The sequence below is a fragment of the Brachyistius frenatus genome, unplaced genomic scaffold (genome assembly GCF_029030835.1).
Source record: "Brachyistius frenatus isolate BFR_SWC_R1_liver_20210118 unplaced genomic scaffold, ASM2903083v1 Contig_84, whole genome shotgun sequence".
Classification (NCBI taxonomy): Eukaryota; Metazoa; Chordata; class Actinopteri; family Embiotocidae; genus Brachyistius; species Brachyistius frenatus.
Window position 1 is genome coordinate 1,295,082 of NW_027210683.1, and position 559,263 is coordinate 1,854,344.

General features: G+C 42.4%; 10 protein-coding genes and 2 long non-coding RNA genes across 24 annotated transcripts; 9 read left to right on the forward strand and 3 right to left on the reverse strand.

Moving 5' to 3' along the window:
• The first annotated feature begins 65,551 nt into the window (after positions 1-65,551).
• On the forward strand, positions 65,552-398,289 carry cadm1a (cell adhesion molecule 1a). Of its 4 annotated transcripts, XM_069709756.1 has the most exons (12): positions 65,552-65,704; positions 288,012-288,029; positions 314,372-314,518; positions 330,945-331,097; positions 331,978-332,115; positions 338,354-338,512; positions 345,781-345,877; positions 352,147-352,319; positions 363,030-363,119; positions 375,470-375,502; positions 394,613-394,741; positions 398,137-398,289. In XM_069709756.1, the coding sequence occupies exons 1-12, from the start codon at positions 65,632-65,634 to the stop codon at positions 398,253-398,255; spliced, it is 1,329 nt and encodes a 442-aa protein (XP_069565857.1). In that variant the 5' UTR covers positions 65,552-65,631; the 3' UTR covers positions 398,256-398,289. The 4 variants fall into 4 exon arrangements, with proteins under 4 accessions (XP_069565857.1, XP_069565858.1, XP_069565859.1 ...); XM_069709757.1 differs by lacking the exon at positions 375,470-375,502 and having other exon boundaries at positions 65,553-65,704; XM_069709758.1 differs by lacking the exon at positions 363,030-363,119 and having other exon boundaries at positions 65,554-65,704.
• A 24,954-nt stretch (positions 398,290-423,243) lies between these two features.
• sc5d (sterol-C5-desaturase) lies at positions 423,244-432,676 on the forward strand. Of its 2 annotated transcripts, none has more exons than XM_069709704.1 (5): positions 423,244-423,409; positions 429,623-429,840; positions 430,223-430,355; positions 430,439-430,539; positions 431,274-432,676. In XM_069709704.1, exons 2-5 carry the CDS (start codon positions 429,631-429,633, stop codon positions 431,736-431,738), a joined length of 909 nt encoding a protein of 302 aa, XP_069565805.1. In that variant the 5' UTR covers positions 423,244-423,409; positions 429,623-429,630; the 3' UTR covers positions 431,739-432,676. The 2 variants fall into 2 exon arrangements, with proteins under 2 accessions (XP_069565805.1, XP_069565804.1); XM_069709703.1 differs by lacking the exon at positions 423,244-423,409 and adding an exon at positions 428,430-428,850.
• Positions 432,677-433,460: 784 nt separating this feature from the next.
• plekhb1 (pleckstrin homology domain containing B1) lies at positions 433,461-437,622 on the reverse strand. Of its 2 annotated transcripts, none has more exons than XM_069709692.1 (6): positions 437,586-437,622; positions 436,219-436,371; positions 435,833-435,935; positions 435,708-435,747; positions 435,370-435,454; positions 433,461-433,594 (listed from the first exon to the last, which is right to left on the reverse strand). In XM_069709692.1, exons 1-6 carry the CDS (start codon positions 437,620-437,622, stop codon positions 433,461-433,463), a joined length of 552 nt encoding a protein of 183 aa, XP_069565793.1. The 2 variants fall into 2 exon arrangements, with proteins under 2 accessions (XP_069565793.1, XP_069565792.1); XM_069709691.1 differs by having other exon boundaries at positions 435,364-435,454.
• Positions 437,623-439,142: 1,520 nt separating this feature from the next.
• LOC138627397 (tubulin-specific chaperone cofactor E-like protein) lies at positions 439,143-450,843 on the forward strand. Of its 4 annotated transcripts, XM_069709688.1 has the most exons (10): positions 439,161-439,228; positions 439,895-439,974; positions 440,400-440,466; positions 442,001-442,149; positions 442,265-442,407; positions 442,927-443,108; positions 443,423-443,679; positions 443,776-443,902; positions 443,984-444,100; positions 447,376-450,843. In XM_069709688.1, exons 4-10 carry the CDS (start codon positions 442,011-442,013, stop codon positions 447,719-447,721), a joined length of 1,311 nt encoding a protein of 436 aa, XP_069565789.1. In that variant the 5' UTR covers positions 439,161-439,228; positions 439,895-439,974; positions 440,400-440,466; positions 442,001-442,010; the 3' UTR covers positions 447,722-450,843. The 4 variants fall into 4 exon arrangements, with proteins under 4 accessions (XP_069565786.1, XP_069565790.1, XP_069565789.1 ...); XM_069709685.1 differs by lacking the exon at positions 439,895-439,974 and having other exon boundaries at positions 439,143-439,228; XM_069709689.1 differs by lacking the exon at positions 439,895-439,974 and having other exon boundaries at positions 439,143-439,228; positions 442,268-442,407.
• A 4,085-nt stretch (positions 450,844-454,928) lies between these two features.
• On the forward strand, positions 454,929-476,930 carry tecta (tectorin alpha). 2 transcript variants are annotated; one of them, XM_069709683.1, is made up of 24 exons: positions 454,929-455,728; positions 457,858-457,922; positions 458,032-458,171; positions 458,287-458,574; positions 458,717-458,854; positions 458,962-459,127; positions 459,275-459,687; positions 459,830-460,400; positions 460,489-461,099; positions 461,182-461,752; positions 462,683-463,311; positions 463,939-464,599; positions 465,178-465,377; positions 465,821-466,201; positions 468,317-468,603; positions 469,267-469,547; positions 470,355-470,465; positions 471,286-471,488; positions 471,993-472,156; positions 472,241-472,489; positions 473,938-474,100; positions 474,195-474,279; positions 474,456-474,575; positions 475,026-476,930. In XM_069709683.1, the coding sequence occupies exons 2-24, from the start codon at positions 457,859-457,861 to the stop codon at positions 475,124-475,126; spliced, it is 6,597 nt and encodes a 2,198-aa protein (XP_069565784.1). In that variant the 5' UTR covers positions 454,929-455,728; position 457,858; the 3' UTR covers positions 475,127-476,930. The 2 variants fall into 2 exon arrangements, with proteins under 2 accessions (XP_069565784.1, XP_069565785.1); XM_069709684.1 differs by lacking the exons at positions 471,286-471,488; positions 471,993-472,156; positions 472,241-472,489; ... (2 more) ...; positions 474,456-474,575; positions 475,026-476,930 and having other exon boundaries at positions 470,358-470,404.
• LOC138627400 (uncharacterized) lies at positions 474,485-482,955 on the reverse strand. 2 transcript variants are annotated; one of them, XR_011311384.1, is made up of 3 exons: positions 482,869-482,955; positions 475,011-475,140; positions 474,485-474,567 (listed from the first exon to the last, which is right to left on the reverse strand). It is a non-coding gene; the product is annotated as an uncharacterized lncRNA (long non-coding RNA). The 2 variants fall into 2 exon arrangements; XR_011311385.1 differs by having other exon boundaries at positions 474,504-474,567; positions 474,992-475,140.
• A 19-nt stretch (positions 482,956-482,974) lies between these two features.
• LOC138627398 (ubiquitin carboxyl-terminal hydrolase 2-like) lies at positions 482,975-492,329 on the forward strand. Its single transcript, XM_069709690.1, has 12 exons — positions 482,975-483,175; positions 488,017-488,064; positions 488,155-488,278; positions 488,999-489,110; positions 489,211-489,321; positions 489,613-489,677; positions 489,809-489,912; positions 490,172-490,252; positions 490,456-490,534; positions 490,930-491,037; positions 491,180-491,300; positions 491,509-492,329. Exons 1-12 carry the CDS (start codon positions 482,975-482,977, stop codon positions 491,612-491,614), a joined length of 1,260 nt encoding a protein of 419 aa, XP_069565791.1. The 3' UTR covers positions 491,615-492,329.
• A 3,218-nt stretch (positions 492,330-495,547) lies between these two features.
• Positions 495,548-499,230, reverse strand: LOC138627391 (uncharacterized). The gene is made up of 4 exons (XR_011311383.1): positions 499,199-499,230; positions 497,878-497,998; positions 496,433-496,786; positions 495,548-496,102 (listed from the first exon to the last, which is right to left on the reverse strand). It is a non-coding gene; the product is annotated as an uncharacterized lncRNA (long non-coding RNA).
• A 4,911-nt stretch (positions 499,231-504,141) lies between these two features.
• On the forward strand, positions 504,142-523,509 carry LOC138627433 (ceramide synthase-like). Its single transcript, XM_069709761.1, has 5 exons — positions 504,142-504,465; positions 511,409-511,495; positions 514,025-514,244; positions 520,936-521,031; positions 523,113-523,509. The coding sequence occupies exons 1-5, from the start codon at positions 504,344-504,346 to the stop codon at positions 523,416-523,418; spliced, it is 831 nt and encodes a 276-aa protein (XP_069565862.1). The 5' UTR covers positions 504,142-504,343; the 3' UTR covers positions 523,419-523,509.
• A 7,718-nt stretch (positions 523,510-531,227) lies between these two features.
• Positions 531,228-539,312, forward strand: LOC138627430 (smoothelin-like protein 2). 2 transcript variants are annotated; one of them, XM_069709754.1, is made up of 14 exons: positions 531,228-531,342; positions 531,482-532,297; positions 535,136-535,199; positions 535,295-535,414; positions 536,385-536,531; positions 536,705-536,851; positions 536,990-537,061; positions 537,166-537,318; positions 537,440-537,502; positions 537,600-537,657; positions 537,778-537,903; positions 538,001-538,115; positions 538,523-538,674; positions 538,867-539,312. In XM_069709754.1, exons 2-14 carry the CDS (start codon positions 531,803-531,805, stop codon positions 538,991-538,993), a joined length of 1,839 nt encoding a protein of 612 aa, XP_069565855.1. In that variant the 5' UTR covers positions 531,228-531,342; positions 531,482-531,802; the 3' UTR covers positions 538,994-539,312. The 2 variants fall into 2 exon arrangements, with proteins under 2 accessions (XP_069565855.1, XP_069565856.1); XM_069709755.1 differs by having other exon boundaries at positions 536,993-537,061.
• An 812-nt stretch (positions 539,313-540,124) lies between these two features.
• LOC138627434 (adapter molecule crk-like) lies at positions 540,125-548,607 on the forward strand. Its single transcript, XM_069709762.1, has 3 exons — positions 540,125-540,821; positions 542,090-542,691; positions 544,889-548,607. Exons 1-3 carry the CDS (start codon positions 540,602-540,604, stop codon positions 545,021-545,023), a joined length of 957 nt encoding a protein of 318 aa, XP_069565863.1. The 5' UTR covers positions 540,125-540,601; the 3' UTR covers positions 545,024-548,607.
• Positions 548,608-549,195: 588 nt separating this feature from the next.
• On the forward strand, positions 549,196-558,216 carry LOC138627435 (14-3-3 protein epsilon). Of its 2 annotated transcripts, XM_069709764.1 has the most exons (7): positions 549,196-549,387; positions 553,707-553,906; positions 554,414-554,520; positions 555,003-555,209; positions 555,592-555,728; positions 556,000-556,041; positions 557,036-558,216. In XM_069709764.1, the coding sequence occupies exons 1-6, from the start codon at positions 549,324-549,326 to the stop codon at positions 556,005-556,007; spliced, it is 723 nt and encodes a 240-aa protein (XP_069565865.1). In that variant the 5' UTR covers positions 549,196-549,323; the 3' UTR covers positions 556,008-556,041; positions 557,036-558,216. The 2 variants fall into 2 exon arrangements, with proteins under 2 accessions (XP_069565865.1, XP_069565864.1); XM_069709763.1 differs by lacking the exon at positions 556,000-556,041 and having other exon boundaries at positions 549,198-549,387.
• Positions 558,217-559,263: the final 1,047 nt, after the last annotated feature.

Below are 559,263 nucleotides of genomic sequence, written 5' to 3' on the forward strand. Positions count from 1 at the left end.
CCACGGGAGGGGAGAGGAAAGCTTCTCTTCAAGCAGCCGTGTTGGGTTTGAGGTAATTAATACATGCAGAAAATAAGATGGATTAAGAGGGCTGTCAGGAAAAAGAAACAGGCGAGCCCGGGAGAGAGGCAGGAACAAGTCAAAGCCTTTAAAATGCGACACGGTAGCAGCGGTACACAGCAGCGGGCCAAGAGGACGTAGTGGAGGTAGTATACGTGAATGAACCCGCCGTCGAACAAAGCAGGAAACACAGAGAGACGTCTGACAGGTGATTCCTGTCGGTCCATGTAGAGCAGATAAAACTGGAATGGGAGGACAGTCTGAGATGAAGGAGGAGGATTTTACTCATCTACACTACTAATATTAACACAAATGACTTTTATATGTTACTAAAAGGTCCTGAAATGATTTTGTCGCACGTCTGCGTTTCAATTTGAGCAACAAAAAAAACAAACACTCGATGAACATTTTCTGTATTAAACTCCACTAAGATTTTTTTCCTTAATCTCAACCAAGTGCTTAAACATCAGAATAAAAAAACTGTTAATAATACTGTCGTCACAGAGGGGATTGCACTATGTAGCTCAGATATTTGGGCTGAAAACAAGCACTCAGAATAAATGTCAACTGTCTGGAAAACTGAGGGTTGTTTACTCTGAAGGGGCTCCTTTCCCAGGAACTGTGTGTGTGTGTGTGTGTGTGTGTGTGTGTGTGTGTGTGTGTGTGTGTGTGTGTGTGTGTGTGTGTGTGTGTGTGTGTGTGTGTGTACTATTGCATCTATTTTCATAAGGTACTTTCCCAGAACAAAATATTTACATATTTCCATTACATCGTTTATTTATTGAGATAACTGTTTCGTTTTCGTTTTTTTTTTTTTTTTTTATAATAAATTAGCATCCTTTGCGCCTCATTTGTGATAATTGTATCTCCTGACATAATTATTACTTAATCTCCCTAATTGCAATTATTTGAACTGACTGAAATCTTTCTGCATCATCGTTAGAGTTGTTTCCATCGATCTGTATAAAATCAGCTGGATGACGCCAACAGACATGTCAAGTTACCATTAATATTCATACGTAACTTTCACCCGTTTGAAGTTCAACTGGTGGTCTCCTAATTTAAACAAGATGCAACATCTCCCACTCTGTCTGCTACAATATGTGGAGAACTAGCGCCACCAACTGTTCACCTCGGGGCGCTTAACTTCTAATATTTGACCGACTGCATTTGGATGACCATCTACTGACAAACGTCTTGATTGAGCTGCAAAAAATGTCCTCTTCATTTGATGTTTGTGTCTTCTTGGACTATGATTAGGCCCCTGATATAATAGTAAAATGAACAGAAAAAGACAATTAAATCACTCATTGAAATTCCTTGTATGACAATTATACATCAACTAAAAAACCCTGTGATGGTGTCGGCCCTAGTTGCTCCTTCTTTAGGTCGTTTGCATCATCTGCTTCCATTTCAGGAATATTGATCAGGTAAGATCCAAATAATAAAGTGTGCTTACGTTTCCTCCTGTCCTTCATGTCTTGCTGTGTTTTAAGGAGACTTCTTTACTGGAATAATAAGACACTCAGATGGTGTTCATCCGAGCACATCAAACAAAAGAGGCGGGTTTTTTCCTTTTGTTGGAGAGGTTGTCATTCTGACTCCTCGTTCAGATGTGTGCGACTCATCCGTGTTGACAGACACCCAGTGTAGCATGTACGTGTCCGCCGTCCATGTCCGTCATACATCACATCACACCGCTGTCTTCACAGACAGCAGCTCGTCTCCCTGTCTGCCGGTGAGTGTGAATGTGTTTCTGACTCAGCCATGCTTCACCTGTCCACCAGGGGTCCTCAGCGGGTTCACCTGATCTGCGCACACACACACACACACACACACACACACACACACAAAGAGGAGATGTGATTCACAGGTCGAGATAAAAAAAAAAAAACAGAAAATCTTTCATGGCAGAGCTGCTTTTTCAATGGTGCATATAACTGTACATATTTACAGACCTCATATATATACACACATACACACTCGGCAATTTGTTAACGACAACGTAAACGGTCACATTACATGCAGATCAAAAACAAGCACTGCCCCGTCCAGCGTGAGATGCAGAAAACTGAAGAAGCATCAAACGAGCCGCGCATCACAGCACTAAAGGAGATTATGAAATTCAAAGTGTGGTTTATTGCAGTGGGGGGGGGGGTTCCCCAGGGCAGCAGGGGGAAATCTTGGCCTGTAGCTGCTCGCTGTCAACAGGCTGTCAGGGAGGCTGAATGCGAGTCGGTAACTCATTCTGCCCACACTTCAAAATAACCCATCTCCTTCGCTCCATCTCTGCCTCCTTCATTCTGTTCCAGTCCGCCGAGTGGCTGGCAGTTGCCCCCCAACGACCCCCCTCCCCCCTCTCCCCACGCCTGACGTGCCCCGCATTATGTAGTCATGGCGCCAAGACGCAGACGCCATTGCGAGACATCCCCTCAAGTTCCCGATCTGAGTCGGGCTGACAAGGGCGTCCGGGTTATTTACAAGAGAAGATATTGCTGTTCAGTCTCCTGGTGTCGGTCTCCGTGGGGCGCCGATAGGTTCTTGTCGACCGGGTTTACTTTCTCCTCGGGAGAGCTGATGGCAGCCCGGAGAGGAGCTTTTAAGTATGTGTCTCCGTCTGCATGGCACCGTGTTGTAAGCGGTTAACTTCTGTCCTTGGTTACGGGTTCGATTTCAACAGATTTGCAAACCGAAACGACTCGACGGTCAGTACGTCGAGTTTCAAACATCCTCCACGGGACCGACACGTCCTCACACCTTTAAGCTCATTTTCCCCGTTGATTATGATACACCGCTGTTTGCTCCATAGACAAAAATCGTAAAGGTCGTTCCCCAAATCAGTGCCGTAATGACATCGCTCCAGCGGGGACGTCTCCGCGGTGCCCCGCGGACAACGGTGGTCAAAGTCATCATTAAAGCTTTTAATGACAGTCCTCAGGAAGCCATTATCATTTAGGAAGTCATTCATTAAAACCCGATCTCCTCCTTCAACCCTTTATCATCACCAGCAAAGTTCATTCTAGCTCTCATACGAAACCTTCAGTGGAAGAAAAAGAGGGCGGACGAGATGCCACATGAAATGAGTCTCAACAATCGCTGCAGAGGAGCTCAGGTGGACTCAAAGATCACATGTTTAATGAAAGCTACTGATCTTTACTCATTCTGATGCTCAGGAGCAGAACAACGGGCGACCTGAAGGTAAACCGGCCAAAGATACAACGATAAAAGTCCATTTTAAAAAGGAAATATAAAATAGAACCAAGATAATAAAGAAGATTATTCCTTAAAAGTTCTTCCAACAATAACAAACTTACAAAAGCCAGTCAGATTCATTTGTTAGCCTCAGATCATAACAGATTAAAGTCAAGATAAAAATGGTTTTCTAACTACACCTCTTTGGACATCGTGGGTTTTGGTCGGTTTATGAAATAAATTTAAAACGTCCAAACTTTCAAATAGTCCACACACCATTTTCTGTTAATGTCCAAACCAATCACGAGGCTGCACAATTAATCTTTAATTAATGTGATCTCCATTCATGCCTCTACGCAATCTCATTTTTTAAATGACAACAATTCTGCCACATTGTCCCTCATGACATCAGTTCCATCAAAACAAGCGCTCCCAATCTCCCTCAACCAATAGCAACGCAGCGTTACACCGCGTTAGATACGTCGATGAAGAGACAACACTCACTGGTTCGAAGAGAGACTGATTGATTTTACTGTATGTGCAGTGAATCATGAAGCTTAAATCAGAGCGTTCCCTTCATGTTGTCCAGAGTTGATGTGCAGGTATCATCACAGGCGAGTTAGAGATAGATTTCATCTCCACGGGAAGTCGATTTATTTGGGCCGTAAACTCGGGCCCAACAAATACCATCCAACTTCTAAAATTGTTTGTAGGATTCATCTTTGGATGTTATTTGTGCTGTACGGCAAACATTAAACTCACTTCATCTGGCCTTTGATTATAAATAAATGGATGGGCCAGTGCTTCACTCTGATGGCTGGGCGCAGCTGTGGCAGCCTGATGATCTGCGAGCTTCACCTGCAGAGTTTGAACTGCACCTCATCTTCATTTATGTTTCGAAGGAGTTCCACTCAAAACGTTTTGACGGCTGTAATCGTCTTTACACGTTTCTGCTGTTCACACCGTGAACATCTAATCTCACAGAGAAACACAGTTTTACAAACATTTACAAATTACAACCAGGCGACGGTAAAAACAAGGGGAGTGAGGACAATAGCTGCATTTACTAATACATTTTTTATATTATATTGACTATTTGAATATTCTAAAATCATAACCCATCCCATGTGAATACGGTTCTACATCGATCCAACTCTAAATTGAATTGCAGTTTAACGGGAGAGTCTGTGGATGAAGATATTCTCCAACTTGTGGTTATGTGAGTGCCTGTTATCATTCCAACTGTTGATGCGTTCTGCATAAATAACTAAATCCATTTCCTGTCCTCCCACTCGAAGCGTTTCCTCCCACTCCTCAGCTGGAGCTCTCTGACAGACAGCGATACGCAACAGAAAGAGATAACAATCAATATTTCCTGACGGACAGGTCGGTTCCATCCTTTCTCTGAACTCTCTTGGACACTGAAGCCTCGCGACGCCGCGGGTCAGAGCTTAATCAGATTCTGTGAGGCAAAGAAAGAATTTATGATGATAGCAGCTGAATGCATCTTCTTATAATGAAATGAGCTGGCGATGAATAGTTTAGCAGTCTCGGGAGATTAATTTAAGCATCATCTTTTTTCTCCATCGTGTTTATATGCACAGAAAATTTACATAAATGACTCCTCTGTTTCTGGATATTAAACTATGCAATCTAATCTCCTATGTTCATAATATTCATAATTAAATACAGAAAATAAATATCTACTTTTGAAATATCACCATCATTTTCTAACAGACTTGTAATTTGCAAATAGATCAACTGCACGACATAAAAATGATTTCTACTTTTAAAAGTTTTTAGAATTGCATTTATTTATGTATTGTTCATTCGATTTGACTTTAAAAACTGGAGCAGGAGCTGTTTAATGTCAAATAAATGCCAGACTTCCCACTTCAGATGATTCCTAATCTGCTGATAAAATTTCATTTTGTCCACCATGAAGATGAAATATCAAGAGGCAATAAAAGCATCAAGTGAAAATTGATACTCAGACAGGATGGATAGTTTCTTTTACCCGTCTGAAAATGGTAGAAAAAAGGAAATATAATGTGGAAATTAAATATAAAAGGACAGATGATGGAGGAGAAGGAGAAACAGAAAGCTATAAAGTTAAATAATACTTCCAGGTATCTCCTTTAAAGGATTTTCTTGTATAAAATGTTATTTATGACATAGTTCTAGTTAAAACTATTGATTGTGCCCCATCTTTTTAAACACGTTTCTTTTTGTGTCTGAATGTAGTCTGCTTCCATTTCTATGTTCTTTCATCATTACATATATAAAATATTGTTTTATTTTGTTTACCCCAGTGACCCCATAAATGAGGTTTATTCTAAGTGACTGGTTGCTGTTTTGCAAGTTATCCTCTAGGTGGCGGTGCAGGATAAGAAGCTGCTCATCCTCTGCATTTCTGTCTGTGTGGAGTAAAAAAATAATGTGATGAAGCAGTCAGCATGGCTTTTTAAAGACTTCTTGGTTGCATTAATACATAGAGGGAAAATGCCCATTTCTAGAACCAAATCTAAGAAAAATAATGTGAATATGGAGGAAAACAAGGCCGAGTTACATTTCTCTGCACAACTTGAAACATTTTCAAAATAAAGTCTGAGTGTTCATCTGTCTGTTGTAAATGGCGACACGGAAAATCACTGACTCTTCGGAAAAAGGCCGATCTGTTGTCACACAATTGTGACCTTTTCAACTAAAAGTGTAGTGGCTTGTTGAACATGTCATCCCTCCAAAGCTGTGGGCATTTAACTGCTGTCAGAAAAGCCAGCCTGCACTCTGCTGGGAGGTCAGACACCCGTCTGCTGACAGTTTCTCCCTTTCAGTTACAAGAGCTCTAGAGAATTGAGCCACTGATGCAGGGGTAGGGTAGGGTAGGGTGGTGGTGGTGATGGTGGTGGGGGTGGCTTTCAGACCATTATTGTTCAAGCCTTTTTAAAGTGTAAAGGGGGTCAGGTTCTCCCACAGTAAACCTTTTTTACTTCCATCATCCACCTTTAAACACTGATAATTGATAAACGACTGCCCATATTTGGCCATTTTAACACAAAGTTCCCCGAGAATAAATACAACATCCATAATTACGGAGAATGAAAATATGCTTTGTCACGACTAATCTGACTCCAGCAGGATCATTTTCTGCAGTAGCTTCGATGTGACAGCAGGGGGAGCTGCAGTACAACGATGATGTTGTTCCCTGCACTCGCTGCTAATTTAAACAGGCGTGTTATAAACTGGAGGAATTATGTTCTCCGTAAATAAATGCCTCGGTGACGTGTATTCCCTCTGCAACACTGCAGCTATGGATCTCCTTTCACCGACTCACTCGCACTATGAGAGGTGAGATGCTTTTGAATCATTATCTGGCTGCCCCCGTCCTCCCCCCTGAACTGCTCACTACAATACAAAACACAGCAAGTTCTCAGTTTATCCTTCTGAAGAGTCTCACCGAGAAAGAAAATCCTGGTGTTTTGAAAGTCTGACTGAGACTCACACAGGATTCGCCTTCGGGGACGGGAAATGAGATGTGACAGATGGGTGTTTAGAAGCGAACAACCCTACAGATGTTTTGGGAGAGCAGTGAGGGGGAATCTTTCCTTAACATTGAAGCGCCTTTTTACCCTGCCAGTACCGACGAGGCCCGAGTATACACAACTCTCTTATTTTTAGTTTTCCATTGGGGAAAAGTTGTGCCAACTACATGAAACTATTTTTGTTATTACCGCCGTCGAGGTTTCATGCAAACTGAGCCGAAACAAAACAAAAAAAAACATGGCAGACTGGAAATTGTCTCCAATCACGTCATTAAATTATTCTGCAGACCACGGCTTTAATTCCTCGCTATTCGCTAGCATTGCTTCAACTGTTCGCATCGCTCTGTGTAGCCCCGACACGGCCGCCATTGTTGGAACTGGATTTCCAAACAAACACTAGACTTCAACGCCAAGCGGCAACCACGTCTTCATGAATCTTCTTTTCTCATGAATGAGGGATTATTTTCAGATGGACCTCCAGAAAACTAAGAAGAAGGAGTGACTTTAGCTAACAACACCGAGATAACTGATGGACACATTTTATTCACTTTGGATTTGATGAGAGAAGTTGAATGGGAGTCTATGGAGCCGGAGGCTTTTTGGAGCCGACCTCTAGTGGCACTCGCTGGTATTGCAGCTGAAGACACTTCTGCATCGGAACCGTTTTACAGACCTGAAGCTACAAACTCTTTTATATCCAGTCATCGCATTTCGCCGAAGGTAACAACAGAGCACACAAAGACATAATTGTGAGTGCGATGAATACTTAAAAGTCTGCAGAAAGACTTAAATATAAAGTAATTTATAAACTTGAGGGGGCAGCATGACTTTGTTGTCTGTCTTCACCCTTTCAGGAGTTTGCTTTTGGTGCATGAAAACAAACTACGTCGACAGAAGAGCCTTTGTTGGATGTCAGCGCCTCGTCTTCCCGTTCGACTCACAGAAGATCAGAGTGCAACGCCGGGTTTCTTATTGCCGCGACAACTTTGAACTGAACAGAACCAAATGATCTGAACCAACAAAAGGCTCAAAGGCTCCTGCTTTTAAAACAGTGTTTTCTGTACTTGTGTTTACTTAACGTGAAATATTAATCTGTAACTTCAGCTGTCAAATAAATGCCATAAAAAGTTCCTCTGAAATGTTGTGAAGTAGAAATTACACACACACACACACACACACACACACACACACACACACACACACACACACACACACACACACACACACACACACACACACGTTGTTGTCTGATTTCTGGTTGTTCCTGTTGTTTTTTTGTTGTTTTTTTGTTACCTGCCAAACCGCCTGTGAGATTGATTTTTTTGATCTGCCACCCAAACTGTTCCCGCCTGCTCATCTCTGCTCTTCAGACCTCCTTCCTGCGCTCGCTGTACGAATCATGACACATCCATGATGTCGTGGGCGACACTGACTCGCACAGATCACAGACGTATCGGTGTCGATGTAGATATTGGACGATATGTAAACTAATAATAATGCAGAAATATATGCTTGCAGTGATTCTGTCTATTTTTTTTATTTGTATTATTAATAGTTATTTCAGTAATATTACACAAGACTGTGTGCTTTAACGTCATGAACTGACGCTTAACATTGAGGTGTTGTTGACGCTCCTGTTTTGTTATTGTCATAACATACGTGTAGTTTGTGTCAATCGAAAAAAAAACATGTTCACACGTAACGCTAACCATCCCACATGCTACGATCGGTCAGTTAACACTAAACATTTATAGCTCAGCATAAACAAAAGCACTGGACAAATCAAAGTTAGGACAAGATGATGAAGCTGGAGAGACAACGAGAGCATCAGGGATCATAAATGCCAGAACTAAACTTATAGCAACACTTCAGTTGTTGACATGTTTTCTCTTAAAAAGCACAAATAACGACTTCAGACGGGCACTAAACCGTTTTCAGGGAAATGTCTGCGCCAGATTTTGAGGGCGATCAATAGAGTTCTAGTAAATGTTACCCCTCTATGAAAATCATGGACGTTTGCAAGTCTTCAGTCTTCTTGAACTCGTTTTTTTTTTTTTTTTTTTTTGCCATAATCTCCAGCAGGAATGCAAAGTGTGGGACAGCTCATTTTTAAACCCGACAGGCCAATCAGAAGCAGTGAGCTGAGGAAAATCAGATCAAACAACAGAAGCACATTTTATATTATGCGCCTGCGAAAGTTCACGAAGGCACGGCTGTCGATGCGACGCTCTGGCAAAACAGAGCTGCTGTATGCAAAATGCACAACACGTCGGTGTGTTCATATATTACAGCAAAAGGTCGCGACCCCGAACGAGGAGGAGGGAAATCATTTCAGATCAGGAACGTTCCATTTATCGGTAATCGTATGAAGGAAATGTTACTACGGAGTCGAATAAAATACTGATGACTCTTAAAATGTTCAAACACTTTTGAGCTACAGATCATTTATCATCACTGGTGAGCCTGACAAAGAAGATGGCATCAGGGTTATTGTTGTTGTTTTAAGTAGACCTTCTACTTTCATTGGTAGTTTGCCCTTTTAGCTGTGCATGAAATTATTCAGCACACAAAACTCCACATAACACAATAAATGAGTATAAAATTTCACAGCTGTGGCTTCGACACAGTTTGCACACAAGCAACAGCCACTTTGAGCAAGATTAAGAGCTCAATAGTTCATACTGCAGTTACCCCGGCACAAAAAATAAAAGAAATAAAATAAAATAAACAAAAACAGCATTTATTTATGCAGCCTATGAAGCTACTTTGATCTGTCTCTGTCCATTTCAGTTTAATAGAACGGCCCCTCTAGCCGCTTGACTTTTATTTTGAAAGGTTTTGTTTACTTCCGTGTTACCCGTAACTTTTTTCATTCTCCAATTCAACAAGAAAAAAAAAATGAATAATGTAATTGGCGTCAGATTAAAATCGGACGTTTTTTTTTCTTATTTGGTTTGTTATTTTTTTGTTTCTGACAGCAGAAAAGAACCAGCTGTTTTTTGGGAGGTTTTCCTTTTTGGTTTTAAACGGAATAAACAAACCACCTCAATATCTGCGGATTTTTGTGTTTCCCACTTTTGTACCAATTAAATTATAATATTTATTGACACAGAGAAAGAAAAAAGAAAAAACTACACCCGTTTCATCGTTTTTTTCTTTTGAGGTTTTTGAGAGGAAAACTAATTATACTTTAACACACAGGCTAATTACCGCCTCAACCACCAACTTGCATTACATTTCTAATGGGGAACAAAACGGAAACAAATAATCATGCGCTCACCACGAGACGTGTTCACAACTAAAAGCGCGTGCAGCTGCGGTTTGGGAGGATTTTGCACCTCGCGGTGAGGCAGGCTGGCTGGTCCCCGACTTCACCTCCGTCTTCCGGGTCTTCCTGGTCCCGGTCAGCGGCTTGTGGCCTTCTGTGTCCACCTTCATGTTTGCAGGTGTTGACTGGGTCTCCAACATGCAGACGAAATAACCATCCGTCATGATACTTCCTCTTCGCCAACGTTATCAAAGCTCGCGCTCTGGCGAACAGGAAGTAGAAGTATTGGTCAAACTTTTGAGTTTTTTTTTTAATGTAGTTATGTATTCATTTTTTAATCCCCCAAAAATCATAGAATTCACAAATTAAAAATTATAAATAAATCACAGAAATGTATTTTTGGTGCTCGTGGCTGCGTACATGCATGTAATATAATATAAATATAATATAAATTCCCAGGATGGTTCACTTTGCCATCATTGATGCAGTTCATAAATGTGGTGCTCCGCTGAGTTGGTCATTCAAAACAATAACATTACCTGTGAATGTAATCTAGCCAGCGATTACACTGCAACCAATGAACCTGGGGAAACTAATTTAGGAGGCAGGGTTGGTTGAGCTGATATTATTTTACACTGCACCCGGCTTTTCAAAATAAAAGGACCAAGCAGAACTCTTTCAGCCCCGAAATTAAGACGAAGAGAAAAATCCATCCCGCGGTATTGATTTTGTTTTGTTTCAGATAGTCACAGTAAAAAGATGAAACAAAATTTCATTTAGGTGAAGAAACTTTAAATATTCTCCATCCATGAACTTCCAGACGTCACGTGTTGCGTCACTTTCATCAGCTTTTCATTTTACATCGTGTTGCTGTTCTTCAATATTCGCACAGTACAAATGAAAATGTCTCACACGATGATGGTGTTTTACTCCAGAGGAATGAAACACCAACAAATGGGAGGTCTCCACTGCCTTCCTCGCCCTACAGGCTGCCTTGGCCTGAGATCAGGGGCCGAGGCTCCTGCCTCCCGTCCTGCTCCCTCGGGGTTAATTATGTTCACTTTACCAGCCGTGACTCACTTTCTATCTGCCTGAAGAGCTCACAGACTACTACAAGCCCTGGCATGGCTGCTGTTATCGCTAACAACTAGCCCCTCCGGGCAGTCTCTGTTCACACGTGATATATCGCTGCCATGTCAAGGATGGCTAATTAAAATGACTGACTGTGCACAACCCCGAGATGTGAAGCAGGTAGTGGGCCTTCTCTTGGTATCCAGTTAGTGTGTCTGAAAGGGCCCACTTTCCACCCGTCTCTTCCCCTCGGTCTATTAAGAAGTGCAGAACTGAGAGCTTCCATATGTTCCTTTCATTCCCTTTCACCTCGTTCCTGTCAGTGTTCCCTCCAAATTAAATAGACTGTACGTGCATGGGAAATTTAGCTCCACCGAAGCCGCCGCATTTCTGCTTTATTCCCTCTTACTTGATTCTTACCTCACTGTTGTTTGACGTCAGACCAGTTGATTGTGTTCACAACTCAGTAATTCCTTAATTGCAGAGCTTGACACGCTTTTGTCTATGACAGATCTAAACGAGAACACTCTTCATCAAAATAAAAAGTAATGACAACACATCCTTTCAGCACTCAGACTGCACTGAAACATGACATGAATTTTAAATCACTCTTAAACCATACACAGCTGATTTTAGAGAAAGGTCTCCTTTATCTTCTTAACACACTGCAAACCCCCCCCCCCAAAAAAAAACAACAACACATGAGCACGCAAAGCCTGCGTTACGGCAAAGCGTGAATTAGACACGCCTCGTCCACGTTGTCAAAACGTGAGCTAGCCACGCTTTGGGCTTTCTAGGCGTGAAAGCTACACATTTTGAAATGTCATTTGATTCGGGATCATTTCATTTTTTTTCTACAGGAAAACATGTAACTTTCACGCCTAGACAGTTCAAAGTGTGGCTATCTCACGTTTTAACGAGGTGGACGGGGCGTGTCTATTTCACGCCTTGCCGCGATCACGCCTGCACAGCCAAATATGGAAACGTGCAGCAAAAACTGAGATAACCGAGACGACTGTCAGTAGAGAGTCCACTCTAACGACGGCATTCACAAGTCAACTCCTGGCTACTTAGACCCTGACATACATACTACAGGAAGTGGAGATTCGTCTCAAAATGGGGCATGAAAAGTGCCTGCAGGTGCAAAGACTGAAAAACATCCAGCTTCAGGGGTTTGCCCATATCTGTATTAGTGTTTCCCCTTCAAACCCTCCTTTTAAATTGGGATAACAATGCTGCTAAATCTCCATGGATTAAAAATTCTTAATTTAAAGAGTAAAAACCAACCTTGTTTGGCATTGCAGGCGTCTCAAAGACTGGAGGCTACGTTCCCGAGTCTCTGCCAAGGACTTGTACTTATTTAAATATACTGTAGGTCTGAGAATTTTGTTTTTGCGTCAAACTTTATCTAAGTGTCCTTGTGGCTCTGTATTACCGAGGCACACGCCGCCGCATATCCGATTTAACATCAGTGCAGCTCATACCATACCCACCTCCACTCATCTTTTCTCATTTCATCCCACTGTGCACTAAAGTAGAGATTCTGATTGATCTTCATACCAGAGAAAATAAAAAAAAAAATACAAAATACAAAAACACAAACAGAGAGAAATTTGTGAAAATCAGTCAGGTATTTTTTCTGTCGGTCCCGGAGACCCGGTCAGTTGATTGGCCGGGAGTTTTAGGCCAGTGTCAATACATAAGAGTAAATCAAAGTAAAAGCAACACGGGGGGAGCAGCAGTCACTCAAACCTGCAGACTGTCAGTCTGCATTTAACCAATCCTAATCTCTGCATGTCTGTTTTCAAACTACTGACATGGACAGCGCTCAAAAACAACCTGAGTTTTAGCCAAAGATCACAGATTCATACTCAGAAATGGAAATATAAGCGACAGCTGCAGCATTTCTCTTTTGGGTTTGACTGCATATTCAAACTCCTTCTTCCAGAAAATACAATATACAATTTAAATATTTACTCAGCAGTATATGTTTAAAATGCCGTGAGTGTTTATTTCAATAATTCTGATTTATGTTATGAATTTTATTATGTGAAATAAATTCCATTACATACAACACGTTTTTTGTCCTAATGGTGGCGCTAAGAGGTCAAAATCATCAGACTTCTTCCCCAAGGAATCAAAAACATCCAAAACAACTAAAAATATGTTTGAATTTATAAAGTAACTCCATCATTATGTTAATAGATAGATAGATAGATAGATAGATAGATAGATAGATAGATAGATAGATAGATAGATAGATAGATAGATAGATAGATAGATAGATAGATAGATAGATAGATAGATAGATAGATAGATAGATAGATAGATAGAGTACTGTAATAATAATAATTATTAATATTATTTGATGTGAGATTATTACTATTATTATTATTATTGTCATTATCTTGTCTTTGATGATTTTGATTCAAAAAGTTGTTGCTGAAGCCCAAAACATCTGCGATCGGCTCAGTTGTACCTTTTAATGAGCACATTTTTCTCCCATGATGCACTGCGGGTGGACAGGTAGAGTGAGGGCGGAAATTAAATTTAACGTTACCGTCTACCGTCTTCTATGTTGCGAATATCCTAATTCTGGGCTGTAAAGTTTGATCTCCAGCTGCTGATGCCAACATCTGGCTGCTGTTGGTGTCTGTTGTAAATCCCACTAGGAATCATCTTCTGGGGACCGTGAATATTGCACAGATATGTTGTGATGTGTCACTCCGAACCAAAGTGTTGCGGGGACGTTGGACGTCGCGCATGATGCTCATCACCATGACAACCCATCCTGTGGTCATTGGGTGATTTCTGAAAATGATTAGATGCAGTCACAAGCAAATAAATGAACAACTGTTTAACGCTGACTCATCGTCACTGAATGCATCAGCAGATTTTCACTTTCAAATATATATATCTATTATTTTTTTTACCAGCGTTATCAGTTCGAATCTTATTGAAAGACGGTAAAAGCTTCACAAATAATAATGATGTGAACGATTTGTAGCAGATAAGATTGTGAGTTTCTGAGCTGTCCATCTTGGAAACCGGCTTCGTAGATGCTCAGATTTCCTCTGAATAAGTGAACTGATGAGATAAGATGAGACTTTAAGAAAGATAAGTACACAGAAAGAAGAAAATATCCACACATAAAAAAGAAAAAAAAAAGAAGAAAAGAAGAAAAGAAATGTTTTTTGGTTGTTTTATTTGACCACGTAAAGCAGAAGAACATCCACAGTAGTGACAGCCGACTCCTCCGGGATCATTTTTTTTTTAAACGGGCCCGAATCCATCGCCTGAAAGACGAGAACCGGCGAGGACACGGGGGGTGTTAAACCTGTCCAAACCCCCTTGTTGGAGGAGATATATGGTCTGGAGCGGGTAATTCTAAATGATGCCCATGATGCCCGTGATTGTCAGATCATAATATAACTTTATGTCTTCAGCCGTGAAGACTAACTCTGGCGGGACTATAAATTACCGGGCCTGTGTCTATTCCTGTTTTTTTGTGCTATTCCCCTGCATCCAATAACAGCTTTCCCCGGAGCCCACTCACTAATAAATCTTTTTGACTTGTTAAGCGTTGCACGGGGAGCCGGTCTGAAACACGGAGGTCTTATCTGCTTTGCTAAGTGCGTTGTGCTCGAGCAGGAACTACCTCCGACAGGCTTTGTACGAGCAGTTGCCTTTTTTTTTCTGAAAACATCCGATAAGTGGGCGGCCGGTCGGCGCGTCACCGGCTGCTCTGAAAATCCTAAACTCACCGCAGGAGTTTGCAGGAGATGGTTTTCAGACTCGAGGCCTTTTCTAGTCACGACTCTTAAATGCTCTCAGAAGTACTTTTAAAATCTTTCTCTCTTGCTGATGCTGTTTTTAAAATCAGCGTCACTCCAGCTTTCCGCCTGCAGATCTGTTTTCCCCTCCGGACCCTGAACACATCCCAGCGACCGTCTCCTTTCAATAAGACCGATTCTTACATTTCCTACGAGCTGCCGTTCGCTTCCTCCGCGCTGGACTTCATCCAACCGACCCGACTGACCTCTCAACGAGTATCGATGAATTCTCCTTCCTTGCGTCCAAGAAATCTCTTCTTAACCTGGTGTGTGTGTTGTTTTTGGAGTCTGATGAAGCGAGCGGAGGCGACGTCAAGTGCAGGTCTGGAGGTGAGCAGAGGTGCAGGCATGCCTGGATTATTAGCAGCGAGATCTGGATTCAAACACGCCCCTTTAACTAGCTGTTCAAAATGTTCCAAATTATATATATATATATTTATATATATATATTTATATATATCACATTATATTTAATCTATCTGCCTGTTTGTAGTTGTGTAACTGGTTATATTTCGATGTTTGTCTCGAGGCTGATTCGACTTTTTGGGAGTGAAGCTGATGTGAATGTGGACGTGAGGGCGTCGGACGATCCCGAGGAGAATCCATAAAATGTTCCTCCACACGAAATATTCAGGTGTAAGCGAAGGAAAATAGTAAATCATTTGTGTTTTGTTTTTGTTTTTGTCTGGTTTATTAATTACCCATTCTGCCCAGATGAAGTGAGATAATAAATATATTTGTATCGTTATAAATCGGTTTGCTGGGAGCTCTGTGATGCAGTGATTTCTTGGGACTCTGCAGCGCCCGAAAAAAACAAATAAATCCATTTAATTCAAGGATTATTTCTGCCGTCTCGTCTCGCCTCGTGGCCGTCGGTGTGGTATTTGGGTTCCCACCAGAGGTCAGGACAGCCGGCATAAAAATAACTGTGCATAGATGTTGTTTGCCTCCATAAATAAATCCAGTGATTATTAGAAACACTGCAAATCCCTGAAGGTCAGTGGCGGAGGATTTAAGAGGATCTACTAGTAGACGGGGAACATATTGGTCGTAACGATCCTCATGTTTTTTTTTTACTTTAGGATGACATCTTTGTTTCCACAAATCGAACAGAGGCCACGTTGCAGCAGCACGTTTCTACAGGAGCCCAGAAGGGTCAAACCAAACCAGAAATCAACGTGTTTTTGTTTAACACACTCAATAAAAACACGGTGAAAAAAACAAAAAACAAAACACTTTTGTTTGTTGTTTAGGAACAGCTGCAGCTTCTTCAGCCGCACTTATTTTGAAAATTCTTTGGTCCCGCCCCCTTCCTCTACGTAGGCAAGATGGTGACCGTTCAGGGTGGAAAAGCTCCAGCGTTTCACACTTTTTATTATTATTTTTTTTAACCTGTTTGAGTGCATCATCCTGCTCGTTTCTGTACTCCACAGTGTGAACGCACCGATGCACTCAGAGTAGTGCGCCATTTGAAGTGTTTAGTCGACTGCAATCTGCAACCTGACCACTAGATGCCACTAAATTCCTGCCCACCGCTTCCTAAAAGACAGATCGTCAGTTCAGATTCTGGTTTTACCTCCAAATAAACTGTTTTATTGTGGTTTAGTTAAACCGCTGGCTCGTTTCCAACCTTTCAAACTTAACAAATTAACTCCAAATGTGAGAGTTGTACTGAAGTTGCTGCCGGTATTTGAATCCTGGCTTTTTTTGTTTGTTTCCATCCCTCTTTGTTTCCTCGGCTGTGTCTGCAGCCAACACACACACACACACACACACACACACACACACACACACACACACACACACACACACACACACACACACACACACACACACACACACACACACACACACACCATCTACTATTGTTGTCAGCTCGTTTCACGCTTTGAGAGGCTCCTTCATCTCCGCTGAGCGTTTCATTGTGAAACAGTAGCATCGATCAGCGCCACATTCAAATCAATGATTTTTTTTTATCGCGACCATTGTCTGTTTTAAGTGTCGTGTTGTGGCGGAAACTCGCTGCACGTTGTATGCGGCGTGTAAACCCTTCACACCTGCGGCTCCTCCATTCATCATGGCTCCCTGCCGCCTCTCTCACCAGGTGCACCTTATTACCCCGATTTGCGCGTCTGTATATTTGGTCCTCCGGATTTATTCACGACCGACTGTCATGCTAATCGAAATATTTTGAAAACCGAGCGCAGACACAGGCGGAGCAGGTCCAGAGAATATGAAGAAGCTCACTTGTACTTTTGTTTGTTTAGAAGAGGGCTTTATAAATATATGATGGTGCTGTCATACTCTTTGGATTTGTTCTGACATATTGCAACGATGAATTATTATTAGAGTAGGCCTGTCAATGTAAAAACATAGCTTTGTTTCAAATCACGTACTTCTTCTTTTTTACTTTCAGTACGTACTGCAGATTCCCTCACAAAGTACGTACTGCAGCATGTAGCATGTGTACAACTGGGACATGCTACATCAGAAAAAATGCATCTTGAACTTTGACCCTCTTGGTCAAATCTGTCTCGATCTGAAGCGACGACATTTGAAGTAAAAAGAAAAAAGGGAAAGCTGATTGGAACGAGTACACTTCCTTCGTCTTCTTCTTCTTCTTCTTCTTCTTCTTCTTCTTCTTCTTCTTCTTCTTCTTCTTCTTCTTCTTCCTGTTGTGGGCGGAGCTTCAGCACCACCGACTCTCTCTGCGGCTCAGTCGATGCGACGTATCTCCCGCTGCAGAGGATTGTGGGTCAGAAACATCCAGAGTAGCACGCTGACCTGCAGACTGCAGAATAAAACCAGATGTAGTAGAACATCCTGGTTCTTTTGGCGTACTACATGTAACACACTATTCACTGGGACACACAACATCTTTTTTTTGCATGCTAAATATTATAGTAGCTGGAACACACAACGAATGTTCGACTGACAGCGTCTCCATGAGCATCTGTTGACATTAACAGCATCGATTTAGTTGCAAAGGCTGTAAACATCTCCTCTTTTTCATTGAGCCTTTTATTAAACTATGATCAGGATTAAACGTCAGCATCGGCATAAAACGAACAGAGAAATGAAATCGCAATTACAACTGAAATGTTGTGACAGCCTTGATGTTACAGATGCTTTTTTTGACAAGGATATCTGCATGTTTGCACATTGAATCCCATTTCTCTATAACCGTCGTATCGTTGACATGTTTCCACTTTGTTGGGGTTTTTTTTGCCCCTTTTGAGGTTCACTGACTGAGTTTCTCTTCTGAGTTTGTACATGATTATATTTGTGGGTCTTTCACTTACATAGTCTCAAAGTAAAAATCTCTTTATCTTCAAACTAAAGTTGTGAAATACAATAAATAGGGGAGTAGAAAGTACAATATTTCTCCCTGAAATGAAGTAGACTTGAAGTATAACGTATCATCAAATGGTAATACTCACGTAAAGTACAAGTACCTTAAAACTGTACCTAAGTGCAGTACTTGGGTAAATGCACTCAGTTCCTTTCCACCACTGCTTCAGTGACGTACCGAAAACGTAGATTTTCAAACCAAAACGGTGTCACCCACGTGTTTATTGTCGTTACCATGACAACGAAAGCCCAATCAGCCTCGTCATATCCTTCCTGAAATCGCCGAGCACGTTTTTTTAATAGGCGGCGCCAGCCCGGATATTCACGGACAGCCGTGTGACGACGAACACGTCAACGGGGCCGTCGGGAAACGACAGAATGTGAAAACGACCTGCAGAGCAGAAGCTGCTTTTAGAGCGTCTTTATTTCCTTTATTAAGATGTATTACAGTATATTGTGGAAGGTCATAACAAAGTGAAAGCGTCGTTCTCGTCTGTAAACCACGAAGGCGGAGATGAAGTGCCGCTTGAACATCGCATGCTTCGTCTCATCTCTTCGAATCTACACAAATAACTTCAGGAAGATGTAGACAGGTGAAATATGATTTAAGGCGCCACGACTCGTCACAGTTGCCCTTTTCAGGAAGTCTGTTTCTGTTCTATTGGATCCATAATCTTGTCAGCTGTTGTAAGTCTTGATCATCACACACGCGTACGGAAACACACACCCTCAAATCTCGCTCTTTAGTTTGGATTTCGCGTCCCGAGAACAACAACAACAAAAAAGAAGCTGCTAAATCGTATTCATGAAGAAGTGAAAAATAGCTTCTTATGAAGTAATTTTGGAAACCTTTTGTGCGTATCAAATATAGAATAGTTTTCTATCGGCGGAGGAGCCTTTCCAGGGATGAGAGAGGAGAGGGTATGAGCCGTGAGAGAGGAGGGATTCGTGATGGGAGCCTGCCAGGCGGTTAAGACATGAAATCCCAGACAATGTTTTTCACAAAAATCCGGTAAAAAAAATAAAATAAATAAAAAAATAAAACCTGCACAGATTTGCGTTGCCCCGTCTTTACTGTAAGCGGCGTGGCGGGAGCTCCTCCGGCAACCGACACGGTGGGAGTCAGGGACGCGAACACGAGGACATGCGGTATGTACAGAATGCAAATTACCGCTGCATTATTCATACATCAGAGACTCGGTCGCTGACAACTTGACATGCAAAGTAATTAAACTAAAAATAGGATATTAGGATGTCTAGCAGGGGACTGACAGTTAAATATGTTTGCATAGCTTCTTGTACAGCACATCATGGAGCAGGTTGATTGTACGTGCAGACCCCCCACCCACCTCCACCCCCGGGCCTCCGCATCAGGGGAGGATCCTCCACCCTTTTAAATAATCTGCAGGAATACATTTTCTTTTGTCGAAAACAATCCGTCCCCCCAAAAAATAAAAAAGTTTGAAAATGTCAAAGAGGTCAAAGAGGAAATGATGGGAGCCGATTTTTCATGAGCGGGTATAAAAAAAAAAAAAAGGACGTTGAAGTGGGAGCAACGATTACGAACCCCTCGTCTCGATCGGGGGTGGAGGGTATTAATGGAGAGCAAGGTGGGACCGTCCATTTAGGAAACACGGCTCGCTAACAGCCTCCGCCAAGCTTTAACTTCAACATCCACTCATTAGCCGGCGTGAAAGCCCAACAGGACGCGTCCTGTGGCGGGAACAGCTGAGTGGGGGGCGGCTGAGGAGGAGGAGGAGGAGGAAGAGGAGGAGGAGGAGGAGGAGGAGGAGGAGAGGAGGAAGGGGAGGAGGAGGAGAGGAGGAAGGGGAAGAAGAGGAGGAGGAGGAGGAGGAGGAGGAAGAGGAGGAGGAGGAGGAGGAGGAAGGGGAGGAAGAAAGGAGGAGGAGGAGGAGGAGGAGGCACACCAAGCCTTTTAGTCGGCCTCCGGTAATGTGTGTGAGAGCAGAGCTCTTTAGCCGTGTGCACATGGAACATGTGTAGTGTGTGTGTAGTGTGTGTGTGTGTGTGTGTGTGTGTGTGTGTGTGTGTGTGTGTGTGTGTGTGTGTGTGTGTGTGTGTGTGTGTGTGTGTGTGAGATCCCGCTGCTGTGGATTGAGTTTGTGTAAATATAAAAAAATAAAAATAAAAAATAAAAAACGTGTTCTTCCCAGAAAGGGAAGTTGAATTTATGTCAGCAGAATGAAGGAGATCCTGCGTGACTCTCCGGTGGTGCCTGACCTCCAGGGGGCGCTCCAAGCGTGGCAGAAGTTAGTGCATCGTTTCCCCTAAAAAAAGAAAGAAAAAAAAAAAAGGTGAGCAGTTTCAGAATTTTCTTGATCTCCAAATAAAGAAATCTGAACCGTCCTCATGTCGATTTTGTGTTTCAGACTTCCCCTCACACCAGGTAGCGTGTTACAGGAAGCACGCATCCACACTGTGTAACACCACCTCTCTGCCGCACTTTAAATAATTGATGGTGATTCTGTGTACGTGAGAGAGTGAAAGTTAAGAAGCGCCTGAGAGGAGCTGCAGCTGCTCTCCTGCAGGTCGCAGGCGGATGATGAAGGAAACTGGGTTGAAAACACTTCCTGAGAAATAATGAACTCTGGATGTGGGCGAGAGACATTTTGGACTCGGGACTACTCATCGTTTCTTGAGCATGGCCATGCTGAACATCTTTAATCAACCCCCTCCCACACACACACACCTCTACACACACACACACACACACACACACACACACACACACACACACACACACACACACACACACACACACACACACACACACACACACACACACACACACCGTACAGTAAATCTGTTAGCATGCACATGAACATTTCATCCTTCTTGTTTGTTGTTGTTGTTTTTTTTTTTTTTTTTTTTTTGGGGGGGGGGCAGGGGGGTACTACTTTAAAGCATCAGTGAAGAGGGATGGATATAAACAGCTTGGACTAATCCCAATACCCAGGACAACAAAAAATAATTAATTGTGCCTAATTTGCTGCTGTCTAAACAGAGATTGGATTTCGTTTAATGCTAAACAGGCCGGTCCAGGAAATAAACACATTCCTAATTTAAAATACTCCCCGAAGTGTTTCTCACTTCTTTTTCTCTCTCTCTCTCTCTCTCTCCGCTCTCAACCAGAAATATATGCAAATGACAGCATTTAGGTTTCATTCCCTGCACTGAGAGCGAATGGTGGAAGATCCCCGAGAGGGTTTGAAGTCTTAAGCGAGGCCCGCTTCATTCTTTCTTCAAAGAAGAAACTGGCTTCAAGGGGCAGAGACGTTCCAGCGACTTACGAACTGTGTCCCAGATCAGGCTGGACGCCGGCCCGAAGCCCCCGTACGCTGCTGCTGCTGCTTCTTCTTCTTCTTTATCATATCGCCCACAATCGAGTGAGAAATTTGCGGAGGAGGAGGATGCTCAGAGAGTCAACAGCTGCTGCCTGTCTGACAAAGAAAAAATAAATAAAAATCAAACGCTTTATCTGGAAACCTTGTGATCGGTGAGAAGTAAAGACAGACGGATGAGTGACAGAAGTAGAACGTGGTCTCGGTCTGTTTGCATCATCTCTCGCAGTCTCACAAAGGTACACGTGATGTAATTTGATTGGCACTTGAAATGGACTTCTCCATGACTCATTATGATGAAATATCTCGCCAACAATGGTGCGAACACGTGTCACTATCCCGATTTTACTGGGTGACTGTGTGTGTGTGTGTGTGTGTGTGTGTGTGTGTGTGTGTGTGTGTGTGTGTGTGTGTGTGTGTGTGTGTGTGTGTGTGTGTGTGTGTGTGTGTGTGTGTGTGTGTGTGTGTGTGTGTGTGTGTGTGTGTGTGTGTGTGTGTGTGTGTGTGTGTGTGTGTGTGTGTGTGTGTGTGTGTGTGTGTGTGTGTGTGTGTGTGTGTGTGTGTGTCCATGTGTGTGTGTGTGTGTGTGTGTGTGTGTGTGTGTGTGTGTGTGTGTGTGTGTGTGTGTGTGTGTGTGTGCGCGCACATTTAAAGATTCGTGTACTCACTCAGCTTGTGGAAACATTTGTGTTACGCCTAATTTATTCCAGATTGAAAAAAACTGAACAAAGTTTGCATGAAAGGCAAAACATTTTTTTATTTATTTATTTATTTATTTTTTATTAACATTTCCACTTTGAACAAAAGAAGCATTGAAGAACTGCCCGCATACAAAATGCCTGAAACATCAGATCCTCATGATGACGCTAAGATGTTTTTCCGATGAAGCTTTAGGAAGTCGTGTGCGCTGCTTGCCGTTCAAGTGGTTAAATTGTAAAAAAAAAAAAAAAAATGTTGCTAGGCAACGGCAACATGGACGGCGTCTAGAAGCCACAGAGGCTAACAATTTAGGGGGTGGCAGCATGATGCCAACATATAATGCATTATGAAAAGAGGCCACTCTTCTATGATTTGCAAATCTGCAACCACAATACATGTCTGGATGTATTTAAAAAAATCGTTGCCATGGTTACGGTTATACCGCTTTCAGTTCTTCCGTATTGAACCGCTGTCCCCGAGGGCGCCATAATGACTTCTCGCTGTATTAAGTGTCAGTAAGTCCTTGTGTATCCTGAAGGATTGCTGGATGTGTAGTTCCAGAAGTGCCCATGTTTGGTCTCCATTGACCTTCACTGCCATCTACTGGACTTTACCATGTATTGCATTTAGTAAGCTGAACGCTCCATCCATCCATGAAAGTGGCAAATAATTTGTGGATTGGCTCCCGTGATTCAGATGAATATGTTCTTCTTTGGCCCACCAAGTTTAATGGCAATCGGGACAGTCGTTTTTCGGTTATCCTGCTGACAAACAAACAAACAAACAAACAAACAAACCAAAAACATGACCTCATTGGCCGAGGTAATACAAAAGATTTTAGAAAGCCAGAATAGCCAAACATGATGCAAATAGTAGTTCAAATTCTACTGCTGGACAGAAGCTTTTCTTCAGGGGATTGATGAGGTTGATGTCAGATCCTGGAGTTTTGTATTATTGCAGGTGATTTGTAACAGGTTTTGAAAAACATGAACCAATGATGTCTTTCTGATGTGTATGTGAGGCCAGAAACTTCGGTGTAATTCAGCAAAGCAGCTAAAAAGTGCATACTTGGTTGTTTAATTTGAAGGACTTGTTGATTTGAACTCATCTACATGAGCATGTGTTGTCAGAAAGCTTAAAAAATCTGGAAAGATGGATTTGAGTTCGTTGACCTGAACTTTGACCCTTCATTGGGTTCTTTGGAGTTTTATTCTTGTTTTAGTCACTTTTCGTGAATATTTTTCTCTCCTCTTCGGAGCTCTGTGAAGATTAGTTTGCTCCCAAAGACATTTTAGCCTTTCGCTCGCAGAATAAATAGGAAGATGTGGAAACTCCACCGTTCGCATGATCCCCGTCAAGCTCTGAAGCTAGCAGCGGCAGTTTACTGGGATCGAGGTGCTTCTTTACTTGAAAACAAAGAATATGGCAATAATCTTGTTGTGGGATGAGAAAGGTGTGTGTGGGGGGGTGGGGGTTCTACGAGGGTAAAGGATTTGAAAGAGGGGAAGGGATTTCAGGAAACTTTTTAATGATTAGGAGAGATGAAACAGCGAGAGCGTTCGGAGAGGGGTGGGGGGGGGAGTCAAGGGTGGCTAACAAAACAGTGTTGAGAGAAAATGAAGTTATGTTCCTTGGGGATTAAGCTGACAGATAGCAAAGGTAAAGACTGCCTTCTTTTCCAATCTGTCTGCGATATCAGGGTTTGATCGGGAATAAGGCGGCAGAAGCCAAGTGCAGAAAACAGGGCAGAGTCAAATACCGACGTGCCACTCAAGATCCCAGAGATTTCTCGTCTGGAGTCCGCCGCACATTTTAGAGAAAAAGGAAACAAACCTATCTTTTTAATTTAAAGGAAACTTTCCACGTGTGACATGTTATTTTTGTTTGCATATAAATGCTGCAGTCGTATTGAAGACGCCTGCAGGCGAGGGAGAGAAAAATGATAATAGTAGGCTGGATGTATTATTTTTTTATTTTTTTTATTTTATTCAGCCGAGAACTGGGGAACCTGGGAAAATAACAGCGGCAGTAATTAGGGGAGTTAGTCATGCAAAGGCTGTTCATACTGGATATGGAATAAAAGGAGACACAAAGATCAGGGAAGTGGATAAAGGTAGACCCACGAGACGGTTTTAATACCGAGCCTTGTATCACTTTGGCTTTTTAATTTTCCGTGATATGAAGGTAGGAAATTGTGGTTGTGTTTAGGTTCAAAAAGGAGTGTCCGAGCAGAGATATGGAGGCTCTGAGCTTTTTCCTTTTTCATAACAGACAATTGATTCAGCGGAGGCATAGGGCGTGTAGATAAACCCGTCTGTTTGGTTTGACTTTTATCAGGCGGTTTAAGACACTGAGCTGGATTTTGAAACATTGACCGAACATTTTACGCGGCGTCCAAACGGTGGCAGTAATGTCACAGCAATCTCACAAGCAATTTACAGTTTAAGGAGTGAGCCTGGTGCCATCTGTGCATTAAATGTTCACAGCGAGTACAGTAAGTGACATCAGCGTATTTACATTTATTCCATATGGCTGCTGAAGTGCCGTTATTTGGACGGATTATTTTATTTTATTTTTTACTGGGTTTTCTGCCTGATATCAAAAGATAAACACAAGTAGGGGACATGAGGTGTTTTGTTTTTTCCCCCATAAATACACATAAGTGAGCCGCAGAGCCGCTTTTAAAACCCAGTCATTACTTAAGAGCAAATGAAGCTTCTTGTTTTTTTACCCTCTACACATGACAGGATTACCTGGACGACCTCCAGCATGCCAGTTAACACTTTTATTTGTTTGAGTTGCGATCAATCTAATTGACCACCATGATAAGAAACTGAATATCTTTTGTAGAGCTGGACCGACGTATTGGCTCATCACAGATATATTGGTATCAGACTATATTCAATTCAACTCAGTTTAATTTGATTTATATACTGTAGTGCCAAATCACAACACAGGTTGTTTCACGTTTGCACTTAACAAAGTAAAGTTATATATAATTATAGAGAGGAACCCAACAATTCAACAGCAAGTTAGGAGGGAAAAAACTCAGTTTTAGTGCAAAACATTTTGTTTATATATATTCCATATACAGCAGAAGAACGTTGGTCAATATATTAATTAATACTGGAATTGTTTTACTATCATAGGTTTCGACCTTATGAAAGACAGGTGGTTTATGTCCTGAATTATTTTCTGTGTCATCACACGTCAGGAGGATTCTCAAATAAAGGGATATTTACACATAAGTAATTATACGTGGAGAAATAAATAGAGAAGCCAGAGGGTTGTTTTATATTTTGGGACTAAAGATGTAAAGATGCTGCTGAAAACTTGACTTAACAGAGATGATGAAAAGGAGGACAAATTGAATTTGTAGTAAAAGACGTATCTTCGGTTTGGATGTTCGTAAAAATGGTATTTTAACATGAAAGCTATTTAAAATGCTGCATTATTAATACACTAACTTAAGCTCAAATTTAGTTTCATTGATAGAAGCCTGATACAACATGCAGATAAAAATAGGATTTCTGGAAACTTCCAACCTCCGTGTATTATGAAGCTCCTCATGAGCAGTGATGCGTTCAAAGACTCACCGCACAGAGCTGAATGAAACTAACGTGTCTAAGTACAACTGTCAGCCCTTCACATTATGAACAAACAACTTATTTTTTTACCCAGAACATTTGTTCAAGGTAACCGTAAATCATTAAACACAGAAACTAAAATGATAAACGACACATTTTTCAATCAGAATTTTTTTCTTTTGTGCATCACTAACGTCACAAAATCAATGAATTTGGGGGAGTCAAAGAAGTCAAATTTGCTCACATCTATCATGCCTCACAGACAAAGTTATAATATCGTCCCTAAGTCTCAACCTCTGCACGATTTCCTGTTTCCTCATGTTGTTTAAGCTTCCGGAAAGATTGGTTGAATTTGCATGACATGTGGTCGCAAAATGATTGTTTCCAAAGGGATCCAATGTTTACATCGAGTAGTCATTTAAAAAAAAAAAAAAAAAAAAAAAAAAAAGCCCTTTTTTTACTTCCTTGCACTTTTTCATTATAAGAGTAAAAAAAACAAATGCAGTTATTGTTGCATCCATAAATCACATTTCATTTGATTCGCAGTGACTTTAATTGCCAGATTCGATCCCTCACGTCTTGTTTGTTGCATCGATTCCAAATCGTTTGGATCTGAAATGAAATGCTGCAGATCTGTGTTTGAGCAACGAGGTCAGTCAGACACTGTTGTTTGTAGAAGCTGGATGATGGAGGGATTCCCTGATAGGCCGCTGCAGTTCAATAGCAGATCGAGCGAAGCCACTCTTCAGACATGCGCTGCCTGACTGGATGTGTTAAAATCACTGCGCCGCCGTTGTTATGTGGTCTGACAGATTGCTTTCTTTTTCTACCAGTGCAATTGATTTTCCTAAGTCTCTATCTGGTCTTCAGTCGTGCTCCTGTTGAACTGAAAGTTGAACTCGACAGTGTTCACTCAGTTCTACAAGTTTACAAACTGTCATTTGAGCGCTGCAGCTCCGAACGTTATCAAACTAAAACCGTGTGGATGCTGGTAGTTCAGTAAAGATGCAGAAGGTGATATTAGAGGTATTCATTTTATCCTCAGGGCACAAACAGCTTACAGAACACAATCTTTTTCTTCACTACTGACACACACACACACACACACACACACACACACACACACACACACACACACACACACACACACACACACACACTAGAGTAAGTGCGACCTCAGTGTATTTATGGTGCTCATCACCCACAGAGTCTCTGCCGAGTTTCCAGGTTAAAATACAGATCACGTGATCAGGATTTAGCAATTTGAAGTTGAGAGTGAAATAAACTGATGAATAATAAAAAGTTGGATAATAGCTAAACAATCTTTAATATGTTTTACAAAGGTCCACTTACTTGGTTACAGAACTTTCAACTGTCCTCACTTTGATTATTGTAGCTGTTAATGATTAACTAATATTAAGTACCTGTACTACAAATATGTCCGGATGGATTTGAGAAGGTCAGGAGGTTCACAGTTTCCTTTCACTGCCTCTACGCTGGCAAGAGGATGAGGATGCTGCCCCTCGGCATGCTTCCTGGAAGTTGGCCAATCAGAGGAAAGTAGGGCTTTTAGGGAGGGGCTTAAAAGAGACGAGAGCCCGACCGATATAAAAAATTTTAAGCCAATACCAGGACTGATGTTATTGAGAAAAAAAATTATGATATTGATATTCTTTATATGTATACTGTAAATGAAGTACATATGTACATACTGTTTTTGCAATAATGTCAGTTTAATGTCCACTCTGACATCAGTAAACTGAACTATAAAAAGCTCACTATAACTATATAAAAACTATATTTAAAAAACACAAATAATTTCTGCATTAAACTCTGTAAAACAAAGTTTTTCTTACGTACCAATATATCTGTGATAGTTCGTTATCGGCCAATATATAGGTCAGGCTTTAAAAAGAGGGAGGAGCTAAAGTGGATTGTTTCATACAGACAGAGCTGACCTGATGACCTTTATTTGAACTCTTACATTATCATACTTGTATTTTGTGACGATATCAATTTATGTAAACTGGACCAGGAAATCCAATAAAAAGCTTTCATCTCACATTAAATGTTTTTTTTTAATTTGGACTCTATTTCAGTAGAACAGTGAGGATTATTCTGAGCTATCAGACAAACTGACACGCAAATATTGTCTCTTCAAACACAAATGAAATCCCACAAATTAAATCCTGTTCTCCTAAACTGTTTTAGTTTGGCAAACGGATATCAACCGCTTTAAAGTGTAGATTATAAAGAGTGATTAGATGGCAAAAAACCTATTAAATAAAAAAATCTTTTCATCGCTTTTACTTAAAAGTAAAATAAGATTTGGAGCATCATTTTATTCTCAGATGTAGCTGGCATTATTTTTTTTAAGTCTGGTCAAACATTAGGAAGAAAAAGGCTGAACAGAAATACTAGAAGTTATTATGTTAATAATCACCTGAGGTGGAATATAAAACCTAATTCTATAGGACTCTTTATTTCCTTTGCCGTTGACTGACTCGGCTCCAGCGTCCCAACACGTTGGATGGCTCCTCAGGAGCACTCGGCTATTTGCAGGCAGAAGATAAACCAAGAGCCATAAATCAAGCAGAGGTTTGTGTAAATGGATATGAAAAAGCTTTTTTTTTTGCAGTGAATGACAATCGTTTCACAGTCAGAGAAAGTAAAATAAATAAATAAAGGGAATTAAATTCGACTGGGATCCAACACCCTCTTCGCTTTAAAAAATTAAAAAATAAATCCAGCAGCTTTTCCTGCATGTTTTTTGCCTCTGGGTTTTTTTTTTTTCATGAATTAGCATTTGCCAGTTTAGTGGTAACGGCACCAAGTGAGCTGGAACATAAAAGGCATTAATTAAACATTAAAGCCTCGACTTGAACAATAACAAGGATTTCCGTTCCTCTGCTTGTCGTAGCGGCTTCGTGTGTAACCGCAAAGACTACACACCTTTTCTAATCATTAACCTAATTGGTCAAATCATTATCATCACACTTAACGTAATGATGGGTGTTGCAGCACTGACACATGACTCTAAATTATTGTCTGTTTCCATTACTTTACATATTGACTTGGTTAATAAAGCCTTGTTCGTAATTGGCAAATCAATGCCATCTAAGACAAATGGATAATGAAAGGTGGCTTTTACTCATCTGCAGTGAATTACATGGATGTGTGTGCAAATCAATCTGTGAAAACCAAAACCTAACTTCTACTTTTACACCACATTTACTGGTCTTTGTGAAGACACTGAAATAAGCGTTGCACAAATCAAAATTGTCACAACACGGACTATTTGAAATGTGTCTTTTGAAGTTCCTAAAGTTAAACATCGGACATAAAACCTTTATTTTAATAACGTTAATAATCTAATAAATGTGTCTTTTTAAGTTCCTGAAGTCAAACATGTAACATCAAACCTTTAATTTCAGACAAAGAAACTACAGGCAGAAATAAACAAAACAAAACAACTTCGGCGGGTATTTACACCGCTATCAAAGTGAAGTCCAACGGTACCATAGGTGCCGGTAAAAGAGAACCAAATGGAGACGGTAGGGATTGTAACTTTAAAAGAAACTTCTGGTTTTAAGACAGAAAAACAAACATTAAGTCCAGCGTTGAGTCGACCCGTCCATCCACCCCAACCTCCTCCCTGCACAGACTCCACGGCCTACACTTGCACACCCGTTCGTATATGTTGTCGATCATCTCAAATTAAACTCGACCGACAGAATATTTATATTGCAAGTATTAGAATATCTTAACATTGATCAGGAAATATTGACAAAAACAATGCATATCGTGTGCTCACAAACACGAGTAGGCCGAGTGATAAATACGAACAGTCGACAGGTCTTTTTACTCGGGATGATATACAGCAACCTCCCGTCTGCAGGCTGAATCTGCAAGACGGATTGCCGACGCTCAGATCTGATTGTCTGTAACGTTCAGTTTGACTTTCACACTTTCAAAACACATCCTCCATCTCTCTGCACGAATTGCTTTTCCCCTCCATTTCTCCCTCATGCATGTTTCCCTCGGGGAGGAGAAAGCATGGGATTGTTTTCTTGTTTTTTTTCAAGCTGTGCCTTTGTTTACCTGTTCTTTGATGGAGTCTGTCACATTAACTCTGGAAGTGACTCCGTGGGCTTCGTAATGAGGAAGCGGCGCGTCGACCCTGATTCTCTACACTCGGGGCATCGTGGCATGTTCGAGCACGCTGTTGCACAAGTGAGGACTTACTTGGTATTTGACAGACTTGTTTTCATTCCAACTAATATGATAACGATCTGTATTTATTTATTTTTTTGTAAAGGAGTATAATCTGCTAACTGGATCTGCAGCTTGCTTTCCAAGACAAATGAAATCCTCATTTTATTGGCTGCTGAGATTCATTTTTTTCTTACAATATCAATTAAATGTGAGGAAGCGAGAGGATTTCATCTCGCCCATGTCCTGATGTTAAAAAGTTGAACTATCAGAGTGCTCTCCACATGCTTGGAAGGAGGAATCAAAACCATTCCCTTGCAGAAATATTGACTTCCGCCCCGTGGTGCTTTCACAGTGTTCTCATCTCGCAGCAAAAGTTCACATACGGACTCCTGTGATGTTACACGGTTCAATTCAAAACCTGTTAACATCACCAGATCTCTCAAAGAGCCGGCCGGGCAGAACGGTGATTTGAAATATTTAATAAGATCGATGCATTAAAAAGCTGGAAGACGTTCTTTGTGTTTCTTTTGAGCTTTTTGCATCCAAATTAGCTTTAAAGCAGCTATAAATAAACGAATGCATCTACCTCCCTGTGAAATCTCTCTTCGTTGCTGCTTTGTCTGAATCAGTTTGGACGAAGCTTTTACCTGCGTACCCGCAACACTGCCTTCCAATTTTTTGCTCCTTTGAATCCGACTTCACATTTCTATTGCGCTCGTGCCAGATGTTCATAAACACTTTGAGGCAGCGATCATCTAACATCTCTTCTGTAATTATCTGGTGTGAGGACAGGTACCGTGTTCGACGAGACGAGACCTTCCTCCCTCGGGCGGGAGACGTGCATGCGCCTCGTGTTTCGTGCACGACTCTGACAATATGAGATAATTAAAAATGCATCCTCTTTTCCTTTTTATCAGGATGATTCACCTGTCTGCTTTGCAAAGCCAGAAACATGTTCAATCAGTAGCAATATGTCGTTACATGATGCCGGTGCTAAAGGTCATTTCTGTCAGCAAATAGCTACTTAAAGTTGAACCACTTCTGGATTTCTCTGAAGGCCTTTAAAGATCTCTTTGTTCTTTCTGGTTAAGGCCTTTTTCAGAAGTGACTACATATGAATAAATGTTTCTGTTTTCCGGAAATATAACCTGAACACGTAATTGTTTTTTGATGTCACAGGAAGGAAATTACAAGAGGCAGACAAAACATGCTTCAAAAAGTCTGCGGCGATGAAGCGACGAGCCGGGCGAGGTGTTCTGACTGACGTTCACCGTTTCAAGAGGGGGCGGAGCTTCACTGTCCGAGACCGGAGAAGGCGCCTCAGGTCAGGAGACACCAGGTGTTGTTTTTTTTTCTTTGTGTCACCGTGAATTTGTCCCCCAGAGTCAGACTGTCAACACCGAGTTCCACTGGGACCTTCTGAGGCGTCTGAGGGGAAAACGTTCGCTGCAAAACCACCTGAACTGTGGCGCCATGGCAACGGGCTTCTCCAACATGACAACATGGCTTCCTCCCGCTGCGTGCACGTCACAGTGCCGCACCGCGTCCAACAGGAGCAGTCTCTAAACTTTCTGATTTCCCCCTAATATTAAGCTCATAGGTGCAAATAATTAAAAAAAATAAAGATGCAAATAGTCAAATAGTACTTTTAAACAAAAAATGATTGTTGTAAACATCAGAGGTATTATATGATAAGTGACATTGTCCACATGCAGTTTCAAAACAAAGTGATGGTTAATCCAGCAAAATCACCACAACACTTCAGAGACATCTTGAGACCTGCAGTGTTTCCGTCGCGCTCTCCTTTTTTTTTTCTTCTGTGCGACACCTCGTCAGCGGTGCGACAATAAACCTATAAATTCCCTGTAATTAACGTTACGTCGACTCTAATAATAACTGAGGTAATTGATGGTTGACTTTGCTGTTAGAAATCTGAAACTTTGAGATAAAGCAGTAAAAAAAAGGGGGGGCAGTGGTGGGGGCGAGGGGGGGTTGGCTCGAGATGCAGTCTGATCAATTTTTGACCAATGAAGCAGCAAAAACTCACAAAACTCAACCTGATTTCAGGTCGGAAATTCTGCAGAGTTGCTCGTTTAATTCTGCTGAGCTCACAGGACAGGTTTTTTTTTTTTTTTTTCCATCCCACAATGCCCTTTGTTGGCTGAAATGCGCCTGAGGGCTTTTATCAGGCAGCGGTGTAGAATCACGACAGAAGAGAACAGTCTTGCTTGTGGGAGGATTTTCCGGAGTTGTACAATCCTCTCTAGAAGTGGGCTATAAACTACTTCAGGCTGGACCCTGTAGTAATGGACCAGTACCAGCGCAAACCCCCACGCTGTGTTTCTGGAGGGTTATTGTTGCTATGAAGCTGCTCGAATATATAAAGATATTGTAGTTATAATATCTGTACTGTTTCTTCTGAGAGATTTTGGGACTCTTCTAACAGATTTATCTATTAAAACATGTTGCTTCACTTGTTTCCCTGTGATACTATGAACCCAGCATATTGTGTCTGCTCTCGGTGTCTGCTTTGATTAATCTAATTAATGACAAAAAAAACACGGACTTTAATGGCTGAAATTTCCTCTGTTTCATCTCAGATTCGTCACACTGTGCACTTGACAGCCGACGCCGTGCTCGTGTTTCCTGTCAGAAACCCAGCTGTTTAAGTTTAACGATTGCATCCTGTCAACACCCAATTAGCCCTGGATGCCGTTAAAACACCTCAAATGTGTCCAATTAGCATATTCTTCAATTTGTTGAAGACGATGTGCAGTTTCTTCCCGGGGACCAAATATCCTTAAAAACCTCTCCAGCCACTGGGGAGGGAAGTTGCTGCAGATGCCAAACCGCTCCTCCGGTTTCCTGCCAGCTTATCTCTGGCTCTCCTTCTTATGTCATTCAATCGTTTTCCTCCACTGGGCCGCTGCTGCTTGATTGGGGAGCCGGAGCTACAATGAACCAAATTTAGCTCCTATCATCTGACCTTGGTGGCTCATTTGCGGGACCGTAGATTTGCTCTCTGCAGTTTGAAGCATTAGTTTCCTCTCGTCCTTCTCATGCTTTCAGGTTGTTGCGAACATCTTGCAGAACTTTCCGCAGTTCTTCTGTGGATTGAGTCCGTTTCCTTCGTTCTGGCCTGCGAGATGATTCTTCATATGGTTGAGAGGTTTTTACATTTTGCAGATTTCCTGCTTGGTTGTGGCGAGTGCATCTGAACTGCACAGAAACTACCAGAGATTTAACCAGCGGCTATAAAACAGCCGACCTGCCGCTTGTTTCACCGCAGCCTCGGTTTTTCGCTCATCTTTTGATTTTTTTTTTTGCTGAGATATTGGATCATTTGAACATTTATTAAAATGAAACCATGTGAGAAGTTTAGAGGGAGGCGGGGGGAAAAAAATCCCTGTTTGGGGACGAGACAAAGATCAGAGCTCATGCTTTACCGGCCATCATGAAATTACAACTACAAATGTGTGCTTCCCTTCACTGTGTGAGGCCTTTTGGGGGATATATTCCTTCGGGTGACTGAAGTATGACGGAGAACTCTGCCCTTCTCTAGGGGAAAGAAAACAAAAATCACACTTAGTGCTTCACCTTTAGAGATGTGGCAGTCAAACGCCCAAAGATACACCACCTGTTTAGGAAGCAGCGCAGCTGTCTGCAGGAGCAGAGAAGAATTCCTTACATTTTACATGCATCCATTATCTTCCTTGTGGGAAAACAGCAGGAGTCCTTTCAGGGGGGAAATTGTTCCCTCAGTTGTAATCCTTGCGGAGGCATCAGCAGAAGACTGATGTAGTTCTTTCTGAAGTAGCAAATGGAGCTGTGCTGTCGTCTCTCGACACGTTACGGCACGGAGAATTTAAAGAGACTGAAGAGAGGCGCAAAAGCTGCTCTGAGAAATCACCGCGACAGATGGTTAACACAGTACAGCAAAACATGTCCGTGCACTGTTAACAGTAATTGCTCATCTACACACAACTTACAATGTGCTGTCTGTGTTTATTTTTAGCTGGTAACGAGAGTGACGATAGACTAAAAACACCATCCTGCACATTGTTCTCACACTCGACCAGGTGCTCCAGATCATCAGTGAGGAGCGCTTCTGGTCCAAATCATCTCTGAAAAAATTGGCAACTGAAGAGATCTCTTTTCAACGGTTGCTTTGTTCATCGCAGTTTATTTCTGCCCCTGAAAGGTCGCGTGTTTTTAAGGACTACTTTTGCGTTACCGTAATGTGCCGTACGTTCCTTCTGGTCCCAATGAATCGTCGGTGCGTCGGTCCGGTCCAGTTATAAGACGCTACCAGAGATAATGGGACACTTTGCATGACGTATTTAGTCTTTAATCATTTTAAATGGCCGATCTGCAACAGTATCGCGCTGCTGGTTTTGATGGATGAATTTGTGGATGGATATTTGGTCACTTTTACTCCACAACATTTTTTTAAATTAAATATATGTACTTTTACTTCAATATATTTCCCTTGTGCATCCGAGTTACTTTGTTAAAATCAGAAGAAATTTGATAACCTGGTGATACAGACTGCTAATTAGAATTAGCGGTCCAAGCTTGAAATCATTATTACAAGTGCTCTCAAAGCCCTGTTTTACTTTCTATTTCCACTCAAACCTAGCAGACATCGGGGTAATTGAACAACATCAATCCTTTTATTTTCACTTGTAGCCACAAAGGCTCCAGATAAAGAATAAACTTCATAATTCCTAAAATTCAGATTTTCTTTTTAATCACAGCATTTCCTTTTACTTTCAATATTTGAGTACATTTAATATAAAAATTGTACTTTGGATATTTAAATACAGTAAATATTAGATACTTTAAGACTTTTTACTCAAGTAATTTTTTAAATAAGGGACTTTAAGTTTTGACAAAGTAATTTTCTGATAAGAGATCTTTCACTGGAGTGTTGGAGGAAAACACTGACTGATAATCTGATTTACTGATGAGTGTTTTTCAGGCCTAGAAAACCTTTAAAAATACAGACTCTTTTTTTGTGAACATTATTCAGATGTGGCAAATAAAATCTGTCCCTGACGTGATTCACCTTGCCATTTATAAAAAAAAAAATAAGAAAGCTCTTGCCACATTATGTACTGTAAGCTTGATGTTCCTGTACATGCAGGTTAATTGCATGTTATGTGTTATGTTTGCATGTAAGGACAAAGGAAGCTATGATTATTTTTGTCATCTCTTTCCCATTTTGAACTCCTGGCTGCTCATTAAATGCTCTAATAATGACTCATCTCGCCCGAGCTGTTGAAGCAACACGGAACAACTATTTTCACTTGTCCTCCTCGTCACCAGTTTCATGCAACTTGAAAAAGCAGAGAATGATAGAGGCGCTCCATAAAATCCAACCTTCACAGAAGTATTTCTCAGGAGGATTTTTACTGCCTCTGCGAGTGGTTTGTTAAGAGACACGCGGATATCTGCTGTGAAGATATTTTTAATTTCAGCTGTTGAACTGAGTGCCCATAAAACGAAATGAACAAGTCAGCCACTCTTTGTTATGGGCACAGCGGACTATAACGTTGGTTTGATATGCATTAGTTTGATAAAATAAGCATTTATATTTATGAATGCCTCTCGTTCGGCGGCCTCATATATAAGGAAATGACTTCAAAGTGCCTCCCGATGCACGGGGCCACGTCCACCCGCCGCCGTGTCTTCGAGCAGCCACTCATGTGGCGATGAAACATTTTCATTTTCGACGACGCTATTTTCAGTCACTGTGTTCATATTTTCAGCCGTCTCTAATAAATCACGAGGTCATCACGCCACGGAGAGCACAGAGCTCGGGGCAACAATAAAGAAGTCCGCAGTGGACACGAGACTCCTCTGATGAGATCCAACATGGATGTTACATGTTGACCTGATCCACACTCAGCAGTATGAGTTATACAAAGGTTAATTGTAAATGCCAGCTGTTGTCTGTTATTAAAGATTAATTATTACAGTAGTAATTTTTTTTTCCCCCTTTTGGCCTCTCAACAGCAGCAGCACAAGCTGAAAACAAAACAGCTGACATGTTATCACTTATTAAAGTTTTTAATTGTGGACGGCCTCCTATATTCACACATCCGCTTGCGTGGATTAATGTGCTCGGGGGCCCTGGGAGCGAATAAGCTCCTAGACCCCATACTGGGCTCGCTTTAATTCCCTGTTCCTCCCACACTGTGTGCATTGTGTACAGTATTCCTAAGTGTGAAATGGTATACAGCCCCAGATACACTGTGCAGCTTAATTAAACACAAATTAATTAAGGAATAGGCCCTGTTTGCTGACGTGATAGAGCAGCGTTGTTCAGGAGACACAGAGGAACATTTCAGTCCTTTTGAATTGTGTTTACAGCGGAAACTATATATATATGTAAACATGGACGTCGTCTCTGGGTCTGAAGAGTAAAGCCAATGTGGAAGTGTCTTGAAGTGCGTTACCACCGAGGGCCACTAGGGGCTGGCTCCGGAAAACCTCTTTCTCCAATAAACTCCCATCCAATACAAAGTCAGTAAATGTTTTCCACGAGTCATTATGGGGTCATTAGCTAAATTCTCAGTTGGTTCGAGTCTGAACCCCCTCTAGCTCCGCCCCTGCGCGTCCAAATATGGTCACTTATTGCTCCAACGGGGCAGCGGACAAAATGCGCGACTCGAGGCTTCGAAAGGGCATTTCACGAACCGATGGGTGATGTCATGGTGGTTTATAGCCATCGGATGAATATACTGTATATCCCATATTTACTCTCCTTGTAGCTCTGGTTTGGTCTCCACCATCTCCTGAGGAAAAGCCTGGCTGCGCCGACTGTCGCTCACAGCTTCGGTTTCCTTCGCTGCGAATCGAGTCCGGCAGCTGGACTCGATTCCCGCCAGGCGAATCTTCACCAGCAAGTTGCCAACTTTGTCTTTCTGCCGTTTGGTGCCGGGCAGGAAGTGCACAGCGGGTTGATCAGAACATTTTTGCTGACGGTTTCCTGCCGCGGCGTGAAAAATCGCTGACGGCACCGAGAACCAGCAGAACCGAAACGCAGCGTGGCGATCGTCTCCGGGTCCGTGGCCACGGGGCTACTCATGTCAACGCTACGCAGATTCTCCGCTAACGTAAAAGGTTGGATGTCGTCTACTCTGTTCTAAGAGCTGGGATGGAAATTGCTTGTGAAAAAGTGGGGAAGTAGCTCTCATGAAGGAATCCCATCTTTTCATTTGATAGCTCTCACTTTCTAGTCCGCCTTTGATGTATTTTTTCTTCGGAAATGTCATCTGTCAATAACAACTAGCGCTAGAGGCCTCGTACCTTTGATGAGCAGTCGGTGCCTGCAGGCTACAAAACACATTTTGCCAGGTACTCCGAGCAAAAGTTTGCAATTTGGTGTTTGCACCGAGTTTCATGTTCACATTTATGGACAGTCTCCTGATGGACTTAACTGCTTTAAGTTAAACAAGATGTCTGCTCTGCAAAAAAAGAAAAAGAAAAGAACCTCGGATGAACTTGTCTTTTAAAAGTTTGACATGTTGTGTTTTTTTCAACTTTATTTTGAGGCTGTCTCGTCTGAGGAGATTTGTGATCTGGAATTGCGGCGAAGATGAAATTCTTTTGTTGTGGAAAATAATTGTACTGTCCCTCTGAGGCTCTTGTTTCTGGTGGTGATTGGTTCATTGTTTACAATAATTACCACGCCATCAAAATGAATTTAACAATATCACACTGATGTGAAAATACCGCGTTCGACACAATTGTTTTTGCTGAGAAATTCGTTTTAGTGACATGAAAAAGCTAATAAAATAAACATTATTGTTGCAGGCGCAGACAGGCGGGCCGTTCTGCTTCCCTTTTCATTTCGGGCACTCTGGCTAATTTCTATTTCCTGGCAAAACCTTTGTCTTCGACTTAAACTCACAGAGCCAATGAAGCACTACGAATTGCTTATCTTAATTAATTTGACAATACATATACCCTTGTTAGAGTTTTAAATATTCTTAAAACTCGACTATTCTCACATTTGTCTACGTAAACATTTACTTAGTCTGCAAAGGGGGTGTACTTATTTTACTGTATTTTTTTACTATAATCAGTGTGCACAGGAGAAAAGTTTCCTCCAGGTGCTGCAGAACTTCCGCTTCGGGAAATGTTTCACACTCTCCTTTCTTTCGTTAGTGAGAATTTCTCTGTACCGTCACTAAAAGTCTCATTTTCTCGTCTGAGTTCCGGCACATCAGCGAAAAAAAATCCCACCTCTGAACTGCAGCGAGCGAAGCGCTGCTTCCCACCAGGAACGTGCTGCTTGAAGCCGGTCCCAGGTGCCGACTGTGTGATGAGCTGCTGCCTAAATTCAGACGCTAATTACACACAGATTGTGAGCGCAAATTCAATAAGAAGCACAGTGAAAATCTCCCCCTCCCCTCAACGAGCTCTTTCATATATGCAAATCTGGCCTGGTGTGTTGAGGAGGAAGCTCCGCATCTCTCCCTCTTCAGTCAACATAACTGCAGTACTGAGAAAAAAACATCAAACTGGCAAACGGAAGAAAGAAACATGCTCATATGGGCTGAGTCTCCTCACCAGGTTGCACTTTTGGACACATCCCAAGTCGTGATGTCACAGTTGTTTGATGATTGACAGCAGGGAAAGCACCTCCTTTGAAGTATCCTGCAGCAATAAGTAGCACAGCGGGGGGGCGACGTTTTAAACTTGTGTTTTTGGGATTTAAAATTAGGTTTATTAGTTTTCTGGAGGTCCATCTGAATATAATCTGCCATTAATTAGAAAATAAGCTTCAAAGAGACCTGTTTTTTTATTTATTTTATTTTTTTTTGGGGGGGGGGTCTGTTTGATTGACAGGCCTGTGGTGCAGTCAGGTTACAGCTATCGATGGGCGGGACGTAGTATCATCCGCTTTCCAATCAGATCAGTTAGATCCACCGCTGGCTCCTCCCCCCGTCCCGTCCAAATATGTTCACTTCCTGCTCCAAACTGCTCCGAACCGGCAAAGAAGGCAACGGGACAAAATCGGAAATTCAAAAGCCTCACAAGGGCCGTTCAACAAACCAGTTAGTGACGTCGCTGTTGGTTGCCGCTTTGTCATATTGCACATAATAAGATCAATGGAAAACAAGTGGTTAACTCCACACAAAAAGGTCTTTCTTAGCCTTGAATGAGGTTTAGAGCCAAGACGGAGCTTGCTGTGAGGTGACATTGTAAACCCCTGATCCACCGTGCTACAAACTGCAGCAGTAATTCCCTGTGTGATCCAGAGCTGATTCACACTTGCGTATTTGCATCACTGCATGGCCACTTACTATTTTTCCACGCTGACCTGAAGACTGCAGATTTAAAACTTATTATTGCTCTCCGAGGGGTCAGAAAACCTTGTACACCACCTAAACCAACCAGTGCTAGTTATCATTAATATTTATACATCTCAATTGATATTCAGAGACTGTAATCTCAACCTGTGAAGACTAGTCGAAATGAGAGACCCTGCGGCACCTCCATTACACACACACACACACACACACACACACACACACACACACACACACACACACACACACACACACACACACACACACACACACACACACTAATAGCTGTAGTTTTTACGACTGCCTATAACACTAATGAGCAATTTTCTTTGTCGAATGTCCTTTAGACCACAATGGTACTGAAAGTAGTCATTAGTTTAGTTATATGAAATAATTTGTACATGAATTATAGCAGTCGAATGTGCCCACTGTAAAACGATCAGATATGCAAAGTGAGAGTAAATTGAGAGATTGTGTGTAATTCAGGCAGTCCAGCAGCTCAATGAATCTAATATCAAACCTCTATTATTCTAATTTAATACCCCTATTTGAATGGGACCTCAGGACATCCCATGATTTTTAATAACTGTAGAGATTTTAAAGTGGCTCTTGTGCTATTTTTGATTTTTTTTTTTCCATAACTGTGCAGCACTAAATCAAAATTAAAGGGACTCTTCACAAATGTTAAATCCTGTTGTTCTAAGCGTGGAAAGGACATTAGAGAAGATTTCTTAATGTATAACACCTTTCTCACCCAGCTGGACGGTTTTCAGACGGCTGAAATTCATTTTATAGCAAAGTGCAGTCTGTATTTCCTGATTTTTGAGCTGCTTTCCTCCCGTTGCTTCACGATGACACAGATAATGCTAATATGAGTGTAATTACTGCGTCCCGCTGAGCCGAGCAAAAGCAGAAAGAAGTCAGGCTTAAAAGAGTATTTACCTCCTAATTTCAAAAAGCAACCTGGAGCAAACAATGGCATCTCGAAATATGAGTACTTATGTTCAAAATCTTAAAAGCATTATCAGCTAGAAAACATGATTTATTTATTTTTTGTTGCTTTTCCTACTCACACAGTTGGTGCAATCCCACCCTTCTACAGTTATGTGTGGTATTTGAGGTCACTGCACGTTCCCGTGGGAACGGGACATTCAGTAAGTCTGTCCCTGGACTGAACAATTGAAAGACCATTATTCATCTGGAGACGTTTCTTCCACTTTTTTCTTTTTTGTGTGCGCTAGACGACATTATTCCTCAAATCAAAGCTGCTGCAGAAAAAAAACACAACAATAACTTTCTCATCCAAAATGCTGTTACTGGAAAGTAACAAGTTTGTGAAGAATTAAAATGAGAATCTTCTACATTTCTTCATAACTATCTTCTGAATTTTTAAGCCGTGCTCATGCGGCAATAATATTCCACTGTAAATACTGAGAAGATCTCCTGAAAGGTTAAGAGGTGAAATGATGAAGAGAAAAAGATTCAAATATGGCATAAATTTGGAGAAGTAACGATATGCTGGCAGGTTTTGGAGGCGCGAAGCAAACCTTGTTCAGAATCTCCCTCTTCCCCAGTTTCTGTGCCACGTTGGATGAACAGTTGAAGTATTATAATCAGTTTTGTTCCTGGTCCCTTCTGGCCTGAAAGAGAAATTGGCCTGGCAGTAGATGAAAACTTCAGCTTTGTAGTGAGTGTCTGTCTCCTGGAGCTCAGAACCGCCACCTCTCTCTCTTCAAGTCTCTTTTCCAGTGTTTTTTTGTGTGTGTCATTTTTAGTCTTTCCCAGTAAAATCCTATCTCTTTCTCCACAAGGTTGGAAATTACGACGTGTCTCATTGGAGAGTATATGTCTCCACAAAACTATTCACAAAACTGGAATTTACCCAAACAAGAATCATCAATCGCATTAGTCAAAAACATCATGATTGTGAAATGGTTTGGGCATTTTATTTTAATGTAAATAAAACTATAACCATGTTTTCTGTGGTTAGACACCTATTTAAAACCAAATATCCAAAGAAACAAAAGGAAATCGCAAAGTTTCTATACCTCGGTCTTCTCCTGGACGGTATGGGTCTGACTGTTCATCAGACCAATTACATAGTTTGTAGGTTAGTGAGGAAAAATGGAGAGAAATCAAGGTTTTTGCTGCTTTAAGCATTTTCATGTACATACAGTGGGTACGGAAAGTATTCAGACCCCTTTACATTTTTCACTCTTTGTTTCATTGCAGCCATTTGCTAAAATCAAAAAAGGTCATTTTATTTCTCATTAATGTACACTCAGCACCCCATCTTGACAGAAAAAAACTGAAATGTAGAAATTTGTGCAAATTTATTAAAAAAGAAAAACTGAAATATCACATGGTCATAAGTATTCAGACCCTTTGCTGAGTATTGAGTAGAAGCACCCTTTTGAGCTCGTACAGCCATGAGTCTTCTTGGGAATGATGCAACAAGCTTTTCACACCTGGATTTGGGGATCCTCTGCCATTCTTCCTTGCAGATCCTCTCCAGTTCCGTCAGGTTGGATGGTGAACGTTGGTGGACAGCCATTTTCAGGTCTCTCCAGAGATGCTCAATTGGGTTTAGGTCAGGGCTCTGGCTGGGCCAGTCAAGAATGGTCACAGAGTTGTTCCGAAGCCACTCCTTTGTTATTTTAGCTGTGTGCTTCGGGTCATTGTCTTGTTGGAAGGTGAACCTTCGGCCCAGTCTGAGGTCCAGAGCACTCTGGAAGAGGTTTTCTTCCAGGATATCTCTGTACTTGGCCGCATTCATCTTTCCTTCAATTGCAACCAGTCGTCCTGTCCCTGCAGCTGAAAAACACCCCCATAGCATGATGCTGCCACCACCATGTTTCACTGTTGGGATTGTATTAGGCAGGTGATGAGCAGTGTCTGGTTTTCTCCACACATACCGCTTAGAATTAACGCCAAAAAGTTCAATCTTGGTCTCATCAGACCAGAGAATCTTATTTCTCATAGTCTGGGAGTCCTTCATGTGTTTTTTGTCAAACTCTATGCGGGCTTTCATATGTCTTGCACTGAGGAGAGGCTTCCGTCGGGCCACTCTGCCATAAAGCCCCGACTTGTGGAGGGCTGCAGTGATAGTTGACTTTGTGGAACTTTCTCCCATCTCCCTACTGCATCTCTGGAGCTCAGCCACAGTGATCTTTGGGTTCTTCTTTACCTCTCTCACCAAGGCTCTTCTCCCACGATTGCTCAGTTTGGCTGGACGGCCAGGTCTAGGAAGAGTTCTGGTCGTCCCAAACTTCTTCCATTTAAGGATTATGGAGGCCACTGTGCTCTTAGGAACCTTGAGTGCTGCAGACATTATTTTGTAACCTTGGCCAGATCTGTGCCTTGCCACAATTCTGTCTCTGAGCTCCTTGGACAGTTCCTTCGACCTCATGATTCTCATTTGCTCTGACATGCACTGTGAGCTGTAAGGTCTTATATAGACAGGTGTGTGCCTTTCCTAATCAAGTCCAATCAGTTTAATTAAACACAGCTGGACTCCAATGAAGGAGTAGAACCATCTCAAGGAGGATCAGAAGAAATGGACAGCATGTGAGTTAAATATGAGTGTCACAGCAAAGGGTCTGAATACTTATGACCATGTGATATTTCAGTTTTTCTTTTTGAATAAATTTGCACAAATTTCTACATTTCTGTTTTTTTCTGTCAAGATGGGGTGCTGAGTGTACATTAATGAGAAATAAAATGAACTTTTTTGATTTTAGCAAATGGCTGCAATGAAACAAAGAGTGAACAATTTAAAGGGGTCTGAATACTTTCCGTACCCACTGTATGTTGTATGTGGTTATTCTACTGTTTGTAGGCATTGTATAATTGATAGAAAAAATGTCTCCCTCAAACTAATCTACCTATAAAACATTTAAATGATTACATGTAGAATTTTTTCATTTAAATAATGAGATAAATCTGGGTGCAAAATTCTGCAATAACCGGCCAATATTCCTCCAGTCGGATTTAGCAGCATGCCTGTTTCATTTTGGTGCTATCAACGGAGGCTTCCACATTCAGTCCTGTTCAGATTTAATAAATTCCCTCTAATTCAGTGTTTTCACATCACGTTTGAGTTTAACACGTCAGATGTTTGGTGATGTCATTGGGAACGAGATCCCAGGAGGTGTATGAGGCTGCTGTTGTATGACATTGGGAAGTCGTGAGGCAGCATTTTAAATCAGCCACTTGTCGTGCCCGACTCTCATTTCTGTCCCCGAAGTCGTCTTTTTTTTTTTTCCGCGCCAATATCGTCCTCTTTAATCAGCGAGCACGCCCGCCTCTTTTGCTCCAATTAGCTTCGCCTGCAGCGCCGAGCCTCGACCTGCATCTCTGACACTGACGCCAACATCCAGCCGCCACCTCTCCTCACCACGACCGGCCCTCAAAGCTTCTTCTGCTAATGACAGTCGAGAGGATTCGTAATTCACACAACTCCAATTTTTGCATTTATTTTCCTTGTGATGTGATTTTGAAATGACTGTCGTACTCTACCGCCGTCCAACTCCCGAGTAAGTTGCTAACAACGGAAAAGTCGGTTCCAGAAGTTTATGGGTTTCTTTTCTTTTTTTTTTTTTAATGGAAAGTGAGTCCTCCCGAAGGTGCAGTTGTGGCCTTAAAATAAAAAAAAGTCCCCGTCGCAGATGTACAGTATAATGACCTCAGATAGGTTAGAGCCAGTGCAGCAAGCATGATGAAACCGGAGCAATGCCCCGCTTCTAGCATATGATCAATGACAAGAAAAGCCAGCGAAGGACTGCACAGCATGTCGAAAGAGGCCGCGTGCTCCCGGAGGACCTGCAGAGGCCTGCAGAGATCCAGCCGAGGTTAACGTGCTGCGCTTCGCATAAGGAGACAACTCGTGGTGCCATTTGTCAAATCCGTTCGGCCCCCTCCATGAATCTCACGATCTGGATCTGAGACGCTTCGGAGTCGACGCACAAACCGCGAGTCGCACGTGTTTAAGCGTCAAATAAAAGCTTTTCATTGTTTATTTCATTGTGACAGTTCAATTAAGAGGATTAAATTCCACCTTTTAAAACTGCAGTGATGCGTCGCTCTCGCGGCTTTATAGCTGCAGATCATTTTCCAACTGTGGTTCAATGTTGGGCTTTTAAATTGATCACACAATCTCAAATTAGGTGAAACGAACTGGAAAACCTCCTCGAGATAAAAAAACAACAACCCAAAACTAAGCAGTAGTTTACGACTACTATCACGCTGCCTGTCAACGTGTCACTGGGATGCAAAATTAGCATTCGTTTACATCATAATCAATGGAATCTAAAATAAACACGGTTGCTTTTTCTTTTTTTGTCTTTATTTATGTAAAAACAAAAGCTGTGAAATCATAACTCTATATGCAGAGTTGCAGTTGTCATTTAGTTTTATGAATTAATATCTCGGGATATTTTGGCGTCTTTCGCAGAACGGAATTATTTATAATCCTTATTTTCTGAAGAACGTTGACACTTGAAAAATAAATTGCATTGAGTGTGTGGCTTTTATGTAGTTTACCTTGATGATGCCTCGCTGGAGAAGGTTTCCTCAGTTACATAAAGAGAATAAAATATACAAATCTTTAATTTCATCATTCAGTTTTTAAAATTCAACCTAAAATATGTTCAATCACTTATAAGCAAACACCATCTGGAAGTTCAGTGCTGTTACCGGGGTTACACTAGCCTCCTTAAAACTAATTGGGAAAAAGGTCAAACCAAATAGGAAAGCAACTAACCCCTTTGCCGAAGAGGAAATCTCAAAATGATTCTCGGGTAAACAAATGAACTAATGAGCTGTAATTCCAAGGACCGCGCTCCTTAATAGCGTCACCGGGAGAGGGCCAGAGCGGGCCCGGCTAATTAGCATCGGCGTTCAAAGTTGCACAATAAAGGAAGAGGCACGGTAACATATGCAGCAGTTAATAGGGTTTAGCATGTGGAATAACGGCAGTGGGTGAGCTCATGAGGACGGCAATTATGACAAAGCTGTGAACATCCTCGATAACCGTTCGCCTGACTCAATCTGGCTGAGCCCCCCCGGGGAGGCGGCTCGGAGGCCTCCACAAACTAACAAGAGGAGGAGGAGGAGGAGGAGGAGGAGGTGGAGGGAGGGGGGAGGATACACGTAAACAAGCGTCTAACTAGTGCCGCACACACACACACACACACACACACACACACACATGAACGCTGAGCGTGCGTAATGTAAAGCCATGTGGATTACAGAGGAAATGTATATTACAGGAAGGCAGTCAGAGAAACGCATTCAGGGATCCCACGTGGAGATAACGCTCATGCTAAAAGGAGGATTAATAAATCAATAGCAACCAAGATAATCGGAGATAACGTGATGGTGACACCGAAATAAGTGAGACAAAAAGTATTGTTCCATCGATGACAGCTGGTTTTTTTTTAGGTTTTTATTCGGTTGCGATGTAAACATGAATATTTCCTGCGATCGATTGCTCTTATTTTTTTCAACTACTCCAAGGTTTTGTTTTTTGTTCCCCCAGAGTTAGACATCACAGGTTGAGACGTAAACCAGTGAACTGACCTTGATGTGTAAAATCAATGAAGAACTACCATCCTACTTTTTAAACAAGTTTTTCTCATTTTCGGGAATTTCTGCTCACTATCAAAATCAACTCACTTAAAACTACACGTTCACAGATTTTTCTTAAAGATAGTTGATTTAAAGGGGAAGTCTGCGACGCAATCCAATAGACTTTTAGTCAAACGCAGCGGCTGTCTCGTCCCTTTGCATTGAATGGTTTGTCGGCGGCGTATTTCGTCCGTTAATTCAGCCGTAACGTTTTCTGTCTGAAAGGAAAAAAATGAATTAACATTTTCATTTCACTGTCACTCAACTATAACTACGATTATGTCTTCATGACTGGCACTTATTGTCCTCCCAGAGAATTTTTTTTTTTTTTTTCCCCTAGTTTCTGCATTTAATGTGTTTTTCAAGCTTTGAGTTTTGATTTGTTAGTTGGACTAAATCAGTTAAATACTCTCCTTCCTTCCCCGTCTGGTTTTACTTCTTCTGTCGTTTTTAATGACTGATGATGCCACAATGTTGGCGTGAAAGTCCGGATGAAATGAACCGAACCATGGTTCAGTTTTAATCTGGATTGAGACCACCTCTTTTGGTCGAACCAGATTTTCATGCTTTGGTCCGCATTGTGATCCGAGGCTCCTTTCATACCTGACATTTTGATTTGGACTAAACAAGAAAAGGCTGAAAGTCACTGCAACTCCACCATCGTTGGATCTTCTGTTTCGTTTTAAAGGATTTAAAACCGGGGTGAAATTTTCATAAATCCGCTTTCATATCTATCGAGGTCAGATGTCGTTCGAGGATATCTGTTTCTTACCGAAGTAGATGCTCGAAACCCACAAGCAGACACAGCAGACCTTCAGTTTCTCCAGTCTTATATAAAGTATTTGAGTTGTTATTTACCATAGAAAAATATTAATGCAGTGAAATTTTCCAGACATGTAGTTGTTCCTTTCTTTTACTCCTGAAAGTGCAGCAGTGATTCACCAGCCAGTTCACAGCAACATTCAAATTAAAGCCTTTAACAATAATTACCGTATTTTGTGTTTGCAATACGTCTGCAGACTTCCAGACAAAACAGTCAGGAGGACAGACGAGGACGACATTTCAAATTCGTGTTTGTGATCGATGAGGAAGAAGAAGACTCGTGTTGGTACCTTAAGTGCAACAAAATGATGTGACTGAAGCGTGTGAAGTTAAAAGCAGACTCTTAAATGGAAATGAGCCAAAAGTAAAAAAAAAAAAAGAAAAGTAAATCAAGCTTCCACGAATCCAAGATGACAAACATGAGCTCATAATGTGGAAGCCAGAAAAGAAAAATAAACAAGTGTCAGGATGCCTCTAAATTTAGTGGCAGCTGTGCCCCGCGAATCTCTGAATGTAACATCATCACCAGATAAAAGCATATCAGGGGTGTCACAGGAAAATAGGCGCAATTAGATGCTTCTGCTTTTGCCAAAAACAGGTTCCTGGTGGTCGATGGTGTCGACTGCACTGATACACAATCCCTGTCGAGGCGAACGTTTCTCCCCAGGGACCACATGAAAAAAGGAGCATAAAGTATAAATCATATTCATATTAATCTGGGCATTTTGGGCTCATTATAGTCATTATTATATGTATAGTTTTGGGGATGTGGTTACAGGTCCTAAACCTTCAGTTTTAGGTCCGAAACAAGTCAATAACAAAACATATACAGTATATATAAGCAGAACAATCAATTGTGCCTCGGTTTAATAACATTTTATTCCCTCTAAGTCCAGTTTGGGATCCCTCATTGAACCCATTTAGTTTCAGCTTTGTAACAGACGTTTCAGACTAACAATAATGAAATGATTCCTAGCCGAACTGTGGCAGCGGTGTCTGCTGCAATCCAACAAGGAGCTCACGACGACCTCGTTGCCAGAGTTGATAAACACTTTTCATTTCTCTTGGTAGTGTTCATCACGTGAGCTCGCTCCTGAACTCCAGTTGTAAGCCGTCAGGTACACTAACGCCTCTCATCCATTATTGTTATTCCACGTAATTAGGCTTTTGGCCTTAGTCCTTTCAAATTTTGGCACTGATACCTGAGAGTAAACCCGCCACTGTGTGCGATCATCATCCATCCCAGATAAGCAACAGAAGCACTTGTACAAATTAGGATGAATTTTTTCTTTTTTTTTCTCTTTTGCACCTCCGATCATATAAATCTAAAAAAAACAAAAAACAGGAAGGAGTTTAAACATGCAGCTCAACTGGAAGAACCACTGCCCTTATTTAAAGCTGACAGCGTGACAAATTTGAGGGCTTAATTCAGTAACCCTGCAGGCTATGTGGCACCTTTATCTCTCCAACATGTACAGAGACAAATATAGACTGCTGACCACGGCTGCACTAACTCTAGAGAAGGTCAAAATGATGCTGTGGTCTCCAAATATGCAAATGTTTAAATACTGTCACAGGTAAAAATGCATGACCCGCCTGAAGACTTTTGTCCTTTCAACTGATACTGTGTTTAAATGGTGCCCAATAAAAATTCATGTTTAATTAATCTAATTACCAAAAACTACAAGAATCAGGGCTCTGTGCAGCGTGGGACCTCCAGACCAGTTGCACCGTCGGTTTGTTGAACGGCCGCTACGGAGGCTCGAGTTCGGCTTTTCACCAGAGCCATTTTTGCTAGTTCGGAGCGGTTTGGAGCAGGAAATGACCATATTTGGACGAGCTGGGGGAGGAGCCAGAGGTGGATCTGACTGATCTGATTGGAAACCTGACGATACTACGTCCCGCCCACCGATAGCTGTAACCTGACTGCACCACAGACCTGTCAATCAAACAGACACGCCCCCAAAAACAGGTCTTCTTGAATCTTCTTTTCTAATGAATGAGGGATTATTTTCAGATGGACCTCCAGAAAACTAAGAAGAAGGAGTGACTTTAGCTAACAACACCGAGATAACTGATGGACACATTTTATTCACTTTGGATTTGATGAGAGAAGTTGAATGGGAGTCTATGGAGCCGGAGGCTTTTTGGAGCCGACCTCTAGTGGCACTCGCTGGTATTGCAGCTTCAGGCCTCATTTTTCGGTCTAATTTTTCAGACTCAGAAGCTACGTCTACTTTCAATATATAGGCCCACCTGGCCTGGTCACCTCTGTTGTAGCAAATATATTGACATGCAAATTTGCCTTTGGATGTATTTTAGAAATTCTTGGTGCCTCTTTGCGCAGCCAAAATCTATTTCTGCTGCAAGACGCCGACGGCATGCTGATGGGAACAGCGGCCTCCCAGCTCCGCATCTCCGTCTCCATCGTTTTCTGTGCTGACTCCAAAGTGCTGAAAGTAATACATTCACCCCTGCGTCACCCCCCCACCCTCCATCCCACCCCTCCAGCACACCTCATTTAATATAATTTCGCTCACAAACTCAGCTCCGGCGATACTCGTGGAACCTGGAACCTGCTCCACAAGGCGACATCCACCTTTCTTGAAAGAGCACAGCTGCCAGCTTGACAGGCTGCCATGTCTGCGTTATTTCCAACAACCATTAGATGTTGCTGAAAAGACAGGATGTGTGTGTGTGTGTGTGTGTGTGTGTGTGTGTGTGTGTGTGTGTGTGTGTGTGTGTGTGTGTGTGTGTGTGTGTGCGCGCGCGCTGTCGCCGAAGAGGCTCAAACCAAAAATGTGTGGCTGATAAATTTCACCTTTGAGGGATGTTTCCTAACAGGATTTAATACACTAAACTCCAGGCCGACCGCGGGAGCGCTGGCGTCTCCGGTGGCCGTTTCCTTTGTGACTCATTCAAGATATTGAAGGAGGAACTCAGCGGTGTCGCCTTCGGTGTGTTTCTATGACAGGCAGCAGAACATACAAGCACATGTGTGATGAACAGTCGGTCTCTCTTTAACTTTCCTTCATCTGAAAACGTGACACCTGCCGACGGGGACAGCCAGCTGTTGCTCAATCACGTCTTCTGAACTGAATTAGCATATTTCCCCAAAATGTTGAACTGCTCTTTTAAAGCACCAATTAAGTATTTTAAAACCAACTTTATGTTATTAAAAGGGGTATACAGTATCATACATCTTTGCAGGTGTATATTTTACATTCTGGGGCTGTACTGGCATACGTTTGCATAATTTACACTTCAATAAAGCGACTACTGCCCTCTGTGCAGCCTCGGTCTGAAACTGACTTTAATTTTAGCTTCATTTTTTTTATTAGTTCCCTTTTAGCTTTCAACTTGTGCAACTTTGGTTGTTTGTTGCGGAGACGTCTGACGTCATAACAGTATATAAATGACTGGAAATCATAACAAGCATGACGCTCTATGTTCCCCTTAAATATCGATAATGCTACAAACTTTACAAATGTTTAATCATCAAACACAAAAGATCTCAACAGATCATTTTATCTGTTAATTAAGTATCATCTAAAAAAGCAGAAATGGATTCATCACAATTTTGTCAGGAGTCCTGTTTTCCTCTGTTTTGCCCCCGATCACCTCTCCTCCTGTGTCCCCTCAGTCCCCTGTCTGCTTATTCTGTGTCCTCCTCTCCTCTCCTCCTGTGTCCCCTCAGCCCCCTGTCTACTTATTCTGTGTCCTCCTCTCCTCTCCTCCTGTGTCCCCTCCTGTGTCCCCTCCCCTGTCTACTTATTCTGTGTCCTCCTCTCCTCTCCTCCTGTGTCCCCTCAGTCCCCTGTCTGCTTATTCTGTGTCCTCCTCTCCTCTCTTCCTGTGTCCCCTCAGTCCCCTGTCTGCTTATTCTGTGTCCTCCTCTCCTCTCCTCCTGTGTCCCCTCAGTCCCCTGTCTGCTTGTTGTGTGTCCTCCTCTCCTCTCCTCCTGTGTCCCCTCAGTCCCCTGTCTACTTGTTCTGTGTCCTCCTCTCCTCTCCTCCTGTGTCCCCTCAGTCCCCTGACTGCTTGTTGTGTGTCCTCCTCTCCTCTCCTCCTGTGTCCCCTCAGTCCCCTGTCTGCTTGTTCTGTGTCCTCCTCCCCTCACCTCCCGTGGCCACGCCCCTCACCGGTCCCAGCAGCTGCAGCTACTCACCCCGGATCACCACCTGCAGGTGTGCTGCATCTCCCTGATCACCTCCCCGGACTATATGTACCCTGCCCCTGCACTCCTCTGGTTGTCGGTTCATTCGTTAGTCACCCGTCTGTCCTCCGTCTGTCCTCCGTCCTGTTCCCGTTCCTCCGGTTCCTCCGGCTCCTGTTCCACCTGCAGAGCTACCTGTCGGAGTCACCAGTCGGTTGAGTTGCCCCCCGACTCGGAGGATTTTAGACTCTGTTTTTTCCAGCAGTCCTGTCCTCTGGTCTGCCAGCCGTGTCTCCCTGGATCAGTCAGTTGAGTTGCCCTCCCGACTTGGAAGCAAATGGACACTGTAGGTGCCACCTTTTGGTTTGTTTGTTTGTTTTTGGTTATTGGAATAAAGACTGTATTTTGGAACTAAAGCCCGAGTCTGTGAGCCTGCATTTGGGTCCTGGTAAAACACCACCACGTAACAAATTTATGTTCTTCGGTGGTGTGTTTTTAATCAAGCTGAATCATGAAATACGGTTTCTCTGACTGAATCCTTTTGTCAAAAATACAAAAGCAGATTTTTTTTTTCTCTCACAGAAACATCACTTTCAGTCTAATTTAGGCAAACATGTTTCTCCAGCATCTGTCGGTGCACTCAGACACTGAACGTCAAAGTCAAACTGAAGTTCTTGGAAAGGCAGAAAAGATTTCACTTAAAACAAAACAAAAAAAAACCAGCGCTGTACTTTGTGATCAGAGCTTTTAACTTTATTCCTCAAATGTTCTGTAATTCATTCTCAAACAGAAGCAAAATCTTGAAATAGTGTTCAGTTTATCTGCAACATTAAAATTATTACAAATCTCAAAACACTTACGCAGACGGGGGAAAATGGAAAATCCACTTCAGAGCATTAGCAGCCCATGTTGTCCTGGAGTGCTGCCGCTCGGCGGACGACGGCTCGGCCTTATTACCGATAAATCAGGTTACAGAAAACTTTATTTGAAGTCGTCCTATTAATATTAATAAAATATAAAAATATTAGTAAAAACATTGAACCTGCAAAATAAAAATCCAAAAAATGCCAATAAAACACTGAAGAATAATAGAATATCAGTTGTTGTGTCGTGCTTCTAATCAAACAACTCCTGTTTTGCACACGGACTCTGAAGTACCGGAGGTGAATCAATAAGAAAGCTGCGAGATTTCATTAAGTGAAGAGCCCTCGTGACGACTTTCCCGGAGAGCGCCGCTGATCCGACACCCTGTCAGGGCCGTGTAGTCGATTACAGCGGGGATTTCACCACATTATTTCGGGTTCAGGGGTCAAATTGTTCACCGCTGATCCCGCCTGTTGGGACCCGCTTTAATCGGGAAAGCAGTTTTGAGCTGATTGCATTCCTCCTCATTTATTTTGCTCGCCGCATGAGACTCGAAGGATCACGATCCTCGCGGAGCTCCGAGAGGTGTCTCTTCACCACCCAGAGCTGTTTGTCAAACACTTTTATCAGGCTTAAATGACTATTGTTCAACTCGAGTCGTGGGGCAAAGATTCAATTGGTCCTCCTCGGCCGGCACGTGCAAGTCTGTCTTTCCTACAAATACAGAAATAAAACGATTTTTATAGATTTCTATTCCTCGTTTTTTTTTACGTCAGTAATTTGGATTAATGTTCATGCATTTTTCAACACTTAATTACTGCATATGCTTCTGACTTTACTCCACCTTAAAGCATATATTAGTGAGCGCTACCAACTCTCTGTTCGTCTCAGTCGGTGACGTATCTCCCGCTGCAGAGGATTGTGGGTCAGAACAGCAGCACGCTGACCTACATACATAATACTGTGTATTGGGACATACTAAATCTTTTTCTGGCTCACTAAGTAGTCTGGTAGTTGCATACTGGAATGACATCATAATGATATGTGGAAAACATTTACTGACCTTGCAATTCAGGAGAGGAGTTGATGCTTTTTGAATGGGAATCTATTGGAGCCGGCCCCTAGTGGTCCTCAGTGGTACTACACTTTAAGGCCCTTCCGCATTGGCTTCATTTTTCAGACCCCGGAGATGATGTATATTTAAAAAATATAACGTGAAAGTGAAATTTTAAACACCTAAAGGTTCTCCAACCTCATTTAGTTTCACGATTAAAGAATCCTTCCAATGTTTTTGCATGAATACCACATGATATATAATCAACATCGTTTCCAATTATTTCACAAAGCACGCTTCGATAAACCTGCTGTAAAAACAACACTGTTTTTCATGCTGTGATGAAATACGCTTTGGAAAACAGTCAGCGTTATTCAAACGTGTCCATTTGATTTATATTGGACCAAATGGGTTAAAACACACAGAAAACACTGATACGGATAAATAGTAATTGTGTAATGGCATAAATCCCAGTTCTGCATCAACATGAGAATTATATGAGCTGCCAGTCAAACCAAACGTTGCTGCCAGAGCTCGTGGACCGCCACACTCAGACAAAAGCAAACAAACCTGCCGTGCTCGAGAGACAGCAAACATTCACCATCCGGACCTGCTTATCGCATTTAATATCAGATATGAAAGTATGTGATCATTTTCGCTGTTTTGGTGAATTTAAACACCGTAGATGTGTTTTTATTTGTCATTATAAAGAACTTTCTCTGTCTATAAGTGAAATTTTTACTGAGGGTAAGTGACAGTGTGTCAAGATATTTCCAGTTCAGCGATGGTAAACATCAAAGGCAGAGGTCAGGCTGGAGTGTCAGACCTCCTCACTATCAAAGAGCTCCAACTTCTTTATAGATTTAACTTTTTTTTTTGCACCAACATTATCTGAGGGTGGATTTTTTTTTTTCTTCCTTTTAAGTCCTTCTGGCTCGTCTGGCAGCAGGTGTGTCGTCTCCGCTTACAGAGTTCGAAGGGAAGTTGCACATCCAGAAAACATCAAAAAGACAAAAAAAAAAAAAAAAAGAGGGCAGAAAATAATTTTTCGGCACTTATTCACTTATACTTTGGCCCTCGTGAGGTTTGGCTGACGTATTTTAATACCACATGTCATCGTCTCTTCAAGCAGAGAAACAGGTGTTATTATACAACACAGATATTTATATAGTTTATCTTATCAGTGTTATTTAATATAACACCTTTCAGGTGTTTCACAACAATAACAACAAAAGAAACGTATCAATATTAAAAACGAGGCAAAAATCCCAACAAACAACAACAGACCATTGAAATACGAGCACTGGAGACAACATGAGGTGAGACAAAGGCCAATCCAGGTCGGAAAAATGAAGCCGATGCAGAAGTGTCTTAAGCTGCAATACCAGCGAGTGCCACCAGAGGTCGGCTCCAAAAAGCCTCCGGCTCCATAGACTCCCATTCAACTTCTCTCATCAAATCCAAAGTGAATAAAATGTGTCCATCAGTTATCTCGGTGTTGTTAGCTAAAGTCACTCCTTCTTATTAGTTTTCTGGAGGTCCATCTGAAAATAATCCCTCATTCATTAGAAAAGAAGATTCAAAAAGACCTGTTTTTGGGGGCGTGTCTGTTTGATTGACATGTGATTGAATGATCATTTCTAGTTCTGGTTTTGATTCAGCAGATTTGAGTTTGGCAATGTGTCTTAGATGAAAGACAGTTAAAACAACATTCTATAAATAAGATGTTAGACAGCTAACATTGATTTAAAACTATCTAAAACACCATCATTTGATTTCATCCCATGTGTTGCGCCAACATGTCTGGGCCGCTGGCTGAGAGGCTTGAAGGGACTGACAGATGTTTGTTTTAAAGCTTTCCTCGTAGTTTTTACGGTCTCAGCTGATGAAAGAGAGACGGAGAGAGATACAATAAATCCTCAAAAGACATCTGTATGATACACGTTTATTATTTCTTTGGACCAGTGTGGCTACACTTTGTTTGAAAAGTGCCCAGCACTGTTGTGCACCTTCATGTTCTCCCATGTCTTTTGAAAAGAAAGCAAAAAATATTGATCAGCAAAGTCCTTCTGTTGATAAAAAAGACCGCACGATGTTATTGTACGTCTCCATGTTTAGCACGGCCGTGTCGGGACCTTTTATGAAGCTGGGATAGAAATAGTTGAAGGCTTACGCGATCGATTCGTTTTTTTCCCATCTGGAGGGAACATGAACAATAATAAAAAAAAGAAGTCTGGAAACGTAAAATGGCTGATCGCTCTCCTCCTGACAGACAGTTTGAAGCGACATCAGTGGCGGCAGCCTCCGCCTAATGATAAGCAGCTTATCACATCTGTTGCAAACTGTAGTTTGGACTAATTAAGAAGCTTCAGATTAACCAGTGAACCCTCTTTTATCATGTCGGAGAGGTCTTCTTCTTTTCTTTTTTTTTTTTAAAATAAAATCCAACAAATCGATATCTCAATTTTTAACACAAACCACCCTTAAAAAAATATTTCAACACAGACCAGGGCAACAGGTACAAAGAGTCTATCAGGAGAATCCTCCAGCAGCCTGGCAACAGGAGGGACACTGATAAATCAGCAGGGACCACCAGAGGGACATTAAAGGAAACCTCTCACAAACAGTATTTGGTCATCATTAAGCTCAACTGATGAAATTACACAACAGAAAGATATTAAGAACCTTCTTAAGAGGAACTACCGCCCCTGGAGAGTTTCCCCCGGACGCTCCGACGCTTTTTCTTCTCCAAGTGATGAAATAAAGTTGTTTTTTTTTTTATCCGGGTTGAAATTCACGAACATATTTCAGGTGTTAAAAACCTGTTTTTAATTCAAGAGAGCCAATAAAAACAAATGGAAAATTTGGTCAAATTTGACAGGATTACATTTAGCATGTTATAATTTATTCATAAAAGAATCACCTTGTTACGATCTGCTACCATTTACGCTGTCGGTGCATTATGGGTAAATACAAATTTAACACTCGCTGTAATATTTCAAACTAAAAGCCCTACAGCGTTTTATTAGAAAGAGAAAACCCTCATAAAAAGGCTTTATTGTAAAACGTTTGCAGGAATGCGTTGTGACTGAAGTAAAAACTTGATATGAATAATCCAGAACAGAAAAGGAGAACTCCCTTCCACTGTTCTTACAACTGAGAACCTATTTTATATATATATATTAGTACAGCCTGAGCTGACATGGCCCTCTTGAATAAATGTTATCAGATTGAATGAGCTGCACAAAACTGGACGAGCTAAAATAAATCAAATTTGTTAGTCATGATTTAATTATCTCCTTAGTGAGAAAACCGTCTTTTTATTTGATTTTATATTTTTAGGCTGAACAGGTTATCATCATGTTCTCTTATTATCACCATAAAAATACGAGCACATAAGATCAATCTGGACGTGAAGGGGTTAAACAGACACACGGTGTATATATTTATTTCTAACTCTTTTTTTTTTCAGTCCCAGCAGAAAGGCTGAGTACACAATGAGCCGCAGCCTGAAACTTGATTGCGTGGAGAAAAAGTCTCCAAAATGACTGAGCAGACATTTGGGGACGACAACAGGCACCAACTGTGCCCGCGACAGCTTGAACAGACTCGTCTCAAAATTTACCAATTTGGCTTATTTTCCTCCAGAACTCCTTATTTTATTTATTTTTTTCCCCCGCTGCTGTAGTTCACACTGGAGGTGTTTTTCTCACTCCGACATTCAAGGCTTCCCGCTGCTAAAAAAAAACAAAAACACGCAGACGGGAAAAGGTCGGGGGCCAACGATGTTTTATTCAAATCAATAAAGCAATAAAATAACTAAACCCACCTGTCTAACTATTAAAAAGGAAATGAACTGAAATGGTTTAGAAATAGAACTGAAATAGATTTGTTTTTGCCTTTTTTTAACTTGTTTTGTCACAAATGCTGAATGCATTTATTCATCCATGAATCCATGCGGTGATTGGACGTGAAGAAGTGGGAGATATCATTAACTTTCATTAGTTTCAATCCATCATCTCATTTAAAACAAACGTATTCCATGAAAGAGAAATCTCTTTCTTCCTCATACTTTCAACCCCACCGAGATACAAATTTTTAATTTCTTATCGTGTCCTCCGATCCTGTTCTCGCATCAAAAGCTCAGTTAAGCCAACCCATCACGGGGTTTAAAAATTAAAAAAAAAAAAAAAACACAAGAAAAACGAGGCTTTCTTTTAAAAAGTATACACAAATTATTTAAAAGCAATTTTTTAAAAATGAACGATGTGCCGCTAAAAACTCTCTCTGGCAATTTGGGGGCCGAGCAGTGCCCTTTTTACCTTTTTCCTCCCGACGGGCAGGCGCACGCAATTACTTGTAATATTGTGAAATCTCGATGAAAAAGCAGCCAACACCGAAGATGAAACAAAGCCAAAGGATGATATTGGGTGAAATTAAAAAATAGTAAAATAACAAGGAAGGGATTCAGCTCACATTTGGTTGACTGACATGAATATTTATCATCTGGGGGAGAAAAAGAAAATACTAGGATATGATATCTCGAGTTCAAGCTAATTTTACCATAACATTATAAAACAAGCAAATAAAAACAGAAGTGACCTACAGTTGGGACTCCTGACGAATGCAGGAAGATTTAAAGAATACAGTCCTGGTTTCATTACAACTGAATATATGTGTTCGTTCCTATAAGTAGGCGCGCTGGCATCGTCCCACATAACGATGAAGGAGGAGAGCGTTGCTTTGAACACGGCGAACCTCACACTACCCCTGGCTCTTTTCGAGGGGAGGTGACTATTGCTTGGCTTGTCAGCCTCCGATCCTGCCAAGCGCTCGACAGACCAAAGGTATGGACGGTTCACAAACAGAATTTTTAAATCTGGCTCGCATCAAAGGGCTGAATAGGAAATCACAATCAACTGGAGAGAATGTCAATGAACCGCATAATCCGCCGCTATCGGAGAAGACAACAGCGGAAGGACGAAGTTTATGTTTACTGAAAAAGAGAAAAAAAACATTTATTTCTCATTGAAGGTACTTTTAATTAATTCAGCTAGATTTACATACCGGCACCCTTTTTTCTTTTTTAAACTGCTTGTCTCCCAGATACTTAAACGGCGTTCCCGACCGAGCCGAGAAGTCAGTAAATGGTTGCGGGTCGACTCCATTCGATGCCGTAGGACAGATATATTCAGAGTCCTCGGAGAAGCGCAGAAGGCAGGTGGACACGAGCGTGCCAGGTCAAGCTGTGGAAGGTGTGGTCCGGCACCAGATGGACTGTCGTGATCACATCAATGGATTGAGGGTGATGTGCACAAGAAAGGACCACATGCTGCCCTGAAGTCCAGAAGAAGGACGAAGTATCGGCCCTCCAGAAACTTTTGGAACCCTGCTGTTGTTAGAGCAATTCTTCAAAAGAGAATAGTCGGTCTTTTATAGGAAGTGGAACTGACTTTAGTCCGTTTAATGGTAGACTGCAGCCTTTTTCCTACTGAAGGAAAAGTGCCAGTTTTACAGGGATATAAATTCGTACTGAGGCTGTAACTGTCGTTTTCTCCCCTTTTGTTGGATCAGTTACTTATTTTGTCCTGACAGTATTTTTACCCTTGACAAGATGAAGTGGAGTCGTCATCAGTGAACTCGATTAACTCCTTGAATCATAGTTTATTTAAAGAAACACACAGAATCTCAAAACAACTGGATTGATCAGTTGTGCATGTAAATAAAAACCGAATGCACCGATTTGCAAATCATGTGAACATATTTAATTACAAATAGACCAAAGCCAACATATCAAATGCTGAAACTAAGAAATGTTATGTTTTTATGAAAAATATATGCTCATTTTGACCTTTCAAAAAATAGGGACAGGGTCATGGTCACCACTGTGCTACATCACCGTTTCTTTTAACAACACTCCAGCTGCTGGAGTTTTCAAAGTGAAATGTGGTCCCATGATGGAGGCAGGTCTAATTTGAGTTAAATATGTGTTTACATGACTTGCAAACCATCACATTCTGTTTTTATTTACATTTTTATTTACAAAGTCTGTTTTTCTGTTTTTTGGGGGGGGAAACTGGGTTGTACACAACTCTACACAATTAACTGGTTCGTGTCAGATGAAACACAGACTGTTGATTTTCTGTCTTTTAATCACATCTCTAAACGAGGTGTGGCCGAGAGCCCGCCGTGCAAGTTACCTCAAAAGCAACCGTGCAACCAACTGTGCCAACTCACGACAAACTTGACATAAACAAATTTGTGTTTTAGACTCTTACATAGAAGATGATGTTGTTGGCTGTGAAAATAGACCAGTAAAAATAGATTTCTTCTGCACGCCGAGTAGCAGCGCTGCAGCACAACACTTGTGAGGCGGCTTTTGTTGATCACAATGGCAACACAGCCCCACGCGTTAACTGCTCCACTCCAGTGTTGACAGCTGAAGGCGGTGCTGTGTGCACCTTTGCGCGCACGCACGCACTTCAAATGTGAAACCGCTTATTTTCTGGGCATGAAAATATCTTTCACCTGTGCAGAGTTAGACGTGCAACAACCCATGTTGAGGGAAGGCGGCTTAAAATCCTGCGGTGGCACAAACCCTCGGGAACTGTACGGCCAGGCATCACGAACACGCACCTGCAGTTGTTTCAGCACTTTAGTAGAGCATAAATCCAAAACCAGATTCAATTAGTCTTAGTACAAATGTTAACTATTAAAGTTTAAAGATAGAAAAAGGCATCTATAAGAGTTAATTACAGTTAATGGGTTTCTGGTAGACAGCGGCACTGATTATCTTTAGTATTTACTGGCTGTTACCTTCTGTTATTTCTGTACTGCAGTGCACTCTGGTGCATGTGTCTATCTTCACATTTAAACAGCTGGCATCCAGTTTGTTAATTTATAGGAAACTATACGCTCTCTAGGTTAAATCCACGATGAAGACTTCTCGCCTTAATTCATTCTCCTGTTATCTTTGAAATGTCTTTTCCACCTGTTCCTCTCACTTCTGAGTCTCTACAGAATCCTCTGCATCGCTCCCCACTCACACCTCTGTTCATCCTCTCCTGCTTGATCCCCATTTTATTTATTTTTTCCAGTCCCGGACCTTTCCTCTCGCTCGGACCGTCATTCGCCACTTCCGACTTTAATTGTCCCGACCTTAATTTGAGCGAGGCTAATAACATAGATGATATTAAACATGTTGGATTTCGTTTGAATGGCATGAGAAACGCACCCCAAACTGGGGAGGTTGTGTCAACACTTTGTCCGTCTGAAAACCTGAGTTTGATGTGTGCTTCCTGCTCAAGTTTCCATTTCATGGTGAAATCGCAAATGTATTTAATTCAGATTTTGATCAAGCTACGTAATTTGTAATACTCACGAGGGTTATAGCTTTCCCCGACTGCATGCTTGTGCAACAGGAACCGTCTTTGAACCATTTGATTGTTATATTCTTAGAAGTCATGTGAAATGTTTGGTTCTGAGTATTATTGCAACTGAGAAAATTCCCTTTTATGGATTCAAGCCTCAATTTAAAATGGACTCAACTTGGAATATTTATTTACCCGCTCCCATCGTTCATCACTTCGTGTCCTCAGATCTTTGGGACAGTGGCTATCTTACCGTCCAGGGCATCCAAAGAAAATCTGCTGGCAGCAGAGTGTTTCCCTCCCACCTCCAACACCCCCCCCCCCCCGCGCTCATGCGATAAAGGAAAGCACTGACTGTGGAAACCCTCAAATTGAAACTCATAGCCTATCTATTCTCATTGTCATGTGACTGACATCAGCACCGTCCACCTACCCCCCCCCCAACCCCTTCAACCCCCCTCCACCCCCCACCCCCCAGCAGCGCTCTCTGGTCCGACCGCCAGCCCGGACCGCCGTGATGCAGACACAGGCCAGTGGGAACCCGACGCTTCTTTCCTCCACTCTCGGTTGCTGCACCACCTCTCCTCAGCTGCCCCGCTATCAGTCTGAGTGTGCATTTGGCTCACTGTGTCTGACTCTGAGCTGTGTGTTTGTGTGTGTGTGTGTGTGTGTGTGTGTGTGTGTGTGTGTGTGTGTGTGTGTGTGTGTGTGTGTGTGTGTGTGTGTGTGTGTGTGTGTGTGTGTGTGTGTGTGTGAGGTTGTTTATCTTTCCTCTCAATCAGACACTGGCCTAACGTAGTCCCTCTACCTGGGAGTGGATTGAGGTTATGCACTCACTTCTGGGGACACCGACGCCGGCCAACTATCCGCCCCTCTATTTATCTGAAACATATGCCTTAATTTCACTGCCACTGTCCATTTTACTGTCTCACAACTCCTTCTCTGCCTCGACTTGATCTGTGAGCAGCAGGGCCAATAGATGGCAATGTTGGTCAGTTGGTTCCTCTGGCAGCCCGTCCAGTACTTTTCCTTCACTGCAACATAACTAAACAACTACTTTTCCAGTTGGTATCATCAATATATATATTTTTTAAGCACATTAATCTTGTAATTCCTTCACTTGTGGAAGTTAACGGATGAAAGTTAGATTCTCAGAAAAATGCTTGTCACGGTATTTCTCAGTTTGTGCTGCTATCTTCATAAGAACAGAAGACAGACACTACAGAGCGGCAGCATTAAATATTACTGACGCAGATCCTTAGAATAACCGGCTGACATCAGTAAATATGAGGACGCGCTCTTGGAGAGCGAGAGACGAGGATGCAGAGGGGCAGCTCTTGTAAATCCGGGTTTTCAACTAACAAAAAAAAACGTGACACTTGAATGCATCACCTGAAAACATATCTGCAGAATGAACGTGTTTTCGTGCACCATCCGCAAACTTGCATTTCACTGCATGTTTCCGTACTCGACTCAAAATAGTAAGTGTTAGTGCGTAAGTATGGCTTTGGGAACACAAAAACAGACTGAGCCTGTATCTCCCTTGCTCTGGCTCAGTGGCGCCCCCTATAGTCTGGAGTATGACACCAGTCACGCAAACAACTCAATCCGAAATGTCTTCACCGCTGCAAACTTCTGTAGACAGGACGTCTTGGCCTCACAAGACGGCTGTTACATTGGAGTACATTGCAGTACATTGGAGTACATTGCCATACATTGCAGTACATTGCAGTACATTGGAGTACATTGCTCTCAACCTTCATAGAATATACAGCCTATAAATATTTTTTCAATAGAAACGATTGCCTCCCTTTTTTTAATCGAGAAACGTCTGTCTGGTTGGGAACAGAAGTTTTGCATCTTTTCAGGATCTTCCTGGGTAATTAACTGCTGACACTGATTGACATTTCTCCTATCTCTTTATTTGGAAGAATAAATATAGCTTGTAATTTGCGAATAGCTAATCTTGACTAGTTAAGATTTATTCAAGTGTTCATCCAACCGTTTAAAAAAAAAATTCTGAATCTGGAGTGAAGCGACTGACTGAACATCTGACTCTGTAATTCCTCGAGCTGCACTATTAAAACATGGCTAAAAATAAGGCAAGACTTACATCACCCTGAAAAAAATTCCCTTGGCAACAACAATAGCATCACAGGCCAAAGGAAATAAGTGAACATAAACATGGAAAAATAAAAGCATGTAGGATTACATAAACATACTGGAGGCATTTCAGTGAGGAGGCACAGTACATTATTTGCATATGTGGTAATATTAATGTGATATGAAATTCTTTGTGTAATGTAGCCAAGCTAAGTACACATATTAAGCTCACTGATAAAGAATCATTAAGCCTCGTTCAAAATTGATGAGATTTGTTTGATTTGGGCCCGTCAGTACAGTATGTCAGCGTGTTGTGATCTTTAAGGACCTTTTTTCTGTTAGGACCAGTCAACTGGGGCTGAACTGTGGGATGCAGCAAAACCATGAATCATAAACCCTGAATAAAAAGGGGATTTGTCTCATCAACATGGCTGACATAAGACTGTGTCACACATTGTAATATAAAAAATGGATGTAGATGTAAGCTAATGCGGAAGTGCCTTAAAGTGCAATACCAGTGAGGGCCACTAGGGGCTGGCTAAAAAAAAAAAAAAGCTCTGTCTCCAACAGACTCCTATTCAACATCACAAATTCCCTCCTTCTGATCAGTGATCTGGTGAAAATAATTAAATCATGAATTAGATATTAGGCATCAAAAAGGGACATGTTTGGGGGCGTGTCCGGCTTGATTGACAGGCCAGGGGTTGAGTGAGATTTCTAGTATAGGTGGGCGGGGCATGGTGTCCTCGGGATTTCAGCCAGCTCCACCCCTCGCTCCTCCCAGCCCATACTGCCAGTCAATTATTTAGAAATAGCAATCAAACTGTTTGAACATAACAAAACAGCAGGTGAATTTTTCGGAGTCGTTTCTTTCAGCCGTCGAAAAACTTCCAAGTTGTATCTTAAGCAGAAAATGGAGATTTCACCGTCTCTTTCCAACCGCATAAAAGATGGCGATCATTTAATAACCGTCCAACCTCCTCGAGGTTTTCCTTTATGTCGGCAGGGAGCAGGGGGGTGAATTAACAAGCAGACCTCGGGAAGCTGGAGCCGCCACCTTTAGCGCGGCGGTGGGTTTTGAACCTCGGAGCTGAATTGTTGGTGGTAAATTAGTCAAAGGCGAGAGGTCAGAACGAGAGTGATCAGAGGAGCCTCGGAGGAGCTCACCGGCAAAGTGCCTTCTGGTGGAGGCCGACACCCTGCTTGACGGGATGACACGGGGTCACCCCCTCGTGGACCCACCACCTGCGAGGCTGGTAAGAGTTGGGTGCTCCCGTTATATAGTAGACCCGGTGGGAGTTGTGAAAACTGGTTTGAAGGGCATCGAACATCACCTTTCTCTTGAAGGATTGCGGGCTGTGTCTGAATTTCAACAGGAAGTGGACTCGTCTATTTCTCTTGGAGTTTCCACTTAGCGATAGGACACGGTTTCTGAATATTCAAATAGTCGTTAGAATCTATTTGTATATGCGGCTTTCGTTCTTCTTTTTTTTTTTTGAACCTTCCTGGTTGTAATACGTTAGTCCCGTCAGTAGGTGGCGGTAATGCGACTAAAAGCTGCCGTTAAACAACCCAAGGAGAAGAAGAAAACGTCGCTACAAGACCAGATGTCACGTTACGAATATTCGATTATTAACCCGATCAGTTCTCGACATGTAAACAAACATATGACAATATATATCATTTATAACATATCATTTATATGTGAAATAACTTTGATTTGAATTCAAGCAAGCTCGAATGCTCAAATTCAGTGGAAGATAGAACAGTAAAAATAGTCAAAATGACGACGGAGCTTTTATTAATTGCATATATGTTCATTTTTGAGTGAAAACAAATGTTTTGTTTTTTTACATTTTAAAAATATTGAATTAAAGGGAAAAGAAATAAAAAAAAGATTCGCCTCGTGTTTTAATTATGTGTAACACCAGAGGATAACAATCACGCTCTGAACCGATTATCTGGACAAATGATCCTTCAGTTTGGGGGATTTACAGTCGTAATCTCAGACTGGATTTGGAATCTTCCCAGATTTCGAACCATAAATATCAAACACGTTGGATAGTTACGACTTTATGAATCCCGTACTGTAAAAGGAACAGCGAGGGGAATATTGAGCAGAAAACCCGCGGCAGCCAATTTGAGCGGGCCGACCAGCAGGCGTCACCAACTTTGAGCCGGGAGCGCAGTAACACTAATGTGGAAAAACAGCATTTTCAGTGGTACTGGATGTCCAGAGAATTTATAAAAAGGGAGTACATTTCTAATAACGACAGGTTTTACTCTCCCCTCCGACTGCGTTTCTGTAGCAGTAGTTTGTGGTCGTGCTGTTGGGGACCTGCGGAGCTGAAGTTTGGTATTCACATGATGATAAAAAGAAAAAAAAAAAGGCTACACAGAGACATATTTAATGCTTTTTTTTAGTGGGCAGGTGCAGCTGCAGGGCAGAAAAAGATCCACTAATTCTGATTTTTCTTTCAGCCAGTGAACAAAACTGGCACCGAACCAGCTCCCAGCCATGTGAAGGTGGTGCACCGCTCCCCTTTTGTCTAGTCAAACCAGCCAACTGCTTGATTCTCCCCACATTTAGTGCAGCTAAAGACTCATCGAGGAGGGTGGGGGTTCAAAAATATTATGGTTGACCCTGCTCCTCTTGAGATACCTCCTACTTACAGGTGGGTGAATAATCCATGCAGTTTTTAAAAAGGACCAAAATACACACACACACACACACACACACACACACACACACACACACACACACACACACACACACACACACACACACACACACACACACAAAAGGTCATTTCACGTTTTCAAATCATGAATACCATCCAGTAAAAATCACACAAACCTCCCTACTCACCACCCCTGCAGCACAACAACGTTAATTTTTTTAAATTTTTTTTTAATCAGTTTTTATTTTTATTTTTTTTATTTCCCCCTCGGCACATTGAAAGCGTGTGAAATATAAAAACACGTCCCTAACAAGCAAAAGGATTGATCCAAACGGCGTCTTGGATGAATATGGTAAACTGCGCCCTCCCTTCCTCGCATCTCATTACTCGAGTCCCGTCGTAGCTATAGGTGAAGCTGCCTCGCGCTGCCATACTGAAGCAGGTGTCCAACATGGCGAACACTGGCAGCGGCTCTCTCGCGACTATTCTCTTTTTAATCATGTTTCCAGCGGCTCTTCACAAAGGTAGGACTTTTCCCCTTCTTCATGTCTAAACGGGAATGCGCACTTTCTTTTCACATTTGCGTGGCTGTGGATGTGGAGGAGTGTAAATGTTCCTTTTTTAAATTTATTTTTATTTTTTATAAACAACCGTACCGGGCACATTTTTTGGGGGTTGTTTTGTGTGAACGAGCGTTTTGGATGCGATGTTTTGGTTGAAGCAAGTTCTTTGGTAAAAACAAACAAACAAAAACAAAGCCGCTGCGTAAAAGTTGAAGCACTGAATGGAAAACGCAGATTTATGCGTGTGTGTGTGCGCGTGTGTCTCCAAAACAGGCGCTACGGACCCGCTGCCACGGGAATCCACCACTTTCGGTCCCGCTACAGGCTCAGTCGCTCCGGCCGCCGCCACACAGCTGGGAACTCCGAGATGTTCGAGGGTTTCCGTTGTTGTGGTCCTCTTTTGTGGCTCGCGGAGATAAATTGGTCAAACCTTCAAAAAAAAAACCCAACCTGGTGTTTGCCTCCTGTGTCCGCGGACTCGGTCACTTTTGGAGCTTGTTGTTGAGAACCGAGCCCGGACTGCTGGAAATCACCGAAAACAGCGGTGCGTTAAAGTGGACTATGCAGCAGCTCCGGCAGCGTGCGGGTTGAGGAGACGCTGCAGCGAACTCTATTCGAAAGTCTGCGAATTTAGCTGCACGACACTGTGCTGACGTTTCGTACAAACTGGAACTAAATTCAATGCCTGTCAGTAATGTGGTGACTCGGAGATGAATTCGGCGCAAAGATAGCTCACAAATCCGCAGTTATTTTCCATTTAATGTCAGTTTTGGGGGGGATTCATTCACCATCGGCCATCCCGCTGCATGTCGTCAGGAGATCAGTAATGTGACGGGCGAATCCGTTATAAAAGTTGACATTTCAATAAACCAAACGCTCTTCGCTGTTTTGGATGTATGCCGAAATGAATAACACATTAGAGAGGTCCTCACTATATCTTCAAATACCGTCTTAACCGTTTTAACTCCGGCTGGTAAACAAGAGATTAATTTTGCCGAGTTTCCCGTCGCGCTCCGGGCTGTGTTTAAAAAAAAAAAAAAAAAAAAAAATGTTTTTGTTGTTGTTGTTGTTGTTGTAATATTACCGGGACTGGATTTGCAGCGGCACCATGCATGAAAACATCAAAGCCTCTCTCGGCTGTAATAATGTGAGTCAGATGCTTTCAGGAAGCGAATAGGTCGCAGATAAGAGCTGCCGGGGATGAGAACTGCGACACGGATTTTTGACGGTTTTGGCTATTTTTTTTGATTATTATTATTTGTTTAAACTGCTGCTGATGTTGCGAGAGATGCTCGTTGAGTTGGCGGATCAGCACACACGTCTCTCTGCGCTCTCACAGATGGAGATAAAGTGCAGTGTGTTACATATTGGCAGTATGAAGTCTGTGTGCTCCCCGTTGACTCGTCAACTACTGAGAAAGAAGTCCACGCTCGGGCTGCAGCTTCTTCAGTCTTTGCGCATTGACACGCTGGAGATGGAGATTGGAGCCTCCGTTTACATGGAGCCCATCCTGTAATGAATGATTACAAACTTGCAGTTACTCATTGCAAAGCTGTTCATAAAGGCTAAACCCTGTTTCCGCTGAGTTGGAGCCTCCGATGGGGAGAGCAGGGGAGGCACATGTCGACATTTGTCACATTGTGGATTATCCACTTGGCTTAATCCAGTTCTGTCCGTTGAAATGGACGCACAGTCGTGGTATTTTTATTTTTTCATGGCACTCGGTCCGTCAAACACCAAAGCAGCAGTAAACAGGACTCTGCTGTTCTTTGGGCAGCGCTGCTGTACCTTCATGGAAATGGCTCCGCTGATTTCAAACAAAGCTCAGGGCGCACTTGCACAAAGCATATCAATTATTTACATCCAGCTGCATACTGTAAGCTCATATTGTGCCAAGCATTATGGGCCGTTTCCCCCTCCCCCCAACCACCACCCCCTCTGTCGTAAGTAGAATACATAAAGAATTTCAAGGGCCACTCGAACAGGATGTAGAAATTCAACCAGGTGGAAATCGTGCTTCTCATATTTAACACGGATAGATATTTGATTCGATATTCAGATATGGAGCAATTAATTTTAGTACTGGTACTCTTTCTGAGAAGACTTTTATTTGGATGGAAAGTGCAAAATCAAAAATCTCATTTTCTTGTGAGAATTAGAGACGATAAACTGTAAAAATGATCAATAACGCACCAGTACAAGCTCTCAGGTGTGTAACATGTCTTATTAAAGTCTAACCGCAGTCATGTATAACAGGCAAATTGGCTTCTACAAATAATATCGGGACGGTGACATTTGACTTAATTTCACTTTTTTTGTGAGTTCTTGATTTTCTTGTAATGTCTGCATGCTAATATATCATTAAAATGAAGGTGATTTCCAGATGTTGCTGAAGAGTGCTGCCGCAGCACGCTCTGACCACGAGCTGACTGAGACTTGAAAACCTGGTTGGGCAATCTTATCAAATCAGAAAAAAAAAAAAAAGAAGAAGCATCATCTGTGCTTTCGTTTTTGTGCAGTTGTGTAACGGTGAGGAGCTGCAGGTCGCAGCGCGGGCTTTGACGTAACTTCACTCCGACCTGAACATCACCTCCGTTTGAACACGCCGGGTTTGACCTTTGACCCCGACTGCGATCGGAGGAGCGGGTTAATAAAACGCTGCCGTTTGTGGAGAGAATCCGACGGATCATCCTGGAATTATGAAGAATTATATTCTTCCAGTGTTTCCCCTACTATTATCTTGTATTATCAACAACAACAAAAAGAAACAAAACGTACTTGTAGAACTGCAGTTACGTCTCGTAACTACTATCCATTACTTCCTGTGCAGCGGTTTCATTTCAGCTCGGTGCATTTTTCCGTCACTGAGAAGTCGTGCTATTCTTTTTGTTTCTTGACCTGCTGTGCGAACGGAGGGGGCGGAGCCTCACGGACACAGGTGAACATTCATGTTAGCTACACTGTTAAAAAAAAAAAAAAAGTGCAATACAAGCTTAAAGTGAAGCTACGAATGGACCTCAAACTGCTGAAAACGAGACCAGAATATCAGCATTTAAAAAGAAAAATGCTAATTAGCGAGCTAGCGTTGGAACAGGGAGCGAGAACGCAGGCTCGACGCGGTGGTTTTATTTCTGGAGTTAAACTTCAGGTTGCAGTTTGCAGAGTAGATCTGAGGTTCCTTCTGCGTGACAGCTCATTTAAGACCTCCGTGCTGCTTCTCCCTCACCGCCTCCAACCTGTTGAGCTGCTCTCAGGAGATTTATTGCTTGTCTTTAGAAAACAGGAGCCGCTTTCTGGAAAGTCTTCACTTCATGGGGGAACTTAAAGGAAAGAAATGAAGATGGTGCAGCTTGATATTTAACCTGAGAAACAGAACTCTTTTTCATCTGTTGTTGAGCTCTGATATGAGCAGCGGTGGAGGCTCAGGTCTGATCCTAAAGACCTCCTTCAAGTGAAGATAGTCTTTAACCTGGTCAACATGTCCAGGTTGGCTTTATTTTTATTTTTATGGAGACTTATCACGAGGGAAATAAGCATCGCTGAGCATTTATTTTTTCTTGGAAACTACTTGCGTGTAATTTTGATGAACAGAGTTGAGGTTTTAAAGTTCACACGCAGTGATTCGGTTCAAAAACATAAAGATAGATCAACAAAATCTGACGATGTTGCTGCTGTTGTTTAACTCGTAAACGTGTCGGTCATCTTTTCAGTTTGAAATGACTGTAATCCGGGTTAAAATAAAGAATTAATTTAATCTACAAAATGTTTATCTGTAGAATATTTATTAAAATGGTCTTTCCTCCAGTTCATGCGAATTGCTTCTCGTACCAGCTGCTCTACCTGCAAGAGTCGCCTTTTACTTGAGGTTACATCCTGTTTTATTTCCCCGGCTGCTATTCCCGGCACCGGGTATCAGAAGTATTGTTTTGTTATTGGCTGCCGGAGCTCGATTCTTGGCCCCATGAGTGAGACCCTCCGTAATCTGCATGTAGCTCATCTCCTCCCTGCCAGTAAAGAGCTTTGCATCGTCGTGTCAGAGGAGCTCTGCAGGGTTTCACTGAAGCTCCAGACGACCACACTGCTGGTTCACAGTTTGCTGCCCTGACAGGAAATAATTAACTGAATAGTTTCTTCTTTTTTTTTAAACTCTAGATGAGAAAATTGCCTTTTTTTTTTTTTTTTTTTGCGTTATCACTGTGAACTGCCACAACACATTGAGTCCGGGCTGCTGGAGCCGCACCGGGCCGGGATGGAAAACAGGTGTGGAAATGGACTTGTTCTCCGTCTGCACCCTCCAGCAGCCTCTCCAGCTGTAATGAAGAACAATGGCTTCATTCCTGAAGGGAGGGGACCCCAAGTGACCCCCCTCTTCCTTCCCTCCCCCCTCGTCCCCCTCCTGCCCCCGCCGGTCGACAGCAGCCCTGCTGGCGAGCTAACAGATGACTGGGCCGGGTCTCATCTGGCCTCGGTGCACTTAGTGTAATCAAAGGGAGGAAAAAATAAGTGGAGGGGAGGGGTTTGAGGGGAGGAGGGGCGGGGTTTGATGGGGGGTAGGGGTGGGGGGGTCGTGGGCGGCAATCTGCCATCCGGCGAGCCGCCTGCTGGCACTCGGATTGAATCAGACTTGAGCCGCACGGTTTCGAAGCGAGTCGAGCTGAAGTAATTTTTTTTTTTTTTTTTTTAAATATTTATTTTCACGTTTACATAAAAAGGACACGAACACTTTTCAAACATCACTTGTTGCAGTTTTGTGCGAAACAACCGCAAGACGTGGCGTCACAGGGTCGTTTATTACAGGATTTAATGAACTTTATGCCTTCATGTCATGACCAGCTTTACTTTGTGCACGGAAAGCACTTTGCTTTTAATTTTTGTAATTTTTTTTTATTGTGTGTAATATATATATATATAGCTTTGCCGGAAAGCTCCGCCGTCTCGTCAGCTGTACGTTCATGTGGGGAACGAGGACATTTAGTCATCGCCAGACACTCGGAATATTCTCTATTATTTCTCAGCTGTCTCGTCAAGTTGCCGTCTTCTTTTCCTCCTTTTTTAAACACACTTCCAGCTGCAGATCAGAACACAGTCAATGACGCCAAATCTGGTGTCATGAAGTACAGCAGGGAGATATTTGCAGACTTCCCTGTTTGTGCATGCAGGAAAAAAGGAAATGCTTATTTCAGCTGTAAAATAAGACGGTTTTAAGCAGGTCGGTGACATTCGAGCTTCCTCTGCAGCAGAGTGACGACTGCATGGCGACTCTAGCAGGATTTGTTGATGGCAGGATGACAGTTGGCTCAACAATCATTGTTCTTTCACTGAATTTAAAAGGTTTTTGTAAATTTCAGAGAAATATGAAGCTGGATTCATATTAAAAACGGTTGACATTACTTATATTATCAAAATTTGTTTGTTTGGTGGATTATTTTAGGAGTCTTGTGTCGGTCTGATATTATTTAGAAACAGCAGCAGCTCCAGTTGAGTTCCTCCCTGTGTGACAGAAGCACACTGACGCCTGGGCTAACTTTAAAAACTTTAATACAAACTCATTAAGTGAGTGGGCGGCACGGTGGTGCAGTGGTTAGCACTGTCGCTTCACAGCAAAAAGGTTCTGGGTTCGAATCCGGTCCTGGGCCTTTCTGTGCGGAGTTTGCATGTTCTCCCTGTGCTTGCGTGGGTTCTCTCCGGGTTCTCCGGCTTCCTCCCATCATCCAAAAACATGCACCTCAGGTCAGGTTACCTGGCGCCGCGGTCGTGGCAGCCTGCTGCAGCATCTCCCCCCTGAGAGCCCCCCTGCTGTAGTGAAGAAATTTCCCCTAAATCAAATCAAATATTAGGGGGAAGGGTGGTGGTGGGAGCGGGGGGCGGAGGGGGGGTAATGATACGATTGGCAAACCGCGGCTCCGTTCAATCAGCCAGTCAACTGTTCAGCCAATTTCATCAGCAAGCTGTCAACTGGAAACGGACAGTCTGCCATCGGAGATCCACCTTTTTTAAAAACAAAACGTCTTCTCACTCAACAAGTTTTTTTTTAAAATTTGTTTTTATTGTCTCCACTGAAGAAACAGTAAAAAACAGGAGGAAAAAAAAGAAAGAAGGGTTGTTTGACTGAAGCACAGGGAGGAGTCTGGGTAACATCAGAGGAGCCTCGGGCAGGTGGTTTAGTCCTGCACACCTGACAACATGGAAGCAACCGTTATCAGGCACTGACAGCTCAGGTAACACAAGGTAGAAGATGAGTGGACAGATAATAAGTCATTGAGAGAAAAAAACCCACTAAATTTTACTTAAATAAAACATTTTTTTTAATTTGAAATTAAAATAATTAAAGAGAACATCCTTGCATAATTGTAAATATGATTATTGTGGCATTCATGCTTGAATTAATAAAAGAAAAGGTGGAAACAAATCCAGTCTGTGAATAAAAAAATCTATAGTGTGTCTTAATACCTCATGGTATGCAAAAGCTGCAACTTTTAGGATTTGGATTTTAGATTTTATGCACTTTATTAATCCCGGAGGGGAAATGTCTTCACTACAGCAGGGGGGCTCTCAGGGGGGAGCTGCTGCAGCAGGCTGCCACTAGCGTAACCTGACCTGAGGTGCATGTTTTTGGATGATGGGAGGAAGCCGGAGAACCCGGAGAGAACCCACGCAAACACAGGGAGAACATGCAAACTCCGCACAGAAAGGCCCAGGACCGGATTCGAACCCGGGACCTTTTTTGCTGTGAGGTGACAGTGCTAACCACTGCACCACCGTGACGCCCATACTTGCTGAACTTGTTCAAATCAAACCAGGAAGTACTTTAAACACTCACGGAGAAATCATTAAAATCAATTAGCAAACATGTAATTTCTCTTTCCTTGCCACTCATTGATGAATTAACGAGTCATCTGAGCCGTGATGTTGGAGGGCGGTATGAAGGACGCCGCAGCAGCTCGCCGCTTGACTAATGAAATCTGAAGCCCCCAGTGAACTATTGTAAGTCACAGCGAGAGATGTTTTCCATTCCTGGTTTCTTTTTTTCTTTTTTTGGGGGGGGCGGGGGGGAATTCACAAAAGACAATAAGTGGTCTTTGATTGCTCGTTCCGCCCAGTTTGTGGCCTTTCACCATCTTGCCGAGTCACAAGGACTGGAGGACTGTAATTGGGGCCCTTTTCTTATTTTTTTTTCTTTTTTTTGGGGGCTTCATTCATAGCTACAATGCCGGCAGTTCAGGAATGAATAAAGGAATCAATGCAGATCATTTGTGCTTTCAAGCAAATAAACACTACAGCTGGTTGTAATCATCGGGGGGGAAATGAACGGCCTTCGGAAAACAATGCAGGTACACTCGGTGGTGATCCGGGTTCTCCTATCTTTCATTTCTACACGACGCTCTGGCTTGTATTACATCTTGGTGAATTAGCTCCTGATGACCCCCCCCCACCCGCCCCCAACGACAGACGCCATGACGCACCATCTCGTTTTTTTCTTCGTGTCCTCGTCGGATGATGCAGAGGAGTTTCTCGCCTGCACAGGAACAATGGGGCTCAGCGGAAATGGTCGATGGTGAGGCTGTGAAGCACCGCTTAATTTCATTTAGTGTCACCGTCTGCTTCTCCTTTTGTATGAAAAAGGTTCAGTGCTTTTCTTTTCCACTTGTCCTTATTCAGGACAAATAACATGGTAGGTAGTTCGTTTTTTCCCATCAGGGATGACACTGACACCGTTCGACACCACAGTGTTGACTGTAGTGAACATACCAGTGGAATACTATTGGAAGTGACATTGGATATTTCTACTGTTTACCTTGTGTCAAACAGCTCCGTGCTCAGTGTCTGCAAACAGTACAGTATCAGATTTATTCCTCTCGTCGGGTGTTTTTGTTTTTAAAAGAACCACACTGACTGAAAATAGCAAGTAAGTCCATTGATGAATATTACAAGGCCTGTAACTAACGATTGTTTTCATTATCGCTTAATCAGCAGGGGTGTCAATCACCCATAGATTGTATAATAGAAGTGGAGGCAGAAGTGCGTTAAGCTGCAATACCAGCGAGTGCCACTAGAGGTCGGCTCCAAAAAGCCTCCGGCTCCATAGACTCCCATTCAACTTGTCTCATCAAATATAAAGTCAATCAAATGTGTCCATCAGTTATCTCGGTGTTGTTAGCTAAAGTCACTCCTTCTTCTTAGTTTTCTGGAGGTCCATCTGAAAATAATCCCTCATTCATTAGAAAAGAAGATTCAAGAAGACCTGTTTTTGGGGGCGTGTCTGTTTGATTGACAGGTCTGTGGTGCAGTCAGGTTACAGCTGTTGGTGGGCGGGACGTCGTCAGGTTTCCAATTAGATCGGTCAGATCCACCGCTGGCTCCTCCCCCAGCTGATCCAAATATGGTCACTTCCTGCTTCAAACTGCTCCAAACTAGCAAAGATGGCGCTGGACAAAATCTGAACTGGAGGCTTTACTAAAACAGAGTGTCGCCCAATCATTTTCTCTGTATTTATTAGTGGTTTTATCCACCAATCGTTGCAGCTGTACATATTTGGTGTTTATATTGAAGGAAAATATCATTACTATCAATGGGAACATTGGTGCAACACTCGGGGCAGTGAAAAGGTTTCCTCTACAAAGTGAAGAATAACGGCAGCAATTTAAAGACAGAATCTTTCACTGGTCCTGTTGTTTAACACTCCTCGGAGCCGGTGCGTCGGCAGCTTCTGTTGCCCACTAATATTTAAAGAAAACAAGAGTTTAAGGGGAAAAAAACAAAAAACAAAAAAAAGGCAAGTTGGCATCGGAAGTAGCTTCTTCTGCCCAGCGAGTCTGTTCATCGTTTAGGACTGTAAGAGCTGGCAGCAAACTTCTCATTGATGAGGCCTAGAAAGAGGATGTCCTGTGTGAACTCCCCGCTTTTTTGTTTTTTTTGTTCTGACTCGCAACTTTGTTGCAATGCATGCTGGGAAAGATCTGCAGGATGGTGTCTGAAAATAGATATTTTTCTGGAGAGATTTTGTCTGCGAATGCATTGCAGTCGTATTTATGAAGAGTCATTTTTGTAAATCTGAACCTGGACCGCGTCTTTTCTAACGGATCGTTGACGGAAAAGATCGACACTTCGCAGAAAATAACACTGATCAAAACACAAACAAAACGCATCCCGCTTACCAAAGGTTATATTTAATGGATGTTTAATTATATTTCAGCTAGTTTTTTTTTTTCTCACAATAATAACTGGATATAGGTGCACATTTTTGACTGGATTTCCTGGAACACAATTAATCAGTCCTGCAGTATTTCAGCAAGTAGGACAACCCGCCCCCTGCTCTCCCATCAGCTCTGATCCCAGACACTCTGAATTCAGTTCGCTGCGTACGTCCTCTCACGCTGTTGTTTGAAGAAGGCGTGCGGTAACATAGAAAGAGGATGAATATTTTAAATAAGTCGCTATAGACAACAGTTGGATGCTGCAGTTTTATTTGCGTAGTCGGACAGATGTCCAAAGAAAACCTCCGATAGAAGTAATGTAGCTGCAGCGGCGTTTGATGGCAGAAGACACTCCAGCTGTCTCGTATCTTGTTTTCATTTTGTAACAATCCTCTCCAAAAAAAATACAAAATAATAATAAAAAAGAAAAAAAAAAAAGCAGTTTTTTGTGCAGACCCACCCTCCAGCGCTCGCATGCAGCAGGCACTCAGGGAGAAATGGCTTCCTGCGGGAGGCACAGATACCAATTTGTCAAGCGAAAGGAGAGAAAGCAAAGTGCCTTCACATCACTCTCCCCCACCAAAAAAAAGCTTTAATGGACAAGACAACAACACCTGGAAATCAGGTCATGGCTGTCTTGAGGTTTGACCTTTTTGGACGTCCGTCTGTCCGCCCCGTCTGTCCGTCCGTCTCGAGGTCTTAGAGAGCTTAGTGATGGGAAAAAGGTCACGTTAATGCTTCGAATTATTCACATTGGTTTTGCGAGAGAGGTGGAAAAGTTCCTGTGAAATGTAGGACATCGGTAACTGAACGAGACAAAAGGCTCTGCAGTTGTGATCGCAGCTGAGAAATCATTAAATGATAATGAAGGCAACTTGACGGATTGATGACACCTGCTTCCTAGAATGAGGGCAGCGGTGTGTTTGTGTGTTGTTGCAGCGCCGACGTTAATCAGTGGATTTTGACTTTAAAGTCATCTTAAATGTTCATTTGGTTCGCGATTTAAGCGACTATATATTTTGGAGTTTACTGAAAGTTGTAAAACCACCATGGGTTTGGGTACGTGTCTCCGACTGAAAATAGAAATGAAAGGAAGTGTTTGAACCCGGACGTTTTTCCAGAGCGCTTCCTGCTGCTTTGAAGTGTGTAGTATTTGTTGGGCTTCACTTGGCTGTCAGATTAATACCTTCTCCACTGAAAATGAAAATGGGTGAAGGAGCAGTTAATCCGCATAAGAATATTTTTATTTATTTTTTTTTTGTTGAGGATGAGAAGCTGCGAGTCGAGCAATCTGTCTGCGTATTGATTGGTTGTCTGGCGCTGCAGAGTTAACCTGACATGCCAGGATCATTTAATTCCCTCTACATTGCTGATTGCAGAAAAAAAAAAAAGAAGAAAATCTTGTCTTATCTGAACGTTTCCAGTCAGGAGGATTCAACACCTACAACACAGCAGCACCTGTAAAGCAGGAAAAAGTTGCATTCTGGGACTTTGATATTTTTAAGGCGTTAACTGGAGGTTATAACAGTATTTATTAGAAAAACAAACAAACAGTGGAAGTCTCCTATAGTGAATTAAAGTGGAAAATAAATGAATACCCTCATTAGTGCCTGAAAATATTCTGTAACAACTGATTGTTTTGCTCACTATGAGTTCACTATTAAGCAATATTACACCCTCTCTTGTAATATTGTGGTTTATACAACAAATTACCAACTAAATAAAACATGTAATCAAAATGTATTCTTATTGTGGGGCGATTCGCTCTCAAAATATAAAACTTTCTTGTTAGTGCGATCTCCGTTTCCATGGCAACACGTGTGGGATATGATGAAAAAAAACAACCCGAAAACGATCAAGTCGCGTCAGCAGACTCTTATGTAACGTACGCAATGTTTTTACTACTCTAGGAAGTAGGCCGACCCTTAGCAACCACCTAGCAACAGAGAGGATTTCTAGTCCGTTTCATGCTCGAACTGAATAAATAAAGAACATAGAAACACTGAACTGCTCAGCTAGCTCAGTCTGGTTGGAACCAAGATATCTGATGGAAAAAAAGATATCGATGGACTCGTATTTTTAAGATTTTAGCACCGTGTATTGCGTTCAAGCTAGCCGGCGCTACGGTACGGGTGCTCGGAGCGACCAAAAAGGACCAAAAAAGACCCGATTTCACCAAACGAGTCACATTTGATATAACGAGTAAAAACAAGATTATTTTGATGATTTATATGAAATTCAATTGTAATTCTATGTTCCCATTGGGGAGGTGAAGTGATATTTCTAGTGATGAGCAGGGTGTGATGTCACGCCGGTCTGAGGACTCTCCAAATGTACATTTTGACCAATCAGATCTCTGGGTCAGAGCTGCCTGTTGTATAATGACTATTTCCGCATTCAGTAGTAGCAGCAGTACAATTACAACATATATGCACACTCTTAAAGGTTTATTTTTTTTCATTTTTTTTCATTCTGTAAACAGTGATTGACCACCAGCATCGAGGAAGCTCCTCAGGTTACATACAATAACTCCAGCAGTTCGTGATCCAGGCCTCTGCTCTGAGACGATATGTTTGCTTAGCACCACCTACGTAGCCACTTAGCATGTCTGTCTGTGTACATCCTCCGTGCGCCCTCTGACCTGTTGAACAATGCGAGCGCCGTGCTTTGCTCCACATACATTATTCTACCTCCCACACCGCAGTGATCGGCTATTAACTGGACCTTCACAAGGCTCAGTCTGTGCTCTAAGCCATAAAACACCGTGATGTATCGCACAGATTTCTTTTTTTTCTTTCTTATATTAGACTTTTGTGCAACAAGAAGTTACTTTCTTTATTGTGGAATTGAATAGCACAATTAATGCAATCTAGGCCAAAGGCATTTAAAACCACTTCAGCAAAGGTGTGTGTGTGTGTGTGTGTGTGTGTGTGTGTGTGTGTGTGTGTGTGTGTGTGTGTGTGTGTGTGTGTGTGTGTGTGTGTGTGTGTGTGTGTGTGTGTGTGTGTGTGTGTGAATAATTCGTATTGCTGTTGTTTCACTGTACGATAACTCTGCTGTTTTGTTTTTATTTCCCCCCCACAGTTATTGTAAAATTGATCTTTTAAATGGCAGTTTCACGCCCACCTTCTCCCTAACATCCCCCCTGCTGTGTGTTAAATCGAGTACGCTTACATGTTAGTGCACTTACTTGTCTATTTTGTGAATTTCGACAGGTGTAGTGTTGTCTCGGATTGCACCTGTGAAAAATATCTGTCAGCTATATTTGGTTGTTTCACCTAAATATGATCTTTTAATAATATCTTTTTATGCTTAAATATACTGATAGTTTCTATCTACCAATGGTACAGTGCTGCCTGGTATCACGGTGAAAGGTGTAACACACCCGCCCGTCCACTAGGGGGAAGCCTGTCTTTGACGCACCTAGCAACGTCTAGACGTGAGAAGAAAAAAAAAAGGTGTCTTTGCGAGTTGTTTTTTTCCCCTAACAATGTTAGCCATGTGATTTTTCCCGAACCCAACCAAAAGTTTTTAGTTTTTTTTCCCTAATCCTAACCACGTTGGTTTCCACATGGTTTTGTTTCCCTAAAGCACGTGACATGAGGCTAAGACGTTACTTTGATACGCTTCCCTCTAGTGGACGGGAGGCTGTATTACAGGCTTTGCTGTAGTAGCAGGTTATTTAGTGGTGCCACGTGAAAAATAAGCACTTTTATATGGATGTGTACAAGTTGTATTTGCGTAGTGCAGCTTTTTGGGTCGGAGGTCGCTACATAACATGACGGCGACCTTTGAGAGTGAAAAATGTCCAGAGTTTCATACTCAAGTTATGGATGGAAAATTAAACTTCAATATGAGTACCAAGATAATGTACATGTTGGTACTTTTATTGAAGTTTAATTTTGAAATGGTTGTCTCAGTGAGGTTTTATATATGAGAAGCTGCAACCAGTTTTAATATGTTTAGCCCTGAGGTCTTATATATTTATTTTATTACATAACCAAGAGTCAGGATGTTTTATTTCTTTCGATATCTTTTATTTCTATATGCTTATTTGAATAGAAGCACACGTGAATACGCAGAACGACATGTTATGTGATTGCCGAAGTCCAGTGGGTCAGAGATGCAATCCGCTCAAGGTTAATTCATCTGCTGCTTCAAAAAAAAAACAGACATTATGTTTTATGCTTGTATGAATATGTTTTGACTAGATTTAAAATTTGTTTCTAATTATACCCCAAAAATAAAATTTAACACAAAGGCCGCCGCTTTTTAATATGTTAAAATATGCTGTCAGTAATGTCCTAAAAAAGAAAGTCGCAGTGGGGAAAGAGCACATCAGACGGTAAAAATCAATTCATTGCATCCGTCCTCTGTCATCCACAGATGGTGCCACTTCAATCTCCTTTCTATTTTGTCAGACTAATGTGCTGAGAGATGACAAGGGAGGGTCATTTCAGAGCAGAAATATCAAAGGCTGGGTGTAACGGCCATGTCAGTCTGCCTTCTATGTTGTCACATTAACGTTTGGGGAAAAAAAAAAAATGGCAACTGCGGGTCATTTCGGAGGAATAATGGCAAAAGGTAGTAGACTGTGACAGCAGGTCCGGCGCCGCCGCACGTTCTCCATTTGATCTGCTGCCAATTCACTCCAACACAAAAGCCAGAAACCTCGTGCGGTCGGTTCTCGAACACGTGATCACGTGAAGCCGCGTCGATAATTTACAGGTAGAAGTACTCGTCTCCCGTCTGAAATATCATCCACGCAACGAGAGGCGGATGAAGATTTAGCGAAGGGACGATGTCAGGATCGAAGACCGCGTTTGTTTTTGTGCTCGTCGTGTCCTACCGAGTTTTTTCATATTTCAAAGAGTTTTTTTTAAAAATTTTTTTTTTTTAATGACACCGATTTGAAAGGCAGTGACTCATTAGTAAGCGGTAGTGGACTGGGATGAGCTGTTTTAATTAAATGTCAAGACGACCACGGTTAATCAGCAGACAACAAGTTTTACTGAGGTCCTGGACTACTTTACCCGTCACTTATTAAAGATGGCTGCAATAAAACATTAATTGAACTGAAGATGGAACAACAGAGGCTGATAAACCCGTGTTGGTGCCCAGTGAATGCTGGGATAGATCCTACCTGACACTCACCTGTGATGGTCTGTTGTCTATTTCCACTGCAGAGAGTTGAACCGTCAGAGTTTCTGAGTCGTACTGACAGATACGTGTCTGTAAGTCCAAACGTCAAGAACTAAAAGCTGCCGGTTAAAGCTCAGATTCGTTTTCTGGTCTTTCATATTTGATAGTTTGTACGTTTTATTCATTTTTCTTTCAATTGCAGCTTGTGTTTGAGATTTGTTCTGTATTTTTTGTTTAATTTTTAAAGAGTATTGTAGAAAAACACATCTGCTTCTTAAAGCAAAGTCTGTGATCTAGTAGATTCACCATTTTAATGAGACGACCTTTTACACCGTGAATATAACCGTCACAAAGACTGTTGGCGTACTTGTGTACTGACACTCACTGTTTTAGGTGCATTAACTATGTCCACGCTGTCAAGTACAGAAACCTGCAGGACGATGCACTCAAAACAACCCCCCCCCCAAAAAAAAAAGTGTGAAAAGCTGGAAACTATCCACCCTCATACGGTCTGCATCTTGGCTACGTAGAGGAAGGGGGCGGGGCCAAAGAATTTCCAAATTAAGGCGTCTGAGAAAGCTGCAGCTGACTATGAGCCACCAGGCTGCTGGTGGGTATGTTTGACGTGTGCGTTACACCCATTGAGTTCAGGGTAGAATAATTAAAGCTGCAGGTATGCTGGCGGGTGGGCACTATGTTTTGAGTGCGCTAAGGGAACGTAGCATCCGAGTGTCGCCGTACTTTGCCTTCCACGCGCTGTTCTGTTTCTACGTCTCGCTCGACTCGACGCATACCTCCTCCTCATCGAGGCCGCTCTAATGAAGTTCCTCCCCGGGACAGAATTCCTCGGGTCGGTCCTGACCTCGCTCTGCACGCCGTAATATAGAGTATTTGCCGAATAACACATTGATGAATGCTGCTGACTAATTTATGAAGTCAACTCCCACAGAATGAGCGTTTTCAAACACATTCATTCATTCAAAATGCAGAAGAGTTCAGAGGCCCCTTGGTGAGTCTGCCCTTTTAATTAAGACCCGGTATCATGACTAAGACTTTCTGAATCTAGAAACGGACTGCTGCTCGGCAACAGAATGAGTCGGGGATGTATTTCTTTTGATTGCTTCATAAAGCTGAATATCCCTCTCTGATCCCTGCTACACCGCACAGACTGAAGCCGCCGGGCGAATGCTGACACAGCTACTTCCTATATGATTTGGAGTTGGTGCCAGCCACTAATTTGCTGTGGCTTACAGACGGACAATGCGTTTCCCACTGAAATTAACGAGCGGTTGGAACAATTGGACTTTTGTTTAATGGCAGCTGAAGCGGGCTTTTCATTGCTATTTATTCAGGCAGTAAATGTTGACCTTCAGGCTTGGGATTGATCTTTAAAAGACATTTCTTGAAGTAGATCAGGAGGTTCCTGCTAACTGCTTACTTAACCGTCCCTCTATCTTAATCCATTTTAGCACTGGAGTATTTATGTGTGTTTGTGTTTGTGTGTGCTGCTTGACCTTGCCGTCGTTTAGATCATGTTGGGAGTCGTAGCGTATCGGGCTTTAAAGGGTTTTGTTTCTTCTATTCTGTCAGTAAGCAGCTTTACAGACACTTTATTTAACCAAACCTGCTTCCAAACCCTCTTTGAGTTTGAGTCATCAACAGTGTCGCTGCCATCAAGGACACCGAGGTTGCATTCCCCATACTGATTGCTTTATTTCATTTATCCGCTTAATTAATTTGATTTGTTTAATTATTTTTTTGAAAATTTAGGGCTCTCAGTCGAGCTAATATTGTTCAGATGACCTTCTCCAGTATTTCAGGGCTGGATTTACCAGCTTGCAAAAACGCTCACATTTTACACTTAGACTGTTTTAAGCTGATCTCAGTTTTTAGAATCAGCCCAGTTAAATTTAAAGATATTAATTTGCACTCGTGCATTTTTTATGTGGAGAGAAACGGCTTTAAAACACTATCAGACTGTCACATCGGGATATAACTTTAAATTAAGTGTTTAACAGAGTAGATGTTTTCTGATGGAGGTTTGTGTGTTGTGAAGACATCAACAACTGAAATCCTCCATCAGACAAGAATGGGAAAACTTTCAAAACTCCAGCAACTGGTTTGCAGAGTGTTGTAAAAAGAAGAGGTGATGCAACACGGCGGTAAACATGCCCCCCCCCCCAACGTTTTTTTTTTTAGGCATGTTGCTGCCATCAAATTTAAACTTTAATTTATGTTTTTACGTGGATTTGCATGATTTGTAAATCACCACATTCTGTTTTTATTTCCACTTTCTACGGCGTCCCAACTTTTTAGGCAACAGGGTTGTAAAGTCCCGGCTCCTTTATGACCGTCGGCGTGATTAAACGTTGTAACTTCATACTGTAGATCAGGTGTGGAAACTCCAGCCTGCTGTTTCTAGTGGCGGGATTTAATGCGGGGGGGAAGTTTAATGTGAGATGGAGTGATTATTCTCACAGCAGTCAAACCTGGCTCCCATTTTCAAATTAGCAGCTCAGACACACCTGTGCGCTCTCAATGATATATACGTTGGTACTTCGGAGGGAAGGTAACTAATTAACGGAAACTGCCCAGTGCTCTAAATAATTAGACAAACGCAAATAAAAGGGAAGGCAAACAAACTTTCACAGTAAATTAATAGAAATTCAGACAATCAAATAATTAAATTTAAGCAAAGTATAAGTCTGTACTTGTTTTTTTGTGTGTTTTTTTCTTCCTGTAATATTTTCTAACTGCTTGTGTTACTGGGCTGAGTTGATGCGTTCTTGATTCATAAATGCAGATTCTTGTGATTAAATATAAATTAATAATTTCTGTGTATTCAAACTTCAAAAGAGGATAGACCACTGATAGATCATATATGCTGAGTTTCCGCCCAACCCGGTGCATTCCCACGCCGCAGGCCTCCTCTGAAGTTTTGTTTTATTAAAGTTTCCTACAATCAGAGCCCTCCCCCTCCCCAGAAACAGGGGGGATTATGGTGCACCGTGGCTGGTCTTATTCAGGATAATCAGTCTGTGGAGAGGACGCCTGGTAATTTTCCATCCTCTGCATCGCCGTCAATGCAGCAGCAGGATGTTCTGGGATGGAGGAAACGGTGCAGCTAGCCTCAGCTCTCCGTAGTGTTTCCACCACCTGCCTGTGTGCGCATGCATATGCATAGCCTGCAGCCATCAGCCACAGCACGATAATAATGGAGACTAACATCCTTACAGATATGCAGAAAAAGCACTGCAGCACTTGTTAAAACATAGAAAATCCTTACAAAGAGTTCATTTTATGAAGTAACGCAGTCAAAAAAACAATGTTTACATTTTTAAAGTTGAGACATTTTCTACTTTAAATACAAAAATTGTTCTCATTTCAGTCAGTTGACGGCTTTTTAAAAGCACCTTACTTATTAAAAATGTGACTTTTGCTCAACTTTCCTGAAGTTTTGCAAGTAGAAAGTTTGAAAAATGCAATAATAACTGCAGGTTATCTGTATTTCAAGTCAGATACCTTCGACATAAAACTCCCGACCTTGTTTTCGACGAGTGCGTTTGATGTAAACATCGGATCGGATGATGTAAAATGGCCGTTCGCACTTCAAATCCCACTGAGAATCAACAAACCTTTGCAGCTTTTAGCAGCTTTCAGCTCCTTGTTTTGGTTCTCGGATAAATTCAGGGCAGAGTAGTGTCAACCTTTTCAATATTCATAGTTATATTATACAACGCTGCTCACGCTGTCTGCTCAAATTCATGCTCAAAGCTAAAGTGTGTACTTCAGCCAGTAACTGCTTTTAGATGTCCGTTGTTTTTTTTGTTTTTTTTAGTGCTTCATAGACATACTGGGCTGCCCTTTAGCCTGTACATAAAAAGAAAAAGACACAGTAAGAATGATCTGACCTCTTTGAATCTCCACACACAGCTGCAAGAAAACCAACATGTCTAGACTGCTTGAATTAATGCACCGAGTCTATGCGGTATTATGGAGATGCAGCCAGACGCTCGATATTTCACTGATTCCACTCTTCTACAACCCCCACCTGGTTGAAATAAATCTATTGCTAATAGGCTCTGCACTGTTGCCAACTCACTGTATTAAGGTCTGTTGGACTGTGTCCCTGCAACAACACGTCGCATCACTTAAAATGTGAGATTGTTCGTTAAGTATCTGTTCATATCTTAATATTTCGGAGGCAAAAAAAAAAAAAAAAGGTTGCTTGGATTTTGCAGATTATTCAACACGATAACATCTGTTGTTTTTTATTAGTATTTGAAATCTCCACATCTGGTTTTGTCGTGGTGACGAAACTTACCCAACTAACCCGAAACTTTATTTGTTGACCTTTAATGTAGTTAGGTCCTTTAATTTCAATCCTTCTTTTTTACTGCTCTAATCTCGCCGTTACGATTCCTCATTATTGCCGTCCTTGAAGATCCGCACTTTTCAAATTGCGAGCAAATAAACCGAAGCGCACCCTGCAGGTTTTAAATACGTCGTTGGAAGGTGATGTTATGAATGCACCATAAACAAAAGAGGGAAAGACCTCGGCGGTGACCTCCACTGACGCCAAACAAAGGTGACCTTTCCTCCCAGTCACATAACATTTGCTCACGCCTCCACAAACCGCAAACTAAACCTTTATGGCTCCTTCCCTGCACTTAGCCATCATCAAATATTAATCATCTCCAAGACTTTGTGGCGGCGTTCACACCACGGTACGCTTATCTCAGCTGATAGAAATATGGCCCGAGCCGTGATGCTTTTCGCTTCGCTTTTTTTTTCTTTTCCTCTCAACCAAAATGGAGCGCTATGTACACATTCATTAGCATGATGCTGCTTGCTCTCTCTCGTCTGGTGTCAGCTTTCAGAAAGCTACTTACGGGCCTATTAGAAGACATTAATTCAATCTTGTCGTTTAATGGAAGTGAGGTCTCTGAGATGAGAAAACGGGTGAGGATGTGCGACCCGGGTTCGTCTGGAAAAGGTGGGAGGGGAGGAAAGTGGCGACGACGATCCTCGTTCGGTCCTCGGTGGCTTTAAATTAGTGCAAATGTGTAAAATACAAAGTTTGGAAAGGAGAAAAACACCTTGACATTTGGCCTCAGTTGGTTATTCACAATCCTTTCTGATGAAATCTCCATGTTTCTGGATGAAGGTGTTTCTCTCCTGAGGTGCTTCCCGCTGGAAGGCGTGCGTTTGATATCGAACACGTTCGGCGCTGCAGACTATCCAAGCAACAGCGGGTAGATTTCTCGGACACGGCTGTAATGTTTTATTTTTATTTTGTGTGCCGTGCGCTCGGCCTCGGCTCAGGCAGAATACGACGTCCCCGAAGAGCAGGCGGACCAGCGCTGCGTTTCAAGAGATTAGAGGTTGGTCAGGCCGGGGGAACCGAATCGATACGTCCTCTCAGGGAAAGGATTGACCGGGTATTGATCCACACCTAACAGGAGCTGGACACGCACCCGGCCACTAAGAAGCAGAGGTCGGCCGACCCACCTCGCAGCCCGAGACGGCGTTTATGTGCTCATCAAAACGGCCGTTTGGGTTGAAAATTACTGACTTGGAAAGTGTCAGAAGAGAAATTGTTGTTCCCGATGTGTCCGTTAACACCCAGAAGAACGCTTTGGGAAAGAAGTGGAAATAGAAACGGGCGTTGTCGTAAAGCATTTAGAGCAGGTGTTTTAAACTGTCCAACGAGTCTCCATCACTTCCTGCAGACGTTTAAAAAGCCGAGACTTTCGTGGTGAGGTTGCGTCAACGGCGAGGAAACAGAAAACCGATAAAGGAAGCGGATCAGAATATTCTTCTGTACGACTCTTTAAATGTTAAATAAAAACGTCTAATCCCGTCTCTTCCTTTCAGAACCTGATTGCCGTTTTCTTTTATTTCTTTTTTTTTCTTTCTGTTGTGTGATGAATTTTCATCCTCAGGAGCTCGCGGCTGCTGGAAGGAGCTACAAACACTCCTGAAAGCAAAATGTCAAGCAGCATTTTGTAAATAGTCAAACACTGTACTTTGTTAGGTCTCCGGCTTTTGTTAGAAGTAACGAGCAGAGTCATGAAGTATGAAGTTTGTGGGAAGCGGATGTGAAATGAGTAAGAACATCTCTGAATCTCAGAGGAAACAAAAAAAACAAAAACCTAAAATCAACATCAACAGAGGAAGTCGGTGCTTGATGTGGTTTCAGTTATGAGGCGAGCGGGATGCAGACATCTGACAAACCGTCACCAGAATATTAAATAAATAAACCTCAACGTGAAACGAGTACTTTGCAGTGTTTGTCAGCTTTTGTTAGAGTTTTGTCCAAAGTGTTCCTCCGTGTCTTTTCACAAACTGAAGAGATTCACTGTGACACAAGTTTATTTCTGGATTTTAAAGTGTTTTTTTTTGTGTGGCTTTTAGGGTTGTTAAGCTTTGGCCTTCAGTAGATGGAAGAATTAGAAACTGGGAATCGAACTGGTGACCGAATGCGTTTGAGCCCGAGTGCTACGCACCAACAAACACTCTGTTATCGAGTCACCGCAAAATACTAATCCATTTCCCATCATGCATTTCTTGCCTGGTTGTCTTTCATTGAGCTTCAAAGTTCGACTAAATGCTCCGATGTCATCAATTGCTGACTTTTTTTCATTTTATAAATCTTTGGCGCTAAGCCGCCTGCTTGTTGTTGTTGTTGTTGTTGTTGTTGTTGTTGTTGCTGCTGCTGCTGCTGCTGCTGCAAGGGCACACAATCATTTTGTAGCCAAGAATTTGGTACCAAAGTACAGGTGATGCAAAAGGTGGGAAGAGAAAGAGTTGTATGTGAAGACGTTTGGTATTTAAGTTGGAGAATCGGGGTCAAGTTAAAGAACGGACGGCGGAGAAACCTCAAACTTTCCTACGCAGGTAACGCTAACGTTAGCCTGTTTACGCTAACGCAGCGTTGGCTCATAACTGGAGTTTGGCGCTTGCCCATAAGTCTGTCAAAATACAACAAACAGTCTAATGTGTTTTAGTGTAGTGTGCAAAAAAAAAGAAGTTGCTTTTGAAATGCATTCATTTGAACATACAGATATGCTTTACATAGTTTAGCAGCAGTTCAGATTTGCACACGGCGTATCTGTTAGGTTGGATAACGCTGGTGTCACTTTACGGCTCAAATGTTTTCTTTCCTCCGAAACCAACTATTGCAGCTCGTGCCACATTTCTTGTTTCCCAGCACATTGTCTTTCCTCTCACTTCTCGCAGGCAATAAACCTGCTCTTATTGGCTGCCTTCCCCAGGAGTGTAATCTCACCGAGGTTGAGCAGCATTTAATTGCTATTTGTATGCTCCCGTTATCTTCCATATAGGAAGGAAGAATTGAAATGGCCGACAGACAAAATTAGGGCTCTTGTTATGTGGGATTTTATCCTGTAGTAGAGCTGCTGCCCTCGTAATTAGCCCTGCCAATGACAACTGCAAGCTTATTGCAAAACAAACCCAAAGGGCTGGATGCTGATGTGTGATGGGGATTGGATTGTTTTGGGCTGACACTCCCCTCTTCTCTCTCTGCAACCTGCATTATCGCCAAGACTTGAATGCTGACCTTGCCCACCGGTTGAAGCGCCGAGGACAGTGGCTCATTGAATTCAGCTCAATAGTTCCTCTATTGCCTGTCTCTGTCCGTTTAACAGAACCAATTAAACCGTTAATTCCTGCTGCGGTTGTGATCCAGCGATAATGTCCTGAGGAGAATGGAAAAGCATGTGTCTTTTTTTTTTTTTTTTTTAGGAGAATCAAAGGGTACAAGTCGAGGGTCTGGCTTTCTCCAGCTTTGAGGGGCTTTCTCATTCAGGAAGGCAAATCAGCCCTTGGAAGCTTTGACGGGACGCTTTCTCATCCCTCCCGACCCCCCCGGCTTTGTCGAGACTAGTTCATTTCGGTCTATTCAGGTGGACCGCATTGTGCGCCGCCTCTCTGCTCATGCATTTCATTTGCCGGGCCTTTTGTTTTGAATCCTGCCGGAGATGAACCGGAGGCACCGAGTCGGAGCTAAGGCACGGATTAGGACAGCTCTCTTCACGCTTTCTCGGAGGTGGGCTACCTTTGGAAGAAATGTCAAGGAGGGTGAGGTGATTACGACTCTATTTGAATATACACCCTGTTGACCCGTCGCGGCGACGGGACGAGGAGCCGGAGCCACGTGCTCCGACTCCATCCGTTTAAACAGGAGCGGTGTTGTTGTTGATGCTTTATTCAGAGTTCCTGCAGCTCTTCAGGAACACAAACGCCCGTAAATTTCCCCCCATAACTTGATTGTTCAACATCCTAATCCCAAAGCTACGGACATTTAATCTGCTTCCGTAGCAAGCCCCGCTCTTCTGGGAATTTTGGACCCTGACTGCAGGGATTTGGTCGCGTTCGGGGCAGAAGAGCATTCGTGACGTCTGCTGCTGATGTTGGGCGACGAGGCCGAGCTCGCAGTCGAGCTCATCCTGAAGGGCTTTGGGTCATATAGCAGCAAATAAAAGGAATTGTAACACAAATTTAAGCAAATATCCTATTTTTGATTTCATAAAGCTTCACCTGTTACATGCACAGAGCTGAAATATTAAGAACGTGAAAGAAATACCAGATTTTCTTTTTAAATCCGACATAATTTGTTCCAAAAATTGGCCTTTTTGCACAAGAAAGAATAAATGTAGAACTTAACTCTGAAGTATGCAGACACGGCCTCCCAAAACGGCTCATCTGTTGTACTTCTGAGTAAATATTCCATTCAATTTCACATTCATCCAGCTTGTTGCATCTGCGTCACCTCTTGCTTCCTTATTATCCCGTTCTTCCCTCCAGGAAATGAAAAAAAACAAAAGAAATCCAAACAGCAAATCAAAATAGAAAAGCTGAAAACTCTCATTTGCTAATCAAACTTGGGACAAGAGGTAATTAATTCTTTGGAATCAGTCAATTAATTTGCATAATAAGAGGTACCGTAATTATGACTTCTGCTACTCAAGCCCGAAAATTGTAATTAGAGATTTAGTCTGCATTACAGCAGAAAAGCCCGTTTTTTGGTCGGCGGTTCAGAGAGATGGAGCATCCGTCGCTGTGGGATGGAAACACTGGCATCAGAATAAAAAGCTTTCTCCTTGTGCTTTGGCCCTGGGGGGCGGGGGAGGTGGAGGGGGAGGGGGAGCGCTGCCTGGCCTGATCTTCTAATCTGTAAAGAACCAAGAACTCAGTTTTCAGGGGCTTCCTTCTCTCTCGCTCTCTCCAGCCAGCCGGGGAGCCTGTTGCACCCCGTCCCCTCGTCGTTTCTCCACCAGCTTATTTCCTCCGTTCCCATTTGCAAAGAAATCCATAATTCTTACAGTCTGTTGAAAAAAAACCAAGGGTGGAGCTGGAAGATGAAGGGTCGTATTAGTGGGGTGATATTAGCCTCCTGCTGCATGCTCGCTCAGCTGTGTGGCCCTGACAGGAATAATATTTTATATATAAAAAAAAAAAAAAAAAAAGGCAGTGGAAAACATGAAATAAAATATGGACGGAAATGTCGCTCGGTGTCGTCAGAGGACTCCAATCGATGGCGCTTTACTTTGTAACGTAAAGGAAAGGGAGCAGTGGTTCGGAGGACGTACGGAGGTAACGGGGATGAAGTGTAGCATCAGCGGGCGCTCAGTATGACACTCTGTCGTATTGATCCTTTGCACACGTGCAAGAAAATCTGCTGCGTGCAGTGAACCGTACAAACACAGCTATTAATCACATAAGTAGTAATATGATGCAATATCATAAAAGCTTTATGAAGTGCAGTTTACGAGGGCGTCGCTGCGACAGCGGGTCGAGTCAACACGTATTTTACAGTCTTGGATTAGTTAGCTGATCATTATGCACATTTAAGCTGCATTAGACGGTCTCCGTGTTTCTTCTTCTCTTTCACTTTCTTTTTTGTGGTTGACTGTTAAAACGCTGTGATGCGTCCTAATTGGATCAGTTAGTGCACCGGCAGCAGAGGTGATCTCCAAGCTTGTTTTTGCTTTGCGAGTCGTGAGTACAAAAAGTCTCAGGAGTTGATATTCAGGTCCCACAACGAGACGAGGCAATTCCCATCTGGCTTCAGAGTCAGTCATGCAATTTAAAAATAAAACAAAAACACCGCTGGTTTCCCGGGTTTCTACGCAAGACGGATGCAAAAAATGCAATCTTGCTGCAGGTGCCCGGCCCGATCTGGATTCTGATTGGCTCCTGGTGTCCGAGTCTCCTTGTACACGATCGGTGCTGCGTTACTTCACTTTACCTGAGTTGCGTGTGCTCGTTGGGTGTATTTCATCAGGTTTGTTGTGTTCAAAGATTCATTTTCAAGCTGTTTTATCTTTGTGAAAATGTGCATACAGTATTTATGGCTGTGTGCATTAAAAAAAAACACAAAAAAACCCACAACCGCACATGTGCTTGCAGGGTCTTCTTGCATGCTGCATTTATTCCCGTTTTCTCCAAGTGTGACGTTAACCGAAATACGGCCGTGTCATAAATAGGCCAAACGCCTCGCCGCCGCGGGAATATTCATGAAGACGGCGTGGCAGTAAATTGAACGGAGGCATTTGTAAAAAAAAACCTAAAATGTGGAGACTAGCTGCAGGGCCGACGCTGTCGCTGGTTCAGACTCCCGACTTTCAGAGCATTAAGTTGAACGCTGGAAACAGCTGGAGTTACATAACTGTTCCTGTGCATTTAGTGCCCCCCTCCTCCCCCTTCATCCCCCATCTGTATCTTGTGATCTTTAACGCTTTCATTTTTAAATACAAAAAAAAAAAAAAAAAGTGTTAACTACAGATGAGCAGAGTTTGTTTCTTTTTTTCCCCAACTACCTTTTCCTTTACCCGAAGGTCGAACCCGGCAGCAGATGCTGCAGGTAATGAACCATGCGAAGACCGAGAGGCTATAAAATTAGTTTAAATCGACAAAGACAATTAAGCATCTTTTGGCGTCGACCTGAACACCTTCGGAGACGCGAAGCGCCGACCGCCGAACCGAAGTGGAACTTTAATCCACTGTTCAGTTTTCCAGCATCATTTTTTTCAGCTCGTCTTGACGGACGGGACGTTTTCAACCTTTTTTAAGCTGCTTCTGCCGCTTTTGTCTGCCGAGATGAATCGACGTCCTGCAGGTGTCGCCGCTGCGGCCTCGCGCTAAAGGGTCAGAGGAGGAGGAGGAGGAGGAGGAAGAGGAAGAGGAAAAAGAGGAGGAAAAGGAGGAGGAGGAGCATTCGGAAGAGGAACAAGGTCGGCACGGGTCAGAGGGCAGAATCCGCCTGACCGTCTTTGAGTGCACTGCGACTCGTTGCCCGTAGCAACAGTGCATTTTTTTTATTTTACATTCCCATCCTCGACTTGAAAGCAACTGAGAGCAATATTGTGCAAGACCCCCTCCTGTTGCAGTTTGGCGTAGAGCAGCTATCAAATGAGATTCACCCAAAGCCAGCCGGGCTGAATCTGGTGAGGAGGGACGGTAATTAGGGGAAAATATTTGTTTCTACAGCAGCGATCTGGATCAGTCACATCCCATCATGAAAGAAAACATAAACCCAGCTGTAATAAACCATCACGGTGTAAAACGTGAAGCAGGTTCTAGCTGAGGAACAACAGGCGCAACGTGGCTGACTGACAAACCGCTCGAGCAAACACGAGCAGAGACCTTCTCCGAAGGAAAATAAAACAGGCGGAGGAACAGCGTGGCAACCGTCGGGATGGTTATTAAACCGGAGAGCAACAGCATGCATCTGGATTATTGTCTCTGATGTCGGCCTCAAAAACAGGAACAGATTAATTTGTCCAGTTGGAGTCTTACGCAACTCGTTCCAGTCTCGGCCCAGTGAAGAGGAATGAGAGAAAAAGCCCCGGAGGGAGCGCCGGGCTTTTTGAGGACTTTATATGGAAGCGGACATCTGAGATGTTGTATGTACGGAGCAGCCGGAAGCTCTGCCAACTCGTGTCTTTATAGCACGGTGTTTGTTTGTTTTTATATTGACATTTTGTGGATAATCTTAGTTACGGTAAAGATAAAATGATTTACAGCGACTCTTGTGCTCGATGGTCATCCGCTGCAGGAATGTGTGCAGCAGAGAGGGAAGCAGGAGGCTGAATACTAAATGAACATACTGTGGTTATGGCATAATAATCACATCAGATATGTGAAGAAGACTCCCACATGTAGAAAAATAGTTCCTAACCTGATAACTCTGTAGATATGGATCTCCAGGAAGTCCTGAACGAAGACGCTTCGTTATCTCGTGTGCAAATTGTTATCTTGGATAGATATGGATCTTTTTAGCACACCGGGTATCTTTCTTCAACCCCTGCTGTGTTACCGTGTACACGGATGCGGTCACGTGTTCGGGAAGAAAAATCACCTTTACCGAGTGAAATTCATCTCGCGTGTCACATTCTCCGTTATGAACTCGGCGAGCATCGAACGACGTGGTCGAGATGTTGCACGTCATGTTTTGTTAATAATAATATCTGGTCAGGCTTTAAACTGACGCACCACTATGAAGGCCATTTGTTTTTGTAGCCTCCCTCTGGACCCCGATTCAGCAGGACTTCAGTTTTGAAAGCCCATAAATTAGTGGAAAAGATAGCTGCTTGTGATATAATTTAGTGTCCCAGAAAGTAGGTTTTTTTGGTCTTTTTTAAATACAGTACAAAATTTAGCTTGTTTGTGTGCATGTAAATAATTAGATGCTAGTGAGAAAAGCTGACAGGAAGCCGGCTTTTCTTCAGACCTTATATGGAAGTTTGTGCCCCTCCAGAGTAAAAGATCGTCCAAGTTCATATGAGGAGTCATCAATCTGTGAGAACAGCTGTGAAAACTCTTTTTCTCTCAGCAGCAGCCTTAAAATGAGGTCTTTTTAAAAAAAAAAATTTTTTGTGTGGAAATGCCGTGTTATTAACTCCCATTAAAAAAAAAAAATCCACTACTCCGGTCTGTAACCGCTGACCCACTAATGGATGTCTGCTATTCTTGCTCATGCTGAATGTTGGTGTAAAAGAAAGGCAATAAGAGGGTTGTCACGTCTCTGGTAGGACGGTGCTGGAGGGGGAAACCCTCCACGAGGTAGTCTCCCGTTTCTAACCTCAACGCCTACCAAAAAACAACAACCCCAGTGTGATTGTTTAAACATCATTAAAATGCGCTTTTAAACTGATTCACCACATACCGCCCTCCAAACGGGATCTTTTCTCGCTCGGGATGCTGGAAAACTGTCAATTTGTTATTGCTAATTGTTTGGAGCAAGTCTAACGGCACTACAAATCAAATAAGTAGATAAAAATAACCACAATAACGATAATGTATTTTCTGAGAAGAAAAAACGCTGACTTCCACGTCGTCTGATACTGGCCTCTGATTGGTCCATCCTTCAGAGGGTCCAGACTCACTAAAGCTCTGGAAGAGCCAGACTAAAGGGAAAAACAAAAACATGATCTTTCCCTGAACAACTTGATTGTGAACCTAACTCTGACGGAGAGGAGCACTTACTCCATTAGGCTGCTGTAAGTGGACGGAGCGTGTATTGATCCTCTGTGCATCATCATCATCATCATCATAATCATCAGCATCAGCATTAGCACACTCAGCAAATTTCTGGGTCGGACTTTGTTTTCACGGAGTCTGATGTTCCTCATCTGCAAATGGAAAGGTTTTTTTTTGTTTTGTTTTCCTGAACGTGACACTGAAGGGAAAAAAAAAGGTGAAGCGTGAGATCGTGGAAAAATATTCTAAATATAAAAAACTATTAATGCAATTCTGAAATGTTTGAAAAAAAGGCTCTGAGAAAAGTGCAGAAAGAAATAAGCACCTCTCATTGACCTGATGACATTTCAAACTGTCCATCAGCTGTCAAATCACTTCAGTTCTTGTCCAAACTTCCCTTTTAAATCCTCTTTATTCATTCTCCCTATCAACACGCTGTTGTGACATTCACACAGCTCGTGATTCACTGGAATGACAGCAGTGACAAAGCCTTCCTTCTACTTCTCTCTGTCGGCCCAAACTTTTTTCTTTTTTTTTAGGGGTCAGATCTCCTGAGAATCGCTGTTCCTTAAATTATCCTGCTGCTACTTTTGGTTGCAGCCTGATTTCCCTCGCTGGCTCACTTTGTCTGTCGATGATAAACTGATCTGTGGTTTTATTTTTTATTTTTTTTTAGCTCTGGGCCGTCGGCCAGGCGACATCTTAGCGGTTAGCGGCTCGGCTGAACTTTGCTCGGGCCAGAAAACCCGAGTGCCCGCTTTAATATTCAGCTGCTTTTTTAATGGACGGCCTTGTTCGGGCCCGTTTTCTTCCCGCCGCGGCGCCCGTTATTTCCTGTAGATTAAGGAGGTTGTGTGATTACAAACCCTCAAGCACTGAACCAACACGCTGAACAAACACAGATGCTTTAATGGTGTAATAAAACTGTTGGTTTGGTAATATAACTTCACTTTTAGAGTCTGATATGATGTGATTTACCTCTGAAGTAGCTCATGACACTTAATGGTAGAAAAATATACTGAACTCTAAGTTAGCCGGTTCTTGGAATTAGTTTAGTTCTTCTACAATCCTGCTGAGTATTTTCCATCTCGTTGGTGAGGTCCAAATACATTCTTGCTAATGAGCTAACGCAGCCAACACCAGCGGTTCTCCAACAAAAGCAATCAAAGAGACCGACGAGTCTTATTGCATCAAGTTCACTTCACGGGCAGTAAATCAGAGCCCGTCCTGTGTGATCATCATGAAGAATTATAGAAATCATTTAAATCGGGGACAAGTTTCTCCCCCCCACCTCCCCTCCTCCTCCCCCTCCAAGTGACTTAACTATTATGTTGAAACTATAATAATTTCCCCGTTCCTCTTTGTGCGATTAAACAGCTTCACATGACGGGATTACAATCTTTTTTTCAAAGGTTCGGCTGGAAAAAAACGCAATTAAAGTGTTTTTGACAGGAAACTGGATTAAATGCATTTGTGATTGAAAGTCATAAATCGCCTCGTAATATAACTCAAGTAAATGGTTGGTAATTGGTGTTTTTTTTAACTTTTTATTTTTTGTTTTTTTGTTGTTTTATTGCCCTCAGTCGTACGCTGCCAAAAAGTGCAGGAGCAGATTACATTTTGAGGGCATGATTTGGAAACAATAAACTGTAATTAGGAGAATGCCATTAGGCATTAGCATACGTTCAGAGAGCCAATAAAAGCCTGGATATATCATTTTCTATCAGGGATGCATTTTTAAAGCATAAACTTGGTACTTAAGGAGGATTTGAGCTGTAATAAGATCATTTACCATCTTCTCGTACAATAAATGCAGCGTTATGCCGTTTTATGAGGAGGGCTGTGCACGTTACTGTAAATACAATATATTGTGACTTGATTATATCACTTTTAATGATAATGAATAATAATGAATGGTTGTCAGCAGCGAGACACGACGTGGATGCCACACATCGCCAGCTGTGGTTTACGCAGTTGTTTTTCATATAAACAGGAGTAAGTGCTTCAAAGAACAGCGGGGACGATGCACCAAGTATTAGTATCTTAAAGCGGCGGCTCCTTCATGCTCCGGGAGAAATCCCAGCACACGGGGAACAGAAAACCCAAAAACCCAACAAGGCGGGAAAGAGAAGGAAGCACCGGGGGGGAGGGAATGGAAAGGTCGGGCAGGTCAGGGCCCGTGCTTTGTTTCTTAGCATGCTCCAGTTGCAGCCGTCACCCCGGCTCTTTGTTAGGAGCCCGAAGCTGAGAGCTCGTCTGGGGCTCCTGTGGGCTCTGCTGCCAGAGGCTGGAAAACTCAAGGGTCAGCGGATTTTCCAAACCATTGCTTAATAAGGAGGAGGAGGTGGAAATGGCCCCACTGTACTCGTTCAACAGGCGTCGGGCACCGCTGACGGCCAACACATTCAGAAAGTCAGCTAAATTAGAATTTAAAAATAACTGCGTTTTTTTTTTTTGACAACTTGGGTCTTGTATTTTGGGATCGGGTTAATTGCTGGGACCAGTAAACCAGTTAATAGATTATCTCGCAAGAAGTGAGAAATTCTCGACCAGCAGCTACCGTGGCTTCCTTTTTCTCATCAGACACGACGGCAGGAACAACAAATCACCGCTTCAGATAAATACACCGAGTAACACGTCGCCCGGTTTCACCCGAGTTAGTTTGAGGTTCTTGGTTGAAGAGAACAAAAGCTTCGGCTCACCGACGACCGAGAAAAGAGTGAATCGGCAAAAAAATTATAAAAAAAACCGGGTTCAGCAGCAGCTCATTTGTCTGAGACTCCCTCGGGGTGATTAGTTCCAACTATCTGACTTGAGCACTCGTCACGTGGAGCCACAATCACGGTGACAAAAAAAAACCTTTTAGAAATCCATTACTGTCACTCTTGGAGCTGTTTTGGCTTCTTTCTTTTTCTTTTTTTTTTTGCGGCATTTGAAAAGACTTTTCTCCGAGCGGTGATTTTGAGCGTCGGTTCGACGAGGAATGTTTGTGGTGTGTCTGAAATTACAGGACTGGAGTTGGTAACCGGGGGATGAGTTTTAACGTCTGGAGTAAATTCCTCGCATTTTATTTTGAAAGGTAAAACTTGTAGCAGTTATTTGAAATCGAGACGCTGAGAAAACAGCGGCGACATCACACCGCCGATTTAGTTTGACGTTCGTGGGCTTTTTGCGGATTCACACGGCCGACATCGTTACGTTTTTTTTTTTTCCACTTCTCCCACATGACCGAAATACTGGTGTTGGCAGCTTTTTAAAAATTTTTTTTAAAGGACTTCCCCCGAGACGACGCTGAACAGATGCAGCGACGTGCAGAAAATGTGCACTTTACACACACACAAAAACATTTGGACATTTTTGTGGAATAAACACAAATTGCTGCAGAATGTTCTCACAAATAAACAGTGAATGTGCTGCTTCGGTACTGAGAGGATGCTGCATCGCCGTGGTGACGTGATGATGTCATGTGTCCATATTTCTCCCATTAGAGCCCTTTTTTTTTTTTTTTTTTTTTTTTGCTTTTGTCTGTACATTTATTGAAAAAAACTGCGCTAGGAGGGACTTTTAGGGTCTGCAAGTGATTCCTAATGCGGTTAGCTCAATGTTTTTCCTTTATCGATCCGCCTGGCAAACAGCATTACAGTCCAGAAGAGAAGATGCTACGTTGGCTCTCGACCAGGAAGAGAAAAAAGAAGAAGATATTGAACTGCCTCTCTCGTATATTGGCCAGCTGTCTGATTTCTTCAGTACGTCCTGGACAGGAAGTTTTTTTTATTTTTTATTTTTTATTTTACTTTGTTTTTATGGATCTGTCCGAGGTTGCGGCGGGGCCGGTCCCATCGGCTCTCGTCATCCCCGACTCTTCATCGACTCCCGGGTTCACGGCCCGGTCCGACCCGCGGCGCTGTTCAGTCTGATATTAACATTCAGATTGCCGTCTTGTTTCGTTTGCTTGGCCGAGCGCTTTTTTTTTTTTTAAAAAGACCCGGCTTTTGGCCCTGACCTTTCCATTTGCAGAAACACAGCAATCATTCATAAATCACAGTACTGAGTGTAAAATATCCAAACTGTTTGATATCGCCGGCCCTAATGAAACCACTCGCACTCCTTTGCTGCAATTATAGGAAAAGGTCAGTGCCATAACTGATGTTGAGCTCCGGCATGATTGTCCTACTTTACATTATCCAGTGCTCGTGCCATAAAATATCCGTATAGGCTGTATTCCCTGACATTTTGTCAGTGTGTGTGTGTGTGTGTGTGTGTGTGTGTGTGTGTGTGTGTGTGTGTGTGTGTGTGTGTGTGTGTGTGTGTGTGTGTGTGTGTGTTTCATTTGTGTGGTGGATGCTCAGCTCGGAGTTTCCTTTTTGAAATGAGTATTTTATGGTACATTTGGTTCCGTTATGATTCAGACATTTCTGAATTGGCGGGATATTAGCGGGACTCAGACCGTGACTGAGAACAATTACCCTTACTTGTAATTATGTGTTTCTTTGCAAATATAGACCACAAAAAAACAAATCAAGGAAGAGAGGAAGCGAAAAATAAATTGCATTTTGCAGTTGCAAAAAACAACATTTGCAACACGATGTTTTAGTGTTTGTTTCTAATGCCATCTTTTTTCCTTAATAGGCTTTTAATCACATTCACTAATGATTATACTAATAAATCAAAATACCTCCTGCAGTTGCTCCAAGTGACCAACAATGGATGCTTTCAGTCTTTGTTTACCGTGATGTTGCTCTCTGCCTGCTGAACGTGTTCACACCAACTTCATGTACGAAGAAGTTGAGTATTTTTGGCCACGTTTCAACCTCAAACCGACTTCCTGCCACATTGATATCGACAACTTTTAAGTGTGTTGTGTTTGTGTCACGGCTTTCCTCGCTGACAGCAGCCACCTGTTGGTTTGGTCCCCCCCCGCCTCCCCCACTGGTGGGGGAGGTGGAGGAGGTGGAGGTGACGTTAATGCAGAACCTCAGCAGTGACTGTGGTTGTCAGTCAAGCTGCGTGGATCCTAATTTTAAACTCAAGTAGGCTGTGAGTGAAATGAAAAACAATATTTTGCCCTGAAAACATTTTTATTTATTTATGCGCATGTCAAATAACGATGCGAGATGTTGGTTGCGTCTCCTTTGGAGTTGTTGGAGGACACCTTTGAGCTGCGATGAGCAACTGCAGGAGTCAAAGAGTTATGCAAGTTGTTTGTGCCTCCAGAACTAAAGGAAAAAATTAATTAAATGAGCACAGGAGATTACACTGCACAGAAATATACAGAAAAATAACAAAGAGGACAATAATTGGAGGAATATAGGCCACTATAAATCCAGAAATATATAACTTTAAATAGCATTTAATGTTGTTGGGAAGTTCTTGCAAAAGTTAATAAAACAGTTTATAGCAGTTTTCAGAAATCAAAAGTCTCCAACTGAGTGAATAAAGAAGGCAAAATATCTGTATAGTCATCTTTAGCTTGACTTAATAATAATAATCAACTTTATTTGAATGGCACTTTTCAAACAAGAAAAGCTGCTCAAAGTGCTTTACAACAAGAAAATGAAATGCAGTGTTTCACATAAGAACAGAAAACAATATTGTAAAATAAAATAAATAAAATGCATAAGAACAGATATAAATTAAACACAAGACGTGACATTAATCAAATTTGTCCCAGACTAACCTGGCTGGGTCAGTATAGTTATGGGACTACATTTCTTTCGTGAATAAAGCCTCAGTTTGTTTAATTTTCCATATAAATTGCTCAGCATTCACATAAATCAGCTGTTAGAATAGTCTCTAGTCGCACATCATGGCCTAGTAGCTGTGAAATGGGCAATTAAGGCTTACAAACAGTAATATCTCTCAAAGGATGCTATTATTTTGAAAATCTACAATAGTTAGTGTACCACAGCATTTTAAACCCTCAACAGCTACAGATGTGGGCCAGATGTTTCCACTGTTGGAGCTCCTGTCACCTTTCACTTCTCATCCTGACTGCCGTCATGAAACCAAGCTCACAAATCATTCTCTTCTCTTCATTAACGACCTACTAAACTCTTTTTAATGCTGTTAATTCATGTGTGCATTAGTGTCGGGCATAATGTATGTTGTTGTTTTTGTTTTGTTAATGGGGTGGTGAAATCACCGGTGGCCCAAACAGCTTGCGGACTCTCGCGGGCGTCAGTATTCGTCGGAGGCGTCCGCGTTGCGTGGCGGCTCATTGTGTTTAGCCACGCCCACTTTTAATACACGACATATTAATACATAAGAGAAGATGCAGGTCATAACTGTGGAGTCCGTGATGTTTTCATCCTAAAGAGACACGTTGAGTTTCAGTATGTATTACTCGCTGTCAGCAGCTTCCTAAAGGGACTTCTTCTTCTTCTTCTTCTTCTTCTGTAGAAAAGTGGGAAACTCCCTCTTAAACGATTACTGTTGAATTTGTCAGATGCTGAAGTGACTCATGAATCCAAACTTAGACAAACTAAAAACTCTTTTCTGTCGCTGTGAATGTCTTGAATCCTCTGAGCAGCCTCGTGTTTTCGGGTTGTCCGTTCTCGTGATGTCAGAACCTCAAGGGAATTTGGTCAAATTTGGCAAAACCATTAACTTGCTACTGATGAAGATCTGATGAGATTTTGGGTGTGTAAAAGGTCAAAGGTCACCTCACATTGACCCCATGCCCGTCAACGCAATTTTCCAGGAACTCCTTGGAGGGAATTTCTTCACATTTGTCCCCGAATGTTCACTTTGGACCGTTTTAGATTTGGGAGGTCAAAGGTCACTATGAGGTCAATATCTTTGCACAGAACGACATCTAAACTACAACTTGAGTAGCTAGCGGATCACCTCTAGGGAGTAATTCTAGTTTTACTAATGGAGAGATACAAGAAATAAAATAAAAAATGAAAAAAGAAAGTCCTTTTTGAGTGGCGCTGTAACTGCACCTGACCGGGAGTTCGCTTCTTCTGGCTCGGTGACAGAATATATTTGCATAAAAGCCAGAGCACTGTGTGTGTGTGTGTGTGTGGGGGGGGGGGGGGCTCTCAGCTCGGCCAATCTCGCCGTCACACGGGGTGTCGCGGCGTCTCGCGTGGATCTGGAAAGGTTTGTCGGTGGTGCGAGGGGATAATTACGACCAAGTGATTGACGCGTTACCTGCGCAGAGCGCCGGCTGACGGCGAGCGGCGTCCCTGTTTAAGTGTCAGCGAGATGAAGGAACGCTGCGAGATGACGTTAATGGATGCTGCGGAGGCGGCGGCGGACTGACAGATGTTGATGTTCCATGAAGTAGTTTTGCCTTATCCATCTACCACCTGTAGACTCTGAGGAGACGCCAAGGACTGAGGGGGGAGGAGGAGGAAGGGGGGGGGACTCAGCTATACGTGAGTATTATTCCCTCTTATAATAAAACCTGAAAGTGGGATGTTCAGAACATGAATATGATTGATGTGATAGCACCATTGAGTCTGCTCCCCAGGCCTGGGAATGAGTCCGCTTTCTTTGGAGTTGTTTTTTTTTTTTTTTTAAGCATTTCAATGGAGATTAGAATTGCAATTACAGATTCCTCTCGTGACTGATTAATCCTTATTGATTAATTATTTTAGCACGACGTGACTCATCAAATTGCTCGTATTTTTCTGACCAGCAGGTTGAAACCGAAGAGATTCATTTTCCGGAAATATTAAATGGAAAAATATCAAAATCTGTAACAGCTACGACTCTGAAAACATCAGATGTTTGTCTCTTCTGCTTTCAGGAGCAGCGAAGGTCTGGTACCTTCCTTTGAGTGAACCCTGGTATCAGCTGTAGTCCTTCACGTTGCATCACTTTAAGTTCCTCATTTGTTTTTGGTTAACCGTCCACATTTCATTTCACTGTTCTACGATTAATTCTCTACTGGCGCAATTCTCCAAGCTAAAATGATCCTCCCGCCATTAATGGTTCATTGGAGTTAATTATGAATAAGTTGCACTTTGGACATTTTTATTTAATATATTTTAAACCTGGGAGTAAACGGGTGCATTTCAGAAGCAGCCTCAAAGAATTATAACCAATAAGACATTTAAAAAAAAAAAAAATTCTTTGTAAATAAATGAAATGAACGATTAATGGATTATATTTCTTGTTTGTTATGTTTTCCTGCTGCACCAATAACGTAGTGTGACTCGTGTGCAGCCCTGATGGACGTCTGCTGTCTGGATGTAAAAATTAAACCGGCCTGCGTTCTTACTGATGGAATTAATATTTCATTTTGAAGCCATCAGCGATGTGTTGGGAATAGTTCTCTAAAATGATTGCGAGGCAGCGTGTTTCTATTTAAAGCTCTATAAACATAACCCCGTTATAGAGGCGGAGGCTACTTGGAGGAAGAAGTTCCCAGGCAGTGGGAGCTGTATTTGGGCAAGAGTTCCCCGTCCTGTGGGGGATTACATTCCACAGATGGATTACAAATTCCCAAGGAGTGAATGTATTTATTGACGGTTTCCTTATGCTGGTGTGTTATTCCAGGATCGGAGAGAAGAAACCTGCTGCGATTTCAACCGGAGAAGCAGCCGTCATAAGAAGCATCACATTCAACACTCTGAAAGGCAAACGCCGCGGTTTTGATTTATTTATTATTTTGCACATAAAATGCCGAAGGAATCACGTGTCGGCCCGCCGAGCCGGAGAAATCAGGACGAGGTCTTCTTTTTCAAATCGGACAAAAACAACTCAACAACTTGATGATGTCATCAGGTTTATCTCAAACTAGGCGTCCAGACGAGTCGACGTGCGGTTTTAAATGACAGGAGTGCATTTCTACGCTCACTCCTGGCACCGATTTAAAAGCATTTTATTTACATTAACTGCAGATACTTTGTGCAATTTCACGTTTGTTGATATTCATTATCTCTTCGGTTGTTTCCCCGTCGAGATAATGAGCGGGATTCGTGCCCTTGAACACAAGGAATACCGACATCTAATCAGCAGATTGCCGTGAAATTTGCTGATCGTGTTCGTGCTCCCCGGAGTCCCGAACCGTCGGCATTTTCCGGTCCCGCCGGTCCTCACGTCAGCGCCAGCCACGGGACCGACTACCGGCCGGGCTCCCAGAATAGCTGACTCATCAGTGTGTTCGTTTTTCAGGGGTATAATCACCTCTGCAGGGGCGGCTAGCGCAGCGTTACACTTTCGGTGGTTGATTTGCAAAGAAGTTGGGGCTCTTTTTTGGGGTCTGATATCAGGCGGTGGGTGTGATGCATTATGCAGTTTCATATTAGGCTCCCCGACATAGAAGCACACAAGAAAAGGAATGAATATAAATGGCCTCTGAAATTGATTTCGCTTTGTGTGCGATTTTTAAAATGCAGGTGCAGAGCGTTTTGTGTTGATGTTCTGTTGGAGGGGAGAAATTTAACAAAAAGAAAACAGGACAGTTTACATAATTAACAAACGTTTTAGTGAAAGCTCATAATTCATGGATGATTTTGTACTTCACGTGGTCACAGGACGAGTAAAATGAGGTGTTTGAGTGTGGACGGAGAACGCAACGTGTTACCCCCCCCCCCCCCCACCACCCCACCCCAAACAAAAAAGGAAAAAAAAGAAGCTCCTCTTTTTAAATTGTTGTGGCATTTTTGACAGCAATTATTTCCAAGCAGTGCAGCATAAAATTACCATTAAAATGGCTTCAAACAACATGACACAATTTTTCTGTTGGTTTGATTCTTTAAAAAAAAATAAATAAATAAATATATAAAATCTTGGATTTGCCGGTGCTTGTACTTCACTTTGAATAAATAAATAAAGAAGACAGCAAATGAACCCCGACGGGAAGTGACAAGCGTGTCCAGGACAGGACGAACATCTGCCGCCCGACGGCCGCTGTCTGTTTCTCCATTCGGAGAACGACCTGCTTTGAATTATTTACCGTTTTATTTTACTGCTTACTTCTTATTTTATCTCATCAACACTCGTTTTTGTACCGATGAGGAAAAAAAAAAAAGCGGCTGAAATACAGCTGCTCTGTTTTGCCGTACAAACTCTGAGTTTTCTCAAAGGCACATTTTTATTCGGAGTGATACGTGTGGATTAGTGGAAATTTAGCAGACTGCATGAGAATATTCTGCCACGGGGAAAGACATTTCATCGCATTGAGGGATTAGTGTGCCGCGTGCCTCAATCACTCACTCTTTGTCGGGATAAATATTATCCGTGTCTGGAGGACGGGCGAAAGCGGGCTGGAGTCGGTGCTTCACTTCAGTCATTAACCGTAACGCTGCGGGGGGAACAGTTATGCGCGGGGACGACTTCCTGAGAGCGCTCGCCGCTTCCCGTCGGACAAAGCCGCCAGTGTGAGGGTTACTCCAGGTCGTCGGCTCGGCCTGTTTAGCATGGCAATCGTCACTTGAGCTTACTTTAACCGACTTAATTGCCCTGACACCCTCCAGTCCCCCTGAATTTATCATCTTCATCCAAGTCCAGGGAGTGCAACTCCAGCAATAACACCACAGCGGCCAATCCGATCGCGTATTGATTGGCACCCTGTATCGTGGGAGGCATGTCTGTGCTGTAACCGCCGAGGTACCTTTTTCTTCTCCTCTTGTTTTTTTTTTAATTCTTTAAAAAAAATCTTCCCAGCTTAAGTTAATGAGAGGCAAAAGGTTCCCCGCCGCGCATTCTTAATCGCCCTCGTGTTGGCATGTGAAACGTCCGAGAGCAGCAATTTATCGGGCAAATCAACATAAGAAGGGAAGCGGTCAAGGACTGCCACGCCACCGAGGCCCTCCGACCGCGAGCCTCATCATTAGTCTGCGACTTCTGATGACCCGCAATCCAGACGATTACAATGGCACCGCGAGGAGGGAGGTTGTGGGTCGACCCGCAGCAGAGGCCCCGTGCAGTCATTAACTGCTGGGGTTGCAGTTTCTTTACGGCCCATCGCGTACGGAAGTGTTCACTTGTAAATATATATCAGGGGTTTCTCATATTCAGTTTTTACTAACTTTCAACAGCTTGACTGTCACAAAGCAAACAAACCAGAAGATGCTGCATCCTCTTGGTGCACGCTGTCACTTTACCTCCTTCAACAATGCAGAATTGAGATAATCCCGCAGGGCAACACCAATAATGCAAGTCCGCTCTTTTTTTATTTATTTATTTGTTTAGCACATCTGTAGTAATAAAACCGCTACGAGCACTCCTCCAACATGAATTTTTTATCATTCTATAGGCTGTAAATGCCAGCAAACTGCACCTCAAAGTTAAGTGTTCATTTTATACAGCTGGCAGTTGAGGGAAGAAGAATGTGTTTGTCGTGTCGGGGAAATGGTGCAAACAATAAAGAGCAGCTTGTTGAGTCGTGTTTTTGAGGTGGATCACACTTAGCTGAGCTGCTGCGTCGGTTTAAACCTCCGCTGTGGTGTCAGGTCGGTTTACTACAAATAGTGAGGTCGGGGAAGTGTTTCCTCCGTCCCACATCCAACTAACAAATTATTTTCACAATCAGTAAATGTGCTGATTGTTATTTAATGAATAAAACATTGGAAAATGGCAAAAAACAAAAACAACAACAAAAAAAAAAAATCATGATTTTATGTCACAATATCTTCAGTCACTATTATGGCAATATTACGTAAATCTTTCTGAACTTCCACTATATACAAATATATCTGAATTCGTAGTTTTCTGAAAGTGTAAACGGCTTCACAGACTGAAAAGGAAACTTAAAATACACGATATCAGTTGCAGTTTTACAGCTGCATGTAAAACAGAACTGCAACATGCATATGGGACTTTCTGTAGAAAATGATATCTTGGTGAGATGCGTGCACCACTGCCAAATAGGGAGCAGCTGCTCCCCATTCAAAGGCCTCATCCTCATCATCCTCATGTGGAGATTTTGTGAGCCGTTTTGTTAAACAGACTTTTTAACTGTTTTTGTTGACGTACTGTAGACGCGGCCTCGATCTCAAACAGGTGCTCCTGATGCTGATAAAGAAAACGGGTGTTTCGTGACCACGTCCTGCTCTACGTTAGGTAGTTCTACGTCAACCAGACCAGAGACGCATCTCTTTGTCTGACACCACGTGTGGAGTTGCATCAACTCGAAGTAAAAACCACTGATTCTAAAGTAGACGTTTCTTTAGCTCCTATCAATGAATCTGTCTTTTACTTTTCTAATAAACTGTAAAATGTCTGCAGAAGTCTCAAATAGAAGTTGATTTTTTTTCCAGTTCCTGCGTTTGGCCGAGACTCAACCGCATCACAAAGGCAGATGTGAAAGTTGCCCAGAGTGTGTCAACATGAGCTGCAGGAAGAAAGAGACTAGCTTCTTTACCAGCGACTTGGCAAGCACTGATGTCATCTAGGGAGGGATAGGTTTATAAGGTTTTGTTCATTCTGAAGATTCTTAAAAGCATAAAAAAGACAAAAAAAAAAAAATCAATGTGTGTGTGTGTGTGTGTGTGTGTGTGTGTGTGTGTGTGTGTGTGTGTGTGTGTGTGTGTGTGTGTGTGTGTGTGTGTTCTCGTCGTAATGGAGATTTGGACCAGCTTCTGCATTTTACAAGAAGGTAGGAGGGCTTGATAGAAAGAGCTAGTGTTCTGTGACAGGCAAGGACAATGAGGAGTATCCTTGTATCACCAGTCTGCATGTGAATGGCAAGAGCTGTTCTCCTTAAATTGAGAAGACCAAATATGCATAATGCCGTGTATTGTCAGCGAGGCATATTCATTTAGCGACACAGCACGGCGACAATAGATGAACAACTCGAATTCAGACATTAGCACATCGGCAAACAATGGACTTGTTGAGAAAAGGTAATGGAGCCGGCAAAATTGCACAAAGGACGGAGATAAAGGGGCATTGCAGTCAAAATGCAAACGCATCAGAGCCAGCAGCGACGGAGGAGACGTCCTGGAAAGCATTCGGAAGAAGAACCGTGGAGATAACGGCTAATCTGATGTATCTTTTCAGGTGTAGCGACTGAACGAATGGATTTTGTTCATTAGAGCAAAAAAACTAAACTTTAATCCTAAAGCTACATAAATCTGTTTTATTTTTGGCCACTTGGGGGCAGCAGAGCACTAAAAGCATCGTTATAACAACCAAAAAATTTGCAATGTAAAAATTGCAGTTATGGGTGTGTCTCCTTTTAGCGCTGTTTTGGCCTCCACCAACTTCTGAGAATAAGAAAAACAAAAAAACACGGCTTCTCCGCGGCTAAATCCTCGTCCGTGTTTGTGACTTTGTTTGTCGGGGATTTTTCGTGTTCCTCTTCTTTGCTTACAACTGCTTCCTGCTGTTGCTCAAAACCAGTTTGATGGATGTGGCGTCTTCGGCCTCGAAAACCAGAACAAAGATCGACGTGTTCTTTGAAACTGAGAGGCTGTTTTTCTTTCTTTGTGGGGTCATCGCTTGTGATCTGTTCACCGTTAAACATACTCATTTAGTCCATTAGTACCTTTTCAAGACATCGGCGAAACTATTCTCTACGGCACAAAGGCTAATGGAGGTCTGTCAAAAATGAAGGTGAGCACATTATCTTAGGTCTGAAATGAACTCACAATGAATTGCTATTCTTCAGTTTTACATTGTGACTTGCTGCAGTCTATCTGCAGCCTGCTAAACACCTGGCGCCTTTATAACCCGTCTTTATGTCATAAATTAGTCAAAAAATTATTTTCTAACACTTGGAAAAAAGACATTGTTCATCTGCTGAGCGGTTCACCAAACGGCTCCTAACTTGACCTTGACGTGTGAACTAGTCCGAGGTGAGTTTTTTGTGTTCGTTTCGTCGACTTGAGATGTAAAATTGTAAAACTTGGAACTGATCATAAGTTAAAACCCTTTTGGACTTTGAAGTCGTGTCTTTCTAGATCGATTTTTTTTTTTTGCCTCCGACCGTACGGTGCAGAAACACAACACCAATGAATGCTAAATAGAATTGTTGCAGATTATGCAGACTACACTTCATTCAGTACCAGCATAAGTATTCCTTTATGGTATTATATTCCATGGGATGTGTGCAGTCAGCCCCGGCCGGCCCATCCGCTCTGCTCCCCTTCCTGCCATTTTGTGCAGGAGTTCTGCTGAAGCGGTAACTCGTGCATGTCTGCCCTAACACATCATTGCAGATCAAAGCATGGCTGGGTTATGTAAAGCTGAAGGGGCTAATAGAGTGACCACATCCAATACAAAATGTATTACCGTGCATTTGCTTCTGACAGGGATGGATGGGGTGCATTACCCCGATGAAATTGGGGGGGTTTCTGCAACACAAGCGTCCCGGTGCTTAGTCCGGTAGAGCCCCTGTGCTGCGCTGCTGCAGCACCGAGGGATGCTTACAGCTGAGCGCTCGGCGAGCTTTAAATGGAATCGGCCTCCTCGGTTTTCTGTGTGCAGAATTCAAGCCAGTTTTTGGGAAGGCTCGATACCAGCGGGGAAATCTTAAGCCCGCAAGTCCCGAGTCCAATAAAGTAAATCTAGTGTAATGACACATGTCATTTTATGCTGTTTGGAGAACGTTTTTATTTCTGTAAGTGGGTTAAAAACAACCTGTGCGACCGTGTTGGCTGTCGACCGCGCTGGTCACCATTTCTTTCTCCGGATGTTGTTGTGCAGCTCGTAGGGATGAGGCACACGTTTCCAATATTCCAACAGTCATTATAATCTACAAAATGGATTAGACTAAGTGACTTTCCTTATTTCCCCCGTTTTTACCGGCGCCTGGTTGTAATGCGGTACTCCCGCCAGAAGGAGGCGGTGATGCGAGCTGTCTGCCAAATATTCGATTAAAAATCAAATGATTTTGGGTGAATTTCGATGGCCGTCCCTAGCGGCTGACAAACTGTGTTTCATACCGAGCTCTGATCTGATTTGTGGATTGTTTCTCCACAACGGGCAAACGGCCGTCAGTGAACGCACCACCTGACCTTTTTTCTCCCTGAAAATGTCCGTTCAAGGTCGGCGTGCCGCTGCGCGTTGAGTCGCTGCTCCAACCGTCGAAGCGTCTCTTCAGTCGGTGACGGACAAACCGCCGACTGTCCCCCGAGCCGCCCTCGGACTCAAACCGACGCCTTCAACGCGCCACGACGCGTCTAAAGCCGAACCGATCGGAGGAAACCATCTCGACTGGAAGCTTCATTATTTCCGACGCCGCCTCACAGCGAGGCCGTTTATGAGCCCACGTCAAATTAAAAAGTCTCCACTTTTCTACTGGAGTTTGTCACGCTGACTAAACTACCATCTCAACGAAAGAGGAAGCGAGGCAGGCAGGCGAGCACTAAATCAAGCTGACAATTTGCTAATGAATATTCCAGGTGCCGGAAAAAAAAAAGGAAAAAAAACCGTCCGATTTCTGGAGCTCTGCTGCCTCCGTAATGTGCAACGAGACCCCAGGTAGAAGATTTACAGCGGCGGTGTGTTTCCTCTCTTTATTCCAGCAGCACAACTACTTTGAGTCGGTGGAAAAAAAGCGCCAACTTTTTTTTCCTCCCTTGAAAAATAAGCGACGCTTCTGGTGGTTCGCAGACAAAAGGCGTCGTCACGGCATCTGGATTTCACCGTTTCACAGCAGCGAGTCTCTCTTTTTTCTTTTTGTTTTTTGGGAAGAAGGAAGACAGCCGCAGTATAAATACAAAGAAGTTTTGGCTGCAACGCAAAAGAATCTTGCTGATGCCTTTCTTTTCCCCCCCGATTGCTCAGCAGCTTCCTCGGTTTGCGGCGTGGGACCGCGGCGAGTAACGAGGTAGAGTGGACTCCCTCGTGATCAATTACTTTGCTCGTCAAACTCCGCAACACCGCCGACTTCTCGCCGGTGACCTTTCACCCCCGGGAACATCACTTTCTCAACCTCTTTTGTTTTTTTGTTGTTGCGTTGGTCCTTCGGATCAACAAATTCTAATTTATCTTGAATGAAATGAAACGATGCTTTTACCCAGTTCAACGTTGCACTCAGTCTCGGACCTTTTTGATTGCCCCTAGTATTTTTTTAGATTGCTGACTGTCTGGTAGTTATTTGGGTTTGCCGGAGGCTCCTCTCTCCTGGGAAACCTTTTGGTACACAAAACTCCACAATTAGCTTCAATTCTCCAATATGTTTATTGCCGGTGAGATAAAGCAATAACTGTGTATTTACATCGGCTCACGGCGCTCCCAGTTTCTGAAGATGGCGAGAATCGTTGCACGTTTTGAAGCTACAAGGAAAGTAGCAATGAGTTATTGATGAGAGATAAACATCCAGGCAGGGAACAAACATAACGTGTCGATACGGCGACTGAGTGTTGGACATTTATCGGTTGGTTTTTAAATTAAAAGTTGCGTGTAGTAAACTATCGAGAAGTATCGGCTGTAATTTCCACATCTAAAAAGGTCGACAAAGAGTTCATGGAGAAAACTGAGTTTATATCATTTTCTTTTTTTCAGACACCATTGTAATCCTTTGTATGTGAAATCTCTGCAGGTGATTAGATTGTAATACAACCTATGGAAATAACGTCTCCATGTAGAAAAATAAAACCCATGTTGGATAAAAGAAAAGACTTGTACTTCAAGTAAAGTGCCTCTCGTTCCTCACAGAGCTTCCAAATATTTAATCAGATCTGTCGGATTGAAAGAGTAATTTATCTTCTCTCTTGTTTGCGTTCAGGTTTTTCTCCAGGCTCTGCTCAAGGCCTGATATTATTGGCTCGACCTATTTAAAAAGTATTTATTGTCCTCGTCTGAAAGTACGCTGTAATCACAGCGATGCCTTTAACCGCCGTCAGTCAGACCGTCGCAGAAACCTCCGGTTCTTCAGGTTATTAATGCGCGCTGCCGTCCTTCAGGACAAACTGGACGTGGCGGGACTCAACAAAGATGGACGAGTTCATTTATCGGGCCTCATGTTTAGCTAACACCGTGTGGCCGAGTGCCCACCAGCTCACACAGAATCTCCGGGTCAGTTTAACCTTGAGCACCGGGGGTGGTGGTGGTGTTGGGGAGGGTGTTGGGAGGGGGGGGGGGTAGCTGTGCTTTAAGCAGCAACCGTGCCAAGAGGTGGGCTGCACTGCAACAAGGAGGCTTTATCCAATTGTTTTTAAATGAAGATGTCCTCAGCTAGAAGACTACAGTGACGGTCTTTTGTTTGTTTTTTACCAACAGGTAAATAATACTCACTAAAACTCTTTTTACTAATGTTGTTCTGTTCAACAGTCCCTCCAGGATTTAGCAGTTTATTTCTGATTGTTGCATTGGAAAAAAAAAAAGTACATTTTCAGGATGGATTTTCTCCAAAATTGTGATGTCATTTGCAGAGTTTTATCCCAACTTGCAATTTTTTTGTAAGCGCTACTTGAAAAAGGAATAAATATGTCACTGTAATGTGACTGAAAATATAGAATACAACAACTACATCAGCCTTTCAAAATAAGAGCTTTAAATGCTGTTCAGTTCATGTTAATTTACTTTATGCCGTTAATACTTTCAGCACAGTTTCTGCTCACGGCATTTTTTGCCCCCCCCCCCCAAAAAAAAAATCACTTGAATTTGTGTTCATTATTGCGGTTGATTTCCTGGACTCGTGTTCTTAACTCTGGCGGGCAGTTTGCAGTGAAATTTGATGGGAGTATTTATAATTCCCAGAGCATGTTGACCTCCGACCTTTTACAGGGTAAATCCAGACAAAATATCATAATCAGGGAGTGAAAAAATGCTGAGCGCCTCCATAATCCCAAAATGATGTGTCCCATGTCACTGCAGAGGCTCCACATCCTGAGTGCCGGATGCCATCGGGCCGTTATGTAATACCTGCAGCAGGCCTGTGAATGACGGCGCGTAGAACCGGACTTCCTGGTCACTTCGACTGTTTTTGCTTTTTGTTATTTTCTTCTAAACTGTCGCCAGGCTTGGAAAGCTCGAGTGCATTGATTTTAATACCAGGAGTGACTAACAGTTATTCTTGTGTTCTCCTAAACTACCAATGAAAATAACTACATCCATCCTGAACCATTATGCAGCCGCAGTCGGCCCCTTTTTTTGTGTGATTTTTTTTTTGCTTGTTGCAGAAACAGAAAATACACCTTTTGACGAGGCATTATTCACGGGAGTTAGCAGAAGTACGGCATGAGAAATAAATCAAGAGCTGGTTTGGTCGCTGCCCCCAAGTTTGGCACCAAAACAAGACCTACTCATCACACGGCGCCGCGACTTCCAGCCCGCAGGCATGGTCGTGACATTTCTCAGTTTTAAGATACAGAGGGAGAAATGCTAATGAAGTGGCTGGATGGAAAATGTCAATTTCTTTTCTTTCTTTTTTTTTGTGGGCTGTGAGCTTGTGAGTCTTTATGTCATGTTGGAGAGGCAAGAAAGTGACTACAAGCTGATTTTTTTGACTTTTTTCTTCAGGGAGGGGGGGCACGGCAGAGTCACAACAATGACTGACTCTTTTTTTTATTTTTTTTGCCTGGAAAGTGGGGTTGGTGGGTTGGTGGGTTGGGGGTGGGACGTTGTGCTGGAGGGGTCTATCTTAGTCATGGTAATTGGTTTGCTGGTGTGGAAGTAGGATCATTGGAGAAAACCTCATTCAGTCTGACTCCCTCCCATTTATCTGTCTGGAAGGCTGCAGGGAGAAAGGGGGAAGATGGAGGGGGGGGGGGGGAGTGCTGCTGCAGAGGCATTTTCATACAAAGGCTCCAGAAAGTGAGTATGTCTGAAGGCTCAATCTGATTCCAGCCTGAAATGAAGGATACTCTTTTTTATTTATTTTTTATTTTTTTGCATCCTGGCAAATAGTGCTGACTTTAATTTTGTTTTGTATCCCTCGGTGTCCCGCCGTGATGCTCGATATGTCTGTTTGCAACCACGTGCAGGAGAGAAAAGGTTTGACTTTAATCGGGCAGAGCAGCCGGTGCCGTCATCGAATCGTTTCTCAATTTCAGATCAGATTAATGAAAGCGGAAATTGAGACGCTCCTTTCGGCCGGTATTGTCTTAAAAGCCGAGCGGCGGCTTCCCGAAGTGGCGCGATGAATATTCTCCACTTATCGGTGTCGGGTTTTTTATTTTATTTTTTTATTATTAAAACGGAGATTAGACCGATGGAGACACCTGAGTGAGCACCTCGGGGACCCGTGTGGTGTTTAATATTCCTGTCTTTAATGGTTTTTTGTTTTCATTTAAGTTTGATTCTTCTTCTTCTGTTGTGCGAAAATACCTACTAAAAAGTTATTAATAATAATAATACACTTTATTGGTATGGCGCTTTTCTAACGGGGTTAAAAAGTGCTTCACATAAAATAAGCCATAAAAACAAAACAAAACAACCCGTGAATTCAAACGAGCCTTTAACAACACGACGAACGTAGAACTCGACTATAAAAACCAAACGGGGTATAAAAGAAATAAGAGTGGATCCGTAAAATCCACTCAAATCAGCAAACGCTCTCCGATAAAAGTACGTTTGAAGAAGAGATTAAAAAAAGTTAATGAACTCAGAAGTTGTCTGCTTTTTAGTTTTTTCGTCCATATTGTAGTTTCTTCTGAAGAGGATGGAGATTTTCCAAGGACGCGTCGTTATCTTTTCACAATGGCTAAAGAATGAATCACACCGTGACTGTCGGATCTCCACTTGTGCTCGTGGTGAGTTCAGCCTCAGATTTCCCTCCAATAACCAGGAAGTGGTATTTATTGAGATTCTGGGAGACGTCTCATCGTCTGCGGCCCAATTTCACAGGTGATCAGATATGTTCCTCCGGCCCTCTCTCCTAACTCTGTTCAATTTGTTGATGTCGCTATCTTTCAACTTTGGCCCACCTTGCAATTTGTTCCTCTTTGCTTCAATCTCTCTTTCTCTTTTATTTAAATTTTTTTTTTTTTTTTGTGCCTCTTGGATTTATTTATTTCTGTATTTATTCATGTCGTTGTGAGATTTTCTCACAGAGCGGGGAGTTTCCTCGCAGCGCTGCTTGCGAGTCTTGGGAGGGTCACTGCACCCAGATGAGTGATATTAGAGAGGACGGGGGAAGTCACCGCTGGGCTTTCGTTCTAAGCTTGTTGCCTGTATGGTGCCTGTTGCCGGGGCAACAGCTAGACTCCCACAGCGATACATCATCACGCCTAAAAGGGGAGAGTGATGGAGAGTGGAGATAATATGGCAACAGATTTTTTTTTTCATTTTTCATCTGAAGTTATTGTCGCTGCTTGTTGGGAGAAATAAACACTGCACTTGTCCTGCAGATTATTAGCGTTAGGAACATAAAAATAACAATATATCAATAATGCACCAAAAAACACATCTGGGTTGTCTTCGTATGTAATTTCTGTCTTTACAGGCAGACGATATTTTTTAAGGCGCAGCTGAAACGCTTTTAATGTGGGCTTTTAATTTGAAACGAGGGCTTTTAATTTGTAATGGATACAGGAAGTCGTGCCATACAATTAAACCAATTGTAACATCATTTGCTCGACCAATCAATGGACTTCATCAGTGAGTCTTGCGGCATCGGTTTGACCTCTGACACCATCACCTAGCAACAGAAGTCGAGTTGATAAATTAGCATACGGCAGGTAAACATTTATCGCAGCACCGATTGAGGTACTTGGAATTAAACTGAGGTGTTTGTCAAACATCAGCTGACTTAATCAAACTATCATCTGGGTTTCTGTGACAAATGAACTTGGTTGTAAGAGTTTTTTTGGGGTATTTTTCTTATTTCATTCAGTTCGTCTGGAAATTGTATTTGTAGAAAAACAACCTTGATCCAAATCTCCTCATTAAAGAACGGACGGGGTGATTTTTAAAGAGCCCAAATCTCCGCGCTGAATAAGCTGCCATGAAGCCGTGATCCCGCGGCACGTCGGCACCTCGCAAACCATTGAATTATGCATCGCATTGTGGAGTATGCATGGCTGCGCAGGGCCTCTACTCGCACAGATTTTGATGCATCAGCAACACCAGGCTTCTGCTCTACCTCTTGTCCATCAGCCAGCCCGGCTATTCATAGAGACCATTAATGATTTATTGAATAACAAATTGTGAGAAATGGGACCGTGATCCGTTATCCCACCGCCGTTATCCGCGTCTTCAACGATGCTTTTCTTTATTTATCATTTTCACGATTTCAACCGAGAATTGAAATTCAAATCACAAATTGTGAATTAATTAGAATTGACTTGTGGAGGATGGGAGTTGGTTTTGAAGCCGCGGTGACGAGCTGACCTCTGAACTTAGCCTTGGCTCTGCACAATGACGAACACAAACCCCTTCTCTCCGCTGGGATGGTATTAAGTGCAGCCGTACGACTCTCACCTGAATGGACGGCCTTCGGCTCGGTGCTGTTCACGAGCTTTGTAGAGATGACGCGGCGTTTCAGAGAGCTGCGACAGAATGACGGCTTCTGCTTTCAATAATGGCAGGAAAATTAAACCACTTGCATTTCTTGCATTCTCAGTTCAATCCATAAAAGCAGATGTCCTATGAAGAGGCATTGTGTGTGTGATGGGGAAAAGCAATATCATTCATATTATTTTTAATTGGTTCCCCAAGGGCACTTGATGATGTGAAAAAGACAAGGTCTAAAGTATTTCTGAGCCTCAGAAATGTTTTGAGCTAATTTGAAATCATTATTATTTTTTTTTTTTTTATGAAAACGTGTTCAGTCTCCAGTATTTTCTGAACATGGATGAAATTGCCACTCCAGTGTGTTAGTGAGTGTGAGACAGGAAGTATTTCTACATTTTGAGATGAGGCAGCTCGCTTTCTACTGCAGATGCAAATCGGCTCTTCTGAGCAGATGTTCGTCTCTCCGGGGGTCATGATGAGGAACTGTGTGATGGTCCACTTTAGGGGGGGAAGTTAAATATTTTTGGTGGATTTAATGTGCAAAAACTGATCAAAAATTGGGGCTAAGCTTTGCTTTGAATGAGTAGAGAAACTATATCAGTGTTTTTAGTTGTTTTTTTTTTTACAAAATATCAGATGGTGCTGGAGACAGGACCAGCAGACAGGGAACACTTTTACCCTCTGGACCCCACGACCCACCGGCCGGTTGGAAAGGCGTGTTTTCCTTTTCAAAAATCACCACAATGACACCGTTTATCAGCCAATAACTTTAAAAACTGGAAATTATTGTCTCTTTTTCAAAATTTCCAACGGTCCTTGAACTCATCCTGAGCTTCTAATACTTTAGTCAGGAAAAATAACCAAATCTGACCTTAAGATAGTGATATTTCATGAAAAAAACCACTTTATTCTTCATGTCTCATTCCAAATACCACAGAAAATATAGTCCCTAAAATTTGCCTCAACTGGAACGACTCGACAAAAAAAATTGGTGAATTTTGGACTAAACTGCAGCTCTAGTTCAGAGTAGATCGGACGGAGAGCACAGATGTTTGTAGAGGTTATGAAAAATGTAAATGCAACCTTTCGTTAAATCTAATATCGGTGTCACTTGCAAAGATGTTATATATATATATAGACTCAAGTTTTTCAGTTTGTGTAAAATAAATCATCCAAGAAGTTCAACTTTTTCCTCTTTGGTGTTTCCTTCCATGAGAGCTGTGTGTCTGAGTTGCGCCTCCTTGCAGAGGCATGAACATGAAAACCATCAGACCACCTCTGGTCTCACTCGCACGACCTTTGACCCACATCTTGCTCTCTCTCTCTCTCTCTCTCTCTCTTCTCTCTCTCTCTCTCTCTCTCTCTCTCTCTCTCTCTCTCTCTGGCTTTATGTTCCTGACTGCTGCTCTGAATCCAGTGGTGGAAGCGGGGAGCGCTTGTTTTGATGCAGCTGATGTCCCGAATGGAAGATGTGGCAAAACAGTTGTCTTTAGGAAGAAGAGATGTTTGTTTTTGCAGGCAGTGACTGGTTTCCATTACTTCCTGTGCAATTAAAAAAAAAAAAATCATTTCATTTACTTGTGCAACTTTCTTGAGTTATGAATTAAATTACAGCAAATGTATTCATGCAGTAGTCGGGTGCACAGCCACGGTTTCTAGAAATATTAAGGTCATGAGTCCACGTTGACACAAACATTTTTATGCTACCTCAGGGAGTTTTTTACTAAATTACATAAAGTGCTCAAGGGATTAATTTGATTATTTAGCAGCATGAACACGAGAAACAAAAACGCACCTTACTGGTGATCAACAGGACGTGTTGTGATGGACCTGCATCTTTCTGTGAAGTGATTATGATCACTTCAGCATAGCAGACCGAGGCTTTGCCCCTAAAGAGTAATCTTAGGAAGTGTTTGTCTGTTAGATAGTACAGATACCTGCGGTACAACAGTATATTAGAGAGAGAGCAGATGGCTTTTATCAGCCACGCTTACCAGCTTAAATATGGGATATTTTCTCAAAGCAAACATTAATTTGCATGCTTCCAACTGCCGCCACAGCTGCAGATATTTCGGTGCCTGTCGTCGGACGCACACCTCGTCTTCGCTGACGACCTGATGAAACGAACGGAAGTGCGACCGCCGCACAGCAGGTGGGCGAGCGCAGGAAAAATAAGTTGTGGGTGTGATGCACCACGCCAGGCGAGAAAACTCTTAAATGCAGATTTACTCTTGTGTCTTCAGCCCCGGAGTCACCGAGTCCGACCGCCTCCAGCTTTTAAGGGGGGCAGAAATGCTTATGAGACTCGTGCTTGCTGAAAAATCCCCAGGTTATGGAACATAATCATGTGATTAATTAAAAAGCTCCATCGGGCTGAAGGTATGCTGCGGTTTCAGAGCCAAGAAAAACGGCCCTGACTTCCCCCCCCCAACCCCACCTGCTCACAGCAGGCTGGAAAAAATGGTGCAGAGGAGCCGAAAACCCACAAATAAACCATCAAAACCGCGTGTCACCCCGAATGAATAAGGAGCCCTTATTAAGATGTCGTGCGTCTGAATAAATGATTCGAATGTGAGCAGGAGAAGTCTAACTCTGACGATGTGCTTTGCATAAACCCGTCCTCGGCCTGCAGGAGCCGGCGCTAACCGTGTTGGCTCTCGGGTAAATAGGACAGCAGCCAAATTCCCCCTCAGCTTTGTGAGACACGTACAAAAGATCTCTGCAGCTCGACCTTTAAAAAAAAATTAAAAAAAGGTGCGCTGAAGTGTGATGAACTCTGAAACAACGTTGATTATGCCACTAAACATTTCAGTCTGAACACAGCGGGAAGATTTCAGACTACAAAAAACACAACCGAGGATCATAAACGTTTCCATTCAGGCCTTCAGAATAATTAAAACTCCTCTCGTACGATAATAATACAAATATTAATAATAAGTCAACTCCGTGCTCAAGATCCCATGAAATGATATTTTATGAAGCTGTGACAGGTCGTGTTTTTACTGGTCACCAAAACCGGCCTTCTGTAAAATGCAATTGAGACACAAACGAGCGTAATTATGATGCCGGTGATGGTGTTAGACGGGTGGAGGGAGGGAGGAGGTTGTTGTTTTTTACAGGTCAATTAACAGGCCCGACGGTTCATTGGACCTTTTAGAGAGGACGTGTCTCAATGCACAAACTGATTGGTTTATTCCCTGGTTGTTCAAGCAGCTTTAAATCCTTCAAATAATATCTATACTCTGAAGAGTTCCCATCATATATGCGCTGTGGCTGTTTCGTCCGTTGCTCGTGTGTTTGCACGGTTTACGTCGAGGAAAGAGCGTCTATCTCTTGATAACCCTGAAATTCCTGGAGCCAGGCGCGATCGCCGATCCTTCGAAGTGCTTCGGTCCGTTTTCCGTATTTCCTTCCGTTTCTGTTGGCTTCTGTATGCTTTCATTACACGAGGTCGCACAAAGTGTCTTCGGTTTAAACCTTTTCCCCGGGAGGCGGGGTGAGGATCTGCCCTCCTGGCTGCCTTCCACCGCCTCCCTGATCTCCTTCCAGAAACACTGCCTACGTGTCTCCATGTGCAAATGCACGAGTGGAGACGGCAGCGTCCTCCCTCAGTCCGAAGACAGGAAGTTAATTGTCAACGTCGCGGACACGTCACTATGGCGACGACAGATTGGACGGATGGGTGTGGAAGTTTTTGATTTCCTTCGAGGTGTTGACCGTGTCCCAGATTGGGATTCGAGGTGCCGCTTTCGTATCTTGAAGTTCTGTTTCTGAAGTTTTAGCGCTGTCAAAGGTCCGTCTTGTTGCCGCGGAGACGGCATCGACGCGATCACTGACCACGACGAGCTTAGGTCGGTGCTGCTTTGAAACAGAACAAATAAAAAAAAAAACATTTGTGATTGGAGTTTTCTGAAAATACGCCACCCGACAAACTCTTCTCTGCTTCAGGATCTTCAAAGACAGCTCACCAAACCGCAGGAGAGCAGCAACAGATTCCACAACCTACCGGACCATTCAATCTTTCTCGGTAACTCGTGAGCGAGCCTCGTGGACTTTGACATTTTGTTGAAGTTGTTGTTGTTTGTTTTTTATGTCTCCATGGTGGCTGAGTAATGGTGAGAAAACGGAGAGCTACTGTAAACGGTCGGTCGTACCGTCGGCCACCGCACCGCCTCGGACGCTGACTGAACAATAACCTGCAAAACAGGCCACAGAAAGGAAAACTATTCTTTTTAATTCTGTTTTATGAGCCACGGCAGATTCTCCTAACAACAATTGCACTCGGCAGATAATGATGGCTTAAATATATACTCAACTGGGGCCTGGTAATTAAATGATTTGAGGGGTTATGCAGCGAGCTGTGATTGTGTGCCAGTAACTGTTTTGTTTCTGATTATGCTAATACCGGGCATATGGAGCATACAATAATTGTTTTATTATTTTCCAATCCCCCCCTCCCCACCCCACCCCACCGACACTTTGGCTGGTGTTTGTGAGGTAAAACGTGACGTGGTACCCGGTTGACGGCGGTTGAATGGAAGCGGGTCTTCGCTCTACTAGGGCTGCAGAAAAGCATGGCATTTGAATTGTTTTGGTTACTTGAACTTTAAGAGGGATTTTGCATGCACGCTTATTCAATGAATAAAAATGATGTGAAGCGAGCGAGCCGGGGGAGAAGCGCCCTGTGATGCTGCGTTGACTTCACAATTTCACAATTGCCATTTTTGTGATCTTTGGCATTGTTGCACGGTGAAATGTGTTCAGATTACACGGTGTCATTAAAAGCATGGGATGCTGTACGTGTTGGTCGCATGTGATATTTCTTTTAACAGTCCCACGAGGGTTTCAAATGTGATTTATGGCGGCCTTTTATTTCAGCTGATATCTGGTGCAGTCCGAGTGCCTCGCCAGAAATTCTACAAACTTGCTTACAGCCGAGCTTGTGAGTTGGCCCATAAATCAATTTTAATTTGAGGCTTTGCGGTAAGGTCAGAGATGGTTTGGTTTGGAAGCAGATTAGAAACGATTCACAGCGTTTTTAACGTGTGAAGTTTAATTGAGTGCTCGAACAAACCAAAGGCGCCAAACTTCACGGCACCGCCGCTTCGTCGGGCGTCGCTTGAGGTTCCGAAAATGTCAAAAAAAATTCTGCCTCGCTCAAGATCCACTCTTCTCCTGGTGACCTTTCAATGTGCAACCGCCGTGATGACGGGTGTGTGTGAAACTTGAGACTGAAAAGGCTGGTGTTGGTTTCATGCAACCCGTCCGAGCGGCAACCAACATTGACGTCACCCGTCGGTTTGTTGAACGTTTATGAATCCTCCAGTTCAGATTCTGTCCGTCACCGTCTTGTTAGTTCGGAGCGGTTTGGAGCAGGAAGTGACCATATTTGGACGAGCTGGGGGAGGAGCCAGCGGTGGATCTGACTGATCTGATTGGAAACCCGACGATACGACGTCCCGCCCACCGATAGCTGTAACCTGACTGCACCACAGGCCTGTCAATCAAACAGACACGCCCCCAAAAACAAGTCTTCTTGAATCTTCTTTTCTAATGAATGAGGGATTATTTTCAGATGGACCTCCAGAAAACTAAGAAGAAGGAGTGACTTTAGCTAACAACACCGAGATAACTGATGGACACATTTTATTCACTTTGGATTTGATGAGAGAAGTTGAATGGGAGTCTATGGAGCCGGAGGCTTTTTGGAGCCGACCTCTAGTGGCACTCGCTGGTATTGCAGCTTAATGCACTTCTGGATCGGAACCATTTTTCAGACCTGGAAGTTACAAACCCTTTTATATCCAGTCTACGAGCCAATCCCAGGTCTTGATTGCCAGGTTCATACATGTCCTGATCTGTGAAACATGATGCTTTCTTTGTATACAGTGAGGAACTGGACGGCCTTGCTTCTGACAAACCTCAGCCACACTGGCACTTTTAAAATGGGCAAAAAAACAAAGGCCGCCCACTTCTGAGTGAAATCAAATCACAGTGAGGCTGGTGTACATAGATCATCCCTCAGACCTGCAGAAACACGGAGGCTTTTACTCTGAGCGAGCCCAGTGAATACACAGAGGACCCTAAAAGCCATGTAGCCTGTCAGGGTGTATTTATAGAGTGTCCCCCAGGCAGCCATGTCCTGATTCTAGGAAAAACACAATATAATATTTATATAGTGTGAGCAGAACAATGTAGGGATTGGGGTGTTATGTGAGGAGGAGGGGGGGGTCAGATGTCGACAGCTTGTCTATAAATCAAGAGGGGGCTCGTGAACTCTTAAATAATAATTTGTGGCCACAAGAATGAACAAATACAATACGTTTTCACTCAGGTGTCCATTTAATTAGCTCGGGTCTTCAGCTTCATTTACTTGCCTTCAGTTTGATCCCGGAGCGTTGAATTACAGCCTCGTCTCACAGGAAGACAACAACCCCGAGCACTATTATCACTTTTTTAGCGGCGTTCATCAGAAATGGAAGCGGCTGCAGTGACTAAATAGTGGAAATAATAGATGTCAGGACTGAAACCAGTAATATCCGCTCCTTTATTACACCGAGACGCAGGATGTAATTGAAAGTGCTACGCCAGGCGTCACAAAAGTATGAAATATTGATATATCGCTAATTTTATTTTTTTGGGACACTTCTCAGAAATGTGTTTTGTGTTTACTTCGCCAGCTGCTGTTGCCAAACAGCCCCAAAGGCCCCGTGGGCTTTTTCTTTCCATGTGCCTCGTGTTTAGCATAATAGGCACAGTGGTGCGCTGCCCCGGCGTTTTGCCTCTGTCAGCCCTATTAATCGGAAGTCAAATCACTTCCATTAGATTTCTGGGGTAAAGCGTTTGGCTGGTGGGATTTGCTGAAGCAGGACAGAGGAGAGGAAGAGAGAAAGAGGAGTACGAGGGGGAGGATGAGGATGAGGAGGAGGAGGAGGAGAGAGAGAGAATGGCTGCTGCTGATAAGCTGCAGGCAAGAAATACGCAAACCACCGCAGTATATGAGAATGATGAATCAGGGGTAATAGTCCCCCCGCAGTCAGGGTTGTCATCGCGGGACATTTTCTTCACAGACAACATTTACCCGTCACAGCATCCGTGTTCAGAGGAGCAATAATGGGCTTTGTTCCCAGGCTTTAAGGGAGGAGGAGGGGGAGGAGGGGGGTGATTGGGTTTTATAGGAAGGGCAGCCTTTAGGGGTGGGGGTTGGGGGTTGGGGGGGGGGGTTAATTCACTTCAACTGATTTGTGCAGATTGTGTTAAATGGACCAGGTAATAATTGCTGGCAAACGTAGAGAGGTCACTCTCCTTCGGATTCACCGAAGTTTTGTTTCCACCTGCTGTTTCACATGTTGATGGACCAACTTGTAGTGATTTTATTTTAATTTGGTTCTTTTCTGTTAAATTCAGTTTGAGTTCAGCTCGATATTTTCTTCACATAACTGCAGGTAATATGAAAACCATTAGTCAAAGCAGACTCCGGTAACACCTGTATTAAACCATAAAACATCTGAGATTTGCCTCACATTCAATACTCATTCTTTTACAAGTGATTTAACTTTATATATTGAATATATCATTATGTGAATAAGTGGCGAGAAAATCGATGAAGTCAAAATAAAACTGATTTGAACTCTTTTTAAAGCGCCTCCGTCACATTACAGTCCCTCCAGGAGTTTTCTTTGATTGTTGTGATCAAAATTGTTTGATTTTTGCGGCAGATGTAATTTGTGGAGTTTTAAGTGAGGTTTTTTTTTGTTGCACATTACATGAACATGGTTTTTCTCACTGTTTTTATTTATTTATTGAACTTGGAGAAACACTGGGCTCAAACTGATAAAAGCTGTGTATCTTTCCAGAACAGGCCGTCTGTGACTCTAATATATAATACGACTACATCAGCCTTTCAAAATAAGAGCTTTAGATGCTGTTTAATTCATGTTAATTCAACACACAGATCTGCTGGATGAAACAAACAGAGACGTCTCTGACAACTGGACGTGTGGATATAATTATTTTAGCATACAGTAATATGTCATCTTCTTTTGATAATAAGCATTTAATTAGATAGTTTTAATGTGAAGACCACATTTCCACACAAACCCCGTCACTTCCTGTTTTTGCACATTTTTATTTTGAGTTATTTTTGCTAATAAAGCCAGTTTTGTTTGAAAAGACTTGAACTGATGACGACATTATTTGGGGGAGGGAGGGGGGATCGCAGGAATAAAAATAATAAAATAATTACAAGCTCCTGCAACATATTGCGGCGTTTTCTTGAATTTGTGTTAATTATTTCCTGCAGCGACTGACATCCCGTCCTGACCAGAGTCTGTGACTGTTTGGTCTCATTAGCTCTGCTGTCACTGCGTCTGTGAAGTTCGGCGCCCCATATGACTAATGGGGACATCAGACAGGAGCCAGCGGTCCTGGTTGAGAGATTATTTTTGCCATACTGAAACCCCGGACCCCCCCGCTGGCCGCCCGGATTCTCCCCCTCCCCCCTCCCCACCACCACCAAGTCTGTAAGCCCCGTGTTGTCGGGGGCAACGTGACTGACACCGGAGCGATCGGTCACGGCGGCCCATCTGGGTGAGCGGGGGAGCCCGTCTGACCTCATACCGAGAGACTCCAGAGCTCCAAGCTGGCATCCGAAGAGAAGGCAGCTTAAGTCTTATTAGAGAGGGTATTACATCCAAACACGGACACGCCACTTATTAAGACAACACTATCTGGGGGGGGGGAGGAACCAGAAAAACCAGGAGATTAAAGAGCCATCCCATTATACTGCGGGTCACGGAGGGCTTCTTGGCACACTTGTAATCGGGAAACAATCACCCCCGGTTGACTAGCCAACAGGGAACCTGACAACATTTGGTTCTTTGTTGTGTTGTATTTCTTTCCTGCTGCGCCTCCTCCGCCGGTGGAGGTTATCCAGCAGTCAGTCGCAGCTCCCGCCGGAGACCTTTCAGTCCGGGTTCACTCGGTGCAGAAATACGCTTTTCACGTCGTTACCGAAGAGCGAGGCTTCCACGTTCCCTCGGCGACGCGACCTGGTATTGAGTACAGCGGCCCGGCGCGTCGCTTCGCCGTTTTGATTTTTTGCCTCCGTGCCTCCCGACACAGCTGACGGCCCCGTCTTCCAGCGTGGGGTAATAACAGTCGAATGCATTAACCTTGTTTTCATTTACTCCCCGTGGATTTACGGCACGCCCCTGAAATCTTTTTTTTTTTTTTTTTTTTTTTGCGGCGGTCTACTTTATCATCGCAGGCACTTCTTTCTTTCTTTCTTTTTTTTTTTTTGAAATCCCGGGACCTCTTTGTGACCTCCCGTCTCTGGTCCTCGGAGAGTTCTCCAGGAGGTGACTCTTGAAGTTCCTCAACCCTCCGTCCACGCCTCAGGCTGCAGTGTCCAGCGCTTCAAACTCCAGAAAATCCAGATGGGTTTTGACACCGAATGCTTCGATGTGTCAATTCTTAGACGTGAGCAAGAGTTTATTTTTTTTTATTTTTTATTTTTTACTTTTCTAAAAGTTTTAAGGGAATCAACAAAGTGTCAGAAAACAAGACAACAACATTTCCCTCACAAACCAAATTACAACTTCACAGTCGTCTATCAAGACAATTCAATCTGGAGTCTATCTGCAGAGGTTATACCGGTGTCATTACAAGAAGTCAGCCTTTTTCAGGTAATTGACTTCATCAAATTTAATGGAGGGTATTACTGTTCATGCCTAAATAATTCCCCGAGTAAAACCCCCACTGGGCTCCTTTTTACAGCTCCTCAGGCTCCGTATCGTTCCTTCTACTTATATATTTGCATTTTTATGATTTGGAAACTCATATTTGAGTGCTCTATAGATAACATGGCGTTCAGTCCGTGCCGTTTCATTAATGGTGCGCTCCGTCCCGTCCTGTCCCCGTCCCCGTCCCGCACGCCGCTGCCTTCCCCGCTCAGTTGGCTCTCTCAAACCCGATCGTGCCTTTAATATGCACAAGCTATTAATCAGCAGTTTTATTCTGGGCCACGGCGTTTATGGGAGACCGTGTTAGTAGGCCTGCGGGGCTGCCTTGCATCTTTTTATTTTCTTTATTTGGCCCCCTTCGCGTTGGAACAGCTGTTTTCTTGCCGTTGGGGGCGACTTTGAGGGGAGATTCGACCGATAAAACTTCTCGGACTCTGACACGCAGGAAGTAAACAACACTTCACTACTTTGCATAGGAAGTAGCTCGAATGCGATTAGCTCGCCGCCTCGGAGAGTGTGAGCGCTCAGCGGGGAGGAAGTTCGTGAACAATTACATTTTAAAGGGATTAAAATGTTATAATTAAAAATAAAGTTGCCAGTAAAGATGAAGAAAGATAAATGGAATCGAGTGTTAAGACTTGGTGCCAATTAAGACTTGTGCAGTGAGCGTATGATGCTTCCTAGCAGGGCTGCAGCTTAAAAAATGAGATTCCAGTATTTCAGTCAGGGTGGAGTGGGTTTAAAAAAAGATGCATTGAACTCTGATAAATCAGATCTTTGAAATATACAATAGTTCAGCAGCAAACATCTCCTAAATAGTGCAAACTTGTCTTGTGCCGTGTTATAAAAGACATCTTAGACGTGTTCCCATCAACTAAGATAAGGTGCCGTGTCAGAGCTGTCTCTGCATCCTGAGCAGGAAGCAGTGGCAGAAAATGTGGCTTAAAATGTGCTTGTGTAAAATACCAAAAAAAACAATTCTTCTGTGCTTTTATTTATTCTGAGTCTGCGCTCGGCGGGACGTCTTCGCTGTGTTTCAGCACTAAATGCATTTTAAATCAAGTCAAGTGTCACTATTTTAAGTGGCTGACTGAAAAAGGCAAATAACCGGAGTGCTTAGCATTCTTTTTTTTACATTTTTTTTATTTTGCATTACCCTTAATAATGTAACAGCTGTGTAACATTTGCAAATGTCTTTGACTTTACTAGGAGGCCAATGAAATATACAAATGAATAGCAGCGCAACACAGTTTGTAATCGCTTGAAAGAGTAATTTCAGATGTCAAGTTGCTCTGCAGGCGATCGTGGATGAATTGGCTGAAATTGGAAATGGCGGTCGTTTGTTTTTCCAACATAAGGAAAGTAAACAAATCCCATCACAATTCAAAATATGACACGCTTATCTTTTGAGAAACTGTATATCAAAAGACGGGGGAGAGATCACCAACATCTCATCTGCATAGAAACAAAGGAAAACCTTCCTTTAACTGGAACACCAAAACAAAGTCTGACATCTAAATGGTGTTATCTCTAAAAGTTGTGTGCAGTAATGCAAAATATTTAATATCCCTAATAAATCATAAAATCCTGGTATGTTCCTTTTTAATTATTCTGCACAGTAATCGCTCTGCCAGTATCTGACATGGATCCTCCTCATCATTAGACGGTAAAATACGACCTCGTAGAGAGAATCATCTGCAGCCTCATCCGTCATCGTGTTGCGCATTTGTTGGACAATTCGCAAGAAGACGGCAACGCAACCTCGGAGAGCAACCGGTTCGCAGCAGGCGAGCGTCGTCGTGCAGAATCGTCTTCAGCGGCCAACGAGGCCGCCGGCGGCGACTCGTCCCGGCGCGGTAACCCGACACGACCCCGGGAGAGGACCTCGGCAGACGGGCCCCCGCTCGGGGAGCTCCGCGAGGTCACGGGGGCGTCGCTTGAAAATTCTGGCAAAGCCATCCTTCCATCTGTTCGGAAATAAGCGCTGTCCGGTGATTGGCCCGACCGAGGGCAGCGCCGGCCGCGGCGAGGTGAAGACGGACGGCGAGCCGCCTGCCAGCAGCTGCGGCGCCGCATGGAGGACGTTCGGGGTTTCCGTCCCTTCGTCCTTTCCCTCGCCCCGATCTGCTTTATTTAAGCCGTGCTCCCGGCGCGGCAGATTGTATTTATTACTTATTTGCATATATATGAGGGGGGCCTCGATTTTGACAGCTTCTGGAGCGGCGCTCCGTATCGGGAGGACATGGAACGGAAGACAAAGTGAGAGATGTCATTCCATCTTGAATTTGGAGGATGATCGTGGGCGACGCCGCCGTTATCGCCGGTACATCAGCGACGGGAAAGAAAAAGGTGCTGCCGTGAATTTACAAAAGAAACGGAAAGCCCCCAAAATATGAAATCATCAGTATTAAATGTGTCGTCTGGAGAAACCGGTGACGGAGTTCAATTCCATCGATGACAGATTTGCTTTAAGATCAAAGCAAATTCAAAAGTGTTGGATAACATTTGTATTAATAAGAGTGCGAAGAAGGTAACGCGTGTTTAGCTTTCGGTGTCGCCGACAACCGACGGCGGGAGAGACTGAATGTCGTCCATCCGTCCCGTCAGGACGCGTCCCCAAAAAAATCCTGGAAAAAGGCGGGAAGGTGAAACGAAGGATCCACAGGTGGATTTCTGAAGCTGCTGCTGGTGTGTGTGTGTGTGTGTGTGTGTGTGTGTGTGTGTGTGTGTGTGTGTGTGTGTGTGTGTGTGTGTGTGTGTGTGTGTGTGTGTGTGTGTGTGTGTGTGTGTGTGTGTGTGTGTGTGTGTGTGTGTGTGTGTGTGTGTGTGTGTGTGTGTGTGTGTGTATGTGTGTGTGTGTGTGTGTGTGTGTGTGTGTGTGTGTGTGTGTGTGTGGTCTGTGAAAATGAATGTGCAACAACAGATGTTAAAGTTTTTTAGAACAGGAGCCATTTAAAAAAATTCACTTGTGGGAACCATTTATTTATTTATTTTTGGTCATGTCAGAAAATACAAAATAAATAGATTTTCATGGAGTTTGTGGATATTTTCTATCGGTAAATAAAACCGTGGAGCAACAGAAACCATCAAACTTTCTCAGGCATTATGCTGAAATCAGCTTTTAATTATAAAGTACAGTTAAACATTTGATCCTCTGAGACGTGCTGACAGATACATGTGATGATATTCTTGAAACAACACGAGGAAAATAAGATTTTTCAATCATTTTAATGAACAAAAATATAAATAGAATTGAAATTGTTTGGAAAAAGTCAGTCCACCTTTTCATCACAAGCAAGTATCATCGCCTGAAGCACAAACACCTTCTTTTTGTATAATTGCTCACCGTTCTTTATGCAAAAAAAATTCCTATGCAAAATTCTTTTAGCTACAAAACATTTAGACTTTCTTGCGTCTACTTCTTGTTTTAAATTCCTGGTCAACATCTCGTGTTTGTGTGTTTGGGATCGTTGTCTCGTTGAAAGATTCAACTGTAGTTCAACTTTCACTCGGAGACAGCTGGCCTCTTTGATATGATGCAGAATTTATAGTTCAGTTTGTGTTTCTCTTTTCCTGGCACGCCTCTCGTGCAGCTCACTTGTTACCTGCAGATCTGGTGGAGACATTTTGGGGGATTCTTTTTTGGAGATTCCTTTTTGCATCAAACGGCAGCTCTTGAAATTCTGTATTTGAATTAATTGAGAGATCTTTTGAAATCCTTCGCCAGAGTCTGAAGGTCTCGGAGCTCTTTAGATCCAAACTTCAGACCCAAAGATGTCAGAGGTTTAAATAAGTTGTAATTACTGGACGTGACCGTTTCCTCCCTCCTTGCGGTTTCATTGTTTACAGAAAACAACAGAAGTTTTTATGTGACTACTGCTGTGGAAAGAGCTTGTTGTTGTTGTTGTTGTTGTTTTTTAGCTTTTTAATAACTTCGCTTCAACTTTTCACCTTTCATTGATACCCTACGTTGTAAAATCCATATTCAGTTTGAACTAAAGTCTCTTTAGTTGTATGTCTTGACATTTAAAAACAATGAACACAACGTCACATCTACTTGTATCTTTTAGTGAAGCATAAAAAAACCTCGACATCGATTCATATCACGTAAAAATATCATATTTCCTCTGTTGTTGACTCGTACAGCCTCGGTACGGTCCGCGCTGTTCTCTACCTCGTCCCCCCGGTTATTGATTTTCCAGGCCAGCGTGAAGACGACATGATCGCAGCTCCAGTGCAGACTTGTGGTGAAGTAGATAATAGGATGTGTGCGGCTTCTGTTTGATGAAGTGCAGCTTTTCATCCGAGTTGAGGGTTAATGGCTCCGACTCCAGGTTGCTTTAGTTTGTGTTGAGATAACGCCGGCAGCAAAAGGTCCGGCCGATCTTCACGTCCTCCCCGGTGGTGATACGTCCCCAAAACGACTTGTCCTACTTCTGTTATTACCGCTAACGATCCCCTTGTTAAGCAGCGAGACGCTGGATTATCTCTTTTGATTTCACAGACTGATTTTTAAAGTGAATTATCTTTCTCACCTGCTGTTTTTTTTTAAATACTTTGGATTTATAATGAAAGGATTATGAAGTAAAATTGTTCCAACGCTTGTTTACTAGCTTGTTTCGTCGCCATCGTTCGGCTTCGCTTGAAGCTTTCTGGTTTGAGATGTGAAAAGTCCTTTTAATCCAGATATTACTGATTCGTGTCTGTTTGTTTTAAGCTATGACATCATACTGCCCATCCTCTACATCTCCTTATAAGTCACTTCATTTATGCATTTTTTTTCTCTCTCTCTCTCTTTCTAGGTAAGTGAGCTTTGGTCGTCGTCTTCCTCCATCCTGAAACAAACACCACCCCCCCCCCCATCTCCCCACCCCTCACACCCCCTCACCCACCCCTGCTCCGGTTCCCGCCGACCATCAAAGGAAATGAAGCCGGCTCCACCGCTCGCCCCTAAACAGGACCGGAAAGGGTCTCCGGGAGCTCGTGTCACTTTCAATGTCTCCCGACTGCTTCCAGGCACGAAGCACACGTATGTTCGCGTTAGTGTGAAACGTGACGGAGAGTGATGTGGAGGCAGCGATGAGAGGTGTGTGTGTGTGTGTGTGTGTGTGTGTGTGTGTGTGTGTGTGTGTGTGTGTGTGTGTGTGTGTGTGTGTGTGTGTGGTAAAAGGCCCAGTGGCGGTCTGCGTGGGGGGGAGGGGGGAGAACATGACGTGTTGTCTTTGGACTAAAAAGCCATCTCTCTCTCCCGGTTGGGCTTCTGCTGAGGGCTGATTAGTAGCTTGTTGGTTCGTCCTTGCCATGCATTGATGCACAGACCCAATTAATCATTGTTCTTTATCTGGACCTTTATTCATTCGGGTCGCTGACAAAGTATGTTGTTGACCTTGTGCTTTCTGGCTTGTTTTTTTTATTTTTTTTTGTGTCCGATGCACCTCTCTCTCCCGTTCAGACGCTCATTAAGCCGGGAGGACAGGGAGCAGGCGGAGGATGCGATCGTTCTGTTTGAGGGTCCAAAAAGTTTCCACAACTTCCAGGAAAGAATCGTGACCTTGACAGCGGACGACAAATAATTATCATTACAATGTCTCTGATACAGTTTTGCTCCGTATGATTACCCCCCCACCCCCCTCTCTTGTCCTTCCTGCTGATATAGGGCTGAAGAACATTTTATCTTCACCTTCCAGGCGGACCAGATTAATCCAGTGAAATGTGTTTTAGCTAAGTCAGTGCAGTAAATGGGGAGAAGAGGGAACCCGCTCGGTTTCTTGCGTCTCTTGAATTCCGATGAGTTCGGCTCCCCTTTTTTCAAACCCGGTGTTTATGCGGCGAAGATCAATCACTTCATAGAGCATTGTTTGGGTTTTAACTTTTGAGGACCTTGTTGGCTTTTGGGGATGACGAATTTTTCAGCAACGCTCCCGCGGACCCAACATCCGACTGATGCAACGGGGCTGCAATTGTTTTTTTTTTCTGTGCTTTTGAACGGCGGTTTCTCAGATCGCCGGAGTTGCCTGACTCCGTCTTTCTGCGGCGGCGCTTATTCTTCTCGGCTCCAGACTGCAGCGGTTGTATCGGGGAGGCCGTGTGCCGGGCGCGGCGCTGCAAATTAACCGAGGCCTGCGAAGGTCAGACGCTGCCGCCGCCCTCCTGTCTCGTCAATAACGGATGTCCACATCACAGCCCCGATCACTGTCCCTTTGTGAAACGGTGTCCGTTGTAACGGCGTCACATTACGCACAACGTTCATTTCTTTGGCTGCAAAACAACAAGCATTCATTTTCTACTCCATTCATCCTCATATTTCTTTGCACGTTCACGGCGGCGGAGAATGGAGCTTCTGTTCCGTCCATACAGATGACCTCTGTGTTTTGTCCTTCCATTTGTCGTGAGTACACTGGCTCAATGGGCTGCTGTGTTCACTCTGATACAGTGACAGCAGCCCTCCCACCCCCACCCCCAACCCCCAACCCCACCCCCTCCAAAGGCTCAAGGACTTCCCAGATGATGGAGTGGATGAGACATCTGCCGTGGAAGTACAGCTGGTAGCCTTGGGTCCCGCCGTACCCCGTTGAAGCTGAAAAATATGATTTCAAACCTTAAAGTAAGCTGTATTGACCGAGAAGTCTCCTGCAGCAGTCCTCGGCTTGTTGGTGCAGGTGGTGGATTGATTACTGCACACAGTTCTTACAAGAGAGGTGACCTATAACTCTCCGATAAAGCAGCAGCGTGTTGTCGACGTGGACGCGCAGCTTCCTGCGAATGTCGGCGCCCAGGCGGCGATTAGAGAAGTGTTGCTTCGAGCGGGCGACGTTAAAGTGTTAAATACAGTCACGGTGCGTTTAAGTGTTCGTCGTCAATTAGGAATCCGTATGCATGTTACCGTGCAGGATTTTCATTGTGTGACTTCGCTCATTCAGTTTGACATCTTGTCCCCGTCCATTGTCTGGGAGAGGTTTTCTGCAGAGGTTGGTGACGTAGCTGAAGCAGCTGTTTTGACGTGCACTTTAATGTGTTTCACAATGGATGAAAATTGAGCTTAAGAGCTGCAATTTCTGAGTCACCAGAACCTGTGTTGATTTGATCCTCGCTCATCGTCAATTTTGTTTTTTTTTCATGGATGCTGTGAGGACGTAAGATATAAAGGAGGAAGATGTCGCAGCTCGATATTTAGCTTTATGATTCCCGTCAATTAGATTTTGAAACTCTCCTGCAACACGGTTTTAATTTACTCGACACTTCCCTTTTTTTTTCCCCTCTGGCATTCATTAATGATCATACAGTAAATATTTCCATTGATGAAGAGTGAAGAGCAGAAGATTGGCTCTGCTTTTGTTTCCTTTTATATTTCTGTTCACCTCATATTCAGTCTGACCTTCAGAAAACCATCATTACGTTGTATATTTTAAGCTGCAATGAGCATTACAGCCTCTGAGGACCGGTAGCAGGACTTTAGGTATCAAAATGACTAAAACATCAGTCTAATTTTCTCCCAGGTTATAATAATTCATTTCACTTTCTGAAGTGTTCCCAAAATAATCACACATTCCTTACTCGTGTAAAATCCCCCCGCGGACGCACACTCGTCATTTTCCCCGAGAACAATTGCTTTGAAAAAAAAAGAAGCCTCCTTGAGCTCGCCAGGTCGTCCTCTGTTCTCCGTGAGGAAGGTGAGCGTGTGCCAGGCCTTCAAACGCCGCTCGTCCATCCTTCCTTTTGTACCACGTCTGGCCGATGTCCTCCCACCACTGCTGCTTCGTGTTTGCGAGGGCCAGCGGGGCCAGCATGGAGAGGGGAAGGAGGGCCGTCTGTGCCCAGCCTGGCCACCTGGCTGCCCAGAGGGGAAGGGGGCGTGGAGGGCGGTGGAGGAGAGGAAGGGGGTCAGCAAAAAAAAAAAAAAAGAGATGTTTCTCCTCCTCCGTCTGTTCTTTCATCCTTTCTTCCTCTTTCCTTGTGCTTTCGTCCCCCTCTCACCTCCGTCATCCTTGTTTTTTATTCTCCGCTTCTACGATCTTCAGGAGCTCAGTCAAGTTGATTAAAAACTGATTTTGAAGAATAAAAAAAATCCTGCAGGAAAAAAACTTCACGCGGAGTTAAAGAAAGCTCGAACACAGAACTTTCCTATTCTTAAGTATTATCAAATCCACAGGATATAAACGCAATATGATTTCACCTGTAAAACTAATTAGCTGCGAAGAGGAGATTGCAACTCTGCAGGATCTGTTCCCGTCCGTGCTGTTTGTGGACGAACTGTTCCTTCCCGTGCCGAGCTGGAAAAAAACACAGCAGGACGTTGTTACCTGTGCTCGACCAAGATGAACACCTACCACCAACAGAGGAGTGTATTTCAGAAGCTGTCGAGTGTAAAAAAAACAAAAACACGCCAAAATATTTAGAAATCGGACGTTAATAATATATGCAAGAAGTATCGCTGGTGATCGGCGTGAGCGTCCATGGAAGGAGACGGAGTGTTTTCAGAGCGTGTTGCTCCTTCATCAAACTTTTAACCAAAAGTCAGGTTAAATATTTCAAAGACCGTCAGAGCAACAGAAAAAACAAAAAAACACTATCGGGTTTGTGATTCTGGTGAAGAAGTAGCAGAGAAAAAGGAGAGTTATGAATCGACGGCGCTGACGATCCGGAGGTTGAAGCGATACAACAAAGGCGAGCGGCGGAAAGACGTCGCCGTGGGAAACGGGAGGCCTCGCAGGTGAACCGCTCGCTGTTATCAGCTCCGATACTGTCCGTAATGAGAGGAGAGATTGGGACTGCTTTCAGCTCTCTTCAGCTGCAGCGTGATGCTTTGATGGTACGACTTGAATCCCTCCAGTCGGTGGTGCTGGGAGACGCGGGAGAGGCTAACCGGCACCGACCGTCACACCGCTACAGAGAAGGAAAAATAAAGGAGCTCACGGACGACGTCAAGAGGATGTAAAGTTAAATCTACACGTTTTGGACACGGAAGAAATATTAAGAAGGGGGATGAAAAGCAGCTAAACTCAGCGCCCCGCGTCCACCCGTGCAAATATCTGGGATCTGAGTTATTTTAGCCCAAACGTCCCAAGCAACGATTTCCAGCTCTTCCTGGAGACGTCGCGGTGTTCCCAGATGAAACCAGGGTTTTACACAACGTTTGAACATGTTTACGAAGCGGTCCACGTTATCCCGGTGCAGTTCAACACGTGTACTACGCTCAGCAACCACTTAGCATGCGTGTCATCACTTGAAACTACTTCCCGTTTCCCGATACTTTTTGCTCCTTAATTATTTTCAAGCTCTTCTGGAGGAGTTGACACATGGTCCAGAGGTCAAACTGTGAGGCCAGGTGAAACTAAACTCACCATATTGCGGTCTCCTTCTGCCTCCTCCTTCCACTGCCTCTCCCCTCGGGCTGGTAATAGAGATTCGGGGCTCCCCTGCTGCTCGAGCCACCTGTGATATTATCTCTGAGCTTTACCCGGCAAGGTGGGACTCTTAGCCCTCGCTACGGGACCGAGGAATTAGAATTAACTTTATGGCTAAGTGGATCGGTTGTCTGGATCTGAAGGATGAGCAGAAGGCTACTAAATTGAAATTCTTTTGTGGGAGAGCAGAAACATATGTGCGTGCAGTGACGGGTGGTTCTTTACGCAACCCAGATGACATTATGAGTCGATGACAGACGTCGCGTCGCTTTATATTCCGCGCGAACGGCTGAGCAGGAGAATTGCTCTTGTTTATAATTCGGTACTCATTACACGTTACATTTTAATTTTATTAAGTGCTCGAAGTTGAAAAGCTGCCTCGCGAGTCCAAATTACAGTTTACAAATTCAAAATAAATTGCGGAGGATGGAGAGTCATTGTTTGCGGTGCGTTTGAGGTCAGATCGCGACGGGAAGACGCTTTCCTCGTCCCGTCATTCACATCTATGTGACTGCTTCGATTGTTTGGTGATCTCGGCTCGAAGCGATGACTCGGATGATTCCCAGAAGACGTGGGCTGTGCTGGAGCTTCTTAAATGATTCTAACATCCTCCAACAGACATTCATTTGTGGTGAGTGAACCTGCCGGGTCTCGCGTGGGATTCAGTTTCATTACGGCTCAGAAACTTTGTCTGAATATGTCATCAACATTATCACCAAAATAATGTCCATAGTTTTTTTGACATGGAATCGTAGCCGGTGTTGTTATTCTTCCGCGCCGACGTTAGCCATGGTCAATATCTCAAGAACGCCTCGAGATAATGTGGTCAAACTTGGCAAAACCATTCACTTGATACCAAGGATGAACTGAACGGATTTTGGGGGAAGAAGGTCAAAGGTTAAGGTCACTGTGACCTCAAGTTTCCTTCATCTGTCCGTCCCGTCCCGCAATTCATCAAGAAGGCCTTCAAGGGAATTTGTTTAAATTTGGCAAAACCATTCACTTGGCACCAACGATGACCTGATAAGATCTGCCCAAAGGTCAAAGGTCAAGGTGTCGGCTCACATTGACCCATGCCTGTGAAAGAACGCCTTGAGGGAATTTCTTCAAATTTTCTCGCAGAGGTTCACTTCGGACTCATCAATGAAGTGTTTCGATTTGGGAGGTCAAAGGTCGGGATCACTGAGAGTTCAATATCTATATGGACAGACGTACACGTGGACTACAGCTTGATTGGTTGGCGGAGGCGGACGACCGTTCGGCAGTAATTCTGTTAAGATTTTAAGGTCCTTGGTTTGGCTTTCCTTACTTCACAAAAAACTCCGATTGACAGCGCAGCTTGGTGTTAAACACGAACAGTCTGAACTACATAGACGAGAGGAGCATTTTCCCCTGAAATTACTGCACTGCGCTTCATTGTATTGTACGTAGCTATTGAAATTCAAGTGCAAGTTCTTTTGAGGATAATTTCTACGTGACTTTTTTCTGATTTTATTTCTCGATAACCAAAATACCAACTGGAATCTTAATGGATTTTAAAACAGCGGAAGCTTTTATTCATGAGTGACTAGCAAAATAAAAAAATAAAAAAAAAGCCATTAAATAGCCTTTTATATTATTCAATCACTGTTCCACAATTACCGTCGCTTTAAGGATTCGACATATAGGCTAAGTACACATGCATTATGGGTAATTTTACAGAAACCTCCCAGGGTGCACCTGTTAAATGGGCTTTATCATGCGTACGTTAATTCTCCAGGTTGAGAGGTTAAACACTCCGAACGCTCCGTTATGACCCGGTGGATGTAAATCAGGTGGTGGCGTTAAAAATGATGTTTGTGAGGTGCGTTTTGATCAAATAATTAGAGACGCGGAGGATTTCGGCTGTTTTCACACAGCGTTGACGTTCGACTGCACGGGGGGGCGGGGCTTCGGAGAAGCATTTTGCTTCAATTACACACCGCCGTCAAATATGGCACGAGAGGCCGGGGGACTATTTAACTAATGAGGTGAATTCACGATTGCATCATCCATCACTTCACGCTCAGCCACATCCCCTCCAGCCCCCTACCCCACCCCCCCACCCCACCCGCCACCGTCGCGCTCATTCTGCAAGTGCCGATTCCTCTTTCGCTCCGTTGACATCCAGTTTAAAGTTGAGACAGCCCACTTGATGAAGCGCTGCTGTTCGTACGACCAGATTTCCTCTTTTCAGCCATTTTTACAACGTGATGTTTTGCTCCAAAGAAAATGGGATTCAATGCTTCATATCTCATTTTACCGCTCGGCTCTCAGTCATTGTGATATCTTTTACTTCGACGTGGCATTGGTTGAGTTAAATTATTATGTATGTATTATGGATATTGGAAGAACGTCAGAGATATTTGGGTTATTTTGGCCATCTTTTCAGTCTGTTATTGTCAGATTTCGTTCTGTTGTTGATAATTGTCCTTATAAAGGGAATAATTGGTAACCATCTTGGCCCAATTATTTGGAGGTGAAAATGAAAGTGAGCACAACTGAACATAAAAATGGAAGTTGTCTCTGGGTCTGGACAGTGGAGCTGATGCAGAAGTGTGCAATACCATTAAAGTCCACTAGGGGCTACCTCCCAAAAACCTCTGGCTCCTATAGACGCCCATTTAAACGTCAACGAAGTCGATAACATTTATTCCACATATTATTATGGTGTTATTAGCTAAATTTCCTCCTTCTGATCAGTGTTCTGGTGGTTCTTCCCATGATTGATGACAAATTAGTTTGGGTAACACATGCCACCATTCACCCCGTTTTCTCTTCCGAATAAGTCTGACAAATATCGGCGTTTGTTAAAATCCTTTCCAAAGGTATGACTGATTTATTAATTGAAGACTTTTTCCCCAAATATTTGCGTACAATACTCTCATGCATGTACTCTGACAGAGTAATGTCTTGCTGTACTCATTCGTCAGTTTACACTTTCCCTACTCCGTTGAGTCTAACGTAAGAGATGTGGGATGAACTCCACCGTCCTCGTCTGTGCAAAATATCATGTTCGGCTGAAGTTAATGAGACGCAGCGTCTGAGTCAGCTAAATCAAGCGGATGTGATCCAAACATAATGTTTTTTTACATGAAATGACGATCACTCAACTGGAGCTCTGTTTTGTAAAAAAAAAAAAAAAACCTCCCGATAGGAGATGGATGAGCCTAAATGAAGTCAGTGTTCAGCTGTGTGACTTAAACCGAGGTCGGAAACGCGTCAGAAGTTTGTAACAACTGGTGCATTTCCAATCTACTATGTTCTCGGAGGCCTGACTGCACAGATTAATAATCTCAGCGGTTGTCTGTTGATAGGATCTCTTTGATCAGACTCTGTCTCTTTGTGTTTCCCTTTGTCACCTCTTCAAATGCTGAGTAATAAGTTGCTGCCTCGAAGCATCTGGCTATCACTGTGGAACAATGTGCTGCGTCGTCCCCGCGGCATCAATCTCACTCACATTTTCTTTTCTTTCTTTTTGTGTTCCTTTTAAAAGCACACATCATGAGCCGAGCTTGAAGTGTGGCGTTTATTCCATTTATGAAGGTCTTTATTCTTCAGTCACTCAGCTCTCACTTTCTCTTATTTTCTCGTGGAGCCATTTACAATCCTGCTAGTTGATTACAGATGTTTTCAATAACCATCAATATGTTACAGCTGCAGGAAAACATCACATCCCCCAATGGCTGTTGAGATTCACTCCATTTATTAAGTAGTCACATGATGCCTTTAACCTTTGACCTCTTACCCTGAGCTGCAACTAACAATTATTGATTAAAGTGTAGATTATTTTCCCCATATATTGAGTAGTTGTCTGGTCTTTTAAAAGGTCAGAAAATGTCTCCCAAACAAAAAGTATTTAGTTTATTAAGAAAATATTCCAGAAGCTGGAATAAGAGAATTTTGCATGTTTTTACATTAAAAAATAAAACAACCAAAAAAACCTCATTTAAACCAGTAAGAAATGATCAAACTATGAATTTCTTTGTAGATCAATTAATGCTGTAATTGTTGCAGCACTTGAACATGTCATAGTACACGTCTACGTGCGGGGCAGCGACCCGGCCCGGCTTTATTTCAAGCCCGCCAGCCACAAAGATATTTATCCATAGTGGTTTGTTTTTTTCTGAGGATCACTTTTCAAGTGGTCGAGCTTATTCTCAAACGGTGTTTAGACAGACTTTCGAGCTGATAAACACACATAATTGCTCGGCAATTTTTGATTTGGCCGCTCTGACCTGGTTTCTACCTTCCACACTGTTTCATCAAAAGCCCACTGAGTGCTCCGTGGGCGTTCTCCTCCCACACCGGCAGATAGCTCCGACATTTCACTGCTTCCAAATTGGCCGTTTGTCTTGCTGTACTCTCGTTTTTATAGCACGCAGGTTGCCAATGCAGCAACCCCCCCACCCCCCACCCCATCCCCTCGGCCGCGGTATTCACGCACGCCGAAATGAGGCGCGTGGGATAAACGTGCTAACGGCTGAATCGGCCACCAGATCACGATTGACCTTGCAATAAGTCGCTCTCACATCCTTTTGTAACGACCTGCCGGGGATCCTGAGTGGCTCGCGTACCACAAAGCTTCACCGAGGCATCGATTTTATTTCCTCGTGAAGATCCCGCTTCACTCTGTTGCTCGCCGGGTTATTTTTAATCTCCGCGATCGGACTTATCGTTGTAGATTAAACACTTCTCGGTCTGCATTGACACGCGGGCGTGCTGAGGGAGGAGGGATACCTGGAGAGCCGAGACGTCCGCGGTTATTAAATATCATTCCATCTCGCCTCCCGGTTGTTTATCTTTCATTATGCTGGATCCTTTATTAAAAATGCTTATGGAAATCTCGGCGAGGTCTGGCCCCTCTCTGGCCTCTCCTCCGGGACTTTCCATGAGGAGGAGCATTTCATTTGCCGTGTACTCAGAAGCGAGGATCGTGGCGCTGGCCGGCGCTTGTTACTAGCAATCCTAATGACTTCTAAATTTCATACGAGACCTCTTGCCAACGCTTCCTGGTCAGTGGCTCTGCGCCGGCCTCCTGGGGGACTTACCGCTGCCTCCTTGCTCCTTTGATTAAACTTTCATATGGCGGTGAACTGCAGCATCCACCGGGGACTGAGTCACCGGCTCCATCTCCCCGCCATTGTTTACCCAAGTGAAAGAGGAGAGGATATCTGATGTGCACCAAATGAGACTGCTGCAGGGAAAAAGAGGATTTCTTAGTGGAGTCTCCGCAACAATGGTTTGGCCTGGGTAAGCAGCACACTGTTTGTTCAGTCTTTATAAAGTGAAGCTACAGCTGTTCCATGGTGACAGGCTATCTCTCCTCTGCTCAATAATTCCTGCGGGCCTTTGCTGTTTGACTTTTTAATGGAAGTTTCTCTCTCCTACCGATTCATCCTCGTGCCGGTTTGTCGGTTACCGGAGCTTCTCCAAAATGATCTCCGTGCTTAAGTTCACGTTCTGTCACTCGGGGGCCTAATTTCACATTTCCCGCTGCAGTTTAAGAACACGCGCTGCATCTATAGATCGCTCCAGGAAAAAAAAAAAAAAAAAAGAAAGGAAGAACATATGCAGCAGCACGGCCAGACTTGGATGAAACCACGTATTGTTTTGCTGCAGCCTTCGCCGTCACCGTTAGCACATGTCTGCAGGTATTGATGGCCTGTCGAGCCACGAGCAGTGCAAAGTGTGTGCGAGGTACTAAATGGCTGAGGTGAAGTCCAGACTGTGATGGTGACTAAGCTCCCGCTTACGGCCCTTTTCCCTGCTGCCAAAGTTGAGAAGCGGAGCTCATTTATTTGGACCAAAGGCCTCCCAACAGGTGAGAGTGATTAGCGGCGAGTTCACCTCCCAGTTGGAGTTTTAAGTGATTTGAAGAAGCTGACAAGGTAGATGATGAAGTTCCTTTAACGCGTTGGGATGCGAGCTTGTTATAATCTACGATGCCGGTGTCGGTGGAGGTCTCCGAGTGTCTCGGGTAGATGTAGGCACGAGGTCAGGCGTCACGGCTATTTAAAAATGCTGCAGGTTTTGGTTTTGCACCCAGATGCGAAGACGTCTGTCAGATTTGAATTTGAATGAATGACTTTACTATTTCTTTTTAATAATAAAGACATTTTCAACAGCTTGGAAGAAAGAAATCACGTCGTTCATCACGGCTCTTATAGAAACTGTGGACAGACTGTGCTGTGTGCATTATCCATTCATCTCCATTGTACTGGAGAAGGAACATCTCCAACTGTTTGAATGCTTTTTCACCGCCGCCAGCGGCACAAATTCAATTCCACGCGTTCCCCGGTGTTACGATGGAGGCCGAAACCCAGTGGATAAATATCTCCAAACCCTAACTGATGAAACCACAACTATCCGCATGGAGATAGTTTCCTCACAGGTTGCTGTTCAAGTTAAGTAATTATTCTACATCATACAGTTCACTGTAGACAACATGTTCTTATATGTAAATGTTTTCCCTTAGATCAGGGTTGCTGCTGAATATCTGCTAAAACATTCACACTTTGGTAAGTTTAGTCTCTGAAGCAGGTATTAAATTACATGCTAGGTGTTAAAAAATGTCTTAAAAAGCTTAAATTTAACCTCTTAATCTGGTTAAAACAGTGTTTTAACCAGCCTTTGAGGAAGGCGATTAGATAAATATGTTTTTAAAATGGGGAAAAAAAAAAAAAAAAATATATATATATATATATATATTACAGCTAAATGTGGGGGGCTGCTGCTCAACGTTTGCCCTTCCTGGACTCCACTTAGAGTAAATGCAAATGATCCTGCGCATTACTTTAAAACTGAACCAGGTGAAACAGGATCAGAGGAAACGACACCCGCGACTCACTGCTTCCCTTTTGTTAAAATAACGCTGCATCTCCCCGTCGTTCTGCACACACACACACACACACACACACACACACACACACACACACACACACACACACACACACACACACACACACACACACAAAGGCGTACATCTCTGCAAGTTCATCCGTCAGTCGGTCTATTAAGGTCTCTCGGAGCCCCATAATGACTCATTGTTCAGGGATTGAGGGTCACTGATGGTAAGGCCCGATAGTGTCTGGACCTTGTCTCGTCCGGTGAACTCAAAATTTCTTTTTTTTTTTTTTTTGATTTACATCGGGCTCATCCTCGCCTCCACCTATGTCTCGACACCGGTGACAAAAGAGCGACGTGCGCGCTGATTCTTCGCCTGGAAGACTGATTGATCTCGTTTGACCCAGAAACCGGCAAGAAGAGAGACGTTATTACCTTTGTTCAGGTGCACAGTGGCAGATTTCAAAGAGGCGCTGCGGAGGGCGAACGAAGTCACCGGGAGAGAGAGTGTATGTGTGTGTGTGTGTGCGTGCGCGCGTGTGCACGTTTGTGTGCACGTGTGTGTGTGCGTGCCTTTGACTAAGCTTTTTGATGACTGCTCCTTCACAGTGGCAGTTTAGAAAGAATAGGTGATCCATGTAGACATAAAACCTGCACAAATCTGATTCAAATTTAAAGGGGGAATAAGCTGCTATGACATATTAATGTTAATCCTGGCAGACACACTTCTGTTCTATTTTTATTTGAGCGTCTCCATATGATTTCCTTCCTCCTCCTTTGTGATTCGAAGTGCTCCACAGAAAGAGACAGCCCAAATTCCTTTTTTTTTTTTTTTTGGTTAAAGTGCTCATCGAAAGTACGCAAATTTCCATTCTCACCAAACACCGCGGCAGCTGATTTCCCTGATTAAAGCTGTCTCCGTGATTGAAAGCGTCTTAATCAATGAAGTCAGGTGCTGTAATTTTTTTTTTTGCTGCCAGCGTTTCAGTCCTCGTAATGGATGGCGGTGGTTCCCTTCCAGAAAGCAGAAGGAACTGAAGATCTTCCAGCTCTTAGAGCGGAAATGTACAAAAACAGAGACGGGCCAGAGGTGAACTCGAAACATCCAAAAGCTCTCATCCAAAAGCAGAGTGAGTGGGATGTGTTCACTAACAAGGGCCACTTCATTATTGATAGGATTATGGCTCAGTTATGGCCTCCCCCACACCCCCAGGAGACAACTGCCGTTTTATTTAGGAAACATGAAAATGCAGCTTGAGACTGAGTTGATGGGCTTTGAAACGTGACCATCACATAACCGTTCCCGACTCGCACCTTCCTCTCGATATTCTTTGGGTGTCGTAACCAGAAAGAAAGATGACTGTCCTCCGTCGGTCTTTAAAAGCAGCTCCTCATGACTCACAGTTACGTTTTAAAGTTAAGCGACCTCTAGTGGTCGCATGAAGAACGACGATCAGTCCAGCTGGCGTCTCGTGTGAGGTTTCCCTTGAAACGTGAAGGTGGGTTACGGCGGACGGTTCCATAAAACGGAGTTCGCTTTCCGTTTCCGACTATCGAGTCGGGACGGTTTTTAAAAACTGCCTTTACTGTTGCCGTGACGACAAAGGTTGCATAGCGCTCGGTGCGGGGAACCGCCGTTTGCTTCCCTTTTCTACTTTTACGAGTTGGGACAATTACAAAAAAAAATATATATATTTGTCAAGACGAGTCATACGTTTTTGGGGGCGTGTCTGTTTGATTGACAGGTCTGTGGTGCAGTCAGGTTGCAGCTATCGGTGGGCGGGACGTAGTATCGTCAGGTTTTTCGTGACTTCGATGGTCGTGCGTGTGTTGGGCGACTCGTCGGTGAAATATTGCGACTGGAGTCGAGTTTATTACGCATACGTGTCACGTTGTGGACAATAATAAGATTAGACAAAGCCGAAACCTTTTCTGTGACTGCGCCACGCCTAATATGATCTGATGTCGGAGGAAAACCGACCACGATGGGTGCCAGCCAGAATTTGTGTGTCTTCATGATGTCAGCCCGAATGTGCTGGAATCACTGCTTGGTTGCACATTCATTTTGTGAAGTCCACGGGAAAACATTAGATTTCATTGGAAGTGAATTGCGCGATTTGCAAACAATTTGCCTGCAGTTCTCTGTGATGAGATGAGGAAACGAGAGGACAGGAAGCCACAGCGAGCAAACGAGATCCACCCCGAGGGAATCGCGTCGGCCGCGCTCCGCAGCGGGGATCCCGACGAGTCGAAGTCGGGGTGTTACTTTTTTTAATGTTCACTCGTGTGACGTTCGACTCCATTATTCAAGAACAACAGCATCTGCAAATGTTGAATTGGCACTTTTCATTTGATAACACTCCAAGGAGAGATTACTGTGCCATTTTCAGGCACACTAGAAATCAAATGGGGCGGCCGGCGTGTGGAGTGTTTGTAGAGGAATTTGAGTGGAGGATGTTTACTGTTGGTAAGAAGATAATGAATGAATAATTGAATACGCTGACATGAATTCACGCCGACGTTGACTGAGAGATGAGGTGCAGGTAAAATCAATTTCAAGAAAATGTTCAGAAAAAAATATCTTAAATATTTTCAGCAGGAAACCTTTTTTATTTTTATTTTTTGTCCTTCTTGGACTTAACTGCTATAAGGAACATTTATTTTTTTTTGCCTAGAAAAGAGAAGAACAGATGGCAGGCTGCCTCTTTTATTTGTGAGTAAAGTCTTGCTAGGGTTGTGGGAGGGTGGGGGAGGGGGTGGAGAAGTTTGGCAGTGGTGCCATATCGTGTTGAAGTGAAGCCTACGTCTATGGTAATTTGAATAAGTCACTTTTTTTTTTTTTTTTTTTTGGAGAGCTCTGCTGCTGAACATAAAGCGGCAGCAACGCATATCCTGCATTCACAAATGGATCACTTTTGTTTTAGGATGTAAATAAAAAAAAAAAAAAAAAAAATCACTGCACGCAAGTAAAGTGAAAACTTCTTCATCCTCAAGCTGTTTTAGATTACAGGCTTTATGGCTTCATGTAGTATTTAAAAACCATTAAGCCCATAAGGATATACAAGCAAGGACATGATCTAAAAATGCTCATCTCACTCTTCCTCAGTGTACATTTATAACAAAGTTTTTTGACAGTTAATTTGGTTTTATGGCATTTAAACTGTTCCCACAATGCATCCTGCTACCTTTGTTCTTTATTATAAACACAAGCTAACAAGACACAAGAGTCTGTTTGATTGACAGGCCCGTGGTGCAGTCAGGTTACAGCTATCGGTGGGCGGGACGTAGTATCGTCAGGTTTCCAATCAGATCGGTCAGATCCACCGCTGGCTCCTCCCCCAGCTCGTCCAAATATGGTCACTTCCTGCTCCGAACCGCTCCGAACTAACAAAGATGGTGACGGACAGAACCTGAACTGGAGGATTCATAACGTTCAGAAACCAACGATGACATCACTGATGGTTGATGACGTCACTGATGGTTGATGACATCACTGATGGTTGCCGCTTGGTATTAATACATAATATTAATCTACGTTACCACGTCAACAATCTTTGCTTAGCGAGTTAGCATGCTGACATTTTCTGACCGACTGTGCTTGCAGGCCCTCTGACTTTCCTCATTTATATTACTCTGAGCTTGTTTGATGTTATTTTACTATTCATTGTAAAATTTTGATCTGTTTTCTGCTCCGCGCGCTTTGATTATAAAACGGTAGCAAGCAGAGATTTGGAGTCGGACTGAATGAGTGATGACTGGGCGGATGTGTGGGAGAGATCTGAGACTGCCGTTGGATTTGCGGACCACATGGCGCCGTGGTAACAGCGGGCTTTTTGGCTTCACTATAAAAAAAAAATAAAAATAAAAAAAAAATACCACTTGAAGACTTTGAAATACGCTCCGGACTGAGTTTTTTTGCACCGTGATAACTCAAAACGCTTCAGTTCTTGTTGTCCCACCTACACAACTCGTAAAAAGCTCAACCTCCCTCCGGAAATCAAACAGAACTCTTTCTGACTTTCTGTTCACACGGGAAAGCTGAGCGCTCACAAAGAGTCCTCTTTAGTTTCTGTTTGCGGCACATTATGTGTCTTTCTCCCACTTCTTCCTCTTGGTCCTCCAAAAAACAAAAAAAAACCTGGCATGAAATTTTGATGCGTCTACAGCATGTCGAGCAGAAAAGGGAAATCTGTGTCTGAATGGGTGAAACGGCGCATCAACCTCGGCCGGCTTCTTCTTTCTCTTGTTAAAGCATAATACATTTGACTGTCATCTCTAAAAGCTGCGGCGTGCTTATCTCGCTCGCTGAGAGAGGGTTTAAAAGGAGAGCTTTGTTGGACATATGGAGCTTTCCATGTTTCACAAAGAAATATTGCCAGATTTTTTTAAGTGCCGCCTCGAGCCATGTTTCACCACAGCGCTCTTCTCTTTTGCTATGAAAGTTGGCTGTCAGAGATCTCATTTGAGGCGACTGCGCGTGTTCCTCCGTCTCCTCCAGACGGGAAGACGATCCTTTGAGTTCACTGTATTTTTCCTGCCGTATTACCTGTCTAGACAACTCCTCGTCTTTGACTTGTTTCCGCGAGCAAATGCGTAACGCAGCCGGCTGTGTTCGACAGCCAAACAGAACAAGACGTGTCAGCTGTGCTTCATGTCAATGCACACACCATTTGTCTTTTTTGGTTGTTTTTTTGCCCCCCCCCCCCCCCACCACCACCACCACATGTAAATCCACGACTCATATTATCCCCTGCAATCGATACTGTGCTCAGCCTGTGGACACCTTTAGTCACAGCTCAGCAGGGACCGTGTGGAAGCGTCTCGGGGGTGGGGGTTTTTTTGCCCATTATTTTAGCAAGCGATAAATCTCATGTGCAGCCATCTTCCTCGTCTAATAAGTCTTCCTCACGGAGCATAAAGATGACGGATGGGTCAGGCACTCGGGACGCACGCGTTGGTCGGATAAGGAGTAGAAAGCTGGGAAATAGACAGCAACAATAACAGCTGTGTGCCCGACTGTAGCAGAACTTGTGCTATTTTTTTTATTTTATTTTTATTTTTTTCGTCTTAATCACTGTCTTCGAGTTGTTTCACCACAGGAGCAGGCGGTTGAGCCAGCGCTCAGCTGCTGGGGGGGATTCAGCTGCTTGTGAAGAATGATATCTGCTCAAGACATCTAAAAGGATCTGCTGACTCAGCTGACCTTTAGATGATGCTTTCATGTAGGAACGGGGATGGACTCACGCAGCATCATATCGCCATCATAAGAGCAAATCAGTCGATATCTGGGGCACGTATGTAAATCAGCCTTTATACAGCTTTGTTGTAATGGTAATAAACGAACGGTTTAATTTAGGTTTAGGCACCGAAAGTACAGACAAGTAGGTTTAGTAGGTCCAGGTTGCAACCCAGCGTGAAGACACTCGGTAGGTTGTGAACTTGCTTTTTTGGAGCCGGAAGTGACCATATTTGGACGAGCTTGGAAGAGCAACCTGACCGAGAACCTGAGGACGCTGAGCCCCGCCTCCAGATGTGCCTTTCTTCCAGGACTAACATTTAATTAAAGCTGAAACTCTTTTCAGAGGCATCACAAGAAAACTGATCAGAAGGAGCAAACTAGTTACGACACCATAATGACTTGTGGGGAAAAAATATATAATAACCTGATATTTTATATTATACTTTTTGACACTTGCAAATTGGCCTCACTTTCCAGACAATGCCCATTTTTTTTTTTTTTTTTTTTCATTCACAGCCTTTAAGCCCTTTTGGGACAAATGTGCTCTGATAACCTATTCAACAGTCAGATCAGGTGTCATTGTCGTCTGTATATTTCATGCGCACCACAATGCAATTTAATTCAGACCATAACTTATTGTGTGATGTGTTTTCAGTGTTGCTTGTGACACGTGTCGGAGATTTCACGGACCGGTCTGAGTGTGTGTGTGTGTGTGTGTGTGTGTGTGTGTGTGTGTGTGTGTGTGTGTGTGTGTGTGTGTGTGTGTGTGTGTGTGTGTGTGTCCTTTTGTCAGTATTCGTTTGTGCCTTCACCTCCAGAAGAAGCGGGATGTCATTACCATGACAACAAGTCGTCAATGAGGTGTGAAGGGTATTGCTAATGTAGCGGCAATATGTGAAAGTTTGCGAAGAAAAGAAAAAGCAGAAAAGGAGAACGCTGACACGGAGACTCGCTGCAGCTGTTTGAGCGACGCCGTCCAGAAATTACACCTTTTTTTTGTGTGTGTGTGTGTCTGCATGGTTGCAGGTGGTTACGGGCAAACTACGTCATTTCTTTCACCGCGATGGGTCACTGAATGTATTAAATTATTGTTCCATTATGCACAACTTGCTGGAGTCGTTTCAGGCCTCTGCCCTGATGTGAAATTCATACGCGGACCTTTTAATAAAACAAAAAAAAAGAAGAGATCCTGTGGTTTCACTGATTGAACAGGTCGAACCGGTAGCCGAGGTAATTGGTGAGAAAGAGCTCTTTGCAGTGAGTTTGAGTTTCACCGGGGATGTGTGATGATGCAGTGTTTGATCAGTGGGCTGTACTGGAGGTGGGTCCGGTATGTCGCATTTCCTTGTTTGCTGCTCTTCAAAGCGATTGGCTATAAATTATAACTTTTTAACTTTCGTAGTTACAGTTAGCAACATTTTAATAGGTCATAATTACGCAGCATTTTAAGTAATTACTTAAATCTAAATCGGAAAACTTTGATCTTCAGCACAAACCATTCTGTTTAACTCACTTAATGCTGCATAATTTGTTTTCCTCCATTCAGAGCTCATACTCGAAGGCTCACATGTACGCAGTTGTGATTTAATTTTCAACATGTCTTTCAAAGTATTAACGCGCTGACAGATGTTTAAATCTGCTGAAGTGAGGCTCGACTTGACATAGACACTAATTTGCTGCAGGTCTCCATGGAAACTTATTGAACTCCCCCCTCTTCTGTTATAATTTTTCCATTTCGGATTTTGTTTGCTGTCATGTCATTCCAGAACGAGCTAATTACAGCAAAGGATGGAGGTCCTGCTGTGAGCGATGGCGGGGAGTCTTAGATGATGTCTGATGGATTAGCGGGCCTGTTTACTTTAGATTCAGAAGTGTTCATTTATTAATTCTTGGTGTTTTTTCCGCTGCTCACTGCAAGTCTGATATATACAAAAGCAGCAAAAACCACACGAATACTTTTCTCTTCCGTCTTTCAGCAAACGCTCAATCAATTAGTCCGGTGAGTTCAGCAGATGGCTCTCACTCCATTTCCAGCTCCGGCTTCAAGCAGCATAAGTTTCTACCGCCGCCCACAAAGCTGCAGGACTTTTGACTCATCAACCTTAATGCTCTTAATGTACTTTTGCTCACGGAAACTAAAGTAAACATCAAAATCAATAGCGACTGCCACGCAGAGAAATGTTCTCCGACCTCAATTATTGCAAGCATACGTAGGACTGTAAGTGTTGAAGTTTTCCGCTGATTTAATGTGGCATTTTCTTTTATAGCTCCACATTTGATTTGAGGCGAGTAAAGTTAAGAGGTAAACCGACGTCGTCACCGAGCTCATAAGACCTTTGTAAAGAAGAACAAAACAAAAAACATGAATATTTCCCACTTTAGTTTTGAAGGTTTCAGGACTGTCAGACAGAGTTTCCCTCCGTTCGGTTCGTCCGACGTGTCACCTCGAATCTTCCAGTTTTGTGGGACAAAGTTTCGGGGGCGTCACGCTAACTTCTGTTGGGAGAATTGAAATTTGGGGGCGAAGTGATGAAAGTCAAAGCTGAGACGAACAAACGTGCCGTCAGTCTCAGCGAACACGCCCTAAAACCGACAATCACCACTTTGTATTTCAGGCGTGCGTCTGGGTGTGTTGGAGTCGAGCTGTCTCTTATGGCTCTTCCACAATCCACTTCCTGTTTGTCCCCTGAGGCTTTTCCAAACTTCTCTGCATGTAAATGATGTCATTAATGTTCCATTAATGAAACCCCGATATTAGCTTAGCATGCAAAGTTATTTTCATTGTTTTTCCAAATTGCTTGCTCGAAATAGAAGAAAAAAAAAATAGGCCGGTTGGATGGGATGTCCTTAATCTGTTAATCCAGAGCCAGCGAGGGGCGTCTTCGGGAGCCTTTGTGGTTCTCTTCATGGCCCTTGTTGTGTTTGTTGCTGTTGGACGGTGATGGACTTTATGGACGGGTGTTTATTCTGGGTTATGGCCCTCCGAACGTAATCGTACCGGTATCAACCTTCGCTCTTCTGCAGCAGCTCTTGTTTTTGTTTTTTTTATGGGGCGGTGGTTATAAAAAGAAATAGATACTGAGTATATAAAACACTCTAATCACTATTTCTCCCATTTTTTTTTTTTTTCCAATATGGTTTCCAAAGCTGTTTCAGTACCTCACTGAACAGTATTAACTGTGTACCGCAGTGCTTTCCCTCGTCCAGATCTTTCACATCCCATTTACACGATGAGTGAGACGAGGTGCTCAGGAAGTCACCGACGGTTAATAAAATGCGACCCGAGAGAGTCGACGCCGCCTGCAGTTCCCCCAGCGGGGATGCTTCAGAGCTGGAGAGAGGGTATTACTCTTTAATGCCTGTGTTGAATAACGGGGGGGGGGGAGAGCTAATTTATAGAGGCTTCTTAAAGGTCAGGCAACAGGGCAGGAATACATAGTGGTGGAGGTTATTGCCAATACTGCTAAATTGCAAATGGTCTTTCTCTCTCCTCGCAAACACGAGCGTAAATCCAAGGATTTCTGTCAATATACATCAAAACCCAATCAAATCATCGTACAGTAATGTCTGTATTTTATCCACATATTGACTGTTTTATTGAGGATCATTAGCCTTCGCATTTGCGTGGGTGGTCAGACATTTCGTCAACAGCAGATTTTCTGCTCACATTTCCTCCATTTACAGCGTTTCATTTGAAGCTTCTTCTGGTCTCGTTGAGAGTTTTTAAAGGGACTAATAGGAGCTCTGCGTTGAAGAGAATGTGCCAAGAGTGAGTTCGGCCCAACATCTTTTGACTAAGACCGGGTTTTGTTCAGTTACCCTTGTTTCCCTTCACAGCATTAATTTGTTTCAGCTAATTTCACAGTCTGCGTTGGTGCAACCGGGAGCAGAAAAGCTCCGGCTTTGCTCCAAATCCCAGCCACAAGAGGATTTGTTTACCTCAAATTCTTAGTAACAGCTGAGTTGACTCTTCTGGGTTTCTTCTTTTGGCCTCGGCACTCGTTTGTCAAAGTGAGCTTAAGCACACGGGGACGTGGAGAGTCACAAGTCAAGCTCTGCTTTTAAGATAGCCATCCGGAGACGCTCAGTGTCATCTTAGATATTTGTTTGCTTTCTTTTTGTCCTCAACGGGAAGCTCCCGATTAAATCTACAAGTAACACTGAGGCCGTGTGACGTCCTCGCTGAGTTTATTTTGAATGCTTACCAATTTTCCCATTTGCTTCCAGCGCTCGCTCGTCTTCCTGTTGATTTCCAACGATGCATTTAGGGTTAGAAAGAAGAAAGTGAGGCTGGTATTTTCACTCTGAGGAGAAACATCCTTTTCCTTCTTTCTGGTGTTCTGGTTCTGCTGGTCCGCTGAGATCACTGTTGACGGAAATGTTACGACTGTATCCTCATATGGATTCTCCCCCCTGCATGATTTATACATGTTGGTGTCATGAAGGCAGCGGAAAACCTTCTGAAAATCAATGTCAGGAAGTCATATGGTTTTACAGGCCGCTGAGATTTCTGAAGTTTAATATAACTATACAGTTTGAATAGTAGTTGCTGTTTAATGTATTTCCACTGTGATTTAAATGTGTTATCATAAAGCATGTAAGTAGTTTAGCTCTACATTTTGCTCTATGACCTCTTTGATTTATCAGATTTCTCTTCCTTTTCATTTAATCTTAGAAATCAAATCATATCAAAAGATATATAAAGAACCAGTGATGTAACAGGCTGTCTTTACTTACAGCATCCAGTCTGCCCAGCTCTGTGTTTCTCTTAAATGCAATTAAGCCTTTGCACATATTCCCCAGATGACACAACAATGAGGAGCTGTGTTCGTGGAATAATTCGGACGGCTGGAAACGTTCCACCGACTTCCAGATTTTCTTTTTCCTCTTCCACTCACACATTTTAATTTGATCAGAGGGTTTCCGGATTAGCAGCGTGGGTTGTTTCAGGGACGTGTCCAGCCCAATCAGATGGGCTGGCTGGCCTACCTGCAGCCAATCTGCTCCTTTAGAAACGCCCTGCCAACGCTCCTGGGCAGCTTCAACATCTCAACTGGCTGCTTCCCCACAGTTAGGAATTCTCAGTGTTTATATACTCTAAACTCCAGGACATAATAATGCCTTAAAAAGCACTTTGTGACGCAGTGCAACGGTTCAGACTTGGACTGCATAAAAGAGATGGAGGGTCACTCCGAGTCCAACCATAACTGGGATTGTAATGGTTTTAGCAGGGTTTGTATCACTCCTCTAATAACGGTAGTAAAGTCCAGACTAAACACTCAGTTTATGGGTGATTATTATGGAAGCTCCCTGTGTTCTTATTACTGATTGTAAAACATCAAGCTGCCTCCTCTTACGAGCTCAAGCTGGGTGGAAGGAAAAGGACGAGTTTGAGTGGATAAAACAGTTTGTCAGCTTGACAGCAATACGGTTTCTCTTAAAACCCTAATATCTCATACTTTACCTAAAAGCATTCTGGGGAACCTTTCAACCTCTTTTGCTTTTACAGTTATTTCAGAGTCTAATGTGCTGTGAACATCATGTTAATTTTAACTGTTAGTTATTGTTTCTTGTATGATTTGGATTCAAAATCTGCTGTGAAGTGCTGCGTTATTGTGCTGTTAGGATGATCTTACATCGATAAGCTGTGTTAGAAGGCGTTCAAGCAGTCTCAGAAAACTGGTGGTTTTATAATAGTGACCTTTTTTATTATTACATTTGACATTTGTTTAGTCAGTTTTCCTTAAAATTAGGAAATAAAAATGACTTAAAGTGTATTTTTGTAGTGTTGCTGTGCAGACCAGAGATTTCGGAATTCCACATCTTTTAAAAAGTTTTTTAAATAACACACACGAAATGTGTTATGATGTGTGAAACCACCTGTATAATTGGTCTGTCTAGTATTATTGTGCAGACGTGAAAGTAAACTCTGAGGGACTGAAAAATACATTTAGTGGAAATATGTGCATATGAAATTGTCTGTTTACGTTGTGCTGCACTAATACTGCTTCAGATGCATTAATTAAGCCACCTGTACTACTATTATACTCCTGAGCTGCATTCAGAGTCATAAAAAACCCTCAGTGTGCGACTCTGGAGAAGTAGGAGGAATGTGTCCAGTCTCCGGTTTGAGGAAAGTGAAACTGTCCCAAATTTCCCCGAGGCCAAATTCTCCCTTTTAAAGGTTTTTCATGGGGGATGTTTCATTCGCTGAAATGAGGTGCCATTACCACGCTCTCTGGTTGGATTCATTAGCACACTGATCATAATGAAAAAGATAACAAGCGAGAGATGAAAGGACTGGATTTTTTTTACTCCCTGCCTTCATTCACACAAATTAGGCATCCGGAAGGAACAAAACATCCATCTGTGTTGTGCATAATATAGATAACGACAAAGGAAGAAGTCTGTGTTTCTGATTTATGCTGAAGGAAGGGAACAACAAAAAGGAGAACTGAAATTGGGGAATCTGACCTTTGGTTGAAGCGCTTGCTTCCTCCTCACATGGATGCGCCATTCGTATCTGGCGGAGCTCGGTTCCCTTCTGTTGTCCTGCTGAGAATAAATGAAGCTTCTTCAGGACCCTCGCTGCGTCTCTGGAACCGACGGGAACTCTAAAGCACTGAAATTGGCATAAATCCCTCCGTACTAAGCACAGCGCACACATTAGGCGGGCCCATACTTCAGCCGGCCAAGTCCATTTGGTTAATGGCAGATTTTCACCCCCCCTAAATGTTCTAGCAGTAGTGTTCAGTGTCATGGGAGAGGGGTGGGGGGGGGGGATTTATTTCTCATATCTCAGGTGACAGTGTTAACTGCCACCAAATTGAAAAAAAAAAAGAAGACATTTTCCTCAGTGTTTATTAAATGTATTTGAATTTAGAATTGAAAAGATTTGAACCTTTGATATTTCATACAATGTTTATTAGATAGCTGTTTATTTTATTTTAGCATTAAATTTTCATTTAGATCCAAGCGGCAACTCGGCGATGATGTCACCCGTTGGTTTGTTGAACGTTATTAAGCCTCGTGTTCGGATTTTGTCCGGCGCCATCTTTGCTAGTTCGGAGTGGTTTGGAGCAGGAAGTGACCCGACTGCACGACAGGCATGTCAATCAAAAACCCGTCTTTTTGAAGCTTATTTTCTAATGAATGAGGGATTATTTTCAGATGGTGCTCCAGAAAACTAATAAGAAGGAGTGACTTTAGCTAACAACAAAGAAATAACTTTCTTAACTGTATTTAATGAGAAGTTGAATGGGAGTCTATGGAGCCGGAGTCTTTTTGGAGGCGCCACCTCTAGTGGCACTCGCTGGTATTGCAGCTTAAAGCACTTCTGCATTGGCCTCATTTTTCAGAGCCGGAAGCTACGAACACTTTTGTATCCAGTCTGTTGTTTAGATGACGGCAGTTGCAACAATTTTAATCAATTAATTGATTACATCATTTTGTTCATGAACTGCTCCTCCTTCCAGTCTTATTTCCTCTCACATTTCATTTTCCTGCTGCTTTACTGTCCCTCCTCTTCTCGACTCTAAACCTACTAACGTCCTGTTCGCGCTGCAGGTTGGTTGTTGAGGCGAACTCGCTCCCTGCCTTTGAATTGTGCTGCTCGCTGTTCCACTGGCATCGTGTGCTTCAGCTCAGATTATTCCAGTTACAAGTTGACTTTGGCGACCTGCGGCAGCTCAGTGGCTGCTTTTTAAAAAAGGCTAAAGTTGCTTGGCTTGCGATTCCAGCCTTCTGGACGGCTGACCGGACTAACATGTCAGCCAATTTGTGTGGGGTTTTTTTTGTGTGTGTGTTTTTGGCCGTAGAGCCAGAGGACTGTGGGTATCCTTCTGCTCATCACCGGCGACACCGCCTGTCAACACGTGTCCATCAAGTGCAGTCCCGTTGTCACATTCTGCAGCTTTTATTTTGGAGTGCGCTGATTCACTGGCGCTCTGACAGCTGCTGCTCTCTCTGTGTCCACTTTTTCAAATGACTCTTGGCCTATTTGCTGCCCCCCCAACCCCACCCCTCCACACACACACACACACACACACACACACACACACACACACACACACACACACACACACACACACACACACACACACACACACACACACACACACACACACACACACACCACCCTCCCCCTTTATAAGGCCTGAAATAGCTGAATATTTGATCCGTTGATACATATCCAAGCGGTCTTGTTTGGCTGCTCTGAAATATTGCTTTTCCTGGAGCCAAATAGTGCTGGAAAAACAAACCAGTATCACATTAGCTTCTCACTGCAGAGCTTCTTAACTACGTCTTTAAATTGGTCTTTAAATTGTCATTATTGCTAAACAAATCAGGATTTTAATTAAGATACCTAACAAGTCTGCCGCCGCCATCTTAAACGAGGTGTACAGTATTACTGCCTGCAGACCGGCGCCTGCTTCCTGGACTGTTAACAGGTCAAATGTGCACTGATTGATTTTTGCTCAGCGCTGACCAAACATCAGAAGGTCTCTTACAAACCGACGTGATTGACTCGTCCGTAGAGCGAAGCTGACTAACGCAGCCCTTCAACACAGAATACAGTGAACTGAATTTAGGAAGATATCATTTCAATACAGTGAGAGTCACATGAAAAGAGGCTAAAAGCTGTCACCTACCGTCGCCACTAGGGAATTTAAGTGTGCTAAGAGATGCAAGCATTTCAAAATGTCTCAAAGTGTTGATTATGTGCGTGTAAAATGTTGTAGGAGAGTTGATGTTGAAAGTCTGACTTGCAAGAGTGTGTTTGTAAGAATTTCCTACAAACCAACTTTATGGGAAGACAGTTCAATCCAACCCTCAATAAGACAGAGACAATATGTTTGTTGCAGCTCAGCCATGTACTCATAATGGAGTTAATTTTACAGGCAGAATTTCTTCATCTCGTTTGGAGTAAACTGCTTCGTTTTTCCCACTGAGAGAAACGCAAGTAATTCCCAACCGCAAAACAACTCTTAGACACAATTGAGCATCTCTCGAGGCTGCGCTTTATTCCCCTCTTAAATCTCGGGTTCCTCCCTCTACGAGCGATAGCGCGACACGGCAGCTCCGGATGTCTGAATCGGAGAGCACAACTCATTTTAGACGGCTTCTAAATATTCAGACTCCAATGTGGCCTCACTGGAGATCCTGATGTGATGACTCACATCGGATATGCGTGTTAAATCAGAATGAATATACAGGAAACAACAACAAGGCTTCTGAAGTCTGAAATGCATGTGGAAATGGCTGAATTTATGATTATTTCCTTATATCTTCTGCTTTTTAATGCAGTGAGAGATTTTAAAGCACTTCCTCCTTCCTCATTATCCTCCATTGGCCTTGGTTGATAGGTAACGATCCCATCTAAAGTTTAGTAAATATGCAACTAGCCTATTTTTCAAATAAAATAACTCTTATACATCTTCTTTGCTCAGTTTTTGGGAAAGTTTTTCAAAATGATGGAAAATGTAGGTTATTCGAAATGTTTCGAAATGTGTACAGAGACAGAAATGTTCAAATTTAAAAGAAGGGAGGCGCACAAAGCAGTGAAACACTGTCGGGAAGAAAGTTTTTCTTCATTTAAGTTACAACCGAAGAGATGGTGGACAGTCTTAGACGTAAATCCTCCACACGGTCTCTAAAAATCTGGCTGCTGTGAAATCAAATTGCCTGATTATAACACGTATATTATTTAATTACATCGCTATCCTCTCGTACGCGGGTTCGGAAATGGAGTGCGAGGTTTGATTTTCTCCGGGTGTGAGAGGTCTGCACAGCTAATTCATATGCAGTGGTTTCATCTGTGATGTGTGCCAGTCTGGTAAATGTCTGTTCACACGTGTAGCTTGTAAATTCAACGACAGGGAAATACTCTGTACGTTAGATTACTAACAGAGGTCACAGAGCTTGTAGAAGTTTTCCTAAAAGTGTCTTAATATTTGGTTTAATTAGATTGAAGTGTGAATCTAGGCCAGATGGAGTTTAAATCACCAAGAAACTTAAGGATACTTCAGGAATGTGAATATCTACAGGAAATTTAGAGCACATCAGCTATTTCTCATGTGTCCTACAGAGTTTATTACTTGGACTTTAGGAAATGAGGACTTAGGAATTTACTTGTGAGACTTGAATCTCCAACTCCTCAAAAACTTGACTTTGGACTTAAATAACTTAAAAAGCCTGAAGTTTTCCTTCGGCCTTCATCTCGGTTACATAACAACACAGATTTGGGTATAAATTGGCAGAAAGCTGTCACGATCGTAGGCAGACTGAGGCCCAATAATAATGGTGGCTTTGAACCTCGTCGAAGGTGGCACCAAAAAAAGATACCATACTCAACTTTTGCTCAATGGAAAACCCCCCCCCAAAAAAATCTCAGTAGCGTGGACTCGATCCGAGCAGTTGAAAAGAGGCTTTTGACTCGCTGACTGACTTGAGACTCGAAACGGACTCGGACTCGCTCCAGCTCTGGCGTTGACGGACTCACTGCCGTCCCGAAGGCCCCTCAGCTATAGCGGGACCAACATACATCAAACCGAACTCTCCGGCGCTTCTCCTTGAGAATACATCAGCGGGACTTGGTGATACGTATAGTTTCTGTTTACGCTGTCAGTTTACCAGCTCCAACCTACATCTCCACTTCTATCATTTTCTTTTAAGTGTCGAAAACACAGCTGTTTGTCCTTTTACCTGCTTTATCTGTTGATTCTCTCCCTTTTTTTTTTTTGAATCTCAAACACTCACTCTGCTCCTCTCTTATCATTGTTTTGTGTCCCTTGAGTGTCTGTTTTTGCCCATTTTCTCCTTCCTACCTGCTGTTTACAGTATTTACCATTTGCAAGTCAACTGAATGGCACTTTACAGGAGGATATTTTAGGATGTTTAATTTTTTTCCCCATTCGTTATTGTGATCTTTTAATCAGATTGTTGTCTGTGTATTGGAAGTCTTGTATGTCAGGATGTGTTTGTGTTGTGCTGCTCTGCGATGGTCATGCGTCAGAGAAATCGGCTTACCTACGAGGCGCCACTGTTTCTTAGTGACGGGTCAAATGCACCTTCTCCTCCGGGAGTGTGCAGCTCCACAGCGAAGCCTCCATCGCTCTCCATTCTTCTCAATTAGCGGCCAGTAGAGGCCCTGAATCTCCAATAAACAACAGTTTCCTTCAGTAGCTGAAGTGGCGTGCGGCTCAAAGCCTCACTCGTCTCTTTCCGCTGACTGTGAACTACAATTAGAAATATGGAGGTAGTTTAAGCCGCTGAGGAACACAGGAAAACATAAAATCACAGAGAGTAAACGCACTGATGAGAAGTGAGTCTTTCTAAGCTGGATTTCGTGCCTTGTTTTTTATTGCAATTTGATTTCATCACAATGGTGATGAAATCTCATCCAAATTGCCCTCCAGTGATGTTTCAGAGATCCAACACCTGACCAGAAGTGCCTGAGAAGGCTGAGAGGAAAATAAAAAAGTTTTTATCATCCTGCCTGCATCATTGTAACGCTGCTAAACGGCCCAGAAAGCAGCAGAGGATTGCAACCTCGGGTACACGAAAGCAGGTGGATGTGAATCTACTCGTTGGAGGGCTACTTGTATGTTTCCATTAAGAGTCAATGAGGATTTGTCAATCCATTAACTATGGGTTAATTTGTGTGTAAAGCTCTGAGCTAAACCTGGCGACTGATTGACTGAGGCGACAAAACATGTTTCTTAAATAGTTTTGAGAATGAAAAAGTGATGCAAAGAGCTGAACCCCAACTTCCAGTAGAACAGGGGTCTCCAACTTTTTTCCGTGAGAGCTACTCAAGTTTAGTAACATTTATTCACATAGCTGAGCTCCATCCAGACCAGCTGAATCCGCTTCTTTTATGTGAACAATAACAAACTGATATTTAACACTAGGGATGGAAATTTCAAGCAAAAATACTATTCAAAATTCGCGCTGAACTATTTGATGTTTAGTTGAATAGTCATTATGTTTCTGTCCTCTGATCTCTGTGTGTCCCACTGTGGGCGGAGCTCCACCTCTGCTGCACTGACAGGTGGAGGGAGCGAGGGGAGATCGTCTACTCGTTACTCGTTACTCGCTACTTCGTTCTCTCGGACGGGTTTAAAAATAAATAGATCAAAATTGCTGAAATGAGTCGCCAAGAATTCTTGGACGGCCCGCCCAAGTAAAGCGCTGCATATTGTTTGAATCTTCCATGAGCTACACAGAAACGTTTGGCAAGCAAGGAGTCTGGAACCCCTATATTAAAAAACATGTAAACTTCTTTTTTTCCGCCCGGTTATGTCAAACTGTCTTTGGCATGACATCATCTAATGAAATGGGATCAAATTTAGCATCTAGCCCGAGTTTTAACGTGATGGTTCGCCCTTGGTGTCCGTCAGTTCTGCCATAGGAAGCGATTATTCTGGCTTATTGTGGAGAACACTATTTTCCAAAATGTTACAGTTTCGCTCAACCTCGAGCTTTAGAAGAAAATTGGATTTTGAAGTGGAAATGATGCCCCCGATGAAGACCTCGAAGACAGCGTCGAGGCCGCTGCCATCGCCCACATCCCCAGCAGCAGATTCTCCCTCTGGAGCACGCTTTACGTTCCTTGACCTCCTTCGAGAGCGAAGAGCTCCAAGGTGAATTAAAAAGATGTGCTTCAGCCTTGAATTGTTTCAAGACCTTTTTTTTCTTTTTTTTTCTGAAGTGGTCACACTGAGCAAAATCAAAGTGAAGCTGACTATTCCCCGATGTGACAATGAGGTCATTGCTGTCATTTGGATTAGATGCAATAACCATTTTTCTCCACGTGTTCCCGGCTCCCCCCATCGTTTATCCTTAAACCATTACCATCAAGTATAGCGCTGCACTCGAGGAAATTCTACCATTTGTCTTCCTTTATCTCCTCGCCTATCTATTGTCAAATACCGCAGTGAGCTGATGGAGGTCCAGTTCCCGAGCTGACCGGGGAGATTAGCACACCCACACTTCCTGCCACTCTTGACCTCCTGCCATCAAGGCTGCATCACACGTTGGAGCGTGGCGGAGGAGAGGACGCACGGAGACAGACTCGGGGGAGATAGAGACAAAACAAGCCAAAGGCAAATCTCCCGTGGCAACGAGGATTCACTGCTTTGTGAGTCTGTCTGCAGGCTGTGTGCAGGGAGGCCCCTGTGACAGGAAGCCGACCGCCAATCAATGAGGTTTGATGAAAACCAATTCGAGCAAGGAATGAAGTGGCGAGAGTTTGTGAAATGGCTAATGGCAAGCTGCCCACATTCACTCATACCTTCACAGCGCCCGGATAAATGTATCTTTGTTGTTTCAAGATACGAGGTCTCCGTGCAGCTGCCGAGTATCAAAGATTAAAGAAACAATTACCACCAAGGAAGAGACATGAGCATTAACTGATTCTGCTGTATTTCTAAACGTACCTTCACAGAAACTGCCAGACCTCCAGTGTGAGAATAAGTTCAGACAGATTATAAATATCACCATGATGAAGTTGGTTTTTAGGCAACCCTCTCGGTATCATCGAGCACATGGCCGGAGTGGAAGTAATAACTCTGAAGTGGAGCTTTCCTGGAGAGATAAAGTGTGAGGTTGCGGTGCTGCATTATAATTTTTTTTCCTCCTGATGACCGTCAAACTAATTCTAATGTAAATGTCAGTCCACTGGACCGGCGCCAGCCTCCGGGACCACTTCTGATGTTATTTACCAGAGGCTCTGTCACCCCGCGGTCGGTTATCTCCTCAGTGCCTCTGTGTTGTCAGTGCCATTAAATCTCAACATTTAAAGAGAGATTGTTTGGCCAGCGCTACGATAAAATCAGCATCCTGCTCGGCAGCTGACGTTATATTTATACATATTTCTTGAAGCAACTCAAAAGCTCTGTCTGAACAAAAAAAAAACGTAACAAGAAAGAGAAATGGGTTTGTTAGGTCGTCTTCCATGGGGGGTTAGATAAAGTAAAGAGAAATACAATCGCCTGCTGGAAAAAAACTAATTGGATTTTGTTTGAGTAAAAAAAAATACAACATATATAATTTTCGGGGAGGTCAGTGTGTTCAATTTCTGCTGTGCAGCTGGTATAATTTGCCTTATTGCCAATGACATTATGCACCAATTAATTTAATGTGGCGACACCTTTGGGAGAGCATGCATAATTACCTAATGGGCTGTGTGGAGATGTATGCAGCATATTCCCAGAGTCTAATGTACAATAAGAGCCTGTGTGCATATCATTTTTTAAGTGCACTATTTTCATTATTTTTTACTAAAATCTCAAAAGAAAGAAGTGCAACTTTGAAAAGTCTTATAAATACCAGTGTTTACGTGGTAAAATCGTAAGAACGCTGCTGCGAGGGAACATGGATGGCGTCTAGAAGCAACAGATGCTAACGGTTTAGCGAGGTAGCAGGCGTGTGATGTAATGCAGGAAACATAAAGGCATAATGACAGTAGGGAGAAAAACTGTTTACAACTTAAAATACGATACTTTCACTTGCCGTCCAGCAACGAATGAACTTCAGTCCGAGGTCGTGAACACCACAAGGGGGCGCTGTTCACGACGACTGAACTGTTTAAGGCAGCAACACCCGGGTGAAATCATCGGTACGAAGTAGAAAAAGGGAAGCTGGGGAGGAGAGTGAATCACAGAGAGCAGTGGACGCTTTGAGCTTTATCACACAACCATATTTCTGCTCTTTATTCTCAGATTTCTCACAAATTCTGACAGTGATATTCACAGTTGGCAGCTAATGTGAAACTCACACCGACGGTAGCGTTTGCTTTTGCGTGCCGAGCCGAGCCGAGCCGAGCATTGTGCTCAGCAGCTGAATCCTCACCGTGATTCTTGCAGTTGTGACTGAAACAAAGAATCGGCCTCACTTCCCTGTTATAAGCTTCTGCAGTGTTTCGGCTTTAAACATCAAATAGGTTGTAAACTGGCGGGGGATTTATGCAACAAAGTAAACGTCTCGTGGTACGCAAACTCTGGAGATTTCTGCATTCGTAAACGCAGCAGTGAAGTGTTCTTCCCGTTGTGTCCAGACCCTCTAAAGGTTCATACTAGTTTGATGTTTATATTTATACTTCTTGTAAATCCTGGAATTTGTTGGAGCATGCAGAGAGCGTTGGTCCAGACAGAACATGAAGATTTGAGAAAGATAAGATGAAAATCTTTGGTGCGTTACGTTTTGCTGCAAAGTTAACGTTTGCTGCAATTTTAATAGGATCAGTCAGTGCCAACACAACCCAGTTAACTGGTTTCCGTGTATTATAGGTGATACAACATGGAGTTATCCATTAAAACGTGACAAAATATTATTTAAAAAATGTAGACGCTAACTTAAATTTTGGATCGACAGCAGCTTTTATTGCTTCTCCACAGTAAAATCACCACATTAATGATGGCTTATTTACTTTAGCCTTTTCTGGACTTCCATGCCCTGGTGATGGATTGATGGTTAGTCTCGTGCATCATCTCTTTGGTTCTTGGCAGTATTTATTTACTGCCAATGTTAGCATGAAATTTAGCATGAAAATTAATTTTCCTCAGATGGATGGCTCCAGCTGTTTCTTGTGAACCTTCCTTCAGGTGCCACCACTGTGCCAAATGGAGTTACTGGTGCACAAAAAAAAATCCCCAAATCAAAAGGGCAGATTTATACAGTATTATTGTTTTTTTTTACATCCAGTAAATGTATAATGTGTATAACTATTTTTTTTTATGCTTCCTGGCATGCTACAAAATATTGACTCTGCAGGAAGAGGATGATTATCATACACTTGATGATAATAATACATTGTTACCTGCCTTATTTTCTCTGAGTAGTTTCTCTATTTGCTGTTGAGTAATTAAAGACAAACTTTACGGGAATATTTTCCATATGTTTGTGATTAAATTCACAGAGTTTTTGCAGATGTGTGTGCTTCATTGAGAGGACTAAAATAAGTCAAACTGACTTGGTTAATAGCCGTTTATTTATGTTTGAAAGGGAAATTCTCCTGCACGAGTTCAGTTTTACAGGTACAAAACAAGAATTAAACTCTTTCGCTGTGCAGGTCCAGTAGCAGATTAATATTTCCTCCTCTTTTAAGTTGTCTTCATCCCAATAAGTGGACTCTACAGTTTCAGGCATACTGTATTATTTGCAATGACTTCGCTCCATCCTTCGGGAGAAATCCTCCCATGTTTGTGTCCAGTGTGAATAATTTTTTCTTGAGCCAATTTATGTTTTCCTTTGAAGGGGAAGTTTTGAGTCTGGGTGGTTGGTGCAAAGCTTTCAAGACCTTTTGCTTTGAACATCAAACCGCTTGTCTTAAGATTTGCTCTCGGAGTGAGAAGTGAAGAGCACAGAGTGAAGGGGAAGGCAAGGGAGAGAGAGGGAGATACTGACATGAGCGCCAGGCAAGGTGTCAGGTGAGTGATTTTAAAGTTCTCCTGAGGGGCTGCACTGCAGACGCAGATAAGGGCCGACCCAAAATGTCATGACAGCTTCCAAAAGAAATTAAATTTGACTCAGAAAGGACATTTCTGACGTGCCAAATGAACGATTTATATTCATGCTTTAATGAGCCTTTTCGGTTAACAAGTTGTCCCTCAGGAATAATGTTTCTGGTACCGTCACCTGGTCATGTGACCTCCGCTGCATCCGTTGAATGGGTCGAAGGATATGATTACTCATGTACCCAAATTACGGCTGAATCACGGCATCGTTTTTTTCTTCTTACATGGAGTAAGGTAATGCTTACATTCAAGGCGTTGACTGTGTACAAGGGTTCGTAGCTTCCGGGTCAGAAAAATAAGGCTGACACAGAAGCGTCTTAAGCTGCAATACCAGCGAGTGCCACTAGAGGTCGGCTCCAAAAAGCCTCCGGCTCCATAGACTCCCATTCAACTTCTCTCATCAAATCCAAAGTGAATTGAATGTGTCCATCAGTTATCTCGGTGTTGTTAGCTAAAGTCACTCCTTCTTATTAGTTTTCTGTGTACCATCTCTTCCAGGTTAAACCTTGAACCGCTTGCAGTTCCCTCACTGTCCTCAAGGGTTGTGAATCTATTTTTAATTCAACTGTTTAATTTAGAAGTTGCACCCTCTTTCCCAAACTGTAAATTACAGGAATCACACTGCTTTAATCAGTCGAATTTACTCTTTCCAGACTTGCACTTCAAACAGAAGTCTTTCCACCTCAATACCTTCCTCGTAACCATCAAATTTTGTCTCGTGTGTTGAAGTATTCTTGTTGACTGTGTAGACATTTCTAGAGGCCTGTGATAGCCGGACTGCATTTGTGTGTTCACTTTAGCCAGCTTTGAAGAGCATTTTGTCGCCACACACTTCTGCTCTGCTTAATAATAAATTTGGACAAAATACGGAGTTAAAATTAGAATGTAATTATTAAACAACAGTTTTTCTTGGCCAATCTTTACTGTCATGTTGCTCAGTCATGTTCATCTCTTTTGGCACGATTCTTGAGCTATTTTCACGACACAGCTCCGTTACTGAAGCTTATAGCAAGAGTGTATAAGAGATTTACAGAAGACCCTGCCCTTACGCATCTCAAACGTGTCATATTGTCGTGCCTCAAGATTAAAATTTAATTTGAGTCTTGGCTTCCAGTGACAGGATAGCAAATGTTTACAATGGGCATCATTTCCAAGACCTGTCACTCCTCCTTCGCCATCCAGAGCTAAATTTCGCTCCTGTGATGACGGCCATCTGGTCCGGCTCGATCTCGGGAACGCGTTCAACACAGCAAAATCCATGTAGAAATGCAACCGCAGACTTTGTAGATGCGCCGTCGTCCACACTTTGTACTCTGAGCTGTTTTGTTGTCAGTCTTCCTGCGACCAGAGAAATGCAGGAGTCATATGGTGGTTGCCTTTTGGCAGCGAGGTTAATCAAAGGGGGGCTTTGTAGTGGCAGCAGTCCTTTTTGGTACTGAGGAGGAGCCAAAAGCTGCTTCTGTGGCAGCAGTTGCTGGATCCTCCAAAGTGGGTCAGACTGAGCGGCACACAGAAATTTATATTTAATGTTCCCTGTGGGACTGACGCTTTAGACCATGAATAATTCTTCATAGGCAGTGGCAGGCCTCGGTTATATGCTCCTGTATACACTGTAATGTGGGACCCGTCATGCTCGGTGATTACATACTCAGACATTACGTACATAATTGAGTCCTTTTTGTTGTTGTTGTCTCTTTTTATCTGTATTGTGAAGTTCTCTGCATGTCAGCATGTATGCACTTGTCTTTTTCAGCTCATATAAAGGCATCGAGGCCGTTATCAGATATGTGAGCGTGCCTGTATGTTTTTCTGGTCACTTCACGCCAACGTCGATTGTGTGCTAAGCGTTGCTGCACAGTTGGTGTGGATTCGCTGGCCTGCGTCGGTGTGTGAAAGTGGCACCACTTTGTGAGGCTGGTGCATGAAAGTGGCATTGCCTCACCAGTCAATAGCGTGAATTATGTGAGGCAGGAGAAGGTGAAAGCCATGTTCTGCATCATCTGCAGGCTGTTCTGCAAATTAACATTTGGACAGCCATTTTCTGGCTTTTGGAGGGGGTTGGAGCCTCGTTTAATGGCCTGCTTACAGTTTGGCAATAAATCTCCCAGTCATTTCTTCTTAACAGGTTTCTTCTCTTGAAAATCATTTGTGACTGAAGCGTTCCCACTTTGCAGGAGCAGACTATAAGGCGTGGGCAGTGAAAAGGGCAGATGGAAGTGATGTTTAATTGGCTGGCTTCCTGTCAGGTCTAATCAGGACTGGTGTTCTGTCATCCAAATCCTTCCAAGATTGTTACTTTGAAAGACAAGCATTCATCCTGACATGTTCATTTTTCACCTGAAGCCAATATCATTCAGGGTTTTCCCTGCAGTCTGATTTGCATAGGAGTTGTACTGCCGGGGCTCCACCTGCGATATGCTTCACTTTGCACAGGTTGTTTGCATTATTAATCCTGTGGAAATCTGGCACGCTACTACTCTGTTAAATAAAGAATCCATGATCCCATTTCACCAAACACAGATGTGGAACTATGCTAATCAGCATCTTAAACTGAGTAAAGAAACGAATCATGGGGTGAAAGTAGAAAGGAAAGAGAAGGCAATATCTGTTAATGATGCTCGACTGTTTTACTCCGGGGAGGGGAGGGGGGTGGGGGGGGTTCTCCAACGTTTTTTGTCCTCTGAAAGCTACTTTGATGAAAATATTGTATTTTTGAATCATTGTAATGACCTAATTTATGAGCAGCCGTTTGTTTCCGGCTCGGTGTGAGAGTCCCTGCTGTGTTTCTGTCCTCTGATCTCTGTGTGTTGCATGAAGGACGGAGCTTAACCACTGGTAACATTGATAGCAACTGGTGATAGATACTGGTAATTTGTGAGCTACGGGTTGGAGACCCCTGATCTAACTGCACTCATTACTATATACACTCAGTATTTCCATTTCTACTAAACAATAAAGGAGTACGTTTAGGGTAATTAGGCTTTAACAAAGATTTAAAGTTCATCTGAATCAACATCTTTTACTTTCTGATTTCCCTTTATAACTGTCATCTCACGATCCAGACGTCCTGTCACACTTCTATTTCCACATCTACCCTCTCTTCATATTGCATCTCGGTATCATGGCAAAGCGCGTACACCACCAGGCCACTAGAGGGCAGCGTGTCAAAACCACGTGCTTTAGGACAACAAAACACACGGAAAAAGCACGTGGTGACTTCCTTCGCCTCGCACCGAGGCGAAGGAAGGCGTCACAGACACACTACCCTCTAGTGGACTGGTGGTTGTATTACGCAATTTACCGTGATGCCCGGCGCGTAGCTTTCTTTCATGGGGCTCATCTGTCTTATCCCCGCTCCTTGGTCTGATATACATTGTTCAGAATTTTGGAAAATTGTTAAAAGTACCTTTGTGTGGTTCATTTACTGTAAATTCATGTCCTGTAAATTGGCGCTTTCACTCAGATTGCCCTTCAAGTTTTTCATCGATTTTTAAAAGCTAGCCAGAGGCAACATGCTGAAGCTTTTTCTTGAAAGAAAAAAAAAACTACATTTGGGATAGTTGCAGAGAAGCAGGTTTGCTTCCCAACCTCCATGTATTCCTCCCAGTAGGCTTCAGACTGGGCATGCTCAGAAAGGCTTCCTCTTAAATCTGAGTGCTGCATACCTTCCATCAATCTTGATTCGAGAGAAAAGGTCTGGAGCCTTTGGAATAAATGAAGCTGAGTAATAAAGGCTCTGCATCTACTGACTGACTAAAACATGTTCAGCCTATTCCCATCACTTTCTGTATTACTGGTCCTCTTGGGCAATTTGAGCTGCCTCTCTTTATTACTCCCATGTCAGTTGGAGGAATTTAATATTCCCATGGCACACTTTTAGCATATATTTTTTTCTTATGGTTTCATATGGATTAGTGAGGTGTAAATGTACCACAGCTTTTTTCTTTGTTGGTTAACAATGACTTAAATTGTTGAAGAGCAATTCTTTAAATATTTAAGACTCAAAAGCAACAAAACAGTTGTCAGGAAATTATTTCTTACAGGTTGCGATTAGTCATATTTTTTTTTACCACACCTGGTGAAAGAGACTCTCCACTAGATGCTCATGTATGCTCATCGACTTTTTTTTTCCCTTTTTAAACCATATACCAGAATGATATGTGGGTGCAGCTGGACTATTTTTCAGCACTTGCACACTGAGCTGGAGATCATCATGAGGTCAACGTCACTACTGGAATCAGCAGCACCTTTTTGACCACAACAGCATGAGACAACAAATTCAGTTGTTGACTCAAACGCAACTCAAATTTCAGCCTAAAGTTTAAAGTCGATGTGTTTTTTTCTTTTCAGACAGCAGGGAGCACAAATGTGAGAAACAGCTCACAGAAATACAGTTCAATGCAATACAACAGCATCACACCTGACTGCCTCTGAGCCTGTACCAGAGTGGAGTCAACAGCTCTGTGTCAGAGTAGTCAGCAGTATTTTCACTGTTTCATTACAGGTCGTCTGTATTGAGTAGCAGTGCAGCTTAAAATGAGATGCTTTCATGAAATAAAACGTAGGACGTGACTCATCTTAATAGGTCCAGTCAGTCGAGTTTGTTACCAACACAGGTGTCAGTATACGTGACTCAAAGGTTCAAGAGGGAGAGAGCATTATTCTGAGTTTTAGTTATGTAATTAAACAATAAGTCACTGCAATAGATATTGTGTTTAAGTAAAATAACCTTAACCACATGTGAACGGCTCCTTAACTTCTGCTGCCAGTAATTTTGGTATCTATTTTGCCATTTGCTAACTTTTGGAGGAGTTTTCAGTCTACAGTCTACAGCGCTTGCGGAGCACTTTTCTTGGAGGCCATAGCTCTTTACTCGAGCTTTGAAGTAATGTTTTGGCTTTGAACACCTGAGCCTCGCGGGAAATCACAGCTTTTTTTTTTTTACAAATATCACCTCAGGTTCAGCTGCGGTCTGTGAGTCATGAACTTGTACTGTGCTGATGTCAGTCGTAGTTAATCGTTGTCGTGAACGTGTTACATCTAAATGTGCCCTGAAGGAAATCAATAATCAAACAAGCAAAAAAAAAAAAAGGTGTCAAGTCAATCTTTGGATGTATTTCTGTGTACATTCAAACTATTGTGGAGTTAAATAATCCATGAAACTTTGGTATTTTAAGGTTTTTCTTGGCATTTTTTTAATCATTTAAATTGACTACACATGTATTTGTGTGACTTTTCTGTCTTTTTAATATTTTTCCTATAATACCTGATTTACTCAGGTCTCCCTTAGCAGCTTTTTTTTCCCCCCTCCAACTTCATGTAATCCCTAATAATGGATTACATGAGAATGCTGCGAGCCTGTCTCAGAAGTGCTTAAAATTTAGATTTTTATCAGGCTTAATAGAAACAGACGAGAACGTGAAACATTTATGGGTTATAGATTTATTTTATTCTTGTTTTAAAAGATGCTGCAGAGAGTAAAGAAAGAAGATTTATGTTGAGATTCTAGTTTTTATTGCGGAAAGATGTAGAGAAGTGACTTTTTCTTTTATTTGCAAATGTTTTTGTCCTTTTTGGATTTTTTTTTTGTGGGATATTTGATCTCTATGAACACTTTTGTTACAGACTGCGCCGTGTCTTTAAATGCCCCGATGTGATTACTTGATACTAGTTGAAAAGACACTTGGGATTCACACAATGAAACATAAAGCTATTTAGCAGCCAAGGAAGTCATTAGCATATTCTTGAAATGCACCGTTTTGCCAACTCTTAACTTGAACTCTCAAATTACTCGCTGCTTAATGAAGCTTTTTATAATATCAATATCATAATATCATATAATGTGTAATTCTTTTACGTCTCATTCCCAGTGTTTTGGCACTCCTGAAGTTATGATATGTCATACAATATGTACATGATGAAAAATACAAATAAAATCGTGAAGCTGCTGTTTGACTAACCCGTGTCCCTCTCTCTCTCTCTCTCTCTCTCTCTCTGTTTTTTCCCTTAGGTAAGCACTTTCTTTGCTCTGTGTTGGTATTGGTGATGGAGGAGGGGAGTGGCCAGGCGTGCATCCTGTCGCTGTCTGCCCTGATGAAGGTTTCATGCTGCTGAAATGTGAGGCAAGAGTGATTAAGGTGATGCATTGAGCCGGCGTGTCCATAACAGAGATGCTTCTCGAGGCCTGCTTCTCGCCAAGTCAGCAGAAAAAACACAAAGGAGTGAATCTTTCCCCTCCCCCACCCATCACACACTCAACCACTCCACCCAGGAAGCCATCAGTAGACAAGGAGAGAAGGTCTAAATCTGCGGGTGTTGTTGTGTTGGATCACCGGAGCAGAGCGGAGTGTTTGAAGGCCGCGGTGGCTGGATTTTTCTGTTTTTCAGACTGTGGAGGTTTTAGAGGCACTTAAAATTCTTTCATGGAGCTCCATCATCCACTCCACCAAATTATATCCACAGAAATGTGTGTTCACTTTGTACATGTAGGCTGGCTGGAAGGGAAACGCTTCACGTGTTGCAGAATCAATTCTGGATGTGAGATTGTGCAGAGAATCCGTTCATTTGAAGCTGCTTTCAGGGGTCACACCTGCTTTTGAGAAAAACTTGCTTTTTACTGAAACTTTCTTCTGCATGTTGCATTTTCTGTTTGAGTTACGACTGAGGTTATGACTCGTCTTGTAACTGAAGGTCCTGTTATGAATACTGAGCCATCTCCATAACAAATGAGCAAATGCTCACGAAGCGAGGTGTTGTTGATAATGTCCAGATGAAGCTACTGAGAGGAGTTTGAGTTCAGATTATTTGGTTTAAATCGTGTTACATGTTCTGTTAGTGACCAGACTGCTATTGATTTTCATTTGTTTTTGTACAGAATGAAAATACATGAGCAGACATTTGAAACTGGCTTTGAGTTGAGTGACACATCTCAGCGAACAGCTTGTAAACATACATTTTCATTTCGTATCATTATGTGCTAACACAGTGCAGACTTTTTAAACCGGTGTGCACTCAAACTGCACTGAAATTATGGCTTCACGATTCTGGATAGAAACAGAATCTCTATTTATTTATTTATTTTTTGCTGAGAATTGAGATCACGATTCTCTCACGACTTTCTGTTCAATATAAACGTTTTTTTGCTTTCATTTACCTGATAGAGAAAACAACTAAAGCAATACGACGTTGCCTAATTTAGGATATAAAATATAACTTTGATACAAACATTGACATAAATCAAGGAAAACTTGTCATTTTCCCATCAATCGTATGAATGAAATACTATTACGGAGTCTGATAAAACACTGGTGACTCCAAATGTTGAAAAACTACAGACTTCAGATGATTTAGCATCATTGGTGAACCTGACAGAGACGATTACATCGTATTTAAACAGCAGACAAATCATTACAACGTCTGCAGTTTCCCTGGCGGTGCTGCGAGGTGCATGATATTCTCAGCGGGCGGGCAGAAAGCCAGCGCTCCCTTTTAAACTCATTGAATCACTGAACGGAAAAACAGCTTCGGCCTCTTGTCGTCTGTTGTTTAACTTTTGAACCAGTATTTTGTCTGCGTCTCACAATCGCGATCACTCGGATTATTTTGCTGCTTCGCATCAGGTGGTGTAACGCTGCGTTGTTATTGGTTTAGTGACAGTGGCGTCCGGAGTAAAGGCAGCCCGAACTAAAATAGATGCATAGTAAACAGGATTTGAGAGATGTCATCCCTGCACTTTTCAAATATTATTCTGGTGCAGGTTGGTGGCATTGAAGTAAACCTGGGTCATTTCTTTTTTTTCATATTTTTTTTTTCATGAACTGTATTTTTCTGTCTTCAGTCAAACCCTCAGCATGTCACCAAAATACCAAACAAGCGCAAGCGAGGCTAAGAATACAAAACACTTGAGTGACACAAAGCCTGTGCGATTGGCCACGCTCCATGACAAAAATAAGAGTCTAAGCTTGTTTGAAGCAGTTTATTCGTACCTTTAGCTCCCTTATTGACTTTGTTTATGTTGTTTCGACAGTCAACAGAAAAATTTGAATCTCGGTGCACCAAATAAACAAAGACTACCCCTTCAAAACTGAAATGCCTCTAAATGTCCACATCCAGCAGCTCCCTCGTACATAAACCGAAAATAAACAGCAGACTGATGGTTCGTGTTGTTGTTTTTTTTCTCGTGTTCTAAATTGGCACCGAACGCTAAAGGAGGCAAATTACGGCAAACAGCGCTGACACATTCATTATGCTTAACTCAGGTTACAGAGTGGAGAATTTGATGTGTTTTGACATCCTGCGCCGCCAAAATCTCTAATCTGCCGTCCTGACAGGCGACCGGGATGCAAATAAATGAGCCACTTCGAGAGTGACTTGTTCGCAATCCCTGATTTGACTGTAATTGGACCAGTGTGTGTAACTACTGACTCTGTAATGTGGTCAAGTGTACAGATAAGACATAGTGTTGTTCTGCAGCATGTATATTAGTCTGACTTCACTACAATAATCCTGAATGTTGTGTCACACGTGTGAGCATCATGTTTGAAAAGTAAATCTGAAGAACGGCAAGCTGGGGGGAGAGGTGGGGAAGAGGAAAGAGGGGGGGGGGATTGTTTTCCACCATTTTCATGCAAACAGAATAAAATAGTGTGTCAGATTGCCATAGTGGAGCTTGTCAGCCGGTCCAGCGGTGCGGCTCGCTGATGGATTTTTAGTCGTTTCTTGGAGCTCTTTTGTTGTCGGGGAATAAGTGACATTAGACTTTCGGGTACACACTCGCGTGTGAGATCAAATCATTGTTGATTCCAGTCTTTTCGTGGGGTTTGTTGACAAGTAGAAAAGTACACAGTTTCAAAAAAGCTTCAATAACATATATATACATATATATAAAAGACAAAGACAAGGGCCGAGTGTACGTCTGCTGGCCTCGTGCATGCTCACGTTGCGTGTGATTCCTGCACAGAAATCCGGTATGCGCGGTCACGTTTGATGCGTAGACGTTCGGTGCAACATCATTATCTTAAGTGCACCGTATCATCGTGCTGCAGAAAGAACATTTTCAAGCCTCCCACTTTGCATTCGCTGCCGGTCTTTCCTAACGACCGGCAGCGTCGTGTCATTTTCAGAGCGGCGTGGACGTTTTAAGAGAGCAGGCTGGACGTGGGAAGACGGGCGTTTATACCGCGTCCCGACCCATTCGTTACCCGGGTGTGTTTATGGAGATATTTCTGTAATTAATACCAATCAAAGGTGTTTTGAAAGATGATAAATGAGGTAAAAGCAGCATCAGAGATATGAGAGGATGTAGATGCGTTGCGTGGTCTGTTAGCATCGTGGCTAACATTGTGAAGTGGAATTGAATCACGCTGAATCTTCTTCAGGAGGTTTTAACAAACCCACAGAGAAGCTGCTGAATATGTAAACAACCAACAGGCTTTTAATACATCTTGCAGATCTTTTTGCGTCGCGTCTCCCCCCCGGACGTCACTTGCCTCTTCGATGCTTCCTCGTTTAGATTCTAACAACTTGTAAAGGTATGGAGGAACGTTTACGGTCGGAGGGCCGGCCCGTGTCTGCGCCAAGGAGCCGTAAAGCTGTATAACCCCCATGAAATGCTATTTCATTATCATTTTTATTTAGCACTTAGCGCTGAACGCGGGTCGGCTGGAAGTCTCCGAGGACAGCGTCGGTCAACGTGGCTGTCCTGCTCTATGTCTTATTGGCGGTTGTAAATACTTTTAATGCCGCCGTTGAAAGTGGACGAGCCGTCTGTTTATCAGCACGAGAGTCGACGTAATCACGTTTACAATTTCATAAATAAAGGCAGAATTGTACATTACTGGTTAAATTAACAGACCTATCAGATTCATTCTTTTTTTAATGGTTTCACTTTCTATTAGTTGTTTTTCAATATTCTTATTATCTGACAATAATTTGGATCCAAACTTCCTTCCGTCAGCCAATGAAACACAAAAACAATTCTAATTTGTTTTGTTTGTCTGAGTATTTTTAATTTGCTCTCTTTACAAAACAAGTTTTGCAAAACACTTGTATTAAAAATCTGCTGCATGAAGCTTCATTTTCTGAAATCATTCTTACAGTATTATCCTTTTGGTTGGTTTCTTGGAGCTGGGTGAATTTGTTTTCATCTCGTCGTCGGTCTGAGCGGCTCATGTCCGCTGATCGGATCGCCAAACTTTGACTCCTGATGGTGCCGACAGATTAGATGGTCTGAGCTCCGAAGGCCGTTTTGCATCTGCAAATCTCTCCGCTGTAGCTCCACTTCTGAATCCGTAAGCTCCGTCTTATCTGCAGACTCAAAACTCTCCCGACGTTTAACTTTTACTCCCCGATCCTCGTTGGGGAGGGCGGGACGCGCCGGGCATACATAGAGTGAGATGTAAATGTGAGCCGATCCCAGAACAGATGGTACCGGAGCTGGTGGTTCAGAGAGGTAAATGATCTGCTGCTGACTTCACAGCCTGAGAATGTAGATTACTGATTCACTGGAGTTTAGAGTTTGTAGGAACGCGTGCTGTCTTTTGAAAATAAATAAACAAACAAACAAACTTCTGTCACCAAACTCACTAAAACAACAGCAGATTCAATTGTGAGAGACTTTTCCAGAGTTATTCGTGTTGCATTTTCAGGAAGTTTAATTTGGAAATCGTTGCATTTTCAGGCCATCATAGGAATTGTTGTTTTCTCATGATTTGAAGGTCTCATTTTATTATTTAAGTGACGTCATTAATTCAGTCCTTCAATTTGACGGCTCTTTGCTTTTTTCCGTGAGGATATTAAAGCTCACGTGAAGACTTGTGTATTATAACAACATCGCGTTTTGGCTGCTACGTCGAGATCTTTGTTCCAGTCGTGATTCATGAAATTCTATTTCCAGTTCGTATGAATAGTGTGTAACCGTGTTCAGGAACGTTCCTGCTCGGCGTCGTATCGCCACCAGTTCACCGCCGGCGAGTACATCAGCGAGCGGATCACGTTTTCTCACTCCGAGCTCTGAGCGTATTATCGAGTGGCAACGAGCTGCGGTTGCTTCTGCTGCCCTCTCTGGAGATCGATTGGTGCGCACGTGTGCGTTGAAGATATTAGAAAAGAGAAAACGAGCGACTGAAGCAACACTTCTAATCAGATCCCGAGCCGGGGAAATGGGTTTCGGGGATACCAATTAGCTTCCGGGCTTCGAGCGCATCTCTCCGCAGCCCTGAGGTTAGCAGAGTAGCCCGCGGAGGTGGATTCATTTGTAAGTCTGAGCAGCCTGATTCTGAATCACTCTCTCAGGCGTCATATTTATTTATTTTTGTTGTTTTTTAACCGTGTAGAAAAAAAACAACATTTCCATGAAAAGTCACAATCGAGGAGCGCGCAGGCGATGTGTCGGCGTTACAAGTTGTCGTGACGCTCGGTGCCGCCGGCGGGATCTTCCGAGAGACGAGCTGCCGTCGGAGATCCAGTACGTAGGAGTCTTAATTAAGTCAGCCCCTTTCTGACTGGGAGCTTTTCAAGCATCGCCTATCTCAAAGCCTGCCTGCTTAATTGGACGTGTTTGTCTTAGCGTGTGCCTTCGTCGTACGTGGGCGAGCCTCTTTTGGAAATGTGCGTGTCCGTGTCGCAGTCATTATGCGTGTAAACAGGAGCTCAGTGGGGAAGACGCCGCACGGCGCCGAGCGCTGGCATGTTTACTCAGCTCGGCCTCCTTCCCTTCATTCTTCCCGTCAGCACCTCGTCTGCTGCGCAACTTCACTGACTTTAGATGGCTTGTGTGTGTAGGTGGCGGCTCACTTCACAGACTTCAACACACACCACACACTTCCCTTTAATCCCCCCCCGCCCACCCTCCTCTACCAACCCCTTGTTAGGCAGATCAGCCACGATGCGCTGCTCTTTTCAATCAATGAGTGCCAAAGGCGGTAAATCACGGATTGAGGTGCGGCGTGGCGCTCCCGGTCGGTTCATCTCATCAAGGTGCAAACAGAAAGAGCCGAGCACCTGCGCGGCGATGATGGGCCCCCTAAACTTTAATCATCGCCGGTGACCTCGCTCATCACCGCCAGATTAAAAAACAATTGTGCCTCCGCCTCGATCCCTGCTAGGGCCCCCCGCTAGTCTTATTTATTGGCTCTCATCTCTCCGCTCAAATTATTTTTGTCAATCAAACGAGCCTATCAAGAAAAGTGACTGCCGTTTAGATAAAAGCCCCCCTGCCCCTCCCCCTCCCCCCACCCGCTGCTCATAGGTGATACTTAACCAATTAGGATGCTCGTAAAGACAGATGAAGTACAGTGACACTCTCTCCAGTGAGCCGTCTGATATTGGTTTGACTGAAATAGGATTTCAGAATCACTTTGTCTCAAATTAAATTCAATACATTTCCGTGTGTGTGTGTGTGTGTGTGTGTGTGTGTGTGTGTGTGTGTGTGTGTGTGTGTGTGTGTGTGTGTGTGTGTGTGTGTGTGTGTGTGTGTGTGGTAGCAGTGACGTATAGAGGCAGCCTGCTGTATGCAGTGTGTTGTTGTGTTGTGTTTCTGGGCCTTCGCTGGCTTCCTGAGTTTCTCTTGCTCAGCTGATATCAGACCACTGGACAGGCGACAGACACACATTTGTTGTGCAGCTGGAATTTTCTTGAAGAAAAGCTGCAGCTGCAGGATGTGCAGCAGCTGAAAGTCAATCGTAAATGTCAGGTTTTGTTGTTTCTGTGTATCGAAAATTATTCCATTTAAGTGACGCAAAGGACAAAAGCATCTCTGCAACAGATTTGAGTCCTAATGGAGCAGAATTAAGGTTTTTATTCCTGACAGATTTGAGTACAAACTGCTACTGTAGTTAATATTTTCATAAACGCTGCTGCGTGAAGCTGTTGGGACGAGATGAGTTTTATTTCCCCGGTGTCATGTCTCCTCTCCATGTCCCTGTTGTGAGGTGGAAACTGATTTGGTTCCGACATTATGAAGAAAGTCACAATGTTCCCGATTCTTCTGAGGGACACCGGAGCATCTGACGTCGGAGGTCTTTCAGCGGAGCGACATTTAAAGTGTTTAAACCTGCTCTGAATGTCTTTTCAAACAGAGGCTTCGTCCTCGTGCATCTCGACATGATGAAGAGAGACGCCAACTATTTTCACAACTTCTGCCCTCCAAGCGTTCTTGTTACTGCACTTGACCAAAGATGGAAACAGCTTTGTGATCATCATCATCATCATCATCATCATCATCATCATCTGCTCTGGCAGACTCGTAAAGGTCATTTCATTTATTGTGGGCTTTTTATTTCTTTTGTATCACAAACTAACTGGCCTTCAACTTCACAGCGAGGCTGAACTTCAGTGTGCAGAGAGGCTGCATACAGTTTATCCAGAGTGTCTCTTCATCACTGCTTCTGTGTTAGTCTAGGTTGCTCTTGTCTCTAAAATATGGACATTACTTTTTCATTTTTTTGTACTATTAATTTCATTTACTCATATTTAAGCTAATGAGTTAATGCAAGTTGTGAATTGTGTGTTAAATGGCACCAACATTTTTAAAATCATGGTAAAGCTAAACGCTTATTTATATCTACTAATATCTTCCTCACCATAAAAATAAATCTGTGAATGTTTAATAGACTATTTCATTAGGATGATTTCTCTTTTAAGGGACAAAATATAAAAATTTTGGCGGAAAAAGACAAAGATGGAGAGAGATGGGGTCCAGAAATGATGGAAAAATCTCCTAAGAATCTGTTTCTTGAAGAGCAGGATGCTCAGGAACTAATCATATAAAACCCCTGTGACATTCCTGGTTACAGGCATCACCTGAGACGATGCTGGAGTAGTAGTGACATACATTTATTTTGCACTGAGACAGGAGACAGTTAAATTAAAGACAAAAAGAGACGTTGCCTCCAGGAGAATCTGCTCCAGCCCTGAAGACACGGTCGCTTCTTGTTTTATCATCCTCTCGGTTAAAATCAGGTTGTAGTAATGGACCTGTCACAATGAAGCATTTGCACTTAAATACCTGCTAATCTGGTAACGGTGGAAACTTCCCCCGGATGTACAGAAGAGATGACAAAACCTCGGCTGCAAAGCGAGGTCGCAATGCGCCGAACACGCCGCACACTTCCAGCGGTGTAAACACCACAGGGAGGATTCATTTTTTTCCCCTTTAAGGACCTTGTGAGGTAACATGAAGCGTTACCCCGCTGCAGCGAGCAATGTTTGAACGTAACCTCCGGAGACAATATTTGGACCAAAGTGCCTTTAGTTTCTTGCTACAGGCTCCGAGTCAGAATTGGAGTTGAAGTAGCTGCAGGCGAGCGGGCTTTTTTTTATTTGTTATTTTTTTGTGCAATTCTTTCACTGCTGCGCAGCTTGAGGAGGTCATAGGAGATTATTTATTTTTTATTTTTTATTTTTTTTAAAGCCAATAGGATTTATTGTGTTCTGTGTCTTATATCAGACTGGATTTAGACAATCCCGAGACATATCTTTTTCCTCTCTGTACCCACAGCTGTCATGCAGAATATCTTATCACATCGGCTGAACGTGGGTGGATCGGTCTGTCGCCTCTCTGTGTACATGCCTGCCTTCGTGTGTGTGTGTGTGTGTGTGTGTGTGTGTGTGTGTGTGTGTGTGTGTGTGTGTGTGTGTGTGTGTGTGTGTGTGTGTGTGTGTGTGTGTGTGTGTTAGTTAACATGAGAAATGTGGCTTGTGGTTGAAAAAAGGGCAGCAGAATAATCACTCGGGCTCCTGTGCGTTGTTAAATGTACCGCCATACACACAAAGTCAAATCCAAGACAACCTAATGGCTCCCCAACGCTCCTCTTTATAAACGATGGCGCTAACTACAACTCTCTCAACACTTAAGCACTTTGTGGATCAAATATATTACGTATTCCTGCGGTGTGTGCCTCCCATTAAAAGGTGTCCAGTTTGACTCCGCGGTGCTTTTAAGTGTAAAAGTCCCTGTTGACTTTTCAGCTTTATTTGTTTGAAAAATAGTTTTTTGCTTCCATTTTCCGTTGCCTGGAGACAACACTCCTTTTTATTAATGTGTTTGTATTTTTTATTTGTTTAATAAATTGTCAAGGTGGAATGTGTGAATCCACAGCATCCAGAAGAGACTGTAGGTCGTGTTGTGTCAGTTTCTGCTACGCTGGCTCAGTAGTTGTATTTTAATTGAATTGTAAGACTTGGTTTTTTGGTCTTTGCTGTTATTATTAATTTACCATTTCTCTGCTCTTAAAGAAACACAAATACTCAGATTTAAAGAAATTAAACCATTGAACGCGTGACATCTCCCGTCGGTTTGTGAACTGACTTCACGAAACTTCCAGTCTGACATTAATGCTGTCGCCATCTTGATTTTTTTTTTAACCAAAAGCGACCATATTTGAACGAGCTGAGAACCCGATGACGCTATGCCCCGCCCATCTATACCAGAAACCTGACTGCACCGGAGCCCTTTGAATCAAACAAGACACGCCCCAAAACATCGCCCTCTTTCAGGCAGAGTTATTTTAAGAAGGACCACCAGAACACTAAGAAATCGATGATGATGTTTTTTGGAGCCAGCCCCTGGTGGTTCTCAGTGGTATTGCACTTTTAGGCACTTTTAAGCATTGGCTTTACATTGTCAGACCCGGAGAGCGTCATTTTATATTTAAAGTTTATGGTATCCTGTCAAAACATGTCTAAAGAGCTAAATTGCCTGCACAATATTCATGTCACATCGTCTCTAAAAAAAAACACTGCACGTCTACACATCTCTATTTTTAATGTATGAAGACGAAACAAGGAAACATGTATTTCTTTTGTATTTATTTTTTTGGTGAGAATATATATGAGCACCTGGAGAGGAGGACTGTGGTACAGTTGGTGCCGCTCCACACAATCCAAAACGAACGAGCACAGTCATCATTGTGATTTCAATGGATGTTAGAGAGAAAACGATCGAAGAGACGGATTCCATAGCACAACGTAATTGATTTATGATGCATCGCCGAGGAAATCTGCGAGTACTAGAACGGGGTAGGTTGTGTTCAAGGGCGTTCGGAGGTGAACAGAAGTGCAGTTGGTGGTCGGAGGCGTCGGTCAGTTTCTCTTTCCCACGATGGATAGAGAAGGAAAAGGCTGTAAAGGTATATTCCTTGTAGAGTGAGTAACAAGTCCCACAGCTGCTGATTGGTATAGAAATATGTTGTATGCTCCAGACTGGGGGAAAAAAATGTATAAATAAAAACCTTGGCATTAACTCACAGGAAAATCAAGCCTCTATGTGGTCAGAGAGCATTTTTTATTTTAGGCTTTTTTTTTGTTTGTAACGATTGGCTTTTTAAAGCAGTATCACTAAACACAGATATGAGGCTCTTTAAAATGTGCAATGTCACATAATGGTCATGTTTGGATGACTTTCAGGGTGAAACAGGAAGGACTTGTAAGCGCCGCAGCACGACTTTCAATCATCTCGCTTTCTGGAGAGAGTGCAGCCGAAGCTGACGTTCACTCCTTCGCTTTCATGTTTGCAAAATAACTACTTCCTTCAACGCTAGAGTGAATTGCAGACTTGTAAAATGGTCAAACATGGATGCTGTATCGAGTATAATTCCTTCAGATTTGTGATTTGTGGTCTATAACATGCAGCCTGCGAGCGTTTCCCTCAATTTAACATTCACAAACGTCATTTTCGATATTTACCAACAGCTGAGTTTGTACTGGCTTCTAGAAACAATCTCGGATCAGCTCTCCGGATTCCTCTGAAGACTCGCACGGTGACAGCGGAAGAGATGGGTGGCTGATGTCTGCGCGGTTTTTTTTAATGGCGAAGCCCAGAGTTGTAAAAAAAAAAGGAATCTCATTTATTGGGATTCAGCCCACTTCCTGACATGCTGTGAAGGAATAGATAAGAGCAGTGGAAACGTGGTCTCAGTTAAATAAATAAACAGATCATGCACCAAATAATTAACCTCTCTGGGTCTTTGACATGCTCTGAAAATGCTGGAGGGGAAGAGAGGGGGAGGGAGGGGGGAGGGGGGTGGAAACTGAGGAAGAAGTCTCGTACTGAGCTGGCCCTTCTCCAAGGTTAACACGGCCTTTCAGATGCTCCTTTATAATACTCTAAATATATCTTTTAGGGCTGCTATTAATTAATTAATTATCTTCACAGATTTTTATTCTTAATCACTTTTTTTTCTAATTTAATGTGTAAAATGTAAATATTTGAAACGTTCTTCTTGATTTCTGACTAACAATCAGTAGTTATTCAACTTTTAAGAGTATAAAACAGAAAATAATCTTTGGCTTGGCAGTTTTTTCCTGATGAATAACTTTGACTTGAATATTTATCCAGTTCTCAGCATTTTTGTCTTGTTGGTTTTGTTTGTTTGTTTGTTTTCCTTCTCATTGCAATTCCTGTAATCGCATTATAAATGTTCTAAAATGCTCCCCGTGGAGTTTTTTTTTTTTTTTTTTAAATAGCCAGTGGAGAAATGATGACATGCACGCGATGCAAAAAGTGCTGACGATAGTAAAGATAATACGAGTGCGAGCGCTTTAATTCAGGGTCAGTACTTGGTCATCGTTTTCTATAGATTTCCGCCGACCCGTTTCCCATTCAGGGAAGAGAAAGAGTCTCCAGATCCCAACTGTTAATCTGGAACAGCGTTTTTTAAAATAAGTCCAATTAGCCGAGGGAGAGAGAGTTTTAGTGGCGAGCTGTTTTCTCATGGAGAGCTAACACAATAATGAAAATCAGCAGAGTTCTAAGCTTCTTATATCGCCCTTCATTCTCAGTCCTCATTCAGCTTTTAAATTGCCATCATTTGACAAAGCAATCAACATTGTTTTAATTAAGTTGTCCAACTTAGCTCGCATGCATTTTTCTTTCCCACCTCACGCTGCTGCACACGACTTCCTCTCTCCTCCGTTTACCTTTTCTCACTGTCCGAGGCAGCAACTTACAAAAGAAAGGTTTTTATTTTAATAGAAACTTCGCACAGTTTCCCTTCATACCAATGCAGATGTTAGAGTTGTGTTACTGAAGGGATTTTACAGACAGTGTCAATATTTTATCTTTAAAAGAACTTAAAATAACTACGTTTTTCTGTAATTAAAACATTTGAGACAGTCGTGTAAGATACCAAGTGGCCTACAGTAAAACTAGACATTACAGCTGTTTCACTTTATATTATTTCAAATACATCTAATGCAGAAATATAGAAAGTAAAAGTTTTTGTTAAAGTTGCTCTTCTGGCGTTGAATAAACCCCAGAAAACTCTTCTCGGGTTCACCTGAATTACAGACACTTGGAAGTTTTTTTCCAAGTGTCTGAGATGTAACTCTACACCTTTGCCTTCATTCAATGCGTATGATTTATTTATACAGAAGACGTGTGATGAAACTCCCGCTGTCTGAAGCCGTCGCTGGTAGAAATGTTAAAACCTTGATTTTCATGGGAGAAGGTCTTAAAAAAAGTGAATTCAAAGCAACTCTTGTTTGTTTTGGCCGCGCCGCCGACGCTGTCCATGGTCCTGTATTCAGCTACGACTGCAAATAAGCTTTCATTGCAGCTGTCATGGCCTTTAATTCATAGCCTACAAGTTCCAATGAAAATATATACAATCTCCAAACTATCATTATCATTGTTTGTTTCAGTAAGGTTGCTTCACAGAGGATGTTTGAGGAGGTTTTTTTAGTGTCACACATCATGTTCCATGTACACTTCAACTCGAGTATCACGATAAAATTATATTTATCACAGAGAAGATACTCTATTGTATTTTTTGAATGGCTGCCTGCGTTCATTTCTATTTGATTAAAGGAAACGGCTGTCTCTTGTTCTGTGCCTAAACCACATCGGGTTGGATTTCCCTGCAGGTGCGAAGCCACCAGCGGGGGAAATGCAGTTTTTCTGTGCTTTTCTTCGGGCTCCGGTCTATTTTTGTGCCGGCGCCGGTTCGGTAATGTCCTGGAGGAGAGGCGCACCTGAGCCTGTGTTTCTGCTAATTAGGTGACAATTTCGGTGTTCATTTTGGAAAATTAGGTTTGCATTGAAACCTGCTCAGATCTCCTCATATCAGGGGAACGGGACCATTTTTGTATCTTCCCTTTTCATTTTTGTTATGTGTTGCCTTTTTCTGATTGCTGCCGATTTCTTTTCCTCTGTAGCGGCATTATTAGTGTATCAAAACCCATCATCATCATCAAAATGTGAGAGTACATAATGGTCTGTATTTTTCTGAACATCACACACACAAAAAAATTGATTTCCCACGGAAATTCCCTACTCGACATTAAAATGAGCTGAAGTGGTGCAGCCAGCCTCAGGAGGAGTCCTGGCCTCCATCAGTGCTTTTATTCACAACATAATATTAGTCAAAATATAATGCTGTCATGTCAAAAGATTATTATGGTGAGTTTTCAGTTTTGCCACCTCAAATCATGTGTGCATGGAAGAGTTGGTGCGTTGCTGGCTGTTCTTCTCAATCAAACAGACACGCCCCCAAAAACAGGTCTTCTTGAATCTTCTTTTCTAATGAATGAGGAATTATTTTCAGATGGACCTCCAGAAAACTAAGAAGAAGGAGTGACTTTAGCTAACAACACCGAGATAACTGATGGACACATTTTATTCACTTTGGATTTGATGAGAGAAGTTGAATGGGAGTCTATGGAGCCGGAGGCTTTTTGGAGCCGACCTCTAGTGGCACTCGCTGGTATTGCAGCTTAATGCACTTCTGCATCGGAACCATTTTACAGACCCAGAAGCTACGAACAATTTTATTTAGATTCTGTGGTTGTAACCCCGTTTTGTTTTAACATGTATAACCATCTTGTTTTTAGAATTTCTACATTTCAGCAGCCATCTGAATGAAGGTGTTTTAGTTTTTGCCAGAAGAGTTTCTTGGACTTTTTTTTGTCCTTGTATCTGTTGTTGGACTCGCTTGCTGTCGTTAGCATTAAGAGGCGGAGTTAGGTGACTTTTTAACTTACTGGTTGGATTTTTTTTTAATCAGAATTTGCATTTACATCTCGATGAGATCCAATCACAACAATCCCATTCAGATTACAGATTTTCCTCTTCCAGATAAATTATCCAGGTACAACTTGCATGTTATTACCAGGTCTCAATGTCCTCTACACAGTTTAAGTCTGATGTCCTATTTATCTTCGAGGTGAAAATTAAAAACATTCAGCGTTGTAATGACCGAGTACTCATCAAAGAACCGAGTGAAGCAGTGTTTGTGGCACACCAGAGACTTGTTGGAATACAAAGTTTTCCCTCACATCCCCATAGGAGCGGCGTACATATTAAAGTATTGAGCATTTTCCTCCCACATATTCAGTGTTATTTTCCTTTTTCCTTTTGATCAGTTGTATATAAATGTGCCTTTTTTCCTCCGACTGTGAGGAAGGAAGAGAAACACGCTCCCTCATACTGCACGGAGAATTAAAGGCTGGCCTGTTATCTGATGCACGGTTGGTAATTGCTCACAGAAAGGTTCACAGTGCCGACTGATTTGTTCGTTTTTTTTTTCTCCAGACACTTTATTTTCAGTAATACTGACAAAAGAGACAGAAAAGCATCATGGGTAAAATGCATCATATCATGTAGTGCAGTTTACAGGAACTTCTGTGCCTCGCTCATCCTCTGCGTGGTCAACAGGAAAGTTTCTGACAAACAAATTAACTAACAAACTTCATATTTGCAGTGTTGTAACTCCAAGTTCCGCATGAAAAACATTTTAATTATGTTGCTTTCCAAAGTGTGAATAGACCTCCCACACATTTGGTGGCACACACATAAGTTTTTTTTTTTTTGTAGTTTATCTCCCCCCCCCCCCAAAAAAAAAACAACCTCATGAAGCAGAGAGGAGGAAAATCACAACTATGAAAGCTGAGATGTGTCTCAGGAAGACGTTGACTTCAAAAGCTGAAGGTAAGAACAAATCAATTTTACAAGGCAGAAGAAAAGATAAACGGCCTGACTTTTCCGTCTCTTGCTTCTGATATCTATGTTAAGATGTCACTCCTTCGCCCACACATCCAACCTCAGCACATACAGATGTGAGTTTCATTCAGAGAAAGAGGAGTCGAGTCCCTGACCCAGATTCACCGCCCCGCTCCCATCACTCCTCCATCGACGGAGCGCTCTGCGCATGTCTGCAGTCTCTATTATTTATAAGTTCAATCGGTTAAACACGAGCCAGCGTATTAAAATGCCACCTTGGCACAAAGCACCGGCTTGCATAAGGCAAACACTTCAATGAGAGCTATTCTGCAGGAAGAATATTGAGCTGCGCTCAGTAACAGCTGCATTTATTTCCCGTATTTTTTATCCTTTGTCTTCCGTGGCGTTAACGGTGCTTTCGGTTAATTGTAGTACTGACGAGTGTTTTCTCTGCGGGAGAACATCCTGTACGCTACGTTAAATAATGAAAGTCTGGTCTGACGTTCGGTTTCAGAACAATGCAAAGTAAATTGCAGAAATGATTGATGAATTAAAAAAATAAATCCGTATGTTTCAATTCTAATTCTGGTCGATAAAATCAAGTTTCTGTGTCGCTGCAGCGGCGTTCTCCATCAACAGGTTATTCACTGAGGTAAACACAAACGCATCGTCGCTGTAAAAACAGTCAAACTAGCTCTTAATTCTTCGGTATTTGTCCTGCGAGTTCCTCCACGGTTGGCTGGCAAAGTGCAGCCCACGGGAGCAGCGCTGGCGGCTCCGTTTTCACCCCCCGCTCCTCCTTGAACGCTCTGATTAGTAAAGACAACGGTTGTTCTCTCGCGGGGCCGCGAACCTCCGCAACGAGGGCGTGTTCGTTCTTGTGTACGTTTTCTTTTGGATCATTGACGGGTCAAAGTGCAGCGTATCTGCTTCTTTACCTCGTTAAAGGGGGGAATCAGAAAATTAATAAAACAAAAGAAGAAGGAAAAAAAAAAGTCACCGAAGGGTATTTAATAATCTATAACCTCTAGAGGCAACCGGCAGAAAGTGCAGCATCAGCAGACCTTATCTTCTCCAACAAGGTGCCGCAGCAGATCCCTATCAACAGCTTATCTGCCGCATGCAGATGCTTTACGCTGGTGTGTGCCGCGGGGTGGTAAAGACCTTCCTCCGTTCCCCCTTCCAGCGTGAAGCTCTGCCGGAGCCGCCGTGGTGAGAGATGTGCTCTGTTGGTCAAAATGACTGGAGATCAAACAGAAGCACAAAAACAAAAAGCAGCCCCGAAGCTTTTTACGCGTCAGTTTCCTGTTTCACTGTTACATTTAAACTCCAATTGAAGACGGCGTTAACGTGCATGTGTTGTACCTGGGCGTCTCACCTGCACAGAAGCGCATCTCATCGGGGTTGATTAAAACTTATCTGGAGGTGGTCTGACGGCAACAAAGAGCAGTCTGGGAATATTCTTAAGAAATAAATCCACCCGGCGTGTTGAAGGGTCACCTGACCTCACCTCTTCCTGCTTCATCTCAAGCTGCCCATTAAAAAAAAAGAACAAAATAAAGCAGATGATTGCACAGCAGCGCGCCTTCAAAAGGCTGTGGGACCTTGAGGTGCTGCAGGATGCTGGGTCACATGACACAACGGGGAAGAGCACGACTGGTCGCGGGCTTCACCAGCAGTAATGATCACAGCAATAAAAGGCATGTTAGCAAACCACCTGAAAAGCAGCCGCCAGACATCTTAGACGATATAATAATAATAATAATAATAATAATAATAATAATGATAACTTTATTTGTAGAGCACCTTTCATTCAAGAAATGCAGCTCGATGTGCTTCACGGCAAGAAAATGACATGCAGTGTTTCACATATAAAGGAACATTTAAAGTAAATAAAATGCATCAAATTAACACAAATAGAGTTAAAATACCAGGTTCAAGTGCAGGCAGGTGCAAGACGGCTTCAGGAGAAGCTCCTTAAAATCTAAAGTAAAGACACGTTTTGAACTTTCTTTTTAAAAGTGGCTACTGAGCAGCTTCCCTGATATCTAACAGGTAGTTTGTTCCACAGCTTCGGAGCGTCGTTGACAAAAGCTGAATCCCCGACTTTCTTCTGGCTGTTTGCTGAGAATCTCCAAATAAACCAGCAGCAGATGATCTCAGCGTTCCTGAAGGCTCATAGTTCACCAGAGAGTTAGAGATGTAACTCGGCCCGAATACGTAAGGAGGAGGAGGAGGAGGAGGGGGAGGGGGAGGAGCTTAAAGCCAATCCTGTGTGTTACAGGGCGCCGGTGCAGAGCAGCTAGAACCGGACTGAAGTGCTCTCTGTTCTTGGTTCTGCATCCTCACAGGATGTTCTACTGCTTCACTGGACTTTAAATGAGGCTCCACCTGGTGGTGCACGAGATCTTCGCCGAAAGGCCGAACCAGCCGGTCCGACGTCGGCTCGACTCGCTCGGACTCTTCGGTCGTTGATTTCTGCAGGCGGATTAAGTGTAATTTGGGATTCAATATAAGCTCCGAGGTCCAGAGCTTGTTGTCGTGCAGCAGAGTGAATTTAAAATAAGATCGTTTGATGGATAAACATCTGAGGAGCCTCGAACTTCAGCGCGGCGGTCTGCAGCTTTGAAACGGTTCATGTCAGAGAGAGCGAGCGCTTCCATTCACGGCTCTACTGCTGATCTGTCAAAATTGCTTCCCCTGAACCGTGGACCTCCACACGGCTCCCCACTGTCAGGCCCAATCCTGCACCTTCACCTCTGCAAAGTGCAAATGGGAATGTACCGCAAGAGCTCGAGGCTGAACAGCTTTGTTACCAAGGAAACTTCAGTTAAAAGTGTGCTCCCGGCCGTCCGCGGGGACGCGCAGCCTCACTTGCACAATCCTGCCACTGACGGAGTTATAGTGGAATAGATGAGGACGACCAACAATGTCCCCCGAACGCTCGTGTCCAATTGAAACTGCCTTTCATGTCGTGCGCAGCAACGAACGGGACCGAGGGGCAATAAAAAGCTTTGCCTCGCTGGTTCTCTCTATTTCCCAGCTCTGTGTAATTTAACCGTACGGCAATAAAGCAGCTGAGTTTCAGCAGCGGCGCTCACGGCTCACCTCGGACCCCCGCGAGAAAGAAACAACAACAAAAAAAAGCTTCTTTTCAAACGATGTCACCAAATTCAAGGTCCGCAGTTTAACGCCGAAGCGTTCGTGCAGTATGTTAGGCAGTTATTAAAAGCAACGTTATCTCAACATTACGACGTACATTTCTTCTTATTTGGAGATATCAGGTCGCTATCTTGTAATCGCCAAATAATCTCATCAAGGTCCTCGCTTGTAGCTTTTAGAGCTCGTTATCCAGAGATAAGGCTTTAATTATTGTGTTATCTGGAAGTATCAAGCATTGATTTGTTATGACGATGGCATTAATGTTGTATTTTCTCGGGACTACGGGCATTTATAGTTTGTGAAGAAGATGAAGGGACCTACACACAATGTATTGTACTTTTCAGTGTTTATCAATTATGTATTTTGCATGTTGGTTTTATATTTAATTGGGAGATGTTGTGAAATATGCATGGTGTTGGTCTGTTAGATTGTGTTTGCTCTATCTGTGAAGGTTGTCAGTCGTCCAGGTCATTCTGGGTTTTACCCAAAGGAAACTGGACGTTTCGACATCCAAACGGCTTCATTTCCTGCTTCTTTGCTAAATTCCTGCCTCATATTTACATATTATGGTAGTTTTGCAGAAGTTGTTCCTCCTTCAGGGTTTCGTTAATCACGGGTTTAGTTTTCTAATCGGTCATCAGTTTCGGGACATTCACACGGTGGTAAAACCTCCCCTGTTTGTGTTACTGCAGTCCCAACCAGGTCCAGTTGTCAATCAGTCCCCCCCCCCCCTCTTTATCCTTCAGTCTAGAAAGGTTCCTGTGAGACGGGACAAACAGGAGATCTGATTATAGCTGCTTACGGTCATTACCAACCACCACGACGGAGCCTATCTTCAAACACCCCGCTCTCCTCCGCACCATGTTTTTATTTTTCAAAGCAGCAGAGCACCTCTGTACCCGGAGGAGCTTTTTAAACAACGTTATACAATGTCTGGGAATCTGATTAATTTTCCTCCTTTACATGACAGATAGGTTGGAAGAGGAGGCCGGTGTGATTGGAGACAGTCGAGCCGTGGTGGTGTTTCTTTTTTTCTCATTGCCCAGGCCTTCACCTCTTACCGGCTGATTGACAGCGTCTTGCACCCTTAATTCTGACAAGAGTTCAAGCATCACCACATGTGATGGAGCCGGCGGGCTGTCAGGCGATCACCCCCACCCGTCCACCCCTCCACCCACCCCCCTCTCCCTCTCCACCTCCACCTCCCTCCCGCTTGTCTACACTCATTAAGGCTCCCAGAAGAAAAAGCAGATTAAGGTTGCGTTAACCTGAGCATGTCGTACCCCCACCCCCTTCCCCCACACACACACACACGCACACGCGCGCACACACACACACACACACACACACACACACACACACACACACACACACACGCACACACACACACACACACACACGCGCACACACACACACACACACACACACACACACACGCACACATTACGCCAAGCGGTAACCTTTTCAGCCGAAACAAACAAATTGTTGAGTGCAAGTGCAAACGGGATATTTGTCTGCTGGTGATTGTGTTTGCGTGTGTTGTTTGTTAGGAACAAGAGCTAAAAAAAGAAGAAAAAAAAAGAAAAGAGGTTGTGATGGTTGTTGGGAGAAGGACAACAGAAAGGGGAGTTGACATGACTGAGGACCAGCACTTCTGGCTAACTTTGTTATCTCCGGTGAGGAGTATATCACGCTGTCTCCTCTCGGCGAGACAGAGATGGAGTGAAGTGGGAAAAAGAAACGGCGTGAGGAAGTAGTGATGCTTTCTGCTGCAGGTGAAAAAAGGTAAAAGGTACATCTGAGTTTATGGGGCTTCTTCCTGTTTCAGCTGCGGAGGAAGCTCATCAGCTTGTTTCGAAGTAGCCGCGGAAGAAAATGATGACAAGAGCTGCGTTTGTTTGCAGATGCAGGGTGGAAGAGAGCAAAACTTCTCTGCCTCCAATTTGGTTCGTCTGGAGAGGCAACCATCAAACGGAGCCCACTTCTAGGTTTCTCATTCTCTGAAGGGGAAAAACAAAACAAAAGACAAACTTTGTGACGACTGTGAACTGTTCCTCAGAAGTTTGCAGAAAGGATGCTGCGTGGAGTTGCAAAGTAAACATGCCAGATGTCAGTTTAAGGTCAGTATATATGCGAGCAGAAGAGAAACGGACCGGCATCACAGTGCAGTGAAGTCCTGGTGGTAGCCCGACTACAAATGCTAAAATATGCCACACAAACTCTGTTTCTGGAACTGAATACATTTTTGGACTGTTGGGGGCATTAGAGAAGATGCCAAGATATCTTGGATTGGACTCGGGAGGAATGGACAACTGGACAATGTTTAAATAAGCAAGTGAATATTGTCAGGTGGACCTATGACTTCAAAAAACTCACACAGAAGAGCTGTCGTCTGAGTGAATACTTCGGTTCGGTCATCGAATTATGTCCATCTGAGATTGTGTGCGTCCTATTTTCTAGCAGACTTCCTTAAAACTTTGATACGTAGATTGTAAGTAAAAAATTGCAGAATTCTCCAGGTCTGAAAAGTGAAGTCAATGTAAACGTGCAATACCACTTCGGGTCAATAGGGACTGGCCCCCAAAAAACTCTGGCTTCAGTAGGCTCCTATTAAAAAGAAAAAAAACATTAACTTCTCTCCTGAAATACAAAGTCAATGAAGTCATTAGCTAAATTCCCTATTAATTAAATATTAGGCCGCATTAAGGGAAATGTATGGGGGCGGGCCTGGTTTGATTGACATGGCCTGGGGTGAAGTCAGGTTTCCTGTATAGGTGGGTGGGGCATGATCTCCTGGGCCTCCCAGTCGTATCCACCTGTCGTTCCTTTCCAGCTTGTCCAAATATGGTCACTGTTTGCTCCAAAAAAACAACAACAACATGGTCTCGGGTTTCCACTTGCAATGACAACTATCTTTTCCAAGCTTTAACCAGATAATTTTTATAACAAAACCTTAACCAGAACTTAAATAAAGCAGCGGCCAATCAGAAACGTATTATTTACATATTTGTGTAATGGTCCAATGGATTTTGGAAAGCTCTGATAAAAGGAAAGATTTTGATGACATGTAAATATCACAAGAAGGTGGATCGTTTTGGAAGGAAAGTCTTTGAAGTTGTTGGGACTTGTTGGGCATCTCTTTGGGATAACTTTATAAAAGTCTGTTCCAGTCTTCTCTAGGAAACGTGGATACTTTTTTTTAGGGATATTGAAAAAAAAGTCCACTCCCTCAGTTTTATTTTGAAGCCCCCCCCCCCACCCTCCACCACCACCACTCTCCTGGGAGTGCCCCGCAGCTTCACATCTTCTTGTTGTGAACTTAATGAAGTTAGCCTTAGTTGGAAGCCACACTTTACGCTTTAATGTTTCTTGTCTTCAGAGTTACTCATTCATTGATCTGAAGCTCTGTTTGTGTATTCCCTTTAATGGCTGGGCTTCTCTTCTTCTTCTGGTCTTCACATTCCTGCTGCTCACCTTCAGCAGCCATCCACAGTTTTACCGATTCAGACTGCACATCATAGGTTGGCCCCCACCCAATCATGGTTTCTATTTACAGTATAATTACAGTAATATTTTCCCACCATAATGCAATAAACTTGGAGATAAGCCTTTGGATATCAAGCAGTAGAGGGGCTCACTGGTTCACCATTTGAAAAACCTAATTGTGTTGTGAGCAGTGGAGGCTTTTTAAACAGCATTTAAAAGCTAATCAAATAAAGGATTTGCCCAAAAAGGCATCTGGCGAGACAGCTTTTTATAGCGGCCTTTGCACAGCTTGTCTCTAATCTGAAAATGAAATTTTACTTTCAGCAGTCTGTTATCTTCTCCCACTGTTGTGCATCAATGGTCTTGTCTTTGCTCCAAATGAAATTGTTTTCTCATGCCCGTAATATCAGTAATCTTGTGCATTAAATTGCGAGTGAAAACAAAGAGCAGACAAAGAGGGCGACTTATCTTTAAGAAGATGCAGACAGACGCTGCAGCGAGGACACAGATACCGTCTGACTGTTAGTCTGCTGCACGGTTAGTAAAGGAAGTAATCAGCTGCTCCACCATAACATTTAACACACGTGATCTTTTAGTCATTTTCTGTCTGGTTTACTGTCTGGTCTGGAACATCAAACACGTTATTAATTGATTCATTCATCACTTTTTATTTGATTTAACATTTTGTTAGTTAATTCTGCTGTTAAATCTGCCAGATTTCTGGATCTCGTGTGAATCTTCAGGCTTTTTTTCCGACAGGTTGTCTTTAGAAGAGAGACGTTCTCACTCAGAAACTCTTAATTCTTATAATAAATCGGTTCAGGTTTAAAATGCTGAATGTTTCAGGGTTTCTCCTTTCAACATACCTGCCAACATTTAGGTTTTTCTTGTCAGACAACGGGACGAGTTTGAAACGGTGACTGAACTATGACTCATTAACATGACATGTTTACCAACTGTCGGCTCCAAGCTGCTCTGCACTGCTAAAATTCAGATTTTACAACTGCGACAAAATCACTGAAAGACTACGGCTGAGCTGTGATTTTGGTTATATGAACATGAATCCTCATCTATCTGTCTGTGCTTAACAGCCATCTCTTGGTATTCCCATAAATACTAGACTCCACTGCACTGTAACTTCAGTCCGGAGGAGGTTTTCAGCTTTTTGTCGTCGTGTTCTCGTCCTTTATCTACAAAGTTGTGGCTTTGAGTTGATATTTGCAACTTTGAACTGTCCAGCGGAGCGAGCAGGCTAACGGGGGAAATTAGGGATCGCTCCTCTTCGTTAACATATGTGTTAGCATATGTGCATGTTTACTCATCTTTATTTATGGAGAGATGGTACCTCTGCATCACCGATTAGGCCCCTGATCAACTCATTAATCTGAGTGAAACGCCCATAATCATAATTGCCAAAGAGATGAGGTGGTTCCAGCTCCATTTTCTGTAAATCTGCTCAAAGCCTGAACGAGTCTTTTATTAAAGGTTTTTGGAGGGATGAAATCCAACTCCGGAAATTTAAACCAGCACAAAGGAACATGTCTTTTACCTCGTCTGTAGTGAGATTCACAGTGAACACAATGGATTATCAGATTTCAGTTTTTGCACTTTAAAAAACGCACAAGAATCTGAGGAAGTAACCCTCCACTGCAGTGAAGATATACAATCCTCTCCAATCTGTACGACTCTCGACAGTCTGCAAATCCTTCAGCGAAATGCTTCCACCTCGCTTTTTGTGTTTTAACTGATCTGCTGCTTCGTGTTTGTTCACTTCCAGCTTTAACACAACTTCTCCAGCTCTGGAGAAGACATGTCATTTCGAATATGACTTTTTTCCAGCCGTCTAATGTCAGTAACTTGATGAACGACCGTTGTGTTGCAGTGATGAAGTTACCGCAGGATCTCTGGAGAGCTGCTAAAAAATCAGGCTACAAATTATGGCCAATATAAAGAATCATACGGAGTAACATCCTCTGCAGAGAGGCTAATGTGTCTGAGTTAGACTGAAGCGCACGGATGAGTCAGGATGGAAAAGTAGCTGTTTCTGGGAGTTGTGTCGTCAGATAATGTGGATACAGGAAACATAAATAACTAGAAATCATCCTTATTGTTATGATGTATATTTAAAGTTTAGATTTTCCAAATCTTCAAAAGAAGATCTGAGATTTTTATTTTAGATTTTGGGGCGTCTGAGTGTGATTTCCCTGCAGCGGCGACGCTGATATGAGGTGGACGGGATAAACAAGATTACCGCCAGCAGATGTGACATTTAGTGGCGTGACAAAAAACGTTCCTTTTGGTTGAGCATCTCCTCGCAGCACCGACACTGTTCTGGACCGTAATATTGTCTCCAGCTTCTTAATCCTGCATCTGTTGCATGTCATGACAATCAAAGTTACTTTCTCAGTTTGCAACTTTTGCATGTTTCCATTTTGTTTCTGCTTTCTTGGAGGTGCAGAAAAGGTCATTACAAAGCAGCGATGCCACATCACAGAGGACGGAAATGGAAAATGTTCAACTGAATTTGTCAAATCTAAGACTCTGCAGACCTGCTTTGCATTAAATTAATCTTTGTCCCTAAAGACTTGAAGAATCACATTTAAACTAGTGAACAGCATTATTTATTTCCCTGTTTACGGGAATAACTCAACAGACTTCATTAAATGTTTTATGGAGTGAAAAGAAAAGTGAGTAAAGAAAGAGAAGGAGAGGAGGGGGAGTTTCTAATGCACAGGATGTACAGATGTTTCAGCAATGAGTCAAGGCTGTAGATTTTCCCTCATTTACAGCGCCGTCCGTCCCGAGTGGACGTTTTGTTCAAGGCTGCGTTTTCCGATCTGTAATTTCAAGGTTGGACAGTCTGCAGAGACGCGTCCCATAAAAGTCAATTAAACACCACAACAGAGCGACGTGAGGAGTTCTAGTTTACATTATACAACAAGCAGGTCCGACCCAGAGATCTGCTTGGTCAACTATATGTTTGGAAGGTGCTCAAATCATCATGACATCATCACATCCTGCTCATCACTAGAAATATCACTCCGCCTTCTGAATGGGAAATAGAATTATAATTGAATTTCATATGTAATATAATGTAGTTTCTACTTGTTACCGTAACACCACGGATAGTCGCGCATTTAAAATCCTAGCGGCAGCTAGCTTGAACACATGACACGGTGCTAAAATCTTAAAAATACACGAGTCCATCGATATCTTTTTTTCATCAGATATCTTTGTTCCAACCAGACCGAGCTAGCTGAGCAGTTTAGTGTTTCTACGTGCTGTATTTATTCAGTTTGAGGAACCATCTCTAGAAAAGCAATAAAACGCACCAGAAATCCTCTGTTGCGAGGGTCGTTGCTAAGGGTCGGCCTACTTCCCGGAGTGGTAAACATTGCGTACATTACATAAGAGCGGCTGATTGTTTGCCACGGAAACGGAGGTCACACAAACAAAAATATATTTATATTTTGAGAGCCAAGTGTCTTACAATATGAATACAAGCTTGAATCGACGACAGAGCGATTGTTTTCCATGCTGTTTGTTAGAGAACGCTGTGATTGGTCGACTGTGATGCACCTCTGCCGGCGCCGTGGTTGATGTCGCGGCTTCCCTGGATGTCAGGGACCAGCTGGCCTCTTCCTGCTTTTCGAGTTTGTATGCCGAAAGCAAACACTCGTCTGGTGTTGCCTTCGTGTACAACAGAAACAGAGCAACATCCCGTCAGAGTCGTCTTTGTGTCGAGCTGGAGAGTTACAGTCCAATACTTACTGCTTGTTCAGCTCCGGTTTGGGTCCAGCAGCTCGTATGTGTCTCTTTGGCCGGCTCTGTGTTCCGGTCTCTTCACATTCCCTTTTTTCGCTTTCTGCCATTTGGCACTCGGTATGAAGTGGAGTCTGGAAATAGCACTGATGGCAGAGGAAGTAAAGAGCTAAGCCTCTAATGCACAGCATTCTTCAGCTGAGGCTTATTGCTACTCAGGCCGGCCTCCGAGTATCAGTGGCACAGATGACCTTTTGGTTTAATGCATACATCTCCAGGCAGGAGGGCACGCTGAGGCTTTTTCCATCCGAAATAATGTTGTCATTTTTTTCCAGAAGCTTTTGTGTGTGTGTGTGTGTGTGTGTGTGTGTGTGTGTGTGTGTGTGTGTGTGTGTGTGTGTGTGTGTGTGTGTGTGTGTGTGTGTGTGTGTGTGTGTGTGTGTGTAATCAGTCTGAAGGCCTCCTTTCTGCTCTTTCTAGGGAAATTGCTTGCATGCATTTTTTAAGATTCACCAATATTTACTTTTTTATAAAACAGTCTGCCAGTGTGGAGATAATCTTAATTGTTCCCTGAATAACGACAGTTAAGCTTTATTTTACTAAAATCTCAAATCATTTGATTTTGAACAAATGGAGGATTTACGCCAATAAGATAAGGATACGAGCAAATAACTTCCAGACACATCTAAATGCTCCTAGGAGCTCCTCAGGAGCTCTAAAGGCTCCTAAATGGTGGAATGAGCTCCCCACCGACATCAGGACAGTGGAAACTCTGTACATCTTCCGCTGCAAACTAAAAACACACCTCTTCAGACTTCACCTTGAATAGGAGAACTTTAGTAGCGCTTAAAATGGCACTTACTGATAGATCTTTGTATTTTGGCTTTCTTGAAGAAATTGTATTTTCTTGATTCTTGTTTGTTCTGGGTTTTGTACCCTCATGGTTGAAATGCACTTATTGTAAGTCGCTTTGGATAAAAGCATCAGATAAATGTAATGTAATCTAAATGGGACTGGAGTATTATGTAACTAAGTTCTTCTTCTTGGACTCTTGAGTAAATGAGAAAAAACTCCGGCGGGTGGAATCGGTGAGTGGGTCAAAGCGCTGCAGAGTTGTCTGCCCATCTTTGTAATGAAGTAAGCAAGGTGGCCCTGATTGAAATAAGCGACCAGGAAATGACAAGCTTCAGCGAATCACACGGCATCCACAATTTTCCCCAGAGGAAAATTGACAGTTGCCAAAGTGCCCATTATTCTCAAGCAATCAGGCTTTGTAAAAGTGCTGACACCGAGGTAAAATTACCTCTCATCCAGAGCAGCGGGCGCCTGTGGAGCTGTACGGGACAACCGGCATTGTCACACAGGTAGCACCTCATCCATCTCAATAGCACGATTAAAACACAGATGTGGACATAAGTTAATGTAGCATTTTATCAAATTTAATGGTGGCGTGGACTCACGATTCATCAAAGAAACGGGGAATGATTCACGTTGTTTTTCCTTTTCTTGTGGATTATTAGATGAACCGTCCCTCTTGGCAGGAAAAACTTTGCATTGATTGACAAGGTGCAGCTCCAACCCCGAGGCTATCCCTGTTTTATTTTTTGTATTTCTTTCTTGGGTGTGCATCCTCAAACTGTCAAGCTGTCATGTTAAAGAGGATGAATGCCATGAGCTTTTCAAATGATCCTCTGATATAAAATATAATCGTTATTTCAGTTGGTTTGGGAAATGGGAAAAAAATAAACCATACAAAACTATTCTTCTATATTTGACTTCAGAGCGCCGGATACGGTCATAAATTGGTGTAGTTACTGACAGCGTATTAATATTTCATTAGCTAACAGAGATTATTGTCTGCCACCATAAACTAATGGTATTCACTGATTATTGTAATTCTATTGTTGACTGTGTCAGCATGGATGCAACAAGACGCCAAAGATTAGGTGTGTAGCATTGCTGATGTAGAGATGAGGGAAAGCAGCAGGCTGAAGAGATGCTATTTGAACTTTCTGTTTGATGTGTAGATATCAGTCTATTCAGCTCAATGTCCCTGAAGTCAAGCTATTGTGTTTGGGGACTATCAGCGAGCATTGCAGTGCTGCTTTTGTTAAAACCACCGGGGAATACCAAAGTCAGAAATGTTCTCAATAAAACGATTTAGTTACAGAATATTTTTTCCGTAAATCTTTTCACTTTTTTCACAGCGGATACTTGTCGCGTAACAGCTGCTTTGTTCTTGGCTCTTCAAGAAAAAACACAAACACCATCGTCGCAAAGGAAATACATTCATGTTTAAGTTTCCTCAATGAAGTCTCAAAGAATCTGACTTCAAGCACAGAGACTTCAGAGCTTCGTTCCCATTGGTCAGATGTAAACGGCACTGCATCCTTTTTCCGAACCTGATGAAACAGAAGTAATGCATTTACGACCTTTGACCTTTCACCCAGGTTCAAATATCACGCCGAGCTGGTTTCGAGCTTTAAAATACACACCGAAGGAGACGGTTTGACTCCAAGCAGAGCGAACCATCACTTCAGATGGAAAAGGAGTGGTTATGAATCTGTAGTTGATATCGGAATAGTGATCATTTTATGACAAAGTTTATTACTAATTTGACATTTTTTTTGTATTTGGTCTCTTTTTTTGGGGGGGGAAAGGCATTTTTTATGCGTCTGTCAAACTCTAAAAGCCTGAACACACTGACGACTCATTTAAAAAAAAAAAAAAAAAAATCCTTCATACAGTTTTCATATGTTCCTCTGAATATTTAGCAGATATGATACATCAGTAAACATGAGTATCGTTTGTAATTATCACACCGACTGAAATAACTGCTGTTGGTATTTACGCTCTTTGTGCATCGTGTGAGCGAGTCGTTAACTCGCTGAGGTCAGCAGCATCTTAAAAGGAGTATTTTGCAGAGGAAAGATTTAACAGCGTGATAAATAGTCACCAAACTGATCATATTTCTCCGTCAGCCTCGTCCTCTCGTCTTTTATTTGCTCTGGTGTGACAGGTTTTGATTCGGAGGAGGAGGCAGGACTATAAATTGATAGCAGGGAAACAAAATGAGCTTTGAGGCAGGAGCGCTTCTCCCTTTGGGGATTACGCAAGACAAAGTTGGCCCAGATATTGGATTTTTTTTCTTGTTGTTGGTTTGTTTGTGTGTTTTTGGAACTGTGACTACCAAACATAGAATGGTGAGATTACAAATGATGATATAACATCACATGGTCTCCTTTCAAAATCACTGCCAATCAGCTCGCTTATGGTTTCAGTGACAGTTGTCTTTTTTTCAATCTGTGAAGTTCATGTGATGGAAATGAAACATCCGATATTTCTCTTCCGAAGTCTGCGATCCAGGAACTTGAGTTTGTTTTTGTTTTTATTTTTTTAATCTTTTATCTTTTATCTTATTGACTACAAATCTTCTATGTGTGACATTACCGACCATTTAACAAAGACTTAAGACTTCTCTGTATGTTTTTCGCATCTTCTGGTTGCTATAGGTTACCGTTACTCCCATTGAGATATCAAAAACATTGAAAAATCTTTCCTGCTTTTGTTGTGAGAGTTATCTTCCTGTTACTTCACAAGTCAACTGTGGAGCAAAGGCTGCTTGGTAGAAATGGTAAAAAAAAATAATTCTCTGTTATGTCGTAAGTACAGCAGAGAGTCAGGGTCAGTCTGGGTTAACAGCTCATACATAAACTTGTAATATTTTAAGAAAGGAGTAATAGAATAAGAATTAGAGAATTAATTTTCACAAGGAAAGTCGTACCACAGTGTGTAATAAGTAATACTGTTCCAAGGTTTTTAAGGGCATAAATATTTAGGGAAGTGATTTTATCACCTGTTTAGCACATTTTTAGCAAAAAGCAAATAAAGGATAAAACTCTTCAAAATCACTAGCATGGCTCTGTATGCACCTGTGAGTCACTTCAAACCATCAAATACTGACTTCAGCTCTAAATACATCCACAATCTCAAGTCAGTTGGTTTATACGGCCACATTTTCAACCATTCAAAATGGTCTTGTGAATTGCTGGAGGAGCGGTCACCCGCCTGCCCTCGCCCTCCACCCCGTGTCAGCTGGATGTCAACACTGCCTCCACTGTGAGTCTTGTTTCGCTGGCGTCGCCGGGTAATTTTGGCCAGTCTTTGACTGAAAGACGGGAGGCCATCGCACCGCTGAGCGTAGGCGGTGTCGGGATGACAGCGCTCCGGGGGGGGGGGGGGGGGCGGGATGGACGGACGGTGGGACCGCGTGGCCCGACGGCTCGGCTAGCCAATTAGCCCGCGGTGATTGACCTACGGAACCTGCTCGCAGAGGAAGAAGAAAACTCAAGTCGTCTGCGGGGAAGTCGGCGGCAACGCGCAGGAGCCGTCTGTCAATTAGCGCTAAAAGCCTGGATGTTGGTGTTTGTCCTGTTTCTGGACGGTCTTCTCGAGGACTGCGTCCCTCTGGGAGTTGCCGCGTCATTTATCTCCCGATTATTCTTCCTCTTCACCCTCATCTCTTTGCCCCTCGGTGCCCCTTGCCCTTCATCCGTCGCCATCTTCCCCCCGTATTTATTTAGCTCTGACACCTCCCCTCCCACTTATAGATCTGATGTCTCTCCCGCGCTCGCTCTTCGTCAGGCCGACCGGCTCTCCTCCCTCCTCCCTCCTCCCTCCTCCCTCCTCCCTCCTCCCGCTCTCATCTCAGTGTGAAGGGGCCAGCCTTCACCATGTGGGGCTTCATTAGGTCTGCCTGGACAGCTCTCACTTCGGTAATGAGATTCCATCATTGGAGGAAAGTGAGAGATCCCAGCAGCGAGCATCTCTTCCCGCTCCCTATTCCGTGTTATCGACGCCCGGCTTCTCCCTCCCCGTCCTCGCGGCCGGTCCATATGCTGCGACTCAGCATGCGACGCGCTGCAACAGCTGGGTTTGCAACTGCATGACAAACACGAGTCCTTTAATCAAATGCCTAAAGAGAGCACGAGGTTTCTCCGGCTGCTGTTGGTACCGCGCTCGTTTTCTTTCTAACCTGTGCATGTGTGAAGCTCACTCTCACTTCTTTCATCACAAGCCTGCCAGACTCCGAGCTGCTTTTTGTTTTTTCTCCCATTTCCACCGCACATAAATGTGCAAGAGCAGGCACTTCAGCTCGAGGCGTTTCAGCATTGGCGGGTGCATTTGCTCAGTCTTGTCTTTTTGTTTGTGATGCTTAATGACGGTTAATCAATTATAAACCGTATCACTCTCTGGATTTTTCATGCCCAAAGCACTCGGGACTGCAGGAGGCGGGTTTTTAAAGTTTTATTTTTCTTCTCGCCTCAGAAGGCGAGGTGCTCAGAGGGTGGGACCTTACATCAGGAATCCACATTCAGCCGTCAGGTTTCAGGCTGCGCTGCCTGTTGTTGTTTTCGGGTATTGAGCGCACTGATTTGAGTTCTCCTTCCTGAAAGATGAAATAGGTTGTCTTGTGTTGGACTGATAAAACAATTCACGTTATTCTTTGTTTTTCTTATTGGCCTTCTCTCAGCTTAGAATGTGGTGAAGTTAAGGGACATGTTCTTGGTTTTGTCTCTTAAAGTTGAAGTATTTTACACAATAAGAAATCTGTGTTCATGTCTGGACCAAGTAGGTCCATTTACGTATTTGAACCACCAGTGATGCTGCTTTAATTGCCCCTCCCCCTCCCCTCGCCCTATCCCTTCCCCTCCTCCCTTCCCCCCTACTGGCTGCTCATGCTTTTGACTTTGGAGTCAGAGAGCTCTCCTGATTAATCACTTAAGAAAACTCCCTTCTTGCTGATAAACTAATTACATTGTGCATACTGACCGGCCGTCGTGATCCCGGCTCAAGGCATAAGTCAAATCGATGCTCCCGCTGTTAATTTATCTCTCTCCTGACAAGCCAATAGGCTCCTCAGAGTGAGCCGGCTAATGAGGACTTCCTAAAGGTTAAGTAAACACAGAGATGCTGGGAGGGAGGGGGCAGACCAGTTGCTGAGTGCTCCACCCTCCAACAGATCCAAGATGGCCGAGTGACAGGAAGTTGTAATTTAAGGTGTTTTTTTGTAGTTTCGGCTTTCATGTCTAAGAGAAATAATGAGATTGAGTTCAAAAACAAACAACCAGAAAGGTTTAAAAATAACAAATCTGCATCTTACTTGGGTCATTTTTTTTTTTAAACATTTGGGTTTTTACTTTGAAATATATGGCCATTTTAACTGTGCGTGGAAAAAAAAGAAAAATAGAAGTACAACTTTTATTTTGAAGTCTACGGGACTTCCGCTGCGGTGGTTTTACTTTGAAGGAGGTTTCCCGTGACGCAGCACATGTGCAGTAACATTTAGCTGCTAGCGTAACGACCAAAACTAGCGTCGTCACATCAGTTAACTCTCATTCCACCATTTTTTTAAATTTAGTTATGAAATATATTCTTTTGGTTAAATTTTTTGGGGTCTCTGGACCAGTTTAGCACCACTGATTTAGATAATGTGGCTAAACTATTAACTTGTTGACGACATGTCTTTGGTATTTTTTTCTAAGAGTTATTCATCAAAAAGTAAAACTGATTTCTGTGCACTTATTATTAATTTTTTTTAAAGGCTGACCATCCTCACTCTGACAGAGTGCACTAATCTCTTGGTATCCTTGGTGGAGGAATTTTAAATGGCTGTCATTCAGGTTTGATACAGACTTTGTTGCAAAGGGAAGATCGTCTTTAAAGGCAGCACATTTCTGAGCAAAATGGCTGCTCAGAGTTCGATCAAAGGAGACAAATAAAAGGGAAAAAGCTTAACCGCTGCAGTCATTTAGCCTGATTACAGTATTTACATACCACCAGCAGGAAAAGAATCCGGTCAGTCTGTGCCTTTTAAAACCGAGCCGTGTGGGATGAATTCCCTCCTCGCTTGACCTTGTTGTGTTGTTGTCGTCGCGCAATCAAAAGAATCTTCTCTCTTTTCTCAAACTTAAAAGTTTGAATGAAATCGTGTTTCGAGAACACGAGGCGAGAAGTTTCCAGTTGAAATTATATTATGCTCGAATTTGAATAGCATGAGTGAGTGAGTGATATAAACGGTATTAAGCCGGGCACCCCGCTTGCTTTCTCATGAATAAATAACAAATGAGCGTGAATCGGTGGATGGAGACATCAACTCCATTACCATTCTGTTGGCCTCGTCCAATATGTGGGGAGCAGAAATGAGAAGCGAATTGCTGCATTATGCACCCAATTTTCTATAAGGCTCCTGGCCGTCTTTCTAGATATTTGGTGGATGGATTCTTTAGAAATTATCATTTTTCTCTTGTCACAAAGTAGAAAACACACTCACAATTTTTACTCGTAGTTATAAAAAAAAAAAAAAAAAAACATTTGAAGTTTCTCGAGTATAGTAGCGGTCATTTAAAATCACAGTCAGTCTCCGTATCGTTAAAGGTTTTGAAGCTTCCTTTCAGCTGTGTCTGCTGTCACCTTTTATAACCTCAGCGAACCGGTGCAGAGTTCAGAAAACAATGTCTCGGCCATGCTGTCTTTGCTTCTGCTCTTTCTGTTGCTTTCATTGTTTATTTAGTCATTTTGCAGACAGTTTTCCAGCTAATCCCCTCCATCCCTGGCAGGGAATTCAGAGGGGCAGCCGGGCTTTCACCACACTCCAAACCCAACAAAGAACTGGACCCTACAGGGTCACATTTGGAGCCCTTGGTCCTTCATGTTTGCGTGCACGCTCCTCAGCCAGGGTCCAAATCCATTCTTCTCACATTCAGAAGAACTAAAGAAGAAACTTGCCTGACATTTTTCTACCAGAAGAAGAAAGCAGATAAATATGATTTTGTCGTTGTTTTCCTCCGTATACATGTATTTATTTAAACATGCTAAAGGATGAGTTTTTAATTCACAAAATTAATGTTGATACCTTATAAAACACCTAATAACATTCAGATCAGCATTACTTCTGGCCAATTAAAACTATATCATTAAGAAGGCAAAGAAAAAAAAATGATTACTGAATTAGTGTCACCTCCCTCCTCACCGTGTGGATTTATGTGCCTCGCTGTTTGAACTTGAAGTGACATTGAAAATGATGTTTCAGTGCACAATCAATGAATTCTCAGCCATCCGTGAAAGAAGTGACGTGTGATGGAGTGTTTTGTCATCTGCCACGAGTGGTTAAGGTTTGATCAGGTTTTAGTTTCTACCTGGTGGAGTGAAACCTTTTTTTTTTTTTTTTGAAACAGGTAATGTTTGTATACTGCTTACATACTAAATCCTGCATGAGGCATTCAAGGGATGTCTGTAAAACGTTGTAACAGAAAATAACCTGCGTTACACTCTCCCCCTTTTTAAAAAGCATGAGTCTCTGCAGGCAAATCACAAGTAAATGCTCAAACTGTAGAAAAACACTGAAGCAAAACAACTTGTTTAAAGTTAGGAAAAGACTGTTGTCATGTTTTAACAGAAGCACCGCTGAACGCAGGAGATGTCTGTAAATCAGACGCGTCGCAGAGCCAGCCGCTCACCCTGAACTCCCCTCCGTGCTGCTCTGCGAGCCCGTAACAACCTGACAGTGTTGTTGCCTTTGTTCCTCAAAGATAATAGTCATTGTGCGCACTCTCACGACAGATGGCTCGTCAAGAAAACATTGATCATTTTAAGTTTTTTTAAACAAACAGCCATTGCTGTTGTTTTCTAACAAACACATAATTTTCATAACTAAACGTCTCCGCATTATGCAACATTTCACTATGAAAGTGAAAAACGTAGCACGGCTGTTTAATTATGAATTAGCGATGAAGAGTTGCGCGTCTCCTCCAGCACACAGTCTGGTTTCCACACTCAGCGTTCTCTCCGTCTCCGTCGTGCTCAGCTGTGAATTTAGTTTGACCTGAAAGCACAACCGTTTTCTTGTTGCCTCAATAAGTCCACCATGAAACAAGTGAGGTTGTGTGTGTGTGTGTGTGTGTGTGTGTGTGTGTGTGTGTGTGTGTGTGTGTGTGTGTGTGTGTGTGTGTGTGTGTGTGTGTGTGTGTGTGTGTGTGTCATGCACACATGCCCTGATGGATGAAGGTATGCTTCATTCTGCACTCCCTGACACCGTCCCATCTGCTCCCTCTTTCTTCCATCCATACCTTGTTTTTAGCCTCTGCCCCCCCGCTCGGCTCGACAAATAGTTGTTGTCACTTCCCCCAACTGTAACAAATGCACGATAGCCAAACATAGACATTAATTAGGAGGCATGGTTTCCCTGCAAGGGAGATCAGGGTGCTGCATTCCTAATCCTTGTCCTTGCATGCAGCATGCAGAAAGCAGGCTAACGCTGTGGACAGCCAGTCACAGACATGGACCAACTAGAGGCTTCAATTCTCATGAAAAGCAGTGAAAATAGCACCACTATTGGTTTGTTTTTTATAAACCGCGCAGGCAAGCTTTGTCACATTGGAAAGAAAAGCAAAAAAAAAAACCTGAATTATCACGGTGACCTCTGCCGATGCTGCTGCACATGAACACTTTAGCATAAATGTGTTTTTTTAGCAACCGTCAGTCATTATCTCAAGAGTGGAAATTAAAACATGCTCAAAGGCAAAACAGTAGATAATTTGACAGAAAAATAGTCTTAACTAGATAACTAGGATGGAGAACTGTTTGGGCCTAAACGTTGCATGTGATTTAAAGGATTTAGGAGCTAAACTCCAGTGTGGGAGTGTTTGGAAAATCCTTTTCCTCAAGAAAAAAAATCTCTCATCTCCTTGTTTATCATAAAAAAAATTGTAGTAATCATAATCTAGTGGATAATTGCACAGGCATATTGTGAGATATTGGCCCATAAGTACAGAAGCTGTAAAGGATCCCACCCATGCTACAAAGCTATTCCAGTATGAAACTCCCTTCAAGTGCTTTACTCCTGTAAATGTAGCCCAATTGCTTTCGAAAGTATGCACGTGTTTGGATCTGAAAGGTTTCATGGTATCAGTACCGAGTGATGTAGCCATCCTGCAAGTGGTTATTCGAAGCAGTTAACATGATGTTTTTCACACGGATAAAGAGACGCTCTAGCCCAACTGAAGATACAGTAAGTCGATTTACGGCAGCGTTCACAGCTGGGTTTATTGCATCACATTTGTCGTAATTTTTGTTGCCTTTTTTCTGCTTCTGGCACAGAAAGATCCCAATCCCATTCATAATCCCTCTTAAGGAGCTATGATTGACCGAGGCTGTATCACATCCAGGAAACAGTCATGAATGAGCACAACGACAGACATATTTAAGTTGCTGAGAAAAACAGAGATCGGCATTAAATTATAATGTAAAATTGCACAAAAATTTTAATAGTTTATGCAACCGTTGTTTTATTTTCCCTCATTTTTATTGGGATGTGCGTTACTACCACCAGAAGGGGGCGGTAATGCACCTTAATGCTGTTTGCCAACTGCCATTAAGCAATGAAAGTAGAAGACATTTTTAGTTCAAGGCTTCTACGCTGTGAAATAAGATGCTACAATCAGGAGAAACATGCAAAGACGACTGTTACCCTCAAAAATATCTGTGTGGAAAGTGTCAGTGGAAACTCTGCCAGGTGAAGCCAGCAGATGATCAGTCTGGCACAGCTGCACTCAGCCATTTGAGAGCAAAGCACCGAGCGGACGGTCCATCCACAAATCAGAAAGCAATGCTTAGCTCTGGCTCTGCCACCAGATGAAGTAAGTTTGATGTTCGATGTATAGAGCAAACATCGGAATTTATGTGGTGTTCTCGGTTTTCTTTAAACTTGGTTGAATAGTTTGCGGAAAATATTGAATACTATTTTTGCTTTAAAGGCCAATCTCTATTCTGGAAGGTAGGCAAATAGATGCTTACCCTCGTTGGCCCCTAAGTCAGGCCTGTTTTACAATCCATGGAAACGTACAAGCCATTAACTACAAACCACTAAAACTTAACCCTCGATTGGACGTCCAGGTATGTGAGTGAACGTACCTAAGGTCATGTTTATTCACATGTATCTGCATTGTCAACAATGTGTTGCTAATCCCAAGAAAGTCTGGGAGGATGTGTTTGAGATAATTTGAAAATTAAATCTTGTGCAGTGCCGCTGCATCTTTGTTCCGGGAACAGGTCTGAGACTAATTATTTTTGCTAATGATCATTTTTCTATGCAACAATGGAACAATGCTTTTGGGAAATGCACATCGGGTCATCAGCTTAGAAGAGAGTTTGTACTTTGTTTACTTCAAATTGTCCCCTTTTCCTTTGGGGGAAACCAGGGCCGGGGCAAAACGCTGTACTTTCCTTGCGTTGTGACTTCAGGCCTTCGGGCCATCGACCGATTCGCATTGAACACTTTGAAAAAGCAGATCGAGGGCAGAGAGCAAATATTTTCCGTGGTAGACTTCATTGTTGATTTCACTGACTTAATGATGACTTCTTCCCAGCTGCCTCCCACATGAAGGCGCACACTGAGCCTCTGCTGGTGTATATTTTATTATCTCCTGGAGATGCAGTACTGCACCAGGCTGAGTGAGCGGTTGGAAGGAGCCAGCTTTGCTTTCTACTTTCAGCCATGCAGCCAAAAGCAATCCAGTGCAGTTATCTTCTTCCTGTAATCTACTATATGTACCACTTTGACATGATGATGAATGAATTTGGTGTATTGTGGTGAGAAGTATCCAGTCAGTGAGCGTACGGTTCCTCAGACGGCAGAATGACACTTTGCATGGAACCGTTTATGCTCCTTGATCCCTCTCCGCCGTCGAGGTAACGGCTTCAAACATGTAGAGTAGCATGTAAGAAGCACATCTTCCACTGTGATGATGATGATGATGATGGTGATGATGTTTCAGTTCAGCACACGTGAAGGCATGCCAGTCTTTGTTTCTGTGCGTTTCGGATGGTTGGGTCACTTTTAGTCCTGCATTGCGTAATCTCATGCACAGTTGAGGAAGTGTGTTTGAGTCAGGCGTGGACGTAGCCTCTCGTCTCATCAATCACTAATAGAATTAGGCTTTAGCACAATGAGTTCTCGTAAATGAGTTGCTGCGGTCACATTGTGTTCCCCGTGGTGCCCATTTTTCTTACTCGTGATTATGTAATCTATCTTTAAGAAATCAAAGATTCTATTCACAGAATTGTATTGGTTTACATACATGGTTTCCATCTTTTAAGGGTACAGGGATGTACTTTCTGCAGAGTACAGATGTATTTGTTTTGGACGCTGCATGAGGTTTAAAAAAATAACACCACAAAATCCTCCCGAAATGCCTTGAAGAAAGTAAAAAGACTGGTATGGCTGCAGTGCTGAGAGGATATATAACTGCTTAGAAGACCCAGCTGAGGCAGACAGAGTACAGCTGCCCACCCCTAACTGCACATCCCTCCATGCTTGGTTGGCTCAGCTAAGAGTAGTCAAGTGCAATGGAAACCTCAGTTGCTGCCGAGTTTCCATTCGCACCTCACCAAACCCGCCGCACTTCCAATTCCCAGCTGGTCCCTGACCAACCTCCCAGCCTCCCTTGCTCCTCCTCCTCCTCCTCCTCCTCTTCCTCTTTTTCTCCTCGTAACACCTCAGCAGCCTCATCCCGACATGGCTGCGGCCTCTGCTACCTTTATTACTGCCCGGACTGTCCAAAGGAAGAGGATCCTGCCCACTGGCCCGTGTCAGGTTGTGCTCAAACATGTCTGAAACAAGAGGAGCTCAGTGTACAGGAGGAGCAGGGCGCCTGGAAAAGTCAAAGTTTGCAGAGAAATAACCAGAATAACTTCATTTTACAATGCTAACATAGACAAGAATCAACGTGTTGAGCCGGAGTTTCTGATCTGATGACATTTTAAAGCGGTGTTTTAAACCCGTAGTCCAGCTGTGATCTTCAAATCTAAGAACTGAATTCATCAGTTAATTATTAATATTGTTTTGGTTCTGAAGTAAATAAATGCTCTATGAATTCCTTTTCTTTTTTGTTATTCCATCTTCTTGGCCATTTTTAAAGGTGGTACCTCAGAAAGGATGAGTTCTCGGGGGGGTCTCTGATGTTTGAAGTCTCTCGTAGTAAATCACTGCTGCCGTACGACTACCAATCCAGTTATGGTGGATAAAAAGGAACATAATATTAATTTAGCAGTGCTGTTTAGAAGTTGGCAGCCACCATGTCAGACATCTTGTTGGAGAGCGAGTGGTATCCCTGTGGAGCGCCGACTTTTTTGGAGATCCTGAAGTACGTTTCATTAGCTGCTTTGCCTTTAAGTGTGTTTAAGTGTGTGCATAAATGCATCTCAGTGGGCGTATGAAAAATAAAATAAAAATAAGCACCAGGAGACAAAGCAGTTACTCGGGCAGGAAAAAAACAAAACAGCGTTTGGGAGGAAAACATTTGCATCTCGCTGGTGAAGACGGGAATCATTCTGGGATGCCAGGCAGCAAAAACATATTTAAAAAATGATTTCAGAAGAGCAAGAGAAAATATAGAGATGAGCTCCGGCAAGAAGCAGATGACACAGATGTTTGACGGTAATCTTTCATCGCAGGCTGAGCATCTCTGCGTCTCGGGGGCTCCGTATGGCCATTAGTTATTTAGCGTCGGTGCACTCCAACACTTTAAACATGCTGCTGCCTGTTCTGTGGTTTTTCAGTCATTTTTTCTCAAATCAAAAAAAAAAAAAAAAGACAAAAACGTCCTGTAAGAAAACCTCATTTAAAAATCCAGAGGGCAGATTCATAAATCTCCTTGTAGCTTTATGACGAAAACTAAACTATGAGATACAAGGATGCGCAGCGGTTCTTTTTGTTGAGCGCAGTTTGGTTCTAAACATTTTGATCATTGTCAAACCGCGTACACAAATCAGTACTTCATCTGCGCCGTGCAACGATTACTCGTAACCATCACTCCACGGCTGTGGAGATTTATTACTTCGTTTACCCGCGCTATCACCAATAAATCACATGGAAACCGTCGGTAGTAGCCGTAGTTTGTCGTTACAGAAATCTTAACACAATTTCTTGAAAACCTGCAAAAGAAAATGAAAAGTATTTTACACTATAACAGTTTTCAAATTCAAAAAGTTGCACTATATTGCTTAATATTGAATCGTGACCCATTAATTATGATACGTGTCACCAGTTTCCTGCTCGATAGGCAGTCGTGAGTGTTCAGAACTTGTGTTTTCAGTTCCATTAATCCATTGAAAAAGAAGAGAGCTCAACGGGATGTCTATAATTATGCAGTGAACCATCTTCACAACTCCCCCAATTATACTGTTTTGCTTGCAACCTTACATTGCACAAGGCTGCGGATGTTCTGAAGTGGATTTCTGTCATATATATATAATTCATCCAGCTGGCTCCAGATGTTCTGTACAGTAATAACTGTCAGTGGGGGGGAGGGGCTGTGAGCTGAGGAGTGTTTTTCTCTTTGCGCCTCACATAATAAAGATAAAGTCTTTGCGGTAACGCGTTGGTTTCGGATGTGTAAATTGCAAAGGCCCAGAGTCGAGCCTTCGGTGGTTAAACCGTGGCACTGCACCCCGAGAGGCACCCGGAGGAAACGTCTGTCCCGGGCCCGCTGCGTTAAAACACTGCAGCAGCTGTTCCTCCATTTTTTTTTTTTTTTTTTTTTTTTTTTTTTTTTTTTTTTTTTTTTTTTTTTTTTTTTTTTTTTTTTTTTTTTTTTTTTTTTTTTTTTTTTTTTTTTTTTTTTTTTTTTTTTTTTTTTTTTTTTTTTTTTTTTTTTTTTTTTTTTTTTTTTTTTTTTTTTTTTTTTTTTTTTTTTTTTTTTTTTTTTTTTTTTTTTTTTTTTTTTTTTTTTTTTTTTTTTTTTTTTTTTTTTTTTTTTTTTTTTTTTTTTTTTTTTTTTTTTTTTTTTTTTTTTTTTTTTTTTTTTTTTTTTTTTTTTTTTTTTTTTTTTTTTTTTTTTTTTTTTTTTTTTTTTTTTTTTTTTTTTTTTTTTTTTTTTTTTTTTTTTTTTTTTTTTTTTTTTTTTTTTTTTTTTTTTTTTTTTTTTTTTTTTTTTTTTGCAGCTTAGCGCCTCGCAATGTTCTCCATCGCTCTCTCGTCCCTCTCTGCCTCGCTCTCTCTCTCTCTCTCTCACCTGGGGGTGTGATTAGCAGAGTCAATTAGCGCACGCTAATCAGGCTCAAACACAGACTGACAGATGTAGAATGCCAAAAATGACTTTCTTTTTTTTTTTGCACTAACTTTTTCTTTCCCTGAGAGACTTCTTTAAATTAGTGAAGGGAGTCTTGCCACAATTCATCATCGGAATAATTGTTGGTGTGTGTGTGTGTGTGTGTGTGTGTGTGTGTGTGTGTGTGTGTGTGTGTGTGTGTGTGTGTGTGTGTGTGTGTGTGTGTGTGTGTGTGTGTGTTGTTCGTTGTACTGTACATCGTACAGACAGCACGTGTCCCTGCAAACCTTCACGTCTCAGACGACCCACGCCAGAGAGACACATTTCCGTGTCTCTCTGCAGACTTGGTGTTTTTGCATCGCCGCTCTGACCTTGTCGCTCACCGTGAGCTATTTCTTCCGAAGTTCAGCAATGACAGAGTCGACGGATGGAAGTGATGCAACATCCCCGACCCCGAGAGGGGAGGGACTTCAGAGGGATGCGACCGGCCGTCGCCGATTTGGTTTACTGCTGGCAAAAATATCAAGAAAGGCGAGATAGCGGCGAAATCTCTGAGTCCAAAAAAATAAAAATTAAAAACAACACATTATGTTACTTCCCAATGTACTTTACGTCATAGTTACCTTTTTGGTTAACACATCCTCTGTGGTGATGATGGTGTCTGACACCATATGTGGTTTATTTTTTTTTCATGGGTGGAACAGTGGGTGGCAGAAATATGCAGTTGCAGAGCACATTGGAGGGTCGAGGCACAAAACAACACCAACGACACCCAGGATTTATTGCCTGGTAGCTGCAATCCAACGTGGGATCTTCACAGGAAAAGGAAGAGGTGAACCTTCCCGTGTGTGTGTGTGTGTGTGTGTGTGTGTGTGTGTGTGTGTGTGTGTGTGTGTGTGTGTGTGTGTGTGTGTGTGTGTGTGTGTGTGTGTGTGTGTGCACTTCCAGTTAAGTTCCTCACTGGCAGAAAATACAAAGTGGCTGGCGAGGCCGTGTCACACTCTGCATCGCAGACGCTTTCCTTTTGGCCCAAAGTGAAATTGGCGCCGACACCGACTGCGGTCCAACAGCAACACATTTGAAAAGAAGGAAAAACAAAAATAATGGCTTAATATCTAATGGCGAGGGATGAAAGGAGCGGCGGCAGCGGCGGCGGCACAAGTAGGTGGGGGGACCGGCTTGTTTTTTTTCTTGCACTTCTTCCATCCCCCCTTAATCAGATCTTCGTTTTGATAATGCGACAATAAAAATATGTTGTTGTTTTTTTAAGTCTCCTTCCAACACACTTCCAGTCTACTTGTTTCATTAATATTCCAACCTCTTCCACCTCAAACAAGTGTAAAAAGCTTGTCTTAAAGTGGATGCCATATTTGTTTTTACTCCTTCCTTTTCGTTCATGTAATGTAGTCTCACAGGACACATCTCGATGGTGAACACTGGCAGGAAACGTAGAGTTCCTCCAAAAGATGGAGCCTGATGATGTCATGGTGTAGCGTGGGATTGTGGGAGTTCTTGTAGAGTAGCTGCATAGCGGCTAGCTAATGTTCTAGCTCGTTCCCTTCCCTCTCTTTGATCCGAGTCCATATCATCTGGTCTTTTATTAGACCGAGCAGAGGTGGATAAAGTGGATATGACGCCAGCGACAGGCAACCCACTGAAATGGGCCGTGACCTGGATTAAAAATGGTGTATTTCTCTGGGTTTCAACATTATTGGAAACCTTTAGGATGAGTACACAACTCGCAGAGACATGTGTTTTTAGACGTTTCAGTGCAATCCGGTATGACTGCAAAATGTGAAATAGCCACGCTGTGTCCTCTCTAAACGTGACAGTTTCACATTTTCTTGTAGTGAAATGAAATTCAACTTTTTTGAAAAAGGACAGGGTTGGGGTTACAACAAAAACAACATTGTCTGGGTTAGGAAAGCCTCTTAATACCACCGAAAAATGGCCTTTGTTCTTGGTCACATTATTCTTTGTTACGTTAATTGCACTCGAGGAACTTTCACGCCTGGAGAGGCCAAAGCGTGGCTATCATCTCATGTTTCGCTGCAGCGGACTGGCGTGTCTATTTCACGCTTTGCCGTGATGCTCGGTTGCTCAGTGAGGAAAAGTTAAATATGACTCCTTTAAAACACAGAAAACGCCAAATAAATTATTGTAGTTTTATTATTTTACAACATATCCCAGCGCCGAAACTTTACTTCAAAGTGAAGAGGCAAATGTTTAATTTGGCTGTGAGAGTTTGGTGCTTTGTGGGGAGTTAATGCTTAAATGTGTTCTTTCAAAGCCATGTAATCCTTTATGTGATCAGGAAAGCATGAGGTTTGAGGGTTGGGGGAAATGATGTGGATTGGGTAATCCCCCAAGGTTCTTACTGCACTTGGCAAATGAGAGACATCCCCTATGGTCTTTGCATGCAGTTAAATAATGATGTCTTCTCTCCACACCGCTCTGCTTTCTCCCCTCATGAATTAATAAATATATGAAAAATATGTTTTATATGAAAAGTTAGCATCAGCCTGCAACGTTAAAGAAAAGATTTTTAAACATGAGACAGCAGCCCGGCGTAATATTCTGAAATATGCAGCGCCGCATTTGTTCTGCTTTAATACATGTAACATGTACTTAACTGAGACGGTGCTGTTTGAATAGCGGAGAGCTCCAGGAGAGTCATTCACAACATCTGACGGTGGCTCGCAGCAGGATGCCTTATTTTTGCAGCGTGCATTGGTTCGAGTTAATAAATCATTTTAAATTATATGTGGTATTTTCTTTTACTGGCCTTATTTCATTATGTATTAAAAGCTGCTCATATTCGGTTCAAGATTAATTAAAAATGTACACTATGCAGCCAGACCACAGCAACCTCGAGTAAGTACGAAGGAGGAAGTGTTTGTTCTAACCTCATTCACTCACTCGTGATTTTCATATTACTTATTAGTTCTTTGGCTAAAATATCAGTCAGTTCATAAAAGTTATCTTCTGCAGTGTGTGTGTGCTTTACATTGTGCAATATGATGTGCTGAGGTGGAAGTTTTATGTTTGAAAGTCCCAAAATAATAAATAAAATATAATAAAAACTGACCTTTTGGCAAAAAGAAAAGCTTGAAATGGGCGTGAATCCTCTGGAGAGCATGAAAGATTTCAGTCTGTTTTCTATGTCCTGACCAATACTGGATTTTTTTAACCAATCCCCAAATTAGGAAGTAAAAAAGTTCTGATATCGATCTTTTTTTCTGGTTCTAAAGTTGAAATATAATAAAAATAAATTGCTGGGGCTCTAATGTTTACTTTATTACCGGGGAAAACATCCTGAGGACCACAGGAACGATGCCACCGATAACTTTCCTCCACCGAACATCCACGGATCATTGAAACGTAGGTTTGAAGATATATCTCTCAGGACTGATGTGCCAGATGTTCAGATGAGCTGTTCAAGGCCGAAGTAATGGCTCGAAACGTGGGTTTTTCCTGACAGCCCCCCCCCCCCCCCCCCCCGACTTCCTCAGAGGTAAACAAACTTGCAGCGGAGCCCAGCTGAGCTGTTACTGTGATAAAGGGAGAGTTCACATGACTGACCAGTCTGTCAGACCGCGTCTCCGTCCTGACAGATGAAGACATTAGCCACCATGTTGCACTGCAACAAAACAATTTGCCTCGGCTGAAGGTCTGCAGCTCGTGTCATTTTCTAACGCATGGGCGGGGAAGATGGGAGTCGCTGTCTGACAGCTGTAGACTTTCTGCTAACAGTGGAGCTCAGCTTCAACAAGTTTCTTTTAAGATGAAAGCCCCGCACACTTTTATCCCACTTCCATATTTGATATACAGGCAGGGGTTGTGGCTCTGTTCTTGTCTCAAAGTGATGTTGTGTCATTTGATCTCAGCAGATAGGAAGACATCTGAGGCCTGATTGGGTCGAAAAAGAAGTGTGACAAGCGCAGTTTGACACTGTGCTAAAGTATGTGCCATCCCGCTTTGAAGAGACAATTAACATGGGAGCCAATTGCTGTTGCCTTTTTGTCTTCTCGGTCCTGTCACAACAGTCGCCTGACATCTTTTTGTACTGTAGTGCTCAATTAGCATTACCCTGACTGGAGAAATGGTGTAAAAGATCGGGACTGTGTATCGGTCAGTCAGACACCTCGGAGGCTGCGGGTGAGGTCGCTCCATATGATGTAAAATGAAGGCAATGTGACAATCTATTGGCACAAAAGAACTCCGCCAAATCTACTCTTTTCTCATCCGAGCTGCGCAATTAACCCCGTGACTTACTGACAACTCGCTTCTAAATTGGTCCGAAGCAGAACTCATTTGGCTGAAAGTATTTGTCCCTATAGCCAGAGGTAGCATCCGTGACATGAGCGAAAAGTAGGCTAAAGTTTAGAGCATGAAATCTAAAAAAAGGAGGACATTTTCTATTCTCCCCCATTAATTAGCTCGCGCCCACACATCCACCCTCACCTAAAAGTTTCTAAATCTGTGGATTGGCCTCATTAGAAGAGTAGAGCGCTGCAGTCGGAGATGTGTGATCAATAGCCCAAACCGAGAGAAGCCCCATGCTGATCACTTGCTAAATCCCACTTCTGATAGGAGTTGTTGTTCGGCACCAGCGGAGCTAACTCGGTTGATTAAATACCCACCCTGCCTACCCTCCTTCTTCCTCCCATCTCTGCAGGCCTGAATGATTGCCTGAGATGGGAAGGGTGGGGTGGGGAGGTAGGAAGGGGTGGGGCTTTATGGAGGCAAAGAGACTGATGGAGGAATAAAGGCAGGGCAGAAAAGGGGGAAAGATCAATTGTGGATTTAGCTGAGAGCACAACTTGGCAAGTGCATGCAACCCACAGCAGATAATATGATTATCATGGGAGGAAAAAACTAAACAAAACAAAGAGCCCCACCTCACCGTATTATGCAAAGGAAGATGTAAGAGGAGTCTTGTCCTCCATGCAGGCCTTAATTCAACAATATTTACTGGATGCTCATGCTCATAGTTTTTTTTATTTTATCTCTGCCAACAGCTTAAAAACAATATTAATAAATAAATCAGAAACTAATACCATGGTCCAGGGTGTATTATATGTTGGGGATGACAGGAGCTCACTAATGCAGTGGAATTGTGCGTTATTTGTCTGTGGGAGTGAAAAATACGAGGAGCTGGCACATCAATCAAGGATGCCATTTCAACATGGCGGTATTGAACGGCATGGATTAGCCACCTACTGAGAGGAATCAGCGAGGGACAAATAAATGCATGCCCATTTTTTTTCTTTTCTGTCCCTCCCCCCGTCGTCCCTCTTGTCTTTTGTCCATCCTGTCACTTGCGAAGCTTCAAAGTAATTATCGGCTGATGAATGGCTGGATTGTTTTTTTCTGCGGCTCCCTCCCCGTCGTACAGTAGCTGTTGTCGTCTTGTCGAGGCTGACGAGGACCGGCGGCGCTGAAGTGTCTGAAGTTTTTTTTTTTTTTTTTTTTTTTACGATGGGAACTTTCAAAACAAAAGCAGACAAAGATATACTGTATCTTTTATTCTTTTGTTGTCGCTCAGGGTGGCCGCGTGTCACTGCTGATATGTGGCAACAGTGATGTCATGGAAAGCAAAGGCAGGTCTTCTAAACAACTTTATTTCGAAGCAAGCGTACCCGTCATGTCACGAGAAGCTCGTATTAAAGTAGGAAGTCAAATTTATACTTTGGGTTATCATTTTACGGGAAATTAAAATGTTGCGGGCTTTCATTCCCTGAAGCTAGTTTTTAGCCACATTACGAGACGACGTTTTACTCATCTGTATCAGTGTATCGTTGTTTCTCTGGTGCGCCCCCTGGTGGAGTCGTCCAGTAGACACAGAAGCGAGCAGCGGTGACGTTGACGACGTAAGAAAATCTCCGGCCTGCGAATGAAAGTAAATCCTTTGATCAGCAAACGTCTAGCACGGCACGTCCAGAGTATTTAGTTTGTCGTTTTGTTCGAAGAACCTGTTGGTTTGAAGTAACTCCTTGAACGGAGGACGTCTCTGAGGCTCGTGTGCTTGTTCGCTGGGATTTACTATAAATCTCTTAACTCTTCCTGGTGAGCGGAAGAGCTGAAGGTCCACACGTACACCTCCCAAAAATCTGTCAGATCCAGTCCTCGCCTGCTTCGGCCTTTTCTCTTCGACAGCTCTTAGCCCCAGAGGAGACACATCCAGTTCCCAAATATGATCCTGTTTCTGAGGGGCGAGGAGGTGAGAAGAGAATATAGACTTCTGTCCGGACACCTTGTTTCCATCTCGGTGTCTCTCTCTCTCTCTCTCTCTCTCACGTAAAGGAAATGGAAGCTGCTCGCCGGAGATAAGCCGCTCCTTCGCCTGTGAATTGCAGCTGCCACTGTCAATATGCAGCAGCGCTTTCGGTATCTGTTTCTCCGTGTCTTGTCATTGGCAGAAGTGACGGGTAGATTGGACGGCGGGACCCGCGAGCCGGGACGGGTCACCGGCTCGGGCGCCCGGCGGCCGTTGGCGTGCACGCATACAGCTCGACGGGTATTGGAAACTTGGCCTGTGAAGTGAGACGAGGCTGAATGCATGTATTTCTTCCCAGAATGCAATTGGAAGCGGTCGGCGTATGTGCGACTGTGCTGGTGTTTTTGAATGAGACAAACATTGGCAGTTTTGGGGAAATTTCTAAGTCGAATTTTGACTTTGAGTTGCATTATACTTTTGTTTGTTTGTTAATTCTTATTTAGGGAATAATCAGGCATCAAAATTGGAAAACAAGAAAAACTATTTCCATGAGTGCACATTTTCAACTCGATACAAATCAAAATGGAGGCGTCTAAATCCTTGAATCCGTCACACCTGCGCAGTAAATGTATTCCCAGGCACCGTTAAGTACAGTGTAAATGACGTGGCGGCAGATTAACAACGCTCTGTGTTAATGCTACAGAGCCGTTTGACAAATGAGGCTCATTTTATTTCGGCAGCACACCTACTAGGCGGCGGCCAATTAGCCCTCGTGGGCCGGCGTGCAGGAATCTGGCCCTCGATACGTTTTGACAGGCGCAGTGCTATATCATAGTTAGCCCCGCAGACACACTCGTCAGCCTCATACTTGATCCCGAACACAAAACCTGTCAGCCGGGTCAGGAGGCTCGAGGAGGGGGGTGGAGGGGTGGAGGGGTGGAGGGGCGGAGGGGAGGAGGGGGTGACATTGTCAGCAAGGAAAAAAAAAAAAAAAAAAGCACAACAGCCATATCTACCAACAAATGGGATAGAGGGTTTTGATGTTGCGGTGGTGGTTTGTGGGTGGATGGGTGTGGAGAGAGGGGGGGAGGGGGGGTGCAGTGACATTATAAGACTCACAAAGGCCAAGGTGACACAATCCACGCTTCAAAAAAAGGGTTGCAGGAACCCCGAAGAAAATAACACAGCGCAGATAACTCCGCTGGTATTTTTACTACAAAAAGTCAAATAAAGCTGAAATAGCATTCGGGAGGAAAAAAAAAAAACCGGAACATTTTTTCTTGTTTGTCCTCAAACCCCCGGAGTCAGATGAGAATATTGATAGTAGTTTCATCCCCCCCTTCGTGTACCCTGTAGCTCGGGGGACACGTTGACCCCGTTTCACCTGCTATCCAAATGCGATCTGTGTGTATCTAATGCGATCCGAGTCGGGATACGACACCGTTTATTGCGACGGGATGCAAACGGGGGACTTTGGTAACGAGAACATTTACCATCTTATTACCCAGATATCCTCTGAAACACCAGGACGGGAAGGAAGCGGGTCGTGTTGTAATGTTGCATTTCTAAAAGGAAGTCCTGCGTCTGCGGGCTGCAGGAATCTACGCTCGATGTGAAGATAATTAGCAACCTGAAATATTACTGTGGAAACAAGCGGGCTCGATTACATCACCAGGAAACACTCCTGGAGATGGATCACCGCAACAATATTTATCCCTTAAAATTGCGACGTGAATAGTCCTATTCCGATAATGCACCTGTAATGCCGCCGTATATACGAGGAGCTTTTATTGCAGGCGTATAAATATCCCCCTCCCCCTCCCCCACCACCACCATGTACCTTTGCTCTCTGCCGGAGCCATAAAGCGGTCTGCTTCATGAGGTCTCTGATTCAAACGAGCTGTGGCAGTCCAACGTTAAGGTCAGCCAAGGAGACCCGACCGCCCGAGGCAGGAGGAGAGGAACAACTGTTCACGTGGAACGCCGTGCAGCCGTGTGTGCGTGTGCACAAATCACCTGCAGGGAAGAAGGGCATCATCCATGTGCTCTGCGGCTGAAGTCGAAGCGGCAGGTGCGTCGTGGGCACCTGCCTTTTTTCCTGGCGTATGCAGCTACGGTCGTCCGTGTTTGTTGTTGTTGCCGTGGCTGCCGAGCGTATTAGCGTCGGGTTCGTTAGGACCGGACGTACCGCCGAGGCGTCGTGGACGAGTCATTAGTATTTATGAGGCACACGTGGTGACCAAAATGTCTTTCCACACGACGACGCTCTCCTTAAACCCTTTAATGCCGCTGACATTTCTGTCGTCTTCGGAGCCGATGTGCAGAATGACTTCCAGCTCGGAGAATCAGTATTCAGCAGTCGGTGGGTTTTATCAGTTGATGATGTAATATCAGCGGGGAAACAGGCCGATCTGAAGGTCGGAGCTACGTCGGGACTGAAAGCGGCTTATTGTTTCGGGTCTTTGTAGTTCATCGTCGTCGACGTCAACCGAAGCTGCGTCTTGGACAAAAAGACGAGAGATGGACCGAGTGGCCACGGAGGACGAAGCTCAAGACACGCTGAAAGACGGACGGCGCGTCGTGTCCTCTTTGTGAGAACCGTCCGGTCTCTTTTCAGGCTTTTTCCAAACCCGACACGACCAGCATCATTCACACTATTGTTGGTTTATATTCTAGTTTCAGTCCGTTGATCCTCCAGCTGTGATGACATCACGCTGGCGAGCCCTGATTGGACGAGACTGGCAGACGCAGTGATTGAACTTTCCATTTGTAGGCCGATAATAACGAACGCCAGTACTTTAGGAAGTTTAAGTATCTGAATCATTTTACCAAAGTTTTACCAAAACTGAGCTGCCCAGATGAGACCAGTCCACTTTAAATATGTCCATTTCTGGGGTATGAATCTCCTCTGACTTGTAGTTTCGGTATTTTTGTACCAAAAAAAAAATCCTTTTCCAGTGTAAACCTTTGTGATCTTTCTTGTTTTCTTTGTTGACGGCTGGTTTTATGTTGAGTTCAGGTGAGAGAAGCTTTTCTGCACAATTAAAACTGTCCCATGATTTGCGTTTTATTTTAAAATAAGCCGCCTTAATCAGAACAGATACTCGTTCTAAATACTGTCCATCGATTTTGGTGCAACAACCGGCGGTTTCATTTATTTTTAATTACCTCGGACTGCTGACTTTGGTAGATTTTTTTTTTTCCGTTTTGTTTGCTGGCTCGTGTTGCACATATTAGCAATTCATTACTCCAGGTGGGAGATATCAGAGCCTTCAAAAAAAATAAAATAAAATAAAACACCAACAACCAAACAAAAAGAAGGAAATTGGATGAAGGCAGGTTCCATCACAGTGTGGATGTTTCTGTTGAAAGGATGCTTTTTAATCAGGTTTTTGGTTCAACTGTTGGAGATTACGTGGGCCTCGTGTGTGTGTGTGTGTGTGTGTGTGTGTGTGTGTGTGTGTGTGTGTGTGTGTGTGTGTGTGTGTGTGTGTGTGTGTGTGTGTGTGTGTGTGTGTGTGTGTGTTTATTCAGCAGCAGCTGGCAAACATTAGCCCCATCCAGCTGTACTGATGACAAAATGAAAATGGTCATTGTCAGGGGAGAAGAAGCCGGGAAGATGATTCAGGATGAAAATAACCCAAACTGATAACACGATGCACTCGGCACACACGCAACAACACGCCATTAACACGCCATGTGACTTACACACACTTCAATTTCTGTACAAGTCTGTCTCTGAACGCTGAGAGGAAGAACTGCATTTTTTTTTTCTTCAGAAAAACAAGTTTAGAGAGCAGAAATGTCAAGAGACTGAGAAGCGCTTAACTTTATGTACTTTACGACGATAACTGACATTTTATTACTGCGACTATCTCCATCTGTTAAACTTCAGGCTCATTTCAAAAAGCCACGAGCCTGTGACAGTGTCAGGAAATAAAATTAAATGTGGGTCACGCTGCGAGACGTTTGCCGTGCTCCTTTTGTCATTTCACGTTTTAAAGGTCCCACGTTGTTTAAATTTAGATTTCCATTTCTTCTGTGATTATACGTGTCTACAGTAGGTGCTGCATAAATACTGTGAAAGTGTCAAAACACCACGTCTACAAACAAATGCTCGTGTTCAGCAACCGTGCAGCTTGGATGGCGTTCGTTTTGTAAGTGTGTGATGTCACAAACTCATTTAAGTCACAAAATATTTTAAGTACAGATGTTTTTGCCCTCAAATATTTGCCCCCCCCCTACTTCATAGTTTTACACTATCTACCTGTTGCAGTATGATCATATATACACAACTCACACTTCAGGTTTAGAGAGTTGTTTTCTTTTAAATTCATGTTAATAATATCAGTTGGCAAAAAATATGTACATCTCAGCCTTCACATTTTCCAACTGCTTGTGCTAAATTACATGAAAGCAGTTTTCACAGATATGTTTCAACTGGAGGATTTATCAAATCAAATAATAAGATTATATATCTTTTTATTTTCTCATTACACAGGCTCTTCCCATTGGCACGAACCTCATCTGCTTCTGAAGCACATTCATATCAAAGAAAGCAGATGATGACGTGAAGTTATTTGTTCGCGACTGCCTGAAAGAAGTAAAAAGAAAAAGCACAAAAAAACCAAAGCCTTTTTTATTAGGTGAGGATAATTTCCTCGGCTCGTCCATGACTGACTACTGACACTGATGGCCGACTGTGAGCTGGAGCGCCGCGGTAGCATAGAGATGAAAAGAGAGATGAATGAGACGAGACCTCCGGAGCACGTAGAGGACGACGACGGCTTAATCCCAACCGGAGTTGTAGAATAAAAGCGTGACACCTTTCGCCCTCGCTCCAACGGCGACGGATCAGAGACGTGCTGCCGTTGGACGTATCCAAGGCTGGCTTCTAATACTCCTGCCAGGCCCCATACATATTTAAGGCAAATCTCCAGACAGTTAATTAACGTGTTCATTAGTATGCATGCATGGCTGTGAACATGCAAAGGAGGAGGGCAGAGCCGCGATACGTTCCATTTAAGAGCCTCGTTCCCGAGCTCTGGAAGTAGGAGTGGGACCACACGGTTATTAAAACGTGACGAGTCCAGGTTTCCTACACGGTGATTATGTGTCTTATCCAACGGCAACGGGAGATTTATGAGCGGCTCCTTAATCGTTGTAAAGCGACTTACTAGTGACACCGGTTTATGACACGGTGAAGGAGATCTTCTGAGCGTGCTGTGTTTCCTGAACGATACTTTCTTGGGTACCAATTTTTCCGAAATTAATTCTGACAAAAAGAAAATGACATGACGCCTCACGGTACAAGTCTTTTGTTTGTGTGGAGGGAGGGCGAGGAGGGGGTGGGGGGTTGTATCAGCCAGTTTTGTGTCTACAATTAACTGATAAACACTTTCGCTTCCAAGTTACTGCTGGATGCTACAATTTACCGATGTTCCCTGAACGCCTCACCGTAAGGGTCTCCAAGGGGGATACGTAGACTTTCGGATGCCCTAATAGATCCAAGAAAACTTAAAGGAGAGTAGATTTGAATTAGAATAATACGTTTTTTTTTTTTTTTTTTTTTTCTTCTCTGTATCTGATCCTGAGCATCATGCTGCAACTTAATCGTTACCAGTGATTAAAAAAATATATATATCCTGAAATGATCCCAATTAGAGGATTTAGGTAAATAAAAAGTACTTTTTCAGCAGCAGATAATCAACAACATGGCTGCTGAGGATGACTGCACATTATTTATCGTGAACAGAAAGTGGGACTTTGTGTTTAAGAGTCTTTACAGTTTTTCTCTGGCCTCTCTCCTCACATTGGATAATTGTTTGTGCACCCACGGTGACAATTTTCTCTGATGGTCCCAGATATATTTTTATGGTGCTGCAGAATTAGGGATGGTCTGTTTTGGTTTATTCACTGTGGAAAACACCTCCTGGAATTTATTTAATTTTGTCCCATTTTCTGTTCAATTTGCGGGGCTATAATTTGATTCACAAAAAAAATGTCACACAAGAGTGAAAAGAGTGTTAAAACCATCAGATGGAAAGTGCAGGTCCGTATTTGCACCGATGGAACCGAAAAAAATTAGTAAATAATACTTGCAGTGGTCCAAAATGTATCATATTTCTATTTATTTAAAGATATATAAATCCATTCACAGCTCCACAGGGGTCAACGATGTCATCTTTCTATCTGTTAAAAAGTGTAGAATATGTCAAATTACAATGTACTTAATCACTCAAAATCCTGGTTCATAAATAACTGCTCTAAAATTAAATCCCAGCCTTTTCTCTCCACATGAATTGCCCATTCTCTGCTGAGTATCAGTCTATTCAAAGCTGTGCTTCAGGTCCCCAACAAACAGCAGAAACACTCCAAATGCAATATTAAGTACAACTATTCTGCAGTAGTAAATTTACCCCCTCCCCCCCTTTTTGTTATTTTTATTTTTATTTTTTTTTATCCTGCAGAGTCTCACCAAGGCATGGAGTAATCCTATTTTTGGCTTGTGCTTTTTTTTGGTTTTTTTTTTTCCATGAAAGCCTGCATTCAGGAAGTCAGCGCATGCAGACACATCAGTCAGTTGGAAGGTGTTCATCAGATTTTGCATCCTTCCGTTCATCCTGTCACATAATTCTCACATAACACGTATCCCTCTCTCTCTCCTCTCCTCTCCCGTATTCCCACACCCCTTAAAAATAAAGACACAAACAGCAACCTGGCAAGTGGCAATGGTAATTCAGCAGCCTGGCAAAGGACATGAATCACGAGAGGTTTCCAAGAAAGCCTCGAGCTGTCAGAGCGTGGAAGCAGTCGGTGCTGCTGAGATGTGCCTTCTCATTCAATTAAAGCAGCTGGGAGATATTAAAGTGCACAGTAACAGGTCGGGTAGTTCTCCTGCTGCACCGTTTTTACTCTCCTGAAAACCTCCAATGTTTAGCTTTTTCCTCGATTATCATAAAGCATTCGGTAAATCAATGCATCTCTTTGTGTCCCGCTGCCCCGCACTCCGTTGTGGCTAAATTCAGTTTAATCAAATTTGCAATGACGTCTAATTGCGATAGATATAGCGTGGTGAAGCGCGGAATGAATTGTTTCTATTATTTATTTATTTTTTTAGCAGTTTAATATACCGCCAGGTTCACTATTAGCGTACCGTGTCAGATGAGAAAATAAATGGAGCCAGCTTGAAGCCTGACGCACACCTGTTCCCAGCTATAACCGCACTCCAGCATTTGTTTGCTTGTCACCTACAATGAATTTCAAAGCTGTTATTCCAGCAGTGTCACACTCCTGATAGGATGTGATTTGCACACTTCTTTTTTTTATTTTTTTTTATTCTTTTTGCTTTTTTATTTAAAGGTTGACGTGTGACCCAGTCAAGCAGAAAACATCTTTACAAAGTTCCCCCCTCTGCCTTTCTTTGACTTTGAGGTCTTTGTTCCTCTGTTGTTGTTGTTTTTTTTTTAAATCCTTTCCCGCTTGCTGTGTGTAACGCTGTCAAATGTACTGTCACTGTGTCACATTATGTGGGGAAATTTGACAAATGTGAGAGCACAGGGCGAACCAGTGTGCTTCACCCTCCCTCCCCTCCCCTCCCCTCTCTACTTGTTTCTCACACGTCCTTCCCTTTTCCCATTTCTGTTAATGATTACATGTGTCGCACCGCTAATAGGTTTCCTCGTCCCATTCAAGGTAACTGCCTGAGTGAACAAACTGCTGCTCCATATGTTGCACTTTCAGCGTCTTGTGCCATTTGGAACGAAAAAGGCCGGCTCGCCTGTCAGGACACGAACGGACCTAATTACATGTATCGGTCACGGTCGGATTGCCGGACGTCTGCACTGCCAAAATAATAAAAAAAAAACAACCCGGCAATCTGATCCAGACAGAATTAAATTTAAATCAAATCATAATAAATCAAAAAATAGCAGAAGTCGCTGCGACTCGGGTGCTTTTTGTGTCCCCCACGAGATGAGCCGAGCTGGGAGCAGATCTGACTTGCAAAAAAATAGAGAAATAAACATATTATGAGCTCAAGATGATTTCTTCAAATTGCAGTCCAACACTTAAATATGTTTGTGTTAAAAAATAACATGAAACAAAAAGCTAAAATGACAAAAGGTCGATAATCAAAAGTCAATTTTTTTTTTCTTGCCTACATTTTTTTTAACACCAAATAGTTTTCCTTTAACAAAGGTAAAGTGAAATACTTTTCTGTAGACTTGTAGGATGATTTGATTCAGTAGGATTATCAGTGTCCTTGAATCATAAAGTCCTGTCTCGTCCCAGAAATCCCTAAATGTTTCAAAAATCCTAAAATCTTAATGCCATTGTCAGACGTGGTCTAAAACAAGCTTTGGTTTTCAGAGTGATGAATGTTCTTGTCCTGCATCTTTTTATTATGATATAAAAATCTACTTTCAAAGATGAGCAATTTGCTTGATATAGGAGAAAAGTAAAAACTGGGTCCTGATGTTTAGAAGTGCTGGATTAGGATCAGATCACACCAACATGATGTCCAGGTATTGAGGGAGTTAGAAACTCTCAAAACATTCAGCCACATCAAGCATACATTAATTATCAAATCACTAAATATTTTGACTTAAATTACTGTGACTATTGTGTAGTTCTTACATGCGTTTTACTTTCATAGTAAATCTATAATATCTTGACTCGTATTAATGTTGATTTCATCTTGACAAGAGCAGAAACACATGTATTTAAATAAAAGCAAATTATTGTCACTTAAAGGCAGAAAACGTTATGTCACTTTAGGTGTGATATCCATAGAGTGGTAATATCCATTCAAATTAAACTACCGGAAATACAGCAGCAGAAACAACACATTTGTTAATTTTGGGCCAGCAGAACATTTCTGGACCTTTATAATTTAGCTGAGCGGTGCTTTTTAAGAATATCTAATGAAGACAAAACCAGCTTCTTAATTCCTAAAGAGGCAGCAGTGTCCCAGACCTCTTGTCTAGGGAGGAACCAGACTGTATTAGCAGTGGAGATAATAAAAAAAAAAATAAAAAAAAAACCTTGCAGTGTTTTGAGGCTTCTTTAATTAACTCACTGCTCCTTTGAGTTGTTGGAAGTTTGGCCTATTAATGTCTATTCTCTCCAAACCACATGTTCCCTCTGAAGCTGTAATGCTGTGTGACCTCTGGGACCGTCTCAGGCCAACATCACAACTCAGGGCCGTTTGAATCTTAAGCACATTTCAGAGGATGAAGCCGTCACATGTTGATGAAGAGTTTTGGAGGACATGAATCGTATGCAGATGATTGCAGATACTTACTGCTGCAAATTGAAATAATTAGACACATAATGGTTTAGTAGATATTGTGCTGAGAAGATATTATACTAAGTAGTTTCAGATCTGACCGATCTGATTGGAAACCTTACGGTGCTACCTGTAACCTGACTGCACCACAGGCCTGTCAATCAAACAGACACACCCCCAAAAACAGGTCTTTTTTAATCTTCTTTTCTAATGAATGAGTTATTATTTTCAGATGAATCTCCAGTACACTAATGTGGAAAAGTGAATTTAGGGAATGACGTACAGGAAACTTGTGGAAACGTTTTATTCACTTTGTATTTGATGAGAGAAGTTGAATGGGAGTCTATGGAGCCGGGGGCTTTTTGGAGCCGACCTCTAGTGGCACTCGCTGGTATTGCAGCTTAAAGCATATCCGCATGGACCTCATTTTTTAGAACCGGAAGCTACGAAGACTTTTATATCCAGTCTGTGGTTGTACGCTGGCGGCAAACCTGTTGAAAACTAATGCAAAATCCTGGTTTTACCCCCCCCCCCCCCACACACACACACACACACACACCTGTCAGCAAGTCTCCGTCTTTCTGTTGAGTACGAGCTGGTCAGCAGCGTGAACAAAAGAAAGTCTGCCTCGGTCACATGAACCAGCTGAGCTGCTCTATGCAGCCCTCTCAAACATTCACAGTAATTACCTTCCCACGATTTTGGATTTGTGATTCTTGTCTTGTCAATATTGCAGTTGAAATCCATTATTTAATATTTTCTCTCCCTGTTCTTTTTCTCTCCTTTCCTTTAGGTGAGTGTCAGTCAACAACGCGTGGATTATTTTATTCAGCTGTGAACCCCTGCTGTGTCCTTCTGCGTTGCCTTTTTTTATATATGTTTTTTTAACCATCCCACATCCTTGCATGATTCTGCCATCAGGTTTGAAAAGACTACTGCTTTTGACTGTGATTCGCTGTGATTTTGATCAAAGAGAGAAAAAGAAAGCCAGTGTGTCCGGAGAGACGAGTTTGTTGCGGCTCACGAGCTCCACGGCGGTCTCTCCTCGAGCAGCTCTGCTTGCTGCTGGCTTCAGCCATATGGAGATGAAAGTAAATGTCAGCGGTGACTGAGGGCTTTGGTCTTTGTCAGATGTTCATGGTGTTCATTGTCTCGGCTTGACGTGATCTCCGTTGACTCGGGCGGCTTCCAGGGAACTGAACGGGGGCTACTGTATTTAGGAAACCTTTATTTGTCTTTCTGTGGGAGAACTTGTTATTCAGCGGTGCGCGCTGCAGCTTCTACTGTTTACTGCATGTGAGCTGATTACTGATGACTGTTGACTGGAACGGAAACTAATCACTTGCACACCAGTCCTCCTTTTACTTCTGATCAGGTTGAAGTCTTTCTGTTTTTCCTGGGTTTTTTGCAGCTTGTTTGAGCGTTTTTAAGAAAAACCCGTGGCCCTTCAAATTATTTGAATAAGCGGCGTGACGTCACGGTGGGAGCGGGTCGAGCGGGTCGAGCGGGTGGACGTCGGTGCGACAAATCCGTGTTTCATCTGTCGCGGTTCGTGTTAAAAGCGGCCCAGACTCACGAGCCAAATCCGGAGATAACTGGTGAATGAAACATGATCCAATAGAAAAAACTCACGCCAGCATTTTCTCTGTAGTTTAGTACTTCTGGCATCAACTTCACCAACTTTCAAGCAACAGCTTTATTTCAAGCAGCTTCATTGTCAGACACAATATACTGAGTACTCCTTGTTACCTTGAAAGATATCGGTAGAAAACATCTGACCGTACTGGACTCAACAGGAGTGAACATTACTTGCTGGTAATCAGTCGTGTGCAAGAATAGCATGCAAAATGCAGTGAAGTCGTTTTATTCAATCTGCTGCTGTTTGTCTTGTGTGTGTGTAGATGTTTAACCAAATAGTAAATACCTGAGATGCTCTCTTTGTCTACATTTCTTAAGATGTGTATTTACAACAACAGGTGCCCCCGTTTAATACGTGACGCCTGATTACATTTCGATCACCTTGCTACGTAAATAAGGTTGCTAATGAGCGAAGCGGCGGGGCATTAGCAGCTCAGAAGTGTAACACGATTAATATGATTTAGGGGATAAATTAAGACTAAAGGGATTTTATTTCAATTAAAACATAAGTAAACAAAGCAGAACCTGAGCGTGTTGTAGAACAGTATTTAAACAGCGTGCCGTGATTGTTGTTAATAGTCATGCATTTGGCCTTTTGTATCTCCTTTATCGTTATAATGATGAGAAGAAATAAAATCTAATATTTAATGATGTTTTGTTTGAAACCATTGTCGCCAACCAGGAGCCCTTAATGACCTCTGGGTTTACCAGCAGCCTCGGGGCAAACTGAACACTTTCACTTTTATATTTCAGGAACGTTGCAACTTCTAAAAGACTTTAAAATGAGTTTAATTGCTTTAAAACCACCGATATTTGTTATAAAAAAAAAAAACCTATCTCATCTAGACCTGGAAGCTTTCCCATAACGGGGACATTTTGACGGCAGGATTGATTTATATTACGACGTATTGGTGTAATCAGTTTTTTTTTTCTACCCCAGTTGTTAAAACCAGTCTCACCAGCAGCATTGACATACATGTGCACACACACACGCCAGTGGTCATTAAAAGCTCACGTCACCAGGGGCCTCTCCCTGGCAGCGCCTGCCAAAGCCATTATCTGCCACCCCGTCCCGACGAACGCTTTGGCATACATCTGAGCAATTAGGCCAGATTATTGGCAACCTTCCTTGGCCTTGCCCCATTATCAAGACCACTAATTACTAGCAGTGTTCAGCACTTTTCCTCTCGTGCTCAGTTTGTTGGTGCAGGTGGGGGAGGCGACGGCTGGGGGTGGGGGGTGGGGGGTGGAGGAACGGGAGGAAGACCAAAAAAAAAAAATGGACGTAGGTGGACATTTGTGGGGTTTCATTAGAGGCAGTCACAAGGGGAGGCTCGGTGACACCCTCCATGTGAGACACCTGGATGTCGGTGTGTGTGTGTGTGTGTGTGTGTGTGTGTGTGTGTGTGTGTGTGTGTGTGTGTGTGTGTGTGTGTGTGTGTGTGTGTGTGTCCGAGGTCCCCATGGGAAATATTTTGTCAGAAGATTGGAGTGATTGAAGTCTTTTCGAGGCGTAATGGTAGCCGATGATTCGTGTTGGGGAGCTGCTGGATGGCGTGTTGCTGTCAGCAGAGTGGGAAATCATGCCTGCTGGGCAATTGCAGCTTTAATGGAGAATGGCACACAAACAAGGCGCATATGGACACTCGCATGCTCATATGCCCAACCATCGGGGCAGTGGTTTTCTTCCTCAAAAATCCCATTTCACATCAAATTCAAGGAAAAGCCTCATTCTGTATTATTTTCTATCTCCGGCAGGGGGGGGGGTTACTTGCTGATGGGACAGTTTATGGCAGTTCAGCTCTTAAAACCATTTCACGTACTTGTTGGGACCATGAACTGTTTGTAAAAGTGGACATAGCTTCCGAAAAATGAGTTGCCATGAACTGCAATACCACCGAGTGCCACTAGAGGTTGAGCTCCAAAAAGCTTCTGGCTCCATAGACTCCCATTCAATGTTCTTATGGTGTTGTTAGCTGAAGTCACTTCTTCTTATTATATATTTATATTAGATATTAGATATTAAGCCTCCAAAAGATGGCTGCATCATTCTTATTGGTTGTTATTAATGTACACTTCTTATTTAATGCTTTTTGATGTGTTTTTTTCTCATTAGTAGCATTAAAAAACACTTTATTGGCAAACACAATAATTTCTAATTTAGGTTTCACTCAGCGAGACGATTGAAAATGGCATTTAAAAGCTCCGTAAAACAAGCCGGGGCCTTTAACTTTCAGAAAAACAAACCTTAGATGAAATCAGAATAGTAACCTAATTGTCTACTTATATCTTATTTATCTCTTAAAACTGTCCCTCTCCTCAAAGCCAAACACTCACAGGTTTTTTTATATCCACTTTCTACACCTGTCTCGACCTGGTGAAAAACTAAAGGTTAGTAAAGGTCTGGGAGATATTCCAAAGTGGAGAAAGCTGCATAATAACAGCGTGGTCAGTGGAGATATTGCCTCAGACCTCAGCGCCGGCTGACATTACCATCACCAAAGGTCAGATATCAGAGATAACTTTTGTCTAAGGCACCGAGGTGCTGAACTCCACACCATCACCATGGCATGCAAGGAAACAGCAGTTGTTCTGTAGATGTGTGGCACTTTGAGCCGCTGTAGAGAGGTTTTTTTGTTTTTTTCTGGGAGCATCAAAGCCTCAGTGGATTAGAAACTTCATTTGGAGAACCCGTTCCCTTCCTCCACCATCAGCCCCTGTCTTTCCCCCCTTTCTATTTCCCCCTCCGTGAAGCCTGGCCCTTCCTCTGCAACAGACCGAGCACAGCATGAAGCCTGGAAAGAATGGAAATCAAGGCTTATTAATTCTCCCTGGTGACTGAAGTGGTCCTGGCCATGTCAGAGGACGTTGGAAAGCAGAGCGGAGGCTTGTCTTTGGGTGATTTCATAGCAGACATGTTTTTTTTGGAGAGGTTTAGTTGAACTCTGGAGGGTTTATTCCTTTAATTTGTTTCATTTGGGCATCAGAGAGCGACGCCATTTGAAACAAATAGCCACACAGAGACTGCTGGAAATGCAGAGCACAGTTCAAGCTCACTGTGGCTTGGTTAAAAGGGAGAATGTAATCGGTTCAGCAACAGGAAACAACCCCAAACAGATGCTTTTATTGGTACGAGGGGACGAATGGAGTCAAAGCAGCCAAAATAAAGCCGCTGCAGCGAAGCTGATTTTTCCACTCGGTTTAAACCCGAGACAATGTGCTGCATGTGGGATTGGAGTCATGGCGAGGTTTGGACGGGGGGAATCCAAAGCCTCTAAGGTAACTCCTCTTTAGTGTAATAATACACATAATTCACCAACAAACACACGTTTATGTACCTGTGAAAGATATTTGTAGTATAATGCAAAACTGAACATTTTACACAGCAGGCGATGGTATTTTTCTTTCTTTTAAGGCAGCCAATAAAATCTGTCATTATTTCACAGCACTGTTTCAGGATATATTCAGCGACACATTAAATTGTTGAGACATACAGTACACTATATCTACATGATAACTGAACAAACTGTCCACAAGTTTAAAAAACTAAATTAGAAATAATATTTGATTGAAAACGAGGACCGCTAAGATTTGCATTTACATTTTCATTGTGGATTTTTGTGTAAATGAAACACTATAAATCACAGAAATATATATATATATAAAAAAAAGTGTTTAATGTGATTATTCAACCAGTAAGAGATGTCCTCAGACAGTAAACAACTTCATTGGACCTGCCGGCCAATCAGACAGCAAATATGGACGTGGGGAAGAAGACCACGTCTCGTTTTATCCAAAAGCAAATTTTTCTGATGGTTAGCAGCAGATGCTAATACATAGATTTGCTGGCAGCGTGTGTGATTACGCTGTATGTGGTGTCTTGTATTCGGTGACATGACTCATGTTTTTTTTTTTTTTTTTTTTTTTTAATCATCAGGGGAGATGCCATGTTGTTTAATTATGTTAACTTAATTACCGTTTTTTTTTTTTTTTAATGGTGAGGGTCGTCAGTAGTTGTACGCTGGCGCTCGTGGAGTCTGTTCACAGTAATTCTGCTGGATGAACGCCGGCATGTTGTCAGCTCGTCACCTGAGGCGCATCCCAAAGTTGCGCTTTCATTTTTAAAACGCCTGCGTTGGGGTTTTTCTCTTCATGTTTTATCGCATCTTATGCGGCTACGTTGATGCGCTCTTTGGATCTTTTTGTCACACACACACACCTTCCTTTGTTTTCACAATACAAGCACTGCTGATGATGAGCTTCTCTTCATACTTGAGACACTTGTAAAAAAAAAAAAAAAAGTTATGTGGCTGAAAAGGTCAAGAAACCTTTTCATCTTCATCGAGGAGCCAAATTGACCCCCGCCCCCCGCCCACCCACCCTGCTGTTATTTTGAGCCTTTGTCCACGCAGGCCGCATCCGACGCCTGCTGTGCATCCGCCATTCCTTTAAAAACGACTTCATGGTGCAGCGACAAAAAGGCATTTTAATAGGCCTCAGATGAATTATCTATAACTACGACTGAATAAATCTTTAATCGCTGTAATGAACTTTAGAGTATGGATTCAAAAAGCCATTTAGCTGATAAATGACCCATGGAGGGCTCTGATACCAGGATAAATCAAAAGAGGCCGGGGTCTTCACTTCTTTCTTTCTTTTTCTCACCAACGATCAGCTGATTTGAATAATTGACTTTAGAGTACAGCAGCTCTGAACACGTCTGCCGATAAGCGAGAAGAAAAAGCTTGTCGTGTTTGAATCATGAGAAAACACTGATTCAATTTCTCATCCCAGAATTAACTATGCCAGTGTTACCGTGGCAACCCTCGAGCGTCCCGCTCCTCGACTTCAACTCCTGTTTTTGGGCTCTCGTCCTCTTAGATGCCGTCATGTAGCAGCTTGTGTTTCAAATCGCTAAAAAAGCTGCTTCACAGCGCGAGTTTGTAGTAAAACATGACAAAAAAAAGAAAGAGAAGCAGACTGGAGATCTTTACGTGAAAGATTGAACAGAGGAAAAAGAGCCGAAAACGAACTAACCTTCTCAACTCAACGGAGCTTTATTTATAGAGCAGCTTTCCTACAAGCCTGTAGCCCCAAAGTGCTTCACATCAGCAGCATACACATAAAAAACAAAAAACAAAAAAAACATCCACACAATTCAACAGGCATACAAACAGAACAATGAGATATGGTGAAATTTTAATTGCAACACTAAAACAACATTGTAAGACTCAATAATTAAAAGTCAGGAAAGTAAAGAAAACCACCAGGGATTAAAAAAAAACCCCAGTAATTAAAATTTAAAATCAGGATGGTTTTTAACTCGAGAAGCCAGATTTAAAAAGAGTTTTTTAACACGTCGGCGCGAAACACGAGCTGCATTTATTTAGTATTCCTTGTTCAGAGGCCGTCAGCTGATCAGGCGCTCTTCCAACGATGCTGCAGGACGCATTGTGACACTGAGACCACATGCGTCAGCACTTTAATGTGTGTGTGTGTGTGTGTGTGTGTGTGTGTGTGTGTGTGTGTGTGTGTGTGTGTGTGTGTGTGTGTGTGTGTGTGTGTGTGTGTGTGTGTGATGTTTAAGAGCCATGCTCATATTTCAGGCGGGAAGTGAGATTGTCTTGTTTAGTTTTTTTTCCTGTATATGTTAAGTTTGTCATTGTGATTTATAGGTTGACAAAAAGCCGCATCCATCCGCGGGCAGGCGGAGCTGCTCCGGACGAGCAGCCGGCCGCTGGCGCTGCTTCCCCATTTGGGGATTAGCCGGTGATCCGGATTTTTTTTTTTTGTGCAGCGCTGCAATATGTCGGCAAATGAGCCACAACATAGAAGCGGGGACGACACGGGTACGAGGACCGGCGGGGACGATTCTGGCCGCTGCACACGGTCGCCTCGGCTCGGCTCGCTCGTGTTGTTCAGCTGCGTTTCATTCACAGCAGCGACGACAAACAACAAAAGGTCAGCCGCGATAATTCCAACATTATCGTCCGACCACGTGAAAGCATCACAGTTCTATTTGCGCCGGCCTATTTACCTGAAATAGCCTCATTGCTTATTTAATAGACTGAATATCTGCGAGCGACTTTGCTGCTGTAAACAAACAACAAAGTGTGAAATATGAAGCACCTTTCAACGAGCTAAACATTTCTGGCCTCTCGCTCAGAAACACTATGCATCACTATCAATTACTGGTTTTATGAAGATGAATTGCTTTCATGGTTCCTCCACAGAAGCTCGTCTTTTAAGTAGAACCGCGAAGCGCCGACCTCGTTTGAGCTGCGCTCTGCTGAGTATTAGTTTAAGATGAGATCACAAGGCCCCCTGAAATGTGATGCTCCTCACAGTTTGGCTTTTTCCTTGTGAGACCGTCGCTTTGGAGTTTTTCTGCCCACCAGTGTGAAAGAAACTGCCTCATTCATTTGATGTTTCTTCTATTTCTTTCAGGCTTTTTAAAAAAAAAAAAATGATGTCCTCGCCAGGCTTTGCTACACGGGTTGGTTCGGCTCGTGCTGGTTAGATCAACGAGCATCCAAATCCTTCTCAATTAGTATCCGAAAAAACCTGCTGCGGACCGTTTTCTGTTCTCCGCAGCTGAATTTGAAAATGGCAACTTCTTGCCTCGTCCGGACTCGTCTGGGCCGCGGCCGACTTCATCAGAGGCGTCGGCTCTTCGTTGAGGAGGAGGGACATTAGTTATTCAAAGTACGCGGCCGCTCGCCGGCGGGGCGGCGCGACCTTCTCCGCAGGGGGCTGAAAGGTGCTCAGCTTTGTCAATTACTCGGCTCAAAGTGACTGAGAACAACAACGACTGAGATGAAGCGGAGGCAGTAATATTCGGCGGGGAACCCACTAAAACAGCGGCGCCAATTCCCTTCACTAAGGAGCTGTCATCTCGCCAAATGATGCGCGTCACTGGGTTTTCGCTTTGCCGGGTTTTTTTTTTGTTTGTTTTTTTCCCCGCCGCCGCTTTACAGACGAGTTTCAGCATTTGAAAGCCGCCTCATTACAATCTTTGAACTCTTGCAGGAACGGAGATGGTTCTGACAGCTCGCCGCGCACTTGGGGAACGTCGTATTTTTTTTCGCGCGGAGGAGACGTTCATTGTCAAGTCAACTTCACCGCCGCTCGGCAGTCCTGGGAAATCTGTAGGAAGAGGGGGAAGCAAAATGAGTGTTTATCCTGAAACGGTCCGGATGATCGAATTACGACTGCAAAAAAGCCCAGAACGGACCGGCGGGCCGCTTTCAAGTCAGACATATTCGAGCAGTTCCAACCTCACCGGCTGCGTTCAAAGCTTTTGTGCGACAACGTTTCCGGTAAATCGTTGCAAAGTTTTTGTGCAGATATGAATCATATTCCTGAAGATGTGACATCTTTTGTGGACCACCGGGAACTCCGGTACATCCTGCCCCCTTTTTTTTTTTTTAAATATTATGATCCACGTGTCACGGTTCACGTCGCCGTTGTAATACACGGAGCGATGACATGTAACAGGATCCCCCATCCAGAACCGAGCCGGGGATGATGTGATTATGTACGACGCTGACAGGCTCCGTCTTTTTGTTTTTTTTATTCCCTCTGGGAGAGGAGGCTTGAATCAGTGAGTGGCAGCAGGGAGTTAAAGCTCAGGAAGAAGAAGCAGGATTCAAAAATATCACCTCTGTGTGTTTCCTTTTACAACACCTAACTCTTTAAACTTCATTTTTTTGGGTGATTATTCGTACTTTTGAATTTCTCGGAGTTTCTAATGTTACATGATATTTATGTCCATTAAAACAGATTAGTTCGTAGTAGCCAAAAGGTTGTTTATATAAATATTAGAATCAGTAACGTTGAAGGGAAATTTTTAATAAATAACAATAAAACAAAAGAAAACCTGAGCTCATTTGTACCACGGCTCAACACTGGAAAATGTCCTTCAAAGAAACTATTCAAGGAAAATACAAAACGGAAGCAGAGCAGAAAACATCTCTTAATTGTTCAATAAAACCCTTTTTTCTTTATTTTTTAAATACTATTAAATAGAATTTGGTACGATCCAGAGTTTGACCTGCTTCTTACCATCTTTCTCACATCCTAAAAACTGAAACTCTATTTAATCCTTTTCACACTTTTCAGTGCAACCTCGCTCCTTTAAACATTTCTTTTTGCCCACACCTGACGATTCACTCGACGTGAACTCGTTTAGCACGAATGCTTTTCTTCTGATGTTAACTTCCCTTCTGTGCTGACGGATTTAGTTTCGTCTCTCCTGCTGAACCTTCATGCAGCCGTGAACAGAGATAAGTCGAGTGTCGGTTCCTGTGCTGTAAAATCCCGCCGAGCTCGTGCACCTGAAGGAACCGGCCGTCGGATATGACGCGGCCTCCCAGGCAAGTCCGTAATTATCAAAGAGCAGCCGGGAAATTAAGTGGCATTAAATCTTCCTGTGGTGCCGGGGCTAGGCTAGCGCGTTCCCCGCTGCATGCTGAAGGTTAAACATGTACTTTATGTCGTATTAATAAGAGGCAGCAGTGTCCTGTTTTATTGCAGCAGTATATTGGATGGACTGTGCGTTTGCCCCGTTGATGTTCCTCGTCCTTTGCCGGTGTGATTTTCACACCCGACAATTGAACGGGAAATTAGCACAGGATCCTACTTATGGATCCAATAAACATTTAGTGCAAATTGCTCTCATTACATAAGATAGCTTTGGGTTCCCCAATCTGCCAAACATGCCCCCAATCACCCCCCCACCCTCCCCGCCGCCGTAAATTAAATAGAGTCTGTGAGTGACACCTCCCTGGCCACCTTTTTATTATTCAACCTATCTACACACAACAGATACTTATAAAGCTGTCGCTCTTCCACATGGTGTGTGATTGGGCATCATCGTAATGCAGCAGCATTAGCCGTCGGCACAGCTCGCCATTATATGTGTTTGTTTGTGCCCCCCCCCCCTCCCCACACACACACACACACACACACACCCACCCCACCTGAGCAGGCTGGTTAGCCGGCTGACTGGCAGGCTGGGTGGAGGTGTATTAACAAGGCCACTCCGTTTTATTTTCTATCTCGCTCACGCTGCCATGTCTCCTCTGCACGGACAGTCCTTTATTATTTATGGAGCTGCATTGGAGGTGTGACACACGAGGCAGACACACACTCATCCATCAACGCCTGTGTTGCTGCGGGGAAAGCACGGATACATGTGCAGACGCACACACACACACACACACACACACACACACACACACACACACACACACACACACACACACACACACACACACACACACACACACACACACACACACATGTCTCGCTGCATTCGACATGCTGCTGACATGGCTTGAGCCAAGATTAGCCGGGATTAGATCAGATCAGCCGCACAACTATAGATAAATAATTGAAAATAGATTCTTCTCTGAGCAATTATGAGCTTGAAAGCTGCCGAGTCATGATTCAATCAGCGTCAGCAGCAACTCCTGGTACCTGAACACTCGGAGGGAGCATCACATGCAATCACAAAACATATCTGCCAGACAGACGCTCACATTTTCTTTCTTTTTTTGATTAATTTAAATTGGTCACAATAGCCAATTATCTATTTTCACTCAGTTTAATTTGTCAAATAAAATATTAGTTTTCAGAAGATGTGATTGGATGCTGCTCTCCAAGAACAAGATGACCTATTGTTTGTGAAACGACCCTGGAGAATACTCCGTTTTGATTGGGTAGAGGGTGTGCATCATTTTTTTCAGAGAATCCTCATCATGCTCTAAATGAATTCCTCCTCCTCCTGGGAGGCTGCTCTCCTCAGCTCATCTTCCACTACAGTCCCCCAGAACTAATAGAAAAACAGTATAAAGTTTTATTTTAAAGAGCTCCAACACCAGGCATCATATAATAGGAATAATCCATGATGGCCTGTTCAATTATCAAAGAAGGCGAGGTGAGACCTCGTGTACGGCCGGGCAGCGTATGAAACGCTGGAGGGCTTTTAATTTGAAAGGAGAGCTGTTCAGTTTCATTAGTCAGGGAGAAGCGGCGGCAGTGATGCGGTCATTGTACTGGACTGTAGTGATGAAGAGCGAGCTGTAGCTCTCTGGGGCTACATCCCTACCCTCACTTGTAGTAACGAACTCTGGGTAAATGATGGAATACGATCTCAGATACAAGCGGCGTCACTCTCTGCGTTAGACTCAAAACCACAGACTGGATATAAAAGTGTTCGTAGCTTCCAGGTCTGAAAAATTAGGGTGATGCAGAAACTGTAATACCAGCGAGTGCCACTAGAGGTCGGCTCCAAAAAGCCTCCGGCTCCATAGACTCCCATTCAACTTCTCTCATCAAATCCAAAGTGAATAAAATGTGTCCATCAGTTATCTCGGTGTTGTTAGCTAAAGTCACTCCTTCTTCTTAGTTTTCTGGAGGTCCATCTGAAAATAATCCCTCATTCATTAGAAAAGAAGATTCAAGAAGACCTGTTTTTGGGGGCGTGTCTGTTTGATTGACAGGCCTGTGGTGCAGTCAGGTTACAGCTATCGGTGGGCGGGACGTAGTATCGTCAGGTTTCCAATCAGATCGGTCAGATCCACTGCTGGCTCCTCCCCCAACTCATCCAAATATGGTCACTTCCTGTTTCAAACAGCTCCGAACCAGCAAAGATGGCGCCGGACAAAAATGTGAACTGGAAGTTTCATAACGTTCACAAACCAACGGGTGACGTCGCTCAAAACAGGAAGTCGTGGCATTCGACCGACCGATGGCGTCACTTTCATAACTGTTGCTCAGTCGCGATTAATTTAATGAAATTCAAAGAACTTTATGCGAGTAGACGAATGTTGCATCTCTTTGGAACAAATTTGGGTGCTTTGTGTTCGTGTTGATCTCGATACATCAGGATGAAAAGGTTTCACTCTCCCTGCACACCTCTCCACCTGACCTGCTGTTTCATATTACACTCACTGCAGCCGCACACACACACACACACACACACACACACACACACACACACACACACACACACACACACACACACACACACACACATACATACGTACATCATGAATAATCACAGTGATGGAGGAGGTGTCGAATATTTCATATCTTCCATATGGAGGAGACAGATATTAATGCAAACCCTATAAACTCCTGGACCTTCCATCTTGTGAACACACGCCCCCCCCACCTACCTTCAAATGTATAGACACACACACACACACACACACACACACACACACACACACACACACACACACACACACACACACACACACACACACACACACACACACTGTAAGAGAGACCAATTCCCCAGACTTGCTCACTGGCCTGTGGTTGATGTGACACATCCTCAGCTCCTGCAGTGATGCCCAGAGATGAGCCACAATGGTGGGAGTGATATACACACACACACACACACACACACACACACACACACACACACACACACACACACACACACACACACACACACACACACACACACACACACACACACACACACACACACACACACACACATTAAACATGGATCTGGTGACCTATGCCTTGCAGACTTCAACCATGCTCGCTGGCCCTTGGATGATGAGTGGCAGGCTGCTTCCCTCTCTCCTGCTTCCTCTCTCCTGCTTCCCTCTCTCCTGCTTCCCTCTCTCCTGCTTCCTCTCTTGCTTCCTTTTTTTTTTCTCCTTTCCATCTCCAGACCTGCAGGAATCCCACTTCGTTTCCACCCTGCAAACGGGTGGGAATATGTAAGGATTTTATTCATTTTCAGACAACCCCCCCCCAAAAAAAAAAAAAAAAAAAAAAAACAGCCTGTTGCGATGCGACGTGAATTCGCGGACTTTCTCGTCATTGCATTGACTTTGTTTATAATACTCTTTCTCTTTTTTTTTTTTTTACCGGACCTAATTTTGTGTTTGTAATCATTTAACTTTATTCTGTAAGTGTCATGTGACCTGCAGTTCTTACTTTGTCCACCAGGGGAACGTTGCCGCCCATCTTACTTTTTCTCCCGCGAGCTTACTCCAGACATTAGTTGGAATAAGTTGGGCTGAAAACACACGTTAGCGCACGTCTGCTTACTCGCATATCATCCACAAGACACCTTTCACATTACATGAAGTTCTTTTCGCCCCTTTTTAATATAAAAAATATCGATTTGTGCCTCTTTAAACCAGATGGGGCTTGAAATTTGGATCTCATGAAATGACTTGTTGGATTGAGAGCTTCAGGATATGTTTTCAGGTTTCATTTTTTAAATTGCAGCCTCTGTATACTCTCTTCCACTATTGTCACCAGTTGCATCAGTGCATGTGGAGTCTCGCAGGCTGGATTGACCTTGATTTATGTCACTGCTTTGTTTTCATGCACAACAGAAGCCACCTGCTGTGCTGGCAATGCTTTATTTATTCTATGAATGAGCCTCCAGTTTATTGATGAATGTGAGATAACGAAGTTGATATCTGCTTGGACAGAAATATTACTAGATTTCCAATCTGATGCAAGTTTTTCACAGAATTAGTTTTGTTCTGAGCGGAGTCTTCTTCCTGGTTTAGTGATGTGAATAGGACGACGGTAGGCAGTAGATGTGGGAATAACACGCTCTCCAGGCTGCAGGTGTCACGTGACTGCGAGGCACGCTGGGTGGATTTGGGAGCGTTTGTGAATCTTAACTCGTGTCTGAGTGATGTGTAAAAAGAGCTTATTGAATCCTGACGTCCTGAAGTTCATCAAACCGTCAGTGATTAATTTCCACTTCACTAAATCGCCACTTTTACTTTGAGACAAAGGTAAGAGCTGCATATTCACTATGTTAATGAGTTCAAAGTGTGACACAGGTGTGTCTACGGTCTGAAAAATGAATGATGTTTTCTTGCTCATTTTTTACTTCCTGAGCAGAAACAGACTAGTTTCCACGGCGACCACCTGCATGTAGCTTTTGTCTGGGCTTGATGTTTTTTTTATTTTTATTTTATCAAAACTCTGGTGCATTACTTTTTGTTTGGTCATTGATGTCGACGAGTTAGATTGACAGCAGGTCAACAGCAGAACGCTTCAGATCAGATGTTGTGATATGTGCTTGTCATGAGTGTTTTTTTTGTTTTTTTTCTCCATCCAATGGAAGAGCGAGGAAATGTTCAACTTTACTGATGTCTTCAGGGTACGCTGATTCTGACAAACTGCAGTATGAGCCTGTCAACAGCAGGTCCACTGTGGCCAGTCCTGCTTTTAACCGTCTTCTGTGGACTTTTTAAAATTGCTTAGTGGAAAAATGGGCTTTCTGTGCACGCTAAGTTTTAGACAACAACAGCAGTCAGCCCTGAACCCAGTTACTAACGTATTGTTTACGATAGAAAACCTGAGCATGGGACTTGCCCATGCCAAGTTTTTATTGTGAAAAACAGCGGGATGTTTTTTTTCTCTTTAACCATCAGAATAAACGCTGCCCTGATTTATTTCTAAAAGAACGTTCTTATTGACTTACCTCTCATCTAAAAAAGTTTGAGTCCGGTATGTGTAATACTTATTCCTTCAAAATATCATCTTGTTTTTGATTATTATTTTTTTTTTTAAAGAAAATGCTTCACCTGCCCATTTAGGGCAAATATAAACAGAATATCATAAAAAATAAGCATAAAAAACTTGTCTTGGTAACATCCAACCAGTAATAATGGCCTTTACCTCCATTATTATGCACAGAGTGAAACAAGTGGATAGAAATTGAAAGAAGTGACGCCTCAGAGAGGCATTCGGATGCTGAAGCGTTAGCGACTGAGGCAGCCTTTTTCTCCATCTCATTTGTTTACTGTTAATGCCTCTGGTCCTTCCTAAATAGGCATATCCTTGTTCCTGGGTCCCTTTTGAAAAATGACTCTATTATGAAGAAGTCAAGCAGCCAAAATAGCCTTTGGTTGAATGAAACCTCCAATTCATCATCATGCAGTTTTTAGTATTCAGAACGTGCGGCGCGCTTCATATGGAGCGCTCATCCATACTCAATAAGGAATCCAGTCATGTCATGTTGCATGCTGTAAATACGCAGACCACTGGAGGGTCTCCCAATTACAGCAGAAACCTGAAATCCTTCCAATCGGACTGCCTGATATTTTATCTTTATGGAACTGGTGGCCCATAACTAGCATACAGCTACCAGCAAGTCAGGCTGAGCCATAGAAATATAAAGATGTGAGCAAGTAGGAGTGTGCATCTTGAATGTGTGGGCAGCCTTGGTGCCATTAGCTCCTTCAAGCCTCACGAAGTTCTCTGAGGCAACTCACATTAGCTCAGCTGAAAACAAACTCAAAATGTCTCGAAGAGACGAAGAGTTGTTGTGAAAATCACCAATTTTAGAGCGACCGGGCTAATAAACATCAGTTCAGTGCAGGGAGAGCCAAACATAACCAACAACAGCCCAATGGGCTTATTTGAAGTGTAGACAATGTTAAAAGTTCACAAAGTTTTTTAGAAAACACAAAGTTTACGTGCAGAAATAATTTTGCTATAATAATATAGAAGAAGCCCTTCGTGTGAGTCATTGAGGTTCAACAGTTTATTTATCCACCGGGAACTTCTGTGTTTTTTGGATACTGTGTGTGTTGTTTCTGACTTATAGACGTTGTTTCACACAGGAGTGATTCTTCGTCCTCCTGCCTCTTTATATCTATGTTAATAGAAGTTAACCTCTTCCTCCGCTTCAGCTCTGTGCTGAATGCACAGACACGACATCAGCCATCTCAGCTCACCCTCAGAAACAGTGAAACAGACAGTTTTCCTCCAAAAAAGTGAAACTAGTATTTAGTTTTCTGCTCTCGCCTCACTGGACGTCTCCCAACGTAGCCCCATCGGCATTTAGAGGTTTACATTCAATGAAACTTTTCAGCAGCACACGCAGCGAAGTGCAGCAGAAATGTAAACATGCTCGGAAGAATCCAAAACAGGGCCACAAAAAAATAAAAAAATCTGTCTCCACATTATATTACATCACTATTTATAACATTATGTTTACACTTTCATATGCAAATTCAATTTTAACGTATGAAAACCTGTCAGGAGTTCGCACACAATCTGTCTCCCTCACCATCACCACAAATACATGCAGCGTGTGTGTGTGTGTGTGTGTGTGTGTGTGTGTGTGTGTGTGTGTGTGTGTGTGTGTGTGTGTGTGTGTGTGTGTGTGTGTGTGTGTGTGTGTGTGTGTGTGTGTGTGTGTGTGTGAGATTGATTTTCACTTTCCCCTCTTAATATAGATGGTGTATGAGTTACACACACACACACACACACACACACACACACACACACACACACACACACACACACACACACACACACACACACACACACACACACACACACACACACACACACACACACAGCGAGAGAGAGAGAGAGCCCGGGCTCTCCGGTGACTCACAGTTGCTGAGGCAGAGGAGGCTTGTTGCTTCTCCATTTATCTCTATTTTCGTTCTGTCATAACACATAAACACACACACACACACACATACACACACACACACACACACACAAACACACACATACACACATACACAAAGCCCTGTTTTGCATTGACTTCCTTCCTCCTCCTCCTCCTCCTCCTCCCTGTTTCAGAATCTCTTTATTCGTGCCATGCTTTCATTCTCCTCACTACTTTTCTCCCTCCTCTTATTATTATTATTTTTTTTTTTTTACTCTGAACATATACGACACCACCTCGTTCTCCACCTGCCCTCCGTCTCTCTTTCTCGTCCTGCCATTTTCTCGCCGCGGGCTTCTCTTCGGTGTGCCGACAGAATTCATGTCTTCGTGTTTGGACCCTTTGTTACAGTTGGAAAATGTAAGAGGAGTAACCACAACCTCATTTTTATTTCCACTCTTTTATTTCAATCACAACAACAACAAGTCATTTCACACTCACCTCTCTGCTATTCAGATTTTTCTCTTTTCAACAAAGCTACTGTTAATTCAAGTCTTTTTTATTCCGGTTTTATTCCTATTCAAAAGGTATCCAGTGATGCTCATTGCCAAGTTTTTTTTAATGTTATTCAGGGACTGCACTTGATTCTGATTAACAGTTAAAAAATAATCTATTATGCCTTTATGCAGCATCCTCGGTCTGAAACGAGCTATTTTAGCTCCTGTCTCTTTAAGGCTGAAAACCCGCTATATTCTGATTGGACAACTTCCAGGAAGTGTGACGAGGTACAGACCCCAGTGTTTGCAAGTCCTGAGCAGCGAGGTCGAACACCTGACCATCCACGTACTTCATTTCATACGGCTGCTTTAGCAAATTACCAGAAAGAAATCCGCGTCGAGCCGTCAACTTTCTCCCAACCGAACTGAGATATTCTCTCAAACCAAATAACTTTTACTTCGTTATTTAAAACTTTGGCATCACGTCAGTGAAGCTCAACACATTGTTTCGACATTTAAGTCCCACATTAAAGTAATAGAAATAATTAAAACTGGAAGCGGTGATCTACGGACCCTCGCACGCCGCACACGAGCGTCCGCATATTCCCGCTTGCAGTTTTAATTTTTTTCTCGATCTCGTCCCTTATTTTTTTTTTTTTAAAAAGGCTTCTTTTGGCGGTTTTAACATCTTTAAAAACTTTATCATGACTTAAAAACAAAAATCATAATTCAGTTTTGACTTTGAAATTGCCGATAATTTTTTGAACAACATGCCAGAGCATGACTTTTGGGTCACTTTTTGGCCGCCACGCCACGGGCAGACCGATCGACGAAAACAAATTATTTTGATAACTCTTAATTCTAAACATGTTAAGAGAGCACAGACTAAATTTCAAGTCGGTCCGACAAAATCTGAAGGAGGAGTTTGTAACAGTACAACGTGTGAATTGCCAAAAATGGCGACTAAATTCAAAATGGCGGACTTCCTGTCGAGTTGACATCATGGTGCAATGCAACTTTTTTGTACGTCTCGGTGTGATACACATGTCCACCGAATTTCTTGCATGTAGGTAAATGGAGCCGCTGGGGCATCTCTTCAGGGGGCGCTAGCGAGCCATTAGGCCACGCCCACTCACGACTCCACTAAAATATGACATTTTTCGCCACGAGAGACAGGTGTACCAACTTTCATGAGATTTTGAGTATGATAAATCCTCCAAAAATGCAGTTGTTTACGGAGAATCATAAAAATCGCTCGGATAACAGTCGGGCTTTATTTGGGAATTAGAGCATCTGAAATGTCCATCGTCCTGAATAGAAACCAGATAAACACGGAGACGTTTATGGAGCACCAACAGCAGATTAAATTTACAGCAAATCAGGGGAAAATCAGTGTGTAACATACAGTTAATCATTCTCAAATTAAGGCACGATGATGCTATTTAAGAGTCGGCGTTATCTTCACGTGATTCGGCGTTCGCGTGTCGGTTTTCCTTTCAGAAGTATCTTTTGATTTCTGGCTTCCCTCCATTGGCCGAACGCCTGCTTTAACTCTGCAGGTTCTCTGAAAGCACCACGGCCATTCTTCTTCTCTTTCTATCTCTCCATCCATCCATCCGTGTGTGTGTGTGTGTGTGTGTGTGTGTGTGTGTGTGTGTGTGTGTGTGTGTGTGTGTGTGTGTGTGTGTGTGTGTGTGTGTTTGTTTATTTGCTGTGTGTCTCTCTCATCTGTCTCAGATTAAAGGCTCGTCTCCCCCCCAGAAACCTGCCAGCCTACACAGCCCCGTCGATAGGCTTGGAACAGGGTCACAGCACTGATCTTGTCCAAGAGGCTGCCTTTGAAACAGGCTGGGACACATGCATAGACACACACACACTTGCTTACACATGCTCGCCCTCGTCCTCGTCCTCGTCCTCTGTCTGTGCAGTGATGAAGTGGTGATGAAGCCGGGGTGCGACTCTCTTCCAGCGCCTGTTATATTAATGAAGTTGGCTAATACACCGGCGTGGAGAGTGGAGGAGAGAAATGAAGCCCGAGATGCTTTTTCAGCCAATATATTGGAAGTGTAACTATTTTTTTTCCCACTCATCTTTGTGCCGCCGAGAGATTCAGTCCGGACTCAGGGAATAAAGATCATCCAGGATGATTTGGTGAAACAATATATTTTCTAAAGTCGTAGCTTTTTTTTTTTTTTTTTTTTTTTTTTTAAAGTCGAACGTTGGTAATTGTGATATGTTTGCTGTTTTAGTCTCGTTTGATCACTGGATCTATTTGAGGTGCTTGTTAACTCTGGAAGTTGTAAAAAAAAAAAAAAAAAAAGTTCCTCTCTGCCCGACTTCACCGGCATCACAAAGTTTTTCAGAACACCTTGAAAACTGAGCGGTGGTCGGCCATGCCGCCGGCGCCGCCGCATTATCCGTCCCCATAATTCATTCCAGGAAGTGTGAAGTGTGTCACGCTGGAAAAGGGGGGGGGGGGGGTGGCATTTGATATTCATGAGGTGTCATCCTGTTTCAAACGTCCCCACCGGTGTTAGTGTGACAAAATGCGGTTCTGTTCAATCCCCGGGCCTCCCGCGGATCCTGACTGGAGACTCATCAGTCATTTCCGGTGTGCGGTCGGAGAGCGGGAGGACTCGGCCTCGGCGTGCGCCAGCCGTTTGTGCATCAAGGTGAGAGATTGCAATCTGGCAGGCGTTTTCTTCTCCAGGGGCCAAGCCTGACTGACCATTAATGTCCTGTGATATTTAGCTTCTCATTGGCCGCTGAGGATCATGTGCTCCGTGGGAGGCCTGTCTGCTCTCTGCACCGCTCCTTTTTACAGCGAAAGTGACGAGAACCCTTTTATTCAATTAAACTAATGACACAAAGTGAAACAGTAACTCTATGACACTTTGGGAAACATGGGATTTTTGCACTTTTAGTGAATTTTGAATCATTAAATCTCATGTAGGTTAAAAGTCTCTTAAAAGTCTTTGATTTTGAGGTCAAAATCAAGTTTTTTTTTGTTTGTTTTTTGTGTACAAAACAGAAAAGAATAACACCAAACATCCAAAACATATTCTATCAAAATCCACTTGTATCACACACCCACATTTCCAATACAATATGTAAAAAAAGAAAAAGAAAGAAAAAGGTCGACAGTAATTACAAAATCCGTTCATTTACATACAAATATTAAATCCAATGTTACACATGAGTACGAGGCAATTTCACAGATGTTTTTTTGCTCACTTAATTTTTTCGGGATGAAAGTCAAAGAACCGCCTTTTTTCAGTAAATACCACACACTTCAATTATAGTATGGCCGCATGTACAGTGTTATTTCTTTAAGGAAGAAATGACAGACGATGTGACCTACATTTAAATAAAACGGTACGACTTAGTCAGCATTTACATAAATGTGTTCATCTCACCAGGAAATCAAAGAGGGCTTAAATTGGCTTTGCAGACGTCTGTCACTCATTCTCATGCTGATAGTAGCTTACAACTCTTTAAACACTGAGGCTCAAAAAATAGCCCTAAAATTACACTATGCACATCTGGATCTATACAGTTGTTACTACTTTGTCAGATGCCGTTTCAAATTCTCCTCTTGGAAATGATCTACCATATTTTAATGAGTTCTCATCTCATGTCAGGATTCTGTAAATCAACATAATCTTTTCGCCCTCTTTAAATTGGGAATTGTCGAGGACGCGGAAGAAATCAGGAACTGAAGCTGTTAGTAAATTGTACGAAGAGCTCACCTGCTTCTCAGCGCGGAGAGCCATTGAGATGAAGGAGACAGTTTAAATCCATAGATAAAGACTGGAAAGATATGCATGGCGGCATTTTTTTGTTTTGTTTTTGCTGCTGGTGCTTGAGGTTGTTTGGAAACAGACTTCGGGGGGAAAATTACTAAAGCACACAAGAGTGGTACAGTTTGAATAGACGCTAATTCTTTTCTATTACAACTTGATGCTGCTCACGCTGCGCACAACAAACGTCCTGTGGTGGTCAGTGCTGACCGGTTAAATAAAGGCTGCTGCGACAGCTCCAGAATGAACCCGAGGTCTTCGGCCATTAGGATTCAACAATCCCCGCTGGACGCCGGCTACTCCCACTGGGAGTCGGGTATTTTTCCAGGCCGTGACAGCACCGGTGTAAAAAACACAAACTGTGGTTAGACTGTAAGGCAGGTTTTGAGCAAACCAATAGGTTAGTCATGATAGAAATGATAGAAATAATGGTCCCAACTGCCCAAACAAGGCCCCCCCCTCATTAAAACCTCCTATTCCGGTCCTGTCAGCTCCTCATCCAGCTCTCAGAGATTCACACTGATGTGATGCAACAACGGAGAAGAGCTCTCCCTCCATCTTGCTTTTATTTGTTTACAGAAATCTTAGATTTTTTTTTAAGGGGATAGAATAACGCAACAAAAGCCCTGTAATTAGGCGAGTTTGGACAACACACAAAAAATAAAGAGACAAGTGTCTGTTTGCAGCCACAAAGACTCAGTAATGCATTTTATTTTGACTGATTGTCGAAGCCCGCAAACAGAAGTATCACATTTTGTCTCCCGCTGCACAATAAGACGTTTTACTTTGTCATTTCCTCTCTGGATAAGATCTGCTGAAGCTGGCAGACAGTGTTGTTTATGAATAAGACCACATCCCTCCATCACAAATTTACTGACAATAATGCACAAATATTGTTTCTTTTGGTGTCTGTCGTGGAAGGCAGCAGTGGCATCAAATTAAATATTGATGTTTCTGTCTTTCTTTGATAATCTGTGACAAATGAGACTCTGTGAAAGATGGTCTTTTGTCGCTGTTGAAATTCGGCGCATTGCGAACGTTGAGGGAAGCTGCACCTGTAATTAACTGACCTGTTTCAGAGGCCCCGCAGTCGAAGAGAATTTGTAAGATTTATCAAATCTTTCTGCTTTTGAGATGTTGAAATTTAGCAGGAAGACAAACACAAAGAATCCGAGAACAAACACGATAAATGTCTCGCAGCAGATTTAAAACTATTCTTCAGTACCACGCAGTTTGCACTCGTTTAACTCTGTGTGTGTGTGTGTGTGTGTGTGTGTGTGTGTGTGTGTGTGTGTGTGTGTGTGTGTGTGTGTGTGTGTGTGTGTGTGTGTGTGTGTGTGTGTGTGTGCGTGTGTGCGCACGCGTCCATCTCTGCAGTGTGGAAATACTCTTGACAGTAAAGGCTGTTTAGGAATGCTGAACAGCCATGCTTGTTACCCACTATTCTCTCCCTGCAATCATTTCATGATTGCCAATGATAGAACACAAGTCACACACACACACACACACACACACACACACACACACACACACACACACACACACACACACACACACACACACACACACACACACACACACACACACACACACACACACACACACACACACACACACACACACACACACACACACACACACACACACACACACACACACACAGTGATGGGTGATGTGCGTCTGTGTGTTTATGTGCTGATTTGTACAAGGTGAGATCAGAAAGTTCCCGTTGCTCCTGAACGCAGCGCAGCACAGAGAAAGTCCGACAGGTGTTCAACTCCTTTTTTTTTGTGACCGCTGGTACGTGAACATTTGGGATTTTAACACGGACCTGAAACTTGAGCAGAAAGCACGCATCAAACTTGACGTGAAACTCAGAAAATTGGCAACAGAGATGCTCGAAATGTTTAAAAATGCCTGAAGCAAAGTATTTATTGTGCTGCAGCTATATTTATAAAGTGTGTACTGTGTTGCATGTAGTAGAAATGCTCCTTGAACTTTGACCTTCCTGGTCACAGCCGCCTCGATCCGTAGCGCAACACTTGAAGTCAAAAAGGAAAAAAGGAAGCGATTTGGAATGAGTACGTTTCCTTCTAATGCTTCTTCTTCTTCCTGTTGTGGGCGGAGCTTCAGCGCCACCGACTCTCTCTGCGGCTCAGTCGATGCGACGTATCTCCCGCTGCAGAGGATTGTGGGTCAGAAACATCCAGAGTAGCACGCTGACCTGCAGACTGCAGAATAAAACCAGATGTAGTAGAACATCCTGGTTCTTTTGGCGTACTACATTTAACATACTACGTATTTGGACGTACTAAATCTGTTTCTGGAGTACTAAATAGTCAAATAGTGTTGGAACGCACAGCGAGAAAAGGGTCGGACTGTCAACACCGAGTCGTACCGTACCGTTGTGAGGCGTGTTTCTATGGAAACAGTTGCTTCCTTGGCTTTGCGTGTCATCGAGCTTCACAATAAAATGTATGAAAAGGAAATGATCACGCTACAGAAAACAACAAAACCTGAATTGCAAACTTCACACTTCACTCTAGAAAGTTATCTACGTCCTCTGGTCTGAAGTGTGTCTGAGGCGTTCACGGTTTGACAGCACGCTGTTGTTTCATCAATCCTAATATATATATATATATATGAGCATGTGAGGTGAAGGGCGGAGGTTCAACACGTCGGAGCAGAGTTAGAATCAGCAGCCCAGAAAGATCCAAATTTAAAGTCTTGACAGCAACAAGGTAATTGGTTGGCCGGGCTCGTGGCGAAATCCAATCGATCGAGGCAAATCCAAGGAAGCCCCCAAAGTCAACTAACTCATGAGATAACAACCCTGAAAATATGCATTAATATGAAGTGATCACATGAAAGTGTAATATCCTTGATTAAAAATCGACTAAGCTCCATTTGGCATTTTTGTTGATTTGCATTTTTTGTATTCCCTTAACTAAGCATGAGCGGCATTTAAAATATACTAAAAAGGTCGAACTGGATGCAGCATGAACGCTGCTTGTTGTCCTCGCTGTGCGTTTTTCTGTGTAGTTTTCTGTGTTTATTTCACGTGCGAAGGCAGATTCTCTCGGGTATAATGAACGGTTCATTTCTTTCCAGCGAGGAATACAGAACAAGTGCATCACCCTCTGCAGCTAACAAGAGCCTTCAGCCCTTTGACCTGCGGATCTATAGAGAAAAAAAATGTGTGATGCTCAGCGGCAGTCGAACACGCCGGCAGTTTCCACAGCACAGCTGACGGTGTCGCAGCTCCCAGCGCCCGCCGCTGAGGGCAGGCCGCCGCCGCCGCCGCCATAAATGTCACTATCTTTGATGGGCCCTCCTGTGGATCGATGCCAATATGTAGCTTACCTCCCCCCAGCCACCTAACCTCCATCTCTCCATCCATCCATTCATTCACTCAGCCATCCATCCTCCTCCCTCCTCCTTTCTTTTCACCTTCGTCCATTTCCATCCGTCCTCCTCCTCCAGGCCTCTCAGCAGTCGTCTGTCCTGCGTTCAGACCTGTAATTTGCGTCCTGCAATTTTCAATCAAACTCAGTCCAAAGTAAAGATGACTGACAGTTAGCAGTGTGTCCACGGGTATGGATGTATTTAAATATTAAATCACAGGTAACATGCATTCACTAAAACCTTTCAACCGCCGACTCCTTAGGTGACCTCACAAAGTCAAAGTCCCACTCATAGACTTACTTCGTCACGTCGGTGATTTACAGCTCTGAAAATGACAGACAATCACGGCTCACGGGCCGGGCGACCTCCCAATATGAATGTTGAAGAGGCTGCATCTTTGTTTTTTATGCTATCCGAAGCAGAAAGAGGTAGAAAAAAAAAAAAAGGGGGACTAAAGAATACGGAAATAGACCGACCACTGGCACAAAATCAATGCCTTCGGACACTTTATCACAGAAGCTACTGTGACTTAAAATGCTAAGTAAGCACTCTGAAACTTGGAAGTCGGTTGAATAGCTGAGCAGTTGTTCCTGGAAAGATTTGGACGAAGCTTGATAGGAACGTCTGAGCAGATGGCTGCAAATTGCAGCAGCGTTTATCGTAAAAAGAAGAAGGGCACGGCTCGGATCGGAACATCTGAGAGAGACACTGAAAACATGAGAAAAGCCAACGCTGCTGAAATCGCTTGATTGGGGTGAATGTTTGTTCTCGTTTGGCCCGAGAATATTAACTGCGTGGAAATCTGTACAGAAGTGGATTTAAAATGTGATTACAACTTATGTTTACTGGTTTTTATCCATCACGCCTCTTCTGTGTAGACTCAGTGAAAAACAGCTTCTTCAAGGTTCTTCACTTGCTAATTTTTGACTTATTCCAAGTAATAATATTAGCACATTGATTAGTTCAGTCTTGAATTGGACTCCGCGTGTCTTTATCTTATTCTTCATCCTTTTCATGCCTTCTCAACACTTTCTTTTGTTTTGACCCAGCCATTGATGACTCAAACTGTCTTGGGGGAGCAAATGAAAAAAGGTCTGCTGTGAACAGAAAGGCTGTTAATTGATTTAAGTGACTTGGAAAGCGATGAAGTGGTCGGTGTGATAAGAGCACATTCTCTAAATGCAAAGCAAAAAGGAGTTATTTTTCCTGGTTCCTCTAGCCGAGGGAAGACAGGTGTCCTTCAGGGACGTAGATAGAGATGTCCCAAAGGACCTTGCTCTCAGTGCTCAGTTAGCGCTTGAGTGTGGGTGTCTTTGGTCTATAGAAGAAGAAAGAAATTAATTGGTAACTTTTTCAATAATGGATTATTGAACAGATTATTCACGAATGGAAATAACTAGTCTGTGCCCACAGATGATCTTTTATAACTTTGCTCTAACTTTAATACTGGTGTTCAACGTATCCGGAAAATAATAGCATCTTTTTAATGTCATATTTTGATGGATGCTTTAAGTGCTGTGTTTCAAATGACGTACTTCCCTCAGTACACTCACAAATAGTGCTCGTACGTGTCAGGACTCTACAGATGTTTCAAATGGCACACAGCAGTTCTGCACTGACCGGAAATAACCTCCGCAGGTAAAAACATCTCCTGCCAAAATATCTGTAGCTTTGATTATTTTACCCAGAAATTAATTTTGTTAAATTTTGAATGCATCATCCTGGTACTTGCAATGTTTCTGTACTTGACAGTGTGAATGCACTGATGCACTCAGAATAGTGAAGGTTAGTACACAAGTACAACATCTGGAACACAAGTACAACATCTGGAACACAAGTACAACATCTAGAACACAAGTACAACATCTAGAACATAAGTACAACATCTGGAACACAAGTACAACATCTGGAACACAAGTACAACATCTGGGACACAAGTACAACATCTGGGACACAAATACAACATCTGCAAAGAGAACTATTTTTTGGACTATTGCTTTCCATCCTTGTAGTTTGACTTGTTGTTGATGACACGAGTCCAGGGCCGAGTGACCAGTGGAAGAATCCACTCTTTAACAGCATTAACTTTTCACAGATGAGAGATGAGAGACGGGACTTTGGTTTGGTTAAAAAAAAAAAGAAAAAAAAAGCTGCTGCTCTCGGGGTTGTGGTTCTAAAAATAAAAAAAATACTCTTCAGGTTTTTGTGTGGAAAGTCTCGTTATTGGGAAACGATGGAGCAACTTGCAGCAGTACAGCACTCTAAAGATGGTCCAGTTATTTGCTATTAAATGTGTGGATTAGGATGTAATAGAGATTTGCTGGGTGCGATAAGAAGTGCTGCAGCCCCAGGTAAATCAATACCATCAAAAACATCCTTAATCTTACAGGTATCTTTGAGAATTCGGATCGATCACGACGCTGTTTTATTTATATCTTTTCACCTTGTTTGTCACCCTCCCTTAGATTTTTATGTTTTGATCTTCCCCGTTCGCCTTTAGGTGCCAAATATCCCATTTTCCTCTAATATTTAACACTCGCTCGGCGGTGAACGCCAAAGCTTACTCCTCTGTAGCTTTGGCTAAATCCCTAAATAATCGTGTTGAAACCTGTTTAGACTTTAGATGAGTGAAAACAACGTGTGTTTTTATCATAATGTAGCATACATAATAAAGGACTCATCAGTCCGATGTTGGTATTACACCCCTGAGTCTCTACATTTCATCTCTCACTATTGATGCTCTGAAGTGTGTTCATATTAACCGTTGGCGATTTTGGGGGCTTCATCACCATCACAAAATCATTTCTGGAAATATCCACGTGTGGAAAAATGGTGTCGGCACGAGAAGAGAAGATAAAATATTAAAACTTAAGAGATGCCAAAACATCCATCTCCACCATCAAAATGTAAACAGAAAAATCACACAACTCTGGTTTTAGATGAGCAATAAACCAAATATATGGTGCTATACAGGTTCTCAGTACTGAAACAGTTCATGTTATTCAGGATGATACTGAAGCTTTGTATACAGCATGTTTTACTGCAGTAATAATCAATTGAGAAAATATGACTATAATACACCCTAGTCCCTATTTTAAAGGGTGATTGTGATAATGAATTGTAAATCGTCAGAGGTTTTAATCAAAAATATTTACCATATATAATATTCTAGTCGCGCCTTTTTTATTGCCCAAATGGAAACATACTTTGGGGTTACATTATAAATGTTTTGGACATCAAAACTCACTTAAAACAATCAAGTCTTGTTTAAAATTAAACTGGGCACAGTGGTGAAGTAGTATGTAATAAGAGATTCATTTGTCAGGCTTGATTTGCTGCGTCTGCAGACCCCAAACCACCAAAGTAACTTCCAAAGCAGTTCAGGGACTGAGAGTCTCCACATTTATTCTTAATAGTCTGAGCACAGTTGGCTGCAACATAATGCATCTTATGAAAACAACACACAGAATCATGAGTATATGCTGTATCTTTTTGTATGGACTGATATTTATTTTGCAGCACCATCAGTGAGTGATTCTTGCAGCATCATAACAAATCCCAAACATACAGCCGGGGTCATAAAGAACTAGATTCTGTGACAAGAACAATAAATCCAGCGACGGCTGAAATCCTCTGAAGAGCAGCTGAAATCCTCGGAGATGCTCGGAGTAAGATACTTGCAGAAGGAAAACCAGTCCAGAGGAGCGTTTGTGAGGAAAAGCATGTGAGCAGCTGTAATTAGCACTCGGACTGCATAATGACAACAAACTCGATTTGTGAAGGAGATTTGAGTTTGATTTACATTAATCTGATTATGTTAGCTCAGAATTTGCTTTGTGGAATGACGTCACCTGAATCCTAAATTTAGGTTTGCTGAAGTTAGGATTTTCACAATAAAATATAATTGTTAAGGAACCTTTTATGAAAGATGATCAGAAATGGTATTCCTATGGTGTTTCTACCAGAATTAACTCAGTCTGTTCTGGGCAATTATATTTGTATCTTGTAAAAAAACAACAACAACAACATCATTACAATGCAAATAATAGTAAAGAGATTTTAACATATTCCGATTTTTTTTTTTTTTTCTGAAAGTTTCATGCAGCCGCTGTGCCCTTCTCTCCCTTTCAGCAGTGCTATATCTAGAACGGCATAGAAGAGATCTCATGAGACGAGCCAACACTGCTGGATTATGACCAGAGGTGGAAGACAATGCTATCTGTTGTCTTTTTGCAGCATAGGGAAGTTATCTCTTATCTCAGAGTCATCTGATGATTCGTTGTCTCGCACATCTTTTAAAGCTTATAAAGAAAGCAGCGACGGCCTCTTGACCATCGCACATATCACGGTGCCAGTGCAAGATTATTATTATTTTTTGTATTTATTTCTTTTTACAAAGAAGTGACCTGGTTTCAAGAACCAGCAGGCCTCGTGTCTCTGTGCTTTATACCCTTTGTGCTCCTACGTTGTGGCTCTGAAGTTTTTTCAAGATGGCATGCAGATTTTCTTGGCTGGCAACATCACCTCGTTCGAGCTGAATCCAAATCTCCAGCAGACTTTAATGATGAAAGGCCGTCAGTTTAGTTTCTCTGCTTCTGAAGGGAACATCAGGTCATTACGGTTGGCAGGATGAGTTGCTCTTTCATTCACCAATCAATGGTGTTTGGCCTAACTCCTCTGAGGTCTGGTTGTCTAAAACAAAATACCCTGCACTATTGTGTCTGCTGTTGGCTGGCTGTCGGCAGTAGATAAGACTTCTCCTCGCTCATCAGCGTTGTTGTGCTCCATCTCACACCGATGCTCCTTTCATTCTGAGTTGTATGTGACTTTTTTTTAATTATTGTACTGAAGCATTTGACTCCAACATGTGTCGAACACACCTACTCATCCTGTGAGGTTGTTACAAGAATGAGATAGTCGGGCTTTTCTTGTGATTTGCTATTGAACTGATTTTGAGAATTTGCATATAAAATGAAAACCAGTGGCACCATGAATGCACACAATAGATCTTTGCGGCTGTTCTCTGAAGGTGACAATTGCTTTTTCTGTCTTTTTTTTGTTTTTTTGCTTGTACCATTTTAACTGTAAGATATCGAGATGCATTTGCAGTTGTAAGCGCTTTGTTCAATGCTTTGGCATGTTTGTGGTGGAAAAAAATGAAACACTAATGAAGAAGATATTAATAAAATGCATGTTACATACAGCATCATCCAATATGCGTGTAAAATTAAATTCTGATATGAAAGGGCATCAAGCCAGGAAACGAAATCTCCTTTTTGATACGATATTATCGAGTTAATACGATGCCATCCGTTAAAAATGCACAGCAGCTGCATGCTGTGAACAAATCAAGTAAAAAGAAAGATCATTTTCTTTTTAAAAGACGTCAAATTAACCCATCTGTCCATCCGTTTCTTCTATTTTGAGAAGAAAATGCAATATGTTAATATGAAACGAGTTAAATAAGCCTTGCCTTGAACACTGAAAGTGGAAACGTACTCAGCCTTGAGACCGACTTCAACGATTAATATGTGTTGGCTGTGGCCGCAGCTCTTGGTGTTCTGATCAATCTCAATTATGCACAAGACCGGCGACGGAATATTTGATCTTTAAAAACCTGAGTTATTCACCCGGTGCAGTCTCGCATCGCTGTTTTGTCCCAAACACTTTTGTACCCCCCAAAGCCGAGAGCATTGACTTTTTTTATTTTATCATCCAACCAAAAAAAAAAGAAGCCCTTTTTGTTGTTGTCTTTTTAGAATTAGCCGGCCGAAGCCCCTCGGTCGTGCCGTATTATCACGTCGGGGATGTTCCCACTTGTTCACAGTATTCATCCACACCTCCAGCTGCCTTTCTTCATCGTTCCACACCGCAATGATGAAGACGTAGTTCTTACCGTCCAAACCAAGGTTGACCCTGCAGGACGCACAAGGACTAACTGTGACGAGCGTAACATCCGTGTGTTTGTGTTAAATTCACATCAATTCTTTCTCTAGTGGTCATAATAGAAGACTTGTTTGAGTCTTGGACAGCACCAGACATACCACAGCTGTCATACAGCATCATATTGGGGAGGTGCAGGCTGTCTGAACAGAGACACTGAAAAGGTCCTCTTAACGATAGCAGTACAAGAATGTGTGTGTGTGTGAGTGTGTGTGTGAGTGTGTGAGTGGGTGGGTGGGCTGGCAGATCTGTACTGTGCGATGCTGGTCAGATGTGTGGGTGTGGGGAGGTCATGCTGACTGCTGATTACCCAGATGGCATGCTCACCATAGGTGTGTGCGATTGACAAATGCCACATCCATCACAGCTCTTTTCCTTCAACACGTCCCCGATAAGCTGATACCCTTTTCGGATGCCATCAGGGTTTATTTTACCTGGTTTATTGAATCGGGTCTACTCAGCTGGGCTCCTTGTTTAAAAGCATTTTCGTAGGAAGGCTATAAAGGAAAATGTCCATATTCATGCACTCTAGAATCTCTTTTACCGCCGTCTCATCTCTGCAGATTACGTGTGTCCAAAAAATGACATGCAGATCTAGTCAATATATAGTATGTCCACCAGGCGTTGCCATGGAAGTGGACGATTTGACTATAATCACAGCAAAAACCTGAAGCTGTGTGCAGTAGGCGGACGGAGCCAGGCGAGAGCTAACTCACCTCCAATGTCATCTCTAGTCACGGTAAAACCAGAAGTCGGATCTCCTAAAAACTCCCCGCATCCTCTTCGTATTTGAGGATAATACACAGGCAACACCTTCAAAACCACCTCATCCAGCAGCCTCGGCGCACCTGTGCGAGTCCGAAACGGGGAAATGCTCATTCTGGCGTCGCTTCTTCCATCCGTCCATGTTCCCGAACCATCTGTTTGGTCACTTTCAGAAGGACGGGCGCATGCCATGAAAGAGAGAGCACGCTGTGTTTCACTTCTTTGATATTCAGAGTTCCTGATCGTCATCAGGGGATTAAGGGAGGTCACACTGTGCGCTGACTCACTCATCCGCTAAGTGGCGAGATCAAGGGTCTCCTCCATAATAAAGCCTCGTCGAAAAGAGTTTTCGCTACAAGGTCGCAGTCGTGACCTCATGATGCAGCAAAAGTGGCACTCTGAATCTAGGGCAATGTTTAAATAATGTTTCATGTGAAAGTATTCTTCAAATACTAAAGCAGAGCAAATAATAGGCCTTCGTGAAGAGATGCAGCTGCAAGCCTGAGAAAAACCGACAACTTCTGTTTAAATGTCAAGTCATCAAATATATGAAGGATCTGCATATTTTAAAAAGCAATTTCTAGAAAAAAAAAGATCTTTATTTTGACCAGTGTCACATATTTAGCGCAATTCTACCTCATGAACTCTCTCAAATATCAAATGTTTTCTAACTTGCAAAAACTTTATATATTTGATCCATGTGCAGTTGTCATGCCGCCAATCATCATGCAGAGTTTCACAATCAGCGCAGCAGGAAGACACCCTGTATGTTGGACTGGCACATTATTAATAACAAGCTGAGCTGCTGTTTAACTCTGAAAATCCTCTAATGAAATCTATCAATTATTTGTGTGTTAAAGCATCAACAAAATGTTCATCGCGGGATTTAAAAATATATATTTTTCATTGAAGACGTTGGTTTGAAGATCCATTATGCGCCCTCATCAAGCCGACAACTGAGCCGCACTTCCACATTTTCCCCTGCTAGTAAATATGAGCATTAATTAACTTGCCTGACTGTTATATGTAGAATTAACCGGGAATGGCAGCCCTAATATCTCAGGCATGCTCCTTCGCATCCACACACACACACACACACACACACACACACACACACACACACACACACACACACACACACACACACACACACACACACACACACACACACACACACACAGATGTTTGACTAAATTGTAAGCGAGAGAAGTGAGGATTTAGCCTACTTTTCTTCGCAGTACAGCTGGAAGGATGTCAAGCGTATTTACATGCTGCACGTAAGCCTCAAGGGGGAGATCCCTTCTGATGTAAGACTTCCCTTAACAAGCGTGGCGCCACATATTAGCTAGTTATCGTCGTGTAACAGCATGTTGTGTTTGCGCGTTCGAGAGTTCGCACGTCACGTTCGTTTACAGCTGACGGCGCCGATCGTCCGTGAAGAAGCGCCGTCGCCTCGTGTTCACACTCGCGTTAAACACAGGTCACGTGACTCCGCCTGTGCATCGTGGTTGGTAATGAATTTTAGGTGTTTGAATGCAGATCGGGAGTTTAATTAGTATTTCTCTTTGTCTGTTTTGATTATGTCATTAAATGTTCCCAAGGATACGTTTCTACCACCTTCAGAGATGTTTGTTGTTTTAGTCAAAAGTCCTTGCAGTGGTAAATTCAGCGGCTAACTAACAAGCGTATGTCCGTGACCGCAGCTGCATGACAGTCATGGTGGTAAAAATCAGCACTCAAAACATGCAGGTGGTGTTTTTTTGAACTTTTAGCCAGCTGTTAAAATGACGAACGGCATGTTATATCAGCTGTCGCTAAGTAATGTTTATTCCACGACTTGTCTTGATCTGTAGGCCAAAATGAAAAGTTGCTCTTGTCACGTCTGCTTCAGGTGTTGCTCTCTGTATTCAGTAAATATGTGATTTTGTGGATTTAGCCGAGATAAAATGCTAATATTTACTCATTTCAGATGCCTAAAAAGAGTTCGATAACTCGCGGACTCCATGCTGTTTGAAAAGGGATTAAATGTAAACTTTGTACAACCTGCTTTAAACTTCTGTCTCGTACGGTTTCGGTGGACTTTCCAGCTGCTCAGAATTTTGGGGGAAATTCAATATGTGTGCAAGATTTCCAGCCATGCCAAACCCTCGGACTGCCTTTGCCTTCAAACCGGCCCACGCAGTTGCCCTAAAGCTGATCTTGTTTTTTTTGGGCATCACCTGCCACTCTCCTTCTTATCCCGCCTCCTCGCTCTGGCTTATTTCAAACTGTAAAATAAAAAGTGACAGATCCAAAAGAAACAAGAAAAAAAAAAAAGAAAGGTAATGTAGAATGAAATCTACCAAAAGATGGAGACTAGAAAGAAGATCGTGATCTCTTGATGAGGTCCCCGCCAGCGAGCTAATCTCCACCTTGATAAGCTTTTTGATCGGTTCATCTCTGCAGAACAGCCTTGTTCATATTGTCAGAAACCAATCGAAGACTTCTTCTGCATATCACTTCTCGGTAAAACCAATGCTGCCTCGTAACGTTCCCCATTTGGTCTCTCTGCTAATGTAAAGAAAGTCCGTTTCTTCACTTTAGTACGTTTTCACATTCATAATCATGCTTTGCTCTGGATGCAGATTTATAGTCTCCAATTTACTTGCTGTCAAAACACCAGAGAAAATAAGGTAATAAGTCCTGTGAGTTATTCCTGAGTTGCCGACTTCTCTTTGATTCTCTGGCGGAGTACCGGGGGCACGAACTGGGAAACACAAAGAGCAAGTGGCAAAACCTGACTGAACACTGTAAAGACAGTTTGGAGGTACACGTGGCACGAGGTCATCTTTATTATCACCGTCAGGTGTCACTCTACACGAGGCGTCAGAGATCAGATCAATGTCATAGTTCAGTGGTTCTTCATAGGCCAGTTGTTCTGCTGAAATCTCGCTTTAGTATTCAGGCCACGCGTTCTGCCAGCCAGTCATGACTAATATAAACTAGGAGCCACCCGGAGTCCAGCTTTAGAGCGTGCCTTCCCATATTTGCATATTCCCCACCACCTGGTATGATATCCATCTCGGCGTGGCGATGTTTGTTATTGGAAAGTAAACCCTCTGATATTTCAGCGGCCTTTTCATAATCTTCAGAGTCACGTGGGGGGTCGGGAGGGTAAGGGGAGGGGAGGGGGGAGGGGGCTGCCTTAAAAGCTTTAGAAATGACAGGAAATTCTCTCATTTCACTTCCTCCCACCTGTGCATCAAAAGCCACGTGGAGACACATTTGTAACACTGTAATTCACAGAGCCATTATAATACCCCCCCAAAATATGCATAAATTAATATCTTGTTTGTGCAGAATCCAAATTATGTGTGCGAAGTTGTTATCTTGTGTGCACAAGATAACTGCTCTTGATGATTTGCACCCACATGATGATAGTTTGTGGACAAAAAAAAAATAAAAAATCCATTTTCAGGACTTTGTGGGATCTTTGGTAATCGCATTTGATTCCCTTGTTTGAGGAATTTTCACAAAATGTAATTAGTGTGTGGAAACAATGCAGAAGAAGGGAAATTACCATAGAAAAAAAGAAAGACACTTGATTTTCTATACACTGTAGAATTATATTGAAAAGATTTTTTTTCCCCCTTGTATTTAGAAAGCAGTGTGAAAATAATGGCTTTTTTCTTTTCCGTGTTATATCCATAACCACAGGAAAATGTTGTGACGGTCGTGGGTGAGATTATCCGACATGCACGGGATCGTGACAGAGTGCACAGAGAGGGATTCCTGCTTTGTTTGTGGGGTTGGGGGTGGGGGGGGGGGTGAGGAAAAGCAGACTGGAGAAAGATGTGACACCAAACACGAGCATTGCCCTCCATCACCGGTGGGACCCGGCTGTTAGATTGGCGTGCCACCCGGGCTCTGCCGAGCGCTCAGTCATCCGCCGTCTCCAAATACTGCAACGACACCGGCTCTCTCCACAATCTGCTTTTGATGGATAAACACAATGTCATCATGTAAACACATCCCTCTCCTCCTTTGCATTTCAAAGCCTGCGAGCAATACGTCTCCTCAGCCTGCTCATGTTAGAGAGGCTTTCTGCTCACCTTTGATTTGTGGCCGTGTTGTTCTCTTTGGCCTGTCACCAGGAAGTAGTTGAAATGACTGATTGAACTTTGAAAGACTAATGTTCATGTCAGGCCGGCCAAATCAGGGCCACAGCAGAGGCAGCGTTACAAGGGAACAGAAAGGCAAGGCAGCTTTGTGTTCACTGAATTCCTATTCTGCAGACAAATGTCTGGCTGCACGCCAATTTCCTCACATTGAGGAATAATTTCATTTTGCAGAAACTGCAACAGAATAAATAGCATATTTTGCTTCCACTCTTTCTGCATCCTTTGCTGTGATTTAGTCTCAAATTACAACGCTGGTTTGGTGCCAGGCGAGGCTTAGAAAGAGAATTCTCCTCTCCAGAGTGTTGCCCCGAGAGCCAACATTTCCTTTTTTTTGTTTTTGTTGCCCTTCTCTGTAAGGGAGCGTATCTGAATGGAGATACAGGCTTTTGCCATTTGAACATTAATAAGCCAGTTTTTATAAACCCGGAGTGGTTTAGCTGTCGGAGAACTTTCTACCCCTCCACTCCAGCATCAAATGCTTCTTTACCCGTTTTTCTTGTCATTTATCAAGCAGAGCCACAGGCCTGTTTGGCTTAATAAGTCTGTTTGTCTGGCTTGTTCCCTCTCAGCGGTCCTCCACAGCACAAGTGGGAGAGAATACCTCGAGGGGTTGCAGCTTTAATTAGACCCCACCATGGCAGACCTGTGTGAGGCGGCTAAGCTGGGTTTCTGCATTTGATTGCATTTGATTGCATGTTATGAGCTTTTCTCCAGCAGGTCCTGGAAAAGCTACAAAAAGCAAAACCTTTTTATTTATTTTTCAAATTGCATGTAGTTTACTGTTGGATTTCATCACACTGTGGCGGTGTTACATTTCAGGGGTTGACTCCTTTGAGGGATGATGCTTTAAAGCGAGAAGGAGGCTCTTCACAGGATCAGCCATATTATTATGGCGGGGTCTATTAGCGGTGACCTGTATGAAGCGGATTTAGGGACACCGGGACAAAAACTGGTTTTGGAAGTCTAAACTTCACCAATTAACCGAGCATGCGTGTTTTTGGATGGTGGGAGGAAGTCGGAGTCCCTTCGAACCAAGCGGCAACCAGCAGTGACGTCACATGTCGGTTTGTGAACGCCTCTTACGAAGCCTCCAGTTCAGATTCTGTCCGTCGCCATCTTTGCTCGTTCGGAGCAGTTTGGAGCAGGAAGTGACCATATTTGGACGAGCTGGGGGAGGAGCCAGCGGTGGATCTGACCGATCTGATTGGAAACCTGACGATACTACGTCCCGCCCACCGATAGCTGTAACCTGACTGCACCACAGGCCTGTCAATCAAACAGACACGCCCCCAAAAACAGGTCTTCTTGAATCTTCTTTTCTGATGAATGAGGGATTATTTTCAGATGGACCTCCAGAAAACTAATAAGAAGGAGTGACTTTAGCTAACAACACCGAGATAACTGATGGACACATTTTATTCACTTTGGATTTGATGAGAGAAGTTGAATGGGAGTCTATGGAGCCGGAGGCTTTTTGGAGCCGACCTCTAGTGGCACTCGCTGGTATTGCAGCTGAAGACACTTCTGCATCGGAACCATTTTACAGACCTGGAAGCTACGAACACTTTTATATCCAGTCTGTGATTCGAACCCAGCCGAGGCTGTGAGGAGACAAACCACTTTTCTTCAATAATGTCTTTGGCAAAAAGCATCGAGTCGTACATAAATGTAATCTTTTTGGAAACAGCTTTGAAGATTCAGCAATATGTCCTTTCCAAACGTCCATTGGTTTGATGACATTGGGTACTCCCGCCTATCTGTGGGGCACTGTGCTGTTTTATGGACCACTCAGAACATAAACTGTGATTTCAGTTTTACTAGTTCACCTCTTAAAAAAAAAAACAACAACAGGCTTTCATTGGATATTTAGTGCCCTCATCATTTAGCCGCTTTACTTTCTTTTTTTATCTTCAAAATGTGAAAGTCAGAGTAAAATTCAGTCTTGTAATTCTCTTTTATTCATCCAGTATTTCTGCCTTTGGTGGGATTTTGATCAATAGTTTTCTTGTGAACTGCCCGCATGTGGATGTAACAGATCCAAGCATATTTATGTTTACTAAGATCTGTATTGACTGTGGCCTCCAGGGGTCTTCACTCTTTCTCTTCTTTTCTCTCACACATACTGTTTCTCATATTTACTCTTTTCTTCCTCCTCGAGTGATTCTGTTGCAGCTCGAGTAAAGTCTTCGTGGGTCACTGAAGTTCCGCTGCTTATTAAACGCCGGGCGCCTTTAAGGTCCGGACAGAATCTGTGTCAAGCGGTCATTACTCGTTTTTTGGGGTTGCTGAAAATGAACGAGTGTCTGAAAGTCATTCGTAAATCGTGGCTCGTATCTTCAAGAGATGTACGGGGGAAAACAAATTCTAACTCTGAAAGACGGATTTGATGTGTAGGGCATTTTTTTTTTTTTTTTTTTTGCTTAGAGGGTTGCTATAGTAACTAAATAAGCAGCAAATATGTCAAGCGTCATGTTTGTTTGATTTCACAATCACTCGTGTGAAAGTAAACAGCAAGAAGCTTATGTTTTATCCTTATTCATATGCTAATTATCTTTTCATTATCATTTGCTAGAAACGTCTCCATGTTATGCTGATCAACATGATATTAATATGATTTTAGTCAACCACTACAGGTGTTTTGTGCTTTTCTTTGAACCCGGGGTTTGCTAATAGCAGTTTTTCCCTTCGACACTCTAAATCTCTCTCACCTTTACTCCATCTCGCCTTGATTTTAGCTCCTCCACAGCTGGTTGAACCACTGAGTACTTGACTGAGGCTAACACCGAGACAACTGGGGACATTTACGAGGTAGAAACTTCTCTGAAGGGACATAATTTAAGGTTTTAATTAACGACGTTTACTTAAATGAGCTAAAACCAGTTGTGTTGGACGACATAAAACCAAAGTCTGTTACCTGCAGACTAAAACTCTTTCCATGCTGATTTATTTTTTACTTTTTAAGCGCACCTCATTTTAATGCCACACATCCAGCCGCAGTGCAATTTACAGTTGTCGCAGGGGAATATTATGGGGTGGCATTCTGAGTCTGTTCAGGGCCTCTGAAAGGCTCATGCAGGCCCTTGAGCACTGATATGTAGTCACCAGTGTCTCATTTAGATAAAATGTCAAATCCGTGGCATCATACCGGAGGGGGCTGGTCGCCCTGAGCTATCCACTGCTCCACTTTGATTTTCAAGGCTGATAAATTACACGTTTCTTCCTGTCGCTCAAAGAAACGCACGTATGAAATCCAGCGGAATACGATCTGTAAGAATCCAGTACTTCTTTATGCTAATATTACACTTTAAGTTCATGTATATCGACGCGCCGGCGGAGTCTCGCACCTCCGAAATGTACTCTCATCGCCCTGAAAGCGGACACCACAAGTGGCTATCATGTCTGAAGAAGAGGCTCCAGCTCGGTCAGCAACGAGCAGAAGCGAAGTCTGATGAAGACGCTCGTACGCGGCTCAGAGCTGGATGTAAGAGGCATCTTCTGAAAACTCTGAGGTCAAAGAGGGCGGCTGGAAATGAAAACTTAAGCTCCACTCGGACTGAAAAGCAGGATAATTGTTTCTTGGTGGGCCCTGAAACCGAGACACAAAGAAAAGCAAGCTTTAATTGTCATTTTACACTTAGCCTCCTCACCTTTATTTAACCAAACTATTTGACTTTTCTTTTCCCGCTGCATATCTTTCAAGGCTCCGAAGGTGCGGGTATCTTTGATCCAGCAGCATTCGTCATTTAATGACCGCTTTCTGTAGTCAAATCATGGAGTATATTTTGTTATTGGTTTAATTTTGCATTTAGAGCTCATTATAAATAAGTTTGTTGGAAACCACGGCTGCTTTCTGCTCCCTGATGGTGATGCTGCACAACAGCCTTAAACTGCTTCAACTGAACTACTCATTCACGTATTCCCAAACGTACTCAGTTGTTAGAGTTTCAGTGAACGTTTCTTTTAGCCGCCAATCCAGATCAAGCACTTTAAAAACCAAGATGAAGTGTCAGCTTGTGTTTGGAAGTTCCTCATTAAAAAGTAAGGATCCCGATACGAGATGCCTCTTTACCCGTTGTTCAGGACACGCGGGGTCGAGTTGCGGTTTCAGTCACCAAAGCTCACGAACACCTGTTTCCGTACGAGCTCTTCATCACCACCACTCAGGACGCAGAAAAGCAGTAAACGCTGAAAAGTGATGATTTACTGTCAATCGAAAATGATCGTTGTTCATATTTCTGCCCCGCCGGTGATCGTAGGATCATAATTACACGTCTCCTTTCTCGTTCCCGTAAGTGTGAACGAGACGAAGACATCTCCTCCTCATGTCTTCAAAATGCCTTTATGTCAAAGTATATATGTGCTCTCAGTGACGTGTTTGCAGATATGATCTCAGGCAGAGTTCTTGTGGATTCTGTGTTATTGCGCGCACACGGAGTCACAGAGATTTTCATAATTGGCTGCGTTGGATTATCTCACTTCAAGTCTGGGCCCCTTAACTGCCCAATTTACTCAATTGTCAAATGGGTCATCTGAAATAGTTTCCCTGCCGCCATTAAAACAGAAATTATTTCCCCCGTGTCGTGTCTCCGGCTCACGGCTGAGGTAGATTACAGGTTTCAGGGAAAAAGAAAACCCGTCGCCACACCGGTCTCGTTTCTTCCATCTAAGTGTCTCCGGCTGTTACATGCACATGTTGGCCGCTGAGGCGCTCTCCCAAATCAGCCCCTTCGGTGTGGTAAGAGTTGATGACGATGGCAGACGGTTAGATCTCACGGTGACATCTGCCCAGGCTGACAGGTTGGTGGAGGATAGACGAGCGACATCGTTAACTCGGTGCTACGTTACAGAGAAATACAACAGCGTGCCGATGAGCTTTTAAATGCAACTTTTTAGTAGAAACCTCATGAAGCTAGCCATCTGTTAGCGACAGTGCTAACGGCTTAAAAACAGGGACCTGCTGCCTCCAGTGAGACAAAGAGACAGAGAGTGGAACAAAGTGGGGGGACGCTCTTCAGAAAGCATCTAACACCTGTCACTTTTCCAGATCTTCTGCTTCTTATTGATGGAGGGAGACATCTTGTGTTTTGGCTGATGCTCGTCCGGCTTGTCGCTGGTAACGAGCCTTTACTGTCCAGACCAACTCGTCATGAGGAAAAGTGAGAGACGCAGTCGTAAGGTGTTGTAAACACCCTTAATTTGGTTCACCTCCAACTGGTCGAGACAGATGGCTCCGCCCACCTCTGAGCCTGGTTCTGTTAACAGAAGCTCCGCCCACCTCTGAGCCTGGTTCTGTTAACAGAAGCTCCGCCCACCTCCGAGCCTGGTTCTGTTAACAGAAGCTCCGCCCACCTCTGAGCCTGGTTCTGTCGGAGGTTTCTTCCTGTTAAAGGGAGTTTTTCTTCCCTCTGTTGGAGGTTTTTCTCCCAGAAAGAGGAGTTTTTCCCTCCTAACTGATGTGGGAATTGTTGAATTGTTGAATTTCTCTGTATAATGTTGTAAAGTTCTGCTGGAAGGACTTTAATGTGTTAAGTGCCATGAAACAACCAGTGTTGTGATTTGGTGCGATATCGATAAAAACCATTTTTTTAAGAAATTAAAAATTGAACAGGTCTGATGGTCAGTGAAACACAAAGCCGAGCCTTAACGATTCCACAATTATCTGCTAATTCCAAACTGTGTTAGTCTTCAGGGCGGACGGTATCCGATTATATTCAGCGCTGAAGAAACTGGTAGTCAACCTTTTGTTCTGGACTGTCTTTGACTAATTGTTTAAATTTGTTTCACTTGATAAGCTGTCATAGTTTTTCCAGTATTAATGTCAATCTGCAGTCATGTAATAGAAACGATTCATCGCTAATTCATTATCATTGTGATGCCAGCAATCATTTTCCAGTAACTCAGCCTCAGAAAGATAAACTCAAACTAATTAGTATGTTATTCACCACGGAGAACTATTGACCGCTTGGTAATGATCACTTTAAATAATAAACCATTTTAAATATTCAATTTTTTTTCCTATACAGCTGCGGTTTTGCATTGTTGTCCTTTCCTGGCGGATTTGTGGGGAACATCGTCGCATTTATTGAGTCATTATCTCTTAAGTGGCTCGGATAATGTATGCCAAGACACCTGTCAGCTCTCAACTTCGACAAAGGCAGAACACACTGCGGCACAAATGGCGTGCGTCCTCAACTCGGCTGAAATCTCCACCGGCGTCTATTTGCCGTCGCTCTCCGGGCTGTCGTCGCCTCGACGCGTCGGCAAACAGAAGGCTCCCCGAACGCTCCCCGAACGGCCCGCGCTGTCATTTCATGCTCTGCCAGTTGAATGGTGGCGATTGGTACGACAAACTCGTTGCATTTTTCCAAAGCAGCCAAACACAACGGGAGTGTGTGTGTGTGTGGGGGGGGGGGGGGGGGGGGGGGGGGGGCAAATGTATCCATCAGAACGGCCCACAATTTTTGCCTCAAACCACAGCTGATTGATGGCTTTGATAGTCGCAGAAGCAGGATTGTGGTGTTTTTGTTTTATATATATATATATGTGTGTGTGTGTGTGTGTGTGTGTGTGTGTGTGTGTGTGTGTGTGTGTGTGTGTGTCAGTCAGTCCACACTCTTTCCTCACCGAGGAAACGGGTGGGTGTTGAACACTGAAACAGATTTTTTTAAAAATATATATTTTTTTTTAAATGGGTGAAAATGTGAATTGACAGTTGCCTGCTTCTTATCACTACGAGAGGAACGCCGGGAAACAGATGTGACAGGTGTCAGATTGAGACCTGTAGGCAGCCGCGGAGATGGCAGCTACATTTGAGGAGGTCTCGCTCCGTGTGTGTGTGTGTGTGTGTGTGTGTGTGTGTGTGTGTGTGTGTGTGTGTGTGTGTGTGTGTGTGTGTGTGTGTGTGTGTGTGTGTGTGTGTGTGTAACCTTGTGTATGATGCCTGCTGGGCTACAAGGAGTCAGCAGAAGAAATAGATTTCTGATTGATGATGGTCAAGCAGAAGCCACTGAAAGCTCACTTCAGTTCAAAGCGGCTTCATGACGTCAAACTAACCCGCGCTGTTTATTTAGTGTAAAATCACACTCGTCCAAAAAGACCGTCGTTGCCGTTCTGTAGAAATAAAAAGTCCACGTTTGCAGCGACTAACGGGATAATTGGTGCAGTCGTGATTTCATGGATTTGTTGGTGGTCATTTTTTTCGGAGTTTGAGCTCCTGCACTTCGAGTTGGACGGCGATCAATCAAGAGGTATCGATTGTGAAGAGTTTCCAGCTGTCATCTTGGATTAATATGGATTAGTCACGCTGTGCATGTGAACACTGTTGTTAGTCAGCTGCCTGGTTCAGTACGCAGAATAAAAATAAAAAAAAGGCTTTAATAAGCATTTTGTGCCTCCAACATCAGCACGCTGAAATTGCTTTGATGTGTTTATCCGGCTTTGCGGTTCTGATTTAGTACACATGATGCTGTGACACGCATGATAATATAATTAATCAATCACAGATAACTTAACTCAACATGTCATGCGTTTGCTCCTCCAGATTGTCAGACTGAAGGAAGTTGTGCGTTTGACACTTTTCACAGCACGCTGCTGAGTGTATGTGATTAACACTGACAGCCGTGTGGTGTCAGGATTGTATATAGACGCAAAGTATATTGTGTTTATATAACCAAACAAAACAAAAAAAAATCCCACACACATTCAATTTTGTGACGGAAACATAAAATTTACAATTTTGCTGATCAGTCAGGAGCAAAACGTGTGAACAGGAAGTGACTGAAGCAACCGCCGGAAAAAAAGAATCTCAGCGTCTGAAGCTTCTTTCAGAGCTGCAGGTCAGATTTCTTTTCTCGAATCAGATCTTTGCACTTTTATTGAACAGCTCAAGTTTGGTGTGTCCGGACGTCACCAAACTGTCTGCATGGGTTGCTGCGGTAACGACGTCCACGCAGCTACGCCGGTGACGCAGCTTTCCGACACGGAAGCTGTCGGCGCCGTTTATCTCGGCTTCTGTTCGTCGTTAGCGCTCTGCTGGCGATAGCATAGCTCAGGCTTTCCCTGACTGCAAATTCATGTGTTTTTTTTGGGCCGTTCAAACTTTCAAAAATCAATCTGGTTGTGACAGAAATCAGATTTTTGAGCTGGCGGTCCAAAAATGCCCTTATATCAGCAAGATAACATTTAGTTTAGCTGCACAACGGTTGAACCTGGCAGTTTCTGGCTGTAAATATTTAACAACAACTTACGTCGATACCACTTCGTGATGAGCATCCCGTTTCAAACTGATGATGTAAATCACAGCTCCGAGTGTAAAACAGTTCTCTGACTAAACACTGTTGTGAGGACCAGGCTCATTCTGCAGAAGCAAAACAGCTGGAGCAGCCGGATGCAGTGGGCTCTCATCACCCCGAAGCACACTGTCAGTTCACATTTGTGCCTCCTCTGAAGTGGATCTTGATGTTGGGGTACCTTCGTATTTGACTTGTCTGCTTCCTCTCATATAGTGAAATATCAAGTATGACAGATGAGTAAGCTATGAACCTCCAGGACATTCCCAAGGCAAGATTCCCACACTTGTTTGGCTTAACTTGTGACTGCAGTAATCCCACGAGGAAAGACGTCCTTCCCTCTGCTGTATATGAAAGAATACAGATTCCTCCGATGATATCTAAACTCCAACTCACACAAACACACACACAGATACTTCTCCGCAGCTTTTTCCTCCATCCTCACGGTCAAATACGAAGATTATATTGCAGGATAGAAATAATCAGAACAAAAATCTCCAGAACAAATATCCTGATTAGCACTCAATAATACTTTTGATGGGAAGATACTGTTGACCAAACAAATGGCTCTGTGCAGTGGATATGATATGATATGTTTTACAATCTAGGTAGACATTAGATGTGCAGGGACTCTCTCTCTGATTTATTAATCACTTGTAAAGATAGTTGAAGTTACATCAAAAGATTTAAGTCTGCTTATGTGCATTTAAAACATCAGTTGATGACTTCATAGAGATCCACTTTCATCTCATGAATTGTGGTTTAATAATGCAGACAAACTGAATACATGAAAAACAAAAATGAAAACAAATCTTGTTGGGACCTACCTCCAAAAATGTCTTCTGTACTTTGTCACATGACCCCACATCACATGACATTTACGTGAATGCAAGCTTTCAAAGCAGCTCAAAGCGTGGCTATCTCACGTTTAGCGGTAGTGGACCGGACTGGTACAAGATTCCTTATTAGTCAAATAAAACCCACTCGCCCGACGATGCCCGTTGGTGAAGTACAATAAAAGAAATGAACTTCACTCAAATGCTCGAGCTTTAATCACGGCGGCCTCAGAAATCTCACAGGAGAGCTCTCTAATTATAACAGTCACTTCTTCTCCTTTCTTTGTAAACAAAAGAAACAAGAATCATATGCTTTTTATCACTTCCTGCAATCTTAATACCTTTGTAAGTAGGGCTTTAAATCCAAAGCTGTTGGATATTGACTCCACCGCCCACCCCCCCCCTTACACACACACACACACACACACACACACACACACACACACACACACACACACACACACACACACACACACACACACACACACACACACACACACACACACACACACACACACACACACACACACACACACACACACACACACACACCCTAATCTGTTCTCTAATGAAACCGAGGTTCCTTTCAGGAGATTCACCCCAAATACACAGCCCTGTGTTTTTTATGACTTTATTCTAACTCCCGGCAGCACGGACTCGTGCCTCGCAGCGTACAGTATCCACCAACACCCTGCAGGCTTCTCTTCATGCCACCGCCTCTCGGCCCGGGAAGACGTGTGACAGCTCTGAAATGGGTTTTGAGTGGTAAATTAAATTACAGCAGGATGCAGAATATGCCAGAATGGCAGGTGTACAGCAGTCTCTGTGCGGACGGCCTCGATTGGCAGCATCTGTGACAGCCAGCGACGCTCATCCTGGCTGCTTCCTCCGCGACGAGAGCCGACAGTCGGCATCTCCGTGACGACGAGTCGACGAGATCGGCGTGACCAAAAAAAATAAATCAAATCAGCAGAGAAGCCAGAAACACACTCACAGTTTCTCATTGACTTAAAAAAAAAAAAAAAAGCGGCACTAAACCAACAGCCCAACGTGAGCACTTCAAGCTAAGAGTCAACGAGTTGGCAGAAGTTCATTCATTTCATACATCGGGTGCTGCAAACTCAACGAGTTCCCGCCGTCAACAACTTTGTCAGCAGCGAGTTGACCACAATTTACAATGGGACTTTTTTCAGTAGTTTAAAATTGCAAATTAAAAATGGAGCCACTCAAACTTTAGTAGACTCCAGCAATGTTCATTGGAAAGTGTGCTAATCACACAACACGTCTTCATCAGCCAATCAGAGCTTTGCTGGTGGAGATAAGAATTGTGATGCTATTTTTACCTGCAGAGCTACAAAACAAACAAAAAAAACTCCATAAACCCTCCATAAATGTAAGATAATAACAACGAGCAGGAGACTTAACACAGCCAGGAAGTGGTAAGTCAGTCTATTGAAATAAATAGAAGTAAAACTCCTCGCTGAGACTCAAATTAACTGACAAGGTTAAAATGTGAGCGCTACAGTAAACATCAGTTCATGGTGCATAAATCGATTCTGGTGTTTACAGCCCAAACAGGCCCATTAAACTGCAGTAAAAATCCTTTACTAAATCCCTCGTTAATATCAACCCACATACATGATGATAAACAGTATTGATCCAGAGCATCTCTTTTATCTGCCTTTAGATATTCTAACCTGAATCTGAGTCTTCAGGTGGCTGCATGGGGGACCTTCATGCTTTAATGTTGTCCTGTAATGAAAGGATTAAAGGTCAAAACTGGTGGAAGAGAATATAAAACAAATGAATACCTCCAAATGTGACCATAAATACTCGGTAAAAAGCTTCTGTCACCACCCACAGCACATTCTGCACCACCGAGCTGACTCAACGTGAACATCAGTTAAAACAACGTGTGTTTGGGACGCCACCGTCTCTGTTTGTGCAAATCTTTATCTTGGATGGAAAAGAAAGTGAGAAACAATGTGTGAGAACTTTTGTGAAGAAAAGACAGATGTCTGTCGTAAAGATTGAGTCAGCTGGAAGGAACTGTTACAGGAATCCATTTCTTCATTTGGTGTTTGTTGCCTTGTTTGAGGATTCTCCACTAAAATGAATCACCGGCCTGGTATTTCATCATTTTGGTGTTTGGTGTTTCGAGTTGCCCAGTAAATATGAAGTTATTGACCTGTTGTGCAGCTTGTAATGTGTGTCAGTTGACAGAATATGTTTCTGGGAAGGTCAAAGGCCGGACTTCAGATCGAGGGTCACAATATGTCCGACAGGCCTATAAGCAGAAAGAGAACAATTTATATGAATGCATGTACATTCAGTTGACATTTACAGAACGTGCTACTGAGAACAAAGCTGAAGCGTATTGATCTCATGTAAGAGATGGAGGTAACACTTCACTTAACGGTGAATTCATTATCACGGATTCATGCATGAATTCCTGCATAACGTCATGCACATCAAGTCATCCTGATCATGTTTAATAAATCATAATCATTGATGATGTACTCACCTTAGTTATTGCTTTATTTCATGTGTTGTTCATGCATGAGCTCATGAATGAAAGACTTTGAACTCATGTTACTTCCTGATGATTCCATAAGTTATTAACGCAGGAATTCATGATAATTCATTCAATCTAAACGACTAAAATCTCACATGGCGGTTTATTGAGTTTGTCTTTTCCAGATGAAGACACTAAGCTGTGCGTTTATGTGTCTTATTTGCAGCTCATATTGTAGTCTTGAATTTATGATGCATACAGTCTGCAGAACAGCATCTGCAATGCTGTGTCAGCATTTTAAACAAAAGCTCCAGAAAATAAACCTCCTAGATGGTAGTGAGACATGTCATATTATTGCCACTCCTAACAGCCCAAGACAAATTGGATCTGTGTACCATACTGGGAAGTCTGGGGTGAGGGATGAAGCATATCCTATCCAGTCCTACTTCGCTGCACGCTCCCTTGATCTGCGACAATGTGTTGCGCCATAGATCCCCAGCTAATTTATCACAGACCATCATATGACTCATGTTGGCTCATCATCGCGGTCCAAGCGTAGCCTCACCATATTGTACGAAGTAGGCCGTGCGCGCTCGGGGAATTCTCTCGATCCGCTTATCCACAGGTCTGCACCAGTTAAGTTCTCCTCCGCGTGGAGCATATGCCGGCTCTTTTCTCCGTGAGCCACATCTGGCAGTGCAGTCGTCTCAGCAGTAATTTGCCTCGCAATATGGTGTTCATGGGGGCTGGTTAGGACCGCGTTGATTTATTATTTTCTCTCCGACGGTGTTGTTATTATCCGGCCTCGTTTTCCGTTTTGGTTTGGCACTTTGGAAAATGTTCGGATGTCAGTCATGTTCGCAGAATGAAATTTGAAAATGTGCTCCACACTGAGGGGCCTCGGAGTCGAGCTGAAGAAGTGGGACCGGGGAAGTGTTTTGGCTTATTTAAGTTGATGGTTCAAAGCCTTATACTTTTTTTTTTTTTTTTTTGCAGTTAATGCCAGGAGGGGCCACAAGGCAAAAATGTCAATGAGCTTTAATTAACCTTCAACTCAGTGGAAATACAGCTATCATCCGTCTTCAAAGGGCCGCTGGGCTCCGAAGAACCGACTGTCCGTTTTTTTAGGTCATCCTATCAGTCGGGTTTGAGGAGATATCCCAGTGACCACCGTCCCCCACATTTCAAAAGCTCTCTTGAATACTTTCTCTGTGTGTTATGCTGTCTGTGGAAGCCGGTTGCCGGGGAACGTTTGTGTGTGCGGGATGCTTTGTTCACGCCTGCCTCCTGTGTTCCTGCCACGGTCTTCTTCTTCTTCTTCTTCTTCTTCTTCTTCTTCTTCTTCTTCTTCTTCTTCTTCTTCTTCTTCTTCTTCTTCTTCTTCTTTTTCTTCTTCTTCTTCTTCTTCTTCCCCCTCGCTAAGTGCTCAGTTGCAGATGACTCACCGTGTCATTGTTTTAAGGAACCAGCCGATGCAATATCAGCTAACCTTTTTCTCCATAATCACTGCCTGGTAGCTGAATGTCATGAAGCTCAATTTGAACATGGGGGAGGCCGCTCGCAGCTGATGGCCGACAAGGATTCATGTCTGGAGCAGATACAGCTTTGTCTTGTCAAAATACAACGTCTCAGGTAGAGATGGGTAAATGGTGGACTGAATCTGTATATGATAAAAAAAATGAAAAAAAAATGCCCTCACTGCTCTCCGACGTATTGACAGTTTTCAGGACGTATAAAATCCAAATGGTGGCAGTGAGGCCTGGAAATGAGGGCAAAGCAAACATCACACGTCAGTCAGGCAGCGACACGTTCTGCAGCATAACCCCGTTTCCTTATTTTATTTCCTTAATTAAACAATTATTCCAGAAATCAATAAACTCATTAAGATGTGAAATTTACTTGTGAAACTTCTTGGAGAGTTGGTATGACTTCATCGTTTAAGTGTGCAGCGTTTGGCTTCAACGTGTTTACCGCAGATGCCGACCTGTTCATCAGTTTCTCTTCTTTCTGCTGGCACACTGGTCAACAGATGCCAACTACCAAACATACATGTATGTATATGTTCACTGGAAATGTACGTTTTGGTAGATTTAAAAAAAAATCAATAAAAAAAACCATGATTTCAGACTGCCGCCTTGGCGTGAGGAGCAGGTCAGGATCTATCTTCAGCTCAACTTCTTAAAGCAGTTATTTTTTTCTAAAACATTTTTGCGGCGTGGCTCTGCAGTGCTGCCTCCTCCTGCAGTCGGGGGAATTGCTGCCACCTTCAAGTGCAACAAATCCTCAGACGTAAGTGTGTTAAGCCCCGTGTGCTTTGCCGCCAGTGGAAATGAAGACAGGCTACCCCTATGAAGAATGATGACTCCTTCAAGAGGCAGCTGTCCTATTTTAAGCAGGCGACACTCACCACAATGTGCCGTCTGTCTCTGCCCTCCCCTCCCCCCCTCACTCGTTTTTTGTTTTTGTTCTTCCTTTTTCTTATAACCCTCTATCTCCATCTCTGGCTTGGTTGGGGAGAGACCTTTGAGATTGGGGTAAATAAAAAGAGGCAGGAAGTGAAGCCGAGCCTCAAAGTCTGCAGGAAGATTACGTGTAGTCCCCCTCAAACATCTTCAAGGATGGAAATGTTATTGATGCACGTTAAGTCCTCTGGGGGTTTCACTCAAAGGACATTTGGGGCCTTTCATCCCTGACATGAAGGTGGAAGGAAACATTATTGAGGCTCCACTACATGACAGAGCTTTCTCCTTTCAGCGGGAGTCTTCCTCCGCCCTTTGAGAGAGAAGCCTCATAATTGGCTGAAATGGCTGCTCTTTTCTTCGCGCCTGCTTCTTGAGGTAATTGGTATGTATGAACTATTTATGGTCCATCTTTGCTGGTGTCAGCTGCACACCGAGCGGAGCATGTATAAATATACTGTATATATCATATTTCAGAGAAGAACACAAACCTTTTCAGCACTTTATCTTCTCCTGGAGGAAAAATTTCACTTTTCTTTTTTTGCCCATTTTTTGCGTAGTCATAAATTCTACCGAGTCATGCATTGTTCCACTTATATTACCGCCTGAGAAAGACCTAGGGGGTGATGTTATTGTGTGGGTTTTTTTGTCCCATCTGTGATGGTGATTTGAGGGATGTGGACAGTGTTTTCTGCTAATGCAGAACTGTTACCATGCAGCTAAACCACACCGTCAACAAAAATATATCAGCTACTGTTTATGGATCCGTCCAACATGGAGTCCTCCGGCCAAAACAAGGAGCCAGCAGTTTTCTCATAGGGATGGCCAGTCAGTCCACCTTTTCACCTCGCCCAATCAGCAGGACGACATATAAACGACATATAAACATATAAAGGGAAATATCTTTTTATTTAGTTTTTATTACACAGAACATTACGGCCACTGCAGACTTGTTAGACTGTTAGACTTGGTATCCCAATACTCTCTTCCACCTGTTAGCAATGGAAGTTATACAACAAGTAGTTCCGACCGAGGAATCTGATTGGTCAACTGCACATTTGGAACTTGCTCATCACTGGAGAATATCACTCGGCCATCTCCATGGCAACAACTTTAATACATTTGGACTGAAGTAGAATATTTATTTTGATAAAAACAAGTTGTAAATTTCAGAAATGAATACGTCTTTTTTTTTTTTTTTTTTTTTTTTTGCCTACATAATTTGAGACTTTTTGATTTTGCAATGTTCTGAAAAGCTGCGAGCCTGTTGGGTTTTGGATCGTATCAGCTGTGACACGGCGCTACTATCTTAAAAATACAATGAGTCCATCGATATCTTTTCTCAGCAGATATCTTAGTTACACGAAGACTGAGCTAGCCAAGCGGTTTTGTGTTTCTATGTGCTGCAATTATTCAGTTAGAGAAATCCCACCATCTCGAGAAAGCAGCTCGTCTTTGTTGCTAGGGTCGTTGCTAAGGGTCACGCTACTTCCTGGAGTGGTAAAGATTGCATACGTTACATAAGAGTCTCCTGACGCGACTGATTGTTTTCCAGTTGATTAGTCACACCCCATGTGTTGCCATGTAAACGGAGATTGCTCGAACACAGTTTTATATTTTGAAAGCGGATTGCCCCTCCCCCACCCCTCCTCCCTCCCCAATATGAATACATTCAGATGACATATTTAATGTAGTTTGTCGTGCCAATATTGCTTTAATACCTGAGATAATTTATGTGAAGAGTTCTGGCGGTTTTTTGGGGAAGCGGGACAGTGTCAGACCAGACAATGCACGATGCATAAAACTGAAATGATCTCATCTTTGGTGGGAACAGAATGGTGTGTACTTTGTGAGCTATGTGTTCCTCTTTGTTCTGGCAGCATTACAGTTCAGGCTTATCTCCCCTCTTTCCTCTCCCTTTTTTTTTTAAATTCTGTTTATCCTACTGTACAGCTATATCCACAATCTGAGTGACTGAGCTAATTGTTCCTGCTCATGCATTCTCTGCAGATTCAATTATACGCCACTCTGGGCATCCTAAAAAAAAAAAAAATGAGGGTGGGAAAATGTTTTCGCTGGATGTGTGGGAGAGTGAAAAATGAAAAGGTGAAAGAGGAGCTTGAGAAGGTCGTAGATAAGAGAGGAGGAAATAGAGAAGAAGAAGAAGAAGGGGAGGATGAGAGCAAAGTAGAAGCAGGAGGGATAAATTAGAGAGTGGAGTAAGAGCAGTCCCTTGAGTCATATATTTATGTAAGGGGAAAATCAGCCCACTGGAGTGTACACTGTAATGGCACCCCTCTGTATAATGATTGGCGCTGACCTCCCAAATAAGAGGATTAGTTTGTGCCTGAGCTGGCCCGAAATAATGGACCTCACCTTAGCTTAGCTGCAGTTTGACACAGCAGAAAATAGCCTGGGAAATAAGAATGGCTCAGCAGCAGGAAGCTTGCCTGCACCTCATTCATCTGCATCACCATTGTGTCAAATTGGACATGCATTCCTGCATATCTGCCGGGTTCGGGAACAGATGGCGTAAACGTAGCGGCGCCGGACCCCGTGTGGACTCATAAAATACTGTAGTAGACATCATGGAAATAAGGTGCGGCGGTCTGTAATATGTTGCTGTAATTTATTTATTTTTCCTCGTTTAACGAGAGGCAGCGATGAGTTACAGTTTCTGTTGTTTACATGCGAGGCTGTCCGCAGAAAATGAGCTCTTGTTATTGCAGCTTTCGGTCAGGCAGTGACAGGGCAAGTCTTCTCTGCTCCGAAGGATATTGTGGCTCGGCATTGAATGTTGTGGCTGATGTCTGACTGCAGGGCATGCTCTTCTTTTGTGTGCTCTGAACCAGCAGGATTAAAGCATCCATCTTGCTCTCCCGCTTCTCCTCTAATGGTATTAGGAAAAGGGTGGATAGGTTTCAGTATTCCGTTAAGGAATATCTGATATGGGGACCGGCTGATTCAATTAAGTAAAAAGCAAGGTAGGAGGGGAATGAGTGCTGGTGTAATAGCCTTTGAGCTGCACGGCTCGAAGTGGGCCATTTTAATCTGGAGAAGTCCTGTATTACCACCCACCCCGCCCCCCGCCTGCAAAAACACATATATTATAGACTCATTACCAAAGGACTGTAAAGGGTTAGTGTGCAGTTTATGCCTCAGTGGAGATGTTAGTCACTCAGTGATGTGAAAGAAAACAACAACAATTCAATGCATGCTGGGAAATGCTTCAAGCCCTTTGTAGTCTGGAACAGCAGGTGAATGGGTTTAGATATCGGTCCTGTAAGTAGTTCAACCAAGAAGCAACCACCCGTGATGTCACCTGTTGGTTTGTGAAACGGCCGTCATGAAGCCGCGAGTTTGGATTTTGTCCGGCGGCATCTTTACTAGTTCGGAGCAGTTTGGAGCAGGAAGTGACCATATTTGGACGAGCTGGGGGAGGAGCCGGCGGTGGATCTGACTGATCTAAATGGAAACCTGACGATACTACGTCCCGCCCACCGATAGCTGGAACCTGACTGCACCACAGGCCTGTCAATCAAACAGACACGCTCCCAAAAACAGGTCTTCTTGAATCTTCTTTTCTAATGAATGAGGGATTATTTTCAGATGGACCTCCAGAAAACTAAGAAGAAGGAGTGACTTTAGCTAACAACACCAAGATAACTGATGGACACATTTTATTCACTTTGGATTTGATGACAGAAGTTGAATGGGAGTCTATGGAGCCGGAGGCTTTTTGGAGCCGACCTCTAGTGGCACTCGCTGGTATTGCAGCTTAAGACACGTCTGGATTGGAACCATTTTACAGACCTGGAAACTACGAACACTTTTATATCCAGTCTCTGAGTTTAACAGAATAAGTTAGCTTGTTGTTTAGGAAGTATTAAACTAACGAAACAAGGTTGCTGCTCATTTCGTTTTTTTATTTTTTTTATTTCTCTTGTTCAGTATTTTGTGTTGTTTTTATCAATATTGCATAGTCAGGTGTACATTTTTGAAAATGTAAACACAGTATGCATTATATGCACACCATTCTTCCTCAAATTCATACAACTTGAGTGAAACATACACACCAACACAAACACGCACACACACTTTTACTCACGGTAAACTTCTGACTTCATGCTAATAATAATCACAGTTCTACAAGATGAGTCTCACATACATGCACGCATACATTATACATTATTGATACGTTCATATATTTCTGGAGGCCAATTTGCAGTTCATCTTCTCGTTATGATTGGCTGCCAGGCCTGTAGTAATCTGTTTTTGTTTTTGTTTACATTTGATAACCTGACAAGTGGAATTCAATTTACAAATGTTTCAATCCAAAGCGAAACATCAGGAGGTTCGTGACCAATCTACCTTCGCTCGTTTCTAAAGCTACCCGACACAAAGCAGTTCTTTATATTTTTGTTTTCTATAAATGTGCTCTAAGAGAACAAACAACTGGACTAAGAACACACCATTCAGTATCAAACTGCTTGAGGCCAACACTCATAACCGGTGGAGGCAGATGGCTCCGCCCACCTCTGAGCCTGCTTCTGTCGGAGGTTTCTTCCTGTTAAAAGGGAGTTTTTCCTTCCGTCTGTTGGAGTTTTTTATTCTTGGCTTATCTGGGAATTGTTGAATTGTTGGGTTCCTCTGTATACTGCTGTAAAGTTCTGTTGTAAAGGCTTTACTGTGTTAAGTGCTTTGAAATAACTTGTGTTGTGATTTGGTGCTACAGAAACCAAATTGACTTCACTTGAATTTAATATAAAAGGTTTTTGTCACATTCATCTTCAAAATCTTCACCACAATGGACCATAAAACTGTTGTTATTGTTTTGGCTGGATATCAAAACAGCGCTTTGGAAATTGTCTGAGAATAAAATGTGTGTCGGCGTATGCAGCAAAGAGAAACATATTTTTCCCCATGTGATTTTTTTTCACATTCACAGTTTTTACGGTCCGTGAACAAGCCACATGCAAAAACAGCCATTACCGATGTCTTACATTCAAAGTCTGCAAAAATAATAGAGCGAGCAAAACCATTTCTTTTTTCCAAGCGAGTGGAATCTGACAGCAGCATTTATGAACTCCACACTCTTCTGTTGCGTAGAAAAACCAATGTTATGTTTGGGGATAGTTTGTCACATCCTGTCAGAACATATAAATGTGAACAGTTGAAGACCCGGAATGATTTTAATTATTTATTTCACCCACACGTACGGTTTCCTGTTTAAAATCTGATTATAATTGTCGCCTCTCGGTCTCCGATATGTCGAACAATGAGATAAAAGTAAAGAGTCTTAAATTAGATGGAGTATTTTGGGCGAAGAAGCGAGTTTACGTGACGTCTTCGGCTCCGTTACGCTCCAACGCCTCCAGATAGATTTCTAATGCATTACGCTGAAGATTTTCGTTGTGTGGCGGGGAGCAGGAAAAAAAAAAAAAAAATCAGTTTCTTGACTTCTTCCACTTCATACAGCTCAGTGGTCACGTTATCGCACCGCCGTTTGGTGTCTTCACGCCACCAAGTCCCAACGCTGTCTGGAGCCATTGGGTTTCCATTACCACAAATCCATTCCACTCATTTAAAATTAATGGCCACGGACCTTCCCTGACCCCGGAGATAAGCTGGGGCAAGTCTTTCTCTATAGAACACCTTGAGGATTAGGTTTTCCTCTCCTTATCAATCCATCTGTAGATCTTGCCTGGCCATGATAATAACTGGGTGGTCACTGGAAAAGGAGTTCTTGTTTAGTTTCAGTCCTTCTGCTACTTTTATTTTCCTCAGCAGTATTTATTTAATGAATGATGCAATGGCACAATTGTGCATCTCTTGCATACTTCATTTTACTAATAAACAGATTTTATTCTGGAGAATCCTTCTTAAATTGGGTGTAAATCTATTTCTCCAGCTTGTTTACAGATGGTACCAAGGCTATGGTCAGACTGACAGCCAAAATCCAGATTGATTTTTTTAAAGTCTGAACATTAAAAAAAACACATGAAATTCGATTTTTCCCATTTCGGATCGCTGACACTCCCGTCTGATTTCTACAGATGTGTCTCAGTCTGGATTTCTTGCGTCACTCAACGCAACACGCTGTGAGGACATTGTTTTCAGAAAGACAGTGAGCAGAATATATACTACCGCGAGCAGAGCTTTTGAAGAGTCCAGTTTTTTTCCGCTGTAGAGGGCAAAGATAACAACAGTTCAAGGAAAGAAGCCAAAATAAACTGTCGGTTGCCACAACCGTACCGGCAGTTTCCGCGTTGGAAAGCTGCACGTACGTCATTACCACAGCAACCCACGCAGATAGATTGGGGATATCTGCACACAAACCCGAACAGTGCAGACCGTCTGTCCGAACGATCCCATTTGAGAAAGAAATCCGATTTGCCTTCAGTCTGAATGACGCTTTGGTGTTTGTGTTGTTTTGGATTATGTTCTATATATATATATATATATATATATATACAGAAGGGCGTTCCTAATATTTGGGCCATCTCAACAAGTCAAGGATAAAACAAAGAGGAAACCCTCAAACTGTTACGCTTGTCAACAGTTAATTCAGAACATTTTTGCACACATTTTTGCGGTTCTTATCTCCTGCTGTTCGAAGGTGACATTTTGTGGCAGAGCTGTCTGCTTCAGGGTAAAACTACTGCTACTCTATAGTTTCCTTTTTCTCAACTATGAAAAGATCTAAACCAACAACATTAGTCCTTCACAGAATAGCTTCAATCCTCTCCATGGCATTCAGCCTCAAGCCTTGTGCTGTCTACTGCCACTATTTGTTTATAGACAATAAATAATAAAAGAAAAAAATGCCAGTCTCTCATTTCATTTCCAGTAAATGGTACAGTAACATAAGGGTTAATGCCACTGGAGGAAACAATGTAAAGCTACAGTTTTTCAGCTGTTAGAATTACATCCAATTACTCTCAGTGTGAATAACCCGCGCTATATTATTTTCCTTTTTATGGCAGCTGGATGGAAATTTAGACAATAGCAAAACTCTCATGAAATGAAGCTCATCCACATTTTAAGTGACGCTTTTGTCCTACGTTTTCAGTGATAAGTGTACATAATCTACCAGATGGCACTGTAAACACACACACACACACACACACACACACACACACACACACACACACACACACACACACACACACACACACACACACACACACACACACACACACACACACCAGAATGTAAAAAAAGCACTCATATAAAGGACCCTCGATGCATAATGTTACGCTCTTAAAAAGCTGAACTGTAATGCATTGACTCCTTTTTTTTTATTATTTATTTTTTTTCTATCTGGCTGCTCTCATCCACCATGAAAATGCAGGTCTATCTGTTCAAAGTCGTAAGATGCACGAGGCGGTGTATTCATCCGCCACCCGTGGCTCGGTGGGTGGTGAGGCGGGGTGAGGATTGAGGGTGTTGGGGACATTACCCAAGGCTTCCTCTTTTTTTTGGTTCTTTTTTTTTTCCCTGCGCCCTGAGGACACAGCCACCGGTGGAGGTGGAGGGAGGGAGGGAGGGAGGGAGGGAGGGTTTCTCAGCCTTATCAGCAGGACAGCACCCAGTTCTCTAATCACCGGGTCCCAGAGACAGCCGGAGGTAAAGGCAGACTGGATGGATGAGCAACATCCACGGAGAGTAGGGGGGAAAAAAGAAAAGGAAAGGAAAGCAGGAGGCAGAGATGAAAAAAAGAGAAGCTATGTTTATACCTCTTAGGTTACATCAAATGACAGCTGCTTTCCAGTTCAATGCATAACTGAGTAGAAATCCTTTCGGTGAGAAGAGTCGAGTGCACATTCTGTCCCACAGCACATTGTCGGTGATGAAATATGGAGACTTTTGCGATTGCATCACAAGTCTCTTAGCAACAACAGCAGGTGCCATCTTAAAAGCATCCGTGATATGTGGCTACAAGCAACAGCAACAACAACAACAACAACAACAACAACAAAAAAAGATGCTAGCTGTCTGAGTCAAGGTCAATTAATTGATTTGATGATTAAAACCGTCTTGAAATGAATGTTAGTGTGACTTCTTCAGCCTGACCGTTGACTCTATTAACTCTATTAGTCCTTTCATCTTTTCTGAGCCAAACCTGTCACGTAGTCGGAGACGGTTCATCGGTTTGAGTTCTGACAAATCCAGCAAATCACTGCACCTTTGGCATCTTTGTTTTGTGTGACATTTTAGTGAAATTGAATGAGAAGGTGTTGCAACAGCAGGATAAAGACGGTGCTGTGAACCAGTTTCCAGTTTGACGGCGGGTTTATCGTGTACTTGATCCGTCGGTGGCAGCGTCGTATCTGCTGCATCTCCACCGCGTCGTGCTTCAGGTTGTCAGGGGATACGTCTCGCCCCGGCTAGCATTAGTGTGAGCGGTGCAGAAATGTTCATGTTCTCTGTGATTATTGAGCTGGATGAAGCGAGCGGAGAGTCGTGTAATGGGACACGCGCTGTGAAACAGCAAATACACTTTTTTTTGGGCCCCGGGAGCAACTTTTCAGTAAATGGGTTGCTATCTTAGAAAGGCTTCGCCAGTTAATTAATACATCCTCGCAGTCTAAATTGGACGCCGACAAAAGCTCACCTCCTGGGCTCGCCGTCGTGGCACCGGCTCTGATCCGCTCGCAGAGGAGATTGTTCAAATGATACAATCCCATTTGCTCGACCAGACGTTTACTGTACAGATCCTCCAAGTTAGGGGACAAATTATGTTGTTTGTAACCGCCCTTTAAAACCACACACCGTGGTGATCTTTGGTCGTAGGCAGGACAATGAAATGTCTTCCAAAACTGTTGAAAAAGGAATTTAAAGCTTAGTTTTATGACATGACAACGTAATGGTTAAAGTATGGTTATATTTCGAGACGACCGTAACTTGTTGGGAGTTAGATTCGTGGTCATGGTTGGAGTTACTACGTTGTTAAGGTAGAGGAACAATGTGTTAAGGTTACGGGACCATTGTGTTCATGCATAAAAGAAAACGTGTGTTGTGGAGCAGGTCAGACAGTTTGGAAAGTAGATTCAGTAGAGGTCACACATCAACCCGGTATCACGGCAAACACTTTGGCTTTTAGCTACGAGCTTCATTTTCCTGTAAATCAAATGGCTCCTCGCATGCAGCAGGTTTAATTTTTGTCCACTACACGAAAACGTGTAACTGTCACGCCTGGACAGGCCAACGCGTAGCTATTTCACGTTTTGCTGTGGTGGACTGGTGTGGCTATTTTATTAGTGAATCTGGGTTGCATGCAAACATGCTGATTAAAAAACTGTTAACCTATATTCATTTTAAAAAGTTTAAAACTTTTAAAAGAATCTTTTCCTCAACACTATTTTTTATAGACTTTTTCAGACTTTTTTCCCCAAAAAAACAATAACATATCTTTGTTTTAAAAAACAAAAAAACAAATTGGCACTTTTAACGTAAAAATACATTGTAAACTGACATATTTATTCCTTCAATATATGTAACTGTTAAATTCAAGTTAAATACTTTGAAGTCGGTCATAATTCATGTTTTGTGGGACACAAACCAACACATTCCTAGTTTCCCTTCAAAATTACGAAACCAGCTCAATTCCCTGCTGGCAGAAGTCTCTGTTAACTCCACCTGAGGTTGTTATTCAATAAGGGAAGTGCTGCAGGCAGGAAATAATAGATTCATATATTATCAGAAGCCATTGAAGGCACCTGAATGCAGGTGTGGTCGTAACCCCAGAGCTCACTGTGATAGAGCACACAGTGTTCCATTCTCCACACTTGATTTAGTGCTGTGACTGGTTTAAAAAGAAAGACAATAGGATTGGTGGTATTGATAATTAGTTTTTAATGTGCCACACTCATCATGTCCAATTTCATGCCCCTTAGGCAGCTGATCACAGATTTAATCAACACATTATTGCTTGCTATACTTAAAGTGACTCTGCAGGGAGGGTTGTGCTCTGTGTGTGTGTGTGTGTGTGTGTGTGTGTGTGTGTGTGTGTGTGTGTGTGTGTGTGTGTGTGTGTGTGTGTGTGTGTGTGTGTGTGTGTGTGTGTGTGTGTGTGTGTGTGTGTGTGTGTGTGTGTGTGTGTGTGTGTGTGTGTGTGTGTGTGTGTGTGTGGGTAGGGGACTGAAGGGGACACAGTGTTAGTGTGTGATGGAGGTTGTCAGCATGTGCATCCATCCCAGCGACGTCCCTCTTTGATAGACATTGAATGTGTGTTCCAGGTCATTAAGCAGCAGCTACGTTTGAAGATGACGCGCTTGGACGCGTGCGCAGGAAGCCGTTGTTATTGTGTTTGGAGTGAAGAGCGGAGTGTCCGGGCGCCACTCACCTGATGAATACAGATGAAAGCAGCGCTGTTACATCTCTTTCTACTTTTTTTAATTAATTTTTTTTTTTTTTTTTTTTTTTTTAGGCCGTTCTCATAACAGCTTTTAGCTTTTGCTATGATGGAAGGTCCTGTTACATTACAGCGTATGATGCAATAAGTAATACCAGTTTGTTTCTTTTGGTCATTTGATTAGTCTGTCCTTTGTCCTTGCTGAGGACATTTAAAGTCCCCAGAGCTTGATACCTAATTATTCTGGGGATTTTTGACATTTATATCTCGTTAAAATATCTTTTTTTAGCAACATTTTGGGCTTAAATTCATGATTTCATGATGATCCTTCTTTCTGAAGTTGGCACAGAAATTGGTAACTACTTTAATGAAGTGTTCACTTAATCCATGCATGAATTCCTGCGTTAAGCATTAACTAAGGTGTTTAATAAATCATAACCATTGATGATGTACTCACCTTAGTTAAAGACTCAAGTTGTGGTTTCAAGGATCTTCTTATTACAGCTCGGGTCATATTCTTCTAGTTTGTTTTTTCAGATGTAGACTGTATGTATGTCATTTTTATGTATTTGGACAAATAAGACGAGTCACAACAAACCACTCGTACAGCTCAGAGCACGACATCTGTGCCGTCCCTCCCTCTGCAGGAAGACGTTGTTCAAATCTGAGCTGTTTCTTCTTTCTTTTCTTTCTTTTTTTTTTTTTTTACTCAAGTCATCTTTGTGCATGACTGCTGCCGCTTTACTTCTTGACGGGAACTTCACGTGTCGGTCCTGACCGACTGCTGCTCACTACAAAGAGCCTATAGTGAGTCGTCAGGCTGCACGGTGAGCGTAGAGAAGGAAAGGGGGGGAGGGGGGGCAAATCAGACAACTGGAGCCAGGAAGAGTAGTGGCAGTGTTTATCTTGAACTATTTAGCTCCCTGGCTGCGAGTCAAATGCAGAGAGAGACATTGGGAGGTGGTGGAGGCCTTCATTAAATGCAGCTCGGGCTCTGGTGAAACCCTGGTTAATGTCCCTATCATCTCTGGAGTGGTCCGGCGTCTGGCTCTCTGTCCAAGTGACTCATGTTTAATGCATGTCCGCAGTCCTCGTCATTTAACCTCACCTCTGGAGGTTGGCGGGTCGGGGTGGGAGAAAGCCGAGGCTCCCGCAAGACCCATGAGGGGGCCGTGCAGTTATTCTTCGCCCGCTCTCCATTTGCTTAACATGGGGAGAGCTGCTCCCTGTCTGGCCTATTGATGGCGTAATCTCCCCACAGCTAAACCCCCCCCCCCCCCCTCATTGCCCTGCATGCACCTGAACTACGGGGTGGTCTGTGTTGAATATGTGGCTCTCTGAAACACTTTGTGAACCCCCCCCCTCCCTCCCTCCCCGTGTGCATCGCCTGAATGCTTAAGCAGGGAACTGCTGATGCTGTGCTGGCAGACTTTTTATGACTTAGCAGTTTCCTGTTTTTTGGTGAGTGCTCGCAGTGTTTTGGTGCAAAAGCTTTTTGGGATTGAAGGCTGTCAAACTCAATCAACCTCCGTCAAACAGCAGCAGCCTTTTGTCGGAGCTGACAGGTTGTGAGACTTTCTGTGTTTAGGTTGCGTGAATTCGAGTTTTGTCAGGCTCGTTAAACACTTAGCTGGCTGACGAGTAACGCAGTCGCCTTGGAAATTAGACACGTTGCACACCCTCGTTTGTTTGAGCTGCAGATGTCCAGAGACCCCCCCCCCCCAAAAAAAAAGCAAAACAAGCAGCGATTTCGGCAGCGACGCGTCAGTACGACAGGAAACAGCAGAGCTGAAATTCCTCTTTGTTTTACTTGATCTTCACGCCACATTTTCCTCCGATTTTCCCCCCTTGCTTACATGCAAAAGCGAGCCTCCCTCGTCCTCTTCTGCTGCCTCACTTATGCACGCCCACTCAATCTCTGCCTCGCTTTCTCGCTCTGGATAATGGTAATTAGAATATCACCATGATTGAAATTTGGCAAAAGTTGAAGAGGAAATAGGTTTTCTAATCAGAAGCTGCCTCGTAGCTGGAATCCCGATGCTTACTTGGCTGAAAAATGTTCCTCAACGATGGGGGCCTCGGCGGCGGATGCCAGACTGTATTTCGAGGGCCAACTCTGTGAAATCCAGCGTTTGCCGGGGAAGAGGACAAATGCACCAGTTGTGGCTGATTTATCTCATGTAGCTAGTTTATTTATTTATTTTGAAGAAATGGCTCTCGTCTTTGTCGACGGAGAGGTTTTTACTGTCGCCGTCTTTGTAGTGAAAGGATGCGCATGTCTCAGACTCTCGGTGGTCACAGCGCGCGTATACATACATTTATATATCTGTCCCGGCTGTTTGGCGTGAAGATCGTTAACAAGGGAACAAAGCAATTAAATTAAAAACCGAAATCTCAAGTTTTCAGCAATATTTCGGTGTATTTCTTAACAAAAGGACCGAAGGACTGACTGTTGCTCAAATGAAATGTGTTCGCTATTTCCTGCACAAAATTACTTGTGAAAATTGATGTCATGTCTGTCTGTTCAAAACATGAAACCACAGGCTGAAAGAAGCACCTCCAAAGCTCCCTTTAGTTAACACGTTACAACTTAGTCTGATTAATTCATACAAAAGCCCCCAAAATTGTGTTTGTACTGAGGATTATGTGCTGGACTGTTTATTTTGTATTTGTTTGGCTGGAGGCAGGGACTTCCTGGAGTTTCTGCCGGTTGCTTGGCAACCTCACTCTGTTGCCTTTGGTTTAATTTCTTTACAAATACAGTATCATCTAAATATGACTCTATTCATGATTTGATCCACCAAAAAAAACATAGAAATGCATTAAAGGAAATAGAAATGTGGTAATTATTGTGTGCTACAGTTAAGAGTTTTGCTGTTTCTAAAGAAAAAAAAAAAAATCTCAGAGAATGCGCGTGATTGTGTAAACATGTGGGATGGCAGATATTAGTGCGCGATATCATCTTCTTTGAAACATTTTGGTGCTAACCTCAAACTGATTTGATCAAAGCTTTTCTGTGGCCAAAATTTGCCTTCTGAATCCCATCTTTCAACTTAAGAGTTTTTTTTTTTTTCTGGGGGAGGGGGGCGGGGGTTAATGATTTCTTCTTGCAGAGGGGAAACAGCATGAATACCTTTTTCTTTGCATTCTCACCTGACCTCTCCTGTACTTTATTAGCATGAACCTTTCTGCGCTGGCAAACGGGGACTTTCAATGCTAACCTCCCTTACTGTTTTTGTTTTTCTTGCCTCCCCCTCCCCCCTCCCCCCTCTCCCTCCTTCCTACCACCACTACCTCTGCCGTTCCCGCTCTACCCTCCTCTGACCCAGGAGCTGCACAGGAACCAGGTAAGCCTTTCCCTCCTACTCCTCCTCACCACATCCTCCCTCGCCATATTCCAGCTTTTGTGTCTTTGTGAAAGACACGCTTCCTCTCGGCGTCTCAGGTCACGTGTGCGGCCGATCTGCAATCTTTTCCCCTCAGCTTCTCTTCACATTTCAATTTTTCCGTCCGCCTCACTCCTCATGTCATCTCATCAATCCAAATCTCACGCCGGGTACTCCCGCTCAGTGAATACGGCCCTGTCATATGTGCCTATAACTCAGCCGTATGGCATAAGGGTTAAATCTGGTAGATATAAAAACAATAATTACACCCACATGTTCTTTGTTTACTGTTTGTCCTGTACACACACACACACACACACACACACACACACACACACACACACACACACACACACACACACACACACACACACACACACACACACACACACACACACACACACACACACACACACACACACACACACACACACACACACACACACAGTACAGTCAGTAGTATTAGTAGTATTTTTAGAGGTAGCAGTAACATTTCATCATCATTACGAGGCTTCGTCGGTTCCATCATTTGACTTTTATTGACATTTTAATGGTCATCACCATATAGTTTATAATATGGTAATAAATCTGCCCGATCATGTGGTCACACGGTGTATATCTTCAGTATATTTTCCTTTTGGTGGTCTGAGTGTTGTCACTGTAAAAACACTACACGGCTTTTCTCTGTTCCATTTAAAGCATATTGCTCCTGTTATTGGTGTTTAGTACAAAAAAGGAAACCTTTCAAAAAAAAAAATATATATATATATATAAATATATATATTTATATATATATTTATATATACATGCTGTATATCAAGTCATGCTGCCGCTCTAAACGCCTCCATCTCCCCTTCGTCTCCCCTCCAACAAGCCTTTTAATCCAATTAGCAGTGCCAGCGACAGTTATTTATATGTACATGAATTAGAATTGAAGAGCAAGAGATAGTCTCTCTGGGCTGATTGGCCGGAGCCCAGCCCGTCACCGCCCTGCTCTCGGTCACACACCTACTGCCACCGAGCAGCGGTGGTCTCCGCAGCCCGATCGCCCACCGGGCAGCAGCACAAACTCACGTCATCGTCATCACCATCTCTTCTGACTTTTCAAACCGAATTAGTGCACACTTCTTCTTTTTTTCTTTTTTTAATCCTCAGCAGTGAAGCACTTGGTCCATGTTGTTTCATCTTCCCAATGTTTTCTCAAACCGTCACAATTAAAAGAAGTATCTGACACGTTGGAATCGGGACGCTCTAATAAGCTGTCTTCTCAGGTTCATCTCAGATCTGTGTTTCTGTTGCATCCCATTGCGTGGACCGAAATAAGTGAGTGTGCCAAATGAGTGTGTAAGCTGCCAGATCTGGCTCGCTTAGCCTTTTGAACTATTTGCCAATGATTGCGGCACTCCAGAGAGGTGGGAGAAGTCACGTCACGGCGCTGCCAGCATGCCCCTTGAAAGGTCTTAACAATACGTTTCAAATACATTTCTATAAAAAATTTAGAATTTAGGATTCATTCTCGATGCCATTTTTAGTTCCCGTTCATTTTTTGTAGTTGTTAATCTGCAGGGTTGTTAGTCTGAGACGTCACTTTCACATTTCATTTGTAAAAATGATACACTTATGGTTAATTATGAGTCAATCAAAGGGCTCGATAAATGTTCCAGATGGCTTCTTTTGGCTTAAATAAATAGAAATCAACTCTGGGATTGCAGTAGCTTTTAGATTACTCTCTTTTTATTTTCACTTTGGAATAAGTGCTTCCCTTCGTTGCCAAGTGTTTTACAATAAATCAAACTGAAATAAAAATATAAAAGGTGTAACAAGATGGAGTACAAGTACAAAACCAAAAAGAAAAGAAACAATACAACAACAACAAAATAGCTGCATTTCCAAGACTTGGACTTCTTTTTGGTGTTCATCCAAGAAGCAAAGTAAAATAGTGTGTTTACAGTTGTTTTTTCTTAACTCACAACTGGGTGGAAAATGAAAGAAAACAGCCATAAACTGTCTTCGTGAGATGTTGGGCTATAAAGCCTCCAGAACAGTTTTTAAAAACTGCTCCATCACTAACCAGTTTAGAAGTGTCAGTTGGACCAAACACTCAACTGGAAGCTGTCAACGTGGGCTCCGGAAAAAGGTTTACAGGCATTTGCCACATTGGCTGAAATATGAATCCTTGGCAGGTAAATCCAGCGTGCCCTTCAACAGGGTTGAGATCTGGGTACTGTGAAGGCTGTAGCACACACAGACTGGATATAAAAGTGTTCGTAGCTTCTGGCTCTGTAAAATGGTTCTGATCCAGAAGTGTCTTAAACCGCAATACCAGCGAGTGCCACTAGAGGTCGGCTCCAAAAAGCCTCCGGCTCCATAGACTCCCATTCAACTTCTCTCATCAAATCCAAAGTGAATAAAATGTGTCCATCAGTTATCTCGGTGTTGTTAGCTGAAGTCACTCCTTCTTCTTAGTTTTCTGGAGGTCCATCTGAAAATAATCCCTCATTCATCAGAAAAGAAGATTCAATAAGACCTGTTTTTGGGGGCGTGTCTGTTTGATTGACAGGCCTGTGGTGCAGTCAGGTTACATCTATTAGTGGGCAGGATGTAGTATCGCCGGGTTTCCAATCAGATCAGTCAGATCCACCGCTGGCTCCTCCCCCAGCTCGTCCAAATATGGTCACTTCCCGCTCCAAACTATCAAGATGGTGACGGACAGAATCTGAACTGGAGGATTCATAACGTTCACAAACCAACGATGACATCACTGATGGTTTCTGCTTGGTAGCACATTATTTGCACTCTATCGATCCTCATCAGACCAGTGAGTCTGACAGTATGCAAATTGTCACACATCTGTACTTTACTACCAATACCTGAGTGCAATTTAATGCCAACACCGACCCCAAGTACCTTTTTGTGAAACCATTTACGAGCAATTAAGGATGAAGGCCATTTAAAATCAATACTACTACAAGACTTAAGACTGCTACACTAGCCTTCATCATCCAAAGGAGAATTAATAGTAGTACCAACTAAATAATTAAAAAACTGGAGCTGAGATTATTTGGATAAATATGTTTTTTATTTCACTGAATTTTTAAAAAAAAGATCATTTTTGAAAAGCCTTGAAATAAAAAAAAAACCAACAAAACATTTCTGTGTGTCAAAGGTCACACTGTTTCCTTCGTTGACATACCACTACTGACAAGAGCCCTTTTTTTGTTTTTACCTGCATGGGTGTTTGTTCTGTATGCCAATCAATAGAAAGGAAGATGTGAGGTGGACTGAGGGACACAGCAGTTAAACACAAGGAGTCTTATCCATGTGTGCACAGACGGGCTCCTCAAACACACACAAACATGTACGCACACACACACACACACACACACACACACACACACACACACACACACACACACACACACACACACACACACACACACACACACACACACACAGTGCAGCTCAGATTAATGACTAAATCAATCACACGCGTACAGTGTTTGCTTGTCATCCTGTATGCTTTTCTTTTATAACACAGGTTCAATTTCCCAAGCTACTGAAGCTCTATCAGCGTTTCCTCAGAATATGTATTCAGCAAGGTCATCTCTCACTGCACCAAGAAATGTGCCTGCCACAAGGATATGTCTTTGCTATTGAAATGTCAATAGTCCCCCAGTCCAATGCATTGCAATCTACATTTGTCAATACATGAGCTGCTTAGAGCCACACTGCGCGCTGAGAATGCAACTCGTTCATTAAATAGAGGCTCGGGTCGACTCCCGTCGACGCTGATTTATGCAGGTAATAACTGCAGGAGGTTTGAATCTTATTCAGGGTCTTAAGTGGTCTTAAGGGCGGCACGGTGGTGCAGTGGTTAGCACTGTCGCCTCACAGCAAAAAAAGGTTCTGGGTTCGAATCCGGTCCTGGGCCTTTCTGTGCGGAGTTTGCATGTTCTCCCTGTGCTTGCGTGGGTTCTCTCCGGGTTCTCCGGCTTCCTCCCATCATCCAAAAACATGCACCTCAGGTCAGGTTACCTGGCGCCGTGGTCGTGGCAGCCTGCTGCAGCAGCTCCCCCCTGAGAGTCCCCCTGCTGTAGTGAAGAAATTTCCCCTCGGGGATTAATAAAGTGTATAAAATCTCAATCTAAATAGATAAATACAATTTGAAATTTTCAGCTTTACAGATAAAACTGCAAGGTCAGAATTTTCTAATTTAGCAAAGCAAGATATTTACTGTTTAGAAATAAAACTTCCAGTTATATATGCCTCTTTGTTATGGCAGGAGGAGGAGGAGAGGGAAGGCAATTAATAAAAATGCAAAAGGTAGGCTAACTGCGTGCCATAAAAAAATTACGATAGAAATTAGAGTTTACGGGGAGGCGAGAGGTCGGACTCCCTCACGCACACGGAGCTCAGTAAAACACATTTAGTGTGGTCAACTCCATCTGCTCAGAACGGGGAAAAAAAAGAAGTTTAAATTAAGTTTGAATGTACATTTTTATGTTTTTGTTGATAAGTGTTGTCTTTCCTGAAAGATAAGGCTAGCGTGATTTTATATTTTGCTTTTAAAGACGCCGTCTGTCTCATCCAGCATAAGTACTTTCCTATATCAGCTCTTGCAATATTCATTTGAAGCAGAAGTTCTTGAAACAGGAGTAACTGGCCGCAGAAAGATGAAAGTCGGACTGACTCAAACTACAGCACCTCTGTTAATGTTAATACTGAATCATCTTCCGTTCAGCGCAGTTTAGTTTTCATGTTTTCTTTAGTTGTTGGACAGAAGAAGAACAAACGGTTCTTGAGAAAAATGTAGAAAACTGAACCTTAAATCCTCCCTGGTTTCACTTACAATCTCGAAGATCTCCGTTTTGTTATCTTTGGCGACACCTGTGGCCATAAGCTGTAACTGCAGCTGTGTTTTTGGACTTTTACTTTATTACTTTGCTTTTATCCTAAGAGTGTTGCCACAGACACTCATATAGTTCAGTTTCTAATGCTGCAGATTATTCCTTTAAATAGCACAAAATTTGAAACACCAAAGTTTGATTTGAGGAAACGTAGCATCATTGAATCGCCTATAAAAACAATACTGTTAGATACTTAAATATTTACAGATGCATTATGACACGTTGAAAACAAACATGATTTTTTTTTTTTTTTTTTTATTAGTACAAATTACTGATGCTGCCAGTTTATATAAACCTAAAGCTAACCAGACTCACTGCTCCAGTGTGGCTGTCACTGGCAAATTAACGCCTATACATGTGAATATATATGAGACACACCGTATAACTGAAGATTATTATACCTTCTTATTGAATCTCCTCCCGTGTTTTTATTCCTCTGAGTCTCCTGCTTCACAGACAGACTGGCCGAACTTTAACAGAGCGATGTTGTGATGTGATCTGATCTACCGAGAGCGTAATAAAATCTAAACGGTTGAACTTTGACCACAGACACGTCTTGATCATTAAGGAGAATGGCACAGCTGTTTCGGCTGTGCTTTTTTCTAATTAATCTGTCATATTGCAGACACTATATTATGACGGCGCCTGTTCAAAGTAATTATCTCTGACATTTACAGATAAATAGAAATTCTTCTCGCTGCTCATGACCACCGGCCGATATAAAACAAACCAGTGATTCAACTTAAATTTAACCGCGTGTGGAAAGTTAAGCGAGTCATTTTACACTCATAAACTCAACATAGCTATAGTGTTTCTATGATATGATCATAAATAGGGCTGATATTGCTGTATAGAGTAAAATGGCACATTTTGTATTATTTAATCTAACAGGAGAAAGTGAGAAAAGCTGTCCAGGTTTCTCTCATGTGTCCAGCGAGAGAGGAAGATGATTAAATATGCATTAATCACATCAGGTTGTAGAGGTTTGTAATCACAGTTTTGTGTAATTCATCCTCCGATGTTTACAGTATGGGGGGGTATTAAATATTCATCCTTTTGATTAGGAGAGGTAATAATATGTACTTTCTCACCGGTGTCATTTTACGGTGATTACATTATTTGTCTTAATTAAATCATCAGGAAATAATAAATGACTTGTGTGCGGCCCTCGACAGTTTACACAACATACAGCGTCACGCAGCAGCCAGTCAGAGTGCAGCGCTTCACCGTGAGACTCTCACAGCATCGATTCGGTTCCTTCCAACACGAGCAGGAATTTGGGCTTTAAGAACATTTCAGCGTCTTTCAAAGTCTCAAACGCCAACAAAAATGTTGGAAGAAAAAACAAAAGTCAGGAGAAGTTGAATCTAAATTTGAGTACGATGAAGTTATTAAAACTTTCTAAAGAAGGGACATGCATATACTCCTAAATATGCACTTCTAACAGTTCTTTTTTAAATTGATCCCACGAGGAAGGAAATATCAGGGAATATCAGGGAATTTTAAAAACTTTTCCAGACGAAGAAAGTCAGGCAATTTATTCACATTTTACTTGCCATTTATCAAAACGTACTATTGTCCATGTATGTAGCTGTGACATTAGTGAGCTCGTTATTGTCTGTGTGTGTGTTTGGTCGCGTTAGCGGTCACTGACAGGAATGGAAAATGTAGCTTATTAGCTTGTGAGCTAATTACCGGTTTTATTCGATAAATCCTTTGCCTCTGCAGCCAGTATTTAGACACGATGTTAATTTATTTCATTATCTGTGCAAACAGAATCTGTTTCTTGTCTGCTCGGAACAACGGCAGCATTTTCTTCTGTTTATTATAGGTCATTGAATTTCTGCTTTTTAGCCAATGAAAAGTTGGAGAATTTGACATTTGACAATTTCAACAGTTTTTACAACAGATTTATTTAAATTTCGTATTCTGGTTACTCTGTGGAATGTCCTGAAGCAGGACACGAAAATAAATCGACAAATAAAACAAGTTTGTTTCTCCAAAGTGTTCGGATGGCTGTAAACTTAAAGTTGCCGTGTCAGAGCTGTAACGTTATGGCCGGTGTTGCGGGGGCCTCTCAACAAAAGTCTAGTTTCATAACTGAGGAAGTGGCACTGCAGTGAAGAGAAACAGAAGTTTGAGTAAATGTACTTGGAAAAGTCGAGCAGACCAAACTCACAGTGCAGTGATGGCGTATTGACTGTTTCTGCCAGGAACCGGAGAAAAGTGAAGAAACCCAGCGGTCAACACTGCTTTCTGTTGTGGTAAAGTTTGACTCTCAAAACTACATTCATTAATATGGTCTAATATTAATAGAGAATAAAACTATTGCAATGTTAAAGGGTGACGCCACAGATATTTTACAGGTTTTCTTTAGCCTCTTTCAACTCATTGTTTTGGTGCCATGTCGTCATAATTCCAGTATGAATTCAGTCTTCAGATCAATTCATGCTTCGCATGTGCAAATAAATATCTTTTGCTTTGCAGACCGGTAGAACACCCACTGACATTCTCCCCTCTGACATTAACATTGGGTTCACGTTGCTAAATGCCAGTTTATATTCTTCACTTTGTTTCACAACATACCCAGAAGCGTCCGACTCTCCTATCGTAGGATCGGTGTCACATGGAGACATTTCTCCCACACAGGGGCGCCTGCCGTGGGCTCTCCTGCTCACGCAGAGAGTGTTTAATCAAAAAATATAGTTGTATTATTTAGCTGGTACTCAATGGTGTCATTGTATTTCTAAGTGGAGCAACCAGAGCTAAAGGTTCATACAACAAATGTTCCTCTCACTGCTTTTCAGTGCACCTGCGCTGAGCATCCCTGCAGTGGTGGATGGACGCTTGGCATGAGGAGGTTTTTACCAACAAAGGACGTTTGCTAGTTTACAGAAAATAATTTGTTGCTTTTAGCTTTTTAATCTCACTGGTTCACTCTTGTTGCTGTTTTTTTTTTTTTAATTTTCTTCACCTTTCCTTCCTGTTTAAAAACGATCCTCGTTACCGTGCACCAAATAGGTACCGGTCTACACCGGCATGGAGTGCACTTAAAAACCATTTGTGTCCGTAGCATCTCTGGCCGCTGCATTTTATTAGCAGGAAGCTGCCATCAAACAGCCGACGACGTACGGTATAGTAGCAAGTTAATAGGGCCGTAGCTTTTTCCTCAATTTACACTCCAACGAATATCGAAAACGTGTAATACGTTAGAATGAATTCACAACCGCCGTGCCTTTTGAAGACATTATTGTTGTTTTATTTTTAATTTTACTTCGACATTATGTAACACAATTGCATTAACAATGATACTTTCATACCTCCTGAAGCTGAGGTTGCCGTGCAGCTAAAGTTACTCTAAATAGCCAGTAAAGATACAAATTTAAATAAAATAGATAATTTTTTTAACCGACTGAAAGAATAGAAAAAAAAACAACCCTCTTAATTATTGATCTTTCCTATAATTTATATATTCAGTTATTTTTTTGAACCACACCGAAAGTCCATTGGATGTATTTGCGTGGCGTCGTGAAACTGTGCGAGGTGTCGTTCATTTGACAGATAAATTGTGCCGATGTGCACTTTTTTTTTTTTTTTTTAGCTCTTTCTTAGGAGGACACCTTTGTCATCAGTTGTTTGTCACTTGTCGCGGCCCCTGAAGAGTAAACCTGCTTCACCCAGCGTGTGTCAGGAGTTGATGGCGAGATACCCCCCTCCTCCCTCCTCCACCCTCCCACCCCACCCTCCGCTTTCTGCTTTCTCACGCTGTTCTGCAGCTGCCTGACTCGGCATAATATCCACATGACTGGCTGCACATTTAAGATGGTTCAGTCAGGATACACAGCGGCTCCACGGCACAAACACCTGCACACATTCTTCGTTCGGAGGTTACTTCTTTGTAGTTTTAACATCCTCAAATAAACATTTTGTGCATTCTTCCATAATACAACAACAACAAAGTTTAAATGCTGCTGCTTGAACATAGTAGCTGAACAAATTCAGTCATGCAAGAAATATGTTTTAAATTTGAGATTCTTATTATTGATCATTCCAAATTAATGACAAGGTCAGGATAATTGGTTTATTTTCATTTTTTCATAATGTTATCGTCTCTTCTGTTACGCCTGCATTCAGGACACTTCTATGATACTACAAGCTCCATTTTTAATTAAGGTTTTTAATAACTTTTTGGACTCATTTTAGATTTTTTTTTTTTTTATCTGCCAGAGAAGACGGAGTGAGGACCGTAATTTGTACAACATGCAGCACTTTTCTTTTTAAAAAGAGTAATAAGGCACCATTATGTTGCAGGATGAAACATAAGTGGCAGTTTTGCTAAATGATGTCGTTAAAAATTACTATCTAATGAAAGAAAGACTGACAAATTCAATCAAACGGGCAAAATATTCTTCACTCAAACTCTATAACTGATGAATTGTGATGCTGGCAGCGGTTTTTCTTCTTTTCTTTTTTTTAACAATGCTGCTTCTCTTCACACAAATTGAAGCCCAGATCAAATAATAAAATCCTCTTCGTCTGAAACATTAAACTTCCCATCAGAATCTCTGCAATTATTTCAGTGAGAACAGTGTTATTAATAAAACTACAAAAACACAAGTGTAGTAAGCCAGTTAAATACGTCCTTGTCAATGTTTTAGTCATTTTGTCAAAGAGTCACAAAACAACTGAAGAGGCATCGATGCTTAAAGGAGACGCTAATGAATGAGGATATGATGGAGGACGCTGCAGTGCCCTCTACCTCCTTCTCCTCTTTCTCTCTCTCCTCCGCTGACCCGACTAAAGGCTCACAGCCTACTTTTGTTTATCTGGCAGGGGATGTAGAAGCACTCCCCCCCCACCCCACCTCAACCCCCACCTCCACCCCCCTCCCACTTCCCCAGCGTTCTCCCGCTCCGTCTTTCCTCCCTGAAAGATATTTCCAAATGAGTGAACCCAGACCACAGCTGCCTCTCTGACGCATTAATCACTTGGCTGCCACCCTCCTCCACTCCTACACACACACACACACACACACACACACACACACACACACACACACACACACACACACACACACACACACACACACACACACACACACACACACACACAGGCTCATGGATAACCTCACATAAGTAAAGGCATGTACCGCTACCGTGTAATATAAACACGTGTCAACACACACGACTTGAGCACATTTAAGATGGAAAACGCACGAAGCGTCCGCCCACCACTCAAGTGATCTCGACTTCCACTTCCCTCCGTCTCCATCCAGCCACGGCTCCCACATGACTCTCCATTTTCCTCGTCATTAGCGACACCAACCAGCATCCATCCCTCCGCCGCCTCCCCGCGCCGCTCCAATGTTTACTTCTTCCATTTGATTCCAGTACAATACCTGCCTTTCGTCTCCCGCGACACAGAGACGGCGAGAGAAGGGGAGGCAGGCCTGCTTTAAGATGCTAATTTGTCTGAAATCTTATGTAAAATGATGCACCTTGTTTATGTAGCAGCCCTGTCAGTGACGAGTGGAGCATGTTGCACTTCCTGACAGTGAAACCGAACTTAATGAGGCCAAGTCATCAGTGGGTTCCTGGAGGCAATAGCAACATAATTATTTTTAGACTAAAGCTATCCATAATCTCTAATTACACTAAACTTCAATGTTCGGAAACACCTGCGCTGATTAATATAACAATATTGTCTCACCCGACACCCAGATCTCTTCGGTGGCTTTTTAGCTTGTTTTAGTGCGTTTTTTTTTTTTAAACCTGAAACCTTTTGCTTTTATCAGCATTGTTTCAAGCTGCGACCAATTAAAAAGGTATTCAACGTTAACCGGTGAAGAAGCGAAAATAATCTTCAGGAGAGGAAACTTGATTGAAAGTTGGATTTTAATTAGTCAGATAGAAATATGAGTCCAAATGTATCCTCATTACACCGCTCATCTGCTGGATGTTTACATTTGCATTTGATAACATGTCCGTCATAACTTTAGGCTGTAAGGTGATATACCCTAAACTCACATTTCTCCAAATGTTTTAGCTTCACTTTAATCTCTTTGAACTGACAATCAAAGTGGTTAAATTACAAAAAGTCTTGCAGTGTTTTGGTGGATGAAGAAAAATAACGTTTCACCAAAAAGGTTTTCTGATCTGTTTTTAAAGTTCTTTGTGAAGCTGGAAGATGATTGTGCTGTTATGAAGATGCTAACTTTCTGCAGTGTTGAGCAACACACCACAAATGTTAATTGTGTTGTAGGAGTGTGATGATTGTCGTGATAAAAGCAAGCCATTGTCGTAATGGGGTCAAACTGCTACGCAGCGTAACCGTACGAGATACGATCGCAGCTTATCCAGAAACAAACATGGCTGAAAGACGCCGTATTCGACAGGTTTTCAGCTCGGTTGAAGACAGTCAGTTAATTGACAGTCGCGTTGCTTCCTCAGACAGATTTTCTGTAATTAAAACCAACTGAGCTGAACAGCCAATAGAAATCTTCCCTTGTCTACCTCACTGCAGGGCGTGAAGGTCTTTCAGTTCCTCAAATATTTTACATCAAGACATAACTACCGTGAAGCCCTCGGAGCTGTGAGGCCGTGACGCGTGACTGCAGAAACAAAAGTCGGCCAGCGCAGCCGGAGAGCTGGCAGTGGAAGGAGGCAGAGGGAGCTCTAAACAAAAGAAACATATTTTGGTTTGATATTTAGGAAGTTTTGTTTGATTATATTGTGCGTTGGCCTGCTTGTGTTATGTTGCAGTCTGCTCTCGCTCAATGTTTTACCTTCCGTGGCTTTTGAGCCGGGCCGTGACCTCGTGGCGATCCCGGACGAGCCCCCAATCAGTCCACGTTCCCTTTTGACTTCCGCTCGGACCGAGAAAGTCCTGAGGATTGTATGATGTAGAGACACCGAGCCCAGGTGTCTCCAATCAGGATGATGGCCACATGAGAGGGCCGTTCGTACGGACTCTTCTGTAAATACGACCCCAATTTGAACGCAGCAAACGCCACGGTTTTGCCACTCCGACGCCGATCAAACGCAGTGTGTTAAAAATAAAAACAGAAAAACGTGGTTACATTTAGGAGAACAGGTTCAAGATCAGCTGTCAGCTTCTTGAACAGGCGTTTTCGTTGAATTTTACTGGAATGTTCTTTATGGAAGACGAGGCCCGCCATCGCACTGGTTTGCTGCCCTCTAGTGGACTGACAGGTGTAATACTTGCTTTGGCGTGATACTGGGATGATATACATATATGAAATGCAGCAATATGAAGACATGCAGTAATCACTGACAGTTTTGAAACAGCTTTTCGGGTTGCTGTAAGTCATCCTACTGAAATGACAGCTTAAAAATCAACATCTCTCGTAATTGTTAGAAAAACATTAACACCTCCGAGTAACTTCTATAGAAGATGGACTGAAAATGACGTCGGTGGGATGGACACATTTTTCAGCGTAGTTATCTGACCGTTGTGTCAACCTCAATTTCCAAAACACTAACAAGTTGTTTGCATCTACGAGGTTCAGGTCAGGGAACATTTCAGCCTCTAGAAATTGTTAGGAAGATAATCTCTCTCTGATTTTGATGTAACAAATCAAAATTAATTTCATTTCAGTTTTGTGTTAGCAGCTGCTGCATATTCATGAATAATTACTCTGTAATTTTCCCAGAGACTCTCATATAGGATCCAGTAACACTGCACTAAACTGATGTACATATTCTGACTGCAGGCCTCGCAGCTTCCCTTGTCGAATGAGATTATTTCAGAGCGGCAGTCCTCCCAGTAAATGTTTGTAAAACTCACATTTAAATAACTGCAAACTACAGTGGACAGAAGTGGCAAGAGAAAACAAAATGCAAACAAACAAGCAGTGGTTGGACATGAGACAACAAAAAGTAAAAAAAAAAATAAACTGGAGTGGAGATTTGTTTTTGTTTTTTTGTGCACAGAACATAAACAAACCAAAATATAGCAGTGCACTTGGAGCTGTAAAACACCGCTGAGATTTGTATTTATTTACAGCATTTTGCATTGTTAGAATTTTTGCATTGCACTCATTAAGCTGAGCAGGGAGATAAAGGCGTTATGTACAGCATACAGCAGCATTGGTAGCACCAAAAGCCACTTACATGCTCACTGCAAGCATGTAACACCCTGCAAAGCTCTTCACACCCAGTTCTTACATAATGTGTCACAAATCCACTGTTCCACAAAGCCTCAGTGGGAGAGGCACAGTGTGTGTGTGAGCATGTGTGTGTGTGTGTGTGTGTGTGTGAGGTTATAGGAATAGCTGGGAGAAATATTTAACGTAATGGCCGAAACTTAATGTCATACACAATCATGCGACATTCAGTGCCGGTCAGTCGGTCCACTACTTTGGTCCAAATTGAAATATCACAACAAACATAGGATGGATTGCCAGAAAATTTGAACACAGACTTTCATGTTCTGCACAGGATGATTTGTAATTACTTTGTTGATCCCGAAATTTTAAATTTCAAGCATATAAAGTATTTCATTATCTGCGGCACGGTGACTATAATTTTAGAGTTTCATGTATAACTGCCTTAACGGTGACCCATCTCGATCTCCCGGCTCTGTGCGTGTTTCTTTGACACTTTAAAAGCAGGGCGGTTTATTAGCAATGCAGTCAGATGCATTATCTTACGTCTGAGTGAGTCTCAAAAGGGGCTTTCTGCTATCTGCAGCTTTAGCTTTGGTCTATTATGGATTACATGGTTGAATAATGCAATGTCAGACTGGAGCGGGGGGATATAGGCCCTCAAAAAGTAAAGGAGCGGTTCAAGTGACTGATATTTATATAGCTTATTTAAAGAAATATTCTTTGGAGGTGCATGAATTATGTTATAGGTTTAAGTGGAATCAGGCAAAAAGTTTTTTGTCTTTTTTTCAACTTGTATGAGGTATTTTCAGACAGAACTGTTTTGGGGACTCTCTGGAAGAACTACGTAATTTCAAGGGCTTTTTTTTCTGTTGGCATTTGCCAATATATACGCTGAAATGAGAAACATCTCTTCTGCATGCAACGTACGATAAGAAGAACAAGAATAAGTCAACATCAGTTTAAGTTTAAGCTATATGGAGGATATTTTCACCGCTGTACCTTGCCGTCAGACAGCCCTCTTTATCGGGGACATGCATCCTTGTATCGCTCTCCTCAAAGCCACCAGACTCCTTTGATAAAAACAGTAATTTTACATGTATCACGGCTCTGTAAAGTAGTGAACCAATCACTGCTCATGTCACTACAGTTCCTCTTGTGTGGTGAAAGTACCCATCCCAAAGGAAGAGCTAAAAAAAAGAACTACGGTGGTTCTCAGTTCCTGCGGTCCAGACACAAAAATAAGGAGTTACTTCCTCACACGTAGTTCCTAAAAAAGTTCCCTTGGTGTAAAAGCGCCAATGAAAACATTTTGTTCTTAAAATAGCAAGAAGCTTAAACATCATAATGGCATATTGGTATATCTGTAACTCCCACATGTTTTACTCAGGAAAATTCATTCAGAAAATAAATCAAAAAAGTTTAAAATCTTGCACAAATTGAAGCCCATGTGAAAATATATTTAGGCACCACTGTAATGGTTCCATTGCTGTTCGGATGAATTTACTCCACCTATGATGATGAGTTTCAGAAACTGCAGCTGTTTATTTTCAGTTAATGACAAAATCCTCAACAATCATGCTGCTGATGCATTGTAATGTGCCACCCACTGGGGCTCCATAAAACCCTCATAAACAGGTACACAAAACATCAACAATAGAACAATGCAAAATTTGTGAGCTCCTCTGTAGTTATTCAACAGTAAATATAAATCTTTAACAGGTAGAAGCTGTAAAAAAAGGTTCATGGAAATCAGATAAAATGCTGCGTTGGTTTCTTCACTTGTAAACACGATGCACCTGCAGTCGTAGCTGCATTATCTTCTCTTTACACTCTAAATGGATCCTTTAAATTTTACAGCAGCATATAAAACATGTGGTTCTTTTACATACTGACCCATCTTGTTAAAATCACATTTTGGTTAATGACTGTGGCTGCTGCATCATGTTAACAAGAGCCTACAAAACATAGTGATCGTGGAGTCTGATCGGCAAACTGACCAATGGGCTCATCAGTCGTAAACTCTGCATATTATATTTTGGAGCTTGAATCTGAACCGCCGCGGTCCACACAGATTAACTGAACTGCCTCCTTCAAATCCTCGCCGAGAGGGATTCCCCTGTTTGAAGTGGTCCGGCCGTACAAGGATCTTTTGACCTTTCCCGTGCTGCCTGTAGCCGTCAGTCGGCCGCACCAACGCAAGCGTTCACACGTCAAGCGGTGGTTGGAATGACAAGCTTTAAATTCAACTTGCATCAAATACATTTTGAAAAGCTAAGTCATAGGTTTCCACCGCCGTGCTCCCTTTTTTTTTTTTTTTTTCTTGTAATGCCTCAGTACTCACCAAAGCAATTGCTGAGATCTGTCAGTAAAAAGATGTCTGCTGAGGCAGGAAAGACAAGTGGTCAGAGGATCAGACAGCTTTGAAATAAAACCCAGTTTGGACAAATGTATTCAGACAGGAAAAAAGGTGAAGAGTAAAAGGAGAAGTAAACATCCGTCACTGTATGTACCATAGTTACTGCAGCTGTGTGATTACTGTTATGAAGCCTCGTTCTGATTGGAAAGCAGATGATACTACGTCCCGCCCACTGACAGGCCTGTCAATCAAACAGCCATTTTTTTCTTTTTTTTTCTAATTCATTTTCTAATGAATGTGGGATTATTTTCAGACAGACCTCCAGAAAACTAATAAGAAGGAGTGACTTTAGCTAAGAACACTGAAATACCTTGTAGAAAAAAATCGATTAACTTTGTATTTAATGACAGAAATTGAATGGGAGTCTATGGAGCCGGAGGGTTTTTGGAGCCGACCTCTAGTGGCACTCTGTGATATTGCAGCTTAAAGCACTTCGGCCCTCATTTTGCCGACCTGAAAGCTACGTCCGCTTTTCTCTACAGTCCGGTGCACACACAGTTTCACTGCACACTGAGGGATTGTTCGCTATATTTTAGGTCATAGTTTTAGTGTTCATTTCCAACCGATACAGCAGAAACAAATACTTTCAGAAATTTGTTTCCTGTTAAGTACTGATCTCGTCCATGAACACTTTGATTTCAGCTGACTGCAGCTGTACAGCGCACTGACTGCCTCTTTGGTTGCTTGACTCCGTAGCTCTTTCCAGGTGACTTGTTAATTGTGTTTTGCTGGCATTGAGTGCATATAGTGACACACTCCACATTTGGTTAACTCTCTGCTTTTCCAGCGCTGAGAGCGCTCTTGAAAAGGCTGCTCGTCATATATAGCCACTTTTCTGGTAACATCAGTCTCATAATAACTTTTAAGGCTAAGAGTCGGTGCTAATGGAAAAATTCCACAAAGTTCTCGATGGATGTTCTCCTAGAAGTTGAAATGCTCTGACAGATAAGACCTGTTCACACGAGATGCGAGCGCAGGAGATCCCTATCACGGCTCTGTTCCCATGTCTTACTCAGTTAATTAAAGCTGGCGTATCTAATGCTAATTCACAGCCATAATTTTATTCCCTGCAACAACCCTTGCATCAATGGCACCTCAGCAGCTCTGATGATGCATGCCTCCATCCATAAATATCTGTCAATATCACGACACTCAACATTTTACAATTTTAGACTCGCGTGCTTTCAGCTACAACCTTCATAAAAGATGTGGCTGAAGCTGTGAGCAGACCAGGAGACATTTCCAAGGTCCTCTTCTGTAAAAGGATCTATGATATAGGTTCAAAAAAAGAAGTCAACAGGTTTACTTCTTTAGTATCTTTCCTTTATTTTCTTTCTACCTGTGTGTTTTTATCGTTTTAGCTGAAGCACACTGAATCCACAGTGTGAATCTCCGGTGTCAAAGGGACCGGCTCTGTGCACACCCACATCCACCGGAAATAACAACATCCTCCTTACAACTTCTGTGCTGTAGCGCTGTGTTGCAGTGAAAACAGTTAGTTCATAAACAAATTCCAGCACGAGTGATCGTTTCTGAACCGTTTCCTGCAGAAGTGCGGTTACAAATCTGTCATTGCACATGGAGTCACCTCGGTGTTTCACCTCCAAATACATTTCACTAACCAGCAGCCTTGTTTCAAACTCCTGATTATGTGACCGCTCATTTTTCTGTAGAAAAAAAAAATCATCTTTTCACCACTGATTATTCAAAAACCGAGAATATAAGACAGAATTGCCCTTTAAGTTTGACATGGTACATATGTATGAAGGCCAGACTCACCCTGAAGTTTATACATATCGTCCACATCATTATTATGGTGACCTGAGAGGTCGTTATGCTGCACTCATACAGTCGTTCAGAAATCAAGGCCTGGCGGTGCACACAGACATACAATCAGACGTGCTCGCACACATCTGTGAAAACATGCAATCAGACAGGACAGCGCAATCAGGCATTGGCAAAACACATTCACGCACACACACACACACACACACACACACACACACACACACACACACACACACACACACACACACACGCACACGCACACGCACACACTTGCTCCGGCCCAGCGCGCAAAGATTTGTCATTTTATCAGCAGGAGCCACACCGACAGAGAAAAGGAGAAATGATTGTACGCACTCAGATACACATGTCCCTCCAAATGTCAAAGAGAAATTAATATCTTTCGATTGGTTGCGGTGATCGCCCGCTGCGCGGAGAGCGGCGCCCACAAATGTTAAACACCTAAGTTAAGAAAACGCAGCGTACTGTACGAGATTGCGGCGCGTTGCATCATGTTTCTGATTGAGACGGGGCATGAATAAATGCATGTTTGATGGTGAATCTAATAAAAAATGCAGTACTGGTGCTATTACTACTAATAACACCGCAGGGAGAGGTGGTATGGTAAAAAAATAAAAGAAATAAAATAAAGATACATTAAGAGGCTGACGCCTGGATTAATATTTGATATGTTCGCCAACCTTTTTATCTGTCAATCTTGTGTACAAGTGTTCTATTATGTACAGAAAGAAATCTACAAGCCGAGTGAGTCAAAGAACATCCAAGATATGGTTGCCGATGGAGTTGGATATCTGTATCTCACATGGAAATCTTTGACGCTGTCACGGCGTCCATCTGTGCGACCTCAGTTAATATGCATACGTTTCTTACTGAACCAAATGGAAATATGCAGCTGTTAGCCAAATGGAACATGGCATTTATTTATTTTTCTTCTTCCATTGCCGTCTTAGTGAACTTGGGCCCCGGGCTAGCTTTGTACGGTGCAGTGTGGAGTGTCATTGTCTTGACAACTTTAATCTCCGATTGGCTGCTTGGACTTTTTGGAGGCGGACGGCCGAGGGCTGAAATCGAGCCCCGCTTCAGCGCCACGGGCCAAATATGTTACCGGCCGTCGGCAAACCTCGAGATATTAGAGGTACATAACTCTCGATGAAACTTAAAGATGCAATTTGACTATTCAACTTCACATATTCGTATTTATCATGGTGCAAAATGCTTTTACATGAATACAGAATGAATTCATCTTAAATGTTTTATATCTTTGTAGAGTCAAAGCTTTATTACTTATTTATGTCACGCTAGCTTCATCTAAAGGAAGATATTTAGATTTTCATAATGATTAGAATTTTCCAAAGCATAAGATAATTTCTTTGCACCAATTTGTTAGCTTCCAGACAGCCACCGGTGTCTTTTTGTTTCAGGATGCTTTGATAATCAACTCACAAACACTTGGTTGTTGTTGTGATGAATAGCTGCTGGTTGGTTTGACGTTATTGTGATACAATAATGATTTAATGCCGAAGTCCCCGTATCGAGACAGTACCACGATAACCTGCTGCGATATCTGTCTGTAAACATGTTTTTTGAAAAGAAAAGGAGCCTCGGGTGTTAATTGTTAAATGCCATTTAAACACAAAAGGCTACGAAGCCCCTGAAGGGTCACGGTGGGAGCTTTTTATTTTGTTATCCTGCAGTACTTCGGAATATTTTTTTACATTACCCCTGATCCGTAGAAACACTCGGTCCAGTCCAACGCGCCGCTCCATTTATAAAGCGGTACGCTGCCAGGTTATGAAAACACTCTGAAGTTGCTACAGAAAGGATGGATGATGTGACACTTTACATAATGCATTTATTGCTCATTACTCAAAGCGCGGCGCTCTGGCACTATACAGCCACTGGCTGTGAGCACAGCTGCAGCTGCTTTGCCCGGCTGTGGCTGTGGATATGATTACTGCTCACACTATGGCCGCACTTCTAATTCTATATGTGATGCTGTGGATATGGCTGCTCTGATGATAGGTTACTAATGCAACTCAGGAGCTCGGGAACAAACTAGCGACAACTCGCAGGTATAGAAAACCTGCACATAGTTATTATTATACCTTCTAAACGTACCGGTGCTCGGCAGGCGGTCGTAGATCGAGGGTCTCCAACTTTGTTGCAGTGAAACAGATGTGAGCCTCTTCCAGACAAAGTGGATGGTTGTGAAGGTATTTTTTTTAATGCAGAAAAAAAACAAAAACAGTTCTGAGAGTAAATGTCTTGCACTGCAATCAAAAATCAAGTTTGTAGGTATGAACTGAGAATAACATTATTTGCCTTGACAAACAAAGTTGCTCTCACAGTTTTGTTTATATTTGGTCACAGAATTCGGAATTTAGTCCCGCCCACTACATTCAACTCAACTCACAACCAAAAAAGGTTTTGATTCGCAACCAAAAAGTTTAGTTTCATAAGCAAAATTCTGGAATCCTTGACCAAAACTAAGAACTGTAAGAGCAAATTAATTTGCAATGCAAATTATTTCTCCTCCAAGTTCATATTTTTCCTAACAAACTTGATTTTTAATTGCAGTGTGACAAATATGCTCTCTAAACTGTTTTATGTATTTTTGCTTGCATAATAAAGACACAAAAATACCTGAAATTAGATGCTGGTACAGTATATGGTTTGATATTCAGTCTTATTCATCACTTACATGAGCAGGGATCCGTTCCTGCATCGATGTCCAAATAATGCTGGAACTAAAGTTTTAATTAAATAAAAATCCTGTTGAGCAGCCAATTCAATTTCCAAATGAATCTAAGAACAAACAAACTGCATTTCAACAGTTTTCATCTGTTCCTCAAGAGCAGCTGCATCACGACTGCTAATGATGATGCAACTGACAAAAAATAAAACAGAATAAACACTCGTTCATATGTTTCCTATCAGCCAAGTCTGTAAGTTGGTTTCCATGTTGTCGTCACATTAATAAAAGCCAGTTCATCTTTGGATGTGAGATGACTATTTGGGAAAACATTCAACATAAAATTGCCATTTCGGTATTTCAACAATGTCGGCGAACAATAACTTTGCGGTCATTATTACATGCTTTCCTCTAATCAGATAACACGTCCAAGCAGCTGCTGTGGTTTCTGAATGTGGAGTCTGAGAATATCGTGTCAATAAAGCCGTGATTTATGTCGTCTTCCTGCCCGTATAGAACAGCGCTTCCTGCAGATTATTCTACTATTCCCAGTTTCCAGGCGGTATATCTCATTTTGCATAGGAAATTGGAAAGATGTGCCCCTCACAGCGTTGCTGAATACTAACACAGTGGAGAGACCGAGGCAGACGTGTGTCCGTCTCCTCGTCCGTCCAGTGGACACACGGACGTTGTTTTTTTGTGCGTGAATGCACCAGCATCATTTCTAATGGAAAAGGCTAATTAAGTGATAGATTTGAAGGGAATGCATGATAAGTGCAGCTCCGGCCAGCAATTATAAATCACTCCCACCGTCTCTGATGTGCCATTATCATAATGTGTTTTTCAGTTATGAAACTTTATCTTGTACTCTTGTCACACGGTTGTTCATGACTGTCAGTGGTGACTAAATGTGTCTCACTAAGAGCTTCAATGTTTGCAGGAAGTGTTTAATCCGTCCCGTCGCCCCACCCTGAACGTCACACTTCCTGGTGAGCCGTCTCTCCTGAACAGCTTTCAGACACCTTTCATAAAGTCCTCGCAGCTACTGAAGAAGTTCACAGACAATCTGCGTGTTTATACTGAGACCATAAGGAAATATTTTGATGCATCAGTCACGCCGACATCCAAACAGCTGTTTATTTTGCACAAATGGACGAATTAAATATCCCAGAATTTAGTCATAATTACTTTCAGGTGGTCAAAAGGATCTTTGGCAAGTTTATTTATTATTTGCATGAAGCTCAACAATACTTTTTTATATAGAGGTCACCTGACCCTGTTAGTGCATTAGAAGTATAATTAATGACCATAAACAGCAAGAATTACTTGTTTACCATCAATTATCAAAAATTTAAATTACCTTTGTAATCAGTTAGTTTGAAAGATATCAAAATTACAAACTGAATTCAAGTAACTGAATTTAAAACGTACTACTATTTAAAAATCACACAAAGCATTAAGTCCGACTGAGTTGCTGCTGCAGTTTTATTTGCAGATTGATTTGAAAACTCTGCTTACGTCACCTCAAAATGACAAATTAACGGACAAAGGAAATATGTAATATGTTAAAAAAAAAAAAAAAAACCCGAATACATTCAGATTTCTTAATCGCTGCAACATATTTTTTTAAATGTACATCATGATGTACAATTTTTATGATTGGAAGTAAACAGACTAAAACTTTCAAAACCTTTCATATTCAACTGATAATTAGTTACAGGAAGAGAAGCTAAAAACATCATAATGTGATAATATCAATAATAAACTGTGCTTGTTACAGGCCTTGACCCCTGTTATCTTTTCCTTTGACCTCCCTTCAGGCCATTCAGCCTAGAAATACACTTCAAAAAAAAAAAAAAAAGAAGCTTCCTGTCTGACATTTAAACAGCCTTTTCCCCTCCGTGATGTCAGAAGTGCTTTTCTGAGGCCGGTCTGACGGTGTCCTCGGCGGGCCGCCGCACATGCTTGTTGTTGGCCATTAATTAGTGTAAAGCTCCTCCACCTCCGCGCACCATCTTCCAACATGTCAGACTTGTTTATTTTGCACAACAGGAACAATTAAGCAGCTGACAGGCCGGCCACCGTTTGAAGTCCTCCCTACTACCTCCACTGCTTTAAAACACAACTTAGCAGACACCTTGCAGCACCCTGCTGCTGCCTTGTAACCTTCAGCGGGTGCCTTGAAATGCATTTTGTAGTATGTAAGCGTATTATCATAACCAGATGCCCACCCTGCCGCCCACCTCTGCACGTCTTTGAAAAATGAGGTTCAGTGTTGAATATTAAAGGCGGCGAGGTTCATTTATTTAGGGCTGTGTTCGCGCCACCGAGGGATGCTGATTTGAATCTCGTTTGTTAAGCTGTCTCTCCTTATCTGTCAGCATCAGAAGATGCAATTTCTCTCTTCCCACCTCATCCTCCTTGTCTTCTAAATGGCAGGGATATTTAGACGTGCTTGCCAACTGAGGCATGCAAATTAGCAGTTGATGTTTCTTGCCGTTCTTTTCGTTTCTTTTCACTTTTCACCCCCCGCCCCCACCCCCACCCCCACCACCACCACCGCCGCCGCCGCCCCTGAGTCAGTCCTATTTGCCTCTCTGAGAAGGTGCATTTGTGATTCTATTTTCATAACCATGTAGGAGGAAAGTATAAGTGGGGAATAGGTGGGGGGGGGGGGGTTGTTCTCAATACGTTTTCTCTAAACTTCAATTGGAAGCATCTTTTTGTTTGGTGCATCGAGAGGAGCAGTCTACATTTATTTACGCGTCTCGATGTGAAGCATTAACGTGAAGCCGCACACTTCACGTACACTTTAGCAGAGCTCATTCACAATTAAGTGTGAATACAATACTGATCAAATTTACAAGATCAAGCTTGTATAATGGTATACATACATAACAGAGCAGCTAGCGGATTTAGTTCTGTATATCAGTAAAATGTTCCTGCATGTGTTTTCGGACACTCGCTGAATGTAAAGACTGTACAGCAGACTGCAGATCAGTTGTTGCACTGAGGCCCAGAGGCCTTTAATCACAGTTTCAGTAATGAGTTTTAATTTGAGTTAAAAAAAAAAATGTAACAGCTTTAGAAAAGACGTCCCAGATGGACGCTGCCTAAACAGTTCACCGCCAGATTATGTTGGGTCCTTAATGATGTAACACCATATCTACACAGAAATTGGTCTCACACTTGAAAAGGACAGTTTATCCAAAGGCACCGAGGTGAAACGGGCTTTGCACCGGAAAAAGAAAAAAAGAAAAGTTGTGTGTGAAGACCAGAGTAGTGAAGAGGGCTTAACGTTGAGCTCTGTGGAACACCTGCTGAGGCTGGTGGTGGATGTGTGCTCACCTACTCTAATAGTTTGAGCCATGTCACTGCAGATATATTAAGTACAGACAGACGAGATATAAAAGTGCTCGTAGCTTCTGGGTCTGAAAAATGGTTCCGATGCGAAAGTGCCTTAAGCTGCAATACCAGCGAGTGCCACTAGAGGCCGGCTCCATAGACTCCCATTCAACTTCTCTCATGAAATTCTATTCGAAAATAAGCTTCAAAAAGACCTGTTTTTGGGGGCGTGTCTGTTTGATTGACAAGCCCGTGGTGCAGTCAGGTTCCAGCTATCGGTGGGCGAGACGTAGTATCGTCTGGTTTCCAAATATGGTCACTTCCTGCTCCAAACCGCTTCAAACCAGCAAAGACGGCGACGGAAATAATCCAAACAGAGGATTCATAAAGGCTGTTCACAAACCAACGGGTGACGCCACTGCTGGCTGCTGCTTGGTTCAGACTCACAGGAGGTGAATTTGAGACTTGTAGAAACCGAAAACAGAGAAAGTGAGAGGTTGAACACACCTTAGCGCGGCACGGTGGTGCAGTGGTTAGCACTGTCACCTCACAGCAAAAAAGGTTCTGGGTTCGAATCCGGTCCTGGGCCTTTCTGTGCGGAGTTTGCATGTTCTCCCTGTGCTTGCGTGGGTTCTCTCCGGGTTCTCCGGCTTCCTCCCATCATCCAAAAACATGCACCTCAGGTCAGGTTACCTGGCGCCGCGCTAGTGGCAGCCTGCTGCAGCATCTCCCCCCTGAGAGCCCCCCTGCTGTAGTGAAGACATTTCCCCTCGGGGATTAATAAAGTGTATCAAAATCAAAAACTGGTCAGCACAAACCGGCCTGTAGTACATCACACCCTGTACTCCAGCGGGCCCAGAGGCTTCCTGTGAGTTGATGCTGCGGAGGACCCACCTCACATTGTGTGTGTGTGTGTGTGTGCGTGTGTGTGTGCCTGGCAGTCCTCAGGCAGTGAAACACTGACAATGGCTTTATTGTTGTCCTTGTCAAACCTGGCAAAGAAAGTGCTGAGTTCTCAGCCAGGCTGGCGTTGTCGCCGGTGGATTTTCACAGTAAATTTCTGCTTTCCTATTTATAGTCCGTAATGGACTTGATACTTTGCTACATCTGCCACGGATTGGAGTTGTTATTTCGTGTCCCCTCAGTCTGAAGTTTGTGGCTGTTCTTGGCAGCTCTAAATCCTCTCTTTAATTTGGCTTCGGCTCAGCAGTGAGCTGCAGCAGCGTTTGACTAAAAGGCTGACTTTACATTTATATATTATTAGATTGTTTTCCTGTCACGTTGCGGTGACCAATCAGTGGCTCAGGATGATATTTGTTTTGGATTGAATGAAGAGCTGCAGCATATTTATGAGCTGCCAGGAGGTGGTGCATGTCGGACGTTCACCTCGGTGACCACACAACCTGCCTGCGGTTACGTTTAGCTATAAAATCACTCTGTAAAAGGTTCAGGAAAGACTTTGTCTGCAGTTAAAAGACTTTGTCTTTATTAAACTGGACCACAATCTTTTCCCAAACCTTTACAAAGTGCTGCCAGTGCACATTAAACATAAAATTGAATAATTCTGCAGTCACCACAAGTAAATACTGCACTGTGATATCTGATATTGTGGGGAAAAACAAAAAAATGGTCAGTTAACATTTTACAGATCCACATTTTTGTGACTTGCCAAATGTGTTAATTAATAATTCCTCAATATACTAAGAGAAAAAAAAATCAATCCAGTTACAAGTATTCTACCATTAAACATGTGTTTGCTGTTTCAAGGCATTTGTATACAACATAAGAGACACACTGATCAAAGCAAATTGATGTTTCTGATTGGCTGCTTTTATAATTCATGAGGTGTCTCCTTGCTGCGTTTCATATGTAAAGATAAAGACGAGATACAGAAACAGACGAGTGTGTACTCCTGCAGAAAATCCTGCAACTGTTTTTTATTTTTTATATTTTACAATGCATTCCCTTTGTTACTGACACAGCATAAATATCTCAGATACAGTTCGCAGATTTCCTGAACATTTTATTTCATTATATATATATATATATATATAGTCCATAATTCTGTGTAGCCTGGAGCGTGTGTGTGTGTTTGTTTGTGTGCACTTGTGTTTCACAACAACAACAAAACAACAACATTGCGCTGGGACCGACATAACTAGCAGCCACCACTGGCACTCCGCCTGGTTTCGGTCTTGCAGCGATCATTTAAAGTAAAGCAAAGCCACTCAAGGCTCACCATCAGCTGCAACAATAGATTCCAGCCCAAAGCAAAAGTCTGAGACGTTATTACTGTAGTTTTTCAAATCAAAGCAGCAGAGAGCTCGAAAGAAATCCATTTATCATTCTTCAGGCAGAGATATTGTTTGTGAAACAAGGAAGTGCAGCAATCTAAGAGGCGGCTGATGACCGATGCCGGCCGTGACCAATTTCCTCTGAAGCCCCGCAGGGCGGCCGAGCACCTTTATTTATAAGTAAATAAGAAAAACAGCAAAGTTTGAAATCCATGACATAAAAAGATCAAACACAAAGTGTGCGCTTCAAGTCTACGGTACTTATGATCCATTGGTTGCATATGTGTGAAACTTATAACCACATTTTTGTATTCAAATTATTTTGAATATCTCGAGGAGGTAAAGTAACGATGTAATTCAGAAGTAGGTTCATTATTAGAGGAATGTCTGAAAATGGAGATTTGAGGAAAAACAGCAATGATCTGATAGGTTGAAGTTAGCCTGTGATAGATGTGTTTTTTGTTTGTTTTTTAAAGTGCCGCCTTTTTTCCGTTTCCACTGTCGACTTCTCAGATGCGTCTATGAAACCGACCATCTGTTGCGTCAGGTCGCTGCTCTGTCAACCGCCTCGTGACATCTCACTTATCGCCTCCATCTATCTACGTGATGACGTGCTTTCTAAGAAACAGCATCTTCTACTTTATTTTCAACTGCCCTGAAAAAAACCCGCTAATCTTAAATTGTTCTTGTCTTTTTTTTTTTTTTTTTTGTCCAGTGGTGAGTCAGAACCTGGTGACGGACAACGTGTCGGTGGTGGAGGGAGAGATGGCGATCATCAGCTGCCGGGTGAAGGACAACGACGACTCGGTTATCCAGCTGCTCAACCCCAACAGACAGACCATCTACTTCAGAGACATGAGGCGTGAGTACCCAACTTTACTCGTTTCAAATTGGAGGACAACAGAACAGACCATTTATATTCAGCGTATTTCAAAGCATACAGTAAGTTTTAACTTTCACCAACTTGCCAAAGAGAATCCAGCGTTAAACTAAATGACACCAACACCCAACAGGCTGATAGGATCATTGTTGTTATGTTGGTTTTGGTTGTTTCTGTTTTTTAGCTTAACATGAGGTCAGAGTTTGTCGTCTGTTTCACACAAGAAATTCATAAATACAATATTCGATGGCAGGAAAAAGTGAACACTTAACAATTAGCAGATTTTCTGCATTTTCATCTCAGTGCAGATTTGTATTGAAATATATGGTGCTTTAGCTAATTATACACAATTCTAATCCTCCGTGTCTTTATTGAACGCATCCATTAAACATTACGGAAAAACGGAAACCTTTTTTTCAATAACCAGTCAAATCTTTCAGAGGAAAAACTTCAACACACAATTTTCTGCTGCAGATCAGACCTGTAATACATTCAGGAACCATTTTTTCCTGAAAGAATGTCTTCAGTTTGTCTCCATCCTTCTTACGTCTGATGTGATTGACTCTCTGAGGTCTTTCCAGTTTCTCTGTTGGCTCTGACTCGGTCACTCCACGAGGTCAAGTGTCTTAATTTGAAGGCCCTCTGTAGTAGATTTACCTCCACGTTAGACGGCCCACTGCTGCATCCACCGACTTCTCCTGAGCTGCAGCTTCCAGCCGGCCTCCCTGACATCCTCCTGTATGTTGCATTCATGCATTTCCTCAACTTTAAGGTGCAAACATCACCACTAATCTTTCAGACTGGATGTCTGTAGAAAAACATTTACCAACACAATCTTAAATAATAACATTTGGAAATCAAAGGTTCTTTTCTGTGTTTATATTCATATCTAAATCTGCCTTTCCTTATTCATAATTGCAACTTAATGACGGAGATATGACCGTATTTTAACACAAATGTGTGTAAATAGCAGATAACTCTAATAATAATTAGCTGTATGTATATCTGGCTAGCTGAACACTTTTACTTGCATCACAACAGTGCAGCATTTGAACTGAGAAAGCTTTAACACGAAAAAATACATTTAAAAAAATGCTCTTGAGCTTCATAATAAAAGTGGAGGATTTTCCTTTTGACCTGGCGTTATGCTGTCAGGGTATTTTTACACAGACATAGTTATGTAATCTACTTTTATTATACTGTGATTGTCTTCGGAGAGCAGAGAAGAGGTTGCAGATAACAACAGACACTGTTTCACGTCTCCATGGGATTAATATCAGATTTATTATAATATAAAACATTTTCAACACAGTCGGATGACAAGTCATTGATGTACTTTATATTGGTTTGTTTTGCATGCAGCAGACGTTATATGTATAACTGTACATATACATTTAGTCCGGCCATAATGAGAACATGAATATCAACTCTAATTTGAACCAAAGCCTGTGAATGGAGCCAATGTTAAAGCTGCATAACATTAATTAACATTCCTTTACATTACTTGCACTTGAAGGGAGCTGCATTAAGTTTGACCCACATGTCTGCAGCCAGATTAACACAGAATGAGGTTAATACAATACACCAACCGTGTTTAGCTCTCAGCACATGTGCTTTAATAATAGCAGCTCATGTCCCTAAACATTTCCTGACCTGCGTGTTTATTCTCATCCCGTCCAATTATCGTGTCACCGCTCTAATTAGCCGTGTTTAGACCGGACGCCGAGTCTCGTCTTTGCTTCGTCTTGCCACTTTTTGCTCTCTTTAATTATGTGTTTCAAGCCTCCCTGTGCAGCATGTTGACCTCCTTATGAAATACTGAACACCTCAGTAAATATATTATGTAGTAAAAAAAAAAAAGTGCTTCCTGATGCAGTAATTATTTCGGTTTATTCTTTATATTACTTTAACAGTTTGCATAGTTTCCAGGCCCCGTCTGCCATGTTCATGAACAAATAATTTGCATGGGCGACTTCATTTAATGAGGAACAATCTATAACTACCAGCCTGGTTAGAATTGGACATACAGTGGTGTGAAAAAGTGTTTGTCTCCTTCCTGATTTCTTATTTTTTTGCATGTTTGTCACACTTAAATGTTTCAGATCATCAAACAAATTTAAATATTAGTCAAAGATAACACAAGTAAACACAAAATGCAGTTTTTAAATGAAGGTTTTTATTATTAAGGGAGAAAAACAATCCAAACCCACATGGTCCTGTGTGAAAAAGTGTTTCCCCCTAAACCTAATAACTGGTTGAACCACCCTCAGCAGCAACAACTGAAATCAAGTGTTTGTGATAACTTGCGATGAGTCTTTTCCAGCTGTGGAGGAATTTTGGCCGACTCATCTTTACAGAGTTGTTGTTGTAATTCAGCCACATTGGAGGGTTTTCCAGCACCAACCTCCTTTTTAAGGTCATGCCACAGCATCTCAATAGGATTCAGGTCAGGACTTTGACGAGGCCACTCCAAAGTCTCCATTTGGTTTTTCTTCATCCATTCAGAGGTGGACTTGCTGGTGTGTTTTGGATCATCGTCCTGCTGCAGAACCCGAGTTGGCTTCAGCTTGAGGTCACGAACAGACGGCCGGACGTTCTCCTTCAGGATTTTTTGGTAGACGGTAGAATTCATGGTTCCATTTATCACAACAAGTCTTCCAGGTCCTGAAGCAGTAAAACAGCCCCAGACCATCACACCACCACCACCATATTTTACTATTGGTATGATGTTCTTCTTCTGAAATGCGGTGTTACTTTTACGCCAGATGTAACGGGACACACACCTTCCAAAAAGTTCAACTTTGGTCTCGTCAGTCCACAGAGTATTTTCCCAAAAGTCTCGGGGATCATCAAGATGTTTTCTGGCAAAAATGAGACGAGCCTTAATGTTGGTTTTGCTCAGCGGTGGTTTTGGTCTTGGAACTCTGCCATGCAGCCATTTCTGCCGAGTCTCTTTCTTCTGGTGGAGTCATGAACACTGACCTGAACTGAGGCAAGTGAGGCCTGCAGTTCTTTGGATGTTGTCGTGGGGTCTTTTGTGACCTCTCGGATGAGTCGTCGCTGCTCTCTTGGGGTAATTTTGGTCGGCCGGCCACTCCTGGGAAGGTTCACCACTGTCCCATGTTTTCTCCATTTGTGGATAATGGCTCTCACTGTGGTTCGCTGGAGTCCCAAAGCTTTAGAAATGGCTTTAGAACATTTTCCAGACTGATAGATCTCAATTACTTTCTTTCTCATTTGTTCCTGAATTTCTTTGGATCTCGGCATGATGTCTATCTTTTGAGGATCTTTTGGTCTACTTCACTTTGTCAGGCAGGTCCTATTGAAGTGATTTCTTGATCGAGAACAGGTGTGGCAGTAATCAGGCCTCGGTGTGGCTCGAGAAATTGAACCACAGTTAAGTTATGTTTCAATACTTTTTCACACAGGGCCATGTGGGTTTGGATTTATTTTTCTCCCTTAATAATAAAAACCTGCATTTAAAAACTGCATTTTGTGTTTACTTGTGTTATCTTTGACTAATATTTAAATTTGTTTGATGATCTGAAACATGTAAGTGTGACAAACATGCAAAAAAATAAGAAATCAGGAAGGAGCAGACACTTTTTCACACCACTGTATTTAGGGACTTGAAGAGAAAAAGCAGTTGGTTAAATTCAGGGAAAGTTTTTGGTCTCAACTTCACCTTTTTTCAAAATGTATGAAAATAATTCAGAAGATTTTTCAGCAGCTCTGACGACATTCGTTCAACAGGCCGTGACCCTCCGTTTGTGTTGTCAGCATCCTTCGCTTTCCACGCACAACCGTTGACCCCGAGCGGGGGCACATGAGGTCGTTGCACCTTTAATCCCTCTGGAAATAAAAAAAAATCACCGAAATCAGGGCAATCACAACAGCGCCTGTTGTCACAGCAACAGGCGAAAACGCGTCAGACGACAAACGTGAACGTTACTTCCTTCTAATTGACCTGAAAAACAAACACGGTGGCTTCAGCGCTGCCACGGAGTTATTTTAGCTTCCTGCTCTGTGTTTCGCTCCTCTTCCTGCTCTCGCTCCTCTTCCTCCTCTTCCTCTTCCTCCCCCCGCTGACCCGTACCGAGCCGGTGTGTTTGTGAGAGTGTGTCTCTAACCTCACTCCCACACACTGGCACCAAACAAAGATGCGTTCTCCATCATATTATGGAAAAGCAAAGAGAGAGACAGAGAGAGGCTGAGCAGAGACATAAACTCAGATTTTTTTATTCTGAATTTTAATAAAATTGTTACAACCCATAATATATATTCAGTCAGTATTAATGAGCCTAACTTTATTTTCCTTAAGATGTATGCGTTGACAACAAGATTTAAGCATACTTTAAATAATATCTCCACGAGCCTAAAAATGATCATTAAACATTAACGACGATGTACCGAGCGAGATTTGAATAAACATTTTGACAGATGAGTATTTGAATAAGGAAAACAAACAATAAGCACCGGAGCGACTGAGCGTCTGTCGGGAAGTGCTGGATATTTAGCATCTGTTTGAGACAAACTAAAAACAGTCTAAATGTTGGATTTACAGTCATCAGGTGGTCGGACACACAACTCATCATCTTGTCTGCCACATGCAGATGTTATGATGATGATGAAAAGCAGCTCTTTGCTAACATGAGTCATAAAACCTTAAGCTGAAGAGATGAGTTAGTTTTTAAGTCTTTAAAGCAAATATGGTACAATACAACTGGAATATATGTATATTAAATTCATTTAACGCACAAAGATAATAAGACAGAAGTATGAGTGAAACTTCAAACTTTTCAAATACCCATTATAAACTATCCTCTAATGTTTAATTTTACATTTCCTTTTGATGCAACACACACTTTCCTGTAACTTTTACTATTGATTTAGAATTAATTGACATGTTCATACATAACATGTTCAGCTGGATCTCTCCTACAGGACACAGCAGATCTGATGGTTGCAGTGCAGATACTTTAGTTGTTGTTTTGATCTTTGTTTGACCTCATAATAATATTAATAATAATAATAAACTTTATTTGTATAACACATTTCATAGCTCAAAGTTCTTCACAGCGAGAAAAATGGCATGCAGTGTTTCACATAAAAAACGATGTGAAGGAATATTTAAAGATATAGAAAAGAAATAATGAAATGCATAAAGTTAAGCACCAGACAAAAAGTTCATAAAATAAAATAGAATTAAATAAAGCAGAATAAAGCCACATGCATTTTGAAGTGCAAAGTGCAGCTTCAGGAGTAGCTCGTTAAAGGCTAAAGTAAAGAAGTGTACGAAGATATACTGTACCTTCCCTCATAACCTTTCTACATTGTGTAGATGCAGTGTCAGGCCCTCCCTCACAGTCTCCACCCCTCCTCCCCCTCCTCATTCATCGACTTTCAAACGCACCTTCCACACCCGATACAAGGGCACGCTCGGAGAGAGCGCTCATACGTATGCTAAACCGAACTTGGTATTTATCTGCTGTTGTGCCGAGCCGACTCCCACAAGCTGGCTGTCAAGGGCAAGATGTTCTTCTTTGACGGAGGAGGGGGGAGGGGGGCTCCTTGATCTCCTGTGATCCCTCCCAGGCATCTTCGCCGGAGCTGCACCGCTTCATTATGACATAACCTCCACCAGGCAGCCTCCAAACAACATCGGGCCCCCCCCTTCAAAATATCACATCTGCCATCTCGGCCTGAATCCTCAGCGGTGGATTATGTTTGCGAGTGTGAGATGGAAAGCAGGAGAGGGTAAAGAGACAGGGAAGGAGGGGGGTGGGAGGGAGAGAGGGAGGGAGGAATGCTTTGAAACTGGCTTCAGTTAGTCACAGAGGAGCCGGACTGTTGGTCATCCTTCTGTTCCACTTCATGTTCACTGAAAGCAGTTCTTCTGCCCTCCGTCGGCCACTTTATTCACGTTAATCCATTTTATTCAAGCTGATATGAGGCGAAGCATGTGTTGCACCACTTTCTAGATTCTTTACAGCACCGCTGCAGGTGCTCACAAACACTGTGTTTGTGTTTTGTGTATTTAAAGGGCTGTGACACCGATTTAGGCCCAACCCAGTTGTCTCTTTTAGCAGCGCCCTCTACTGGTTAAGTTTTAAACCACCCGCTGCGTCAACAGTAGCCACAATTCTCCTAAATGAAGTATGAATACATTTGTCGGCGTCAGGAATTTGATTATTAGATTTATGGAAATGTACAGTATGATGACATACTATGATGCGTGTCTCAGAGAATCAGCTATTAATGCTCACAAACAAGACTTTATTTAATCTACCCGAACCAGAAGCAGCTTTATGATTGTAGAGCCGCGCTTTCAGATTGCAAAAATATTCTTGAAAAAAATCGATTTATTCACGTCATGGACCATTTTTTCATGTTATGTTGCTTCAGTTTGCAAAGCATTATTCCACCAATGTTTGGAGGGCCAGTTGGAGGGTTCAGGCGCCCACTACCTCCTCCATCCCGACAAGGAACGGGACACGCTACCCTATGAGGGCACCTGCAGAACGGAGGGGGCGGGGCCAGGTGTTGTAAAACACCGGCCGGCACAGAGACAAGCAGCAGAGGCTGAGTTTAGGCATCGCATCCTGAGTTTATTTTAGTCTCCAATGAGTCAGGCTCCAAAAAACGCTGGAGCTTACGTTACATTGCATACAAATACAATTAAGACCTCCCTGCTGGTAAACAACCACATCTGCCAAACTCCAGGAGTCACAACCGGAGCGTGCAGTTTGTTGTTTTACCGTTGAAAGTCTCAAAAAGTCTCGCTGAGAGAAAATCAGCTATTTGTCCGCACGTAACAAAGCTCCAGAGGTCCGAATGTGTTCACAGGCCGGCTCCCTGCGATGAGTAAATGAATGTGTGTAAAGTCGATTGAGTGCTTCCTGACCCGCAGTTCCCAACAGTATCTAATATAAACAGTATATCCCAGAGTCCACCAGAAGACCAGTATCAGAGCATCGGGTTGGTCATTTTCACCGTTTACATCCGCGAAAAGACAAACGTACGATGCTTTACTACCAGACTTTGTTTTCTCTACTGTTACCAACCAGAGTGCGGACAGATGGGGATGTTTCCGTGGAGCAATGACCTTTTTAATATGAATACTGCTGCGCTCCGTTCAAAGTCAGCCGTACTAAACGCCCAGCTGGTAGCTTGTAACTCAAACCGCCATATGTTTTAGGGAGAGATATTACATTACCAACATCTTATCAACAGCTTATATTATGTCAATGACATTTACATAGTTTAGCTTTTTTTTCACTGCATTAATATTAAAATTTAGCCAACTTAAAAAATAAAATAAAAAAACTTAAAAGTGACATGAGATATTTGACTTAACACATACCCTTAATTCGTTTTTCAAATTTGGCATATTATCTTGAATTGTTCACCAGACATTGATGTTTCTTCTGTTAGCATTAACAAACATCTGTTTATGCTGATATTCAAATTTATCTCCTTACATCAACCGAATTCACCATTTGTGAGATTAACCTCGACCGCAAGACTCATTTTCACAGGTGCTGAACTGTTTGGCCTTGTGGCCTGAATAAAAGAGATGCAGTCATGAATCTAGTGACGCTAGAATAAACTGCAGTGTTTGACATATCGGGCTGCCTTATCGTCCCGTGTGTCCCTTTCATGTGGACATAAATCCACAGGTCCACTTTCCTGATATGAGGTGCTCAAGCAAGGACAGTATCTGCTACTTCAAACACACACACCCACATGGTCACTTGTGTAAAAGTGCTAAGAAGGGCACTCGCACACAAACACTTGGCCGTGTGTCCTGTGGAGGAGGAGGAAGAGCTGCAGCTTCTGTGGCAGCGGGCGATCGGTCCGCCGAAGGCCGGCGAGGTCCGGGGTCGACAACCGCCTCACGAAAGCAAAATGTACGACGAGACACAGCCGCGGAGTATCGATACGATCTCGGATCAGTTTGCAGTAATTGTATTAGTTTGATGTTGTGGTGCATATTTGATCCAATGTGGAATTAAAAACAAATGATTTCACATGTAATTTGAAGTGAAGTCTAACTGCAGGAATATATGCAGCATGGTTTAGTCGGGAGTTCAATACAAAAAAAAAATAAAACACGTGGGAGACTTCATGAAGACAGGAGAGGATTCAAGGCTGGTACCCTCCTGTAGACTAGACAGCTGCCTCACTGGTGAGGAATTTACAACAATTATCCACGGAAAAAAACAGACAGCTAAGTGGTTCGGACGATTATCTGTGGAAACTGATGTTTCTGGAGATGTCATTGCATGATGTCAACCGCAATTAATGGTTGCTGGACAAGAAGAGAAGCAATAAGAGTATAAAATTCAACTTCCAAAAAAATGTGAAAAGGAGCGTGCCAGCACTTTCTTTAGTTCGATTAAATCAAAATATATATTGTTGGGATCAGATGGGGGTCTAGTTTCATGTACATGGAGGTGGTTTCTGGTGTTTTGTGCTAAAAGAAAAAATGTCTCCCGGTCTCAAGAAACTTGGCAGGATAGGAATTTTTCCAACATAACAAAGATCCCAAAACACGCTGAAAGAATCACACAAGAGGAGACTTGAATCCAATAGAACACCTTTGGATTATTATGAAGTGGAAATTTGTTGGACTTTAAATGCACAGACTTTTCTCATTTACATGCTAGTGTCATGGTTCTGTTGTATTTCCTGTTTTACTTCGTAAACCCTCACTCGCCTGTGTTTTAGTATACTTCACTTGTTGCCCTTGTGTTTCCTGCCCTAATTAGCTCAATTAGTTTCATCTGTCCCTCGTTGTCCTCCTCTCCCCGGTGTATTTAAGTCTGTGTGCTCACCTGCTCTCGGTGTCGGTTTGTCGTCTCTTTTCTTGAGTTCAGTTGAGTTCACCTCATTGTTTCTCTTCTCTGGGTCGTGTTTAGTGTCTCCATCTCCCTGTTTTCTGTGTTTCTTTAGTTTCTCGGGCTGCCAACAGGCTGCTCCTCGTTATTCGTTTTCCCGTTAGGTTTTGAATCTGCAACCTTTTGTTCCAGCTCCCTCGGTTTGGTTTTTACTGTGTGGTTTTTTTTTTTTGTGCCAGGAACCTTATTTTGGGTTAAACTTGATCTTATGTTTTGAACTCCACCTGTGTAAATGTACTCACTGAAAATGAGCTGACAGGTTCCCCTTAAACAAAAAAAAAGATGAATGTTGAAAGTAGGCAGAAGTGTGTCAACGTATATCCATGAAATCAAAAAGCAAAGTATTAAAAAAAAAAAAAATTGAAATTAAAATACCACACTGGGCTTACTGCCATGACATCCATCATATTGGAGATAATAACCATGTCTCTCTGCATCACACTAGTCTACTTTTGCATGTCTTTAACAAGAAGGAAGTGTCAGATCATCTTCACATTTGAAAAGGGTATATCATGTTAATGTCAAGTGCAAACAGAAGGAGGGAGTCCGTCTGAAACGGGCCGCCTGAGATATACGGGCCTTTCAACTCACTCTCGGCTCTGAAGTTTTTAAGGAGCTCTTCACATTGTGCGTCTGTCGCTAAATATGAGAAGGCGTTTTGTTGAATTTATAGTTCGGTTAAACGGAATCACAGCAACAGAAACCCCTGCAGTGGCATCGTGTTCCCGATGCTAACGTGACGGGCTTCTTTTTAGAGAAGACATCGAACAACGCTTTGAACTTTTGCTAAAAGCTTGCTTCCTTAACCTAATGTACAATATTGATGCTACAATATCTGAAGTTACATAAAGCCGGTGAGGTCATTTCAACAAAATGTATGGAGAGAAACCCGACAAATCCTCCTTTGAGCAGCACTTTGCGACAGTGGAAATGGAAAACTCTGGCTAGATTTGTAAAAAGAATAAGCAAACAACACCAGATATTTGTTTAATGTTTTGTGTTTGAGTCACAGGGTACGTTAGCACAACCTGACAGACAATATTACATTTGAGGTTTAGCGAGATAAGATCTCAAAGTGATCCGCATCGGGAACATCAGCGGTTACACGGCGTAATAATGGAATTCATCCTAAACAAATAGGATAGAAATAAGAATGTAATAAATGAAAATGATATTAACATACACGTCGGGAATATCAACATTAATATGAGAAATGTTTTACTGGAACAATCCAAACGTAGGGTGCTTTCTATAGAAACAGACCTTATTAAAAAAGAAAAAAGAAAAATCATGCAAATCAGTGCAAATACATCCTCAGCTGAATCTCAGAACCGTGTCAGAGGAAGAAAAAGCCCCTCTGAGTCTTAACAAGTCCAATATTCTGGATTTAGGCAGCGACTATGGTGCCAGGAAGCCCGAAGCTTCACCTAGAGTGGGGAGGAGGTTGGTTATGAGGGTGTAATTACCCCCGGCCCACCCCATCTCACCCACTCTGACACCCGATAATAAAACTTTGATGTGTTCCTCTCAAAAAGTAGCAGCAGCCACTAATCACAAATGATTGCAGCCACTTAGGCGAGGCACACTCATCATCTCCTGCTCTCTCTGGATGGGAGTCATCCTCGGCAAAGGCTGCAGAAGAAAAACTATTCAAATGAAATGCAGCTAAAGAATGAAGATTAATCAAGAGAGAGGGGGCAACACAAAAGAGCAGGATGAATTGAAATGATGCAGTCAGTGGAGGTGAAAAAGAGGACGGGGGAAAAAACAAAAAAAAGCCGGTAGGGGATGTACTGTCTGCAGCCCAATCCTCTTATGTTTTGTTTTAAAGTTTGATTTTAAGTCCGGTCCACTTCTACCGTTTACTTCCAGGTACTATTCAGAGCAGAGATCCTGACAGTGTGATGGATGATAGCTTTTCGCACTCTGTTTGGAGACAACTGACCTTTTTTTTTTCTATTTCACCTCCAACTGAATGCAATTTATGGCCTTTCATGATAACTCTAACACAGGAAATATATAGATTTTTCGCCAGTCAAGATGACCATCTTGTGCATTAAGGAAGAAAATGTAGACAAGCTGCTGATTCACTTGTGACGACAATCGATTCTCGTGATCAGAAAAGCACATATTCATGAGATCTTGCAATTTGCAATCATGTAAATACTAATCAACTGTTAAAGGCTGATGTTTCTATGTGAAGCCTGCAGATTCATCAGAAAACCACCACTGGTCATGTGGCCTCTGCAGTTACAACCGTGACACGCTGTAAATCCCCGCCCATGTGTTCGAAGTGTCCTTGAGCAACACACTAAAATTCTCCATCACCATCGGTGTCTGAGAGGCTTTTGAAAAGTACTTTGTCCTGCTCAGGGTTGAAAACGTGCCATCTTCACACAGTCCATTTAATATTTAAATGTGTAAGTGCTGACTGGCAACTCGAGGTGCGCTTGTCCGTCATTCAATACTCGTGTAGCGTACGTTGAAAGAGCTCCTCGACTCCCGTGAAGCTAAACGTCTGCAGAGCGCCTTCGATAGAGCGATAAAATCCAGAGGAGAGCTGGAAAGCAGCGGTTCGCTGTTCAGTCCATTCGGCACGTAAATCCACACGTTTAGTTTACACTCTGCACTTATGTCACGCTGTTTACCGCTCCGACAGTCATTTTCGACACTGAACTTGTTTTTCCTCTGGCGGTCCTTCTGTTTGTGTTTTTTTACTCGTTTTCATTCATTCGGAGTGAAGAGCGAATCATGTTCTCCGTACTATAAACATAAAAAGCACAGAGTGCTCGCAGCATGCGGGAGAACGGGCTTCATGGTGTTTGTCAGCAGTAATCAGGGAGGCCCGGGGACACGGCTCGCGATAACCAGAAGAGGGGAAAGTTGACAACCTTTCCGAGTCTCCTTGGCTGCACGTCAGGACGGCTCTCACTGTACCGGCTTATCGCTGCTGCCTTTAAATTAGCCTCGTCACCGTCAGCTGTGAAAAAAAAAAAGGACACATCAGATAATTTACAGCCTTTCAAGAGTTTGAACAGACTTCTCTTATCCGCAGACCCGACTATCAACTACCTTTGTCCGGCATCTGCGATGTCCTTCTTGTGCTATCAGATATGACGGAACAAGAGAGGAAGAACAGGGCAGAGAGAGCATATAGCTAAAGGTCACCTCCCTGGGTTTTTTTCTGCCCGGTACACAAAGAGAAGTGAAATAATGTCTGTATTGGACTTTTGCGTGCGATGTAACCATAAAATAACCGTCTAACCGTCGTCTCCGTGCCACGACCGCCACGTGTTTATTTTTCCCTGACATGTACCACCGTGTTCAGTCCTGCTGCGTTCACCAGGCTGTTTTCCATCACACTGTCCTTGTATCTCTTGGAGCCTGCAGTGTATGTCCCAAACCTTGAGCGTGGGAGAGGGACTGTGTCCTTGCCATGGCGCCTCAGTGCTTCTTTTCAACGCTTATTAGAAAGTATTTATTTATTCCGCTCATGCTTATGCCACAATGCCTGATTTAGAAGTGGCACATAAGAGGATTATGCCATCTTTGAAAAATTATTTTATGAAATGGATTATATCTGATTGACGTGGGTTTCTCAAATTGTCGATGCACCAAACATTTCATTTAGATTTTTAATGGATGTTCCTCATCAAACAGCAGACAAAGTTGTTTGGGATTTCACTGGCTAAGGCCTGGCAGTTACTGAAGACATGTGTGCAGTTTGTGTGCTTGTGGATTGGTTACAAAATAATCTTTAAAGAAAATTGACGACAAGAAATTTCCACAAAAAATGATTTAAAATGAAGCTGTTGGCAGCCAGTGATTAGTTGTTGTTGCAGATGCGTTTCAGGGAATCTTTTGTGTTATTTTGTTAATTTCTCATGAACGCTCAATCACTAACATGATGATAACGTTTTGGTCCTCCAAATTAAATACACGTTATTTGTCCTTGAAAACGACTCATATTGTTAAGGAAATTAGGAGTTGATGTGCCAAAGTTTTGTTGACCCATTCCTCCACCCCAACCTCCTGCCTGCATGGACTTTGTTGCTCTCCCATCATACAGTAATTACCGTCGCTTCCTGGGTGCTTTTGTCCGCTGACGTCTGTTGACTGAAAATATGACAAGCCGGACAGATACGTCGCTCACAGCTGGACAAAAAAAACCATGAACAGTTGTTTACATCAAAGTGTAAACAGCTAAATGAAACACTTACAGTCAGTGAAACACAGTTGCAGCAAAAATTATATTTACTAAGATTGCAGTATGACGCTCGCTGGAGATTTTTTTACACACCAAAGCATTTTCCAAGAGTCTTGTTGAAATCTTTGAGACAGACAAGCATCCGAGAGAACACAAAACCATTTCATCAGTTGAGTTTTGCGGTTGCGTTGCATCTCTTCTTTAAAGTTTTGCCGACTCGCACGGCTTTCCCTCTTAAAACTTACCCAACATCCTTCAGAATAAAAGTGAATGTTGAAACACCCGAACACCACAGGAAACTCAGGTTGTTGTATGGCAGAGATGAAATGATGCAGAAGGGTCAATATTGAGCCCTCCGGCTACTTACTCCATTACAGTTTCATTTCCAATTCGGTACGGAAAAGTCGAGTTTTATACCGACGATACCATCTTCTACTTCATCTTGGTCGCTGCAGCTCGGGGCCTCCCAAAGCTTACAGTCTGGTCACCTACACACCTCTTTTATTGATTTCTGAATTATTCTAAACTCCCTTAAAGACCACATGAATGTATTTCCTACGAGCACAGTGTTATAAATATTTGGTTAGAGAGCAGATGCAGTCTCATGTTGAATATCTTTCTGAAATATTGAAAGATTATATTCCAACCAGAACATCCTGTATCTCCTTAAAAATACAGAAAATACGTTTGTCTTTTTTCCTGAATAACAGCAGTAAAAAAAAAAAAAAAAAAACCCACGATGTCCCTTTAGAGCAGCTCTGCCTCTGAAAAACAGGTCAGACGTTTTTTTTTTTTTTTTTTTTTCAGTGCATCTGTGTACTCTAGCATCGGTGTGTTTGATTCTGGGAACATTTAATTCAATTAAATAATTAGGATTAGAGTCTGACCTCTCATTTTAATGAGGGCTAACAAGGCTTTTGAATGAGCTACACTAATTAGGGGCATATTATTCATCTGCCACAAGAAGAGTTTCATTGTGCTCAGACAAAAGAATCTAATAGCAGCACTAATAGAACCAAGCATTTAAGTTTGTCTTTTTTCCCTTGTATTTTTTTTGTGCTGTATGCAGAGGAGCGAACAATTTGCATGAAAAATAACCTTCCTGGATGTTATATTGTCACATTGCTGTGTTAAATTGTTTTCTCTGGATTGTTTGTACTACCTCTGAGGTATTTGTTGTTGAATTGTGAGCCGGCTTCTTTCTGGCAGTAAAATCAAAGACACAGAGGAATGGGGAGGTAGCAGCAGCATCATATCTCTTGTACATCATGGCCACAGTGTTTTGTCTTGGGGATTTTTTTTTTTTTTAAGTAAAGAAGTGCATAGATGTTGAAATAGAATTTTTGGATGAAAATATCTTTCCATATTTCTTCTGAGGTGGTCTCCATGCAGCCTGATGATAAACTACGTCTGATGTTCTGTTCTTAATGAGATGAATCAGTTTTGTTGATTAGCATCGCTGTCGGTTTTTCCTTTGTTTTTGTTTTTTTTTTTTGTTTTTTATCTTACCATGTCTACCTCGTAACATTAGAAGCAGATACTGTACAGCCATGCATCAGCCATCATCTTCCTCCTGTTTATCATCTGTAAAATCAAAATGTAGCCCGACGGTTTTTCCATCAATTAATGTCTATTTTGAGGTGTTCGGTGTCAGAAGTCTCCATGTTTAATGCTTTAAGCTTTTCAAAAATAAAAAATAAAAAGCCAGTGGATGAGTGCACTGATCTAAGAGAGAGCAGAGTGCAAAGAGCCCCGAGTTGCTGTCAATCAGACCAGAATTTATCAGCACATTGAAGGGGGGGATGGAGATGGGTAGGCTTTCATCTTAACCACATGTTGTCATTCCACATTACAGCTGATAGAGTGTGCTTAGGTAGGTGGGCAAACAAGATGAAAGTGACTGCAGATGAGGAAGAGACAGGATTTATGGATTTATCCTGGATTCATATAGGTCAGCTGAAGGACATCCGAGGATGAGGCTCCTCTAAATACACACAACGTCGTCAGCAACAGGACGGATCCACTGAACTGCTTTTTTATTTCTATTTTTTTGGTGAAACAAAAGGCGGTTATCAAAGTGTGAATTGTGTCTTTGATTTTTCCCTCCTTTGTTTTTCAGTGCTGAATACCGTTACGTCACTTGGCTCTGTGATTGATTGCTGACTAATTAGACACGGGAAGATTTTTTTTCTCTCTGGAAAGTTTTTTGAAGCAGGCTTGAAGTTGTGGAAAGCAGAAACGACTGGCAGCATATTTGTCCATAAATACTCTGAAAATGTATTTTATGAAACCAAACGTTCACCAAGAGGAAGCAGAAACGCCTGAATGGTTCTCGGTTAACGATAAGAGCTGCAAGATAAGACAGACACCAAACCTTCATTATTTTTATGATTATTTGTTTAAAGTAATAATAAAAAAAAAAAAAAAAGGAATTGTCTCGTACATGATTCATAAACATTCCTAGAGAGTTTGATGCAACACAATGAACAGCTCCACAAGAGTAAAATACAAAAAAAAAATGTGTCTGCTATAGAATCGAATTAGCTAAAAATATACATGACTGGAAAGTAAATGCTACTAATTTTGTCACGTTTATGATCGTAGTATTGATGTGGGAGAAAACAACATTGATTTGCTGATTAATTTAAGAGACAATTGATGGGAATATATACAAATATGTTGCTGTTTATTATATTAATGTGACAATAAACTAATCTTTGGTCATATGTAAGGCAAGAGTTGCAGATATTTCCAGGCTCTCTTTCTGCTTTTTGATGATTTTCTGCTTTTATAAGTCTTATGTGATAGTAAAACTGAATGTCTTGTGTTTTTGAGCATCGGTCATACAAAAGTAACTTAATTGCATTTTTTATCTGTGAGAAAATTGTAATTGATTTATTAATTAAAAAATTTGTCTTTGACATTTCTTGGTCCAAATGTTAATTAAGTAAATAATCAACACAGAAATGAATGACAGAATTATTGTTAATTGCAGTTTTTGACCTTTGGAAATCTTTGGCCACATCATGTGTGTGGGAATAAGAAATAATGACATGACAGTCTGATAAACAGCAACAACAACACTGCATTATCGTTTTCTTTTTTTTTTTTTTTCAGTGCTGACTAATAATGAAACCAGCAAAATGTGATGATGTTTGACTTTTCCATTTTTGTTCTGCCCGGCTAAAATAGAAAAAAGGGTTGATTACAGTCTCCATCAACTTTTATCATCTGCTGTTCATGTATCTCCACGTATGTAAATCTAAACGCTGTTGTGTTTGTGTGTGTTTTTGTCCCTCAGCTCTGAAAGACGCTCGCTTCCAGCTGGTGAACTTCTCAGACAACGAGCTGCGGGTGTCGCTGTCTAATGTCTCGCTGTCAGACGAGGGTCGATATGTTTGCCAGCTCTACACAGACCCCCCGCAGGAGGCCTACGCTGACATCACCGTGCTAAGTACGGCAACCAAACATACATTAACACACAAAACACTCGATGTTATCGGCGGGAGGGAGGAAACGTCTGTTAATCAACATTTAGACTCGCGGCGCTGCAGCGAAGTTTGAAACAGGCGGATCATGTTTTCATACACGTGCTCACATCTTTCCATAATGTTGTGTTTAAATGAATTAATGTACAGAAAAACAGGTCGCGAGTACGGCAGACCAAACACACTTGAACGTAAGCCTTATATTATTATATATACGTTAACGATATAAACTGTATTTGTGTAGAAGTGTCGAGGTATTTGATTTTATATGTGGTGACATCATTTCTAGCTCTTAATAAGTGGTGGGAGTTTTTGGAGTGGAGTTTTATTTATTGATTATCACACTTACAGGCCTTGATTCAGTCTGAGAGTAATCGGGTTACACTGCTTGAAAACTCAGTGTTTCCTCAGATGATTAAATTAGTTTTTTCCTGTTGACTTTCTGAATGATGACAAAAACAAACTCTATATGTTGCTGCGGTACCAAATTTATCACTTTGACACGCACATGACTTTTACATTATGCATTATTTTCCTTCTCTTACACTTTACATAATTTTTGTAAATCTTGCTTGTAGTTAGACAAGTTTATATTTGTGAAATATAGTCATACATACGGTTAGATATATTCTAAAAGGTTCATTTCATAAGTAATTTGAACGAGATCCATCACTTTGCACGTGTGATGATAATTTCAGTATTTGGCATTTTAAGCAAATTCCAGTTCCAGCTGCACTTTCCTGTCATCTGACTAATTTTTAAAAAGCTGTTATCTTCCCAGCATGCAGCGCTCCAGGTGTATTCAGTATGTTTCCTCAGTGTTGACAGAATGTGTGTGTGTCGCAGTTCCTCCCGGTAACCCCATCATCGAGGCCCGCGATGAGGTCCTGAGCGAGGGCAACGAGACAGAGATGACCTGCACCGCCATGAGCAGTAAGCCCGCCGCCACCATCAGATGGATGAAGGGAGATAAAGAGCTTCCAGGTAGGTGGTACACACACACACACACACACACACACACACACACACACACACACACACACACACACACACACACACACACACACACACACACACACACACACACACACACACACACACACACACACACGAAGAGAAAATCACAACCATCAGTCAACATGCTTCCTCAGTGTGTACAAACACTGTACATCTGTATGACAGATTGTGTTCTTTAAAATATGATCTGTCGCCTCCGAGAGAAACGTTGACTTTAAATAAACGTGTAACTTTACACGAAGCTTGTGTGCAAACAAAAGAACAGCAACATCCTAGTTTTGCATTCATTTAGCTGAATACCGTTAGATATATGTGTATGTATAATTAAATCCAGATCATTTTCATGTGTGCATTTATTACTTTAAATTCCTTTATATCAGCATCTTGAACCATTTTGAAGAAATAAGAGACCGACAGACAGACAGGTAGATATTGGCAGCATTCTTTTTAGCAGCATAAAAATAATTTCAATTTATAAATATAATGAAATATGCATGTCTCTGTGCAAAAACTATAAACACTAAAAACATTATTGCACTTTTCCAAAGTTACAGCAGCAGCAGTTTAGTCATTGTTTCCCCAGGGAGGAAGGGTAGGTGGTTACGTGGGTTCCTGTTACGCTCATATTGGACCAAAATGCTGGCGCTCGATCGGAACTGAAAGGTTTTTCACAACAAATCAGTGGCTGACTGACAATAAAATAATCCTGCTCTTCTTTGACTAAAGTTTGATCATGACTGAAAAGTTATTACTGACTAAAACATTACTAAAATAAGAAGTTATCTAAATATGACGGAAAGTGAATGGACTTCTGATCTCGGGACTAAATCTGTTGTTGAGGTTCGGAGGATTTTACTGGTTAATAATTAAGAAATGGTTTGAAAAAAGGACAAAAAGTCCACTTCAGGAAAAAAAAAGAAGTGGTCTGATATGTCCGAGACGAGGCTAAATAGTGTGTCCATGACAAACCACATGTCACTGCCGGTAATCGGGGAACACTGGAGTCGGTTTTTGGAGCACTACTTTTCATTGAATCTTTAATTTAGCAAAGAAAAATAGTTATTTCAGGTCTTGAATATCTTCACGACAGCATCAACAGTTCAAGTACAGGCTGTGTTTGATGTGGAATAAAAATAATAATTCTTTGAGAAAAATCTTTCATATTACACTTCACACTGATTAAAAAGCTGCTGGATACGAGTTTCTGTAGGCCGACGCGTTCCCCATTAAGTGCTCCTCGACTCTAACTCGTGCATGCATCTTTTAAGCCCCCACGCCACGTATATAAACGAACCGTTTTTTTCCAGCCGCTGTCTTTCTTCCTCTGCTGGCTCCACACGTTCGCTTGCGTCAATGCCGTTACCTTTTGAATGGAGCTCTGCTGCGACTGTGAGTAGTTTCCATAAAAGCGAGGTGCATGTGCAGTGGTGGCCAGAGCCTGTTGGCACCCTGACAAAACTTGCATGCCTTCATCAAAGGTAGCTGAGCTTTAGAAGTCGGTGCAGAGCTCGGAGGGGGGGGAGAGGTAGGTGGGAGGGCGAGGGAGTGCGGGGGAGGCCTCCTGCCAGGCAGCTCCACCTCAGAGCCCAGACTGTAAGCTTTGTAAAGACTTTGAAACAAAGGTCCTAATCAGAAGTTATGTTGAAGGCCCGGAGCTGCTTCACCTCCACACTGCAGCACAAAAAAAAAAAAAGCCCCCCAGTGGTCAGCTCAAGTCTGAGCATGTTTCAGAGCACCAAGGTCAGGGATCGGCTTACAGCTGGCTGTTAATATCACACAAAAAAAGAATAAAAAATTAAGACTAATGATGTCGGGTTGAATCTTCTGTTTCTGCTGATCTGTGGCGACGGGATGAAACATTCAGGCGGCTTAATGGTGTTTTGTAGCCGTGCACTTGCTCTTAAATGGAGAAAGGGAAACGAGTGACCACTGCAGGGCTTAGTGAAATAATGAAGAACTATTCAGCGTCTCATTTAAACATCTCCACAAAAAGATTTGTATTTTTATTTCTGCCGTGTCGTTGCTTTTAGTAATACCTCTCCCCTTTAACAACCTCTTTAACTGAACTTTCCAAAACAATGCTCATTTGTTTGTTTTGCTGAATGACAGAGAAGTGATTGTTTTCTGTAATGCGAGCTGCCCTCCAACCCCGACACCCTGTTGTTGTCTCACACTTGCCGGGAATGGATCGGCATTTACAGAACAGGGTCGGCGCTCTTTCAGGTTCCTCAACGGTCCTCAATTTTTTGCAATAACACAAAACTCAGAGCACTCAATGGCTCACCTGTCACAACGGTGTGTTCAGAGCCTGCCGTTGGCTTTTATACATGCTGGCCACAGGTGACAAGATGCTCCTCACTGGAAACGATTGAAGGCTTTTCTTCTAAAAATCACAGTCACACTTCACTGTGGGTGAATGAATTATCATAACTTCTTAATACCTCCTGAAATCATCAGGAAGTAACGGTAACGGTAAGTAAAGGTGAGTACATCATCACTTTATTAATCAGGATTATGATGATGTGGCTAAAACTGCAGGAAGTGGAACAATGAACGTGAGAACAAATGTTCTTCAGTTGTTGTGAAGTCTGAGTTCTTATGTTGGTGTCCTGCAGGGACATGGACACACCTCAATACATCATCATCACTGATGACGTCATGAATGAAAGACTTTGAACTCATGTCACTTCCTGATCATTTCATGACGTATTAATGCATGAAATTGTGATAATTCATGTACACTTAAAGTAAAGTGTTACCAAAGTCATCTTTGGCTATTTGTATTGTTCGCATTTCGATATAAATCCTGTTTGTCGAGCGTAGCGTGCTAGCTAGCTGTTCAGTTCACTGAAACGAAAACTGCTGCTGAAAGTGTAAAAAAGACAAAAGATGTGAATTCAAACAAGAAGAAGGTCTCGTGGTGCCGGAGTTCTGGCACCGGGGAGGAATCATCTAAACGGCCTTCGGCTGCAGCTCCTCGCCCGGCAGACTTATTTCTAATTAAATGTCCCCAGAATCTAACTTAATTACCTTTAAGGGATAATCGAGCTCTCTTAAATATAATTCAAAGGTTGCAATTGTCATGCTCTCCAAGGTAAATCCAACCATCTCTCCTAATATGCGCCGAGCCATTAGCTTACGTTAACAGGGAAAGTTCTGTCGGTGCAGGTCACTCCTCTCCGTGCTTTTAAGGTGAAAAGAAAAGAAAAGGTCGGATGGAAGAAGAAGCAGAAGAAGAAGCGGCAGCAGTCGAGCGGGGCACGTCATTGACTGACAGGGACCAGAGCAGACATTAGCCTCGAGTGCTAAGAGACAACCACAGGGTGATTTCAATTACCCCGCTCTGCCCCCGGCAGCGGCACCGGACAAATGGATAAAAGAATATTTGGGAATCGAGAGACACTTATATTCTTCTTAACGCAACACTACTCCTTTTTTTTTCTTTTTTTCTTTTTCCACAAGAATGTGGTTAAACAAAAGGAGTTGAAGAATGTGGAGAAAACACTCAAAATGCCACTTCAGCTCCCTCCGACCTTCCTCCTGCCTTTCGCTGACATTCATCTCCACTGGCGCGACTCCAAAAGCTTCGCCGCTGAGTGTTTTCAGCGCCTCGACGTAAGCGTGATGTTTTTCGCTGATTTACCATCAATGCTCTCTTTTACTCCTGAAGGGCTTTTCCAGCTCCGCTCTTCAAAAAAATATCCAATAATTGATCAACTGCTTTGCTTGTTTCTTTATATGAAAGAAAATGAGGCACATTTTTTTTTTTTTTAAAGGGAACAGGTATGATTAATAAGCTTTTTTTTTATATCTATATTAAAGTGTGATAAAGTGCAGTAAAGGCTCCTCCACTGAATGTTACTGGATCACAGTAAAAAATAAAAATAAAAAACATCGTAAAGCAAAAAAAATAAATAAAAAGAGAACAAAGATCAAGCTTTGAAACTGCTCTCTCCGGCTTTTTACGGCCGAGTCACAACCAGCATTTAAAAGAGCTAAATATCAGAATAAAATTAGCCATTTCGACGATGCTTGCCGTGTTCATCGGGGGCAGCATAAATCCATGCAAATCTCTTCTCTTTGACGACAACTTGGATGAACTTCAAAGGGCTTTTCTTTTTTTTTTTGGGGGGGGGGGGACCGAATAAAACACGGTCCTGACAGCGCGGGCCTTCGGAGGGAACGACTCCAAAAACAAGACGCAGCCTATTACGCCTGCTCTTACGTAACCCTGCCAGATTCTGCGCTGCTCCCCAAATGAGCCGCGCTTCTGCAGATATGCACCTCCGAAACACGCCGCGTTAACTTCCTGCAAAGCCACCGTTAGCGTGAGTTTGTTCGACCCTGCGAGCAGCTTGCAGCGGAGGAACGAGTCGAAGCGCGGACGCAGGGACAGGACATGTTTCTTGTGGCGTTGTTGGTACATCCTCTCTGGTTTGTATCCTGATGCTTCCAGCAAAAAAAAAAATCACTCAAAAAACCACAATGGGCACATGTGGGTTTTTTTTTTGGACACACATTGTTTGTTGCCCTCAAGACGTACGTTGTCTCCACTCGAACGGATTCATATTTGATGCGGGAGCGCTCAGATGTCCATCTCTTTGCACTTTCTCTTTGAGAACTGAGTCCACAGTCAGCTGAAGGGGGAGGAGGGGTGGGTGACTGGAGGGGGGGGGGGTTCTTCTGTTTTATCTGCACCTATCGTTCAAATGGAGGGGAGGTGCTTTAAGGAACCTCCTCCAGTCCGCCGCTGCAGACGTTACGCTTCGTGTTTGACGGACTAAAAGAGGTGCAAGCGTCTTTCTTTGGGAGCGTCACGGTAGCAAAGGGAGGACAGACAGGAAATAAGATGGTGTCTCGTTCATCAGTTCTTTTGTCATTAATCCTTCCTCTTCCATACCTTTTGTACACATTTCAAACCCTCTCGTGTGTGTGTGTGTGTGTGTGTGTGTGTGTGTGTGTGTGTGTGTGTGTGTGTGTGTGTGTGTGTGTGTGTGTGTGTGTGTAAGTACTTTTTTTTGTACAAAGAACTTTTAAAAGTGTAAATCAAAACATTCAGGACTTGAGTCAAGACATCTCTTCGCTTTTGTTTCGTGCCTCTTAAAAGACATTTTAGATTCAGGTTCCCGTTTGAACGTGTAACCGCGGCCTCTGGTGGCGTTTCTTCATGACAGCCCGCCTCCTTTACAGAAAACACATCACACAGGTTTGCTTTCCCCGTGGATCCAAACAGACAGCTGTCACCGCGGCGACTGCTTCACCTCAAGTGGCCGAGCGGGTTCAATGTGCAGCTACAACGTATTTTACAATATGGATGCAAGCGTTCACATCGGCTCCGACTTCTTTCTGCTGACCTTTTCTTTTTCTTTTTTTGACAAGCGTTTGTTTTATTGACAAATGTTTTATAGGACAAAAGGATAAAAATAATCAATCTTTGCTTTGCGACTCCGTCTGCACGCCTGTGACGAGGGTATCCGCTTCATTGTGTTTGAGAGCGTATTGTCTGCGTGACATCACGGAGCAGCGGCTAATCAGAGGAGGGATACGCAGCGAGCTTCAGATCTGGCAAAAAAAAAAAGGGCGGCCGCACAATAAATCTGGCTTCATAAAGCCTAATGAGTGATTCACAGTCGCACCGCAAGCACCCGACAGCAGCTGATTCACCTCATCTGGCCGCTCTCAAGGACACACTCCTCACTTCTACTGTACACATTTTGTATAGTCGGGAGAAGAAAGACGTCCCGCTGCAGTCAGACAATGCTTGTTCTCCTTCGGCCTTAATATTTTAAACCTTTTTTTTTTTTTTCTGGCAGCCTTGGAGTACAAAGCTTTTGTACTTGTTATCTTGTCAGATAAAACTTTGTGAACAAGTAGTTTTGTTGAATGGTCAGCCCACCTCCAGTCCTACAGGAATCAAGGTTGCATTAAATACAAAATATTGACTTTTGATAATATTTTCAAAAGACTTTTTTTTTTTCTTTACAAAGTCAGCTTAAATCTCAAAAGCTCTGATATAAGTTTTTTTTGTATAACTTTAGTGTGAACAAATCAACTTCGACCTCAAACAGGAATCAAACCAACCAGCAGAGTTTTAGCACGACAATTAGCGGCGATGTGTTTTAGTTTGAACCAAACTTACCGGAAATAACCTCGGCGTCGCTCGCATCGTTAACGCCGCTCGTTTTGTTTTGTTTTTCCCACGCAGCGAAGCCCAAAGTGGAGCTGAGCTACGACAAGATGTACACGGTGACCAGCCGGCTGACGTTCACCGTCGGTAAGGAGGACGACGGCGTGCCGGTGGTCTGCATCGTCGACCACCCTGCGGTCAAGGACTTCCAAGCGCAGAAATACCTGGAGGTGCAGTGTAAGTACTTCCTGCCTGCTAATAAATTAGACATCTGCATGGACATTTAAACCGCATTAATGCACCGGCTTTTAGAAGTGTCTCATCAGCTTAACTCAGAAAATTGGACAGCAATAGAGAAGAGTGGTCCATCCCCGTTAATTAATAGCATAAATTTGCTATTATTCCTCTGCCCCCCCCCCCTCCCCAACTCAAACTTTGCTGTGTGACATGTGTGGCAGTGACATTGAAAGGAAACCATCTCTGTGCCCAGGTTAGGAGGAATAAAAGGGGGAAATTGGACTGCAGTGGAGTCGACTGCTCCATCTCCACTAATTAAATGACATAAATCCCCCCCCTTCCTCCTCACCCCCCCCAACTGAAACTTTGGTGCATGGTTTTGTCATTGATCTCAGTGAGAGGAGTAAAAGGTGGTATAGAATAAAAACACATCTCTCATAGATATCTTTTTGTCTTTTTCTGTTTGTTTTCTTTCTGTTGTTTTTCAGTAGTAAATGGTGTTTAACAGTGCAGTGCAGTCTCATTTTAAAGTCCCCGTTCTCACAAAGAGGTGAGAGAAGACACACTTAGGAGCCTATTTTCTTCGACCGGCACCGGCTGACCTTAAATTTTCTTCGCCGGTCTTTGTAGTATTTCGGTGGCGAGCGCGGAGTACGCTGGTGGGAGGAGAGGTTAGTCGGTTCATTCAAATGAGGCGGCACAAAGAGAGTTGTTGTCTTTTTTGCTGAATAGAAAGAAGGTACATCTTCGACACTGCATTGAAAATAAAAGTCTGAGCCATAATTGTTTCTGGGTCTGATGTCAGTCTGGTGCAGATGTGATGGTTTTACCAACAAGAGCAAACTCCTGGCAGCAAAAGCACCGCAGCAAAGGAACGATGCTCAAATTTCTGGAGTGGAAAGAAAACAAAGTGAAAAATGTTCACTTTATTTTCTAAGTTAGACTCCAGCTTGTGTTCAGGGATATATTCTTTATTGGTGGAGTGATATTTCAGTGTTTATTCGCTGGGTGTTGACCTGCATGGTTCAACTCTACTGGTGTTTACTGTACAGCTTTGTTTGCCCTATTAACATTTCCCAGCATGCCTTCGTTATTTTATTTGTGACTTTTGAGAATAAAGCAATCAAATTAAATCTAATTATATTTACTTTTGTTAAAACATGCCGTTTTGGAACGTTTCAATGACAGACGAAATGGGGATATGATTTAAAACTATAAGTGAATAAGCTTGGAAAGTGACATACGTACATATGACCTTTAGTTACCCTGTACCTTGTTACACATGTTTAAGTATTCATGCAGCATTAAATGTTGCACACACTGAATATATTTATTAATTAGACATTTGGGATGATGTTGTTGTTTTATAGTCGGTTTTACCTAAAACCTTTTTTGTGTGATGAAATTGTGCCTCCATGAGTGTTGAATAATACACACTTTTGAGTGTTGGCTGTTCACGTCATTTAATGTCAACAAACTCAAGGCACCTGGACACAAATCAGCAGCGCCTAATCAGAGAGTCCGATTCTCCAGTTGTCGAGCTCTCGTCACTGCGCCTCAGTGATTGGTACTGCTGTTGAGTGCTGAGAACAGCGACGTTAGGAGCTGAGGGTGCGTATTAATCACCACACCCTCCGATCTATAGTCCACTTCACCCGGCCCCTTTTTGCACTTTTGCACTGCTGCCTTTGCAGCAACAGAAATAGCAGTTTAATACTTCAAATATGTCTTTTAGGGAATTTAGCTTACAAATTCAGGGAAAAACTACTGTAAATCCTGCTTTTCTTTCTTTTTTCTTTTTTTTTTCAAACTCAACAGTGTGTTTTATTGACCGATATGTGTAGCTGTCACAGAAATGTGTCATTTGTTGCTTTATTTCGGCGGAGTTGTCGATGGCACGACTGTTTCCTGTCGTGTTTAACAGCCAATCGGAGAAGACGGAGAGCCGATGAGGTGAACACATTCCCGCGGCGCGTTATTGTAGAGTACAAAGACCTATTCACGTGAAGAAAGGTGGTACGCATATTTGAATAATCATTTATACATCTGAACACGTGAAAATAACCAAAAAACGAAAGAAAACGAAACAAACTTTGGATCTTATTTGGGGTTTGAGGTCACCTTTTAATTGTAATATACTGTAAAGCAGACATTAGACAGGTATTTTAAACACCTTTATGATGGGTCAAATGAAGGAGATCACCATGACTATCATCATAATACTGCTATGAAATTAAATTAAGTACCACAACCATGTACAGGTAATTAAAACGCGAAGCCTTTGTAATGGGAAGTTTTAGATCTTTTTAAGACTACAAAATGATTCAGGTTTTTAGATTTTTATTTTTATATATATATATATTATCTGCCTCTGTAACCTTATGTCTTTGGCCTCTGGCATGTACTAGCATTCTTTAAAAAAAAAAGTAATCTCTTCGGTAGCTATCTGACCTTTCTCTGTGAGTGCGAGAAGAGGAGATCAGCTCATCTACAGAGGCAGCGTGGCATTTTGCTGGCCTCTGATAACGGGCAGCTCACATGGACCGCCCGGCTCCGAGCCTGGCGCTGCTGCACGCCGGGCCCGCCGCCGTCCTGCTCCGTGCATATCATGTAACGGGCAACACACACACACACACACACACACACACACACACACACACACACACACACACACACACACACACACACACACACACACACACACACATACAGATGCAGGCATAAGCAGCCCTGAACTTCACCTTCCCTTTGAACTCTCTGCCATATGCAGTTTAATATCAAAGTTTGTTGAAGCCTGATTTGTTTCTGATGTCAATTCTCCTCCTTTAGTTTTGCTTTATTTTACACATGCAACAATCTCCGGGGAGGTTTCCTGGAAAGCAGTTGTTGGTTTTTCAGAAGAGTTTCCTTCCTCTGTGCACCGACTTAAGACATTTAACTGGAATTAATTAATTGGAAGTGTTCTAATTGAGCACTAAGGGATGTAATTATACACCACTCTGTGTTTTCAGCGTGTTTCTCAGTTTTGTGTGTGTGTGGGGGGGGGGGTGTCACTATTCTGGAAAACAAAGGAAACAGTTTATGCTTATACACACCGAGGGCTCTATTTTTTTTTAAGATTGGCGGTGAGGTGAAATGGGGCAGTGGATAATTCCTGGATAACAAGTAGTGTTTATTTTGGGCAGATACAAAGAAATGATGTTTGGTTGTTTTGATTGTGAGGTCCCAATTATTTTCCCACAACATCTAAATGACATCAAAAGGATCTTCCACGTCTTGATTTTCATCAACATCCCCTGACAACACTCAGGGACGCTGATCCATTTCAGAATTAATTTATTCTTTAATCTCTCCCGAGAGAACAAAATTAAATGAAAAATCAAAAGAAAAGACTGAATGCATAACACATGCGTGTGAACTACAGACGAAGGGAAGTGAGGTGGTACAGCAATTATGCGGACAGACAGAAAATTTGGACAATCGTGAACATTATTTTGTTTTCTATGACAGAAGTGAACTTCATGAATTGAAAACTTAAAGAAATGCATCCAGGGGGAAAAAAATGGGTTTCTTGAGTGTCAATAAAAGAAGCTTATTCTGCTGGTTTGGCTGGAGCCCAGCTATGTGAATAAATGTTACGAAATATGAGTAGCTCCCAGACGCTTTCATTTTGTCAAAGTGGCTCTCGGAGGGAAAAAACAAGGTTGGAGACGCCTGATCTACACTCTGCAGAGGCTAACTTGACTAGCATGGTTTAGCTAACAGATGCTTCAGTGGAACAGTCACTCCTGAGGATTTATAATCCTTACATGTTAAAGAAATAAATCCAGTCTATAATTAGCCCCGAAATACACGGTCCTTCCCACGAAGCTTTCCTCAAAGAATCGTGACTTTCCAGATACAGATGTGCTCCTCCAGGACGTTACCAACAATGAGACCGGCTAACAACAACAACAACAACAACAAAAAAGCCAAATGTTGCTATTTCTGCTGCGATATGCAAGTTTGTTTACTGATTAGATACACGAGGTGATTAACATTTCAATCGCTCACTGTGTGGGCAATTTGTGGTTGCAATGGATTGCATTGTGTTATAAGAAATGGCAAAAAACAAAACAAAAAAAAAGCCCATTGTCAGGGGGACAGCATAATTAAATAAGCCCGTAATGTTTGTGTGTATAACCACAGCGAGCTGCCTGCTCCGATGCCGGCTTGTTTTTTTCCCTTAAGGTCAGCTGGCTGCTGAGAGATGGATAGTGCCGTCTCGAGTGCTTATGAGGTGAGGCGCACAATAAAGCGAATACTTCAGTTAGGATAATGATAACGGCCCTCTTGCATACGGCAGACACTATTTCATTTCCCACTGAAGTGGCGGAATCCTCATCACGCGGCGCTGTGCATTTTCCCATCAAGAATAGCTCCGCCATTACCACTTCAGGCTATCAAAACAACCTGCGGACGCCTGGCGTCCTTCATGTTTATGGCTCCGGGATGACAAGGTCAGATGGCGTTGCGAGCGAAGAAGAAGTTGTTGCAGGATGCCACGTAGTGCCTGGAGTGGGTTGCTGTCTGAATCCGTGCATGCCCAGCGAGCAGAAGACTTGGCTCGCTGCCCGTCTGCTGTCCATCAGCACAACTGAAAGCCAGCCGCTGACAAGGTGTGATTTAGACAGATGGATGGCCAGACACGTGTTGTTTATTGCCGAGAAGGTCGGACGGTCTGTGTGGAACTTTTACCGCCGGCGTAGGAATCGTAAGTCAAGCTCGATGCCTCGGCCTGCAGGCCGATTAAAAATGCAAGCACCAAATAGTGCGTATAGAGGCTATAAAACTGGGGGGAAAGAACAAGAATAATTTAGACCACGATTGGAAAACTATAATTACGTTACTCTGCAGTAATTTTTGTGGGAGAGGATTCAAGTCGAGAGGTGTTTTATACACCGTCTGATGCAGAAAAGCTGAAAGAAAATAAGTCAAAAACTTTCAAAGTATGCCAAAAATGGATGAGATGTTTCCTTTTCCTGATCTCTACTGAACATGAACAGGATAAAACGCCATGTTTTTATGCCTCACTTCACCCAATATATTACTTCTGAGCATGAGCAGTGGGTAAGAGTTGTAAGTCAGAGCAGAACGTAGGTTGTGTTTGTTTTACTTTCGGTCCATAACAAAAAAACAAATTCAATCCCTCACCCGGATGATATATTGAATAAAACATTAGATTTTTGTCCTGAATAAAGGATCATCTCTCACACCAAGATGGGTAAAAAAAAAAAAAAAAGGCTTTGATAATACCAGCAACAGTCAGTGGAAAGGGAACAATAGAAACTCCACGGTTTCAAAGAGTAGCACAGCGGTGACTGTCGAAGCGCCCCACTGCTTTGTCAAAACAACATTTGTACGTTTTCTTTCCAGCTGCCTCGACTCTTGGGCAGCATCTTCTGTTTTGTGTTGCAACTCTATCAGGTAAAAATCCCTTGAACATGTTCAGAGCTACTCGTGCCCACCTTTTCATTCTGTAATGATTTGGTTTCTGTTTCGGTGTTAAGTTCATGTAAAAATCAGAATCAGCTTTATTGGCCAGGAATGTTTACACATACAAGGAGTTTGACTCCAGTTGAAACTTGCTTTCTCGATGTCCAAACACAAAAACAGACGCAGCCTCGTCTGGTTTCCGATCTGATCAGTCAGATTCACCGCTCGCTCCTACCCTCAGCTAGTCCAAATATGGTCGCTTCCTGTTTCAAACCGCTCAGGACTAGTAATAATACAGTCTGCCCAAGGACTGAGTTGAGGCATTGAAAGAGATGGCTGCAGCTAAAGCAAACACTTGTTAACTTTGATTTATTCTTTCCCCGATGTCAGGTCCAATCAACCCCCACCGAGCTGTATTTATGTCTCCTGTAGTTCACTTCAGCTCAGTAACCTTCCAGCAACATGAACTCCAACTGACCCGCTCTGACACAGCTGAGGAAGGTCATGGATGTTGTTCTTGTTGCTGCATTTATTATTGTGTTTAATCCTTGGGCATTTACTGCACTGCCCTTCAGACTGCTTTCCCTCCTGGCTTTTAAAAGCAGAAGCTGTTTCTGATGGTTATTTCAGGTATTTTCAACAGATTTGAACATGCCACCGTTTACCCCCCAAACATGAGGAGAAAAACTCAAAATGTCAGCAGGTCGTTGTCCGTTCTGTTTGGAGATGCTTCATCCTCTTGCAGTGTATTTTGGTTCCCCTTTCAGTTACGATATCCATGGCAACCCTGAGAAAAATCATGCACAGTCTTGATTTTCATTGCTGTATCCCCGTAAAAGTTGGTACCACCGATCGATGCTTGATTGTGTCTGGACTCAGTGAAGTTATGAAGTGGACGTCCAAAAACTTCCTGCAGTTGAATGACTCCATCTCAGACGTAATTATAATTACACTTTGCACCAGTACCGGCAGTGTTAATAATATCTCATCTGGACGGGGTGTCTTATCTAATAATGTTTAAGATGAAGAAAAAAAAAAGAGTCCCATTCCCTCCGTGTACTTTTAGACTCTTAGTCGTCTCGATAGTCGATTTCTTAAAGCTGTGCACCACTGCTTTGTCCAACTGAGACATTTACCTAAGATCAGGCCGCCGTTCCTTTTATTTGCAGATCTACTGAAAGATCGTCCGTGCTTTTATCTCCTCCAGACTATTGCATTGCACTTTATTCTGGTATCAGCAGGCCAAACATCAAACGACTGCAACTTATACACAATGCTGCCGGCAGGCTTTTAACACATTCAGAGATAAGCAACCGCATCACACCCGTCTGGGCTGCACTTTACTGGTTATGAGTTCAAGATTTTATTGCTCATTTTAAGCCTCGGATGGTCAAGCTCGTGCCGATATCTGTGATCTTCTTGCTCCCTGTGAGCCAGATCACTGCTTGAGATCCTATGGCAGATTGTATCAGATGAGTAATAATGTGAGGAGTCAGGTGGGCTGATTGGCATCAGCAACGTCATCGTCCCGCCTTAATAGCACTGCTGCCTAATGTCACTCCTGATGGGACTCCAACCAGATTGTTTGGTTTTTTTTAAAGTACATAAATCACAAGCCATCCTGTGAACAAGGAAGTCTGTCGTTTGTGGCTGAATCTGAAGATTTTACCTCCTTGTTTATGTCTGCTATGAAAAACTTTTACGCAAACCCGTCGTAAAGTGGCTCGAGATTTTGCCTAGTCAGTATTCTTGTCCCATCATTTCACACTTTGTCTCTTCTGTCCTCCTTTCAGACAAACCGGAGGTGAAGATCGTGGTAGAATTTCCTCAGGGTTTGACCAGGGAAGGAGAGAACCTGGAGCTGACGTGTCAAGCCAAAGGCAAACCCCAGTAAGACAGACAGACACACACACACACACACACACACACACACACACACACACACACACACACACACACACACACACACACACACACACATTTTAACCCATTTAAACATGGCCGTGGGGAGGGAAGCAATCATACCTGCTTACAGATGCACATTTAAGAGTTCATCCACATCCTCATACAATGACTTCATTCCTCTTATGTATGTCTTACATTACGTTTCGGCACTACATCACTTAGGAAAGATGTTTTGGAAGGAACATGGTGTGCTTTAATACAGAAAAAGTACACAATGACATGAAACCCAGCGTGTTTAAAAAACATTGAATCAAAACCAAAATCTTTCCTTAACCTTTTTCAAAGTGCTGTTGTTGCCTAAACCTAAACCACAGATTGGAGTCTGGATGAGAATTGCTGTCTCTTCTGTGAGATTCACTGTGTACAGTTGCTTTTTAAAGTTAAACCGCCTATCACCCTGCTACTGTGTGCGTATCTGTTGCTCCTCATAGTGAAAAGAATATATTTACACTGTTTCAATGGCTGTATTGAGGGAGACGACATTGAACAGACTGTACTGTGTCCTTTATGCGCTCAGTATGCTACCAACTGCATTTCCAAATGATGTTTTCTCGATCCTCTGGCGTGGCCTTGTTGAGTGGCTCCAGGCTGGTTTTACATCTTTCTTTTTTTTTAAAGAGCCATACTGTACTTTAACATTTCTGAATTTAGCAGAGGAGAGGGTCTGTGGTTCTTCTTGATCTATAACAAAACAATTTGACAGCAGAGGTCAAGTCATTTTAGAAGTCAGAAACTCGAGTTGTGCCACAGCTGGAACAATAAGGCATCTTTATTAATTTCTGGAGTACCTCAGGGCTCTGTCCTTGGTCCTCTTCTGGTCCCTACTCATATTTGTTAAATCAGTTTATTAGAAAACATATTTGTTTCTGCTTCTACAATCAGAAAGCTTGCCCAGATAGCCTGATGGCTCAGTACCTGCAAGCTGAAAGACAGCATTTGGACTGTCATTCTAGTAGCCATTGGTTCGAAAACCAATCTCCTCATTAGAAGCAGAGATTTCTTCAAAGTAGACAAGGGAGTTGAGTTGATGGACAGGACGGTTGTCTTGGTACAGGTAGTCTTAAAGAGGAGCTTTGACTAAAACTGTGACAAGACCCGGGGCCAGAGGATCCTAATTGCCCATTGCTGGATACATAATCACTTAATTGAACCTCTCCTATTTTCTTTTTTCAGGACTTCCAAAGGGGAAATTTGAAAACTGGCCCGTAATTATGAAATACATCAGAATTACTGCGTGTGATATTTTCAGCGGGTGTTTAATTACTGCTACTTTTAAGGTGGAGAGCAGAGCAGAGAGAGGTATTAATAAAAGTGAAGGGAGTGGGTTCTAATGTCTGGCAGGTATGATTCGAGCAGGAAGAGGGCTGAATAGGCAGGGAGTCTTTTTTTAATGATGAGTGTTAGTATTCTTCAGGTATCTGGGGAAACTGTACTAACAGAGTATGTTGATGGACTGGAGGCACTGGATGTTGACTAATGGAGACAATTTTGTGATTAAAGTTAAATGATTGTTTTGAGCTGAGCATAGAGAAACGTCCCCAAAGTAACTTTTTTCCCTCCATGTCGGAAACCTACTGTGGCTTTTATCAGTGCTGATCGATCCTTTCAAATGTCTGACTACCATGTAGAAGCTCTCGCTTGCCAGCTTGTCACTCATTAGGCTTTTATTCCACATGTATCGTCTGTAAACTCAAGTATTGATTTGTTCGGATGACAGGTATTTATCAAATGAGATGTAATGGAGAGCAAATTAAGCCATTAGGACGAGCAGCAACCAAGTCTCACGGCAAAGCGTGAAATAGACTCGGCGGTCCATTACAGCAAAAGGTGAAATAGCCACGCTTTGGGCTGTCTAGACATGAAAGTTACACGTTTTGAGAGCTTGAAACAAAATATATTTTTTGGCGGTTTTAGGAGGCAGGAGGGGTGGCGAGGTGGCATTAGTCACAGTCTGCTGTGTGCGACGCTGACGTTTGAATCCAGGAGGTGACAATGCTTTTGTTGAGTTTTGGGTTTCGAAACGCCGACTATGTTTTTATTTTTCCCTAACCTCAACCATGTGCTTATTTAGTAAAGCCAACCATGTGATTTAGCTTTCATTTTCATTTTCTTGTAAATCCCCTGGCTGTGCACTTGCAGTAGGTTTAATTTAGTCAACCGCAGGAAAACTTTTATGCTTATACAGCGCAAAGTGTGGCTATTTTACGTTTTGCTGTTGGTATAAATTATATTAGTTAGGCTTCAAATGGTTCCCTGAAAAGTTTATAGTTTGCTTTTTGCCGAAGGAGCTGCTAAGTTTCAATTCACAACATTTATAACTGAGTTTAATGGCGAACCCAGTTTAATTGAGATTTAAAACCACTTCTACACCAGAAAATTGCCAGAAAATAAAGTACAGCTTCCATTTGTCGCCATCGTAGCTGCTCTTTAAGTGTGTCACTCCAGACTAATTTGAGCAAGTGTAGTTATGAAAGTGTAGTTTTGAAAAGTTACGAAAGTGTGGTTATGGAACCTGAGTGCCAACACCTGGCGCACCCAGAGCATATCAATGGACAGAAAAGTGGACTGTGCTGCAGTTAAAAGTTTCTCTGGACATCATAATTACCTTTTGTTGCCTTCAAACTGGGCCACTGTTGTCAGCTATTGTCAGAGCGAATTGACCACAGTAGACGTCCTCTGCGGAGGAGAGGTGAGAGTTGAAAAGTGTTTGAAATTGAACTCAAAGGTTTTTCGGGGAGAAGCATGCTGTAAAGGGGATTGGTGGCATTAAAGATTAATGTTTGGTGGTTATTATTGCAGTTGGAAGTAAAATGTGTTTCATTTGCTAAAGGTCTGAGTGTGTTTCTGCCGTTTAATTTTGTCTAAGCAGGTGGAAATGTAAGTAAACATAATTCATGGTATTTTCCCCTCTAATGTAGTTGAATTACTGTGGTTTTCTTGTTTTTTTTGGACATTTACTGATTTCCTAAATCGTTTTGTGCCCAAGCCATAAAGTCAACTTTGCAGCCAACTCTTCCCCTGTTTCATTATGAATGGAGTCACAGGTCTCACATTAACAGGTCAATTCTGTTATTGAAGTCTGCTGGGGAATTAGGGTTTCAGTTTTGATCAATGCAAGCTTCAAACTCAGTGCTTGAAATGGAATAAATGAGTGCTAGTACTCCCATTATTCACATGTTGGCATGTGTTTGGCATTAGCAAATCACAAAGTATACTGCTGATGTTTGCAACATAAATTCACTTCAGCAGAGGGGCAACCATTTCAATAATTAAAGTACTAAGACTATTTAAAAAATCAAGTATATGGCCGAACAGTGTGTGAAACACTGGTGGGCTTATAATTTGAAAGGGATACAGGAAGTTCTGGCATTCGGCCAACCAATAGTGGCTTCAGACGATTTCACAGAACTGTGGAGTTTTTTTGAGAAACAGTAACTAATAAGAGGTCCACATACTTTCAGTTGGTTACACTGAATTGTAGCCACAGGTGTTTTTTGTGATGCTAACGTTACATCAGCAGGCTCTTTAAATTTAGCACTGGCGCTAGCGTTAGCTTGGTGCTCTCACTGGTTGGGTAGGATTTGACCTTCAAAGCTCTGGTGTGTCACCTACTGACTGGATTCATGTTCCCCGTTGAAAACCAGGCCAACATTAATGTAAACTTACTAAGAATTGCCGCACGGCAGCTCGCGAGATCAAGGTTGTGTGCTAGACCAGAGGGAAGCACGCTGCTGTGATTGGTTGTTTCACTTTCAATCAACGTCCTCCAACAATGTAACAACCAATCACAGGAAAACCTCCATCCCGCTGATCCAATCTAGCACCTGCCAAGAGAGTACCGGCAGCTGGCGAGAAGTCTCTGGACGCAAGAAAAACCTCGCACGTCAAAGAGTAAAATGCAAATGAACTGGTACAACGTACTGGTGAGTACCGGCCCATTCGGAGGACAACCAAAAATCAAATTAATCCAAAATCGATCTTTTCATGACCATAAATCAAAGCTGGAACCAATCCCAAACTTTATTCTGAGGGTCTAAAACTCTGTATGAATCTCTGAAGGGTAGATGTTCAAGAACACACACACACACACACACACACACACACACACACACACACACACACAACACTGTGTACTTGTGAATGCCACTCCTCACCATTCCCCCCTGCAGTTTTCATACTTGGCATAGAGACAAGCTCACTACCCGTATTCATTTTATAAAGATGAAAACACAATCAATACAGTGAGCCGGGAATTGGAAGTCATTTTCATTAGGGCTGCTGAGAGTTGTGCAGTCATTACCAGCAGATAGCACAGGGGGCCCCGGCTGCAGGCAGCCATTTGTATTCTAGACGCCTGCCCTTCCTCTCTCCTTGCAACCCCATCTTACCTCTTTCGTCTATCTCTGTCTATCTTCCTTTTCTGGATTCACTTTCCCTCTTCTCACAACATCCAATCCACCTATAGAGAGACTTTTTTTTCCCCAGGTTATGTCCCTCGCTCCATCTTAGGAAAAGGCTTATATATTTATTATTTATTTACATTTCACTTCATCTGGGGAACACTTGCAATAGACACGGCGCCGTCTCTTTCAAGCCGTTCACCACAGCCATTAAACGCACTTGTGTTTTTTTTTTTTTTTCCTTTGTTTGTTTTGGTTTTGAGTCTCAACTGAGATTTCATATTTCTTTTTTCCCGGATTTTTCACCTCCCCCTTTTTCTCCCCTTCCCCCCCCCCCCTCTCTCTCTTCCATTTGCTTGCTCCCACCACACCAAATGTTTTCAAATGGAGGGAAACAAGTTAAAACACCACAACAAAATGCAACAAGAGAGACCATCAGCACACGCTCAGGGGAAATAACAGTAGCTGGCAGCGGCCATTGGAAGTTGCCGCAGCAAAATAGAGGTGTTTTGTCTTTTTTCTTTTCTCTTCACCCTCTGTGACTCCGGGCACTTTGAGCTCATTGTCATAAAAATGGAATCTGTCACCCTGCTATAAACCTCAGTCAAGGTAGAAGAGAGAACAAAGGCAGACGCTTGGTAGGCACCCACCTACACAGCAACTCTCACAAGCACACAAGCGTGGCAAAGCCTGTAATTTGAAGACAAAGCTGCTGCACAGTTATTGTTGCTTTTAACTCCACACAAAGGGATGAATATAATTTCCATATGTCTTGATTTGTTATGTTGTGGCTGTTAAGATTCTGGTAATATGTTAACAAATGTGGGTAAAAATGTTGTTGTCATGTGATAGAGCACCAAATATATGTAAACTGGAGGCCCCTATTTTAAGAATAATGGTTTGTCATTAAAAGTTTTTTTTTTTTTTTTTTTTAAAGAAGCTCAGACATCCGAAGATTTGAGTTGTATGCTAAAAAAGCATCGCATTAGCCTAAAAAGATAAACTCAAACTTCAATAAACAAGCAAACATGACACTGACAAAGATAATGAGGCTTTGGTCCTTTCTTACGTGGAAAAAGGTTTCTTTTTTTTTTCATCCCTGAGCCTGAAATCCCAGATCTCCAAGTGTTACGACTCAGGCTCTGGGCATCACAAACAAGCTGTCATTTGTAAAAAAAAAAAAAAAAAAAGAAAGAAAGAAAAAAAATGGATTCACATTAGGAAAAAAAGAAAAAGAAATGAAGACTGGTGTGCTGGAAGTTTGCTGTTATACTGACTGCACTGAGAGATTGTGGTGGGATTGGAGAGATATTTAAAGATAATGGATTGATGGACGTTTTTGGACGCCCTTTGAAATCTCATGAAGCACGGAGGCTGTGATTTCTACTTATTACAATATGATTGTCTTGAAATTTAGAGAACAATTTAACGCTTCCCAAAGATTGTCTGTCTTTTTTGTTCATTGCATGACCTTTGCTCGAGTGCCACTCTGAAAACACATCACTATTAGATTGCCTGGAAATGTATCTTATTGATTAATGGAGCAGTTAAAAAAAAAAAGCAGGAATACTTGATGAGAGCGTGGTTACCAAGATTCAGGCTCGCAAGACTAGAAAAGAGAGCGACATGTGGAGTACTAAAGAGAAACAGGTGATGCCTACAAATATACGACAAAGCTTAAATTAACGGTTTGGTTTATGTGACGCCGACTGCTCGTACAGAATCATCTTGTCACATCCTCTCCTCGTTCTGATCCCTGAGATCTCACTGGTGCTCTTGTGCTCTTGATTTCAGGCCACAGCGAGTGAACTGGTTGAAGGTGGATGACGATGTTCCCTCCCACGCCGTCATCACCGGCGGCGACCTGTACATCGAAAACCTCAACAAGTCGTACAACGGGACCTACCGTTGCGTGGCGGCCAACTCGGTGGGGGAGTCCTTCGACGACTACATCCTCTACGTCTATGGTACGCTCGTCTGCCACTCACACACGGTCGCTTTCCAAATGAACCTCCATACCTGTTTTCTACCAGAGTAACATATGGAGTCGCTTCGAGATATTTCAACATTCAAACATCTCCGACCCGTCGACCTTTGTGGCTTTTTGACTTTTGAGACTGAACACAAACAGCAAAATAAGAGTGATTTATAAGAGCGGTGAGCTGTTAGCACGGCTGCTCACCTGCAGCATACTGAACACCTTTATGCAGACGGACTGTAAAATGAGGGCCCTGTTTTTATATTTTTAGTCCCTCTCTGTTTCCAGATGCAACGTTCATACCGAAAGCTTGTGGTTCCACTCGGTCCACTTTGTTCACTGGACTGCACCGTGATCCAGATCGTCGTGGTCCCGAGGCTGCGTTCAGACCGGCATTAGCACAGTGGGGAAAAAAAGATGCAGGCGAATTGTTTTGGTCTTTGATAAACCTTCAAAGTCCTTATTACTGTTAACCAAACTGGATTATATTCAATCGCAGCAGCACAAAAACAGCTCCTTGGGACACGAACATCAAGTCATGTGTGCTTCGATTAGTATTTTTAATAACCTGTAGAGAAGTTTATATTCTGTATTTACACACAGCACACTAAATAGCAAAATGAAATTCAAAAATACGAAAATGATTTATAAAATATCTCGCACTTTTTTGGCACATCAAAACATCAAAACTGTCTTCAATCGGGCAGTTTGGATGTTATGACCTCATCATTTTTTTAATTCTTGTTATGGCTGTGAGCTTAATAATCTAAAACTTGTGGCTCTCAGCGGTCGAAGCCTCGCCAGGTTTAAAATTACTGCTGTTTTCAGAAGGCGAAAATAGTTGGGAGTCTGGGAGCAAAAAAAAATTAAAAATTACTTTCCTGAAAATCTATACAGTATGCAGTTCGTTGTAAAAGTAAACCTGACTACATCAGCTCCGTTGGGTCACTGGATTTCATTTTTTAATGTGTCGGTCCAGCGGCCACACGGTAAGTTTATTACATCCTGATGCCAGTCAGTTTGATTTATATACCCCCAAATTACAAATATGCATCAAATGGTTTCATAAACTGTTCAAGATATGACCCCCACGATTCAGGCAAGCGATGCAATGTAGAAAGCGTATAATGCATTTTTTTATTTTAGCTGAATCCCAGCTGGGGATAAATAGTGTGTGTGTGTGTGTGTGTTTCCGTGTGTGTGTGTGTGTGTGTGTGTGTGTGTGTGTGTGTGTGTGTGTGTGTGTGTGTGTGTGTGTGTGTGTGTGTGTGTGTGTGTGTGTGTGTGTGTGTGTGTGTGTTGTGTTGACCAATGGGAACTTTGCTCCACAAACATGTGGTAATCCTCTAACCGGTTTCCACCGTGTTGATCTAACATCCTCCCCTCTTTCTCCACCTTCTCTCATCCTTATAAGCTTTATCTCAACATGCTTTTATACTGTTGATACCAATAACATTTTCTCCCCTGAGCAGGGCATTACGCTGTAATGTGCTCATTTTCCTCGACCAAAATTACTTCGCTATCACTTTTGGTAGACCCTGAGCCCGCAGAGAAATGATTTGGCTGCTATTGTCAGAGGGAATTAGCAGTCTGAAAAGGCAGGCCTCTTTTGTGTGTGTGTGTGTGTGTGTGTGTGTGTGTGTGTGTGTGTGTGTGTGTGTGTGTGTGTGTGTGTGTGTGTGTGTGTGTGTGTGTGTGTGTGTGTGGTGAGCTCAGTGCTTGATGGACACCAGCTGAATGGATGTTATTTACAGCAGAGCTAGTTGCTGTGCTAATGATGAGAGCAATAAAACAACAGAGGTACTGTCGCAGATCAGGAAACAGCCACCTGCTCCATTCCAGCTGTTGGTCCATGCCAGTAGTGCCGTCAGTCTCTTCTTTGGATGGAAGACGTTTTCTAGTGTTTTCCAATTGGTAAAACAGTCAAATCTAATCTAATCTGATGTAATATAAACTGTAAGAAAGGGACATTTCATCTACAGATGCACGTCAGCAGAAATGGCTGCACGAGGTTATGTCTTTTTTTTATCGATAAATATCGGTTATTTGATGCCTAATCTCCTTCTGATCTTTTGTTAATTGTAAACCGTTGCTCTCTCTGCATGGGCAGTTTTGAAAAAGTTTCCACAGAGACATTTTGCTGGTTCACTGAGCCACTAAAGTGCTTCGGTTGGTTGACAACTGCAATTGAACTTCAGTAATTTGTTCACGCTGGGGGTTTGAAGGAGAGGCTGTCTGCATCCTGTCCAAACCTTCCTGCTGCTACCGGCCCACACTGACAACCACTCTCCAAAGATATCATACCAAACCAGCTGCAGGCGAGCGTCCTACAGGAGCTCAGGAAAATGGGATGCAATGCATGTTTCCTCTAAAACTAATTCTAATGTAACCCCATTTTAATCCGCAGTAGATGCAGAACAAACATACTCTGTTCTCGCTCCGGTATCAGATACATCACATCACTAACATCAAACATAAATGGATCATTAATTTACCCAAAGTCTGTCAATATATTAAACCACATTTTCTGAAATTCGTATTGCCAATTTTTTCTTCAGAAATGTGTCTTTTTATACATGTTATAGTGTGGGCACAGGAAGCCATGCATTAGTTGAATAGATGCAATACAAAATACAAAAGACAACGTTCTCCTGTGTTGGAGGACGTTGCGGAGCGTCATCTTTTAGTGTTCTCCACTAAACAATGGAACAATGAATCCTCTCAGCCCACAGTTAGCGAGTTTGGCTGCGCTGCGAACAGATCATGGATTTATTATGAGAGTGGGATACCGGCGCTCCAAAATGGCTCCAAAAAAAGTTGCTCATGCGGCAACAAGAGCCAAATATAAAACGATCCCTCTCGCTGATTTTCATCGTTCTGCTTCTGTGCGCTGATGTACACAGAAAGCATTTCTAGTCTATTTACAGTAATATTACATCTTCATGATTTAAAGTTTCATGACAAAGAGGCAAAAAATGAATTCTTTTAGTTGGACTTGCCCTGTCAGCAGTTTCAAACTTCTGTTATGAAAAACAAGCTTTTGGACAGCAATGATGGATTTCTGTTTTAGCTGCAGTTTTGTGGTTGGACACTGGCAGCAAGGTTCTGTCTGTGGGCGGATACTGGATAAAGCCATGAAAAACACACCAGTTGTTTTTCCCGGGACTGAATATACAAGAAGTGTAATCCTATGAAATATAATTTATACGTTATGGGAGTTTAGGATTAAGAGTTGAGCGAGATATGATTTATTTTTGCATGCGGATGTGTTTGTAATCAATTACAGCACACGTGAAAACATCAATAAGCGCAACTATTTCACTTTAAGCCATGTTGTTGCTCACAGTCGTACGATCCACAGAGTTGGAGTAGAGGTAGACATTTTTGTGGTATTTGTTGCAGGCATTTTCTCTCCCCAGTCGTAAACAACAAAACCCCGTGGTGATGGCTGCAAGTTGCCCCTCTCTCATCCACCCACACCTCCCCCTGGTGAGAGAAAACACAAAGATAAACACGGTAATGCAACACGTGGGCAACTAAAAGCCTCGCGCGCACACACACACACACACACACACACACACACACACACACACACACACACACACACACACACACACACACACACACACAAAAAAGAAAACACAGCCGCCATTAAAACCACAGAAGGCCTCCATCCTTTTAGAGCCGGTCTTTTGATGACTTTGATGTGTCCGTGGGCCCCACACTACTAATGTCTGCTGTAATTCAGCGGCAAATCGTGCCGAACATTCGCCTTGCTAATGGGAAGACGGGATGTTGTGGCTGAGCTGTCTGAAGCCGACTTTCACATTATGTTCCAGACCTCCCCGCACGTACAAACACACCACCTGCTGCTGCTGCTGCACGGACGCCGCCGTGAAAGTACCTCTGCAGTTGAAGCGTTTACGTAGGCAGGAGCTGTGAGGAGGGCAGCTGTGCACACGGAAACCTCCCGCTGGAACGTATTAGACCGGGCAGGCGAGCCGGGCTGAGGATGCTTTCCCTGTTAATGTGTTGAGTTTGGTTAAATTGCGCTCCGGTGCATTTAGTTCGGTTTACTTCGGGCTGTAGCTCGTGAGTTAAACTCTGAACCGCCTGAGAGGCAGCATTACGTTTAGTTTCCAATCAGACTCGAGCGCAGAAGTTTCCAACCTTTTTTCACTCTGACAAAATGAAACGCAGCACTGTAACAATTATTGACATAGCTGAGCTCCACCAAACCGGCTGAACAAGCTCATGAATTGATACTCGACACGCACATAATGCCCTGGATAATGGACCAAACCCATGATTTCATGATAACGTATATAATTCAATCTTTTTCTCTCCCATTTCTATTTGCTTGTTACAATTAATAGTATATGATGTCATTTTGAAGTCTTGCCTAATAATGCTATTAATCATTAATTAATTTGTAAGATCCTTGTGATGCAAAAAAAAGCATAAATGAACATAAGAAACAGAAAAGTTTCAAGTTCCAGAATTAAATTTCCTCACTTGTGTTAATAGTAAAACTCTCTTTTGTAATAAGTCAATATGGGCAAAAATAAATAAATAATAAATCAGTTATTTCTCCAAGCCAAATAAACTGATTTTCACGTGTAAAAGCACATTTACATTGAATGAAAGTGTTTCACACCCCGGGAAAAATATTAAATAAATAATAATACAATACAAGTTCAACCACCATACCTGCAGGCTATATTGCAAAGCTGCATAGATAAAATGCAGCATGTACAGTATGTAGAGGTAGACTGCCATAATAATGAATCCTGAACCCGGCCATCAGTCACCAGGACAAAAATGACCAAAAAACTAGGAAAGTGTTTTCATATTTTAGAGACCCGAAGCTGTCATGAGGATAAAAAAAACAGCGTTAAGATTTATTTTATTTTTTATTTTTTTAATTACCAGCCGCTGTATCAACACGGGGGCTTAAACTGAACATTAGAGGTCTGTAATTTAGAGTCTCCACGGTAACGCCCGCCACCAACACTCCCCCTGCTTGACAGCCAAAACAAATGAAGCCGCAGCCAGCGTCTCCTCTAATGCATTTGATTCCTGAGTATTGTGACCCTAAGTGATGGAGAGCACGGCGACACCGGCTGACACTAACAACGTTAGCAGCGAACGGAGTGCAGTCTGCTCCCGACTCGCCGCCTCTCTCACTTCACAGGCGAAGAAAACACAACCATCATGGTTTTCCTTTCACAGTTGAGTGAGATCGAACGCCGAGGGGTTTTAAGTTGTTTACAGGCAGCTGCTTACCCAATAACTGAGTTCTCTTCCTCCCCGCTCCTTCACCAGCTCCGGGTTTTTATTGCATACGAGCAGCGTGTTCAGTGACCATGTTGCTCTTCCTCCTTACTTTACGCTTTTTTCGCCATTAAAGCGGACGTGATTTAATTTAAAAAAAAATTCTCACAAATCACCGTTATCTCTTCGAGTCGCGTCTCCCAGAGTGTCCAGAAACATCCCCATTCAGGCTGCACGCGCTCTTAGTTTGCTCAAATTGCACTTGAGCGGAAGTGAAATTGCGGTTGTAAAATGTTCTGAGGCGGAAAAGTCATTCATCAAATCCAAAACAAATTTGCAGGGAGTTTATGTTTTGAATGATGTTGGTGTGTTATTAAGCCATTAGCACATCACACGGATTATTAAGCAGTATTTTAGATATTCCTCTGACGTGTGTCCTGTCATGTGTATCTTTGCATCACTTATGAGATAGCAGAGAAAGTTACACCGTCATTTCGGGTGAGAGAATCGTCACCTTTTATCTTTAGATGTTATTTTTAATTCGGACCTCAAATGGCGATAAAAGTTCTGAGATGTCCAGTAAGTGAGTGTAAGACGACTTACTTTGAAGGAAACCAGAAGAGCAAAAAACTGATTTGAACCTGAACAAGAAACCTGTTAAGAACGCTGAAATTCTTTGGATTTTGTGATCTTTTTTGCTACTTAGCTATTTTAGAAAAGTCTCTGTGGAAAGTAACACTTGAAAGATGCACAATAAGCCAATATTTTTGGTCACTTTACTGGTTCGGGCCGGGGACGGCTCCTGAAGAGGGCGCGGAGGAACTTTCAGAAAGAAAAGAAATCATATGACAAGACAGCAAATCAGTCAGGCAGCGTATCAGATCAGAAAGGAGAAGCAAAAGAAACAAAAGCAGGAAAGACGCATCCTCAATAGATCACAGCATCTCACGAGGCAGCGTCTAGCTGAGGTTCAGCACTTGCATTAGCGGCGCTTGCATCCGTTTCCGGGCAGAACATCCGGAACGGTGACGGATCTTCAGTCACAGCATCAAAATCACAGCATCATGAAAGTCTTTTCTTATCCTGTGAGGATGGATGGATTGTTTCTGACAGCTAACGTACACAACGACTAAATTATCTTCAGAGGCACCGCCAGACAACTAATAACAAGGAGCGACTTTAGTGAATGACACCGTAGTGACAAGTGGGAAAAAGTTGACTTCTTAAGTTAAATAGGAGTCTATGGAGCCACAGACAACCTCTAGTGGCTGTCGGCGGTACTGCATCAGAGGCCCCATTTCTCAGACCCGGAAGCTTCATCCACTTTTATATTCAGTCTCTGTTTATATCACGTCAATACCTGCACGTCTACCCCTCCGATCTTTGAAGTAGGAGAAGAAGTGTGTTCTCTTACTGCCGACAGGCTGCATGTGAAATATAAATGTGACTTAATTATGAGGAGGAATGTTTTTTCAATACTTAAAACTTAAACTACGTCTGCAGGCTACAGCGCAACAAATTAGAGAATAATAAAGACAAACTGGCCCAAAAAGAAAAGAAGAAATCATTTAACAACATAGCCTGCTTACCCGCGCTGGAAGGAATAAGGAGGAAATCAGGAAGTCAACAAAGAGTTTGGGATTTTCGCCTCTGGTCCAGAGACATTACAGTAAAGCATATCGGGCTCCGTGGAAGAGGAACTGCTCATTTTGACGTAAAGAAAACAAGGATTCCTAGTTTCAGGTGATATTATATTTCATTTCCGCCCCTAGATGGCCCTGAATTGTCCGCACTGCTCCTTTAACCACCAGTTTTCATCTGATTCAAATTAACTGGTCACCATGTAGAACATCTTCAAATAAATTGCTGTTGTTTTACGGGTTTAAAAGGTTATTTCTGATAAGCTGTGAGCTTTTTAAAATCATCAGTCACTCCGTGCTGTAGCGATGTACATATATACATATGTATTTTCACACCGTTTGGTGTGATTTCTGGACACTGTGTAAAGAAATCGTGCGGTTCTCTCTCATCTGGCGCTCACGTGGAGTCCCTTTAACTCGCCGGCTTTAGCGGGAATGATTCCTGTCAGCGTTGCGTCTCTGCGCTTCCCCCGTCGTCCTGCTCCGTTCGCTCGGACCAGAAAACACTGATTCATGAGCCTCATCAGTAAACAAGGCCCGGTGACTCAGCGGGAGGAAAAACACATTCTGCCTGTCACATTTGAAAGTCAATGAGCTCCAGTGTTCTTTGAAACGCTGCTGCAGCAGCTAGCCGCCAATAAAATGGGAGAAAACCGCAGCGCACGTTCAGACGCTCTCGCCGAGTCGGTCTTTGAATCTGTTTTGTAATGCTAAGTTTTTAATGAGTTGTTGACACTGATGATCCCAAACATCTGCTGGACTCTCGCGGTTCATGACGGGATAAAACCAATTAGAGGGCGCCACCCCCGAGCTGGAGTCGGTTGTCTCTCAAGCATGTGTGAAACTCATCAAGCTTCGTCTGCCGGCCGGCTTCCCGACGGATCGCTTCTGCTTTCTGCTCGCCTTTTAGTCGGCGCGTCGGTCTGTTTTTGTTTTGTCAAGCTTGTCTTTTAAAGAGCGGGATTGTCGATAGATTAAAAAACACAGCGTACATCAGCGGAGCATCAATACTGATCTCGATTACCTGAAGGCCAACATTTGCATTTTTAAAACTGCTCCAGGCAGAGTTGTGAAGAGTTCATTCACTTTTCTTCAAGTGCATGAAGAAGATGACTCCTCTCAACCAACGCGTGTGAATGTAAGCGGCCTTCAGGGAAGACGACTTCTAGTGACAGCCGACCTCTGTGACCGGAGGGAAGACATTACCAACGGCAGCGGGACTTCTTCTTTTTTTTATTATCTTTGTAATGCAACTTTGGGACATTTCCAATTTGGGCTGATTTCGTAGTTAAAAATAACTTCGCTCCAATCATGAAGGTTTGCAGGTGAACATTCACTAATAGAACAACAAGTCTGATTTCATCATGGAAAGAAATAATGGTGGCACTCCTTGTAATGCAGCTTTTTAGGGCGACATAAACCCTCCGTTCTGAACCTGCGTACCCTTATAAAGTATGTACTGTTGCATGTAGTGTGTGTACAACCGGGACATACTACTCCATCATAAAAATGATGTCTGAACTTTGACCTTCTTGGTCGCGAACTGTAGCGCGACATTTGAACCAAAAAGAAAAATGCTTCTTCTTCTTCTTCTTCTTCTTCTTCTTCTTCTTCTTCTTCTTCTTCTTCCTGTTGTGGGCGGAGCTTCAGCACCACCGACTCTCTCTGCGGCTCAGTCGATGCGACGTATCTCCCGCTGCAGAGGATTGTGGTTCAGAAACATCCAGAGTAGCACGCTGACCTGCAGACTGCAGAATAAAACCAGATGTAGTAGAACATCCTGGTTCTTTTGGCGTACTACATGTAACACACTATTCACTCGCTCTCTAACTGTGACTCATTGAATCAAGACTTTTCTGAAACGTTACATGAAGCACATGAAACTGAAGACGTAGATGATATTTATAGAAAACCGTCTCTTCTTCCGTTTGCTTCCTTGAATGTTGTCATCTGCAGTGTGTCGGGTGTTAATCAGTGGTTTTACTATCGTCAACAAATTAGTATGTAGAGAACTAAATTAGCAACGTATTCGTCCATCTGTCAGCACAGACCGTTCTTAAAGGGGAATGAGTTGTGTGTTTGTTTGAGACATTTCTCGCAGTTTGATGATTTATGAAGAACTGAATCCCCCCAAAAATTGGAGTCTTTTATTGTAATGAAGGAACATGTGGCTCAATAATGAATTTAAAGTTTTCCTTGGCGCAGAGGACTGTAGGCTTTGGCGACACAGGAAACGCTTGTTAGGCGGATTAAGTCATTATTGTTTCTGTCTTTCAGAAGGCTTTTATTGATAATTACATCAAAATTTATCGTATTTTGTATTTATTTATTTTTAATGTGCCAGAGCAGCCTGTAAAGTCCCACCCGCTGTTTTTTTTACATTCAGCAGAATTCCTTTTTTTTTTAAATTTATTTAATATGACAATAAACAAATTGAATTCCATGTGACACGCTGTGAAGTATTTATTTTTTGTGAATCATTAAACATTTGCCGAGTCCCATAGAAAACGCTGTCTGTCATGCGAAAACACTTGAAACTGTAGAATTCGTCGGCGAGCTCTGATCATTTTTGTTATGAAAATATAACATTTTGCATTTCTGGATGAAACTGAAATGAAAACGCTTGAGCACGTTTGAAGGTGTGCGTCCTCCTGCAGGTCTAAAACCGACACTTCCTCCGTCTCCTTGACTCCCGTCTCTCCTCCCGTCTCCTCGTCCTTTCACCTTCTCATCACACTCTGATTTCATTTAAGTGTACGTCTACCCTCTCTCCTTATCAACAGCCACAAATTACCTTTTTTTTTTTTTTCCCATCACCTTTTAATAACCCCAACAGGTTTTTCAGTTCATTTCCAGGCAATCGGAGCTGCATGGGAGGTCTCTGAGCGAGCAGCGCTGCCAGCGGCTGCGTCTCAGTGCAGCTCGGCCACTCCAACCAGGAGAATGTCACTTTGATAGCTCCCCCTGGTCATTGTCAGCGCGGGGAGTCCAACCCAGCTAATGAAGTAAAAAGGGGAAAGCTGTGGGAGGAAAAATGGTCAAAATCTGTGTGCTCGACAACCCCGTTTGATCCCGCTCATTTATTTTTATGTGCGTGTGTTTGTGTATTAATCCCCTCCTTCTGTTTTTGTGCGCTCTCATTTATTATATCATTACTTTTGAATTTATACATCAAACTTTGAGCTTTTATTTTGGATTCTTTATTTTTCTCAGCTAGACAACTGTGTACTCGTCTCCTCTGAGAAATTAAGAATGCAACGGCACATTTTGTTTGTCAAGACAGCTCGCTGCATAACAATGACAGCGTACGTACAACAAGCAGCACTTGTTACTCATTAGACATTTAATCGCTGCTAACAACCATGTACTCGCACGCGATGTCATTATTTCATGTCACGGTGTTAATGCCTGAGAAGAGACAGAAAAAGAGAAGAGCTCCTACAACGAGATCTTTGATCATCTCAGCCGGCGACGACATGATGTGCTGCAGCAGTGTTTAATGCACCGCCATGCAGCTAATTCATCACGCAGTCTGCAGCGGGGACACACACACACACACACACACACACACACACACACACACACACACACACACACACACACACACACACACACACACACACACACACACACTCGCGCGGTGAGCTGTCGGTCGTACATCGGCGGTCGCTTCGTGCTGGTTTTTACTTTATCTTCATGCCTTTTTTTTTATACTCATTTGTTTCCCCCCCCACCTCCCCCAACTCCCCCTTTTGTGTTTGTTGTGTGTCTGTCCTCTCATTCAGATGCTCCCACCACCACCCCTATACCCACCACAGCCACCACCACCACCACCATCATCACCACCACCATCTCCTACCCCGAAGCCAATCAAGGTATGGTATCTCCCTCACGCAACCTCTTTATCTGTGCGTGTGCGTGTGTGTGTGTGTGTGTGTGTGTGTGTGTGTGTGTGTGTGTGTGTGTGTGTGTGTGTGTGTGTGTGTGTGTGTGTGTGTGTGTGTGTGCGCTCCCTGACTCCCAGTGCACTGAATCCTTCCACATATTTCCATCTTCATTTTTTATTTTTTTGCCCATGTGTTATAAGGTCACCCAGTTTCTGTCATTTACAGTAAATTCTCAACACTAACAGGTAGAAATGAAAGTCTGAAGCTGCAGCTGGTATCCACAAGTAAAGTAGACATCTTTAATCAGAAATGATATCAATAATACCTGAACTGTGGCCAAAGCAGAAGTTTGGTTAGTTAACCCAAAGATTCTGTTGACTGATGAAGAAAAGAGATGCAGAGGGTTCAGGAAAAACAAGAAATGGATGTTGTGTTGAGATTATTTTGTCACAAATACTGATCCCAAGGTCAAGAAGGAGATTTCATACTCAAGAATAGTTTATTTTTTAAATTAAAGTGCACTCATCTGCTATCCTTCTGAGAGCAAGATGAGAAGATGAATGCGAATCGCATTATTGTTTATGGACTTTATGAGTTTGACTATTGCTCCATTTATATGCAAATCTTTCTGTCTGCAAAAATCAAATATTAAGACCCAAATTTCATAACTATGCTCCCACTGTGACTCCTGTTGTCCTCTGATTTCCTGAAGTGCATCTGATTGTTGGTTTATGTGCCGTTTTTTACGACTTCCTTTCAGCTTTTAACACTTATATTCAGTACATCAATTGCATGCTTGCAGTCTCTGGCATTAACGTCACCCATTATGATCCATGTTTTAAAATAAAATGTGCAAAGAGCTCTCCGAAATAATGGTTAACACGGAGACATGAGAGATAGAAATAGATTTTGGTGGAATTTAGACAACCTCATCTACCCCTAGTCATGAATTATGAGTAATTACAGCGCTCCGAGGCACGAAGGGATGTGCCCCCCTACGCGGTTTTCTACTTTTTAGACGGTGTGTGTGTGTGTGTGTGTGTGTGTGTGTGTGTGTGTGTGTGTGTGTGTGTGTGTGTGTGTGTGTGTGTGTGTGTGTGTGTGTGTGTGTGTGTGTGTGTGTGTGTGTGTGTGCGCGTGGGTGCTAGAATCGAGAGGACAAATAGCGGGCCAGGGTTGTGTCATGTTGTTTGGTTGCCGGTGCAGCCAGGTGGTCGGCGTTCGCTGTTCATCCACCAGGAAGAAAAAAAAAGAAAAACGTTCAGGCTTTCGAAAGAGGGCCAGGTGCACGCAAACAATGTTGCGCAACCATTTTCCCATTAAGCTGCTCCTTCTTCACATACACTCATTACAGTTGGAAAATGCAGTGTGATATCAGATGCAGACAACAAAACACAGCACACACGGTTAGTTATTTATGCTGTAAATGATGTAACAAAGACAGCGGCTTCACCGTTACAAGTGTCGCTGCAGACGCAGGACTTGCTTTTTGATTTTCGTCACATCTCTCTGGTGAAGTCGGTTTCTACGTTGTTTCGTGCACGAGGTGGTTTGTGGGAAGCGCAGCAGCGGTGTGGCTGAACAATAGCTGAACACGAGCACTCGAAAATTAGACCCTTTTGAAATTAGCACATTTTTTTATCTGGCTCTTTCAGCAACAGAACTCGGGGCTATTGTGAGTCTAAATCTCCAAAGGGTGCAGATAGAAAACATCACTTTATGGCTCCAGTCAGAAAATCAGCCCGAGCTCCAAACGCAATCAAAGCCTCTCTGACAGATCGCTCAATTGGAACAAATCTCACGAGGCTGGCAGAAATCACAGGCATTGTGCTTGATTATGCCATCTGATTGGATTAAAAGAGAATACCTATCTGCGCCGGGCTGATTGATAGCTCTTTTGCCTCAGATCAAGGAGTGTGGAGTCGGCACAGGCCCCGCTCTGATTATTGCTATCTGACTGATTCACACCGAGATCTCTGCCGATTCGCGAAATGATCACACTTATTTCCAATGTTCCCGCTGAGAATAATAAACTGACTTTATAGGTAAATGATAACAATAAAGAAATATATTTTATAAAGACTGCTCGTGCAAAATGAGCGAATTAGTGAGTAAATCTTTAAAATGAGATCGCATAACTCTTTAAAGATGCATCTTTTTTTCAGTTCAAATCAAACATGGATTTTATTGCAAAAGACTTAATCTAATGTGACAAGTAGAATTAGGTTGGAAAAACAGCATGTGTTCTCACATGTCAAACTTATGCACAGTTTTTGACTCCATGATGATAATAATAATAATAACTTTATTTATATAGCACCTTTAAAAACAGAGTTTACAAAGTGCTGTACAGAGAAGCAAAGCATAGTCAGACATATCGTCAATACCGGTAAACATTTAAGAAAACAGGAGGCAAAAAAGAACAAACCATTAAGGTAATGAATACAACAAAACCAAACAAATAACCAAAACGGGCAAATGGAATAGAAAACAAACAAATAAATAAAATAAACAAACAAAAACAGGGGAACAAAAGAACTGTATAAAAGGACGACATCACTGAAAAGCAATTCTATAAAAATGGGTTTTAAGAAGTGATTTAAAAGAAGTCAGTGATTCTGCAAGCCTTGTCTCCTCAGGTAGGTCGTTCCAAAGTCGAGGGGCCCTGAAGGTAAAAGCACGGTGACCCTTTGATTTAAGTCTGGACTTTGGAACGGCCAGAAGAGCCCACCGGAGGATCTAAGGCTGCGAGTTGGCTCATATGGGGCTAACATTTCAATAATGTAGCTCGGGGCCAGACCCAGGCGGGCCTTAAAAGTGATCAACAAAATCTTAAAATCAATTCTAAAACCAACCAGGAGCCAGAGAGAGAGGCCAGAACTGGACTAGTGTGATGTCATCTGTTAAAACCAGTAAGAAGCCGAGCTGCTGCATTCTGGATTGGTTGGAGGCGGGAGAGAGATTTTTGGTTTATGCCAGAAAGGAGGGAGTTGCAGTAGTCGAGTCGAGAGAAAATGAGTGCATGAATTACTTTTTCCAGGTCAGAGTGTGACAGTATGGGTTTGATTCTGGAGATGGTTCTTAATTGAAGGAAGCAGGACTGGACCATTTTTTTTATCTGTGTTTCAAAGCTTAACTGAGAGTCAAACATTACTCCCAAGTTTCTGGCAACAGGTTTTAAATAAGCAGACGGAGGGCCAAGTTCACTCTCAATGAGACTGGTGTTATTGTTTGGGGAACTGAACAATATGACTTCTGATTTTGAGTTGTTGAGCTGAAGAAAGTTTTGAGCCATCCAACAGTTAACAGTTCCAACAGAGAGACAATCTAAGACAGCATCCAGGCTGTTTGGGTCAGCAGGTCTCAGCGGAAGGTATATCTGTGTGTCGTCTGCATAGCAATGGAAAGATACACCGTGTCGTTGGAGGATTTGGCCGAGTGGAAGCATGGAGACAGAAAACAAAATTGGACTTAAAATTGAACCTTGTGGTTACCAGAGGTAATGTGTGTCGTGGAAGACGAGTAATTACCTATGGTGACCGAGTAGGTTCTTTCTAAAAGGTAAGAATAAAACCAGCTAAGTGCAGCGTCCTTGATGCCAACCCAGGTTTTGAGGCGATCGTTTAAGATGGTGTGATCTACGGTGTCAAAAGCTGTACTTAGGTCTAAAAGAATTTAAACTGCACTCTCCCCCCTGTCTGCTGCTAAAAGGAGGTCATTAGTTACCTTGAGGAGGGCAGCTTCTGTGTTATGTAGTGCTCTAAAAGATGTTGTTATGATTCATAAAAGCTAAGAGTTGCGTTGAAAGCACTTTTTCTAAAACTTTTGACAAAAATGGAAGTTTAGAAATTGGCCTAAAATTGGAGAAAGCAGAAGGATCAAGCTTGGGTTTCTTTAAAAGAGGCTGGACCATAGCATGTTTAAAAATCGATGGGTAGGTGCCATTTGCTAAGGAGCTATTTATAATCTAATCAATAAAATACTGGGCCCTACAGTGCCAATAACCTCTTTGAGAAATTTAGTGGGAATAAAATCAAGGCTGCATGTGGTTGATTTCATGAGATATGATTTGGGATAAGAAGGACAGCGATACAGGTTCAAAGTTACTAAAAAAGCTTTGAATGTCCCTCCTGGCATGTAAAACACAGGTTGGGGGGGTAATTTGTTGTCTTATTTCCTTTACCTTATTAATAAGCAGCAGTAAAACGCTCTGAGAATTTGCTAGCAGACATGGAGTTAAAAACCCGGCAACGGGCAGGTGAAGTGAGATTTGTGGGCGGTTGGGATAAAACCACATTGAATAAAACTGCTTTGTGATCAGACACACAGATATCCTTCATTTTAAAGTTTTCAGGGCTGAGACCATTATACAGGATGAGGTCAAGGATGTGACCCTTTGAATGTGTGGGTTGTTGTATTGCCTGAGTGAGGTTAAAAGATTCCAAAGTATCCATAAAACCTTTGACAAGAGTCTGAGACGGGCAGCATGCTGATGCTGAGTTCAGGGCTTCGTAAGGGTCGAACCACCTGTTGCAGGACTCCTAGTTGTCTTTGCTGCAGAATGAATTCGGGAGAGATGTTTCTTATAGCGGCAGCCGCTGCTCAACAAAAGTTTATTTTGTGTGTGTGTGTGTGTGTGTGTGTGTGTGTGTGTGTGTGTGTGTGTGTGTGTGTGCGTGTGCGTGTGTGTGTGTGTGTGTGTGTGTAATTTCTGCATTTGGCAAAATATATTTCCAAGTTGTAATTTCCATCATTATTCAGTTTCAGATTCTACAAAACACTGCGAATGTGCAAAAGAGCTCTTCACACATTAATATTCTGCTGCTGCTGGACAAATGAATAAATTGAAAGTAAAAAATGCTTCATCATAGCCCCAAAACAAATAGTTATTATTCAAATGATGGAGAATTACTGAGTTCATGTAGTTTTGGCCATCTTTTCAATTAGTAATAACAGCATTGTAATGGTACTCTGAGCTCGTTAAATCATCTTTATAGAGATTTAGTGGGTCAAGAGGTTTTGTGAGCTGCTGCTTTTAGATTTATGCACAAATACAAGTTTACATCTGGCTGTTTGCAGGTTTACAACCTGTTTGATCAACTCATGTTAATGTTAATAATGTTCAATGAGTGTCAAAACTACATGAATAAGACCCACATTATAATAAACTTAAATTGTCCTTTAAATCTTTTGGATAACTCTAGTTTAAGATAGATAGATATCAAAGATGGAAGTTCATTCTTGATCGTCTACTTTGTGAGCTTTTAATCACGTCACAGTCCATCAAATTCTTTGTCTGTTGATGTTATTGATCATATATGTGCTGCTAGTCATGACTCTTTACGCCCACCTTCATCTTTCATGACATATATAATAATTTCAGAAGTATGTTTCTGAGAAAATCTCAACCTAAAAAGACTTTTACGGTAAAATAAAAAATAAAAATTTTTAAAAAGGAAAATTTCTGTCATTGATAGTCTGCAGTAAGAAATGAAAATATAAAAAAAATCCGCTCACTCTACAGTATGTTGGCGAGTTCTTTGAGTCCCCGGTGAGCAGGACTTGCGCTACGATGTGTGGGCTTCACCTGATAAAGCCAACCGCACGTCTGCAGTGCCAATATTTTCAGGTTGAAACAACCCACTTACAGTTTCTGCCAGATGTCCTCTGCTTTCAACCATCAGGGGCATTCCATTATTACTATGTATATAGATTGAAGGCAGCAGACTCATATGGCCATAATACGCTCCGCCAGTTGATTTCATTTACCCACAGATCAGAGACCTGCTGCCAAATGAATCTATCAGACTTTTTTTTTTTTTTTCGCAATTTCCTATTGAAGGGTTAGAATAGAGAACTTTCAAAAAAAAATCTGTTAGTCCCAACACATGGCTCTTAAACTCTGAAGTGCTTGGCAGGGTTTATAAAGTGACATCAGGAAATGACTACATTTCTGTTTTCTCTACTAAATAAACTCCTTAATGGCTGTATACTGCTAACCAGCTCCTGCTAGAACTAAATATAATTATTTTCCATTTACAGACACCTGTCATACCAAAGCCCCTTTCAGTCAGCATTTGTTCTGCTTTAGCATCCTCAGTCTCTTTCACCATGTGCTTTGCTTTTTCAGATGCTTTTTTTTCATGCCGTTTTCTATGTCCGTGTAGACGTAGAAAGACCGAGTTTCCTTGGAAATGCTGCGCACACTCCTCAGGGGCAGCGGTGTGTGATGTTTCTCGTCTTTCTCAGGGCCAAGGTGGTCCTTTTGAGAAACCCAAGCCAGCTGTGTTTGCAGAGATTCAACATTCACCCTCTCACTTCTTTCTCCCATCAACACACGACGCCCAGTCATTTCCTTCTTCACGACAGAACTGAATGAACGACTGTACTTAATCCAGGAATGAAAAAAATAGATAATAAATGTGAAAATAAAACAATCGGGAGGCAGGCTAGCTTCACTTTTAATTGACGAACGAGCATAAACGGTGCGAGCAACGAATTCGTTTAACCTACACTATAAACAGGACAGCAACAAAGGCACACGGAGGGAAGAGAAACAAATATTCATTCCATTTGTCAGGGTCTTAAATTACGTAAACACCATCTGCCGGAGTGACTTCAGAGTTTTTATGAATTTAGATGTGCCTCCGCCTCCAATTCTCCCAAACAACACATCCTTGCAGCATGCCAGATACTAATGTGTGATATTGTTCCCACTTTAAGTCCTCGTCCGTTTCAGAATCGGAGCCAGTCAACTATAGCTGATTCGATTAAGGTCAACAGCAACACAATAAGCGCAAAGAGAGCGCCGGTGAGATTATAGCGCTCGGCATCATGGTAAAACACCAATCTGGAGCCCAACACATCTTGTTAATGTGAAGGTGTGTTGTCAGGTGGAGGTGGAGGTATTACTGCACCACAAGAGAGATGAAACTAGTAAAGAAGGGCAGGAGGGAATCTGCTCACTGTACAATATCTGAGAAACAAAGACAGATTTTAGATTCTCATATTTAACCCTGAGAACCGGATGGACGCAAATTATCTCCAAATCCCCAGCCCTTCTTCTCGGTTGAATTGCGCAGCGAGTATTTATCAGAGATACATGATATCCTATGAAACTGCAAATTGAGCTTTCCAACAATGTCAGTCCTTCCTCTGTGACGAAGCGTTGCAGAGAAAATCGACTTTCAAGTTGCATCAAATTTAATCATCGTTACACTCTGCATGATGCTCTGCACTCATCTCCACACCTGCTACTCTTTATTGAAGGATTCCCAAAGTCCCGATTCTAGAAATCCCATCTACACAATTATAAAAAGATATCTCTACTGCCAATATCTTACACATGTAAAAACATAAAAATTGCATAAGACATTTTTTCCCTTGATATGCAGGCTAATATAAAAAGTATTATCAAATTAAATAATGAAAGATTTGGATAGCTTAGACTGTCCTGAAACAAACAAGATATAGTATGAATGTTTAGCCCCTATAATGACCAAGATATGAGCTTAAAAATGAAGGTAATGAAAATACCCTGAAAATAGTGCATGGTTCAAAGGGTTAAACTACATCACAGCACATAAAGTATGTTCAAATTTAGTTGTATTATTGTATTATTACTAAAGTACATTCAATATATTTTTGTTTTAACATTTTTTTGCTTGTTTGTACTGATTTTGATGGCATTGTCTTCTGGATTTATTGTATTGTAGAAAATCTGATGGGATTTCTTCCCTGTGATAAGTAAACTATCTTAACAACTTAAGATAGTTTACTTATCACTAAAAAAAAAAAATCAATTTAAAAGCCATGAATAACAATCATCAGAATATGTTACTGGAGTAACTCCGACTTGAAAAAAAGCTTTCTCGCATTTCCTGTTTTTCCACCAACATTCGGCGGTTCTTACAGATAAATCTATTGTTGGAGAGAAAGAGAGATACCACTCCATCAACAGAGCTCGCGCGGGGGGGCGGCAAATTTCTGGGAAATGTAGGAAATCACAAACTAAAGCCCGAGTAGAGGAGGCAGGTCAGTGGATCCAACAAAAAAGTAATCTAACAGCCAGCGGGGACACCCAGCAGCCGGTTTTCACAACCACAGGGTTCCACCTAATGCATTTCTGCCAATATAATTATGATTGGCATGCAGTTATCTCTGCATGTTGAGCCGGATTTCATGTCACAGTGAGTCGCCAAAGGTCTCGTGGGAAGCATGGCACCTAAGTCAGGGAGCTGTGTCCGCATCATGACCGTGAATGTCAGCGAGGGCACCGCCGGCGTCTCAGCTGACCTGAAGTTAGAGACGCTGGAAGAGGAATCGGCTGCTCAGAAATGGACAGGCAATCACTCTGCGGCAGACGTATTGAGTGGTCCCACATGGCTGCCACCCACAGTGTAATGAGGGTTAGCAGGCCACTGCTGACTGAAGCTTGCAGGGACTCACTCGCCCTTCATTTTACTTTTTGATGCCAAATGAACACAAGTGCAGAACTGTTTTTAAGTGATGCCAGACGTGTAACAAAAGAAGGCCATTATCTTCCTCCTGAAGCAGCCCCGTTTAACTTCATGGCGAGATCATGAGACCGGATCATAGACTGTACAGCAGTTGTACATATTGTTCAAACCTTCAGCGAGCTACTCAGAAACGGCAGGTTGTGGACCTCTGGCTTAGATCCAAGCGGCAACCAACAGTGACGACACCCGTATGTTTGTGAACGTTGTGAAGCCTCCAGTTCAGATTCTGTCCGTCACCATCTTGTTAGTTCGGAGCGTTTGGAGCAGGAAGTGACCATATTTGGACGAGCTGAGCAGATGATCTGACTGATCTGATTAGAAACCTGATGATACAACGTCCCGCCCACCGATAGCTGTAACCTGACTGCACTACAGGCCTGTCAATCAAACACCCCCCCCCCCCCAAAAAAAAGGTCTTTTTGAAGCTTATTTCCTAATTAGTCTATGGAGCCGGAGGCTTTTGGTGGTATTTACTCGGGGGGGGGTATTGCTGGAAGCTCCGCCCACTTTTATATACAGTCTGTGGCTGGAACATTAGGCTTCTGTTTGCTGTCTACAACACTCATGTGTCACTGCATGTGTCGACACAAACCGAAGCGCATTTTTAGGCTTCCAGCGTATTTTTCTCCATTTTACGCTCCTAACTGCAGCCATTGTGTTTTGAGCTCTGAGGAGCAGCAGACCTCCGCTTTACACTGCGTCTGAACACCTTCTGTGCAGACAAACACACACTGAGCAGCTGTTTCTGCTCACGCTGCGCTCTCTGTGTAGACACACAGTTTGACGTTGGACACTGAATGACTGTCGTCGGGTAGATTAGGTTGATGGACTGTGGAAACACCTGCGACAACGATGGAAACCATTTCTATCCCTGACAAAGTTTCATATGCTTGTCGTTTTCTTTTTTTTTTTTGCAAATGTCTCAGCCTGTTATTTATAAAGAACATGAAACTGCTGCTCTGAAGGAAACGGGTATCCTTATAAAAAAAAAAACTTTTTAAAAACACTTCTAAAAGAAAGATTTGGTCCAACTGGAGCAAGAAAAACACACATAAAACATGTCATGTTAAAGTAGGACATTACTGTGCCGCCTGCTTCTTTGGCCTCTCTCTCCGCAGAGACACCAGAAAGAGGCTGTAAGCCATCAAGACAGAGGCAGATGTTTGTGTAAAGGAGACCGTGGTGCTCGGCTCCAATGTGCAGGGAACAAAAGGCCAGTGCTGCACCTCAGCTCTGCTGCTGCCGCGAGCTCGGGACACGAGGAGGGATTTCACACGGGGAGACCATATCGAGTCCATCGTAGAATTACTGAAGCCTCCGAGGATCCGGCTCTCTCCGAGGTCCTCGAGCAGTAGAGATGTGTCAGTGCTAAATAAAGCCACAGGCCGGTCCTTAGACAAACACTTCTGCAGACTTTATTCTACTCTATTGGGGGATTTTTTTTTTTTTTAATTTTTTATCTTAAGCTTCCTTCTGTGTTGAAAGTAATATTAACAACTGTGGTAACACACGGCTGTCTCATTCTGTACCACAAGGATAATCAAGGCTCAACAGAGTGACGTTTCTTTCCACAGTAATTAGGAGATATAAAAAGAAATACGTGCCGCATATCAATTTGCCCGCTCTGGCTCTGATAACAAACAGGAAGCGGGTTCACCGGCTATCAATAATGTGTGATATTTACAGTTGCATATTAATTGCGGCGACATTCTTTGTAACACAGCTGATAATCAACTGTTTAGTGCCCGGCTGCAGCCGCCAGCAGCAAAGGGAAGTTTTCTGTGGGTGATGACAGTTAAACAGTCACTGTGCACGTGTTATAATCACGCTGCAATCCCTGTGTTTATCTCTGTTAATACATGTTTATAATTACCAATGGATTGTAATATAACGATCTAAAGACAGACTGGATAATAAAAGTGTTCGTAGCTTCCAGCTCTGAAAAATGAGACCGATGCAGAAGCTGCAATACCACCGAGTGCCACTAGAGGTCGGCTCCATAGACTCCCATTCAACTTCTCGTGAAATTCTGAGTTATCTCGATGTTGTCGAACAAACAAGATGGCGACGCTGCCGGTCGGTTCCGTCTGATGTGCTACGCACATAAAATCTTCATGTAAAAGACACATTTGAGGGAAACGACTTCATGAAAGACTCACTGTGAATGTTCTGGATGAAAGAGGAGTGAAGGTCGTCCCTGCTTGTGTTACACTGGAGTGTGTCGCTCTGCATCGTAGCTCCAGCGGGTCTGGCTGTGATTTATACCATTTTTGGATCCACCTCATAAAAGCCACCCAATCAGTGCAGCCTGTTGTCAGTTGCCTGGTGATGAACCTCAAATGGAGAGTTACAAATGTGGTTGGATTAGGAATCTGCATAATGAACCTATAAACCATTTAAAATCTGTGAATGCACCGGAGACGACGCAAAATCCTCCACAAATAACTCTTTCTACCAATATTTGCGCAGTTTCTGATCAGATCATGTTGCCGTGGCGCGAATAGAAATGTCAGCGGACAATATTGCTCAGTATCAAAATCCACATCCGTAGTTGAAGATAAATTCCTGTCAGCTTTTACCCGTTCTCTTGACCAGCTGTGCGAAGCAGTCGTGCTGGCACGGCAGATGCTGTGCAACGGGGCAGATGTGACGCGTAACTATGGCGACAACAGAAGTTGCAGGCAGAGTGGGTAAAATCTTCAAACCGAGAGCTTGTCAGTTCGTCTCACGGCATCTGAAACCTACAGACGGCAGAAACAAGTGGGAGGGGGAGGAGGGAGGGAGGAGGGAGGAGGGGGGAGGGAGGAGGGAAGAGGGGGGTTGGTGCAGCTGACAATTTGTGTAACATTTATAAAAGAATGTAATCTGACAATCATGTCCGTTGTTTTTTGACATGCAGTGTTTCACATATAAAGGAACATTTAAAAATATAGAAAAGAAATAAAGTGCATACATTTAAACACAAATGGAGTTCGAATATAAAATGGAGCGAAATGCGTTTTAGTTTAGAGATGTTCAGGAGCAGCTGCTTAAATGCTTTCAAAGTAAAGCGATATGTTTTGAGCTTTGTCTTTAGAAAATGCGAGTTCACGTGTCAGAAAAGTCTTTCAAATTAAAGCGAACGTGTCATCACAGCGTGTTGGTGAATATCTCCCCCATCCAGAGTCTTTTCTCCGACAATGACTTTGATTAAACTTCACTTGACTCGCCGCCATACAAAACAGTCCTTTTGTGATTAGTTGCTAAAATGTTGTCCAACAGTTGCAGCGGCACAATTCTTTCCTCTTGATAGTTTTTTTTATTTGTTTTATTTCTTCACACCGAAGCTGCCAGCAGCACGTGATAACAGTCTCTCTTTCGTATCTCCTCCAGCAGTAGCCGCGCTTCCCTTCCCAGCGACACGTCCGGTGTGTGCGGTGGAAAGTGTATTTCTGTGTGTGTGTGTGTGTGTGTGTGTGTGTGTGTGTGTGTGTGTGTGTGTGTGTGTGTGTGTGTGTGTGTGTGTGTGTGTGTGTGTGTGTGTGTGTGTGTGTGTGTGTGTGTGTGTGTGTGTGTGTGTGTGTGTGTGTGCAGGCTTGTGTTTATCTCTGCGCTGCCTTTGGCTCCCTTTGATTTCCCTTAAGTCGTATGTCTTTTGTCATGTTCTGGTCTTCTGAATGCTTGCTTATGGGTGTCATTTGTTTTCTCCTTCCCCTCGCCCCCCTTGCCCCCGCTCCCCCTCCCCCCCGCCTCCTCCCCCATTTCTTCTTTATTTGCATGCTGTTCCTCCTGTTCCACACCTCCCTCCACCACCGCCATGTCCTCTCCCTGTGTGCTCAGACACTGCGCCCAGCACTGAACCTGCAGCTCATGGTTGGTATCTCTACTTTCCTCTCTTTATTTTTTTTAATTTAAGTTAATTTTTTAAACTTGTGTGTTTATCTCTGCAGCATGCCTTCTTATTGTGTCGGCCTGGAAACGCCAGCTGTGTGCCCGGTGTCACTTATTTATTGATCAAACTGATCTGTAAGAGTAAAACCTAATTTTATTTCTGCTGCTTTTATTCTGTCAGAAATCTGTTTATTTCACTGTGATTGCATGGAGCCGGTTATATCTTGAACGCCTCTTTAAAAAAAAAAAAAAAACTCATTCCTCTCACTGCAGAGTGGTTTCACCAACTAACCAATTACAGAGTTCCCCTGAAGGTGCCACGGAGGAATATAACCTACTCTGAGGCCACGGCTGATTGTATCAGCAGCATGAGATGGTTTTTATTTTTGTGTGGAGGCAAAAAATAGACCTCATTTACTTGTTTTCATTTACTCGAATGAAGACGATAGACATCATTTTCTAATTTTGGCCTAATTTGCATCCCTTTTTCATTATTTTGCAGGGCTGCGGTTTCATAATTTGTGTGAACAAATTCATGACAAGCTCTCCGTGATGCATGTGCTCACTTTGCTCCATCAGATCATTTTAAAGTGACTTCACTCACTCGTCATAATGACCAAATTAGTGGGCTGCAGCGCACAAATGAGCAACGGGCCCTTAATAACCCCCCTGTTTGGGGTAATTTAGTTACGTAATTTTATTTAGGTGTATATGCATTTCACAGGTCGGTGAGAGGAACACTGATGAAATTACCACAAACCAAGAGACACACAGAGATGCTCACTTTGCCCGGCGGATGATGTCGTCCCGCCTACTATAAATAGTTTTATTTACACAATTTCTTTGCGTTTGTTTCTTTGAGTTTCTTCACATTGGACAGTCAGATTTAAAAACTAGGGCCAGATGGGCTCAGGGCTCGTTGTGAAGTCAAACTTTTTTCTCTTTTCGTGCATCTTGAATTATCTTTTCTTTCTTTTTTTAATTTATCACATATGGCCTGATCATAATCTAATAAATAGAATAGAATAGAGAAAATAAGACCTGGAATTTTTTTTTATTTTGTTAATATTTAAGTTTTGAGCATAAAATCCCTTCAACGGCTTCAGTTCGGTCCCATTTAAGGTTTAAAAAAAGTAATAACATTTAAGTAATAATACATTTTATTTATATAGCGCTTTTAAAGAGGCTTTACAGGTTAAAATGATCAAAACAACATAATAAAATTATTAAGCACACAACTCTAGTCACATATAAAAAGCAGCTAATGAGAGTAATAAACTAATGAACAAATAAGATCATTTTATAATATTATAGTGGATAAAATAAAAAATAACTTTGGCCGCTTTTTCCAGCCTGTCACCAGTTTGACTGTGATTCTCATATATCATTTTGATTTGTTTAAAAGGAGAAGAAGAAAAAAAAAGTCTTTCCTTCTCGTAAAATATTTGAAAAGGGCAGAGGAACATGGGCTGAAGGCAGATGAATGGATTTCCACTGTGGAATGATGGAGACGGGGTTTCATTAATATGCATACATACCGAATGAACATTTGCAGCGGGTTCAGGTGTTGTATCGAATATTTAAATATAATTAACTTATTCTATAATTTATTCCATCTTATGCTGATGTGAAAGCTGCTTTTCACTGGAAGAAAAAAATCAGGCAACTGTTATTTGTAGCAGCTGACAAAGCATGAACTGAAATGCAACAATCAGCCACAACAAACACACACAAGCAGCTTTCCAACATTTTGAAACATTTTCACCTCAAATTCAGTTTTCTACCTCTAATTAAACTTGCTCATTTTGAAAGTTTAACCTGGTTTTTCTTTTTTCTTTTTTTTTTAAAGCAGCTGCTTTTTTGGAGCAGGACATTGTGAATTACAATAAGAGCAATCAAGGTCAGCATTTAAATGCAAAGTATTTGTCCTGTTTATATTAGTCTTTTTGCATTTTAATGCTCCAGAGGAGAACCAAACTCTTTTTGTCTCTTTTACTAAATCGCACATTAAATCTTTTAAAATATGCTGTTTTGAAAAATTCAACCTTTGACCCGTTTCATTTTTAAAGATTTCAAACCAATTTAAAACCAATTCCCCTTTTTAACATCTCCCCGTAGCGCTCGTGATAACTGAAGGTTATTTCAGTTGTAAAAAAAAAAAAAAGGCAGGAGAGTCGGAGATGTCAATCATACGCAGTCTCCCTGCACACCTACACAGCCCAGATGAGAGGTCCTATCAGCCCGTCACCCATGTGGGTGTCCGGCATGAATCCTCAACACAGACAGAGGCTCAGTAAATAGTGAATCACTCTGTTCTGACGGCGATTTCATGGCTCGATTCAATAGGAAATTGACTCATCAGAGCGAGTGCAGTGAATGGCAATGTGACGATGACAACATCAACAAGGTACATCCCGAGGGTCAGAGAGGAGGTAGAAAGTTAAGGAAGGAAATAGCTGCTGTGAAAATACTTGTATTGCTTCTTAATTTACGTACGAAGGAACACCGAGGCCCGATGCCGGCTGCAAATAACGCTAATAACATGATTAAAGCTGGTTAATTCAGTCATGTTTAAAAAGAAATGTAATCGTCATTTAAAGATAAAAAAAAAAAATTCAATAGTTTACACGACGATCGTTTTCTCTTGTTTTTTTAACGGTGCCTGGTCGTAGTGCGCCACTACCTCCAGAAGGTGGCAGTAATGCACCTAAAAGCTGAAGCTAAAGATTGTTGACATTTGTTGAGCCCGAATTTACAGCGTCAGTTAATATCGAATCGTATTTTTGCTTGAAATGCCCGTCCCTCATTCACAATATAAAATATTATTCACTGTTTTTAACTCTGGGGCTTGAGAGGTACAACTGGTCTCCCACGCATCACCGTGCTGACAGTTTGATTGTGTGTGTGTGTGTGTGTGTGTGTGTGTGTGTGTGTGTGTGTGTGTGTGTGTGTGTGTGTGTGTGTGTGTGTGTGTGTGTGTGTGTGTGTGTGTGTGTGTGTGTGTGTGTGTGTGAATGGGTGATTTAGAAGCAAATTGTCCAGCACTTTTTATAAAAGCTCTATTTAAATGCAGCTTTTTGCCCAAATAACACATTGTTAACGTTAGCTGTAGCTGTAGTCAGGGGAACACCTGCTCCCGTCCATAAATATGTTCACATGCAAACCGAACAGCAGGTTACTGTAAGAATAACAGGGAATTACACAACATACATATCCTGCAGTGTGCCGTTCAGGATGCAGGTGAACTAAAATGTTTGACACATGAAATGAGTCTCACCAATAGGCGGAGTGATATGTTCCTTTACGAGCACGAACGCAGGTATTAAGTATCAAGCTTGAAAGCGACGGGAGGCCGATGTCATTTTCTGGTCTCTGCATGAATCACGGAGGTCGGCGCACAGCACATTTTAAAACGAGTGCACGGACATGTGATATGTGCAGCGCTTCAGACAGACACCTGTGCTTTAATGTAGTAGTCTAACAACAAAGCAAAAAAGATCAATCTAGCACAACTTTTTCAGTTTAATTGAACTGTTTCTCATCTGATAAGCCTTCGAAGTGTCTCGACTGCACCTCACACAGCACGCTCCCAATTTCCAAGTTAGCCGAAACCCTCGTCCACCGGGCTGCAACTTGTGAGTTGAATCGATTCAGAAAGCTATTTAGTTCCCTTCAAGTGCCACGTAGAATTGGAATGAATAATTTGGGTGTCAACACAGTAATCTCCGGTAACCTGACCAAGTTCAAAAATGCTAATTCCTGTCTGTATTTCCAGACCCAGCGTGTGACACCGAGTCAAAGCCTGTTAGGGAAGCATCAGCGCTGACCGCCCGCCTCCCCTATATGCTCTCCGGTGTTGTTGCCATGGCAATGCCCCGCTTTTTTTTTCTTCTTTTTTTTCGTGACTAAAAGAGAGAGGAGGCTGAGACACTATTGAGCTCGAAGGCTCTTCCCGAGATTGTCCATTTCCCTCGAAAATAGGCTAGGTACAGGCGAAGAGAGGTGGAGGGCAGGAGGGAACAAATTAAACATGCAGCAGAGAGGAGAAGAAGAGGCTCGGAGATGAGCTGCAGGTGGACTGGAGAAGTGGCGGCTGAAACGTTTTTGTTCTTATAAATTAAGCTTTAGCTCTGATGCAGAAATGAGAGAGAGAGACACAGAAACCGGAAGAACTGCGACATAATGACTGATTTTATTATGCGTGTGGATAAACTCCACTGCACTTCTGGCTCTTCTCGAAAGTTGTTGCAACAATGAAGTCGTTTTCACTGGCGAGACCCTCGCTGAACTCGCTCATGTGAAACGAGAGCTTTAGAAAGAGTTACATAAATGTTGACGAAAGCGATATTGACTCATTTTAAAGGACAGAGACGATCACAATGTCTTTACGAGAGCAAAAACAACAACTCGGGGCTGCAGGTTTGTTGCTACCATTGAGGACACCATTCTTAAAGAAGTCCCTCCAGGAAATCCTGATCTTGTAATAGCAATAATTAGTGCAAATTCCCAATATTTTCCAGAAATTGCTTTTTTCACACGATTTTTCCACAGAAAATGTGGTCAGCAGAAGCTGAGTTTAAACTATCAACGTCTTCTTTTCAAAGAAAACTGACTTTATTAACAAAAATAACTCCTCATTTACAATCAGAAAGGCTTTGCTCCTGTTTTCTCATCAACAAATAAAAACAGAAGTGACAGAGTTTCCGGGAAATGTGGTCTATTTCTAATTAAATGCTTATTCTCAAAGGATGTGATTACATATTACTATATGCTAAAACAATTTTATGCACACTTTAATTTGTAAGAGACTGCACTTTGTTTTTGTGCATCCAGTATGTCTGTGTTGCATTAACATGACTTAAACAGCAACTCAAGCTCTTATTTTGAAAGGCTGATGTAGTCACAGACGGTCTCTTCTGTAAAGCTATGGCGCTTTTTTTGTAACTTTTAGCCCCATGGTTCTCTAAGTTCAATAAATGAATAGAAAAGATTAAAATTAAAATATGTCTGTGATGTGCAGCATGATTATTATCACAGGAAGTGATTACATATTTATTCTTTTTTTTTCATGTAGTGCTTAAAAAAAAAAATATTTCCTCAAAATCCTACAATTTTACTCAAAGAGTCTGCAAATTACTTCACAATTTTTGAGAAAATTGCCGCAAAATCAAACATTTTTGATTATAACAATCACAAAACAACTAGAGGGACTGTTAAAGGTGCATTCTCTTTCATTTTGGCCTTTTTTACCACACAAATTGAGCTAAAAATGATATTTCTCTGCCAGAAGAGTGCCCATCAACACCCCCACTCAGTAACCAGAGCTTTGCTGTGGGGACTTTTCTGTTTTATCATGTGACGTGGACGAGTTAAAATCAACTCCCTGCAAGTCGTTTCCTTCTAAAAATGTCCAAGAGTGGTCCACAGTTCAGAGGCAGCATTTCTTGCCATTGGATGTTTGAGCTGCGTTTCTTCCTCCTCATCTCCCTTCCTTCTTCTCCTCACTCTTAATGAAAGGGCATGTTGGTGGAAGATGTCAGTTGCCTTATCTGATGGCTAGGCACGCTGACTAATTTCCCATCCGGAGAGGTGAGCACGTCTGGAAAGGACACACCTGCCAACACGGCTGTCAGCAAGCGTGTGAAAATAGTGGGATAATTGAGCCGCGCTCCGAGATCTAATGGTGGAGAGCAATACAGCAGCATAATGGCCACTTTGCTCACAGTGGGATTGTGGCGAGTGAAGCGCACAATTTTTCTCTTTAATCCAAGGACTGAGCTGTCACATGTGGATGTCATTAAAGAAACAAGGCGTTCATTAAATGACAAGGACACGATGTGCCAGATTACTATTCTGATGTGCAACAACTGTAGCGTCTTCACACTTTGATCACTGCTGTTTGGGGCAGTCAACTTATTTTAAGAGCAGTTTATTTCTGTTTTGTTTGAGGACTCTGTGTGTTTATGAGTGTGGAAATGATTGGGAGGGACGTGTGTGTGAAAACCTGGCAGAAATCCAGAATAAAATCCTTTTGACTCAAAGGCCGAGTGTTTGAAAGCCTCAGACGACGGCGCACAGGTGATCTTTGGTTGACTGACAAAGGGACAGATGTCTCTGCCAGGATCAGTGACCGCATGACACGCTGGAGGGTGAAAGGGACAGTGTGTCAGGTTTTTGACTGTAACAGCTGAATGCGTGCAGAGGAATTTGTTGGTGTGATTAGGATGAGGAGTTTCAGGAATTAGGATTGTTCTCAGAGTCAAATCTCCAATCTGAACAGAGATTATAATGAAATCAATGCAACCTAGTCCCAACAGAGTGATGAAGTCGGACACTCTCTGGTGTCAGATGAACATCTACAGTATATATTTGTTTGGACGTTAAAAGTTCATATCTTGTCCTGTTTTTGTTTTAAAGTCAGTCGTTTGTTATTCTGCAAACAGGAACTATTCGTGGTGCTGATGAGCCCAAATGTAAAGAAAGTAATGGTAGAAATCTGGCGCGGGTGAGGCGCTTTTGTATTATTGTCCATTTATAAACACATTTTATGACAGAGTATGAGAGCCCCAGTAAAGAAAAAAAATAAGAGGAGGAGGATTTAAAAACAAATTTTGCTTAAATTTTATTCAAGAAATTTGAATTAAAGTCAAAGAGAAGAAAGCATGTTGCGGTGATGCCTGCACCTCAGACACAGCGCTCGTCTGACCTCCACGCCTTCAGGATCAAACAACTTGATCAGTTGTCTAATTGTATCTTTTGATACGACACGTCCTCTTTGTACTATGTGCAGGTGTAACCATGGATACCTTTACATCTGTCCATTTCCAGCTATTTCGGTCTGCACGAATGCGTCCACTTCCCCCGAGTTTATGTGGTTTCTTCCTTTGAACAGATCATATTTTCAGCACAATGTCTTCAAAGTCCTGAAACTTAGTAATGAACTGCGTTTATGAGCTGAGAGACATCATGTCCTTGTTACTAAAATTGATTCTGAAGTACAATTGGACGAGTTAATCTACTCAAGGCATCGTGTATCACGTGTGCGAAGCAAGTAGGTTGGATTATTCTAATCTTGATAAGGAATTTGATTTTTTTTTAAATTTAATTTCACATGATTCATTTTGAGTTTGGTCTCAAAATGTTGACTTTATTCTCAAAATTTCCCAAAAAAGAATCCTCCTTTTATTTTAGTTTTCTTTCCTGTAGACCTAATATACTCAATGGTAAAATCATGATGACAAATATTGTAAAGAAAAAGATTATATCTGAAGGTGTCCGAAATCTCCATTCAGAAAATGAATGAATTACAGTTATATAAAACTTCATCTTCTGATAAAGATGTCTGAAAAAATATACAGTAATTATACATGTAAATGAAAATGGATCATTATTTATTAATTCTGAAAATAATATCGAAGCCACCTTTGGCTCTCTCCTTGAATGAGGCACATATGCTGCATTAATTGGTTTCAGACTCACAACTGAGTGTGACAGGTGACAAACAGGGGTCCCACACACACACACACACACACACACACACACACACACACACACACACACACACACACACACACACACACACACACACACACACACAAACAAACAAACAAAACCTATTTCTCCTCTCATAATTCAACTTCTGCCAAAGGTTAAGTGAACCTTTAAGGTTCTGTCTGGCTCTCTCTGATGAAATAAACAGCCAAGTGCTGAAATAGATAGTAAAGTTTAATTCGTGGGGATTTTCCTCCTCACCGGTGACACACAAAAGATGTCAGCGAAACGTGAAATAGCCACGCTTCAGGCTGTCTCGGCGTGAAAGTTACACGCTTTGAAAAATGTGAAACCTACACGAGCCTAAATGCGATGCGACCTGGAATCATGTGACCAAGAGGAGGCAGGACGGGTGGCTTGGTAGCATTAGTCATAGATGACGTTTGAATCCAGGAGGTGATAGCGTTTTTCTTGAGTTGTTTTTGTTTTCAAACCTAAACCACGTGTTTTAGCTCAAAGTTTCATTTTCCTGTAAATCAGGAAAACGTGTAACTTTCACGCCTAGACAGCCCAAAGCGTGGCTATCTCACGTTTTGCTGTAATAGACCAGCGTGTCTGTTTCACGCTTTGCCATGATACTGGGTTGACTAAATTGACTATATCTATATATATATATATATAATATGCTGTATATATATTAGTCCTTCCTCCACTCAAATATTGTGCTCCAAGCTGAAAAAACTGACAAATGAAAAATGAAAATGCTGCAATATGTCCTTACATCGGAAGATAAAAATGTCCAATCCTCTTTGCGCTGTGTATTTCGTTCTCTTTGATTACTTGCTTTCAGAGGAAACTGCTCACATTAGGCCACCAGATGCACCCAAAGCAGCAAATTTATTTCACACTAATCCAAACTGTCAATCATCCCCGTGTGTCGCCGAGCTCTGCTACCTGCTGACGTGAAAACACCTGCAGCATCAGAGCAGCTTCATACCAACTGCTCTCACATTATCTCTCATGAGCTCTTTATGAACAGTTCAAGCATTTTACCTGCAGTAAATGTACAAAGTGTAATAAATATAGCAATGAATGTCTGTGTTAATTGATCAAATATTACCTTTATGTAATGTGTTAGCAATCCGCCCTGGATTCATACTCAAATGCACTTCCAGAGATCAATATGACATCGTGTTTGCATTGTTTTTCTGTAAATACTAATATTTACACGTTAACATTAAACAAGTGAAAGTGTCGTGCTCGCAGCTCTTGCGGGCTGTTTTTAGACACAGCAGCGCATGAGCTAAACGCCAATGTTCAGGACTGACATGCTGATGTTGTAAGCAGGTGTCGTGTTTATTGTAATGTTAGTGTAGGGTTTTAGCATGCTAAGCACAAAGTACGTCTGAGGATGGTGGGAATGACATTGCAGGATTTTAGCTTCTTTTTTTTAATTGGAAAAGTTAAAGGAAAAGTACCAAATGTTTTATAGTTGATCACATGGCGATCCTGAATGTTTTATGACAATCTATCAAAAGAGAAAAATTGTCTCAAAACCCCAAATGTCAGCATCATAGTGGAGCCAGAGGAAAAGTTCAAGATTACCAAACCCATTAGGATTCATTGTTTGTTCATAAATTTCTGCACGTAATTTCATGGCGAACCCTCCAATAGTTCTTATCTGACACACCGGCCGATTGTTATCTAACTGATTCGATTACCTTCTTTAAAGTATCTGTAACTTAGCCGATCGCTCGCGAAGCCAAAAGTCGAACACAGATGTTTTCTGCCGTCTCCATCTGTCATGTGATAATCACCTTCATATCACGAAGCAGCCCCCGGAGAGTATCTCTGATTGCCTCTTTTTAACCTGAGAAGCATCATGTAGGTTGGAGAAGTCTGCAATCTTTGCCTGTTTAATATGCATATAGACACTTAATCACACAGCGTACAGAATTTGAATAACAAGCACACTTATTATCCGCAGCTTTGCCTTCAAAGGCCCGTCGTTAGATGCCGTTATCCAAAAACCAGATCCAGCAACAGGTTGCGTGTTAATGTCAGGTGAATTCGTTTTTTGCAATGCTACCCTTTCTTGAATTTTAGTGCGAAATGTCCCTTTACATGTCACCGCACAGCACAAGCAGAGCAGCGGGCAGCTGCATTGCTCATTAAAGATAAAGCGTCTCCACAATATGCCTCAATTAGCACACAGTTTGTTGTCTTGGGTCGATACACTTTTTAATGGTAAAATATGTCTCCGATATCGCGCCGCTTGTTTATCTGTTATTTCACATTACTCGTGAGGTTTTGAATTACATTGCATTCATTTCTTCTATTATAATTTCCCTCATTTGGTTTAAGCTCCTAGCAGGCAGAGAAAACAGGTGGTGAGCTTGAATTGTGCTACAAAATAAGATCCCAAGGCATTTGACCTGCATGTTCCTTGTTTTTGAATGCTTTTATGGCAATTTGCATGTAGGCATCGTGTTGCCATGACAGCGACTATGTCTTGCAATTTTGCTATCTGAGACAGTTGGACTGCTTTTGTTTTTGTCTGGCCTGGGCGGCGCTGACCTGCGCAGGGGGAGGAAAATGTTGAATTCTGACCAGACAATGTAGGGAGACACCTTCGTTCGGGGGGGTTGAATATGGGTTACATGCTAAAATGTATAAAATAAAAATCAGATGTGAGAGGAAATTGAAAGGGATTATTAATCGCTTGTGTAGAGCGCCGTCCTCCGTCCCTCCCTTTCTAATTTAAACTGGGAGCTGCAGCCCCTCAGGGTCTTTCTGAGACTTTGGTCACTCTCTTGTGGCATTATTTTCTGCTCTTGTTTTCTTTCTTTATATGTGGCTCTCATTGTGGGAGTTGTCAAAACAAAGCTGGACTATTTTCCCCCAATTTAATTCTAACATGCATCAAACAGGGATTTGTCATTGCACTGATATTCGACTTAAAAAAATAAATATCCCGAAACAGTATTTTGTCTCTAAAATTGATGCATCGTCAAAGGCTTCGCTCCCCTTTTAGCAGCAGCGATATAATATCTGGCTATAACGTGAGCCGTATGCAGCAGATTTTCTTCCTCTTCCTCCCCAACACCATCCATGCATGTAAGCTGGTCTGAAATTCCTTTGAGGTGAGGCTTGGATTAGAGGCCGACACCATGCACTCGCTAAAGGATTTTATTATCACTGCAGGTTTTTTGTAAGCGGCGCTGCACCTCGCCGAGATTGTGCCACAACATTGCTCCTCAAAGGCGGCCGGGATAGCATGACGAAGCGGGCATTTAGGGGCCACGATAACAAAAGGAAATATTCTGCTCTACATCCGTCTTTACATAATGGCAGAAGTCTTTTTTTTTTTTTTTTTGACTCTTGGTTAAATTAACTCTCAGAACCTTACAGGCGATTTGCAGGATAATTTCACTGCCGTCAATTTGAAGCTCATATCTTGGTCATTATAGAGGCTAACCATTCATGTTATATCTTGTTTTTTTCAGGACAGTGTAGGCGATCCAAATATTTCATCATTTCATTTAAAAATACTCAAGATTTTTTTAATTAGCCTTTACATCAAGGATCAATCAAAAGATCTTGTGCACACTTTAAGTACTTTTTAGTCACCTTAACTGAACCAGATTTAAGGTGACACACCAGAAAATGCTCCTCTTGTTTAAGAGGACTTGTTACTGCCTGCGCGCTGCAAACTAAAGAACTCAAGTGGAAAAAGCTTAAGGAGGCGACGAATAATCACAACTGCCCTTAAATGTGTTGATTTATGGAAATAAGAGTGTTAGAGTTATAAGCTATGAGCTGGGTTCGTGTAAACAGCTCATCCTCGAGTACGACCTTGACCACAGGAATGTACGACGGCCTGTTTACTGCATGTATGTAAATGTGGCCATTGTCCCGGCTTCTTTTCCAGGATTAGTCCCTCGTTTCCTTGGCACGCCTCCTTCACCCTGGGCTGCGTCTGCTGTGTACACAGATCCACACAAAGCCCCCGATGTCATTTCACTGATACTGTTCTGTCTCAACACCAGGATACACCGAGGCTGCTCTGTTGTTATTACCAATACGCCAGGAGGAGAGGAGACACAGGGCTCGACTTCAGGAGTCCATTTATTTCTTCTTTATATATATATATATATATATATATATATATATAAATATATATATAAATATTACTGTGACCTTGACAGGATGTTTTTCTTCAGATCACTAGCGCCTGTTTTATGTTATTTGTCTCCTGCTTGTTTGATGTTAAGTAATGTCACGGCATTTCCTTTATATTTAACATATCATTTATTTTGACCTTATCTGGTTCAAAGTGAGACGATTACATTTGTTGTAATTCAGCAGGAGGCTCGTACACAAACCGTCGGCCACCTTTTTTTTTTACAGCCACGAGCATAAATCCTCTGGGATTATTTTTTTTTTGGTTCCAGGCGTTGTTGAAATGACCGAGGCTGGAGGCAGCTCGGTGACAGCAGGGTGGGAGGAGAGTGTTGGCGGAGGTGTGGATGGAGGAGGGGGGGGGGGGTTGATAATCACGCATGAGAGAAGAAAGGGCAGTCTGGAGGATGGAGAGAAGCTCCACTGGGCTGCTTTTCTTTTTTTTTCTCTTTCCAAACATTGTCCCCATTAACAGGACTGATGTGCATCTCTGGAACAAACTCATTTGGCCTTGGGAGCCGCAGAGAGTCCTCAATGTGTTGGGATAAGTCACTCCAGAGACCACTAAAAGCCATTATTAGGAGGTGTTTATTGAGCCGGCCGCGGCCTAGATACAGCTTAATATCCTGAGAACAGTTATAGCCCATAATTATATTACGTTTTGGATGAAGACCGGCCGTGATTAGATGAATGATGAATGGCGCCATCAGATAAAGAAAGGGGGCGAGGTTTCTCAGGAGATAAAGCACTGTTGGCTTTTTTTTTTTTTTGTAAGGAGTTGGAGCGTTTGCTTTCCCCCTCTTGACCCAGATAATGGAGCGTAATACCGGGACAAAGGTTTACATTATGAGGAATAACAGTAAAATACAAAAAAGGAATATCAGCTTTCCTTTGTCGGATTTCATTCTCTTATGCGCAACATATTCAATCTCCTTTTCAACATCTCTTTCTATTTTAAAAGTAGGAAAAGAGGTTTGTGAGTTCAAATTGGTGATATTGTCAGTCGTCAACGGACTCAGTATATCTGCTAATTACAGCTGCCGAAGGAAATGAAAGAATTACAAACGATATTAATTTCTAATTAAAGTGACATTTAACCGTCGTCTTTGCTTTGTCTTATTTAATAACAGCAAAATGATGTTGGAGTTTCCGTCCTGGTGTGACTGCGTGGTTATATACGCCACTTTGGCTGCTTTTTGTGGAAATAATGTGCATCATAAGTAAAAGTGAGAACGTTCACTCACCTGTCTGTTGACTTTTGGGATGCGATTGGAAGTTTCTTTGTGTTTTTGGTTGCAGAACCAGAAACCAGAGTCACGTTTGGCTCGTTTGGCTTCACTCCAGCCGTTCGTGTCGTGACGCGTCGACGTGCATCGATGACACGCGCCTCACCCTGTGTGGGTTTTACCCAGAAAACAGCACACCGCCAGCGGGTGTCGGCCTTTAGATGTCTCCGCCGTACAAAGCGGAGCTGTACTTTTTTTTTCTCTGGTGCTGGCTTAACTTTTATGGATTTTGCTTTTAGCATCTTCTATTCTCCAGTGATCGTGGCAGCAGTATTCCCAGAGATCTGTCGCCAGTCAAACAGCGGTGGTGATAATGTGACGGGGTTTTTGTCTTTCCGTTGGAGATGTTCTTTCTCTGAGATGTGCTGCCAAAATCTCCTCAACTTATGTGAGAAGGATGACGCTTTTCTTGTTGTACTATTGCACAGAGGGTGCACAGGCTCAGTGGTTGTATTACTGAGTGTTTTTGAGTTTTATTTTTGCTCTTCTCTCTACACATAACTAATGAATTTCTATTAGTTTCCATTATCTTTAATTAAAAAGCGGTTGCATAATGATGTTGTTTGTGTACCATCTATTCTTGCGATGCATTATAATCACTCCATTCATGGTTATAAATTCAATTTCTTGCCTTGATGTTAATGAGGACCCGCAATAGTTTCATACATAAAGTAAAATTGGTAATGATCCACAGAGTCATCAGGCTTTCTGAGTTTGCGGAGGACTTTAATAAAAATATGATATGGGTTCAATTACAGACGTGTGGGGTCCATTACTTTTGGCTTTCGGCTGATACCAAGGAGTAAAAGTCAGGATATCTCTGCTGCATCGATTTAGACCGTTGTATTTTTAGATCTGTCTCTTGCAAGACCTCCAACTCCAACACTGACTTGCTGGAGTACCCTTTGAACATCACTGAATAACTGGTTGAGCTCCTGTTGCAGTGTTTTCTCTATTAGTTTTTTTCAATTCCCTGTAACACAACACAAAAGTAATGAGGCCTTTTAAAATGAGAAACACACTTCAGAAATAGTGATCAGGCCGTTAAAACCAAACATGTCTCTCAAATGAAAAGTTAAAAAAGTCTACAAAGTGTTTTTATTTATTCCATTTTCAACGTCATTTGATCCCGTAGCTACTTTCTTATTTTCCTCTGTGTTTTTAATACTGCTGCTGTCTTGTTTTTTGTAAAAAATTAAACCCCTTTTCTTTTCTTTTTTGGACGTCTTGGTACATTTTGGGCTGAAGACACTCTGTATGTAAGCGGTGCAGCGGCGCCACCCGAGAGGCAAAAGATTTAACTGACATTTTTAAACAGGTTCAATGAATAGGTTCATTGGAACTTTAATTACATTCACTCTTTAACCAAGAGTGTTGTTGACAATGGAAGTGGATCTTGACAAGCCAATGTGCTCTTATGACACCCCACCCACATAGCGCCGCCGTCTTCCCTGATTGCCCCTCTATCTACAGGCAGTATGGGCACACCAGTGAAATCACTAATGCTTAATTAGCTGATTAGAAGATCCAATTAGGAGATCTCCTCCCGTCTCAAATCAAGCCTCTGTCAACATGTCCTATGAATAGGAGATACTCCGCGCTCCCACATACGGCGGACGTCTCTTCTGACCACTCTTGATTGACTGTTGCATGCTTTGTTTAGGCCCGTGGACACCTTTAAGCCCATCATTCGTATTTTAAGGAACATTTCAAAGTGAGCGAGCGCCGCGATAAGGCCAGACAGCCGTGATGTAACATGAAAGCAAACATCTTTTGATTGGTTTTCTCTTTAGTTTCGGCTAAATATGGAGACTAACGATTAAAGATAAATATAGTAACATGAGTAGAAAGTAAATCTTCTTGAGTTAATGCTGTTCTATTTATTCTGTTTTGAAATGCCTGTCGAATATAGGCTTCATAAATTCTAGACATAAAATAGTTCTGTGACTGTGAAGTGATAATATGTTTTGCAGATTTAGCTTTTTCTCATGTTGTCCTCATACTCTGCTTCTGCTGCTGCAACACGTCCACACTGAGATGAATGTGTTTTTGGAAAATGGACTGCAGCGGCAAAGTAAAGCTACATTAAGTGCTTTAATAACCCATTTGATCTCATCAACACGCTGCAACAGCTTCGTGGTGCTGTATTCTGCACGTGTCCTACCTTATATCTGAGGCACTGTTCTCAGATCTGTCCCGAGCGTCCAATATAAAGTACTGGAGCTCACTTTGGACTCCCTAACTTTTCCTGTAAATTCATCATAATGGTAAAAATAGATAAAACAAACTACGACTGCCTAGAATTTTCATCATAAATATCCACTCTGACAACCAAAACCAGTCGTTTACGCTTTCAAACCATCGACTAGAGACCACTTCATTGTACAAAAGTGAATCCAAAATAAGGCAGAAATGGACGCTACCATCTTGAGCTGCTGACGTCATTTGGCTTCCCTTTTGGGGATCTGTCGTGACATCCATCTTTATAAACAGTCTGCAGCAGGGGTCTTCAACCAGAAGCTCACAAACATAATGGTTGAGTGTCTGTGTTGAGTATCAATTTGTTATCGTTCACATAAAAGATGCTTATTCAGCTGGTTTGGGTGGAGCTCAGCTACGTTCTAAAATGTTACTCAACATGAGTACCTCGCAGACACTTTTATTAAATCAAAGTAGCTCAGAAAAAAAAAAAAGGTTGGAGACCCCTGATCTACAGAATATTTAAAACTGTATTAATTGATTTTTGACCACTAGGGGGCAGCAAAGGTCCAAAATAAGCTGACTGACATGCAGCCATGTAATATTATCACTACTTAAAGTCTTATGACAAACATGTTGAAAGTTCATTAAAAACATTATAATGACTGTTGTTTCTGACCAGCTGATCAATGCGATGCCTATATTCTGTTTTCTATTTTTACCATGTGAAAAACAAAAACGTATTTTCGATTATCTACTTTTCTAGCTGCTACACTCGACTGTCTTCACCGGCTCGTTGTTAACTTTGTCTGCAGTTTGATGCAAGTAGCGTTCAGTCATCTTATCACTGCTTGTTTGCCCCGTTGCTGCTGGAAAAAGGGTCTGATTCCAAGACTGAGCCAAAACAAAGATCTAAAATAAGCTAAAACGCTCAAGAGCTCTCCAGAACGTGTTGTGTTTGTTCTCTAGATTAATGGTCGCCTTGCTCTTTAACATACTTATATAAATGACTGTAGCCACTTTGGGATATTAGTTGTAAAAGCACTTTCTCTAACTTTGTTTTCCCTCTTGTTTGGTGATTAATACAAAGAGCTGTAGTTAAAGGAAACAAATTGTCACAGTTCCCGGGCTGATGCGGGTCTTAGATGTTGTTTTTTTTCATCTGCGACAGAAAGTGACTTTCAGAAAAAAGGCAGAATCTAAAATTGTCTTGAATTTGCACTCCTTTGATTGCTAAAACAATGACCCGTGCAATTCGAAGTTTGACTCGCCATGTGAGATAATAACACAAATGTACTGTGTTTTACTTGGTGACAGTAATTGCTCATAAGTGATACTTGCTGATATGACATGCAAATTGCGCTACGTGGTATGACGGGGACTGAGTGCTTCCACAGATTGACAGTTTGGGCTTACAAACAAGGCTCATTAAAGAAAAGCAAGCCAGATGACCATTATTATGCTTTTTTGGTTTGATTTATAAGGAGATTGTTCGCTTTGTCGTTTGACCGAAAACTTTGAATACTGCTGCAACGCAATGACCTAATAATACGGTAGAACTATTCAGATTTCAGTAGAAGTTCACATAAACACAAAGATTCTCTTTTTGTTGTTTAGAGTTTTGTTTAACACGTCATAGCACAAGTTCCTAAAACCTGGATTATTAATACTTTATTTCTCAGCTGGGTTCAAACTAGGTAAAGCAAGATGAAAGTACAAAAACACAATACTTATTAACAAACTGCCAGAGATCCTTCGCTTTAGCGCCACCACCAGGCCCGACTTCACGCTTGTAAGGCAAAAGCCTGGTTGACTTCATTGTTGTTTGTGCATGTAAATCCATAAAGGATTATACGTATTATTATACGATGCAACATGATACCAAGCGTAGACGTGTGCTGCGGAGACTTTGATGTCCTCTCGCTTCCTTCTTCCTTTAAATTGATTCAAACCAGAAAAGGTTCATGTAGACAATCAAGAACAGAACGATCCCCTTGCAATCGTCCACCACCCTGACCACACACACACACACACACACACACACACACACACACACACACACACACACACACACACACACACACACACACACACACACACACACACACACACACACACACACACACACACACACATGCTCTCTCACCTCCCCCAAAGCCAAAGTCCACATTAACATCGTAATAGGAAAGTGTGTTAAAGCACAGCTCGAGCAGCCTGACAAGAGCGAATTGGATGTCAGAAGGATTCCTGCTCAGTTTAATTGAATCTGCCCAGCACTAAAAAAGAAAATCTGAAGTCAAAATAACCTATTAGGTCTATCAGGTAATGTTTTGTTGAGTTTGACAGGCAGCCCTGCCCTCCCCCACTCCCTCCTTCATGCCTGCAGGTTGGCTAATGCAGGCGTGTAGTCGGGACGCTCACACTCGCCTTGGACGGGTGGATCCTCCGATTTTCTGAAGTTCTTGCAAAGTTTACTACAAACAAAGGTTCCTCCTGTAAATCTGTCCGTACGGGGACACTTTCATTCGTGAATACAGATTTTATTTCCGTGCCTCGTGCATCATCTTCTCTCCACCTGCCGTCCCGGTCACCTTCCCGTGGCACACTGTGGGCTGTTGGCAGTTATGTGAGCTCCTCCTTTGTCCCGTGAAGGACCAATCATGTCCTCCAACTGATATTAACTCGGGGTTGTCATGGATCCCTACACCGGATCAATAGCTTTCACATACCATTACCACCGAGAGCGTCAAGGGCTTGTTGTCCAGTCACAGACTTTATTTTAAACTTTACTGCTGCTCTGTAAGTTAAAACCTTTACCGACACATTCTGCTAATAGTTAGTGCATTTTTTTGTAGTAAGCACGGTTGTATAAACACTTTTTGACAGATTCCTTCTCAGGCGTTGAAACTCTCAGTGATACACAAACGATTGTAAAATACCAAAGGGTTGTCTGCACTTTGGTAATTCGTTCTCAGTTCTTGATTGCACTCCAAACAGTTATTGTTGTGGCAATTTTATACAGTGCTTATTAAAATGTCAGCAAAGAAACAAAGAAGCCAAACCAAAGTCAAGACAATAAAAAAAATAAAAACGTGTTATTTCTTGTGGAAAGAAACAACCAAACAATCAAAATAACACAAATTGCACAGTGTACCCTGATATTTAATCTCTTTAAGTCTGAAGCATTTAATACAACAAACATTGCACTCAATTAAAAAGCTCAATATTTTAATGAAAACAACAAGGAACCAGGAGTTGTAAAGAGCAGCAGTTCAACAAATCGATACTCCGCCTTTGGCCAAAAACACAAAGCAATTCCATCAACTTTGGCCATTTGTAAAGTTTAAGTCCAAATTGGAAAGTTGTTTGGATTTTGTGTTGTTAACATAAGAATCCTGGCCTTCCATATTTTTATTGGAAACATGTTTCTCCACATAGATAAAATCTCTTCCCTAAATTTCATTGCCAAAGGCTTCGAGCTGGCATTCCCTAATTCACTGTCTTAACTCGTCATTGCACGCTTTTTAACGTCCTGGATGTATTACTGACATTTGGAGTTCATTCAGTGAAAAGAAAGACGTATTGGGAGTCATTTAGTTTGAAGCTCACGAGCAACATTCATGAAAATAAACTTAGCAGCACTGGATTTACTCAATTAAATGTGTTCGGCCTTCGGCTACAGACTACCAAGAAGACAATCATGTTTCAGTGTCGTTAAAGCTGCACATTTTAGGAGCCGCAGCTCCAAAGTTTCTACATTTGAATGCATTTAGTCGTCTATAATCTGCATCTCTATCGTGTTTAACCGCCAGACGTCCCCGCAGGGATTTGACAGCTGATTGCTATTCCCTCAGTGAAACGAGGAGCTTTAACGGCGCTGTTATTCACACTTGATTTTTTTTTTTTTTTTTTTTTGCTCCTGCTTCGCTTTCAGATTCACGAGCCGGAGAAGGAGCGCCCAGAACGGTGGACCACGCCGTCATCGGAGGAGTGGTGGCCGTGGTCGTGTTCGCCATGCTCTGTCTACTCATCGTACTGGGGCGCTACTTCGCGAGACACAAAGGTTAGTAGACCTGAAGACTCTACAGGACTGACACGTTTCATTTTGCTTCATTTTGGCTAAACCATGGACTGTAGCTGTAAATGTTCACCACACAGGAAGAAAAACAACAGACCACACGAAACACTTGAAAGTACTTCCTGCACATATGTACGAATATTATAGGAAACTCCTCAATGTCACAATATGACCCTTGTTTCCGTATACTTAAATATTTTTAGTCATTTATATTTTATAGATGTAATATCTGTTAATATCATTTCTCAGCAGATTATTGATTTCCTCCACAGTCTGTACCTGCAGACTTTATGGTTGATCAACCGCAGCCTCTCTGTTTCTGTAAAAACTTCTTATTACATCACTGGATGACTCCAAATGATGGGAAGATAGCTATTAAGGCCACGGGTTACTGATGATGAGTAAAATTACATTTTTCATGTGGTCCCGCTGAATACTATAACAAATCTTGTATGCCGCCCTCATAACACGGAAATAATTATAATCTATACCAAATTTCACACTTTGATATTTCTTATGCAGGAAGAATGGAAGTGGGTACATTAACCACTTCAGAAAGGAAGGACTGTAAATGAGGCAAATTGAAGGTGCAGGAGACGTTATTTCATGTTAATGTGATATTTCTCCTCAGATTTCATGTAAGTTTGTTAGTAGTACAGTTATGCATTTCTGATCTGTAAAATAAAAACAGTGTTAAATTGCAGTAAGCTTGCTGGTTTTTCCAGGAGTTTAAATAATCAGTAGAGAGTTGTCGCATACAGTTCATTACTGATTACAATCAGCCTCACCTTCTGAGACGGATAACGCTGACTCAGTTTGTATCACAGCTGTCTTTCAACGACCGCTTGGACCTGCCGACACATCTGATCTGTTATCAGACTGTCACATAGACGGACTCACACATCCGTCTCAAATATGTAAACTAGTAAGGGGCCAAATATAACCACTGGGCAAACTGCATCCATTAATAGGACAGAAGGTTGAAATGATAGCTGCCCCTAGTGGCTGTAGTGATTATCACGGGGTATAAAAGGAGGTCAGGGTTGATGGACGGATCAAACACAAGACGTTCACTCAGGAGAGCGCGGTTTGAGTCCTGTATGAAAAGAAAACAAGATGACCTATTTTAATTTATGGGGTTAGCGTTTTTATTTTGCATAACATGCGTAACTTATGTGGGTTACATAGGTCACTTACGTACCAAACTTTAGTCTGTATTGCATTTAAGATACATAATCTATATAACATAAGTAACATAATTTACGTACATACTTTACATGCATATTGTATTTAAAGTCACATATCGCATGTCACATAACTTACGTGACATAGCAAGGTAGCTTAGCATGCAATTTACACAAAATACATCAAGTAACTTACGTCAGGTCAAGTTATGTTATATAACATATATAGTTATATAACATATATAGTCATATAACATATATAGTCATGTAACATATATAGTCATATAACATATATAGTCATATAACATATATAGTTATATAACATATATAGTCATACAACATATATAGTCATACAACATATATAGTCATGTAACATATATAGTCATGTAACATATATAGTTATATAACATATATAGTTATATAACATATATAGTTATATAACATATAGTCATATAATGTCACGTAACTTACGTGAGGTACATTGGTAGCTTACAGCTACGAACTGCTGACGTGTTAAAGCGTTAAGCTCGCGTTAGTTATCGTTACCATGACGACGATGTACGCCTGCAGTTTGTACTCCAACGGTTCCATGTCATTGATGACGGACCCCTTAACTAACAGTCGGTTTGGTCGGCCCCTGCTGGACCATATGTGCGGGACAAATATGCGACTAAATAAACACTAATTCAACAGTTCGATAATAATCCATAAAGTATTACTGAGATCTGAAGGTGCAGCCGCTTCGCTAAAAAAAGGGAATTTAAAGGAGGGAAGAAATAAGAGCAGTTGGATGGTCAGAGAAGCCACGAACAACCCCTCAGGTTAGTATTTGTAAGACGCAGCAGAGGTGAACTGAAGAATCACTGCCCGGACATCCATCACACCTTACACACCTACTTCCTGGTTCAACCTTGACCCACTAAAACGTCATTTCCCTGTCCATGAGGGATTACCTCAAGCTTAATGTTTGCCCTCTTCTTCATCATCCAGCTCTCCGCGATTCTTCCCACTTCAGCAGATAACCGTAGTTCATAGAAAATTACCAAAACTATGAAACATAAACTCTAATAAATTAGAATTACCCTTTAATATTTGAATCTGAATTATTATCACGGAGCTGTTTTCAATTTTAAAATAGCAATAAAAATACACAAACAAAATGGAGTCCACTTCAACTAATTGTGTATGGTACGAGATGGTAAACTGTTTACAAGTTAAAGTGCCCGGAGGCCCGGTATGAATATTCATGCCAGAATAATATTAATCTGAAGGTGAGAGATTTTTTTTTTTTTTGGGGGGGGGGGAGGTGGCTACACCTATGCAGAGAAAATGTTGAGATGTGAGACTGCGGCGCCGTCACTCAGAAAATGAATTAGAGAAGAGTTGTTATTGTTTGGGGGCATTTGAACTACTTCCGTGGGAAACGTTCCAATAACTACTCAACAGCACTTTTTACCTGAAGCGACTGGCGGCTCTGAGAGTGAGTCTGGGAGCTCTGCTAACTGGAGGTGGCGTTCTGATGTGGCCGCTCAAATTGAGTTTGCGCTGCCAAAACTTAAGACACATTATCAGATATAGGAGGACGCCTGCAGGTGGACGAAGTTAAGAAAAACCAGAAAAACAACACATTTAAGGTTTTTTTTCAACTCCAACAAGAATTAGGAGAAAACATTCAGGCTCTTTTTTCCCCCGACATGGAGCACTTTGTTTTTTTATCCACTCGAGCAGCATTTGTGCTGTGATTTATTTTTTTTTCCCCACATTTAATCGTGTCCTTCCTCATCTTCATCTCGAATATTGTCATCATAACCAGCCTCTGCTGTGATAGGAGGTGAATAAATCTTGTAAATGAGGTTTCAAGTGGCTGGTTAGTTCCTTTCTTTCTTTCCTTTTTTTTTCCGCTGAACTTGACAAGGTTAATTCGAAGGTGTGAGACGCGCACTTCTCCGCACTCGAGATCATTTCAAAACCTTGATTCTCATGTGCCAATCTTTAGACGAAAAAGAGGGAAAATGTTGTATAATCAGAATATTACAGCTTGCCGGTGTTCGGCGGATGTAAATGGCCACGCGGCGTGAGGATTTGCATAATTAGGTGCTGCGAGATGGAGAGGCACATTTTAATCTATTGTACCATCGAGGCAGCGGGGGCTATTATCCGGTCTGTGACACTGTCCACCTCCTCCTTCCTCCTCAGGTACCTACTTCACACACGAAGCCAAAGGAGCGGACGACGCGGCGGACGCAGACACGGCCATCATCAACGCAGAGGGCGGCCACACCAACTCGGACGAAAAGAAAGAGTACTACATCTAATCACAAACGGGAACCCGAGCTGTGCTGGGGATGGTGGTGGAGGGGGGGTGGGGGGGTTGACGGAGAGGGCGTGGGGGGGAGGGGGGTGTTTCGGTCGGTTCAGGATCACTTCTAGTGAGAGAGAGAGAGTGAAGAAAGGCCTGGTTTTAAGCCGTTGTTTAGTCTAGTCTGCAGATGTAGATGGAATGTTTCATGTGTTTAAAACAAAAAAAACAAAAAAATCAAAATCGAAAAAAAAAAGGACAAAAAGCGTTCGGGTTTGGGGGTGGGGGGGCGGCGGGGGGGGGGGGGGATTTCCGGTACACTGAGAAAAAAGGGAGGGGGTTGGGTTTGGGGATGGGCGGGGGGGGGGGGCGCCAGACGTTGCCAGAAAATCACTGTAGAGAGCTTTCACCATTCAACACTGCTGGTACGAATTTGATTTAGTTCAACCATTTGCAGAAAATTCTGTGCCTTGTTCTAAATTTTTTGGTTCTACCCATACTTTGCATTTGTGTTGAGCATCATTTGCATATCCCCTCGTTGCCCCCACCCACCCACCCACCCCCACCCCCCTACTCGTAATTATCAATGTGCTGTTGGCTTTTGTATGAGGGTAAAACTACACAGCCACTATACTCATTTCTCTTAATGTGTCTGCACACACGCATCATAACAACAACTCTCTCCAGTATACTGTGATTTGTCTCAAGCCATTACTTCCCTCTCTTGGTTTTTTGTTTTCCCCCTGAAGTTTTGACAGCTCCAAAAAAAAATGCATGGAATGCTTTACATATCATTGTACAAAAGGACATAAATGAGAAACAGGTTCGTTGTACTGGACCACCACAAAAATAACACATAATCAAAAATAAGGCAGCAAAAAGTAACATGAAATCATCTTCCCATTTTATCGGGCCAATAAAATGTTGAGCATCATTGTTTTTCCAACCTTTGTTGTTGGAGCAGAGGTGCCGTATACCACCGTCTCTTAAACAATTACCTTTCTTAGTAAAGAGAAGCAATGCATTATTTTATTTTTCCTTTCTGCGCCGCCGTTTCATTATTTAGATTTCTTCCTCCGTTCAGTATTATTTGTATTCTGTTTGGCTGAATGGAAAGCCTGTTTTCCCGCCAGCATTTACTGAGTTGTATGATGAGTTTCAATTGATTTCCATCTGCTCTCATCCTAGAAAAAATATGTATGTATATATATATATATATATATATATATATATACATTTTTTTTTTTTTTTCATATAAAATGGGAAAGTTAGAAAATATAAAATTATTTTAAAACTTTTTTGGCAGTTAAGATGCGTCAATAATAAAAAGGCTGTTGGGAAAAAAAAAATTGATATTAGTATTGGCCCGTGAGCTGCCAAAAGATTGCTGGTCGAAGTGAACATAACTTTACTGAGGAGACAAACAGCCTTAACCAAACTCCAGACTGAAACCCATTTGAATTTTAAGTTCAGGCATCCACACAAAACTACACGAAAGGTCGTCCCATGTTATCTCGTACACACCCACGGTCCAATGTAAACCAAGCCAGTGGAATCACAGCTGTATTGTACACTAATCCTTACTGAGAAATATTTTTTACAACTTACTAGAATTAAAATGGAGTACCTTTGTGGATTTTATCGTATCGCACTCATCGTGATTTTTGTGAAACTGTAAAAACAAGCGAACGTTTGGGAAAGTTTAACGTCTTCGAAGGGAAATGCTCTGAGAGACACGCGGCCTTTCCACTTTCCATCTCACCACCTGAGTATAAATGGCTTTTGCTTTTGATGGAGCAGCTTTTGAGTGCTTAACTATTGGATCTTTATTGGTTCTTTTGCATGTATGGTGCGTGTTAAAACCCCCACCTGTTTTTTTTGTCTTTTTTCCCGCTTCTCTGTTCGGCTTTACGTATCAGCTGCCAAAACTGAAGGAAAATCTGTTTTGCTGTGCCGGCCGGGGAGCACTGAGGACGCCAAAGTAATGAATTATCTGTAACATAACTTAATCCGCGGTTTGCGATAATGCCCCGGCTTCTTAACACGGCAACGAGCGTGTGCCGGTGGCATTGTTTGCCAACTTTATGTGTTCGCACAGCAAGCAGCGCGCTTAATGAGTCCTCCTTCCATATGTGACAGCTGTGGGTGGAGGTGGAGGTGGAGGTGGAGGTGGAGGTTTGCAGCGTGCACCTCCACACACTGAAAAGCGTGAGTTCTTCACGACCTCCGTCTGGCACCATATCGCATCGCACATTTGAACATTTTATCAAGACAAATGATAAACTTATCAAACCTCGAACAGCGCCGGCAACGACTCCTCGGGTTAATTTTGGAAGGCGTTCTTTGCCTGAGGTTTGACAGCTCGACAACACACACACACACACACACACACACACACACACACACACACACACACACACACACACACACACACACACACACACACTGCATAAAGAAACACAGAAAACTAAAAACAGAAAACAACGCCGGAAATTTATGAACACTTCTTGTCACTGACGTTTGCAAATGAGCCGTCGATGTTTTGTGTCCTTCTCGGTGGTTCCAAAATTATTGGCGACAGTTTCTTGCACGCGCAGATTTTACTGTCACTATTATTTTAATACGGTTTGTAAAATGCATTTCTTTATGCTAAATACTCGGGGCTGTACACGACTCCCATTTTTTTGTCAGTCGACTCAATAGGAACATTTGAAAATCCACAGAGAAAGTGGATGTCTCCGTCCTGACCCGACGACCCCGTGCCACCCGCCACCTCCACCTCTAATGGATGCGCCCCAGGCAGCCTGCTCCGAGGGCTGACGGGTGGTGCCGAGTTGTAATGTTAACATCAGCGCGGAGCAGCGGTGCGGCGGGTTCGGTGTCGGTTGTGTAAAATAACTCTAAACTTACCAAAACAAAACAAAACAAAAAGAAATCCTCGAGTTGAGGAATCTCAGCAACACGTTACATATCAGGGAGAGTCCAATCCACTGATTGAACTCGCTCTGCATCTCCACTTAACACCACGTTAACATCCAACTAATGGACCCTTTGGGACTTAATGGCGTTGCTTGCTGTGTGTACACTCTCTTCTGTGATTCATTACTTTATTGCCATGTTAAAGCATTTGATTGGACTTCGTCAACGTGCCCCTCAGATTGCAGCACATTACCGATGTGATAGCTTTAATATATCATGGTCATGCATGAAGGCATCGTTCAGTCTTTCCATGTTGAGATGTTTGGGGTTTTTTTTAGGGTCGTCCAAAGGCATTAGAGAAGGTTCTTGTGAAATACATTGTGCAAATTTCACTTTTCTTGCGCGTCTGTGCATTTTAAAGTGTTTAAGGATTCGTTGGTGTTTTTAGAGCGCAGCAGGGTGTCCGTGGTCGGTAGCTGTGGGTATGTTTTTAGCGTTTTCACTGGATGTGGCAGTTGTAGAGGGGAGTTACGAGGAGGAATGATACAGGCAAAGATCAAAGATGCTGCGTCCGTCTCTCTCCATCTGTTTCCTCCGTTAAAAACTTGAGTTAATTTAAAAAAAAAAAAAAAAAAACATTCTGTAGTCACAAAGGAGTCGCCACTAAGTTAACACTGTACGCTGATGACACTGTTTTGTGTTTGTTAAGTGGACGGGTGGGGGCGGGGGAGGGGTAACTGATTAAGGTTAGATGTTTCACGGTCTGGTGTCTGATAAAACTATTAACTGACTTGTTATCGTTGCTTTATGAATCACAGAGCAGATGTCACCTCATCTGTAAGACTGAGATTGTGTGATTTGTATTTTACAGTGAGCACTATTTCGCTTCAGTGACACGTGGCAGCTTCCATCAAAATCAAACTTCAAAATCTGTGCTTGCCAATAAAGGACTAGAACTGAATATTGTCTTCTCCCTTAAAGCTGATACATTAATGTTTTATTCGTGAATATCAAACCTTCTGTTTGGTTGGAATAGAAGGAGTGTTGCTCCAAACCTTTCACTTAAAAATGAGAGCTTTTGTTCTCTGAAATTTAAAATACAAAAAGTACAAGAACAAAACTAGATAAAACATTTGAGTATGTTTAATTATTCAGAATTAGAAGTACATGACAGAATTATATTGAAGGTTATTAGATGTATCCTTTTTTTCACTTCAATATCCAGTAAATTATAAAATAAAAAGTGGACCATGGTCTCCAGTGTAACTGAGGTAGTTTTCCCCACATTAAATTCTTTTGATAATGTCCTGTCTCAGGTTCATGCGTTGCTGACTGATGTGACTGCATCTCAGGTAGAATGCAAAGTTTAGGCCCCACTTATCGACGACATTTAAAACGCAAGTACAATGCATTCATTGAATCAAGTGCAACACATTATTTTAGGTCCAAGAGGCAAAATTGGTGAAATATTTTGGATATATGTTGTACATGTTTTATGTATTTTTCTTAATATTTGGTGCACTGTAAAAGACGTGTTAAGTATTGCTTTGTGTTGACATAGGTCATAAACAGTACTTTGTTTATTGAAACGAAGCAGGATCTGAAACTTGTCGTGGCTGTACTACTGTCCCTTTGAATGCACCACCGCCTTTTCAAACTCGTTTGACTCCCAAAAAGTTTTGATTGTTTCACCAGTCATTGTTTTTCAGATTGATTCTTTTTGTCTCTCTGCTGTACTCGGGAAATGTTAATGTGTATTAATGGAGAAAAGGAGTTCCACATTCCCATACACATTTTGTATTGGTTCATAAATAGACATTTTTACAAAACAATGAAGAGTTCTTGTCTTAATAAAAGAGAAAAGATATTAATGTCCAAAATAATCCGTGTTGGTATTGTTTTTTTTACTTCAGATGTTAAAAGGGTCAGTGAACAACATGAATGTTGTATTCCTAATTATGTTTTCATTTGTGTATGAAACTACGCTGCACTGTTTCTACAGCAGCCCAGAAGGGACAAACCAAAGCTTGCAGATTTGGAATGATTGTCGGTTGTCGGTTGGTTGCGACTTCACTGCTGGACGCCACAGAAGCCAACACACTGCATCTTTAATATATTTATTAATAATAATATTTATTTATTAAAGCGACGTACATAATGCCAGCTAATATTGACACACAGCAACACGCATCGTACTATGTATTTATTTTATAATCTTTGTTAACCATTTGCAGATGATGAAACCTAAATTATGTTCAGTCTAATACCCAAAACAGTTGGTTTACTGATTTTATTACGTATGCACACCCGTCCATCCGCCCAGACGCAGGTCGTGCTTATGAAACGCTGACATGAGAGAGCCGAGCTGAACGAAAAAGTGTCACCATTTTGTTGTAAAATGAACTCGAGCGTGTTACAGGGACCACAGGAAGTGTATATCAGGAGTGTATTTAGATTCACACGAGGTCACAAAGCAGAGAGAAATAGTTTGGCCTCACACATTCACTTCCACTTATTCTTTGCTGATGTTTGAAGCTCGTTTTTAATCTGAACTGAACCTTGGCGAGTCATAAAATCTTTATCACATGCATAAACCAGCGTGAACATTGAGTATAAAATAAGTACTCCTAATTAATACAAATAAAGGCTAATACCTTGAGAGACATCAATGACAGCCAGAATAAATCTGACAAGGTTTATACTCTGAAAAATCAAACTTCCCTGCTCGGTGAGCACGGTGAATCTTTTCAACTAACATCTTAAATAAATGGAGAACGTGCTATCGATCCCAACACGGTGGATGGAGTTGATGTGAGGTGAGCTATCAAACAAAAAAAATCTCATTCTTCGTTCATATTTAATGTCAAGCTTTATTTTAGACATTAACGGACCAGTAATATTCAGTATTCAGTAGATGACTTCAATCGAAAATGATATTATCTTTTTAATTACATTTTCACCTCGGGCTCTCATTATACCTCAAGTGCTGTACATAATGAGCCAACATCTTAAATAAGTAAAGGTGATACTGCTATTGATTAGAAAGTGAAGACCCGAGGCGAGCTATCAGTCATAGAAAATGTGCTCCTGACTTCATGTTTTAATGCGCGTGCCGGTCGGTCTCTTATAGACTCATTACTCAATATCCTCAAGTAACTTAAATAGAAAGAAAATCCTATTCATTACACTTTAACTGACTCTGCACGCAAATGGCTGTGCTTATTAAACCGCCAGTGTAATCGTGTTGCTCCGCGTGTCCTCGGTGGTGTTTTATCCAGCGTAATGAAAAGGTCAGTGATGCCGTCTTGTCTTTTTGCCTTGACCTTGCGAGTTGGAAAAGTTAATATAGATATTCTGAAATTAATAGTACCATTATTATCCATTACATGTGCGCAGCGGCCTCATTATTATTGACTCCTTTGGAGCCACACAGTATTTTGATCCTGATCTAATGAACTCTGTTAACAGGTGTCCTTGTTACCAGTCGCATGTTATTCAGGGATTGACTATTTAGCCACCTACCCAGAGGCCATTCAAGATTAGGAGGCTCCGCACAGCAAACCTTCACGACCTGGTATCAACAGGTGAAGCAGGAGTGATTATGAATGATTTATTGGATGTGAGGTGGTGAAGGGCAGGAAACAGCGGAGCCATAAACTCCAGTGGTAATGGCAACCCTTAGGGCTACTTAGGAAATTAGGCCGTCTGTAAGGGCAACAATTAAGCAACCTGTCTTTGCCCTGCAATCAGAGCGGGTCGCCATAAACCGGAGAATACTTTAGACATCGCTCTTGAGTTCAAGCATTAAATATGAAGCAAAAAACTAGCAATTATAGGTATCTAAATTTAAACTTGCTGCATAGAAATAGTACCAGTACACTACAATTTTGTTTGGCCAATTATTTCATGTTTCTTCAAGGAATCACGACTGATTTCTGAGGTGCGCACTTTGGTTAAGGTTACTGAAAGTCTTTGGTTAAGGTTACTGAAAGTCCTCGCTTATGCCTCAAGCCCCTTTTTTTTTTACCTTTTCAATATTTAAATAAGGCTGCAATCTTTCCCCTTAACCTTAACCAGGAGCTGTGGGGACCTAAACATAACCATAAACACGTTTTTATCGTGCTTGAGCTGCTATTAAAAAGCAGAAAACCAAATATTTTGTAAGCATGTACTACACACTTAAGTCCACTAGAGGGCACTGTTTCAGTGTCACATTTTGCCTCACTGGTGTGAACAGTACACAACATGTATGACTCGGTTTGAAGAAGGAGGTCATGTGATGGACGTCTTTGCCCGGGAAGCCGTGAGAAAGAAAAACTAAACGTGGGTTTCTTCTTAGTAAAGTAACATATTCAACTCGAGATGTGCGTTAAGTTACAGTAACTTGATTCCCATAATGTTGATTAACTTAAAATAATTTATTCTACACCAAATCATGATCTTTTCCTAACACTAACCAGGTTTTTGTGCCGAGGACTAACCGCACTGGGATCTTTGCCTGAACCTTATCACACGTTTCACCTGTTTTTTTGCTGCTTAAACTTCGGGGAAGTTAGTTGTATAAAATCCAACGCGTCGTCTCTTGCTTTGTCAGGAACAGCGTTTGTCTCCCGGGTGAACATCCTCGGTTTGTTCCAACCAATCACCCGCGACCTCCTCCCCAAGCGGACTCTTTCCCCCCTTTGTACTTCGTCACGTGACCGTTTTTCGATCAGCCTCGTCAAGGTGCATCACACATAATCTTCCTTTTGCGCGTCTTTGACGCCGACGGCTGTGACAAAACAGTCGTATTTGACGTCCCGGGAATGAAAACGGTCTGACAAGAACATCATTTCGAGGAAATTAGGTGTTTTTTTGACGGATCAGCGTGACGAGAGAGAACAATAGACTAAGACGTGTTTCAAAGAGGAACTCGATGAAAACAGTGGATGGATAATATTGCCGTTCACGTGCAGAAGATTGCTTTACTTCAAATCCATGTTTGGATCTCCTCCACCTTCTCCCGTGGACCTCTTCCCCTCTTAATACGTGCCACCACATGCATGCAACTTTCCGTGACTGAACACATGTATCCGTAGTTGTCAGGAGGACAGTCAATAATGCTTTCACACATTTATCACATTAACATAAAAGCTGTTCTTCTTTTGTGAGCTTTCGTCTCTGCAGTCTGAAAAGATACTGCACAATTACTGTGTGATTGTTTTACTATGAGCTTTTCTTGAAAAGAGAACATTACTTTATTTCCTTCATGGCTGATTAGTTCGGTATTAAGCCCGAGGCATAAGACAAAGATAACATAGGGGGGTAAAAAAAAAAAAGAGCTCATCTTCCTCTTCTGGTTTCTACACTGAGAAATGAAACTGTGTTTTAATAAAAGACAGCTGATGTCAACAAAATCATTTATCAAATACTCTTCAGCAGTCCCATCTTCTTCTTCTTCTTCAACCATCTCGCTCCTTTCAGCTCAACTTTCACCTCTTTAACTGTCAGTCTCGCTCCATCACATCTTCCTACTCACTCTCTGCTGCCAGATAAAACGCAGCATGAAGCGTACCAGATTGAAACTAGACTTCTTCAGATTTAAAGATTTTGCATCTTGGTAAACGATTCAAAACCAAAATACTTTCTTACAAATTTAGCTTCGGGCAAACATGCAAAACAACCAGAAGAGCTGAGCAAGCGGTGATTCACGATCACGCCACTGACCGAGTTCACGTTGGCAGAATAGCAACCGCAACCAAAACTACGGTCCACGTCATCGTGTTCATTTTTGTTACAACGGAGGACAAATTCTTCATTTTTATTTTTCACTCGTGAGCTGATTCGACTTTTGGTGGTCAAAGGTCACCGTGACGTCACTAAACTCGTCTGCAGTCGTACCATAATTATGACCAAAAATTTGACACGATTGTCTGATGGGATCAAATGGGAACACCTTTTTATTCCATCGAGGGGGGTCAAAGGTCAACTTCACTGCGGCATCATGACGTGCTGTTAAAGCACTTCCCAGGTCGTTATCCAGCCCCATTACTGAAGAACAGGAGGGGAGACTGGGAGCCATATTTCATATTAATGTCAGATCCTGAGTCGGTGACGCTGATCTCGAGTGTCCAGCTTGAAACTGTGCCGATCGTAGAGATCTTCTGTGCCGTTGTGTTGAAACTGTGTGTGAAGAATACACAACAATTTTGAATTTGTAGCAACATATGAGCATCGTCCGCTGTCATGGCGATAATGTTGACTTCAAAGTCTTCGCTGCGTATATTAAATGAGTCTGGACTGATATAAACTCGACCGGTTGGCGGAGGCAGACAGCCGTGCAGCAGTAATTCCAGTTTAATTTATGAATGCGCATCATACAATAAAAATCTACCACATTTTTATCTCAGAGTCTGAAGATTCAAAGTTTGTTTCCCGACTGAGCTGACAACGATGTGACGATGTGTTAGATAGATAATCGATAGATCGATAGATAGATAGATAGATAGATAGATAGATAGATAGATAGATAGATAGATAGATAGATAGATAGATAGATAGATAGATAGATAGATAGATAGATAGATAGATAGATAGATAGATAGATAGATAGATACTTTATTAATCCAGCAGCATATGCAGGTACAGGGTGAAGCAATAAAAATGGAGGTAGTAAAATAAAACTTGAATGAAGCAGAAACAAGTCGTAAACAACTTTGAGATGGCTTTTTTTAAGCTGACACGGCAAACTTGTTAACACGCATGTTAAAACCCAAAGTGAAGAGTAAAGTCGTAAAATCTTGGTCTTTAAAAGCCAACAAAATGGTGAAACTTGGATGAAAGTCTCTGGACTATTCTTCTCTACACATGATAGAAATATGTGTAAATGCCTCCAGTTGGGAAACACACGGGTCCATGTGGAGGAGCAGATAAAAGACGCCTGTCTAAAAACCGGATGTAAATATGTCCGTTAAACTGCGACTGTTCAAAGCACAAATAGATGGATTCAATGAGGTTGCATCTTTTCAGGTAATCAGACTTGGATGTTTTACAGTTATTGCAAACACATGAAAGTGGTGTTGAGCTTGTCATTTATAACCTGCTACTAAAAAAAAAATGTTTGCAAATTTCCCCTAATCAGACACTTGAAGATGATAAAGATTGGAGACATTTGTTTACATCTGAAGTCTTTGCTCTGCCTGGTTCCTCATTTATATTCACCTGAAAATCTTCCTCTTCTTTCATCATAGCTGGAAAAAAAAAAAAAAAAAAACCTCAGTCACTTCTGATATTGTTTAAAGCAACAGCTCTTTGTCACATACATGCTTGTTTGTTGTTAAAACATAACTTCCATTCAGCCGCAGCTCCCTTCTGTTTGAGTTGTTGTCATTGTTGCATTTGTGAAGCCGCAGCCACTTACCGCTTAAAACAACACCTTTTTATTTGTTTGACTCCGGCAGAAAATTGCTCCGTCACATTCGCCGTTTGTTATGATTGTTTTTTTATGTTTTCAACTGCAATTTTTGCTCAGTGGGTCATTTTGATTCTCGGGAGGTCATATTTTTTTTAATGTTTATTTCATATGATACTTTACAACAAGAAGTCTGTGTGGATGCTGATGTCTGGGATGGTTATCTTGTAGTTTTCTATATAAAAGCTGCTGAATCAGTCTGAGTGAAGGGAAACTGTGGCTGTCGTGACCCTGTTCACTCGACTCGACTCAGCCTGTCGTCATTTACCCAGTTTACATACTGTCAGTGAGTAAGAGGCTGCATGGTTCGGTCTGGTTTTACATTATAAAACAAATTAAAACTGCAAGCGGTGATCTGCGGGCCCTCGCAGCTTCACGTCAGGGGTTCCAGCGGGTTCGAAGCCACCGGCTCCCCGACGTGCAGCACGCGAGGGTCGGCATATTCCCGCTTGCAGTTTTATTTTTTTTCTCGATCTTGTTCCTTATTCTTCTTTAAAAAAAAAAAAAAATAATTAAAAAAAGGCTTCTTTTTTTTTTGGCGGCTTTAACATCTTCAAAAACTCATGAAAGTTGGTGCCTGACGCAAGTTTCATGAGGTTGGAGCATCTCTTGACCTTTAACATCAACTTCCTGTGTCACGCCGAAACATCAAACTTAGCCGCATCGTCCTGGTACTCTATACTATATACTCTTTACTCTATACTATATACTATATACTCTTTACTCTATACTCTTTACTCTATACTCTATACTCTACTCTATACATTATACTATATACTCTATACAATATACTGTATACAATATACTATACTCTATACTCTATACAATATACGATATACTTTATAATCTATACTCTATACTATATACAAAAGTGAATTTTGGGTCACTTTTTGGACGACATGCTATAGCATGACTTTTCTTTGGATATTTTGGATGACTTTTCATGACCTTTTTATGAACTGACCTCAAGTTACTTCTCACTGTGAGGTATCTGCTCTAACAAAACTGTCATATGTCTGAAATATGAAAAAAAAAGAAGTCACTTTTTATTAATTTTTGTTGTTGTTTATGACTGCACATTAAAAACCTGTGTGGCTTTACCCTTACAGGGATTCGCCTTGGGAGGTCTTACCCTCTGTGAACCACATGGCTTACCCTTACAGGGATTCGCTCTCCAGTAGACCGTGAACCTTGTGTGTTACCTCGGCGGGTAAACCGTGAACCTTGTGTGTTACCTCGGCGGGTAGACCGTGAACTTTGTGTGTTACCTCGGCGGGTAAACCGTGAACCTTGTGTGTTACCTCGGCGGGTAGACCGTGAACTTTGTGTGTTACCTCGGCGGGTAAACCGTGAACCTTGTGTGTTACCTCGGCGGGTAAACCGTGCACTGTGTGTTGCGTTACCTCGGCGGGGCTCGAACCCGTGTCTTCATGAGGTCGTTTCCAGCTTGGAGTCGGCGTCATAGACCACTGGACTATCTTCGGCGCCGGAGGAAGAGCCATGGTAGGAGAAAGAGTTTCACGGAGTTCACTCAGAGCTTCCAGAGACTCAACCAACAGTCTGGTTAACTCAACAGGTGAAAGATTCTACTTCACCAAGGTTGATATTAATGGTTCAGGTTCCACCTGTTGATGGTGATTCAACGTTTAGGGAAGTTGAAATATTTGGAAAATTGAAAAAGTTTTCAATACACTACACATTCCAGGAAGATATTTAATATCACTGCAAACCCCCTTGAAAACACGTATATCTACTATCCAAAGAATGTCTGCGGCAATTTTGGTCACATTTGAATTAATATTTGTGGATGGTGGGGTTATAGATTGCAGTGAGCCAAAGATTTTTTACAATTCAGTCATTCGTCTGGGAAGATTGGTGTCGCAGTGGTTAGCACTGCTGCCTCTCAATTAGAAGGTTTGGGGGTTTGACTCCCCCTTCTGTAATGACTTAAAAACAAAAATGATACAATAGCATCTCATCCAAATTATGAAAAAAGTCATACTACAGCAAAAAGTGACCTGAAAGTCATTTTTGGGTCACTTTTTGAACTTTTAATTCCAAACATGTTAAGAGGGCACAGACTCAATTTCAAGTCGGTCCAATAAAATCTGAAGGAGGAGTTTGTTGAAGTACATGTGCGAATCACCAAAAATGTTGACTAAATTTAAAATGGCGGACTTCCTGTTGAGTTGACGTAATGGTGCAATGTAACTTTTTTGTACGTCTCGGTGTGATACACGTGTCCACCGAATTTCGTGCATGTAGGTAAAAGGAGCCGCTGGGGAATCTGTTTAGGGGCGGTAGCGAGCCATTTGGCCACGCCCACTCGCGACTCCACTAAAATAAATCAAATTTCACCGGGAGAGATGGGTGTACCAACTTTCATGAGTTTTTGAATATGATAAAGCCTCCAAAAATGCAGTTGTTTACGGAGAATCATAATAATCGCTTGGATAACAGTAGGGCTTTCGCACCGTCGGTGCTCAGGCCCGAACTATTTTAACTGAAGGATGACCGTTAAACTCAGGAACTCAGGAAGCCTAAAGGGGGCGGTAATGCACCTAAAGCGCTGGATGCCTCCCGCCATAAAACCACAAAAGAAGAAGAAGGTTTGTCCTCTCCATGAGGTGCTGTTTGTTCCCCTCTGTCTTGATTAGTCGAGCTCTCTGTGAGCTGGTTGCCTGAGTGATGGCAGCAGGAGACTAATAAACATGTCTGACATCGTCTGATTTTAGTGCTGACAGATATCTGCTGGCTGTTTGTGAGTGTTATGAAGGATCTGCATGCAGGAGCCTCCTGAGCAGATGACTCCTCAGTCAATCAACAGGTTGGATCTTCTTCTTCTGCTGCCGCGGGCTCAGGTAAGACTTCTTTTCTCAACTCCGCCATTAACGTTTCCTTCAAGCGGTCCATTGTTCTGTGGGCCCGAGAGGACGTGGTTAAAGCTCTGAAGTTTATCACCGAAGGTGTAGGAAGTGAAAGTTTGTGGGAACAGGGTCACATTTCTACTATAAAACTCCACAAAGGAAGAAACACAAACGGTGAGACGATCAGATGGGTTCTAAACAAGACAACAGTTTTTATGGTAAAGAATTTCAAAGTGAATGCACTTATGATTTTGGCAATAACTCTTCACCTACAAGTTCACGTAAATCAAACAAGGAGCCGTTCTGCAAACTCTGAACGAATAGTTTGAGTCTTAAACTTATTTTTTATCTTCCAAATACATTTGTCTGTGTTTTTGTTTTGTCATAACTGATACAGCAAAGTCACGCATGTGATGAAATGACCAGTTTGAACAAGTTTTCCCGTAAAAATTTCTCAAATTTTCCCGCCAAATGAAGAAACTATTTCGCCTTTATTGTTTGCGTTGCATCTCAAAATAAATGTTGAAGTATCTGGTTTTAATGAGCTCGATGTACTCGACAGAAGAAGCCGCCTCACAGCCGTTCCCGTCCCTTCACTAAATATTAGAGTCTTGCTCCGCTAAGGGCTGACTGTGCCATCGAGCAGTGCAGCCCTGCAGCAAATATTACCTCCGTGAAACTAAACACTCTAAATTTGTTGACACTGTGTCAGGGCGGTTTTTAATTTCAGAGCCTGGAATTAGCAGTGATGTTGTATTGTATTGAATTATGTTGCGGAGTCCTCAACCTTTACATAAGGGATGTGTGGGGAGAAATAACAGGTGCATCTCACCGGCTGAAAGCAATTACATGGTTGTGGTTGTGTTACGCTGGACATGAGCTAACCCACCGGAGGTCGAAATAAAACTGTCCTGGTCGCAGGTAGAAATGATGCTGAGGCCTCAACGTGTTTAATCCATGGATTTCTGTGGGCCCTGTGGGTTTAATATGTCTGTGTTGCCTGGCAATAAGGCCATAAACCGAATGTTCCCAAAGGCTATGAGCCTCCCGCTGTGTCTCCTCGAAGGATATTTGTTTGTTTTGTGCTTCATAAAGACTTGATATGACCAAGAAAACTGGTCACGTTATGAAGAAAAAAGGAAGCCTCGCACCGTGCATATCGTGTTTGGGTAAGAGTCCGACTTATTCTTGATTCCTGGTGGTTTGTTTAATGCAGGAAATTTGAATGCTGTGCGTCTCCTAATGTTGTCCACATTAACTGAAGAGGAATCGTGCTGATTTGACACATTAGCATGGTTAGCTAAATGTGTCTTTCATCACCTAATTGCTCAGTTATTGTGCATAAAAGAAACCCCTCTAATTGTTATAAGCCCAGAGTAAAGCTCCTTTCTCTTTATTTCAAAAAACTATTAAATGTTGTTTTTTTTTTGCTTGGATACCCTCCAGAAAAGCCGAGACTGTGCCAAATAGCAATCAAAATATAATAAATGAATACTGCAATAGTATGCTGGAAAATGAAATATATGTTGTTTTCATTTAAAGCAAATGCTGTGAGAAATTCTACAAGATGCATTTTATTATTAATCTGTTTTTCTTGACTTTATTTTTGCGCACTCGTTCTCGATTGACTGCAACAGATCAGGCAAAAATATGTCTGTTTTTCTTTGTCTACATCCAACTTGTTTGTATTCATCCTGCTCAGCTCAGATTGATATTTTTATTTAAAGGGCTAGGAATTTTGAGTAACAGCCTCCAGAGAATTGCTGTCTTTCTTTATTGTATTTTGTCTGATGGAGGGCTGCAGATTTGAGAAAAGTGTATATAGATTTGGACTTTTCTTTTTCCTCTGATTTGACAATGAGAAATGCAAATGTTGCAACCCCTCACTTCCGCCTGTTAGACCTCCATCTACAGCTCTGAAACAGGCGCTAGAGTGCCTTTTTGTGGACGGATAAGGAAGCGCACGGTGATGCCTCGTCGACGGCAGCCCCTCCGGAAAGGAGAACACTGCATGTAAAGAAAACATGGGGCCAAAAACTAATACAAAAAAAAAAAAAATGTTTTTGAGTGACAAATTGAGGCAGAATAATAATGCATGACTCCATCTTCAGTTTCCCCTTTTACACTGCACAGCTTCTCTGAAGACAAAATCAGAAAGTGCCGTATTGATCGTGGTTTGATCAAGTGCTGGCGTTCAGCACCGAATGTTTCTTTTGTTTATTCATCACATGATTGATAGCTTTTAACCAGCACCACTCAAAAAGCAGAACCCTCTATGAGATAATTACCCAGCCTGCAAAATGATTGTAATTTGAGTTGAGCATTACTAATTGGTGTCACTAAATGTAAAGATTTTCATTAGCCTGGGTGTAATTAACCATTTTGAGTGATGGAGCCCCTTTTTTTTTTTATTGACATCCTGCAGAAAACATGAGAATAGTGAATATCAACCTAATGGATCTTATTAGTCATGTCCTCCAGACCAAGGTGAATTAATCAAAGCAGACTTGATTTATACACCCCGCCCTTTCCTTTCTTCCTCCATTTCTCTTCCCCTCTCTCCCCCTCTCGGTTTCTTTGCTCTCTCTCACACCGAGGCAGCCGGGGATTCATTTGTCTTGCTGATTAATGATGAGAACCATATCCTCCACAACACCAGTAAATTAAAAGAGATTGGGGACAGAGAGAAAGAACATCAAGGTCCATTCATCCCAATCAAATTTCACAGTAGGTCCAATTCATCCTAAGCTTTATTTGTATTGTCTGCTATACAAACACAAAATGCACAAGTCATTCACTTTCTCCTCCCCGGCCGTCTCCAGCAGTCTGGGGATTTCAGCTGGCGTCTTTCCAGGTGTACGCTAATTTTTCCAGCCTTCAGGACACGACCGTATTTATTGCTTCGGTGCAATGAAAGCAGTGTGTCTGTTTCAGATAGTAATTGTTCATGAGCTGCAGCGATGGCTGGCTGTTAGCACTGTTGTCTCTATATGCAGTGTGTTTGTTTTGGTGCCGTCAAAAGAAATACACGTAAAGTCCTTCAGAGTGTCTGGAGACTCAGCAAAGCCAGTAGGCTTCTGTTGTATTGTGTATATGATGTACTGCATTTACATGGAGTCTCTGATGACACATTGTACACAGTGATATGCTGCATACATTTCTAAAGCTTTCCGAAGTCTTTATAGAAAGGTCCGTAAACTCTGAGACCATCGAGAGTTGAATATAAACCTGGAAATAATCAGCTGTTCTGACTTATAAAATGAATATTTCAGATTCTGCACATTTATTTCTACGAAGGCAATCAAATTTAAACAAATATTTGATATTTGCTGCATTCAAATGGAACTCGTGAGGTCGTGGTTACAACATGGGAAGTCATGTGCTTGGCGGTCAAGTCGTAAAAACTCCGTTGCTTGGCAACAACTGCATGGCTGGCGTCGAGAAGCCACTGAGGCTAACAATTTAGCAAGCTCACAGGCAGGTAATGTAATCCAGGAAATGTAAAGGCACAGAGGGAAAAGATGTTAGGCTGTTATCCAAGTTACGAAGACAAACTCTACATGATTAAAATTACAATATATCAGCTGAACATCCAACCAAACATGAACTTCCATGACCTCTGGCCTTTCTGTAAACATCAGCAAACACATCACAAACTAAAATTTCAATTTCCGACATCGTGAATACCACAAGAGGGCGCGGTTCATATGGACTCTTGTCGACATGGAAAATAGGCCTCCCTAAAAACCAAAAGTGTCCAACTGAAAATGCCAGGGAATTATTAAAGTCTTTAGGATTCAATCTCTGGTTACCAAGTAAATCTTCACAAAAATGTCATTGCCATCCATTCAAAAGCTGTGAAGATTAATCAGATTGCACCCCACTGGCACCCCTGGAGCGATGCTGCTAGCATCATTTGTTCCAGAAGGCCGGCTTTAGCCAAGTCTGACTCAATGATGGACCTGATAAACAAGAAACAAACAACAGCAAAATCAAAATGTCTGCCATCTAGTTGGTGTCTTTGACTTCAATCTGATAGTGATAGTGATTCAAAACCCTCCTCTTCATCTGTCTTACAACATTCTTCACAAGGGACACGAGATAAAATCCCTTTAAATCCACAATAACATAATTTGTCTTTCGTTTCCAGTTACAGTTGCAGTTTATATTGAGTGTTTATTGTCAGTTTTTGATGCCTTTTCTTTTGGTTTCAGTGTTTTGAGGCAGCAGCTTTTATATCCCTCGCTTTCCCTCCTGCATCATATTACTGCAGCTGTTGCACCAATCCATTTCCCAACATTAGGAATCAATAAGCTTTCATCTCGTCACCTTTAGTTGGACGCACCGACTGCTGCGCTCTCAGCAAGTCCGTGCAATGTGTGGATGCTAATTCCAAACTGTTCAGGGACTCAGACAGGCCGTACATTTTTCAATTATCCTCACGACGTCTGGCAGCTTCCCAAAATGCATCTTGAGTGACTGGCTTCCTGAGGAAATTGAGGGACTTTCAGAGAAGCGCTCAGGTCACATTCCCCTAATTAATGCTGTTTTCATCTACGGCTCTGCAATCAACTCTTTTCCTTTTTTTTCTGTGATGCTTTCAGTTCTTCTGTTTCACCTGCCGCTGCCTTCAAAGTTACCAGAACCTCATCCTGTTTCAAAAGACAGGGAGTTACATGAAGGAGTTTGAAAATATGCAATGTGGTCTGTGAGGTTGGAAACCCACTGACATTCACCGTCTCATTGATCTCTGTGAGAAAGATGCAATAATTGAGAGGCCGGAATGTGAAAAATATAAAATCCGTAGAAAACGTGTTAAACAGCCTTGTGGAAGATATGTATATGTACTCTGGGTCTGCCTGACAACAAGTTAGATTTGATGCCACTGAAGTGGCTAACGAAAGTGGCTATAAGTGGGCGGGGCATAGCGTCCTCAAGTTCCCAAACAGATCAAGTCAAATCCACCGCTCGCTCCTCCCCAGCTCGTCCAAATATGGTCATTCTGGCTCCAAAATACCAAGATGGCGATAATGCCAGCGGAGCTTCGAGTGTGACTAAAATCATACAGATTCATTGTATTTTAAAAAAAAGTCTATTAGTTTGGCTAATGCTAAGTATGTTTGAATCTTGAGGGATCGCTCTGCAAATTCTTTACCTCATGCATCTGTATTTTTTATATTATAATATCCCACAGATTGTCCACCTCATGGTGTTGTCATTACTCAGCGACTACACACTACAGTTATTATCTTGACCAATATAAGCTACCTTGATACCAGAAATGCTGCAACTGCATCATCTGAATTTAGGTGTATTATTTCTGTGTACATCACATACGTCACAAATTCCTAAAAGCATTTTAAGATGTTTTGGATTAAAAAAAAAAGATCACTTTTACTGTTTTTTTGTTTTATATTTATTCCTCTTCATTTTTGAAGATTGAAATTTTCAAACAGGGTGCATTTATATTGGATCTCATTCTTCAACAAGCATTTTTATCCATTCAGCCAGTAAACAGCCCTTGAACTCTACTGCCACTTTTTCAATTACAAAGCCCATTCGGTTGCGGGGTTTTGAAGGATTTATCAGCAAAACACACATTGAAACTGCTGAACAAAGACACTTTTCAGTCCATTTTCTTAAGTGTTGGCTACTTTGTAGAGCCTTCACTACATCTGGGACCTTACCCACCTCGTCCTTTCATGGCTTGGATGTCGATTTGACCTCTTCCCGCCTCTGTTTCGTTTTGATAAAAGTAATGAACAAGATGTCAAGGAGGAAGGACAGAACATTTTATTTTAGCTGCTGTGAAAAGGAAGACTATCCTTTCAGTTACGGCCAGAGGAAGTTCTATTAGACCGAAGGACATCTCTGCTGCACTTCCTGCTAACCCAGGGTCATCGGAAGAGGGAAACTCAAAGTCAATCCTTCCCACATTTTACATAAATTCCAAATTGGTTAACAAGTGTGCTTTGACGCTTCCATTGACACCAAGAAATATAATTGCAACTTCCAACGGGGGAAACAAACCTCTTTTGTCTGTATATTACTTACACTTGTCATTATGTGCACACGTTGGAGTATCCAGTGTTGCCCAATAACACTGGGCATCAAAATTTTCTCTCTTTTTTTTGGTCCCACAAACAAATAAGTGACGCTTCATTAAATTGTTTACACCAAATTCAAATCTTTGAATGCATGTTTTGCAGATTATTATTTTACATGGTGACACACAATGACCAACCACCAGCATGGAGCTCATAGTACCATAACCTCCCAACAGAACACACATTGCTGGTCGTCCCCTGATTCCTGGCAGATGACTGTAATGGCTGTACCAATATTCATTCAGTTTATTGTCCAGGTTTCTTGCATTTTACCAAATCTTCTGCATGTGGTGAAACACCACACCAGTTTTCTTTATTGGTGGGCAGCCCCTGTCTTGAAGGTGTACCCACAGAGACCTTCGATTGCTTTGGCTGCCCAAACCGAACCACAGATGGGTGTTGGGGCGTGAGCCCTGGCTGTCAGTGCAGTTCATTGCTGATAAAATTGATGGTGACAACTTCCAAAGAGGACCCAAGTTGTTCTACACCAAAGTATCCCTTAGGAAGAGATGAAATGGCCTTTACTCCAAGTCCTAATGATGTCGGTGTGCTCATTTCATTTAATCTTTTGGACATACTCTCAGCAGAGCAACTCGTGTCTTGGCTTCATGTTGCCACAGCACTATATCATCAATTCATACCGCGAGCAGAAGTGGAATGAGTGAATCACTCATTATCAGATGTGTTCTCATTTGGTGTCTGCTTCAAGCTCGCGATCACAGCCAGAAACACTAATACCACAGATGATGGTGCGGCACTCAAAGCTCAGCAGCACAACAACAGGGTGTCAAGGTTGTAAGTTCTCCAAACATTGGCTTCTTTCTACCGGCAGAACACACACACACACACACACACACACACACACACACACACACACACACACACACACACACACACACACACCCCTCTACCATCGCCGCCGCTGCCTCCAGCATGTGCTATTTTGCCAACTGCAACCCTGGGCAAGATAATAAGATGGCTAGCAGACATTTTGTCAATATTTCTGTCTTGGCTCAGAGTGCGCCTGGCCCGCCGCTTACTGATAGATGTGTTGACTGAATTTTTTTTTTTTCCACAGGAGCTCTGCCCTGGTTTGCCAGACTGCAAGAGAGCAAGTAGAGGCTAGTGTACAGGGAGGAGAGAAGGGCTCACTAATGCAAAGCAGTTCATTAAAATCAGGCACACAAAGCATCTATCAGGGGGGAGGGATGCTGCTAATCAGCGCCTGTGGTTAGTCCAGCAATAAGAAAAAAAAAAGGAGACGGTGCACTACTCAGCTGTGATCTTGTCTGGGGAGCAGTGGAGTCGGTTGATGCTAAGGAGCCGTGCAGATGATTGATTTTCCAGAAGGATGCTTTGAGACACTGCTCTTCTGGTCTGCCATCTGATTAACATACACGGCATTATTCATGTCATGAATATACAAGGTGGCAAGGAACAAATAAATACTGACATGCATCCAGGAGCTGATAAATATTAAATGGAGCACACATGGCTTCAGATTTTACCATTTCGTAATTTGAACATTCAAGCTGTGTGGCCCCTAGCCAAGGTCTCATCTCGGGCTCGAACAAGTTGAGCAGTCAAGTGAAGAGACCGGAAAGTTCTTCACAAACATCATATTTGTGCTTTATAGGTGTGAGAGAGAGAGAGAGAGAGAGAGAGAGAGAGAGAGAGAGAGAGAGAGAGAGAGAGAGAGAGAGAGAGAGAGAGAGAGAGAGAGAGAGAGAGAGAGAGAGAGAGAGAGAGAGAGAGAGAGAGAGAGAGAGAGAGAGAGAGAGAGAGAGAGAGAGAGAGAGAGAGAGAGAGAGAGAGAGAGAGAGAGAGAGAGAGAGAGAGAGAGAGAGAGAGTGAATTCTGTTTCAGGTTTAATCATCAGAAGTTTGCTGAGTTACTCAGTTGATACAGACACTTCAAATCGCAGCATCTTACTTCTTCCCTCATACAAATCTACTTTCAGAAACTCAGACGCTTGGACTCAGAATTTATTCAAACAAAAAAAGATGTTACACTTTTTTTATATATCATCTTCATAACGATAAGGAATTATTAATAATTTCCGAACATAAACTGATATTGATTTAATTAGTTATATGTACTGACCAACAGAAATTAATATTTTACTATTTATACATTATGTATTAATTGAAGCATGTGTTTTGTAACCGTTTTTTAAAGTAGTACTATATTTTCTTATATAAATACATCCTACGTGCTATATAAAGATATATATAAATATATCTCTGCTGAAGTTTCACACGGACCACTGCTCACGCGCAACAGCAGCAGTCTCTGAACTCTTTGATCCACCCTCATACACTTTCTGGGGGGTTCTTTGCTTTTAAATGAACTTAAATGAACTCACCAAAGTAAAACACACAAAAAAAACATTGTGACCAAATTCATTGAAATTCCCTTTTTGAAAAGTGTCATATAAAAGGATGAGGATCAAAAACTAGCACCATCACTGGCAACTGTTTGCTCTCATTGTTTGGACATCACATTATCTGTGCAAACACACACACACACACACACTACACACTACACACTACACACAGAGCAGTTAGGAGCCCGCTGGCAGATGAGCCAGCAGGGCCTCTGACAATAACTCCGATAATAATGTCTCTTTCATTAAATGTGTTTCTTTAAATCTCCCTTCTCCACATCCTGTTTCTTTTTTTTTGCCACTGCGTATCTTTTTGCCATCCGCCCACTCAAGACAAGAGCAAGGGGAAAACAATAAGAAAAACAAATGAGATGCCAGTGATGTGTTATAATTTGAAAAGAGTTTTAATTCAGAGAATTTGTATCACTTAGTCGTATGAAAGATAATTAAGGAGGACCTTGACTCCTGCATTACTATGTAATTATAAGTGTATTTGAAGTCTCTACATCAAACCACGCATGTAAACGCATGCATGTATGAAAAACTATTGCTTCATCTATTTTTTTGCTGACTCTCGAGGACATTGCATTCACTATGTAAATACACCAACTTATTAAAGGCACAAGAGTGAGAATTTTAAACATTGCTACTAATGACACATCAAAAACAACTAAATCCAGGTCTAAGCTCAAAATCAGGCATTAGGTTCAGAGAAAGATTACAGTTTGGGTCAAAATAAGTACTATGTTAATGTTAGAGGAGTTCAGTTGTAGTGATTACAACCATGAAAACTTTGTTAAAGTTTTTGAGAGGTGATGGTTAAAAGATACGTTGCTAACTATTGGTTTAAAATGACGAGCAAACAGGAACCACACGTTAGAAGTCTAATGTTTCGGAGACCCGTCCATCAACCCCAACCTCTTCCCGGTGCAGATTTTTCAATATCATCACCTGGCTTCTTCTTTTGTTTTCATAACGACTTCTAGAGGGATTTGTTATTTGAATGTGAGCATATGTTGTTTTAGGTGTTTACTGAAATTACCAATGTGTTATAATAAGCCGCTTGTACAACCAACCAAAGATGAAGGTTAAAATATGTTGCGCACATATAAAAAACAGTGGTTTACTTCCTCCCGTGTCTCCTGCGTGCCAAATTACGCATACCAAAAGTCTCAAGCTCTCTTTTGTCCTACTTGATTACTGAATTGTCTGCAGATTGGAGAAAATATAGGCCACAGGGAGAAAAATGTATCCTTTAAATTTATTGGAGAGTAAAGGAAAGTCGAGTCAGCATTTAATTGAGCCGTGTCTAAATCAAAGTGCTTTTGAAAATAAAAATATTAAAAAAAAAAAAAAAAAGAAGCTCTGAGACATCAGGAAAGTTGCATCTGAGAAAAAAAAGACTCAAACTCTCGAGAGAAACTGAGAGCAGAAGTATTTCCTGCGCTTGCATAGGTGTCTTGTGTATGCATCACAGAGGTTATTAGCGCAGTCTGGGGTTGTTGCCTTTGAATCATTACGTAAAGGGAGAGTGTTTGAAGCTCCTTGATATAATGATCCTTGGCAACTCTGAGAGTTCAAAGTAAATTGGCAAGGGTAAAAAAGGCTTTTCTGCCACTGAACAAAATAGAGAAATCAGCCAGCTATGTTTAATAGAATTTTCATCAGTGCTCAACCAGTCTCTCAAATGGGTTATCTAAGATAATGGCTGCACGGGTTCATTACCTCCTTGTCAAATTAAATTTCTTTTTCTCCTCCAGGCAGATTGGATAGTGATTACAGATCTAACCAAAAGAAGGCTCTAACTTTCATGCTGTAAAACTAGGGAAGGGCCACAATGACAGCAGATTTCGTCTATTTCATCTGAAGACCTTTGTTGTATGGCTGACCTGCTCACATCACAGAGCTAGTGTCTAACGCTCCAGTGCTGCGGATCATCTTTGTTTGCCTTTCTGCTTTCTCTGTGTGACTCCTGTGCCTTTTAAGTGAAGTGTCTTTTGTGAAAATGAGGTGATGCATACAGCAACAAGCAGAATTTATTAAAAGAAATGGATTTTTAATCTTTGCTGGGGTTTCTTTAAGGAAGGAAATTAAAATGTTGAATGGTGTTAAAATGCAGATTTGAAAGTGAACTCAAAAAAGTTAAATTTATAGATTTTTCCTGAAATCACAAATTTGCCTCAAGCAATTTAAACCCTGGACTGAGAGGATTCATCAATAATCGGAGCCTGAACAGATTGGGTCCCGTCGGTTCATGTTGCGAATTACAAACTTCAGACATTTAAAATGTAATATTTGTATAAAATTCAAATAGGCAACGCATTTAATGAGGCTGCAGTAAGCAAGGATGTCTTATAGTGTTAAATGCCTGTTGCTTCGACTCCTCTCTCCTCCCATTTATGTGCGTAACATTTCTGCATGTGCTTATTTACTTGTATATTTACATGATATACATGTGGAAGAACTACCACACCCTGACACAGTTCCTTTATCCACTGCAGCGCAGAGCCCGACCCTCTTAAACCTGCTGGAATAATTAAATAATGTGAGCCTGAACAGATCGCGTCCTGACGGTTCATGTTGCGAATTACAAACTCACTGAACTGTGCTCAGAGGTTTCAAATGTAAAATACATATGAATTTGTAATAGACACCGCATTTAATGAGGCTGCAGTGAGCAAGAATGTTTAATGTGTTAAAAGTCTGTTGCTTCGACTCCTTTCCTCCCGTTTCTGTTTGAGTTCATGTGTTTATTAACTTGGACATTTATGTGAAGTGCGTATTCATTTGCATATAGAGCGGAGAAGCGAGATCCAATCCCAAGTGGTCGTTCAGGACGCATGCGGAGACGCATGTAACGCAACTGCCGTACCGATCAGAGATGTCCACTTGTGATCGGATCACCCAGGATGCGAATGATGTCAGGTGTGAACAAGCTCAAAGTGTCTGGTTGCTGTCGGCGCCGGTGACATTCATGGTGAATCCAGAATTTACCTTTTGAATGTGTCTGTATCACAAATGCTACACAAGTATTTTCTACTTTTTATTTTTTTTTACTCACTTTAGTCAGAACGCAAGCTGTCAGCACAGTTGTAACAGGAAATCTGGACTGTTAGTCAAACTGTGACTTTAAACTCATGTCCCATTGTTCCTGGAGCTGTGTCGGCACCATCCACTATTAGTTTTGACATCAGTTTGTCTCGGTTCAGCCCTTTGTTTCTATTTGCTCGTCGTGTTTCTTGTTCTTTTGCAGTCCCGGGCTGTTTTAGTTGTAGTCACTCATCTGTCGCAGCCGTGTGCGCTTGACTTCCTACATCATCCACCAGATCCTGTTCTCACCTGTGCCTCGTCGGACTATCAGCCCATCTGCTTTATTCCGCCCAGCCGTTCTCCTCTTCAGCTGCCTGTTTGTGTTTGTTCTTCCCCGAGAGCTTCAGTCTTGTAAGTAAAGGCTTGCCTTTTTTGTTTCAACCTCCCGCCTCCTGTGCTGTGGGTTTGGGTCGCCCTCCTTGTTAAACTGTCACATAGCTCTTTGATTTTTTGTTTTTTTGTTTTGTGCTTTGCATTGTGGAAATATTGAACACATTTTTGAGTGTGTTACATTCTGTCGCTTCTCTAGTATGAACACAGAACAGGACCAGAAACCTGCTTTAGCAAGCAGTCTGGATTTGGGTAACATTTATCCAAATAAATACATCAAACATATACTTATATCATATATTGAAATCTAAAGACTACAAGACTACTCTTGCTTTCTTAGACTATGTTTTCAAATTAAAAGCACAGAATAAATTAAAATATAACAATTACTTTAAAGTAACTGACCTTTAATGCTATCCAGATTTTTGGATTAATTGAGATCTATTTCATTTTACAAGCATAAACCACAGCATGCAACACTTTTATTTCAGGAACTTTTAATTTCAGTCCGTATTTTGTCGGCAACACGTTAAAAGCAATAAACAGACGGAAGTCCGAGGCTCCTTTACTGACAAAAGGAAAAGGAAACACTTTTCATTTTCTAGTTAGTTCAAATTGGAGTGAAAAATAAAAGACAACATGTTCTGCCACAAATTGGCCTTCAACATTAGAGACCCCACCCCCTCTCCAAAGAGCATTTTCTTTCACTCCTCTGTGAGGAAGAATTACATCAGACTGTACCTCTCAGGATGTGCCGGATCTACAAATAGATGGCTTCAAAGAGATGGGAGTGCCACCTGTGTGATGAGTGAGAACTTAAATCATCAAAGTGGAGTGGGTGGAGCACGTTGTGGCCTGAACACAATTTGCATTTAAATGTATTTTAAATTTGTTTAATCCATTTTGAGGTACCAAATCTCATCATTACAAATATTCGACCACTGAGGAACTGATAATAATCTACATGTTCAACAACACTATATGGAAGCCTTGAGGCGATGGTAACTTCAAATGAGACCATGCTTAGTTTGAAAACACTTTCACAATTTCCTCAAGACATTTTATTTAACAAAGTATTTCCTATTAATATTCACTGATGCCAAATTTACTGCCGTTTTTTAAATTACTGTTCTTACAAAAATTGTCATATTTCAACAGTGAAATGCAAAACTAAAAAAAACTCAAACCACTTGTCGTTCTTGAAAAGGGGAACACGGCAAAGTTCAATTTGATTCTCAGTCACCATAGCAACAGTGATTTCACAACTTAAACTGACTGATTACCAGGCACATTGTGCTCTCGACCTCTCGTGTCAAAAACACAACCCAAAGGATTTCCTTTTCAAAGCAGCATTAGTCCTCTACATTCTATAAAAGTGACAAAAATGCCCAAAACCCTGAAAATAACGAGTTATTGCTCCCTGTAGGAAAATTAACTCCTCAAGTGGGTGACATTGTGAATTCCCAACGGCACATCTGAAACACTCCGTTTTAAATTTAGTCCCTTTTTTTTGGTTACAAGAAGTCCTGAACTGCTTGTTCCACTGGGGGCTAAACACTGTTTTCTGGATAATAACTCAAGGAGCTCTGTCAGGAGCTGCACTAATTTTGTTGTCTTAAACAATAAAAAAACAAAAAAACATGTTCAATAGGAAGTAATGATTTTTGCCTGGTGTTTAATGAAAAGGTCTTTTCCCCTGCAGAAATAAGAAAAGTCAAGACAGCGGAACAGAGCTGGAGTTAAGAAAATGAACATTTGACTGGAAGTACTCTGCAATTTAATCATTTACTTCTTCTTTTTTTTTATCTATTTCTATCAAATGCATTTAAGAATTTCAAAGTTTCAGGATATAAATATTCTTGATCGTCATGGAAAGACACTTTTTAAAATTGGTTTGTATTATTTTCACTATAACGTTGCACAAACTTTGCAAATGAGGTGGTGATCAATGTCAAGTGCTTTTAATTAAATGACAAAATTCTATGTTGTAAATATGTGCCTAAAAGATTGTACTTACAGAATTCAATGTGACAGAGATTTTCTGTTCGAGAACAAGCAGGCAGACAAAGAGCTTCACATTTTGACAGACCAAAACAGGGCTGGAGCACCAGTCAGTGCTGAATTGATATTCAACAGGTGGACAGAGCTGTGGGCCTCGGTGTAGAGACAATAACTGCGAGCATTTGTATTCACTGCATAAGTGAGGTCAAGTGTGGTGTCTTTTTATTTTAATTTTAAGTTAAGTATCACTTTTATGTTGCAGTGCTTTGTTTGTGAGTAAAAGCAGTTTGCTGCCGGTAAAGTTTGATGCACCTGTTTGTTAGGTTAACAGCTCAGCAACCAGCAACTCTTCAACTGAGTAACATATCATAACAGTTTCTGTGGGGGAAGTCTCGCATGTTCAAAGGGCCTCTAAAGCAAAAAGTCTCTTATTCAGTCAGTGGCTATAATACTGGAGGAATAAGTGGTCAAAACAACAACAACAACAACAACATGTGTATATTTGCAGCATTCATGCAGAGAAATCTGAATTTTGGAGTTAATTCTGGTGTCATGAAATTGTATGAGGTTGTGTTATTTATGAGCAGATGCAGCTCCAGCCCAACACTTACAAAACAGTAGCAGCTGGGGCTTGCAGTTTCCCATTCCAAAGAGGAGGTGAAGTGCTTCTCGTGGCTGTTTGGCTGGTTGATATGCAGCATCGTCTGATCCAATCTTTTGACAAGGATGACCAGGATCAAGTTTGTAAATGAAAACAGGATTGCGTATCATCTCATTTACAAGTGTCTGGTGGCAGGTCCTCCTGGTTTTGTTTTGTTTTAGAAGTGGAGTGTGAAAGATGTGGTGTTTGTTTGAGCCTGGGTTGCATACTCAATGGTGTTGCTGAGTTCAACCTCACGGCAAAGCGTGAAATACACACGCACGTTCACTACAGAAAACCGTGAGAAGTGAAAATTACACGTTTTTGTAAGCGTGAAACTTACACGCACGTAAAAGTCACGTGACGAAGGATCATGTGACCAATGTACTGCAACAGAGGTATTGTGTATTCCCCTTCATCACTGAAGTGAAACTGGAAGTTGTTGAAAAAAGGTGCATTATTGGTAAAATCAAAGGTTAATTTCTGTTTAATAGAGCTTTGGTCTCCTTCTTGGTAAACTGGCCACCATTTGTATTGGTTATGATGTATTCGTAGGTAATAACTTGGTAAATACAGTGTTTTTATTGCTTATAACAATGGTGACAGTTCCTTACAGTAGATATGACTTGTAACAGGTGAAGTTTGAAATCTGAGGTCACGTTAAACCACCAGCAAGATAATCAAATTCTGTAAATAATGGCTTAAAAAGTTGTACTATGACGGTGCTGTGACAAGTTTCTCCGTTGTTGTTTTTTTTTTTTTTTTTTTTTATTATTACATTTCCCAGAGTGACACATCCACAGTTGTTGCCTACTGAGGAGATGATGAGCAGCAGGTTATCTGGGGCTCAGCATGAGGGTTGCCTCTCTGCAGATATCCTGATTGGTTCATGTTTGTCTGCACACAGAGGGAGATGCCTTCACAGCCTGTTAGACAACTCTCGCTCTATTCAAAACACCAACTTTCCTCTGAAGTAGAGATAGTTCCAGTCGAATAAACAGGGTTTCTTTTACTCGTATGCGCTGGTACACAACTGATATAATCAGTCCAAGCAGGCGATGCCATTTCCCCTTAACGTGAGTTGAAATTGGTTTGCATTTGTCAGAGCATAGAGGCTACATCTCCTTTTTGATATAATTGTATTTACAAAGAGAAAATCTCAGTGATTATTATGCTTATTAAATCACTGTAAACCTGGCACATGAGAATTGGCATTCCCTAGTGGTGAACTAAACATCATAATGAAGAGTAATCACAAATGTAAATGGGTTCTATTTAAGGTTAAAGAATGAAATAAAAGTAAAACTATTAAGAAAGAATAGAAAACAATAATGATATTGAAGATATGAAGATAATGATAAATAATGATAATGAATAATTCAGGAGTCTTTCATAGTGACTTATTTAAATGTGGGTATAGATTAAAAAAAAAAGATGACAACAGGAAAAAACAGGAAGTATATTGTCTTAATTAGAAGGAAAATCAAGCTATGAAGAACATGAATACCCTAAAATTTTAACTGAGTTTCCTGATGAAGTCAATTAAAATCTTGACACATTTTCTTTCCTGCTGTTTCTATCTTATAATATTCATGCACCCTAATATAAAAGGTAATAGAGTGCCTAATGTTGAATTTGTGTACATTTTAGTACTCTAATTTCCAGAGGTATCACTATAATATTTCTGAATATTCCTACAATGCCTGAAGCCATTAAATAATCTATCAATCATGGTTGAGGCCTGCTCTCACTTGTACCTTGGAGCGCTGGTGACATCTTGTGGCTGGATGTTAGTTTCATGGCAGCGAGAAATGTTTCACCTCTGCCATTAATACAAAACTGTTTCATTTCATGTTTTCAATTTTATTTGAAAGTTAAATATTCAAGAATACTGGCAGTTAGAAACTGGCAGGAAAAAAAACAACCGAAAGTCATACAAGGCCGAATGTCACAGTCAAAACAATGAGGCTAAGAAGCTGGCAAAGCTATTACAATTGTAAAGTAACTACTGTTATTGCAGCCTGAAGATGCAATAAAAGAAAACTATGATCATAAATCCAGGTAGGTCAAAGTCATATCTTACATCCTAGTAAGCCAAACCTAATGCATACATTTTACAAAATAACTTCCCCTTGCTATTTTATTAAAATACAACACTGAAAGGACTTAATTTTAACTGCTTAAGTTTATGTGTTCTCTTTGGTTAAATTCGGCTTTTGACAGTTTCATTTCTCCGTCCTATTACAACTACATATAAGTTCTGTTTTAAAATGAAATGAATCATGGGTACTATTACTACCACTAGTAAAAAAAAATAATAATAAAGTAGTGGAACATGCCGAAGTGCACAGTGGCTCCCAAAGTTTAAAATGAGCTGTCAAGTTATTTCCAGTGAGTTGTAAACGTTTGATATAAATCAGACAATTGTAATTTTTGTATGTTTGTAAAGGAGGTTCGGTAGTGTTGTTTCTGTACAAGGGACTGTGTATATCTGGGTCCGTTTTATTGTTGGTCTCACCACGACATGTGCAAGTTTGAAAACTACTCAAACTAATTTAGACTCGTTCAAGCCTCTGTCCTGATGTTCCAGCTGTGGCAGCACCTTTAAGTGAGGTAGCGTTGTTTCTGTAACGCCATGAGCAGATCCCACAATTGGCCAATAGGAAATCAAAACAAACCTGCCGTGATGAGTACCCTATCGCTCATTGGATATTCGTTGTGTGACGTAACAGGAAGCTCGGTGCTGATTGGTCGCTCGCCCGCCTTTAGTGTGGTACAGATCCCTCCGCTGTTGTTCCGGGACACGAGAAACCTGGAAAAGGTACAGTACTATTTAAAATACGTACAACTTGATATCAACGCAATGACAGGGAAGCTCGCTGTTTTGCTCATATTACACGGTGTTGCAGCTTTTTAATCTATAAAAGCGGGAACATATTTACCTTTTCATGTAACAATCAGTCAGGTACTTACCGTTATGTAAATGTGACATTTGTTTTCACAGAATTAAAGCACACGTATCGGCTGTAAAATGTCCTAATGAACTAATATTTAGATGTTAAATCCATCGGTAATTTGCCCTAAATCAAATATCCAGTAGCTAATTTATTGCGTCACTGAACTCTATGACGAATATGTGAATTAAGGACCCATTTTTCACGACAGAAATTAAATCAAAAGTCCTTTTTCACGACGAGAACTATGTCGAAATGTTTAGTATTTTTCAGCAATGTTTGAAAACTGCTTTTTCTCTCGTTGGGTTACATATATTAGTTAGGGAGAGTATTTGCCAGTCTGTCTCATCAATAACTGAGGATCAGAGCGATATATAATCAAATAGGTTGATTTAACCAGGAATATGTATTATGCAGAGGCAGGGCTGGGGAATATATCAATATTATCTGTATATTATGATCAGTGGCGATCCTAGACTCTGCAGGGGGCCCCTGTTGAAGAAAGTCAGAGGGGCCCAACCTCCCCAGTCAGTTTAGTACAAAAAAAAAAAAAAAGTATTTGTAAAATTGTGCTTGATCAACACACACATCTGAGTATTTGAACAACAAAAGAAAGGCCAACATATCTGTACTCTCCAGATTGGACCATGGACCTTGTCCTGAATGTGGCCGACCACTACGTCCTCACGCCGTACGTGTACCCGGCGTCGTGGCCCGAGGACGGGGCGCTGCGGCAGATCATCAGCCTCCTGGTGCTGACCAACCTCGGGGCAGCGGTCCTGTACCTCGGCCTGGGAGCCGTCAGCTACTTCTTCATCTTCGACCACAAGCTGATGAAACACCCACATTTCTTAGAGGTATGAAGCCCGTGACTCATTTTATGATCCTCATAGTACTAAAGTTAATGAAGCGCTTTGCAATCAATTGAACTTTGTGTCTGTTAGGGGAGGATAGATTTATAGTAAAGGCTGCAAATTATTACTGTGGCATAAAATGCCAGAAATATAGCATTTAATATTTTGTACTTCTTTATGTTCTGTAGCTGTTGTAATTAGTCGAGTTACAGCAGGTTGATCTACATTTATGCAAAAGTATTCATCGTCACCTGAAACTCTTCTATTCGCCTTCTCTATCTGATTTTTGTTTGTTTTTTTTTTGCCTCACCTTCTTCTTTCTCTTCCCTCTGGATTTATTTCATCATGCATTTTGTAACGTGCGTATTTATTTCGTCCTTCTCAGAATCAGGTACGGAGGGAAATCAAATATGCGATGACCTCTCTGCCGTGGATCAGCGTTCCCACGGTGGCCTTGTTTTTCGCTGAAGTCCGAGGATACAGCAAGCTGTACGACAACGTCAGTGATTCTCCGCTCGGTAAGATGAAGAGCCATTTTGTTGTTGTTGTTGTTGTTGTTTTGTAATTTAGTTGACTTCATGCGTCGTGCCTGTGCTTTCAGGTTGGCCGGGGCTCCTCCTCAGTATGATCTCCTTCCTGTTTTTCACTGACATGTGTATCTACTGGATTCACCGCTTCCTGCACCATAAGCGGATTTATAAGGTGAGTTTGTTTCTGTTTTTGTTGTTTGTGTAGCTTTTTTTAATTATTATTTATTATTTTTAGCTACACTGGCACACTTGCTGAAAAGTATAGAAATGGATCCAAATCCCTTTTTACTTTCCGTTACATTACCACAATGTAGATGATATGACGATGTTGTACTGTCAGCCTGAATATAGCTTCTAAATATGTACAATAAATGTATGATGAAGATTTAAAGGGCTAATTCACCCCCAAAAAAATTCTCACATATTTTAAATTATATTCAGTCAAATCCTGTTTGAAGTTTTGGTTTTATGCGTCTAGGTTTCACATCTGTAGTGTATTTCTTCGTCACTGTTTAGCTGACATATTCCCTGACAACAACATATCTGTAATCTAAGAATATCAGCTGATGATATTGGCCTGGAGAACCTCTCTGGCCTGTTTAACCTTCATGACATGAAGACGTTGGCTCCTCTTCCTTCATTGTTCGCGGTCCTGCAGGCCACTTTTGTACGTGTTAAAATAATAAAAACCTCAAGTGATATTGAAAAGGTTTTTTTTCTTTCCCTCTGACGTCATAAAAGCTTCATGTAGATATTTTGAATGGGTATAAATGATACAGTAAATCAGTATAAATCAGTGATTTAGTCTGAAACGTTTTGAAGTCTTTGACTCAAAGTAATGTTCATAATTAAAACAAATAGATTCCACTTATGATTGAATTATTTGACCTCTCTGCTCCCCAACAGCTGTTTCACAAACCTCACCACATCTGGAAGATCCCCACCCCCTTCGCCAGCCACGCCTTTCACCCCGTCGACGGCTTCATGCAGGGCCTCCCCTACCACATCTACCCGTTCTTCTTCCCCCTCCACAAGGTGCTCTATCTGGCTCTCTACGTCTTCGTCAACATCTGGACCATCTCCATCCACGACGGCGACTACCGCGTCCCCGGCGCCCTGACGAGCGTCGTCAACGGCTCGGCCCACCACACCGACCACCACCTCTTCTTCGACTACAACTACGGCCAGTACTTCACCCTGTGGGACCGGCTGGGGGGCTCCTACAGGCACCCGTCGGCCCTGATGGGGAAGGGCCCGCACGATCTGATCCGAAAACTTCAAGCGGAGGGAAAATTAAAAGAGGACGGAGCGGAGGCGAAACGGCAAACGAACGCACACGCCGAGAGAGGAGTCAGGTGTAAGGAGGAGTAACGGTTTCTGAAGACACGCTGCTACACACTCGCTCATCTTGAAGACGTACGGGAGAGTAATTTCAATTCACCAAATTGAGCCCTTGAGAGATCTTTGAATTCAGAGCGTGTAAGACGGCTGCCCCGTGATCGATATCATGAAGCGTTGGGGGTTTTCTACATTCTCACACTTATTGATCATCAGAGCGCACCGACATCTGCAGCTCGGGGTTATTGTTGTTCTGCACAAAGTTAAATGCTTTTTTGCAAACCAACAAACAGGACAGACACGAGGAGCGTCACAACGCTGCTGCACGATGAGTGACAGACGCAGACTGTCGCTGGGAGTTGGACTTCACTGTAAAGACCCGCTGCTGCTTTTTACAGGCAGCAACAACTTTCATTTTAACAAGAATTTGTGAAATTAATTGTGGCTGTTTGCACTCACTACCTCTGTTATCGGGAAATATGACAAAACAACACATGTTGAGGAAAAGCGGCCTCGTACAGCTCATGTTAAATTTTACATAAATAAAATCTGAAGTACTTAAATCCATCTCTTCTGTTATAATTTAGCAGTTAGAAGGTAATTTTACTGACAAAAGAAAAGTCTAAAGAAAAGCAACCTCAGAGAAGATATGAGAACTGGTATTGAGGACACGTGGTTGGGCCGTCTCTTCTCTTTAGTACAATTTAATAAAGTAGAGTTTATAAAATATACATTAACTGTATGTACTGGATGAACATAAACATATTAATCTTCTCTCTGTGTGTTGAGGTGATTATCATCAGCATGAGAATGAAACAGATTCTCTCCTCGTCTTCATTTGTTCGTGCAGAGTGTACATATTTTTTGGGGAGATATTTTGGATATAAACAAAAATAATAAATACAAAATGTGTTGTACTAAATTTTTCTGTGGTTTGGAAATAATGGTTTGAAAATAAATCCCACTTTTTCTGGAGCTTTCGGACACATCTCGAAGTCTTCATCAGCACACGGACTTTGTTCGGTTGTCATGGAGATGCAGTCGTAGTCTGTTGCGAGCTTTATTCAATGTCAACCGTAACTCCACTGTTGGCCTTGAAAATTGGAGTTTGTCAAAGCAATCCCAACTCGAGGTCCACTTACTAACACGCTACGCTTTCAACAGCGTCACATGGTCTTCATCTGTACACGGAGCAGGTTTTTACTCATTAACGCCAAAGGTAACTCAAACAAAATGCCCTGAAATGAATACAGTTGGACAATTTGTGGACTTTGAGTTTGAATTGTTTTCAAATAATATCGTTTTATTCACTGGTTGCACTTTGTTGCATGAAACAAAGAGAGATCAGATCCACTAATTATATTTATTATAATACATGACGTAATCCACTACACTTTTTGTAGACTTGCAAAGTGTAAAATTCGGCAGTTAAAAGAGCATTTGGATACAAAACTGACTTCTAGTTTTGCAGATGTTCACAAGTAGATTAAGTGGTGCTGTATATACAAGTGAAAAGAACATATAAATACAGAGCAGAGCCTTTCAGCTTCTTTGGGTTTTTCTTAGATCCAGAAGAGACAAAAAAAAACAAAACAGAACAACCACATAAGTGATTGTTTATCAGAGCAAATACGATAAGGAAAGAGATTAAGTGAAAGATGATGAAAAAGCCTTTTTGTCTACACGTTCCTTGTTGGACGTCCGGCTACCGTTCTGTTGGCGCTCTGTGCAAAAGGACAGGAGGTCAGTAATGTGTCAGCAGAAAAGGAAGGGCATCCAGAGGAAGGAGCGCATGGCCGCCCCGGCTGCTACGCCCGCCAGTAATCCCAACGCTAGATGCTCGGCCACGCTGTCGAACGGGTCCCTCTGAACGATCACCTGGTGGGTTCCTGAAAGAACGGCAAAGACGAGACACACTTTATCATTTCATTTATGAATAAGATGCCTACGAGTACATGGTTCGATTTGGAGTCCCATTTATTTTTAAAGGCAGTTTCAAATGTGGAGTGAATGAGCAACACATGAAAACCTCTATGATGCTAATAATGTATAATTAACCTGCTGCTGTTTCCCTCTATTCAGCGTAATTAAAAATATATATTTGACCAAAACAATTATTTCATGGTATATTTTGAGACTGATATAATATACACCTAATTTTGTGATGACTGGATAGCCTACACATATCAGAAGCCGTCATATCGAGAGGTCACGTGTTCAGGTAAGGGGGCGGCACTGTTGGCTGTCGTCAGGTGTGTGAACCCGGAAGTGCAAAGGGGGCGGCTCAAAAAGTTTGCATGTCGTGTGCTGAGGTGCCTGTTTCATTTATCGCAGGACTTTTATGCGCAATAAAAAAAAATTAAAAAAAATGCTTTGTCATTGCGTAACCGGAGGAACAGTCGGCTCAACACGACGCAAAAGCCGCCGTGACGTCAAGCAGAAGCGAAGAAACGCGTCACGGGTCACACCTGAGTCTGACATCTCAGGTGGATGTAAGTACGCTGCTTATTTACTTGCGCTTTGGGGTGACGTAAGACACCTGATGTCCCTTATGTTTTTTTTGTTCTTTTGTGTTGGCCTGATACAAAGTGACGTCACGTGTGCTGCAGGTAACTGTCATCTGAAATACTACATTTTCAAGTAAGTAGCCTACATTTACTCAAATAGCTGTTCTTAAGTACAGATTTGATTTATTTGTAGTTTACTTCAGTATTTCCATTTAATGCAACTCTCTAGGCTACTTAGATAAATATTGTACTATTTATTTGTTAGCCTACATTTTATAATTGGTTGTTGTTGTTTTTTTTTATCCTCTTTCCAGTTCAGTGAAAACCATATATCTTCAAATGAAACATTTTCATGATAAACTGAAGTATTAAATGCTCCTATATGACTTATAAACACCACTATTTCAGTTAAATATTATATATTAAAAAAAAAAAAATGTTGGAATTTCTGGAAAATGCCCCGTTTGTTTTTCTGAGCTTGTTGACTTTTTAGAGATCTTACAGAACACAAACAATTCAAATATATGATGTTATTATAGAATATGATGCATAACTGCGGATTAAACTAACCGACAGCACAAAGAGTCGTTAAAATAAACTGCAGCAGTAAAATGAAAATAATAATGAAACAGGAGTATAAATTCAGAAACATCACATCTAATATTAAAACTCTGACTGGCAGCATTTACTGCAGTGTGTACTTTCACTTGTGATACTTTAAGTACACTTTGCTGATAATACGTTTACTTAAGTTGCAGGACTTTAACTTGTAGTGGAGTAATTTCACGGTGTAGTATTAGCAGGTAGAGTGTGAATGCCGCTTCGCGCTGCTCTGGTGGGCATGAGGCCCGCTGACTTTATTTACTTATTAGCCTTACTCTGTTCTAGAGTCCCAAAAATAGTTCCAGTTAAATAAGACGAGTCTACAAATACGATAATCAGTTTACAATCTGATCCACCGTGAATCAGACACAGCTGTGCCGACACATTTAAATCCCCAGAAAGAAATGCCAAAAAACATGACCGCTGTGTCCTCAGCGGCAGACGCACATTTGCTTTTCTTTTCCTTGTTTACATCTTGGGTTTGGTAATAATAGGAATAATCTGAGGGCCAGGTGACACATTAATCCCGTGTTTCACTGTTAACGTACCCGGACCCGCTCCAGGTGTGATGTAGACCGTGTGGTAGCTGTTGATGGGGACGGACTGGTAGTAGTCGTCATACGGGTCATATGTGAATATCTGCAGGAGGAGAAGAAGAAGAAGAAGAAGAAGAAGAAGAAGAAGAAGAAGAAGAAGAAGAAGAAGAAGAAGAAGAAGAAGAAGAAGAAGAAGAAGAAGAAGAAGAAGAAGAAGAAGAAGAAGAAGAAGAAGAAGAAGAAGAAGAAGAAGAAGAAGAAGAAGAAGAAGAAAATAATCCTGCTTTTAGTACTGGGATGAAAAAACCAAACACAGACTGAGAGTTCACTAATCACAGAGAAGACGGAGGACTCACCGGGTTCCTTCGGGTCTCCAGCAGAGTCAGTTTCCACGCTCTGAAAAAAAAAAAGGAAATAAACAGGAGTGAGGAGCTGATGGACGCTCGTCAAAAAAACTAAAATGATGGAGCGAAGTACTTGCATGGATTCGTCTTCGCAGTTGGCACACAGGTTGAGGGTGGAGCCGTCTCGGCGCTGAACCCCGATGAGGTTCTCCCTGGGGTTGCTCTCGGGTGGGGTCACATCTACAGACGAGTCAAAGGACAAATACAACCACTAACTTTTGACGAGATCGGCCAATGAAACTGAGAAATTAATGAGGAAAAAGACATTAAATTATTTTTTTTTTAAACTGGCAAACTACTGCGAGCACAGGTTGTTGTTTTTTTTACTTTTGGCAATTCAGGTCCCCTCTTGTATTTTTTTTTATCTGCGTGGATGTTCATCATGGAGACGTGTGATGAAGGAACAGTGAGGCATCCTAAAGTCACATCTGGTTCTATATGTAAGACGGCCTCATACTCGTACCTCCACATTCGAGTCCAGACCGCACGTCTGTACATCCCGTTTTGAGGCCGACGCGATACTCCAGCTCTCGCCTGCTGTCCGTCTTGTAGAAGCAAAGACTCCCGTCGATCCAGAGGTCGCACCAGTTTAACTTCCAGCGTTTCAGGACGGAAGCTGGAGAGGAGACGCGAGTCGTCAGTGTCACATATTGCCATGACGTTTAAAGGTTTAAAAAAAAAAAAGAAGATGGTTGTGGGAGAAGTTTACTGATTGATTTCCAGCTCTGTTGACTAGAAGAAGAAAAAGGAGTTCAAAAAAGCTCCCCTCATTAGCTCAGGTGATTTGTGTGTTTCTTTTGTTGTCGTGCTTTTTTGGACGTAGTGTTTTTTGTTTTTCCTCCCCAGCAGGTGCATCCCCATTGATTGTCCTTGGTAAGCTACTTAAAGACATGGCCAGGGACTATTAATGGGATTATAAATTACAAAGGCTCCAGTTTCGTAACAGCTCCTGTTTTGGCCTTCGAGAAAATGTTTGGTGAGTCCAGTTTGAAATCCAGTCGTGAAGTAAAACAACATTCGAATTTACAGCTGAATATTGAAAGTTGTGATATTGAATGAATCCCGAAACATACAAATAGAAAGACACATCATTTGTAGACTTGGCTTGTACATCATTTGCACACTAATTGTCCCGCTCACTGTTCAAAACCAATTCAAGGATCTTCATCAAAACTTTTTTATCGATTCGTTTTCTAATACTAAATATCAGATAATATTTCATTAGCAGATTTTTAAAACATCGACCTCAGTTCAAAAACCCAGAATCGATCGGTCTGCAGCTCCTACGGTATAATAAGATGTTATTTCTTCGCCGTTAGCAGGTTGAAACAGGTGCTTGTCTTTAATTCACGAGGCTTTTTTTAAATTTTATGTCAAAGTTCTAAAAAAGAAATTGTAGTTTAGCTGGTGATGTTCACTCCCAATAGAGCCACAGATATATATATATATATATATATATATTTTTACCTTATAAATCTTTATACAAAATGGAGCCTTGTGGTCACAAGCGGTGTTGACACTGACCAGGGTTGAGTTTGTATACAGGCCTTTGTTGGATGTCATTACCACTTCATTCCTGTCATATCTCTTTGATCAAGTTTTGGAAAATAAAATATAATCCCCCACTAAACACTAAAGTCCTTCACAAGTTCACAGAAACACAGTCTGATCTTAAAATGTCTTGTTTTGTCTAAATAAACAGCTTCAGTTTGAAAATTGATAAATAATTACACAGGAAAAAAAGGAAAATCTTCACATTAGATCCGACAGTGTTTTGATAACGGATGAATCTGAAGTTTGGGCTCTTTCATAACAGTCAACAGTACTCACTCTGCCTCCACAGCCAGCCTGACCTCAGCAGCGCCATGTTTTCTCAGCTCTGGTATTTTAGTAGAAGTAGAAGCGAAAGGAAATATTTAAATGTACTGTTTGGACTCTATGATCCAGCTTTTGGTTTTGGCCTCCTCCGTCTGTGTGTATATTCCTCTTGTCCCTCAGGAAGTGAGGTGCTGGTAGATTAATCTGGCTCTCACCGGCACTGAGGTTGACTCACAGGATCACTCTGGATTAGGAGGCCACGCCCTCTCATCCCATCACATCCCTCCCAGACTGATCTGACTCTCACACCACATGCCATACTTTGTGTTTCTGAACACTTTTTTTAATTAAATGCTCAAACTTGTATCAGCCTTGTTTATTTATGCGCATATGCAGTATGTAAAATGAGTTTTCATTGTAACAACAGCACCAGGATTAGCCTAATTGTTCCCAGGTCGGTGATGAGAGTCTTCCCAGGATGTTTACACGATGATATAATTTCCTTTTATAGCTTATGGAAAGTTCTGGTCTCTAATGTGTTCGCTGAGTTAGCAGATTATGTGTTTGCAGCATTTTCCTCATTTAAATCTAGTGTTGTCGATCTACGGTCGCCGTGTGAAGTAGTCTGAATCTGAAAGTCCTGAGGTGATTACACACCGGCTGTGACGTGTTTAAACTCTGAAACACGTCAAAGACACCTGAATCACTATACTGAAATAATAACTTTAAATTATTCCTGATGACTAAAATATCTAAACCAAAAAAGAGAATTTAATTTGTTTAAAATGTGCATAAAAGATCAGTACGAGAATCTTGTTCTGGAATGAGTAGTGATCATGGTGTTTTGTCATGTTTGTATTTTCCTGTTGGAAAACAGGAAACTGGTCTATTTAAATTTGTATTTAAATTTAGCTGGTCATATCCAGACTTTCACTTCTATGGAGTATTTTGAAATTGTTGCATTGGTACTTGAACTAAAGGACCTAAATGCTTCTTCCATCACTGCTTTTGGGTGGAAGAGTCTGCACACACACGGTAGTCTCCTTCATTTTGAGCTCTATAGTAGAAATTATGAGGAGGATGAAGTAATCTTGGCTGCACACAACTGATAAACTTGGTAAGTCAAGTGCAAAAAACCAAAACAATAGATGAGATGCGTGACTGCCATCTGGTGGCAGCATGTGGTAGCGCTATTCTTCACCATTAAAATTACTGTCATATCAGTTGTGCAAATTACGAAAAACCTTGAACAACTTAAGCAAAATTAATGGATAAAGATATACATGAAATCCAGAAAAACAGATGTACATTTTTCATAATTGCATCAAATGCAATGTTTTTGATATTCAGTGGCTTCAATGTTCCTTTTCTTCCAAAATCTTATTTGAAAACACAACTTTTTCTTCGTTTTTTTAATTTTTTTTAATTCAGTTTATCACTCGATTGTTTATTTTGCCCATTAATGCCTTAATTATTTTCTGTGCTGCGTTTTTTTTTTTAAAAACAATAATATACAGTAAGAAGACCGGGAAAGAAAAAAAAAATAAACATGACATTTAAACTACGTCACTTCCGTGGAAGTAGGCGTGTCGTAAGGTGACAACTAACCGAAGAACAACAAAAACAAACGGAACGCCAAGGGGGTTCCGGGGACGGTGAGTGCAGCACTCTCAAAATATTCAGGATCAGTTACAAAATGCAACACGAATAAATTACATGCGGGTCCAACTTCGGAGGTTCCGACGGTGACTCGGTTTTAACAGCCACCGAAACATTTGAGCCGTTAAAGTCCGCTGCACCGCTCCACAGCCTTGTCACTTCAGACGCGGTGCACGCTTTTTTTTTTCCCGACGTTGACAGTCCTGTTTTTCGGGTTTGATGCTGCTTAAATGTACAAATTCACCCTTTGACGCAGTTAAAATGTCAACCATCAGTTTGTTATTGTGTGCGAGCGACGTAACGCGAACAGGCCTCGGCCATAAGAAGCCCCCGCCGCCCCCCAAACGACGCTCGCTATCAGTGACTCGAGTACTCCTTCCCGGAACCCCGTTCAAAAACTCCGCTGGTTTAATATTTGTTTGCTTATCAGAAAGTACCTGCAGCTGGTACAGTGAGACTTTTGATATTTTATGAGTCGTTGCAGGTCTACGTTCAATTCGGTATCATACATATATTTTTTGCTATTCGTTATTTTCTGAGAAACTCCTTATTTCAGTCTGGCATTGTTGCCCCTGAGTTGTACCGCTGGGGGCAGCAGCGAGCAGTTTTTTTAAAAAGTAGAACTTTTATTATGAAAACTTACTTCCTGCTTGTTTTGTTAGTCAAATTGAACAAAGGCCCGAAAAGAAACTTGCCAAACAATAATTTTCCAAGAAGTACAGCTGATGACGTAACGTGAGAGGTTTGTAAAAGGCTCTATTTTTCTCTTCCTTTAAGCAACGATAAGATCACTTCAGTCTGCCATCTGTTCAGACTAAAGTGATCTTTAGATTTAAAGATGATGTCATTGTCTTGATGACTGATCCCCAGCTACAATATCATCAATTGTTTTCTTAGGCCTGACAGGAACCCAACTGTCACTGTACCTTTCTTTAGTCAGCCATGTAATGTAAGTTTCACTCGTTCTGATGCAGTGAAGACCGTCTTCATGTGTAGTTTTTCATCTGTTTTGTACACCATGAAGTTATCTAGGACATTTTCTATTCGCGTGCTTAAAATATTGTTTCTCTGGTTCTCTGCTTTATTTTATTTTTTTCCTAAAATGCTTTTATTTTCTTCATCAAAGTTCTCATCGAGGTTGTTTTTTTTTTTTTCTCCCCTCCTCAGGGATGGTGGCAGGTGATCTGATGCGTTGCTGAGAACAATCTTTCCTTTGGTCTCTCCTACATCAGAGGTAAGAATCAGAGGATCTGTGAAATGAGAAACTATCTGTGACAGAAACATCAGACGCTCAGTCGTTTGGCAAACGCAGCAGCTCTGGTGGGCCGAGTTATAGATGATCAGATCCGATGCGTCTGAAACCGATAGGGCTGATCGGGCTTGAAGAAGGACAGGGCGCCTGGCTGCTGTTTGTGGTCAAGGTGGAGGTCATATATTCTGATATAAAAATTATGTCATAATAAAAATTAAAAAAATCGAATATTCCCACACTTCCAGTTTCCCACAGTTCAGACCGTCTTCTTCAAATGTCGTCATTTTTCTTTTTTTTTTTTTTTTTTTTTCAAACCAAGACTCAAAAAAAAAAAATCACGATTTTGATTTCACGTTTGCACAACCTCACCAACCCTGATGTTTCTCTGCTCCAGCTTCAGGTTCAGGGCGAAATCACAAATGCAAACGTGCCAGTGGTCACAAAAACACGCGTAACTCAGCATAACATTCAATTAATAACCACTTAAATCTTCTTATATCTGTTCAAAATGGCATTATAAAGTCATCGTTTAGGGTTGATATCGTGCTAATAGATGCTAAAATATATGGTTCCCACTTCTACTTCCACCACTTTCTTTTCTACTATGACTATTTAAGCTTTTTCTTTCAGAGCTGTTTCTATTTTTACATTTAAGGCAGTGATGAGATTTCGCCACCAGCTGTTAGCTGCCAACGGACATAGTGATTTCTGTCCTGTGATTATTTATAGTCCTTTTCTTTTACTTTATATTAAACAAAAAAATATTTGAACATTACTAAGGCTGATTTTCTGCATTTCTGTTAAACCCACAAGTGTCACTTCAACTGTAAATTTAAATAATAATGAAACTATTTGGCCAAAATGTGTTGCTCATGAAATGTCAGAAAATACTTAAACATAATGACGACACTTCCCAGACGTGTTAAAATTGCAAAACACAAAGATATTTGTGTTCAACTGATTTAAAACAAATCCAAACATTGGAAAAGTTAAGTAACTAACAGAAATAGTAACAGAAATGGTGTTTGTACCTGATTCGGTAGGAAACAGGTGACTCGGCGTCACGTTTGGTGGCGGCTGTGCACCTGCTCGTGTCAGCGCTGCTGCGCCTCTCACGTTTCTGTCTTCTGGGTTCTTCTGATGTTCATGAGTTATTTTTAGACCTTTTTTTTTTTTCCCAGCACATACGTCGAAAAAAAAAAAACATGAAATCTCTGTGAACGGGACTTTGAACTGGTTCAAAGTGGTGCAGCCATGATAAGTCTTGTTTAGTACATGCTTACACTGATACTGTTCAGCTGTTTACCCATAAATCTGTTTTTGATATGTATTTATTTGTTTGGATGTTTTACTTAAATTTCAAAAGCCTAATGAAGAAGGGGGCAGGGCTTATTAGCTTCAGTGAGGTGCCCTGTATATCTGCCTGTTTTCCTGTGAAACAATATTGACTATTAATGCTGCTTCAATCAAAAGCTAAAAAGTAATTTGTGTGTCTCTCCTATGGAAACCTGCTCAGGGCTGGAGCCATGGACGTGTCCTCTGACGAAGAGGAGGTGCACACCTTCGTCCAGGTCATGAGTGAGAAGTACAGCCCGGATAACTTCCCGTACGGACAAGGCATCGGAGTGGTGGTCCTGCCCAGACCTCCAGGATCCCCCGCGAAAGGTGAGACGTGACGGAGGGAGTTATTTCAGGCTCGTTCCCACCGTCACACCGAGTATGTGGAGTTCAGAGTGGAACGCTCAAGTCTGAGTGACGCGAGTGTTTTTTTAATGTTCAGCAGATCGCCTCTTCCTGCCGAGCATCCTGGTCCTTAACGACCGCGGAATCAGCAAAGCCGGCGACCGCTTGAACATCGCGGCTTTCTGCAGCCACGTGGTCGAGCTGGACCTGTCCTACAATCAGCTGAACGACTGGGGGGAGGTGGGTCCAGCAGAGGAGCTTTACTCACAAAGCATCGTATGCAGACGTGACCGCGGTTAGAGACGGATAAAGCTAAATTTAAATAATAAATAGGAGTCTGGGAGGGAGAGTGAGTCTGGCCTGGAGTGCCAAATGTACCAGTGGATATTAGAAATAAACATTATGTTCTATTTTAGTTGTCATTGGGAACATAAATGACTTTAATTGCTCTTTTGACAAATTTTAGTTCATTAAATAATCTTTTTTTTTTGCGTGTGTGTGTAAATATGACCATTAATTGCAGAATTTCCAACCTAGATTTTAAGTGGAGTTGGTTGAAAGTTTAATCACGTTTTTCTATTTACTTGTCACTCACAAAATATGGGGTTAAAGACACATGTAATTATTCTTTGTAAAATACTGAGTGTCATTTTGGTCTGTTGATGAAAGATTTGATCTTTCAAATATCCAGAATATCCAGTTTTAAACTGACAGTGTTTAAAAAAAAAAAAAATGTTGTTGTGGGTGGGGGGTTGCCAGATCTGCACCATCATCTCCATCATCCCCCACTTGGAATTCCTCAACCTGAGCATGAACCCTCTGAGCGGTGCCGAGCTGGAGCCCAGCATGGCCGACGTTTTCTCCCGGTTCCGACGGCTCGTCCTCATCAACACGCACGTCAGCTGGGACGCCGTGCACACGCTCACGCAACACACGCCGGAGTGAGTGACGCGGGAATCGCTGTACGATTAGGAAAGACTGGTATAAACAGTGTGTTTTCATGTTTGTAAAAAGCAGCGGTGTCTTGTGAGCTTGTTAAATTGTCTGTATCTAATCCCTGATGTAACTTCTTCCTCTGTTCTGCAGGCCTCCAATCAGAGAGCCACACTATTCATATTTTCTCCCTTTTCTTTTCAATGAAACTCCATATTTGCAGCCTGTTTTTTGTTTTGTTTTTCGTGAAAGATTCACTTCTTTCGGTACGGTTTGCGCTCAATGCCGCGGTCGCCGTTGACCTCGTCTGACCTCGTTCCAGGCTGGAGGAGCTCTTCCTGTGCCTGAACGGCTACGACAGCGTGACCGAATCGCAGACGTCCTGCCCGTCGCTGCGCCTGCTGCAGATCACAGACAACCAGCTGCGGGACTGGGCCGAAGTGAGGAAGTTCGGGCTGCTGTACCCCAGCCTGAGGACGCTGGTGCTGGCCAACAACAGTTTGGACTCGGTGGAAGACACCAAGGAAACACTGGAAAGTCTGTTCCCCAAGCTGCACAGCATCAACCTCAACAACTCAGGTCTGGAAAGCGGGAGGATTGAGCACGTTGGTTTTTTTGTCCGATATTCACTGCATGCCCTTAAAACTTGTACCGTTTTTTTTTTTTTAAATTCAGGGCTTAGTAAATGGGCCGATATCGAAAGGCTGAACTTCCTCCCCAAGTTGGAGGAAGTCAAAGCGAAGGGGATTCCTTTATTACAGTCGTACAGCACCCAGGAGAGGCACAGCCTCCTTTTAGCACGGTAAGACCGAAGCGTTCCACAACACAACATGTCTACTTATTAATACTTTATAATCCATCCACTTAATGAACCTGCCTGCAGGCTGTCGTCTGTCACGGTGTTGAACGGGGGGTCAGTGTCTAATGGAGAGAGGGAGGATGCCGAGAGGTTCTTCATCAGGTACTACCAGGACTGTCCAGAACAGGAGCTCCCCGAGAGGTACACGCACACGTGTGTTATGCACACGTTTCTAACTTCACACCTACAGTCGGGTGAAACGAGGATCTCTTTGAGTGATGCGTGTCTTTCATTCATCTACATTCGTGGCTATTACTGGTTCACATCTAAAAGAGAAGAGCGTGGACTTTCCATAACCAACAGTAACACTGAGCGAGGGATAGATCAGACCGCCACGTCTGGGAACTTAGGCTTGCAAGCATGGCCCCGCCCCCTTTTGGGGTCGTTATTAATAATCAACATCTTTGCAAAGCTGGAACATCCATCACCCGTTGTTAGAGAACTTCTGGGAACACCTGCCAGGTTTGCGACAATAATAACATCGCTGCTCTTCGTCCGCGACATGTTTACGGTCTGCGATATGAAATTTTTTTTTTTTGGGGGGGGGGGGGGCTCGAGCTCGAGGCGGTCTCATCATCGCCCGCGCTCCTCACCGACTGCATTCCACTTAACCTCGACCGAATGCTGGGGAGGGATTTGTGAAGGAAGGTGTAGTCCCTGACTGGGGGAAACTAACCTTTGGGAGACAATGCCACCAGTCTCTGCCTCCTCAATGACTCCTTTGTGCCGGGAATTCTCTGATTGGAAAACCGATACACCAGGTAGCAAGTTGAATTTTTTTTTTCTTTTTAGATATATATATATATATGTATACACTTTCTCTGTCAAACTCAAACCTTTAAGATGAGAGATGAATTTGTTGTCTGATGTCACTGTGCTCTTTGGCTGCGAGTATGTTTTATTAATTATGGCAAAAAAAAAAAACGCCTTTGCACACGAAAACCAAATATGTTTTTTTAAACGTTGAAGCCTCGTCACGGGTTCCATCACGTTACCTCCATCTTTTCATTTGACTTTCCTAGCTTGTAACCGTTGGCGGTCCCAGTTCCCGGTGTAGCGGTCCGGGGGGGTTAGGGGATCAACACGCGGGTGTCACGGGGGTGTCGGACACGCTCGGTAAGCAGCGAACACACCGCTATCCCCTTTCCCTCTCGGACGCGGCCCGGCTACCCGGCTACCCGGAGAGATCAGAGCCCCGCAGGGTGGGTCACAGCCTCTCAGGTGAACACATCTGACACTGGCCTGGCTTTGAGTAACCATAAACGCAAGTCTCAAACCATAAATCGGACCAACCGGCGGGAGGTGGGGGGGGGGGGGCAGATACACCTCGACAATTTTCTGCTAAAAGATACAGAATTGTAGATGATCTAGAAACGGATTAAAGGGATGTAGAAACGAGGAAACAGAAGGAAAGAAATGTGTCGGCTGGACGGGAAGGATTAGTTGCAAGGAAAGAGGAAGAAAGACCAAAAAAAAGAAGAAATCTGAGAGTCGGTGTATCCTGTGGAAGAAGTAGAGAGGCTCCGAAAGGGAGCCGGATCTGGATATTAGAGCCAATGTGGGACTGAAGTGGGGAAATCAACATTTAAACTTTTTAAGCTCTTTTAGCTGGATGGCCAAGAAATGAGAGAATGAGGTGGAGTGAGAGGATCTGAGCTGCTCCTGCAATCGCAGTAATTCGAACAAATTCAAGCAAACTTATTCTGCAAAAAATGCTGTCAACAGAAGCTGAGCTGAAAGTATTTTCATTTTCAAACAAAAGTAACTCCCAGTTTTCAATGTTTTCTCATCACCAAATAAAACTCGGAAAAATCTGGAAGTGACGAGGTTTGTGGGAAATGCGGTCTTCACGTTAACATTTTCTAATTAAGTGCTTATCATCAAAAGAAGTGATTAAATATTACTGTATGTTAAAATAGTTTTATCCACACGTCCAGTTGACAGAGACGTCACTTTGTTTGTGTGCATCCAGCAGGTCTATGTGTTGATTTAACATGAATTAAACGGCATCTGAAGCTTTTATTTTGAAAGGCTGATGTAGTCTGTGTTTTTTTTTTTCTTCTATATTACAGTCACAGACTATCTGTTCTGGAAAGATACGTCACATTTATGATTTTTTAAATTTATTTTTATTTTTTTACTTATAGCCAAATAGTTCATCCATTTTTGTTTCTTGAAAAATACTCACTTAGAATTCCACAAATGAGATCGTAATATTTAAGTAATCAAACACTTTTTTGATCGCAACAATCACAAACCATCTCCGGGAGTCCTCAGTCCCGGAGGGACCGACTTGGCTCCAACAAATGTTATTTCTGCTGCTACTTTCCGGGTAATTACGGAAGAATGCCGAAAAGACAACTGGAATGCTGCCTGCTTATCACCTGCAGCTTTACTTGTCCCATTATAACATTGCTTGCCACCTTAAATGAGGCCTTTTTAGCTAAATGGCTTCTCTTAGAAAGGCACTTTGTGTAATGTGGCCTTAGAGGAGAATTCCCAGCGCGGACGGCGAGTTCTGGCCCGAAACCCCGGGCAAGGGGATCGGCTTTGTCGAGGAGTTTTTGGGGAGGGAAGTGAAATTGCTTTGATTGGCCCAGCTGTTACAGTGGCTTTGAAAGCGCAGGCCTTTTCTCCTGGATTTTATTTAATCGTTCCCGGGTCTTTATCTCGAACGCGCGTTCCCCCGGGACGGCTGAGAGCTTTTCTCACGGCAAAGCAGCAGGCGGACAAACTCTGTGGTTCTCTGCCTCTCAAACCCGCAGCAGGTACCTTTCCGTCCACCTGTTTTTGTGCTCATTTAAAAAAACAAAAAACTATTTTTATCATGAAACAACCAGCAGAAATCTGGGGCGACGTCTGCGGCCCGAGGTGGTAAAGTTGAGCTTATTGCCGCTTTGTCCACGATGAGCTCAACACGTCATAAAGAAAGAATAACCCCAACGTCTCTGAGACGTACTGCATGTTAGCCTCATCTGTATTACCAGAGAGGCAGGTGCAGGTGAACACGTGAGGTGATGAGGTCGAGCGGAGATCCCTGACGCAGGTGTCGAAGGAGAACTTCGGCGTTTCCTTTTTCGGTCAAACTTAAACAAAAACAAAAAACACATTTTGAATCATTCACGTAAAAATCCTGCTTGTTTAGAAAGCCGCAGGGAGTTTGTACTTCTTTTTTTTTTTTTCTACACGTGCTGCGTTCAGATGGAACTGGCGAGCTCGTGGCCACGGCGTGGGAAGTCGTGCTCCCCGTGTGCTCGGGCGTTCGAGCGGTCAAGTCGTAAAAACGCCCGTTGCTAAGCAACGGCATCGTGGTCGGCGTCTAGAAGCCGCAGACACTAACAATTTAGCCGGCTAACAGCAGTTAAACAGTTAAAAGAAATTTCAAAACCGTGACAGGAGCTCTGCTTTCTTTCCAGGTACCACATCCTCGTATCCAAGTACGGCCAGCTGGCGCCTCTGGCAGAGGTGGACCTGAGCCCCCGCTGCACCGTGGTGGACGTCCGCTGGGGGGAGAGGGTGGAGGCGGTCAGCCTCCATCTGGAGCAGACGGTGGGCGACCTGAAGAAGCACCTGAAATCGGTGCTGCAGCTGCCCACCAACGGGATCCGGCTCTTCTACATCAACCGGGACATGTGCTCCGTGCTTGGACCCGAGGAGCTGAAGTGCGGCTGCCGGGCGCTCCACTCCTACCGCATCCGAGACGGAGACGAGATCCTCGTCGTGCCCAAAGCCAAAAGCCGCTGCAGCTCCTCGGATCTTTGAGTCGGGAGAGGGTTGTTGTTGGGGTTTTTTTTTCCATGAACGGGGGACTCCAGGAAGTTTAGATCCCGAAATATTCACTGAATACTAAACTTTGACTTAGATTAAAGAAAAAAGAAGAGAGTTTGATGTCCAACATATTGAACAAATTTATGCAATAGTACATAGTTCCACATTCACAGATTTTAACCAAGTTCTGTGCTTGAGCTTAAAGATAATAACGTTTTAAGATCCAGACATGATGCAAATGTTCCCTTTTAAAAAAAAAAAAAAAAGTAAAACGGCTTCCATTATTAACAATTGAATGCTTAAATTGCATACTGATTCAAAAACTAAAACCACTTCATAATTGGGAGTATTTGTAGGATTTAAAACCTCCCCTTGTTTGCCGCTGACAAGATCTTGCACCGTGCTACTAAAGAGTGTTTATTTGAGTGGTGAAAAAATAAATAAAAAAGCAATGCCCAAGTTTAGATAGAAATGAGGTATTAAAAATACCAGCTGCTGAGTGTATATTTGTAGTTTCAGTGGTCGTTGTTTCTGCAGAATTAATCAGCAGCTCGTCCACGTTTTCACTCCATGTTCATGCTCACTTCCTGTTTGTAGATGATGCAGCTTTTATGTCTGGGAGTACACTCCTTAAAAGCCAACAGCCAACGATGAACCTTAAATCCCGCAGCCAGTCAGAGTTGAGCAAACACGAGGTTTTCACACAAGTTTTTAATATGTCGGTGTTGCTTTTGCCAAAAGTTTGTGAATTGGGTCCAAAAAAAAAGAAAGAAGAATGATTTACCTTCTCGCTGTTTTTCTAACTCTTATTCGAGCCAACTGGATTTGCTGATTAGAATTTTTCTGGAACAAAAGTGTGCACATAAGTAACCGAAATCTTTCCTTGCTTCTTCTCGTTACCCAGATCAGACTATTTCCCGTGTCTCTTGTTAAATATCCCGAGATAACCCCCCCCACCGACCCCCTCACCCCCCGGCTGATCTATTAAACGCCGTGTGTCGGGGATAACGTGGAGCACACGGCCGCCGCTCAGTCAGGACTCCCTGGCAGAAAGACGAGACGCGTCTGAGGTGAGCTCGGGTCTGGGACGGGAAAAGAAAAAAGAAGGGAGCGTTGACGCTCGGGTTACCGCAGGTCTTCTGGCCGTCCAGCTCTCCATGAATGGAGCAGCTGAGAAACGGTGAGGCCCGGTCGGTATGGTAACCACACACCAGCTGCTGTGTCACGGACGCTTCCGCCGCGGTTAGGTCACAGCGGGTTCACCGTTGGGCTCCCGGCCCTCACCGGCCACCCCGGCCACCCCGGCCTCCGCTTCGCATCCGTCTCGCCGACCTGACGCCTCCGGCGGGCTCGTGAACTTTTCCGTTACGATAACTTATTTTCCCAAAATAAAATCTTCAGCAGGTCCTTTTGCAGTGCAGGAGTTTAGAATCGGTGACACCTCCCTCACGGAACATTTCCACAAGCTTGTGGGGGTTTTTTTTATTTTACTTTTTTTCTCTTGCATGTCGACTGTGTTTCACCAACAGGCACATTGCAGATACCGTCGTTTAAAAGGCAGCTGTTGCACCACCGTGTCATCGTTTTTAAGCATCCTTTGGTAGACAAGTGAGGTGAAGTTGGAACTGCGGCTAAAAGCTGCACGTCCACAAAGCCACATCGGTAAAATATCTGTTGGTTGTTGTTGTTGTCCTCGTTGTGATGTGATCACACAGTGGCTCGACCATCTGGAGATTTAATGGAGCCTTTGTGTCACCTCCTGTCCTGAGGAGGGGAGAAATATATTCGCCTCGTTTCAAAAGCAGGCAGAGAACATTGCATTTGAATGTCTGTGACTCCGTACAGACATGCCGGAGGACTCGGGAACCTCGTATTGTAATTGCCGGGTTGCTTATCGTGAGCTCGTCGTGTGCAGACTGTTGGGATCTTAAAGATTCTTTTGCCTCATAAGGCTTGACTGTTTTGCATAAGTTGATGCTGACGAACCCGTTCGCCTTTCACAGGAGTCGTTTCGCTTTACACTGGGCCCGATATTACGCAAAAAAATAAGGAGCCGTGTCTCTTAAAGGTCTTTTGGTGTTTTGTTTTTTGTATTTTTGTATTTTTTTTTGGTGACGTGTCGGGTAAATCGCTCGTGTGATAGTTCTTTAATATCGTCAGTAATTCGACCTGCCGGGACAAAGTCTTTCACACCTTCGAATGAAGTTCAGCTTTGTGTTATGAAGATGCATTCAGGGGCCGTAGTCCTGTCGCAGCTTTACCGTGACGTTTGACGCAGACCCGTCGTGTGTGTGTGTGTGTGTGTGTGTGTGTGTGTGTGTGTGTGTGTGTGTGTGTGTGTGTGTAGTAAATAACTGGAGATCTCGTTTTATTGCATTAAACTATATTATGATGAGTGGGAAATATTTGGGATAAGCGTGACGCTTCTCTTTTGTCTCGGGGTGAATCGCTGAGTTGTGTGGTTGGTCTGCATGTTTCTGGTATTTCTTTTATGTTTGGTTGTTTTTTCAGCGTTTCATTGTGTGTGTGTGTGTGTGTGTGTGTGTGTGTGTGTGTGTGTGTGTGTGTGTGTGTGTGTGTGTGTGTGTGTGTGTGTGTGTGTGTGTGTGTGTGTGATGTCATTTTCAGGGAAACGATGTCATTTGTCGTACCGTCCAGCTATGACATCATTACGTCAACAAGTGGGAATATTACCATTATAACGATGGGATTTTGTTGTTGTTATCATATTAAAAATGACACTGACATTATTATTATTATTATTATTATTATTATTATTAATGATACGACATGGCACACCTCCATCATATGGACATTTGTAATGTAGACGTTATTAATTGTGCTCCTGTCACCATCACCTCTCTCCTTCACTGATACCAAATACAGAGTTTATTTACAGATTTAAAAAGTTTGAAAGTTGATGACCTGAAATAAGATTTGCTTTGTGGTGTTTCAGATTACGGTGTTTTAAATTATATCACGTTTTCTTCTCGGTAGTTTCTCTTGTGTCGATTCTCCTTTGCTTTCTTCAGATCATGATGCTATTTCTAGAACCGTACTGTGTAATGGGGCTTTTACTTCTCCGAAAAGAAATAAATTATAATTATACCAGTTTATTGCTGCGTTACGTTTCTGTAGTTCAGGCAGATTCATTGAGTCTGCAGCTGTGTATCAAACACGCTCTCTGCATTAGAACAGTCTATTTGAAATACTTCTATACGTTTTTTGTTTCTTTTTGCTGCCGATGTTTCATTGCTCTGCCAGGTTTGTGCGGTTGTTGTTAATCATGAAGGCACAGGTGAGGGGAAGTTTTCCCCTCCATGTTATTTATCCCTCTTCGTTGGTATCCTTACAGATGTTCTTCCCGCCAAACCAGACGTCACTTTGCACTGATATTACAGATACATCTACTTTCCTCCACAGATCATAATGCCTTTGTGAAGCGGTGATGTCCAAGTCCTCATGGATGGTTTTCCTGAATTGGTTTTGCTGTATGGTTCCCCCCCCCTCCTCCCCCCCGTGATGATTTTAGCTGCTGCTACTGTCTCAATGCAAACTCGAGTGTTTGACATCGTTATTTCCATTTAATTTTGGCGTAATTTATGAACTCGTATGCTTTTTGTCAAAGTACAGAACAACAAACATTTGTGTTTAAAGCTTGAGTTGCTGCAACAATCAGTCCCTCGTTTTCCATCCTGGTCTCCCTCATTTGCATATGCGTAGAAGAACTGACTGAATGTGTACAATCGATTTGTGTATTTTTATCCAAATATTGCCACGTCCTCAATTAACATGTTTTGATTTTAAAAATGCATAATTCATATGACACTTGTATTACTGCAAAACCTTATGAATTAATATCCTAGCCAAATATTCAGATTAAAATCAGCTCAAAAATAAATGAATAGTCTGTTTTACGTGTTAACTAGACCATTTCAACATCCTGGTTGAAAGACGAGGTATTGATTGCTCGTGTTACAGGCAGAACTGAACGTGATTGCGCGTCGCACGGCTCCGTTTCTTGGGCTGAATGTTTGGCCGTGGAGAAGATAGAAACCTGCAGATCTTCTCTCTTTCTGGCACGAGCGTTTCAGCCGAGCTGCAAAGAGTCCATTCCATACGTGTCAGGCGGTGTTGTGTTTCTGGGGCATTCCCTCCACTCCTCCAACAGCGTGGCTCTAATCCTGTGTGGGATATCTATGCCACCCACCCCGCAACACGCCGTCACCATCAGGACCCCCGTCTCAAGGGTTGGGAGCTGCGAAGGTATTTGGGCCGTTCAGTCACAAAGCCGCATGGGATTTTTTTTTTATTAATTTTTTTTTATCAGGGACCTGACATTGATGAATGGAAACGCAATCCGGTAACTTTCTTGGTCCGCTTCAAGTCAAATCTTTTTTTCCAGTAGTTTTCAATGACTTTATTCAGTTTGCATAACAGTATCTGTGAATGCATTGAGTAATAGAAATGTATAAATCACCTCCTGACTTTACGAACAGGCCCATAGCATCTAGCATCTTGACACAGCGAGTGGCTCTGATCGGATTGGATTGGGAACTCGAGGATACCACGCTCGCCCACTGATAGCCCAAACCTGACTTCACCACAGGCCTGTCAATCAAACATACCACTTTTTTTTAGACCTAATATCTAATTGATGATGAGATTATTTTCAGATGAATCACCAGAAAACTAATAAGGAAAAGTGACTTTAGCGAGTAACACCATAATGAAAATAAAGACAATTTATTACCTTTTTATTCATTGAGAAAAGTTGAATGGGAGTCTATGGAGCTGGAGCTTTTTTTTTTATGTCAATCCCTAGTGGCACTTGGTGGTATTGCTGTTTAAGGCACTACTGCATCGGCCTCAGTTTTAAGACCTGGAAACTACGAACATTTTTATATACAGTGTATGTCTTAACCTACAACATAACAATCGGGGGGCAGAGCTTCCCCCCCGCTGATCCAACATACCACCAAACTACCTACAAAACAGCAGCACACTAGTATAGTCTTTGAATATTAGCATTTATCTCACAACAGCGCAGTGCCTGAGCACCTCCTTTATACATTCACGCTCACGTAGCCTCACAAAGCTGCTGTGGTTCCACGTGGGAATCAGTCAATCAATCCAACGCATATTAAATACCTGGAATTAAGATGTACTGAAAACAAATACCGTGCGGTGGACAGCTTGAATTGATGCATCTTCCCAAGAACCATGGACGTGACCTAATATTTGCCACTGTGCTTGGAGCGTTTCACTAATGCGAGGTCGGGCAGAGGTTGGGAGATGGATGCGGTTGTATTGTATCAATCGCACCTTGCACCTTTTTGCGTAAAGAGGACCTGGCTGTGCAGTCGGTACTCTGATCTACCCCTGATCTGCCCCATTGCATTATGAAGTGGGACTAAGGGCAGGGGCTGAACAGGGCCTATTGTGCGCCAGGGTGAAGGAGTCATTGGGGTGAGAAGGTTTGGGTTACTGGAAGGAGGTCCACCATTGTGAACGGAGAAGGAAGGAGAGCAGGGCAGGGCAGAGCCAACTGCTGAGCATCAGGGGTTAAATTAGAGTGGCCCATTCCTCGGATTAGGTGACCACTGAACAGAGCTCGGCGAGTATCCAGTCCAGGACCTTTTTTTGTGAAGGTCAGGCTTGATGGATTCTCCAGAACTTGTGATGCTAGATACTTTGACCCTGTTCCCACACAATGCTCTCCTGCTGCACAGGAGCCTTTGATGCAATTTATGTCTTTATGTTTATCTTTTTTTTTTTCCTCTACTAGTTATGGATGGATAAATGAGTCACGTACCAGATAGAAATCACAGACTCTCGGTGTCAACTGCACAAGGAAACCTTTACGGTCGATTCAGGGCCTTAATTCTGCAAATGAATCAAGTCGTGGATCTTGCTTCCTTCCACCGCCGCTCATGAGTGAGAACAGTTGACGAAGTGATGAGTACACTTCGAGATGCAGATTCAATTCGATTGGTTTTTGAGGGTACGAGCCGTACGATAGTTTCATTTTATCCCATTCGTCACTTGACCGAAGTCTCAGACCTGAATGCTCTCAGCCGGCTCAACTGGAAAGAGCGAAGAGGATGCTCATTGGGCCAAAAGAGTTGGAAGATGGGGAAGTGCACAGAAATATGCCTGACATTTTCTGGCACGTGTCCAGAGGGGAAATTTCATTGACGCTTTTCATCAGACGTCCTGCGGCTACCTCTGGATGCACAAAAAGCTTCATGGCCACTTGGATTTTCTACTGCGTATAAATGATAAAGTTTTTTTTTTTTTTTTTTTGTAAAAACACTAATAGTCTCCCTTTTCAAGTTTAAGATGACCACCCAAGTATGTAGAAGCAAAAAGAAGCAGTGTTATCATTTCCCATCGTGCTTCCTGTTCCTAATGAATTGTCGCTGAAGAGGTGCAGAACCACGAGACATCAGGCGTGTCAGCACATCTCGGTCTTTCCCCAACTTCTCCGTCCTCGAACGTTCCCAAAAAGCAAACCCGACATCAGGAAGCTCCCGCAGCCCACTAGGTCACCGGTACCTGTTGATTTTTTTTGTCCTCCCTTTTGTACAACATTCTCTTTCACAGGTTGGTTAAGAGTATGTGACCATTTACACAACAAGACGTGGGAGGTATAAAAGAAGCCTCCGCAGAGAGGCTGAGTGCTGCTTAATGGGAGCCCGGGGCCTGCCCTCCGTCTTGGAGCCTTTCTCACATCTTGGTCCCTGCCTCTCCAGTTACTTCCACTGTCCTCCACCAACAAAGACCCAACTGACTGCCCTCTCCTTCCCAGACCCGATCACCGCGGATCCACCTGAGATTTGCCTTCGTTATCGCTCCAGCATCTATGGAAATGAAGTGTCTTGTATAACCTTGTAAATGAGGCTGTTCCTAATTAAAAGAAGGGGGTACACAGAGTGTCCAAAGGGACTCATGTTAATGCTGTAACTCGACCTGCCGCGGACCTTGAAAAGCAACGGTTCAGACTGTGTGTGCGCTTCAGGGTTTTGTCCATAAATGCCCCCAGAGTGAGACTGGACTACTTTGGTGAGTTTGTGTGCCCTGAGTTTAAAACTGTACTGAGTGAACCCGAAAACAAGGCTGCGCCACAATTGAGGCCTAATCCAAAGGCAGTGTCGAGGCGCAGCTTCTAGTACATCTGCCAAAGGATTTGTCAACCAAATAATTTAATACGAGAGAAAACTGCGACGTCCATTTTCATAGAAACGCACTTTTAAATGCAGCTTCAGATGGAGAGTGAAACATTAATGAGACCCAGTCAAATGTCTTCACTCCAAAAAGATAAAAGCCACAGTGTGTCCTACCACATTTTCTGCCAAAGACATATTTTATCATCATTTGGCACTTTGCTGGTGTTAATGACAGGTCCTGCCCATTCATGCCATATGAGAGCCTCTCTTTGTGCAAAACATTCCTCCTTCCCCGCATTTAAAAACAAAGTCTCGGGGCAGTAAATCTCTCTTGTTTTTCCTATTTCCCGATCTCTGACCTCCCCCTCTCCCCCTTCTTCCATATTGCTCTGTTTCCACTCCCTCTCTCTTCCTCAGATTCCTATGCTGTCCCTCCCCCTCGACTCCCCTCTCCTCTACTCCCCGACTCCCCTCAACCCCCCTTCTCTTCCCCAAACACTGATCTCAGATTAAGTTGAGCACTATCCCGGGTAAAGTTTGCACCTGCTTCTTCAGGCAAAGCTCCTTCCACAAGCCTCCACCCTCGAATCTCCTCTCTTCAACCCCGACTCGAAAAGGACGATTTAGACACAAACCTCTGGACTGTTGTTGCTCCTGCCGGTGATTCCTGTGGAGTTGGAAGTGCTCTTCTGTCAGGACATCCAGCCGCTCATCACTTCACCGCCTCCCTCCATCACTACTGTGGATGGTCCTCTGCTGGATGGGACACTGCTGCGCGGAGATTGCCAGGTTAGACGAGTGAGGTGCTAGATGTCCATCTTCTGATAGGCAGGTGAGTGCATCATTTCCTCCTCCACTTAATTTCACCAATAGTTATATTTATTTATGACCCGACTGTGATGCAATAAGAAAATCTGTGCTTTTCTGAGTCGGCACATCAATCTCTGCAAACACACACGTTTACCTGTTTGCCAATTGTTCTGAGTCTGTTGCTATGGCGTTAGAAAACATAACTTTGCACGGCAACAGCATCACAAATTATCATTAGTTTCCTGCTTTTGGTGATTCCAGTATATATCACACAGGGGTGCCCTGCCTCTTTTCATGTTGCATGCATGTATGATCTATATTTTTTTTTATTTTGCTTCCTCTCATTTCATCACGGGAGCCTTAAAATTGAATCCCATAGCAACAACAGATGTGATATTTCTACTTTTGCCAGAACCTTTCTTATGTTAAGTGTATAAAGATTGACAAGGGAAATTTGTCATTTCTTAAAATTTCTTAATCACATTCATCCACCTATCTAGAAATCTACGCATTAATATACTTAACTGAGTAAATAACATCTGATAGTGTTTTGCTTACTTGATGTCGTCTCTTTTTGAGTGTTGTCACAGAGATTAAACCAGTTTTAGTGTCTCGTCCAGGCTTTATCTTAATTGCTAATAATTTCAATTATCTTTTAAAAAGGAGTTCCTGCCAGTCAGATAAGATGGTGAGCTACAAGAATCAAGAGAGGCAATTGTGGTAATCTTTCTGTTGACAATGTATGATGAGAGGCCGATGACACGGCAGCGGACCTCTCTCAGCGGTGCCCACTAACCTTGGCACACCTGAGCACAATTTAACCTCAGCCTGAATTCACACATTTGAGAGAGAGAAGTAGTTAATTGGCAACACATTCCTCAAGTTTCAGAAGTTACACTAAAGTATTGTCTTATTATTGAGGTTTAGCCCACAATGGGTGTTTACACATAAAATCCAAAATCAAAGCAAAGGTCTGTTTTCATATTATATATATTTTAAAAAAGAAACAAAGTTTCCTGATTTTATTTCTCAGCTTTAGTGATTACACCTCAAGATAACTATAAGCGAGCTGTTTGACGAAATGAAAAATAAAAAATCTGAGCTTTGATTGGCATTGGTTAACTGTCATTATTGTGTATTTTACAATGAAATCACACATTTCCATTTCTTGCTTCTGGAAATGGTGTTTATCCATGGAACAAATTTATATCTTGTGTTTTAAGTGCCACAGAGGCATCGGCATTACCAGAAATTACCAAAGGGCTTGCTGAGATTAGATAGATCATAACTTTTTGATAGCTAGCAGGCTATCTAGCCTGTTATAATCACTTATAACAAATAGCAAATGTTCAAGAAAATGTTAAGTACATTTTAGAAACCTGAATATTTCATTTTCTCACCTAAAAAGTCTCGACATCTACGACACCCAGAAGGGACCAGCTTCAACTCTTTCATTTTTTAATTCACTGAATGTACAATACACAGGATATCATTTGGACTTTTCATTGCAATTCATTAAACAATTAACTTCAAATGGTATATGGTGACTGTCAGACCTGCCAACTTGGCTGTACATTGGACTTTGCCAATAGGACGCTTGCCAAGCGAGGCAGTGAACAACCCCCGAGGGCCACCACGGGGACCTTGGCAATTCAAACCTGCTCACTTAAAGCCATTAGTGCCCCAGTGTTTATGCTGCTCTCCCTTTAACCAACAAGGCATGGATGGGTCCCAAACAGAAGTGGTAATGAGGTCCCGAGCAACCTCGCGGCCTCAGACACAGAGACGCTGGAGCAGAGCGGGCCAGTCCCGTCGGCAGCAGGGAACCGAGGCACAGAGAGGCCGGCAGTCCACTGTTGCCGGCTCACATGGGACCGTAAGGCAAATGTGATCCTGACACATTGTTCTGGCATGTATAATGGGGCCTTTTCAGGGCTCCTCAGGGGAGACCTGGGAGCCTGATCTTAAAGAAGTAACGTGACGTCGGTCTGACAGTTCCCCCTCCTCTAGACTTTTGTCCAACAGCCTTGTTTATGGGAAGTTGTCCTATGACTCATGTCTTCCTGCATTTCCATTTTCTTTAAGGAATACACAACAGAGATAAAGTAACATTTGATCGCTCATCTTCTTTCTTTCTTTGTTTTTTTTAAGGATGGTCAGGCCGGGCTGTCGAGTCATTCTGCTCCATGTCTTCAGCATCTTTGCACAAATAGGAGGTATAAGATGCATAAATACCCCAAATCCTGCAACAAGAAGCAATTTCCTTATCCTATAAAGTTTCCACCTGTCTATTTAATGAGCTCTTGTGCATTATTCTCCTTTTAGCTACTACTCAGGATATCCTGTACCCATATGGACCTGGCAATAGGGATCTCGAGACCCCCAAGATGGATGACGGGAGTTCTCCCGAAATTGTTTTGCTTATTCCCTTCATTTTCTTCAATATACCTTACCGGTCCATCTACGTAAGCCTCAAGGCTCAATCAACACTCTACAATCCATCAATCATCTGCTTAAACCAACTTATTTCCACTTATAAAGTCTACGTTACAAACTCAACCCTGTTCCATCTTCTCACAGATCAACAACAACGGCGTGATCTCCTTCAGCGTGCAGGTCAGCCAGTTCACGCCGGAGGCTTTTCCCCTGAGCGACAGCAGGTCGTTCATCGCTCCGCTCTGGGCAGACGTGCACAACGGCATCCGCGGAGACGTGTACTACCGCGAGTCCACCGAGCCGGAAATACTGGAGAGGGCGACCCAAGATGTCCGGAAGTACTTCAAAAACATGCCCACCTTCACGGCCACCTGGGTCTTTATCGCAACCTGGCACCAAGTCACCTTCTACGGAGGAAGCCAGACAACTCCGGTAAAGTGGAAAGTCTGTTTCCACACAGTTACAGCATGTAGAGAGGAAGTTTTTTGCGCATTATGGTGCTTTTCATTTTTGTTATAGGTCATGCCTTTATTCCTACTTTTAAAGATATTTAATCCTCTTATTTGATTTGAAGGTGAACACGTTCCAAGCTGTACTCATCTCAGATACCGTGGCGTTCTTCAGTATGTTCAACTACGGAGAAATCACATGGAGCACAGGAACAGCCAGCGGTGGAGACCCTTTAACGGGAATTGGTGGGACGACAGCTCAGGTATTCTCGCGGTGACCCCAAGATCGTTTCATGCATCTCAAATGTTTTTTATGAAAATCATATGATATTATATGACCTCATGACCCTCACACCACTCCCCTTTCCAGTCAGGTTTTAACGGTGGAGACATTGGTCACTTCTTCAACCTGCCGGGGTCGCGGTCGAACGACGTCGTCAACATCGAACAGACAACCAACGTAAACATTCCTGGACGCTGGTTCTTCCGCGTAGACACTGAACTGATAGACCCTGCCAACGGCTGCAGCTACAACGGTACGTCCAAACATGAAAACATCGCTTGGTTGATCCTTTGCAAAACAGCTGCAGCTTCTCCTTCATGGGAAAATCAGTCAGTGAAGTGCCTCAGATAACTGCCGTACTTGTAAACACCTGCGCACGTGTTTCCTACGTCCTCTCCAGGCCGTTTCTACAGACGAGGGGAAATCTTCTGGTTGTCTGACCAGTGCTCCCAGCGATGCCGCTGCCTCGACAGCAATAACGAGGTGCAGTGTCAAGAGGCCCCGTGTGGGCAGCTGGAGAACTGCGAGCAGCAGGAGGGTGCCTTCTACTGCCAGCCCACCCGCACCAGCACCTGTGTGGTGTTCGGGGACCCCCATTACCACACCTTCGACGGCTTCCTGTACCACTTCCAGGGCACGTGCTCCTACCTGCTGGCTCGGCCCTGCTGGGAGGTGGCGGGGCTGCCCTTCTTCAGCGTGGAGGCCAAAAATGAGAACCGTGGGATGGCCTCTGTGTCCTGGCTCAGAGACGTCACGGTGGAGGTGTACGGTCACCGAGTCATGTTGCCCAAAGGCAGTTCAGGAAGAGTCCAGGTGAGAATCTGTGGAAGTAGACGGTAAGCAGATGACTAAATGACCTCTACCTGGACGTATAGGTAGACGAGGCATTGTAAGAAAGATACGATCGCTTTCTTAATCTACGGTTCCTTTTCCAAATATTCTTGTCTTTCTTTAGGTGGATGGCTTGATGAAGACGTTGCCGGTCCAACTTCAGCTCGGTGCCATCAGGGTGTACCAGTCTGGGGTCGCTATTGCCTTAGAGACAGACTTTGGGCTCTTGGTAACCTACGACGGCCAACACTACGCGTCCATCTCCCTACCCAGCTCGTACTTCAACAACACCTGCGGCCTTTGCGGTAACTATAACGACGACCCCGCCGATGATCCCGTGCTGCCCGATGGCTCTCTGGCAGAGAGCGTGGTGGAGCTTGGAGGCAGCTGGCGGGCCGAGGACACCGACTGGAGGTGCACGGACGGCTGCGCGCAGAACTGCAGCGTGTGCGACCCTCAGGCGGAGGCCTTCTACTTCCGCTCAGACTACTGCGGGCTCATCAACAAGACTGACGGACCTTTCCGGGACTGCAGAGCCGTGGTGGATCCCACGGCCTTCGTGTACAGCTGCGTGTATGACATGTGCAGCAACAGGGATAACATCACCACGCTGTGCCAGGCCATCCAGGCCTACGCTCTGGCCTGTCAGGCCCTCGGCGTCACGATACGACCCTGGAGATCTCGCACCTTCTGTGGTGAGACGCAGTTCGCATGTATCCATTAAACGCACATGTAGTTTTCATGTAATCTGACATATTTCTTCTTGTTCTTTTTGGTTCTCAGCCTTGTCATGTCCGGAGTTCAGCAATTACCAAGTGTGCACCAGCGCCTGTCCGGCCTCCTGCTCGGACCTGACCGCTCCCCTGTACTGCGCTCATCCTTGCACCGAGGGCTGCCAGTGCGACGTCGGCTACGTTCTCAGCGGCAGCCGCTGTGTGCACCGCGAAGACTGCGGCTGTGAGCACAACGGCCTCTACTACCCCCTCAATAACACTTTCTGGGCCGGCCCCAGCGGCGAAGAGGGCGAATGTACCCTCCGCTGCAGCTGCGGGCCTGCAGGGGAAGTCTCCTGTTTCAACGAGTCCTGTAAGGAGGGCGAGGTGTGCGTGGCGGAGGTGGGCTTGCTGGGTTGCTACCCTCGGAGGGAGGGGGTGTGCTCGATCACCCAGAACTCGGTGACGTCCTCCTTTGACGGCACCTTTCTGCTGTTCCCGGACGACAGCTCTTACTACCTGCTGAAGCTGTGTGGGCCGGTGCCGGCTAACGGATCGATGGTGGAGGTGAAGATAGGCAGGCGGCTGGTGAACAAAGGCCCCGCTTGGAAAAGACCGGTCGTCGTTACAGTGGCGAACATGGAGGCGCAGATAGGAGGGTTCGATTTTGACACAGTAAAGGTTAGTATTTCCTTCAAAGAGCAAAAACCTGTTCTTTATCTCTTATTGAATACCTATCAATTTACACCTTTTTGTGTTCCAGGTGAACGGTGAACTCGTGGCGCTCCCATACGTCCATCCAATGGAGACGATGATGATCTACAAGGCACCAGGCAATGCTACGGTGGTCGAGTCCCGCGGTCTGCTTCGTGTCCACTACACACGCCAGGGATTCATCAACATCTCCCTTTCCACCATCTACTACAACGTTACCTGCGGTTTATGTGGCCTCTTCAACAGCAACTCCACCGATGACCTTCGCCTGCCCAATGGACGCCTAGCAGAGTCGACCGAGCAGTTCACGGAGGGCTGGCGGTCCCTTGCTGACGACCTCACCTGCAACGGGGACTGCGACGACCTCTACCGCATGTGCACGGACCTGCGTCTTTACCAGAGTCCTTGGATGTGCGGCAACATCAACGACCCGGGGAATAGCTCCTTTCTGGCGTGTCACGCGGTCGTCAACCCTTCGCCGTTCTTCAGGAACTGCTTGTATAACATGTGCGTTCGGGAAGGGAACCGTTCGGCCCTGTGCTCTTCACTGCAGGCGTATGCCACCGCCTGTCAGGATGCTCAAGTGGGCCTCGCGTCCTGGAGGAGTGCCACTAACTGCCGTGAGTAGATACCACTTTATGTTAAAGAAACAGGCCCGTGTTTTTGGTTGTAGATGTCTTCGTCTCCAGAAGAGACATGAACTGCTACACTAGCTGCCAAAAATTGAGCATTATGCTAATGCAACCTTTTCTACAACACATCAAACAATGAAGGCGGTTCATATTCACACACATCAACAGAATTTGCATTTCATTTCTTTTCCACCAGTGACTCTCAAACTTTTTCTGTTGTTCTCCCTTTTGAAAGCCCCAACAAATACGCAAAAATAATTCACCCTTTAAACACACAAACACCGAAACTTCTGTAAAGCTTATCCTGAATCCTGACAGCTTTAGCGTTAGATGACTCTTTTGTCTTTATCGTTCCTATATAAATTACATTCGTAGACCTGTTTCATAGCCGTAGTTGTGACTCCTCATAGCAGGAAAAGCACAGCTGGAACTCATAACAGTGATGTTATTAGTTTTATTAGCAATTATATATATTATTATCGTGCGTTGTAGGCTTGAACGACGTTTCTGAAAGCTTCCTCTGTCGCAGCTGTAATCAGCGTGAATTCACAAGCTAATCTGATTCTAAAGGCAAGCCAGTTTCAAAACTTTTTCAAACCCCGACAGTAGATTCTCAACAAGCCTTTTTTTTTGCCAAATTGCATTTTTTTTGCTGGCAGAGTTTGCTGTTTATGTTGGTTTGAAGGGTACACAGCTGACATTTAAGACAAGTTTTGAACTTAATATATTTTATAAAACAGATATGACAGTATAAAACATACTGAGGATGTAACTGGACAGTGAGCACAGACAGTTTGAAGCTTCTTGTGCCATAAATGTCAGTACAAGCTGTGTCCCGGTGCTGCCAGGAGGCAAGAAACCCGTTTTTATATGCGGCCGTTTGCCTTTGCTTCCTCTGAACTCGCTCTTCTGTCTCAGCTCTTCCCTGTCCAGACAACAGTCACTTCGATGAATGCACCAACGCCTGCCCCCTGACCTGCGCCAACTTGGACGAACCCGAGGAGCCGTGCCCTCTGCCGTGTCAGGAGGGCTGTCAGTGCGAGGACGGCTTCGCGCTGCGGGACGGCCTGTGTGTGGCACGCAGCGATTGCGGCTGCGTGAGCCACGGCCGCCAGCTGGCCACCAATCAGACTTTCTGGACGGACTGGGAGTGCCAGGAGCGCTGCTACTGCAATGGCTCCGACAACAGTGTGTACTGTCAGCTGGCGCCCTGTCACGCCGAGGAGTACTGCCAGGAGAGCGACGGCCTGTATTTCTGCCAGCCTCGCACGGAGGCCCTGTGCGTGGCGGCCGGCTACGGACATTTCCTGCCGTTCGGCGGCATCCCATTTGAGCTGCACAGCTCTTGCACTCTGAGGATGGCCACCACCAACTGCGGGAGGGAGAGCAGGGACCCCGCAACCATCGGTGGAGCTTTTCCTCAGTTTAAATTGGCAGCTCGTAACGAGGAGAGAGACACGGGCCAGGCGATCTGGGTGAGGGGCTTCGTCCTGGAGGTCTACGAGTACGAAATCGAAGTGTCTCGAAGCTACAAAAACACCGTCACGGTGAGTAAATGAAACAAGAGACATCGTGTTCATATTTGAGAATACCCGTGACCCGTCTTAACTTAACTTTTTATGATTTATTTTTTTGCACTCCCTGTGAAGGTCGCAGTTGTTGCATTTGTGAGGACGTTATTTCTAATCAAGCCGATAGAATAACCAGGCAGAGGGTGAATTCCTCTTTGATTGGCTTAAGGTGGATCTAATTTCAATGGGCATCTTTTATCGGGCTGGACTTGGCTCAGACGAAACCCCGACCCTGAGCGACATTTGGACCGGGTTCACAAACCGACCGAAAAGATCTGAGGAGAAACAGAAATGACACACACTTGCACACACAAACGACTGCACCCACCCACGCACACGCTCACACACTTTATGTCTCTGATTTTCTCTCTCTCGCTCGTGCAGTGGGTTAGAGGGAGAGCCATCGACGTCCATTCAGTCTGTCTTCATGTAATCCATTCATCCATTCACCACCTGGGTTTCCCCACATACCTTTGAAAACATGCAAGTCAGGCTGGATTAGAAATTCAAACTTGCTGCTTGAGTTTTCTCCTGCAGGTGTTAGTCTGAATCCGAGAAAAATAATTTAAGATAGCAGCAGTTACATGGAGTTTCTCTTCTCAGGTGAATAAGGAGCGGCTGTACATTCCTCTGAAGCTGGGCCCCGGAAAGGTCAACATATTCACTTTAGGCATGCAGCTCATCCTGGAGACCGACTTTGGGCTGAAGGTGGCCTTCGACTGGAACACTCTCCTCCTGTTGACTTTACCCCGTAACCTGTACAACACCTCGTGCGGCCTCTGCCGGGGGATGCCCTCGTCCTCGCCCGCCTCCGCCGGCACCACCGACTGGGGCATGGCCTGGGCGGAGAGGGACACCTTCTGCCAGGTGGGCTGCGGAGACTCGTGCCCCCGCTGCGGCCTCGGAGAGAAGAGCGTCCCGAACGACGCCCCTCTCCCGGCGGCCGACGCCGACGTGGACATCGGCGCCGACGACGGGGCGAACGAAGTCAACACGGGCATCCGCTTCCACATCGGAGACGGCCTGTACGTGTTCGTGGAGCCGGAGGCGGTGAGGCTCTGCGGGCTCATCGTGGATCGAGGGGGTGTGTTTGCGCGCTGCCACAGCAAGGTGGCGCCGATGTTCTTTTATCAGAGCTGCCTGCAGGACACCTGTTTGGACCAGGGAGCCCAGGACACAATCTGTAACTGGCTGCAAATGTACGCCGGCACCTGCCAGACCCAGGGGGTGCCGGTTACCGGCTGGAGGAGCGACACGCCGTGTGGTGAGTACACGTCCGGCTTCAGCTGAAATTCACCGCACGCTTTGGCCGGTGGTGCTCGCAGTGTTGAAAAATGACATCATCGATTGCTAAAACAACGACCCCGTTGCCGTGAGCAGACTGCTAGCGTCGCTGATAGTCGTCGTAGTTTCTGCGGGAGAAAGTAGTTCTGCTTAAAACTACCGTAAATGTGTGTTTGATGTAATGTTTCAGTGACGCGAAGCAGATATCCTTCAACTCAGACGCCATCGGACGTGAGAACGTTCCTCCATTTTGTTTTGTATAGACGTGAAGAAACTCCGATAAAACATGCTTTAGTGAGCGTCGGAGGTGTTGGTAGGAATATTTCTAAACTACGGAAGGAGGCGCTTTCAGTCTCTACGCTAAGCTAGGCGAACCGGGTTAGCACCAGGCAGGACGCCACACCGACATCAATCCCTCATCCTTACACTTCGGAAAGAAAACACGTCAGACGGCCGCCGCAGAGTCGCGTTAACCCCGACAAATCCACACTGGAAAAACTGTGCGATGTACTTCTTACGATCGTCAGCTAATGCCTTTGCCAACCTGCCTGCTCCCAGTCCAGAGCTGTCCACCTAACAGCCATTACTCCAGTTGCATGTCGGTCTGCCCGCCCCAGTGCGCCCCCGCCCGCGGCCAGAGGGACTGCAGCCAGGACTGCGTGGAGGGCTGCCAGTGCGACCAGGGCTACGTGCTCAACGGCAAGAGCTGCATCCTGCCTCAGAACTGCGGCTGCTACACTGATGGCAAGTACTACGAGGTCAGTCTCACATCCAACCGAGGCAATACGTTTTCACACCTGGATATCAGGATCATTTGGTGACGGGTTGTTTTTTAGTTGTTTTTTTTTAAGAGAAGTATATGAAAGGAAAAAAAAACAAACTAAACTTGCCTGAATCATAAATCCTTCACAACAGAAGCATATTTTGAAAACGTGCATTACATTTTTAGAATTGCACGACACATATATGAATTTATCTGCAACTAGATCAGGCTGTTGGTTATTTATTTAATTGATTCATTATTTAAGCTGTAGAATGTCATAAAATTGAGCATTTTTGTTTGTTTTTTTTCTCCCAAAAAAATGCATTTTGGGATTGTTATTACATCCAAAACATTGATTATGAAATGTCATTCAGCTAATAAGTGCGTCGTCTTCACAGTTTCAGTTCTGAACTTAATAGAAAACCGTCTTCATTTCAGCCCAAACAGCTGTTCTGGAACGGCGACTGCACCAAACGTTGCCAGTGCATCGGGCGCAACCTGATCCAGTGCGACCCGCGGCGCTGCAAGGCGGAGGAGGAGTGCACGCTGCGCTACGGGGTGCGCGGGTGCTTCGCGCGGCGCTCGCAGCACTGCGTGGCGTCGGGCGGCGGCGTCTTCAGGACGTTCGACGGCGCGTCGCTGCGGCTGCCGGCCTCCTGCTCCTTCGTTCTGTCCACCAACTGCCACAAGCTGCCCGACCTCTCCTTCCAGCTCATCGCTAACTTCGACAAATGGAGCACGCCCAACCTCACCACCATCTCTCACGTCTACCTGTACATTAACGAGGAGAATATACTCATCTCCGGCAGCACCGTCAAGGTGAGGCGAGAGTCGGACTCGTGTCGGGACACAAACTGTGGGAGAGTTGACCTCGGTGGGATTTCTGCTGTGAATGAATTGGCGTTGGATCAAAAATGTGACTACTGTGGATGTTATGAGACACAGATTTTTAAACTAGTAGATGTGAAACCATCATTATCAGGCTCACTTTTACCGTTTCACCCCCTCATTTCGTTCCTTCCCTCCTTCACCAGCAGTTGCCAGCATCCGACAGCCGGTGACCTCGATAGTTGTGAACAAAACAAAGTCAGACAGAAAGTGAATATTGGATCAGAGATTTGTTGAAATCGTGGCTGATGTTGCTGTACGTCTGCAGGATGTGTAAACCAGCAACAGTTTGCTAGTTTACCCGATAAAAACAACGATTAATGCAACTTTAAAGTCCACCTTTTGCCAAACACACGAAACTGTGTCCATAAAGTATAATTACAAGATGATGATAAATGATAAAAGAATTCAGAAGATTCTCAAATTAAAGAAACTCAATTATGTCAATATATTTGCGACTGTAAGCTCATACTTCATACTAAGGGTGCATTTAATTGCTTATTATATTATATTATATTATATTATATTTGATCTCTAAAAAGGTCACAGTCTCTCTTCAATAGAACAATTATCTCTGCTGGGAGATTTTGATTTTGTTTATGCGATCACGTTACTTTCCGTTGGCTTCGCACCGTCAGCGGTCAAAGAAGTCTTTATCAAACCAAACACACGTCTCTTTTTTTTTTTTTTATCTCGGCACTAACAGCCTCAAAGGCTTCAGGCCATGTCTTTCCACTAAGTCTCCTCACAGAGGTATTTAATGACCCGCTGATTGCCTTCAAGTGGAGCTCCCATGAGTCCTAGTTTGTTCAATCTGAGGGAAACTGTCCATTTTCTTGAACTGCCTGAAGAAGTATGTTCGCATCCGTTGTCTCAGGTTGTCATGATCTTTGTCTCTTCTCACTCAGGGATTTCTTTTCTGATTTTGAAATTATTTTACGCAGATGACACCCAAATTTCCATCTGTGCCCGACATGATCGATTTAAATGTCTGAGCTCAAACATTTCTAATCTGTTTTTAAATCTCAGCCAGAAGAAAAAGTGTCTCCACCTTTCATCTTTATACAGTTATAAAAATCCTTAGTTTGACATTTGGGTCGCATCTTTAATTCCAAATGCATTTAATGACATCATTGAGGTTAAAAAAAATGTCATAATCATCCATCATGTTTGCCTGTTTTAAACATTTCCGCGTCATAACCCTTTTCATGCATCTACGTCCTCGAGATTAAATTATAATATCTCCTTCTTAGACTTAAAAGAATAAACTATAGAATAAAAGAACATTTTTCAAAACACCTCAGCTATAAGAGCCCGCTTTAACCAATCAATAAACACATTTAATCACCTTTAATATTCACAACTGACTTTATGAGTATTGCTGGCAAACTACAAAATCTGCTGCAGAAAAAGATGCTTTATTCTCTTTAGAGACCCCAACTTTAAAACATGGATAAATACAATTCATTTTTAGGTGTTTTCAATCTATAGTTAGTGTTGACAATAGATTTTAAACAGCACTACCACTCCTATATCCCCCAAATAATCATAGAAATATTTGGATTTCTAATATTAGAGATTTATAACAGTTGGTCAACAAGAGATCTAACGAGGAATTAGACTTCTCTGGGGTCTAATAGAAATTAAATTCCTGAAATCTGCAATCACATTCTTCTTGTTGGGTTTAATAGGTTAATAAGAAATGAACAAATATGTAGAAAAGTGAAAAATATCAGCTTTATAATTATTGCTATGATTTTAACACCCCAAAATGAGGAAATAATCCCCATTTAACAACCCACAAGGGGTAAAAAAAATAAATAAATAAAAATTAAAATTAAAAAATAAATTAAAAAAAAAAGCAAAGACCATTGAAGAGTATAACACTAATTCTGCTCTGTGAAAACAGGACTTGAAATCCCACAGAGGTCAAATTTCACATGCGAGCAGAGAAACGTCTTGAGTTTAACATGTAATTGAATTTGCTTTGTAATTTGTTTCCTGTCTCAAACATCTAAAGCTCTGTGCCTCCCGTTCTCCCCCCAGGTCAACGGGACGCCGGTCTCGGTCCCGTTTCTAACGGGGCTGATGACACGTCTGTCCACATCCGAAGGTTTCCTCGTCATCGACACGCCTCAGGACATCCAGGTCCGGTACAACCGCTTCAACACGCTGAGCATCACGATGGGCCAGCGGCTGCAGAACAAGGTGTGCGGCCTCTGCGGGAACTTCAACGGGGACCCCAGCGACGACTACATCACCTCCAGGGGGAAGCCGGCCGTCAGCGCGCTGGAGCTGGCCCAGAGCTGGAAGACCAACGGTATGCAGAACAGGTAGGTGAGCCATCGCAGACGTGCAGGACTTCGCTGAGCACGTCGAATCGTCGGCAGCCGTCTCTGCAGGCTTCACCGCCCGCAAAAACCTGTGATAAACCTGCACACTGCCTGTGGAGCATGAAACACTGACACCAGGTCGGTCCTTGAAGAAGTGGCAGAGACCAGAAAAAGAGAATATTGGACCAAATAGATGCTTATGTTGAAAACCTTTTGAATCTTCTTTTCTAATGAATGAGGGATTATTTTCAGATGGACCTCCAGAAAACTAAAAAGAAGGAGTGACTTTAGCTAACAACACCGAGATAACTCTTGGAGAAGTTTTATTGACCCAAAATTGTATCAGACTAGTTGAATGGGAGTCTATGGAGCCGGAGGCTGTTTGGAGCCGACCTCTAGTGGCACTCGCTGGTATTGCAGCTTAAGACACTTCTACATCGGAACCATTTTTCAGACCCGGAAACGACGAACACTTTTATATCCAGTCTGTGGTCACTACCGGTATCATTTGCATCAGTTCAGTCCGTTCACACTGGAGGTTCAGAGCAGTAAATTCAGTGTTCGCAGAAAGAAAAAAAGGTGAAAAAGTGAAATTATTGTATTGACAAATAATTAAAAAAAGAAAACGCTCCTGACAGTTGGATGTCGTTCTTCGTCCTGCAGCTGTGATGAGACCCAGTTCGTGGCCTTGGCCCAGTCCTGCGACAACACGGCCGTGCTGGCTCTGCAGGGCGAAGACGCCTGCCAGAAGCTGACCCAGCTGAAGGGCTTCTTCCAGCCCTGCCACGGCCTGCTGGACCCCAAGCCCTTCTACCAGTCCTGCTACCTGGACGGCTGCTACAACCATCGCAAGGCGCAGGTCTGCGGCTCTCTGGCGGCCTACGCGGAGGCCTGCCGGGCGCTGGGCACCCTCACCACCAAGTGGATCACCCAGGAGAACTGCTGTAAGGGCACCGTGAGACACCAGCCTCTCTCTCGGCCAAGCGGCGCGACGCTTCTTCATACTTTTAAAACTACAACTTCAAAACGGACTCGTATCAGTGCTCACTGGAGGAAACCAGCTCTGCAGCATGCGTTAACACTTGCAAGACAATTAGAGCCCTCCAGGCTCCAGTAATATGGCAATAGACTTATCAATACTTTATTTTAGCGTTGTTGTTTTTTTGTATATATAATGTGTTGCTCGTTGTAAAAAAAACAACAACTCAGAGAATGATTTCCCAACTCTGCAGTTCGGTAGAGACCAAAACGGAGCTGAAAAAAAAGAGTTTCTTTTGGATTTGTATTCATCAGGTGACCAGAAACATGAATCAAATCCATGTTTCTGTGTATCTGCTGGATTTATAAACAGACAAGTGTCAGCTGGAGAGTTAGCGATAGCTTCATAAATTGTTTCCTGCAAGTTGCCAGAAACATCAGTTACTGCAAAGTTGATTTAAAAGTCAAATGAATTGAGGAAATGTATGTAATTCATCATCTAGGTTTATGGAAATGTATAATATTCCAGTGTGCTTTTCTTTTAATCGAATATAAACGAAATATAGATTTTACCAGATCTACTAAAAGGTTCATTAGTCACCGATTTATTTTAGATTAATAATTAATAGGTCCGTTTTTTTGTCCAGCTATGGTCACTATGTTCTATGTTCCCCTCTTATTGTGTTGTTTCTAGCTCTAAAATCAGTGCGTGCATGTTTGATAAAGCCTTGTGTGTGAGTGACAGCTAACATTGTGTGTGGACCTGTCTTTAGCAGAATGGATCTACGACCCCTGTGCAGGAGAGATCTGCACGAACTTCACCTGCGAGCTGGAGAACGGAGGCGACCTGTGCGGTTGCCCCGAGTTACCGACCAGCACCGGAGGTGAGTCCTTCGTCCCGCCGCAGCCTTCAGTCGGTTCTGCCCACCGGGCTGAGAGCGACCTTCGATTAACTCTTCTTTTAAAGTCACGGAGAAGGTCGTTTTTAATCTCGGGTTTTTTAAACTTGGTTTTATTGCACATTTTTGTCGTTATTGGTTTACGATGTTTGTCTATCTGCTTGATTTGTTTCTGTCCGATGTTGTACAGACGTTTGGTCAAGATCTGTTGTGTTTAAATGTTCCATGAGGATAGTAAAAAGTAAACTTGACATTTAATGTTGCAGAGATATATTTAAGTCTTCTGGGGTTTAAAGGCTTTATTTTTGGGGGGGGCTTTAATTAACTCTTATTGTGTAGCTGCACTAAAAACAAATTCTCTACAATTATTTTGCTGTCAAATAATCATAAAAACAGTTATATGATCATTATTCAGCCAATGATTGCTGATGAAATCTTTAATACTTAAGGTTTCCTTTTTGTCTCCCCTTTCCATCGCACATTTGAATTCGACTTTCAGTTTTTGGTCTTTATATTTAAGCTTTTCTGTTTTTGCAAATGAAGAGTTACAATTTCACTTTTCTATTTTTAAATACTTGTCACATGACTGCAGCATCATCTTCCTCGGTTGGACGCTGTGTGGTTCAACTCGGAAACATACTGTACATAAAACCATGTAATCAGTGTTGACGTGTGTGTGTGTGTGTGTGTGTGTGTGTGTGTGTGTGTGTGTGTGTGTGTGTGTGTGTGTGTGTGTGTGTGTGTGTGTGTGTGTGTGTGTGTGTGTGTGTGTGTGTGTGTGTGTGTGTGTGCGTGGGCGTGGCAGGAGACGATGACATCATCCAAGCGGAGGTGACCTGCAAGCACGCTCAGATGGAGGTGTCCATCTCCAAGTGTAAACTCTTCCAGCTGGGCTTCGAGCGGGAGGACGTGCGGGTCAACGACGAGCGCTGCTCCGGCATCGAGGGCGAGGACTTCATCTCCTTCCGCATCAACAACACCAAGGGACACTGCGGCTCCATCGTACAGGTGTGATATGATATGAATAAACTGGATTACACATGTCAAACTGTTTCTTTGTTCCCATTTTGGTGTCTTTAAGCACTTTTAGCAGCCTGGAGTCAGAAAAGGTTCTGTTAACTTGCTTTTTTTGTTTAATATTTATGGCTGTAAATTGCACTCGAAATGGTCAAATGTGTGTATTACATGAGTGTACAAAGATTGATTTATTTTTAATGTAATTTTGGGTACTCAAAGTTTCATTTTCCAGTAAGGAGAGAAATATTTTGACTGAGAAACTGATCCTGTTTTCACCTCGACCGTCTGTCTTCCTGCAGAACAAGTCTGTCCACCAGCAGCAGCTTATTTAATCATATATTTATATATCAGAGTAGCTGCTGCTAAAGCTCACTGATAGACACAATGGATCTCATTTGTTTAATTTATACACAACTTCTCCTTTTTAGATTTTCTCTTTTTGTGTGGATTAAATAAATGAAATGTAATTGGATAACCGTTTTACCTTCCTGACAGTCGAACAACACACACATCATGTACAAGAACACGGTGTGGATAGAGAGCGTGAACAACACCGGCAACGTCATCACCAGAGACAAGACCATCAACGTGGAGTTCTCCTGCGCCTACGAGCTGGACCTGAAGATCTCGCTGGAGACGGTCCTCAAGCCGATGCTCAGGTGAGACGGCGGACGCCGGGACGCGCGATACAAGACGTGTCACGGGCGGTTAACTTTGACCGCCGTTTCTCCTCCCTCCTCCAGCGTGATCAACCTCACCTTACCCACCCAGGAGGGGAACTTCATCACCAAGATGGCTCTGTACAAGAACTCCTCGTACCGCCACCCGTACAGGGAGGGGGAGGTGGTGCTCAGCACGCGGGACGTCCTCTTCGTCGGCGTCTTCGTGGAAGGAGCCGACGAAAACCAGCTCATCCTCATCGTGAACATGTGCTGGGCCACGCCGTCCCGCTACAGCAGCGACAGGCTGCGATACATCATCATAGAGAGAGGGTACACACACACACACACACACACACACACACACACACACACACACACACACACACACACACACACACACACACACACACTGTAGTTCACTCCTCCCCCGCTGGGGTCACAAGATACGCCTGAAGGGTCATGAGATGATAAATTCGACTGAAAAGAATAAAAAAGAAACATAATTCTTAGAAAAGTCGTTTCTATTTCAATTTGATCTCTTTAGATTTCTAAAAACTTGTTTAAAGGGGAAATACGGGATTCAAAAAAAGTATTCAGACCTCTTCTCCTCCTGCACACTTCTAAAAATAAATTTGCAAACATGTTTAAAAAGCATGTTTTCACATTGGCATTATGGATTATTGAGTGTTGATTGATGAGCAAAGACACTTCAATTAAATCTGAAACGCTATAAAGAGATTCATTTCTGAGTCCACTTTAAGTCAAAAAGGTTAAAACACTGATTTATTGTGTGGTGAGAAATAAACATGTCAGTTGCTGATTTAAATAACCTGCATTTACGTTTAAATACAACGAAGCATTGAGATTATGGGACTTTATCAAAAAGTGTGCATGTCACAAACACAGCCTTTTTCCTGCTGTGGGAGTTTTTCAGTTACCGTTTATCGTGTAAAAGTTTAAGCTCTAAAAGAAGCGTTTCCATCAAGAGTACAAAGTGAAGAAAAAATAAAACTGGGATCAAATTAATATTTGATGTGTTTGCATTTTAAAAGACCTCCGGAGACCATCTGTTGTAAGACTGAAGATCTTTATGACTCAGGCTGGATGTTTGGGGTCATTTTTAAACTGCAGGATGGATTTGAAACCAGTCGATGGATAAGAATCTAAACATATAATAAACCCAAACTATTAAACACCGACTGAGAATTTTTGTCTATCAACAAAACAAACAGGAGGATATTTGCGCTACGTAGCAAACATTTGACTTTGCATTGCGCAACCCAAAGACTTGTTTTAATTATGGTGCAATACTAAAAAAAAATATTCATCCAAAATCAGCCCATTGGCTTAATCTATAATTGAGTCTTTAATAAAACAAAAATGATTATGTTTTATATTAAAAGTACCTGCCTTTACATGAAGCTGGTTCTTTTGACACCATCTGCCAAACATTTATATACAGATTCTGTTATTGATGAAGCTTAACGTCTTCTGAAAATATAGGAATTCATGTCATGCAGGGAAAAGATGTGTAAATATAATTAAAGAGATCGACAGGTGAGGGTTCGAGACTTTAAATAACTCTTTATTTTTTTGTTTTGGTTGGCGAGTTTTGGCTCCAGTTCAAACACAATGTCTGAAGAGCTGAATTGCAACTACTTGAAGAAGGTGTTGTGCCTCTAAAAAAAGAAGAAGTTAAAAGCCGACATCCTCCCTTTTTAAATCCTCAACACAATAGTTTCCCGTCAATCTCGTCCTGTGGCCCTCTCTCCCTCCAGCTGCCCCAACATTAAGGACAACACCATCGGCATGGCGGAGAACGGCGTGTCGCTCACCTGCCGCTTCCACGTCACCGTCTTCAAGTTCATCGGGGATTACGAAGAGGTCCACCTGCACTGTGACGTGTCGCTGTGCGACTCCGACACCAACGCCTGCAAAGTGGTGAGAAACCGGAGGAGAAGAAAAAACCTCCACCTTCGGTCAGCAGCGATGACGCTGCTCTGCCGCGTATTGATGTATTCATTCATGTGTCCAGAACTGTCCGCACAAGAGAAGAATGTACTCGGAGGAAGGCGACCATAAAGAGCACATCCTGTCTGTGGGACCCATAAGGAGGAGAGGTGAGTTTTTATTGGCTGATACATGCGACAGATTACAGGTGGACAAAGCCACGATTTAATTCCTCATCCCACCTCCCCCCAAAAAAAAAGTCCTCAAGAAAAAGCCGTGTTTGGATTCATGTCGTCCACAAACTGGGTTAAAAAGTCTTCGTGACTCCGTCCTGATGTTTCCTCAGAGGCCGACTGGTGTGAGAACAACAACGGAGGCTGCCAGCAGATCTGCACCAGTAAGGGGGCGGGGCCTGTCTGCAGCTGTGTGACCGGGATGCTGCAACGAGACAGGAAGAGCTGCCGGGGTAAGGACACACACACACACACACACACACACACACACACACACACACACACACACACACACACACACACACACACACACACACACACTATACACTCACACACACACACATAGTGGCACAAACAGGTGATTTTAAGGTTGTTGTGTTTTTGGTTTAAAGACTCACAGTGTTACTCATAAAGTCTTTTATTAAGAAGGTTTAAATCATTTTGATCCTTTGGTTCCTGTCCTTAAAAAACTTGAAGAATAAAGGAGCACTTTTGGGTTTAATTGTATGTTAAGAATTAATGTACAAATGTACGGTATTGACAAATATTTATGATCTTTTAAAACAAATTTAGACACCACAGTACAAAGGCAATAAATGAATATGAAATAAATGAACTTTAATATAAAATGATAATAATAAATGCACACTTAACGAATGTTGTTGAACCTCTTGTTTTGCCAGCTGTGAGTTCGAGCTGTGACCTCACGCCTGCGGTTCTTCTGCTGAGCGTCGCCTCCGTCATCTCCCTGCTGCTGGCTCGTATTCCCACTCTGCTTCTCTAATAACACGCCTGCAGCTGCAACAACAACAACAACAACAACAAAAAAGACAAGCACAGAAAAAAGACTTGAAGATGCACAAAGTATCTGCAGTGATTAGCGTTAGCTGTGTTCCAGTCAGACAATCGAGACAGAATACACTGTACATTGACAAATTTTTTCAGTCCAGATATCATTGAGGCAGCTGGAGGGTGAGTTAGCTCTCTAGACATGTGGACAGTTCGTAACACGCTGTGTTATTCTTCACCTCCATTTTTATCTCCATTTGGACACCTCACATCGAGCCGCTCTGTGTAGTTTTTCATGTTAGTATCTCCTTTTTTTACCCAAAAAGATTCTGGTGGTTTTTCTTCCTGGAAAATGAAACGTATTACTGATTCTACCACCAGATGGCGCCAAAGAAAAGAAGTTCTCCAGTTATAGAAGCATATTGAAATTAACATATTTTGAAAGAATGGCAACTAAAATCACATAGTTGACAGGAAGGGACAGAGGATGGTTAAATAACAGCAGAAAAATAACTCAATTATTTGTTACTTAAGGTGAAACACTACAAGTAAAAGTTAATTAATAGCTGAAGTGAACATTGCAAGGATTCAGGGTTGAGTTATCTGGCATATAATCAAAGGCCTTCTGATATTGATAAGGCAAGGCATCAATATGCAGAAATCAGGCAGGTGGAGTTGGAGAGCTGGAGGCCCACAAGAGGCCTGGAGTATATTTTTTATAAGATTTCTGATTTCACTTTTCATCATTTTTTTCTGTTTTTATTTTACGGACTCATTGAGGAAAATAATTGGCAGATTAATAGATAATTCAAATTCAAATTCAAATCTGGCACAAAAAAACCTTCCTGCACTGTCGGTGCCAATACGATCAGTCAACAATTTCAATTGATCTCCATGGAAACAACGTCAGGCTCCTCTGATTTGATCTGCTTGTGATCTGACCTGATATGATGTCTGTGTGACTGAAGTCTGAGGATTCAATCTGTAACTCCACCCGTGTATGACATCTGAATTTAACCACTGGAGAAGCTCGTGAGCTCTGGTGTTGTTTGGCGACCACCGCCAGTCATGTGACCTTTGACAGCCTCCCAAACTGAAAATAAAAAAATAAAAAAAACTGAAATAAATCTTCTGGCCTGCTTTAAACCAGAGCAGATCTGATATTGGACCTCCAGACGTACTACTGAAATCACTCCGATTATTCATTTAAATCAAATGAAGCTCCATCAGAAGTTATGGAAGAAGTGTGCCGGTGAGAGGACGATGTATTTCATGATGTAAACGGTGGGAGCGGACGTTGTAAATCAGAAGAGGAGTTTTGTGAATGAAGTGAGTATTTATGCGTGAGGAGAGCACCTTGTGAATTAAATACTCGTTTACATTTAGGTGTCATTTTGGAGCCCGGGAGGTGTTGTGGCTGAAAGATATGCGGCTTGTCGTGCCATTAAAATACTTTATTACAATCATTTCTATCTTAATCAGGTCTAGTCGTGTCAGTGCATTGATTTCTAGCACTCCCATCTGTTGGTTCTGATTCTGAACATCGTGGACATGTGAGGACGTAAAACTGTCAGTAGAGTAAAAATCGGAGTCTCATGATGATTCACGGTCAGTCGGTTTCTATTCGGCACCTTAAGGGTTAAAAATGCGACCACACATCAAATGTAAGCCTCCAGTTTTTGGCTTAGTTACACAATAAGTAGCAGTTTTTCATTGGCAGGCTTGTTTTGCTACCTTCTGTGTACAAATGTACAGTCCATGTCAATTTGGTGGTTTTATGTCATGACTTTTTTTTTTTTTTTTTTTTTTTTTTTGGATAATGATTCTCTTTTTCTTTTTTTTATGTTTAAAACATCACCAAAAGATGTTTTATTCTTTGAGAGCAGCACCACCCTCCCATAAATAAATGAAGAAGTTCTCAAAGTCAGCGTTGGTCGAGTTTATTTGATGCAGAGCACGAAGCCGGGTCGCCTCAGGGGTCTTTAATCCGGCCCACCGAGGGGTTGGAGTTCTGCAGGAGTCTGATGTACATCACATGGAAAAAAAGTATTTCATCACCAGTCATCGACTTAAAGGCCGAATGTGTAGTTTTATTCCGCATTTTAATGTTAAAACGGGCCCAAACTTGCCGTCCGTCCCGCTGCAGTGTTCAATTATCTGACAGGAAATGAACTTCAATCCATGCTGCTGTCTCCTAGCAACACGTTTCCAATAAACTAAGGCGGCTCGTTGAGTCCACACCTTGTGGCTGCAATTAGAAAATTGCGAAATCAATTGCAGTGAATTCTTTCCACGGCGTAACATGCCGTCATCCATCAACCGTCAGTGACGTTTCAAAGTGTCTGTTAATTAAAGTGTGGGTGGAAGAAAGTAGGTCGGGCTGCACTGTTCAAACACATCAGTTCCTGTGATTATTATGCAATTAACGCAAATATTCCTGATCTCCAGAAGATAAATCATAATATTACTGTTTGTTTTTTTTCCTTTGCCACAATCAAGCCGAAACTCCTTCTGATAGATGTCGTAGATAAAAAACAACAACAACCTGATTCTTCAGGTACACAATCGTAAAACAAATTTAATGACGAATATTTTATTAAACTAAAATACTGTAAACAAGAGTTGCAGCAAAACTGTAAAAATGAGGATAATAATATATTAAATGACACAACACACAGAAGCAGTACAATGAGCACAAAGGGAGAGAAACCATCTTTAAAACACAACATGAACATAAAAGTGTATGAAAACCAACCAAATCAGAGCTTACCAATAAATAAAGATGGTAGTAATGTCAATCGCTTCCTATTAAATATTAAAAGAACATTTTACAGCTGAATAAATATATTGCAGAGTGGACCAGCTGTCAAATATTATACAACACTGTAAATAATCTCATAAAGTCCCTCGCATAGTGTCTGACTGTAAATCAGTTTGTGTGACTCAGCTGTAAACAGGGCAGGACCTCCTCTTACAGGCCAAATGAAGAGAGATGCCAGCTTTGCACAGAATTCATGTTCTGCTTCTTAATAGACAATTTAAAAAGGATTAAAGGTAAAAAAAAAAAAAAAAAAAAAAATTAGGAAAAGATAATGAAAATCAAATACTTTTTCTACCAAATAGAAATAAATTTTCTGATATGGATTTGAAGGACTTCCAACAACACTTGAGGGTCTGCCAAAGGCTTTCCACTCCCTCCACATTGTGATATAAGAGTCTAAGTAAAGCAAAAAAGCTACACTGAAGGTGAAAGCATGCAAAAAAAAAAAAGGGAGAAGACGCAGCTGCAGCTTCCCACTGCAAGGAAACACGACTTCAGTTTAAAGAGCACGAAGCAGCCGGCAAAACGGATCCCACTCAGCAACTCTGAAAATTACACTCACATGTAAACAGAAGAGGAAACAATAGTTTACAGCAGATAGAAAATAAAATGCAGACGGAATTTTAAACCCGGTAAACACTCAAATCAAACCGCAACTGATAAAACTTGTAACGATCAAATGTCTGATGTTTTGCAGCTGCGTTTACGTTCAGCTGGTTTCCAGGTGACATTTACAGAAAGCAGAAGACGCGTTTGGAGAGCGCGCAGCTGAAACTATTTCAAATGCCGTTCAAATGTGTGAGTTGTTGACATGTTGCCACTCAAAACACGGTTCAAGTGCCCGGCCTGGTTTTTCCCTCCCATGCTGACCTGTGCTGTGTATCTGTGGTTACGTAAGTTTGTAGGTGTGTATTTGTGGGTGTGTGGAGGTACAGTATCTGAATCACTCTCTTTCAAGTAGCTGTTGGTTATTATTGTCACTAAATATTTGCTGCACTGAAACGATTGTTGTAATTTGTTATTTCATTTGATATTTCCTCAGGCAATTATAGAGCATGAAAACAACAACATCAAAATCAACATGGGATTTGTTTTCCCAAGATATTAAGATTTTTCTGCACATTTATGTTTACACATCGTCATCTGTGACATTTTCTGTTCGAATCTTTTCTGCAAGCACATCAATTATTGATGGAAGAAGCAGCAGAAAAAAGAGAGTAACCTTTTTATTATACCCCTCTCTTAAAATATATCCCCGCACGATAAATGATTCATATTTCTACTCAAACTTTTCTTCTGTAGTCACCTATGAGCCAGATACCGTGGATGCTAACTGAATGAACACTGAACATCTAAAGCCTTCTTATCATGCATGTGTTCCATATTTCATCTCGCTGCTGGTATTTGCTCTTTGTTCCTGAGAGAGTGACTCAGTGTAAAGTTTAGGTAACCGCAGAGTTTAGAGAAAAAGGATTCCCTGTTCAAACACGAGTAGTACTTAAAGGTGTTCCCTCGTTTACATGTGTGTGTATGTGGGCCTCGCCTCGCCTCGCCTCGCCTCGCCTCGCCTCGCCTCGCCTCGCCTCGCCGTGCGTTTGCGTGAGTGGATCGGCTTTGATTTGGAGGAGGGTGTGATTGTAATTATGTTTTTGGGGGAGCGTGCCTTCGCGTTGCCTTTCCTCTCCCGCTGAAAACAGCAGCGACCTCAATCCTGCATGTCCGCGGCATAATTCGTTTTTATGGCACGCGCGTACTCTGTCTCGTTGCGTAACGCGACATTCAGAGGTGATCATTAACAACGGCTCTTATCGTGCTCACAGAGCTGATCTCGTCCAGTTTAATCCTCCTGTGAACACTTCACTTGTGGTCCAAATCTAAATATATGTGCACATTTTAAACAGTTTCCTTAACTTACAGTTGGTAATGAATTGTTCATAAAAGAAGGCATATTTCTAAATTCCTGCTAAACTGGACAACAACTTCAGGCTGCAGGCCCGAAGGAGCGAGCATGCATCTGTAACTCCTCATTCGACCGTGAGAAGTTCCCTCTGGTGGTGCAACCGGGTACTACAGCAAATCTAGAGAACATTAATCCGACAGTTAAAACCAACGTCCCTCTGTCTGCAAAATCTGTTAATATATCGTTAATCGGATGAATTGTTTCCAATTAATCTTTGACATCCCTACGCGACAGATATTCATGCTCCCCAGAGGATGACAGCATGAAGGCTTTGGTGATGTGCTGACGTCCTCTAGCGCCACCATCAGGTCAACGCTTTTGGGAACATCTTGATATCTATCAGATGAGTGCTTGAATTTGAATACCTTTAGTGTTCCTTCTGACTTTTCCCTTTAGCGCCACCATGAGGTTGTAGTCTTGAGATTTCTCAGCAGCTATTGGAACATACCGACATGATATTTAGTCCACAGATTCATGATAAACTGTAAGAACTCGGGCGATCCCATAATTTACCAGCAGGTCAAACTCTCGGTTTGTCCGCTGGTTGTTTTTGGGACCAAACATCTACAACACGTCCAAGATCCTCAGCTCTACTTTATGCTGTAATTTTGAAACTTTAGCACGCTCACAGACTAACCTAAAATATTAACCATGGTAAATATCATAAATGCTAAACATTAGTCAGTGTTAGCGCTACAAGAAAGGTCATAGGGTTATCAAACACGATGGCAATCTGGTCAGTAGTTGACCTGTAAGCCAATAACCTGCCACTCATTGACCATGTTCAGCCCTGCTGCTGAAGACGGCTCAAAAGGTGGAACAACAACAACATGTTTTGTCTTTTAAACTAAGCCAACGTGTTGCAAAACTTTAAATACTTTTGAGATTATCCTCCTTCACGCCACCTAAGTGCACAAAGGGTTCACCTTGATGTGATAACCCTGCAACCTGACCAATAATTTAAAAAAAAAAAGTCATAATAAAGAAAAAGAAACGGTCGAACCTGCTGTGAGAATCAGCCGCGACAGGAAGGTGATGAAGTTAGCAGGTTACATTCCTCCTCCGTGCATGTGGGTGGTTAATTATGAGGTTGTTAATTATGTGGGACCTTCTTCTACTCAGTGCTGCTGTTGGATACGAGTAGTTTAAGGTGTTCCCTCACTGACGTAGTTGCACCGCATGTCTGAAACGTTACAAGTCAGTTTCTGTTCCGATTGCCATCAACGTTGCTGCAAATATTCCTGATCTCCAGAAGTTACATCATATATATATTATTGGTTTCTTCCTTTGCTACAATCAAGGTCAAGCTTCAACTTTATACAGGTGAACGATATAAAACCAAATTCTACGAATAAGTACGTCGTTATGTGACTCAGAAAATTCTAGACTTTGCTCAAAAGTTTTAATGCTCCCAGAGTTACGGCCACAAGATGAAAGCATAGCAGGTTGAAACACCTGTAAAAATGTAAAGGGAAGTTATTGAGCCTCTTATCAGCCAGAGCTGTTTCTGTGTTAAATCAGAAACCACAGTCTAAAGATCAGAGTCATGATCAGCAAGACTCTCTGCTATAAGAGCAGGTTTTTTTGGGGCGATTAAAGCTGATGAGGACTATTATTTTCTGCCAACAAATGATGTATTTTCAATCCTCCAAAATCCAATAGAACAAGCAATATTTTTTTCATCTATGTAAAAAGCTAACTGTAGCGTTTTTTTTAACACCATTTTGTGAAAGAATTGTGAATTAAATGCTGAGCGGAGTCAGACCGTGAGCAGAAATACTTTTTCCTCCGTCTCCCGTTTAATGCTGTTGTTGCTGAATGTCCTTAAATTTCCTCAAAACACATCTGTGATGACGCTTCCAGTACATGGTCCCTCACACAAAGTGCTTTTTCATCATTATCATGTGCTGACTGCAGCAGTGAATAAACTCAAATCTTACACTTGTGCTATTGGCTTGAAACTACAGAGCTATTTCCTTAAAGTGTCTGTCTGTGTAAAAAAAAACAACAACAACAACAACAAAAACTCCTGAGCACTCAAGATCACACAATTTTCTTTTAATGCCTCTGTGGAAACAACACGAGACACAATCTTTGTAACCTTCAGAGTAAAATGACTTAAAAGCTATTATCCTGACAACTATGATTGAAACCACTGTTAGAAATACTCAGCTACAAGTCATTCACTCCAATTTTTACTGAAGTAAGAGTGCTTAAGTATTGCCTTCAAAATCTAATTATAGCCCCCCCCAAAAAAAAAAAATCGATGTTTGATTGTCCCTCATAAATCTCGACAAGTGTTTTAATAACATTTTTTTTTTATCAATAATCTCGTAGCTAGTAACTACAAGTGTCAAATGTTGTAGAAAAAAAAGTACATTATTTCTGTCTGAAATGGAGGGAAGTGGAAGTTTTAACATAAAAATGAATTATTGTAATTAAAAGTACTTTGGTACAATTGAACACTATAATTTGCTGCTCCCTCCTGAGTATGTTGACAAAAATGAAAGCCATTAATGCATACCAATGATTTCACATATTAAGTCACTGTATCATCCTAGAAAGAGATTTTCTTAATTTTCAGTAACTATTCTGTGGTGCTTTTACTCCCATTAAGTGGGAAAACATTGCTGCTTTTTTTTTTTTGCCCTACCTAAATGTAGTTACCAGTTATACTGTGCTGTTAGATGCAGGACTTGTTCAGGTTTTTTTTTTTTATATATTATTATTGTATTACTGCTCTTTCCCAGCTTCTTTTTTCCTGCCAATGCACCAGGAGCACAGTTCTGATGTTTCCTACAGCACTTAAAGGCACCATCAGTCATTTGGAGTGGGAGGAGACGATTATACAGCACGCAGTAAAAACTCCAACACACGCCAGCGGTGTGTTACTCCTCAACACAGGACTGTTGCGTACAGGTGCGAGACAGGAAAAGACAGGAAAAGACCAACTTACCTGCAGCAGGACGACACGCGCCTGAAGTCATCATCCATTTATTCCCCCTGATCACTGAGTTCAGCTTCAGTAAAGAGCCTTTCGGTCCTGTGTCCGGCTGCATCGGATGACACTGCCACCCTGGTGTCGGACACCGCTCATCAGCGCCAACATGCCGTCTCTGCGACACTCCTACACGGTGACAGTACCGGAAGAGCTCCCGGCCGTTCTCCCCGCAGACAAGCCGGACCTGCGGCGCAAGAGCCCGGCGCTGTCCCGGTCCATGCTGGTGTCCACGTTCATGGGTCTCATCATCAACCAGGCCAAGGTGAGTCCAGCACCGCTGCACCTCTGCATCTGTCTCACCTTTTCTCAAAGCATCCTCCTTCTGTATCCTGAAAAACCTTTTTGGTGTTTTTTTTTTTTTTATCTTTTCAAGGCTGCCTGATTCTCACTGACTTAAAAAAAAAAAGTTTGTATACACTTGTGTGTTAAACTGTAGTTTACCAGGGGCGTCACCACATATATTTACAGGGGGGCCTCAGCGCTGACAAGGGGGTAGGGCTGGGGGAGGGGAGAGTCCTGAAATCAGATTATTTAGTTTTGGGATATCGATGATTCATATCAACACTTAAACAATATTAAATACAATTACAGAATAACAACTTTGAAATTTGCTTCAATTGCACTTTAATATATTTCACTGAAAGATGTAATAATCTCTTTTTTTGTGCAGAAAATATAGGTAAAAGTGTATTTTTGGATTGAAAGTTTGTTCAATGCTTGTGTATGTTTTTTTCAGGCCTTAATTTAGTAGCTATCAATAATAACTTTGGGAAATGTTTGCACAGATATCAAAAGTAAAACTAGAACCAATTATGTATTATGCAGTAAAAAAAAAAAAATGCCACAGTGTTACAAAAAGAACCATTTAAAGACATGCGAGCTGTTGAATTTGTGAATGAACGGGTGAGTTTTGCAGGAAACTAACGAGTGCATCCTTTAAATAAGGAAATTCTAAAATCCACTTTATCTCTAAATGCATTCAACTCATTACATTTCATTTAGCTGAAAGCGACTTACAACACCGATGGTTCACCATCGGAGCAATTTTAGGGTTCAGTGTCTTGCTCAAGGACACTTAGGCATGTGGACAGGAGGAGCTGGGGATCGAACCACCGATTAGTGTGCAACCCACTCTACCAGCTGAGCTACAGCCCGCCCCTCCCCCCTCCCTCCCCCAACTCATCTTGTTAAACTTGGAAACCATATAGAAAGCCAAAGAAAGCACCGAATCTGACCTTTAGGCCCGTATTAGCAACTAAGACCTGGCTGTAAACACACACACACACACACACACACACACACACACACACACACACACACACACACACACACACACACACACACACATACACAGAGAGAAACGTACACAAAGAGAGAAAAAAAAACCTGGCAGGAACACATTGCAGTTAAAGAATGAGCTGTTGCCTGCATCAGAGGAGGAACTCGAGTGTGAAGTTAGTTATATAACAGGAAGGAGAGCTGCTGATAAGGAACGTGTCCAGATTGTCTACTTATCTTCTGCACAGGACATTTTGTGAACACAACCTACACACATTTGTGTACATGTGGGTTTGAGCCTCCAAGGTCACTTATAATCTTTGTCCTTGTTCATACTGGAGTGGATTTTGTTGACATTGTTGGATATGTTATTGGTCTCATGCACTGCTGTGTTTACGCTGGACATCTATTTTCTAATTAACTAACTTTTCTTCGTGTTTTTATGGAACCAGCAACTTTTGCTTTAATTTAATTTTCAGCAGCTTAAACACAAATTGACCGAAATGTCTCCACCACTTGTGGATAAATGACCATCGAATTTGGTAAATACACTTATGGTGCCCGGAGGACTGTAGAGGGGATCCTCTAAGTTGAGTTTTCCTGATCTAGCGCCATCATCAGGTAAAATGATCAATTAATAAATGACAAACAACAGTTTTTAAAAAATGGCTATCAGCACAGCTCAAAGCCGAACAATCAAGTCAAACAGCTATTCATTCAAAGACAATCAGCCTACCACGAAGAAAAGCAGCAAATCCTCCGAGTTTAGCATTTTGTTTACGAAAAATATTTTTACGAAATCTTCACCGAATCAGTGAATTCACTAACTGTTACAGTTCCATGTTAATTCGTCCTACACTTTGGTTTTGTGTGAATATATTGGCATGCTCTGAGGCTAAAATGAGTTTGCCAAATTATGGTGAATATTTGGCATTGAGCTGAAAGAGGAAGTCCAGCCAGGCCGAGCTGTAAGCGTGGTTGTCGACTCTTGTCACATGCGTCAGGGCGCAACATGTGTCAGCTGTCCTCAAACATGTGAAGGCATTCAGTCAGTGAGAGAAGGGCATCAATGTGCCTTTTTTAAACTATGAAAATAATCAATTATTCGGAAAGTTAATTAATTAATGTTTTTTCTCAATAATTTTTTTTGGGGGGATCTTTATGATTTTCTTTTCTTGGCCCACTTTCAGGATGGTCTTTTGGACTTTTGCCAGCCCCGTTGTCATGCAGCAAACACTTATGCTTGTCCTATTTCCAAGGGAGTGGCATAGCTGGCATCGTGTTTGTGTGTTTGTGTTTGTGTGTGTTGCCTCCTTCGTCACATGTTATATGGCCTTGACCAGGCATGCAGAACTGGTTCAGGACATTGCGTTCTCTGTTCCTCTCTGAAGCCACGCCAATCGGTGGAGAGCAGTTGTCGATGGAGCACAGAGATTACCTGAACGCTTCGCTTCCTCCGTTTTTTTGTTTTGTTTTGTTTGTTGTTTTTTGGACGCGTCGTTTTGAATGAGAAAAGCGGCGCCCGCTGAGTGTGCCGAGCCCTGCTGGTCAGTACTCACCGCAGCAGAGCAGCAGATTGGGACTCGCACCATATGGTCACCTTCAAACGCTGAAGAGAAGAAGCAGCAACAACAACAAAGATTCGAGCCTGGAGGGCTGTTAATAGTTTACAATGTCAGAAGCCTATTTTAAGAGTTGGAAAGATTTATGACAACTAATAAAACCTCTCCACTGAGTCTTAACAAGGACAATAGCATGTATTAGCCTGCTCATATTTACTGAAGATACCTTATATTCAGTGGAACCCACTTGAGTCTGACCACTGTAACACAAATCAAACCCATTCACTGAGATAACAAATGTGCCACAGGAGAATTAAAGGCTGCAGAATTAAGTGAAATCCTTTGACTTTGTGGTCGTGACTTGAAGAGTAAAACCGTCAGCTGACATTGGAGCTCAGTTTACAGCTTGATTGCGTACATATCTGTCTCTTAATTTGTGCCTCCGTCGGGGCGTCGCTGCTGCCTTCAGCAGAGGCGTTGATGCATGACGAGGCTGCGTTGCTGCTTGTCATCGTCTCATTGAGGACATTGAGCTACAGGTCACAAGCCTGTTAATAGTCAAAATACTCTGCATCACTACACGAAGAGTGTTCATGAGCCGGATGTCCTGCTGAGTGTAAGTGCACAGTGGCATGTCTCGACAGCAGATGTCTGGGTTCAAGCCAGGAGGATATTTAATGATATTATAGCAATAGAAACTGTAAAGAAAGACTATGTTTATTACATTTTATTCATATTTTTTAATTGTTATTTGGTTATGCAAGAGCCTAAAGCTTAAATCCAGGTTGTACTTGTTACCTGAACCCAACCTGAGACCCTCACTCTTATTTTAATGAGTCTGAAACTTTTAACTGGGAAGTAAAATGCTAAATCACGGCTGCAATTACAGCTTTTCACCACAGCTGTCACCAAAGAGAACACAAGAGATCTTTAAGATCGTAACTGTAATGTATTAACCCGTTTTTTTTTGCCTGAATTAAAACAGTCCTGCAGGCAGTTCTGGACCACATACTAATATTTGGATTATAAGAGGAACTAATTGGCAATATTTCATGGTAACGTGGTTCACATTTCAAAATGTTTTACAGAATTAGTTTGCTGTGACTGAGATATGACCGATATCCGTAAAAAAAAAAAGCATATTTTGACAGTTTGGGGCCTCGTGGTCTGAGTGTTGTCTCCAAGCGTTTCCACCCTCACATGAAGAAGATTGCTGATGCAAGGACAACCATGAAATTCCACATTTCGTGGTCTTGGATACATCAGCAGTCTCCGTCATGGTTTTTGACCCCCGTGTCAATCTCAGCCTACAGATGATTAACACTTCACTGCCGGTGGAACCAGATACGTCCAAAACTAAAACAGCTGATCCGTGGCTCGGACGGTAGTTTGTTTTTGTTCCCCTTCGGTACGTATCACATGTTCCTGTGATGTCACGGTGGTGTGAGAGGTGGCCGGTGGGCTCATCAGTGCGGAGAAGTCAGGACACACTGTGGCATCTCATCATCACAGCACTGGGAACGGTAGCTGATATGCACAACTCATGGCTGCCAAAATCTGAGCATCGTATGGGATGCGTTGAATCGATGCCATTCAGTCCTTCCAGGCTTATTCACTCTTTAGGAATGTAACGGGGTGACTGTCAGTCACGCAGTTTCCTCACACTGATGCCGTGTGCAAGCCGATGTGTTGACATGTACAGCAGGGAAAGAACCAATGATATCTTGGCAGCACGTGTCTCGTCAGCAAGAAAACGTTATACAGTATTCGTCTGACACGTGAGGATAGTTCAGGAGACCAACATCCTCTGTTAATTCTTTGGAAATTTGGCCGTGGTAACCGTAGAGTGTCTATTCAAAGTTTTTCAAGGTTGTCCCATTCTTGTGAACGCAATATCTCAATAATTCCTCAAGAGAATTTCTTTAAACTTGGCAAAACCATTCACTTGATGCCAAGGATGAACTGATTCGATTTTGGGGGGCAAAGTTCAAGGTCACTGTGACCTCATGTCCCTCTTGTCCGCCTGTCCCGTTCTCATGAACATAATTACTTAAGAATGCTTTAAAGGAATTTCTTTAAACTTGGCAAAAACCTTCACTTCCCTACCAACGATGAACTGATGTAATTTTGGTGGTTAAAGGTCAAGGGTCGACATCACTATGAGTTCACATGTTCAAATGTTTCTTCTGCTTTGTCAAACTTTAGTGTGGCACCTGTTGAACTTATCATCCCCCAACAAATGACTTCTGTTTTCTTTGAACAGAACAAGAGTCCTCTGGGCCTGGTGGGTTTGAGGAACCTGGGCAACACGGTAATTTTCACTTTGTACACATCATACCTGCCAACTGAAACCACAGAATTAGTCCTCATTTAAGTAATTCTTCTGTTCTTGTTGTTCTAGTGTTTCATGAACTCCATCCTTCAATGTCTGAGCAACACGTCCGAGCTGAGAGATTACTGCCTGAGAAACGTCCATCGCACAGACCTCAACAACAACTGCAGGACCAACGTTGCTCTCATGGACGGTAGGATGAGCCACTGGACCACATGATGACGAACATTTATGGACCTGTTTTAGTGCTCCGTCAGTGGTGAACTTATATCAGCAGCGTAACCCTTCAACTGCAATCAGATCACATGAAACATGGCTTTTTATAGGTTGTGTTTTATGTCCTTGCATGAATTGTGATTTTGGTTTAGTTTTTTTAGACTTAATTTCTGACACTAAATAATCTCAACTCGAGGACTACTCACTAATTTATCTGGTGCTGTCATCCACATCTTCATCAGTGCATGAAGCTCGTTCATGTGTTGTTGTTTTAGAGCATCACACAGCACCTGAGCCAGTTCGATTTTCTGATGAAGGCCATGAAATGCAGTGAAAAGTAAATGGACATTAAATTGAGATTATGTTGCCACACATCATAAATAATAAAGGTCATGAGTGCCTAAAAATAATCAGTTTCTTTTGGGTTTTTGTCCACTTGTTATTTATTTGGTATAGATTAGTAAAAATCTCCTATGAGTTTAGGATGGTTTGGACCACAGCACGATTTACTGAACTTTTTTTCCTTTAAATAATTGTATTATTGGCAGCAGTCAACTGATTACTCTTAACAAGATAAAGAAGCTGCGTCATCATTTTATCAAACGGTTAAAGTTGAAGGAACTCCCTTCAAAAGTAGCACAAGAAAATGTTATTTTCTTGATTGTGGTCTCATTTTCTATTTCACTTTCTGTCTCAGAGTTTGCAAAGCTGACTCAGAGTCTGTGGACGTCGGTGAACAACGAGGCCATCAGTCCCTCTAATTTCAGGAGCCAGATCCAAAGATTCGCACCAAAATTCGTCGGCTGCAAGTAAGTCTTCCTCTTTCTGCCTTTTCTTTTAAATCCACTTAATGTAGTTCAAAATAAAGAGTAAAAGTAGTTGTAAAGTAAGAGTTTCTTTCTTCTGCAGTCAGCAGGATGCCCAGGAATTCCTGCGCTTCTTATTGGATGGTCTCCATAATGAGGTGAACAGGGTGACAGTATACCCGAAGGTCTCCATCCAGGACTTTGACCACCTCTCGTAAGTCATAAGTCACTCATGTCCGAGCCGTGTCACTGCTGCATGTCTGATTGGGCTGCGATGGTCAAGAAAAGAGGAAGTAATTAAGTGTAATAACTCTGCAGGATTTTGTAGTTATGTGGCCTTTGCAAAAGAATTAATACTCCAAATATATTAAATAACAACAGATTTTCTTCAAAAAAAAAAAAAAAATCTTTTATCAACACCTGGAATTCTTTAACTTTGATTTTTATGCAAGTTTGGGACTGAAATCCTACGTTAGTTTGACGTCAGCTGTTTTTTATTTAACAGGGATGAAGAGAAAGGCAAGCGGATGTGGAATATGTACTTGGAAAGGGAGGACAGCAAAGTAGTGGGTGAGTGATTTCTTTTTCTTTTTTTTTTTACTTTTTTTTTTTTTTTTTTTTAAGACGTAGCTGCATAATTACTTTAATCCACCCTTAAATTTGGATGCATGTTTAATGTCATTTTTCCATCCCGCCTTTAGATCTATTCGTGGGGCAGCTAAAAAGCTCTCTGACTTGCAGCGCTTGTGGCTTCCGCTCCACCGTGTTTGATCCATTTTGGGACCTCTCGATACCTATTGCACAGGTCGGAACACACACACACACACACACACGCACACACACACACACACACACACACACACACACACACACACACACACACACACACACACACACACACACACACACACACACACACTCGCAAGTTTTTTTGATTTCTGATTTCCACCCGTAATTTTGTGTCTAAAAGAAATTCAAGGATCCTATTTTGCCCACTTAATAGAGGCTCATAAAGGTGATGTATTTTGCTGATGTCTAACTGGTCTGACTCTCTGCTTCCACAGAAGATTTCAGGCGAAGTGACTCTCAAAGACTGCCTGAGACTTTTTACGAAAGAGGACGTGTTGGATGGAGAAGAGAGACCTGTAAGGATCTTCACTTAGATAACACCACGTTTCACCTTCTCTCAGAAAAGATGATGTCATATATATATATATATATATATATATATATATATATATATATATATATATATATATATATATATATATATATATATATATATATATATATATATTATATAGGAGCAGCATCTCACTGCCTACACTGTGTCTGTCTCTTTTCTCAGACGTGCAATAGATGCAAAGCCAGAAGAAAATGCACCAAGAGATTCAGCATCCAGAAGTTCCCTCAGATTCTCGTGCTTCGTATCCTTTCCTCACATCTTTGCATCCTTTTTTTTTTTTTTTTTTTTAATGCTTGCAGCAGGCAGATGCATTTGAACGATAGCTGTTGTCCAACCAGCCTATAAGCATAAAAACACAGATGATTTTGGTGTAAGTTGCTCAGTGTGAAGAGCAACCTGTGTTACCTTTATTGCTCGTTCCGCTGCCTTTTGTTGACCAAAAAACAATCAAAATAATATAAGAAAGAAAATAAGTAGTCATGACGAAGATCATTTTAGGCCTCAGAGCGTTAAATTGAATATAAACTAGTTTACATGTAAAGTATAATTTGATATGCTTGTATTTCATATTCTTATACTCAAGAGTAATGTTATTTCGAGCCAGTTTGTGTTCCTTGACTCGGCGTTCCCTCTCAGACCTGAAACGCTTCTCAGACTCAAACATCCGAGCCAGCAAACTCTCCACGTACGTCAACTTCCCTCTCAAAGATCTGGACCTGCGGGAGTTCGCCTCGGAGAGCGGCGGTACGTGTTTGAGACGCGCTGTCACCAGAGCGGGGGAGGAGGAGGAGGAGGAGGAGCAGGACAACCGATGTCCTCTGGAAGGTCAGCTGGATTCGATGAGCAGGAGGTTAACCCGTCGTGTTGTGTCTCTCTCTCCCTGCAGAGCGTCCTGTGTATAACCTGTACGCCGTATCCAACCACTCCGGAAACACTTTGGGAGGCCATTACACGGCGTACTGCAGGAACCCGGCGCTGGGGGAGTGGTACAGCTACAACGACTCCAGGTATCAGCTGTTACCTCACATATCATCTTATCAGAGAGCTGTGCTTTTTTTTATTGATACTGTATGTATCTGTTGTCGAACGAAAATGACCTCATTGAAGCTGTATAAAAGTGTGTCTTTAAAAGTTATGGGGCAGATTGGGTGGAGGCATGTGTGGACATGTTCATGTGTGCTTAATAGTGCTCATTGCCGTGTGTTTTCTACGCAGGGTGAGCCCGATGTCCTCCAGCCAGGTCCGCAGCAGCAACGCCTACGTCCTCTTCTACGAGCTGGCCGCCTCCTCGCACGGCAAATATCAGACGTGTCGGCTGTAGACGCCGTGGAAAGGCTTCACTAAAACTGAGGCCTCAAAAATGGGAGTCCAGACGCCGCCTGCTGGGAGACAGCGCCGCCTGGTGGAGAGAGTCCTGCCATGACAAACTGTGAATGTGAAAAGCACCCTTTGAACCTACAAGCTCAGTGAGATAAAAAGGTGGACGCTTCACTTCAGGATATCAAACAACACTGGGAGAAAAAGTGTTGGAAAAAGTGCAGAAATTGAGCTCCAGGCACAGCTGTGGGTCCAAACTTGCAATATACAGCTCGCTGCATGCAGCTGCGGACTCAGAAAATGGTGTGTTTTAGTTTATTTTGCGGACATTTTGCAGCTGTTCTTGGACCTGAATTTACACCCTTTCTAATCACTTGAGTATATGGATATGGATTAGTACCCGTGAAGGCATGACAGAGACTGAAATCTATAATTTATTCTATTTAATACGATGTCAGTACCTAAAAGTGCACACTGTATATGTAATTTGACAAAGCTTTATGGTTTTCCCCGTAGAGAGTGATGTTTTATGTCAAAGTACATTTTATTTTTGTACAGTATTTATGGACAGCGCAGCGAATGTAACTGTACTTTGGTAAAGTCGTGCCGAGTCGTACCAAAGCAGCTGTGTGAGAATGCATCGATACTTCTTCCAGAAATAATGCTGACTTTATATCGATATTAGTTCAGAGTCTATAAATTATCAAAATCCATCACGAGCTTACGCTGCATTGTGTTTTATTTGATTTTTTTACTCTTATTACTCAGGCAACCGCAGTAATAATCCAGCAGAATAAGATAAAAACAACATTGAACATATTAGCATTTTATAAAGTGGTTGGTAAACAACTTTATAAACCGATTAGCATTTTTTTGATCACTTGTACTCTCTTTATAAAATCACTAAAAAGAGTACAAAAGATCATGTGTGGGATTTTTTTTTTTTTTGGCCTTTAACAGTCAGTTTATGATCCAACACACATATTTCTAAGACTTTCTGGACTGCAACAACTTTGTGAGTTACCTAATGGAGCTTTAGTACAAATTTTACGTTTAATTTCTGTCCTCATGAGGAATCTAAATCCGGTAGGTACTCTACTTTTTCCTCTGTTTTGCTGTCTCCCAACTATATAACTTTTTAGGACTTAAAATGCTTCATATGTTCTCCAACTTTTTACCAACTTTTTCGGCTGTTTGGAGCAAATGTTTTTAGGCCAGAAAACCAAAACAATATGCTAAAATAGGCTGAAAAGCTCCTTGGAGCTGAGGATGAGAGTTGGGTTATAAGTTTTTTCGTGGGCTCAATACAATGAGTGACATCGTTTAACAGCACACATGGCCATCTGATCTGTGGAATAATATTGATTGTGTACTACTGGTAGAAGTTAGAAGGTAGCAAATATTACATAATACATTAGATAATGTAAAGAAATCACAGCTTCATAAAGGGAATAAATAAATAATAAAAATATCAGATAGTAATATAAAAAAGCCATAAACTTCAATATTGGCCGCAATAAGTTATTTGTGCATTATTGGTAATTAAAAGTTACGAATTTGTTATTTCCTTTCCTAATTACCAGTAATTCAAACATCCAACTCCTCTGCAGTTAAGTTCAGTCAGAGGTCAGTGAGTGCACTCTGCCTGCTGTGAACTTTCAGCCAAAATGAGCAAATTGTGGTCAGATTGGGTTTATGTCAGAAACACCCCTGACCCACATAAAACTGAAACAGAGGTTCTCCACCACTAGAGGGAGCTGTGCACGCTGATGCTGCTCTCGTGTGTATTCATGTGATTCTGATATTTCTGGTAAAGGTTAAAAGCTTTTATTTACCACCACATGGACTAATTTTTAAGTCCCCAGGATTCCCAGAAGTGGGAAGTGTTTCTTGGAAAAATATTCTCCTTGTCAGCTTCTTCACCCTATAAAACAAAACTTAAAAACCCTCAAATTATCTGGGATGCATATTCTTCTAAATTTGAAGAATAATTTTCAGAAAGATGCAGGCAAAAAGGAACCTAAACAGGAAGCGGTTAACACCTAAATATATCTCAGAAATCTCTCGTAAACGCCTCTCGGGAACATGAATGTGCGTGCGATCTGGTTTCTCGGAGCTCGGACAGATGATCTGTCGGTTACGAGGCCAATTTGTGAGGGGGAAAGATAAAGTCATCGGAGCGGGGCCGAGTGTTGCCGCCGCTGTAACACTAACTGCTTCTGCCACAACACTGGTCAGTGGGATCAATGCCATGTTAGCCTGATGAGGGTTGTGGGGAGTGATGTTTATCAGTTTATTAGGGAACAAATAAACAAAAAATAGATATGATGACTCACTGGTTTGTTTTTACAAAAATATATCGTTTATTTGGTGCTTAGACTTGTTAATATAACTATATATATTGTTTATAAAGAGATATTCAGGGTCCACAGAGGTAGAAACCCAGACATCTCCTGAGATTTCCTGCACTGCCACCATGAGTTCAACATTTTTGGTGGCTTCGCTGTCAAATCACCATAATTAATGACAATACTAAAATGTATACACTATTATAATACTAGAAAGTGTCACACTCACTCATAAACTCTCAGAAAATATTTTTTTTAAAAAATATGCAGTTTCGTGTGAGTCAAACAAGCCGATGGTCATATATGAAATTATATAATCCCGAATCATGTTCACTCCTCTTCCTTCTTGCAGATACACACAGATAGGCCCCTCCCCCAGCACACACACACACACACACACACACACACACACTTGCTCCCAGTCCCTCTGGCTCTCATCAACACCATATGGGCCGATCACACAGCTCAGGGTATTAGCAGTGATTTGCCTGCGTGGTGTTTGTTTCGGTGTAGTAACCGAGCGCTGCCCGTGTTGACAGTTCTACAGCAAATGACCACAAAACCGTGCAGGCCTCATGTGGGTGAAAGTCCACTTTGACGTGGCCAACCCTGACATCATGGGAGTTTGCCGCATTCGTCACCTCAATTGAAGGAATAGCACCAAAATCATGCATTTGACTGGAGCAGAATTTATAAAAAATTGTGGTGTATTTTTGTCAGATTTTATGAAACTCACAACAAAAGTCACAACAAAAATGCCAATTTAATATGACAAGATAGAGATTTAGTTACCTGTAAAGAAACGTATTAAGGGAATTTTGTGAATTTTGTCTAACTGCTGAATAAATTTCTTACAAGTTATATTTTACAAATCCCTTCCTTTTGGTTTATATCAGGACGTTACAGCCCACAGTTTCTAACTGATTGATTATTATAAATCACCTTTTACCGATCCCATGAATATAAACCTCTATGCTTTCATTTCTTACAGACAGATGAGAAAGGGGAATTGTTCTTCTCATATAACGCTCAAAGAAAAATAAACAGTTCACAAAATGTCAGTTCCTTTAAAAACAAACAAAAAAATCTATATTTAAATAGTTTTGCTGTTTGTTTTTTACGTTATGACCATATTTTTGTTTTTCTTAAAGATAATAAAACAGAAATATTTATTTTTGCTGTCGTGCTTTTGCTTCTCCACCACCAACACAGCTGTCACATCAGTGAAAGGTGACTGAAAGCTGTGTTGCTTGACAAAAAAATATTTTCTCAAACTATTTCTAACTCTCAGTCTTTAACGACATTCAGCAAAACAGACGGAAAGTATCTTTCCTGCAAACACTTACTTAAGACTGAAACCTATGACTTCCACACCCTGACTGCAAAGTCATTAGGCTCATAAAACGAACAGTTAGTCTGGGGGGAGGAGCTTAGGACAGAGAGGGGCGGTGCTAAAACTGCAGGAGGAGGGGCTGTATGTTCAAATTCTTTGCCTTTTCTAGAGAACCGCCCACCACAGCTTTAACCATGAGAAAATAAAGGCAGAAACATTTAAGTACAATTACTGAGCTTAAAAAGACGTTCTTTAATCCCTTACATTTTCTTTTTTCTTACAAAGGAAGGTGACGAGAGTGCATCTTACGTAGCTTCATCTGTTGTCTGACAACAATTTATTCATCACATCCTCCACACTTACATCATTCAAGCAACTTCTTTATATAACATCTGGCTCATTTTTGTAAAACTAAATCTACACATTTAAATCAAGGGTTATTTTATGAAAAGGACATTTAGAAAGATTACTTTAAAAAAAAAAATCTATTGCATTTAACGCATTAAATGAGAAATATCGACCAAAACAGAAAAACATGAAAATATAAAATCTAATTTATGTGTTAATAGAAAACATTTTGATCAACTAAGGATTATTTTCTGACCCACAGACAATTAAAATAGCAGAGTAGTAAAATGTCCTCATCTTGGCCCAAGAAGTCGCAATCTAAGATATATAGACGCGTATACCATTTTAGTCTGAATTGGGCTTTTCAGACAATATAATATAAAACAACCCTTTAAATCTCCATCTGACACGAGCTGGTCTCAAATCATCCCAGTGAACTTCAGCGCAGCAAAGATACCACCACCTGAAACGAAGAGAAATGCTTTTTAATATCCAGAAGTGTAAAGCAGTTTGGACTCTTCTTTTCAAGCGAGACCTGAATAGCACAATTACAAAAACAAATATTGTCTGTTGTCGTTTGATCTATTCAAATCATGGTTTGAATTACTGTACGCTTACTCATTTTCCTGTTTGCATTTATTCAGATGCTTTTGACCAACAAGAAGGCAACAGTGCAAAGGAAACATTTCCAGACAAATATCCAGTGTTATCCTTGTTAATGGATAACAGGACAACGTTTTATTGAGGAAGCAGAAATGAGGTTTTACGCAGAAGAGTTACGATGTTGACTCACCGACTGCACCCACTCCAGCGATGCTGCCGATAGTAATGCCGGCTATAGCGCCAGGTGAAAGCGCTTCTGTGTCGGACCCACCAGTCGTCTTATTCGGAGTGGTCATTGTAGATGCAACAAGTGTAGTTGTGATGGGGGAACCAGGTGAGGTCACTGTAGGTGCAACAGGTGTAGTTGTGACGGGGGAACCAGGTGAGGTCACTGTAGGTGCAACAGGTGTAGTTGTGACGGGGGAACGAGTTGTCACAGTTGTCACGGTTGTCACGGTTGTGGTGGACATTGGAGTCGTGGGACTGGCATTGGGAGTGGTGATGTTGCGTTTAACTGTTGAAGTTTGCACTCCACACAGAATTACTGTCAGAAAAAGCAAGAAAAGGTTGAAGCAGAATCATGAAAATGTTTCCGATATGATCGCAAATTAAAATATATATTCAGGATTTATGATATCAGGTGCTACATTCAACAGATGCAAGTTGAAACTATACAAGTACTGACTTCAACTCAACTTTGGTTTCGGCTTCAGATCATTTTATCAACATCTATAAACTGTCAGATTGTTTGTAGAAGAAGTAGTCATACAGATCTTTGAGTTGATACAACCAGCTGTACTTAGAGGGGTAATTTAGTGATTGAAAGTAAAGATAATCGTCTTCATTGTGTGTGTGTGAGACCCACATATTCTACCTTAATATTGAGGACAATGTCACAGGTAATAAAGCTAATCTTTGTTTTAATAGCTGCATCCAAAAAAAAGTTTGACTCGCCCTTTCGACAGTTTCAACGTTTATGACTTTCAGTTCATGACGTTGATCAAACGGTAACCTTCATTAACGGCTTCAGTGTCGGTCTAAAACCACAACGCTACTACATTCTGTCATTTCCTTCAAATGTAAGGCCTAGTTGTAAATAACATGCATATATTTCTTTAATAATATGCTCAAGTTAATGTAGATTTATAAAACATCATTAATCTATAATTAGAATAATTAATACATTTTAACAATTTGCTAATATTTCATAATTAAAATCAAAAGTTCCTTGTCATAACTTTTAAATTAAAAGTATGTTGCTGATTTATTTTAGAGGTAAATGTGTTCACAGCCCAAACATAAAATATTTATTTTCCATTTCCTTGTTACACTTTATTGCACGGGACATACTTTCACTTCAGCTGACATTTAAGTTTAACTCAAAACACGCAAATAAAGTATGACCTGATTGTTTCCAATTAATTAATCACGAAATATTCATTGTACTACTTTACAATAATCATATTTAGTCGTCTGAACCCAAAAGTCCAAAGTTAGAAGTTACTTCTATCATTTGACCTTATTTGAATAATCGTCAAATAATTTCTACTAAGACACCATTAAAATAAAACAGTTATATTTTTTTGTTTTCTGATGCTTTGCAGATCAGTTGTAAGTATAAGTAGTATTTTTTACCTGTGCCAAGAAGGCAAAGAGTCGGTACAAGAAGATTCATATACATTGTCCCCGATTTATGTATCAGTGGCGCCAAAACTGGAAATAAATGAGTCTTGAAAGAGGCTCTTTAGGTTGAAAGCTGATGGAAACATGAAAACACAAATACACAGGATTAGTCAGCATTCATGTAATATGTCTAGTTGGTTCTTTGCATTTTCTGAATCACAAACAGGAAATTTACTCTTTGCTTTTTTTATACACACTTGAGTGTTTTCATGTGCACCTTTTTTTTTTATAAATACAGATTATGACCACACTTTTGATTTTAGACTGACATGAATTGGTCTTTCATGTGAAATATATCGTCAACAATAAGTAGCATCAAATTAACATGAATGATGTGTGGGAATAATCTTCATAGGAGACAAATTCGTTTTTTGTTTTTTTTTAATTACTGCCATTTGGGTTTGAATTATATCACTGTCACATTATTGATCTACAGTATAACAAAAAAATAGACAAAGCAGAGTAACTCACATGAGAGGCTGTCAGTGATGATTGTCTTCTTTTCCCGTGTAAAACCAGGAGATATTCCCAGAAAGCTGCTTTTATAACCTTTTTATCACACCTCCTTATCATTTCTACCTCCCATCTTTTCATGTGTGCTGCAATACATCACTGCGGCTTCAATAGGAGTACAAGGCCTGTATTGATTTAATATATTTTTTAATGCTTATCAAGGGGCTGCAGGTTTCATTTTTTTTTTTTTTTTATGGCTACCCCTCTGCTGCACACTCAGTGGACACAGGTCAGAGAGTACAGTGTGGGCGGACGCAGCGAAAGGAGGCGGCACGTGAAGAATGAGGGTTTTCTACTTTTTCTACCTCCACTTCATGTCTTTAACGGTCGCAAAAATAATCAATACATATTGAAAACCTGGAAAAGCTCTCTGTAGCTCGTCTTGAGCCTGTCAGATAATCTATAATGTAATAAAGTCCACGTAAACATCAACCATGGAGCCTCCATGAAAGCATCAGCATATGTTTACGAGACAGGTATAGCTCCAATGGAGTCGACGGTCAGGTCAGGAAAGCATCTGTGACACACGACAACCCTGTTTGCATCACATTTTATAGTCAATAACTATAATTTCTCCCTTATTTAAACCAAGTAGTTTCATGTCTTGTGTCTCTTAGTTTTGAAGAATATTTGCACAAAAAAATAAAAGAAAGCAATTCTCTCCTCTGCTGATGTAGGGAAGCCTGTTCACCAAAGTTTACGTGGAAAAAAAGAAATGACTCTAATATTAATTAGAAGATTTGTACTGAATTCTACTTACCAGAAAAAAGCTTGGTGGGCTGTCCAGCAGACTGTTGCTGAAAACACACGGTCACCACAGCACAGCAGCATTATGAAGAGTGGAAGAGTCATAGCTGCCAATTTTTCCCAAAAGACCAGCCTGCAACAGAAACAGAAAATCCTCTGCAGGTTGGGAAGAGTTTTCCCTTTTTGTCAGTAATAAAATAGACATGCAGTTGACCTGAATGTGTAAACTCAGATGAACTTTCATTCTGAGGTAAAAATGTTTTTTAAACATAATCAGAATTTTTTGTTTCAGGTGATTAAAAACCAACAACCAAAACAAAATTATGGATATATTATGTTTCTACCAATAGATCCCCCTTAATCCTACCCACTCACCCGTTAATTTAAAATCTATGTAAACAGGTAACAGAACAATAAAATATGATTAAAAAAAAACATACATAAGAAAAATCACATATTTTTAAATGCAGTTGTGAGAGATTTCATTTATCCCTCATTCCAGAGAACCTGACCAAATAATACAAAATCATCCCCATCAAATCTGCATCTTATTCTCAGTTCACTTAGAAAAACAACTGCATGTTGATCTGCCATAATAGTGGATTTTTTTGCTGGGCAGTTGTACTGGGAAGCCAAACCATTAAGTGCTTTATTGATTACTAGTAGAATATATAAATAGTTTCTGAATTGCACTGGGAGCCACTGAAGTGATTTGTTAGACTAATACAGTACGTTTGACTTGAACTATTTTTTTTTTTTTTTTACAGCAAACCATCGACATAAATTTATATTACAGCAGTCTAAGCTGTTTCATATAAATATGGTGCATGAACTAGTTTTCTAAAAAAAATTAAAAAAAAAATTCAAATAAATAAAATTGTGCCCTAGTTATTCAATTTAAGTCATTAGTGTTCACAAGCTTGTTTTTAGGACTAAGATATCCTGAGGAGAGAGAAATGTGTCATCTATGTGTCATCAGACTTTAACTGAACATATCTTTACCTAAAGTGGCAAAGCAGAAATAAAAATCAAATGTCTTAGGATGGACCCTTGTGGAACTCCAGAAGAAAATGAGTTTCAGTAGATTTAAAGCTAAACATAGAGACTCCTTTCATTGACAGCACGTCTGTTATAAACAGTCTGAGGTGAGGCCAAGAAAAACTCTGTTGATATAAACCATATTAATAAGAAATTGTAGCTATTAACAGCTTCTGTCTTGTTTGCTATTTTGACAGAAACATAACTGCTGCTTGGATGTTGATTAGATTTTATTTTGAAAACAAAGTGCTCCATTCTTGGACCACATGCAGGAGAGGAAGTTTGACATTTTAAGAGCAAGACTTTGACATCAGAAACTGCAGCGGTGAAAAGTCAGAAAGTGACTCAGCACATTTACTCTAAACATTTTATTTTCAATATTACATTTTATGGCAGTTTGAGGCTAGATTACCGCTAGTTGATAAATTGCATTGTGAGTGATATGGGTGCCAGATTTTGATAAAGAACAACTTTCTTAAGTGCTTTAGATACATCAATATAAAGGTTATACCTTATAATCTTATAACTTTATAAAGGTTGAAGAATAAGGAAGTGTGTATGATGACAAAGAACTGGTATCACATTACAGTTTTACAGGTTTATAAATAGTAGTGACATGACGCGAGGTTTTGTTTTGGCGTAATGGAGCTTTTTTTTTTATTGTATTAAACTTTCGTCAGAATACAGAATCAGCAAGCAGCATCTATTATAAATACATGATAACAAATCGGAAGCTTGACTTACATCCACTAAAATGGCTTCCGTATCTGCCCTGGTTCAGCCCAACAACTCTGAAGCCATAACGATATAGTACGTTAACTTACTTTTATGAACCTGTTGATTTATAAGTATCGTAATATCAGTGTGACTCTTTGACAACCACACTTTCAAAACCAACAAAACTGCTGGGGGCAATTTACTGTTGCTCGCTATCAGTAAACAGATAAAAAAAAAAATTACTTTGAGGGTGTGAAACTATGACATAGCTCTGTGTGATTCCATGTTTCTTTACTCTATGTTAAAAACATTTTTGAATAATCTTTGCCGCCTAGATCTTCTCTCTCGGCAACTGGACAACCAGCAGACGTGACCACTGACAGCTGCACTACTCATTACATTCAGGATTGTACTCCTTATTCCAGTTACAGTGGAGTGGCAGCTGCAAAGGAACAGTTAGCTAGCATCTTTGATAAACTTATCTCATGCCTGTAATAAAAAAAACCTTTTAAAACAATCTGAGGAAGTAATTTGTTATCATCCTCAGATGACCCTGGATTCATTAATTTATCATTTACTATTGCACAATTTCAGACATATTGAAACTATGCTAGTCATGAAATGGCAATAAGGAAACCTAAGAGCAGAGCACTTCTCTCTCAGTACGCTGGTCTACTTGTGGTTCCTAGAGTTTACAGAAGTAGAATGGGAGGCGGAGCTTCAGTTTTCAGGCTCCTCCCCTGTGGAACCAGCTCCCAGTTTGTGTTGGAGGGTCAGAAACCCTCTCTAGCTTTAAGATTAGACTCAAAACGTTCCTTTTTGATAAAGCCTATAGTTATAGCTGGCTCAGGTAGACCTGAACCAACCCTTAGTTATGCTGTTATAGGCCGAGGCTGCTGGAGGACCTCGTTACATGCTGAGCTTCTTTTCTTTCCTCCTACTCTTTAACTGACTCATACCTCACCATCTTCTTCTCTCCCATAGTTTCTTCTTATTGTCTGTTGTCTCCATTCAGTTCCTTCGCTCGTGCAGTTTCTGTTCTTTCTTTTCCAGATGTCCCGTCATGGAGCTGCATGTCTCTGCTCTGTGATTGTCGTCTCCACCAACAGTTCTTCTCTTCTATCTCTATGCTGTCCTTTTCTCTCTCTGCTCTCCTCTCACCCCAACCGGTCGAGGCAAATGGCCGCCCACCTCTGAGCCTGGTTCTGTTGGAGATTTCTTCCTGTTAAAGGGAGTTTTTCTTCCCTCTGTTGGAGGTTTTTCTCCCTTAAAGAGGAGTTTTTCCCTCCTAGTTTATGTGGGAATTGTTGGTTTCTCTGTATAATATTGTAAAGTCTTGCTGTAAGGACTTTAATGTGTTAAGTGCCATGAAATAACCTATGTTGTGATTTGGCGCTATATAAATAAAGTTGAATTGAATTAAGAATAAGATATGGATCCTATGATAACAGGTTACTTAGAGACGTAAGGTCGTCATGCCTTTGTTCTGAAATCCCGTCTGTAGATATGTGTTTTTTGACTTGTGAAAAAGGTGGGTGACTAAAATGGGACAGAGACAATGACGGAACAAGACATTTCTTATAAATCAGATTAATTAGTGATGAAAATAATCAATAGTTAACTTTAAAAAAAAGGTTAATGGATAATAATATTCCTCTTTGTCTGGTGTAAATGGGGAATTCTAATCTAAAGTTAAGAACTTTGTAAGGCAAAAACACAGAACGACATGTTTAAGTTCTGGGTCTGTCTTGTTTTGTAGTTCTTCTGTTCCCAAATAAAGATTATTACACCTTGAAGAGAGGCCATCAAAATAAAACGGAGATGTTTCTATTGTTTAATCCTCTGAAAACTTCAAAAAAAGATAGAACAATTCATAGTTTCCAGCAGTAGTGTATTGGTGTAACTTAGATGTCCTTTCACAGCTGCAATACAAAAGTTGTTTTTATATTTTGGTGAATCTTAATAGTCATAAACTTTACTTATGTAGTACCTTTCAAAACAAAGTAACAAAGTGCCTTAAAAAGGAGAACAACATTTAAAACCAACTCTAAGACATGAAAAAACTGAGGGGACAAAAAAGTGGATAAAATAAATGTTTGATTCCAGACACTCCACAAGCAGCTATCAGATGCTACACAGGTCAGATGACTTTAAAGAGAGTGTTTACTTGACAGCTGATAGCTGACAAATAGTCAACAGATACGGAGACTGTCAGAGGTGTTGAACTGTGAAGTTTGTTTTTTCAGCTCTTTGGCCTTGTTTAGCCTCCTTAAATTCATTGCTTTTGGATGTATGGCACATTTTGGTTGAGTTTCACCTCTCATTAAAAGCCTTGTTTCTAGTGGCAGAAGGCAGCTGTTTATCTGCAAGCCTCAAGTTATTGATCGGCTGGTGAAGAGAGAAGCATTTCCCAGCTAAAGAGACAGATATTTATTTATTTTCTCTAAATGCAGAGTGAATATTGCACATGACTCTAAATCACTGACAAAGGCAGCTCAGTGTCTAGTGACAAGTGCTTGCTGACAAATTAGTCATAAGAACGAGTGATGATATGACACTTTCACTGCCCTCATGTGGCACAACATTTAAATAAAGCATGTTTAACGTCTTTTAAATGCAGGACCAAGTATTTGGATTTCGAGGTATTAAAATGTTGAATTATTACAATCGTGTAGATGTAGATTCATTTTAATTAATTAAAACCCCTGTTTTGGCAGTTTAAATTGAAATGAGCTGAAAAAAAAACAACAACAAAAAAACGTTTTCCTTCAAAATATATCTGTCACAAGGACAGATACAGGAGATCATTCAAGTCTGTACAATAACTCACCTCTGGCAAAATCCATCACGCAACAATAACACCGTTGTCTGTGTTTCTTGGTTGTTTGTATATAATATATATAGATATATACTGCACTATATATACTGTGCATTTTTTTTTTTTTTTTACTGCTATTTTATTGTTTTTTTTATTATTCTATTATTATTTTATTGCTTTCCTGTATGCTGCCGAAGCGAAAGAAATCCCCCCTCGGGGATTAATAAAGTAAATACCGAACCGATAAGGCAAAAAAAAAAAAAAAAAAAAAAAAACCGCAACGTGATTCCAGCGTTTCCTGCTTAACCGGAAGTGATCCCGGTCAAAAGACATTTATTCTGAAAATCCCGCACCGGACGTCCCGTGTATTCCGTTAGCTCCGCACCGGGTACCGCCGCCGCCGCCGCCGCTTACTGCTGCTGCTGATGAGCCTCAGCGGAGTGTGTGAGTGTGTGCGCGCGTGTGTGTGTTGATGTGTGTGCGTGTGTGTTGACGGTGGACCGTTCCCGGTGAAGAGCACCGACACCGACACCGAGAGAGAGAGAGCGAGCGAGCCGTTGAGCGAGCGACACCACGGACAGCAGGATGCTGCAAGTTTTAGCTTGCGGCGCCGTAGTTTTCCCGGGTCTCTTCTTCGCCTTCAGGAGGATCCTGCCGTGTGTGTTCAAACACTGGAGCGATGCCGACGTGGTGCTGGTCAGCGAGAGGTAAAAAAAAACAAAAACAAAACAACAACAACCACCAAAACAAACAAACAAACAAACAAATAAACACCCACCGAGCTCCGGTCCATCCCTCCGTACACACACCGGAACACGGCTACACAACAACCCCCGTGCTAGCTAACTCCAAGCTAGGAACACTCGCTAGCCTGTCAGTCTTCTCGCGTTTTTTTAATTTTTATTTTATTTATTTATTTATTATTATTATTTTTTTTATTTTTTTTACTTCGAATTCAACGCTGATATTTTTCTTTTTTTTTTTTTTTTTTTTAAATCACCCGTGTGTTTATTTTGTGTGGTTGATATTTTGCATGTTGTGTTTTTGCAGTACGTGGTTTTAAAATAATAATAATAATAATAATAATAAATCGAAGACGAGGGGGCTCGGTAATCCCCCGTAGAGTCGGTACATCTGCAGATATGAAATCCAAACTATGGGTCCCTGTAGGGCAAAAAAAAAAACAAGAAAGTCGAAGCTCGCTGAGGAGAAACACGGTTTAAAACGTGCAGGTTGGTTTTTTTCTCTGAATGCATGAAAAAAAAAAAAGATTTTAAAGAATAATAAAATACAAGTTACTCCAAAGTTGGTGGAAACATGGCTTCACGTGCGGATACGTAGTCTGGACTCTGACCTGCTTCCACGTATGGAGGGACATCTTTCCATATATAACAAACAAAACGCCACAGCGTGATGTTATTATGAATAATTCAATTTAAACATCACATCAACCTCATCCCAACTTTTACCCACACACACACACACACACACACACACATCTCTTGAGGTTGACGGGAAGTAATCATGACTATGAATTGTAGTGCCGGGTGTTTTCTGGGTCAGTGTGACTTTGCTCACATGTGCACAGCTCAGTTCAATGCTCATTTGTAGGCTGTCGCTCCGGTTAATCCTCCTCTGAGCTCCTGGTCAGAGCCCGACTGCTGAGTTAGCTGTGCACTGGAAAACATTGAACCCTGCTCCCGCACAACGCTTTCTTGATCATTTACTAAATGCTCAGTGTTGTTCCTTTCTTTTTACAAGTGTCCATTACAGGGGGAGGGGAGGGGAGGGGGGGGGGGGGTCACACTGCTCCTTCTCTAACATTAAATCAACACAGATCTCCCAGCTTGGATCGTGTTAGTGTCTTTAATTCAGTTTTTAGCCGGGTTCATACTGAATTATGGCACTTTTTTATTTTATTTTTTTTAAAGTCCCCAGTGTTTAATTTTTCTCTAATAAGTCACTGTAAAACTGGCTGATGTTGATGATTATAAATATCAACTTGTCACTTCACGTTTTCGTCTAATATAATGATACAAATTCATGTTAATATTTAAGGTGATAAATTAGGTGTCATTTTAATCACCAGATGTTAATTTTCGTCAAAATCTGGCCTTTCACAATTATTATATAATCACCAAATTGCAATTATTTGAGCAGCCTTCGATCATTTTGCGTAATCATCAGAATCCAAACTCACCGATCTGGGAAAATGCCAAATAGTCGTCGCCTCCGTCTCCACCTCGACTCGTGAGAGGGTTCGAGGTCGGTCCAAAAAACGTAGACGAGATGAGAAAGAGCCAAACGTGTGTTATTTTACCACCAGCAGGGCTTGAAAAGGTGTTTGGACAGCGCCTTGATGTATTTTATTTTTTAATTTATAATGTGGTCAAATAAAAAAAGAAAATTACAATTTACCAAAGGTCACTTATTTAGAAGTTTTTTGTTTTGTTTTTTTTTTTGTGAACAACATTGTGAAACCCTGAAAGATTAAAAAAAACAAAAAAAACATTTAAAAAATTTTTTTTTACATTAATATATTTTATCGGCAATTGAAAATAAAAATAAACATAATCGTGTGCCGATAATCACCAATCGTGACTAGACTGACAAAAAGATGTCTGAAATTTTAAAATTTTAAATAATAAAAAAAAATGTCCCCCTCGGGGATTAATAAAGTAACTACCTAACCTAAGACCATCAGTTTCTCACCAGATAAGATCAAATAAAAACAGCTGGAACTTAACATGTGACTTCTGCTGAATGCTTTTGGACGAATTGATTAACCAGCTGCGATCATGTGGTCGTCTCAAGGTGCCTCTGCTGTTGGCATGTTAACACACCTGTAGGGAGCAGTTTGAAGCTTTTCCACTGTGTTGCTGTTTTTAAAGTGATAATGATCATCTCTGTTACACAAAGACAACTTCCTGACATTTCCACTGTGTCTGGGAAAAAAATGGGAAGTGGGTAATGAGTGTCAGCAAAAAGGAATGACCGATATGTGGTGGGTTTTTTTTTGTGGGTTTTTTTTTTGGGCTGATACCAATACTGATTATTCGGAAACAAGTAGACTGATTATCTTGGAATAACAACAAATAAATCTTTTATCGAAGCACCAGCAGCATGTTTTAATACATGTATTCTGAAATATAAAGGTTCTTCTGTAATCTTTATATTTCTTGGTTGGGAAAGTGTTAGCTCGAGTCGGCAACACTGTTAGCTTCTGTCTTTAATAATGTTGTAACTGCAGACTGAGACAAACTGCTGCATCAGTGTCAAAGCAGCACGTTTGTTTTTACATTAATATATTTGATCGGCAATTGGAAAAAAAAATTAAAATAAACATAATCGTGAAAATGTTTCAAATCTGTGCCAATAATCAGCAATCGTGACTCGACTGACAAAAAGATGTCTGGCTGCATCGCTTGATTGACAGGTTTATTACTTAGGAAGTACAACAACAAAAAAGTGCTGATACAGCAGTGTCTGACGGTAAAACACGCAACAGACCACATCACCCGACAAAAACACTGCTGTTGTTAAAGGGTCAGCCTACTTTAAAGAACAACGCTTGACTTCACAAGGGATTATAATAAGTCACCGTGTCCCAGCACACTTTGAACTAAAGAGTCTCATGGCCAGAGTCACAGTTTGCCTTTTAAGACTCACGCAGCAGTCGTGCTTCTAATTTAAGGATTTAGAGATTTCTCCGCTGCAGTTTACCAACAAGCAACCGCTTCAAGTTGACAGAAATCTATATTGCTTCATTTACACAAAGTATGAGTCACGTTTACACAACTACTTTTGTCCTTTCTATACATCAAAAGGTGTGTGTGTGGGGAGGTGGGGGATGAGGAGGGGGGGTATTTGGGCCTCAATCTTAAGGCTTTTAAAGGTAAATCAGGAAATTGCAAAAAAAAAAGACTTGTTTCGTCTTTGAATTTGAATATAATGATATAAAACAAATTCAGTGGAGGTGTCTGGTTTGGAAAACTGGAACCGGTTTGGTATTTAAACGACGGGTGAGTTTGTTAAAGTACAAAGCTAATTGATAAACGATTACCACTAATCTGCAGTAGTGGGTTAAGAACGACGCCGTCGGCGACGTTGCTTCATCCATTTGTGCGATTGCTGAGATGTGATGGGAAGAGAGAGGCAGAGAAACTTCCTTCTTGCCATGAAATGCACTTTACCCTGTTTTTTTTTTTTTTTTTGCCTGTGCTGTCACTTTTTCTTACGCTCTGCTGCAGCGCCCGTAGACCCTCAGATTACGTAGCCCATTTACTGGAGGAGCAAAAAAAACCCAACAACCCAACCTCACCCCTCCTGACTGTCAGACACTGTGTGTGTGTGTGTGTGTGTGTGTGTGTGTGTGACAGGACATGACAGAGTCCGTGTACAACGCAAACAGTCAGGAGGAAGACTTGGGTTGAAGTGAAAGGAAGCTGAGGTGGATCACTGGGCTGACACAGCAGGAAAGAAAAGACAACATTGTCGAACAAGGCAGCGAAGCGTTCTTCACCCCCCTTTTTTTTTTTTTCTTCTTCCCTACGCACGCTCCTCACCCACGTCAAACCCAAGCTTTCATCAGCAGGCGGAGCGAAGGGGGTTATTGGCGGACACACAATGAATGTGCTGTGTAAAATCTGGGTCTTGTGACAGAGTACGCAGCCTTAGAAGGCAGCAAGGCGTAAGGAGAAAATGTGTTGAGTTTGTATGGAGAGAGAGAGAAACCAGTTAGTCTTTCCCAGCTCGGGCCTTGCGTGTGTGTGTGTGTGTGTGTCGTGTGTGTGTGTGTGTGTGTGTGGTTTTTTTTGGTACTCGCCGGTCACGTGTCCACCGTTGCCTTGCCGATCGCTCGGCGTCGTGGTCGCACTCCCCGTAGACTTTGGTGCGAGGTGACGGCAGGTTCACGCAGGAAACCACATAAATACTGTCTTTGTTTCTACTGTTTGCACCACACCATTTAAAAAGAAAGAAAGCAGTCTGCTGACCTTTTAAAAGTACTTTTGGAACCTGGAAACGGGGACCTGCCCGGAGACCTGCCCGCTCCGAGGGACATTTTCTGGGTAGTTTGGTTGTCTTTGTGAGGGTTTAAAGGGCTTTGTGACTACATGTGTAATACCTCAGTGGATCTATTGGGACATGCTGATCACATGGTGCATCACCATCATCATCATCATCATCATTACAGGGAAAGATTCGGAGTCAGCTGCTTGTTAAGTGATCGTGTTCTTTAGCCGTTTGGGTCTCTTTGGAGATGACCGCATTTTCAATCAGGTCTAATGATCCTCCGGAAAAGGTCCAACACTGGATCCACGTACTCCACAAGGCAGAAGTGTTGGTTTTGTGGTTTTCATTTTTGTGATTTTGTTTTGTAGATGAGAGTTTAGAAATGTAAAATGCGTCTTTAGAAGAAAGACCGTGTGGCCCGTAAAATAAACCGGGTCCATCCCTCTAAGAGACGACTGTACTCGGCCAATAGCAAGATGTTAATGATGAGCTTTTCAAGCAAAACTACTATTTGAATTTTGCTCTGAACCATCTGATTATTAATGGAAACCCTCAAACTGAAAACCCTTGTTTAGGCGGATCAGAAGCACGTCCAACATCAAACTCGCTTCGTCTGCCCATTGATTACTGCTCAGTGGATGGATCATCTGCTCGGTGCTTCACTCCTAATGTCGGTGGTACGCAGACACCTCTTCGGCGCAATACCGCCACCTTCTGAAGGGAGTAGCGCATTACAACCAGGCGCCGGTAAAAAGGGGGGAAATAAGCAAAAACAATAGTCGCATATACTCGTTGTTTTATATTATAATGACTATTTGAATGCTTGAAAATCGTGTCCTATCCCAACAACATATAACAAGTTATTGATTCCAAAATAAACCATAGTTTAGAGCCTTTCAAAAGGTTCCTCACCAAAAGGGTTTCCTGTTGTGTTGAATGTATATTCTGATAATTATCGATATTGGTAAATATGAAAGCAACATTTCTGATCATGTAACGCAGCTCCTCTGAGAGCTATACGACTCTAAAAATCACGTCGTTTTTTTTAAATAAATAATCTACGTGATTATTTTGACATTTTGACTCGATCTTAGACCTTCAAACCTCACGATCGCTCCCATAATCCGGTTTCTGTTTGGAAGGGTACGGCGCTAAAGAAGACAGTACTGGGTAGTAACGCGATATCCTTCTTTTCTGGTGTTAAAATGAGCCGATAGTGCTCAGATCAGTACTGTCCTAGTGCGGTATTAATCTTCAGCAAGACTCTCCAAATCACCAGAAATGTGTAAATTAGAAATGTTTTTTTTGGGGGGGTTTCTAGCCCACACAGGCCTCTCATCCATAATGAACAAGGGCTGGGTAATTGTCCCACTTGCAGTTTCACAAGGTAACCCGTGTTTGCTTCCCTTCATCGCTGTCGGTGGTGATGAGTAGGTGGCGATGTAAAAAAAAAACAGACCCATAGGGAAAAATCATTCCTAAACAAAGTGGTGCGTTAAAGGGGCGACTGTCTATTATGGCTGCATTGAGTGCCGGGGAATAAATTACATGTTTTCTGATTTCAAAGCAGCTTACTGTCAGTGCTGCCAAGTTGGACAGCAGCCAGAGAGAAAGAGAGAGAGAGAGCTCGTCTGAGCAAAATCAGTCATTCATAGTTTGAACAAATTGGTGATATAATCCAATGTCCTGTTTAAATCGGACAAAAATAACTCCGTTGAAGCATTACAAGAAAGAAAGAAAAAGAAAAATCACAAGCGGCGCTGCCGTTTCATCTCTCAAAATGTGGATATTTTTTCAGCGCACTTTCTTCACGTTACAATCAGTCATGTTATCGTGAGTCCTGGAGTTGTGAGTAAACTCTTTGAGGCCTGTGAATGTGGTGTATGCCGTGGGACACTTCAAATAGAGATGTACCAAGTTCTCCTATGTCACGGGTCTGTTTATAGACAAGGAAAGCTGAGGCTGGGGCGCTGCTAATCCCACGCTGATACACTCAACTTGTATGTCTGACTGCTTGAGTAGCTCACCTGAAGGGACACTTGTTCACAACATGACCTACATTTGTCAAGTTCTGACAAATTGAGCTATCAATAACGTAGATAGAGCGAATATTCTTTCTTTTCTTTGCACAGTTTATCCGACGTACTGAGTATTGTATGCCGTAGTTTGACGGACGAGGTTTATTGGAGTAACACCCGTGTTAAAACACAGATTTAATACAATTTATTCGTTAATAAATTCCTGGAAATCCCAGTTGTCCAATTCTGAACAAACCACTGCTGATCACAGCACATTTACAGCTCATTAGTCCTAAACACACAGTTCAGCTGAAGCTGTCAATCATAAAACAAAGTATGGGACACATTATGATTCGACCCAACGATGGTCGTAGATTAAAAGTTAAGGTAAATGTCTTTACGAAAACCCGTGGGGATGTATTCAGTGTATATTTGGAGTATTGGACCAGCGGACAGCACTAGCATGTTTAAAAACATACACTATAAATACCCACATTTAGCCACCCAGTGTTATATATCTATATTACACATCATCATGTATCGTTCATACAAGTGAATAAATGTTTAAATAACATTTTCTCCACCTAAGGTATTTTTTTTGTGTGTGTCTCTTTTGCAGACTGGTGTCCTCCATCCATGCTGTCATGGCGACAACAGCAGGAGTCATTGTTGTGGCATCATGCCGGGGAAACGTCATTAACGACAGGTCAGACTTCGTGTTATTCATCGCATTCATTTTGACTTGATCACGATTACACGATGAGTCCGTCTTCTTCTGGAGGAGAAACACTGGAGGGTTTTCAGGTGTGACTTGCTTTTCCTCATGTATGTCCCAACTCTTTTTCTTGGGCAGCGGTTTTTCATCCAGGCCCCGCCTCCAGATCCGACACCTGTCCGTGAGGTAGTGTTAGCTTAGCACAACCCTCCTTCCGATTCAGGTTTAGAAAAGTGTGACGCTAGGCTACCGCTGCTAGCCTGGTAATCCCACTGAGTCAGCGACCGGGTTCGGGGCAGTCCCAGTTTCGGGCCGCTTATCTCCGCCACCCCTCCCCTTCACCCACAGAGCTTAAGTCCTGCACAACGCTGCTCAGTTCTGCTGCTGCCCTGTGACGTGCACACGGCCTGGAGCTTAACTGACACATGCTTCGGAGTCAGAACCATGAATACTCTAATGCTGCATCACAATCTGTCACTTCATTTGGCCTGCGTGGCCTCACAGGCAGCAACTCTCCAAAGGTTCTGTAGTGGTGAAAAAACAAACAAACAAAAAAACATTTGAAATTTCACACAGATGAGAATTTGGTTTTTAAAATCTGTGACTTAAGTTGTGGACCAAGTGGGACATTTAATGAGACCCTAATTCCCACTCAGCCAGTTGTTTGGTCCCACTGGATGTGAATAACGTGGTTTATATGACCCGGCTGAACTGTTCATCTGACTCCTTTTTGGTTTCTGGCCTCGTTTAAGCACTTTGTGCCGTGTAGGTGTTTCCTGATCTTAGCGATGTCCTTTGATGAGGACGCAGTCATTGTGTATCCAGTAGAAAACAACATCCATATAAGAGCAAAGTCAGAATAAGCTGGAATTATCCCTGAAATAGGGCACAAATCTTTCAGAATATATCTGCTTCATGCTAATATTTTTAGAGCAAAAAAAACAACAACTACAAATGCCTTCATACAATGAAACACACTAATGCTAAGCTATCCAGATGATTGTATTAGGTAGTTTCTTGCTGTCCTGCTTGAAGGATGTGCGTTGTATGTTTCGTGTGAAGGGAGGAGCGCGTCTCAAAAACCAGCTCATGCACCTTTTTACGCGCTACGAGACCGCAGTAGCCTTTCGTTGCGTCCTGAGCTGTTTGTTGTGCCTTACTGCTCTTAATCGCCATCCGCCGACCTTAAGAGCTAAAGAACCCAGTCAGAGGTCGGAGGTCAGTAGCTCAGCTCTGCCCCGCAGCTTTACTCCATTCTGTCCACATAATTAACCATCAACGGTAATCGGTGCTCGTTAGAGTAGCGCGGCCATCCAAGCTGTTTATTATACTGTACTTACGTAAGCCTGCCTTAAAGCCTTTGCATGTTTTGCATGTGAGAGGGGAGAAAGGCAGCATTGGTTAAATGAGTGTCTGTGTGTGTTTACTTCTCCTGGAAGTAAAGGTCACTTTGGTTTACCATCTAGTGCAGCGTCTCGTAGCTCCGAACGCTGTGGTAGGACCACTGAAACCTCAGACGGCCTTAATAACCTGCTCACCTTATGTAAGATAGCTTTTTTTATTTGTTTTTATTTTATTTTTTTCATAATTTTTGAATAAAAAAATATGTATCGCACTTGTTACTGTTTAATCGTAGCCGGTAAAGGACACCCTGCATTTTTATGTTTATGTTTGGGTATATTGTAAACAACTGCAAAAAAAATGGTAAATTAATGTATGATGATTTTTAATAATAAGGAATAATCTTTTGTTTTGTTGTCTAGAAAAGCTTAAAATGAATATTTCCCATGTCCAATTATAAAATATATATATAAAAATGTGTGCCGCTACATGACTCACCTATATCCAGATGTAGCCTGTGCTACTGAGGTCTGGTCCAGTTATAGCGTGACATTGCTTTCATAATGTTTAATCCGTTTTTTGGTTGTTTTTTTCCCACCACCTCCAAACTTCAGCAGTAAGTGACTGCTTCGGTCCTGTGTGATCCTCAGAGCTGACAGATGGCGAACCACAGACCGATAAAAAGAGACTCCACAGCTCGTACATAAAGCTGCTTTCGGCTCAAAATGATGCGTATGTAATGTTAATGTTAACATTAGAGGAGGTCGCATAACACGTGAGGTAATAAATCAAGTTTTCCCAGCCTCGATAACTCCATATTGAACGTTTTACACTACAAATATGCAGCGTTACTGCGCTGTCCTTTTTAAATACAGATGCACTGAGCAGACTTCTTCCTCACTGTTTGCTGGGTTTCTGCCAGTCTGACACATTTTTCAAAAAACCCTGTTTGTCGCTGTGTTTCATTTACTCTGATGTCCTGCCCTGCTCTTCTTGTGCACAGTTAACTCCACGTGTCATTTCTTTATATAGAAATCGGGGAGAATCAGGTTGTGCTCGGTCTTCGATGCAACGTGTCCGAATCGTTGTCACGATTAAAAAAAAAAAGAGGCCGAAGTGTTAAGACGGCACTCTCAATATGATTAAAATGTATTTTGTGTTTTTCTTTTTCTTCATCAGACACTGGCTGGCCACCTACTTCGTCATAGGGTACGGTGTCCCCTACATGACGTACGACATCTTCGCCATGTACCTCAGTCACTACCACCGCTTCCGCGTCAAAGGGCACGAGGACTACAAGCGGCACTCGCTGAGGACCGTCAACTCCTTCGTCCGCAGAGAGTTCCTTCTGGTGTTGCATCACATCGCCCTGCTCATCATCCTGCTGCCTGTCACGCTGGTGAGGAGAAGGAAAGGGGGGGGGGTTGAGAAGAACAAGCATTGATGAGGTCATGTTGTCAGTAGTCCAGACCAATAATTAAGGAAACTGGATGTAAATGCAGGCGGTGCTGTTGGTGATGGATCACTAGCTTCCTGCAATGGCTACTGGCAGGAATCAGTCTTATGCAGCACCGGTGCTGAAACAATTAGCATCGCAAATCACAGTCTTTGTGTGCACTCTGCCGCGGGGCAGTTCCAGGCGTTATATCTGTGGTTATGGCTTGTTATAATTTGCTAAGTCTTAATTTGTAAATGAAAAAAAAAGCAGATCCTGACTTTATTTTATTTTATTAAAAAAAAAAAAAAAAAATGTAATAGTAAGTGGAACCTTATATTTATTTGCCGAACTCTACAGCAGAAATTATAAGTCTATTAATCAAGTAGTTGATCAACAGAAAACACATCTGCTGGGTTCCAACTTTGTACATTTGACAGTAATTTAATTATTAAAGTGAAAAGCCAGAAAAGATTTATTGGAATTTTTGCAGGATTTGTAAACTCATGATGTTTTGGTTGTTAAAAGTGCCACCTTGCGCTTTGGGAAATTAGCCATTACTTTCTGTATTTGATTTAATTCTAAGCAATTAATTATGAAAATCGACCCTGAATTTATACTTTAAATTACTAACGGCAATTTTTCAAAGCATACTACAGTGATTTTAAGACAGATATTGTTTTATTTCAGGGTGGTTCAAATAGCAACTTGAAGACAGTTAATGCTCCCTCATGATAAGTCATAAATTGTGTTCTTTTGATACGGTCCATTAATGCATTATTACTGCGTACTCTAATGTTGTGCAGTGGTTTCAAATCAATCCTTTCTTTAAGTTGCATCGTCTCCTAATGATTACTTAAGTGGCGGCGAAAAGTAGACGTGGTGCTCGCTGTCATTGATTATCTATCAGGTCCTTTTTAGTGTGTAAGTCCAGTTTTTATTTAAATAAACGGATGCAGCCTGAAATGAAAGGAAACTGAAAAATATGAGGCCTTGGGTTCAGATGTTGGCTGTCGCTATCTTGCTAGTTTGAAGCGGTTTGGAGCAGGAAGTGACCATATTTGGATGAGCTGGGGGAAGCTGTAACCTGACTGCACCACAGGCCTGTCAATCAAACACACGACTTTTAAAAGCTTTTTTTTCTAATTAACGACGGGATTATTTTCCGATCGACCGATAGAAAAATATTAAGAAGAAATTTAAGCTAACGACGCTGAAATGACTTGTAGAATTTATTTTTATTGACTTGTATTTAATGAGTTAGATGCGAGTCTTTTTTGGAGCCGACCTCTAGTGGCCCTCGGTGGTATTGCAGTTTAAGGCACTTCTGCATCGGTCTAATTTTTCAGACCCGGAAGCTACGAACACTTTTATATCCAGTCTGTGGTTCAAACACAACGTTCTCCAACTAAACTCACAATACTGAATCATCATCAGCTTTTTTAATTCCTCTCACTGGTGACTTCCTGTTTAGAAGCATATTAAAAGACCAAATTAACCACAGAAACAGTCATGTTGAGATGGCTCTGTTACAAATATGTGGCTTAACTAATAATCAGTCCTAGCAGAGGCCAAGCTTTGTAATGGCCTGAGCTAAAGTGCACAGGGAGCCAAGGAAGAGAGGCTCATGGCTCAGACCTGGGTAATGGGCTCGCTCTTTTTAAAACCAGTCAACAACTTCGCAGCTGCATTTTTGGACCATAGGAGTGTGTGAGTCTAAGGTTCAGACAGGATCAGTCTGGCTTTCAGGAACTGGCAGCTATTTAAATCATTGTCAAATTTCCCCCAAAATAGTGAGAACTGCCTTTACAATTGCCCTAAACAAACAAAGCAATAAAAGCATTAACAGAGAAAACAATCAGCAGTTTAATCCGTAATTAGAAGAAAACAATTCATAAGAGCTCCACCTCAGCCAACTACAGCAGTAAAGTCCTGCTTTTATATTACTGCGTTTGATTTATTTTCAAAAAGGAGACTTTTTACACTTCAATTTAAAAAGAAGTTGTAAATTTCAACTATATTGAAGCGTTCAACCAAAAGAAACCGTGTGTTTTCATTCATTTAAGGGTCATTGTAAATGATAACGGTTGTTATAATTGTAAAATATTGTCATACTGTTATCGGTTAGACAGTTATCATACCATGAAAAACTTATACCGTGAATAAAGGCTGAAATCCCTGAAAGTTGGCGCAGGGGACGAAGTTACCCGCACTGTTACAGCATCAAAATGTTTTTAACTTTCTGAAACCAACAATGAGACAATCAGGAAAATGACTTGTACCAATTGGGTGTGGAAGTCGGCAGGATTTGACCTTTTCTCTGGAGGAAAGTGGGTCCAACAGCGCCGGTTATTTTCCTTGTTTGAAGAATATAATCGTTTCTCCCTCCTGTCTGGGACTGCAGACTTTGTCCTGGACCTCCCGTCTCCTATTTTTGGTCTGCTTTTCAAGCCTTACCATCCTTGGTTATATCAGAGGTGGGTTTTTACTGATGAACCAGTGTGCCTCCCTCTCTCTAAATCTCTCTACTTTTAAACTGACCTTGTTTTATGCAGTAAAGTGGACCAATTCATTGATTTACTCTGTGGTCTATTGGAGGAAATAAAGTCTAACTTGGTCAGTTCAAAGAGAAAAAAACAAGTGCTCTGGCCTCCAAGGGAGTAAATGGCAGGAAAAGAAAAACACTAAGCAAGTAATTATTGACCACTTTTATTGAATAAAGGCCAGTAAATTATTCCTTATTGTTTTCTTTTATGTCTTTGAATTGTAGATGTTGCAAAGCGGGACAGGTGAATAAGAATAGACAGGAAGAGATATTTCTGCTGAAATGTGAGTGTTGGACTGAAGACAAAAGATCTCGGTGTACATGAAAGCATCAAAGTTCGGGAGGAAAAAAAAGGTTTAAATAGATAAACATGTAGTATGCTTTGAAAAGGAAGGTTTTGGAGGAAGCAGGCAGCAGCGGAGAGGCTTTTATTGCTCGAATGACCGGCAAATTGGAAACCTCCTGGACTGTTAATGCTGAGTTCACAGTTTTGGGCAGCAGATTGAATACCTTTAAAAGAATGCAAGGAAGTTCATAGAAGTGCTCTGTGTTCTGATTAATAACTTATTTTGGTTATTTCGGTGTTGGCTGGAATGAAAACAACTCTGGTCCTGTACAAAGATTTATCCAGAACATTTCTGTTTCTATCCTATACATATTTTATCAAACGCGCCAGAGTTATTTAGGAGCTTGCTCCAGACTGTAATCGAGTTTGCAGAACATAGCCACTCCCTCTGCTTTCCAGCTAGTATCCCAGGTTAGCAGGCCAGGTGCAGTGGAAACCTGGCCCTTTGTTTGCAGTGGCAGTCAGCGGCTATATAGGATCACATTACCCTACATTATTCAGCTCCAGCTGCAGTCGTCCTCTCTTTTCTCTAAACCCACCTCCCCTCCTGTTTGTTTCTCCTCTTGTTATCCCTCGTTCGTTGACTTTATGCCACTTGGCGGAGGTAAATACGTGAGCCGGTCGAGTTATCTGGCATTTCTGTTAGAGGATAGGTTAGGGTTAGGTAGTTACTTTATTAGTCCCCGAGGGGAATTTTTTTTTTTAGTTACGTTTAGATGTGCTGGTTTTAAAGGTCCGGTATCGTACGTTCTCATCCACTGGTCTGGTACACGTAAATGGAACCGAGCCATTGTTAGCGGTATTAGTTGCACCTGCGGCGTTCCCGTTATGACGAGTCAACATTTCTGCCGTGAAAAGGCCTTTTGTATCAGCAGTAAAAGGGCAGGCTCGATAATCAGAAGTTGGCAAATAAGCCTGAAGGTGAAGCGTTTGACTTCCAGTTGAGCAACATCCCAGCTCATAACATCGCAGTCACGGGTGGCGTTACCTCATCCAGCGTGGCACTGCTCCACGTGACAGACCAGACGTGACTAGTTAGAATTTAATCATCGCAAATTGGCAGAATGAGAAAAAGTTGAATTGATGAAACGGTATTTGTTGGTGAGTGATTGGCAGGACGAGGCGCTCGGTGTGGACCCGCTGTCAGGAGGTCAGGAGGCTTTCTGTGGCTTTATAGTCTGGGCGAGTCTTTCTACGTGGAGAAGGAGTTGGGATACGACTGTCGGGAAGCAACTCTGGACCGTTCTAGTCTTCCGTCGCCACCACCTGCTCATTATGTATTCGTCCTGTATTTACACCGGTATTTAACGACGGTGCAAGGTGACATTCACGGCATTGATTTTATGTTCACGACAACCGTTAAGCTCGTGGCTAAAGATGATTCTCAAGTCGTAAATGAATCGACTCTGCAAACAGGCAGGCTGATGTCCATTTGTGTGCAGTGGCAAGGTGCTTATCAGGCAGACTTGATGTTGAGATCAGGGCTCTTTAGCGGCCCGACTGTTTGTTGTGTTTTTCTTCAACTCTTTATGACTCTGACTGTTTGTTGTTGTTCCTTAATTAAATTTTTATATCGGCCCCAAACCTCAACATCAGTAATTTCAGGGTTGAGAACTTTGATGTTTATCGAGAGAAAACCCAACAATCCCCACATGAGCCACATTTTTATTGGAAGAAACTTCAGACAGAAGTTTGGAGAGCGGAGAGAGAAAATAACAGCATAGAGAGAAAGCAAATAATAAACACCGGGCGGGTTGTTTGGCCGAAGATTAGAAACCAGCAACTCCGGAGATACTTACAGAAAAAGTAAGGTAACGGTTAATGCCATGCAGTAGTGGAGCGGTGCATCATTATGCAGAATCATTATGTTGCAAAATTAGTTTTTTTAATAATGTTTTCTGTTGTTTAAATGGATAAATATGGACAGAGTGAAGTTGAAAATGATTTCTCGTACTCGCCGTCAGACACTGAAGTTTGAAAGGTAACGCACTCGTCCCCACACGACAGGTGTGGTTTGGAGCCAGGTATTTTAGCAGAGGGGGTGTAAAGCGCCCCCCTCCCGCCGCGGTCCCGGTCATTCTTCCGTGGGCAGATGGCGAAGCCACGTCCCGGGCCGCTCATGCTTTATTTATCGTGGCCGGCACACGGCGAGCAGACGGCGCTCGTCTTTTGTCTGGAATCTCTTTATCCAACTGGACTGACTCACCTATTCTAGGGTGGCATCTCTAACCACACAGCACTGGTCAATATTTGAAAGCTGCATTCATTACTTATGTACAGGACATCCCCCCCCCCCTCGCCTTGTTGTCTTGGAGTTGTGGTGGAGTAAGATGTCTGCCTTTTGTGGTTGTACAAAAAAAGGTTGTCTTCATAACACCAGATAAAAACGGTTTACCCAGCAGCCTCTGGGTATCATAGTCTCCACCTCAATTTCATTTGTTTGTTTTGACACGTGCTCAGTATGTGCTTGCATGTGGAGTAGAGTACAACCAAACCACCAAAGTATTTATTGGTAAAAAAAAAAAAAAAAAATGAGTTTCCAACTCAGAGCTCTACCAACAGATCGGTGTTGACTCCAATTGCGGTCAAAGATCGTGATTCTCCAAAGTCAACATTTCTGAAGCACATACTGTTCGTCCTAGTGGGACAACAAGGACCCTCTCACATTACAGCCCCCCTCAAAACACCAGACAATGCAGCTTTCTTCCGCCTGTGTTTGAAGGACTTGACTTGAGTGTTCATTGTGCTGCCAGGCTGATCCTCCTCGACTCATTCAGTTGGGAAATATCACATTACCATGTCAGGTTTGGCAGCTGTTTGTATTTGTAGTGGTTACCAGTGACGGGTTCATGTATATAACTTCAATTGAACCAATTCGCAAAGCCACAACAAAGTGTAGTGGACGTTATCCCATTATAAACTCAAACCTCTGTCCTCTGCGTGCACATTAAGTGGATGTATATTTACCACGGTCCTTTTCGAACTGTCCCATCGCAGCATTGAGGTGAAACATTTGCGCTCATAAAGTTGCTCTGAGCTCATCACTGGTATTTACAACCAGCTGTTTGAAGAAACTTCCTGGTTATAAATTTAATGACAAGTGCCTGATTGCACATTTGTACTTCGCTTCTCGTAACAGCCTTTTTGAGACACCCCGAAATCATCCAGGCTCGCACAACTACACCCGAAAACCAAACCACTTCCCGCTTCTTCTTTTTTTTGGCACGCCGGAAGTAGAAAGCTTCGAAAACCATCTGAAGAAATGATGAATTCTGTTCGTTTGTCTTTCTAGAACTTTTTAACTGTTGGCTAAACACATACGATAAAAGGGAGGTGAGCAGATACATATCCTGAAATAACAGAACCACACTGACATCCTTTCTCAAACAGGTTGAACAAAACCCTGTAGATACCTATACAAACAGAGTCTACCAAATACTATGCAGATTTGTTTCGGGTTGTCACGCAGGACCAGCGGCCGTGCTGTGGGAAGACTGTCTCTGTTGTTACACCTTGAAATATGGGATGTATGGAGGTAAAATGTTGGAGGGACCGATGACTACTTTTGGTAAATATTTAATTATTTGACGGTCAAATGCAAAGATTTCTACGTATGAAATATTTTGGCCAAAAGCGGCTGCAGTCCAAACCTGGACTTTCGAAGCCTCTTCTGTCCTTGAATGTCAGCTGTGTTTTTTTTGTGTGTTTTTTTCCCATGCTGATGTTTGTTTGCTCAATCTGCGTGCGCTCTTGTTTGTCTTCAGTTCTTCAGAAAGGACCAGGGGGATTTCTTCATCGGCTGCTTGTTCCTAACGGAGCTCAGCACACCCTTCGTCTCCTTGGGGAAGATACTCATTCAGGTGAGACGAGCACGTACACGCGAACCTTCACCTGCGGCCGCCCGGGAAACACCGACATTTGAGCTTTGAGAGGCGAAACGCGTCACGAGGCCACGGCCACTTTGTCGGACGGGTCAACTACCACGCGGCCAAGTCGGGCCAATCGTTTGCTAAACACTTTACCCTGAGCAGCAGTGGTGCAATCACAGCTTAGCAACCGTAACTAGGCACAACAGGCCCTGTCAAGCTTTGCACTCCTTGCTCCTCTTACTGTGTGCGTCGAGCTCAAACCCGAGTAGGACACAGCATTTACTCTGCAGTTTCAAAAATGACTGTGTGTGTGTGTGTGTGTGTGTGTGTGTGTGTGTGTGTGGCCTGGGAAAATGGACAGGTGTAGCAGCAGTAACTGAGGGGGTGGAGCTTAAGGAAGAGATCGTTTAGCTTCTGTTTACTGTATGTTGTTGCAGTGGAAAACCAAATAGCATTAATGTGCAACGTGTGCTCTCTACTTTGGTCAAAACCCTTCTCAAACTGTGGATGTTTCTTTCATTTCACTTCCACTCTATCCATCAGGGGTTTGAAATGATACTTTCCTTAATGGCCTCAGTTTTGTAGGTCTAATTTTTTAAATACAGAAAAGCCGTCAACTCGGATTTATTTCTATTTCAGTGCTAAAAAAATAAAAGTGTATAACAGAAAGTTACACACACATGGGCATTTACACAGTATTAAGAGTATATGACCTTTAACACATCGATCATTTAGGCATCTTTTTTTTTTTTTTTTTTTTTTTTACTTTTGCAGTCGGTACTCAGGTGACATGCAGATCCTCGCATCGTCAAAAAACCTGAGTGTCTCCATTTCATTTGGGATGTAGCTTGTCACTGTTGCATTAATAATTAAGGTGCGTGGCTCACCAGAAGAAGAAAAAAAAAACAACAACACAAAAAGCATCAGTCAGCAGCATTCGGGGCAGGAAGCCTCGGCGGTGTCCGCTCTCCCCGCCTCCGATCACGTCCGCCGCAGTTAATGCGTTCGTAAGTTGCAGCCGTACCGGACACACGGCACACAGTATGTATTGTGCGAGTCGAAGCTCGCGTGTCTTACGGTGCATTAATCTAAGAATAGAAGAGCCGTTACTGTGGAGCTCAGTGAAATCACTGGACCGTGGAGCTCTCGGGTCTTTGCTGACATCTGGTGTCAGCAGACACACACACACACACACACACACACAAAAAGAGCCGAGTCAAGCTGCACTGCTGCCCTCTTTAGGACCGGATCAGCACTAACAGAGACTCTGCTAGACGGTTTTGTTACTGCTCTCATCAGCAGCGTGGAGTTAGTCCAGTCCATCAATCGAAGATCAGGAGATCAAAGGCTCTCGTATTAATTTAGTTGTTGGACATGAAGTCAGAGAAGGAGACCAAAATCTAATCCTGAAGTTTGGCATTTTCACTGCGTGGTTAGTGCTTTAAACAAATGTCCCCCAAAAAATAATTATAAAATCATCTGAAGAAACACAAACTGATGGCAAATGTAAAGACTGTAGTACGATATTTCATGACATCAACAGCCTGGACTCTGCCTCTTTCACACAAGCTAATTTGCATGTAACCTTTGGCTTTATTGCCTTTTTATTCATGCTGAATGCATCACAAATTAAAAATCCAGTCACATACAACCTCACAAAACAAAAGCAAACAAAGAAATATAGCTAGATATTTGAATAAATGGTAATTTTGGTACTAATTTACCCTTTAACTAGCCCAGAAATGCCCAGATGTCATTGATGGGAGTGTTTTTAGATCAGGAGGAGGATGATGATGGAGATATCACCCATCTTGGATCTATAATATACCTCCTATAGCTATTGTGTCTCATAAACTTTGGGTATAAATCCGTTTTATATGTTCAGATTTAAACATATTCGACAGGAACCGATTGGAAAAAAAAAAAAAATTGGAAATCAGTTGACATGAACCAGACTTAGAGATGGAAAATGAATATCTTGTGTTTTAGTGCGACTGTAAATAGTTCTCTGTGTCCACGCTGTCCCTCCTCCTCCATCCCCTCCCCCCTCCCCCTCTGGTCCCCTCCACCAGCTCAGCCTCCAGGACTGCTGGCTGCACAAGGCCAACGGCGGCATGGTCCTGCTCACCTTCTTCGTGTGCCGCATCGCCCTCTTCCCCTTCATGTACTGGATGTACGGCCGCCACTACGGCATCCCTCTGTACAGCGTGCCCTTCCACCTGCCGCTGTCCACCAACCTGGGCAACACGTGCATCCTGGCGCCGCAGGTCTACTGGTTCGTCCTGCTCTGCCGAAAGGGCTACCGCCTGTACCGGCGGAGCCGCCTGCCCGACCCGTCCCCCGCGGCCGCCGTCACGGACAACTCGAAGGACGATTGATATCCGGTTTTCACGACTGCTCGCTCAAGCCGCACACTCAGCTACTAACGCAGCTCGACCCCACCGTTGTACTGTAGTACACCATGACTGCCTGCTCTCGTTCCACAACTCCTGGGCATTTTTCTCCGCACACTTTTAACTCCTCTGTTACAAATCTGCTGCCGACGTGGACCTCTATCACCACCGATCTAATTCTACTACTGAAGTCTGACGAATTGGGGTTTTGTTTTTCCTCCTCCTCTTTTTTGTTTTGTTTTTTGTGGGTGGGGTGGGGTGGGGTGGAGGGTGATTTGGCTCTAACCTGGATCTTATTGAAGTGCTACACTGTGTCTGTCTACATTTACAACACGGAAGAAAGGTCACGTTCGCCTCGCCGACGTGGAGCAAAAAAAACGCACGAGAAAATATAAAGAGGAGCTTCTGTGGAGAGACGCTATCTTATATCTCTTACTCCTACTGTGTTTACAGCTGCTGCTGACTGGGGAAGGTCTGTTACAGTGTGTGTGTGTGTGTGTGTGTGTGTGTGTGTGTGTGTGTGTGTGTGTGTGTGTGTGTGTGTGTGTGTGTGTGTGTGTGTGTGTGTGTGTGAGACAGTCGCCGTGACGACAGGCTGCGTTTGGACTTCATGTTTTGTTTTGTTTTTCGCTGTAAGAGTGTCAGATAGTTGCTTTTACTCTCCCATCCGTTCACTTATCACGCTGATGAGACGGAGTCCGAACTATAATATAATATAATATAATATAATATAATATAATATAATATAATCGGTGGGATGTCAAATTCAGGCAGAAAAAAGAAGAAAAAAAAATGCAAGTTCAAAACCCCTCGTCAAACACTTTAAAGCTAAAAACTGCTACGTCGTTAGCGCCCAGTTAATGTGACCTTTCACCTCTGTTGGTTTTGTTTCCCGCGCGGCACGATGTTCGTTACGAATCTGCTGCGACGACCTCATCTTTCCTCACCCTTTCTATTTAGCTCTTTTTAACACGTTTGCAGGATTTCAGTTTGGCAGAATCCTCCGTGTCTCCCAAGCTGCTCTCAAAGTCTTGGATGATAATAATAATAATAATAATGTGAAGCCATGATTGGATGCGGAATATTTCACGTATTTACACTAACTTACACTAAAGTGAAGGCATTCAGGAAGTGGACTTTTGTTTTGTTTTGTTTGTTTGAGTTCCTGCTGTGTTCGTGTGTGTTTATTTGTTTTACGTGAGCGTTGTTCTTGAACTCACTATCTCAGTTTGGTTGACACTGGAGCGGACGGCGGGCAACCTCGGCGACGTCCCGCCGTCTCCGAGGGCGACCCGTGTTCAGAGCCGCCCTCTCCCTAATGTGGCGCTTTGAGGTCGGACGGTTCCCAGCTGAACTCAGGGTCCAGGTCAGAGCAATAAGTTGAGGTGGCAGAGAGGTTGAAACGTCTGAGCAGTTAACCACAAAACCATCGGGAGCGTTTGGAGGTTTGATTCCTCGCAGATACTTCAGAGATAATATCTAGTTCCTGTTTTGAGTTCTTCTGAAGCACTAGAGATTTGTATGCACTTGTGAATCGGGTGTTGCATTGAGCACTTAATGCACAGGGCTGTATATACACTAAACGTTTCTAGACATTTACATCCTGTTTTACTTTCATTCGAAAGAAGAAGAAGAAAAAAAAAAAATGAAAAAAGTTTCAAAACTCTGTAAATCGACCAGAGAGGACCATTTTGTTTTTTCACGGCTGCATAAAGATATTTATCTTAAAAGGCATTCATAAAAAAAAAAATAATAATAAAAAAAAATAAAGTCTCATGCTTCACTTTTGTTTTATTTCGCTTTATCAAAAAATATATAGAAAATGTTATTATCCAAAAAAAATGCTGCAGTATTAGTTTGTTACCCAAATCTAGACCCTGAAGTTGATAATGTTCTTAATCGTTCAGAAGTCGTAGTGATTTAAAAAAAAAAAAAATAGAAGAAAAAAAAAAAAGAAATGGCCTTTTTGTGTTCTCTGAATTCAATCTATGCAAAAGAGGCTGTGGTGCATGTAAACAACACTAATGCCGAGTCATCACGAAGCGATCCACGCCTCATAATTACCTTCTTTTCACGTGTATTTTGTCGCGTTTCAAACTCCACGTCACCAACGATGGTCTCGTGTTGCATTTCAAATCCCCCCCCCTCCTCCCACATTTCCTTTTTGATTCATTAAATAATCCTGAAAAGCTAAAAATAAGAACTGTATATTGATTATTACTAATACTTTTTTTTGTTTTGTTTTTAAAGCACATGGACACGTTTACAGCTGCAGCTCAGTTGGCAAATAGGACCGATACCGATAAAATTGTCATTCTTAATTACGCTGTAGCATTCGCTAAGGCTGACGGATGTTGGTCGTCACGGCAACAGCACTTTTTTTTAACCTTTATTGCCCCCTACGTCGTATGTTTTTGGTTTGAAATCCCAAATCTTTTCCCACCGCGAAGGTTTTGTGTCATGATCGCTTGTTTTTTGTTTTGTTTTTCTTCGGCTGAACTGTGAAATGAAGCGTGATTGTAAATACTTTAAATATTATAACAAATACAGGAAGGAAAAAAAAAAGTCAGATACACAATATTTATCGACTTCTTTTATTTTATATATATATATATATATATATATATATATATATATATATATATAACACTAGCTAACATTAGTCAGAGCCATAAGCTACCAGACCAAGTGAAGCTGCGGCAGCGAAGCCGCCGAATGTGCCGGATTGCATTTTTGGTTAATTAATTGATGATTCAGCTTCTTGTTCTTGTGAGGACGTTACTTTGACGATTACTGATGGGATCCGAGTTCATGTTGGAGACTCACTCTGCTGTACAGCTCACTGTAAATACTCCACAGTGGTACAAAGTTCTCATTAACAGCACCCCACCACCACCTCCACCCCCATCCCCACCGCCACTGCCCCTCCCTTCACTTGAATGTGGGTAAAAGGTGCTGAGTCCTCTGGTTGGTCTGTTTGTTGGCCGGTGGCGTGAGGACGAGGCAGTAAGGAGAGCCGAGCCCGGCTGAATGATGGGCTTGTTTGTCGGGTTTGGCCCGAGTCCAGCGGAGGGCCGGCCTCTTTTGTTCCACGGCCCGATCGGGCCACTGTTACTGGAAACATCCCATGCTCTTTGTGCTCCGGCTGAATTCTCCACCGCTCTCCTTTTTCTTTTTTTGTTGTTGTTGCGATGTCTCATGCACTTTCACTGCAGTCCCGGCCAGTTGGTTGGTGTCAATTTATTTAATTCTATTTAAGATTAAAAAACTGCAGGTTTGTTCCTTTTAAAACGGATCGCCGCCAGTGTTTCCTCACCTTCCAGCCTTTCATCCCTCTTCCCTTTTTTTCCTCTCTGCTCTTTTGGGCTGATGTGCTCTGCAAATGTGAATATAAAAAAAGGCTGGTGCTAGATTGGATCGGCAGGAAGGATGCTCTCGTCTGTGATTGGTTGCAGGTGGGCTTAGGGGACCAGGTGACAGGACGGGAAAGCACCAATCGCAGCAGCGTTGAATTTTAGAGCATTGTGTGTGTGTGTGTGTGTCTCTCTCCCCCGCTGATCCGATCTAGCAGCCACCTTGTAGAAAAGTGAGGGTTAGTAAAAAAGAGCGAGCCCCCCCCCCCCCCTCCTCTCTGCCGCCATCTGTCGTCAGGATTATCCGCCGCTCGTCCACTCAGCGGTTTTACAGGCCGTGCAACTCCACGTGTCCTGAGCAGTCTGCTGCCTTGACATTTTAAATATCTCCATTTTCACCCTCCATGAAATACACTGAAAAAAAAATCAAAATCAAAAACAGGCGTATAGATTTGTTTTTATTGCTCGTATTATTGAAACGTAAAAAAAAAACCAACCAAATAAACATTTCTTCCAGAACTTAATACTAGTTTTATTTTGGGTGTTTTTTTTGTTTTTTTTTAGCATCATGACACAAAACTTCTTGGAGGTTTGAACACCCTGAAAGTCGAACCTGTGTTTTGAAGAATTACGGAAACAGGAAAGTGGTTAAAGGAGGAGATGAAGTCTGAAGTTTTAGTGGCTGGACCGATAAGATAGTTTTGAACTCATGGAACAAATATAGAAAATAAAACATTCCACTATTTATTTATTTTCTGTAGCATTTTCCCCAATTTCTTCATAATTTTTTTTTTTTTTTAAGGAGTTTCTTCTATATTTTCAAGAAAACATTTCTGTGCACGTGAACTGATAAGCTTTTATTTTATAATTTTAAGAAGCCGTCACCGACTGATTGTCTAACCCGACTTGCAGTGTTTGGTTGGTGTGTGAACTTCACCTCCGTCGCTAGAGGAGTGGATCACCGCCACGTTAAAACAAAAACACGTTGCACATACAACAGCATCTGATCCTCCATCCCAGAATCTCTCCGAACGAGTCGATGAGAGGTCGAAGGCGCGTCGAGTACACATATCTATATATCACTCAATAGATTCTTAATATAGAAGAAAAATAATCTTAAGCTCATCCTCTTTGCTCAGGGTTTGATGAAGTTTGATGAAATTGTAACCGTGTGTGTGTATAGAGGTTTATTGTAAGATGATGAAACTGTGAGACTGATTCTGAAGATGATCACATGTGCTGTTTCTTTTTGTTGATTTGTTTTAATTTTTATTTTTCTCCTTTTATATAGATTTTGTCTTCTATTTATGCTTCCTGACACGGCTTGTGATACTTCAACTTTGTAAGGGTTGGTAAACCAAAGACCGTCAGCCACTTTAGTTAATCACCGTAACCGTAGCGATATGAGGAGAGATATTCTTTTAGACGTTGCTGTACATGATTTGTCTTAATAGTTAAGTTATCCACTTCAAAAAAAAAAAAAAAAAAAATCTAAAACAAAAAAAACCACATAACTACCCTCCAGTCTTCTTTTCTTTGGGTCCCAGCAGAGAGCGACTAAAATATTCAGATGCAGTGGACGAAATACAGACTTTACCAGCTGTTTAGTTGAGTCTCCACATATATATATATAGATATATATTTATATATCTATATATATCTATATAGATATATATTTATAGTCATACCGATATCGTCTCTGGACACATTAACACTAACGTCATACGGTTCCTCTTCCTTTTACTCGTACGTGAGGATGAGTTTAACCTGGTGACGGATATTTAACGGGAACACGGACACCAAAACGAGGCCACGCGTGCGCCGTCGGCTCGACGACGTCTCGGGCGATTATTTATCAGCTCGCTGCCAACGTTTGTTTTTGAGCTCCTTGTTTTTGGTTTTATTTCAGCGCGTAGCGGTTGTACAGTCGCATGCTTAACGCTGAGTTGGAGGCGTTATCGACGCCGCGCCAGGAAACGAGACGGATCGGTACCCCCCCCCCTCCCCCCCTTCCCCCCCTCCACCCACGTATGGTATCGACCTCTGAGCGACCTCTTTATGCGCTGCGTAGCGTCTGGCTGAAAGGTTAGCGTAGGTTCGGCTTCTTGGCGTGAGACTTTCACGCTATGCTAACATTTTAGCATCATTTTCAATGTTGTGCAGTCGGTTTTTATTCACCAACATTTCTCCGAGTTATTCTGAAATCTTGATGTTATCGCAAACTACGTTAAGGATTGATGCTAAGACGTTAGCACGAGCCACGAATCTTTTTTAATATTATAAACCGAGCTTTCAACCGACGGGTGAATTTCTGCGTCCGTGTTCCCGTTATTTTATTTTATTGTTTTTTTAAAAAAGGACAAACTCCAAATGTAACTGATGAGCGACGAGAGCGACACGCTTCCTATGATTTTGCTGCTTTTCTGTCTCAACATATCGGTTCGGGGTCGGTTCCTCCGCTCCGGCAGAAAAATGTAAATATTGGTTTTTAAAAAAAATTTGAATGGGTTTAAAAAAAATAAATAAAAAAATCCAACTTCCGGTCTGACGTCTCATTCACGGCACGTTCTTCTGATTCGATGTGAACTCATATTTGATCACAGATGTTTGGACGGGCTTCGACTTATTTATATTTAGTTTTTGAGCACTGCAAAAAAAAAAAAAAAAAAAAGAAGAAGAAGAAATAAAAAAATCCAACTGGGGCTGATTTTGATCTGCGGACGGTGAACCAGACTTGGTCTCCAGTGCCTTTGTGAAAAAAGAAATCCATTTATGATACCCATAAAAAGTCAGTAGGAGAGATGTGATCTGGCAGGCGGTGTTTACAGGTTGTGGTTGTATTTATGGTGTTTTATTATCATCCTTCGTATCCTGGAAGAGAAGTTGTGCTCCGGTTATTGTTGTGTTGACGGCAATCGTGAAGAGAAAGTCTAACGTACACCTACAGTATGGATTTTAAACTATCTGAAACAAACCTGCTATGCATTTAGTGCTCGAGTGAGAAATGTATTCTGTTGAAATTAAGGCCTTTTATGTAGATAATTTCAACATTTCAACAATAATTTAAATTATCAAGCAAATCCCATCATGTTGTTTTTCTCTGGATCTGCATCATTTTGGGCTGAAACCCTTTAACGCACAGATTTAATTCTAAGCTTGACTTTGTTTGCTGTGTTTCTGTTGTTTTTAGGTGGATGTTTTGGGGTTTTAATCTTTGACTTGCTGTCCATATCACCCCCCCCCCCACCACCACCACCACCCACCCCGACTGAGTTAAATGCAGCACCTTTCACAACCTTGAACACTTCCTGTCCCACATTATTTTTGATAGCGTTCTAATTTTTCATACATATATATCAGATTTGATGCATCTGTCCTTTTTTTTTTTTTGTAGCGTGACCTTTTATTGGGGAGATATCCTATCTGACATGAGACTGGACTGTTTTAATGAAATAAGAAGAGGAGTTATGTACTGTAGCTGCAACTTGTGAATCCAGAGCACCCCTTTAAAATTAAATAAATTTGATTTGATAGACTGTTTTGAGGAAGTGTCTGTTTTATTTCCGTTGCCTCTGCATGCCGGCGACATTTCTGGCCCCTGAAAACTATTGAAAAGGTGTTTTTCTTTTAAATTAAGTGAGATTATTTCCCGCATCACAATGCATTCCCTGACGTCGCGATGCCTCGTTGGGTTGTAATGTGAAGTCGTGGCCACACGGTGGCGCCGTTGGCCCGAGCTGTCGTCTCAGACTGAGCTGCGCCGCCCGATGACGTTTATCTGACTCCTTCAAATTATAAAATCACTTATAACGCTGAAATCTTTGGCTTTCAGATCACTTTTGGAGCTTTTTGTCCACTCAAATGTGACATTTAATTTAAAGAGCAACCTAGAAATATTTAACTGTAGTTCCTTTACTTGAAGTTATTTAATCTTAGCCAGATAGCAGCCACATAAATCACATGTATATCAGATTCCTTTACTTATATCATTCTGGTGGTAGAAGCTGAATCTTCTCAAATTCATACAACTTTTTAAACACTGAAAAACAATGAATTCTGATATTAGTTTATTTTATATGGAAACTTTTCATATTGTAGAATCAAAGAATTCCAATTTTTTTTTTTTTTTTTTTTTTTTACACTAATCTTTACAAACACTAATTTTGCAACTACAGTATTTTAGTTTTTAAATAAAAAGTTGGTGCCCCTTCGAAAGTGTGAAGCTAACGTTCAAGTACTGATCTGATCTTCCAGTTAACGCGTCTTTAGAAAATGGTCGTCCACGTTGACTCGTGCGAAGCAAATTGCAACCACCCTCTTTGAAATCCCTTCGTTAAGTCAAAAACTCCTCCATATCTCTGGCCCCTCCTCCCCGTTTTAGCTTTTCCCGCCCCCTTTATGTCCCAAAATACAGAGGCAAACCTGTTGCCCCCGAGCTGGGGGAGACGCAGATAGCTCGGACAACACACTGACCCGGGGCAGCGGGGGTGAACGTCTCCCCGCGGTGGATGCACGCCCCCCAGAGGGAAGCCACTTCACCCGGATTCCTTCGAAAGGTTAGTTCGATCATCCCTCAACTCCTGCGTGCACCCAGAAACTGATCTGCCCGCGCCGTACATGATCTCTTTTCCGAGATGTCACTGTGCGTGAGTGCTCCCGCGGCTTATAAATAACAACTGCTCTTGCTTTGACCAGATGAGAGGAAAGAGTAAGAGAGTACGCACGTCGGGAGACGTCCTCCATGGAGCTCGACGGGACGTCAGCGAGTCGCTGCCGAGGAATCTTTCTGCAACTCCGCTCGTCCTCTGAAAAAGAAAAAACCCTCGTGCAACTTTCGCTGGAAAATTGCCACGGAAGATATCTCTCGAGAAATTTTGTCGAAGAAAGAAGCGGATAGAGAGAAAGAACGTATTTTAAGAGCCAGAGAGAGAAGTAAAAGAGGGTTTTGGGGGATCGGTACCGACCTCCCTACCGCTCAGTGGACTTCAGAGGGCGGTGAGGTTCGCTGGAGAAGCCATGGACGAAGCTAAAGAGAGCGTTCAGGAGGCCACGGTCAGCGAGGCGCTGCTGCAGTTCAACGCCACCCTGGAAGCTGCCGTCAGGGAGGTGCACGTGGACGTAAGCGCCTTCAAGCAGCGCATGGAGCAGAGGATGGACGAGCTGTGCGTCTCCGGAGGACCTTTGGCCGAGGCGGTGAGCCGGCTGCAGGAGGAGAACCTGCAGCTCAGGGCCAAGCTGGAGGCCCTCGGCCGCCTGGTGGAGGGTCTGGCCGGGGTCCGGCTCGACGGGAGGAAGGACGAGGAGCCGAGCGCGGCGAACGGACACGTGCGGGTACGACCCGAGACCCGGGAGGACCGGCGGGGTCCGGTTCTCTCCGGGAGATCGGAAAACAGCCGGTCAGGTCCGTCCGCTGAGCCGTCAGGGCCGAGCGGAGCATCGAGCCAACCCGCCGCTCCCAGCCACGCCCCGGCCCCGCCTCCGTGGAGGGCAAAGAGACACACCGAAGTTAATGTGAGTATTCCTTCTGTTTTCTACACAGTACTCGAGGCCTCTGGGGGCCACAACAACAACAACAACAACAACAACAGAACAACAACAATGACGACAGCAGCAGCAGGAGCATCACTGGATGTTCAGGCCTGTAATACGAGTCATTACATTAACGAGGGAGCGGCTTTACGATGTCCCGGTCACCAAAGATTCATCAGCTCATAAAGACCTGGTGTCTCTCTCTCTCTCTCTCTCTCTCTCTCTCTATTTCCTGTTTTAAACCTTAACAATAAACTGTCATTAATTATCGATCAATTTTCAAGGAACCCCTTCAGCTCTGTTCTTCGCGGCGCGACGTCTCTCGTCCTGTCCGGCGTCCTCGTTCTCGGCCGGCTTTACCTTTTTTTTTTAACGCTGGCACACTTCAGGCATTCAAACGATGCGTGTCTGTACTGTCCCTCCGAATGTCACCCCAGATCGCTGCAGCGTCCCCCCAGAAGCCCCCTGCCGGTTCCACCTTCCTCAACACGCTCAACCATTTTCAAAATTGATGCAATTATACCTCCTTCTTTTTTTTTAACAACCCCAAGGAGGGCGTGCACGTGTGATGTAAAGTCACGTGACGTAACGTCACATCCAGACTCTGAAGACAGGTGTATAAATAAGTCGCGCCCCCCCCCTCCACCTCCTCCTAAATCACTGGGCAATCCGCCCTCCCAGCCAATCCGGGTCTCAGGTCTCCGAACGGAAAGTTGAATTGCGTCCCTGTCAAACGACACCCCCCCCCCCCTCCCCGCCCCCGACAACCAGCTGTCCTGTCGAAACACCACCCTGCCAACATTCCTGTTCACTGAGGTCACCTGGTCTTCTTTTCCCATCACCCCCCCCCCCGCCCCCTCCCATACCACGAATCTGACGAACGGTTCAACCCGCCCAATACCAAGTTATCCATCTGATCCCGCACTTTGTTTTTTATGTCATCATTTTCAAATGCAGAAACTTGTCCAGATGAAATCCTCCCTCAACAGTTCTTTTATTAATCAATAAACACACACACAAGTATCCATAACATTTCTCTCCATTCAAATCCCTTATCATGTCTCGGTTCACGTTGCCAGCAGACTGCAGCCAAGACCGAATGCTCTGAAGTTGGAGCATCACTGATGACAAACTGAAAATCTCCTCTGTCAACACCTGAAGCTGTTTCCCCTTTTTAAATGACACCCATTAACAGTTCGCATTCAGACGATACGAAGCAACACGATTTGAATTTGTGGCCGCGTGTACAACCTTTCATTTACATTTTAATACCCACAAACCCCGAAGAAATATCCGCGTCTTCACGAGCTTAATGCTTCGTTTACCAGCTTCCTGCTGCGGCTGGAAACGAAGCACGAGACGAACCGAACTGTAAGTTCACGGGGCTGTAAAACCAAAACAAAGAGCTGAACGACGGTAAAATGGGGGAAACTGCAGAGCTGAGTGATCGTGCTGTGGGAGTTTGTTGCTTTGAGCGGTTCGGGTCACATTAACATTGATTCATCGATTGATTGACAGGTGTTTGTTTTTTGTGGGATATAATTTTTTTTTTATTGATTTTCCAATTTGGAAACGATGAAGAAAACCTTCAACCAGGGTTGGTTTTGTTTTTGTTTTTTCCTTCTGAAGTGATGGACACATTTGTGTTAATGTTTGTCACCACAGTGTTTCTGAGAAGGCTGTGGAGGTAAACCCTACGGGGGGGGGGGGGGTGTCAGACTGGGACATCCTACAGCAGCTACCGTGGAGCCTGCAGATCACCGTGGTGATAATCTCCAAAACGATGACCAGTTGACGGACTGGCCGCAATGGCTTTACTCCGTGGCGGCGCGACCATGACAGCAAAAATGCTGGGGGGTGGGTGGTAAGGGGGGGGGGGGTCCAGGCTGATATACTTAGGCCCTGTTTGAACTGCTCATGCTAAGTCCCTGATTTTCCAAAGCATCCATTTGGGGCTATATCGGGACGTAAGAAGAGCGCAGCGGAAACTCTCGGCAAAGGAGGCCGATTGCAAAATCTAAAAGCGTCCCTCGGTGGGAACGTGGGTGTGTTGGCCACAGCTGTCTTTAAAGGGACAAGCTGTCAGCCGTTAACAGCTGAGGATCACAAAACAGATTTAACACGTACAACACAATTCATTTTAGTCTGGGCAACAAAAGGACCGTCTCTGTTGGAGGGGTGTTGCTACGGCGACTGAACAAATAGACGCCGTGAGGCGGCCACGTGTTGCGCAACGTTTACCTTCTTCGGGTGGCTAGAAAAAGGAAGTCTGAGTCCTTCACAAGCTTTCGTTCACTTTATGTGAATATTCACTTCTACTGTGCACCAAGTTTTGGGAGATCATTCGCCCCCATTTCACCTGCTTCCACCTATAGTTCATATAAATCGCTGCCATGTTGACGAGCACGTGACTTGATAATGGAGAAGCTGAGGCCTGGATGCACCCCTCAGATTGAAGTGGGACCTGATTCAAACCCCGAATAAGAAAAAGCTACAGACTCCCATTTCTAGATGCTGGATTTCTAATTATCATCAATAATTAATTGATAAACGTCTGTACCTGCAAAATACACCTGTACACTTGGCAAACCTCTTTAAAAGGGATGACTGAGTCAATATAAAGTGAATTATGGAGGAAGAAACAACCTCCACGTTGCTGCTATGTTGTTGAAAGATAACCCCATAGAGCCGTGTGCATTACATTTATGTATCTTCCTCTTCATAGATGAGTCTATATGAATGACCGACCAGTTTGACAGCTAAAAGAGAGAATTACGTCTTTTTTGTTTCATTTTACTCAATGATCTTTTTACTGTTCAGGGCATCGATGCGAAAGGGGAGAAAAATGTCACCACAACCGCAGCAGAGAATCACCAACAGCCAGGTAGGCAGCTCCTCCTCCAGGGCCGTACGACCAACACGTGAAAAACGCCGACCTCACCTTTTTTTTTGTTTTTTTTGTGGCTTTTATTTTCTCAGAAAACACATCGGTGGACTCTGACGGAGCCCAAACTGACGGAGCTGCTCCTCGCCGGCCTCCGACCGCCGTCACCAAACCGAACCCAGAGTCCTCCGCCGGGGAAACTCCCAGAGTGCCCGGTCAGTTAGTCACTTCATATCATCTTCCTGTTTTCTTAGTCTTTATTACTGTACAAAGATGTTTTGGATTCATCAAAAGGACCTGTGTGGTGAGTCTAATAAAGACAATTTAACTTTATTTTCCATTTGAAATGTCAGTTTTGTCAGAGATTAAATCAAATAAAAGGACAGAAAGGTGTTTAAGTAGCATAAAATCCAATCAGGATTCGGCTAAAGTGTAAAATCTTAATGATTGAATTTAATATTCACAATATAATTTGGTCAGATTCTTAAAAACAAATTTAAATATGAATCATGTTGTCCACTATTAACCACGACGTCATGGTTTTCACACTCGGTATTATTTGATGGATATCATACAATATCAAAAAATACAACCGTAAAATTATTAATCTCTATTAATCCAGTTGATATTTACTATTTTATCTCACAATTGTTGTTGAAGTTGTTTGTGTTTGCAGCTGTTTATTTTATCATCCAAAAATTGTTATTTTGATATTTTTTCACGTTAAAAATATTGATTCTTGCGACGCCATCGATGCAGCTGATCATTTTAAGTGTTCAAATAAAGGCGAGGCAAGTTTATTCACCGAGCACATTTCAACAACCAGGCAGATCAAAGTGCTTCACATAAAACCATTAAAAGCACCAAAACATAAAGCAAAAGAAAAGGACTTTTAAAAAGTATTAAGAAGAGTGATTAAAACTTTAAAAACAGCCATTAAAACATTAAGCAAGCTAAAAAATTTAAAAAAAAAAAAATAGGATAAAAGTTATAGTGCAGTTTGAGACATCCTCAAATCTGGTTCAGTGAACGGCAGCAAACAGAAAAGTCTTCAGTCTTGATTTAAAGGATCTGAGAGTTGCAGCCGACCTGCAGATTTCTGGGAGTTTGTTCCAGATACGTGGAGTCCAGAAACTGAACGTTGCTTCTCCGTGTTTTATAAAGTCGATCTTTGTTCCTCTCCAGACCAGGAGGAACCTGCTCTTCGGTCCAAACCTCATCTTCCTCTCACAGCGGTGACTAAAGTGAGCTCCGAGGCTCCGGCCGTTCCTCCGTCTCCGGCCTCGGAGGCCAAATCACCCAAAGAAACTCCGTTAAAACCAGCTCAGTGTGGTGAGAGGGAAATCTAATCCTGCCATATGGTAGAATGTCTTTTATTTATTTATTTTTTTCTTTCTTTCATCAAATACCACACAGAAGCTTTTTTTTTTTTTTTTAATGTTTTTTTTGTATTACCAAACACTCAAATACGAGTTCTGTTTTTGCGTTTTCTCATATTTGTCCAGATGCCGGTGAGCTCCAGCCTCATCTTCCCGTCATCGCCATGACGACCAAACCCGGTGCAGAGGGAGCACTCGCCGCCAAACCGGCTCCGCCCGCAGCATCGGCGCCGAAAGCGGCCGGGGAAGGAGGCGACTTTCCTTTTCTGAGAGGTCGGTTTGCTTCATGTTTCCGACGCTGCAGGTTGTGGAGATGCATTTTGTTCCCCGTGGCCTCGTCTACAGTTTATCATCTGAAGTTTTTATTTTCACTCCGTTCGTTCCTTTCCCGTCATTAAACTGTTTCATCAGCAGCGAAGGAAGCGGCTCCTTCGGTGCCCGAGTCCCCGACGACAAAGAGAGGCGAATATCCATTCAGACACGGTGGGTGCTCCATTTCCTGTTTTTCTACTCGGATGTATTCTAATTAAGTTTGGTCAGTTTTGTCGCTCACTTTAAAACCTGAGCTTCATTCCTGTGTTCTTCAGACACCGGCGAACCGAAGTCCCGTTTTCCTCCGTCGGCCGTTACCAAACCCAACACGGAGTCTTCATCATCGTCATCCGTGCCGGCTCCGCCCCCAAGTGTCTCGGCATCCCAGGAAGCTGCAGTGAAACCCGGAGAATATCCCTTCAAACGGGGTGAGTGGCACCGAGAATACAAAGATGTACCTCTAAAATACAAAATCAAAGTTTTTCAGGTAACGGTGATGATTTGACTTATTTGTCGTGTTGTATTTTCTCCGTTGTCTCGTTGATTCAGTTCCAATTCTCAAGACGCCGAGTCCCAGCCTGAAGAGAAGTGTGAGCTTTCCTCAGTCTGCAGGTCCGATTACATAAATCCTCATTTCGACCTCACGAAAGACATTTAGAAAATGTTTTGTTGTCTCTTTTTCATCTGTATTTCTTTTGTCTCTCTACAGAAAAACTTCTTCCCTCCAAATCGATCATAAAATCTGGCTTCTCGCCAAATTTGGACAAGTAAGTCGTGACCTGTAAATCCTTGTTTCCGTAGCATCGAGCTTCAAAAAGCCCGAACTAACGAAAACCTCCATCTGATGCTCCATTTTTATTTTTATTTTATTTTTTTCGTCTCCTCAGGAAAACGAACAAGTCGGGAGGAGTCGAGTTCAAGCAGGACGTGATGAAATCGCAAACACTTCCGCGCTCCAACGGGGCTCAGGCCAAACGCGCCATGTTCGAGAGGATGAACTCGGAGCCCATCAAGTGAATATCGTCCTGATCCCCCCAAAAAAAAAAATCCACATTCCCGGGTGTGAATTTTTTCTGTGTCATCGGTGGCGTTTTTTTTTGTCTCCGACAGGCCGAAGGATTCGAAACCTAAACTGAAGCGCTCTCAGAGTTTCGGGGTTTCCAGCGCCAGCGGAATAAAACAGATTCTGTTGGAGTGGTGTCGCTCAAAAACCATCGGATATCAGGTGCCACGCGTTTTTGACCTTTTCTGTCATATCTCACCTGAAGATCCGTTCACTGGTTGTCGTGGAGCTTTCAAATCGAGCTTCTCCAGCGGATCCAGATGCTCGTTTCTCAGCACGTTCAGGACTTTTCATTCACTTGAAAGTTAGCGCTTCAACTGCGATTTAATTTTTTTTCTGCCGTTGTCATAGAAACGTCTTCAGTTCGATGACTTCTCGGCAAATATAGAAAAGTTTCAAACGTAGAAACATTCCCGAGCAGCAACTGGATCCTCCGGAAAGCTTTTCTCCTGATTTAATTCTCTACAGCCCAGACCTTTTTTTTTTTTTGGTTGGTATATTAGAAGTCAACGCTCGGATAAATAAATAAACTAAAAGCGTGTTTCAACGATGCCGTCTTTCCTCGTCAGAACATCGACATCCAGAACTTCTCGTCCAGCTGGAGCGACGGGATGGCCTTCTGCGCCCTCGTCCACTCCTTCTTCCCTCTGGAGTTCGATTACAACGATCTGGACGCCGCCAAGCGCAAACACAACTTACAGCTGGCGTTCACCACCGCAGAGTGAGAATGACTTTTTCTTCTTCCGTTAACTCTTAACAAAACGTTATCCTGAAGATATTCCACTGTTGGTTTCCTAAAAGTGGAAATCCAAAACTAGTTGTTTTTTTTGGATGCTCTAACTTGATGTCGTTGTAAAGACACAAACCCATTTTGCACTGCTTTATATTTTCTCCATCGGTCACGTCTTTTCAGGGTGCAGGCCGACTGTCTGCGTCTGATCGAGGTGGAGGACATGATGGTGATGGGGGACAAGCCGGACCCCATGTGTGTGTTTACATACGTCCAGTCGCTCTACAACCACCTGAAGAAGTTCGAGTAACTCTGTATCAGAGTAGATCACTAAGTTTAAATCCACAGTGTGCGTGTCGTGAACAAAAAGTCAGACCAGTAAAACTAACAGGAAGTCTCATAAATGGTATGTTCATCAGTTTTTCTACTGATTGCAAACATTCACCAGCCTCCCTCAGTGTCTGTAAGTTTTATAGTGGACACAGTTTCCTCTCACGTGTTGTGATGTGTGGCTCTTATGTTGATGGTTTTTTTTTTTGCAAAAATGAAGGTTGGTTTTTGTGTAGTTCTTAAAAAAAACAAAAAAACAAATCGTGTAATAAAATGAAGCAAAGTTCAAGAAATGAGAATTGTTTCTGTTGATCAATCAGTGTCTGGTAACTTGAGAAATGCTCTAATAGTTTGTTTTATTTTTTTATGGTGGCACATTGGAGGAGTGTGAAACTGTAAATAATTTCACTTTTAAAAATGTGTGTGAAGCATTTTTTTTTTTTTTTTTTTTTTAGAAACACAGGATCATCAGATTTATTTTGAATACGTTTGTGGTTACAATGAATGAAACTGGTTTTGCTTCAGTGTCAGAAAAAGCTTCATTAAATTGAGCGTGTTACTGTATGACAGGATGTAACACTGCCATCTAGTGGTGGAGCAAATATAGAGCAAAAGGCCATTAACCTAAAACACGTCATTAATGATTTCTTCATCTTTACACATTAAGATTTGAACTATTTCAAGACTCTTTTTTTAAAGTACGTGTGCTCATCTGATTAAAATTAATCCAAATTAGATTTGAGAATATATATATTTTTAAAAGAGCACATTTTTCTTTCACTTGGTTCACACCTGCTGTATATTTTACTTTGCAACAATTAATCTAACAAATCAATTGAAAATATATTTTGTGTTTTTAGTTTCGTTTGACGTATTTACTTTCGGTTTAAACCTTTTGTAGTTAATTTCTATTCTTTAAACAACAACAATCTAAGATTAATTTCATATTTAATGCGGAAAGTTTAATTATGGTGTGTTCACAGCTTCAATCAAAGTTAGATTTTACTAAAAAAAAAAACAATTATTTGGGTTCAAGTTGCCAAATTGATTTAAGTCATTTCTTCTGATTTAATTTTTTTTTTTAAAGATTAAATATAATACATTGCAGGGATGCTCATTGACTCGTGGACTGCAGCATTGTGAAGTGTCTATAATCTTTAAAATTAAAAAATAATAAATAAATAAAAAGAAGATTTGTAGTATTCCAACGTTTTTGAAGGGGCGTGAACGCACCGCTTCCCATTGACCAGGCATCCCTTCCGGTAGATGAGGTCAACTTTTCCCTGGAATCCGCCATTTCACTCCCGGAGTTTCTTGTTGCACATTAGTTTGGATTTCTTTGCGTTTTAATCGTGTAAGTAGAAGAGAGTTGCTTTGGGTCGTGCAGCACTGCGTCCTGCTGACTTACCCGCCTCGACTCGACCCGTGGAAGCGGCTGAAGTCGAGGCTTCGTCGCGCTTTTTTCTCTCTTTTTTTCTGTCTCTTTTTTTTCCAGCGGCGGTGTGAGTCCTCCAAAGTTTGTGTATGAGTCGCGGATAGGGAGAGGCGAAGGGGGAAGGCCTCGAGCCTCGGGCGGGAGTCCGCAGCCATGGCCGGGAATTTCGATGCCGAAGACCGCGCGAGCTGGTACTGGGGACGGCTGAGCCGCCAGGAAGCGGTGTCTCTCCTCCAGGGGCAGAGACACGGAGTGTTCCTGGTGAGGGACTCGATCACCAGCCCCGGAGACTACGTGCTGTCCGTGTCGGAGAACTCCAAAGTGTCCCATTATATCATCAACAGCGTCAGTAACAACCGGCAGTCCGGCTCAGGTAACCGATCTGGACCGAACCGGTCCCGCATGTCCACCCGGCCACGTTACGAGTATTTTCATTTTAAACACGCTGCTGCGAGTTTTTTTTTTTTTTTTTTTTTTTTTTTTTTTTTTTTTTTAGCCACGGTACATCCCACTCCCTCGTAAAACACCTGGCAACGCTCCCATTAGGAATTGTCCAATTTAACAAGATCTTGGAAAATTTACAAATACAACTTCCGTTCACTTACAGAACTTTGCTTATTTCTATGATTTTGGGACGTGCTTTTAAATTCGGCGTATGTATAATAGTAAAATCTTCACTCGGTTCCCAACAGAAAGGAAAACTTTTGCATGTGGTTCACACGGCTCGCTACCGCCCACCGCGGTGCAACGACGGACCGGACTGTGGAGCGTTAGCCGGCTACTGTGGAAATACTTATCATTGAAGATAATGTTTTTTTTTTTTTTTTTTTTTGTGGGCAGACCTGTCAGTTAAACATAATAATTTAAAGGAAATGATAAATCATGTTGTAAAAATGGTTTTTTATTGTTGTTAAACAAAATATAGTTAAATTGTGTACTTTTTGAATGGACTTTGGTGGAAGTTTAGCCTGGCTATCAGCAACCAATCAGACTTAACTTGATTTATTTTCCCTTACGGAGGGTTGAGGCGGTGGTTTGTACTTTATCAGCCGGGGGGTGGTGAGGTGGGCCGGGCTGCTGCTGCAGGGGTTCAGTGGGACTGGGCAGGTTCTGCTGTCACAACTGGGGGGTGACTGGTGGGATTGGTGTTTCAGGAATGTCTGTGATTCAACCCTGTTGCACACACACACACACACACACACACACACACACACACACACACACACACACACACACACACACACACACACACACACAGCCCCACTTCCAGCTTTGCTGCTTTGCTGCTGTGTTCATGGCGCCTTTATTGCTGTTGCACAATTCTTGTCCTTTCTGGTGTTCCCTGGCATTGGGTGACGTCTGCTGTCAATCAGGGATTTTTTTTTTTTTTTTTCATTAGAAAAATGATTCATTTCACAGCAATTACATTCATTTAGTGGTTAATAAGCTGAATGGCGCCAGGCTAAATTCAGCTGTGTGGGCTGTTATTTCAACTGGAATAAAACCTGGCTGCTAGTGTGTGTGTGTGTGTGTGTGTGTGTGTATATATATATATATATATATATATATCTCGTATTTATTCATTTGTTTGTTTCTATAATGTTTCACCTGCAAAAATCTAAAAGCCCCCTCTCGTACCAGGTTTGGCCCCCCCTCGGTTTCGGATCGGGGATCAGGAGTTCGAGGCGCTGCCGACCCTGCTGGAGTTCTACAAGATCCACTACCTGGACACTACCACCCTCATAGAGCCTACAAACAAGGCCAAGCACACGGGATTCATCAGCGCCTCCTCCGCCGGGGCCCCCCAGCAGCCCGAGGAGGCCGAGTTCGTGCGGGCGCTGTTCGACTTCCCCGGCAACGACGACGAGGACCTTCCCTTCCGCAAGGGTGACGTCCTGCGAGTGCTGGAGAAGCCCGAGGAGCAGTGGTGGAACGCGGCCAACCAGGAGGGCCGAATGGGGATGATCCCCGTGCCCTACGTGGAGAAGTACCGGCCCGCCTCGCCCACCAACACCGCCGCCGGCGGCCCGGGCGCCCCCGCCGCGGGGACCGGACAGGGAGGGCTGGCGGGCAGCCCGGACGGAACGGGCGCCCCTCAGGCCAACCCTCCGGGGGACCCCGGCCAGTACGCTCAGCCCGTGGTCAGCACTCAGCTGCCCAACCTCCAGAACGGGCCCGTCTACGCGCGAGCCATTCAGAAGAGGGTGCCCAACGCCTACGACAAGACGGCGCTCGCTCTGGAGGTAGTGATTTCCTCCGATTGCTGTCTCTCTCTCTGTGAACCTCTTTCTCTTGTTTCTTTTTTTTTGGGGGGGGGGAGGGAGTCGGGTCGGGCCGGGTCGGGTCGGGTTCTCAGCTGAGGCAGCGTAGATTGTCCCGATCGTATAATGGCTGACTCGTGCGTTTTTGTGTTTATACACACAAAAGTTTCTTCACAAATGCGAGCTGACAAGCACACACGAGGACATTCACAGCGGAGAGACGGCTCTGGACAGACGGGACAGACGGACGCAGATCCTTTACAATGAGCTCTCTTCATGTACGCGCTGCGGCCCATTGGCTTAATTGTGAATGTTACATTGTGCGCTCGTTGCTGCCGGAGCGCCGAGAAAACAACGCTCGGCGTTTTTTCTTTAGTTTGTTTTTCTCGGCACACGTCAGTGAATGAAAAGCAAACAAAGCCAAAGGTTAATAGACAGTTTGACATCATGCTCCTCAGATTGTCCCTTGATGAGCTGAACCGTCTCCCACGCCACACACACACTTGCTTGGTGTGGTCACCTTGCTGTCCTGCTAACACATGAATGTCTGTTAACATGCTATCTGGCGCCGCAACTGATTATTTATTGAATTTATTAATAGTTTTTTTTTTTTGCACCCAATCTGACTCTTACTATTAAGTATTTTGCCGATACTCTGTCCTGATTTAAAACTTCTACTTTCTTAAATAATCCAGCAGCACATTGCTCACTTCAAGTTCATTTAAAATGAGTAAAATCAATCACCTTTTTTTTAATTTATTTTTTTAGGCTTGATAAAGTACACAAACGAAAATATTGTTTAATCACAATTTCAATGAAGGAAGTAGTTCACTCAAAAATGATTATAATCAGCACAATCAAATTGTGCTAAAGGTGCCGGGCTAAATATATCCTACTCGTACTTGTCAGTTAAAAAAATATATACCTTGATTGACCTAAAAAAACAACAACTTTGACACATCCTGTGAATTTATTCTCTATATATATATATATTATTTGATCAATCAGTCATTTATCTAATCTGTGTCAAAAAAGAGGAAGATGTCCATCGGAGTATCTCGGTGACATTTCCAACCATCAGTCCAATATCAGTTTTTTTATTTTATTTAAATTTTTTTGTCCCAGTAGATTTTCTTTCTTCTTCTTTTTTTGGGCACCAACTTTGAAACAAGTCTTGAATTCCTCCGCTGTCCGTTGCTGGCGCTCCCCGAGTCTTCTCCAGAAACACAGACGCCACCATTTTGTTTAAATTACCCGTAGTGGAAGGCGACGTGAGACGAAGCAGACGAGGGGACGTTACACTGTTTATAAATCTCTGCTGTTGTTAAAAAGGGGCTCGTGGAAGATGTTTGTGCCGCCTGTCCTTGTATAGACTGTTTAAAACAACCAAAAAAACACTTGATTAGTGCAGGTTAATACACGATATCACTCTGTTGAACCATTTAAAATGACCTACAACACAGTTTACAACTTAAAATTTCATCATATAGCTGTAATTAACTTTTTCTCCACATCTACTTCACCTGGTTTTAGTTTCTAACAAAATATTTCTTCGTTAAAATAACATCAGACCGACTGCTAACATGTAAAACATCCCACGCAACTAAGACTTAACTGATTTTGAAGGTAAATTAAATATTATTTATTGTCCTCCAGACTTCTGAATTAAATGCATAGTTTGAAGTGTCAAACTACATTAGAAAAAAAATATAAAAAAAAATCGATATTAGTTTAAATGCAGTTTGTATTTAGAGTATTTTCACTGCTTTACATTACTTATTTATTTATTTATGCTGTTTTTAAAGGGGTTTTTTTTTTGTTTCCCGAGCTGAAATTGCTGTTTCTGTCAAAGGAGTCTGGTGGCTTTGAAGAGAGCAAATATAGCAGCTTCAGTTCCCCGCTGTGGGTGTCGTGCCCTTGTGTTGGTGACGCTTCCTCCAGACTGGAGAAACCAGTTGTGCTCGCTGCTTAATATCCTGCAAAAAAAAAAAAATACAAAACGGCCTCGACGTGACCACGATGTCGGGTCGAATGAACGACGTGAAACGGGCGGCAGGTCGGTCCGACGGCTTCGACTCCTGTCGGTTTATATGGAGCAGAAAGAGGAAGTGTGCGTCCCCGATTTGTGATTACTATTATTAATTTATTATTATTTTTTTTTCTTGTCGTCACGTGACAGGTGGGCGACACGGTAAAAGTGACCAAGATCAACGTGAACGGCCAGTGGGAAGGCGAGTGCAAAGGCAAGCGAGGCCACTTTCCCTTCACCCACGTCCGACTGTTGGAGCAGCAGCATCTCGACGACGAGAGCTGAGAAACACACACACACACACACACACACACACACACACACACACACACACACACACACACACACACACACACACAAACAAGCTGCTGCCACCGCCTCCTCCGTCAGCCTCCACCAGCAACATCCCGTCTGCTCCGTCACGCCTCCACAAGCACCCGGACCCGGAGAGTTCCCACCGAGGTGCCGCTGGTATCGGTTCACGTCCGGCCTCGCAGACCACTAACAACATATTCCTTCTATTCGAGTAGATCATTTATGGACGGTATGTTTTATGATGAGCGGTTCCACCCTCCGTTTGCTCCGCGGCTAACGGCGGACGTAAAACGGTGACCGAGTCCGCGACGAAAACAAGACGGAAGTCATTTTATTTACCTTTTCGTATGTTCGTTGACTCGGGTGCTTTAATGCGGGACGAACCCTTTTTACCTGGACGAGACAACTGCACAGAGACCGCTTGAAAAGGAGAAGCAGTCGGACTCTGGTGCAGCTGGTTTGTAGATCGAATGAAAAATTGTATCGGCCACTGGATTTTTTTTTTTTGTGGAAATAACAAGATTTTGGTGCCAAAAATTCAAAAGGGGGAAAAAACTGCTAATAAATCAGCTGATTGAGAAATGTAAAGATAGTTTCCTTCTGATCTGTATAAGTATTCATGATGAATCCTGAATCGGCGTATTTTCGTAGAGTCGGACTGTGAAACGAGCGGAGACTTTTCCCGGCGGACGGACGGTCCTCCTCGCAAAGACGACCTCACATGCCACACTACAAACAAAGTCCTCTTTTCTTTTTTTTTTTTTTGTACAAAAAGTGGAAAATATGATATAACATGCTAAATACTGTAAACGTGTTCTTCCTTGTATTTGCTTTTTCTTTTTGTTTCCAGAGACTACACTTTTTTTTTAAACACTACTCAGCGCCTTTGTGGATGACTTCAAATGCAGCAGTATGAACAAAATCAGCCCCTCCCATCTCTCAGAGGAAGCAACCCCCCCCAGGCCGTCTCAGAAGATTAGAGGGGAGAGGTTGAGGGGTTTTATTTTTGGCATCGTCATTTTGAGATGCTTTTAAGATTAAAAAGTGAATACATCCACCTCAAACACTAAAATTGATGCCTTTTTGGATTATATTTAAGTAGTAAATTTCATTTCTTGTGCCACAAGGTGCCGTTAATGACATTTGCTGTAACCTCATTGTTTCTTATCAGCGTTTTCCACATTGAGTAGAGATGCTATGGTTACACAGGAAGCTGAAGTGCCCGCTAGCACCATGTTTATAGAAAATAATCCATAAAGTGTTCAGTAACTTTGGACATTTTTTCATTTTCCAAACTCCCAGTTGAGAGTCTTCTCGTGAGACTCGTATTTATCCGAACGACCGCCAGCTTTGGACGCTTTTCTTGACATTATCTAAGATTTAAATCGAGATAAGCGAGTGAACGCTGATGGGGTGACTTGAAAATGGTTGTGAAATGTGGTCAGAGGCAATCGACACTGATAAAACGCTCCTGATTCTGAGATAAAAAAAAAAAATCCTCCTGTGGTCCTTCGTCTTACTATTCGTGTATAAAAAGCAAACTAATTGTACCTTTTTTTTTAATTTTTATTTCTCGTATCAGAAAATGCCAACTTTCTCATTTATGCATTGAAGGCTTCTTTTGTGCAGAATAATGCTAAAGCAGGAACGTGGGGAGCACCAGCTGCACGTCGAAGGGGAGGCGAGTCTGCGGAGTCACATCTTCTCTACCTCATGTTGGCTATCGGAAAAGTTTGAGAAACAATAAACGCACTTGGGAAAAAAAAAAAATCACCCATATGTCACCTTATTTATTATTAAAAAAAACAAAACAACAACATATGATGAGAAGGTGCACATCTTAATCTGAGTGTAATGAGGTAAATGTGGGCCCGAACATCTTTATTGCAGATGCAATCAAAAGGCACATTTATTGGTAATTTCCTCTAATCGTCCCAGCTGTACGTTGGTATCCAAGCAGCTGATATTTCGGTGCAACTTATTTACTATTCGATGCCATGTCTTAAATGTTGGTTGTTAAAGCGTGCTTCTGTGTTCATTCAATAGCTAACAGTGGGAGTAGAAATCGGACCTGTGCACAGTTTCACCACATGATTTATAAAAGTGTGCAGATGCATATTTCTGGCTATTTACACCCACATCATTTATTTTATTCTTTTGTATCTGACCCCGATGTTTGGAAATGTAATAGTGTTGAGTTTACATTTTGAAATTTTCCCTCCATTTTTTGTTTTGTTTTTTTTGTTATCGAGACACAAATTTAAGGAAAATATTTTTGTACACTACATTAATGCCATATTTTTATTACCATGATATGTTTGTTAAGAATTTTTACCTGCATACAGTCTGTACAGCTCCGTATATACTGTATTAATAAGTACATGCGATATTTCCAACTCCCCATATTCAATTAATCTTTAAGGTGACCTTTTTGAGTGCTTGTATAGAGTTTACACGGGTGTCTCGAAGTCCAGTTAACACACAACAGTCTAGTATTTATAAAAAGTGGTGGTTTGTTAGTAGGATGCTTTAAAAAATGTCAAAATCTGGTGGGAAATGTTTCCTAAAAACGCAGCATCGTGTCACATACTGATTTTTTTTAATTTTTTTTTAATTTAAAAGATCATTTTAGGAATTTTTAAATTATTGAAATGTGTCATGTGTAATGACAAACTTGGGGAAAATACATGAATTAAAAATTGAAAATGCAAAATGTGACGCCAACTGTGAAGTGTGGTTCATCGATTGGGTATTAATTAGATGTTTTTGGTGGTGGTTTGTTTGTTTCTGCCAGGAAAGACGTGATTGTGTTTCACTGTGTGGGTCTGTAGATGTACCACTTCATTTTTGTATTTGTTGTGATGCCTTTATGCAAAGTGTTATCCGGGTATTGCATTCAGATGCACGGCACAGATTCCCTCTTATTGTGGCCTTTGAGAAGACAAGATTCTCACTTCATAGTCACGAGTTGATCATAACTCACCTGTGCCACAGCAGTTAGTCAAAGACTAATACTTTTTATGTATGTGTGTATATATATATGTATATATACATATATATATATATATATATATACACCACTGACGATCCTACAATATGCACCTTATCTCCTCTACGGCTCAAATAAAAAAACAACTGCATCAAGTCTCATCATGCCAAATAATGTTGAACTGTTTTCTTCTGTTTGTTTTTTACATTTTTGCTTTTGTGCCATTTCACCCAGACTTGAAGAGGACCGAAACAAGCAAAAATAGGATTTAATTTTTTTTTTTTTTTTTTTTTTAAAGAGATTGTACAATGTGTCAAAGTGTTATGAAAATATATTATTTTGAAGTTAAAATTACCTTTTTATTTTCTGTAGCATGTAATGTGTTAATATACCTAGTCAATAAAAAATATACCAAATTGTCAGAATGGTATTTTACATTACTGTGTACAGGTGTGAAATTATTCTGTTGAACTGCATTCAATGCTTGTTGTTATCCACGTTTTGTCTCCTTATTAAAACCCTCTAATTAGACAAAATATGCAAGCTTTAATTAATAATGTATAGAAAGGTAAATAGGCCCAATTTATGGTTAAATTATTCTGCATTTCAACACATTACTATAAGCCATCACTACAGTGTTTTACAATCATGATTATCAGTAGATGATATTTGTTTGGATAAATTAGAAATCATTTAAGATTCCAGACTTGTAATTTGGTAATGAAGTTAATATAACAGGTTCACCTAAACAATGTAGGAATAACAACTCATATAAACAGGTTTTCAACTGAGTTTAAATATTGATGTAGCAGCAATTGGCCTATAAGTAAAAAAAAAAAATTCAAAAAAAAAAAGGAAACATGCTTATTTGTGCTTTATGTTTATGCCGAATTAAAAAGTGCCTCCTAATGATTAAAAACACGTGAATTATTTAGGGGGTTAACTTGTTAAGAATCGCTTGATGCTGGATTTGGCAGCATTTGAATTGAGTTTGGTTTGATAGTTTGGGGGAGTGTGTAGGCGGGGGGGAGGAGGAGGAGGGAGGGAGAGGGAGGGGGGAGGGGGAGGAGCGCTGCTGCGTGGATTTCCCGGATGGAGCAGCGACGCCATCTTTACGGCAGTGCTTACCGGCGGGTCTTCGGCTCAGCGGAGCGACGGTGCCTTTGGCTGAACCACCAGCGGGAACTGCAGCGCGGCCGATAATCCCCCCCGTTTCCACCGGGACGCCGCGAGACGCCCCCTCCCCCCCTCCTCCCGCCGCCCTCCGGTAACCCGAACACCATGGCGGACAGAGAGAACCTGGTCTACCAGGCGAAACTCGCCGAACAAGCGGAGAGATACGACGGTGAGTCTGCGGTAGATAACGGTCATTGCGGACTGCCCCCCCCTCCTCCTCCTCCTCCTCTCTGCGCAGGGGGAGGAGGAGGAGGAGGAGGAGGAGGGGGGCGCAGGTAAAGCAGTTCACATGGGTTTGTTGGGCGAAAGGAGACAAAATGGCGGAGATTTACCCCCCACCACCACTAACCCCCCCCCCCCCCCCTCCTTCAGCCGAGCGCAGCATGAAACGTGTAAATTAGCCGTTTCCCGTTCACGTGGAAAAGCGCCGTTATCTCCACCGGGGCGGCGGCGGGCTCCGGTGTTTTTAAAGCGGCGAACATTTAACGTGAAGTCCGCTCGCCCCCTCCTCCTCCTCCCCCCTCCTCCTCCTCCTCCTCCTCCTCCTCCTCCTCCTCCTCCTCCTCCCCCTCCTCCTCCTCCCCCTCCTCCTCCTCCCCCCTCCTCCTCCCCCCCTCCTCCTCCCCCTCCTCCTCCTCCCCCTCCTCCTCCTCCCTCCCCCCGTGTTAGTTAGCTCCAGCTACCCAGAATGCTAACTTAGCTGGCTAGCCTTTCTTCAGCCCCCCCTCCTCCCCCCTCGACCAGAGTCCATTCAAAATAATAATAATGATAATAATCCAGCGGTAGAGTAAAAAGCGTCTCCACCCCCACCTAACACCACCAGCACCACCACCCCTGAACCCGCAGTACCCACCTAAAAAAAAAAAAAACAACCACAACCACAAACGGGATTTACCGGATGCAGCAAGCCGCGACACATTACTCGAAAACGGCCACGGTGGTTGCTGACACACGGTGACATGTCGGAGCTCAGCGGAAGTCAGCGGAGACCAACTTCTCATTGACTTCTGGAGCCTTTGTGTCTGAACAGAAGTTATTTGGCTGCTCGTCAATATTAAGATGAAAGAAGTTGGGGTTGCCTAGACAACCAGTCCAAATCTGGAGGTGTCATTTAGTACGATTCAGCATGCTGTTTGTGTTTGGCTCCATAGGTGATTTATTTATCTTATCTGGAGATATAGTATGGTTGAAATCAGATCCGACCCCATTATATACCATATATATATATTATATATACTTTAACCAGTGCATAAAGTATATATCTTTATAGCACCTGCGTGAGTTTCTATTTTTCAGAAAAATGATGACAAATTGTGAAAGATGCATCCTAGTTTCTATCAGTCCAAGGCTTCAAGTTAGGGCAGCAAATAAGGAATATATTCATCATCTGTCAATCTGTTTGGATTTAAAAAAATATCAAAATGAAGAAGCGTTGACCACTTTTCCCCCCAAAAACAGCCTAAAATATTTTGTTTTGTTTTGTCCTGACCAGCTGGAATATAATCGGTTTATTTCATTTCAGGATAAAGAGAATCAGAAAATATCCAAATGTAAGAAGCTTAAATCAGTTTTAGCATTTCATCCATTTTTATATAGTTGGTGATCAATTTTCTAACATCAACTACTTGGTTAATTGTATAATTGATGCAGGTTTACGTCAAATATGTTGTTTTATGGGTATGAAAAGCAGAAAATCGTAATTTGCGAGAGGCTTTTTGTTTGGTGGGCATTTATGCTTGAAAAATGTTTCAGAATAGAATATCAGAATAAAATCACAATAGGTACTATAGTACAATTATGTACACCATCTGCACGCCGTTCAAGATGACTTTTCCTGGTTTAATGAGTGTTTATAGTAGTTTTTATTTTGGTAGTTTGGCACAGTGACGGTTTTCCATTTGCCTTTCGGACGCTCTGACAGATTAGAATAAATATTAGATTAGAATAAATAGTCATGTTAACTTCTCCACTCTCCACAAAAGGACATCTCGCAGCTCCATTTGTCTGATGAAGAATGCATCAAATAACATTTTCCCACGACAGCAATTCAGTGGAGTTGCGTTTTCCACATTTCTTTTTAATTTTTTTGCAGTGTTGTTAATTGTAGTCGACATGTTCGGTGTGTGTCGGGTCCACAGATGTGTGTCAAAGGTCGGCTCTTTCCTGCGCTTTGCTTATTGGCTTCAGGTCTGTTTTTAAATGCACATAAAAGCCTCTCCACCATTGACATACAATCTCTGTTTATTAATGCATTTCATGGGTTAATGATCGTACAAATAAATACACCAGCGGGTGCTATTTTTAGGCACGTTTCTCTGAAGTGAGTGAGAGAGAGAGAGAAACACAAAAAGGAATAAAATATCACAAAAACAAGTTGGTGCAGTACAGGCAGGAAAATTGTCTTTTTCTTTTTTTTTTTTAAGGCTTCACTGAATGTTGGTGCTGCAGCTGCAAAGTGATTTATCACCAGGTACGCTGACACCGACATGTTTTAATGTGAATTTTTCAATTTGCAGAAAAAAATGCCAGCAATCCAAAGAATATGTTTAAAAAAAAAAAAAAAAAATCAAGAATACATAAGAGTAAGGAGAGCGGTGCCCAGTGGCCTTGAAAGCTTTGTCTACTTTGAGTCTGAATTGCATGTAATGTCCCTTTTTATCCATACAGAGAAACCACAGATTGTGCAGGCGCAATAGTGGAGGAGGTGATGGAAGCAGCATCGTGCTCCTCCTGGCCGGTAAACCGTCGTGTGTCGGGTTTCACCGGCACGCTGCTGTTAGACCTCCGCAGACAGCAGCGCGAAAAGCCGAATGATTGGCACACTACTCTCACCTCCGGGGCAGGGCCGGGCGACGCCGCTAAAAAAACAAAAACAAAGCCGTCTACTGAAATGTCTATTCACGACTTCCAACGTTGTTGTTTTTTTTGCTCTCGAGACGTATCGCGATTGCGAAATAGCTTCATTAATCAAAACGAGGGATCTACGTGGAACCGCTCGGATCACCGAGAGGGAACCGCTTCTCAGTGCGGCGATGGCGTCGTTGAAAAAAGACGGCATAAGAAGCGCATATTTTGGTTTCATCACGTTGCCCGGCCCTGCTGCAGAGTGACACGTTAAACATGGGGGCGAGTGACTCATCTGCAGTGTTGAACATAATTAGGGCCACACCTGATGCTGGCTGAGAGAGAGAGAGAGAGCATGCAATCACACTGAAGACGGTATTGTAGTATTCAGGAACATGTTATATATATATATATATATATATATATATGTTGGTCATATATATATCTGTGGTCGATCTATAAAAGCAGAAGCAGACCCAGTTAAACGTGGGTGTTTATGGCCCCGGTCAACGAAGAGGCTCCGTTTGGGTCTCATTTAAAAGAGCAGCTTGTTGTGTTGATTAATTACTCCCTCGGATCAGAACGTCAGGTTTTGTGTTTATCTTTATTTCATCCCTGGATTCACATCGCAGCGAGCCTCACCGAAGATGTTGAATTTAAAAAACGCCACGGAGACAAAATCGCATCCGATGCGTCTCGGCCCTCTGGGTCACCGCCCTGGCCCGGTTCCCAGCCTCCCGCCGTAGGTGTCCACAGGTGGTGCATGTCTTCACCGGAGGACTTTATTACCCGGGCAGAGTCCCAAGCGCTCCATTAATAAAACACTGAGGATGACAGGAACCTTTCAAGGCCCTGCGCTGGGGGTTTAAATCCTCCATTAACGGGGGGAGGATGGGCTCGTTCTCAATTAAGAACATCTGCCAATAGTTCTTATACCCACAAAAGGGTCATCATGGTAATGGTGGATGCAGTTTTGGCTGAAATTACAAAGATATATTTTCACACTTATCCGTAGTTGGATTTAGCCGTGTGGATAGTTGGAGGTTTGTCCTGTCAGATTTGAGATCTCCATCTCTTGAGATATCCGCCTCCACGTCAATACGACGGAGGTGAGATGAGTTTATGATGCTCACAGCGTTGGAAAAATAAATATTGAGCTGCAAGATTGCTTCCCAGGAACAGCGTCCCGGTTACTGTGTCATCGCACAAAACACCTTCGGAGGGTTTTTATTGGGACTATTTGTTCAGTCGCAAGTTGTTCCAATGAGAATTGTTCCCCTAATATGGGTGTGAACAAACACACCAGATCCTCCATCGGTGTCGTCAGTAAACTGACCTCTTAGACGGTCGTGAGAAGTGGTGCGACAACACGAGGAAACGGTTTGGGACGATAGAACGATATCGATGTTTGAGACTCCGGGACAAAAGTTTTCAAAACTTTCATGTACTCCTAAAAACGTTAAATACACACAAAAAACAAGCGGTGACACCGGGACTGAAAAGACCAAAATTCTAAATCTGTTTACAAATGATTGAATATTGAATAAGAACTGAATGCTTCCCGTCTAAAACGTCAGAGGAACAGATAAATATTTATGTTTATATTTCCCAGCGTCCTTAACGTCGTGTGTTTGTGTGTCTCAGAAATGGTGGAGTCGATGAAGAAGGTGGCCAGCATGGACGTGGAGCTGACGGTGGAGGAGAGGAACCTGCTGTCCGTCGCCTACAAGAACGTGATCGGAGCCAGAAGAGCCTCCTGGAGGATAATCAGCAGCCTCGAACAGAAAGAAGAAAACAAAGGCGGCGAAGACAAACTAAAGATGATCCGAGAATACAGGAAAACGGTCAGACATCCAACACGCCTACTTTAGTGGAAAGTTCTCTTGAAACCTTCTGGGTTTTTTTTTTTGCTCTGCTGGACAGAAGAATCTGTGAATTTGGTGACAAATTAGACCCGATAATTAAAATACAAACCAGCTGGACTGAAGCAGAACTGATTCGGCCTCTCGGTGGCAAATTCTATTTTATTTCTGTAGCGCCGAACGGCAACACAAACGCTCCCGCTGCCCACGTTTAACCGCCGAGCGGTCGAGGAAATCTAAATAATTTAGGGAACATCACTACTTCCTGTCCGGCTGTAAGTCGTTTACAAATTTGGAAACATCAAATCAGAGTTTGACGTTGAACCTCGGCTGCCTCGATTCCTTTTTAAATATTTAAGGGGAGTTTTGATCTGGCAGCTGTAATAGTTCATGTCAGCACACCGTTCATTGACCTCTGCCTGCCTGTCTGTCTGTCTGTCTGCCTGCCTGTCTGTCTGTCTGCCTGCCTGTCTGCCTGTCTGTCTGCAGGTGGAGAAAGAGCTGAAATCAATCTGCAACGACATCCTGGATGTACTGGACAAGCACCTCATCTTAGCTGCAACCACGGGAGAGTCCAAGGTTTTCTACTACAAAATGTAGGGATCAGTATACGGACATGAACATCTCTCCCAATGCACCTTTTTCCTATTTCATTATATAATATATACAAACACATTCAAAACGAAGCCTATTGTTTCTGCTGTGTTTACTTGATATGCAGGTTGTTGTGTACATCGGTTTCTCTGTGACGTCACTCTTTCAAGTGGGCTTGAGTTTCTTACCTCGCATCTTTGTTTTCTTTTTTTCTTCCCATGTTTCCGAGCAAAAATCTTATTTTAATTACAGTCTTTTAACGGGGAAATGTTCGTCGTGAACGTAAACACAGTTGCTGGTGAGAGATTTTTATTTTAGGTGTTTTAAATTGGATGATGAACGATCTGGATCGACTGTCTTGAACGTCGGGACATTCGAATCAGAAGCCCTGACTTGTTTGTGTGAAAGTTGATGTGTGTCTGACTTGTTGTTGTTGTTGTGTCTCCCTCCCCCTCCACCCTTCCCCTCCACCCCCCGCGCTCAGGAAGGGAGATTACCACAGGTACCTGGCAGAGTTCGCTACAGGCAACGACAGGAAGGAGGCAGCTGAGAACAGTTTGGTAGCGTACAAAGCTGCAAGCGACATCGCCATGATCGAACTCCCTCCAACGCACCCCATCCGTCTGGGACTGGCCCTTAACTTTTCTGTTTTCTATTATGAAATCCTCAACTCGCCGGACCGCGCTTGCAGGTAACGTAACGTGCAAAACGGTTCGGATGAAGACAAACGACTGTAATTCCAGGCGGTGACTTTTTGTGGGTTTACGGCTGGAAAAGGTCGAACGAAATCAGAATTATCGATTGTTACTAAACTCCGTTTTCCTATTTTTCCACATTTATTGTCATGAACACCTGCTGGAAGATATTTGAAGCAGGTTTTTTTTCTGGAGCAGGTGGCTCCTGAACTAAACTAAAATAATGATGAATATATATCATGATGTTGTTTTTTTTTTATCGGCCAGAAATCCTTAAATTCCCCTTTTAGGTTTAAGAAAAAGTCCCTTTTACCTGCTGCAGTATTTCTATTTGTTTGTCCAGTTTGCTTTAACGTGACCGTGTTGTCTTCCATCCAGGTTGGCGAAGGAAGCGTTCGACAACGCCATTGCAGAACTGGACACGCTGAGCGAGGAGAGCTATAAGGACTCAACACTTATCATGCAGCTGCTACGTGACAACTTGACACTATGGACCTCAGACGTGCAGGGAGACGGTGAGCGAGCCTTTCCTTTCTCCTCAGGCTTCTACAAACCACTCCAGCTGGTTTATCTCCGTCCGATTTTAAGTCTCTGATCTTCTAATTTACCTAAAAGACCTCTGAAATATTCTTGAAGTGCTTCAGCAGAATAACCTCGGGTGTCCTCGGACCTCCGAGGCTCCTCCCTCCCTCCCTCCCTTCCTTCCTCCCTCCCTCCCTCCCTTCCTCCAGCCTCAGTACTCACCCACTCCTCTAACTCTCCATCTCCCCCCTCATTCTTCTGTAGATTCTTAAGGACATCTCTCGTCTCCTCTTCAGTATAGATTTTGTAAGTCATTCCTCCTGTTGTGGGCTTATTTATTTTTACTCCACCCCCCCCCTCCTCCATCCCATACCCCCACTTAAAGTCCACCCTTTTCTAGGACGGCACAGTTGCAAGCTGTCCTTTTTCTTTTTTTTTTCCTTTTTCTTGCACGTGTGTGCGACCACGGCTTCATGGAAGTGTGACATCACGGACAAACCGCCGTTAACAGCATGCGACGGCTGCCGCTGCGTCTCTCTCGCGTCCCGGTTAGCCGTGGACGCTAATGAGCGCCGTTACGCTTTTTCTATTTTAATCACGACGGATCCTCACGTCCTTTGTTATCTGTCGCCTCTTAATTCTTCATTACACGGATGGCTGTGCCGTCTCCATGGTAACCTCTCCAGGCAACCGGTCGCACAGGTTCGCGAGGCATTTGTTTACCCCCTCAGTAAATCTGACCACCGACACCGAATTAACTCCGGCTCGCTGTCCTGCGTGTCCTCACGGGCCGCGCTGAACTCGAACCTTAAAGTCTTCGTCCAGCAAATACGAAAACTTTTTTACGTGTTTTTAATTTTCATGTTATTGTCCAGAACGACTCCCTTATTAAATCTTTTTAAGGGATAACGTTGGTGATTTAAAAAAAAATTAAAATCAACAAAGCCCTTAAGAATCTAAACTAACAACTTAATTACTAGATTCATTTAATTGTTTATTTCAGTCTTTTTATGGGATTTATTGACTATTAAAACAGAAAATCACCCACGTTATCCTGTGTGATAATTGGCTCTCAACTGAAGCACCTGGCAGCTTTAATGCTAAATTAAAAACGCAGAGATCTGTGCAATAACTTGTGTTGTTGTGCCATTAAATTTAAAACACAGCATCTCAGCAGGTGAGGAAACTGCTCTGCAGTTGCATTATGGGTATTGTAGTTGTGTCGATGCACTTGTTCTGAATAAACGTCTTCCTGGTTGTGTGATCTGAATCATTGCTCCTGTTTGTGTCGTGATTTCAGGTGAAGAACAGAGCAAAGAAGCAGTGCAAGATGCGGAGGAAGAGGCCCAGTGAGACCGAACGACAGAAGACGAGCCCTCTTCCTCCTCCTCCTCCTCCTCCTCATCCTCCTCTTATTTCTCTCCCTCCAGCACTAGCTCCTGTCCCCCGCCACAGTTTCCAGCTGGGTTCATCCTACAGCTCACACTCTTTCTCTCCCTTTCCCTCCATCTCTCACCCTCCTGTCTCACCCTTTTCCTCCTCGTATGCACGTCATCTCCCCCGGCCCCTCAGGGCTCCACTCGGGTCCTCATCTCCACTACCCCGGGGGGGTTCTCCTTATCTAGACGCCCTGTACCCTTTAAGGTTTGTCCTCTTTTTACCGTTTTTTTTTTTGGTGTATTTTTATTATTTTTATTATTTTGCTTTACTTTGCTGTATCATCTGTTGCCAAGTACGCTTGCCTGTAACACACATATGCAAGAGTTTATTTAAAGACCATTCGTTGCCGTTCAACTTTTCTTTTCTTTTCTTTTCCTTTCCTGTGTATGCGTGTCGATGAACATAAATCTTGTCTGTGCTTCTGTCAAGTTCTGAAACACTTCAGTTATCAAATTGAGGAACTAAAGCAGCGATGGAAGGTTCAAAAGGGATGCGTTAAAGCTTTTAGGAAGAACTAAGTGCCCTCTTTACTTTGTGGTTACCAAACCCGCTCCTTCAACACATCAGTATTTCTTTTTCTTCTTTTTTTAAATGACAAACATCAGAATGTCCCCCTTCTCCGAGCATCACTCTCACCTCTGTTCTCGTCCACTCTCGGACCAAGTATTGTGCTACGAGGTTGCTTTTGCTAATGGCAGATAGTTAGGTAATGGCTTTTTAACAGACGAAAAAAAAATGTGTGCGCGTGGGAGAGGAATGCTCAACACTCTTTGATTGTAACGTAATGCAGTTTTTGCATTGGCACTATATAAAAACAGTTTGGGAAATAGAGGCCTGCTGTATCTTTACTCTCCTGACTCTTTCAGGTTTCCTCATCTCAACTCTGTCTCTCTTTCCTCTCTTCCTTCTGTTCAGTATGTGTAACGTGAATCTGATTTGTACTACTGGATATTCTCACCGGAGCCACAAGTACCATCTGTATTCTTACTGAAACACAGCATGGAATTAACATTAAACTACAAGTTCAAAATGTTAAATTAACGGGTGCGAGATGTCGTCTTTTTTTGATGTCGGTGTGCTGTTTATCTAATGTTTACTCACTAGAGGGCAGTAAAGGCTCGCAGCAGAGGAAAGAGTCTGTAGATCAGCTTGAATGCAGTGATTATCAGTACATACTTTTTACTTTAGTATTTTTTTAAGACTTTTTGGCTGAAGAAAAAGTGCAAGTATTAAAATAATAAATTATCCTCCTTTAAAAGTAAAAGTTCCTCCATTTTAAAACCCAAGTTAAGTAAAAGTATGGAAGCATTATGAGCTCAATTAACTTACGTTTTTTTATATTTATTTTCTTTAATACTAATTTTTTTTAGCAGAGTGGAGCTGAAAATATTACTATTTATTATTATTATTATTATTACTATTTGGTCCAAAATTTGAAAAGTCATACTATAGCATGTCTTCCGAAATATCATAAAAAAGTCATACTATTGCATGTCGTCCGAAATATCATAAAAAAGTCATACTATAGCATGTCGTCCAAAATATGATAAAAAAGTCATACTATAGCATGTCGTCCGAAATATCATAAAAAAGTCATACTATAGCATGTCGTCCAAAATATCATAAAAAAGTCATACTATAACATGTCGTCTAAAATATGACCAAAAAGTCATACTATAGCATGTCGTCCAAAATATGATCAAAACGTCATACTATAGCATGTCGTCTAAAATATGATAAAAAAGTCATACTATAGCATGTCGTCTAAAATATCATAAAAAAGTCATACTATAACATGTCGTCTAAAATATCATAAAAAAGTCATACTATAGCATGTCGTCCAAAATATGATCAAAACGTCATACTATAGCATGTCGTCTAAAATATGATAAAAAAGTCATACTATAACATGTCGTCTAAAATATCATAAAAAAGTCATACTATAACATGTCGTCTAAAATATCATAAAAAAGTCATACTATAGCATGTCGTCCGAAATATCATAAAAAAGTCATACTATAACATGTCGTCTAAAATATCATAAAAAAGTCATACTATAGCATGTCGTCTGAAATATGACCAAAAAGT

Excerpts from the sequence above, each read along its gene's own strand:
- cadm1a (XM_069709756.1), top strand. The coding sequence starts at position 65,632 with ATGGCGAACACTGGCAGCGGCTCTCTCGCGACTATTCTCTTTTTAATC. Across the intron at positions 331,098-331,977 it reads CGCTGACATCACCGTGCTAA|TTCCTCCCGGTAACCCCATC; the intron begins GTACGGCAACCA and ends TGTGTGTCGCAG. Across the intron at positions 345,878-352,146 it reads CAAGCCAAAGGCAAACCCCA|GCCACAGCGAGTGAACTGGT; the intron begins GTAAGACAGACA and ends TCTTGATTTCAG.
- sc5d (XM_069709704.1), top strand. The coding sequence starts at position 429,631 with ATGGACCTTGTCCTGAATGTGGCCGACCACTACGTCCTCACGCCGTAC. Across the intron at positions 430,356-430,438 it reads CGTCAGTGATTCTCCGCTCG|GTTGGCCGGGGCTCCTCCTC; the intron begins GTAAGATGAAGA and ends CTGTGCTTTCAG. Across the intron at positions 430,540-431,273 it reads ACCATAAGCGGATTTATAAG|CTGTTTCACAAACCTCACCA; the intron begins GTGAGTTTGTTT and ends GCTCCCCAACAG.
- plekhb1 (XM_069709691.1), bottom strand. The coding sequence starts at position 437,622 with ATGGCGCTGCTGAGGTCAGGCTGGCTGTGGAGGCAGA. Across the intron at positions 435,748-435,832 it reads AACTGCGAAGACGAATCCAT|AGCGTGGAAACTGACTCTGC; the intron begins GCAAGTACTTCG and ends TTTTTTTTTCAG. Across the intron at positions 433,595-435,363 it reads CACACCTGGAGCGGGTCCGG|GAACCCACCAGGTGATCGTT; the intron begins GTACGTTAACAG and ends CCGTTCTTTCAG.
- LOC138627397 (XM_069709685.1), top strand. The coding sequence starts at position 442,011 with ATGGACGTGTCCTCTGACGAAGAGGAGGTGCACACCTTCGTCCAGGTC. Across the intron at positions 442,150-442,264 it reads TCCAGGATCCCCCGCGAAAG|CAGATCGCCTCTTCCTGCCG; the intron begins GTGAGACGTGAC and ends TTTAATGTTCAG. Across the intron at positions 444,101-447,375 it reads GAACAGGAGCTCCCCGAGAG|GTACCACATCCTCGTATCCA; the intron begins GTACACGCACAC and ends CTTTCTTTCCAG.
- tecta (XM_069709683.1), top strand. The coding sequence starts at position 457,859 with ATGGTCAGGCCGGGCTGTCGAGTCATTCTGCTCCATGTCTTCAGCATC. Across the intron at positions 460,401-460,488 it reads GAGATCTCGCACCTTCTGTG|CCTTGTCATGTCCGGAGTTC; the intron begins GTGAGACGCAGT and ends TTTGGTTCTCAG. Across the intron at positions 461,100-461,181 it reads TCGATTTTGACACAGTAAAG|GTGAACGGTGAACTCGTGGC; the intron begins GTTAGTATTTCC and ends TTTGTGTTCCAG.
- LOC138627398 (XM_069709690.1), top strand. The coding sequence starts at position 482,975 with ATGACACTGCCACCCTGGTGTCGGACACCGCTCATCAGCGCCAACATG. Across the intron at positions 489,678-489,808 it reads GGAGGACAGCAAAGTAGTGG|ATCTATTCGTGGGGCAGCTA; the intron begins GTGAGTGATTTC and ends TCCCGCCTTTAG. Across the intron at positions 491,038-491,179 it reads GTTCGCCTCGGAGAGCGGCG|AGCGTCCTGTGTATAACCTG; the intron begins GTACGTGTTTGA and ends CTCTCCCTGCAG.
- LOC138627433 (XM_069709761.1), top strand. The coding sequence starts at position 504,344 with ATGCTGCAAGTTTTAGCTTGCGGCGCCGTAGTTTTCCCGGGTCTCTTC. Across the intron at positions 504,466-511,408 it reads GTGGTGCTGGTCAGCGAGAG|ACTGGTGTCCTCCATCCATG; the intron begins GTAAAAAAAAAC and ends TCTCTTTTGCAG. Across the intron at positions 521,032-523,112 it reads TGGGGAAGATACTCATTCAG|CTCAGCCTCCAGGACTGCTG; the intron begins GTGAGACGAGCA and ends CCCCTCCACCAG.
- LOC138627430 (XM_069709754.1), top strand. The coding sequence starts at position 531,803 with ATGGACGAAGCTAAAGAGAGCGTTCAGGAGGCCACGGTCAGCGAGGCG. Across the intron at positions 537,062-537,165 it reads CGAATATCCATTCAGACACG|ACACCGGCGAACCGAAGTCC; the intron begins GTGGGTGCTCCA and ends TGTGTTCTTCAG. Across the intron at positions 537,658-537,777 it reads TTCTCGCCAAATTTGGACAA|GAAAACGAACAAGTCGGGAG; the intron begins GTAAGTCGTGAC and ends TCGTCTCCTCAG.
- LOC138627434 (XM_069709762.1), top strand. The coding sequence starts at position 540,602 with ATGGCCGGGAATTTCGATGCCGAAGACCGCGCGAGCTGGTACTGGGGA. Across the intron at positions 540,822-542,089 it reads CAACCGGCAGTCCGGCTCAG|GTTTGGCCCCCCCTCGGTTT; the intron begins GTAACCGATCTG and ends CTCTCGTACCAG. Across the intron at positions 542,692-544,888 it reads AGACGGCGCTCGCTCTGGAG|GTGGGCGACACGGTAAAAGT; the intron begins GTAGTGATTTCC and ends GTCACGTGACAG.
- LOC138627435 (XM_069709763.1), top strand. The coding sequence starts at position 549,324 with ATGGCGGACAGAGAGAACCTGGTCTACCAGGCGAAACTCGCCGAACAA. Across the intron at positions 549,388-553,706 it reads ACAAGCGGAGAGATACGACG|AAATGGTGGAGTCGATGAAG; the intron begins GTGAGTCTGCGG and ends TGTGTGTCTCAG. Across the intron at positions 553,907-554,413 it reads TCCGAGAATACAGGAAAACG|GTGGAGAAAGAGCTGAAATC; the intron begins GTCAGACATCCA and ends GTCTGTCTGCAG.